The sequence below is a fragment of the Strigops habroptila genome, chromosome 6, assembly GCF_004027225.2.
Source record: "Strigops habroptila isolate Jane chromosome 6, bStrHab1.2.pri, whole genome shotgun sequence".
Classification (NCBI taxonomy): domain Eukaryota; kingdom Metazoa; phylum Chordata; class Aves; order Psittaciformes; family Psittacidae; genus Strigops; species Strigops habroptila.
Genome location: NC_044282.2, coordinates 27,192,444 through 27,769,159, shown reverse-complemented (window position 1 = coordinate 27,769,159; position 576,716 = coordinate 27,192,444). Strand labels below are relative to the sequence as shown.

Below are 576,716 nucleotides of genomic sequence, written 5' to 3'. Positions count from 1 at the left end.
GAAGAAAGGAAAACCAGCTGCCCTCAAGAAGAAATATTTCAAATACATTTTAAAATTTATCTTACTGAGATAATGCCACTGATATCAAGAGACAGAAAAATGTCAACATTTTCATCGTCTTTTTAAATTAAAACTTGATATTAATCTGCTTCAAATTTAAAAATAAAGAAAAAGTCACATCTAGCTTCAAACTTCCAGTTAAAAATGCTCAAGCTGCCAAGTTAACTAAGGCTGCCAAGCTTTGCCTGGTCAATACAGGCTTTTCAGATCTGTCTCATTCTCCAAAAAAAAAAGGGGAAGAGGTCAAAGAGCTTGTAAGTAGACAGAAACCTGGGGGGCGAGAGAGAAGAGAAATAATTTCCCCTCAGTATTAGGATCTCCTCAAATGGATAGAGAGATTATTTTTCAGGTATTTTACCACTGGAAATTGCTGAAAGGTAACTTTTCTGAGGGTTTTTGCTACAAAGAAATCAGACATAGTAACCTTTGTCATGGTCTTAAAATGGGGTTATGGAACACAAGCATCAGGCAAATATCTCCTTTAAAATTGTTTTTGAAGAGAAAACAAACTTCCTTCTCTTCCTGCAGCACCTCAGTTCTGATCATGAACAGAGTAGCATTTTAACAGAGATGGAAGGGGTTATGAATGGTTACTTGGAATTTTCCAGAAATAAAGTTATATCAGATTGATTAGAGATTCCACAGCTACTGATATAATAATTTCTGTTATCATCCTACATACTGAACTTCCAGGCCAAAATCCTACAGAAGTAAGGATATGATCAAAATCAGAGGTTGGAAATGTGCCAGCTTTTTTATCATTTCAGAACTACCTTGTTCCTCAGCTGGATTGATGAATTCTTTCTTTCCTTTTGTTTTGTTTGTTTGCTTGTTTCAAAAAAGCATCTAGGAGACAAAAAAGTTGTTTCCCCCAACATCTCTTACCCCTGCAGAACTGACCTTGCCATTTCTGCTCTACAATTGAGCAAAATCAAGCAGCTCTTCTTTTTCAGCGTATCAGAAGATTTCTGACAGATAGCGAAGATCTTTGCACTCTTCACGACAGTAATACCACACCATGCTCAGCCCCTGAGGTTGTTAGAATAATTTCTCCTTGTTCTTTCTGTGACTTTTGGCCTCTGCTTTGTTTTTCATTCCACTTTGCATTTTTGCCCATTACCACAAGAAACCCCACCGGCTGAAAAATTGTGTCAACAGGGTGTAGACTATTGCAATGTCTGTTAACAAGCCAGGACATATATATAATAAGCATTTTTATGCTCACAGGTGGTGTAGATTGTAAAAAAAAAAATTCATGTTCAACTTTTCTATTGGGTAACCTAATGCAAGAGCTATTTTTACATAAAGGAATTGAAAGCCAAGTTCTGCTTTTCATTGTTATTGGCAAAAAAAAAAAAGCCAACAAACCCAAACCCTTTGCAGAGTAATTGAAGTAGGTGGCATGGCTTCAGCTTTATACACTGATGAAACAGAGCACAACGGATTGCAATCATTCAGGCTCCATCTATAAATATATCTCCACCAGTTTCTTTAAACTTTGACTAAATATTTGGACCATATATTTACCCCAATGAAGTTAGTTGCAGTCTCCAGCAGGGCTGGGTCTTCCATTTGGGTCTCTCTGTAGTCCTAATTTCTTCCTCTCCCTCTAGTGTCCTCCCACAGCTTTCTCCATTGAGTGATTTCAAGGAAAATCTCTGATTGATTTTTCTTTTTCTCTCTTCTATGACCACATTTTTCCCTATATATAGTCATAACAGATTATCAAGTGGTATAGAGTGATGACTGTAAGTTCCTCACATAGAAGACTCTTTCTTCTCAGAAGAAATGACTTCTCTTTATCATAGCATCCAAGGATATGGAATGTGTCCTTTGGACCATTTCTGGGAAAGTGCCTTAAGCATCAAGAGCAGAGATATTGGTAAGCAGCAAAAATCACAGCACCCCTTCCAAACCTTTAAGAAATGATTCATCCGCATCTAAAGCTCACATGTTACCACCTGTCTCTCTGATGGGGATTTTCTACTTTGTTATGTGTGATACAAATGCTTGAATCAATGAAAAGACTCGACTGCTGAGCTACTTTATAACTGCTTTTTCTGTTCATGTCTCTTGACACAATACTGGCACATTGCAATGAGAAGAGCACAACATCTATTCTGTGTGACACAAATTACACCTTTACTGTCACAGTAGCTCCTGCATGGCATACATCTACTTATTTAGGCTCCGCCCTGAGTTTGTATGCAAGCCCAGAGTTGCTGCATGCTCATGATTTCCACTCTGGCTTGTGTTTAAGCCTACTATTATTGGCTATATGGATCCAACCAGCTCGAGCTGGCTCTGCCTCAGCCCCCAGCAAGCCTCACTATCTCCTTTGTGCCTAATGCCTTGGACCACCAAATTCTCACTGGCATCCCCTTGCCAACTTCCATCATTATCAGGCTACAAAGCTGCTCTCCATTTCTAGCACTGCATCAGGTATTTTAAAGATCTGCCTACAACCCCAAGATGAGCAAAGGATTACCCAACAACTGACATGATTGTGCAAGGTGAAGAAAAAATGTTATCCAGGTGTCAGACAGCAGAGTAGAAATCTAGCTGAGAAACATATTTAACAAGGTAGCTGAATAGGGGGAAAAAAACCCAACACACCCGCTCCCAACCCCCCCAAAAACCAACATAAAGCAGTTCAGGAACTTATCTTCATAGCATCAAGAAGCCATTTTTATAAGCACTCTTGTGAGGTCTTTGGCATCCAAGCCACTGAAGAACCACTGGTGGCTCACAGTACCCTGCCTTCTCCCAGTCTCTGGAGATAAATCTCAGCACCAAGCACTGCTGCCTCATAGTCTAGGGATCCTGAGGAAGGACTTTCTGGCCTGTTGTCCAGCCTGTAAAGGTCCAGGGATCTTTAAACCCACCTTGACACACTGCATGAAGTGGCACTCCACTCCTCTGGACTGGACCTGCCACAACCAGGAGCTAAGCCCTGTTGAGGAAACATCTGTGTTGCTGCTGATCCAACCAACATGGCTGGCTGCAGCCAGACTCAGTAGGTGCCTTTGTGGTTGTTCCCATCTCTCCCCCATATAACATCTGTCTCAAAGAAAGTCTGATTCTGATGGGTACAATTTCTAAAGAAGCTGTAGAAATCCCAGGAGCCCTCATCTTGGTGAGACTATTTACTGTGCCTCAGAGCATACCCTGCAGAAGCTGGCACTTTCCCATGCCTTCCTTCTCCCCTTCATGCACTCTGTGCAGAACCACCTCAGCTCCCTCCTTCTCTCCAAGCACCAACCCTAGGAGACATTCCTGGACCTGCCAGCTCTCTGGCCCCAAAAGAGGTCAGTTCCTCATGTTGGCCACCAGTCCCAGCTTCTCTAATCTATGCAAAGTTCTCTATCAAAGCAGACTCTGCAATGGGCTCTTGCAAAGCCAGTAACTAACCGTCATTCTGAGTTTGAGGACAAATGGGTGAATGTGCTGTGTGTGAACGCGCTTCTACCCTCTCCAGGGTAGCAAAGGCCAGTCAACATTCCCACACATCAAGGACCAGGCACTAGGACAGCCACAGGCAACCTGGCTCAAACAAGCCTTTCTGCTAGTCTCTCTCTGGGCTTTTAAAACCCTCTGCCTCCCACTCACAGCCCGGCAGAGTCAGACCTCCAAGATGAAGAGCACCTAAGTAAGTGTTCTCTGAATTGAATCTCAGCCAGGAGAAACTCCAGGTGGTTCCAATCCAACCTGGCTGGTGGCTGAGTGACCAAAAGTAGTACATCGAGGATCTGGCCTCTCTCCTGGATCTCTCCATAGCATAATATCACATTAAATGGGTCTTTTGCAAATGTGGCCAGAGTAGAATTCATACTCTCAAATACCTGCTCTGTTTTCCAGGAAGGGACCTGAATAAGCAGGACTTTCTCAATTCCCTCATCACTCACTACAGGCTAGAAATAGATACAGCAGAGACATACCATTAACAGGATGTCTCATGCAGCAGTCTGATCAGCACCTCTCCCTACCTCCATCCTTTGCTCGATGCTATTGTCTCCCACTCATTTCTCCAGCAGCTTCACTAATAGTCAGGACGAGGACCAAATAGCTATGCTGGGTGATGAGGCGCACCACCATGGAAGATGGGAGCTTGCAGGATTCCCACAGGGAGATGAGAGCACTATTACTCTCCTGCAGGAGTCATTATATATCAACCCTCAGCAGAGGCTTCTTCCACTTGGTCCTCCCACTGTATTAATTAGTAAATTGGGCAGTGCAGCTCAGTGGAAATATACTCTCATACCCTCTGCATGCCCTGAGGCAGTACCCTGAGAAACACAATGCTGAGCACTGAAAGAGTGCCTGGCCTTGAAGAGTTGCCGAGCTGGCTGTAGCACAATGCCATGCTGTTCACCAGCTCACCTGTGGGTAGCTTTATTCCTAGGCAGGATGTAAAGATAATACAGTACCCTTACATAAAGACACAGGAGAGCATAACAATGAAGCAAGGCTACAAAAATATAAAACAAGGAAACACATTGCCAAAGTTAAAGACAAAATGTAGCAACATTCCTTAGCTGTTTCAGTATCTTAGCTGTCATGAGAGCCTCACTGACTGGTTTTTACAGCTCACCTCAGGCAAGCACCTCTCAGAAAGTCTTTTAGAGCAACAACCTTTTTTCTTGTGTTAAGATGGATACCAGATACAGAGCAAGTGCTCTGGGAAAGTTGCCTCTTCCCCTGCATAGAGTGCAGCAACCCCTCCAGCCTTTGTCTTCCTGAAGGTGTGACAATCATCTTTTATGCTGGTGCTCTTCAGCATTACCTGGTACTAAGGGTATGGATCAGCCATTTTTTTCTTAAATAATTTTAATATCTACATTATGCTGTGTATTTGAATTAACACATTCCTCATTTTCTTGTTTTAAGTTCTTTAAAACCAAGTTCACTACAAAGGTTTTTAATTAAACACAGTGTTTCATAATATAACCAAAGTTGGCCTATTCTTGACAGTGAGTAGCTTAAACACAATACTTATGAGTGATAGAAGTGAGATACAGAGCGTTTGAATAAGTTGACAGTGTACATCGTCTCCTGTTAGCTCTAAATAAAACTTTACAGGCTGCTGTCTCTAGATAGTCTATGGCTATGAAGAAACAATATGTCTATGATTCTATTGTCTGTGAAGAAACCATACTGGCTTGATAGTCTCAGCTATGCTTCTCTGGCCCATACAGACACAGGATGTGTCTGATGTGATTTCTTACTTTGGTTAAAGTGGTTTCAGATGTTCAATTTTCTAACCCAAATTGGTGTCTTTCCTTTGAGGGAAGGCGAGATGCTAGGCAGAAAAAGCTATTCTCAAACTAGAGTGCTACAGACCATGTGGTTGTGTGGTTGCACTGAAGGCCTCAGTGAACACAGACAGCATTGAAGGTGGCCCTTTGCACACCAGCACTACAACCACTGCTGATAGCCACAGTGCCAGGACATGCTCATTTCTGTCCTCTAGGTACAGTCAAGAATAGAAAAGCCATGATCATGACTTACCATGATTTGAGCAAAGGGAGAGCCATGGAGACTGGGGCTGGTGGTTTCTCCTGTTGTAAACCAGCAGTCAGGCCCTGGGCACCAATCCCTCAATCCTTCACCTGGAGGGGCTAAGAGAGCCGTTACTTCTTCTGTTGACTTAATACAGCTGGAGCAGCCCATGGGAACAAAGGAACTGTTTGACACGGCACAGCTGCGCAAAGGTGTAATTTTCCTTAACCATCCCATTGCCAGCTTGGAGATCAGAGGATTTTGGTCTCCCAGCAGCTGAGCAGGCAAGGCTTAAACACAGCTTTCCCTTACTGCTGTTTTGTGCTCTGCCACAGCAAAGTCACCAAATAGGTCCCCAGATAGCTGCTGAGCCTTATTTCCCCGGCTGTTCATTCCTGCCATCATCCATTTCAATGGCCCCAACACACAAATGACTTTGTGCCAGATGCAGTGCCACCAGGAACTTTCCATGCATTTTAGAAAACCCCAGATTGGTATAGAAAGTTAGCTGCTGGTACAAACAGGAGCGCCTGAGTGGCAGCCTGAGAAGCAGTGCCTCTCCCTGACACGAACCACATTTCGTGCTGCTCACATACACGTGAGCCAAAGGTCTGCTTCCTGCTGACAGTGGCTGACCACCCACTTGTTTTGTTTTCCTGGCTACTGCAAGTAGCAACGAACAGTGTCAGCTTCTGCCGCACAGGTCCATATGCAGAATGCTGAAGACTTAAGTGTTTCCAGGGTGGTTCAGGCACTCAAAGGGCAAGGGGGAGCAGACGCAATAGTATCCATGCAGGCTACTTTCATTTCTGCTTCAAAATTATTACTCTAAGCAGTAAAGCAGAAAGGGTTTGTAATGATGGATACTTACATGGAAATGTGATGAGATCTTGAAACCCATCATAGAAGGGTTTTCCAGTAGTATGTGGAAATGATTTGTCAATAGGCAACACCTTGAACATTACGAGGGCAGCCAATATCTACAGTGGGAGAGAAAGGGAAGGAAACATGTTCAGGGTATATCTGAGATAACCTGTAATGAGATCACCAGGGAATGACAGGGAGGAAGATCAGGCTTGTCAGCAGAAACTGGAACAACTCTGTGCTGCTGAGCATGGAGCATAAACTAGAAACCTGGCTGCAAGGAGGCAGGTGTCGAGGACAGGGTGATACTTTTAACACTTCACTTTTTGCTCTTGAAGCCACAAAAAAGTAAAGCTTAATTACACAGCAGCTGTGAAGGCTTTAAAAGTATCTCTGAAACCAAGAAGAAAAAACATTAAACAACTCCTCTGTAGATTTTCTTCCACCAGCTCCCATATGGTGGGAAGACTATTTGAGGAGATCTTCCAGCTCTCTATTCCATAATGTAGAATAAGGATATTGGGTGGAGGATGTCTTCTGATTCCTGTTTAAATATATTTTTTCCCCAACAGTTGTTCTTTTATCTTAAAAAAAGGGGTTTACTGAATTATGCCAGGTGGCTAATTAAAAATTATTCTAGAGAAAATAGATTCTTAATAGCAAATAGAACTGTTAAAACAACTTCTACAAAAACAAAACTTTGAAAACTTTTTTTTTTTTAACAAGGAAGCCTTAAACAGGATTTATGTGTAAAATTAATAAACTTCTGTAGAGATTATAAATTCCACAGGGACTCACAGCTATACTGGAAGGAGCAAAATTGGTCCTAAGATACAGCACCCCTCCTTTCTTTGTTCCATTTGTGAGTTTTCATACATTAAGGATATTTCAAAATCCATAACCAACAGAAGAAGAAACAAACAAATCTAATATCCCTAATAAAAAATCTTCCCTCTACAGTGACAACAAAAGTTACTAAAGAGGCTTAAATAATGTAACTCTTATATTGAGTTACGTTATTGACATATTAACATATTGAGTTAAATTGAGGGAGAATTGGGAAAGTCAGGCTGTTACCATTAGAAGGAAGAATAAGTAAAGAATGTGAATTTGAAGATTTTTCTGCGAGTATCTGCAAATCACAAAATGAGAACCATGCAGCTCATATTCAAAGCAGTGTTCAGAAATCACAGTGAAAAATCTTTTCCACATTTATCTAGCACAAGACAGGTTCTCCCAGCATATTGTGAATTTCTAACACAGACCAGATTATACTTTTCATCCTCTTTTCACCTTTAGCAGGGATTTCCCTGACCCAGAGAGAGCTTCTGTGCCCTACGAGCAGAAGCAAACTTATCCTGACATCAGGAGAGGAAATCAAGCAGAAAATTCAGGTGTGGAAGGCAACCAGTGCTATTCAAATTTTCTGATTACCTTACATAAAAAGGGACTTGTGTGCAGTATTTCAAGCTGGGTTAAATTAATTTCCTCTCTGAAGTTATGTGTGCTGTTGCTTTGGGATTTCAGTCCCATTCTCTAGATTGTTTATGTTCAAGTGAAAACAATAGTTCTCAAGCAAAAGGACATTGTCAGTGAAGGGAACAATGTAGAATAATAGTTGGAAATGCAACAAAGAGCCATAGCACTGCGTCTTCGCTTGGACGTTGGATCAAGTGAGGCAAATTCACTGTACAGTTTGTGTTGCTCTTTTTAAATGAATCCATCTCCAAACAACAGCTGGTGCACAGCAAGTTTTCGGTATTGAATCACTTTTTCTTCTCATGGTCATTAATAATATTCCTAAAAAGGAAACAGGCCCCTTAATGCCCCTGGTTGCTCCTTGCAGGCTTTACAGTCGGCATAGCACTGATGTCTTCCACCCGCTGCTGCCTTCCAGCACAGTCTGTGCTGGGAGCTGGGGGTCCCCACACCTGCTTATGCAGCTCTGCTCTGCCAATGTTTCTAGAAAAAAGGTAAAAGCAATAGGATTTTAAATGCCAGTCCAAATTATTTGGCATTTGCTTGGCTTTCTCGTGGAAATGGGTGCCAGCTCAGGGGGATTCTTCATGGCCGCCTTTCTGCAGTGCCCTGATTGTCCTGTCTGTTGTATTGTGCACCTTGGGAGGGTTTCACTGGCTCCAAGAATTTCAGGGGGGCTGCAGACGTCAGAGTCTGACGCCAGGTCCTGATAGGTCGAATCATTAATAAAACCTGGGCAAAAGCATTGCATGAAAATGGAACCCATAACACAGTTGAATCGTCCCATCATCAGGGTACCCTTCTCTGACACCCACTGGCAGAGCTGTCTTTGCCACCATAGACCAGCAGTGGAGGTGAGCAGGCAGTGGTTGTGGCCTGATGTTGGTAGCTGTTCATGTGGCTGCTGTGGAGCAGAAAGGTGTCTTTATTCTTGCTAACACAGAGTGAAGTGTTTCAATAATAACTCTGAAATACACAGAGTGACCGGTGTGCCGAAACACGCCCATCTAATGTTATTTTATGTGCCTTAGGGTATTTGAGCCCTCCTTGCAGGCCTGCCAGCTATGACACTGGGCTCGTGGGAAAACAGTTGCCCTCCTGCATCAGCCACTTGAAGTCAGACAGAAAAACTGGGGCAGCTCAAACAGCACCAGACATGCATGTTCAGGCACCTCAATCATTCCCAGAGGATCTGAAGACATGTCCTTCATTTGCTGTATTGTTTGAGCAATGTGCTCTGTAGCAAAAATCAACAAAGAGGGCATGTAAAACAAAAGTTAAAAACCATTTAACACCAAAGAACAATTTTCACCTGAGTAATACATGGTTTCCGGACTAGGAAAAAAGTCACCTACTTTGCTGTCATTGTTAATACTCCATGTTATTACTGTTGTTCTTTCCAGCTCTACAGGCTCTCTCTGTGGCTTTTGAGGCACTTCCGTGTTAGCTAATTCTGTCCTCTTGAAGAACAATTCTGTCCTCTTGAAGAACAGATAGTTATAGTCTTGCTTGGCAAGTGGGTGGACATCAATAATAAATGCAATGCCATAATTACATGGAAATTCTGGGGAAATCCACAGAAGAAAATACTATTTCCCTATTTCTCATGTAGGCTTGAGGCAGACACCTTCCTCCATGCTAGCAAGTTCTTGGAAAGAAAAGTCAGCAGTGATAATTCCTCTCACCCTCTCTTTTATTTTTTAACACAAGTAGAAAGTCTCAGTGCAGAAAAGCATACTCTCATGCAGATTTTTTCAAGGCTGACACATCAGTTCTTCCCCCCAAGCTGAGTGGCAACCTCACCAGATCTTGCCTCACCAGAATCTTTCTAGCATTTCATAGAATCATAGAATTGCTTAGGTTGGAAAGCACCTTTAAGAGCATCGAGTCCAAATGTCCAGCACTTCCAAGTCCACCACTAAACCATGTCTCTAAGAGCCACTCCTGCATGTCTTTTAAATACTTTCTTCACATCTTTAACCCAAGCCTCAGGGAGGCAGCAGACTTCCCTAAGTGTGTCCAGTGTGTATATTGGGCCTTCTGCTCCCCTCAGGACAATGACCCATCTTTTATTATGGAAGCAGTTTTGATGCAAGGCATAGGCTGACTTAACCTCAATGATACCTAGAAGCTACATGAACCATTCTCCTTCTAGTGGTTCAGTTCCACTTGCAGAGCCTCAGGCCTATTACACAAGGGCACCTGGGAAGGTGGGGTAGTCACAGAGGAGACGCTCCTGCTGTGCTGGGCAGGAACTTGTCTCCATTGCCACCTATCCCTTAAGTCACCGTGTTCAGCCAGGTGGAGAGAGGACAGACAGCTCCCCATTCCAGAGCAGGGTTCACAGTTGAGCATGGGCCACCTGCAGGGAAGCACTGTTACAGCCAATATCTTGTGTGTCTTAGTGCTATAGAAAAGATGAATGTACGGAGTCTTCCCCTGGTTTGTGTCTGCTTTGTGTAGTGGTGGGGTTTTTTTGGAAGCCTCATCCAGATCTTATTTGAAAAAACCCACCTTGTTTGTATTCGGAAGTGCTGCACACAGGCTCTCTCCTGAATAGCTCTTTGTTATGAGAACACAGGAGCATTTAGGAAGGACACCTGTGCCAGAGGATGCATTAGACTCAGCACTCCCAGAGTAGCAGCTGAAGTCACTGAAAGCAGAATGGGAAAAACATTAAAAGATGCTCAGAGACCCAGTGTAGGTACTGGGATGTCGGGAAAGTCCTCCCTCTCACTTTTATAGCAGCCTCCATTGTGGTGCAATGTATTGCAGGTCCTGGATTTATCAGGTAAATATACTTTCCAGCTTCCATCCAGCTCAGTGATAAACAGTAAGACATGCAAGTTATGGAGGTATCCTAGCAAGAGACATGTTGGTGCAGTTGAAGCTGCTGGTTCATCAGAAGTGCCTGACAAAGGAAAGGAGGTGAAATGATTGTTGCTACCAACACCCCACATTCTGCTTTCCCTGAGGCAGAAAGACCCCAACAGGAGATGATAAACTAGTGGGGCAGCTGTTTCTGAATGGCTGCCATTTACTGTGTGTTATGTAAAAAAGAAGATCAAAGGATTTTTGCTAAAATGCTGAGCTGTAAATGGAGGCACTCTGGAAGAAGATGCCTGACCTGTTCACCTGCCTTTTACTGTCAGGGAGTTTGGAGAAAAGTGGAGTACAGTATTGCTCCATCCATCCCTGCTTCAATCCATCACAGCAGGGGAGCTGGCACCCTCACTGGTGATTTTTCAAAGGCTCTGAATTGTATGTGGAAAGCTCCACATTCCCCGAGAAATTCCATATGAAAAGGACTCTGAAGTGCCCCTTGCCACCCTGATCCTCCTACCCTTACAGAAAACTGCTCCTAGTTCATTCCTCATTGCTCAAAGAAACTAATTAACCCCAGTCCCAAACTTTACTTTCATTTCACTCTTCATTAAGAGCTCTTTCTTCTCTGTCCTTGGATGACCTTCTGGACCCTGACACTTTTCTTGTGGAATATAGATTTCACATATTTTTGCACAGTACCTAAGAATCTGTTTTGTACACAATATTCTTGTCATGAAAAAGGAATGCTCCATCCAGATTGCCCCTCTCTAAACTTGTTCAGTCCTTTAGTGAGATGTGTGGCCATATCACCATGCTTAGCAGCTCCAGTCACAAAACCTTTTGAAGATTTGGCCACCCAAGCTTTGGTTGTACACCTGGAGATTTCATGCAATGAACTCACTCCCTTCAGAGTTCATTGGGTTCTCCTGAATATCTTCATGAATATCCTCATGCCTCAGTTCTTTTTCTACCAAATACAGTATCTATGAAGCTGACATTTTCTCAGGCTGGCAACTTTTGGTTTTTAGCTCCTGCCTTTGAAAGATAGTGGTAGGTCCCAGCAGATTCATCTTTCCCTCTTCTTCTTAAAATGTGAATAATGAACTGAATGAGAAAAAAACTCTTCACGGATATCTGTGGGTGGAAAAAGAAACTCTTGATTCTCAGAATATGTGTTCAACAGATGGTAGTAAAAGTGCTCTACTCTTTTTCTATTTGAGAAATAGTTTTTCCTTCCTCATTTTTTAAGAAATCAAACAAGGAGTTGATTTTCTCCTGTAATCAAGCTTGTGTCATTAGAAAAGATTGTGCCAAAGTAGGTCCTAATTAATTTGCCAATTTTATAGTGTTTTCAACACCCACATAATTTTGGAACTTTTTCTCAAAGAGAACTAATTAAAGTCATTATGTGTGATCATTTGAGTGATCACTTGCAGGGTGGTCTAAACGGTGATACAGTGTTAACTATAGAGGTTCTTTGCAGAGAATCGTGAGGTCTGCTGGCCCTTTCCTTAATGTTTCAGTAGTAGAACAAAGACATCTCAAAATGGCACACCTATGGCCCTCAAAGAGGGCTTTGTATTTTTTTTGTAACAGTGTATACATAAACGTCTATATAATCATACAAATGCACATTTGTATGAAAAACCTACACTTATGCACAAAACTCACTCACAGTTACTTTTTTTCTTGTGTTAGCCTTCACACTCAGCTTTGCCAGAAGTTGATTTGAGGAAAATCCACCTGCAACTTGGAGAGTGATGCCAGCTGTTGCAATGAGAGCCCCATCACTGCAGTTCTCTGGGTCCTACTTACTGACACAAAAACTGCTCAAACAGTGGTGGCTGGAGAGTCAGAAAAGCAGCGTGCATTCCCTGCTGCTCTCACTGGCCTTATGTAAATCCCTTCTATTCCCTATTTCCATTAAAGCTGATCTGCAGTATTTAGACATCAAGCTCTTTGGAGAGGACATATTTCTCATTATTTATTTATACAAACACAGAGAGACCTCATTCCCAGTGGGAGCTTATGCTGGTCTAACACTAGCATCCTGCTGACCAGACATGTTCACACAAAATTCTCCCCAACACAGAGCCCACTATGCTCTCTGATTTTGCTCGTACAGCCTAAAGTTATCTCTAGTTTAGAACAAACACCTCTCCTGCCTGACTTGCTTGACTTATCCAAGGCATGTTAGTAAAGTTGATCTTCCAGCTGGCTGAGTTAATTAAGCTGTTACACGCTGGGTAATCCAGGCAGGCTGTGCAACAAATACCAATGTCTGTCACAGACATGGGCAATTTTGGTCTCGCACTAGAATTAGGCAGATCTGCAAAAGGAAGAGCTGCACATGCCCACAGCAAAAAGAGGACATGACATCCTATGATGACTTGATGCTGAACCAGAGACAAGGGGCTCATATAGCACAGCTCATACCCACAGCGGTGTGTGCCTCAGCACAACTGCAGGAAGGCAGTTGTGTGTAAGCACAAAAAATCCTTGTAAACGTATGTAAGCATAGAAAAGAGGTTGGACACAAAACAGAGCGTATCTCTAGTATGCAAAACTTTTCTCCTGAAGCAGCCACGTATTCACCATGAGCTCAAGTCTTTCCCACCGTTACAAGCAAACACGGAAACGTCTCTTGCCTCCCCTCTCCCCTCTGGTCTTCATTTTATTAAAATAGATCAGTTCTCAGGTTGAGTATCACCAGCAATCCATCACTAACAGAAACACAGGAGGCACACAATTGTCATGGGGAGATGCTGGCTCCCTGCTGATAACTTTGTGGTGGCTCAGGCAATTCTTTCCTTGTGTTGTCACTGAGCTGGAACGATAAAACACCTCAGTGCCGAAGGGGTATGAACATGTGCAATGATTACAGTAATTGTTTCACTTCCCTGAAGTTGTGCTGTCAGTAGTGCTTTTGGACCTGGTTTGTGCCACCCCTGTGCCTGTCAGTTGCCAGCAGAGGGAAGCTCAGCCAATGCTGGGAGCAGGAGGAGCAGATGAGAGGGGATGGAGGCAGTTCCTTACACAGGTACCCGGTGGGTCACATCTTGGTAAGAGGAATAGCCAGGCAGAAATCACACAGCGTTTCTGCCAGTGTCCTTTCCATTCTGAAATTGTCCTTTGAAGTCTGGTGAATATAAGAGAAAGAAAGCACCTTGTTCCACCTTTGTTTAATGTGAAACTGCAGATTGAAATCATTGTGTGTGACTGATGAGAAAATGATGAAAGAAACCTCAAGTCCTTTTTATTGGAAGCTTCTGCAATGTGGTGTGGAAGTTATCCACACCTTTTACTGAACAAGTCCCTTAGAGAAAAGGCTGGATACTCATGAATGGTAAAAGAGAAAAAGGACTCTCTAAAATTACAATATTCAAATATTCCTTTCAGTATGTATCGCAAAGAAACCAAAAAGATCAACCATTACTGCATCACACAGCACTGAATGTTTTCACAGGTAGCATGACCAGGGGGATATTCAAAACAAAAACACATCTAAGAGAAGGTTGCAGCTGGAAATTTCCAAATGAATGCTTTTTCCTCCCCCCTTTCTCTCTTGTCTTCCTGCATCATAAGCAGCCTACATTCCTGTTTGCTTAATGCATCAGGGTGATGTCCTGTGAGAATTTTATCTATTTCATCACTTTATACCTATGGTTCAACAGTAACATTCCCAAGTCCTCAGGAGGCACTTTTCTCTCAACATTATATATCCCCTCGATTGCCTATACACGGAGAGAAACTCATAACTAATGTAGTTGGTGTCACAAAATTCCACTGGCACAGCAGTCAGTACGAAATGAAGCACTAATTACGAACAGCACCTATCTACTCAAATTACTGTTGAAATGTTAACTTTGGGAAAAGATATTTTTATGCATAAGCTTTTCTACAAAAGAGGCATTACTGGAAGTGAAACAGCCAGGCTCTCAGTTATGAGAATGAGTTCTCTTTTGCCCTTGTTACTGCCAATTTCAAGAAGGAAAAAAAATAATCTTCATACTGATTTCCCTCTGAAGTTAATAAAAAGAAAAAAAAAAAAACAAAAACAAGTGGTTGTGGTGATACTGAGAGAGAGAAAAAAAATGTCTAGATCCGGTTATTTTACAGAGCTGGTGTTGTTTGTTTTAGAAAGTGCAGAAATTTCTCAGATCACTTACAGGTACAAAATGTAACGTGAAAAGGTTTCTCATTTGCAGTGCAACAAGTGTTTTTAATAGGGTATCTCTATTTTATGCAGTATAGCACACAGAAAACTTATTTGGGATACAGAGAGAAATATTTCCCAAACATACATCACTGGAGACTGGTTTTAAGATAGTTTTGTGCCACTTGCCTCTACCAAAATTCATACATGTTTTGCTGCATGTTCAAGAGAGTCCAGCTTTCATGGGTGGCTCCTGCCGGAAGGATCTCTCAGCCTAATGAACAGCCACCTTGAGCAGCAGTTCGGTTTTGGGAGGATGAGGTAGTTTTATCATTTGTCAGCACGAAACTCAGCACAGAGTGGAACAATAGCACATAAGAGGAGCTTTTAAGGGATTTGGAAAGAACAGAGAAAGGATGCTGGTTGCACAAAAGGTGGCACAAATAATCTTGATAACCCTAGTGTGATCCCAATCCCAAGCAAAATATTCCTTTCCCAGTCCCTTGCAATATGAAGATTGTATAAATTTTCCGTGAAAAAGAAAAAAAAATTAAATCAAAGACTTCTCAGATCTGGGGAAACAATTTTCATCGTTTTTTCACTCCATAATGAACTGTTTGTTTTAGAGGCTGCCACCATTTGTTTCAGAGGCTGCCACCATTTGTTTCAGCGAACTGTTGGCTAGGATTTATTCTCTCACAAAAACCTCCCACCAAGAATGGAGGAAGTGTTTTCAAATCATACCACTGACCAGAATAGCTCTTTATTTCTCAACATCCCGTTTCTATCGTAGGCACATGCTTTTCCACTGCACTTGAGAACTATTCAGTATCAAAAACTATCATGAATTATACACTGAGACCTCACTAACAAAATATTCTCACGTTTACTCATCCTACTATTTACTTCTCAAAAAGCTAGTTAAATTGCCATTCAATGCAAACAGACTTTTCAAAAGGACATGAATCCTGTGTTCATTTTCTAAAAACAGGCAATCAGCTAAATCTGGGGTGTTTTGTTCTCATCCTTCATGAATTTCCTAAACTGCAGTTTTAGGTAACTGCTCATCTTTTGTACAGTAGCAAAGTAGGTAAGGTGATGCATTGTGATGCCAAGGACACACATTCAACTTAATCTGGACTCATGCTAAAACCTGCTCTCTATGGACCCAGCTTAAAATAGGTGCCTGGCCACAGGCACTAGAAAGTTAAATATTCTAAAAATGCTGATTGTTACAAAAAGCATGAAATGTCTACAAAGATCTTTCAGAAAAAAAATACAGTCCTGGAGAAAAAATGGAAGTTACTGAAAGCTGAAAGAAATTCCTTTTCGCAATGCATGTAAATTAAATAATGATGGTTTTTAATATCACTTATGCTTCATTCATGTGCTATTCGTTACCTGAGCAGTCCAGGCTGAAAAATGAAACCTTTAAATTTGCAATCATACAAACAAACTGAGGCACCAAAAGCAAACTTCAATTAGCAGTTACCTGGCAGCTCAATTAGCAGTTATCTTCAATTAGCATCACCTGCACTGTTATAGCCCAGTCACTCTTTTACAGTTCAGCAGTAGCTAGTTAGGTTATTTGGCTCTACACTGTGATTATGAGAAATGGAAACAGTGCTAAAGTAATTATTCTTATTCTTCAAGACACAAGAAAAATGAGTATTTTAGCTAATGAAACATGGTAAGTGCTGAAGCCTCCATTAATATTATCAGTGTGTTTAATTTGTTAGATGATGAAACATTAAGGTTTCTATAGCAGCTGCTGACTTCAGCTCTTAGGAATAGTGACCTTTTAAATTTTATTGTTCAAGTGACTGTATTTGAAAATGCTATTCTTTGGAGGTTTTTATAGGTTTAAAAAAAAATACCATTTTGAACAAACCTTACAATGTTCAAAACGGTATCCAGTCAGACCTATGAATATCCAAAGTAAGTAGTATTCAAGCAGGTGGTCTGTAACTTTGAAAGCAGCTCTATTTGAGCTATTGCATATCTCCTTCTGGTTCCCTTATTGCCAGAAAAGCAACTGAATATAAACAAAGCTTCAATGAATGATGTATTTTGTTGGGGTTTTTTTTTCTTTACAAAGCATTCTGCATTTAATAGCCAGATAATTCTAAAGAAACTGTTTCAAACATCTCACCCAGAATCCAACACCTAAACGTGAGTTGATTTTGGCCGATTCAATCTCGTTAATCTACAAGTCACTTCTGCCATTTCATGATTTTTGAAGCCAGGAAAAGTTGCTGGTTGGAAACATGTGGCGAAATGGCCTTCCTTTTTCCCTAACACTGGAAAGAAACATTGAAGATATTCTCCAATCCAGAACCCGAAGCACATAGCAAGATGCATTTACTATCCTGCAGAGTAGAGCAAAGCCAGTCAACAGAGTAAAAAAAATAGTTTCTTTTGCTTTCTTCACCTTTTTACCATTTCACTCTCTCTAGTCCTTTTCTTTGTCCTCAAGGATGTAGGCAAAACAGGAGAGCAAATGGTATGGAGCATCCACTGACTTTACCTCAAGCTGTTTCTCAAGCCACAACAGCACACTGGAGGATGCAGACCACTATCCAGTCTGGCTGGTGTGAATTTCCTTGTCCATGTTAGTACTAACACTGGCCTCTCAAGCCAACAACTAGCGAGCACAGAGAGAACATCACCTGGGAGCTTAACCGGGAAAATTTGCACTGGAAAGATTTTCATTGTCTCCGGAACAATGAGGAAATGCCCATGTAGCAGCCAAGGCACAGTGCCATGCACAGCCAGCCAGAGGACGTCTCCACTGCGTTACCTGGCTGGTAGAAATAGCATAGCTCTGCCAGAACAATACTTTGTTTCAGCTAAAATACTCAACTGTCAGTGTTAACAGAGAATGTCCTTACTCACTGAACTTGGAGGGTGACCCATGTGTTGCATCAGACCATGGTGACAGCCCAGACTAGCTGACACAAGATGAAGCAAAGAGGAATGACAGAATCGGAGTCTAATTGATGCCAGTGAACACAGTGCTGTTGGAGATGGAATTTAATTCTCTGGTAGGATTAAAAATGTAATAAAGGTACCTGTAGGGATATTTTCCACCTGTATTTCTCCTGAGATAAGGTATTACAAGATATTATTATAGAATCAGCAGCACATTGTACCAATAACAGTACCATGTTAAATGGATTAAGATTGGGGTAATTAGTAGATCAAAAGCAGCTGTCATTAGAGAAAGCCTATGACAGTGGCAGAAATGTTGTTAGAAGCTCAGATTTGTTCACAACCTTTTCTAATGGCATGAAAGCCCCAATGGTCACAAAGTTTGCTGCAAAAACAGCAGCCCAAGGCCACCTCTTCCAAACCACTGGTCTACCCTTTCTCCCCAACACATCCTACAATACTCCAATACCAGGTTGTTGAGCACAGCTGTTTCAGCTTCATATTTCAGTTTCATCCTTCACGAAATATTTCATTGTTTCTCAGTGCAGCAGTACATTTCAGGGCTTCTGGGCATGAGGTTTTGCTTCTGAGATCTGCCCCTCTGGCCTTTCCATGCTCTGGGCTCAGCTGGCACCTCAGATTCTGCATTCCAGCATTGTTTCTCCAAAATCTGCAGCTTCAGAATCTATTTCTAATCCCTCTCTTCAAAAAGATGAACTTCTTTATCTTTGCTCAGTCACTTACCTTCACTTGACATAGAATGTTTCCCTTTTCCCTTCTTTAGTTCAATTTATATGGACAGCCAGTATTATTACACTGTCGCAGTGGTCAGAGATGACATATGGTAGGGAAGTGCCCAACTGGTCAGGGGCTTGAATCAAAAATACTCACCTGTACTGTATGTAATTGGTTTCATCTCATTTCTCTAGTACCTAAGTTTCCATCAGTAATAGTTTCAAGGTCTCCACTGCCTCAGTGGCTCAGCTTAAATAAGCAGTTCATGGTTTTTAGTCTTTAATATCTGTGCTTTAGGCTAGAGCAGGATAGAGGGTTTTTTTTAATTACAGAGCATGAGTGGTTGCACACCAGGGGTGTTTCTCTGTTCAGAAACGTCACCATTACCCAGCCCGTTACTAAAACTTCAATCCACAGTTTCACACAGCAGTGCCTGACACATTGCATGGCCCTACCACAGATTTGCTTGCAAAGACTTTTCTAAAACAAAACCATAGTGTGTTTATTGTATCCCCAAGCTGCATCTGAGAGCAGTTAGGATCTTCTTCCACATAAATGTGGGCCGTTCTACCTGGAGTAGAACATGGAGTTTGAAATAATTAACTTCCACTCACCACACACTTATTAATCTCAGCTTAACCTCATTTCCAGGGCAGTTAACATAATCTTTGATTTCACTCATGGAGGAAATTGAGGTAACTGTGCCTTGTTGTCACTACTCCCTACCCATATCACTATCATCATGCTCTCCCTTACACGAATCACACAGAGATACAAGAAAGAGAAAAATGACCAAGACCAAAACAATTATAAAGCCCCCTAAAAAATATCTTGCCTTTTGTAGGGACACACCCCACAGAGTCACTCATCTCAGCCTTTTCCACATGGAGTAACCATGGTATTTCAGGAATCTCTTTCCACCTACTTAGTCAGCCCCTCTGAGCTGCAGCAGGGGAGATTACCTTGGTATGCAGGCTGGTCCTTGTCCAGTGAAAAGAGAAATCTGATACATATTCTTTCATGCCTCACAGGAATTGAACTTGCCAGACATCTTAATGAAGAGCAAATTTAGACACGGAAAGTAAACTGCAATTTTTTCTCACCTTATTCTTTGTTGAAGTGCACGACCACGCAGCTTCTAGAAACCATTTGAAAGTGGTAAAGATAGATAGATGCTTAGTTACTAATTTTAATGTGTTCATCATGATTTTAGTAGTCTGTCTCATCCACTCTCTGTCAGGAACAGTAATTTCCCACTTAGCGTCCTCCCTGCTGATGGCTTGATTCATGAGAAGATTTGCAATTCTGAAAGACCTGGACATTTTTTACACTCCAGGAGCAAATGTTAGGTCCCAGTCCTTGAGGCTGGAGGGCCAGCCAAACCCCAGCCTAATGCAGCAGATGGTGACCTCAGTGCCACATCACAGTGATTCTCAGCTGCAAACCACTGTCAGCTTAGGTTTCTTTGATTAACAAGCCTGCCTGGCTTTTTCAGGGCAGGTAGTTATTCCTGCTCATCTTCAGCCTTAACTCCTTCAGCCCCACCAACTCAGAGCACTGCAGATCAACTTTGGTCTTTGCTGGGCAAATTTATTCCCTCGCAAGGTGAGAAGGTGAAAGTGAAATCTGTCGGCTGTGAAGTAGGTGAGTTTCTCAAACAGGAGACCCTGTTATTTGTTTTTTTGTGAAGCAGTGGGGATCTTGGTGGCTGTGAAAATAACTCAATCACATTTAAATGGCACTTCAAATTCAGGACAGAAGACCTTTTTCTTAACCTTGAGGATTGATCATTCCAGGTCAGTATTGAAACCAATTGACAGTCTGTAAATAGGCTCTCCTGTGACCCATACCATAATGGATTAAAATGATTCAGTATTTGGCACTCTCAGATTATACTCACAAACTTTTATTTAATCACTTTCTCTCCATATTTTCATTGTGTGAACCGAGAGAGAAATGTAAGAATATTGAAATGTGATGTTTTGAGATTGTCACTTCAGCTTCTCTGCCTCTAGATCACATGTAAGCTGCTCAGCTGCTCAGTATATCTTATCTAGTCTTAAAGTCTAGGCCCACTGCTCCCCAGCCTCTAACAGACCCTGTGAGAAATACAAGCACAACTTTACACTCCATCTCAGCTCTTTTGAAAAACCAAGAAACAGTTGCAATAAAGAGAGAAAAAATTAGTTTAAAAGGGGAAAATAAATTGAATCTGTCAAACCAAATAGCAAGTGGGCTGGCTGGTTAGGTAAATAATTTTTATTGGCTTTTTCCAACTAATCTGCCTGCAGGATTTATTAGTCTTCTACTGTGTCCTCAAACAAAGCAGCTGAATCTAGTTCTAGTTTATGCTTTATCCATTAATAATTTTGTACATCCTAGAGAGCTTTTATATTATTTATTACTTTTATCCAACCATAATTATGATCATTGTGGTTGTTTAATGAGAAGTCACTCCAGGCCAACTTGCTAGAATTCAAATTGCATTTTATCATTCTTACAGAGAGGGCTTTTGGAACATTTGGTTTCTAACCCAAGGGCTTTGCCCTGGCCAGAAAACATTATGAGTAGTAGATAACTAGAATGGGTTATGAGCTGACCCCATGCAAAAGAGAAACACTGCCATGTCTTGTTATTTGATTAGCATAATTAAGTTAGAGTGTAATCACTCTAACATGCACTGTTCAGACTTGCACTGATGTCCACACACTTCTCATCATGCCAGAACCAGGGCAGATGGGAAGAGAGGAGGCAGAAAGCCACTTCATATCTCTCACCTCTCTGGTTTCTGCAGGAATGCAGATCAAAGCTTCTGTTTTTGAGGCTATAGATGCACTTGCATCTCCATGGTCTATGGTAATGAGCCAAAAAGCACATCTTTATGCAGCCCACTTCTAGTTGCTCCATGGCTGCGAAAATGAGAAGTTTGAGTTACATAAAAAGATGTCGTCTTTACTTTTCTCATCATTCTTCTATGTGAATCTGTCAGTTTGCTGAAGAGCAGACAATATGTGGCTCTCAGTCTTCAAAGTCACTCCTTCATTCTGTAGTTTTGTTATTCCAAAGCTCTGAGCACCTGTTAACCTCCATCCACTCAGGAGATGTCACTGAATGAAATATCTTCTGTTGTTCATGAATCCTACACATCATTACTCTGAAGTGGGCAGGAGAAAGTTTTCTCCATCCATGTATGCCACAGGAACGGTTTCAGTGAGCTAACACTTTGCAGAATAGGAATGACACTGCTGAAGACTACAAGGCAGAGACAAATCTATAAGGGACTTTGGCTGCTGCTTCTTATTTCTTTATAAAAACTTATAAGTTGGCCAGCCTGTTAGGAAAAAAATCTGACCAAGCTTATCTAAATGCAGAGAATCTTCTTCAAACAAGATCTTGAGGCCTCTCTGTATGTGCCAGGTTCAATGTTTCATAAATAGATCTTAGAGAGGAAATTTTCCACTAATAGAAGTCATATTAATCTATATAAGGTAACCAGATAGAATTAATACAAGATTATCTTACTCTATGTAAGTTAAATTTGTATATATATTTGCTACTGCTGTGAACAAGCTGGCTTTCTGGCCTTTGCCCATGCAAGACGTTAATGATTTCTTATATTTCAGTCAGCTGAGTTTCTACTTTTTCCAGCTTTTTAACTTGCATAAGTCCAGCAACAGCCTAAAGTGTTCCTACTCTTTCAGCAGTAAGTTGTTATCTATGTTGTGGCTCCAAGATATTTCTAATTACTCATTTTTCATGAATTAAGGCTTACAGAATGATTGAAGTTTAAATTTAGATTCAAGTTTAAATTTTAAATTTAGACCCTGGATTGTAAATTCAGGTCTACAACCCTGTCTGTCCAAACCAGGGACCTGGCCACACCATTCTGGGCTTCCCTCACGCAAAACCTCTGGGGTGTCAGGAGGTTTCTGCTTAGCTGGGACATGAAAACACTGCCTGATCCCAGACCAAGGGGCTGGGAGGTGCTCTGGGATCCCAGTGTTTCTGCGTAGCACTTCTCTGGGATCATGGCGTTTCATCACTACACTTGATTTCATCAGCTAGGTGTTGACTTCTTCTGAAACACTTAGAGAAGGCAGTCAGGCATTCAGCAGACCCTAAAAAGGTCTTCAAAATTAATTGGGTGGAGTCTGCAGAACTAGACATGTGGAATAAGTTGGAGAAAGTAACAGACAACACCAAGGAAAGACAATAAGGTAACAGACATCAAAAGTGAAAAAACCACAATGCCTGATCTGGCTTCTTGCAGGGAGACGCAAGATCTTGTTGCTTGCTCTGAACTCCTCAGTGAGGCATGGTCCAGGCACAAACACAGGTCATAGAAATCACAGGACAGAAAGTTAAGAACAACACAGGTAGGGTGGGAAAGTAAATTACTTGGCACAAGGAACATGTTACGACAGGCCTTTTTGCCATTGTTTTCTCTTTTCTTTCAATAAAAGAGAAAAAATATTAAGGATGCCCGTATTAAAACTGGAGAAAGGAGATACTTGCATATAAAAAAATAAAGCATATGTAAAAATTGTAACAAAGATGCACAGTAGTTGCATTAATCAACACAATACTAAGAACTTGAACAAAATACCGTAATTTGCTTGTGCTCTCAACTGCTTAGTTCTCATTCTCATCTGTTTTAAAATCTCTGTTTCAGTAATATTTCAGTCATCCTGATGAAATCAGCAACAGTAAGAGCACAATCCTTTCCACAAAATACTGCTGTTTTTTTCACATGAGCACTCTGCATGAAATTTGAGACTTTAAAAAAAATATACAAATTAATATGATACATATATTAGCAAAAAATGTAACAATATACATTCCATAACTGCTGTATTTTGCTAAATGCAAACAAAAGCTATTGTTTCCTAGTTAAAACTACAAAGCAGTTTGCAAACTATCCATGATCTGAAGACAGCCATAAATTGCTAGCTGTTAAAGCACTCAGACTCCACATGTATTTACTCTACAGGGGAGAGAATGCTGGATGACTAGGAGAGAAATCCCAGGACATCTGATAGCCAGCAAGAGACAGAGAGAAAGAGGGAGAACAAGGCAGCTCTTATCTAGAAAAAGAAACAGCAGCTGACACAGCTGTGGGCAGGCTTATATTATTTTATTTCCAGTGTATGAATGATGTGCTTAGCAAACATATCTTGAGATTTGAAGGCTCTGTTTCCCAAGCACTGCAAGCAGGATGAGCATGGGTACCCACAACCTCCCTCTCCATCTCAAGGTTATTAAAGGAATGAAGACGTAGGCATGGATTTAATGCCACTGGAGCCTGTTCAGTCCTCTGGATTGAATTGTACCTAGCCACAGTGAGACCTCTAATCTTTTGCACAGGGACAGCCATTAAACTTCATTAGCTTGCAGTCCCTGCTAACTTCCACTGAAGTCAGAGCCATGACCTGTCCCCAGAGACATCCAAACCCTCGTGCAGGTAAGTAGCAGGTAGTGCAGCATAGCTCTGGTTTAAGCTCCTGGCTGGACTATTGCTGCAGTTTTAATGATTCACATCTGGAAACACTGCAGTCAGGACACAGGGAGTCTAAACAGCAGGCACTGCAGCAGGGCAATACCACTGCTTCAAGCCATATCATCATATTTACTATCCTTTGCCTAACTACTACCTGAAATGAAGAAGTCAAAATTCCTCCTGGAGATGCCACGCCATGCCTAGGGCTAGCATTGCTGAGAAAGGCCAGGAGCCTTCCTAGACCCCCCCGATGTCTGCACAAGTGCATCAGCCAGCAGGCGTACCACCGCCTGCCCGTGCCCCTGCCTCTTACGGCGTGGCAGGTTTTAATGCATAAAATCAATGACAGAGAGACACACACACCCTGGAAAAGGCCAGCTCTGGAGTTTAGATTTGACTGACAGCCATGAGCATGGCTGAAGAATGAAGTAAAAGGACCACAGTAATGCCATTCAGGTAGCTGTAATATGGATTTTCATTTTCCAAAAAGCAGCTTCTGAAACTCTTGACTGATGAGAAAAGGACAAAATAAGTGTTTTTACTTCTCCAAAATGTATGATTTTTTTCTATTTGTCATCCAGTTCAGAACCACTGCTTGATCTTCTGTTTTTCCAGGAGCTTATGAGCCTTGCCGTGGTGCGATGGGCACTTCTTGTGGTTAGGTAACAGTTTCTGACACAAGTAAGGAGAAAACCTGGAGTGCAGAGTTAGGGACAGTATTGCACCCTGTCACTTCTGAAGGGAAAAAAACCAGTGGTAATCTAAAATGCTGTTTGGACAGCAGGATACTTGAAGGGAAAATGCACATCGTGTCTTCTTTTCCCATAGGTGGAATCTAACACCAGAATAGGAGAGAAAAAGTTGGTATGGGATACAAGTGAAAGCAACAGCAGTCCTTTGTCTCTGACAATACGCTGTGGCAATATACGGGTGACAGGGAAGGATTAATTTATGGAGAGAGCATGCAATATGAATCTTGCTGCACCAAGAGGGCTTTTCTGTTGCACTTAAAGGGAAGAGCTGACTTTTGCCTGTGGCACATCAGCCTGACAGGCACCAGGGTGTTCCTCCGGCATGGCTCACAGTTCACCACAGAACTGACAAAGTGGAAACCAATGGTTTTCTTTGTATTATGCTATGGATCCTTTTATTGCCAGGATTTTGGCAAGAATCCTCTGCAAAGGCCAGAACAACAGTGGGGGGCCAAAAGGGCAGCCCTATAGGAGCAGTCTATAGGAAATATTTAAACATAAGCAAATATTTAACCATAAGAACTGTCATGACAGTTCTCTTTTCTGACTCAAATGCATAAAACACTGACCAACAGGATGGAGGGTTCTTTAAAAAAAGGCAAACATTTTCCAGGAATATCTACATGATATGCTCTTTCCCCTTTTCTGGGAAAGAAGAAACATGCCAGGGACTCATAGACTCATAAAAATAAAGATTATCCTACTTAAGTATGTTGGAGGCACCCTTTCCAAGAAGCTAGGAAGTAACAGACACTATCCGGAGTTTAGAAAATATCCATTAACATTAGAGATAAAAGGTCTAGAAGGAAGGGAAGGCTGCAGTCAAATATTCAGCTTCTTGACTGGGTAACATTGATTCCCTCCACCTTTTCTTTTATTGAGAATACACTCTTTAATGACTGCAGCTTTTCCCCACAGCTTTTTCCCCTGGCTATTTCAGTGTGCACGGTGTCTGGTGCACTATGATTTTGTAACCATTTCAATCATACTTTTGCTTAAATTGTGGGCTTGTGGACCCATCCCAGGTACAGGACTGATCCTGGATAAGCATCTGCAATCTTCTCTGATTTTTTTCTCCCAGCATCAATGCTGCTCGAGCTTCTGGTGCTCCTGTGCAAACCCACACTCAGAAACATCCTTCTCTCCAGACAGTCTGAAATTCCTATACAATTTTGTATTTGCCTTTCTCTGAGCTGAGGTGACCAAGCACAGATTTTCAGGGACAGCTGAGGAAACTGTAGCCTGACTGGCTGGTCAGCTTGTGTAGCATCTGCTCCTGTACCACAGGGGCTAGTCACAACCACACAGGGGCTGTTTCTGCAGACACATGCTCATGTATTGGAGTCTACAGTGGTTCAGCCACTTGCTTTCATAAATGAGCTTAGTGAATTAGTTAAGTTTGTTTAAATGAAGCACACCAACTAAATCCACCAGCTTCAGTAAGTCTGAATAATAATAGTACTTTCCCTTTATTCCCCTGGCTTATTATTAGTAAAAAATGACACAATTTGCTGAGAATATTCAGCCTGAAGTCCACAGGTACGGTGTGGGAAGTTTCAGCCTGGATGGAAACTTTCCAAAGCTACAAGCACCTGAAGAGGCGTTTATGATGAAACAGAATTTTGAGCAATATAACTAAGGCACTGGTAAAATTATGCAGCCTGGAAACAACCATTCACATCGGGGGCAGTGTTTTAGGTGTACCTTTCTCAGCCAGAGATAATTCTATCTGTGGCTCAGAATCAGGAGACCTACTTGCATGATCAATCCCTTAAGCCAGGTAGCATTCATGGGCAGATACACGAGACAGAAGGGAAGGTAAAGAATATTTACTTCATACTGTATCCTGATCATCACTGTGGGACCGATTCTGCAAGATGAAGATATTGTAGAGAGCGGTTGGGGGAGCCCATGGGAGGAGCAGAGCCTCATTTGACGCAGGGAGCAGCAGCCACAATTTCCTAATTTGGATTGAGTTACTGCTGTGATGCTCGAGCTGCTCTGTTCCCTGAGGTGCAGGTGATATTTGTATGGATGCAGATTTTAACCTTTTTAATCTTTACTTTGTTTCCATTTTCAAAAGGCCACAAGATTATTTGTGTGATTAGTTAACTTGAATAGAACAAAGACCAGGCACACACCAAACAGCAAGGATGAACTAGGAGTTATCCCAGGGCCATTTCTGCCATCCTGTAACCCAGTATGGTAGCAGAATATGGAAGCAGGAGGTGCAGGGAAACATTTCATTATGGTAAGATTTCTACATTCTGCAACACCGAATTGTCCTTTGCAAGCTAGTAAAGATGAATACTTTGCCCCTAACCCTCCTCAGTCTCCTTGGTGCTGATTTCAAGAAAGCAAGCTCTCTGTGAATGCTTTCCTGACTCCAAGCTGAGCATAACCATGGTCACACCAGTACTGTTATAATGGCAGGTTTACAAAGGGGAGTGGACTTTCCTGTAAAGTTTCAAAGTTTCTGTGTCTCTCCCATTATGAAAGACACGTACCTTGCAGGGTATGTATTGCTATCACTCTCCATGATCTCTCAGGCTTTTTGGCAGTAATTTACTTTTTTCAGTCTCTTGCGTAAGAACTGTATCTCTCTACCCACAGTAAGTAACTCAAACACTTGATTCCTGTGCAACACCTTCAGAAGGGCAACATCTCCTACATAGCAGCTTTCCCTAAATCCCATTATCCACTGGATTCCCTTTTCCCATTTTGATGTATTTGCATCTCAGATACTTGTCAGGGAACGGGATTGTCACTCTCTGCCCTGTGCCATGAAGCAAGGGCTGTTTGCCTGGCTTCTTGTCTTGACCTGCCATCATCAGAAAAGCTTTCCAAAACAGTAGGAACAGTTCATATATGCTTTCAGTAGGCAGGTTAGAAAACACTAGGCTGGTGTGCACACTCTGCCTCAGAAATACAGGAGCTTATTGGTGGGTGGGATTACGAGTAAAGCACACACATTTCATGGTTGGGCAAAGAAAATAAGCCAAGGAATGTTATCGGAATGTTAATCAGAATGTTCTTTCTGATCTGTAAGACTCAGAAATATATACTACCTTTTGTGAACTAAGCACCTAAGGAGCTATAGCTGCAACCCTGCTCTGCCTTTTTTGGTCACCCTTAAAATATATCTATCAGTGCTGCAGTTGAGATCTGTCACTCAGATTTGCTGTAATGAACAAAATGGCCACAAAGAAGTGGGGACCAACCCATTATGTCTTCTATGACTAAGAGGTGTGAGATCATTGCCATTACTCCTCAGTGCCAATGGGTAAGTAAATGTGACTGCACTAGACCCAGATGAAAAGACCCACAAGATCCAGGACATACAAGAAACTCAAGATTCAGTGGCATCTATTCATATGCTGACAGCTCTTCCAAAACTTCAGTTTCTTTTCTAAGTGACAGGCAGCTAAAAAGGAACTATATGCTTTAAAAGAAAAGGATGCTTGAATCTGAGGCTCCCAGAGCAGTGGTGAAATTGTTTATGAGAAAACCATTAAGTTAGTCCGAATGAGGGTCTTTGAAGAAACTTCTGCAGGGACTGTCGTTGGTTTTTGTTGTTTTGGTGGGTTTTTTTTTCCTTTAAATATCAAGTAACTCCTACAGAGGTTTTACAAATGAAAATATGAAATCACAGGCTGTCAAAACAGGAGATTGGGAATGCATAACCCTAAATCACTTCTGTTTGGCTGATAAGTGGAACAGCAGGATTTCTACCCTTCCTTTTTTTACACAACTCATGGCTGTTCACGGTGATTTAAATGCAGAGCTAATGCTACCTCTGCCAGGGTGTAGAGTGATGGAGATGGATAACAGAATGATGGAGTGTGTTGATTCACTGGAGGTTTTTTACAATCTTGAACACCCAGCAAAATGGTCCTATTGAGTAATGGCACCAAACATACCTTAATCCATATTCATTTAATTGTAAAGTTGACAGTTCTGTTTACATGCACTGTAGTGCAAAGCCAGAATACGCACAAGCCAAAAAATGCAGGTCTCTTGCATGGAGCAGAATAGAGAAACTGAGTTCCAGATTCCTACTGGCTTTATATCTCTTGTTTTCAATGGTGAACGAGTTTGATCATTGGCTTAAAAACATTGAACTCACAGACGTTGTTTACTTTAACTTTCTATTAACTGTTATAAACTTGACAAAACACATCTGATATAACAGCTGCTCATCCTTAACATTAAATGTAACAATAGCCAAAGGGCTTTTTTTCTTTATCACCTCTCACTGAACTCACAGTGTCAGGTTAGAAAAAGGACTGCTAGCAAGTAACAGTCCTTGTTGCACACAGTAAGGTATATGTAGCACACAGCACAGAAATGATGCTTGTACTCTGTAATTCTCCATGTATATACAGCAGTGAGTTTTGCTTCAGCCTGTCTCAGTGGGGATACACAATCTTTGGCTGAATACACAGTGGCAGTCCCTGCAACTTAATTTCTTTGGCTGTGGATAAGATTTCAGAGGAGAATTAGGGATTCGCTAATAAACGTAGACTATAGGAACAGCTTTACTCAGTCACAAAAAGTCCACCAGGTTCAGTGTCTTGTATTCAAGAAGTGGGCAAAGGCAAATACGTGGAATATAAGAGTACCAAAAAAGAGGAATCACATGCAATATGTTCTGTCAGCTGTCCCCAGTCTCCAATTGCTTAAAGCTCCAGGACTTCCAGACCAGTTTTACTTGGTGTATCTCTCCCATGATCTTGCTCCACTTTCAGTATAAATTCCTTCTATTTCTTCTACTGCTTGATTAACACAGAACCAACTCCTTGGTTTGTCTTGCACCTAGCTCCTACTAACTTCGTCTGATGCCTCCTCATGCCTTATAGGGACAGAAAGCAGTCAGTCCACCCCCACCTATTCATCCTCCACCAAGCCTCTTGCATTTTTAAAGACCTCTGCCATGTTGTCCTTCAGCTGTCTGTTTCCCAGGTTGACGAGTCCTTGCTCACTTAGCTGCTCTTCACGCAGAAGCTGTGTTGATCACACTTCTCTCAACCCTTTCCAGTCCCACTGCACTTCTCCTGACGTGGGCGAAGGGAAGATCAGAACAACACAGAACAATAAAGGCATATGTGAACCCTGGATTTACGCCAGTGGCACGGTGCTGTTCTCCCTTCCTTGTCCCCTTTCTAACCTAGCTGTGATTTAGGACATATTTATTTCAAAGCTTTCCATCCTGTGATTATCCCCCTAGTTGTGTCCCCATAATCACAGCGTGCAAAACAGTGGACATTTCTACTTGAAGTGCTTCTTCCAGCACGAATACTGTCAGCCCATAATAATGTGGCTGCAGCAAGGACTCCATCTTACTCTAAGGACAATGCATTTTCAGGCTCAGGTTATGCTACTGCTCTATAAATAGTATTTCTACACTTCAGCAGCTTAACAGTATGCAGGACAAACAGAGTTCATGAAGTATCCAAGTCGCCTCTTTACAAAGCCATTCCTGCTTCCCCTGCTCAAAATGCACCGTGATAAAAAGATTTGACAGCTGTTTTCCGGAAACTAGTCATGGCATAGATGTTCAAAGCTCAACAGAGAAATTCAGGCTCACTGCTCAGGTCTGCCTGAAGTGGGTTTGCTATTCAGGGCCATATAGCAGTTAAGTATATCTCTCTGGCAAAGTAAAGCTACCTCTTTCCCTTGACTGCACCGTGGTCTGGCAGCTCACTTTTCTTAGCTATGCACTGGGTGCCGACGTCCATGTCAGGCTGCCAGGAAGCCAAACAAAGTGGCTCCCTCCACTAAGACTATGGTGTTTCCTCAGCCACAGTGTGAAGTTCAAGCAAGCCAAGCCCTGAGCTCTTGTAAGCAGCGGTGCCCTGTTGTCATCCTGCCGTAAACTGCTGTAAAGCATTTTAAATAAAAAATGAATGATGGTGTTAGTGCTCTGCATGAACAATTTTGTGGACTCAGCACTCTAATAAATCACCCCCGCTCAGGTGAGGGCAATGTTAAGGAAGTGGAGAGAGGTTTCCAGGCTATGGAGAGAATAAGTTTTTCTGAGGTATTAAAGAGCACACAACCCCTTTCTGGGAGGGGGGGGAAGGGGGAAAACAGGAAGAATAATTATAGGCTCTACATCTCCTTGATAAAGGAGGAGATTTTCTATATTTCAGCCATACTTGCGTTAATTAGAAACATATTGGTAGAGGGGAATTGAAGCAGGTTTGAAACTAACCAGTCAATGTAGGCATCATAGCATGAAATCATGTTACAAGGTCAAAAATATGTTTTGCTAACCATCCATTAAATCTTAATCTCAAAAGTTTTGCAAGCCATTAAAATTAAAAAAAAACTTTTCACTACAGCCAAGTAAATCCAGAGAGATTCAGCTTCTGTGCTTGCAGAAGAAAACCTAAGAAGAGAGGTAATCAGCTCAGAAATGAACATAAACTTCTGCTCACTTTTCAGGTCTCATTTGTATTTTTATTTCAATATGAATATAGCTCTTATAAAAAGAGTTGAACTGGAAGAGCCAGAAATCAATCTCAGAATTAAAAAACACTGGTTTCAGTTTTGCAGGATGTATCTATAATTCATCTCAACATGCCTTTGATCTGACTTGAAGGAACAATTCCTCAGACTGAAGTAACTCAATTTTCCAGCTTTCCTAAACTTTTCTGTCCCTTTGAGATTACTGATGTCACCTTAGTGCAGATGGACCAGACAGCTGGCAAAAAATTTAATGTTGGTTCTCACCAGCTCTTGAGTCAATGGAAAATATTCTGGCCTTTGAGTGAAAATTCAGCCACTGAGAGACTGAGTAATCTCTGCCTTTGCTTTTGTGAAGAATCAGCAGAATTGGGCACCACCAGCTTACAAATGGTACAAGATTATTTCTTTTTAAAAGGTACCTAATGCCTACAACTGGATGTTCATGAGTGGCTGAATTTTTCCAAGCTCTGAACATCCAGCAGCTTCTGCAGAGCTGGGGAGAGGGGGTGTCTAACTTTTTAGACACCCATTTTTGAAAGCCTTTGCCAAGAATCTGTTTCACACCCACCAGTATCGCCTTCAGTTAGCGAAGTGTGAGAACCTGACATGTAAATGACAACGGAGCCAAGCTACGGTTGAAGTCATTCCTTTAATTCACTGACATTTCTGGGACAGTGAAACTAAAAATGTCTGAACATTCAGAAGAAGAGCTTTTGTCCTGTACACTAATAGTTTCCCTTGTTCTGCTTATGCAATTGTCATCATTTATTCTGATTCTCAACCCAACAGTTTAGGGTGTCAAGCGGAAACCAGGGATGGTGAGGATCATGAAGGGTGCCCTTTTCCCTGCTTGTGAAATAAAAAGAAACATGCACCAGCTGCAGCCCCTCCAGTGCTCACCTCCCCAAACCAAGCACTCATTTATCTTGATGTTGTCCTGAGATGTCCATCAGCTTTTTGTGGTAAGCCTGTCACAGCAGAGACAGGAGATGAAAAGCAGGATGCCTGAGCATCCCCTCTGCCAGCAGCCTCTCTCCCATGCTGCTTACAGCACTCACAGGTCTTTGCTGCAGTGGTTCATCTGAGTCACCTGTCACTGTGCCCACTGCTGCACGTGAAAATGAGATGACCTTTCTTTGAGGTTCAGGCCCCACAATCCTACAAAGTTAACTGAAAAAGAGAAACCCCAAACTCCAAACTGCAGATGTGAGGTGCTCTCCCAAAATCCAGTTGTATAGCCTTGCATATAAATGCAAAAGACTTCCAACACTTCCATGCAAAATGAGAGTATTATAGGAAACACTTCTAGAAATGTATGGCTTGCAGAAGAGAAGGAAAAAAGAATCCAAAGATGTAATTTATGTTATATTTTAAATCTTACTTATGCTACAAGCACAGTGAATTAGGTGGGCAGGCTGTAAAGGGAGATATTGTTTTGCTTGGAAAAGGTAGGGAGTTCACCGTTTACCTTCCTAAACATGGAAATCATGTAGTTACGGGTTCTGTGCTGGAATACTTTTTCCTGTCCTTGGAGTTTATCCTGGTGATGCTAAACAGGGAAGCAATTTTTCCCTTTTTCTTGAATGCCAGAGCCACTTTCTACCAACACTCTCCAGCTTAAAGGCCTGGACTTCTGGATTTGCAAAGCCTTTCAGTTCCTCATATTCCTTGCAATTTGTATTGATAATGCTATCTGCTTTACCCTGGATTAGTTCATTTTCTTTAAGGCCTGCCCTCACCCTGCACATAAATTCTCTCCCTCCCTTGATGAAACAGATGTCCCACTACCCAGTTCCCAGGCTCTCAGAGCACATTCAGTCTCTGCCTGCAATATGACAAGGGTGCAGAGAGCTCTCCTGGGTGCCCACAGTACCACAACTGCCCAGCCTCATGCAATGCGTGTGTTAGACCATGGGTGAGGAGTGGGATGGGACACCCACAGCAAGTCCCACATGTGACGGAGACCCAGCTGATATCCCCACCCGAGCCAGGCACTCTAATGTTGCCTTGCATATCAGCTTAGTCAGCTGTAGTCACAACCTTTTGCCCTTCATCCCACAATCAGGGAATACTTGTGAAGTGAAAACTCAAGAAATTAGAGCAAAACAGGATCTCTTACTGAAGGTGCTTTACTGCAGCTTTAATTTACAATACACAGTTTAAGATAAGAGAGAACTCTCTAAGTCCCAGTCACTTGAACACAAGCAGTGTGGAAACTAAAAATATTCCCAGATATGCCTCAAGACCATGGTAAACTGGATGCACGTTGACCTATGTGGTACAGATGGCTCTGCACCAGCACTGCCTGTGCTATGGAGTCCCTCCAAGACTTCACACCTTCCTACTTGTGTTACACAGCTGAGAAGCAGCTGTGCGGCTTTCTCAAAGATAGCTTAATCTTTAATTGTCGATGACCATAGAAATTAATTTTCCTAAACACATTTGATTGTGTGGTAAGAATACTTAGCTCAATAAGCATGAGAGAGATCCAGTAAATTCTTAAGGCAGTATGCCTGTCATGTCACAAGCACTAGTAGAATTGACTTCAAACTGAAGAATTTATGTTATTTCATTGTGACTATCAACTCAGAAGACCTTCAGAAACTTTATAAAAAGCATGTCGCCAGCATGGGAGGCTGTGGGGGGAATTAGAGGCAGTAGAGGAAGAAGGATATGGGATCTGGGTTAGGAGTCTACAGGGATAGAGAAATGTATTTTAATTTATATTACTGAAGAACATGGCCCTTATTGTTGCTCTGTCTCTGAGAGAGTAGCTTGCGGACAACCTCCAGGGAATGCACATGGGAATTACAGGGGGAGTGTGTATATTTAGAAAGTGACCTGGAAAAACATAATTCATGGTTTCTGTTCTGCTGAAAGTGAACTGAACCAATGTAAATGCTTGTCCTCCCTTCCCTACTGCAGATCAAGTGAATACCTGGCTCATACAGGCTGTTTTGCGGATCTATATAGTTGCACAATCCCATTTAAAGCTCCAGACTTATTACTCACTCATGAGAACCCTTTAAACAGGCTTGAGACAAGAGCTTTGTGGTTGAGTCGTGGAATTTCATACCTATTACCCTTTTTGCCAAACCAGTACTAGTTAAAGCTCCCTAACCAGGTTCTAGCACCCTGCCTTTGGTGAAGGGACTCAAAGATGTGCCCTGCTCCAGAGAATGGCTGCAATCTGCACCAGACTGCTCCAGGAGTTCCCCAGTTGACACTGGCTGATCAGTCAGCATCTGAGGATTGTGCTTCTCAGATTGCACACACAACACTTTACTTGCAAATGATGTTGAAAGATGCAAAATAATGAGTTTATTCTGCCAGGGGAAAATCTTAGACATTTAATTGGAATATTGAAAACAATTACTAACGAAAAAAAAGAACACAAAGAAAAAGGGATGAGGAAATAAAAGAACCCTGTAGGGTATGCCATTAAAAATTGGCCACTTCAAGTTTCATCTTCCATCTTCCCCTTGTTAAAGGTGTCTGCTCTTATTTGAGGATAAGGGGAGACAGGCAGCAAATGCAGACCCAGGGGCTCTAGTTCTCTCTCCTGTCCCTTCCCAGGCTGGAATACCCTGTGCTAGTTATCCTTTCCTTATGAGTGCCAACCTTCGTAGTCCTTCTGACCCAGTACAAGAGCACTATATAGTCAAGGGAGAGTAGGTTCTCATCCAGTAGAAATTAACCTTTCATTTGAGTCTCCTACTTAACGTATCTTCACTGTTTGCTTGTGTTTTCCTGCTGCAGCTTTTGAAAAACATTATGCAAAACCTTCAGAATGAGAAAACATGAGGAAAAAAACAATTTATCATCATTTTAGCAGGCTCAAAATATTATTGCCAAAATAATAGCATCTGGTGCATACATGCATACAAAATGTAGATTTTTCCAATCTGAAAACTTCTCATTTATCCACTAGGTTAACAATGATGGAAATTCAGAAGTTATGATCAAGATCTGCATTTCAAGTTTAATACACAGGTAGTTATTTTGAAGATAATGTGATTTGTGATAAAAGATTGAGTGAATTTATAAGGAATAGATCATGCCAGAAATATGATTATTGTCCTTGATGGAATTATGAAAACAAATAGAAAATAAGAATAAGGTAGATGGGCTATTTTGATTTTGCAAAGCATGTGAAAAAATGGTATGAAATCTACAAAAAGTTTACATCAGGATTGGCTAGAAGATGAACAAATGGGTTGCTAAGAGATTAAAGAATGTAACAAGGGGTAACAAATATTTTTCATAAGAAAATATCAGGACCTGTGTGATAAGATACAGAAAAAATTACTGTAGAATATGACAATATTTCCAAGAAAGCACGAGTCCTTGAAAAGTCTAGATTTTGATCCCCTCTGGGGAGCAAAACCAAAGAAAATCTCAAGAGACACTTTCAAATCTATCGGCATAATAATCGCATTTCAAATCCAGTGGGTTCAGAGCTGACTTTGAGAGAAGAGAAAGTCAGTTTAATTTCCTACTCACTTGGACAGTTTTGTAAATATTACTGTATTTAATTAATTTAATTAAATTAATTAATAATTTAATTATATTAATAAAATAATTATATTAATAAAATAATTAATTTAATTAAATAAATTAAAAAATTGTAAGGAATTTTTGTTGGTGATCCAGAAAATGCACTACATGTATAGGTGGTGCTAAGATGAGAGGCTAGCAAAACCATGCAACACTGAGATGACAGTATAATGAGGATCAGAAAGATAAGAGCATAAGTATTAACCAAATTAAATCCACCTAGGTAAAAAAAGCACATTGCTTAAAGCAGCAAGACAAAAAATTACAAACCATACACCAAGCTGAAAGAGCAGTGGACTGAAGCAGGAAAGCACTGGTGTGAGCTGGGGCCATGCATTCAGGTACACCCAGCTTGGGGTGGGCTGGGACTGTGCACACAAGCTATCCAGTTCTGAAAATCAGTATTTGAATGGTATCTGCAAGCACAATGAAGCCCTGAAAAGAGCAGCAGCGGCAAGAATTTTAAAACATTAAATAAAAACTATGTAAAAGGAATCAAAACCTAAGGTGGTGTCCTTTGGATGGTAGAGGGTCTCTATATCCACCAGCCAACCATTTAACCCAGTTTACATCTTGAAGGAACAAGCTCCCTTTTCACATTTTTTTTTTAAGTACTTTTATGTCCAGGCTACAAAGACTTTCCTTATATCACTTTAGAATTGTTGTAATGCTTTTACTTGCATTTCTTGCCCGTAATGAGGGCATGCAGAAAAAACTAAACAGTAAAATGGATGAGAAAAAGTTGACTAAATCTTCCCAAACTCAATGCGGGCTTTGTCTGAGAAGAGGGCAAGGTTCTCACTCTATTTTTATTTTAGTTGGAAACATCTGTTCACTCTTAATTGTGATACTGATAAAAACAGACAAGCATGACCTGTTGAACACAATTTGCCCTATAGTATTTTCCAGGTCATCCAATTAGTAATATATCAAACAACAGAATATTGGTGCATGAAGAGGAAATACAAACAATATTTCCACACAGTAGGTGACTGCCTACAGGCTGATTTGGCTTACTGAATTGAGAGGATGACACTTGTCTAAACTTGTCCACAATTAGAATAACTTCTACCCAGATCATCAGAAAAATGTCCTGTTCAAGACAAAGAATGCCCCTAAGGCATGGATATAAAAATAATGGATATTATCGACTAGCCTGCTGTGATGGGGTTTGGAGCTAAGTTAGGGTCTTACCAGCACAGGAAGGAATATTCCGTTTTCAGAGAGAAAGAGGCAACAGGGTGTTTCATGTTCATAACTGCACAGATGTGAAGAGAGTGGAGAATTTTGACGGGAGCAGAAGAGGAGGAGACTAGGAAGACTGAAGAAGCACCAGTCTGAAAGGTCAGATCATCTGGATGGGACACCTGGTGAGCACAGGACTCAGCAGGGGTCTTACCAGTTCCATCTTGAAAGGATAACAGTTTCTCCTTTCTTTCAGTTCTTCTCATCTTGAAATCCATTTAGCCACCCTTTTCATACAGAAAGAGAGGCCATAATATAGTATAGTATAGTATTAAGTATACTATATTAGCTCTGCAAAGATGTTGATTAGCATTTATAGCCAGTAAAATATGGGCTGGAAGAATGACATGACATGTTTTTGTCTCCCACATATCAATACTTAAAACCACTCAGACCATTTTTCTCAAGTCCCATTTCAGTCTCTGGTTGCAAACATCTTACGTAATGTGTAATGAGCCCAAGGGCGGGAGAATCTTTTGCTCACCCCAGTGACCACTGTCTCTCTAAATGTTGTATCTCAGAGTGTCACCAACTGCTGCAGCAGACCACAGACACAGTTTGCCTTCCTGTGTGTCATGAACCATCTTCAAAGACAAGCTGATGTCATGTCTTTTTTATCTCCACTGGCAAAAGACATGACCTTAAATATCAGTCTCATACTGCCCTCACTAAACTAATCAGGCCACTAAAAACCTCCTCTGCTCCCTGCCACTTTGTAAACTGCTGGTCATTCTCTGCAGAGATTAGGAAAGCTATAGATACAGCAAGCAAGGTATCTTTACCTATGGCAAGTGTCACGAATCTCACTTGAGACCTACTTGAAGGTGTAAGCTGCACTTTGGTGGATAATGAAGGTAATTTTTTTCCTTCTCTGTGAAACACGGGAAGACAGGGCTTTCCAGAATTTGATTTCCATTGGAAACATTCATGTGTCTTCAACTAAAGGAGAAAGTGGCTCTCAGATGAGTAAAGGGGAGATTGGTGTGTCCTGAGTCATATACCACATATGTAAGTTGCACAGGTATTTCTCAGACAGACATTTTAAATATCTCGGTGTTCAAAGGAATAATGCATGCATTGTAGTTACTCATCAGGTTTTCTTGAAGAGAGTGAGATGAGCCATGCAATAACTTCAACGCGTCAAATGTCCATTAGCAGAGGAAAAGTAGATTATGGGTATTCCATTGGCTTTGCCAGTTGTTTTTTTCAGTACATAAAAAACCTCAGTATAGCTTTGGAAAATTCTCAAAGTAAACGTATTAATAAAAATAATCACTAAGAAATAGACTTAGACTTGGAAAGTGAACTTGTGGTTTTGCTACCAAATTCAGTGTGCCATTTTCCAATTCTTGATGTCCTCTGGCATAATGTGGCCTGTATCTACTCTGCCACCTCCAAACTAGGTGGGTGCATGGACCATGCTGACGCACCAAACATGTAACATAACAATATATACTCTTTGTAAGAGAAAAATACAATTTAATAATTGGTAGCAAAATACTTTTTTTTTTTTTTGCTTTAGTTTGTATAAATAGAATAATCAGCAATAAAGTTAAACTACCTTAATTCCTCAGTGACAAATGGCATATTTCTATGCTAAAACACTGCCTTATTCCTTTATTTATTCTCCCGCCAAGTCTTCATATATTGCTTTTAGGTCAAACAGTTCCTAAGGTTCTGGTCCTAATATATAGGAGTTCAATATGGAAAATAGTTAAAGAATGATTCATATGAACCAAACACTTACCAATCCTACTTTTAATGCCAATATGTATAACAAGACCTTACACATTTTATGGAGATATAGTTGTAGACATGTGCATAGGTGTGATGGCAGCATTCACAATAAGACAGAGAATGTAAGTAAGTAATATTTTATAGATCCAAGGGATACATTAAATAATCTTGGCTTATTTCTCAAACAGCTGTTAATAAGAAGTACTTAACTTGTTAATTAAAAATTTGCTACTAATTACAGCTGCAGCTTCCTACTCAGCATGACTGAAATGGCAACTGATAATTAATAATTTGAATGTGAAAACAACTGCCATGGTCATTTAGGAACACAGAAGGGTGCAATACCACTACTGCTGATGTTTCTGCAGTTGGCCTTGGTGGAAAAGGTGAACGACTGTGCTTCTTGGCAAATTCCTCATCTCCTGTGCCTGCCTGGGCAACTCAGAAAGCTATTTCAAATACGCAACAGCACTAGACCCTTTTTAAACAAGCACAAAACAACACAGGACAATGTTATTTAATTTAGTGAAATTGCATATGGGTAAATCTTCTACTAGTTTATTGTATATTGGAGCAAAGGAGTGCTCTTCAGACTCAGTCTAAGTGGTATGATTAGGAGAGGCCACTGGAAAAGAACTGTAATCAAAATATCGTATGCATTTCACATGAGATCACATCCTCATTCATGAAGCCTGCCATATGCCATATGGAAATGTAGGTTGGTTTTTTAAAAAAAAAAAAAAGAAAAACCAACCAACCAAAAACCAGAGAAGACTTAAAGACCAATACTGTCAGTCTTCTAGATGTTATCAAAGATGGGGGGGGAAGGTTCCTTTGGAGATAATGGGAAACAGCTGACACGCACAGAAGCTGCTGTTATTCGTGTCATTTGTGACAGGTTCTGTTTCTTTGCGAATGAAGCAAGACAAAGAAAAAACCAAAACAAAACAAAAAAAAAACCCCGAAAAATCAACATCAGAGACAGAAAAACCCATCTCCATATTGGACAGTTTCTCTTACCAGAAGAAGACTGACTGCTGGAGGAAGAGAACCCCAGGACCCAGCTCGTTATCCCTTCTGAGCCCAGGGGAGCTCGTGTCAACCCTGGAACATGTAAAAACTTTGGTTTTAGCATCTGCCCTAGTCATAAGGTTCACTGCAGTGTTGAAAAAGATACTGGACTGGTCAGATGCACCTGTTGAAATAGTCGGCAAAAGCAGATGAGATTTGGGGCTTGGCAAAGAAAAGGAATGGAAGCCTTTTTTGATAAACTACCTTTCCCCCACTCCTTCCATCTTCCCAGCCTCAACTTCACTCCCAGTTTCTCCACTTTGTCCCCTGGAGTGGAGCAAGGGGAGAGAGGGAATGCTTGTTGTGGTCAGTTCATCATATGCCATCTCTGCTGCTCCTTCTTCCTCACACTCTTCTCCTTCTCCAGACATGGGGCCTGCCATGGGCTGCAGGGGCACAGCCTGCTTCACCATGGTCTGTGCCAGAGGCTGCAGGGGAATCTCTGCTCTGGTGCCTGAAGTACCTCTTTCCCCTCCTTCTGCACTGACCTTGATATCTGCAGAGCTGGTTTTCATGTATATTCTCACTCCTCTCTTCCAGCTGCTATTGACCAGGTTTCCCGCCCCCCACTAGATTTCAGTGAGAAAAGTAAATAGTTATAGAGTAATTATAAGGGACAACTCATATATTGAGACGGCACAGGCGGAATATATTTTTAAATTATACAGCAGCATAAACAACCAGATGGGAACCCCTACTAAAAGTCCAGCTCTCAAGAAGCAAGTAAAGGCACAGCCGTAAGATGGATTCTCATACAAAGATGGTATTGTGTGGTTCCCAAAAAAATGTATTTTGGAAAATGCGATTTCATCACTGAGTGGCTATTTTGCCTGACACTGTTCACTTTAATTGGCTGAAGCTATTACTGTAGTACTGTTACGGGACTTTTTTATCTTAAAAAGGTTCTGATGAGCCACCTGATTGGTTTAGCACAAATGGGAATTCACTGGAGGCTTTCTGAAAGGGTAATGCCTTCCCAAACTCAGAGTTCAATTAAGCAACTACAGAGTTATTTCCTTTAGAGAGCTTAAGCACAGGTGAAAATAAGAAACATGGTTTGGGCAGGAAATTCCAGCCCAGACATGGTATTGCTGATCTGAAGATTAACAAGGAATTCTGACTCCTAACTAGGAGTAATTTGTTTTTATATGCTGAGAAGAAAATAAAGTTTCAATGTAATCTTCAGAGGCAAGCTCCACCTAGCAGAGCACAGGTTTGGGCACCCAGGTCACCCACTGGTCTAGGCATGGAGGGACCTGCCTGCAAGCTCTTCAGGACTGTCCTAAAGTCCCACAAGGAGACTTCCTGCCAATTACTGGGTCACATTGTTGTGAAGGGGGTAGGGATTTCAAACACTCACCCTACCTCACTTTGGTCCATTGTCCCAACCAGACCATCACCTCCCATGCACGGACAAGTAGCTGGGAACATGCAGGGAATCATGCTGTGTGCTCTGGCAATGCATTCCTCGTCTGCATAGGACATAGGCAAATTCATCCTTCTGCATGAGCCTCCAACAGCGCTCCTGTGATTCCTTTCCCTGTTTTCCATCTTCCGATGTTTCATTGGCAGCCGGCATAAGTGTCACACTGCATTAGCTCTCCCTGCACTAGCAGCCACAACCTCCCAGCTCTGCAGCAGGGTCTCCAGAGAGCAGCTCTCACCGAGCCCTCGCCCCAGACACTGTTGTTGGTTTTGGAAACTACAGGCCAGAGGAGATCACATGAGAAGCTTCATGTCTTCCATGCTAGCAAATGCAGAGGCATGGGAGTGTTCATAGCATGCTTTCTTAAATTAAACAAAATCTTTTTTAAAGAGTTTTTGAAGCATGGGGTTTTATCTTCTAAGTGGACTGTGTTAAGGCTGGATGCCCATGTGAAATGTTTTGAGGACAACCAGATTTTAATCACACTTTGAAAGAGATATTTAAGCAATATTTTCTCACCAGTTTTGGGGAGCTTTATCAAACTTGCAAGCTTTAAGGAGCCAAATTAACTTTCTTTTGCTTCTTATTTCTTTGTTTATGTCACCTGGATGGAATCATACTCTCTATAAAAATGTATTGAATGCTGCTATTTCCAAGCAGGGCACAAAGAACTTACGGAAAAAATCTCTTCTGCAGGTGCAAGAAGATAACTGACAGTTGGTTTAACAGATTAGCAGAAAAGTAACTTGCAGCTGAGAAGCCAACCTTAAAAAGCTGTCCTTGTTCTGCCAAAAAGTAGGCTGGACGTCAAAAGAGGCAAAGACCAAGACTGGAAAAGTAATTAATCCTTGACAGTTACCTTTCAGGAATAGCATATTTCCTGATGTCACTACCTTTGCATTTGGGTTGGTTTCTAAAAAGATTCAGTATTATTATCATACATTATCAGTCTTGGAAAACATAGTCTGAGCTGCAGAACCTGTGCCTGGTTCCATTCTGTAGAAGAGACTCTTCTGGGCAGCCACAGTCTGCCACATCTTAGACTGAGGGACAACTTTCATGCCGCTAACCTCAGGGGGCTGGATGACTGCATTCCCACAGCATTCATTAGGTGTAATGGAAGTGGAAACATTGGTTAGAAAGAATGAAGAGACTAAAATAGCATGTGAGAATAAGGGGGTTATTTTTACACTCCAATGCACGTGGAGTGCCCATTAATTTTAATAGGAGCTTTGCACTGTAATTATTAATGGAGGAACATGCCCTGTTGTATTCTTTTATGGGACTCTGGCCATATTCAGTGACATTGCAAAGGAAGGCTAAAAGTACTGTCGACGTAGAGGGAATGGAGAAAGGAAGAATGATGTGGCTGTAGAAAAGAGATTCCTATAATTTAAAACAAGAATACTTCAGAAATGGGATTATGGTTGAGGTCAGATGTGAGTAAGCCTTTGATGAGACATTGACCCTAGGGAGAGAAGATCAAGGAAGGGGACTTTACGCCTGCAAGTTACTGTGGAGAGTCCCAGCACCTTTTCTAGATACACCAGAGTAATAAACCTGAAGAGATCATCCAGCTATTGAAACACCTAAACATTTCAGGCTGCCACCAACCTGAGTACCTGGCTATGTTCATTTGACCTTAAGGCTGCTGGAAATGATCGGAAACCTCTAAGTGGAGGATTAATGGGTACACCAGGATGCAGTGCACCAATTTCATGATGGTTGCTGTATGGCACAAACCAGGTCTCTATATGGGTCTGCTGGGAGGAACAGCAGAGTTTCAGGAGGCCAAACTCTGACCTCCTTCTCCTCAGTCAGAGATCCTCTTAGCTGTCACACTGGGGACCTGTCTTACTCTGCCTTTGCTAGATGTCCTATTGTGTATTACTATTACAGCTAATGATTCTGGAGTACCATGATGGCATGATCAAGATCTATGAGAATATAGAGCTACATGCAAAAATACAATCCTCACAAGCTAAAGAAATTAAATGAGTATATAAAAGATGAAGTGAAGTACAAGTGAGCCAACACATCAGGCTGTAGCCATACCACACTGCCAACCTAACCATTGTCAATTGTCTTTCCTGTTGTTATAAAACATCAACACTTACATAATGTTAGAATCTTGTTTTTACTTTGTGGAGCTATTTTTCATTAAATTGGATGCTTACAAACATCAGCTTAATTTTCCTTCATTACAGACATTTTCTTTCCTATAACAAAGACCTAAAAGAACATAAAAAGTGAATTATTTCTAAAATCCTGGTATTTTTGTGCCTGTTAACATTGGCTTTTCTGATTCAGAGAGTAGAAGTTAAGATTTATTGAGTGACATCTGGTTAATTAAATGTCTATTTCGTATGGTGTGTTAAAGGAATCATAATGCAGAAAGTCAACATTGAGAGAGCAATTAAAGTGCACCTAAAGAGCAGAACTAACCTTGTAGTTCAGTGTAATTAGAAACAAAATGGGAACAATATGTTTAGAGAATTACCTCCTTTATTAGATTACCATAGACAAAAACCTGTTATATATTTGAAATCTCATTTTGCAAGCTTTCATTTTACTTTTACCCATCTGTGCAACTTAATACTTCAGCATGGATGGCTGTCTCAGGAATAAGCAGAGCTCAGTTCTGTTTTCAACACATATGCTAGTTCAGGGGCACTGCAATTACTTGGGAGTGCAGTATCTTTTTCTAGGTTTTCAGTACATTTTCTTTGCCAGCACCGGCTGCAGAAGATTTAGAAAGTTAACAATAGTACTGCAGTCATTGTTAAATACCTTCCGAAAGTGGAAGGCTAACATATCACCAAGATATACAATGGTTCTTCCCCTGGGTTTCAATCAGATTGTGCTTGCAAAGCCTCAGCTGCTATTTCTGAACAGCAAATTTCCAAGTGCATATGAGTGCAAGAGGGAAGGGGACCTGGCATGGTAGGGAAGAAATGAGGTCAAGTTGGTCAGGAAATTTTCTGTGCTGTGATAAAGCAACTGTAGCCCTAAATTAAATAGAGACAGGTGATCTGTACAGACCATGATGTCTCAGTCCTATTCAGTTTTCAGTGGAAGTGGCTCATCGTGCACATGAGCCCTTCCCTCAGAGCAGTGTCCTCACTCAGCTCCTCCCTCAGCTGATACCTTCCCACTACTCCAGAGCACTAAATCATCTGCCAGGGAGGGGAATCTGGACCCTCATTTTCAGTATAGCTGACCTGAAGGAATACGATGAAAACTTCAACTGAGATCCACTATAGTGTAAAGAATGACCAAAGTACAGTTTGTCCGAGCACTCTGAGTTGTAGATTGCTTGTAATGTGAAATAAATGGCCTGTAGTTATATTATGTTTCAAAGGTTTTTGTTTAGACACATACTGTTCAAAGTACAAAAAAAAAAAAAAAAAAGCACCTGAATCTAAAATTCATGAAGCAGTCTTAAGGAAAACTGTGAGCTATTTTGATCTTTTTTTTCATCAATGACGATAAATATATCGAAGATGTTTGCTTTGAGCCTTCTACGTAGGCTACTAATGTCATAATTCTCTTTGGCTCATCAGGCTGGTTACAAAAGGAACAATTACAGTGTCTAATATTATGGCTTTAAGGAATGAAGAGGAGGATTGAGTAAACATGTATATATATGAAATGCATCTTTATTCCAATGAGTGAGAAGAATTTTCTTTATAAAGGACATGATTTTAATAAGCAAGATTATAACAAGGGCAAAGCTGTATGTGTGTACATGGTGTACATCAACCTGCAAAAGTGGGTGTGATCAGGACTGGCACGGGATTGCTGGCAAGAGCTCCTATCTGGTGTGACTACCGCAGGCACAAAGATGACTGCAGGGGAGGAACACCTGGAGCATCAACTTCCGAGCTCTAAGCTGCATCTGAAAGATGAGAAACGAGGCAAATAAATACAAACATCTTAATAGCCCACACTAACCTAACTCCAGTGCCTACCTAAACAAAGAAAAGCCCTCACCCTGAAGACAGGAAAAGTGGAGGCATTTTCCCCACTCCAGCCAGTTCCACCACGACATATGTTTGCTTACAAGAGCTCCAAGGATTCAGACACCATGTTTTGCTTCAGGAGAGTATCCTTGCCTTTAGTTTTACCCTTTAATTTTACCTAAAAGTCTGGGTGACAGTTCCTCCACCACTCTTCCATTGGGCCTCCTGTGTCAGCTTGTCAGGGCCCTGAAATCATCTGAACCAAATGCTTTGTTATGTGAACTAATGCCATGTGATTAATTTTATGTTACTAGCCCCAGCATATTTTTCCAGGTTGGTTCCTTCCTTGATATGTATCAACTTCAGGTTTTCCATGGTCTTTTCTTCCTGATGAAAGCTTTATTCATGAGATGTTCCTTATTTTTAACAACCATTATGATATAATTAAAAAAAAAACAACAAAAAAAAAAAACCAACCCAAACAAAAAACAAACAAACAAACAAAAAAACAAAACCAAAAAACACCACAGTATTTTGCCCTAGAACAGAAGAAATGCGGTGAGTTTGCTCACAACTGACATTAGGCTTGTAGGATCTGTGTACAGAGGCTAAATTACGTCTCTTCAGGAATGTAGTTTGTCTTTTCTTACTCCCCATTTAAACCTTGCAAAGCTCTTCTGCTGCCTTTGGAGGCAATTGTCCTGGTTGTTCACCCAAAGTCAAGTTCTAAGACAGCCCGCACAACCAGCTTCAAAGAGCTTTTTCAAATAAATCACTCTCACAGTAAGTCTCTTTGTAAATGGCTAGCATTCCCATTTCAGGTAGAAGGTAATATATGCACCTCATTAACGCTCTTTGCAGAACCTTTGTGTTTCCTTTTAAACTGAACAGACCTGAGAATACATCTAGTTTTCTCCCAAATCTTACAGTCTAATAACTTACTTAGCACACTATTACCATATTGTGCATTGCTTTTATATTACCTTTTTCTGCAATTTTGTTTTCAAAATTGCCATTCTGCCCTTTTCTAATTTTTCAGAAATGCTTTGTACTCTGATAGGGATTTATTCAAGTAAACATTAAGACTGATCCAAACACCCTTTTTTTTTTTTTTTTTTCTCTTTAGCAAGTATAGGAAGAAGTGTATGAAACAATGATGTTTACTCTTAGTCTTTCAAATCTTTTCAAACATAGCAGACTTTTTCACCACCTCGCAGCTCATCACAAAACAAGTAGCTTGTAAGATTCTCTGTCCTGGACTCCATCCTGTCCTAATACTGCATTAGTTCTCCTCATTTACATCCCAAATTTTACATCTTCTGCAGAGCTGTTGAGATAATATACACACAAAGTGAAAGAGGAGGTTTTTAACAGCTCCTTCATATCTAATCTCATTCAGAATATCACCAAGCAGCACTATGCCTCTGCTCTTCTCCAGGGCAGAGCATTATGAAGAAAACATGAGGGTGGAAGAAACCATGAATATGTACAGCAGGTCAAGAATGAGCTGTTAACCCTGAATAGCTTCTGTCTGGTCAAATGTAGTGAGTACTGGGGAGAGAGCTCAAAGTCAAAGCAATAAAACAAAGTTCCTTTTCACTGAAATTGTACTCATTATTAACTAAAACATCAGTTCCCATGCTCAGATCTGCTTAGGTTATTTTGTGCTTACATGGCAAAGCAACTTGAAACATCAGGATCTGGAGCTCTTGTGTGACTTCTCCTACACCTCCACAAGGTGCAGTCCCAACTTAAAGTGGCACAAAATCCACCAGATATGTAAGGGCATTTGACTGCTCAGCTACATTCCTACACCTCATTTCTCATCTGAAGTTATCTAGGTGTTTTTTTCTACCTGTTCTATGCCCTGGCTTGCTAACTTGTAGAGCTTTCTGTCATCAGAAGTCTTCCCAGGGAATAGGGTTACAAGCTGCGCTGTGCTGGGTGACCACAGTGTCACTCCTGCCTCCTCTGTTGTGGCTCTTCCTAAACCGCCAGACAGCAGCGCTTTGGTATATGACTGCTGCCTACTTCTTTTCTGACTTATAGTCAAGTGCAGATTTATTAGACTTCAAAGTGAGTCTTTAACCAGGAGATTGCTTCAGTCTGGTTTCTCAATCCACCCGAGGAAGGCAGACTCATTGCCTTTGTGATGACCTTTTTTTTTCCCCTGAAAATCTGGGGAAATAGTCACCTTTAAGTCAGATGAGTTTCGTCTGAGGCCTCAGAACTATTTTCTGTCGTTTTAATTATGGTCTAATGTAAATGCATATACATTTTTTCTATAGCTGTTTGCCTACCCTACCCAAAAGGCTTAAGTCATGATTGCTCACATCCACTTCTCTGAACCTGTTCCTTGACTACTGCATTTCCAGATATGTGATGCTCCGAAATGCCAGAGTCTGAAAAGTTGCCTCACTCACGATACGCAAGGTATTTTGCAAAGGGCAGAGAAAGATCTGGCCATAATCATGTCTGCAAGTAACAATATACCTGAATTGTAAGCAAACTTCCAAATCAAGAGTGATTTAGATGGCTTTAGGCCCATTTTGATATTCATCAGATGCTCTCAGCAATAATACTTAAGAAGAGACAAACATTTCCAATTCATTTGACTTCACAGCTTTATTTTCATTCAGTATTAGGTCTTGAAAACTGAACATAAAGTTGGGTAGAGGGAGGTGTCTTTTTACTCTTTCCTTGTTTTCTTTATAACCAAATGCCTATTGTTTTCTAATTTCACTCTTATTTTTCCAGTTTCTCTGAACTTCTGAAAATTTTCTCAAGCATGAGTATCAGTTTTAAGAGTGCTAAAATGGCGATTAATCCCATCTTTAATTTTTCTCTTTCTTCTGCTAAGACTTTATAAAAGTGGAAGAAAACTTGAAAAGTTAAGAAGTAAAAAGAAAGTAAGAAAGAAAGAGGGAAATCCCTCTGAATCAAATTCATTTTATTGATGTTTATATGACTCTTTCCCTTTAAGACTTCTTTTAACAAAATCCAAATTAAAATGAACAATTCAAGGATTACTTCAGAATATTTGTTTCTGTTTATACCTTCTACTGGGATATAGTTCCTCTAGAGCATGGGAAGTTCATTCAAAGAGGAAAACACAGCTTTCTGCTGTGTAGTAGAAGTAAAAAAGTAAGAAAGAAAGAGGAAAATCCCTCTGAATCAAATTCATTTTATTGAACTCAGTGCAACAAATATGCACACAGTTGGGAGTTGCATAGGCTGAGATGGAGGGAAATTAAAATAATATTGATTTTTAAAAGATCTGGTGAAAAGTATCACCTGGAAATGATTTAAACAATAAAAACTATTCCAAAATTGTTCAGAAAGCTGTGTTTTCCTCTTTGAATGAACCTCCCATGCTCTAGAGGAACTATATCCCAGTAGAAGGTAAAAACAGAAACAAATATTCTGAAGTCATCCTTGAATTGTTCATTTTAATTTGGATTTTGTTAAAAGAAGTCCTAAAGGGAAAGAGTCATATAAACATCCATAGCAAGGTGGGGTGGGGAAAGAAGAAATCAGTGTGTATGCACAGCCACCAAAACTCCCATCTTGGAGCTGTTAAATTTCATACATCTTGAGCTTTGCTTCTCTTTACATTCCACTCAAATAATTAGATTTTAAAGGCAAGCCTACTTCTAAATGAATAATCCTGTGCTCCAACTACTTGTCAAGGTAAGTGTCAAAGCAGGTTGCAGTTTACCAAAATACTCCACATGAAAACTGGAGGCTTCTACAAACACTGAAGTGAGAGTGCTTCTACATTTGCATCTAGCAGTTTAGGAAAAAAAATCCAGAGTACAAATCTAAGGCATGAGAGTCAGTAGCTGGAACAGACTGGCTTTTTTAGTGGAAGGGAGATTCTCCTTGCACAAGGTGCAGACTACAACATTTCATCCAGTAACCCCTGTGCCAAGACAGTAAGCAACATTATAGACCCTACTGCAAAACTAGAATATCAGTTTAGTACAACTGACAGATACTCAAGAAAGTAATTAATTGAGCTGTGTTGATTTAAGTCAACTTAGAGGGAAAAAATTTTTGCAACATTGTCAGTAAATGTTATCACAGAATTTCAGCTTTCTAGGAAGGGATTACACGAATGAAGAGGTATTATGAGAAAAATATAGAAGTGTGAGGGTAACAATGAGTTAAACTAAAATCTCTTTAATGAGGAAGGTAACCAGACTTCATGATAAATCATTGCTCCAATGTAAGAGAGAATGAGCAAGAAGCAAAGCAAGTAAGTCCAGGAGGAGCTCAGTGAGTATTGTGTTTTAAATACTTGCAAGGTAAGAACATACCTTGTATGCTTAAAAAATCTTTTGTAACCTGTGAAACACATTCATGCATATAATTTATCTGAAAGACATCTATCCATATACGCATTGCTCTTTGCAGTAGTCACAGTGCTAAATGGAAACCCTGCTTTCTGACACACTTTATATATAGATGGAACATGGTGGCTGCGTCTTGCATTATTTGTTTGTAATTCTGGGTACATAATTTGCATTCTGACCTCAAGGAGCTCTATACTGATGGGCTACTCTGGCTAATCTCATGCCAGCAAAATTCCTATTGAATGCTGTTGTGCACGTGAAAAGCCTTGTATGACTGGTCACTAGGACAGGAGTGCCCTTCAGATTCGGTGAAAGTCAGTTAACTTCAGTGGATGGCAAAGCCCAATGAAGATGATGTCATAGGCACACTATTACATGCTAAGGGCAAAAACTCTTAGCATAGCACCAGTTGACAGATCACCGTTTCTCACTTGACCGTAAACCTCTCTCTCTCCTTCCCTTCCACTCTCAGAATACAGAAATATCTCTATAATTTATCTAGATCAAATTAAGTAAAACAGTAAGTTCATTAATTGATATATTTTAAGAACAGAAGAGACCTCTGTGATTATGTATTCTGGTCTTCATAATGAGAATGTGGAACATAATCTAATTATTGCTGGGTTGCTATTATCAATGTCATGAGGCTATGCCAGCATGTGTTTTCTAGAGGGACGCATAGGCTTGATTAAAGACTTCAGCCTGTGGCCATCCACAGCAGCTAAGGACACTGTGTACCTCTGTTTGATACAGCATGTTAAAAACAAGCATCTTATTTCTGCTTGGAGTTTGTGCTGATTCGGCTCAAGACACTTGTGAAATCTTTCACTGCCAAAATGAAGGGATGCCAAACCAAACCCCTTTGTGCCAATGTGTGTCATTTTAGGCTGTAATGAGGTGGCCTTGTAAATGAAAAGAACAAACAAAGAGCTCTGTATTTCCTGAAGACAAAAATTAACATCTATCAACCCTAAATTAGAGAACGAATTAGTACAAACATTGTAATAGCTTGCATGAAGCCATACTGGCATTTACTGCTATGTTTTAAGAGGCAAAATCATTCCTCCTATTTTGTATGTATCGCTATTTGTTGAATATTAAAATACTTAGATGTTAAATTCCTATTCCCCCCACAAGGCATTATAAAGTAATATATATGCAAAATATGAAAACAAAAATAGATTTGCCTACACATCAGCATTTCAAACGCTCCTTAATGCCAGGACAAACAAAACACAGTGTTCTAGTCCTCTCTTTATCATCTGTCATTTGGATACACTAAGTATAATGAGGCAGAACTTTAATGTTTGTGGGGAAAAATGTTAGTTTTTATCTTGCATTTACAACAAACATGATACAAAGCCCATACACAGGTTAGAAAGCCCTAGGCCTTGGTAATGGGGACATAGATCCAGAACAGATGCCCTCAAGAAATTACTTTTTCCATATACTCGTCAGCACTTTCTGGTGTTTCTGTCACTGCTCTTAGTCCATCTACTTACTCTATTATGCTTGCTCATCGTAGCTTCAGACCAAGACACTAGGGGGTCCACTGTTCCTTAAGGGCTATCCTGAATGTATTTGTGTGGATGCTCCAATGCCAGAAAAATATAATTTATTGTACCAATATTTTTCAATGTTACACAGTGAATCTATTAATCTACTGTAACTACATGCATGTAGACTTGGGCCAGTAGAGATCACCACTCAGTGACCAGACTTAATCGGAGTTCAGCACTGGAAAATACAGTGTTATTAGATCTATCTGGACAGTACACAACATCAAAGACAAGCTGTGTATCTGTGAGTAGAATGCTCCTCAACAGCATGGATGTTTTGTTTCCACACATGTTCGAATAGCTTTTGCTATGCATGTTTCCTAGAAAATATGGAGAGTTGGTCCCTTCAAGTACACAGTTACACTAATTAATAACTTTAGCAACTAATAACAATGCTGCGGGGCTCCCCACTACAAGGGGGACATGAAGCTACTGGAGAGAATTCAGTGAAGGGCAACAAAAATGATGAAGAGACTGGAGCATATTCCCCATGAGGAAAGGATGAGAGAGCTGGGACAGTTCTGCTTGGTGAAAAGACGACTTGGGAGGGATCTCAGCAATGTATATACATACCTGAGAGGAGGGTACAAAGAGCCAGGCTTTTTGTAGTGTCTTTCAGTGGTGTCCAACGACAGGTCCAAAGGCCAAGGGCACAAAATGAAACAGGGGAGGTTCCCTCTGAACATCAGAAAATATTTTTTCACTGTGAGGTTAACCAAGGACTGGCACAGGTTGCCCAGGGAGGTTGTGGAGTTTCCATCCTTGGAGATGCTCAAAAGCCATCTGGACATGGTCCTGGGCAGCTTACTCCAGGTGACACTGCGGGTTACCTCTGAGGCGAGCAGGAGGGCTGGACAAGATGACTTCCAGAGGTGCCTTTCAACCTCAAGCATTTTGTGATTTTGTGAATTTAATTTAAATAATGTAACCACTCAATAAGTAAAATAGATTAAGTATGTTTATGAAAATTAGAATTCACCAGTCGCTTCATTTCACAAGTGTTTTAAATATTCTGGCTAAAGACAGGTGGAAAAAACTACAAAGCAGTAATACAACGTATACTGACATTATTTGAGGTTACTGTTTGTGAGGAAGTTTTTGACATGGCAAGATGGGATCAGATGATAAAATATTCCAGAAATCCTGACTCTAACCTAAACTATATATTTTGTGAGACCAGGCATCACGCCAAATAATCAATTCACTGCTGTCCTTGACTTTTTCAAAGTGATTCCCAGAAGAGTTCTGTTATGACAAAGTACTCTATTGGAAAGGTGTGACATTTTCCATTTATTTTGTGTTAGAATAAACTACATAAATAATAATAATTAAAAAAAAAGGTAGAAAACGTCACCAAAAAATGAGAGTTTGGTTTTTTGGGGTTTTTTTAAGAAAAAATGAACAACGCTAGAACATAAGTTTCCAACTGCAAAAGCAACCAACCAAAGAGAACTGTCTTCAGAATATTATGGTAATTCACAGCAATTTAGTTCTAAAATATGTAATTAAATCACCCTTTAGTGCTTTTCAGAGGTACCAGGAGTGCTTTATGTGAGGTGTTCTATATTTTGGATTCCTTTATTGTGTTGTAAGAATGAAATTTTTAGTTCTGTCTCTTAATATCAGGAAAAAATAGAACAGAATGTCTGTCTGGACACAATCCTGAGCAATGTGCTCTAGGTGACCCCGCTTCAGCAGGGAGATTGGACTAAATAATCCCTGGTGGTCCCTTCCAACCTCAACCATCCTGTGATTCTGTAACTAGACTTCTAAAAATTTCAGGTTGCAATAAATGCATTAGAAAGTTTTATATTCTTTCTTTTCTTTGTTCACCGAGATCTGGTTTTATCCACACCTACTCTCCTTGTTGGCCATGCATAAGTGTCTCTTCCTTGCATGTATCCTAAACAAAATCAAGATGGACCGTATCACCTGAATTCACCATGAACCGATGTCATCTGTGGTGACACTCTGTGAAAGCTCCAGCCCCCAAGGGTGCTTTGCAGCTCAAGCCAAGCTAAGCAGCACTCACTGAAAGGATTTTTTCCTGGTTTTCACCCAAAAAGAACCCCACTGAATTCCACGTTGCCATCATCAGCCTTCACAGGAGTTTAATCCTCATAACTGTGGCAGCAGTCTTCCCTTCACTCCTGTGAAAAATCAAGGTGACCCTCAGAACAACAGGGGTTCCGCTTTGCCAAGGGAAGGCAACCAGTGTTACCACCAGAACCACACTTTTGGGGATGGCAGCATGGGAGGTTGGTGTCATTTATTGTCACCAGCAGTTAAAGAATTATAACCTTTAATCAAGATGTCATCAGAAAGCAAATTAAATACCAGTTCCTTCATATTCTAGATACTTTCAAATGTTTGTTGAAATAAGAAGCCTACTTTTCTCAAGCCACCATCTTTCCTCCAGCACCATTTCTTTTCTCTCACATAAGGCTCAGTGATTTTGGTGTGTGGCTGATAGTTCTACTGCCTGCCTTGACCATGGCAGTCAAGTTTTATCACCACATCTCCTGTTGGCCAGAAAATGCTTAAACCTGGTCATCGTTACAAAAAATGTGGAAACATATCTGTTAGTACTAACCTTTCCCCAGGAAACTGCTCAGCAAGGACAGCCCCATATGCCAGCTGATTTCTATACTGGTCTCCTCAGCTTTGGAGTGATTAAGGGAGTCCTTGCCCTCATTAAGTGCACCAACAGCCAGGGAATAAATGGGAAGGGAGGAGGGTGGCTCACTTATATTGCCAATAACAAAGGTGAGCCAAGAAAATGAGTGCACAGGAGGTCTTTACAGTCAGTTGCACAACTGACTTGGCTCACCCATCAAAGAATACTTACTGATTAAATAGTTCCCAAGTTATTTTTTGTGCAGGGTAATATCTACAGGTAGAAGGCAGGACTGTGCTGGCTGGATAGGAACATGCAAGTTTTGGAGATGTTCTCAGACGTGGGAGTCATCCCTGTGACAGCATTCCTCAGGCAGCTTTCATTAGAAAGGGATCGCTTTCACTCTCTGGCCCCTTCTCACATGAATCACAACAACCGGAAAGAGACTGTTGTTAGTGTGGAAAATAAAATGTCAACATCTGATAGCGTAACAAGGCCACTGAAATATTCATGGATAATTAGTACAAATCCTAGATGTCAATAAGGATACACTGTCACATAGTAAGAAAAGGCACCTTAGTTTAAAATAAACTTGGTTTTCCTTTTCTAAACTCTGAAAGAGGCAAAAAGATTTGCAGACTTTAACTTGTGCTTATGGAAAAGTCGTCCTAACACGACATATCTTATTTCTCTGGAGACTTCAAATATAATTTCCTTCTCTATTCATCTATATGCTCCTTCACAGATTAATGTGGCCCCATATGAATAAGAATCAGACCCTTGGTTGCTCTTTCACTGTGCAGTGCCTCAATACCCCTCTTGCAGAATCAGGTAAAACGTACCACTCCACAAAGTCCTGGGGCAGAGCACTAAGTCATTCAGTGACCTTTATAATGTTTAATGTATACAGTTTTAGGTCAAAGACCTAATACAGCTTTAAATCTGAAAATTAAAAACCTATTTTAATACAACAAGGTCTCTTATTCCAGCCATTTAAGGCTACATCCATGAAGACTTGCATCCTATAATTAGAATTTGTTCTCTAGGAACTGCAAACGTAACACACTGGGTCAAACAAAGGGCAAATTTGTGGTCTGCTTGAGATAAAGCTAAACATGAGCTTGTTTATGCCAAGCTGCAGAATGAATGGAATACAATATGACAAAACAACTATGCTGCTCTCATTTGGCAAGAACCAGACAAAGAAGTTATTGCAAAGCTTGTGACGGTGGAGTTGCCAATATAGTTCATTTTAATAAATTGCATCACATTAGATATTTAATCTGTGTAGAACAAGTCAGGATTCCTTCCAGTGAGCTATATCACATCCTTCTACTGCCCAAGAACAGGCAGTAGAAAACATTACATACCTATACACATATATACAAACATATACACGTATATATCTAAACTTTATAAAGGCAGCAGTCAACAAATAGTTGGGATGCCACCTGTGCACATAGAAGCTTTCCTTCCACTCCTCCTCCTTGCTCATCAGTCCAGCTTTCTGTCAAATCCTACTTCTATACCACTTAAGTATGTATGCTATGTTTTGTATGTAAATAGATTTAGACGTCTTAATCCTCAGGATTCCAGCTCTCTGTCAACTGCTGCTTCCACTGCTAAATACATGGAAATTGTTCAAGGTTATTGTTCGTTCAGTATCATTAATATCAAATATTCACAACTTCTAGCTTTTACTGGTACTTGTTAACATAAGACATATAAAATGTGTGTATTCAGACTGATTACCATGCATTCCATGTATAAATTTAACCCTGTATGTGTATCAAAGTAGTTGTTTGCTGATAAAGACCATGTCACTTGTCACACAAAGTATTGAGTTTGGAAGCAGCCATGATACAGATGTAACAGAGACTGCCTCGCCACTGCCACTGGCTTTTAGTTTAAGTATTAGGAGCAGAGAAAAGTCTTGACAGAAACACTGAAGCTACCTGCTTTGTTTTCTCAGAGTTACATTTTTGACACTGCATCTTAGAAGCAAATGAAAAAAGAGGAGATAGATACATTAATACAATGCATTTCAAAACCCTCATGCCCTGTTGCATTTACTCTGGAAACATTGCAGTTGAATTTCTGACAGCAGAAGACGATATGTAGATCCTGAGGAAAATGACTACCCAAAAAATACTCCCTCTGGGGGAGAAAAACCTGGTCAAAACAATTCAGTATCAAGGAGAGGGAACTTTTCTGGCAGATAATTTTGTGATAGCAAGCCAAAAAATGCCATTGATGAGACAAAGTGACTTCTGTCAATCAGGAAAAAGAAAATCTGGTTTAGTAAAAAACTGGGCACAGAAAGATTATCTTAGACATATTTTTGTTCGACTGTTAGGGAATAACTTTAAAGTTAGCACCAAAGTTTCTGATCCTTTAATACTTCTTGAGATTGCCTCTGTTTACTGTTTTATGTGTGATAACAATTAAGGCTGAGAGATTAGCACAATAATCTTAGACTTGAGAGGCAAGATCCCTGCTCAGACATACCCTTCCCATACAGTCCAAAGCACATCACACAGACCTTTCCAGCATCCACTGCTTAGGCCCAGCAGCTGGCTTTGCATGAGACAGATGCTGCCAAGAAGCCACCAAAGGGCACAAGGACGGTCTCATGTGAGGCACCTCACAGACTAGAAAAGAGCCCTGGTCATACACCTGACCAGTACAGTAGACAGTCCCTTGCATGGGAGGCAGGAGGGGGGAGACATGCAGGTGGACCCTATGCTCCTCATGAAAGCTTTGGCAGGTCAGGAGAGCCTGCAGCTGTCAAGAGGTCTTGGTAGGGTGTCACAGATGCAGGTAGCTTGCTGATAAAGCTCTGTAATTCCCCAGAGAACCAGCTGGATAGCCAGACAGGAGCAGAGCTAATTGCTGCTCAGGGAGGAACATGATAGAAATGTCTACATAACACTGAGCATTTTTTTTTTTTTAATAGAGTGGCTATTAAAAAAGATGTTTTGTACCTTATCAAGAGTTCCAACTCCACATGTAAGTTTCAGAATGATTTTCTATTCAATTAGAGCTATTAAAGTCATCTCAACATTTGAGAAGTTTAGATGATTTAAAGAATACGTGAGTTTGAGCTCAGTAGATAAAAGAAGCTGGTTTTCCTTTGTGAGCCTTCTGGATTTGATACTAAAAAAAGGCAGTGTGTCCTACTCAAATGCTCCCTGTTACAATGCCAGATGGGAATCTGGCACTAGAAGCTGGAGTTGGCAATAGGCAAGAGACCTGATTTGTAATGTGAAAGGCTAAATAATACTCAGAAATAACTGTCAGTCACTGATAGAGATGGAACCATTTTAGTAAAATTAAGTCTAAGTAGCACATCTGAATAATTTATTGTGGCAGCATAATCTGCAGATTTCAGCTGTGATTACAATATAAGACCCTATTAAATATTAAAAAGTACAGAGAATAAAGCTCAGAATAAATCAGAATTGTAAAGCCACTGTCAGCAAGAGGAGAGAAAAAGTTCTCAATAGAAACTGACGAGTGCTGTGTGCTGCACAAGTCATTTCAAGTGGTGCTGGGAATCTGGTCGATGAATCTGCATGACGAGTTAGACACCTAACTAGCATTCTATTTTTTTTTTTTTTTTTTTTCCAGGAAGATATTGAATTTACTTGTGAAGGTAATGCAAATTGTGGGCATCAATGTTTCTGATAATCCAAGTACTTAGGAATACAGCTTTCAATTTGGCTTCCACAAAATTCAGTGCTTGGACATTGCCACAAAAAGCCTGGATATTTCTGAGGAAAGTCATCATCTCTACACGTTGTTGCGTTTTTGACTGACAAGATCAACACAGTAAGCCCCACTCCTTGCTTCTGCCTCTAAACTCTAGTATGAGTATTAAAATAAGTTATATACTAAATAAAATACTAAAAACACTGAGCTTTATAAATGGACCATAGTCAGTCAGTTGGACTTAACCCTTTTTCCTATAACAAGAGAGGAGATTTCTGCATTTTCACCTTGGCAACTACTTGATGATGATGAGCTTTAACATACCTTGAAATGCTTTCTATGAATTGGACAGCTGTATACAACACATTGGCATTTTTTCTTAGGTTTTGAAGGCAAAGTGCTTTCAAGTCAACCCCCAAAATATAACTTTGGAGACAGCAGCTGTCTGTTTCCTCACACAACGGGGTATCGGTCAATGACGGTGGCTTCTGGGCAGTTTATGATGAATATAAATAAAGAAATTGGAGTTTTGCTGTACAAGACTGAAGGAAAAAATAAAAAAAGCAGGGGACCAGATTAATACCTGGTGGATAGAAATGCAGCAGTGATGTTTGCACAGATGTCTCCCAGTGGAACCTGTCTTCAGTCTCTCCCTGTAAAGGTTGCCATGAATGACACGGAAGGAACAAAGACTGTGCTTTCGATTCAGCAAGGAGAGGATGTAGACTTACTTTAAAATTAAAGCAAAACCTAAAAATGTGCTCTCCTCAGCAGAAAAGTGATAACTAGATTAAACCTCCCACTGAGAGCAGCTCTAAGCAGGGGGAAGGGTGCTGTAAACAAAAGGGTTCTTTCAATTATATTTGTGTCTTCTGGCCAATGTTGAATCTCCAAGGAGTTCTAAGAAAGAGAAGAGAAAGAGACAGATCCAAATATAGATGAAGGCAGCTGAAAAATAATGCAGGCAAATTTGGGCACCTGAGTTCAAACTGCTTCACTGGTTTCTTAACTAGCCATATTTACTAAACGTGAAGATACAGGCAAAGCAAAAACAACAACAAATTAAGAAAAGAGCTCAATGCGGTAATTCACAGCACTAGAAACAGACATGTAAAAATAATGCACACAAGTAAAGTGCTCAACTTCAGAGTAACCCCCTACATTTTTGGAAGTGTGCTTTTCTATCACACATACTTTTCGACTTTTTTTAATCTTGGCCTTAATGCTGGTTGTCCTATTCCTTCTACTCCTATTCCATGATGACATACCAAAGTTTTCTGTGCTGGCATCTAGGTCAGAAACAGCAGCTTTGTGTTTTCCATATTTTAAGGACATAATGTGCTGCTGGATTAGACCAGTGGTCCTTCCCGACCAGTGAGGTCTCAGCAGTAGCCATAGAATGTGTTATTTATAGAAGCACACAAGCCTCAACACTTTCTCGTACTTTTGTTTTATTGGATTCCTGAGGATCTGTTTACATACTGGTTGGCCAGAAACATTTTTAATGCCTTTTTCAACCTGCTGACATGTCCTCAAGCGTGTCCAGTGGTGCCAACCTCCAGAAGCTCAGCACCTGCTTTTACAGCAGCCTTTCTTGCATCCGCTTTAAACTGTTCTTGTTTTGGTTGGTGCCCCTGTTTGGCATATTTGAAGACTACCAATGCGACAGGCAGCACACCTGGGATCTCTATGTTTCTGAAAAACCCCAGTGAAATCCCCCTTCAGCCTTCTCCTCCCCTGCCCAAGGAGGTGACTTCCCAAGAGGGGAAGCTGCTTGAGAAATACAGCGTTCCTTAATCAAAAGCCATTTGTCAAAACTGGCAATGATTATACAGTAACAAGAGTCCTTGGAAAGTACAGCAGTCAGCGATATGAAGTCGCATTTACCAACAGTAATGACTATATTTCTATCCCTGTGCTTAGGCAAAGAAAATAGTGGTGACAATAGTTGGCAAACCAAGTCCTTATGATATATTCCATCCCACCAGCAATCCTGTTCTTATTTTGGTTAGTTCTCTTGCCCTTGACTGCACAGCATGTGCAAAACCTGCTCTAGTGTATGGCAGTTTGCAATTTATCTATCAGAAGTATTTACAGGGCACCAGTCTCCAGAGTATTCAGGTTTTAGCCCCACTGACATGTTGGAAGAGAGGGAATAAGGGTTATTACAATGGACTTCTTAAGCATTTTTCTCTGGCAAAAGGCTTGGTGAAGCTGATTCTATAGACCTTCCTTTATAGCCTGAATACAAAAAAAGTGAAGAGGAGGAGGCAGCTTAAGTTGTACAAAAATATTCTGTTTGAAATAAAAATGCAAAGAAAATTCAGAAACCAACAAATGTTTTCATATGCTGAGAAAGTTATTTCATATTATTTCAGTTATTTCAGACAGCTCTATTCCTGACCAAAGCACCAAGGTCCCAAGCAACCAAGAACACACATATTAAGAAGTCATCCTGATCAATCAAAATCCTGTTTTCATCAACAACACTGGTTGTAAGGTGGGGTCTCCTACAACTGTGATGCAGGGAAATGTTACAGGGATTGAAGACTATTGAGGGACAATAAGAGCCTTTAGGATTTCCAGCTTTGACAGTGCCTTTTTTCCTATCATCCCAATATTCATCTCCTTCGAAAGAGCTGGAACATTTGGCATGCCAAATCACATAGGCTGGAAAAACTCCGATTTTAGACTTCTCATCTCCAGCCACAGCAAGACAAATGAAGAAATGGATGTCTCAGTATCTTACAGCGTGATTTATGCACTGCACAATACTGCTTTGAGTTAAAACTGACGCTAGCAAAAATGGCTCAATGGGAGTCAAAGCCTAATCCAGACATGAGGTTAATGCTGTACGTCAGCTCCATTAACACTCAGAATTATTACATGAGAGAAAGTTATATGAAGTCTGTTAGCTAGACTACAAGCGCTGTGTCTACACATGGCAGGGTTCAAGCACCGTCTTGGTACAGGATGAAGAACTGCAGCCTGCCAGCCCCACTTTACTCCTCCTGACACATCAAGCCCATCCAAACAGCTGGAGATGTTACAAATGGCCTCCTTCCCTTTTCCTTCTGTCTCTGGAGGGAATTGTTGAGAAGTCTTTGTAGTGGCATTTTAAAAGCAGATAAAATCAAGTATGCACTTGAGAATAAATATACTTAAAACAACAAACCCTCAAAAATTAAAACCCATCTGTTGCTGCAGAACATAAATTCAAATACTACTTCTACACACTTTAACTCAGTGTTCACAAAGTAAAAAGTAAAAAGATTAAACTATTTGCTGATTTCCTTGGCAATGTTCATGTGACATGTCCCTCCCTGGGACTAAAAAGCTGACTATTTTTCATGGCTGCACAGCACAAAGTGGCTTATTGTATGGAAGGCTCTCCTACAACCAAAAGGAAAGGGTGAAGGGTGGAGGTTGAGAGATATTAGGGGGAAGACACCCAAACACCCTACAAGTGACAATGAGGTGAAGAAGAGACAAAAAGTTGTGATGGGATAGAATAAAACAAACTGCCCACAAAGAGTAACTGGAGCTCCTTTAGAGGACAGGATGTCCTCTTAATTAGGAGACCCTTCTCTAGTGACCAGGAGTGGGCAAGTGAACTCATGGCATCCTTCCTCAGCTTTTCTGGATGAAGCAAGCATGGTTTTACCTTGCACAGGTGAGAAAGGTGGAAAAGCCCAGCATGGGCAGTACATAACAGAAGACGGGCAAAGAGAGGTGCCAGCTGTCCCATGGAGCCAGCTGGGAGGCACGCAGCAGTCAGCTCAGCAATCCAACTGACTTCAGTTCACCAAAGGCTTTTTATTTATCATCAGGAGTCCATGTTTTCTTCCTTAGTAAGGAAGGAGTGAAGAAGGAATGGTGGAAGACAGTGTTAACTGCATTTGTAAATCCACCCTCTGCAATCAGTAGCGTTTGGCCCTTCATGGATGCCTGATGCCCTGCAGATGGCAGATGGCCATCAAGGTAATCTCGCCATGTGCTGGAGAGGGTCTGGGAAGCTTCCCATACCAAATCAGACTGCCATCTCTTTCGCCCTCTCTCTCCTCCACAGCCAGATATGGAGGGAGGTCCTTGTTGGGGTGCCAGGTCAGGTGGGTAGAGACCAAAGCTCCTGGGTTTGCTCTTGCCTGCCCCTCTCCTGGCTGCACAGCTCCTGGTGGCATTGGTGGCAGCACACTGGTGCTAAAGGATCATCTGTTATTAGTTTGTTGTGATGTGGAGGCTTTCCAGAAGAATACCAGTGAGAGAAAGGAACAGCAATTTTACAACCTGTATCTCAGAATGAATAATAAATGAATTTTCATGGGCAGAAGTGGAGAGGAAAAAGCATTATTTACCCCAAGCACTTGTCTTCAGCTAAAAATCTCAAAAAGCTGACACAAACAGGCAAGGGTGTTAGACTTTCTTATAAGAAGGCTCCAAGATTTTTTTATAATAGCACATAATACTTACCTTAAATATACGGCTACTACTGGCTTCCCTATAAAAAGACAAGTATAACATCAGTGGTACTTAATCTGAAAAAAAAAAGAATATTAAAACTGCATGTCCCAAAGAAGTTTCCTTCCCCGTGATCTTTCTGTTTAGTTGATAGGATGCAAAATATGAATGAATGCTATGCTGGGCATTATTCTTTGTTAAACATCTTTCTACGGGCTTCCTTTTCTTTCTTGCAAGTGTTAAGCATTTTATGAAAAGGAAAAAAAAAAACCAAACCGAAAAAAACCCCCCCACTCAACCCTGAATTAGAAAAACCCTAACAAGAAACCATTACAAGTGCAGCTCTTGGGAAAAAAAAATCAGAAAGGACCAAGAAGGGCAGTAGTAATCCCAAGATTAAAAGAAATGAGTTATGAGAACAAGTTAGAAAACCATGTTCATAAGTAGGGATTTAATAGAAGTGACCAAAGTCATAAATAACTGAGATAACAGAAGCTTCTTTTTTAGCTTCAGTGCAGAAGATTGGATAAGGAGAACACAAACGGAAGTTAAAGAAAAATAAATTTAAAGTAAGCATTAAAAAAATCACTCTTCATGTCTCTTAGCAGTAAGCAGGTTAAATGACCTGCTGCTCAAAGTTGTGAGGTGGCGGCCTTGGGATTACTCAGGAAGGAGAAGGGACTAGAAAGTATTTTAGAAATAAGCAAACTGCAGCAAGCGAAATAGCTGTTACTTGCTGATTCCCACGTGTTCTGCTTTTATAAATGTTTCTGCGTTAAATATCTCCTACCTGTGCTGGTAAATCTAACATTCTGCACTGTGATATTTCAAACTTGTAAAAATACAAAGAATTTATTAGATCAAGAAAGTGACAAGTTTCTGTAAGAATTTGAGATCTAAGTAACTTGATATTTAGGATGCAGCATCTAAGCATCATTCTGATGTTTTATGTGCGTGAGAAAACAAACACTGCTGATCTCTGAACACATAACAAGTGTAATCATGCTAATGAACAGGAATCATAACCCAATGTAAATGTTGAGAAATAGGCACATCATGTATATTCTATTATATTTGTGCTTAAAGGGAAGCTTTCTTCAAGCTGAAAACACTACATGAAAAGCTCTTCTATACCACCAGCATTACATGAGAGCTTGGAAAGATCATCGTGCATTAGCACCTCTTTGGTGCAGTAATCACCCCCAATCTTCATGAAGCAGTTCTGTCTTCACTTAAGTTTCCCAGAGAGTGGTTCTTCATGGCAGCTGTGAAGGGCCAAACGCAAGGCTGATTTTATTTATCCCTTCCACTTTCTTGCCTGCCATATTAATTTAAGCTTGGATTAAGAAAGATTCTCTGTCTCATGACTTCAACGAGGCTTGCAGGAAAGCACGTTTACAATCATGCTGAAATGGGACCTGAGCAACTGGAGTAAGTAGACGAGAAATTACTCAGAAATTGGGAACGAAGATAAGTTTCACTTTTGCCTTTATCACTTAATCTGAGTTCATACTGGCACGATTCACAAGCCCATGAGCTCCAGAACTCCAAGCACATGACAGTCCCTTGATGCTGCCAAACAGGAGTCAAAGCATACAAACCTCTGGGCAAGAGAAACATCCCTGACATGGGAGCAGGGCACTGCCTATTACAAAGTGTTTTAAAAGTATGGAAAAGCTAATCTTCATAGAGTCTAGAGTGATAAGTGGGAAAGATACCTCAAATGTACCTGGAAATTGAAAGCTTGCAGCTGAATCATAATTATATAAACCTCTCTCTCACTGCACAGAGCTTTGGATCACAGTTTGCTGAAAGGGAATCCCAGAAGCACAAACACCTATCTCCCAAATGCACACAATTTTCACTGTGCAGCTAAAGAAATCTGAATGCTGGAATGGTGATAAAGGTCCTTAGAAGATGGTCTATGAGAGAGATTACTAAATTGCTAGAAATAGTGTTACTGTAACACTGACATGCTACAGCTGTGGTTTAGAAGTTCATTATGAAGGGGTGAACTTCATGATCAGAAGCTTCCCATATCAAATGAAAAAGCAGTCCATACACCAGACTATTTGCTATGCATCAACCAAAGCACGCATGTGCACCTTAAATGAACATAAGAATACAAATAGATTCCATGCTTGCATTAGTGAAAGACTTTCTTCATTATTTTTTCAATTTCTATTACAACACAGCATTTCACTATAGTAAGAGGGTTGAATTTTGACTGTGCAGCTAAAATGGATGAGTTACTTATACAAAACTTTTGTTTGGTAGTAGAATCTAAAGAATTAACCAACACACTGGTGTAATATGCCACCACAAGAAAAAGGTTTCTATACCATACAGAAAGCACACTTTTAATAACTTTGATTTTTACAACAGTTTTTTCTCAAAGCTATCTTATGTATTTGATTTTAAAAATGAAATGTGTGTTAAGACTGATCTCAGAAAGCCCAAGGTATCTTAGTTAGAGATTTATGAGAAATATGTTTTTCACAAAATTAGGAGATATTCCAACTTAATAAAACTGCAAAGATTACTTCTCTAATCTGCTTTGAATTGACATCTTCAAGCAGAGAAGTCAATTCTTCTTCAGGCAGAGAATGAAAATTTTGGATGAGGGGAAATGCTTCTAGGAGCTGTTCTATCTGCAGAGGCTACCTTGCCCTTCTCTCATCCCCACCAGCTCCATTCAGGCACCTGGATGCTCCTCGCAAAGATTAGGGAAGTCACTTTCCTTTATGGGCCATGTCTAGATGTTGCAAAAACTAAAGCAAGTGTCCTTTAGCCATGAGAGCTCATGTGTATTAAGAGGATTAAAGCATGGCAATGATCTGATAGCATGCATCAACATGAACCACTCTTCCAAAACAGAAAGGGAATAAGTAGTGCCTGATAAATGAAATTTGGCTGTTGTAATGCAATTCTCCAAGCAGGGTAATTTTAAATTATTGGAAAGTTCTTAAGATTTTCAAGGTGTTTGAAGGAGATCGTTTGTTTTTCTTCTTTTTTTTTTTTTGAGGGGTGGTGTTGTATATGTGCTATAATAGAGATGGTTTTATCGAAACTGGTTTCCTCTCCCACATTATTGCTACAGTAGATACATGTAGGTAGGTATATAGATATGAAGTAAAGGTGATGGTTGCAAACAGAACAGCTTACTTTGTCAATACTGGCAAACACAATCTAAGCTTTAATTTTCCATTGGTTTCTTCCACAATGATCCTAAAAATTTTGAAATACCTTTAGTCAAAGTCATCAGATTGACCTATGAATAAGCAAGATTTTTAGAGAAAGATTTAATCAGCCATTTCCTAAACAACAGACAGAATTGTACTTAGGTTTTGGGTTCTTTTACATTCCTTTACGTTTCTTTGTGCATCCCAAAGAGTTGTCTTTTCCAACAAATTTCTGTCCAAAACCTTATATTAATTATGGAGAGAGTAAATGGTTGTGAAGCAGAGTTATTCTGTTCTTCCTCTGATCCATTATTAGAAGTGTCTTTATTTACAGTACTTTGATAACATATGTGAATGTAAATTCAGGGGACACAGCATTAAAAAAAGTTAGGCCTATTGTATTTTCTTGAAAAAGTCAAAATATCATCTATTAACTTTTTTGTACCATATAAAAAGTTCTTGAGACCCATTTATTGAAGGTAACTCAGATTCTGCAGTTAGTATCAAGGAGAAGGTAGAGTATCCGGATCAAGGTGCTGGCTCAGCACTTGTTCAGGCTCTTTGAATGGTTCCTCAGAGATGCCTTCGTCTTTCCATGCAGAAACACTGATGAATTTGCACTGCTGGTGTCTGTCTTTATCACTCTTTGGGAGCAATGTGTAAAGAGGAAAATGTGCTGGTCCGTGGGCATGGCCTTGCACAGAAAGGAAGGATGGCAGGGCAGGTTGTACTCTCTATCCTGCACTCCCCATAAACTTATTCCAGCAGCTCTGTGTTTGAAGAGAAATTGCTAGTAGAGGCATGCAAGAGTGTGCACTGCTCTCCTACATGCCTCACTTGGTATGTGGGTCTGTCTCAGGTCATTTGAAAGTCCTCCTCCTTTGAGAGCTGGCACTGTCCTATTTTACATAGGAAATTTTTGTTTTAAGACTGACATGTGAGCAGCCTATGAAATTTCTCATTTTTTCAAACATTTTTTATAATTTCCTAAAGAAAAAACTTCTGGTTCATAATTACTAAAGCCATTGCTATTCTTTTTTTTTTTTTTTTTTGGTGGGGGAGGGAGTCTTTCTTTTTAAATGAATAAGCATATGGCATTTGCCGGTCCCCTGGGGTTAATATTAAAGTCTCTACCAAATCGCTAGGAAGACTCTTAAAGCTTGGATGCTTGGATTAGCACAGTCTAGAAAATGGACAGAAAGTATCTGTCAAATTTTATGGTTTGACAAGCACATCTTCTTTTGACATCTTTAATCTCTAACAGTGAGTCAGTTGTTCTTTACATAAGGGAAAAGACTGGGAAAGCCTCTTTTCTGGCATCTTCTGGTGAAAATGGAGTGAGGAAATTGCCTTGCTCCTGTGCTGTGTTCATACCACCTTTGACTGTCCCACTTGCTCTCAGAATCTCCAGCTGACCTCATCGTTCTTTGATTTCTGCTTCCAATTTTCAGAAAACCTTGTCCACTGAGGCAAACAGAACAGACTATAGCAAACTGTCTACACAGCTCTTAAGCCCTGTGGTTTTGCTATCATACCAAGGTGTTAAGGAAAAAAACCCAACTCTACATAGAGAATAGTTAGTAGTACACATTACTGTGTGCAAGCTATTTAAGAGGAAATTAAAGACATTTTAGTTTATGCTTTCAGTGTTAAAGCTTAAAAAAATATGTATGTCTTTGTTAAAAACCCTCACTGAAGTGACATCTGAATTAATTTTGCCTTGAATTTTGCCAACATGGAAATGTACATTTTAGCAGCTTAGTCTTTAAACATGTAATGGGATAAAAAATATTTCTTTTTAACTCTAAGGCTGCATTATCAAAGGCTGCTTGTCTAATGTTGGTGTCAGCAAGGAAGGCTTGCTGTGCTCTGCTCTCTGCCTTCTCAGTGACCATTCACTGCAGCTCCATCAGCTGCCACTCCTCTGATCAAATTCAACAAGAGCAGAAGGCACAGTCTTCCCCTTCTCTTTTCCCTTCCCCTTTCTGTTTCACCTTTCCCAAGCTCATTTTCACTATTAAATAACTTCGGAGTGATTGCAGTAAAGACTCTTTTGGTGTTCCGTGGACTGGCTCAGTGTCAGGCTCATCTGCTCTGGGTCAAATTCCAAATTCCTCATTAAGACAGGACACCTGTGACCTGAAAAGGTTGTTCTGCCTGCCACAGCACAGGACGGGCACCTCCAAGGGATTGTCTTGACCTCACTGGCTTGCCTGGAAGTCATGTGCTGCATGTCCATTGCACCATGTGCCTGCCTGGATACTGCTTTTCCCCCCTCTCCTGAAGGAGCAAAGGTCATCCCTCTCCCTGCCTTGCTTAGGGACCACAGGTCTTGCTCCCTGCAGCAGCTGCCGCTTCCCCTTCTGCTGCACGAGGGCAGAAACTGAAGAACTGGAACGAACCCCCTCTGGATTTGCTCTTGGACCTGCTCCCAAAGAGCAAGAGTACAGATTTGTTTCACAAACAAGTCTTAGGAAAGGGAAGGAAAGCAGTTCTGCTCCCTGCCCCCACGCTTCTTCATCCCCAGATTTATCCAGATTTCATTAAAACTTGTCCCCAAAGAAACAGAGAAGGGTTATGTGTCTTTCGAGTCATCTGTGCCCTCAGTACCATCATCACTTGCACTGAAAAGGCAGAAAGAATGAAAAGACCATTAGGTCATAGCTGTACAATTACACTTCTAGGCTTCTTCATATTTTAAAATTGCAAGTTTAAATGAGAAACATCAAATATAAATCGACAGATGCTTACTAATGTTTTCCTTATTCATCTGCATGAAAATACTATAAACACTTCACTCTGATGACTTTTTAACTTTTTTCCTACAAAAAATTAACAGAGCTCTTCCTGTTTGTTCACAGCAATAAAGAAATTACATACCTTTACCTAATTAACAGTGATTTAAATATAGAAGCATATGGATACATGAAGGAAAATATTCCCTTATGTGCCTATTTCTGTATTTCAGTGGGTGTTTAGGTTACTCTGATAGCATTGCATTAGAAAGAGAGCACATATATAGAATTTTGTCAATTCTAATGCCATTATTTGACTTGTATAATGGTACATAATTACGTAATTGGGGTAAATATACTTAGTATTTGCAATATGCAGCTATCTGGCAAAATGCTATTTAGAAATGCCAGCACATTGTGGTGGCATATACAGACTAGTTGAAATAAGACAGTTACAGAAGTTCTTTGTCCCATTTCTCACATGAAATTCCCATTAGCTAACTGCACTGTGTCTTCACCCTTGCTGACTTGCTTAGATTCACATTTACGTTTCGTTCATGTCCACTGGCATTTTTGTATGTGTTTCATTACTAATTGTTTTCCTCTGTCAGGAAATAAGACATCAGAAATTTGCTCGCATTTCTGATTTTATCTAACCATGCACCACTTCTTCTCTAAGTGTGCACAGTGAGCCCTTCATTTTCCAAGCATTTCCACTAATTTTCTGAGCGACCATTCAGCACAAGACGAGAGAGCAAAACCAGTGCTGACTTCTGGCCTTGGTCTCAGTTTGATAAAGCCCAAGAATCGCCCTTTCACTGCAAAGGCATGACATCAAGCGCAGGTGTCAAGGCACTGGGGCGATGCAGGAGCATGAGAAACAGCCAGGGGCTGTCCTGTGCTGGGCATAGACATTTCCAGGCAGAGGAACGACAGAGATGAGCGGTTATGAACAGACTGCAATCCCCCTATTCCCCACCCACAGGCACTGCTTGGGGGATAGTGGATCGGGAGTGAAGCAATGAAGCTGAGCATGGAAAAGTGGGCAGGAAGGGTGCTGTTTTAATTTTTGCCATCTTGTTTCTCAGTGATCTATTTTAACTGGCAATGAATTAAAACTAATTTTCCCCCATCTGTTTTGCCCAAAACAATAATTGGTAGGCAATCTCCCATCATTTATCTCAAGCCATTTGCTCTCTTGTTCATGGTTTTTTTCCTGTTTTCTTCCCTCATCCTACTGGAGGAAGTGAGCAGCTGGGTAGGAGTTTGGCTGTTAGCCATGGCTAAGCTACAGCAAAAAGACTTTGGATGTTTGCGCACTAAATCTCCCAGACCTAAGAGACTTTCCATCAAGCCCAGAATTTCAGAAATGAGACTCAAGCCTTGCCTGAGCTCTGCTCTCCTCTTATTCCAGTTCGGTGAAACATTTCAGCAATCCACTTAGATGCATTTTAAGTTTTAACACAGTTGTTATTAAGCAAAGCACTTGAGCAGGATTTGGGCGTTAGTGATAAACCTTCATTTTCACAGCTGAAATACTGATTCAGTTCTCTTTCCGCCAGTTGCTGGAAGGTCTCCAGCAGTGTGCCACATTATTCTTACTTTGCTTTTTTCTTCAGAGCAGTAAACTGGTCTGTATTTCCAACTAATGCATAGCACTTTTTATCCCAGCACATTCCTTCTGATCCAAGCACTGCAACAAAATCAGACTTATATGACAGAGCCTGGTTTTTTCCCATCACATAGCATAGTACCACATTTAGAGCAATTAAAAGTTGCAAGTCTGTAAAGTACATGCATTCCAAATGCATATTTGAAATACATTTTCTATTTTCAGGCAAAAAAAAGACAATTTAGAGCACATCACAAAAGAGAGAATGAGGAACGGACTAGTATCCTTAGCAGCTGCAATCAGCTGTTATGACATACATGCTGGTGATACATGTTGAGATATTTGAGGTATGAGGGATAATTTAGCTGTCAGGGTGTTCACAGTGTAACTTCTCCACTTCTCCTCCACATCCTATCCAAGCAGATTCCAGGGGACACACGCAGGTGAGACACAGGGCATTGGAAGGGCAACATTATCTATCTTACTGTTCTCCTAGACCTTCCCCAGATATCTCTGAAGGCAGGAGGAAAGAAGGCGCTCAGACACACACACACACAAATGGAAGAAATCTACAGTGAGACGTAATTAACCACTGAACAGCTGCTAATGGGAACCATTTATTGGAAGATTTAAGACTAGTTTTCATGAACAAGAAATGTTACTGCTGCACTTTTGGGGACAGCTGCTGTCCTTGGGGATCTGGGCTCCCAGATCTCCAGTTTGGGGCCCTTGATTCTAAACCTTGTAGGTTTTAATTCAATACAGTACTCTGCAATTGATTAGGAATCTCATTAAGGCAAACAAGTCTTTGTTATGTAATAAAATTTCTAAAGGAGTGTGCCATACAACAGGCAGCGACTTCTTAAAGGGAATGTGATCACCCTTGCTCTGAAACTCAGAAAGTTGCTTTTTAACATTGTAAGCACACAGAGGGAGCTGAAATTTTTATTTCCTTATCTGCTTCTGCTGCGGACAATGCTGCACCTGCAGATTTTTACAATGTACTACGTGATTTTGTTCAGTATTTTCCAAACTCAGAAGCCGCTGTGTCTTTTAAAAGTCTGGAGATATTCTTGAACAGGATGTCATCACCGAGTCTGACAGGTTCATTGCAAGCATGCATTGAGTAGATTTTAATACAAACATTGTTAATACAACTTTGTCAAATACAAGTCATCATCAGGAAGAGGTACGTGATGCAAGAAAGTAACTGTCATTTTAAATCAGCTTTATATTGTAGTTATAGATTTCTAATATACATTTAATTAGAGTGATTTCAAACCCTTATAAATTATCAGCTAGGTCTTTGGGAATATTACTCCCTTTATTTCACTATGCTTTAATTTATTGCTCCTAAATAGAGGATAATTATCATTTGCAGCCAGCTGCTCCTCAAACACACCAGAGAAAAGGGATTTGTTTCTGAAGCTCTTTCTCATTTGTTTCTCCTTTTTTTATTTTTTCACACAAACACATTTCCTGTGCTTTCTCTTTTAGGCCAATGAACAGACCAGTCTTACGGACTCCCAGGACTGGCCATCACAAGTTAGAGAGATGGATGGTGGATGCCAGGAGCATGCCCATGAGGACTCACATGGCCAGTTATGCCTTGGCCTCCATCTGGACAACTGAGCCAAAATCTGCCCACGTTGGTAGCTGGAGTATGGGACCCTTGTCCACAAAAATGTGAGACCCTTACACTCATCCAGTCAAGCAGAAGGGGGCCCTGCAACTGAGACAAGGGAAATGTGAACAGGAATTAAATGAAACAGCAATGTGTCGGAGAGAGTAAAAAAGGAGTTATCTACTTGTCTTTGTTATTAGCCAGTTTTCTGGTCTGTTGTGTTGCAATACAATAGCCAGTAATAACATATATATGCGTGTTTCATCAGTTCTGTGTTTAATCAAAAAGGAGAGATTTAGGCCCAGAGTCTCAAAAGATGCAAAGCTTAACTGCAGGAAGTTCCTCTCCACAATTTTAGGTGACATGAGAGTATCATCACCTCACCTGAGCTGGTACAAATGGTCTGAGCATGGTGCCACTGACAACTGGGCAATGCAAAGCATGGCATGAACCTTATGTGGGCCATGGACCAACACCTGACAGGACAGCATACCTGAAACTATCACAGAGGTGCAGTGGAATGCCACCATGCCCAGAGCAACCGGAAGCCAGTGCTGCCACATGGTTATAATGACCCTCAGGGCTGGTGACAAGGGTAGCACTGTTACACCCATGTCTGTGTAGCATCTGAGCTGGTACCATCATGTTCTGGAGTCAAGCCACTGCCCAAAGTTCACCACTAGGACCAGTTGGAACAAGCATCACTAACACGTTGGAGACATGAGAGGGGCAGGTCTCACTTGATGGGGGCATCCGAGTGCGTGAAAAGCTGTTTCTGGCAGAGCCTGTCCCCCGCAGCATCCTGTCATGTGATGTTCCTTTTCCTCCCTTTGGCATTACATAAAGCGTGTCATAAAGATTTGCAAAATTGGGATATTCATTAGAGTATTTTAACTTTGTCTTAGTAACAGCCTAACAGAAAAAGCTACTGACAAGTTCTTATTGCAGTTTTAAACTTAAGTCAGCATAAAGGAGCAGAAGAAAAGCTGAAATAGCTGTAGATATAATCTTATTTAGAAAAACAGGGCCGTGGTACAAGGAACACAGCTATCAGACCCTCTCAGGGTAACAGGCAATGCTTTTCATGAAGTTTTGTTGACACAAAGAGGACTGCTGTGAGTGAACCAAGTAGTAATGAATCAAGCTTAATGTAGCATTATAAATTCCAGTGCTCTGTAAGAATTAGAGGTAGGTAACAGACAGCAGGACTGTGACAAGTGTCTGTATGGTTCTTGTTAAAGACGCCTTCGGTAGAGGGCAGATAAAAGAGCACTGTAAAATACTGCACTTTCAATAATGGATTAAAATCCATGCTTGCTTTTGGGCAGAACACTGTTACTTCCTTTCACTTGCAACTGACGTTGGTCAGCTAACCAATGGACACTTGATTGAATTTATTCCTTTGTTAAATGCATAGGAAATAGCGCAGACAATCCAAATGGAATTTATTAGCAGAGTCTTAATGATTCAGGTCTGTATCAGGGAGAAGAGAGGAAGGTACAAGGCATCATTTTCTCACCAATATAAGAGACAATAATGCAGCAGAAAGCTGGGTTGACTCTTGCCCTTTAGTTTTTAATGCTTCCCCCTTGCTGCCTTTTTGTAAGTGGATATCTGAAACAATAGGTACTAGAGCTATTGCTAAGGGAAAAACCTAACCATTTCAAGATGTTTTTTAATCTCAGGCTCATATCTCTAAGACCATAGTCCTGTGATCACTACTGCTTATTAGTGCTATCAGGTTCCTCAGCAGTACAAATATGATCCAGAGCAGGCACAGTCAGATTTCTGTTGAACAACCTCCACAACCAGCAAGGAATTTATTCCAGCTTTAGCTAATGAGGAGCACTGGCTGAAGAGGACAGTGGAAACCTCATCTTGTGTAAAGCTTCTCAGTACAAAGTTAGCCTATCCAACTTTTCTGGAACAAATCTGAAACTACAGGGTGAGTTCATACCTGTCAATGCACTGTATATATTACACATGTCAATGCACTGTATAATTTTGGGTCTACTATCAAGAGCTGTGCAGCCAGATTTACCATACCATGCAACCACAGCCTTGGACCCAAAGACCAAGCACATCCCCTTACAGTCCCAGAAAGCTTAATTCACTCATGCCTGAAACGGGGTGTTGTCCGTTGACTCCAGGCTAATTATACCAACAACAACGAAGGCTCAGTCAAAAGTTGGAGAGGTTTCTGATACACCAGCACTAAAACAAGCAAGATTTATGGCGTATATTATGCCGCATCAGTCTTGCATGCAGCCCTGTGTGTATATAACCAGCAACAACAGCAGGGTCTTAGCAGTCTGGGCAGAAACCTGAGCTGTGATGTCCTCTGCATCCTCACACTGTGGCCCCCAGGCTGGAAGCACAGAACTACACAGCTAAGGTTGAGTACTTGCAAGTCTCCACTGTGGTTTCATTGCACGCTTGCTTGTGCATGCTGTTACATATGGCAGTGTGCTGATGCAGGGCCAGTGGCACCAAAGGTACCTGCTGCAGTTATCCTAGCCTAAAGTATAACTTTTAATGTTTAATTACAATGTTTTAGGTAAACACCATTCCTGCTTTCAGTGGCCTTTCATGGACTTCTGCTTTTGGATTGGTAGCATGTATCTGAACTTTTCTTGACCTTTTTGTCACTGGATGATGCAAGTTTGCTTGGAGGGTATATTCCATTATACTTGTAAGCATCTGGGGAGAAATGAAGTTAGCACAATGCCTCAGAACAGCATATATTTCTCTATAACCCCAATTGTCTCATTTTAAGAGCAAAACAGAGACATAAATGCTGCATAACGCCCATGCCAGTATGATTGTCATCACTCTCTCACAGATGATTTAAGCTCCACAGCAAGCATTTCTCAACACTGTTTAACAACAAACACAAGCCAGTTCTTCACATTTTGCCTTACTTTCCTTGCTGGCTTCTTTCAGTAGGCTTTTTCCTGGCTCCAGGGAGAGCAGAGATCAATAACACAAATATAATATTAGAAATGTCTTCAGAAGAGCTGTGTCTGCGGGCGTGCTCCTCACATGCCATGTCCCCCACAGCATCAGGTAGCAGCACCCAGGGCACGGCGCTGGCCCACCCTTGGTTGCGCACCAGGGGACGTGAACACCCTGGCGCTCACTCCCTGCTTGCAATAACTGTATTCCTTGCAAGTAATTTGGAAGAAGGAAAGGTGTATAGTAATGTCTGCATTATTACTTTCAGCTGCTGGTATCTTAAGGGTAGATTAAAATTATTCTCAGGGTTGAGAATAATATTTCTATATTGTTGCAAGGCCTAAGGAGCTACAGTAACTTGAAAATAAGCTAGATATTACTTTTCTTTGAGTACTGGGCTCATCTGGAAGACAGTAAACAAGTTTGATGATAGGAGGCTGCAGTTTGCTACTCAACCATGGAATTATATGGTTCTCATGGAGGGCATTTTGAGTGGTAACATTACCAGCACTCTCACCTTATGACACATGGACAGGCATACTTAGAATTTTGCAGGTTTGTTCTCCAGCCCCACAAATTACTGAGAGGCGACTTATGATCCTGTATGCGGGCATCTAACTATTGCCAAGATCTAGAGAATTGCTTTTTCAAGCAAGACCATTTGTTAATGAAATGTAAAAATAGCTAAAAATTTGTTTCTCTCACCTCTTGTTTCCCAGCAGGAAAGACAGCACACAGTTCTGTAATAGCTATCTAATGCCATGACAAAAGCAGTATCCAGATGTAGCAAGGCTATTTTTCAGTCTATCCAGTTTTTCTATGGGACATTATCTTCCATCAACACCATTCTTAACTTCTTAGCGACATAACATCCTCTTTGCAGCTTGTTCAGCTCTACTCCCAGTGCTTAAATATGATCTGATAAAAATAACTGTTTCAGAAACCACACACAACATTTCAAAACAGGTAAACAGAGTTTGACTTAAGGCGAAATGGCTAATAAAAGCATATCCAGTACTGTCTGGTAACCAAAAATAAATTAAGACTCATCTCTTAGGGTGCTGATCAGCACCAAGTATTGCTGCTAACAGAGGAGCCTGGCAAGGATGGAGAACAAAAGCCTTTCCTTTTCATACACCAATTTAAACTCAGAATGCCAAGTATTTTCCATAGAGATCACCTCAATACTTCCAATACAGACAAATGGGGGTTGAGGAAGGGGTGGGGGGAGGGAAATCTGACTTCAAGTGCCACTTTAAAAATAAAATCAACAAGTAACTTATACAAATAATGGGATTTGAGTTGCTTTTAAGAATAATATCTCCAGTCAGTGATAGGATACTGACTGAAAAGTAATTTTCTAAAAAACAGATGCTAGGATTGGCATGGGGTCCAAAAGAAAGCAGTATAATGACAGTAGCCAATTCAGTGGAGAAGGAGAGGCTAACTCCTCTCTTCCCATCCCCTGTTTTAATTTGAAGAAGTCAGGAATGATAGACAAGTTCAAAGGACTAAGATGCAATTGCAAAAATTTCAAGGAAGACTCAATGGCCAATAAACCTGCTGTCCCATTAGCAGCATCCAGCATGAGACAGGAGGAGTAAATATGAAAAACCACAAACAATGATATGTTTCAAGCTTACATAAGGTGAGAGGAGAAACCTCTATGAGACTGCAATTTGCATCTCCCTTATATCCACCCACATGCCCAAAGAACGGATATATTGATCTCAATTTACTGTATTTTTCCATCAGAGACACAGACAGTGGGGCAAATAGTGCCTTCTTTTCATAAACCAGATATCACCCAATAGCACAGGCAGAGCCTTGAAATATAGTGGAATGCATTTGATTTCCAAAATCTCTATTACAGTTGCAATAAAATTACAGAAAGGAGAAGCAGAATTGCGTGTATGCAAATAAATGTCTAGCAAAATTGGAAGTTTTTAAAATGTATTTCTAAAATGCAGAGCAATAAACCCATGCTCACATTATCATCACTACTCAGGCATTTAAAGATTTGCGAGACACATTTGCCATGCCTGCAACCTTCTTCTTTTTTCCCCAGTACAATCTCATTAAATGAACAGCAGGATAACATTTCTGAAATGTACGCATAACAACGCAGGGAAATATGTTACTCTTCATACTTGGGCTGTTATTCCCAGTGTAAATATTGTCTATCTTTGGTTTCCCAACTGTATTTTAAAGAGGATGAATAGGAAGACAACATACAGATTGGAGAGATCTCAGTTTGCGTGGCTAAAACTATGATATAAGAAGGACACAATATAAAACATACACATGTACTGGAGCACAGTACAGAGGGGTCCTAACGGAGTCTTCCAATCCGGGCAGCATGTTTGGAAAAGGCTGCAGCTAAATCAGGGGCTTTTCCATAAAGACTAGCAGACTTGCCAAGAAGGAGCAAATGGTGAGGAGCAAGTCAGAGGAGGACACTGACATTGCTAATGCACCCTGCCTGTGCTCCTGCTATACAAAGGTTGTCCCCTAGGCAGTCTGAGGGACCTAGTGGATGTTAGTCCAGTCTTGAGTGGGGTCTTGGAGTTGGGTGACCCTCAAAGTGCTCTCCAACCTATGAAACCCTGTAGGTCTAGGATGATGAACACTAACTGATGTTTTGCTACTGTCTCATTGGGTTTTGGAGAGGATGGGGCGGGAGGGAGAGACAGGGTAAGCTTTGTGCCCTGGTATGGGCTGGTGGGTAGTTGCAGGCAGAGAAGATGCCCTAATTCTGCCAGCATAACTGGGTAGTGTCCTCTTTACCTGAGCCAGAGTGCATCTTCCACATGGTTGGTCTGCCTGTTAGGCCATAAACTTCTGGCCAGTGCACGCGGGGACAGATACCTCTGTCAGACATATCGACTTGCACTGATGTAAACATAACCCCAGCTGCAGAAGGGTGGCCATTTTCATTCCATTGTGCTGCTATTACTATTTCAAAGAGGACTCTCTAGGAAACAGATTCTCCCTCTGTCATCTTCTGGGCTGGGAGCCATGCTGGGACCCGCAGCAGCACTGCAAACACCACATTCCTGACATATTGCACATTCTAATGGGATTTCAGAAAGCTTCACAGGGGGCAAATAATACTTTTATTTTGCAAACAGCATGCAGAGGCATGGGAAAATGGCAATCACGTAGATCCCAACTCTCCTGTTTTCCAATTCACAGTTTTATCCAAAACTCGCTTTCCTCAGCAAGCTATTGTTCTTAGTCCGTGCTGTGCCAGAACCACCAACCCTTGAGGTCCTGAAGCCCTAGCAAAAAACAATCTGCAGCCCAGAGATGCCCTCGAGCTTTAAACCATACAAGCTGAGCTCCTGACTCACCTGCTGGGAAACCTGCCAGTAACTGATCTGCGACACTTCATCTTGCTGCAACATTCACCGTCAGCTTGGCATATAACTGAATTCCTAATGATATTAAAGAATTTATATTACAAGTGCTATATCAAAAAGAAATTCTTTAATTTCCAGAAAAATCACGTCTGCTAGAGAGAACATCATCATAACTGCCACAGGAAAGGAAATGAAGATGAGGATTAGCCAGCAGATAGCATCTGTAGGTAGTTTCTATGGAGGAAGAGGAGAACGGGGTCATTTTAATTCTATAAGCAATTTGGTTGCTGAAGCTTGTCTTCATTTACATTTAAGTGGTTATTGCATCCTTCTTATGCACTTCTGTGCGTTGTTTAACTTCAGGCTCCCAGAGAGTCCATAGACAACCTTTATGTGTTTTTAATCAAAGACTTCTGGAAAATTTTCTCTGTATTCTCTGTCCTATAACGTAAGGTTCAATGTTGCATATCAGTTCAGGACACCTATTTTCTTTTGACTTCTTTCTGCCACATCTATTTTCAGCTTTTCAACAAAACCAGCTTTCTTTTTAAAAGGTTCTGAAATCGTTCATGGAAGTCCAAAAAGGAAAGAGTTTCTCTCTTTGCAGTATAAAAACATTAAACATTTTCTTCAGTCTTCTACAGGGTGAAGGTCCCGAAACAAATATAAAGTTATTTTCCATAACAGCCTTACAAGCCTAACATCAATGCTTTCCATAGAACAGCTCTCACTGGAACAGATTTATATAATCCCCGGGCCTCAAAAAGGTATCTTGCAATTACGCCAAACCTTTTGTGAGAAACTCGTGAAGTTTTAGTGCATAGCTGAGCAGTTAACATCTGTGATTTCCTACTGAGTTCTGAGGTTTAAATCAATTAGCAGTAATTGGGACTGTTTACAGTGGCTATTCATGTGGAACAAGCATATGCTGGAATTTTAAACTAAATATTTAAGTTCCTGCAGATTTTAAAAAATATTTTGACCCTATGCTGTGCTGTTAGCTATGTTAGTAACTCATTGTTCTCAGCAGAAGCTACTTCCAGCCTTTTAAACAAAGCTGAAATCATAAAGTTTGGAGAAAAAAAGTGCATTTCATTTTATTTTTATGTTCTCCATTTCTCAACATCTAACTGTTTATGCTGCACTAAAATCACATGAATCTGAATTAATTAAATGTAATAAAACTGCTAATTTTGCATGGAGTGGCCTTGAAAATTTCCTCCTGCCTACTAAGGTACTACCACATCAAATTACACTCAGAAGTGCTATATGTAGTATTCGTAAGGGATCAGAGCCACTGATAACACTAGTGCAGAATTATGCTGTGTGGTTTTAAATAAACCTGCTGATCTTTCATTATGGAGAAGGTACCAAACCAAGCTAGCTGAGAGCTTGCTGTGGTGTTTCCCTGGCTACCTGGGAGTGAATTCCCCAATTACTCCCTAGCTAGTGTGCTCCAAGGAGGGAAGGAACAATACACTTCCAAACTTTCCATGGTTTGGGAGCTTTCCAAACCTTCAAATAAGAAAGAAAAGTGGGTTGATTCATTAGAGTCTGCAAGTTCTCAGTGTCTTTAAGTGGATTTACCAGTGCTAGCACTTCTGGAAACTGGCTTCATTGATGAGACTGAAAGTAGATGCCAATCCATTGCAGGTGCTTCAGTTCCTGCAGAGGAAGGGAGATGCAATTTATCCCTGTTTAGTAAATAGGAACAAGGAGCTACTGAGAAGTTGTGACACAGAGAAGCTGAGACACACATCATTTGCACTAGTGATGCTAAGGAGCTCTTTCACCTTTGTGCTGAAGGAAAAGCTAGATTGTGGTTGTAAAAATGGCTATTGTATATTAGAATTGGAAAGAGTTAGTACAAATGTTTATTTCCATCCTGTTCTGTTGCCAGGGAAATCTATAAAAAATACAATCATTACTGGAGAAAGCCAGTTGAACAGAGAAATGCTTTTAAAAAACTGAAAGTTGAAGGGAGACACAATTATGTTTTTTTCAGGTCAATAGACACTTTCACTCAAGAGGACAATTACTGAATAGCAAACAAGAAGATGCAAAGCTACGAGTTGGTTCAGCAGCTATAACCTGAGAACAACACCATCAGCCATTTGCCAGTGATTTTTTTAAAGCTAAATAAATGTCTACATGAAGAAAAGCAGGAGAGGCTGGAAATGCATGCAACTTCTTTCTGAATATGCACCTGAATTGTCGAAGTGTGCTCTCTGTCCCCATTGCTCCTTTTCCAAGTCTCCTTCCCTGGGGCCAGGAGTAGACATGGGGGCCTGGGAAGAACTGATCCCCATGACACCTTTGCAAAAGGGTGACAGGCTACAGCAAGTCCACCAAACTTTTCTCCTGCTGTTGCCGCCCAACACAGATTCTTGTCATTGTCATGTTTACTCTTCCAAAGACAGGAGCCTGCTAGTTGCCTTCTCACCAGATCTTCAGCCAAATGGCCACTTGAACTCAGCCTTTCCTCATCTGGAAGTTGTGTCCTGTTTCTCCCCTTCCTCTTCAGCCCTCTGCACCCACTGGCCATCCCACCAGCACCCTTGCCTCTGCACCCTGCTTTGGGCCTCTCTGCCTTTTGCATTTTACAGTCTGAGCAAACACAGCCACAAAGGGTTTGGCCTGTTGAGCACAGTGTCTTCAAGGTGAAGAGTTCTCCTTGCTTTGACTGGGAGGTAAATGTCAACAGTGCTGTTACTCCAGTGGTAATGGGCTGTCCTCACAGAATCACAGAGCGCTTGAGGTTGGAAGGGACCTCTGGAGGTCATGTCATCCTAGAGCCAGTTGCCCATGACTGTGTACAGACAGCTTCTGAATATCTCCACAACCTCCCTGGGCAACCTGTGCCAGTGCTTGGTCACCTCACAGTAAAGCATTTCCTGGGGTTCAGACAGAACCTTCTGCATTCAGTTTGTGCCTATCATGTCTTGTCCTGCCACTGGGCACCACCAAAAAGAGCCTGGCTTTGTCTTCTTTGCACCCTCCCTGCAGGTATTTACATACTCTGAGCCTTTTCTTCTTCAGGCTGTACATTCACAGCTCCAGTGAGATGCTCTGGTCCCTTCAGCAAAGGTCCTTTGTAGCCCTTTGCTGGACTCTCTCCAATAGCTCCATGCCTTTCTTCTGCTGGGGAGCCCAGAACTGGACACACACTGCAGGTGTGGCCTTACCCAGGACACCAGTGCTGAGTTAAGGGGAACCTGCTGGCAACACCCTTCCTAATGCAGTCCATTAACCTTCTTGGTAGCAAGGGCACATTGCTGGCTCATGGTTAACTTGGTGTCCACAGGAACTCCCATGTCCTTTCCTACCAAGCTACTTTGAGCTGGGTGGCACCAGCCCATCCTGGTGCCTGGGGTTGCTCCTCCCCAGGAGCAGGGAGAGCACTTGCACTTCCCTGTGTTGAACTTCATGAGGTTCCTATCAGCTCATTTCTCCAGCCTATGCCTGTCCTCCAAACAGCACTACAAACATTTGGCATATCAACCACTCCACCGAGTTTTGTGTCATCTTCATGCACCTCACCTGCAGGGGAAGCCCATGGCTGCAGGCAAAGCTGGGTTCCAGGCTGGAGCCCCACTCCCAGCTCTGCCACAGGGAGCAGCCAGGTGCCAGCAAAACCATGCCTCGCTGCCCCTCGGGCTCCATCTAAGCAGCACTTCTGGTGCAGTGATGGTTGGAGGAGGCTGCCCTCCAGAAGGCCATGTCCCTGTCCCACCAGTGACCTTACAGTAACTATTTATTTTGCACTCCACAACGTGAACCGTTTAAATCCTTCCTGCACTGCACAGCATGTGAATGAAGGCTGTTTGTGTAATTATCTTTCCATAACCTAATTCTGCAGAACGTGGTTCTCATCTACATCGTGTCTCCTTTCCACTGCTCTGACATTGCAAAAAGGGGCAGGCAGTTGAACAGACTTCAAGAATCTTTGATCCAACAAATACAGCAAAGCAAAAGAAAATGAGACTTACAGCCTTTTGGAAGTCCAACCCTATGTATTTTCTTTAATTGCAGCAGCCGTTCCTTGTTCTTTCTTCACATGCATTAGCTTTGTGATTTATTTCTTTTTCATCCTAGCTGATCTCATGTTGCTTTCCATGTGTTTGCTGGGTATAAGGCAGGTAATGCAAATTTAGAAATTCATCCTTCCAAAATTTGTCACAGTCCAGTTCTTTCACTATGTTTCACTATTTTGAACCCAAAATTTCCCTAGTTTGAGGAGCTGAGTAGTCACAATGACTAGGGTGAATACAGACCATGACAACTGATGTATTTTCTTGGCCTGACATCTCATCCCATTCCAGTTTAAGTGTTTAAATTGCCTTTAAATATGCGCTTTGATATTCAGGCTTCACTGTCTTTACTATGCTGATACTGCGATGCTTTACAATAATTTCTAAGTCTTTATTTTCCATTGAACAACACATGCCTCATATTAAACAGTTTCAAGTGTATTTGAGAGACGAAAGGTGACAGATCTTGTAATTACCTCATTTCTCACTAAAGACAACTTAGTACCCCAGGGACACATATTAGAATAAATATTCTATCTCCTGTTTATTAACCTTTGTTCTTTAAAATGGTGAATGAGTGCTGATAAAGCTATCATTATTGTGACTGCCTCAGGAGCTGATGATGTTTCCCTAGCTCTTAATACGGTTTGGAGTCACCTTACCAAAACCAAACAGAACTTGACTTCATTATGCTTCAGACTGTCTGTATTTCTAACACATACTTAAAACTTAAATATACAGGCATTATCAGCTGATGTCTTGCTATCTAATATGAATAAAACCTATGATGTAACTCTTGCATAGTGCTATATATGCTAAGCTGTAGTGAAGCAAGAGCAGAAATACGCAGAGTCCGTAAGTTTCTTTGACCAATGCTTATTTTGGAGCGTGAGCTCTGTTTGGCAAGCCAAAGTGAGATGCTTCAAAATTAAGTTCCCCAAATCCTAAATTTGGCTGTTATAGAGCAACTTATTTGCTCAAACCCAAGATAAATATCCTGAAGCAGGAGAGTTCATACTGCTTCAATAACTGATCATTTTAGATCTGGCAATTTCCCCTTAATGAAGTATTATTGTTTTAACTGCAGAACCTTAAAAGAAACAGAACAATGAGGAAATAGAATAAGCATTGATTTAGTAAAAAAACAGGACTGTGCCTTGATAGAGAATAGGCAGCTGTGGTCAAGAAAAAAGTGGAATATCTGGGTGCTACCATGCAATTTTGGACAAACTTGGTAGGAATAAGTCTAGTGACTATAAGAAACAAGGTAACTGGAATCAAGAGGATTAAACTTTCAATGGGCTCAGTCATGATCTTCAGAGCAAATTAACTTGGTAGCATTTATTATCCCTGTGGATATTAATATTTTTGGGCTCAGTGATCAGATAAGAAAAGGATGTTCCTTTTTAATTCTATCATACTTTTCTTTGCATAGAACTTCAAAATATTTTTTTCCAATCCAAGAAAGCAATAAATTGGATGTCCTGTAGAGATCTCAAAGATACCAAAGAGATTTAGGGTTGAGTTCAAACATTGTGCTATGGATGCCTGTCATGAACACTAAAATGATTTTAGTCATTGACTGTCTAATAAGCCATGACCGCAGACACTAGACAGTGGATGCTCTGAATCACTCATTAAGTTTCTAAACAGTGCATGGAGGGATGGACAAAATATGGTTCTCAAACATGCAGCCCCTACCAGCACTAATGGATCTCGGAAACAGCAATCTTTCAGTGGCATTAAAAAATCTCTGGAGAAAAAAATCCAGTGTTTATATAGCCTCTTTATTTTTTGCTAGGAAGACCCTCAAGAATGGTAACAACCATTTTTTATAAGAACTGGAAAAAATAACTGAAATTCAGCTATGACAGTGATGGTCACACTGTCAGGTTTGACACTTTGTTTAGTGGGGATTGGTAGCAATACCTTCTTGCCTAGACACCTGACACCTACCTCAGCTTATTATTTTCCTCTGCGTCTCCTCTAAGGGCTGATTCATTTCAGTAGCATTTGTTGCAAGCAGAACCCATTGGAGCACAAAGTGACAGATGAGAACATGAAGACTTCCAGTTATCCAGTTCAGTACTCATAAGCGATACAGGGAGCCATGCCAGAGGCAGGTAACCAGAATATTTGCTGAAGTCCTTCAAAAACATGTTACTGAGTTTGGAAGAGAACACTTAGCTTTCCTAGTTTACTTACTTACTAACCAAAGATTATACAGTGTGAATCAAAACACAATCAATCCTCCATTTCTCTGCTTGAGAGACCTAGCCAATTCTCTTAGACTGCAGAATCTCAGTCTTACTGTATATGACAGGTATACAACTGAAATGAGGTTAGTATGATTTCAAACGGAAAGAAAATCACAGTGGGAAATGCATGGCAAGAGAAGAAAGTCAGTGTCTCATCTTTCCTAGATGAGCATCTCAACTATGGGCTCAATAGTCTTCCTCAAGCTCAGGGAATAATTTACAGTTCTATGAGATGCAAAGCAGCTTTGACAGGTGGGATGATAAGTGGTACAGCTGGGTCTTTCCCCTTCCAGAAGAAACTAAACCAGCAAAACCAAGGTAAATGTCTTCTGCTTAGTAAATCATAGCAGTGTGCTGTGTGGTCAGAAAGCCATCAGAGCTAGCATGGAGAAAAAGGCAGGACTACATGGCTGGCACAGCAAAGGTGGGATCTGAATCTGAACCTTCTACAGCTCAGGTAAGTGCTCTGCCCATTTAGTCAGCATTTAAAACTGGGAATTTCACTTTTAAACTTGAATTTCCTGTTAAAAAGGAAGCCTAATAGTCCCCACTCTTTTAGTGGTGACTATTAGGAATACAGAGCTTAACTCCAGGAAAGGGTTCAGAGTTGCTAAGACACAAGACCCTGCCTCCTGAGCACCTCCCACTCACTGGCTTAGGTGGCTGCTTGCATTTTTCCTGCCTCTGTGACCCTGAGGGATGCAGCCTAGTGGGGTTGTGCACAGCATGGGCTTGGTAATTCCACCAGGCTTCTCCACCAGTCCTACATGCCACAGCATCTCACTTTCATTTGTCAAGCTCGCATTCAGCATGCCCTCAGCCTTAAAATGGTTGCTAGGGAGTGCTGCTTTTTGCTTGGGAAAACAAAAAGAGGAATGTGAAAAGAGCTGGGTAAATACTTCTGGGTTTGCGTTACTACATCTGTGCCTTTGTCACCTTGCATAAGAGATGGCAGTAATAATTCCCTTTGCTGCTTTATGACTTAAAAGTGGGAGTATGATGCTAGCAAATGTTCTGACATGAGTGCTGGTAAACTACTTGCATTCCCAGCAAACCAGGAGCTGTTCATGAACAAAGCAAGAAACGGAGAAAGATAAGCTCACTCTTAACACATACATTCAGTCTTTCAGAGAGGAATAAAACCACAGCATGACCCAAGTGCACCAGTAATAAATTCCCCCAGGACCACTGAGATTCAGGTATGCTCACCAGCATCCTGCTAAGAGTCTTCTTAGCAATCCCTCACTGCAGGAAGAGGTGACTCCCCCTCTTCGCCCCTAGAATTCCACCTCCTTGGTTGCCTATTAGGGCTGAGGCAGCCTTCGGCAAGGAGCATCTTGTTTTTAACCAAGTACTTTAACTCCAGCTGGGTTAAAGAAAAATCCAAGAAGGAGTATTTACTTACAGCATCCAGAAAAGACACAACAGTAACAAAGAGGTTTTAAGACATAAGCAAGAAGGCTATACTCAGTCTGCTTACAAGAGAAAGTATAAAAGGACCTTTTTATTTAGTACCCCGCTTATTTGCTGTATGTGCTCTCCTGACATGTGTTAGGGATGCTGTTGCCCTGTATGTCATGTGTTGCAGGCTGCACTTGTTAGAGAAAAACCTTCCCTTCACTCCATCTATAACTAATCTTTCCAGGCACTCTGAGCAGATTTAATTTTTCCTCTTGAAACTTTCTTTCTTTCCATTTGAAACTTACTTCTTTCTAACTTACTCAGCAGATGATCTTGACACTTCTTCAGTTAAATTAAGAAAGTCTCACTTCTCTGGAGATGCAAATGTCATTTTGTCAGACCAGCTGTCATCCCCTGTACTTTACTAGCCAACAAGCACCTTCTTGACTGACTGCCGCTTTACCTGCTGAACCTCTCCTTCCCTGCTATGGTGACCCAATTGCTTTTAATGTGACGGTGTCTCTAGGCACTGAAGTTTGTATTTAAAATCAGCTAGAACATTTATAAACACCATTGGTACAAACATCTAATGCCACAAGTGAACACCATCATTATCATTCCTTGAATGAGATGGTAATGCTGGGCTTAAGGCAACTGAAGGAGACAGAGAGGAAAGCCTTTCTTCCAAATATGCCATGAAAATCCACAAATCAATGACAACAGAACAGCCTTTAGCACCTATAACAGATATTTTCCTGGAAAATATGTCATATTTTCAACCCACATTGACTCTCTATGGAACAAAAGGCAAGTCCAGTACAAACTACAATAAAAGGGCAGTCCAAGCTATTTTGGCTGTGCATTTGAATAAGGGTAAATTTTATTTCAGGATTCTGCTCTAGGGATGACCTGTTTCCTTTATGGCTTTCTATATGCTTCTGGACAGGATGACAAGCCAACGACAGCGGAGCTGACAGCTCTATTAGCTGCAGAAACAGGATGGGTGAAAGCTTGTTGTATTACCTCTGGATAATGAGCTGGATTTCTGAATGCAGCCCAAATTCTTGCAGGACAAGCCGCAATGTGACACGTTAGTGGCAAGTGAAGCAACACAACCTGAGGACTTCTTTCATATCCAGGGCCTTTATTAACCTAGATACTATATATACTGCAAAGAAGGCAGGAAAAGTCCTGCATAAGAGCTCTAGGCTCAGCAGAAAGCAGATTTCAGTTACCTGCAAAAGGCTTCCCAGACAAGCCTTTGAGCAAGATGCTGTGGGTGAAATCAACCCAATGTTTTCCCCTGGCAGCACTCTATCCTAACAAGTCTACAGGTCAGCTTGCTTATTGCTCACCTTTTCCTTCCCCTTTGAACTACAGCTTCGGGGACCAGAGTTAATGCTGCAGGGGTGCAAAGAGGGCTGCTGTCCCAGTTTTGATTCCAGGATCTTTCTGTTCTCTCATTACAAATTAAGAAAGGCAAGACAGGAATCCCAAGGAGGAGCCAGGCTGTGATCCTATATCCTGGCATGCTGCAGGGATCAGGGCAGGTCCGTGTGTAAAGGTATTAGTGTGTAATGATCAAATTCATTTATTCCACAGCATCTAAGTCAGAGGTTCTGCTTGCACACAGCTGCGAACTCTCTCTGTTTGGGAATTACTGGTATTCAGTGCATTCAAACCAACGTTGTTTTTCCCCTATTAAAACATACACTTGAATCATAACAAGCTATCCAGACATGGCCTGTTGCTAGGCTTGCCTAAAACACTGGCAGTTGCTCTTTTCTGTCTCCTCTTGCTTTGTAGCTGTTGTAGAAATGTGCTTCTTCCAAGCTTTTCCAGAGAAATGCTTAACTGTAGAGAAATTTCTTCCCTCGTCTTCTCTTGCTTTGCCTGTGAAAAAACTTATAAATAAGAAGAACTTAAAAGAAAAGAAAGAAAAAAAAATTGTAAAAAAGCACACAAAATCCCAAAACACCAACATTTTTGTTTCTATTCTGGGGTGGTATTGAAAACATGCTCTATTGGGGAAAAAAAAAAAAAAGAAAAATATCCAAGAGAATTAACATATTTCAAGAGATATTTAGGCTATTATCTTTGGGGGGGACAAACTTCTTTTTTGTGAAAAGATTTTCAACCTCTTTTAGTATGTATTTAATATATGGCAAAAGTCAAGAAGGGAACAGAAAAAGGCTGTTATGTGGAAGCATAGAGACAGACACACAATAGGCATAGGGACAATATTGTTTGCTGTATTCCTAACTCAGGTCCTTGTCAGTGCTGCAAGACAGTGAAAATCGTTGTAGGATTCTTTACATTATTTCATATAACATTTCTCAGCACCCATTCTCTCCCTCCATTAGCACAGTTCACAGCATGTTCAAACAACAAAAAAAGTTATTTCCATTGTTTAGTTTGTAACAACTTCAGTCTAAAAGCCGCAGAAAAGCCTCCATTTGTGAAACGTTGAAAACAAGTTAACTGGGGAAGCGGAGGTGCTAATTATTCTCCTTTTGGATGTATTAAATATACTTCTCAAACATCCTTTCAGATGGAGACTACTGGAATTGCTGTATCTCTGCAGAGGAAGAAGAGGGGAAAAAATTGCATGTTGATCTGAGGAAAGCAGATATGGAAGGTGATCTATGGGACTGAAGAGTGACAAGGAATTCAGAAACTGCAAGATGTTAATGAGATGTATTGATTTAATTAGCCAGTGTAACACCATTTATCATACTAACCACAAGAGGCATGTCCATAAAAGCTAGTATTTGAAGGTCACGCTCATATGTAACATAGCTACTACACTACACAAATGTCCAGATGTAGAGATCTGGGTTTGGAAAGAAGTTATTTAAAGACATTTTCAAAAAGCTTCCGTATGAATAACACGGTACTACACATTGCAATCGGGTCCATCATCCTCTCAGTAATCTGGAGTTTCTGGATTCCCAATGTTTAGTGGATTTAGATGTCAGAGGTAAGCAGTAGAGACTTAAATACTTCTAAAACTTTTAAATGTGTGTCAAAATACAAACTTTTGACTTTGTTACTTTGTCTGTTACAAAGTCAAAATCCTCAAGTCTCAGGGCATTTTATTGTTTTACAACAGCAAGTTCATGCCTGCCAGACTTTTCTCCCTACTCCCTCTGCCTGTTCATTATGCAGGAAAGAACTTAAATAATTATAAGCTCTGAAAGAATTCTCAGCAGCAAAAAGCTTCTTAAGGGCTCATTTATGGTCTCAGCTACATAGGGGTAAGACTCAAGTACCCAGACTAAGTGAAAAGAGTTACTGGGGATACATGCCAGCATAAATGAGAGCTTAATTTGGCCCTAAATTAGAAACTCTTTGTCAGCTGGGGGCTCAGATATCCTACAGCATGCAATGCTGCCCCTCTGACGCTGGGTATTTTTCTAATTGGAGTTTCCTTACCTTAATATGAAATTATTATTTTTTTAATTAAGTTTCTAATGTAATTTCCTTTTTCATTTTTCTGACTTAAAAAGCTTGTGAAAAGTGTTTTGCAAGTGTTTATATTCATTTCTTGTTTTAAGCAGTGCATAGAGCTGTTATGCTTTCCTAACTTTATTCGAAACTCCCATTTAAAAAAGGCATAATAGGATCCATGTTTACTTATTTCCTCATCCACCTTCTCACTAGGAAGAATTAGAAAGGCACTCCCAGGAGCATACACCTTCCATACCCTCTATGTGCTGGACTGGAAGCACAGCTTCACCCCTGATCGCCTGAACCCTCAACCAGGGGAATCTCAGACAGACTGCAACAGCACGAAACTTTGCAAAGCAAAAGCCCTCACTGCGTTTCAGGGGGTGGGAAAATGTTCAGCACTAACACCTACACAAGTGACAATCAAAATGGGTTTGGACTCGCCTGCAGTGACTTCTGCTTGTGCACATTTCGGATGCCTCAGTGTTGAACAAGGATACTGGAAATTAGAGCCCACTCACAACTTCTTCACTAAGTCTGTTTCTGCTATATTTAAACTTCCTTTATAGTGACTGCAGAGGAGAGCCATCCTGAAGGATGTTTTCTGCTATAGAGAGAAGGGGGTGTTATGTTGTTTCGGCTCCGTTACGTGCAGAACATGAAGAGCTTAAGTCCTAATATAGTTCTCCTATTTCTCCTCATTTTGTCCTCTTCACCCCTGCTTGTTACCTTTTAAAGTTTCTTTTGGGGTAATTTAATTTTTTTTTTTTTTTTTAAAGTTAGTGCATTTCTAGCACAACAGGGCCAAAGGGAAGTTGGTGTTGCTTTCAAAGGTTAGAGGGCTACATTCCTACTGACCTAAGAGATACAGGTTGCACAGACATAGAAGTATTTGCACAGGCATTAACAGCATGAAAGGAACCTACCTGCCTAGCAGGTTTCTAGTGAGAATGCAGGCAGTCATCAGGGCTCACTGGAAATGTTCAGACTTTAGCTTTCTAGCCTGTTTAATGTAATATTTGCTTTAGGATCTCAGTCTCCAGGTGTTTTTCTTATGGGGCAGTCAAGTAGCAAGGGAACATCAGCAAATATGTGAAATTTTGTCTGATACTACTTATATGAGGGACAGGCCATTTCTTTGCCTGCACCTCTGCTAAAGGTTCCTGTATTACATACCCTTCCTGGTGACCTCTAGGATATTCAGCCCAGATAATACAATGAAACTCAGATTATACAAAAATAGCATATACTTGAGAAGTCATCTCTTACCCTTCAGTCAGGGACAACAAGGACAGACAGCATCTCTCCTGGGTCTTAGCAGCTGCTTGTAAAAAAGATACCCCTGACAATTTTTATGGCCATCTGGAGTGCAGCTTTTCCACTTTGGAAAAGGCATCTCCTAGAATCCCTTGTAAAGATAGGATTGTTCCCCCTTTTGCAAGGCAAGCATTAGATCTGGACAGCAGAGGTGGAATTACATCTTTAAGGCTAATCCTTATTCCTTTATCTGAGGCAGGAAATTCCAAATCTGTCATCAAAGCAACACACATACTGTGTAACCCATTTAACTTTCTGGTTTTCAAACAGATGGATTAGAACAAAACAAGCAGCACACATTTTAAGAAGACTGGATAGTATATTAATGCCAACTCCTAGAGTATAAATAAGCTGCTGCAGTTTAATAGAAAGCAGAATTTCCCAGACTAGCATAAACTAATGGCTCATTGGCTAAAATAGATCTGCAGTCTGTGTTTGCTGTGGAAGCTCAGCTACTCTGCTGATCTCAACAAAAGAATGATTGCAACTACAGTAAACACTCTGGGATCTTGGAAAATATGGGAAGATGTCAGCTGCTGTTAAACAGTGTAGAAATAACACAGCGGTGAATCTAATAAATAAATACAAACAGGTTTAAGGTGTCCTCTTTAGAAACACTATCCTATGGGTTAAAGATCTGAAGATCTAGCTTTTAATAGTTGTGGCATACAAGGAACCCATCCTCTCCCCTGTGTAAGTGCTTCGGTTCTTGTTCCTGGCTACATAAATCACAGGCAGGGTAAATGCATTATGAGTGAAAGGAAGGAAATAATATGATCTCCTAACAGACACTGTGAGCAACAGCTTTTCACATACGTGCCAAAGTGCCACACAACTATTAGTATGGAACAAGATACACCTTCTCTTACGAACAGCCTATAGCAAATTCGTATTTTATCTATTAAAACCGTGACTGCTTACCCCAAAACTGATAGTCTTTAACACATTTCTCCTCATAACATTTCTTTCAAAACCAGACTGTGCTTTTCTCCCATTTTACAAGCACAGATGAGACACAGCTAGAGACAGGTACAGATGCACAAAAAAGAACTAGATGCCTAAATTCTAGAGCCAGCAACAAAGCCCCAGGATATCCAGTTACAATGGGCAAAAGCCATAGCACAAAGAGATGAAAAAAGTCTCTGCTCTGATTTGACAGTGAAGAAGGGTTGACAGAGTCCATAGATGCTCCTGACATGTAACAACTCCCTCAGGACAGTGGATACACCTGAAAGTTGGAGACAAACAGATAATACAACATTGACCATTGTCCACATTTTGTGATCACAAATCAGTTTTCTGTTGACAAGACTCATTTTTCATGGCAGCATCATTGTCTCCAAGCCTTTGCCAAACAGTTGTAACTTCATCAGTGCATTCGGGAATACATTTAACAAAATTGCCTTTTGCAGAAATGAGATAGTACCAGAGCAATGCAATTCTGAAAAACAACAACACAGAGGGAAGGAGAAAATCTATCTGGAAAAACTAGTGAAGATGGCCCTCAATTTCCTAATAAAACACCCCAGTGCATTGTTGCTTGCCTATTATTCTCTTTATGAATTACAGTAAAATGAAATTACCAGAGTTTTGCAATGTGTGCAACACCACTTCAATTAGGATAAGAAGTCAAAATTATCAAGAAACTATGTCAGTATTAAGACTGCTCATATGTGACATTTAATATTGAATTCTTCATGAAATAAGATGAACAAGATATTATTTTAAGCAGCGAGCCCAGTACCTAAAGCTGTATATAAAGCTGTGTCTAAACACAACAAGAATTCCTTAATGCTTTCCTCCAAATAATCAAAAGCCTTTTCAGACACATCATCAAAACTTAAAGCTGTGCTTAGTTTATGTGACAAAAAACTTCAAGGCAGAAAATACCAAATGTAAATTTGCATGTGTCTTTTTGTGCATTACTGTATCACCTTTGAAAAGAGAGTCATATTAAATTAATAAGTAATAATAGCCTGGGTTATCTTCTGCAGCCATACATATGGCTGTGATATGTTTTAATATACAAAACACATTGCTAATCAAACAAAGATTCCTGCAGAAACTCTACTCATTCATCCATTCTTCCCCTCATAAGGCCAGGCCACTACCATTAGTAGCCGTATGTTTGAACAATGCTAGCTTGACATGAATTGTTACTTAAAACAGACTTCAGCAAGACAAAACACTTCGTTAGTGGTGGTAGGCAGAGGAATGCTGAACATTATAGTGACAGACCAACCAGCTTCTGGCTGATCAATGTAGCCTGCATTTTAGAAACTCTAGTAGTAATGGGATGAAAATCGTGCAAGATATACGCAATGGATAACATTTTTGAACATAGCTGGATGACAAAAAAGTTCCTTCCAATTAAGTTTTGATAAAATATGTCAACGACCCAGCAACTGTTGTCTGTCATGCTGTCTCACAGAGCTTTGAATCAAGTCCGTGATCCTAAAGTCTTTAAGATACCCCAAAACCTGGGCTCAGGATAGGTATCACACTTTCCACAAGAGAAAAACTTTTCACAGTGGCCTCTCCTGTTATGGAGGGACCTCACAGAGAAACTCTGGACTATGGGAAACCCAAACACCTCCCTTCCAAGGCACATTTCTGCCATCTGCCTCTTCTAACAGATACATCAAGCAAGGCATACCTTTCAAACAAGCGAATGACTGCTCACCACTCACCGCTCACCGCTCACCCAACGGGCACATTGCACCTCCCCGTAGCAGAAAGGAAGGGTAAATCACATTTGAGAGGTGCTACCTCTGTTATGGAATGCACAAAGCTGCTCTGACACTACAGTGATGACAAACTCACACCACACAGAATGCCAGATCTGAGGAGTTCATAGTTTAAAAAAGCTTATACAGGGCATAGTGTACTATTAGTAGCCTAGATTATAAATAACATTACATATGGAAAACCTTCAGCACGGATCTGTCAGAGGTCTGTCAAATGTCTCTTTAAAAGTCTATACACTCAGTCAGGAAAAGTTTGAATCTCCCAGGTCCTGTCTATAGCCACAAAGCTATCAAGGCTAAAACATCAAGCGTCCAATCTCAGAGCAGCAATACTTTCCATGAACAACTTCTGGAATTTGACCAGTGTCTTAGTCCTACTACTGTACTTCAGTCTCAGTTTATCATCAGGCTGTGTTTGGTAGAACATCATCATGCTGTGTAGCAGAAGGGATGGAATATAACACTGTGTTTTTACAGGAGCATCTGGTCACTGGAATGACATTCTCTTTGTACTAAATATTAAAATTAACAAACTGCTCCAGAATTCAGTAAGGAAAAAAACAAAATAAATTGAATTGATCAGCTCTAAATAATAAGATAATCTGCAATTTTTATTTAATAGTTGAAACATACAATACACCAACCCCTGTCTCCTGCAGGTGGTGGGACTCCATTCATTAGAGCATTTGTCTTACATATATGGTCTGTGAGGAACATGCCTGGTCCAGTGTGTGTGAATGAAGGGCTGATTCTGCTTGGTAGACCAGGACTGGCACAGGGCTCGGGATAACAGCTTTGAGATTCTAACTCCTGCTGAGTTCTGAATTGAACCCCCAAGGTTCAACCAGAAAGAGAAGTGACTGGCCAGAGGGAATAGTAGTTCTGCCTACGAGCCAGTATTATTATTTTCACTAGTGACCACAGCACAGTAACATGGGCCACTAGAAATGTTTCAAGAACATTTGCTGTCGTGACAGTCAGAAGCATCATAAATAAAGATCAGGATCAGGAAAACTAAGGAAAGGATCAAATGTGCAAAGCACAAGGTCATGCCCTTATGAAATAATTGGATTTTTCTGTGAAAGAATAATGGCATTCTTTGAGTCTCCACAGGTGGAAATGGAAGGGAAAAAGAGCTGCGGTGTTCACTACGAACCACCAGTGTGCTGTAGACATGAAAAAAGAGACGCACTCACCAATGTATGAAGTGAGGTGTTCCCAAAAGAAACAAGGAAGCATTAGTGTCGCTTTGCTAAGATGCACACGTTGTGCACGATTTGCTCACTTCTGCACAAGAGATTAAGTCAAAATGGGACAGACACAGAATTTGGTAGAACGCAACGTCTATCTTTGGGAAAGAAACCATTAATAAAATGAACACTGAGGGGATAGGATTGTTCCCTAAACACAGAACGACGTTTAAGAACTGAGGATGAAAACTACCTACCTGCATTAAAAATGCTGTTTGCACAAGAACAAATGGGTGTAAACTAGCCAGGGATACATCCCAGAAACGAGAATATTTCTATCAGAAGAGTGAGGCTCTGATTCAAGTTTCCAGTAAGGACAGCAGGACAAAAAAAACCCTCAACTGATTAAATTTAGGGTGGATCAGGATGTGAAAGGAATCATATGAGAGAGAACCATGTGGAAGAGTGCCAGCCATAACAGGAGACTGGATTTAAGAGATGGAAAAATCTTACAGGTTCTGAATTCCACTTGTTTTGAATATGCTTTAAAATTATGTTCTACGGCCAGAATAAAAATGATTAATACTAGTAATGGAACTGCCTAGTAGAGTAAGACAGAAAAATCCACTTTAAAATGTGAAATGGTACACAAGAGGTCAAATAGCCCATATGAAGTCTTTTTTACTTACTAGTCTTCTGGTAACTATAACAACAAATTGCCACTAGTTCCTATACTATACAACATTTTTCTAAATTTGGTGAAAGATAATACACTCTTGTGTAAGTGGCAACTCTTGCTGAGCAAGTGTCAAAATCTAGAATAGGAGCAAGGCACAGATTGTAACGCATACCCTAGTAAATCCACAGGTAATTAGAAATATTTGTAAGATAAATCAGCATTACGATACAAGATGTTCATGTGATCATTGAAAACCACAACAAACTAGGAGATATGTTTTCATTTGCAAAGTACGACACCAATTTCAAAATCCCCAACCCACCAAGATGTTTCTTTACATGTCTGTGGCAACCTAAAAAGAACTTTTCAGGACAGGAAAAAGTTTCCTTTGGGCATGTTGTTAATATATTTTTCCCTCTAAGCATAGAATCATAGAATCATAGAATAGTTAGGGTTGGAAAGGACCTTAAGACCATCTAGTTCCAACCCCCTGCCATGGGCAGGGACACCACACACTAAACCGTGTCACCAAAGGCTCCATCCAACCTGGCCCTGAACACTGCCAGGGGTGGAGCATTCACAACTTCCTTGGGCAACCTGCTCCTGATGAGTTAATCAAAGTCTTGAAGCCATTACCCCTTGTCCTACCATTACAGCATCTTACAGTGCCCTGTGTCACACTATGCTCCCTATCTTCTGCTGGGCTCACTCATGTCTTATTTACTTACCTAAACAAAGAACTGCCAGAGCTGCCAGAGTTGTGTTTGCTGGATCAGAGCAGACACTACTCTTTGTACTCTTGAGATAAGAGGTTGCAACAGGCAAGCCATGTTTGTGCATCTCAGCCACAAAATATGATCTTAATAATTACAGTGAATCAACTAAAACAATAACTCTTATCTTCTTCTCAATAGCCATTTGTTTAAAAGGCACTCTTAATTTAGTGCATTTCATTTTGCTTCATGTGTTTGAGGGTATTTATTCCATCAAATTTACAAAACCCCTTTTCAGAAACAAAGCACAAGCCGTAAATTATCCCTTACCTCTGTTTTCTTTCAAAGCTTAATCAAAAGACCATTCTTGCCCTTCTCTTATTAAGTCCACATAAATCAAAGCCTGGTAAAGGGCACGTCTAGTAATCTGAGAAAACAGCCTACACTAACTATATGATTGGATATGTCATGCTTCCCATTAGTCACAGAGAGAAACTTTTGACAAAGTTTACAAAGAGTTGAGAGCAGAGCCATTGCATCATGGATACATTCAATAAGCCTGTTAATCTAGAACTTCATCATGCAGACCTGATAGAGCGCTGACTGAATTTCTTTCTCCCCTCTTCTTGTTTTATAGCCAGTGTCCTTCTGCTGCATTTCCACTCATGAGCTGTGCTGAGCCCTCTGTTATGATGGCTCAATTACAACAACTGACTCCACACCTATCCAGACGTAGTCTCAGGCCTTTCTCAGACATAGCCAGTCCCATTTCTATATGTGTGCCAACTCAATTCTATATTCTGAAGTGGGACTGAGAGGAGAAGATGAGAGACTTCATCTCCTCCTGTGCACACTCCATATTGTTGGCTGATGCAAGCTGGCAATGGCTCCATTAAAGTCACAACAGCTACAGCAGCTTTATCATAGTTGATGGTCTGTTCCTCATCTGTATAACTCAGTTTACGCCAACAGAGGACTTTTATGCCAGCTGCACTGCTCACCAAACAACCTTGTCACTGATAGGAGAGCCGTGACCCCTTACGATACAGTCATAGACTTAAATGTGAGGAAACACATGTAGGTAAAAGACAAGATGGCCAGCCAATTGGGGTTGTAATTAACTGGTGTTAGAACAAAGGTGTAAAGTCTGTTCCACACGCCCCTAGCTGGTGGAGCTGCCAGTGACATAAACAGCTCGTAGAGCCCATCTGCAGCTCTGCCTTCCTGCCTGCACCAGAGATGCCCTGGTTATCCCCCCCCCAAAAAGATAAATAATAAAATAAAATGCTTTATATCAATACTGAAGAAGCAGATAGAAGAAGCATCTATCACTAAGGACTCAGTACACAGACCTGCACGATCCATGTCTAAGACGATTGGATGGGCATGAAATATGTGGCACTGGACACAATACTTCAGTGAGACAATAACATTATTGCCATGTTTAAGAGATCACCGTCTCAACATGCTGAACCACAGAACCACGAGATCTGAACAATTGCTTTCCACAGAAAGAAAAACGTCATGCTTTAATGTCACAGTTGGATATTGTAAGACACGTGTTGCTACTGAGCCGTTAGTATGTGGAACTGCAAAATTCCAGATATTCTGTGAACAGTGCCCAATGCTCCATGACCTCTGCTATGAGACTATTCAGCCTACTCTGAAAGAATAAACTGGAGAAGTCTAGTAAAGACAGAACTGCTCAGTGTTTCTATAATTTGTCCCTCTGCAGATTTTGCAGTGCTTCAAGAACAGTGATAGAAGGGTAGCAAGAAAACCTGTGGAGGAAAACCAAAAGGAATGAGGTTGATGAGTTAATGCTGTACTTCAAACAAGTTACCTGTCATTTATAATGGAGCACAGTTGGCTAGGTGGGAAATGAAGAGATGCAAAGTCTAAAATTGAAACCACAAAGCGATGTTCTGGAGGAACAAAAATTAAGGCAGCAAAACAGAAATAAAATTACCGACAAGCAATCGCATTTAAACCCACAATGTTTGAGTGCTCTTTATATATAAGAGTTTCTCTACACAGAAAATGGGGGAAAGCTAGAACTTGCCCTTCAACTTGCAAAATAATACCAGTACAGCTCGCTGAGCAACCTATCTGTTATAATTACCCAGTTTATCCTAACCTGCTCCAGTGGGGATTTGAACTAGACCAGAAAGCCATCCTCATTTTGGAATTAAAATAACACAATTTAGACTCAATTTGGTATTTCAATTTAACTATCCCAGTTAAAAGCTTAAAAGAAGCTTAAAAGAAGTTTAAAAGAAGTAACAAGCCCTACACTGATATAATCACCCTGTGACCCGTATCTGTTGTTGCTAATGGAGAGAACAGTAGTGGTCTCACAGCTAGGCATGTTTTCTGCTCCACACCAATAGCTCCACACCCCACTATTCAGAAACCGCACATTAGGAAACGATGCACATCTATCTCAGTTAATGTGAGTTGGGGACTTAATGTCATTGCTGATTTATTATTATTATTTTAAGACTAACACTGTGCTTGGCACTACAGAAAGCAAAAATTAAGACACTTTCTGCAGTGAAAAAAGCAGATAAAAAGTGCTGAGGAGAGAGGGAAAGAGATAAGAAAGACCAAACATTTCTAACAACTCGGCATCTAGGCCAAATCCTGCCTCGGTGCATGCTTTTCCATCTGCATGAAGACACTGTCTGCACACTTCAAAACCAAACAAGCTTTCTGGTATGGATGTATCCAAACATGGTATTTAGACTAGACTAAAATGTACCACTAACTCTGGATGCTAAGAAAATAATACAGTACCTAATTGCACTTTGTCCATACACAACTTTTCAAAATGCTCATGCCAACAAGGAAACGGCATCATGCTATTCAACAGAGAGAGAAATGAAGGCAAGAGCAGTGATAGGCAAAGGTCAAAAGGTCAAGGAAGGAGACTTGAGGGTATCTCAGCAGGTTTTCTGAACCCAAGTCCATTGTTTATGAGAGGCCATGGCTCACTGCTGAGATAATCTTGAAGAAAAGGCCAAGTTTTGCTTTTATAAAGCAAAGCAAGCAGATGTGTGCGCAAGCGGATGCGACACCTCAAATCTGCTACTTGCTCAGTCATAAAGATCATGTCAGAAATAGGAGGGGAGGAAGAGTCAAGAAAATTGTCTTCTGAAACAGGGGTTCTGAATAATGTGTTGCCTGGTACATGGGTAAGTATCAAAAACATTTTTTTCTGAATACAGTCAAAGAAATCTATTTTCAAATGAAAACCATCCACGGCATTTATATATTATCATATATATATGACCTGATATTTTCAGATATTTTCTGATATTTTCCAGATAATGTCAATGGTTAAATGTTAATGGAAGTCTCAGAGCTAGAAACAAGGAAAGGGAAACACGACACTGAGCATGTCAAATTGCCCTGCTCCTTGTCTAGGCACAGGCAGGCAATTGTGGCCATTGGGAACCTGGGAAAGGAAAATGTCCGCAAATGGGAGGGCAGCTGGAACAGAAAGAGTTATTCTTTTTCTTTTGGTGACTTCACCACTTCTGCTTCCAGTTGTGGTGGGTCTACCCTAGCAAGCAGCTAAGCACCAACTCAGCTGCCCACTCACCCCTCACTCACCCCCATTACTCCACCAGCATGATGAGGGAGAGAACAGGAATAGCAAAAGCAAGAAAACTTGTGCGTCAAGAGAAAGACAGTTTAATAAGTGAAGGAAAGTAAAAAAAAAAAAAAGAAATGACAAAACAATCCCCCCCAAACCAAACAAGAAACAAAAACCAAAACAAAACAACAAACAAATAAACACACCCCACCCCCCCCCCAAAACCCCACAAACACTGAAACAAACCCAAGTGATGCAAGGGCAATTACTCGTCATCTCCCATAAGCAGTCCGATGCCCAGCTATTTCTGAGCAACTACCACCTTGGAAGACACCCCTCTTCATATTTCTTCCTCTACCTCCAGTTTTTACTGCTGTGCATGACGCTGTATCATACAGAATATCCCTTTGGCCCATTCAAGCCAGCTGTCCCCATTGTGTCGGCCCTCCTAACTTCTTACCTTCAGCCTATTCCCTGGGGGGGGGAGTAGGGGCAAAGTGAGATATAAAAGATAAGATTCAGTTGTAGTCAAAACATTGGTGTGCCGCCAGCACTGTTGGAGCCACAAATCCAAACCACAATACCATGCAGGATGCTACAAAAATGTGACCTCCACCCCAGCCAGACCAAGTTCACCAATGTATGGAGCAAAAAAGAACAAGGAAAAGCTTTAAGCATATGTAGGCAGAGGGAAAGCTCCTAAAATTTTAATATTTTAAGTGTATACACTGGTCTTAGCACTCTCAGGACTTGCTTCCTGAGCCAGCTGCAGCACTGATATCATGGCAGAATGACTGGATCTTTTGGCTCCTACAGGTGAGTGATGGACCAGGTAACACGGGGTCGATTTGTCTTTCATCTCTGGAAGGGTTTTTCCCCACACGCCCAGTGAAATGTCTGCACTCATCATTCTGGAATCATGTATGTTACCAGAGGCAGATTAACTTCTTGTGGCCACAATGCCAAATGAGCCAGGACATGACAGAACTGAACCTGAAAAGCATAAATACTCTCTGACTTAAGATTTCTCCATACATGCAAACCCATAACAGGGTTCATTTAAATAGATTGGAAAATATTTTAAAGTTGGAGTATTTCTGTGTGATACAAATGTCTTCCATCTGCAAACTGCTCAGTCAAATTCTGGAAAGCTGAAACTGTCACAGAAATCAAGCAGAACAAACAGTAAACTGATTTAGAAAAAATATTTTATTCATAAAATGGCTAAACATTGGTGCCTAGACAAAATATCTTGAGGCTAGATAATTGAGTCCATGAATACAAAACTCAGAATGTTTTTGTTCTTCCTTCAATATTGACAACTAAAATAACAACAGAAAGTAAGATGATACCCAGACTGTGTGCTAGGAGGTCTCAGCTACTTGCCTTTGGATGTGTAAGACCTAGAGAAGGTCTCTAACACTTTGCAGGGTCACTTCCTACATTGCGATCATTTAATGAGCAAAAGGCATGTTAACTTCCCTTGAAATTCAGGAATTTTCAAAGATTCCTGAATATTCCATCCAGAATCCATTCTCCCAAAATACAGCTGTTTTTCCAATAAGGTAGCATCTTTTTATTTTGAGTTTAAAGATGGACTTTGAAAAAGTCAGCCTACATAAACAGGCTCTTTCCTTTGGGTTTTTTTTTTTTTCTTTTTCCTTCTTTAATCTGCTTGGATACCTTTTTATGCTCATTTTGAGAACATGAGAATTGTCACACTAGGTCAGATGTGCCATTCCGGTACCTGACTGATTTGCCAAGAGCAGTTGTTTAAGAAAAACTGCAGATAAGCAAAGCAGATATGCAATACAACCCTGGAAGGATGAGGAGTCCAAGAGAGATGGTTGATATTAAAGGACCACCACCTTGTAGATCCAGAGCAGTCCACCCCAATAAGAAGGAATTGAGACAAAAATGCCAGGAGGCATCTTTTCTGCTCTTTAGCCTATGCACTTACACAATAGTGTTCCTCTGGACAAAGGAGGGCAAAAATTGCTGTCCACTAAGTGAGCAATCAACTCCGAAACCAAAGATGGTCACACAGAAATGCACTGTTGCTGCCATGGAAGGCAACTGAGCATCCACAAGAGAGAACGACAATTTAGAGTAGCTCTATTGACTTGATACAAGTATTTTTCACCTCCAGCAGTTTCTGCAAGGCCAGCCTTCACACACGTGCTTTTTTCTGAAGTTGAAGGAATAATTATTCCAAGTAACCATAAAACTTTGATTCTCCAAAACATTATTGATTTAAAAGAATTCTGCAGGAGGTGTAGGAATACAGAAACTCTCTTCATTCTCACTCAAGTAGGAAGGTAAACCCTAATTTGGAAACAATATATATGATAAACATACGTCTGACAAAAACCAGATTTTATGTTTTAACACTGAACCTCTAACTTTAGTAGCGCAAAGAAAGTAAAGAATTTACATTACTGTCTATGACGTTAAATATATTTAAATCTCTCTTTGCTACCAGTTGTGAATTTTCCTAATGACATACAGGTCACTACCAAACACTGTCTGATAAAGGTAGTACTAAGATAATTTCTTTTTGGTATGGAAGAGATCATAACAGTCATCCCAGCTGCATATGACAGGAGTGAAAGGTAAGTGTCTCTCAGAACGACATATAAGAATGTACTGGATGTGAAAGTTAAGACTGTTTTTGGTTTTGAAACACATCCAGATATGAAGAATAACATACCACACCCCCATTTTGTTTGTTATCACCAGTGGATTTGTTTCTAGAAGTCACACCATTGGAAGTTATCTGCTGAAAATGAATTTGAGAATAGTTTTCCACACAGGTATCTGTGTTCTTCACATCTTCAAAAAGGCAACCTGTAAAAGGAAGCAAAACCAACAACGTGATTAGTCTCAACACTGCAGGTAAAACAAAGATGTTTCATTGCAGTAACTGAAATCACATATTATAATCATCTCACTTAAAAAACCAAAACAAAACACACTAACATAATGAGAGAGCAGATGCTATGTTTGAGAGCAGTGTTACTTTCCCACCACTTTTCTACCTAATATGTCTCCTAAAAATCCCAAGATTACTCTTTTTGCTCAAGCACTACACTGGTTGCTGAACTATGTATCAAAACCTTATTTTTTTCCAGAATAACAAAGCACAAGTTGTTCATCTTGTCTAACTTAAAATGCTATCTGATACTATTTTGAAACTAGCTTAGATTAACTCTTTGATATATTCCCTGTTTTGCCTGAATATTAGCTTATTTGAACAATGCTGTCGCTGTAAGTGAAATCCTTATTCCAAAGTCAGGATGAAAAGTCCTGATGAAAAGTCCAAAACCATAAAGAAAAAATGCCTTACATTTTAAAATGAGTAGGAACCAAAAAACCTACCCTAGGGGAGAAGACAAATGCTTGTATATGATCAGAAGACAGCAAATGACGTACCTCTTCTTTTCAGTGCACTAAGTGGACTGTCATGTCTAATAGCTATTTAGAGGGAAGGTGATCTATCAAATACAAGAGACCTGTAGGATTTCTGGTGTCCCAACTCATTTGTTCTTGGTCAGATGCATGTATCAATTTCTCCTGTATGGTTTTATTTTTGTTTAGCCTTCTTTAGAACCTGCAGGATACTAACGCAGAAAGTTAAGTAAGCTGACTAGAAACACAATCACATGTCCAGATTCTCATTTGCCAAAGAGATTACTTCAGATATTCAATCTTCTGAAAATATAACCTGCTTCTCCTACCCCATTAAAAACACACAAGAAAAAACATACACTTCCTCTTTTTTCTCTCCAAGACTTTTCAACAGTCACTTAAGTGACAATTCAAATTACCATCAGTTACCACTTTGGATTTTCAGAGCTGACCCTCAATCACCGCTCTACTTGATACTGTGACTAAAGAATGCATGAAGCATGATCAGCCAGAAGGAATTGAATTAAAGCATAAAATATCAAGGAGTGTTCAGAACAGGGGGCAAAACAGAGTGAAAACATTTATTTTGGATCCTATGCCCAAAGAATCTTCAAGAGAGAGTTACGTCTGCTATAGAGGATGTAAAAAATTAAGCAAATTTTAACATATCTAAGAGGCTTCTCAGAAAAATATTCATACAAGAGATTCATGTGTAAAATAGCATGACCATGAGGCACGAATGGGACATGACAAGTGCAGTTCTTGGTTAAGAATGGAAAAAATCAAGTGATCTTACTTCCTGAACATCTCTTTTGCTTCTCCAGCACTAACAGTGGTAACCTATTAGGAAGCTGCAACGTTACTACATGGAAGGGTTTGTAACAGATAAGATGACTGAGATCCCCAAAAGCTTCCACATTTCTGAACCATTCTTTCCTTCTTCCAAATGGAACTAAAATTCAGAAACAAGAATTTTCATGTAGGGCATAAATTTTTAGAAACACCTATAGGCAAAGCTGGCCAGCAAATAGCTGGCTGGCCAGGCTAGAAGTCTGCCTGCTTTCCCATGAAAATCTCATCACACTGACATATTCCCACTGAGTGTTTTCATTCAGCTCAACCAGCATTTTCCAAAAGTAAGTTGCTACATCAAACGCATTTCTGTCAGCTCAACCAAGGGGTGTTTTAAAAGCTAGAGACTACTCATCATGTAGGGAAATTTGTCCGCTAGGCCAAAGACTCCCACCCTCAAAGACATAAAATGAAAGGAAAATCAATATGCCTGTCACCTTTCTCATGATTTAGTCACTCAGATGAATAGAGACAGATACATAATTAATAGCAAATGAAAATCTTACAGAAGAGTCACAAGTAACAGAGGCTAGGGATCAAATCCTGGCAGCAATGAAGTCAAAGACAAAACTAACATTGACTATAACAAGGTCAGAAATTTGTCCTTGTGTTGCAAAGAAGAAAAAACAAAATAAAGAAAAGCAATAACCATCTCAATACACAAGATCCAAAATTTTAAGCAGATTTTCCTACCTGAGATTGCAGGCTCCTTTGATACACAGTTTTGAGGTGTCACTGGAGTGGATATATTTGTTTAATTTGACTACATGCTATATTATATAATGCATGAAATACACTTCTTCACTCCTTTGAGAGGATTATTTGTAATATAATGTTTTCCTAGACTGCTAGGCTCCCCTACTGCCCAGTAAATTAAAAAACATCAAAAGGAATAATTTATCAGTGTCTATATTTGTATTTACTACCAATGTGAATGAAAAGAATACATTACATCATCTCTGCAATTGACATACCCAACAAAAAAGAGACAACACATGGAAATCATAAGCTGTTCAAAAGCCACATGTAACACTCGAAGATGTTTGAGAAGAAAACTAAACTACTTACTAAGTTCCACCTTATCCAAAGTTCAATATGAAGCATACATAATATTTATTTATCATAACTGTTACTGCAGATGCTCTTGGATCTCAGCCCAGCAGTAAACAGTATGTTCTACATAATACATGAATTACTATAGGCTGGGAAAGTGGGACTAAGTCGTTCTCTCCCTTAAACAGGAGAGATTTAAGTTAGATATGAAGAAGAAATTCTTTACTGTGAGGGTGGTACAGGTATTGTGAGACACTGGCACTGGTTGCCCAGAGAAGCTGTGGCTGCCCCATCCCTGGCAGTGTTCAAGGCCAGGTTGGACGGGGCTTGGAGCAACCTGGTCTAGTGGAAGGTGTCCCTGCTCATGGCAGGGGGCTTGGAACTAGATCTTTTCCAGGTCCTCTCCAACCCTAAACATTCTATGACATTAGGGTGTTTTCTCTGTAAAATAGACAACTTTTGGCCTCTTCAGGTCTGGTAACAACTCTTTCAGCAAAGTCTGCAAAGCCAGTATTTCACAGCACTTTGAAAGAAAAATAATGTGGTGAACAGCTATCTGATCTACAAACTAAGGTTTATCACTAAATTTAGAATGAAAGTAAGTTCTGTAATCAGTTTATTCAAGGATTTTTATTGACCTTACCTCAGCATGTTGTCCCCTTTTTAAAGCACTCAGGATAGCTAATATTAATCCATTGTTAAAAACTGATTTTTGTATTCTAGCATCCTTACTCTATGACAGGAGACCCTGTTTTTTCATTTTCTCTCAATTATTTCTGAAGATGAGATAATCTTCTTCTATCTGAGAGCATCAAGTGAATCTCAACACTCCACCCCATTAGTTTCCACAGAGCCAGAAGCTGCTAAGATCTCCAGAAAATGAACAAACATAAAGTCCCCACTTTCTAGAATTTTAAGAGATATCAATAGAGAGAGAGCAGCAGAGCACCACAGACATACAAATGATGTATCTTACAAAACCACTTTTTCTGTAAACAATAAAGCAGCAATAATTTTGTTAAACACTTTTGCAGCCGGGTTAAGAAATCCAGGCTGTGCTCTCCTGGCCTTCCCAGAGAAAAGGGAAAATGCAAGATGTCAAACTGTTAAGCATCCTAGAGACGATATAGGAATGGTACTGAGGATTAAGAGAAGCATTCTGATTGAGAGTGTACTCATGTCATCAAGCTTTGCAACAGGTCATCCAGACAAGCTGTGCAATGTTCATCTATCTGTCTTTTGCATATTCCAAACCTGACTGGAGACTGCCTGGGGCATCTGGCTCTGGATGACCCTGCTTGAGCAGTGGGGTTGGATGGGGCAGTCGCCAGAAGTGCCCTCCAGTCTCAGCCACTCTATGACTTTGTAATGATTTTGTACATACACACACAGAGGTGAGTGAAACAGCAGTACTAAGCTTGTGGAAACTCTTCTAGCATGAGCTACAAAAACAGAGGCTGGCAATATTCTTTCCTCAATAGGGAGAAGGTAGTTATGGGGTTATAGGTTTCAGTCTTTCTGAAACTTTCTTGTAATATTTTATTTTACAGAGTGTTGGTTTATATTGGACATAAGAAAGAATTATTTTATTATGAGGTTGGTGAGACACTGGCACAAGTTGCCAGGCACTGTTCAAGGCCAGGTTGGATGGGGCTTTGAGCAACCTGGTCTAGTGGAAGGTGTCCCTACTCATGGCAGGGGGATTGGAACTACATGATCTTTAAGGTCCCTTCCAACCCAACCCATTCTACGGTTCTGTGTGTGTGGTTCTGTGGTTTCATCAAACTGTGCTTCAAAGCATTTGCCTGGCTTCATACAAAAAAAAAAAAATCTTGCAGAAAACAGCAGGGTAAGGACATTTCCTACTGAATTAAGCATCCAGTCACAGAGTCAAACACAGAGGAGGAACAGGTGAAAGAAAAAAGTTGTAATTTCAGAAAATATGTTAAAAGCTATGGAGACCTAAATGAACTCGAAAGATAAAAGGAGGTGGTTCCAGATGGCAGAAGCTGCTGTAAAGAAATCTTTTCTACCCAAGGAGTACCACTGGGTGAGCGGGCAGAGTGGATGGCTGCTGTAAGAGCAGCAGAAGCATGACTAGAGGCATCTAAACAATATATTTTAAAGAAATGCAATCTGCAAATCCAGTGCACACAATCCGTCTTGTGGAGCTGACAACACACAGAGGAAACGCAGCACTAAGAAAAAATTATTTTCTCAGCTAAGCAAAAGAAAAGCAGTTCAATCTTTCAATCAGCTGCAAGAACTAGAAAAGAAGCCAGATCCTTATTTCTACAAAACAGGAAAACAACCTGTACGCCAAAAGATGCATTCCCATACTCTAACACAAACTTTTAAACTGTTCTTATGTTTGCATTCTCTTTGAAGGAGAACAAGTGAATCGTGCAAAAATAAAGATCTCTGTGTATGTCTCTCAAAGCTGAGGACACAGAATTTCTAATACCTACATCTCTCCAAAGAGTTAAACAAAAGTAGGTAGAAGATATACTACAGATTTTTTCTTCAGTATTAGAGAGGGAATTGTACTTCTGTTTACTTGTGCGTAATTATAGAGGAAAATAGTGGGTTGAAAGTAGTTACATATGCTTCAGTTTCAGCAGAAGAAAATGAACCTACTAAACCTACGAATGCCTTCTGAAATATGACTGCCCTGGATTTGCTTTTCCATTACAAAACAACAAAACTCCACCACCAGTCTCAAAACTGAAACTTAAATACATAAAAGACATTTTATTGTTGCCTTCTTTGAAGATTAGACCAACTTTTAAACACTACCACATACACTTCATTGTATTTTACATTGTGTTTTAGAAGAACACAACTTACACAGCTATCTTAAATCATACCTACTGCAAACAGACATTCTGTACGTAAAGAAATACCCATGCTTTAATCCTGCATGCGTGCTAATGTGAAATCAGGCATGACTGAATGACTGCAGAGAAAACATTGATTATATGCCAATAAGGCTGCAGCCTACAATCAACATAAAATGTTGTATTCATTTCCACTCCTGGCTAACAGGTAAACAAGCAATGCCATGCCATCCGTGTACACACAAAGAGAATAACCTCCACCAAAAGACATGGACAGCTGTGGAGAGACCTCTGCTTCTAGAGCCAGCTGCGCTGGTGAAAGAATTAACCTCACAGGCTCAACAGTATCCCTCTGCACAAGTTACTGTTCCTCTCTCCCCACAAAACATCATTGCAAGCATTCTACCTAGTGTCTGGTGAAATCAGACCGATATGCTGAACTCTGGTCTGCGCTACCTGGGTTGATTTATCCTAGAAACGAGAAACGGAGGACTCGCACAAACAAGGGAAGAGACTAAACTCTGGTGGAAACAAGAGTGAAAAGCTGAGAATAGTGTTTTTTTCCATATATACAGCTGGATTTGGAAGATAATGTTTACTCATCGCTCAGGCCAAAGTCAAATTCACATAGATTCGTACTGCCACAAAAGCTATGGCTAGTGCTCAGTCTTATGGTTTAAGCCTTAATAATTACAGCTAGTACAACTGCTAGGTGGTTGGAATTATAGTGCAATCAAGATGTCCTGTACACAGTATACACCTCTACCTTGAAAAAAGAATCAGAGAAAGTGAGCAACCTGATCCAGTTGAACATGTCCCTGATCACTGCAGGGGGGTGGATTAGACGATCTTTAAAGGTCCTTTTCAACCCAAACCATTCTATGATTCTATGAGTCTATATAAACACGTTTGTGTGAGTATAACTGAGCCACCATCTATACCTCCACCCCACCCTGTATTTAACAATGCACTGGTACAACCACAGCAACAATGTGCAATAACACCCAGAGAAAAGGCCATAGTCCTGCCTGATACATTTCACGCTCCTGTAGAACAAAGACAGATCAAGGAGTCGGAGGATTAAAACATCTGCATCATGTCGAGGTCTGTCTCCATAGAGCTCTATAAATATCTAATTTCTGATGAACTCCACTTGAAGTCTGGTGTTCCCACAGCTGCTGATGAGGGATGAAGGAGCCAAGGAAAACTGCCTTTTCTGAGGGGCAGCAGTGCTCTTCCCATTACTGCACCACCACCAGAAGCAGCAACGTCTCATAGCTGTTATCATCACCGTTACCATGTGGATTAGCAACTATTGGCACACATTACAACTTAAGAGTTCGCCTGCCTACCCATACTGCACAGTTTACACATTTGCTCTCACCTAACAATCTGGGACCAAGTCCGCCGATGCACAAATAACCTGTTCCAGAAATACGTTTTGGCACCAGCGTGAATGAACGGACACAAAGCAGATGGCATGAGATGAGCAGAGACGTGAGAGAACATTAACTGCTATATTTACACTCGCTCCCACCGAATCCACAGACCCATAAAAAAGCAGCTACCTTTTCCAGACTGAATGCTACCAAGCTGTTGCATATTACCCCTACACCTCTGAGGCTGCTTCTGGGAAGTGCAAAGGCATTTTTAGAGGAAATTGGAGAGTAAGGCAGCATACTTACTACTAGAAGAATGAAAGGAGCCAGAGATGTCCCTACCTTGAAGGTGTATGATTTACTTGCCCTAGATGGCCTCGTGGTAGCCTGCAAACTCCCTGGCTGGAGGAACCACCAGCCTGTGCTCATAGCAGCAGAACTTCACGCCACTAGGTTGGCAAGTCTTAAATACTTTACTATGGAAAGCAATTTCAAACAAAAACATGATTAGATGAATATGAGTCATTTGAAAAGATCACTAAAAAACTCTACAATACTACAGGTTGACTGAACAGATACAATCAGACAAGCCAACTTTCAAATATTTAATTAAGTAAGAAGCTACAATCCATGGTCAGTATAAAAGCCTTCTTGACTACCACTATTGTGCTTGAACCCCAGTGGAGATAGAAACTAAACCATATCCAGAATACTCTCACATCCAAGCACGGCAGCACTGTGCTGGACAGGACGATGTGGTGATGGCAATAACGAAGTCAACAGAAGCACAAATTGTGGAACTATGTTATCCTGACAAGCTAACCCCCTCCAAATTGGGTTATTATCCATATTGGGAATATTATCCAAATTGGAAATAAGAATATGTGGAATGGCAACTTTGCAATTTGACCCACTAACCCCTAAGGAGCTGGGTGTGGAGGAAAGCACATTTTGTGAAGGAAAGACTCCTACCTCACTCAGTCCATAGAAGGACAAAGTAATTTTTTAGCATATGTAACTGCAAGGAATTTCCCATCTCAAAGAGAAGTTGTTTCAAGCAGCAATAAGTCTTACAGGAAACATATTTTTTGGTCAGTGCTAGACTACCACAGCAGCAGAGAAACACAGGTGGCAATGAAAGCTGGGGAGAACTAGTCTTCAGTAGACCTATCATCTAAACAGCCAAATTCCTCAGTACTTTTAGGAGAAGGCCAGGGAAAGGCAAGTCCTCTCCTGTACAATGCAAAAGGTGCTGTACCTCTGTGAGCTTTCCATTCTTCATTGCAGGAAGAAACTAATTAGGAGAACATTACTCTGATAAATCACTTTAGTCTTCTGCTCAAGCTGGGGAAGATATAAAATATAACCAAAACAACAAAGAAGAATTAGATTCCTTTCATTCAATTGCTAGTGGAATTAATTGTAAGCAAAGCAAGGACTTATTTTTTAACTATGATTTCTTAATCTGGTAATGCCCTGTCAGGATTAACAAAATAAACCTATAAATCTATACGAAACAAATCTATAAATCACCATGCATTCTTTCAACTAATCCTTCCTAAAAGTATTAATTTCTTATAAGAATGAAGCTGGATTTGAAATGTAATGGAGATACATGAGAAAAAGCAAGAGATTCCTCCGAAGTCTCAGGCTGCGCACATGCACTGCAAGCTGTCTCTTTGCTAATGTAACAGTTGCATGCTGCAGCTTGCAAAAGCTTTAGAGGGAAAACTATAAGCAGCTGCAAAAAAGGTAGAAAATAAATCTCTGCATGCTTTTATTTATTATGAAGGCAAACGTTTTTTGTTTGGGGTTTTATTTATTTATTTTAGATCAAGTAGTTCTTTGTGTGAAACAAGGAAAAGGTTTTTTGGGTTGGTTTTTTTGGGGGTTTTCTTTGGGTTTGGGTTTTTTTTTTTTTGTCAGGTTAAGTTGAGAATGCTATTAATCTTTTGTTTCTCTACCTCTAGATACTAGAAGCCTCAAAACTTCATGTCTTTACCTTGTCTTTTTGCCAAGCCTTTCTCATTAGCCTATACTACTTTTCTTTCCACTGCATTAAGTTACTTCTTGTGGTGCCCATCATGAAGACAGGCACAGAAACAGCAGTATTATTTACCTTTGGTAGTCTTAAATACAGTTTCTCTCTTGAATGCAAACCACGGTGGGGAATGGAACTTACTTCTAATGTTGGATTGCAATTACTGATCCAAAGCAAACCAGGCTACAAAACCCACAGAATTTAGGGATTTCTTAGTCAACATTAGATGATGTTTGGTTTTTACTGTAGTAATTACCATGCCAAACATCATACTAATCAAGCAATCTGAGCAGCACATATTTTTCTGCATCAAGTGGTTTTAAACTGCCGAAGAAAACACATTTATTTAAGCACATACATGTATGGGGCAGTTGGGAGACACACATTAACCTAAAACAAACAAGGCATGGCGAGCTGCTGTGTCAACTTACAGCAAGCTTGCTGCATCCCAAAGCTAGAGACATATGAAGAAATTAATCACTGGCACACCAAACTGGAATATATGATATGGCTCCTATAAACTTCCTAGCCTTGCTGAAAGGTGTTACACAAGGCTGAATTAGCGAGGGTTGTGTTTGCCACCCTTCCAAAGACCTGCACTCCAACGCACAGATTGCCGTTTCACACTTTCACACACACAGCCTGCTGTCACGGCAGGATTTACTCCAGGCCAATTTCCTCAAAGTCATGTCAGTCTAATGCTCTGTTGTGTTTCTGCAGTTCTTGTACCACTAGACTTCTTTGCACTCTTGGGAATCTGTTTTAACTCACCAGCATCAACAATACCCAGGCATGGCTGTGTCTTCCCCAGAAAGGGAAAGGAGTGACACACTGCTTCTGCTGTAGTATGCAGCAATTGCACCTCTTCAGTATTTCAGCAATGTATTTCAATATCTCAATCTCAATGTATCTCAGCAATGAGGAAAAGAATGAAAAAAGCCCTGAAAAAAGGCACTATGAATAGTCTGATGTCTTTTAAAAGAAAGGTCTAAATAGAAAGATATATGGATTTATTTTGTTGATTACGAAGCAAGTAAATTGTACGTAATTCTAGAGGGAATAAATAGGGCCAACTAAACCGCAACATAATTTCTCTTCAACAGTACCATCAAATCACCTCTCTCAAAAGTAAGCTGATAAGGTATTGTGTATGTCAGGCGTAAGACTGAGAATAGTCAGCACACTATGCACTTCTTTCTTTGATGAGATGCTGGCTTAAACAGATGTGTGATGTTCTGGCCATTTGCATGGTCTCAATTAGATGCTCTTTGGTGGTATTCTCTGCAATGTGATTTAGGAAGTGTTCTATCTCAGCAAAATACCCCGTTACTGTATTCCAACCCTACTATAACTTAAAGAAAGGGAAGCACTGACAAATGAGAGAGAAGCACTGGGTGTAGGTCTTTACTGCACAATAACACACACAGCCGGATTCTAAGCTGGCAAACATCTCCTTCCTTCCTTTTCTTCTCCTTTCCCTTGAGCGATGATGTCCTGTAGCGAACTCTAAAACAGGAAGGTGACTTTCAGGTACTACATCATGGAAACCAGGAAAATGAATAATATAGTCTTCTATTACCAGCTTATTTTTCCAGCTCAAATGATCCCTTCACTGTAAACTAATACTTTTTCTACTATTTCCTAATATTGAACCATTCACCACATTAACTCAAATTTTCTTTTTCCTATATTTAACCACTACCTCTAATATTTTTCTCCTCACACCAATCAGCCCTTCTCCCATAAACCCACACAATACACCCACAGTCAGGGTTTACCTCCAGCCTATGCTATGGCTCATACACTACAGCAGGAGACAAAGTCTGCAAGCAGTCTTGCTCAAACTGTTTCCCCAGGAAAAGCAAGATTACTACAAAAATAATTATCTGTTCCCCAGCTGCAGCAGCAGGTAAAAATCTGCAAGCCAAAATCCTCTTCAGGGCCTGGCTGGACATACCTGTTTCTTGCTTGTATTTCCTGTCTTTTTAATCTCTCCTCCCTCTGCCCTTAATAAGAGAAAAAATAGCAAGCTAAGATTATTTTAAATTTTGAAGCAACATGGTGGAAAGCCAAAGAGAACAAGGAACTGAACTGGAAACATAAGGACAAAGGAGGAAAAAACAGTATCTCTTGTTAAAAACTGGAGTGTAGACATGCATCTGCACTAAATAAAAGATAAGTAATTGGTGTGGTATATTCTAAAGGCTATTTTACAAGTACCAACTAAAAAAATTATTTGGGTTTCCTTCATGATCTCCACAACTCTCAGTTTAATAGCAATACAGTTATCTGCAGGATTTAGCACTGGCAAGACACCAAAGCTATTAGATATTAATGTTGTAGGTCAACGCACTTTTGAATTTTAATTTAATAAAAGTTAATCCTTCTCTCTTTGTCCAAATTCAGGTGCCTGTTAAGAGTGTGTTTGAGGCCACTCATAAGACAACCTTCTCATCTCTTACACCAAGACCCTATAGAAAAACCATCGGATGGGTAAAACTCACAGGAGAAACTATGGAGCAGCACCAGAGGTCACCTGCTTTGCCTTCAAACTGACTGTCAGGAAAAGCTATATTAAAAACAATTGTGGTAAAGTACTTTAAAAACAAGAAGGCAACAGTGAAACAAGCCAACCACTTCTGGTTAATACTTTACCTGCTAGCGGGCTGGTGGGAGTTTCACTTTATTTTTGCTTTTGTCTCCAAACTGTGTTTCATTTATATATAAAATCTGCCCAAACCTGAAAGCTAAGAAATGGTCTATTACCTTAATTTCCCACAATGTTTAGAGCTAGAGATGCCACAGAAACCAGTACACGGATGTAAACTGGGTGTCTAAGAGTCTCCCTTAACAAATGCAACACAAGCAGACTGCACCATGACATCATGTTGAAATTGCTGGGATATATTGTCACATACGCAATGTTGCCACAGTGTAAGACACAGCCATTTCCATATCCAATTCCAAATGCACCAGGCCCAAATGCTACCTGAAGTACCATTTGAAATACCAAGACAATGTGGGGAGGGGGCAAAGGGAGCATGACATAGAATGGATGCATTAGAGGACAACAGAAATAAATGACATCTTTTAATGAGAGGTATTTGGTTATGTGTTCACATTTACATGCAATTAATATGGTCCAAACAGGCTATCTACCATAACTCAAAAGAAAGAGAGGCAGAGGAGATTAAAGGATAATGTGGCACTGTTAAATAACACTTTGAAACTAGATAGTTTGAACAGGTGCCTTCATTGGGTTGTCTTTTGAAAACTTTGTGGAAAAAAAGTAAGTTTGAAAAATTAGCTGCCTAAATGCTCTCTCTGCTTCCTGGCAGTTAAAACTGGAATGAGAATAAATACCTCCCTGCATGAGGTATGAGGATTAATTTGTTTGTGTATATAAATGGGTATTTAAGTATCAACTACTATTTTATTTTTAACACCTTATTGGGACTACTGCGTTCCTACCTGAGTTCTGCTTTTGGCAAGAGATTAGGATTGAGTCAAAATGGGAACAGGTGTTTGGAAGATGATATGGCTGTAATAAAAGCACTAACCAAGATGGTGAAGGGAAAAATAATTTAAATATGAAATAGAGAGACACCTAAAAGAAAACACAAAATCACAACAACTAAGGGATATTTAGGAAAATGTCTTTGCCTGCTGTGATTCATTCCCAGGGGGACACAGTCTGAGCAGGGCTGTCCTTTGGTCCCAGGTCCTTCAGTTCTTGTGCAACCTCATGACGCCTGTTAAAAGGCCAGGCATTCAGTAAACAACAATTTCACTACTTAATGCTGGCTGGGTAATAAAACATTTTCAAAGCTTCAAAATGGTGTAGGAGTTTAAGGCCTAAATTACATCAGGTATTTTTACAGTGTGGATTTCTGGCCTCTAGGACCTTACAGCCATTACTAGGTCAAACTGATTTTTATTTCTAGGGATTAAGCACATTCTTTTGCCAGCTGCAGCCAGAAGAAAAGCTGAAACCATCCATTTCAAGGCTCAAACTCATGAAAACAGATGTTTTCCTGGTAAAAGGAGCAGTTACTGACCTTGAAGCTTCATAACAAAATACAATATTCACCATTTTTTGACTATTTTTCTCTCAACAATAAGACAATTGAAGATAAAAGCTTTCAAGTGGTTTTTTTCTTTGAAAGCAGACTGTGCTCAAGCCCCAATCCTGCAAGTTAAACCTGTCCACATCAAGATGTACTATTATTTCACACAATAGTAAAAGCAAATAAAACAAAGAATTTTAAACCCAAATGTTTATGGGGGGAAAAGTGTTGCAAGATGTATGGAGTTTATTATTGCTTTATTTATGGCCATAGTCCACTATGGTTTCTTATGAAAGTAGAACATAATGTACAAAATTAAAAAAATTCAACTACAGAGATACAGGCAAGACTGTGTGGTCCTCAGCTCTGGTTGACTCTCAAAAGTCAGAAATTAGACTGAGGATACATTAAGAAACTAAAATGGTTGTATAGACTATATTGAAGTCCCTTATATCTTTCACTATGAAAAAGCTTTCCTGTGGTGTGTGGAACAACTGACTGAAGAATGTAGCAATGCAATTTCTGCATCCTAGGTGTCTGTTTTGCTGATATTATATGATTTTTGTATTTTGAGAAGATTTAATACAATTATCTTAGACTTCAGTACATTTAAGGTGTATTCTTTCTAATTATTTCTTGTCCGTAGTCACCCATGAGAGAATTAGCCTATCAAATTAGCAAGATGGTAAGGAAGGTTTTAAAATGACTGATGACAGAGGATTATTTCTTTGAAAACAACACTGAAGAAAACAATTTTGATCTGAGACAAATTCACACATCCTTTTGATTCTAGTGACTTCATCAACAACAACATGGTTATTCAGAAGCTGAACTTCGCCCTGTATCATCGATTCTGCACACACATTCGAACAGCTCTGAGCAGCTCTATTTAACTAAGGAGGCAATTATTCATGTGGTGAAGTGCTTATGGGAATCAAATCTAGACTCATAAATGGCTTATGGATTCCTGCCCCTGACAGGCATCAGACAACTCTAAATACTTATCGGGACAGAATTGAAAAATTTTAATGAATGCATTAGTTAATGATCACTTCTGAAGCCACTCGAAGAAAATGAATTTGCCTTCCAAAAGGAAGGGTTGCACAAGGAGCCAAAGAGATTTTAAGACAGAGCTTGACTAATTGATGATATATGACATATTATCTGCAATAGCAGGGGACTAAATTTAATGAAACACAAGAGTTCCATGTGGTCCTGGCTACAAACCATACCAATTACTGCAAGTCTATGGGGTAAAAAGTGATCACAAAATCTAGGAAAAACATCTGACAGCACACAATCCAGAACTAAACCCTTTCTAAAAGTGTCTTTTAATCAGATTCCTATCCCAGCTTGTCAACAGAGCAGCAACAGTGGGAAATGCAAATTAAAGTTCTGCAAGCAGAGCTCAGACGGACTCCACTCTCTCTGGCACCAGGACAGTAATCTCCACTGCAGGGGCAGGACTGACTTTTTGAGACAATGACCTTTTACTTACCCTAGCACCACCAGAAGATTCTGAATCTCGGAACCCTGACATCCTTCCTCTCAGTAAACCATCAACATCAAACAGGGAAAAAAACCCCAAACATAGGCATATAATAATTCAAAACCAAACCCCTCATTCCAAGCACAGCCTTTTTTTTCTTTCCAAATGAAATGTCAAAGATATACAAAGACCCTAGCAGCCTTCACTAATGTATTTCCCCAGAGAAGTATGCGTTTCTTTGGTGGCAGATTAAACAATAAGCTAATGTTCTTGCAAACTTCTCTCCCTGCTGTGCTGGCACAGCTACATAGTCACTGGATAACTCACAAGGAACAGAGGGAAGAGACAAGGTGACATGAACAAGAGACCAGGGGAGACGAAAGAACTACCTTAAACCAGATAAAATACGTTGTTGCTGAATATAAAACTACTGTCCTTGATAGTCCAGCAATGAGAGCTAACGTACAAGCCATTAAAATGGTCAAAATAAAGCTATAGGCAATGTCATGTGAATGAACACTGAACAAACACGGTATCAAAATATCTGGAAATATACTCTGAATATACTGCTGAAATATACAGCATGTCCTGTGGACAGTTTTTCATGTCATTCAGCCTTATCCAAAGAAATCACATAAGCAATACAGAAGGCAGCTTTCTCTGTTATATCATATTCCGTTATCTTTGGAAGTCATTTTCATGTCTGATTTATCATGGAAAATATAAGTAAATGATCCTATTGTCTTTCCCAACCTCCAAGTGACACTGCCTAGAAATCTCAGACCTTTGCTCTTTCCAAAGGTCTCAGATACTTCCTCTAACCCGTGATGAAGAGTTCACACACTTCAAAATATGAAATGTGAAAAAAGAAAAGCAAACAGAGAAACCTCAGGCATTTACATGCATTCAATAGAAACCACCAAACTCATCTCCTGAGAAAACCCTCAGAGGGTTGGATTTATGAAGTTGAGTGCAGATTCAGCTATGCAATGATGCACCCTCTCTTCTTCCATCACTCTTACTTATCTACTTCACTTCAAATAAGAACATAACAGCTCTGAAATTGAGGGCTGTCTGTCCATCATCTACCACAGCATACACTTGCACTGTGATGAAAACAAAAGCCTCAACAAGAAAGAAATTACTGTAACAGCCATCTCCCTTCACAGACAATTTATGTAGTTCACAAACAAACTACTCGTCTAGTATTCATCTTCTGCAGCCTCTCTTTCCCGTCAATTTTTGCCATGCTTTGATTTAAATTTGCAAATAATCTCCTTGGATCATGCACCGTGCTTTTAATTTTTCAGCCAAGCACTATGCACAGCTTTTGTCTATAATAGTAACAGATTGTCCAAGGACACACACAATGAGTCATGGAAAGAGTCAGGATTTCCTGGCTCTTAATCTAATGCTCAGACAAGGCCTCTCATGTTTCCAATTTTCAGGGGCTGGCAGGTGGGAGAAAGAGAAGAGAAAGAACAGAAAAAAAATGATGGAGAGAGACTTTTTTAGATAAGCAAAATACACAACCAGAAAAAACCTGCACAAGCTCTTTCCCTTCTCAGTTTCAGATGGCTGATTTACCAGTAATCGCAAAATCTGCTGAAGAGCTTAAATCTGGTTTTAAAAATTTGTAATGCATAGAACAGAGGGAAAATCTTAACAGGCAGCAAAAAGACATAAAAATTTGATGTTTCTTAAAGCAGAAACAAAATAAACAGTTTGCTCAACAATCCTGGAAACAGAAGAGAAAGGAATTTATATGCTCTCAGGGCAAGGGGACATGGGAAGCTTGTGCCCATAGGGGAAGGTGTACAGCAGCACTAGCATATGCCCACCACAGAAATGTGAAAAAATCTGGGGATTGTGAACATACAAGTAGGTGACATGAATCAACTCTCACTTGAACACACATCAAAAACACTCTGTGTGTTACACTAGCCTATTTAACTCAGAAAGCCTATTCCCTCAAGACCACCTATAATTAGCAAGAAATGAGGAACATTCATGAGATAAATACAGATCATGCAGAGGAGATGTATCGGCAGCCTGAAAATAGTTAATATCCATCCTAATAATGCCAACTACTCCAAAAGACTACGCAACAGTTTACAAGACTCATAATAGCAGCCTTCCAATATATGAAGGGGGCCTACGAGGATGCTGGAGATGGACTCTTCATCAGGGATTGCAGCAACAGGACAAGGAGTAATGGGTTCAAACTTTAACAGGGGAAGTTTAGGTTAGATACAAGGAAGAAGCTCTTTACTGTGAGGGTGGTGAGGCACTGGAACAGGTTGCCCAAGGAAGTTGTGAATGCTCCATCCCTGGCAGTGTTCAAGGCCAGGTTGGACAGAGTCTGGGGCGACATGGTCTAGGGTGTCCCTGCCCATGGCAAGGGGGTTGGAACTAGATGATCTTAAGGTCCTTTCCAACCCTAACTATTCTATGATTCTATGTCACAAAGGAGCAGGAAAATAATTTTTCACCCCCACAAAAGTAGGCCACCCATCATATTTTGAAAACGGATGCAAACAAAAACCCCCCATATTGATTTTGAGACAAGTTGTACTCATTTATCACTGCAAAGCACAACTCGCACGTGGGCTTTGGCAGCACTCTGGCTAACTGGCTGAAATGAGACCCATTTCAAAATAAAATAGATGTTAAAACACTGTTGCCAGTAAAAGACATTAACTGCATCTACACGTATATGCACAGATGTCTGCGATATGAACAGCAAACTTTCAGCAGAGGATGAGAACCAAGTGAGCCAGGAGGTGGTTCTTTCAGATTTTCAATGAGGCACAAAGCAGTAAGTAGCACAGCATTAGCCTCTACGTTGCCAGGGGCCCTCCTGACAAAGGACACAGAAAGGCCAAGTTACTCAGTGCCCTCTTTGCCTCAGTCTTCACATGTATGACCAGCCTGCAGGAATCATAGGCCCCTGAGACCAGTTGGCAAGTCTGGATGAAGATGACTTCACCTTGGTGAAGGAGGACTAGGTTATGGAGCACTTTAAAGTGGACATATATCTGCATCAGGAAAAGTGTTGCTAGCAAGTTGAGGGAAGTGATTTTTCACCTTAACTCAGCATTGGTATGGTCACATTTGGAGTGCTGGGTCCAGGTCTGGGTTCCCCAGTAAAAGAAAGATATGCTGAAGCAAGGTAAGGGCTAAGAAGGGGCCACAGAGATGATTAAGGGAATCTAGCATCTTTCATGTGAAGAGAGGCTGAGAACTGGGACGGTTCAGCCTGGAGAAGAGAAGGTTGAGGGAGATCGCATCAGTATGTATAAACTTGATGGGAGGGAATGAAAATGAGAGAGACAGACTCTTCCCAGCAGTGTCCACTAACAGGACAAGAGGCAATGAGCACAAATTAAAGAGCATGTAATTCCTTCCAAACACAATAAAATACTTTTTTACAGTGAGGATGGTAAAACACTGGCACAGGTTGCCCACGGAGGTTGTGGAGTCTCTCCTCATCCTCAGAGATGTTTAAAACCTAACTGGACATGGTCCCAGGCAACCTGCTCTAGCTGACTGTGCTTTAGCATGGGGCTGGACTAGATGATTTCCAGAGGTCACTTCCAAAGTCAATGCCTCTGTGACTCTGTAAATATATTTTTGTTGCACACATTTATGAAGTGAACAAACTCATTTACAAAGATTGGTCCTTAAGGCATCCTTCAAGACAAACCGTTTCCTGTTTTGTAAAACCTCCAAATTGGACTTTTCCACTCCACTCCACTCTTTTTTGGACGATTTAGATGCAGTGCAAATTTCACAGTTTTCTCCCTAAGCTTCCTTTTATATATCAACTTCTTTATTCACTTGAAAGACACTTTAGTCAAATACTGGACAGAAAATACTTCTGAATTAAACATTATCTTGCAGTTTTGGTTGACATGCCCTCTCCTCCCCTCCTTCTTCACACCCTCTTTTCTTTATATTACAATGTAGTATGAATCTGTCCTTCAGCTCATAACTCTATGCAATCCGTGTTATTCTTTTATTTTCTTTTTCTTTTTTTTTAGTTTCTTTTTTTCCCCCTCTTTTTCTTTGGCTTTTTTCCAGCCATTGAATACTTTCCAGTTTCAGATGAAAATAACAATTAGGTTCTATTGCTATGAGACCTTTTCTTGTACTGACGAAAATCTTATTATTCAAAACAAAGCTAACACAATTTCTTTAACAATGAGATTCTCATGTTCATTTTTTATCTTCCTTTTAGAAAATATTAATGACCGTCAAGGAGAATCAATTTTCTGGCTTCTTTCTTTCTATTCTTTTTCTTATTTTTTAAATCCAATTTTACCACCAAGGACAAGTATATATGAACAAATTATACACTGGAGTCATAGCTCCCTTGAGCTATCATACTGGATTGTTGAAGTATAATTATTATAGTACATTGGTTTGCTCTAAGACTTCCGAAATACTGTTTAAAACTCCTTCCTTAGAGCAAGGCCACTAAAAAACTATGCTGTTAAAACCTAATTACCTGCACTATAAAAAAAACCCCCTAGCACTTCACAAAATTCAATGAATGAAAAATAGCAAAAGTTAGTAGAAATGTAGACAGACAACAACCAAGAACATAGTTAAAAATGTGCAAGATCGGAAGTTGAGGATCACAGCATGAACTTAAGTATGAAATAACCTGAAGCTGCTCAAAATTTTATCAGCTTTATAAGATAAACATCAAGAACTAGCAAAGACTGAAGTGAGGCACTAAACATTCCTGCATGAAAACTTCTAATTCAATTGTGAAGATTACACTGCTTGAGCAGGCAGGTTGGACTAGATGAGCCCCAGTGGTCCCTTCCAACCTCAACCATTCTATGATTCTGTGATTTTTCACACTACATGTATTTTATTCACAGTCACAGATACATGTCCACCCTGCATTACACAAAATCCAAGTAAAGAAAAAAAATGTTTTGCACTTTTCCTTTTCTTTTATTTCTCTGGCTAATCTTCTCTTCCCAACTAAAAAACACAAACAAAGCCTGCTGAAAAGACAGACAGACTGAAAGACAGAAGGAAAGAAAAGCACAGGCCTTGAACACCAGGACTGAAATCAAATTAGTTAACTGCAAGAAGCATGAAGCATTAATGAAACAGAAATAGAGAATTTTCCCCTTATGAGGAACATTTATTCAGTGTTAATTAAATCCTTTTATTCAAAATCTATACCTACTCAAGCGTAAAAATATTACACCATATCAATAACTGCAGAGTGTAAGCAAGTACTACACTATAAGCATCATTTTCCCCATCTGGTGGAGTGAAGCCTTTAAACATTCATACTGTTTGAAGTCTTCAAAGAAATGACAAAAAGTAACAGAAAACCCTCTGCATGAACCAACAGTCACAGCTACTAGTTCACTTGCCTAACGAGTAGCTATCAGAGACTAGCTCCAAGCATTTGCTTGCAAAGTTCACATGCAATAGTGCTAACGAGGAACCTTCAGAGAACTTTTCTGCAATAATTATTTCTCTACAATATATCCAGCTGGCTGGTTTATTCATTTGCAGTCCAGTTCTGCACCACTGAAGCCAAAGAGAGTTTTGACATTAACTTCAATAGGTTCAGGTCCTTGCCTACAATGTTGAGCTATCATCACAAAAGCCTCAGGTGCATTTCTGTAATACGACACAAACTAATTAAAGCAAAGCTGAAACTAAGGGACCATCTCTAGCATTTTTAAACTTACAAGATGACAAACAGGCTCCTAAATCTTCAGGTGGACACCCTAAATAGATTGCTTAACTTTCAAACCCACCAATATTTTTTCATTTAAATGAGAACTCCAGGTAATCCAAAGTACTGGCAATTTTGATTGGAATGGTCAAAAATGGACTGGCAAGACACTTTTGCATAAGCAGAGCAGCGTGTGAGACTAAGATAATGCCTTTACAGGAAATTCTTTTTCCTGTCACTTGCATCTTCTTCAAGATGATTCCCTGCTGTAAAAACATATGATGTGTTGTTTTGAGAATTGCTTTGGAAGATTAAATAAGGCACTCAGCTGTTTTGTAAATTATGTGAATGTAGGTTGGGGAAGGAGTATAATCCAACAGTGACATTTTCAGGTGTAAGCATCTGCACTTTGTAACTAGTATCAGTACTGTTGTAAAAGAGCCACACTTCTGAATCATTTTGTATTAGGAACGCATGCTTTGCCTTGACATTCCTGTCTGACATGAAATGACTAGCTAATAAGTGTCACCAGGGTTTTCTTCAGCTTCTGAGCTGTACTTAATATGTAAACAGTATCTATCTCACTTCTGACAGTTCATTTTAACTAAATCACAGGAGCACAGTAATTTCCAGGTGGAATTTGAGCTCTGCTTCACCTAAATCTGGTGGTGTTGAATGCTAGAGGCCTCAGAAGATGGTCCAAAAACCAGGCAAATGGGATAATGGCCTCCTCCCAGACGCCTCATGTGGGAGTGGCTTAAAATAACATAGAACAAGATTCAGTAGGTCTTTCAAAATTGATGTTACCATTAAGCCATATAGCTCAGCATTTCTTATTTGCATACTTCAAAATCCCATTTAATTTCAAATCTTCTCAAATTTTGGCCTCAGCAGAATCCTAGCTCCTCCTAAGAGAGTTCAGAGCAGCAGTGCACTGCTGGAGCAGTGGAGTAATTCTCCAGTTCCAGCTCTTGAATAGCATCAGCACATAGGCAGAGAAAACTGAAATTCGTATTTACTTATATGGTTAAATTTCAATCCCTGAGGATTTATTAGCTATAACACGGGATGTCACAAGATTTAAGCTTACCTGTTCTTGAATTTCTTCTCAAAGAATTCTAGGTTGAACATTTCAGACTGAAAAAAAATCTTAAGCTTGCTCACTAGTACTAGGATTAAGTCCAGATTTTAGAAAGAACAATACATGAGAGGGCAAAACCGTATAGAAAAGTGGAAGAGGCAAGTAAAAGCTTACAGAAGAGAATACAGTTAAGTTATACAGACAGTATTTTGTCACATTCTAAATATCACCTTAAAATAGAGAAAGCAGCCACTTAATGGAATATATCCCCAGGATACTAACTCAACTAGTCACTAGCTACCGCTCTATAAAAATACACTGAAAATGCATTTCCTTTCTGTGTAAGCAGAGAATGTAACCTGAAATATGAAGGTTTCTGCGTGTTCAGCAGATTTTTCCTTTTTTTTTACAAAAGCAACCAAGAAGTAAAGTTGATTCTACTTTGCTACAAAGAAGGATATAAAGCCCTATTATTCTCCACCCAGTCTCAGTTTTTCCACCTTACCTGAAAAGAAGCATATGCAATTAGATAACTGTAAGTACTAGAAGTTAGTTTCTAACCAGTGAAAAGGTGTAAGAGATTTACAGGGCTATCTCCTCATAAATGGTATAGAATTAAGTAAAATTAAGTAAATTAAAGTAAAAAGTAAATTGGTATCTAATAGAAATGAGAACGTAACATAGAAACTTATCAGGGCGGAAAACCCAGAGATCCAGAGATCAACAGAGAGGAAAACAAGACAGTCCTAGAATTTAATTTCTGAAAATCTGGCAGATGATGAATGGAATAGACTTTGTATGAAAACATGAAATAACGAGTAAGCAGCGGGCTCTCTGGTGAGTTAAGAAAGGAATACATTAGCTGGTCACCCCCCATTATGAAATGACAGTCTTTTTTTAATTTTGTGGGACAACTACAAATGAAAATAGAAAATGTGCCGAGGACTGGAGCATCAAGAGCAAGAAAAACTTCCATTTAAAAGCGAATTATACAGGCAAATAGTTATTGATAAGAATCAGAACTAGGGCCAGTCACAGAAATGAGAACATCTGAAGAGTACAATGCTCAGTCATTTTCAGGATCATATTTAGGAACACTAGGCATTCTGGAAGAACCTGGAAATGGACTGTTCAGCCAAAACAGTCAGTAAGATTAAAATAACATCTTCACTTGTACAAGTTTGCAGGCAAGATCCTTTTTCATGTAGCCAAGGTGCTTAATACTCCTTTTTCTTCTATTTTCCTTATAAAATTCAAGCTCACTAAAAGCAATAGAAGGAATACAGCTCCCTGATCTATTTCAGCAATTCACAATGCCACAGCTCACAAAAATAATGAAGTCTGGAAAATGGCATTTTAAAACAGTCTCTTTCTCTATACACTATGCTTCTAAGTTTATGTTAGCGATATGGGAATAATATCTTTATATTTTTTTCCATAAGGCAGAATCACTTCCTATTTTACTTGTCAAGCTGCCGGGAGACAGATAAAGAAACATTAAACAGAATGCCTGGCGAAAATCCAAACAGCAATCACATTCTGCCCACCCAACACTCGCTGTGATCTCACTCGGCTACGGCATCTTCCGATTCCTGCAAGTTTTTCTATATATTGTTAATATATTGCATATACTAACCTGGTTGCCAGGTTTCACCTCAAGGCATAACAGCTTTCTGTTGAAGGCTAAATGGTCACCTTATTTTGGTAGGTTGTGTTAGTGCTTACATGACCTTTTGCCCTTCTCTTTCTTCTTCCTGTAGCAGTATTCCAAATCCTATTTTAGCAGCACTATAAAATGTATACACTGAGATACCTCCTCACACACCCACGTGTAGAACAGTTTCCTTTAATTCAAAAGTAGTGGAACTATAGTACAAATATTCATACAAGTGATCATTTTTAATGGTCAAAGCAGCAAGCAACTTAGAGACGATGGAAATAATCCTGCCCTTATAGTCAGTCAGAACTGTGCTGCTGTCTGTCAACGGGAACAGCATCACCTATTGCAAGAGTAGCTGGTCCACCTTATGTTTTACACTTCCCTTCAGGTCTTTCCCTGCCTCTGGGCAGACAGTAATCTGACCTGTTTCCCCATGTAGTGTTTCTGTCTATTCTAGCTTTCCTAAAATCCAAACCTAAAGTTTTCTTCCTTAACAAGAGCTTTCAAGCACTAACATTTGCCATCAGCCATTTCCCTCACAGATCAAACACCTATGATTTAAGCACAGAGATTTAGAGCACACTGCTCTCTTCCCTGACATCGCCACAGAATGATGAACTTCTATTTCTAAGGGAAGGCAAATTGTATGTTTCTCACTGGAGGCATTACTGACGACTTCACCAAAAGATCCATTCCAGACTCCTTTTCAACTGACAATAAAAAAAGGAGAACTTAACAACCCTCTTCCTTTTCATCCACCCTGTACTTTATCATAGTCAAGTCATCGATTCAATTATTATGCTCTGGCTTTGCAGACTTCTGTATATTTGTCCATTTGTCTCCTTGAAGGCGTCGTTACTGCTTCCAACTCTTTAACACATAACACTCTTGAGATGCTCTGAGTGTCTTGGCAAGCTGCCATATCTGCTAATACAATGCTAGAATTCAGTGACATCCTCCTTTAGAATCCCTCAAAATTTTGCAGTCCATGATAACATCATACCTATTCCAGCCTACAGCTGAAATCCAATAGGGTTGAATCCATCCATTTTTAAACCACCTGTAAACCTAAGAAGCACCCTTACAAATACATTTTTTTTTCTGCAGAGCTTTCTGGACTTCATAAGTAGCTTCAAAGCTTCCATACAGACTCTTAATGGAAATAAACAGCATCATAGCTTGCTTTCCATAGCAACACCCATTCATAAAGCACACAGCATAACAACAGAAACCTTAATGAAAAATTTCCATTATAGAATCATTGATATCCAATGACTCAGTATTATTTTCAAAGAGACATCTAGCTTTATGCAGCTGATTGATAACCAGATTTATGCACCTTGTTGGCTCGGAGGTTGAAACTTGCTCCTTACATAAGTCAATCTATTATTTATGACCTAGACAGAGCTAAGTCTAACTTAGAGAAGCAAAGATTTTGGAGGGAAGCAGCCCTAAAGAGATAAATTACCTAAAAACCATTTTGAACATGTACAGTATTATTTGGTTATGCAAAAGGCTAAATATTTCTTCTGTTACTCCGTCATAGAAGGCAGCAGCCTTCAGTTAATAAACAGAAATATATGTTCTAAAAGTGTATCAGGCCTCCCTTAAGACTCTTCTTTATGTATATATTCAGGTACATAAAACATGGGTTTTTGTCTGGTCTCTTTCCATAACAGACTCACAGCGTGGTGCCTGTTGATAAAGAATGCAAACTCTCAGTTTGTGTTTAATAGCACATTACGGACACAAGTACTGGATAATTAGGATGTAACAGCTACACTTTTAGATTTCAAAATTACTTAGGAAAAGCAGAATGTTCACAATAGAAGCAAACAGGAAATAAAATGAGTGGCATCAATCAGGCATTTTCATTCCTAATTAGTTCTGTCTTCACCTCTTTCAAGTGGTTAATAACATGGACTACACCAGACTATCTAAACTGGATTTCTGCAAACAATTGCAAATTCACGTTTTAATGGTAAATGACTGCTTTGGTAGCAGGGGTGGCTTCTGTGAGAAGCTGCTGGAAGTTTTCCCTATATCTGATGGAGCCAATGCCAAATGGCTCCCAGACAGACACACCACTGGCCAAGGCTGAGACCATCAGCAACGGTGGTAGCGCCCCTGTGGTAACATACTTAAGAAGGGGAAAAAACTGCTGTGCAACAGCTGCCAGGAAAGAGAAGTGAGAATATGTGAGAGAAATAGCTCTGCAGACACCAAGGTCAGTGCAGAAGGAGGGGAGGAGGTGCTCCAGGCGCCAGAGCAGAGATTCCCCTGAAGACCATGGTGCAGCCCATGGTGAGTCAGGCTGTGCCCCTGCAGCCCATGGAGGTCCATGGTGGGACAGATATCCACCTGCAGCCCATGGAGGACCCCACATCAGAGCAGGGGGATGCCCAGAGGAGGATGTGACACCATGGGAAACTTAAGAAAGTTTATGCTGAATCAGTAGTATGAAACATTTTTAGCACAGGTTCAACAAAGACTTAAAAATATTAATTGTAATTCAATAAAAAATAATTATTCCAATTCTTGAAGGCTCACGAGGAATCTTACAGGTCTTTTCCAACCTAAATGACTCTATGATTCTATGATTCTGTAAGTGGATAGTCTCGTTGTTCAAGAAATACAACAAACCACTCTAGAGATACTTTTAAAACAAGATAGCTTACAGTGAACACCAAGATAACCTGAATGGCATAATAAAAATCCAACTTAATATAGGACAATTAAGTAGCAGACAAGAAAAATAAGAAAATCTCTTAACTGAACCTAGACACATCTATCATTCTGCAAAGAAGTATTTAGGTTTGCCTTTGAAACACTAACCCTTTTATTATCATTTGCTCTTCTCAGCATTTGTTCAATATAATTTCATTTTTTTTCCAAATTATTCTGCAGTGTTTGAATAGTTTTATTATGCATTTTTGTAAATGCAGACTAACAAAAACAAGACCTCAAAATATACACGTTACAACTTCTTTTATTTTAAAGTCGACGAAATATTTGTATGCATAGTTTAGAAAACTACAACTGATTTCTTATATAAGGCTTGCGTACTTATTTCTTATGTAATATAAATTGTTTGAAATCAAACAAAAAATTCCACATAATTATCACAATAAACCAGAAAATTAATCCATCCTATATCATCCTGGCAACCTATCCGAGTTAGTTAGAACTAGAAAAAAGCACATAGCAGGCACTTTCATACTAACCTGCAAAAATCAAAACACCTTTAGTCTGGGGGAAATAGGCAGAGTCAAAAGAGGTTGACACTAACTACACTTGGTTTCCTCACTGTAGTTTACATTTTGTAAAATAAGTCAGTTAAAGGAAACAAATATGAAATTAAACAAATGGAAAATGACTGTATTTCAACAGAGACTGCAATGTACTTGTAGCAGTTTCTCCATATTACTGTCAATATTCATTCAGAAGTTTCAGAGACTTAAGAAGTCCACAAGCTTCAGAGAAATACTAATAAAATCCCTAATTGTAACAAAAAAAATAAAACCAACTAAATGGAACTCAGCCGTTGTCTGAAAAATATTATAGAATATACATATTCAAATCCATGATTCATTTTGTGATGTTCACTAAGCAAGTAATACAGAGCATCATTTTAAACAATGTTCAAAAAGATAATAAGTTATTTTACTGCATAAATGGATGCAGTTATTTTTCTTTTCTGGGATAGTTGAATAAAAGTATCAATATTAAAAAACACTGAGTATCAAGGTACACTTTAGTTCAGACCATGTATAGACCTGAAAGACAGCAGTAATTTTGTATTCTGCCTTCCATGAGTCTTTTGAATACTTTTGATACACACATACTAGAGCCATTAAACTAGAATGAATTCTGTATTTATTCAGTCTTATGTTTTCTGAGCAACTTGCTACTTTATATGTATAAACCTGTTGATTTTAGGAATGATAGAGAGCTTGACATGCTGCTCTATTAGAAAACAACTTTTTTTCCCTCCTTTTTTTGGAAGCAAGGTAACTGCAAATGAGTTTTTCCTTCACAGACACCTCTAGGAATGCTTACTGCAAAAACAAAATGAGCACTTCTTTGTTTTTTTTCTTAAACACTGGCTCTGCTTCTCTTAACCAAAGTGGACAGTGTGCATCGGGTGCAGCACCAAAGAATATCAAAGCCTATTCCAAATGAAATTTTGAAACTGCTCAGCAGTTCTTAATTACAATCTTTATTCAATCTCATGCAACTCTAAAAGTAAAAATAAAACCATTATTTATTTAACTCGGAGAACTCTTGTGACACTCTGTGGCCTTGTGAATAGTGCCTTGATATGGGAAGTAAAATGCCTGGTTTCCCACAGTAACGGCAGTGAGAGAGAATGTGCAGAACAGCCCCATATATCATCATAAGAATTCAATATCCATGACATTTTCTGTTCACTGTGCTTGAATTCAAAGAAAGACGAGATAAGGTTAGCAAAACACAGCAGAGATTGCTTGTCACTTTAAAGCATCTCCCCGTGTTAACTGTTCTGTGTTGTAGGCTCTAAAATACCAACAGACTGGGTTGAGGAGTAGCAGCTGAACAGTTCAGTGATAAAGTACATAACTCAAGTGGGTGCTAGCTACAAGTGCTTGCAAGTATTAAGAATAATACGCAAGGTCAAGCCCAACTGTCCCTAAAGACAGCTCAGGTGGGTGGAAAGCCAGACATTTAGAAAATAAAATAACAAGGTAACAGAGCTTTCTGTGCAGTGTAATGGACCTGAAGAGAGAACAGCAAAACAATGCTCATAGCAAAAGCAAGCTAAAAAATATTTTAATCTTTTCTAGTAGTGAATTCCTCTTTCCCTTCTTACAGCTTTCTCCATTGGTACAAGATAAATACCAAGTGCCTCAGTCAATCCTATTCCCTTGATCTGAGACACCCTCCGTGAGGGTGAAGGATCACAAGCCTGGGAAGGTGCAAATCAGGGCTGCAAATCCATGTTCTCCAGCAAATCCAGGGGCAGCCATCAACCAGCCAGAATTAGTCTTTCCACTTTGGTCCCTCAGAGTTTCCAGGCTCAGGCTTCCTGAGATTTAACGCTTTACAGTACACCAGAACGACATCTTGTGTAACTGCACACATAAAATGAGAGATGAGCCAAAGACAATCTAGTAGCAAGGATCAGCAGTCTGGGAAGCTTAAAGGCTAGCTGCAGTGAGCACCTTCAACTCAGCAAAGCCATGTAATACAGCCTGCTGCTCCTCCTCTCTTCCAGGCTCCTCCAGGAACATAAATCACACTGAAAGATCTTCACAGGGTCAAAACGGAATTGAAAAGTGATTTCGAATATTATGTTACTAAGCAGTAGCACACCATTGGAAAATAAAATGTAATTTATATCTCGGCACAGATACAGAGTCTGCTAAGCTACTCCCAGAGAGCACTTTTAGACCACAAAGCAGAACAGAGTTTATTACAGAGATGATTAGCAACTAAGCACATTTCCTTCGTGTGCTGTTTACAACCTAAACATCATCCAGTCCATATATATACCAACTAAAACTTTGGCTTGTCAAATCTGCAATATTGTAATATAATAGGTAGAGAGGGTAAATACAGTCTCAAAAAACACTCGGGTGTGGCAGGATAATTTTTGGCTACCTAATTAAAAATAATTGGAATTTTTAGAGTTATACTGATATGATATCAGGAGTTAAATTTAATTTTTAGATCAGTACATATACAGCTGCCGGTTAGATGCATTTTCAAATACTGTATCAAAACACGAAGAAAAGTGTCAGTGGAATCTAGTCGTCCATTTAGCTCGACACCATATGTACAACAGTGGAAACACTTACAAAACGAGAAAACTCTGCACTTTCTGGGGTCATTTTCCTTCTAATTCCCCTGGCATTCAGATGCCAGCATTCAGCTTTGAGAGCCTGGCCTCCTGTTGGACAAGACTGCCACATGTGGATAATGGGAAACGCTGCAATTGTTTTCAGTTCAAATACAAGCATTATCGTAATATAAAATTAAAATGTTTTAATTTTTTTCTAGACTACTGCCAGATCTAGGTCTACCACAAAATAAAACCAGTTTTTGTCATTTTGCCATTACTCCATTAAGACACATGAAATACCAGTTTTCAATTAATGGCCTTTTATTATTCTCTGTTTGACTCACAATCTTCACTATTTTGCATCCAGAGCGATCTTATGCTCAGGCAACAGCACAATTTAAAATCATTATTCAGGCTCTCCATAGACCTTGACAACCTTTTCTAAGAAAAATACAGAAAAACTAGGACATGTAATTCTAATATTTGCTGTATAGAAAGTGAACATGAGTACAAAGAAATAAGCCAGAGAAAAAAACCAAACAACAAACTGATAAGGCTGACAGATCATTGTAAAGCATCAGTGAAAAGCCTGGGCAAACTTTGTTGCTGCTTCATGAATTCACACGCTGAGATCCAAACAAGGCTTGTAAGGATGAAAATAAATAAAACAATATTTTCCTGGACAGTTTGCCCTCCAGGACAAACATTTTGTGATATTGACTGCCTGGCAAGGAGAGTGAGAGCTGGAGCCAGAAGTTTATCAAAACAGCCATTTTCCTTTCCTCCCACTTGGCAAAATATAACATTCTCTTAGCAGAGTGGGCTTCAGAACTTGTGCTTTTCAGAAGCGATGAATTTTTGCCTTCTGTGTTGCTATGAAAGCAGAGACACTGGGAATCAGCTCAAAATGTAGTATCTTTAGCCTGAAAACATGTTCACAGCCAGGAGTGGACATTGTCACGTCACCTACTTTGCCATACAGGCAGGCAAACTAAGATCTGCACAGGCCAGTGTTGGGAGCCATTCCATACAGTATTTCAGTTCAGCAAAGCACTGTGACATTTCCTTTCAGCTGTTCTACCGAAGTTTGAGTTGAAAGGCCATGTTAGAGGGTCTCCAGGGGATGCATGGCGACTTCCCACCCCACAGATGACACAACCCTACCCCTGACTTGCTTCCAGGACATGCATGGTGAGCCTCTATGGCAACGGCTCATTTCCAGAGACAGGCTCATGAAGCTAAAATGACCCAGGGGCAATCCAGCACAATCATGGAGAGAATGACAAGGAAAAAGAAAAGCCTGGTGTTTTGTGTACTCTGAGGTAAAACCATTCCTCAGTTTACCAATTCATATGTGAGCAGTTGACAGTCATTTATCATTTCCTATCTCTACCCAAATATACAAATCAAAGGAAAGGCTTATTGTATAAGCTGGGACTGAGTATGAACAGAAACAAGACAGGACATACAGCCTCAGCGTACAAGAAGAAACTCCTTTTTAACCTATGGTGGGTAAAGAAGAGAAAACTTTACTATAGATAACTGGCAATATAATGAACAAGGAGTACACTCTCCTGGATTAAACAACCAAAATGCTCACTTCTTAACAGGAAAGGTTGACAACTAGCACTGGTCAATCCTTGAAACCTGTAATTTTTGCAATCTCTCTGCCAGCAACCAAGTGATTCTTCAATTTTATGGCTTCTGAACGTACAACCCAGTAACAATTCTGACCTTGGGCATTAAAATATCATGTCAAAATGACCAATGGCTGCTGCCAAGAGTTCACCATACACAGATTCCCTGTTTCTAAACTCACAAGATGCAAAGGCAGCAGACAACGGAGGTCCATACTTATTTCGTAACATCTTGGCATCTTTTCAGCAGTTGTACATCAAGGTAACTCTATTAAAATCAATTACTTGATTTTGGTTTATGACCATATTCTTTCTGGCTCCAAAATTCTACAATAAGATTATTTTTCAGTAAAGATACCTCAGGGACACTAATTATATGTGTCTTAACTGGGAGTATGGACAAATAGAAGCTAACAGATTTCATGCTATAAACTGTTTAGGACACTCAGTCCCATTAAGATGATGATTCTTCTGTAGCCGTCAAAACAAACACAGATTAAGGTATGCATACTGCTCAACAGATTTAGATATAGATCAATACACAACTGATGGACTATGTAACTACACGGGAAGACAGAAGCACCATAAAAAGGTTAGTTGTTTTATCATATCATCATGAATTGAGATGTCTATTTCATTTGTAAAAATCGTATGTCTTCAGACACATGATAAACACAAATCACAATTCAACATGCGTGCAACAATGTCTTCTTGGGAGAAATTTTCTGACTGCTGAGAACTTCAGCAGTAACACACAGAGGAACACTAGACAAAACTGTGAAAGCTTCACTCCTAATTTTACAGGATTTCAGCACAGGAAATCTTTATTTTTAGCTGAGGATTTTATTCTTTTTTTAAGCCAACAAGATTTTGTATAATGATTCTATCTACTCCAGCCTAAGTTTGATGAAATTTCTTTAAACATCTAATTTAATTTAAACAGTGATTCACTGTTTAAAAATCCAATGACATTTCCTGCCTTGGTCTACATTTAATACAATTGAAAGAAACTGAGCTTTACAAGAAGTTCTCCATTGCTATATTTAACATAATGGAGACTAATGCAACTACAGAAGATAAACCTTTATTCTGAAAGGGTTTATGGGCCCCAGGGCTCTCTCTTTTCCTAGAAGTAACACCTTTATACCGGAATAGCAGCTGTTCCTTACCTGAAAAGAGTTCATGCATCGAAGTGAAGGTGGCAGAGAGGTGGTACTCAAACCCAGTATTAGCAATAATTCCAAACACGTTTCTGATGGAAACTTTAAAGGATGAACTCCAATATCATTTTCCCATGCATCAGCAAGCCTATAAAGTTAAAAAACAAAAACAAAACCAACTTTTTCATTATCTTAAAATATGTCTAAAACCCAAGTTTCAAATAAATATTACAATGTGTGATAGTAGTGTGATAAAAGATTCTCTTCACATTTTCCCTGTGAAAGTCACAGATAGGTGTGTTTTACCAGAAATACAAGGTGCATTTGGAATACCTTATCCGTAGCACCAATCTTAGAAAAAGATATAAAATGCGAAAGGAAAACCCAGCAGGCATTAGAGCAATACTTCTAATTCAGAGTTTGATTATGTCTGAACCAAATTTCATCTACCACTAGCAATTTCCCATCATATACTGCTTTTACATATATTCTACATAGAACATAATGCCTCCAGTTTTAATTTTGTTTCTAGAAAGAAAAATGTCTTTTCACTTCTGAAAAGACAGAAGGTCAGGTGTGATTTTCAAAATGGATGTTTATGATGCTCTCACTGGAACCTTACTAACAGCCTGTACCAAGCAAAAACTCAATCCCAGTTCATTTTATGCAGCTTTCTGCTTTAGACAAATAAAGAGAATTAATATTTCTGGAGCTAGTCATAAAAACAACATTCTGAAAGCACATTTCTATAAACTGTTCCTGCTACCACATGCTGAAAAACAAGATTAGTTAAACAAGATTAATTCAGACCACAAGAACGTTCCATTTCCTATTGTTCAGGCTTGTTTCTTCCTTAATGCACAAACTGTCAGACTGATCAGTGATCCAGATAGTTTAATAATTTTATCTGAGCAGCTAATATCAGATACTCCAGTACAAGCCGATTATTCTCAGCAGATCTGAGAGCATCACTTTAGATGACAGTGCTTGCCTTCCATGTCCAAGACTTCACAATTTCCATAAATAATTTTAGCATCAGCTTTCACTTTCAAATTCCTCCAGCTCTTCTGGAAATATATTTATCTGACTTAACTGCTGCTTGTGAAGATATCAGCTTGTTTTAATGTCCTATCTAGAAATAGATGCATTTTTTATTAAGCACCCACAAGAGCAGGCATCGCTCTAACATTCAGCACGGTGAAAACTGAACAAATGTTCTCTTCACAGTATCTGTGTCCTTCTGGATGGTTCTCATTCTCTCAAGTTTTGCAAAACTACCGATTCTCTATAAAGTTCTACTTAGATATAGGCTTGCATACACAGGTTTTGTACGTCTGTTTCCATTATTAACTCTTCATAGTAACTTCTTGGCATATTCTAGAAGATGTATTATTTACGCATCTTTCTTCAAAGAATGGGTGTATTTTCACTTCGTTACCTGCATTTGGCCTCTTGAATTTTAACTGTTTTTTCCTAATCTTTACATTTTTTTTCTTCCTCCCTCATTTATCTATGGGTATGTAAGAATCCATTTCTGCTTCAATATACAGAAGCAAGACCCATAATTCACACAAGGTCAGAGCGACTTCAATCTCCCTAAAACAAGGAGTGCTTTCTCTCATTCTTAATTTTTTATCCACAACCAAAATCAAAGATAATTATATCACTTCTCAATTACCAAATGTACCCTGTCTTTTCTCAACCCTCACCCAAGTGTGTGGGTCACTTTGACATAAGGGGGTCTAAACTGTACATGGTAAGATGGAGAAAAGCAGTCTGGGTTAGGCACCCTCTGGTACTTCTAATGTCAGTGCACCATTTAGGGTCTCCACACATGACTGAGACCATACCAAAGGACAGAGGGCAAAACCTGCCACACATTAACAGCCTTCATAAAATGTAGTATGTCACTGGACACTTCTACTGCACTAGACACATCTGGAAAATCAGTTTAAAGCTAGCACAAAAAACCCCTGTCTGCTAAGATAGAAAGGTGAGCAGTTTAGAAGACATATGGAGTATTTTCACTATTGAAAGGTACAAGAGCCCAGTTAAGCCCCAAAAACTTTGTCTGTATTGAAAGGAAACAGGATTCTTTTAAAAGACTATGCAAGTGGCCAAGTCCAGGAGAAACAGCCCTCGCTGGTCGCGAGATTCTGTGAATGCTTCTGGAGGAACATCTAGCTCTAAATGATGAGCACTGAGCAGCCAGTAACCAAGGAGTCTTGTTAATTGTAATCCAGAATTGAGTTTATATTTCAGTGTCACTTGGTAACTTCATTTACACATGTAATTAGAAACTTACTTTTATATGTTCCTTACTAGGTCTTTGTTCTACATTTTTTACAATCTTGTCTGGTGATACAGGCAAACTGAGGTGAAGCTAGCAAAATTGAGGCTTTCCATTTTTCAGAAATCAGCAAGTCTAAACAAAGCACTGCGCAGGCACCTTCAAACACAGCTATAGACTTTGGAGACTGGAGGTGACATCCTAAGATTCTGGGTCTTGGGGAGGTGTTTTCACAGACTAACACCCTCTCTGTAAAGAAACTTTTCAGAACTCCAAGCAATATTCAAAACATCACAAATTATTTCAGTACCCTGAATCTATTCTTGTGTTTTGACTTGAGGATTTTTTGGAGCTGCCCGCTCATTTTGAAGTCCAACTCTTCCAGCCCTGAGACTGCACAAAGGCTTTTTTTTTTTTGTGTGTGTGTCTGTTTGTTTATTTGGGGGAAAGACTGTCTGCATAAAGACATCTAATTATATTGTAATTCTTGTTTATTAATGGCTTAGTTATTAGTATTTCCTGAAACAATTCCAGTGTATTCTCTTATTACAAACAAACCATGTGTGTCCTAGCACTTACTGCTCCAGGAACACTCATGTTAGGAATTAGTCTTTACGACTTGTCATTTCACAGCATTTAACACAAGTGATTGTGGGACGTCACTGCTTTATTAGATTATTTCTCTTTGTTCTTATTTATCCCTATTACTCTTGCGAGTATTTTTCCATAATCTTCATTGTAGAGGAAGGAGAAAAATGTCTATGCTTAAAAAAAAGGCAAAACAAAACACACACACACCCCTGTTTTTTCACCTTAGTATCACAAAATTTTTTTGCATAAGCAGAGTTGTCTAAACTCCAGTGCAGGTGAGAAGACTATCTGCTTTCTGTTTACTGAAAGAGCCTGACTGGCTGATAGTGCTCCTTAGGAGAGTGAGCACCCATGGAGGACAACTTAGTCCATCAGCTCAGTGCTTCCTCCCAGACCAATCCCAAATGCCAGCAGCCTGAGCTGGCTGAGAGTTCCTCAGCCATGAAAATAAATGCTTTTTGCTCTCCTGATCTTAAAAAAAGAAAGATCCAATTTGATACTAAAATAGGACAAATTGTCAGGAGTTTTTGGGAGGGTTGAGTAAGAAGACACGTAAAAAAACAGCAGGACTCAGATGTGCACTTGATAACTTTGGATGCAAACAGGACTTTGAATGCATTTGCTCTCCTCCCCTGCTCCTTAATACCTTTACTCAGCAATGAACTAGTGCTTCTAACCTTCCCTTGAGAGAAAACAGGCTGGGCCAAGCCTGCTCCTTTTGTGAGTAAAGGTAGGAGTCAGCATAATTCCCAGAGAGCACAGCACAACTTGCCATGCTGGCTGAAAGGAGTAAGATGGAGGATAAGACGGATTACCTGGAGGGAGTTGAGGTTAACAAGAGAAATAATGCTATTTTATGTTCTTCCTTCTGCAAACATTCAACTTTTCTACCCTGCAAAGAAACCTTGAGATTCCGGACTTCTTAGTCTGACAAAAAAATTATGACCCTCAGCATCAAATAAAATTCATTAATTCTACACAGGTTCCGTAAGTCACAGCAGGGCATAAGACTGCATCTACTTCAGACTGACTTTAAGACAGTTAAAATTTCATCACTACATACTGACCTTGACAGTGTTTGAGGAAGATGTGAGTCAGCTTTAGAAACCAGGCATTAAAACAGTAAGATGTAGTAAAATATACTCAGTAAAATGGTCCAAAGTAGGAGTATGCTCTCAGTTAGGAAAAGGACATGTCAGAGCGAGTTTTTTCACAGCATATTAAATCCACCTCTGTAAATCACCACCATCTAGTTTTGCCTTCCAGTGATCTCACCAACAGGAAAACTCAAATCATTCTAAGCATCCTGTCTGTCACTCCATCCTTCCCATTTTCTCCCTCTTTTCTTTACCCCCCTCCCGTTCCCAGAACTTTTAAACCTCTTAGCCTATTTCAACCAAATTTTCTTAAGAAGTTTCATGTTTTCCTGAGAATCAATGTCCAAGTAGTGAGGAGAAATCCACATTAGTGACTACATTGAGAAAAGCTGCCGATAGAGCTCAGCAACAGATGTTTACCTAGTGACAATATCAGCATAAACATCAAGTGATGTGTACCTAGCACAATATTAGCATAAACTCAATAATATGACATTTCTATCTAGCAAAACCAATTACTATAAGCAAAGTAAACATGTTCTTCGCAATTTACCATACTCTCTTATGAGCAAGCCCAATTGAAAGACTTGATGCTTCTACTCAATTACGTGGGTTCACGACAACTGGAAGAGAAAACCTCTTAAGTTTTGGGGCAAGAAGAAGGGTTGGTGATAATGGAACTGATCCCCAGTAACAGCAAGAGTCAGAGCTTTTCCCAGTGTTAACCAAACTTGAGATGTAGCCTCTGCAGATTAAAGTGACACCTCAAACAAACCCCTTCCGTTCCATCTACAAGATATACAGCAGTCTCAGCCATGAAAAGACAATAAACAGACAGAAGATTAAAAGATATAATTAAAACTTTCATATAACTTTCCATTTTGAGAAAGACAGAACCACATATGATGAATGCTAATCAAGCTGCTTAATGTATTTCTGGTGTACATTTCAGAACTGAATTAAAGTAGTACAGAAAGTGAACAGAGTAAAATTCTACTCAAGGGGGAAGATACTTGGTTACTCTGCTAGATGTGATACGAAATAACTATGTGCAATGTGCTAAACTGTCAGAAGGGAGCATTCAAAACAAGTAAGAAATAAAGATGAAAGGCCAAGACTATCTTCCCCTTTGTCCTTTTCAATGCTTTCTCTATGGAACAGGTTGTTCAAAGGACAAATTGAGCATGATATGATTGTCACGTTCCCATAATCAGTAAGTAAAATTCTTACATTAATATGTGAAAGATGTTTTAAAAAATGAAGCGGTATTTTCAAAGCTGATAATAATGGGAAATCCAGGGAAATTTGGATTTCTATTAAAAAAAAAAAGAAATTAGCAAATGTTATCTGAAATTCAACCAATTAATTCTGAAAGCAGAGATGAGCAAAACTTGAAAACAACTACTCAGATAAGACTAAGGATAAGACAATTACTCCTCCAGCAGAAGTAATTGATCACAATGTTTTCAGATAAGCACATCTGATCCAGTATACATCAGAGAATGGCATTTACCCACTGCTCATTATGGAATTGATCCAAATGAACTGCTAAAATGCCTACATAAGTCAGAGTGACGTTTGAAAATTGTCCTTAAAAGCAAGGTTTAAGACACCAAAATCATGAAATACATTTACTTCATAATTACTTGATGTAAGTACTAGCAAACAAACACAGTCATTCATCAGGTCATGGTACCCACCCATAATGTCCCAATTTCTGAAAAACACAATATTCACAGCATGTCAGTGAAGCAAGAGAAATCTTTGTATTTCAAAATCAGGAAAAAATTACAAAGATTCTCTCAAGGCTTTGAAAAACTGGACCAGACCTCACTAGATTGCATTTCTTTCAAAAGAAGCCATTTCCATCAGTGCCAAGGCCATTTATCAGCTGTAATCACCTTCCACCATGCATGAGATTCACTTCAAAATGCAACTGTGTCAGCAACAGACAAAGTAAGTCTGTGTTTGAAGAGGAATGGGTAAGCCCTTTTTTCCTTTCCAGAACACCCCCATCACCACCTCTGGTCTACAAGGCTATTTCTATAAATACATTAACCTAGTGTAGTCTGCAGAGATCAAAACTGGAAAATGAAAAAAAGCTCTTACTCAGAGCACTACTCAGTACTGCTACCAAGGCACTAGATTAACTTGACATGCTTAGTTACAACTTAGGTAAATGCGCTCCACATTCAGGGCTCCAAATACTGTGAAGCCCTTAAAAGAGATTACTGTGTTAGCTATGGCTTCAGTATTTTGCTCAATCAAGGCTGTGCTGAAGAACCTGACACAAAGGCCAACAGAAGCTCAGCCCTAACTCTCAGAGTTCACTGAATGTTGTTAAAGCTGCCCTTTCCACAAGCTACAGCTCTGACATAAATGACAGATGACTTTACTGAGCCAAAGGACAAACCTGCTAAATTAAATAACTATTTGTAAAAATGATTTACTCTAAAAACAATTCTAAATTATGGTTGATGATTTGTCTATATACTTAATATACTGGAAGGCTAAGTTATTTATACTTTTAATTATCCTTGCAGTGATCTAAAAATGACATAAAAATCAATGCATGCTCATTAGCTACTGAACTCTTGCCAAAATTTAAATAATATGGAACACTAAGAAGTGCAGTGCTTCCACAGCCTACAGCAACTTCCTTTGGAAAAAACACTTTCTTTACAGAATCACTGCTGCCCTCCTAAAACAAACATGTGCAGTCTTGTTCTAACGCTGTTCATTATTCATCCTCAATACCTGAGAATGTGAAGTGCAGTTTTTAAGCAAATCTTCCCTGGGATCTTTACTAGTTCCATGGTATCCCAAATCAACAGGTACTAAATCTCTTGCAGGAGACAAAAAAGTGAAGAATGGAAATTTAACCCACTGGTGTCCTTGCAAGGAAATGAGCAAGAGAAGTGGAACATAGCAAGGAAACTAAGAAGACAAGAGAGCAGTGATCCAGGGACCCACATGAGGAGGTGCTTTTTTAGATTTATTGCAATGCACTACATCGGCCAGCATCAGAAACTCCATCTCTAAGATTTAAACGTAATTTTTTTCACTGCATCACTATAGAGACAGGATGAAGGCTTATTTAACCAAATTTCCACACTTTCAAGTAGTCTTAAATATTCTCTCCTATAAAGCATTCTTATAAGAAAGTTGCTGATATATAATCCTTATAATAAAGTTACATCTTATATATAGTACATATACTTTAATATAACATATATATAAAATATATATATAAATTGATCATATTATACAATTGTGCATATTTCTATAAATTATTAAAAATAGATATACTAGTTGCATACACAAACACACAACCATTATTATGAGTCTTCTGTCTTTTTTCTGACTAATGCATATTTTGAATGGAAAAACTATGCACTTTTGGAGTCTGGTCAAAAAGTTATCTGGAAATCCACTACAAAACCAATTCAGCAGGTTTAAAATACCTTATCCTACAAAATGCAAGTCCTTCTTGAACTTTCAATGTGTCACCATTTGAAAAGGACAAGTTATTTAATACCAATAAAAAAGGCTTACAAAGTAAACTCAAATTTAACCTCACTAGAGTATTGTCTGCTCATTACCATAACGTTTTTCAGAAGGGCTAACATAAGAAGTATCAAATGTTCTTGTAATATTTCAAAGGTCCTTTAAAGTGAAATTATGCTAATTTCTCCAATGAATGCTTTTGTGATTTAAAATAGATACTCCACATGTAGTTTTCTTATTTCTAACTCCAATATGTAGCATAGATTAATCAACTCATGATAAAAGGTACATTAAAAGACAGCAGATTAAATGATCTTGTTTGCATTAGACAAATGCACAGGAATATAAACTACCTTGATTTTATTTAAGTATTTTAAATTATTTTACTACTTCTTGACATGCTTTGATCATTCTAAACTATTTAAGGGAAGTCTATAGTATTTAAGGCTGTTTATCTCAACCAATACAAGTACAAGCCAAATTCTCTTTCTTTTGCTTCCAACCAAGACTTTCATTACACTCAATTGCACTATATTAACTTAAATGTAACTACATTGGTTTTGGGACAGTTATTAAAAAATGCTATTAGCACAGATAAAGCCTGCGTATAGCCCACATCATCACAAAATCATAGAATCAATTAGATTGGAAAAGACCTTTAAGATCAAGTCCAACCATTACCGAGGACTGCCAAGTCCACCACTAAACCATGTCACTAAGGGCCTCATCTACATGGTTTTTGAATGCTTCCAGGGATGGTGATTCTACCACTTCCCTGGGAAGCCTTTTCCTATGCTTCGAAACCCTTTTGGTGAAGAAATTTTTCCTAATACCCAGTCTAAAGCACCCCTAGTGCAGCTTGAGGCTGTTACCCCTTGTCCTATCTACATATTACTTGGGAAAAGAGACCAGCCACTCTTCATCCTCCCTTCAGGTAGTTGTAGAGAGAGATAAGGTCCTCCCAGAGCCTTCTCTTCTCCAGACTAAACAACCCCAGTTCCCTCAGCCGTTCCCCATAAGACTTGCACTCCAGGCCCTTCACCAGCTTTGTTGCCCTGGACCTTCTCCAGCAACTCAGTACCCCTCTTGTAACAAGGGGCCCAGAACCCAACACTGGAAAGTGGTAAAGGGCAAAAACAGAAAACCAAAACCTGTTAGTACATTGTGCCAAGACAGGCAAAGTTGTTTATAAGTAGATTATCCCTCTGAAGCACAGAAAGCTATCTCAACATAATGCAACTTTTGCATGGAAATAAATCTTCAGATTTTAATCCCATCCAGGAGTGACTTTGCCTTGGAGCAAGTAATTTCAAAGTAATGCTCAACATACTTCTCCAGACTAAAAATTTTTGGGTGTTCACCTACTGCTTTTCTATATTGCCTTCCCTCCTCCAGCTGGCTGCTATGCAATTTCAAAAGCATTAATTTTAAGTTGCAACCTGTATCACCCATAAAATACTTTTATTTCACTGTAAAACAGCACCAACTGTGCAGAAGTACATCTCTGCAGAAGATGAAACAGAATTTCAGCTGCAAGAATCACTGAAATAAAGCTTAAACATCACAGGGAAGGATTAGGTGTTCATCTATTCTGCAACATTTATGTTGAAGATTCATAATATTTAAAATGAATGTATGAAAAGCTAAATCAAGCAACAATGTCTAAAGCAGACTTACATTCAACGGGACACCTATATGCGTGGGACCATGAACACTTCCAAATGTACTAAATTTAAAATTCCTGACAGTAATCAAACCATACACAGATGGTCAGTAGTATAACTACGACATTATTACCTTTATTTCATTTCAGCACCAGGTAAGCAAAAATAGGCTCATCATAGAATGAAGAGAAAGGAATTCTAATTTTGCAGGAACTGACCTTGCATATCAAATCCCAAGTCTGCCAGATACTTCCAAGGATATGCCCTACTAGCAGTGCCTATCTCATAATAGTAACTCCTATGGGAAGAAATTTTCTTCATTTATAGAATCATAGATTCGAAGATTTATAGATTCATAGAATCACAGAATCATAGAATGGTCTGGGTTGGAAAGGACCTTAAAGATCATCTAGTTCCAACCCCCTGCCATGGGCAGGGACACCTGGCACTAGACGAGGTTGCTCAAAGCCCCATCCAACCTGGCCTTGAACATTTCCAGCGTTGGGGAATCCACAACTTATCTGGGCAACCTATTCATCTACAAGATGAAGAGTTTCTAAAAAAGCTGAAGCTGTAAAAGCAGAAAACTGCAGCAAATTTCTTCAGTTACAATGAAGCTATGCTTTAGAACATCTGACCGAGGAATACAAGCTCATAGAGAAAACAGCTCCTGCTGGGCTTGTGATGCTTAAACATATCTAGACATAACAGGAAGAAAACATGGCAGACAGAATTCAACAGATTCACAATGTATTTCCTTGAAAGTACTTTTTTAAAATTCCCCACATCATTTTTGCCTAGATGGGTGACGAGCAGAACTCACATGTTAATTTAGAAGTTCTCCTACAAAACCAAGAAAAGCACAGGAGCTTAGCTCTTGCTGGGTATTGCCTAAAGTTTGCTGTGACTGCTCTTGAACATTCACGCCATGCAGAATCACTGGCACAGATCCAAAGTACAATGTAATTGCAGACTTCTCAGCAGCATAGCAACGTGGTCCCACTAAAAGTAGAAGCAAATTAATCTCATAAAAACTGCATGGTCAAAGCTTTAGAATGTACTTCTTCATTTTAATGGTTGTGTTAAGGCTTTAAGCGGCAGGTTTTGAATGTCTTACAGCATCCCAGGTGGAAAGAAGTCACATAATTTTTGTGAAAACAATAAAGACGAAACTGCTGTAGCCAGATCACTGCTGATAATTCACCATAGTGGAGCCATGATAGTACTGCTGATGGTCATCACCATCTAGACTAGCAATAGTTCTACTATGACTCTAGACTGCAGTTTTCTTGGATATGCCTACAGCTCAGAAAGAAGGAATAGCTTTGCCTGCTCCTTAAAATACTTTTCTTCACCTTTAGCACATCTTGATTCCTTCCTGGATACATCTTACTCTAAATTAGAACAGATGGCTCATAATTTCCCTAATGTATAGCAATAACTGTAGACTACTGTGCTTGGGTTAGGTGCAGAGGGGACAGAGCAGCGTGCTATTGACCTATTGCTAAAAGCCTGACAAGTGTCATCTTACTTACAGGGAATAACAAATGTGAGCAGCAGCACCAATGACCTAAAAAGCCTCCCTTCCCAGCATGTATCAAGCAAGGACTCCAATTCTGAGGTTACTTTTTATCTTCTTCTAAACCTTCCAACACTTCAGGTATGCAGAAAAATAAGGGCCACTGCCCTGGCAAACAGGAGTAAGCCTCCTTTAGTAACCCTTCTTTTGTGAACGGTAGAAGTGCACAGCAGGGCTGTAGGAAAACAAAGTACTATGTAAAAGCTCCTTCACAGCTACTGGTGACATCAATACGGTTACCCGACAATAAATGCAAAGTAATTCCAGATAGCTCCCCTTGAAAGATTAATGTAATTTTGAGGAAGCGTTTCCATCTGCTCGTAGGATACGGACGTCTGGTGGACCTGACACCTTCCTCAGCAGCGTCTTCTTGTAATTGTTTTCAACCTATATTTTTTTCTCATCAGGAGCATTAACAAGGACGTTCTCCTCTATACAGCCACCTGGTTTACAGAAATTGTGCTTTCTCCTGGGCGACACTTCCACCAAATTCTCATACAGGAATGATTTTACAGACTCTTTCCTCCCTCCTTTCCCTCCCACAGGTTGCAAACTCCAATGAAAACACTGGAGAAAACATTTGAAGACTCAAGAGGAATATGTATTTATCAATATTGGCATGTCTTAAGTTTTGAATTCACAGGTGCTATCAATAGCACTACTCTCTTGAGGAGCCTTTAAAACTCTTCATGAAATTATAACCTTAATTTAAAAATCATCATAATGAGATGTTAAATTGCAGAACATAAAACATGCGGTGTCAAGTATCTAATCACAAATACGAGGGCATTTTACCTCAACAGAAAGTTTCCCTATGTACAAATACTATGTTCAGTATCTGAGAATTACTTAGCACCATGTAAAATGTGAAAGGTTGATCAACAAGCAATCAAAAAGCCCAAATTCATCATTCAAAACAGTGGCAAGGCACATGAAATACAAAGTTAAATTTCTGAACTACTTCAGTACAAAAGGTTCCAAAACCCCATGAGCAGGCTGCCCAGACTCACTGAAGGTCAGATGCTTAAGAATGAGAAGACCTATGTCATTTGAAATTGCATTTAATTCACTTCAGTTCGCCCAGCCAATTCTCAGATGAGCAAATTATTCAAAAGTTTAAAGCTAGAGACAGTAAAGACAACTTAGCTTTCAAGGAGGAGTAGAACACCTCCTAATGAAAAAAGGGGCAGTGAACCAAGCTGCACCACCTCAGCAAGGAATTTTATTAGTATATCTATTTCAAAAGAAACTAGTATCCAATGCCCAAGATTTAAGGACAACATCTATACTTACCATTCTCAACCTTTTATAATAATTCTAAGCATCACAATGCAAGTACAAGAATTATTTTATTTCAGCTCCTAGTTTCAACTGTGATTGACTTGTTTTCCAGTTTCATCTGTTTGAAGTCCTCCTTTGCTCACCAAGACATTACTGAAGTCAATCCAAAAATACTTGGTTTACTTGCCCAGAACTGCTACCAGATGATTTCCAAATTGGTAAATATTATTAAAATATCTACAGAGTAGCAGCAATTGTCATGTGTGCCCAATTTCAATATCCATCATTGTCAAAAATCTCAAATCTTAGAAAAAAACCCCAAACAATTCCAGAGATGAAAGATAATGGCTTGGAGCTTCATGAGATTTGAACACTATTTCACCCAATCTGCATCCAAAAAAGCAGAATTTTATACACTGGCTAAATCATTCTATAGCATGCAAAGTGAACACAATGATAGTCCAAGACAATACTCCCATTACTTATTGAAACAAAACCTAATTATTATCTGGGGCATGGAAGAGATTACATATTCCTGTTGTATCTACACAGTGTAAAAATACATGCACATCCTGCTTAAAGGTCAGCACCTGTAGCTTCATCAGTCATTTAGGACATCTATGCGTCTGCATTCTCTCATACAATATTCAGTGTCACTGCTTGTAAAAATGGGAATACCAGCCCCAGCCACATTCAGGCTTGTGTTTTTTCTTCAATGCTTTTTTGGGATGGTGCAGGCCGCTTACCTGCAGACTGTCCTTTATAGACTGCCAGTGAATGTAAACTTTTTCAGAGCAACCTCACTGAACAGCTTTTCAGAGCTAGTTGTCAGAAAGCCTTGATGAACAGGGACTTTTGCAAAGAAGAGGAAGTATATTTTCCCAGTTACAGTTCCAAATAAGGCTTCTGACACTGGCAACATAAAATTAACCTTTGCTAGAGTAACTTACACCCTTAGGCATTGCAGCAATTGTGCAATGATACGGATTTTTCTGGTGGTGTGTGGGAATTTAAGTCTGACGATGGAATACCCTATACAATAGGATCTGGACATGCCAGCAGAAGTGGTGAGCTCAGTTTCATGAGACTGCAACATTGCTGTGCCTGATCCTTCAGTTGTGCCTCTGAATGATCTACAGAATGGAAATCATATATTATCTCTGAAATGCTGGCAGAGGAGCACTCTTAGAGATTTGGTGAAAGGAAGTCAGAAGCAAAGCTTAATTCAAAACAGCAAATGCTGAAAATGAAAATGGCAGGAAATCACCCAAAGGAAAAATGCATGAAATAGTGTAGGTATTTATCAATTATCAGTTCTCACAAAAGGAGGAATGGCTAATTTCTTGAGAGAGACAAAGAATGCATTTAAGCTTCTGGATCCACAAATTGCTCAGATCTACAAAAGTGAAAATGTCTAAAGCAACTCTGTTGCTTTGAAAGTGTGCAACTTAAAACTTTCTACCAACCACAATATGACCTCTTGTAAAATATATTTTTCATTAAAATATTAGGTTTAATTTTCATACTTTAATTAAATGGTCTAATTTTATATCAGATTTTTAATTTCCAAGCCCTTAGAAACACTTTAATTTCCTAATTACTGAAAGAAAACAAGAGGGAATTGAACATAATGTATCTCATGAAATACATTCCATTTAATTCTCCTTCTAGAGCTTCCCGAGAGAAGGCAGTAGGGAGATGCTAAACCGAGCTCCCAACAGAGATATATATGAGTAAAAATTACCTCACAGAGAAAGAATAGACATTTGGGTGCTGAAGAGTGAGGTTAAGAAATCAGATTAATTGTACAGGAGAATTAATCCTCCTGCTATGGAATGAAGCAGATCTTTTTCATGTTCTTTTTTTTTTTTCCTCACTGTCACAAGTAGATTCCTTCTAACAATGATAAAAGTTTTCCACTGCTGGTTCCTAGTATAGTGAAATGGCCTTAAAATTCAAGAGATGCTGTCATTCCATTTTTCTTTTTATATTAGTGGTTAATAGCAACTTTGGCTTTGCAGTAAAGGGATACAGAGGAAAGATCCTTCATACTTCTCCCCATGATTTAAGTTCTATGTTCTTCATTTTTAAAGTGCACTGGACTGTCTGAAGAGCAGCTTTGCTCTGCATGGCTAAACATAGAAAAGTTTTTGTCTTTAATAAGGTCTTAGATAAATAATCCCAAATCCCAGTGGGCCTTGTTAAAGCAACATCATACATTTTTTACACTGACTTACGACTTTGGAAAAAAAATAATTGTCTACATATCAGTCTGAGATCATGCTGACTAATATGTCCTTAGGGAAGAGACTGTTGCAACATATATGTTTAAGCTATTCGAAATAGAATCACAGATGCAATTATGATAAATCAGCATAGGTTTATTAAATAATAATTAAAAAAAAAAAAGTAGTTATAGCTGAAAATACAAGACATGAAGAACCAATGCTTAAATGCTATAGAGCTGGTGTGACCTGTTGGTTCTGTGCACTGTGAGCACACTGGGAGGTATTCGCATAACTCAGTTTTAGGTACTCAGTGACCCGCTTGATGATCAAGGATGAGACAGCTGATGAAGATACTGGTCCCAGCTGTTGATCCTGCCTGGACATCTGAACCGCTCATCACTCATTTCCTAAACTGCCATGGTTCGTGGTGCAGTGTCTTTAAGCAAACCAAAATTGGCAACAATTTACTTTCAACCATATGCTCTAAACTGCAGCAGTTGAGGACTTGACTGTGAAGTGGGTCAGGCGTCTGTGCTTCAAAAACAGGGTGAACAGTTGGTACAGTAACCGCAGCTAAGACCATGACTAAAAAGCAGGGTTGGCTTAAGTGAAACAATCTAAGTTAAGTTCCTCATCTAGGCAGTGCAGGGAGAGCAGCAGAGAGGTGGTATGCCCCATGGGCAGGCAGCAAACCCAGTAAGCAATGGTGTATCCCCTTGTCTTGTTACTAGTGGTCACACCATAGTCCCCAGTAAAGGCTCTAACCACAAACCAAGGGAGCACAGCATCAGGCGCAATGTAGAAAATATGGCCCATAAACTACAGAGCTCACAGCTGATCTATCACTTATTAGGACAGAGCTGCCTGATGAAACTTCTGGGTAAACAATGTGAACTGTACTCATGTTAGATACCAGTACCTTCCCACCAGGTCTCTCTGACTGCCTACCTCCCACTGCTCCTCAACACTGCTGTTGGATCAACCAGCAGCCTCAACACCAGCACCTGAGAGTACCAGAGAGATGGTGTCTTTGATACCCTGTCCTAACAGTATTGAAATAGGTGTGCATTCAGGGCCCTAGACCAGAAACAAATAGTAACACTTATTTCCTCAGTATAATCAACTAGGCAAGCAGCAAAGAAAATTACTTTTTGAAAAAGATCAAATTAAATCAATGTTGAATGAACCAATGGTCTGTACGATCAGCAATGACACAGCTCTGCTCTTGCGCTGTACCTAAAGCCCTGGGTTTCCTGGCCACAGCATAAAACACTTCCCTGGATGCTCTCACGCAGGTTATTCCTACCAGCTGTGCCACATGAAGATTTGCATATGCTCCATAAATTTTAATTCCCTTTTTAAGACCTATTATACCAAGCAGGAGGCCATTTCTGACATTGAAATGGATTTTTAGAACAATGTAAAGATGAAAATGTTTTCTGGCCTCTGATTTTTAAACCTTTGGGTAAATCATTTCCACAGTGCTGCTGATATTCTATAGAGAAGTATTCACAAATATCAGGCACTCTAGCACGTTATGCCTGAATCCAAAGGGAGAAGTTATCCTGCTGTACAAATAAAAGCTGTAATCACTGTTCACAAAAAGCTCTCAGCTTGCAGCTTTAAAGATTGGGTTTTTTTCTGACGTACTGACTTCAGAAGAGAAGAAAATTCAATATTCTAAGATGTAATTACCCGAACCTGCAGCAAAGTAAGAAACACCACAAATCACAGAATTGGTTGATCCTGAGAATTTGCTGACAGCAAAACTTATTATTTTCACTCATTCAATCCAACCTACTGCCAAACAAAAGTCTAATTCTAAAGTTAGAACTTCACATACGCCAAATTTTCCCTTTCCCACTGAAACCATAATTTTCCTGCATCAGTTTATTTTTATTATCATTTTCGCTCTTCACTGATAAGATTGCACAAAATTTGTATAGATGCTCACTCTATGCAAGTACAACATTGGCATTAATATAGCAGGTGTAGCTACAAACCACATTTAACAGGTAATTAAATACTAAATAAATAAATAAAACCAGCATTCAAGAACACAACTTCCTTTCCTAAAAAACAACAACAACAACAATAAAAAAAAAAAAAACCCACCAAAAATCCCCAAAACCCCCAACCTTAAAGTTAATTCAAAATCATAAGTTGGCATAGCAATATTTTTTACAGAGGTCACAAATGCCCAAACTACCTGATTTTACTACATCCCACAGTCCACTTTGAAAACTCACAGCAGACTAATTGCCAACCTGGAAAGACCAACTTTTCACTAGCCCCTTTTCCCTGTCCCCAGCCAGTATATGTCCTAGCACCTCATCTGTCAGGTTTCCTCTGTGCATGGAAATACTCTTCCATAAACAACCCCTTCATCATTCACAAAACCGTCCCCAGTTTTAACACCTCCTCTCCTCAGAGCTAAATCCCAACTTTTCTCTTTTAACTATTCTGCAGCTTTCCCCTTCCGTTATGGCAGAAATTTAACAGTGTCTGTATAATCCATGCTTATGCTGATGGAGCACTCTGCAGTATTATGCAGCTGACCAGAGTCCTGCTGTCCTACTGCAGACAAAAAGCAGAGCTGGAGGAATCACACAGGCCGTCAGCCACCCTCCTGAGACAGCATGGTGGGGGCTGCATTGCACACACACATATGTTGACGCAGACCAGTGAACGCAGATTATTTTGGCTCTTTCATTTAGTTTTATGAGCTTTCTTAAAATTTTATGAAAGGGAAAGAGGGAAACCTAGTCTCAGCTTAGAAGCATGAGGAACGGGAAGGGGAGACATACAGCCTGGCAGCTGAGTTCTGGACATGAGCAAAAGCAAGAGAAAAAGGAAGAGAGAAAGAATTTAGATGGAAGATTAAATCTAGATTTAGCCAAGTTAAGTCAATGCTGATGAAGGAGTTGATGTTACATACAGAATAAAATGCAACTTTGAGAAAAGGAAGTACAGTAGGCATGGAAAGACTGAGTCACAGACACCAGCTCAATGAGAAGAGAAGCCTTTGAGGAGATGACCTCATTCAAAAAGGAGATGCAACAGCTGAAAGTAAGACAGCTGCAGACAAAGTATTATAAATCCTTTGCAAATAAAGTTAATTAGAATGGACTTCAGATGTAGGAGAACACACCATAGGTAAAGAAATAATGCCACACTTGATAATTACTACATTACTGAATAGCAGCCCAATCAAGACCAAGACACCAGTGTGGCTCTCCACACACATTCAAACACGTCACTCTGAAGAGCTTCCAGAAAGCAAAATAGATACAGTGAGGGTGAACTTGAAAGTGTTTTGGCAGGTCAGTGGCAGAACTGGAAAACTGAACTAGAAGGCATCTCCCAGCCAAAAAAATCATCTCCCTGCAAAAACAGGCAATGTGTTGAAGCATTGCTTTCTGAAGTTTTATCACGCTTCATCTTAAAAGCAATAGTGTTTCTTGGCAATATTATTCCTACTAGAAGGCTCTGCAGGAACCTCACTGCTCTGATATCAGAAAGCTTCCAATTCCAGTTGAAACTTTTTCATAATTAACTGTATCTGTATGTTCTCTCCAATTCTCCTGAAGGCAATCAATGAACATTACAGTTATCTGGTAGCCACTACTACACTATGTTCTTGAAATATATGCCAAGTTAGGCTTGCATCAGATGTAATTGGTGATATAAGAAACTCACCTGGACAACTGTGTTAATCCAATGATCCTATGGGTAAAGGAGAGCTGCAGAGGTGATAAAAGTGTCTGCAGAATCGTTATTCTGGGGGGCAAAAAACAGCTTCTCAGATTTCATCCTGCAGTAGCCAGTGAAAGTTTAATCAGTTTCAGAAGAACAAAATAGAGTTTTCAATAAAATCTCTCAACTCAGACAAGAATTTGTATTTCTTAATCGTCACAACATGCTTGAAAAACTTGAGGCCTTAGTAATACTAATGACATGCAGCCACTTCTGTTTGAAAAACAACTGAACAGCAGTTTGCAGAAATAATATGTAAATTGCTGAAAACAGGAAGCAGAGAATAGTGACAGACAGATATTTTAGGTATGACTACAACCAATCAAGGTTACATTTGGTAATGATGTTAGATTCAAAATGCACTAAAATATCAAATATCTGATGGCTTTTCTTAGACCGCCCTTTAAGTCTCTTTTTCAGATGATTCTTCACATTACCGGTATTAATTCCAACTGTTTAAAACTATGCTGGGTTCCTTTTTTCATTTTCCCAGCTAAAAAATACTCCCCAACTTCCAGAGGAAGTTTAAAATCTGGAAAAAAAATAGTGTAAAAAATACTAAGAAATGCTTCAGCAGTGCTCTCTGTAGGCCATGCAATTGTTTTCATCACAAGATATCAACTTAATGAGGAAACACATTTTATCGCTCAACTGTATTGCTTTGTGAGACCTAGGACAGTTGGGAAGCCAGTCAGTAAGGAAAAAGAAATAAGAAAGTGCAGCTACCTCAACAACATTTCCATATTAAAATAAAACATTTTTGGAGGTTTCAGAAAAATCACTTTCCTCAGAGGACAGAAAAATCGTGCTTAGTTTAAAACCCAACTTCTAAGTGCTACTGATACAATGCTGCTGCCCACCAGTACCAGCTGAAAAGCCCCAGCTGTAGCACTGGAGGCATGGATGTCCAGCAACCCACATGCCTGCAGTCATTTCCCTGAACAACCATCTTCAATAAGACACCGTACAATTTTGCTTTCTCCAGGAAAGCCGGCAAAATCAGGGCCCACAAGAGCACTTGAGTGATTTCTTCATTCCTGCCTCTGCAACTATGGACAACTCCTTAACATCAGAATCCAATCAGTGTTGTGAAGTAAGGAAAAATTTGAAGGCTTAACAGGTATAATGGTAAGCAAACACACTAAGCAAACACAGAGGGATAATGGGCATGGTCAATCCAACAGCTCACTTCTGAGTAGATCTAATAGTTCTCCTTTTGACAATTATTTGAAATTCTAAAATTCTGCAGCAATTTTATTCCCTGAACACCACCTTCCACCTTTCCAGTCAGATCTCCTCTTCTTCTTCCTCAAACATTCATATCCATGTAAGTATCACTTATTATGCCTATTAGTTATACAAATTCTTTCGTTTATAGCTTAACGTCAGTATTCAGAGAAGCCAGCACGAGAATTCCTTGTTCTGTTTTGATGCTACAGCATTCAAAATAAGCAACCAACAGTAATGTCCTATTGTTGCCACACACAAATGGAAATATCCTGAACAACTTCACAAATTAGCCTTCCTTGGTCTCAAGTCATACACTCCCAATTTGCTTTAGCCTTACTGATTTAAAAAGTATTGCAAGTAAAATTAGCAGCCTAAACCATGTTCATGCAGCCTGTCAAGGAGAAATACAATAGAAACAACAAATGCTAATTAATTTAAAACAGCCCAAGATCCTAGAATTCAGTAAATCAAGTTTTGAGGTTTAAGTAGTTCTTGTCAGCAATCTGCCCAACAGGCTTTTTTAAGTTTTGGTTTTTTCACTCTTGGCTCATTATAGGATTCCTGCCTGCTCAAATGGATGCTGTCATTTAAAAGGCATTATAGGAGCTGAGTACTTACAGTTCCCAAGTGAACCCAAGTCTTTGTAAGTCTATGAGAAACAAACTGTAAGCCTCTAAGTGGTAAGCTGCTATAGTCTGACATACGATTATAAAATTATCCTCAACGGATCATCACCACCAGATTCAGGCTATCCAGCTTTCAAAAAAGCAGCGTTACAGGGAAACAAAATGAATATAATAGAGATATGTCTTATATGTCTTATAGTAAGACTTCAATAGATGTGGCATTGCTGTCCCTCCAGCAAACTTGTCAGTAAATCTAACTCCTAAATGTAATCAGCAAGAACACTGCACACTGTAGTTTAGGAACCCGATGTCCATTTTGCCAGTATGAATGCAGAATTGTTTTTCCCTAAATCCTCAGTCCTAGATCTAGAGGCAACATGCTGAAACCAGCAGGAGATCAGTTTAGAAGAGGTTAAAAGAGTACTTATAGAGCAGTAGTGAACTTCTGGAATTTGCTGTTAGAAGAGATTGTGGAGGCAGACAGCAGAGTTAGGTCAAAAAGTGTTTATTTAAACAGATGGTCAAAAGATGCATGAACAGATAAGTAAAGGAAATAAGGAGGGCTATACCCTCTAACTTCCTTAATGCAACAACTACAGCGCTGAGCAGTACCAGGAAGTGCTGAGGCTCACATGCTGCTCTAAAGAACACCTCTGGTTGTTGGAGGGAGGATACTGGGCTAGACGGTACATTGCTCTGGGCCAGCATGGCATTGCTTACATTCTTATCACCCTATAAAAGTGGAATTAACTACCTGGCAATGCAGCTGGTTTAGACTATACATTTTAAATTAGTTTTAGATAGTCTTGCTGCATTTAATTCACAATTCCTTCCCATCTGACTTGACATTTCTCTCCTTGCCAATCCTGAGATTCACGAAAGAGCAATCTGAGGCAGAGAGACATGAGAACAACCAAAATTGTGCTTACCTGAATTACAGTGTTTCACAAATAAGTATGAAGAATAATACGAAAAAATATACAAGCATGAGTTGTATTTTTTGTTCTACCGTATTACAGAATCACGAAATACTAATTAAGTATATTAAATATGATAGCTCTTACTAGCATTTTTTTTTTGAAAAACTAGGAACATAAGAAGCAGCTAAGCAATAGCACTTCCAGTGAATTTCCTATTTTTGCATTGCCAAATAGTATGCATATAGCATTTAACACTTCTAATGCAGGGTACCACAACAGTACCCTGCCAGATGAGAAGTGACACATCAGCATCAGTCATGCTCCACAAGAAAAAAGGCAGGCTGTTGGTCAGATTATTAACAAATGGCTAGTGATTTGGGACTGCAAATCCACTTTTAAAACAAATTACTGACTTCAATGCTAAATTTCAAAAGATGAGCAAAAAAGGCAACAAGCTCAGCTAGAACGCTAACATGAGCAAAATTTTTGAGCGAAAATATAAGAGACTTTATTTGGTAGACAAAAGGTTTATTCCAGTATTTTTCTCTATTTCAGTCAGTACTTCTAAGACTATTTAAAATTTGAAATACTAGATACCAAAAATATGACAGCTCTGAAGAGTTAAAAAGATTTATCAGATCTGCGTTTAGGAACAAGTACGAAGTTCTTAAGTAACTACCATAAAAGGATGCTGCACATGGCAGCTCTAGTTTCAATGAAGAAGTCAGGATATTTCACCTGAAAGTTATACTTAAAAGTTGCATACATCTTTTCCAAGAGGTGGAAAAGGCTGTTACCAGTATTGAAGAACAGTTCTGTCTTCTGAAGAACAATTTCTGGCTAAAAATAATATTTCTCAGATGGAGCTTTCACCTTTTTCTCCAAGCTTCAGCCCAAGCATTCAAAGTTCATGAGGCCTATGGCTTCCACATGTCTGTCAAACTCTGAAAAGTATTTTTTTCTCTCCTGTCCCAAAACCCTGACTGGCATCAGACTGCATCTTTCAAAAGTCTTTGTCTGACTGCTCAGCCAGCTCTTTTAAGACAACCCACCCCACCTGTCGTATCACTTAACTTGAAACCTGAAAGAATTCGAGAAGGGAACAAAAAAACCATTTGAAACAAAACAGATCCTTCATGTTCCGTTTACAATCACACCCACTTCTTTAATCATCTTAAAAAGAGCACAAAACAGTGAAACATAGGTCAACTCTTCAGTCAGTCAACTCTTGGTCGGTGTGCTCCCATGTGTTTTCTACAGGCAAAAGTTACTGAAACACTGGAAAAGAGTATTCTATTTCAGACATACAAAAATCCGTGAAATAGGACACATTTTGGTGGTTTTATGAGAGGTGAATTACTCTACAGTCACGTACAGAATAAGAGCCATTCTTGGGACAAATAAACAACATTCTGGAATACATCAGTAACAGCTTCATAAACAGCTCATGATACATGGACTGTAATAAAAGCACTGGGACTCAAAACCTCCAGGTTTTCAGTCACAAACTCAATTTTCTAGCTTATTCTGTCCCTCTAAAGTTAATAAAATGAACAATTCCTGGAAGTCATGTTTCAACTCTCAAATGATAAGCAGCAAATTCTTACATAGGAAAAGGCTTCCGAACAAGCTGTAAATCATTCACAGACTCTAGATGCATATGAGGAATAAAAAGCAATCAATGAGTATTTGACAAAGATTTACCTAGCACACTACTATAAAGAGAAAAGTGTAATTTTCCTCTAACTGTACCATCACATATATTTTCTGAGATCAAGTTATGGTCGAATTGTCATGTAACTGTATTTGCAATTTTCTTCATACATTTTTACAACTCTCTCGCTTCAGCAGTATTTACCATTATCACTCCCAGCAGTCAAGGTTGTTTGCATAAGGTGTTATTTGCCAAGAACTTGTTACTTGAAAGGAAGACCTCTTCTGTCTGCACAGCATATTTGTAGCTGGAGAAAGGAGCCTTGCTGAGAGAAAAGTGGAGGGAACCAACATAAACACATGCACATCATCTAAGTAAGAACACAGCAGAAAACACGTGGGGCACTCAACTACACTCATAACATACTTTTTTTTTGGTGACAAGAAGAAATGACAGCATATAATTTTGACTAATTTGTTGTAGAAGGATTGCTCATAAAGCTCCTGCAAAGACACACCTAAGTGTTTCTAGCCCTGTTTAACAGCTGAAGGAGTAAGACACAAATCAACCACTTAAAGGCTACTCTCAGGAAGATCAGAGGAATAAGGCTCTGCAAGGAGAAATGCCAAGAGCTAAACTATAAATAGCATGTCTGGATATATCAAAGCACGTCTTAACTTCACTTTGCCTTAAAAGCTACTGAACATTCTTAAGCAACACAGTCTAACATACAGAGAATACCCAGAGCAAAACTGTTAATAATTCATTGCTGAAAAAAAAGGTATACGGAGAGAGGCTCCACATGACGTGTTCTTAGTTTCGTCCTATTCCATAGCTCAGCCACTCTCTTGGAAACTGGAACAAGAGAGATGCTTCTTTCATTCACGGCTGATATGAAAGTGGGAAGGGCTATCAGCAGGCCACAGGTTGGAAATCAAAAGGGCCATGGCCAACAGGGAAAAAGGTTCGCAACAAAATTAGGATGTGATTTGACAGAAGACAACTGCACAAAACCAGAGAGGAAGGCTGCTTACCAGACTGCAATCTATTAGAAAGGATCTGATGGTCAACACAGATCAACAAATTGAGCATGAATCAGCATGTTGTCAATAAAAAGGTAGACAGCACACAAGGGGTAATCACCTTCTCCACAACATTCAGCCTAGCTCAGAACACAGTTGTGATACAGCAGGCTTCAGGATCAGCCATCCCCAAACAGCTATCATTCCAAATGGGTTAATTATCATTGTGTGTGGTATCAGCCACAATGGTATATAATTACAGCCAGTAATGGCCCATGAACATTTACCCTACTCAAACATTTGTTTCCTTTGCATTGTTAATATTCAGAGTAATACTGAATGTAAGGACAGTGATAGATACGCCAGTGATTTACTGGAGGAAATAGAGTTCTGCTGCTCACTGAAGCATGGTATTGCTCACAGGACATAATTCCCAGTTTAAGGGGAAAAAAATATTTCTGCATCTGAGGAACAGAAATAAGCATTATGTTAATTATGAAGAATTGCAAAACTGTGCTCTGAGAAAAGAAATAATAAAGTGAGCTTTGGAGTAAGACCGTAAATTTCTGCCAACACTGCAGAAGTCCTGAAAAGAAAGATCATGTACAAAAGCTACTATGCTCCCCCAAGAGAAATATTCAAGTGCATCTCAAGGAATTTGAGCCAAAGAGTTCCTTCAAAAAGGGGGTGCCTGAATGTGAATTACTGGGCAACCCCAGTTAGGCTCTCTAGCAGAGGCAGCTTGCCAGGGGAGAATTTCACAAAGCCTGAGACCTAAAATGCTACCATGGAACTTATCTCAGAGTAAGATTTATGCTTGTGTAAGTAGACTAAGTAGAGATTGTCTTTCATTTCTTCATCCATGTTTTACAAATGTGTGATTATGTTATTATATTTGTATATTACAAATAAATGCTTTTATTTCTAGTTTACCTTAATCTATCTTAACCTATGTCCCAGCTTCCCAGCACAGACTCTACAGCGTCCACAGTTAAGAAAGGTGCTTCCCCTCCCATTGCACTGCTCAGATTCTGTCACTGCAGGAATCAGACAGGACCCAAGTGTACCCAGTCACTCGCCACAGCTGAAGAGGCTCTCTGACGTGCAACAGGATATTGGAGTGCATGCCTATCCCTTGCAAATGTTGGGGTCTAGATCACAAGCAGATCTCCTGCTGACTACTTTCTACATAGGAGGTATCCTTGCTCACTCCCCACTCCTGGGGAGCAGACCATGGGCTCTGGAACCTTTCCATTATTTGCAGGCGTGTGTGCAGAAACAAGCAAGGTAAGTATAATTATTGTTGGAATGTGGACATCTAAAACATTTGGAACTTGAACTGTTCAAGAAATCAGACACTTTGCTCAGAATTTTTTAAATACTATTTGAGATCTAAATGCAAATGCATTACATTAAATAAGTTGTACTGGTTTTCATATTTTTGTTTCTGCTGTGTTTACCTTCCTGTTCAATACGGAAAGACGTCAGTTTCATTGCACAGATCCAGGCAGTACTTCAAGCCAACTGATAAATGAGTTAGTGGAAATAGACTGAAGTGCTAATGTCCTTTTTTACTGTTCTTTACTAAAAATACAAAAATGGGAAAACAATACTAAATCAATAGTTACTTTGGTTTCTGAACCTTAAAAAGAACCCTCTGTTTTTTCTCTTCTGCTGTTGCATTTGTCCAGCGACTGGACAGGGAAGATGTCCATTACTGTCAGAAGAGAATTAAAATCTCAGTTGCATCTTCTGCTCACTATAAAGTCCCAAAGATAAATATAAAGTAATCCTCAGAAATCAGTGATTTGTAACAAGTCTGTCTGGGGAAATGGAAAGAACTGAATGCAACCTCAGAGTAAAATTATGCTGCTGAAAACTCCATTCAAGAAAAGCATTTGTGAATGCTAGGTAAGTGACGAAGCAGATATGAATTTTATCTCAATAACATGTCAAATTAACTGAATGTGTGTTAAGGGAATTAAATCTTCTCAGTGATAAAGAATCAAAACTTGAAAAGCAAAACTGTAAGTTACACTTCTGTAAAACTTAAAGAGTGGTAAGGGAAGTATCTTTCATTTTAGAGCAAGTAGTAGTTATTGCAGTATCTCCTATTGTAAGAATAAGCAGTTTAAATTATACTACTTTTAAAATGTATTTTGGATCAAATAACATTTAGATCACAGAGGTTTTCCAATGCCACCTACTGAGACTCCTACATTAATAAAGGTAATTTTTTCTCTTACATGAATAACATTAATAATGTAGCATGACCTCTTCTCTAAATATTGGAATTTTGCATTCTCTCCCTATGTCAGAACTTATTTCAGCTATTCAATATTGGATCTGTCTGAAAAATAAAAAGGATGCACTTGGCCACATTCAGGATAAACACTATGATGAATTATACATTCTTGTAAGGTGTGTATTTCTTCTAGAAAAATATTTAAATTCTCACACACACGTCTGCTTGTCTGTGTGAAACAACATTTTTGTTGTACTTTTATGAGGTCTTGGGCTATAAATTAGTTGTGTACTGACTAAGTCTGGAGGGAATGTCTTCTAAATTTTAAATACAGCCATATCTATTTAAATCTGTCATCCAGTTTCCAAGAGTTTAAAGGAAAAACAACATAACCAAACCACTATTTGAGTATGACCTATGCAAAACCAATGCTTTCTCTTCTCATTGCAGAAACAAAAGCAGAAAATTATGCGAAAATCATATTCCATCACCTGCAAACACTGGAGCCACTGTTTACTCAATATTCTCTTATCTTTGCTCTCCAACTAACAAAGGCTTTAACATGTTAGGTAGTGTGTGTTTTTCATAATGTAGACCTTGCTGTAATCAAATGTCTCCTTTATGAGGATCCAGCAGACTTGGACACATCCAAGAAAATCATTTATATGGCACTGTACTCAACTGCCTTCCTCACCTCTTTTCCCTTCTCTTAGTGCCCTATTTGTTTTTGAAATAATGCCACCACTGTCCATATATACAGAGATGATCATTATGCTAATTCATTGCAACCCAGGAGACAACACCTGTAGTACTGAAAATAACTTGGCTTAAGCAGACGAAATCCAGTCCTGTGAACAGCTCCTTCTCTCACAAAACAAAGCATAATTAAGGCAAAAAAGGTCAAGAACGGAGATGGAACAGACAGGTATAATTTGCTAAACTAGTAACTACCCACCTCTACCCTCTTGCTTTCAGCTGTACCAAAAAGGTCCAAATTCTTTACTGTAGGAGTGCAGAGACGGTTACTCCCATAAATAACTTGACAGCTGAGATCAGATTTTCACAAAAAACACAGAAATTGAAGGTGAAGAGGGAGATCTGGCTAAACTTAGGGCATCATGCACGAGTCAGCCCATGTTCCTTATCTCCCCTCAATTTTGCCTCCTCCTTGAATTACATCGCCTGGAGCTACAGCTGCAGAGTGGCATGCTCTGGGACTGTATGGACAGAACTCACTGACCCTCCATGGGATTTACGGCACCACCACCCTTCCAGCTTCTTCCCCAACAGAGCTGGAAAAATTACCAGGTTTTAAAAGTGTCCAAAGAAAGACATAGAATTGTTGGAGCAAGTCCAAAGGAGGGCCACGAGAATGATAAGGAGGCTGTAGAGCACCTCCTATATGAAGACAGGCTGAGAAAATTGGGGCTGTTCAGCCCAGGGAAGAGAAGGCTGTGTGGAGACCTCATAGCAGCCTTCCAGTATCTGAAGTGGGCCTATAAGGATGCTGGGGAGGGACTCTTCGTTAGGGACTATAGCGATAGGACAAGGGGTAATGGGTTCACACTTAAACAGGGGAGATTTAGGTTAGATATAATGAAGAAATTCTTTACTGTGAGGGTGGTGAGGCACTGGAATGGGTTGCCCAAGGAAGTTGTGAATGCTCCATCTCTGGCAGTGTTCAAGGCCAGGCTGGACAGGGCTTTGAGCAACCTGGTTTAGTGGGAGGTTTCCTTGCCCACGGCAGGGGGGTTGGAACCAGAAGATCTTATGGTCCTTTCCAACCCAAACCATTCTATGATTCTATAAGTTAACACGGGGAAAAAAATGCATAAACGGAAAAGCACATTACTCTCATATGTAATGGAAACAACTTCTATTTGTATCATATACATACATACATAACCTAAGTTATCTACATGTGCCCCTACAAACAACATAACTCTTTGGTTTATGTTTTACTATTACGACGCAGAAATTTAGCAACCAGATTCTCTTTGACTGTAATAGAAACTAAATAATATTCTACTAGCATTTTGCTTAAAAATATATATACATATATGCAATTTCAAAGAGATACACCTGAAATGCAAAACAAACCAAAGATCAGAACCTGAGGTCAAAAAAGGCTGTACTTACTCCTTATTCCTGCTATTAATGCATGGCTGGTAAAGGACTTTGACAGCATTCCAGGTTCCCACTGGTCCAGAGCTAGGAATGAAAATATCTCCAAATGGTGTAAAAACACCGTGGGAGGAGGAACTTCCTGAAGACTCCACCAGCAAAGTGTCAGAATTTAAAAGCCATATCTATAATTGAAGAAATAATTTATTATACTGTTCCTTTACTCTGATACTGTATCAGCTGATACAAAAGCCACATTCTTACAAAGTTTCTAACAAAGTGTTAATAGACATAAATTGACATTTTATTATTCAGCACAGTCTGCACAGCCTCTCACAGAGAAAAGTGGGTTAATACAATAAACTGAAGCCTGATTTATCACAGCCACTCTTAAGATCATTATTTCTGTGAAGCTGCCTCTTTCTGTGGCTGTAGCTCATTCCCTTTGGTGGTAACAAAAGAAACAGTCCCGAGTCATCTGTTTCAGTATCAAACGGATTATTTCTCTGATTTCACAGGGGTTTTTTATGAATTAGTTGAGCATATGGTGTTCAACAACTGAGGGCTAAACACAGGGAACTGAAAGACTGCCCACTGGAAGTGCCAAAAATTAAGGATTTTTAGAAAAAGCATGACAGTAACAACTGGACGAAGCTAACACATGCAAGGAAAAAGACAACAATTAAAAGGAAGGCTAGAATTTACAAACAGCTGTAGCAGACCCTTCTTTGGAAAATAAACCTCTATCATATTTTACTATGGGACTGGCATTCTTCAGCACTACTTGGTCACAGCAATTCATTGGATATTTACAGGGGAGTGTTTTGAGAAGTCTGAACATTTCGCATCGTATCATGGATCTTATTTAATCTTTGCATGATTGTGCATAATGTGGTGCATTTAATCGCTGCACAAGTGTTTCAACTTGTTATTCAGGACTTTCTTGCTAAGCACTGTACAAAAAAAAAGTCAGGCTTTTCCTTTATTCACAACCTGCAGTAGTGAAGTGATCCGACTTACCAGTGGAAATAAATTTATACAAGTCCTGAGCCTGTATGAAATGTTTACATATGAAATATTTATCATAGAAAACAGGATTTATGCAGTGTTGCTCATTAGAGAATAATCTGCTGCTTCTCATGACCTAATCAGCTTCAAGTAAAACAAGTTACATGATGTTACGTAGGAGACATATGATATCCCCTGTGGAGGGAAAAAGCCACCATTAACAGGACACATTGTATATGTTGTAACTGAATGTGACAGTCACAATTTATCAGAGCCCAAGGCTCAGAACATTACAGTGAAAGCTTCATAAAGGAGGAATGAGATATATTGATAAAGATGTCTTGGGAGAGATGGGAGGAGGAGAATCACTTGAGCACATGCACATAAATGATGACAAGCAACTGTGCTTGGCTTAGCAAGTGGCTGTTCATCAGTTTTGCTCCAGTAACAAACTGTACACATTCATAGCCTAAACTGCAAAATACCTCACTAGCTAGGACCATTACAGATGGTACTTTAAGCCAAGTGTTGAAGACAAACACTTGTTGAAGTGTTGGAGAAAATGGGGAAAAAAGAGGAGTGTCCTATACACACAGGGAACTGCTAACATGCTTATCTTTAACTAGAGTTCCCTCCTTCTGAAATTATTAAAACTTCCCTGTAAAGGAGCCTCCTGGGATGCTTTTCAGAAGAGGAATATCCTTCAAACTAGTTTAGGGAACACAGTAGCAATAGCTGTCTGCTCCATTCAGAATCCTTCTGCAACTTGCTTTAGAGAAAGCAACCAAACCATTTCTTTTGCAACATGGCCCATCTGAAAAATACTTCCTTCTACCGCAAGCGGCACCTGATACATGGGATCTGACAGTAACGTTCTACCACTTGTTCAGAGTATGTCTTTGTCTCAATAGTAATGCAAGAGATCTGTATTAATAATTTAGCATACAATACAGAGAAAGGAAATACATTTTTGTGGGTGGAAGGACACTTGGCCATGAGAAAGTCGACTTCTGAACTACATTTCATTCTTTAGGCAATAATTTCCTTCTTTTCCTCATGCATGAATTATTTTTTGATCTTGCTTTTGTCTGAATGAACAATCACTCACCAAGACTGTGTGTTGACTCAAAGCACTTTATAAATGTTATTCCTGGCTAACATAGCTTCAATTTTTGAACTGTGCTTTCAACTGTTACCTACAACATACAATTTTTCCTTCCTCTCTACCATTTTATACAGCAAAGTCTGAACAACCAAATTCCTTTGATATTAACTCCAGTATGAACAGAAAAGAACCTTTACAGAAAGATAAATATATAAAGTTTAGAATTCATTCATAGTGCAGATTAATGACCTTTTCTGAAATGACAACATCAAGAGAAAGTGTTTGGCTGTTTTTTCATTGTTTTTTCTGTTTGGTTGTTTTTTTAAATCATCTTGTCAATAGGCTTCAAAGATGTTCTTAGGAGAAAAGCTCAGTAATGCAAACATCTTTCACAACAGCTTCTTTGTCCTTACATTCAGACTGTTCAGATAAAGATGGTTTCATCATACTTCACAAAGAATAAAGCTTTTTAAGAGAGCTGGATAGTCTCAACAAGGTACTCACTATCTCACATCTCGATCACTGCAACGTCCTCCTCTCCAACCTTGACCAATGCAAAGTTGTTCTGCTCATGCCCTCCAAGACATGGTACAAGAATCAGTATCTGATTTACAGACCAGGTCTCTCTCATTTCATTACATATTTATTTATGTAACAGGATATCTTCCCACCCCCTCTCCACTCACTCCTGAAACACAAGCTGCACCTTACTTTCAAAGCACTTTACAGACTAATCCCACTCCAAAAAAACATCTTTCAGTCAGTACTGAAAGACACGAGTTAGTATTCAAACACTCCAAACTCTACCACACACATTTTGATTTTCATAGGTGTATCTTTTGTGGGTTTATCTATCCACAAAATTACTTATTTACCTCTTTCAAACCTATCCTTTTTGCAGTACAGAAAAAAAAAAATACATCTATTAAGACGCTGCTATACTAGCCAATAATGTACCATTTTGCTTGTGTTTTCCTATCTCACTATCCATTTGAGGTCCACATCTTATTCTTAGCTTGTAAGTCATGCAACTTCACAATAGGGAACCCTTCAACAGTGGAGCAAAGACAGGAGGCAAGTGATTCATCTTTTAGTGAATGCGTAGAGGACAGATATATATTTAGGATAAATAAGGAAATCTGTATATGCCACTTTTTTTTCTTTTCCTGAAACAAAGACTTTTATTTACTGTCACCCTTTAAAGAAAAAACAACAACAAATAAGTACTATACAGCTTTCAGGAAGTTGGTTATGACCAACTTGACAGAAACTCATGATATCTGCAAATAACATTACTGGTAACGTTAAGTGATACATGCAGAGGAAAGAAGGCAAATGAGTATACATAATATCTGTGGTTTAAAAAAAACATTAAAAAGACTCAACCTTAATTATCACATACAAAGAGTAAGCCATGTGCATTCACGTATGTAAGCATAAACACTGTGAATGTTTGGCTCGTTGTCAAAACAAACAAGTGGGACAGCTGGTCCATGATGCATCAGTGGTTAGTTCACTTGTCTAACTTGGCTGTGCGCTCACAGACTCAAGCACCTTCATTTTTTATTGTTTAGCTGTTTGCAATCATTAATAAAAACAGTGCTTGACATTACACTTGTCTCCACAAGGCCTCTGAGTCCTAAGACTTAACCCATGACACCAGAACACCTGTTGGTGTGTGTACAGTACCTAGAATCTTACTCTGGACATGAGTAAGGGCCTTCTGATGTTAAACACACAAAAAAAGTATTAATAACTCACTAATAAAAAGGAAGGGATGCCAATCAAAAGCCAGCGCCTATGCTAATTCAGCCTGCTCCTCTAATCAATACACTGGCAAAAAAGCAACTCAGCTAAGACTAATGGCAATCTGCTAAATAAGGTGATTTTTCTGATACAAAATAGCCAGCTTGTTCTATACAAGCCACTAGATTTAAGCATCAGAATATTACATAACTTGGAAACATGTAAGCTACACAAGGGAAGAAACAACAATTTTTAATGACTTCTCAATTAGATTATACACAGTGACAATCAGGGACCTGCTTATGAGACCTTATTTTATCACCACAGAGGAAGTATTTCTCAGTGGTTGCATAAATGTTATCTTGGCACTAAAATTTATTAAAAAAAACCAGACAGACACCTCAGAATCTGGATGTTCAGAAGTAACATAAATTGAACAATGTATATATAAAACAGTTTAATTAGATTGCCTACCTCAAGAAAGTGCACCTATAAGTTTATCCAGGGCAGGAATCTATAATCATGTATTTTTTTGTGTCTATGAATTACTCATACAAGCTGCAAAATTACTGCCTATATCTAGTTCATGACCAAAAGAAAACATCCCTTGTCATACCAAGTACATAGTATTAAGATAATTCCAGACCCAAATTCCTTTCCATCTTAAAAGTTAGAGGAATTTAGCTGTCACTATTTAAGTATCAAGCTTAACCAAGTTTAACAGCATTACAACATTAAATATAATAGGCAATTTTATTTTTGTTTGCACTTCATTTTGCAATGCAATGTTCTGACTACATTAGTAGTCTCTGCTGACTTAAGACAATATTTGTGAAAGATGCTACAGAATTTGATGAACTTCTGGTGATTAAAGATAAGAAGCACTGGAGCAAGAATATATACATTATAAAGTAAAACTTAAGCTTTATTTTCTGAATACAAAAGACTGTTATTTCTGTGCTACTTGCAATAAACCTGTAGTATCTTCATTACTGTATTAATAGAGAAAATTTCTATATACATATCTACCTTGATTAAAGTCCAAGGAAAAAATTCTTACTTGAACATATCTTTTCAGAACTACTTCAAGAATTTGAATTTGTTAATTTTCACTAAACATACAATCATGAACAGCATAAATAATACATTTTAGGAGCTGGGATTCATAGGTTAAACTTTTTTGCAGCAGGATAAAGTTTAAAAAAAAGCATCTTACCAGAATGTAGATTTTTCCATTATGCCCTTTTAAGGTGAATCTAAATGTGCTTTTTGCAGAGGACAATTCCACAAGACACTGAGCAACCACACTCTGTATGAACTGAGACCTGTTTAAGAATGAACCACTTATTATATGTTTTCATTAACAACTACACAGGCAAAGTCATTCATATCAATGCACTGCAAGTCGATGAGTTATTTTTTTAATAGATCAGCAGTCTAAATTGCTCCACACCCTTTATTTTGACCAACACCAAATGTCAAATGCTGAATAAAAGCTTTTCCCTATTATGTTTTACACATATGAACATAAAGTTCAGAATGATGCACATATTTCAAATCTCTCTCCTGCGTCACACACGAACACACAAAGACAAGCAAACAAAATTGTATGAGTGACTTCAGACTACATTACCTTTACAGTGCTTAATTCTGTGATGATTACATAAAATGTGACAGCACTTTTTAATTATATGTAATTATTCAAGAAACTAAAATGTTACTGTATTTCTAGCTTCCCTTCTAAAACATAAACCTCAGCAAATTATCTGGGTTTTTTTCAGTTTTTGTTACCTGGGTGTTGGGCTGAAACTTCTCTCAGATGGTTGAATAATCACCTCAGTGACATAATATTTAATGGTATCTAAAATGACAAAGACATTTTTCAAGTACAATAGAATAACCGACTTGTTAAGAGTAGACTGCAAGTCACTGTATCACTATATTCATTAAACTTTTGTTCAGTGCTCAAGGTAGGTAGTCAAATTCTGCTTTGGTTTGGGGGAGGAGAAGCAAACAAGAAGACAAAACATACATTGCCAGAAGAAAACTGCTCTGAGCTAATTACATGATCAGCAATTTATCATTCATATCGATCCTTGTTTAATGCTGAGAACAATGATCTGGAAAGAAAGCAAGAGCTCAAGCCAAATCTGAAAGATGAATTGAAAGAACTTTTCTAAAGCACTGAGATCAGCACAGCTTACATAAGTATTTTAGTACCCTCTGCTGCTCAGTAATGCTGCAGTCAATCACAAGAGACAGTTTTAATAACAGCACAGACAGGGGAATAATTTTCTTCTTTGCTCAAAGAGCAGAATAGAACTTCTTTACAAAAATTGCACTAACTCAACACTAATACTGCATACATTCTGAGTTTCAATGTAATTGTTCCCAAAAAGCTCCACTGAGACAGCCTTTAACACTAAATGGAAGTGTTTGAGTACAGAATTTAATCCCCATCAGTAAAGTCAGGTCAAACACGATCATATTGAAGCTCTGGGTCTATGCTACAAACACAGTCTAACCAGAGGGCCAGCAAAACAGGTTACACATACACAGTAATAAACTCATTCCACTAAGCTTTAGCATGTGAATAACAGTAAAGATTCATCAGTTCCATAACTTTTAAGGGTTGAAGGGACTGTGTCATCTGATCTCTGCCCACACACACCATTAAAACTGGATGAAAGCAAGCATTTCAGGAAGACACTTGATCGTTTTAAAGATTCCACAGGCTTAACAATCCCACCCTTTCTCCAGAGAAGTACTACACTTTTTTAATTATCCTCTGTTAGGAAATTAGATTCTACCTCTAAGTTTAATTTTAGTCTGCTCCATGCTGCCCCTAGTCCTCAGAGACAGGAGGAAAAGAAGCCAATTTACTCACTCTAGCTCCCCAGCTGTTACCCTGAGTAAGGCATTGGTGCTACTGCTGCAAGGGCATAGGGAATTAAGGAGATGTTTGCCTGCAGAGAGACAAAGGGTAGGATTTCCAAGAAAAAAAATCACACAAGTATAAGGGGATAGAGTTCGGGAATTTCAAAGGCTGACAGGGGAATTTCAAAGGCAAATCTGGCCTCCACAGCTACACCACTCTAATCCAGTTTTATCTGGCACTGATATCTGCTCATGAGGAAGCAGCAAAGCATGACAGTCAAGTCTGCTCTGTAGTCTCATGCCACAAAGAGGGTTCTGTCTAGACTTATACCATATATTTCTGTCTAGTTTTTCTGTCTGTTCTTTGAACTCTATGTAGATTTCCTGTAGTACTTAAGAAACATGGTCAAAACAATGGATATGCACCTAACTTCAGCCATGCTTGGAGTCCAAACCAAATCCTTGCACATCTACATGGTACTTGCCTGTTCCCACACCCACTGATCACATCAATTACTGGCTGCTACAACTATCTGAAGGCTAGATTAAGGCATCTGTTCTATTATTCATGAAGATCTGTGAAGCTCTTTTCCAACCACTGCTTTCCCAAAGTCACAACCTGCTTTGTTGGCTTTCAAACATCTTACCTTAAATTTGGTTTTATTAAAGCCTGGACTGTTCACATCTCTGTGCAGGACAATCGGAACCTTCAGTAACAGAAGACTTGTCTTGCATCTCCTCATGACTTATTTCTTAAACTGGCTTGCATTTTCTGAGAAGTTTTTCTATTCTCCAGATCTCTGAACTGAGCTAGGCTCATGCTGACTGATGTAGTGGAGTAGTGAGAGAATGAAAGAATGAACCTTGCTTAGTAATAGTCTTAACATTGCTTCTCTCCTGTTAATAACTGCCTTTTAAAAACCACCAGAGACTCATCTTTATACCACTTCAGGTAAACCCTGCTGATTCAATATATGACAGCTTTTAAACCAATAATCTCATCATCTCATCACCAAATGATGATGAGAGATAACCTATTACTTTGACAAGGCTTCCTTCATGTAAGACCAGGCTGGTTGTCAGCAATCACATCTTTAGCTTCTAGTTCTGTGTTATCAAATTGTGAATTAACCTTTCTATTCTGCAGGAGTGACAGGTGTCCTTTTTTACTGGAATTCTTAGTAAACTGGAATCATGCATCGAGTCTTCCAAAACTTTGGAATTAGCCAAATGCACCACAGAAAAAAAGATGAGGAAAATCCCTCATCTGTTGTAACTCACTTTCAAGGTCTAATGGCGGAAGCCACAACCTCACCTGTTCAAGAAGGGAATGAGACAAACACACATGAATCAGCCCTACACCCTACTGATAAAACTACTTTCCAGAGTTTTTAACCTCCAGTGCTCAATGACTGATGCAGTGACGTCTAGTTTGGTTTGTACATCCCATACCTGATGATATTGTTTCTCCCAGCATTGTCTTGCAGCGCTTACAAACTACTCTGGTATTTTCCTTTGATTTCTGTAGGACAAAGAAATGTCATTTAAATGTCACTCAGTTATTCTGAAAAAGGAATGCATAATTTTAACATACTCTCCAGAGTATGTAGTGAACTTTGTACTTGTTTCTGTTCTCTTTATGTTTACATGCACACAGATTTGCACTGACTACTTTAGCTTTCTACACTTTGACTTGTTTGCAAATTTCACGCTAGTTTTAAAATCTGGCAATATACGCTGACCACACAGTACAACCTGTAAGAGCTAACAGGAGAATCTCATAATACTGAGTGACTGGATGATAAAATTACAAGGTAAATTTGTTCGCAAGAGCAAAATAATGCACACGAAAAGTAATATTCCAAAATACATACATAAAATACTCTGCTGCAATGTGACTAGCATCGATCATTAAGAAGTTCTAGCCACTGCGGACAGTTTTATAGGAATACCAGTTCAATGTTCAGCCAAGAGCAGAGAATGTCCACAGAGCATTCTGAATTACTAAGAAACAGCTGAAGAACACACCAAAGCATGATATTCCAGAAAGGTGTGGTGCATTCTGTTCTTGAAGAACCCCTCTCCCTCAAATCAAGCAAAACCAGAAAAGGTATTGACAAAGAGTAATTGTCAGAGATGCGAAATAGTTTCCATTTGTGGCAAGAGAAAGCACGTAATGGAAGAAAGCATGAAAGACAGAAAGCTGAGAGTATCACTGAGATACATAAAATCACAAATGTTTAGGAAAAGCTGAAGAGGAAAAAAACATTTACTTTCATAGGTCATACTATGAAATTATAACCTGGCTTGTATCAAAGAAAAGGAAAGTATTTGTCACACAATGCATAATATAGTTTGGTACTCAGTACAGGAAAGTATTTTTCATGTTAAACGTATACACAAGTTCAAAAAGTCTTCAGAAATTCAGGGGAAAAAATGTTCATAAAGGGCTTATTAAAAACAAAGATTGTGGATAACATCTGGTTCAAGAAGTCTTTACACTGGCCAAAACATCACTTAATACTTCCCGTACACTTATGCATCCAATACCACCCATTGAAAAAGACCTCATTTCTGGATGAACCTGTGATCTGCCCTAGTACATGCAGTGTTAATATTTAAATTCAGTATCAGTATAAAGATACAAGTAAGCACAACTCCTTCTTTAATCCAAAGTCTAAACTACAGAACTGGTTCTGTGTGGGTTTATTAACCTGGGTGTAGCACAGTAAGTACAGCTCTAGTCTGTAAACAGTCTGTATATATAATCACAATGATGCTCCTGGGATAATAAACCCTTCTGGAGCTAGAAATCCCCAGAATGTAATGAGAAGACATCTAAACTGGATTTTTAAATGTGGTCTTCCTATAATCAACTTTATTGTTCATGCAGTATGCAGTGCATGAAAATACCCATGTGTAATTAAACAACTACTGTTTCATTGGCTTGGTTTATAAATCCAAACAAGTCATTATCAACTTGAGAAATCATATTGCAGCATATACCTACAAGAATAGTATCTAAATTTAGCATAAATTAAAGTAGTTGAGGGGAAAAAACTCCAAACTTATCTTTTTCAGTAACCTTTGTAAAATATGGTGACAGTTTCCATGAACTGCACAGAATACACATGTGTTCTTCAGGAAGTATGGTTTCTCTTCATCACCACTGTCATGCTCTTTAGTATTCAAATTTCAAAATGTATGATGCTAATGCTGATGTGTCAGACTGATGTCCAGAACAAACTGTGGTGCTCTGTGGCTTTATTACACCACAAAATTCTTAAAAAAAAACAAACCAAAAACCTAGCAATCATTATGAAGTAAATCCAATGGCCCTAGCTATGTCAGCTACACTTTTCATCTTACCAAGGTAAGTTTTAACGTATGTCCACTACACTGTCTTCAGAACATGGACTGTGGACTTTCAGACTATGCAGATTTCCAAGCACAATGATCCTAATAAAAAAAGAATAATGTGTTGCTAATTGACTTATGGTAATTCAGGTGCCCTGAAGTACATGTGGTCTGTGATTAGACAGGTAATGAAAGAGATTATAGACAAGTGAAACAGACACCCTGGGCCCGTTTTTTCAACTACTCTATGGAAAAGTTTAAGTACTTCCTGCTGCAAAGATAAGGAAGTGGTAAACAAGGGAGATAGAGGAGATATACACACCAGTCTGGACCATTAAGGAGGTTGGTTGTGCTTAGTCTAACAATCTGCACTAAAATATAGCCAAATGCCAAATCATATATTCAGGAACAACAGGGACAACAAAGCCTGTGATAAGAACATGAAGGAATTCTGGAAGGAATAAAGGAATAGTAGAAGACAGCAAAAATCAGAAGAATTTAGATGATGGTAGCTAACCAAACCAGAGTTACTAATGAGATGCTACAAAAGAAAGAGCAAATATGATCTCTGACTGCATGAACAACTGAATACTCGATATGGATAAACGGAAAAATATAACATCTTCAGAATTAGTGAGATGATTACCACAAAAATGGATCTATAAAGTATGTTAAAAATTTGGAAAACTGTTTGGAAAGCTGCTATGAAAATAATTTATAGAAAATAAATATATTTAGAGATAAAAAGAGATACAGAGTTGTAATTCTTAGTGTGCTTAATTTAATAGGAAGGCATGAAAGAGTCAATCATAGAATCATAGAATCATAGAATAGTAAGGGTTGGAAAGGACCTTAAGATCATCTAGTTCCAACCCCCCGGCATGGGCAGGGACACCTCGCACTAAATCATGTCACCAAAGGCTCTGTCCAACCTGGCCTTGAACACCACCCGGGATGGAACATTCACAACTTCCTTGGGCAACCCATTCCAGTGCTTCACCACCCTCACTGTAAAGAACTTCTTCCTTATATCTAATCTAAACTTCCCCTGTTTAAGTTTGAACCCACTACCCCTTGTCCTACCACTACAGTCCCTAAGGAAGAGTCCCTCCCCAGCATCCTTATAGGCCCCCTTCAGATACTGGAAGGCTGCTATGAGGTCTCCATGCAGCCTTCTCTTCTCCAGGCTGAACAGCCCCAACTCTCTCAGCCTGTCTTCATACGGGAGGTGCTCCAGCCCCCTTATCATCCTCATGGCTCTCCTCTGGACCTGCTCCAACAGCTCCATGTCCTTCTTATGTTGAGGACACCAGAACTGTACACAATACTCTGAGTGAAGTCTCACGAGAGCAGAGTAGAGGGGCAGGATCACCTCCTTTGACCTGCTGATCACGCTTCTTTTGATGCAGCCCAGGATACGGTTGGCTTTCTGGGCTGCAAGCGCACACTGCTGGCTCATGTTCAGTTTCTCATCAACAAACACCCCCAAGTCCTTCTTTGCAGGGCTGCTCTGAATCTCTTCTCTGCCCAACCTGTAGCTATGCCTGGGATTGCCCCGACCCAAGTGTAGGACCTTACACTTGGCTTGGTTAAACTTCAAAAGGTTGGCATCGGCCCACCTCACAAGCGTGTCCAGGTCCCTCTGGATGGCATCCCTTCCCTCCAGCGTATCAACCGAACCACACAGCTTGGTGTCATCGGCAAACTTGCTGAGGGCGCACTCAATCCCACTGTCTATGTCACCAACAAAGATGTTGAACAGGACCGGTCCCAACACCGATCCCTGAGGGACACCACTTGTTACAGATTTCCAACTGGACATCGAGCCATTTACCACAACTCTTTGCGTGTGGCCATCGAGCCAGTTCTTTATCCACGGAGTGGTTCATCTATCAAATTGATGTCTCTCACAAGGATGTCGTGTGGGACAGTGTCGAACGCTTTGCACAAGTCCAGGTAGATGACGTCAACTGCTTTGCCCCTGTCCATCAGTTCTGTAGCCCCATCATAGAAGGCCACCAAATTGGTCAGGAAGGATTTCTCCTTAGTGAAGCCATGTTGGCTGTCACCAACCACCTCGTTGTTTTTCATGTGCCTTAGCATGCTTTCCAGGAGAAACTGCTCCAAGATTTTGCCAGGCACAGAGGTGAGGCTGACTGGTCTGTAGTTCCCCGGGTCTTCCACCTTCCCCCCCTTGAAAATGGGGGTTATCTTGCCCTTCTTCCAGTCATCGGGAACTTCACCTGACTGCCATGATTTTTCAAATATGATGGACAGTTGTTTAGCAACTTCATTCGCCAGCTCCTTCAGGACCCGTGGATGGATTTCATCAGGTCCCATGGACTTGTGCACGTTCAGGTTCTTAAGATGGTCTCAAACCTGATCCTCTCCTACAGTGGGCCTAAGGTCTTCGTTCTCACAGTCCCTGCATCTGCTTTCCAAGACTTGGGCGCTGTGGTCAGAGCATTTGCTAGTGAAGACTGAGGCAAAGAAGTCATTAAGAACCTCAGCCTTCTCCAAATCCACGGTAGCCAGTTCTCCCGATAGCTTCCGGAGAGGGCTCACATTGTCCCTAGTCTGTCTTTTATTTGCTACGTACCTATAGAAGCCTTTCCCACTATCTTTCGCATCCCTTGCTAGATTTAATTCTAACTGGGCCTTAGCTTTCCTAACCTGGGCCTTCGCTTCCCAGACAATGTTCCCGCATTCTTCCGAGGCCGCCTGTCCTCGCTTCCACAATTAACCACTGAAACATCTTACCAAGGAATGTGATAAAGCTTCCATCATTTGAGGTATTAAATCAATACTGGACACCTTTCTCGAAGCTATAGCTCAGACAGAACTGATGGATTTGATGCTGGAAATACCTACAGAGTTCTCTGATCTGTACTATACGAATAATAAAACAAACAGAAAGGACCACTCCACGAAAACCAGAAAGCATCCCACATGGAATGTGAACTTATGATCACGAAGTCCTGCTTGTTCCTCATAAGCCAGCATTCAAACTTAAAGTCCCAGGGAGAGCCTCATAGCCCCTGTTAAAGCTTCAGAGAGCTGCCTATGTTAGAAGTATAGACCCCCTGTTATGGATATCAGAAAAGACATTTGGTTCATATATTCTTTCTCAATTCCTACCTTGCTACTCCTCTCAAACACACACAGTAAAATTACTTGTTTAACATGAAGAGCAAGGATAAGTAGACAGGGTTTTGTGAAAACCAGTATTTGAGGCTGGTAAAAATATTTCACAGTACAAGTATATAGATACAGTAGTTCCTTGAAAGCTACAACTTGTATGGTTTTATCTGACTACAGTCACAGGTGCTAGCTGAGAATGTGCAGTATGGTACCTAAATCCACCACTAACTCATTGTATCATGCTTCAACGGAAAAAGCAATAGTTTTAGCTTGACTAATTAAATCAATATATCTATTTGACAACTTGCAGCTGCTGGCAATCTGCAGATGGAGGTAGATCACCAGCCTAATATTTTCTATTTCTATTCCTAAGGATCCCTGATACGCTGTCAGGGAAAATATTTTCCCCAAGAGATACTATTAGGATGCTGCGAGACCATGTGACATTTAAAAACTATGTTACACCGGAAGACTAATAGATGTGAAAAATATGTTTGCAATGGACGGACACTGTCTTGGTCTCACTGGAGGCTGGAAAAGATTGTTTAAGCATCTCTGGTACATTCCTGATACTATTTTGGTCGTAGGCAAACACTTTCCAAAGAACTGCAATGCAATTAAAAAAAGAACTTTCATACTGGGGCAGACTGCAACAGTATTCTCTGAAATGGGAACATTTATGCCAATAGCAATCTATCTTGCCTCTAACTTTTTATTACTCGTATTATGCAAGCATTTTCTGTTTCAGTATGAGGGTTTTCTTCCTTATTAGTTCAGTTTCTGCTGGATCTTACAGTTCTGCTCACTTACATGGCAATCTAGTGATGTTGGAAATAAGCAAACACAAAAATGAAAATTCATTGGAAGTGTGAAAGATGTAGAAAGAGGGATTTGACACAAACAAGGAAAGAATTCTCAACTTCAATCCAAGTTTAGGCAGCAAACATGAAAATTCATCACACTAAACTACTATTGTAAGCCTCTGACAGAAAATAGCCTCCTCCTTTATTCAAAAGTTCTGCTGTTTTCGTGGTTTGACCCACGCATCAGTAACATCTTCGTCCCACATCCTTTTATCATGTTTCTGCCTCAAAAACAACCCTATTCTGGCAAACATTCTCTTTGGTTGATTGAAGAAGTGTTGAGCAGACTGCTTCCCTGTCTCTGGGCTGCAATATGGACTCCATGCACCCTGCGTCTTCCCGTCTTTGTTCCCATTGTTCTAAGACCTCTTTTGAGATTAGTGAAATGTGAGATAATTCATTTTGGGGACCTCTGGCAGAAAGCATTGTCCTCCTGGAAGTTCAGAATCTTCTGCTCAGTCTCCTTCTTAAGGATACTTAGAAAAAATAACTCAAACTACCACAGAGTTAATCCAAATTAATCTGCTTCTCTCATGCTGATATCCTTTCAGGGTATCAGTTCTTATTTTCCTCCTCCCATATTCTGCTTTTCAAAGAACAATGGAACAAGAAACCAAAGGGACCACAGCTGCAAGACCTGCAGATATGGACCATAGGACAGAACTGTTCCCCAAGCAGATGGCTTGCTTGGATGCACTGCACCAGCAACCATTGACCTGTGAGAATCCCAATGATTTAACAGGGGATAATACAAATCCCTAATGATGATAAGCAGCAGACAGGAATCAGTCTCTGGTGTTACTTCTCAACAGATTAAAAGTTTCATGTTGGGAATCTGTACATAGCTAGTCATCAGCTGTAACAGGCATAAGTTGCCAAGGCAGCAACGGTTCCCATAATGGTAGAAGGATTTCAGTAATTAGGTTTAATACATGGTACTGGAAGAAAAGATAGTATCTACAGGCCCAACCTTTGTCAGCACAAATACAGACAAGCAGTAGATCAACAGAAAAGACTTTATGGAAATGTAGGCTTTGGTGAACTACCTGGATATTCTGGTAGAAGATTATTGCTTGACCTTTCATACAAGTGCTAGATTTCCAAGATGAGTAAAACACTGAATTGCCTTTCTTCATGGGCTTTGTCCTACCATTGAAACATCTACAAGTAGCCCTACAATTTTTTTTTTTTCCCTGGGCAACAATAAATTTTGGTGTTTCTAAGCCAAATGACAGTCTTCTTCCTAGAGAATCAGCCCTAGGATCTCTCGCCTCCTAGAACACCTCAGAAGCATTAACATGAAGAGTAATAACCTGGGGTGGCAAGTCCCTTTCTCTAGACTGAGCTAGTCAAACAAACTCCATTTCCTTACTATGTTCAAGAGTATAAGACAGCCACATCTGAACTCAAAACACATTTTGATTTTTCCAAGTCATTCTAGAGCTAAAAAAAAAAGAAAAAAAAAAAAAAAAAATCACACCTTCCTTTGAACACGTTTATGGTTATGCATCCAGTCACAATTTAAGAAGAAAAAAGCAGTATAACTCCAGTTTCCTTCTCATTCTTCACTCCACTACCCTTTGACAAACACCTAACCCATTACAGTTATTATCTCACTAATGTTGGTGTCCTTCACTGAGATATTTTTGGGGGGAAATATTTGGGTTTAGAACTACATAATTAAATAGTTTCTAATTCAGTTTATAGGAAGAAGTTCTTCTTGCATATTTAGGTCAATGATGAAGACCATGGTGCATGCTTCAGTAAATGTAAATCATAGCTTAGAATATTTTCTGGTTTCTGTACAAGAAAATGTCAACAACTCCCTACGACCTTCAAAACAGCTCTATAATACATACAAATTAAATAAACAAATCAAAAAAAGTGTTCTACAATTTAAAAAAGTCCAAATACATTCACTTAAGAATTATTCAAACAGAATACTTTACCAAGTTGGAGTGACTCTGAGAAGTATGGTGTCCAGTCTCTGAGCAGCACATGGGAAACTCAGGCACATGTGATTCACTTTTTGAATTCAACAGAAAAAAAGTGTCTCCAAGAAAACAGTCACCATGCTGAGGGTGCAAAGTGCTTGTTGGAAACGGGTTGGGGTGACAACACCACTCTTCAACTAAAGCACTCCAGTTTTCACTTGGTAGAGGAAGAACTCTGAAAAATCTCCTAAGAGGGAAGAAGAAAAAAAATATTTCAATATATTATGTTATTTTCTAAGACAAGAAAAGAGAGCTTAGACTCCTTACAAAAAAGCGGGAAGTATGGCATTTTCTCAAAAGGAAGTGCTTGAACCTCCTTTCAGTCAACAGCACTTTGTTTGGATGCTTTTTGAAAAAGCAATGGCTTTATGTTTCCTCCCACGTTTGTGATGAAGCATTTCCCAAGGATGAATCTCCGATGCTCATAAGGCAGAAATTGGCATAATCGCTCTTGAAATGCATCACATTGCAAAAATAAAACAGTTCTAGCCAGTCACGAAAAATATAACAATGGACATTTTGCAATTACAGTTATTATTACTTCTTGTAAAGTTCCTTTGCACCAAACGTTGATATAAAACCTACAGAAACAGACTGCTGCAACAGCAAGGGAGAACATGTCCTCCGAAGCCCCTCAAAGTCAAATACCAGACTTGGAAAAAGCTAAATCCTGACAAAAATACAACAGTATGTCTTCAGTTAAAAAAAAAAAAAAAGTATAACACAATCTTAATTTAGATTCAGATTCAACTTTCAGAAGTCACATACAAAATAAAACTCAAATCCCTTTCTCCTGAGACTCTGTATAGACCAAAGAAGCTGCTCCAGGCAATACCAGACTTCACTTTCATTATCAGTTGTACTGGGTTTGCGTGGCAAGGTTTTGGTAGCGGAGGGACTTCAGGGGCAGCTTCTGTGAGAAGCTGCTGGAAGTTTCCCCTATGTCTGATGGAGCCAATGCCAAATGGCTCCCAGACAGACACACCACTGGCCAAAGCTGAGCCCATCAGCAACGGTGGTAGCGCCCCTGTGGTAACATATTTAAGAAGGGGAAAAAACTGCTGTGCAACAGCTGCCAGGAAAGAGAAGTGAGAATATGTGAGAGAAATAGCTCTGCAGACACCAAGGTCAGTGCAGAAGGAGGGGAGGAGGTGCTCCAGGTGCCAGAGCACAGATTCCGCTGCAGCCCATGGTGCAGACCGTGGTGAGTCAGGCTGTGCCCCTGCAGCCCATGGAGGTCCATGGTCAAGCAGATATCCACCGGCAGCCCATGGAGGACTCCACAGCTGAGCAAGGGGATGTGCCCAAAGGAGGATGTGACCCCACAGGAAGCCCCTGCTGGAGCAGGCTCCTGACCCTGTGGGGGAATCCACACTGGAGCAGTCAGCTCCTGAAGGACCGCACCCCATGGAAGGGACCCACGCTGGAGCAGTCTGTTCCTGAAGGACTGCACCCATGGAAGGGACCCACACTGGTGCAGTCTGTTCCTGAAGGATGCACCCATGGAAGGGACCCACGCTGGAGCGGTCTGTTCCTGAAGGACTGCACCCCATGGAAGAGACCCACGCTGGAGCAGTTCATGAAGAATTGCAGGCTGGTGCAGGACTCGCGCTGGAGAAGTTCATGCAGGACTCTCCCACGTGGGAGGGACCCCACACTGGAGCAGGGGAAAAGTGTGAAGAGTCCTTCCTGAGGAAGGAGTGGCAAAGACAACATGTGATGAACTGACTGGAATCTCCATTCCCCGTCTCTCTGCGCCACTGAGGGGAGGAGGTAGAGAATCTAGGAATGAAGCGCAGAAGAAGGGACGGTTGAGGGAAGGTGTTTTTAAGATTTAGGGTTTATTTCTTATTTCCTAGTCTGATTTGGTTGATAATTGTCCTGGTTTCAGCAGATAGAGTTATTTTTCTTCCTAGTAGCTGGTGCAGTACTGTATTTTGGTTTTAGTCTTGAGAACCATGCTGATAACACACCGATGTTTCAGTTGTTGCTAAGTAGCACTTACCCTGATCAAGAACTTTTCAGTCTCATGCTCTGCCAGGGAGGAGTGGCACAAGAAGCCGAGAGGGAGCAGAGACAGGACACCTGACCCAGACTAGCCAAAGGGGTATTCCATACCACAGCACATCATGCCCAGCATAGAAACTGGGGAGAGTTACCCGGAAGGGACCAATCGCTGCTCAGGTCGGGCTGAGTATCGGTCAGCGGGTGGTGAGCAGTTGTATTGCTTCCCATCACTTGGGTTTTCTGAATTCTCATTTCACTTTATTATTTTCCTGTTTCCTACTATTATTATCAGTATTGTTATTGTTGGTATTATTTCTATTATCATTATACTGTAGTTTAGTTATTAAACTGTTCTTATCTCAATCCACAGGTTTTACATTCTTCCAATTCTCCTCCCAATCTTGCCTGGGAGAAAGAGATAGGGAGGGAAGTGAGCGAGTAGCTGCACGGTACTTAGGTACCAGCTGGGTTTAAACCATGACAATAATAAACTATATTAATTTTTCCCTGAGTCTATTGTGCTTGAGACAGTAATTGGTGAATGATCTCTCCCTGTCCTTATCTCCACCCATGAGCCTTTCGTTATATTTTCTCTCCCCTCTCCAGTTGAGGAAGGGAGTGACAGAGCAGCTTTGGTGGGCACCTAATGCCCAGCCAGAGTCAACCCACCACCAGCCTTTAAGAATTTCTTCATGACAGAAATAAAGCCTTAAAGAATTCGTTCATATATGAGCTACACTTAGCATAACTGGAAGGGAAGAAAGAAAAAAGAAAGTATCCCAAATTCTTTGCAGCTCTTAAATCATGGGGGGAAAAGAAAAAAATAAAAAAAAAAACCAAAACGAAACATCTAATCACTTCCTCTAATGTGGGTAATGTAAGAGTAATGGAGAAGAATCCAACAGCATAACCCCAACCTTTGAAGAGCTACCAGATTCATGGAAAGAAATAGACTAAGCCAGGGGATTTCAGGCAAGGTATAGAATCCATTTTCTTGCATCAAGGAAGGAACACTTACATTTAAGCCATTACTAACATATTTCTCTAATCTAGTCTTCCTCTGCAGCCTCTAACAGTAAAAAAAAAGAGCTTTAGAATACGTTTTGAGGGTTGGGGTTTTGTTTTTTTCGTTTTAAGCTAAATTCCCCTCACTTCAACTGAAGACTACCGCCATCTTCTTTGTTGCAACTTTTTACACATTGGAAGTCTTGCATCTTCTCTACAGCCTTATCTAAACTAAATCCCATCTATTTCAATTTCTTCTCAAAGGCATAATTTTCCAGACCTCAGGTTTTTTCTTATTATAGACTTTTTCCTATTAATTCAAGCTTTAGCTAGTTCGCCCTCACACAGTTCTGTAACTTCCCCTCAATCACACAGCCTATGCTGCCACTGTCATATTCACTCTCCCTGGAGAGACCAAACACAAATTATGTAGCTAAAAGTACTGACTACGCTCCTGTCTTCCTTTTGGAAGTGCTGGAACAGAAGGTACTGGATATACTGGCAGCTCCACTCTTCCACTCTTGTCTTAATATTTTTTAGTGATACCATTTGAGGGGCTCAGAGGTTTCTTGCAAGGAGCCATGAAAATGCCTTCTTTTTCCTTTATCAAAAATTCTGACTGCATCATGTTATAGAATGCAGAACCAAAAGATGTAAACTCCGTGCATATGAATTTGATGTGCTGAAATTCAGGAAAACGCCCACTCAGAGACAAAAATACAAAAGCGCAAAATGTTTTGAAAGCAAATGTTACTGTCTAGAAATTAAAAGTTTCATTACTCTACAAATGTATCAAAATCAGACTTATTATTAGACTTTCTGATAAGACATTTCAGAAGAGAAAGTCAGGAAATCCTCATTCAGCTACATTAAAGCCAGCCATAAATCCATACGTATGATAAGAAAGTAACAGGAGCTTACAAGAATATACCACATTTTTATTACCATTATGAGTATTAGGAGTGACACAGACCATAAAGGCTGCAGGTGCATCTCTAACAGTTCTTATATATCCAGCTGAAGCTGTCAAAATTGTTTATCAGAAGAGCCAGAAAATGCAGCAGCTTTTTATTAAAATTCCTATTCATTCTGCAGACTTTGTAAGGAAGAGAGGTAAGGCCGAGTCACACAGCTAAGAAACAGCTCCTGTGTTTCCCAAATTCAGCATCCCTGAACTATGTGGAGGTTGGCTTTGCTTAACAGATGGAAGGGAGCTGTGGTCAACATCCCCATTCTGAGCAGCCACTCTATAACTACAGCATGATGACAGAAGGGAATTTATAAGAGACTGAGCAGAACGGAAGAGGATCCCTGAAGTGCAAAGGAAGAAAGAAGTCTAGGCTCAAATTTTCAGAGTTTTATTCTCTTCAACGTACCAAAGATGTCAACAGCTAATAGACTATGTGTATGTTTTAAATCAATGAAAACTATGAACATCTGCAATATTTCCAAGCCAAAATGTTACAGCTTTTTGTTTGTACCACAAAACCAGAAGCTATTATGATGACTGCAAAGAGATTCTGTATGAACAAAAAGCATAGCACAGAACAGAAATTTTACACATAGGGAAGTCCAGCTACAAAAGTCCAGCTTGTCACTCAGAGACAAGCAGGAAAAGAATCCAGATTTCCCAGGTTCCAGGGCAAAGCACTAACTCCCTTTGTAAGGTACTTCTACTTTCCAGACAGAATGAAATCAAGAAATAAATGAGTAAACGGTGAAAAACTGTTTCAGGTAATTTTGCTTTTAGTCATCCATAGTGCTTCAAAAGTGTTCTCACCTATCAATTTCAAACTAAATACCTTTCAGGTGTCTCTCTAAGTACACACAATAACATGAATACCAATTACTATGGCATTTACCACTATAAATACAAGACACTGCAGTACTCACTGGTCTTTTACTATGATGTCACCACATGATTGACAGTAAAAGACATAATTCTTCTGGGGTTTAAGGCTCTCCCTCAGAGTAGAAACCAAATCTGTAGACAGAAGACATACTAGTCTTAAAAACTGAGTAAAACTTTCAGACACTTGTACAGAAAAATCTGCCAAATACTTCAAACTAATAAAATATAAGAATCTAACAAACAAAGGAAATGCTGACATTTTAAACACAGCCTTTATTTTCCTGTAGAAGCAAGTACTGAGATTTAGGAAAAACTTGCCATCTCCACCTCATGCCCCATATTGCTACGAACACATGAATAATTATTTTAAAGGTGCAAATCCTCTCCATAGGGGGAGTTGCGGTATTGATATCATTAGAGATACTATAAATTAAAAATCAATGCCATCGTTTTTAATGATATTTTTGCTAATCAGAGTCTCTGCAGTATGAGGATACATCACAATATGTAACCCAAAATAGTCAGATCTTGGGGGTGTAAGGGGGGGGGAAGTGCACTAATTTAAAATATGCAGGCAGGTAAGATACCAACCACTGTGGTACCACCTGAGGAACAGATAGTGAGCTATACCCTCTGCAGGCCAGCAAAGCAAAAACACTCTCACAAAAGCCAGCTTAGACAACTTTTCTGAATTAAAAAGGAGCTATAAAAGCCTCCGCAAATCATCAAATAAGATGACGTGGAGAAAAGTAAAACTGTAAGCCTAGATCTATATACGGTTATGTCTTGAGCTGCCCACTTTCTCAAACTTAAGAATCAAAGTATATTCTCAGCACTGGCATTCAGTATTTGAGATTCAGGTTGCAACCACAAATGAAAAGTACTTTAAAAGGTTGCAGAATTTCATGGAAGAGACAACTGGTTTTCCATACTAATACAAAATATTAAAGGTAACTAAGGTTATCCAACACATGTATCATTACCATCTGGTTCGCATACATGTTTTTCATTGGAATGACTTTCAAAGGTAATTTTTTAAAACCTGATCTCTGGTCTTTTGAAGTATGCCTCATTAATTAAGACACATTAAATAATTTCTGTATAATTAAACTGTCAAAGTATATGCATAATTACTGATTAATGTAAAGATACAACCTTGGCATACCATAAAATCTAGAGTATTCCACTGTGTTTCTGGTGCTGAAGCCATTATTGTACACCACATACTTTATTGGTAATATCTACTTCAAAACCACAGAATGACAATTTTGTGTTATTTAATATATCTTTCTGTGTCACGACCTATTAAATAAATCTAAACATATTGAGCTTGGATGCTAGAATGAACTAAAGCGCCAGCTATACTATCATGCAATCACATGCCAGATCTGAATTAGCATCACGGAAATAAAGAAGGTAACTTTGCCTATGTTACCTGCAACATAAAACTCGGCAAACTGAGGCTATGAAAACAACAAGCTCCAACACAAAATCACAATCCTTTATGATTAAGTGGCCTGTGACAACCTTAGCATGATTGCCTGGATGAATCATATTACTGCATTTTCAGCTACCAAACACGAAATAGGAGGGGAAGGAAATAGTTTTGAAGTAATCTGGGAAAGCACGGGGGAGGAACCGAGAGCAGTTCTCAAACTCCTACACAGAACACTTACTCAGCAACTGCGTTTCCCTTTCATTATGCCACTTTCTGTGATTTTCACTTTTTAAAACTGACAGTCTTACTAAATTTTACCAGTTCCTGTTTAAATCTTCAATTCAGAGCTAAAGAGCATTTTAGAAAAAGCAACAGCATGCTTCTTTACAGCGGCATGTAGTGACAGGACAAGAGGGAATGGCTTTAAATTGAAGCAGGGTAGATTTAGATTAGATATTAGGAAGAGATTCTTCCCTGTGAGGGTGGTGAGGCGCTGGCACAGGTTGCCCAGAGAAGCTGTGGCTGCCCCATCCCTGGCAGTGTTCAAGGCCGGGCTGGACGGGACTTGGGAGCAACCTGCTCTAGTGGAAGGTGTCCCTGCCCGTGGTAGGGGGGTTGGAACTAGATGATCTTTAAGGTCCCTTCCAACGCTAACCACCCTGTGACTCTATGATTTTAAACTATAATGTTTCAGGTAACCCTAAGCGATGCAGCCCCTTCCTCAGGCCGTGAGCTACGCTCTCCCCTCCCTGCCCGCGCCCCCTCCTTACCGGAGCCCGGCGGCGGGCAGCGCAGGCGCATGCGCAGGTGGAGGCCGTCTCCGGGCAGGCGGCGGAGGCCGCGGCAGGAGGACGGGGCCAGCCTGACCTCTGCCGGCAGCGCCGCCGCCGCGCAGCTCCCGCTGCTCCTCGCTTCCACGCGGTCCGCGGCCACCGAGACATCCACCGGCGAGCTCGGGGGGTCTGCCTCGCTGGGGACGCAAAGCAGCGGATTTACCTCTGAGAGGACGTGTCAGGACGAGCTGCCGCTTTATGCAGGCAGGACAAGGCGGAAGAAAAGGACCCCAGCGCCAAGGGACCCGCGCTGGGCTGAGGCCCCCTCAGCGTCAGGCGGAGCGGCCGCAGCGCGGGTACACCGAGCACGGGGTCAGCCTGCAGCTCCTCCGCGGCCCGGGACCCACGCGGTAACCCGTGGCGGCGAGCAGCAACCGAGAGAAACAAAGCACCGCTCTCAAGAAGCATTTATTTGCACAGAAACTCAGGCTTTTCCGAGTCGCGCAAGAAGGGAAAGGCAGCGGGAGGCGCCGGTACGCAACCCGTTTACCCCGCCACCACCACCTCCTGCTCACGGCTAGGGACACTAAAAGCCAGACCCGCCGCCTACGCTGACGCACCCTACCATCCCACCCTCCCTCCCCGCGGCAGCGGCCGCTCCGCACGGCCCGAGCGGCGGAAGGCGGGCAGCGCCCCGCACTACCGGATAACCAGCAACGCGCTCTGCGTCCCACGCCTGATCTCCAGCAGCAACCCCGCCGCCATGCCGGGACGGGAGCGCCTCGCCCAGGAAGCGACGCTCCCGCCTGGCGCAGGCCGGGCGCACCCGCCCGACACAGCGCCCCCTGCAGCTCGGCGGCGCCCCGGGGTGGCAGACGCCCAGCCCCTGCTCTCGGTGGTGTGGTACGGCCACCTCAATGTCTCACTCCGCTTGCCTCAGCGAGCAGGCTGGAGATGGGGAAGAAGCTAGGGTGGGGGAGAGGTAGGACAACTGACTCGAATTGACCAAAGACATATTCCATAGCACATAGCATCGTGCTCAGCAATAAAAACTGGGGAGGTAGTCTTTCCAAAGTGGCCATTGCTTGGAGATTGGCTGGGCATCAGCAGTCTGCCTGTGGGATTTGGTGAGTGATTGTTTGTGTTTATGGGGGTTTATTTTCCTCTTCCCTTCACCTTACCATCATTACCTTGACCCACAGCTTTTGCTGTTCTGGATCTCCTGCAGAGCAGTGGGCTAGCAGCTAGCTCAGGTCAAACCACCATGTCTGAGCAGAGACCTCTGCCAAGCCAGGGACAGGCTCCCCAGTACACCACCACCCACCCTCTGCCGTGCAAACAACCCTCTCTCTGCCCTTTCTTGCAACATTACAAGTCCACCCAAATTCCTCTCAATCCAGGTTCACACGGCTCTTGAATGCAGTCATGTTGCGCTCGTACCAAACAGACCCTTGGCACAGGCATCTACTGCTCTGGGGTACGGCTTCTTACTACCTCTCATGAGGTCTTGTACCCAGAGGCTGTAATCCCGCCTTAACATCCCTGCATGACTGTCTCTTAACTAATGAGCACTGTCACCTCTGCACACTTCATGCAGCATGCCCCTCTCACAGCACGTAAGAGGCTGCTGATGATCTGTGACCAAGGACACCGAGGAAAGAAGCCTCTGCTTTGGAAAAAAAAAAAACCCTAAGTTGTTCGCAAAGTTTTTGTGAAGTGCTTACTTTCTATGAAAGCCACAAGACCTTCTGCAATTGCAGAGAGTTGTTTGAAAACATGATCTGCAAAGCTTCAAACAACAAGGCAGATTTGCACACTTCAATTTTATAGCAATTTACTATCTAAGACAAGATCACTTGAAGTAATCATGGAGTTGGCAAAACCACATAGATCTTTTAGAAGAGTCTCAAGCAGATGGAATAAGGTTAGATTTTGTAGGAGAAATAGGGCAGACAAGTCAGCTAGACTGCCTCAACCGGTATTTTTTTTGTTTGTTTAACAAACCAGGAATTTATTAAAGTATTCCAAGATGCAGATCATACTCTCCACATGCCATTCTCAGGGTGGTGTTTGGGGATTTTGTTGTTGTCGTTTGCTTGCTTAATTTTTTAAGGAAGAAAAATATTTAGTCCACATGGTGGCTTTCATTTGCAATTACTTCACAAAGCAAAGTACATATTGCAGGTTAAATTGTTCTGAGCAAGCAGGTCACACGCCAAACATAAAATCCATGTAATTACAGGAGAATCAACTCCTAGTATTAGTAAAAGGGCCTCAGGCCCTGGCTTTACAAAGGCTTACACAAGGCTACAAAGTTATGAATAATCTTAAGTATTCACAGGGTGTGAGCGTCTTTTATCTGAAATTGTCTATTATAGGTTTCTCACAATTTCTGTGGTCAAATGATTACACAGAAATGAAGGTAAATGTCATACAGAGTGAGTGCAAGCATCAGTGGTGCATCTAGCCCAGTATTTTGACTCCAACGCCAGTAAAAGGATATACTAGTTAGGAAGAGCTCTGTAGTGGGGTCACTTCCCGGTACTTCCCCTCCATCTAATTGTATTAGGGATGCCTATTTCCTTCAGTGACAACTTACAGGTGTGTTTGCCATCACTATGAATAATGCCTTCTTCAACCTAGGGACAGGAGGCCACCTCTGGTAGCAATATGTTCTAGAAGTGCACAAACTGCTTTGCAGAAAAGCGTTTCCTTTACACATCTCAAAAACGATCTTCCACTGTTTTCACAGAATCATAGAATGGTTGGGTTAGAAAGGACCTTAAAGATCATCTAGTTCCAACCCCCCTGCCGTGGGCAGGGACACCTTGCACTAGACCAGGTTGCTCCAAGCCCCATCCAGCCTGGCCTTGAACACTGCCAGGGATGGGGCAGCCACAGCTTCTCTGGGCAGCCTGGGTCAGTATCTCTGTCAGGCACTGGAAGGCTGCTCTAAGGTCTCCCTGGAACCTTCTCCAGGCTGAACAACCCCATCTCTCTCAGCCTGTTTCAGCCTACTCTCCCTGTATCGAACAGTCCCAGCTGCTACTGCTCTTGCTGTAAGGCAGCAGCACCATCCCTTCTTTGTGCCTCCCCTAAATCCTCCACATCCTTCTTGAGCTGTGAAGACCAGAACTGATGGAGCAATCAATCTGAAGCTGCAGTGCCAGCAATCCAACGGCAGCACAACAACTATTTCCCTCTTGTTCTCAATATTCTTCCCAATAGCGTACAGCGTTCTGTGGGAGCTTTTTGAGTGCCACTGCACATAAAGTTGAGACAATTTCAGAGAACTGAGAGCTCTGAGTTGTAACCATCACTACTAAATTCAGCCAAAGGGAAGCTTGGAAATCCCACCGCTTCACAGCACAGGAGCATGCAACAGCATGCAGTTAGTTACTGAAAGTACCATTGCCTCTGTGAAGATCACCACTTTTAAACAGCTCCAAAGCACCAGCCCTTAGTTCCAGCCCTAAAAATTAAATCTCAAATGCATTTGCAGGTCTCTTTAAAGAAAAATAAATGTAAATGCACCATTTTAATTGGAAATACATGACCTGCAGAATCGTACTTGATGCCTGAGAGAACCAGTGGGAATTGTCAAGTTTCCAAAAGAGTAACTTTCTCATCTAATGAATCCTGGCATAGTTTAATATTAGAGAAAAGGAATCACATTCCCTCTTTATGATTATCCCGAGCCTGGAGAATAAAATTGGACTTCATAAAATATTGGATGATAACATAAGTCTCCGAGTAGAACATTTATAAATATTATGAGCTTTTCCCCTGGCAATATTTCAGAAATATTTATTGTCTTCAGACAAAGTCTAGAAGATTTATCACAGAAGTTGAATGCACTTTCTGGTTTCTGTGGGTTTGTTTTTTTTCACTTACTGAAGTAATTTATAACCATAATAACTGTTTGCTATTATGAAGCCTGCTTAAACTTGAGAACCAAAACGATGACTTTGAAACTAACAGATTGCAGTCTAAGTGTGCCCTTCATCCTGTGAACTGCTCGCTTGAGAATCCTCTTGAAACGAAAAATTCCTCCCAGTGTCATACAGGTGGGCACCCTGTACTCACCTCTCTCTGCCATCAGGATGGTCAAGCATACAAATCAGAGTAGATTTTAGAAAATTCTGAATTCAACCGCTACGCATAGAACCGAAAATATTTTCTAAAGTACCACTTTTCTTCCATTTTTACCTGCGCTGTATTTGGTGAAGCAGGTAAAGATTAGGCAAAATAAACACATACATGTATGTATATATGCCCATACGTGGCACTTGGTCAGCACGAAGGCAGAGAACCGCTGCGCGCCCGCGCGGTGGCCGCGGGCAGACCGCCCGCACGGCACTCACTCCGCTCCCGCCGCCGCAGCGGAGGCGGGGCCGCGCCGCCCTCGCTCCCTGCCTGCCTCCCGCGCGCGCCTTTCCCGCGGCGGCCCGCCAGGGGGCGTTGCTCGGTGCGGCGCGGTGCGGCGCGGAGGCGGTGCGGCGCAGTGCATGCCGGGAGCTGTCAGGGCGGCGCGGGGGTGCTGGTGGCGGTCGGGCTCTTCCGGCTCGGGTCGCTCAGGTAACGCCGCTCGGCCCGGCGCCCACTCCTTTCCCTCCTCCTCCTCCTCCTTCCCCCGGTGTGGGTAGGCTGCGGGGCTCGGCGGTGGCCGTTCCCTTCCTCCTTCCACGTCTCCGCGCCTGTGTTGGGAAGGGCGCCGCAGCCGAGCGGGGTCCGCCCCTGGAGCCGAGCCGGCCCTCTCTTTTCCCCTCCCCGTGCCAGGCCGCGGGCACCATCGGGGAGGGCGAGGGCTGGGCCGTGTCGGAGCTGGCCTGCGGCAGGTGCCGGGGAGCCTGGGGAGAGCGGTTAGCCTGTTAATTGCTCTGCATCAATTAACCTGTGGCACCTGCCTCGCTCCACTGCCGCTCCGTGGCCTGCCCTTCGCTCCCCGGTGCTGCCCCCCCCTGGCGCAAAGCGGTCCGGGGGGTTTCGAGGCTGCAGACCGTCCCCGTCCCCATCTCGCCTCACACCCCCATCCCGACACCTGCGGCGGCGGGCGCTGCTGACGGGGCCTGGCTTCGCCCTTCCTAGAGGGGTTTCCTCCGGGCCCGCTGCCCATCCGAGAGCAAGCTCGGAGCTGGGCTGCCAGAGCCGTCCTGCTTTGACCTTGAGCGTATAAGGGCCGTGGGCCTCTTTTGGGTCGGATTCCTAGCTGCTTGGCTCGGCTGCTTGAGTAGTTGCATGTGATGTTTGGAAGGATATGCGGAGCATATGGCTGTCTATGGTTTATGTAGTGCAGGGTTAAATTTCATCTGTTGATGCAGGTATGGACTTAAATCTTGTGATGCCCACTTGAAAAGCATAAATGTGCGACAGCTTCTGGTGTTAAAGGTTTTTTGGAAATAGCATTTAGATACTTGTAATAATAACAACCAGAAAAGCCTGAACAATTTATCTCTTTAAGTATCCTAGGATATGCTGGATATGAGGTGCAGGGTTTGATGAGCTTGTTCTGGGTGAGTCAACCCTTGTATTTTTGTTGCTGATTAGCAAGAACCGTTGTGCTTCTGGATCTTCTTTTGTATGCAGTAATACTGAATGTGTTATGCTTCTCAGGTTAACCACATAATGTGATACCTGAATTCCAGCTATAGGAGTGTGAAGTGGTGGGAAGACTCTATCTAAATAGCAATGGGCTAGATGCTTGCAGGAAATAAGGAGGCATAATATAAGATTGAAGGTTTTTCGTTTTGTTTCTAAGCCTTGGTCTGTCTGTGTTAAATACGTATGCTGGCCTGGGTGTCTGATCTGCCTATTTTTTTTTGTTTGAAATATTGGTAACTTTTCAAAACCAGGCTGAAATACGGTAGACGTTTTGCAGGTCTAATAATAGTATGATGTCTAAATATTGTGATTATCCAAGACGTACAGTCATCTTTAATATGGATGAATGTCATGTGGAGGAATGTCGGTTTGGAAACAGGCAGAACGTCAGCAGTATAATTCCTGGTCTTGTTTTAATTGAAATGAGAGTAGATGCTTTTGGAAACTAAGCAGCCTGTAAATGAGAGATAGGGAAGGAGAGACTGCATTTCTAACTTAGTTAATGTCTTACTTTCCCAACTTGTTTGTAGCACCTGTGACAGTAGATGTTTAAACAACATCTTGCAAAGACAAGTTGTTCTACATCTTCCATTAGTGGAGTGGCTGTGCATTTGAGTGGGTGGTTATGTTTACAGGTTAGGCCATGTTTGTGCTACTGGTAGTGCTTTTCTTGTGTAAAAATACTGGCATGCTACACTGACCACTAGAAATACTCACAGCGTGTGCAGCAAGCTACATGGGTAAGAATGCAGTCTGTCGGGTGCAAGTGTGCTCAGCCTGTGTTCTTCTGACATCCGTTGTTCTCCCTTTGAATAAGGGGAGGATGCTTTCTTATGCTTGTCACTGGCCAGAGTTACTGCTGTCCACCTTCAGTGACTTCTTGCTTAGCTGGGAATGACTGCTTGGGCTGGGCTGACTGAAAATGCTTATTACTGTTCTACTTTTTTTTTCTTCTTTTTTTTTACTTTGGTGGAGCTATATTATATTAAATATGCAGTGTGTAGAGGAGAACCAAGAAGAGGTATGAAGTATGTTGTAAAAAAACCTATTTTGAAAATTTTTGAGAAAAATAGAAAATAGAAAAGAGACTAAAGTAAATGGTACCTGCTAAAGCGTGAAATAGGAAAATGGAAGTAATTTATTTTTATGCACATACATCGTCTTCCAGATTCATAATCATGTTGCCCTGACTTGTAGCTGAAAAGAAGTTGAGTGATAAATAGAAACAGTAAGTGACATGTTTCTCTCTCAGAGCTTAGGGAGAAGAAACACTGCAGGATCAACCATTTGCCCCCAATAACTGAAAGAAGAAATGAGATGAAAGCACCAAAGAGACTCAGTAAATGATTTCACTAGTCAACACATCGCTGTTTTTGTCAGAAACTTGTATGTGAATATAAGCATAAAAAACTATAAAGCTGAGGAACAGTGCTTTGCCTAATTTGCTTTCTAGTATCATTTGCAAAAATCAAAGGGAATTTAGCCTTATGCTTACGTATTTTCTGGCTTTCTTCTGAGTAAAAGGAAAGTCCAGGTTTGGTCCAGCCACCATTTTCAGAAGAGTCAGAAAAGGATTCTGCTTTACAAATTCCTTTGAAATCCATCTGCAGAATATGTGAAATAAGATGTATTGCAAAATATAACCACAATCTAGATAATGTCTAGGTATACATATGGCATATGACATTATTTCAGAATTAAAATCAGAATAAAATAATAGAAATGAGTTGAAATTTGAAATTAATAAATTAGTAGTGTCTTAGGACCTCAGGGTATGATAAAAAAAGGAAGTTGGACGAAGTCTTGCCCAAATGTTTTATATTAAAAGGTTAGCCACGTAAGGCAATGATAAGGATATGAGAACTTCTGACATGTTTTTGTGAAAATAAATACTGGCATCGTTTAGAGACAGAATGTTAAACTCTCCTGAAGCTACGTATTATTAGAACAATGGGTATAGATGAACAAAAGCTTTGTCTAAATCTTCAATTTTAAAGTTATTGTGAAGAAAGCATAAACAAATTATCAGGCCACCATTTCTTTTTTCTTTTCAAAGTTAGTAGATACTGTGTTAAACTGTGTGTCAGAATATTTATAGAGAGGTCACAGTGTGAAGGCACAGTGTTACCCTGGAAGCAAGGCTTCTCTCTCAGTAGAGTGCTGCAAGCATAATGTAAGACAGTGGAACTCATGCCAGTCCTTTTTTTTGGTCCACCAAGCTGAAAACTGTCTGGAAGTTGGCAAACTCTCCTTTAAAACTAAGTGTGGTAGAAATCTAGGTTTAAAAGTAGTCATACTGGTTCGAGTTGTTTTTCATTATTATGCTCGCTATGGTTTTTATTGTTTGTTTAGTTCTTTATTTCAACTGTATTACTATATTAATTGGATTTACTAGTTTGCTGAGAGTAAAAAATAAGCAAGAAAGAAAAAGAATACCTCAAGTCTTCCAGCAGTAAATGTTTGGAAAAAATCAGGAGAGCTAGGTAGCTAAAAAGTAGTTCTTTTCAGAGAGAGTATGGTACTATTTGAAGGCATGAGGCTGAAACATGTGAAAATATAAGTGAAAATAAATTGCAGTTTATTTTAGGAAGCTTGTCTTCTTACTGTGCTCAGGTACCTGGAGAGAAGGTAACTATTTAGAATCATGTACTTGCTTATCAATCATTGCTCAACACAGAGGGCAGTAGCCCCAAAGCCTAGTCGGTGCGTGTGAGAGCTGAGCAGTTGCACTGTGGGACAGGAAAAGCACAGGAAGAGCTCAGTGTACTGACAGGTGATACCGGATCCATGGGGAGGTGGGATTGCACTCACACCAGAAGATGCCCATTTTCTCTTTGCTAATCGTTTTTCCAACCTACCACACTTGTGTGGTTACCAGGAATTTAGCTATGTCAGATAAATACCTTCCATATTCTGTTTGGAGTAAGACAAACAGCCTTACTCCCCACATGCAGGATCTTTTTGTGGCGGTGGGGAAACTGTTGCAGGGTTGATTGTGGATAGCTGAAAAAGACCCTACCAACACAGGGCACAAGCCAAGCTTTTTCAGCATGGCAACAGTTTGTTTTGGTCCAGGGAACAGTAGGTGAAACATTGTATGCAATGTTGTACTTAACTTCTGAGCAAGAGTTTTGTGTTTCTGTTTGGCTTGGCATTGTCAAAGTCACTGGTTGACTTCAGGAAGTCATATATTACAGTTTGTATATTAAACAAAGAAACAAAAACCCAACCAAAACTCGAATGTTATATTCTGCATTTGGGATGCTTGGGATGTCAGCAGGGAGGCTGAAATGAAGATTATTTAAAAACAAAACAAAACCCAAAAAAACTTTACCCAGATTTTCTACATTTCTTTGATGGATGCATTGCAACTCCGTGAGTTGAAATTAAATGAAGTTTGAGGAAACGCTGCAAACAGGTCAAAAGAATGCAGATTAAATTCTTGGTAGGTTTTTTTGTGTGCTTTTCTTTCTTTCAAATGTGTGATTGAATAAGAAGGAAATGGTGGCCAGTTCTGGATCTAGGTTGAAATATTAGTTGTTCAAATACAGTGGTCAACAAAGGGAAGAAGGGGACAAGAAAAGTACTTGTAAGTGAACATTGAAGGATAACCAGAAATTCAGGGAACCATTTCCCCATTTTTTATCTATGTTGTGTTATTCTGACTTAAATTGACATCTGCTTTGTAATAAGATATGTTAGAAATTATGCATAATTTAAGATGCGTGGATATCTGGAGTTTTGTTGATTTTTAGATGTAAAATGCATGCTGGTTAGATAGATAACTTAGGAATTATTTGTAGCTAGAAAGGAAAAAACATGGGAAAATATTATTTTAGGAAGAAGAAAATATTTTCAGCTAATGGTTGTCCTGAGTTATAATGAAGATTCAAATCATCATATTCATTTATTGAGTGACACAAGTTCAGATCTGTGAAATCTGAATGTTGATTTGATCTCAAGAAGGATATGATATTTTAAAGGTAGAAACTTTAGTGTAAGAAAGATTCCAGCATTTATGTACTGCAAGAGGGCTTTAGAAAAGATGTCTGTTACACTGAGTATCACATTGTTGCTAGTGCACCTGTTGTATGCCACTGCGATGCTGTCATTGGCTAATATGTATTTAGTTTATTCAGATTTTTTGAATTACTTTTTACCTGTTAGATGTGATTAAAATAATTATTTGGCATTAAGTCAAAGAGGAAACCTTTGATTGCTTTGTTACAGCAGTGCTTGGAGATCCCTGTAGTTAACAGGGCTGCGTTTTCCCTGGTACTTTGCGACAAACATTAAGACAGTAGTATGCAAGCACAGTGCACAAGAGCTGGAAGAAAAGGAATCAGTAGTGTTTTGTTGGCAGGCCTGGAATAAAAATCAAAATTTCACTCTAGTATATCAAATTGTTTTTTAGTTCACCTATTATATATAGAAAAGCTGTAATAAAGTAAAAGTGAGTAGAGGGATTAAAATGTCACCCTAAACTATTTTTAAGAGGCGATTGTAAGGGACGTATATTTACCAATGAGAGTGAGAAACTTTTTGGTCACTTTCTTCTCCCCTCTGATAAACAGGTAGACATAGATTTGATACTTTTTTTTTTTTAACTGTTGAAATACTATATTCTAAAGCAAATGCATTCACTTAGAGATTTTTCATAATTATAAATTTGTTTTCTTAATCATTGAATAGAGAAGTTGATTTCTGAGAAGGCTTGTTCTACATTCTTTATGGCATTTTAAGCTTGTTACTTGTTTCTGCTCATGAACTCATGTTTGATCTAAGTCCGACTTTGGAATACCATGAAACAGCAATAACAAAAAAGAATATTTTACAGACCTTATGTAGTTCCAGCAGAATATGTTCAGTGGTAGAGTTACAGTTTTTTTCCAGAGCATCTTTCTTCTGTGACTTCCTGTAGATGCAAAAGAAGATCTTAGTTCATTTTTATCAACAATTTGGGGTTTTGTAATTATAAATGTAATAAAATGTAAAAATTTTGTTAATTCTAAAGCCAGGAAGAAGCGAAGTCAGTGGGTACCTAATCTAACCTCTGTAGTAGTATGCCGTAGATTTTCTCTCATTTAATTCTTGTTTGAATGAGAATCACTCTCAGAAAAACATCTTGTGTTGGTTTAGAAGTTGTTGGTATGGGTAAGGCACGGGCTGTTATACTGATTTAATTTAGTTTTGTCATTGAAAGGAATTTGAACAACTAAAGCAGTGTAATTTTTTCTGTGGAAAAAAATGTAATAAGCTGATTCCACTCAGGATTTTTGACTTGGTAGAAAAATGTACTGGGAAGTTATAAATCAAAATATTAACTCTTATTAAGTGCTCTATACTGTTGGCAGAATACTAATGAGATCATGGCTAATTATAGTTAATTATACAGTCTGGTGTATTTTCTATTTTGCTATTTGGGTAACATGAGGGTGTTTTGCAGCTTTCATTACTGTACTGAGTAGCAATCGGCGAAAATAACAAGCACAAATGGCTTTTATTCTTCAGAAGATGTTAGAGATGCCTCTTTGAAAATTTCTGAAATAAGAGGACTCTGTAGAAAGTCAATTTAGAAATAGAGTAATTAGCTGTAATTGGAAAATCTTTATCTTTGGTGATAGAAGAATATGATAGAAGAATATTTCCACATTTGATTTTTATTGTAAGAGTCTTGCCTGGGATTTGCAGTATTTATTTTGCTATTCAGGCTTTTAAATATTTCTGAGGGGAAGCAAAACATAATAAATTACCAAATGACAAGTCTTCTGTTTTCCATTTATTCAAATCTGTGTTTGTATTGAGTCTCTTCAAATAAAAATGTGTTTCTGCAGTTACCAGCTTGGTATGTGGGCACTGTACAACGCGTAAAAAGCAATAGCTTGGTACTGTGAAATTTGAAATTTTTCTCTTCTGCTTTTTAATTATTGATTAGTTCTTTTACTGTACCTTCCATAACCACACTTGAAACAGTAAACAATTTTAGAAAGCCTTGAAATATTGCAAAGCTGATACTCTGAGGAATTCAAAGGGAGCAAGTTTGTGACCTCAGGTTCTTATAGTTCTTGGGACACACCTTGAGAATTCTTGATGTGTTGTATGCAGATTTGTGTTCCTCAGTGATCAGCCCCTTGACCTGTAGCAGAAAGCAACCATTTCAGTATTGCAGATTGGTTTGAAGCAGACAGAGCAAATCTGCAAGGCTTGAAAAATGCAACAGTGGAACAGTCACAAATCAAACCTGAAGAGGAGCTTTGGGGTACAACAGATACTGGAGAGCTTATGAATCATTGGGAAGTCTTATGACCTTGTGATTGAATTCAGACAGAATCTAGATGAAGGCTGCTTTATTGAATAAGTGTTGTTCTCAATTGAGTTTCTTTAGCTCCAGTGAAAACCATTTAGAGCCTCTGAAACAGGTTGTTGATGTGAGACAGAAGGCTCTTACTCACAGGAGTTGTGAAGGATGAGCATTTACTGTGGAAAACACAGCTGCAACAGTATCATCTTAACATGACTCAGAGGAAAACCAATGCCACCTAACTGATGAAGGCTGTTCTGTGAACACACTACATACAACCCACAGCAGAAGGAGATTCACAGTCCCAGGTAGCTGCTTTCGCTGTCAAAGTCATAGTTGAAGGCTCTACAGGCATCCACGTATATCCAGAATTGTGTGGCGTCTGCTTTTTAATCCCCATGAGAAGGTGAAGTTGAAAGTAGCAGGTGTCAAGACCTACTTCTGCAATCACTTATGATTTAAATACGGTTTTATGAAGTAGTTTGGAAGTGTATAGTACTTCTTAGATAGTTTCGTCCTCATGGCCTTCTGCTTAGACACCTCCATTTTCTTTTTGTCATCCGTTAAAAAGAGGCATGGTCATCTAACAGGTCAGTGACTACCTATGTCCAGACTCATAAGAGTGGCTGAACCTTCAATCTGAGAAGCATGTCTTGTCTTCTCATTAGGTATGCCAAAAGGGGGAGGGGAAAACCCCAAAACAGCAAAAGCAAAGGACGGTACTCTTCATACCTTTGTTTAAAAAGAGAAATAAATAAAGAACATGCCAAGGAAAGCTGTCCCTCGTGCTAAATGGTGATTGTGGAATGGCAAGATACGTGGTTTATCCTTTGGGCTGTTTCGTGTGACAGAAACTGCTATTTTTCAATATTTTTGATCTATTAAATTTTATTACTCATCTAATTTTTCAAACAAATAAACCATGAAAGAATAAGGGTAGGGTACTTATAAGGAGACAGACATTATTAAGCTTTAATTAACATTGTATAAAAATATCAATGCTGTAAAATTAAATGTTGTTAAATCTGCAGTTTTATTATAGATGAACAGAACAGAAACGTATCAGTAAAAATACATTATATAAACAAGGAAAGATTAGAAAAGAATATTTTTAATATCTTCAGGCTAAAGAAAAAGTAAACCTTGTAGGACAAGTCTATTTTTATGTATGAGAGCTAATAAAAATGGGCATTCCTATAGTTTCAGGAATCTTGGAATAAAAATAGTGGCAGGTTTATAAAAATAATCATAATATTTACCTAGTCTTTTTTTTGTATCCCTGGCTTATTATGGCTACTGATATGATTTGGAAGATACATTGTTTAAAATAGACACTCTTCATTGTTGGGAAAAATATGTAAGAATTTCTTTCTCTCCCTGTAACCTTAAACCATATAAAGCTTTTCTTAAGAAAAATGAGACTATAACCATAGAGTAATAAGAAAATGGAGCATGTTTTTTCTTCTCTATACAAAACTTCATAAGGATTAAATTGACTGATAACATATAGATAAATGTAAATGAGTACATGACTAGAGTAAGTTCATTAGTATCAGCCACTGTGCCGTGATAGACCTGTCTAAGTATAGGTTTTTCAAAGGAAGAGAATATTCCGATCAGTTATTAAGTCCAAAGAAAAGCTACCTGTGTAACTCTATGTTCCTAGTGGTTTTGTCTAACTTTTGATAATCCTGAATCAGCCCACTTTCAGCTTTCAGGTTTTTCAGGCACTTGAGAAAGGCAAAGCCCTGTTTTCCAGTCAGCCATAAGTGGTTGCACTTATGCTTTAGGTGGATAAAAAAAAGGATGCTGATGCTTTCTTCACAGAAAGCATTATTTGCTGTCAAGTACTTTCTCCATCTCATATGTTTGGAAAAATGAGTATTGTACTGGTTTTGTATGTTGATCCTTTCTTCTTTTTTAGTGTTAATACTTTACTTTTGGAGATGAGACATTTGCAGGTGTGCAGCTGTCTTTTTTGAGAAACCTGTTGGCATTCTACAGCTTTTTCAAAGCAAACATAATCTTTTTCTGGACTTAATCCAAAGAAAGATGGTTATTATAAAATGAAGCCACATGAAATACTTTCTTAAATGAAAAGCGAGATCTAGATGCTTTGTGCCACTGGAGTATCACAAAGTCTATCAGTTTGGCATCCAGAATATGGTTTTTAAATGGTGGTTTGCATTTCTGTTTTGCCTTGGAGGCAATCTGTCATTATTAGTCTGCCGTCAGGATCAGGACTGTAAAAGGTTTGTAATTCTTGGCCTTTTTATTCACTCCTGCTATCCCAGCTCTTTTTCTTCCTGTGTCTGTCCTTTACTTGGTTTTCTTCTTTCTCGCAACTTCCCTTACAATGCTGAAAACCAGGAGATGAGGAATATGAGGAGAAAAATTGTAATAAGGATAAAGAAATTATTAATGTGGAATTTTGGTTGTTCTGTAGAAGAAAAGATAGATTAATGTGGTGATGGCAGGAGAGAGGCTTGTCTGGCACCTTACGGCTGTGAGGGTTCTTGAAGATCCCACTCCATGACCCAGAATGGCAGTGTACTGTCTCTGACTGAAGCAACACTTTTAAGTGTTTGGGAGGGTTAAAACTGGGTTTTTATCAATTTGTCTTCAGAAGCTCCTACTAATTAAAGGAGCAAAAAGGAGGGCACAAAAATCTGCCAAGGCGCTTTGTGATAAACTTGATGAGATTACAATTATGAAATTTCGAGCCTGATGTACAACTGTCTTAATACTGGAAATGTCAGAATACAGCTTTTTTTCATTTTACCTTTTGGAGTACTGAAAAGGTACAACAGTATTAATAGTGACATAATTTGTAGTGTTTTGCATTGTTTCAAGAACATGGCAAGGAGTTGACCTGAAGGTAGCTGAAAATACTGGGTAGCCAGTCCTAGGGTTTTATGTTGCTTAGTCGGTGGTAACTCGTTATGAGGACTGTTGACAAAAGTTGTGTGTTTATTACATGAGGTGAAACAAGTCAAATTGTTAGCCTTTTCTGACTGGTCTAAAAACACAACCTTTTTCCTGGACAGCATTTAAAGATAAGTGATTTTATTACCTACCTCAACTGTAGAACCACCAGAAAGCACAATGTAATTTTTTCATTTCTGCTAGTTCTTCTGCTCTATTATTTTGTAGGCATTTTCATTTCGAACAGTCCTGCTATTTTGTTATATTGCTGCTCACTGGGAATAGGGGCCAAGGAGAATGTTCTCCAGTCATTTTGGAAGGGCATGCTGAAGCTGCGGTTTTCAGTGTGAGTCTATCATACCTGGTAGACAGTCTGATGGATAGTGTCTTTATACCTGTTCCATAGTTTATTTGGGTTTGGTTTTTTTGGGGGGGTCTATCATGCTTCAGCCTGTGCTTCTGCACACAATTTTCTTCCCGTTTTCCTTTAATCAAGACGTAAGAGAGCAGCATCTGCGGAGTGTGAAGTCTCTTCTGAAGCTGAGCATCAGAGAGAAGTCCCAAAAGACCCCAATTAAAAGCTGCCTCTTTCACAGACATGCTAAAATAGGATTTCCCATTATGAGTTGTGAATGTTTAGGGTTACGGTAGCTTTAAAAACATATTTCTTTTTAATAGTGATTGAATTTCATGAAATAAATAATGTATGGTCTGTAGAAGTATGAGGTGGTATTTCTGGAATTAGAATATCTTAATTACTTGGTGTAGACTACCATGTGCTGACCATATATAGAGCAAATTGCAAAAGCCTTATATTACAGAATCCTAGTAAACATATACTTTTGTTGTGCTGGATGATGATAATATAAAAACAAAGTAGAGTTGCATTGCTGAATTAGAATACCAGGTCTTGTAAAAGGAAGTGTTGATGCATGAAAATACTCCTGAATAGTGTGTGACTCTTACACATGTCCTTCATTCTTGCCTTCTGCCTAGAAATGATTCAGAAAAATTGGTGTCTTCTGTTTTCAGAAGGGCTGATTTGTGGAAAGGTGGGGAGATGGGGTCTTCTGGTGATGCACCCAGAGGAGGAAAAAAGAAAACAAAAAATACCACTTTGTTGCATTGTTTAGAATAAACAGTGCTTTTGGGAAGGGGTAGGGCATTATTTTTCTAGGGTTTTTTGTTTGGTTTGTGGGATTTTTTTGTTTGTGTGGGTTTTGTTGTAGTTTTTACTTCAAAAATGTGCAATATGTTAGCTTTGCTCAGGATTTTGCTGTAAACTGATTTCATATTATAATGAAATTTCATTATTTCATAATGGCTTTGAGGAAAATCTGGTGCTCTCTATACAAAATTGTTTTAGTAATGTCTGCGGAAACAATGGTTTCAAGATTTCTTATTTCCAACAGGTGATGTCTGTACATGAATTGCAACCTAGTCTCTAGTGGGGACACCGTGGGAGGATGAACACGGAAGAGCTAGAGCTGCTGACTGATTCCAAGTACAGAAACTATGTAGCAGCTGTTGACAAAGCACTGAAGAACTTTGAATATTCCAGTGAATGGGCAGATTTAATATCAGCACTTGGAAAGCTAAACAAGGTATGCCTGGCAGGTGCTCTTGGAAAAGATTCAGGAACTGACAAAGGGTACCGGTTTAAAAATATAGAAATGCAAGGTTCTAGCAGTCCAAGACTCTTGCGGATGTTTTAGCAGTGAGTAAAATGTTGGGTATGTCTAAGGAGCAAACAAATCAAACAAATGCCTTTCTGAGACTTACAGTTGAACTCTTTGTAACTGTAAGTGGAGGGAAAAGTTATTTATGTTTCTAGTGGAAATAAATGCAACATCTTTTTTATCACTAATATTTACTTCTAATTCAATGTTATCGAAATAGTGTGAAAAATAGTAGCCAGGATTAATATCAGCAATATTTTTATGAAGCATGAGTTATAAAATGGGGTTCAAATCATTAATTGACAAGATAATGTTATTGTTCTGATGCATTTTAACAGTTAATAAGTTGAATATGTAATATCATTGTGATCTTAGAGATCAGTTTACAAATAAATACAGATCCTGATATCCTATAACCATAAAATGATTAGGGTTGGAAAGGACCTTAAGATCATCTAGTTCCAAGCCCCTTACCAAGGGTAGGGACACCTCACGCTAGACCATGTCACCAAAGACTCTGTCTAACCTGGCCTTGAACACTGCCAGGGATGGAGCATTCGCCACTTCTTTGGGCAACCTGTTCCGGTTCCTCAACACTGGTAAAAATCTTGTTCTAATCAGTCCTATGTATTTCTAGGGATCTCCAGTCAGGGTCATAAAGTTCCCTTTACACACACATTTTACCAGTGTGAAGCTTTGCAGAATTTGGCATAGAAGATTACAGCTCTGAAACATTTAAGTTCTACCCTCTAAACGTTGTGAAAATCAGGAATGACAGTACAGTTGGCAATGCCAATGGCACAATTTCTTTGCATAAAGTCTCATTTCTTTCAATTTTTTTTTTTGGATTGTAACGTTTCTTGCTGCACGTGTATACAAAGTGAAGACTATGATATTGGAGGGGCTGGAGGAAATCTAAAGATGTAGATGCAACTCTCTTCCAGTCTTGAAGTGATTATAGTTTCATGCAGTGGTGAAGTTCTGTGTGTTGTCTCACTCTATAATGGTTTCTTAAAGTTATCCCAGACTGACCACTCACAGTTTTGTAGTCCTCTGGGAGCTACTGGCAATAGATTTTAACAAGGGAGATCATAATTTTTGTCTTCAAAAGGAGGAGTAAAATGAAATGGACAAGCTGTAAGTAAGGAGCCCATTGCAAGTGAAGTTTTAAATGCCTGGTGATACGTCTATAGCAAGTATACAAGTGAAAGGCATTACAAAGAGAAAGCTCCATGGTACATCTTAAAAGTGTGTATTCCGGTTTGGATTTTTTTTTTTCTTGTGTTGTAACCTAGGTATGTGTTGTGACTTACTGACCATGTTCAGGAACTAATTTATAATTGTGCTGTTTTCCTTAATGTGTTGATTTATTAGGTACTACAGAACAACGCAAAGTACCAGGTAGTACCGAAAAAGCTAACTATAGGCAAGCGCTTGGCACAATGTCTTCATCCAGCTTTGCCGGGAGGGGTTCATCGGAAGGCACTTGAAACATATGAGATCATTTTCAAAATCATTGGACCCAAGCGTTTGGCCAAAGATCTTTTCCTCTACAGGTACAGTAATTTAAATAACTCCATTCCGAATGCATAGTTGAGATGCTTTTAGTTTTGTGCATTTAAGAATACTGCTTTGTTATATATCAGTTCTTGATCAATTTCTTTCCCTCATGTTACTAGTGCTTGTGTTGTACTCTTCTCCCAAATACTGTATGTTGGAAGATAAACATATCACCTAAACTTGTGTTAGGAACCAATTTTAGATCTAGAAAACCTGGAGTTTATTATTTCTTCATAAATGGTTTTGTGCATGTGTGTACAGTAATGGAAGTGTTAACACTTATTTAAATGTATTCACATTACATTTTTATATTTTAATTTAAGTGGTATTGGAAAGAATTTGAATATAGTTTATTCCAAGAAACTTTCTCTTCTAAGCAATCAAAAGGTTGTCTATTTTGTTAGAATAGGGTGCAAGTAGAACATTTTTCTCAGCCTGTAGAACTGATGATAATAAAAGAAAGGATAACCTTGAAATGTAAGTGTAGGCTTTTGGTTGCATGGGGAGGGCAACACATTTAGGCTATTTATTATGTGATGCATAGAAGGGTGTGTGCGTATGTGCAGTCACACATGGTTCTTCATCTTTAGCTGTCTCTGGAGATTAGAATTTCATCAGTTTGAGAAATAGCGGAATGAAATAGAACTCTTTTTCTGTTTAAGTAGCAAAGGTGTGTGTTAATGCTTGGAAATAAATTGTATGCCTTAACATCAGCTGTTCTGTCTTGCACTGTCAAGATGTTTATATGTAGTTACATTTTGGGGCGGGGGAATTTGTGTTTTCATGTTTTTAATGATACTGTGAATTTGTAGCTTACATTTTTGCCTTGTGCAGTGAGTCAGTAGCTGCAATATCTTGTTAACAGTAAGTTCTAGGATGGTGGAAAATGCTACCTTGTGTAATGTAACTAAAAGCCATTGTTACTGATGCTTGGAAGAAGACTGACATTCACATTAAGGCATTATCAAAGATTCCAGTATTTTCATGAAAGCAGAGTGACAGTGTCTGAACATCAAATCTTGAAGCATGAGGAAGCGCCTTACAAAGAAACACTGTGGGGTAGTGTTCTTGTTACTGAACAAAAAGACATTTTCTGCAGAAAAAAGAAACCAGTTGACAATGTCAAAACAGTAGTTCTTCTGGATAGATAAAGGCAAAAATTGTTTTTATAAACATTTTTGGTACTTTAGAAAGATATCCCCTCCCCCTGCCACTAACATGGTTAACATTGTGTGTTGTGTTCGCAAAGTTTTTGGTTTGGTTTTTTTCAGGTTTTGGTTTTTTGTTGGGTTGTAGATTTGTACGTGTATATTTTAAGACCCTTGGCTCAAACTTAGATTATTTTTACTCTTCTTTCATTTTCTTCTTCCTGGGTTGGGAGTCTTCTGACCTGAGTCCTCAGTGATTTTGAAAACTACGGTTGTGTTCACATGTCTTTGATTATTGGTACTCTTTGTACTAATTTATGATCTTTAGTTACAATAGCAAAGATGTTTTTAGTATGTAGGCAGCTTCTGCTTAGCTGATCACATTTGCCACTTTCATGAAGTTTCACTTACATTCATGGTAAACTCAAAACTTTCATTCAATGTTTTCAGTCCTTTGAATGCTACATGATAAACAGTGGGTTTATTGTTAGTTTATTAAATTTAAGCCTGTAACACTCTTAAGATATAAATTAAATCGTCTCACATAAGAAGCTTCTTAAAAAAGATACATTTTATTTTTCACAGTTCTGGACTATTTCCACTTCTTGCCAATGCTGCAATGTCTGTCAAGCCAACATTATTGAGTCTGTATGAAATTTATTACCTCCCTTTGGGGAAAACATTGAAACCAGGACTGCAAGGACTGTTAACTGGAATTCTGCCTGGGTTAGAGGAGGGGTCAGAGTATTACGAAAGGTAAGGTTAGATATGTTAATAAAGTAATGTGCTTGATTTGTTGGGGGTTTTTTGGTGTTGTTTGGGTTTTTTTCTGCAACTTTTCATCAAATACTTGTATATGGATTTGTTTGGGTTTTTTTAAGATAGTTGGCATTTAATTTTATCCAGTCATATTAGTCGCAATGGAATAGTATGGCAGAAGATTCTTAACATTAGTTACGACAAATTAACTGTTAGTTGTTATTGAAAGGGAATTGACATTAAGTAGACTTAGTGTTATATGTTGGTCTCCCAAGTAACAAGCAATAGGACAAGAGGAAATGGCCTCAGGTTGTGCCAGGGGAGGTTTAGAGGGATATTAGGAAAAATTTCTTCACGGAAGGGGTTGTCAAGCATTGGAACAGGCTGCCCAGGGAAGCGGTGGAGTCACCACCCAGCAGGTAGTTAAAAGACGTGTAGATATGACACCTAAGGACTGGTTTAGTGGTGGACTTGGCAGTGCTAGGTTAACAGTTGGACTCAATGATCTCAAGGGTTTTTCCAACCTAAATGATTCTATGATTGTTATGGATTGAGATATGTAACATGTTAGGAACAAGCTGCTTTGATTCTTTTCCATGGATTTCCTCTAAGGTAGTACTGCCATATTATTCCTGGTCTAAAATACATACCCTCACTGAATTTAAGATAACAAACAAAGCTTCCGTCATTAAGATTTACTTGTTATGTTATCTAAATTATCATTAAGTATGTAAGAGATAGCAGTAATACATCTATCTAATCCACCTATAAAGGTTATTACTCCTTTCCTAGCAGAGTGGCCTGGGAGGTAATACCTCTTCTTAACGCTACTGGTACTTAGGCTTGCTAGATATCTTGACTGTGGTATCTGGAGTGCTGGAATAGAATCTTAACATATTAAAGGATGAAGTTACACTCCAAGGCTATGAATTCTTGGAACTGTTCACACGCTTATGTATTCTTGATACTTCCAACTTCAGAAGCTAGAATTTTCACGACTTGTATGTGAAGAGCAATTTAATGTTGTCTTTTTCTATTTCTGCGTAGGTAGATACACGCAGTGTAGTTGGCATCATTGCAGCAGGGAACAAGGGCTACTCAGCTTGCCTCCTGGGGCCTGCCATAGCATGTAGAGATGCTGCCACATGAGTGGGAAGAAATGAGAACAGAGGAAGGGATTGCTTGTGCCCAAAGAATTGTGGTATTTTTATGCACTGTTATTGCCAGTGGTGCTCAGTGCAAGGAATGAAAGGCCATTTGCTTGATTCTTTTTTTTTTTCTGTAGCTATGCTTTCCTGCTGTCTCTCTGAAACCTCTGTCTTTAGCAACACTTGGCTTTAAGTAGCAGATAAGAAAGTTATTTGGCTCTTTGAACAGAAGGAGTATATAAGGAGAAGCTGTGGGCAGGCAGAGGCATTTTGCAAGCCAGGTTGGCCCACAGGCATGCTAGTTGGATCACACTATTCAGGCTACATTATAAGGTTCAGTGTATAACTGAGGCTTCTCTTGGCCTCTCAAAAGAAAGTTTTGACCTTCCTGTAACAATTAATTTTTATACTTATTAAAATTGGAGGCTGGGGCAAGGGCTGTGATACATACCCTGATTCAGCTGACTTGATTTTACTGCAGGACAAACACACTGTTGGAGAAGGTTGCCTCTGCTGTGGATCAGTCAGCATTCTACAGTGCTCTCTGGGGTAGCCTCCTCACAAGCCCTGCAGTTCGCTTGCCTGGGATCACCTATGTCCTCTCCCATTTGAACAGGAAGCTTTCAATGGAGGATCAACTCTACATAATTGGCAGTGACATTGAATTAATGGTAATGTTCTATTAGAACAATGAAGATATTGGTCTTACTTATTAATATAATAATATACTTCAAGGGGCTTTAAATGTCTTCTGTATCTTTAAACATAGCCCTTGAAGAAATAAAAATGCACATTTATTATAGCTCTGGTTAAGCTGAAGTATTTGTACATGATAAACACTGCACAGATGAGTTAATGTTTCAGAGCTGCTTAGGTTTTGTATAAAACTTTCCATTCATGACACACTTCAGTTAAAAGTGGTTCAGTTTTGTTGCATGTTTTGAAAAATATATAGAGTATTACTTTGTCTTTTAAACTTAAGGTATTCATTGGTAATACAAAAAAAGCAAAAGTTTAATGTTTTTATAGTTCAGGGAATCTGTGTTGATTATATGTTTCCTCAGTGGTGAAACTTAATTTTTCTGTTTTATCTTGTTTCATTATTCAAAATTTTAAAAGAACTGCATTTTGTACGTATCGCTATTTATAAACAATTGTTCTCTTATATCTACCTTCTTACAATAATACAATAAATAACTATTTTGGGGGTCTGCTGTTACTTCAGGTGGAAGCAGTAAGCACATCAGTGCAAGATACCAGTGTTTTAGTACAGAGGAGCACATTGGACCTTATCCTTTTTTGTTTTCCTTTCCACATGAGCCAGGTAGGTTATTAACATGAGAGATGAATTGGCAAACTCCTAAATATACTCCAGTTCTTAAGTCAGTAGCAGTATTTAGTTGGTCTTTGTTAATGATTTTCTCCAAGATTGAGCGAGAGTCATATGTAAGAGTTTCTCTGATAGATTTGGCTATTCTCATGTCAGGATGTCTGCCCTTCTGCTTTTTAACTGAACGCATTAACCTTGGAGTTAACTTTAACTTCTGTATATGCAAACCCAATATAAATTATGATGTTTAGTTGATACAGAAGCTTTTAATTTGCTGTAATTTGATGAGAAAACAAATTATCTGTTCATGTGCAAATTGCAAATTCCCAGTGTTCAGAAGCAGCAAAAGTTAATCCTCTAAGCATAACTAATTCAGAACACTAGACAATTGAAAATTATTCTTGCTTTTGGGTGAGTAGTTAGCCCTCAGCTAGCAGCAGTGGGAGACAGACCTTACAACTTCTAGGTATTTCTTTTTTCCCCCGTGCATTTATTGGTAGTCACTTCCTGTTTTTAAATTATCCACATTTCGTTTTACTTCTGGAGGAAGACTTATATAAGGTTGATTCTCATCCTGTCAGAAATTATGGAAAATCTGCCCTTTCCTGTAAAAAGAACTGTGTTCTTGCTTGTTGAAGTGGTTCATTTACATTTATCAGTTACTATAGAAAGATTTGTGTCTCTGTTTAGGTGTTAGAATGATGAAATTATTAACACAGCTTTTTTAATAAATAAATAAACATTTAAAGTAATAAGAGATTGAAAGGTATTTAAAATTTGTCAGATTTTTTTTTACGTTGGATTTTAGTTGAATTTGCTTCAAAGGCTTTTGCTTAATGAACAAAATGAAGTGTCTCATAACAAAAATGAGCTGTCAATGGAGTAAAGTATTTTTGCTGTTCGTAAAAGGTGCATACTATTGCAATGTGTCTGTTCCAAATGATAGTCATATTTGGTATCTTAAGAGCAAGATTATGTTTTCTTGTACTGTTCTGAATTCAGAAATGTCAGAACATGAAATTAACTACGTTTTAGTGTACATTAAGCTGCTAGCATAGATAACATAGCTGCTAGCATATGTTACTTTTCATAGTTAAATGTAATCAAATTTAATCATGTTTCTAACATCTTCAGGCAACACGTCCAGACATGATAAGAATTTTGTCAGCAGCCCTTCATGTAGTGCTGCGCAGGGATATGTCACTCAACCGAAGGCTTTATGCATGGCTTCTAGGTAGGTTTGTATTTCATTCCATTGTTCACTATAAGTGGAGGAAGGATTGTATGTTCATTAGCAGCATTTTAGAATATTGCAGAGAGAGATTATTGGAAAAATACAGTACTTAATTTATATCATAAAGAAAGGCACTGTCTCTCTCCATGGATGTAAAAGATGAAGAGTGTTAACTCTTTCCTGTTATATGAATGTCAAAAAATAAACCAGCAGCCAACCCAAAGCCCCAAATAAACAAAACATAGCACTGTACCAGCTACTAAGAAGAAAATTAACTCTCTCCCAACCAAAACCAGGACAATAAATTCTTGGTAAATATTTCTATGGCAGCAATTGCGGGCCATGTTCAGGGATTAGAGCCTGGTGCCCTAGGCCTGCATAAATAGACGTTGAAAGGCAACTTTTGTCTCCCTGAAAACTTAAAATGGCAAAAAAATAGAGAACAAGCATTATAGAGTGTAAGTGGCAGTTGGAAACCAACAGCATAGAAGGGATGAAAATAAAAGAATGTTGAAAAATGTTGGTATTACATTGATGGGGGCTTGAGTATGCGAATTTTAAACTCTCTTAGATATTTGCATGGTTGAATTAAAGAATTGCCAATCTCTTCTGTTTTCCATGTGACTAGAACATTATTTCAATGCTTCCTGAGATAAAAATCGATCAATACAGGACACGCACTTTTATGTCTACCAAATGGCAGAATATCAATACAATACACACTTAATTTTTTATATGAAACTGGAGACTGGGTGGAGAGATATAAAGTGGTTTCTCTACTTGAGGGGAAGACTGGTTTACTGTCTGCTATTACTTTTTTTTGTTTGACTTCCCAGCTCACCAGCAAGTACATATGTGCTTCTCAGGCTGCCTAGGAGCCTTGATGATATTGCATCTTTCCCAGCTGGTAGTTAAGACATCAGAGGCAGGTAGCCTGTGGGTGACTGGGGAGCAAGGAAGTAAGTAGTCAAGGGACATGAGAGAGAACTGAAATTACAGAGGGAGGAATGAAGTCAGCAGCAGTGTTTTGCGTGACAGGATTGGTTTTGTTGCTGTAGATGTTGCAGGGATCTAGAAAATAAATATGAAAAAATCTCAGCTTCTTTACTTTTATCATTTCTCCAGATACTGACTTGCAAATTGCTCATCTTTCTTTAAAAGACAGTGAAATGCACTGTCACGCTTCACACCTACATTTTCCGATTTAGGGTAAAAAAATTTCCAGATTAAACACTGCACTAATGTTTCATCTAAATTTGGTGGACTAGATATGTCTTTTTTGCTGTCACTGAAAAAGAGATTTTATGTGTTTAAAATATCATGCTGTTTTTTGTTGTGGAACGTCATTTTACAACTGTTTCATGAGCACAGTCTCCACTGAAAGATAGTATAACTTCAGAACATAGTTTTACAGTGACTATTCCTGGTCCTTTTTTGTGAACAGCTAATGCCTCCATTTGCTATGTATTCGGGCAGACCTTCTGGCAAAATAGCTCTTTTTTTTTTTCTTGTTTTAATTTTGACGCTGTGCTAGTTGTATTGTGATATTCTGCTCCTAATATAAAACATTGGGGGACAGGGGTCAGTTATGTTGGAAGACCCTCTGAAGACTGATGTTCCATATGACATTATTTCAGTGTTAGCTATTTCTTCCTATTGCTTTATAGCTGAGAGTGGTCTGTTAACATTCTCTAGGCATAAAAATCATGTTGCATCACTTTAAATACAGGCTAGCTTAACCATTGTTAACAGTGCTTAAGTTGCTGCTAGAGGGTATGCATCTTCTCATGCTTGCCTTCTATTTTTGTTACTTCAGGACGAAAATTGTGGAAAATACTTCTTTGGAATGGGGTCATATCCTGACCAACTTCTTGATTTTTATTTTTAAATTTTTTCCTTAAGCCAGATGTTTTTTGGTTTTTGTGGTTTGTTTTTTTTTTTTTTTTTTAGAATAAAAAATTTACTTGGTAAAAGAAGACACAAACTTACAAAACGAAGATCTATCGCCTTCATTTAATTTTGAAAAACAAAGTTTATTTTGTGTAATATTACTGATATTCTCTCTAAGTACCTTAGTCATGTCAGAGTGTTTTGATGGTTATCTCTTTATATTTAAAGTACTGAAATTTGTGTTCCCGTAATATTAATGCTGAAATATTTTTGTTGGATGGGGTTTCTTTGAAGGTACTCTAGGACTATGTGGTTTGTGCAGTGTTAGCGTTTATTTCTTTTGTATAAGTAGTAATTTGGTTAATAATGTTGCATAAAACTAAAGGTTGTAATTTGTGTGCAAACTGCTTGCATGGAAGTATCACTTAGTTTCCTGTATTAAACTCTATAAAATCGTCTTTCTCTTGCCCACATTACTTGGACTTCATCTGGTAAGTTATCAATTCTAGTGTGTTGATTTCTAGTTTAAAGAAATTGGCAAAATACTCTAGTAAGAGACAAATATTTATTTGCCTTGTCTTTTCTTTGCTTGCAGGTTTTGATAACAATGGTGCCCTTATAGGACCCAGAAGTACAAGGCACAGCAATCCCGAGGAGCATGCTACTTACTATTTCAACACCTTCTCTAAGGAGATGTTAGTACAGGTAGCTATACAATCTGTTATTGTATCTTCATAATGGATGCTAATCAAAGTTGCTGTATCTTTTGACTTCCCTTTTCTGTCTTTTAGTGGTGTTGTGTCCTATGCTTCTAAAATCTTATCAGAGCAAAAGTGGAGACATGGAATTTCTTTAGAATAATAGTATGATCAGGACAAATACTAAATTTCTCTCTCTCCTCTTCCACAATGGATGTGTAGCATACATGGGAGATATTTGATTGTGAGCCCAGAACACTGGAGTCTGGTTTTTTCCATAAAACTGAATTGGAGAATTCTCTTCTACTTCTGTAGATCTGGAAACTCCTCTGTCTCTTGAGAATCAGAAAAATTTGATCAGATAGAAGGTCTGAGTAAGAAGAATCTTCCTTCCCTCTAGGCATAGGGAGTATCTTTTCTGCTGTCCATTGGCAGTCAGAATAGTTGAGCAAATTGGCAGTAAAGCCTTACTAAGTGAGCTGAGATCACCTGGCCTCAAGAACTGTGCTCGTCCTCTCACATTAATGAAAGTATACAGATGTCTTTCAAGATGCTTTGAATCTGACCTTGAAATCAGAAAGACATTTTATCATTAAGGCAAATTAATAAGGTGATGATTTCACTGATATTCAGTCAGAATTGTGGTGCTGTATATGGAAATGAGAGTGGGGATTCCAATATTAGTAGCTGACATAAGAATATTTAGCTCACCACAACTTAAAGCTGATATCTAGCACAGAGCTAGCACTTTCAGTTTTATCTGAAGGTAATGAGATATGCTCTTCTACTGATGAGAAAAAGACCCCAGAATTCCAGTGCAGCAAGGACCTCTTTGGTGCAGTCTCACCCTTCTTTTGTCACCCTTCTGCCTCCCATGGCTGATGATTCAGAAATTATCCAAGTCTAGAGGAGAGGCCTGAATGAGATACAATTTTACTTGTACCTTCTGTACAAAATGTGGTGAGCTTCTAACAACATTTAGGCATTTGTTAATAGGTTGCAGTCTTCTTTTTAAATCTGTCCGTCTTTCTAGCTTAATCAGTGTCAGAGCTTTTCTGTCTGGAAAGATTAACAACGGTGTGGAGTTGATATAGTCCCTTCGATTATTGTTTCATTTTTGGTAGCAGGCACTACTGCTACAGTAGAGTGGAGAGTGGCCAATTTTTATAACTGGGATAATTCACTTGGTTTTTGCTTTGAAGTTTTTTACAGACACTAAAGTCAGTGGCTTGCTCTACATAATACAGATTGCATATGCCTTCTAAAATCATTTGCTGTCTTTTGAAAGATTTGAAAGCATTGCTTCTTTCTGTCTTCTCTAGCAGTCCATTTGTGTGTTCTTTTGTCCAGTCCAACCCATTTTACTCATTGATACAATGTGCTGAAAATTCTGACCTTCTACTGGTATATTCAGCACTGGAATATACAGGTATATATACAGCACAGGAATATCTACAGGTATATTACAGCAGGGTAATACTGACTGATAATACTTGGTTTATAGCAAGGTCAAACCTGTTTTCCTGCCTCTCTTCTTTCCCATCTCTCTTCTTTGTCCTCCTTTTTTAGAAGACGTGAAAGAGAAACAAACTAGTTTTGACTCAGACAGTGAAGCCAGCCACAGAGAGAAAACTAAGCAAAATCTGTGGCAGTTTTGTTTGGCTTTTTTGTAATTCTGCAGGTCATTCCCTAACCTGCTTCAGTATAGAAGCTCAGTTTTCCCATTTGTTTTGAAGTTGTCATTGCTATCTAGTCAACTTAGTCAAGAAAGTTTTCTGCCACATAGGTTGGTGTATCCTAGATGGACAGATTATTATTTATTAAGCCCTTGATATCTACATGCCTTACCTTCTCAAACAATTTCTTCATCACTTTTTATGTCTTTTATTTTTAGAAAACTTTGAGGTGGTATCTGTTTATATTTTATTTTTACTTTCAATATATACACGTTATCAAGTTCTGTTCCACAGAAATGTTCTCGCAGGCAAAGTCAAGAGAATATTTAAGCATGGAATGAGCCGCAGTGAGATGAAATAGTGGTCCCCCCTACTGAGAATTTTCCCATTATACAAAGCTTTTACTGTATGTTTCTTTTAAAAACTGTTTTCTGATTTTGATTTTTGTTTTCCTGATATGTTTTTGCTCTTTGTAGGCAATGATTGGAATATTACAAGTTAATGGACATGGAGAAGAAAGCACATTAATGCAAGACTTAAAGCCTTTTCGAATTCTTATCAGTTTGCTGGATAAGCCTGAACTAGGTAATTTTCATATTAGCTTCTAGTCTTTAACTTGCTTTACATGGTTTTGCTTTGAGATTTTTTTTCTCAAAGCAAAACTGTATTTTGGTCAAATTGAAAAAGCTGTATTCTTAGTACTGGCAGGTTAGCTAGATTTCTTAGATCTTCCAAGATTTATGTATATTTTGTATTTAATGTATTCATTAGATTTTACCAAATGCAATTTCTTCTACTTTCGACAGAGGAAATTTTAAGTTAAAATCATGGAGAGAACTGGCTGCGTGTTTTAAGAAATGCAGATTGGATCTTTTCCAATCGATTTGATTTCTTTAATCGAATAGTGACTTTCACTGTTTTAAATGTCAGCTGTTACTTTTGGGGAATAGTCTGCTCTTTCTTCTAATATACACATTAGGATGAGAGATATTAACAAGAAAACTTTGTTTTCAGAAGATTTTTTTATTATTATTATTTCATGGGTGGTTTGGGAGGGGTTGTTGTTGTGTTGTGGGTTTTGATGTGTTGGGATTTTTTTTGTTGTGGGTTTTTTCTTTTTTTTGGTGTTCCCCCTCCCTGCCCTCTATCGTTAAAAGTGTTTAAATGCACTTTTTAGCAGGTGTGTGCAGAGGACTATGGGATACAAAAGTATTTGCAGCTGTCAAGTGTTGGATATCTTGCATTTTTCATTAGAAAAATAGTACTGGAGGTGACTGAAAAAATAATTTCTGAAGTCTATTCTAACATTAGGAGGTGGGATAATAAGAGCATAAAACCATAACAATTAAAAGAGTACAACTTGACAGGAAATGGTTAAGACAAACCACAATGAACAAAATATCATAATTTGTCATCTTCCTGGTAATATGTGATTCCTAGGGGTCAGTTTAAATTTTCAGAGGTGATGTGTACATTAAGATTTCATGAAGCATGCAGAGCTATGAGGATTCTTTTAGCAAACTGAGGTGGAAGAAGCTAATAGGATTTCTGCTTAACTCGGTGCACTTTCACTGGAGGCAGCTCAATGGGGCTAGGAGAAAGCATGGAAAAGCAAAGGATATTTCAAGCACAATTACTTTGTGAACTCCTTTCAAATTATTTTTCTTTATTCAAACTTGAGATTTAGCTCAAATCAGAAGGAGGTGCTATTTCAAAAAGTATCCTGCAGACTACATTTGCAATTAAAGAAAACCTGCCTCAGATTAAAAGGAGGGAAGATACTAAAAATATTTTAACTTGTATTATGGAAGATGCTCAAATTATTTTAGCTCGTATTTGCATTTAAATAGAATCATAGAATCATAAAATAGTTAGAGTTGGAAAGGACCTTAAGATCATCTAGTTCCAACCCCCCTGCCATGGACAGGGACACCAAACACTAAACCATGTCACCCAAGATTCCATCCAACCTGTCCTTGAACACTGCCAGGGATGGAGCATTCACAACTTCCTTGGGCAGCCCATTTCAGTAAAGTACCCTCACAGTAAAGAACTTCTTCCTTATACCCAACCTAAACTTTCCCTGTTTAAGTTTGAACCCATTACCCCTTGTCTTATCACTACAGTCCCTACTTGAGTATATTTTCCGTATAATAGCATAAGCTAGCTTATGGGTGGATATTTGAAACTGTTTGAAAGCTACCTTTGATCAGGAATACATGTAGTCATGTTTACATGTTGCTGAGCTAATAATCCCTCAAAGAGGGTGTGTTGGTTTGAACAGAGGCTATACTGATGTGACTGTGCAGCTTTTGGGCTAGGTTTATTTGTATCTAACCATCATTTGCATTGTATGGGAAAATAACTCTTCTGTTTGTATACTCCCAGGCAGTACAATTGCCTGTGTATTTCTGGAATGCAAAAACACTTCTGAAATTGATGTTATTTATGAAGTTGAACAGACAGAATTTGATTGTTTCAGTGACCAAAGCTAGCTAACGATTTGGATTGTTTTCAGATGTGGACTCTTACTGGTGCTACAATGCTTAATACCATTATTGCCGGTATTTCTCCCTAGGGCCTGCCATCCTAGAGGATGTATTGATTGAAGTGTTTCGAACATTATATACACAGTGCAAAGCAGAACTGGAACTTCAGACAGAACCTTCTTTCAACAAAGATCACACACAGCTAAGCAGGTGAATAATGAGTATAATGTATTTTGTACTAAATAATAAATCTTTTTGTTGCTGAAATGATGAATGTGAAGCCTGTAGGACTATGACCTGGTTTCTTTATGATACAGGATCCATTGAAATTAATTGCACTTCTGTGTTCAATGCAAACATCTGAAGGTTTTACTGATACAGCTGGAAGACAGTATGTCAATGGTATAGATGAGTTTGGTATTCTTTACATCCGTGTTCACAGGGGGGAAAAAAAAAGGTGACTTGAGTTCTCTTGTAGGATAAAAATGAAGAGCGCTACAAGACAGCCAGACAGGAGATAAAAAGAGTTTCAAGGTTTGAGCTGAATATCTTAAAAGGTGGAGAGAAGAGGGAAGTTCAAAGCTGGTGGGGAGAAATAACTGTAGGAATTATTATGGGAAAACGGATCTATTAAAAATGGGGTTAGAAGATAAAGACTAAAGAACGGATAGAGAAGAAACCTAGCAACTGTGAAAAGTCATTGATGTGGGGAGCCTGCCAATATACTGAGCCCTAGAGCAACAACCACTGTAGGGATGAGGGGAGGATAACTTGTCAGTAAACTCACAGTGCTATGTAGTTACATAACTTGGAAATGAAGTATAAAAATATAAAATGTCCTCTTTATTTTCTCACAGCAAACTGCGAGAAAACAAGAAAACAGCAGAATTGATTAAAACTGCCAATCTTCTCTTTAATTCCTTTGAGCCTTATTATATGTGGGATTACATTGCTCGTTGGTTTGAAGAATGTTGTAGGTAGGTTATAATACTTTGTATGCGTAAAGTTGAAGTTGATTTTTGATTTATAAGCTTTTTTTTTTTCCCCCCAAATAAGTTATTCTAATATGGTAAGTTTGTCTTTCCCATCCCTTTAACTTTGATCGTTTGGCCAATTTCAATCAAATGTGATTGGTAGTCTCAGCAATGTGAGTACTCGCAAACTTAGTGTCTGGATAAAACCAAGAGACAGAATTAGCACCTCTTCTGAAGCGAAGACTCCAGAGTGATCTCACCGCTAGTTTGTTTTGTTCTGTCTGTCCAGCATAGGATTACTCACTGGGTGTCTAGCAAACCTGTCAGCTTTACCAAGAGTTACTTGTAGAATGTGTTAACTTTTGTGGGAGTCCTGCAAATGAGAACATCATAGTAATAAGGGAGAACTGAAAATATTAACTGAAGGGAAGAGGGACAAGCAGAAGTTGTTGCTGTAGCGAGTGATAGATGATGTAGGGATTTCAAATGAAATTTGTAGAGGAGTGTTTGGAGGTTTTTTGTTTTGTTTTGAGTTTTTAAATTATTCATGGATTAGCTTAATAATGTATTTTGGACACTAAGTTGTATATGAGCCAACTGTACGCTCTCATAATTAAAGAAAACTGTGTCTTGGGCTATGTTAGGGGCAGTGTGGTCAGCAGGTGAAAGGAAGTTAATTTTCCTTTCACTTAGTGTTTCTAAAGTCACGTGGAACATTATGTCCAGCTTTGGGCATCCTGCCTGTTTGTTCTGGTTTTTTGTTTTGTTTTGATTTTTTTCTACCTGAGCTGATATGTTATGTAAGTTATTATCTTGTTTTAAAAGTTACACCATTAAATGAAAACATAACCACTTGATTTTAAACTGTGAATTTGTAAGTTATTGTTGTATCATTTAGTCTGATTGCCCGATCACAGTTATTACTTTTAAAGTGATTTAGATATCCCTCTGACTTTGTCTTAGGCTTTGTCTTATGATCTTCACTAAAAATTAAAAATAGGATTTCTTATATCTGTTTTTTTCTCCTATCTAAGTATCACTCACTGCTATTGAGCCTTCTCTCAAAGCTATTTTTGATAAGTGAGTTAATTCAAGTCATCATTTATGAGATATTACAGTTGAACAAATCTGTGAGTAATTTCTGAAATGGTACATTTTTCTGGGTAGGAGCACAGAATGTGAAAAAGTGTTTATGTTATGGCTTATACAAAGGAACCATTTCATTGAAATGTAAAACAAGCTGCTAGTTCTATGAAGAGAATTATCTGTTGTTAGCAAGATACAGTAACCCTATGGAGGTGTGGGTTAAGTAGTGTGCCACTTCTCAAATATAGGTAACTGACAGAATGCAATTTAAATATGATTTTAAAAATATTTTGATAAATACTTACTGACACTGTTTCAGACTTGGTTTCTGTAATGCTTGTATTATTTCAAATAAATCCTTTTTTTCGTCCTGGCATATATGTTCATGAACCCTTCCAAAACAGAGGGAAAAGTTTAGCATAACTAACTATTGCTGAAAATGTGACAGTGCCTTCACCACCACCCCTGACAGAATAAATTACTTTGAGAAACAAATTATTATTCCTTTGTTCATGTCCTTTGCTTGTAGTATTTTCAGTTTGCAGCCTGATTTCACAGAGGATTTGTGTTCCATCTTCAATCAGCAATAAAGCTCAACGGAACTATGAATTCTTGTCTAGTAAAACAATGCAGTCAGCTGAAGTTGAAGTGGACATTTAGAAGAGCTTGTTTTGTTTTCTTCTTGCACAGCTTTAAAGCCTCATGGGCCTTTTTTTTCACTTTTGTTTGTCTTTATCTCAAGTGCTTAATGTCTTAGGTTTAGATCTCTTCAAAATTATTGTGCTTCCAGTAGCACCATCTGTTAATTCTATTATTGGTGCCCATGCTCATACTAGCAAGTATTGTATATGGCAGAGTTTCAAATGCAATTTTCTGTAGCCTCCATTTCCTTATTTTATGAATGAAGACTGGTTTACAGCAAAAGGGCTGATTGCTGCTTTTTCTGAAAGCATGCAAGGGGCCCAAATGAGCTATTTAACAGCAAAATGAGAGCTTGGTAATTTGTTTGTAGGTATTATCACTGATGTGTACAGCTTTGCATTAAGTTACAGAAACATGGTCAATGAAGGGGGGGAAGGATAAATATCATGAAGCCCCATTTGAATTTTGCAGGAGGACATTACATGCCAGACTTCAGACTGGGCCTGGAGGTGGTACTGAGCAATCTGAATTACCCCTGACAAATTTCTGCTTGTTAGTGGATTTTTTGTTGGATATAGTTTCTTTGGTAAGAATTGCTTTATTTGTTGCTAATACTTGGATTTTGTATATTTATAGCCTAGATAAATACTGTATCTGCTCTATTAACTGTTTTTCCTGAAAATATATTGCCATAAACTGGTGGATACCTTTAGAAGAAGTTTTGATTTCATTGTATGATTGTTAATAGACTGGTTGGATATAACCAAAGTGGGTTTTATAATGCTTATGCCTGAAAATTGTTGTCTGTCCTTGATTTCTTTTCTCTAAAACTACACTGTATTCATTACAAGTATAGGCTTTTGCAGCTTGATATACTAGTTTAGCTGTGCAGCTTACTTTTAAGGCTCTTCCAAATGCCATGATAAGATGTATCTTCTTTTTCTGTTGACGTTGCTTAATGTAGCAAAGACTGTTGGAACTGTTTTTTCTATACCTGTCTTTCCTCAATTCTTTGCTTTCTCATTTCAAAGCCTACTAGAAGTATGAGAGTGCTGTGTCAGGTATGGCAATCAGCCTGTTTTTGCTTTCGTTCTTAATAACTTGTTTGTCTTTCATTCTCAAACTTTTATAGTAAGGTTATTAAAATAATAGTAGTAGCATTCTTTAGCTTTATTGTTACATTTTGTAATGTGTTTATGTAATGAACAAGATGTAAAATTCTGAAAAAGGCCTAAATTATACTTCTCTTTGTTAGTTACCCAACTGTAAAGTTAATTTTGTTTTGGTTTTGTTTTTTAAATAAAGCATGTATTTCTTATTCTTGAATGTTAATATATTAATTTTCCCTTCCATGTTCCGTATGTTTAGAATATTTATCATTTGCTTGACTGTGCCAGTGTTTTAGAAGATAACATTCAGAGTGCAATTTGGTGTTGCAACTAATGAGTTTTACTTTTTCAGGAGACTTACATTGAAATACAGACAGAGCACTTGCCTCAGCTGTTGCTCAGGATGATTTCTGCATTGACAAGCCATCTTCATACTTTGCACTTGTCTGAGCTTACTGATTCTCTCAGGCTCTGCTCAAAGATCCTTAGTAAGGTTCAACCTCCATTGCTGTCTGCTGGTACAGAAGGTATCCTGCAGCTTCCTAGTGGACACAGCAGCTCCATGAAAGAATGGGAAAATAAAAAGGTAACTGATTATTTGTTTGTAGCATCTCAGAAAAATGATTTTTGTGTGGAAAAGTGGGCTTTCTAAGTCTGTGCTGAACCACCTACAAGTCTTTGATTAGATTTGGTTTATCTAGATTTAATATCATATATATATAAATCACTTCAGAATCAGGGCCTAAGAATGAGCTAATCAAGGTTTGAAGTTCTAAAGCACTTTAAGAGTCTGATCACATAGAATAACTGGACTCAAAGAATTATCCATTTTGGTTATGTGTCAGGCATATGTAAATTTTGCTCTCATCTAATTTATGTGCATCAGGTTAATACCCATCAGTTATTTTACTGTCACTGTTCTTAGATTCTTTTTTATCATTTAAAAAGAAATAAAAGAAACAAACCAGCTAGCAGGTCTTTTCTCTTTTAACATTGTCTAGTTTGTTCTTCGCAACCATGACTCTGTAAGGTATGTTAAGTGACATGTCTTGAAATCCTTGTTCTCCAGCTGAAGAGACTAGAAGAACATCATAGAATAATTCAGGTTGGAAGTGACAGTTGCAGGTCACTGCTCAAAGCAGGGCTGATTTCAAAGTTAGGTTCTACTTTAGAGCTAGGTTAGGTAACTCAGGATCCTATCCATCATGGCTTTGAGTATCTCCAAGGATGAATAGAATACCAGGTTAGAAGGGACCTCAAGAATCATCTAATCCAACCTTTCTAGGCAAGCATGACCTAGGCTAGATGGCCTAGCGCCCTGTCCAGCTGAATCTTAAAAATCTCCAATGCTGGGGAATCCACCACTTCCCTGGGGAGATTATTCCAATGGCTGATTGTTCTCATTGTGAAAAATTTTCCTCTTGTGTCTAGTTGGAATCTCCCCAGGAGTAGCTTGTGCCCAAGATGAAGATTCCACAACTTCCCTGTACAGCTTGTTTGTTTTCACTGTGGTGTTTAATCAGAATTTCCACTATTGCTGCTCATGTTCCTTGCTTCTTGTTCTTTCACTGTGGATTTCTGAGCGTGCCACCATCTCTTCAACTACTTAATGGGAAGTCAGACAGGCAGCGATAAGGACACCTTCTCTGCCTCCAAAACTCTTAACATTCTTTTTCATAAGACTGAGCAAATCCAACTCTCTGAGCTTTCCTTCTGTGTCATGTGGTGGCCCTCCACTGGACTTACACAGTACATCAGTGTTTGTTTTGTACTAATGTGTGCAAACTTGAACACAGTCTTCCGGTTGTGGTCTTAAAACTGCTGAGCAGAGGGGAGTTCCCTTGACTGCTGGCTGTACTTGGCTGTGCTAATATGGTCCTGTATGTGGTTGGCTGCCTTCACCAGAAGGGTCCACTGCTGGCTCGTGTTCACCTTGTCCATAAGACTCCAACATCCTCTATGAAGGATCTACTCTTATTCTTTCTAGTCAGCTGATATCTGTGGTTTTGTTCTACTGATTTTTTTGGGGGTTTTATTTTGATTTTTTGTTTTTGGGTTTTTTTGGTTTTGGTTTTTTTTTTTTTTTTTAGTAAAGCCTGTTTTGATTGATGTTGCCCTATGAACCTTCAGCAGCATTTTTCTTTCAATTACAACCAATTCTTATCTGGCCATGGCTTCTGTTAATAGATAGAGTGAAATTAATTACCATATTCTTAAGTTCTCTTATGTTGTATTTTAGAAGACAGGGTCACCTTTAATGGATTTCTAAGATTTTTAGTGCATATGAACACAGGAGGCAGTGAAAGGTATTTCAAACAAATTTTCATTCTTATGCCATCTCTGGTAAAGCAAGATGTAATAAATACCGTATATAATGATGTCTCTGGTTTTATTCATAAAAGTTATTCAGATTTTTAGATTATGCTCAAATTTTGTATGCAAGACGTAGCAATTAGGATGTCAGACAGCAAGACAACCTCTAGGCCTCCTAGGTCTGAAGCAGTGTCTACCGTTGCCAGTAAGGTAGCTAGATGAGAAGCATGTGGGAGTGTTCTTTACCGCATTTACTCCCACTGATTCATGCGTTTCTATTTTAAGCTGTTTTCCTATTCATCTCACATTCTCACCGGGAAGCAAAGATTGTTCTACCAGTTACCAACAAGTCTATAGGGAGTTACAGCAGCCCAGAAAGCTGCTGTGGGTTCTTTTTGAGTAGAAGTCATTAATCAGATTTGTGCGTATGCTAAACTGATAAGGAATTAAGGTGGACAATGAGTCAGGATGAACTGCTGTTGCTGAAGCAACTCTTCTTTCTTCTTTCTAGGAGGTGACTTTTTTCTTGATAGTTGAAAATGGTTAGTAGTTTTTAAATGAAAGTTTATTTCTTCTTTTATAATTATAACTTTGTGTTTGAAAGAAATACCCAACTTCCAAATCTCAGGATTAGTATATTAAAAGAAAGATGCTAGTTAAAGTTGTAGCAGATATATATCTATGAATTAACGATTCCACCCATGTTTATCAGACAACTTCTTAAATCAGAGAGCATAAATTTTGCTGAGAGCTTGAGCTAGCTTTATTAGTATAAATGTGGAAGGGTGAAGAATGGTTTTTAGATTATGAAAAATTTTATTCTTCTTTTACAGCTCCACAGTTCACTTTTTTAAGGTATTTTGGCAACTTACAGATATAATGTTAAACGACACTGATCCTGCCTTTCCAATGAGACAAAATTTAATAGTTGTGGTTCTTCTATTAGCAGCATATCTAGACAGTTCCTAGGTTAAAATAATTTCATAGCTAATGTGTTTATTTGCTTATGCAGTGGGAACTTCAAAAGTGTGATCAGAGAAGTCTATACGTTTTCCTAATCTCTCATTGCTTCCCATTCTTCCTGGCTGACATCTTTTCATCTCCTTTGCCTGCAGGCATTTTTCACTCCTTTGTGATTGCAACAGTTTCTGATTAACAGATAAATATCTTGTCCTTTTATAGAACATGTTGAAATCTAAATAATTAAAAGAATTTATTGCTTTTTATATTTATATTGCTTATACCATAAGCAATATAGTTTGATGCCCTGCTTCCTGCTGGAAGAGATGGGTTTCCTTTAATGTATGTATATTTTGGTTTATGATATTGTATAAATTAATAATACCTGTGCCTATCCATTTCTTCATATCATAATATTTGAAGTATTTTACTTGATAAACAAGGCTTTTTCTTTTATACTTAGCTTGGTCTGGCAAATTTACTAAAACACCAAAACATCATTTTGCATAAAATATATGAATGGATTTTAAACTGTGGAATGAAATTGTTGCTTTTGGATAGAAAAACAAATTAGTATTTTCACACTAGAACCTAAATAACCCATTTTGAACAATTGTTAAACTTTTATCTCACCCAGGTGCCGTCAGTTTCACTTGAAAATCCTAATGATGTATTTGAAGATGGTGAAAATCCTCCAAGCAGTCGATCATCAGAAAGTGGATTCACTGAGTTTGTACAGTACCAGGCAGATACAACTGATGACATTGACAGAGCACTGAATGAAGGTCACGGTGTGCCTGGCATTCCTATTATTGGTAGCACATCCTCAGAGACTGAGACAGCATCAACTGTGGGGTCTGAGGAAACCATTGTACAGCCTCCTTCCATGATGACACAGGGGACAGCAACTCGAAGTGGGAAAACAATCCAAAAGACTGCAATGCAGTGCTGTTTGGAATATGTCCAGCAGTTTTTAACCAGATTTATCAACCTGTATATCATTCAGAGTAATTCCTTGTCTCAGCCCATAGGGGCAGAGCTTCCACTAGACCCCACTAGAGACCAAGGACAGACCACAAAATGGGACAGAGAATCACAAGGTGATGCTAAAGTGAAGAAAACAAACAAGAAAAAAACACCAAAAGAATACCTTCCTGCCTTTGTTGCTGCTTGTCAGCTGTATCTTGAATGTTCAAGCTTTCCCGTTTACATTGCTGAAGGAAACCGTACTTCGGAATTACATCCTGGGAAGCCTGAAGTTGGTAAGCTGCACTTTTCTTTGTTTTTTGCTTTTGAAATAGTTTGTTTGTTGTTTTATTAAAAAAAAAAAGAGAGTAAATAATATTTATGCATTGTATGTATTGCTGTTTGCTGTTCCTCTCAGTAATGTAAGTTTCCTTATGTATCTAATTGGTTTGCTTTTTTGAAACTAAACTATTTTCTCATAGAGTTTTAAGAATATTGGTGACATGGGATTTGATACTGATTAATATTGGGGTGACAAATATAAATTATGCAAATGAAAGCCTAAGAGTAGAATCTAGGTTTTCAGATGTTCCTCTGTATGGATCTCTGATGTTTTCTATGTCATGTTTTGTAATAGCCACAGCTGACATCAAGTGTGTTTCTGGCTTCATTTTAGCAATTTTGCATTGGTGCGCACATTAATCTCTTTGTGCAATATGCAGAAATTGCAGGCTTCTGTCCAATAAAAATCATCCCAGATAAGAAATTAATATTACTTTGCTTCTATTAAAGGAACAGCTCTTGAAAGCAATTCTTCTAGCTACAATTGCATTAGAAAGCAAAATAAAAATGGTGGGGTTTGTGAAGTGTGAATGTGTTCACAGATACGTGAACACATACAGATACAGAAATGTGATTCAGATGTTGACAGTTCTGGATTACTGTAAAATGGGACATTTTAGATGGACAATCCTTTCCATCAGTTCATGAAGTCTTCAATTTACAGTTCTAACTTTGGTTGCGCTTCTGGTCTGTCAGTCCTGCTTCCCATAACAGAGAATGCCAGTGGAACAGAGCATGGAGAATGTAGTTGCCATAATTTGCACACCAGCCTTTTCTTTAACTAGTGGTACGTTTTTGTACTGCAGAAGAGGCTGCTTTTATTGAAGGGTTCCTAAATTCAGTACATGGTTTTGAAGGTTTGCATTAGTGATGTGACCTAACTGCCGTTAATCAACAGTGAGAGTCATCAGTGTTTATTTGAAGGAGCCAAATTAATCTGATATTGATAGAACATAATAGTGCTTAAATTTTGCTATATACTTAATTTCTCAGATAAATGTGTGCTATTTTTAACTGAAGAAATTAAAAGGGGAATTGAGCTTCAAGCTCAGAAGAATGTTTATATTTGTAAACTGTAGAACATTATGTAGAATTGTTAGGTATATTTAGGCTCCAATTTACATTGCAAAGTTAACTATTGTGGATATAAATTAGAGATTGCATCGTCCTTAATTCTAAATAGAAACTTTATTTGTGCCTATTAAATAGCACTTCACTTATGTCAGATTCAAGAAGCATTTGCCTTTTTTAGGAACACAATCAATACAGTCCGTTTGAAGTTTTAAGGAAAAGTACTTTGGTACTTCTAAAATAAAAGGGTACATTATTCACTTGGGAGGTGACTGTGAACTTCAGAGAGAGACAGTTGCATTATCAGGCCAGTGTGTGGTATTAAGCGAGGGAATAGTAAGAAGGGGAAAACAACTGCCTACAGTGAAAGCAGAGTATGAGCTAATAGGAGCAAGTTTCTGCCACCGAAAACATCAATTTTCACAGATACTTTTACTTTTAAGTATTGCCAGGAAATTCTCCATCTATTTTTTTGTCAGTATAAATTTAGTTTATAAATAATATATGTAAATAATTCATCATGCTTGTATACTATAATTTCTATATAATCTAAAATAATATCTAATAATATTTTAGATATTGTATATAAAATACTACCGAATTATTCAGACTAAAATTTACAATATTAAGACTTGATTGATGGTCAAGAATTTCCTGAAGGAGGAAGGGAAATAAAAGGATGTGCAAGCTGATAAAAGACCGATTTTTGTTTAAAACATGAAGTTGTGGGGATGCATTTCCATAAAATCTCTTTTTCTCTTCCTTGTTCAAATTTTCCTATTTATCTTTGGTTAGTGAATGTTTGAAGTGATACAGTATTGCATTCCTAATTAGGTAATTCTGCATGTATATCTATCTTTAAAATAATCTTTCTCCTGCATACATTTTTCCTAAACCCATACACCACACAGGTTGAAATATGAAATATAAAGGATAATTGTGCATGTTGTTATGGGATATAAGAGTAAAAAATAATAATATTTAAAATTGTTAAATGAATGAATCATCTGTGATTTTTATTTCAGACTGTGAACAAGTACAGCCTCCACTGTGGTTACAGACTTTAATGAATGCTTGCAAGCAAGCAAGCGATTTCAGTGTTCAGGGTGTTACTATTTCCCTTGTGATGGACTTGGTTGGATTGACTCAATCTGTTGCTCTTGTCACTGGAGAAAATCTGAACAGTGTGGAAACTGCTCAGCCTCTTAGCCCTAACCAGGGAAGAGTGGCTGTGGTCATCAGACCTCCTCTTACTCAAGGCAATCTGAGATATATGGCTGAAAAGACAGATTTCTTCAAGGTACAATGTGGTATCTCATTGCTGTTTTCTTTAGACTTCTCTGCCTGGTGAAGGCTGACAGTCTTGGCCACTTTACCATTTGTGGTATGGTAAACCAAATTTTCTTGTTGAGAATTTGAATAACAGTTGTAACCTGTGTTAGATTCTAAATGAAAGTACATAGTAAGTTTTCCCATTGTGATTGTCTTACTGACTGCTTGGGTGAAAAATGTTATTTGAAGAAATATTTTTAAAATATAAATAAAATGTGGTTGAATAGCATAATTAATTAACAAAGGTATGAAACTGAGATGTCCACAGTGTAGGACTCTGGTAAACCACAAACTGCATTTGTGTAATTTGTGGAAGAAATAATTTACAAAAAATAATCAGCAACAGGGTACATTACATAGTTAATTATATTTTTATGAAAATTTATTTCTGGAAATACCTGAGAATTCTGACTCCTGACAGGAATTTTTTATGTAGTAAGTCACTGCAGTGTTTCAAACAGTTCCTTATATTCATAAAAACAGAAAAAGAACAGTTTTATAGATTGTCTGTTGGTCATATGTTATCATCAGATTTAACGTCTCCCATCAATGCGTAGAGTTCAGCATAGTCTAAAGGCAAAAAAGACATAGTATTCATTCACTTGTGTCTCTTGCCACTTTTATTCTCATGTACACAGCATATAGCTTTAACTCTTTGGGACCAGTTGGGTGATGGAACTCCTCAGCATCATCAAAAGAGTGTGGAGCTCTTCTACCAGCTGCACAACCTCGTTCCATCTTCTAGCATTTGTGAAGATGTTATTAGCCAGCAGCTGACTCACAGAGACAAGGCAAGTTGTTCATATATCTACTGAAAGATACTAAAAGATGACTTAAGGATATAACTATAGAACATGTTTAGAAGAAGGACTTGGTGCCCCAGAGGAGGGTATAAATAACTTCAATATTGAAATAATGTTGCCTTATATTGATTGTTTCAAACATTAAAAATACTCTTTATTTTTTACATGCATGCAGAACATCAGATTTGTCCACCCTTTGACACTGCCACTCTTTCCTATATTCCTACTCGCGAGAAACCTTAACCTTATGTCTGTAGTATTTGAGCCCTGTTTTCATGATGTCTTGGTGTTTCACAAACCTGTGAAGTGTTTGTAATAATAGTAATTGAATATAGATTTTCTAGATTCCATTCCAGTTGTCCTAACAACTTTTCTTTCCCTGTACAGCTTCACTGAATTTAAGCACACTTTTTTGCTGCATCCTAACCAGCTGTAGTTCAGTCCTCTGATGTGCTCCCTTCTATTTCAGCTAATTCTTGCATCTTGTCTAATAATTTCTTCTATTACAACATCTAGACTTTCTGCTTCCTTTCTTCCACAACTGGGAGAAGGAGCAACAGCCAAGTTATTGTCATCACCATGTCTCTGTTGCTTTTCTTGATAGGGGAGTTGGATTCCTTCTTTCTTAAGACAGTCATGTGTGGCTCCCTTTATTTTTCTATCCTTTTGCTTTCTCTTTTCTCTCTCTCTCAGCTGTGATGTTTTTACTGCCTTTCTTTTTGTGTCACCACCTTCTTTTTACAGTTTGAGATCTGTTTTCAATTCCTTTCCCTTTCTGTGAGATGCATCCTTATGAGTCTGCTGCCTTTGATATTATTAATTTGGTGCTTCAGCCTTACTTTCCTTTCGCATTTAAACCAGCAGTGAATTGGGTTGGCTGGGTGGTTGTTTTTTCTTTTTTTGTCTTTCTGACTGTTTTTATATATTACCTGATTCTGACTGTTTTCTAAGAGTTAATGTAAATATAAGATGAAAGAGCGGCTTGTAACTAATAAGATTTTATTTTATTTCCAGGTCCCAAGAACTATGCTATATAGTTTTGAGCTCCATGTTCTGACACTTGTCTTGGTTAACTATTTCTAAATAAAGTATTTCTGTGAGATTCTTTTCCCCTGTTGGGAAGTGGGGGAATTCCAATGACCAGCTACTTTTCTATGAAGAGGCTTCTGTACAATTCTTCTTCAATCTCATGTGGTCCCTCTCTTCCTTATTTATTTGTCCTTAAAAAAATTGAATTCTGTTTCTGCTACATTTGCCAGTTCTAGAGGGTAACTAGTGAACTGCTTTACCAGTAATCACCATTTTTCTGTTCATATGTGTCTTTGTGGGAAATGTGCTTGGCTGCTCTGCTCTGACTGACATGGACCTGGGTTTGTGAGTTGTCTGTGCATTTCTCTGCAGCACGACACTCTTTTCTTAAAGGTCTTTACTTTCCATCTCTCACTTATGTCAAAAGCCATGGACTATAATTTGGCAGAACCTCTCAAGTGACCAGAACTGTTTGTTTGCCTCTCTCACAGTTTGGTTTCTCGTTATTATTTTATCACTTGTTCTGTCTCCTGGTCTGCTACCACAGGTTATAATGTTTGCACATGACCCACCTCAGTGGATTTCTGTCATTCCTTATTGCTGCTCAAAGGTCTCTGTATCTCCTTGCTGGCTGTTTTTCAGAAGTGATCATGGTTATCCTATTGCTTACTTCTGTTTTGCTATAAGTTTAGCTAATGCAATAAAATAATATTTTCAAAATCTTTTGAAGCTGCCAGATACTCAGACTGTTGACAGATGGTGTTTTTCTTAGGTCTATGATGAGCCTCTGTAGTTTTATGCTAGATAAAGGCGGCTTTTCAGCATTTAGCAACAGATTTATGTAGGAGAAGTTATCTCTTATCAAAAGTTACGCTCTGCCTCCTGATATATAAAGAACATGCTTAGCTTTTACTATTGTTTGAAGGAATCCTATTTTTCATGACAGGTACTCAGTTTTGGGTTTGTTGTTTGTTTTTTTTTGGGTTTTTTTTTCCTTCCCCGTTGTCCCCTAGAAATGTGTTTCAGATGGAGGCTGTCAATTTGACATTCGAGTTCAGACCTTTGTAATGTTTTAAATTTTGGATATATGAACTGTTTTTACAGCCTCAACAGAATGAATGATAGGGAATTTTTTGCTTACATGCTCTGCCAGCTCATGGCTGTGACTTCAGAAGCAGCTACCTTTATCCCTTTCTACCAGAAAGTAACCAGGTCAACAAAAGAGAATGTGAGCCAGCCTGTCAATCACTGCACTTCACAGCTTGGCATATTGGTAAAACTGCTGATGATTTATAGTTTCACTTATTAGGCTGGTCTCTGAACTGCTGTGACTGTGGATGTGGTGCTTGCTCATACCTGCCAACCTTTCTGTGGTAACAAGAATTTCTTACATCTTCCCAGCATGGATTGCAAGGGCTTACTGTTATGTGTTGGAGAATTGTTATTTTCACTCTTTATTCAGCAGATGTTAGTGAGTTGTTTTGTGCGGTATGTATTTTGTAGTGGTGGTGTGGGTTTTAGGGTTTTTTTTCGCTATGAGAAGCATATTTTTAGTAAATACATGTGGTGTTTGCTTTGCTTCCCAGAATGTTGCTGTTTCTTTTTTTTTTTCTTTAGTTTATGCCTGATGTGATCTGTCTTGTGTCCTTTCTGTAAATTTCAGTTTTTCTAACTTTTACTTAAAGCAGTTATGTTCCAAAGCTACTTAAGCTGTGTGCTGTAAATTAAGTCTGGAAGTATGCCAGATTGTTGCAGTGGTATTAACAGGTTACAGTTTGGTCTCATTTTGATTAGAGGCAAATATCCCTACTGTTCATTCCCTATAAGCACATATTTTAAGAACAAACAAGTGAAAATGTTCCTACTCTTGTCTGTGCTTATCATCTAGTAATTTAGTTTAAATCCTGATTGTATTTGAAATTAATTTTGATGTTTTATTCAGTATGACCATCTGGAATGTCTGGTTCACCCCCAAAACTTCTTAGTAGCTTCCTTGTCTTTTGGGTAAAGCTGGTTTTAATACATGTACCCATGTGTTCATATCATAGCATGGCATTTGCTATTGTTTACAGCCTTGCTGGAATAACTCATTATCTTTATCAGTCATAGTAAAGAGATAAAGGCATAAAAATTGTTACTTTAATACCACTTTCCTCATTAAATATTCTGCATATTCTTACTAGTCATTGGAAGTCCTGTGGGCAGTAAACATGTCGTATTTGTCCAAATAAAACTCTTAAGTTCCAGAGCTAAATTTGTCATGTTAGTGATGAACTTTATCTAGATCATAGCTACCTAGAAAATTCTTGTCTCTTTCTAGCCAACTTTATTTTCATTCCCTTATTTCCATGGATACTGTGTTTAATCACACCATTCCAGACATTATCTCTAAAAATTTCTTTTTCTGCTTCTTCTCTCTGCCTCTATATGCTTGAGTTTTCGTATTGAAGAGCTTGCATGTTTCTTCCTGCTCTCTTCGTTATCTCTTCTAGTGCCTTGATACGTATAGATAAACTCACTGAAAACAGAGCTGTGCAACTTGTGAGAGTATTGTTCAAGCTATATTAAGTATTTAAAACTTTTACAAGCTGAACTTTGAAACTAAGACAGCCAAGATCAAGATGGGGAAGAATCCTTTCATGCTGCTAAATTGTTTGCAGAGACCTATTGTTGCCCACTACTGTTTTTAATGTTAGAAAATAGGATTTGAAGGCACAGTCAACAAAATTAATTTTAAGAATTTCAGTTTATCTTTTAAGGTGCTGTATACATTTTTTCTCTTTTTTTTTATCTATCCAGTTCTTCTCAGAGGCTGCTGTATTCTGATAGATCTAACATAATTTTGTCCACAGAAAATAAGAATGGAAGCTCATGCAAAGTTTGCAGTGCTATGGCATCTCACCCGTGACCTTCATATTAACAAGTCTTCTTCCTTTGGCCGTACCTTTGACAGGTTGGTGATTGTAAGCATGATTCAGTTAAAATAATTTTGCTTAAAAATCTTGAACTACATTATACTGGCAGCATACAGTGTTTAGAAATTGGAGAACTACAGTGGGAACTAAGAGCAAGGAAGGAGGACAAGAAATGAATTCATGTTACACAAAATTGTTTTCACGATGATTATGTAAGCTGTAAATTCTTCTGGTAGCTGTAAAGAGTAGGACAAGAATGGTCACACGATTCATTAACCATCACTGTGGTTAAAACATTAGTGTATATTGAACATCGTATGTGAGTTCTTGCTGTGATTTTGTAAAAACAAAAGCAGGAAAGAGAAGTCAACCTAGAAGTGAATTGTATGAAAATGGATGTAACAATAAAGCTAAGAACACTTAAGAGAAAAATTGCAAGTAAGCACTAAGACAAGAAAGTTCTCTTGTTTAACTTTTGTTTTGTGTAAGATGTGATTTCTGGCAAGGAGCAGAGGATTTCTGGCTTATATTCTGGTATCAGACTACCTTCTTAGAAGAAAACTGAATGATCCAGATGCTGAACTTGTCTCATCTTCCTCAGCCAGCACATATGTTGTGGAAAAGTGCTTATTTAAATTTCCTAATATATACTTAGCAGTAGGAAGCAGAGTTAAAGATTGTTATTTCTTTGGCTTGATAGTGTCACTCATTGCAGACGTGGCGATAAATTCTGTACATACAGCAAAGCGCTTATGAATGTGTGCTACTGGAGGATGTAAACCAGTCAATTTCAGAGTTCAATATATACTGGGTTTTTTCCCAAGTCTCAGAAGTATTTTAAAGGCTAAAACTATTGAAAAAAGAAAACAATGACAGTAGGAGGTGCTGAATTGTCAAGTATATTTCTCTTCTCCGTTCTTGAAGAAAAATCTTTGAACAAGTTATCTTCTCTTTCCCATGCATCTGTGTGAATTGGCTTTTAAAGTTTTATCTTTAAAACTAGCAGTTAGTAGGCAACTACAGCTCGTTTTGCTAGTAGCTGTACAAATACTTGAATTGACTGTACAACTGCTGCTATTAGAGCAGCTGTCTTAATTGACTTTATTACTAGCTCTTTCTGGCCATTTCTTCATTAGGCTAGAGTGAAATATAGAACTTCAGGTTGAAAAGCTTGAATTCTAAAAGAAAATACTGTATAATATGAAGAAGACACTGGAATAGGTACCGACATGTTGAACTTTATCATGTATCAGATAAAAATGGGATTATTCTGTGAGTAGTGTAGTTTGTGCTAGGTTTGTTCTTCTTTCTGTTCTAGATCTTTGTTTATCATGCTGGACAGCCTTAATAGCTTGGATGGTTCTACATGGTCAGTGGGACAAGCCTGGTTAAATCAAGTGCTTCAAAGACATGATATTGCAAGGGTTCTTGAACCTTTGCTCCTACTGCTTCTCCATCCAAAAACTCAGCGAGTTTCTGTTCAGCGAGTACAGGCTGAATGTTACTGGACCAAATCTCCCTATCACCCTGAAGAAGAAAATGAAAAGCATTTTATGCAGAAGTTTAGCTGTGCTGATGGTATGTACACAAGAAGACTGTAGAAAGTTCCTTATGTAATTTCTTTGTTATTTGGATGCAACATTAAAAATGTAGGAATTTTTGAGGGTAACTGGCAAAACAAAGTGCTGGTATAGCTACTGCTTATATGTGTGTTTGTGCATGTTTTTTCTAATTCAAGTTTGGGTATCCCAAGCATCATTGAAAGTTTTATCGTTCTCAAGTTAAGAGGATTGCAAGTATTTTAATACAGAGCATTATCTTAGGTCTCACTAAATTTCAGTTGATCTTAAGAATATAACTTGAAGCTTAACCATGAAATTAAATGCTTTTATGAATTAGGACCGCTGATGTGGGGCAGGCTGAAAACATACTGATAAGTTTGAAGGTGTTTGCATGTATTGTGTAATCTTAGTAGCATACTAACAATTCTTTTTTATGAAAACACAAGCAGACAAGATGGCATAAGGTTTCATGGGAGAACTATGTTGTTTTGCTAAGATCTGCTGCTAAAGTAATCTTGCTTTGATTATGTGAATGTGTGTTGTTGCCATAATAACGTCATTTTTTTTCTGCTGTGAAGTGGGAAGGCACTATTCACAATGCCTTTATAATTTGAAGTCTTCTTAATAGTTTAAATTCTAAATTTTAATTTAAATTCTGAAAACCAAAATACTATACGTATAACTTTTTCTTTTGTTTTATCTTTAAGCATTTTCCCATGTGCCTGTAAGCCAAGAACAGCTTATTATACCCAAAGAAAGCAATGAAAAACAACTCGCTATGGACGAAATGGAGAACTTCAGCCTGACTGTCAACCCTCTGAGTGACAGGCTTTCCTTGTTAAGTACCAGCAGTGAGACCATACCAATGGTTGTATCTGACTTTGACCTTCCTGACCATCAAGTTGAAATACTGCAGAGTTCTGACTCTGGCTGTTCCCAGTCATCTACTGGAGACAACATCAGTTACGAAGTGGAAACAGAAAGCCTGAGTGCTCAAGATAGCTCTCAGACTCTGAGAGAAGATTCACCTGATGAAATTGTGCAACAAGTGGTTACAGATCTTATATGCAAAGTTGTAAGTGGTCTCGGAGAAGAGGCTGAACCAGTTAAACATAGCCTACACTCTGAGGATACTCCATGTAAATTCAGTCCTTTGGATAACTCTGTGGAGGTGACAAAAAATGAAGATCAAAATATTCAAAGTAGCCAGAGTAGTTTGCTTAGTAACGACAGCTCCCAATTGCTATCGGCCTCAACTGAGACTGGGCTTGAGAGCTTAGTAGATGAAATTTCAAGAAATAACTCTTCACCCTGTATTGTAGAAAGTCAGCAATCCCTCTCCGATCTCACTCTTTCTTCCACTGAATCAAAGTCCAGAAAGCAAAGCCACAGTAGTATCCAGTTCAGCTTTAAAGGAAAGCTGCCAGAAAAAATGTCAGAAAAAGAAACAATTGTTAAAGAGGCTGGTAAGCAGCCAGGTGCAAAACCTAAGGTGAAAATAGCCAAAAAGAAAGATGAAGAGAAGAAGAAAGCACAAACAGAAAAGCTTAAACAAACAAACATCTTCTTTAGTGATGGTCTTGATTTAGAAAACTGGTACAGTTGTGGAGAAGGAGAAATTTCAGAAATAGAAAGTGATGTGGGGTCCCCGGGAGTGCGAAAATCTCCCAATTTTAATATCCATCCATTGTATCAACATGTGCTGCTTTATCTCCAGCTGTATGACTCTTCAAGGACATTGTATGCTTTTTCTGCAATTAAAGCAATTCTGAAAACAAATCCTTCAGCTTTTGTAAGTGCTATCTCCACTACCAGTGTCAACAATGCATACACTCCTCAGCTTTCATTGCTCCAGAATCTTCTCGCCAGGCATCGGATATCTGTTATGGGCAAGGATTTCTATAGTCACATCCCCGTTGATTCTAACCATAACTTTCGGAGCTCTATGTACATAGAAATTCTTATCTCGTTGTGTTTATACTATATGCGGAGCCACTATCCAACTCACGTTAAAGTAACCTCACAAGATCTAATAGGAAACCGTAATATGCAAATGATGAGTATAGAAATTCTGACACTTCTCTTTGCTGAGTTGGCGAAAGTCATAGAAAGCTCTGCGAAGGGCTTTCCGAGTTTTATTTCGGACATGTTGTCCAAGTGCAAGGTTCAGAAAGTGATCCTGCATTGTCTGCTATCTTCTATCTTCAGTGCACAGAAATGGCATAGCGAAAAGATGGCTGGGAAAAACATAGTGGCTGTAGAAGAAGGTTTCTCTGAAGACAGCCTTATAAACTTTTCTGAAGATGAATTTGACAATGGCAGTACTCTGCAGTCCCAACTTTTAAAAGTACTTCAGCGGCTGATTGTGCTAGAACACAGAGTAATGACTGTGCCTGAGGAAAATGAAACGGGCTTTGACTTTGTCGTAACGGACTTGGAGCACATCGGTCCCCAGCAGCCGATGACTTCTCTTCAGTATTTACATTCCCAGCCGATAACCTGCCAAGGCATGTTTCTCTGCGCAGTGATACGAGCTTTACACCAGCACTGTGCCTGTAAAATGCATCCCCAGTGGATTGGCCTTATCACTTCTACGTTGCCTTACATGGGAAAAGTTCTTCAAAGGGTGGTTGTTTCAGTGACTCTTCAGCTCTGCAGAAACTTGGATAATTTAATTCAGCAGTATAAATATGAAACTGGATTATCTGATAATAGGTATGTGTATGGTATGTAGAGGTGTATAATCTTTTTAAGCAGATTTGATTATATTGAATTACTTTACAACCAGATTAACCTGTTCTACAAAAAAAACAATCTCTCATTTTAGGCCTCTCTGGATGGCATCAGTCACTCCCCCAGACATGGTTCTTACTTTATTAGAAGGGATCACAACAATAATTCATTATTGCCTCCTGGATCCATCAACGCAGTATCATCAGGTAAAATTATTTGGGTGTCTGAGAGGTTCCTATGCAGTACACGTCAAATTAAGGACCGTGGTTATATTAGCAAATATGAAGATCTGGGTGAGGAAGATATCAAATAAAGATCTTGTCTTAGCTATAAGTATGGTTTTTATTGGTAATACACACATCTCAGGCAAACAATTTTCTACTAAACATACATGGATTTTTCTTTTTTTGTTTTGATTGCTTGGTTTGTTATTTGGGTTTTTTTGGTTACCCTGAAATAACTAACGTCTGTCTAACTAGCTGTCTTTGTTTTGTGAAACTTCCCAGACTGATGCGTAGCCTGTTACTTTCTGGCTTGACTGTGTTCATCTGGCAATATGTCAAAACATTCCCTTTCTGTTCCTTCTGTGTATTCATAATTTGTCTTTAGTCAAGCAATATTTTTAGATCTGATATTCTTAGCATAGTTTCTGTTAAGAATTTGGCCCAGATTCTGCAAGAAAATTTTTATCCTGCTCTCTGCAATCTTGTATCTGCTTTTTTGTTGTTATTCTTACATCTCTTAGCCTTCTGTGAATTTAAAAGTAACTGAAGAGTGTTTATTGTCTGCGCAAGTAAATAATTTTGCCTGGAGTATTAGTTACACTTAAAATTTTGAAATTGTTTTGCAAAGGTATAGGCAGATGATGCAAAACTGACTGCTGTAAACATGAGGCCTCACATGTTCATAATACATTTGATATTGTACAACTGATTCAAAAGATTCTGTAACTATTATTTTTAATAGACTCAAACCTGTACATACTGTAAGAATTATGGAAAAACTGTTTTGAAAAAGAGTTAAGGCTGAAAGCTTCCATGTCTGTTAAGTCTAAATTTACACTATTTTATTTATGCTATTTATATAGATATTTAATGCTTTTACTCCTCTCTCCCTTTTGAATCTACTAGCTTTTGGTTAATGTAGATCAGAAGCACTTGGTTGAAGCACGCAATGGGATCCTATCTATCTTGCATATGATCATGTCTTCTGTGACTTTGCTCTGGAGCATCCTTCACCTTGCAGATTCTTCAGAGAAAACTACTGCTGCTGCTGCTGCATCCATTACAACTATTAATCTTGGGTCAACAAAGGTCAGAATATCAGGGATAATATCATTTAAGTTGTTCATTAATACCTCTGTCTAACTAAATCCAATTCCATTCCCTTAAATGTAAATTGAATTTTAATACCTTTGTCCTCATTTACTCACCCACCCAAAACCAAGGGGTTTATAAACGGGTATTGAATCTGCTTTTCAACTTGAGCACATCAAGACAACGTCTCACCTGTTTCTTTCTACAGAAAAAAAGAAAGCCATCCTGAAAAAAAAATATATATATATAAGCCACTCATTAAGCATTCAATGTCCTATATATGAAAAAGTCCAGTTTGAATTCATCTTGTTCGTATTATCAGGATAGGTTATTTTGCTTTTTCACCTTTTTGCTTTCAGGTAATGCTTTTGTAGCTGCCTTGGAGTTGAGGGATGTGGTTAAAAACACACGAAACTGTGGAATTCTACAGCATTGTGTGTCTAAAGTAAAAACAAGCTTTTTAAGCTTCAGTACAGCTAGGTTGCTTTGGCAGCCATGCTCTTGGCAAGTGCATGAAGTGTATAGGCAAGCTCTGGGATCATGTGTAGCAGTTTTCTGCAAGCTTAGACAATTCCTACTGAAATTGATCAAGGTAAAAATGGCTTTCAGGAAAAAGATAAAGTGCATTTTTGTCTGAAGTCTTCCTATCACAGAAAACAGGTCAAGACAATGCTCAGGAAATGCATTTCCTGACCTATGTCTACCTAAATAGCTTCTGACATGCCTAAAAAACATGTTACAAAAATTTTCAACAGTGAATATTACAGTCTCGCAGGGTATCATGTTCTTTTTAGGATTTCTCCACCACCCCTACTTCTCAATCTTTATCTTACTTGCCACAAAGCAAGTCCATTACTATTTGTGGCAGACATGAGCATCATCTTCCTTTCTTCTTCCTAATTACCTTATACACATTTGATAACTGTTATATTTCAACTTAGTGATTTTCTCCTGACTATATACAAACCCATTTCAGTCCCTTCTTGTAGGTCATATTCCATAGCACTTATCTTTCTTTTTATAGTTTGAGTTCTGTCAGTTTGTGGTACATTTCTTGAAGTAAGGTGCCCAAACTGGACATGGTATATGGTGTCTTCCCTCAGGGGAAATATTTAATGTCTGTCATGAGACGTTGCTATTTATGAATGCTCTTCTCCCCTTCCTTGCAAAGTTACCATGGTGAGTTTGTATTCACTATAATCCCAAGACTTTTTTTTCCTGTAGCACCACTGTCTAAATAGTTTCTCATCCTGAATCACTAATGTTGTTTATCCCTACCTTTGCATGCAAAGACTAAAACTTTATTGCAGTACTTTTTTTTCAGGATGCTTTTTGAGTTTGTCAGATCATTTTTAGTTCTGTACCTTTCTATCAGTTGCTTCCTACTTTATTATCATTTGCGAATTCAACAAGTGTATTTTATCTTCCCTTGTCGTAGTCATGAATAACGTGATTGAAGAGTATCAGATGTAGAATAGGGGTTTATAAACCTCTGAGTGAATCCTTCCATTTTTATGAAAAGCTAGTGATAATTACCATCTAAGTATGTCTTTGTAGCTAGCTGTTTTGAACATAATGCTGAGATGCTTATCTAAAGGTATGTTCTGCTTCCATATTTCAGAATTTGAGGCAGCAGATTCTCGAACTTTTGGGTCCAATTTCAATGAATCATGGTGTTCACTTCATGGCTGCTATTGCATTTGTATGGAATGAAAGGAGGCAAAATAAAAATACTTCCAGGACAAAGGTATGTTTATACTACAGTGGTCACTTCAAATAGTGATAATACCTCTAAGTCATTTAGCAGCAGGAAGGAGAAAATTGAGATATTCCAGTGAAAAAATACATAGTGAAATATGAAGAGTAGTTATATTTCTAATTAGCAGCTGTACTGTCAGGGAGCCACCAGTTAATTTTAGAATGGGATGATATTCCTGAATTCCTCAGGAAAAGAATAAGTGATTCCAAGTCTCTAGATGATCTGTGAGTAACATCTCAATCCCATGAGGCCAGCTGCTTTAATTTTAGCATAGGCATTGTCTGTGATGATAATCTGTGGCATACATTTGATTCTTTTAGGTTATTCCTACAGCAGGTGAAGAGCAACTTCTACTGGTCGAGCTAGTTCGCTCTATCAGTGTTATGAGAACAGAAACTGTTATACAAACAGTGAAAGAAGTTTTGAAGCAGCCTCCAGCCATAGCAAAGGACAAGGTATGAAAACTATAGAGGTGCTGTTGATTTATTGAATGTCCTCTTACTGAAGCTTAGAACACTGTGATGTGGAAACTTTAATCACAAAGCTGAGCAGTACAATGTGAAAATTTTCACAATATCTAACGGATAAACTTCTGGAGGGAAGTCATACCTCGTAAGTCATTACCATTTACTGAACAATTCCAGAATCCTGTTTACTGCTTACATTAGGGAACAGTTGCTTACCCTAGCAGCAGATTGTTTTATTTTTTTCAAGTGGGAAAGGGAAGTGGGGAAAAGAGGGAATAAAAAAGATAATTTTATAGAGATGCCTGAACAAACATTTGTAATGTCTTGTTAATGAGTTAAGCTATATCTTCAGACACTGCAGTAACATTATAACATTATCAGTTTTTCCCTTGGACGTGAGGAGAAAAAGTCACTTTCTTCTTCCTGATGAAGTTTTCATATCTTTTTCTAGAAACATCTTTCACTGGAAGTCTGCATGTTGCAATTTTTCTATGCCTATACTCAAAGGTAAGACAAGAAGTTAAACTACATTTCTGTCATCAAGAAACAGATGGTCAATTTGAATATTTTACATCTTTTCATAATCCTTAGAATGAGAAATAGTCTATGTAATATAAACCATGAGGAAATAATTGTTTTGAACTGTAGGTGTCATAAAAAAAGAAAGGAATTTGTTTTGTGAGTTCCCTCGTTCTGCATCACCTTTCTTCCCCCACCTGAAAATCCTGCAGGTAATCTGCCCCCTGCCCAATGAAAGCTGATCTTAAATATGCTGTAACTCATTAGTACCACTCCAACCTTGGACTGAAAATCATGTCTTTAGAGTACACTGTTGTTCCTCCTTTTCTTAATGACTTGGTGTAGCCACCTAATATTAAATGAAAAACCAAAGAATTGGTATGAATGTGAATTCACAATGCCTGACTGGAGAATTGTGAGATAGAGAAAATGGGGAATACCTGAGAGAGATGCTGTTTTCGTTGCCATTGCGGCTGTCTCTCTCTTTTAGGATTCCAGTGACCAGCTTAGTAGATAGCTGGGCAGCACTGCTGCTTCTGTTAAAAGATTCCATCCAGGTTGGTCTTCCAGCTCCGGGACAATTCCTCATACTTGGGTAAGTGCTTTTGATATTTGCAATTTCCAAATAAGCTCAAATGTAAGTATGTGAAATCATACTGAAATGTTAATGTTTTCAAATCTTTACCACTTATTTTTGAGTGGTAGAGCTGGGGAATGGTTACATATATTAAATTTTACAGTATAATATGATATAAGCCACAATCTTAGTTTACTGATTATTTGAGCAATTTAGGCTCTTCAAACTGCAGGTTAAAGTTTCTGATTTTTCTTAGAAAATAACTATAAGGACTATTTATTAGGTATGTGTAGATTTGCAGCCCAATAGAAAGGATTCATTCCCAGCATGAAAGCTGTTTGTGGATTGTTAGAAATAAATGTTAACTATGATTTTCTGCATAAAGCTGCAAGGACCATTTTCTTTAATTTCTGGAGTTTATCTTCCCTAGTAAAGTGTCTCAAATGATACTTTTGTGTATAGTCTAGCAAAATATGTTCTTGATAAACTATTAGGGTATGATCAAAATTAACTTAAACTTAAAAGGATGTTTTCTAGAATATTGTTAGTAGCTATGACTGAAGGTTTAGTAAATAAGCATTGTGCACATAAATATCTCCAGATTTGCCCTAGGTCTTAAAGTTACTGAATAATGTATTGTGAGAAAAAAATCTGTATCTACTTTTTTCAGTGTTCTTAATGAGTTCATTATGAAAAACCCAAGCCTGGAGAATAAGAAAGATCAAAGGGATCTCCAGGTAAGAAATGTATTTTGTGTGTATCTCTTTTGAAAATATTGAACAATAAATGCTTGAATGTACCAGAATTATCTGAGGTATCAGTTTTGTAGTCTGAAATGGCTCTTTCGTATGTTCTACTTAATACTAGTTGTAATCTGTTGAAAAAGATCTCATTTTCTATGGATTTACTAATGACTGATAATATAGAAAAGAAGTGATTTGAAAGCAGTTCCATACTGCTACAAAAAAGGGGCAGGACAACAAATACAGCCCTTCTGCACAGACTTCTTAAAATGCTTGGAGTTTTTTTTCTACTAGGACGTAACGCACAAGATAGTGGATGCCATTGGGGCAATTGCTGGTTCCTCCTTGGAACAGACTACTTGGCTAAGACGAAACTTAGAGGTGAAGCCTTCCCCCAAGATTATGGTTGATGGAAACAACTTAGAATCAGATGTTGAAGGTAGTTTCATTTTCATTTGATTTTAAACAAAACATTAATTATTAGGCCAAAATGAACGAAGAGGACAGCTTTGCTATATTTGAATACATTAAAAGTGCTTCAGTGATGTTCACACATTCGTGTCTTACACAGTCTGTCTGGCTAAGTCTGTACCTCTTCAAAATATATGCTATTAAAATGTGTTTGTAAGGTAAATATTGGCTTAAGAAAACTAACTTTGGACATTTTCTTATCTTCATTTAGACATGTTGTCTCCAGCAATGGAAACTTCAAACATAACTCCATCTGTTTATAGTGTCCATGCATTGACCTTACTTTCTGAGGTAAATGTCTCTTCAGATGTAATAAATACTACCTTATAATAAACTTTTGTATCGTGAAAAGCTTTGGACTAGAAGCTTAGGGAAAGAGATGTGATGGGAAACACTGATGTGACCTGGATTCTGGGTCCTGTCATGTAACAATATATAAAACTTTGTAACTAACCCAGTTCAGTGAGATGGATGAGGCGTAAAGCCTGGCCTTTCAGATGTCTAGTATGAGAAACGTTTTTGGTGGCAAACTTTTTGTGTATTATTAGTGGTATGTGTTATTTAATGTTGATAATTGCAGTCAATCTTTGATTTATTTTTTTTATTTGTATCTTAGTCGGTAGAATGCTTTGCCCAGGTGCTTATGCTTCTGTGTTTTTACCTTAGTTTTAAAAATGATGGGATCTTAAAAAAAATCTCTGGATTTTGTACAGTACCTGAAATTTGATCACTTCTATCATAAACTTGAGTATTCAGTAAAGGATGCTATTAAAAAAAAAAAAAGCTGAATAGCTAGATAAAAAGTAATTGGAGAGTGCACGATAACATACATTCCTCTCCTTTTATAGGTTTTGGCTCATCTCTTGGATATGGTTTTCTACAGTGATGAAAAAGAGAGGGTTATTCCTTTGCTTGTAAATATTATGCACTATGTTGTTCCCTACCTCCGTAATCACAGGTATCTTTACAATTTATTGATGTAGATCTCTACAGCCAGTTGAAATTTGGTGGGTGACACTTAAGTTGAGACAGGCATGACAAGGATTAGATGTCTGTCAGTCTTTCTATAAAGCAACAATTCAAAATTGTTTCATGTTGACTTGTTTGTTTTGTTTTGTTTAGTGCTCACAATGCATCCAGCTATCGGGCCTGTGTCCAGTTATTAAGCAGTCTTAGTGGGTATCAGTATACAAGGAGAGCATGGAAAAAAGAAGCATTTGACCTGTTTATGGATTCCAGTTTCTTCCAGATGGATGCTTCGTGTGTTAACCAGTAAGACTTTCTATTTCCTGCTCGTATGGATGGCTGTTACAAATTTTTTGTATACCATTACACAAGAGCATGTATATGTAGAACAAAATCTCCCAACAGATCTCTGTTGAGAGAAATAGAAGGATGTTCTCTGTTTTAGATTACCATGTGAAATACAAAACTTGCTTACCTAAGATGTATTTCTATGCACAAGTTTTTTTTTTTCACTTCTGAGATAGATTTTTTTTTTTTTTCTATAAGAAAAAATGGTTGACATTTTATAGAATCACCGAATGGTTTGGGACAGCCACAGCTTCTCTGGGCAACCTGTTCCAGTGCCTCACTACCTCACAGGAAAGAATTTCTTCCTAATATCTAATCTAAATCTCCCCTCTTTCAGTTTAAAGCCATTCCTCCTTATCCTGTCACTACATGCCCTTGTAAAAAGTCCCTCTCCAGCTTTCTTGCAGGCCCCTTTTAGGTACTGGAAGGCTGCTAGAAGGTCTCCTGAGCATTCTCTTTTCCAGGCTGAACAACCCAAACTCTCTCAGCCAATCTTCATAGGAGAGATGCTCCAGTCCTCCGATCATCTTTGTGGCCCTTCTCTGGACTTGCTCCAACATGTCCATGTCCTTTTTATGTTGAGGGCCCCAGATCTGAATGCAGTACTGCAGGTGGGGTTTCACAAGAGCAAAGTAGAGGGGAAGAATCACCTCCTTCGACCTGCTGGTCACGCTGGTTGATGCAGCTCAGTTGGCTTTCTGGGCCGTGAGTGCACATTGCCAGCTCGTATTCACTTCTTCATTCGTTAATATCCCCAATCCTTCTCCTCAAGGCTGCTCTCAATTAATTTTCTGCCCAGCCTGTGTTAATGTTTGGGATTGCCCTTACCCAGGTGCAGGACATTGCACTTGGCCATGTTGAACTTCATGAGATTCACATGGGCCCACCTCTCACACCTGTCAAGGTCCTTCTGGCTGGCATCCCTTATTTTCTTTGAGAAGGGGGTTTGAAATTGTAGTTACAGTTTCAGATCAGATTGCACCAAGTAGGTGGTAAATATGTATTACAAAGCTTGGATTGGAAGCCTTAGCCTGTATTGAAAGAGCAGAAAAAGCTCTTTAAATATTTGTTTAAATTCCTGCTTTTTTTTCTTGCTTTTCTGATTTTGTGTACAATCTTCCTCTTGTAGTTGGAGAGCGATTATGGATAATTTGATGACACATGATAAAACCACATTCAGAGATTTGATGAGTAAGTATTTATTGATGTAGTAGTGACTTTTCTTGATGGAAAACATTAAAAAAAGGAAAAATATCTTGAAAACATTTGTTCATCATTAATTTCAATCTGTTTGATTTATTCAGTGTTTTTCATGTTTTCTTCAACTACTTGTTTCTGGAGATCCATAAATAACTTGAAGTGAGAGAATTTGAGACCGTCCTGGCACATAGTAAATTTTCCTGTCTGGCTAAGTTGATTAAGCAGAACGTGTGGGGTTAGTTTCTGTTGAGGGTTTATTTGATTGCTTGTTTAAAGATCTGACACTAACTCTGCTTAAGGATGAAAATGATTCTGCATATTCTAAACGTCCAAGCATCTATAGCTGCAAAATGTGTTTTTAAAAAAAAATGTTTAAACTCCCTCCCAAAAGCCCCTAAACCCAGGCACTATTGTGTATACTTACAAGATTTAGAATCATAGAATAGTTTGGGTTGGAATGGACCTTCAAAGGTCATCTAGTCCAACCCCCTGCAATGAGCAGGGACATCTTCAACTAGGTCAGGTTGCCCAGAACCACATCCAGCCTGGCCTTGAATATCTCCAGGGATGGCACATCCACCACCTCTTTGGGCAACCTGTGCCAGTATTTTACCACCCTCATTGTAAAGAATTTTTTCCTCACATCCAGCCTGAATCAACATTCGAATTGCAGAACATACATCATCTTAACATCTGCTTTTGAGTTACATTAATGCAAAGGACGTAAGAGTTACTTGTGCCTGACAGTGAAACAGAATGGAAATTTTGAAGTTCATCTCTACACTAGGTATTTTCTCTTTCAGCACGAGTGGCTGTGGCTCAGAGCAGTTCACTCAATCTGTTTGCTAATCGAGAAGCAGAGCTGGAACAGCGTGCTATGCTCCTGAAGAGGCTGGCTTTTGCAATTTTTAGCAGTGAGATAGACCAATACCAGAAATACCTTCCAGACATACAAGGTCAGTAAAAATATATCATTTAGTGGACTTCTGAACTGTGATGTTAACTGAGGAATATTTGTATGACAGGGTAGCAGCAGGTAAATTTGTCCTCTGGAGTATCAGTATGCAGTACCGTTCCCATTGCTGGATGCAAAGTTTCTGCAAGTTTTGGTTAGAACATTACCAGTCTTAAATGATTACCAACTACAGAGACTTTGTTATTACCAGTTGATTTTTATCCAGACTATTTCACCGATCTGTCAGTTTATACCTTGATCAATATCCTTGGGTACCTGCAACGTGCGTTTTGACATGAGCGTTCAAGGTATAAACACCTATCAACTAGGGATAAATGGGAGGGCTGACCTTAAAGTTTTGAATTCTTGACTTCTCTAGGTGGTTTTTTTTTTCTGCTATTCTTTTTATCTGTCCTGATTATCACTGAAGAAAACCACTTCCAGTGACCTTTTACATTAAGAGATTGGTAATGGGAGCTCCTTGGTTTTATTCCAAGATGATGCAATTAGTTACAGCAGCAGCTGCTAGATATATTGTCTTTTAGTGTTACTTTGGTCTCCTCCTCCATATGGAAAGTCAATTGCATCATCTTTCTTGTTTCATTTGTTCTTGGATTTATTCTTTGGAGTTTTATGTTTTTCCCTCAGTCAAGTCAGTAGCTGGGTTTACTATATTCAAGATATCAGGTGGTTTTACTGGTCTGAACTGCAAAGTACATGCGTTGGTTTGACTAAAAAATTTCCTTATGTATCTGCCTCTGTATGTGTTGAATGTTTAGAGGTGAGGTGGTTATGATTAAATAAGAGCATATCATCCCTCTGTAATGCCCATTGTACTATGATGATGAAGCCTTTTAATAATAACAATACATACTTGGTGTTCAGACTATTGTGGGAGTGTTTGGAATCTGTTAACTCCTCTTTCTGTAGTGGGTGAAACAGTGTAAGATGAGCAAAACTTCCAGATGCATCATTGCATTTATTTGGAGAACTTTAAAGAAAATGTGCAGCCGCACTGTTTTGAGGTTTCTTGCTTTTGTTCTTTGCTTGGTAAAATTGGTTATTTTTTATGTTGACAGAACAAAACTGCAGCAAAGTACTGAAACCGTAATATGGCAGATACTTTAAAAAAAAAAAAAAAAGTAGTAAAAATTGAGAATGAAGGAGGAAAGGAGAAAATGTGAGTTGGAATTATTCTGAACTGAGGAAACCTTGGCTTTTTGTTTCAGAAAGGCTGGTAGAAAGTCTCCGTTTGCCACAGGTGCCCACCCTTCATTCCCAAGTGTTCCTGTTTTTCAGAGTATTGCTTTTACGAATGTCTCCACAGCACCTTACCTCGCTTTGGCCAACCATGATCACTGAACTGGTGAGTTGCAGTTAGCACTCATAATTTGGAGAACTGGTGCAAATTTGAGACATAACCTTATTCATCCTCAACATTTTTAAGAAAATCTCTTCTAGATATGGTGTATGTAAATGTACAATGGACACAAATTGAAAGCTGGCTTATTTTCATAGTCCTGATGTCTATTTTTTGCAATGAAATAGAATACCTGTTGGCTTATGCTATTTAAGCTGTTCAAATGTCTCCTGAATTAAATTTGCATTTGCCCTCATTGTTCCCTGCTCACTCCTATTTCAATTTCTGCCTACGTATGTGTACCCTCTTCACCATTCACACTCCTGCTCTGTTCAGTGTTCCCTGTTTCTATTTGCCTGCTCATTCAGCTTTCTTCTTCCAGCAATGAGGATGAGAACCCAGATAAAGGAGGAGTCAGAATCCATGTTGTATTGCATTTGATAATCATTCAGATCACATTGCGGCTGAAATTTTGTAACTAGATTTATACAAGGCTCAACTTTTTCTAAGTAGTGGAGAGGAAAAGCCTCTGAGAGCTTTCTTAGTCATAAAAGAGCCAGTTTCTTATGGCCTTTGTGCTACTCAGATTATATATAAGACATGAAAGAGCTTTATGTGCAGTGTCTACTAAGTTCAGGGGGTTATTTCACCATCCAGGAATGGAAATAAAGCTCCAAGCAGTTCCTCTAAGGTTTATTACTCAGGCATCCCTACAGAATTTTCATGAGTCACAGTCCATAAAAAATTGTATTAAAATGTAGCATTTGATCTTTAGGTACAAGTGTTTTTACTCATGGAACAGGAGCTCACTGCTGATGAAGACATTTCCAGGTAAACTTACAAACTTCCCACTTGTTTAACTTGATAACAGTCTGCTGGCATGCTGATGGGCAGGTATGATGAGTCATTCTTTAGAATAATTTGCCTTAGAAAGAATTGGCAAGCTCAAATGAGAAAGACAAAGGGTAGTTCAGTGTGACTGCAGTACCAGGGGCATACTGTTAAGGACAAAACAAAAAAATCCCACTGTCAGATTGCTCATAAAGCATGAAGATAAATTATGCAGTACAGGTATGTTAGTTCTTATGGTGTCTTCCTGGCAAAAATGACACTGCTTCTGCAATTAGCATATGCATGGTATGACTTAATAGCTTTTCTGTATCATACACTTATTTAGAATAAGACTGATGCCCTTTTTTCTTTGTCTAAATAAAAATGTGGTTTCTTCTAGTGTTAGAAAGACATAAAGATGAGGTAGATAATTTTTCGTGTTTTATTGCCCATTTCTATCCCATCTACCTTTTGCACAGTATGATCCAATTTCAGTCAATGCTAGCATTAGAATCAGACCTCTCAAAAGGACAGGAGGGGTTATTTGGCCAAGTCTTGTTCCTCATTTTTTTCCTAGATTCTCTTTGTTCTTTTGAAGACTTTTTTCCCTAAAGCAAAGTAATGTCAACACGACTGGCAATTCTAAAGTTCTGCTTTGATTTGTGGATTCAGGATTAAGTTGGTAAATAAAGGGTTGGGTGTTCATAAAGGCAAGTAAGAAAGATGATGTTCCCGTAATGGCAGAAGGCTGTTATGACTCACCTGCCTGCTATCATTTATTTTAGAACTTCTGGCCCATCTGTTGCTGGTCTGGAGACGACGTACACAGGCGGCAATGGTTTCTCCACGTCCTACAACAGTCAGAGATGGTTGAACCTGTACTTGTCCGCTTGCAAATTTCTGGACTTGGCCCTGGCTTTACCATCTGAAAACTTGCCTCAGTTTCAGATGTAAGTAGAAGACAGTGTCATTTAAGTCCTTGGATGTTTCTCCATGCCTCTTGGTAAAATTCCAGTGTATAAAAAGTTTTCCTATTTACTTTCTTTTTCTGGCCTTCACCCAGGCCAGCCCACAGTTCACTCCCTCCCAGTGTCAAAGTGGCCCCCAGCGCAAATGATGCTACCCACCAAATGAGTTCAAGCTGGTTTGATTTAGCCTGTAGCAAGAGATTCTCCACACTTGTGAGCTAATCAGTAATAGTGACTTATTCAAGTATTTTATTTTTAAAGTGTTTAGTTGCAGTAATGTCTAAGAACTCAAAATACACCCACAGGTCTCAGTGACTAATGCATGAGATCAGAGGACTGTATGTCATCTCCGCATGACTCACTTAAATTACTCCTGCATGATCTGTCTGAAAGATGTTGCAACAAACCTGCTTGTGAAGGGGACCCCGCAGGTTTTTCTTGGTCAGTCATGTTCATGTGTGCACACTGCTTCCTCAGTGCCCCTGCAGTCCTGTTCTGTTAGAAAAAAAAATGGGTGTAAAACAACTGGCATTTGCTGAAGACCACGGAAATGAGAGACCACCAAGGACAAAAGAAAGTGGCTTGTCTCTTCCTTTTTACTGCAGCGGTGACTGTGCGAGAGCTTCTGCCCTGGCACAGCTCTGTAGGCTTTTGGTTGCCTCTGATTATCCTGTTACTTGAGAGATGCTCCTGTGCACTAGAGGGTGGAAGGATTTGCATGCACTGTGTCAGTTTGTGCCCTGTAGTGTTTCTAAACATAAAGCTAATCTTAAGGGTTCCTTCATGTATTTTATTTTTCTGGGGATTTAGCTTATAATTCTTGTTCAGTTCTCCAAGCTGTCCTAATCCCCATTATTAGCCAACCTAGTTTTATTTAGGTCATTACTGTGGATTTCTGCCTTGAAAGATGGGGGTGGATGGAATGGTGCATTTGGTCTTGTTGGCCTATGAATAGGTAAAATAAATTAGTTTCTATTATCAACACAGTATATTGAGAAAGTTTTGTGTGTTATATAAGCATTGCAAATACACAGCAAAATATTCTATGTAACTTAGGTATTTTATAATTCAGAATTGCCTCCACTTCTCTTGCACGCAGTGAAGATGTGAATATTATACTGGTTTTAGCTTCTCTTCCTTGTCTTACTCTTAACGTCCTTAAATACTTCAAAGACACTCTAAAGGAAAACAACAACTCTACATTCTTGGCCATTTCACCTCCTGCTTTTCAGATGTGCCTCTCCTATTCTTCCTTGTCTGATTTTCTTGTGGGGATGGGTTTTGGTCATGTGTGTGTCTTTCCCCTTCACCTCCCCCCCGGCCTTTTCTTTGATACTTAACTAGATTTCCTCATCCACTCATATTTTTTGATCTAGAAAAAAACACTGCATGTTCAGTAAGGAAGTGTCTGCTTGTGTTATCTCATGACAGGTATCGTTGGGCTTTTATTCCGGAAGCGTCGGATGATTCAGGCTTGGAAGTACGAAGACAGGGAACACACCAGAGGGAATTCAAACCATATGTGGTGCGTCTAGCAAAACTGCTGCGCAAAAAAGCAAAGGTATGTTGCTTTCTTCCCATTCTGCTTTTTATTGAAAACTTTCATGTACAATAACTTACAGCACTGCTTTGTTTTGGATATTTTTTTTCTTAAACAGTGAAGAATGGAAAAGAGTTTATCTGGTGTGGGAGATTCCCACTGGAGTAATCTTAAGTCAGCTTCAGGGAAAAATCACATGCAATCATAGAATCAACTAGGTTGGAAAAGACCTTTAAGATCACCAAGTCCAACCATTACCCCAGGACTGCCAAGTGTATAAGCCAAAAAAACCCAAACCAACCAAACAAAAGACCCCAAACCTGTTATCATCAAAAAAAGACTATGATCAGTGACTTTGGAGTTGCCAATTAAAAGTATTATTTGTATTATTTGAGAGAAAAAAGTAAAATATGCTTCACTGTCTAATACATATAACACCAAATCACTTTCAGATAGCCAGTCATATATGTAGGTACTAGTATAACAACCTTTAAAAGTAGAAAAGCAGTTCTGTTAATAATAATCACATTTAAACGTTCAGAAAGCTTGCGTTCTTAAACGTAACAGAACCAAGAATTTGGAGACTCTGCAGGGCCAGGGAAGGCTACGTTTCTTCTCTGAAGCAGTCATGATGAAGTGAAGGCAGAGGGCAGCAGAAATGGTTCTGGGCGAATCTTGGCTGCAGTTTGTAGGGTGGGAGTGGAATTGGAGTTGTCATTATGCTGGTGCATGAGGTATTTTAAACCCTAGCTTAGGTGAGGTGGGGCCTGATCCAGACATGAACCTGGCAGGAGCTGGCCAAGCCCTGTCCCTGGGAGTTCTCTTCTGCTGCCACAGAGTAAGAACATTGCTGTCAGCTACTTCTCTGTTACTGCTCTGAGAACAGAGGCCCCCTGGGCAGGTGCTTTACTGGCAAAGGTTGCTGGGTGGGCAGGGAAACAGGGATGAAGCTCAAAGCTGTATGAGAGAAAGCTTTGAAGCTACATTCTTGGGTTTCCCTCCAAACAGATGGCATTTTCAGGGCTATAGCACTGACAGCTTGCTGTAGCTACTGCATTTACAATCTCTAATGTCTTTACAGACTAAAGAAACTACTGACATATAAGTGGGTACATAAAATTTAGGGATAACTTAGCTGTAGGCAGATCTGAACTATTCAAGCAAGGCTCAGAACTACAGGGGATAAAACAAGTATCTGAAGCACATCTGCATTCCTCATTTCATTGTTTTGGAACCATGAAGATGGGACTAAATTTCTCTTCTCACATGTGTAGAGGAATAACCAGTTTTAACTGTCTGCTAGTCAGGCACAGCCTCTAACCCTGCTGTTTGCTGTAGTGTGCTGTCATACCTGTTAGAAAGCTGTCACACTCCAAGTAATCTCTCTGCATGAATTACAAATTACATATGATGTATAAAATATGCATGCTGGTAAGTAATGTATGTTGAGATAGATGCCTGAAGTCAGGACTTCCACAGTATTCTTCAATAACATAGAGAATTTCCTGGAATTTCTGGAACCCCCTAGTCACGGCAGCAGTTGCACACTGTGAACCATACCTAGGGGCATGATAAGGAGGTAAACAAGAGGTAATGAATATTGACTTCCAGGCCATTTCTTCGTCGTGCAGAGGAGAATATTGTTGCATATGGCTGTGGGTTTTTCTTAGAAATAACTGTTTCTGAGCAAAATGTTCCAGTGGGTCTTAATTTTCCTTCAGGGCACTCTGACTAATGCTCAGATCCATGCAGTATGGTGTTGCTCAGGCTCTGCTGACTGAAGGAAATGTGCTTGAAAACCTCCTTCAGCACTGCTGGCAATAAACAGAGGGAACAAACTGGCAGTGCTGTTATTGTCAAATAGTGTCTTGGCCACACAAGCTCCAGAGTCTGCCATTTCTGGGCCATTGGACTCTCTGGGGATGGGCGATTTTCCTAGCTGAAGCGCAGCACGCAACCAAGCAACCGCACGGCCTTCATGGCAGAGTATGATTTTGATATATGAAATGCAGTCTGAAAGTTCTCCTCTTTCCTTCCACAGGACAAACAGGAGGACTTTAAGACGGTGGTTTTGGAGGGAATGGAGATGGCCAAGCATCAGGTGAGGGTGGCCTTTGATGCTTGAGTTGTGGAACAAGCTTGCCATAATAATTACCATCACCTCAAGGCCCTGGGCCATATTTAGCTTTCAGTAAGAACCAAGAGAGATCAGTCTTGTGGGAGGAGACAAAGTTGAGAGACTTTTTCAAGTGAAAGAATCCTGAGGGCCCTTAATTTTGTACGTAACTTTAAAATCTATTTTTCAGTTGGTTTCCTACAAGAAATATATTGCGAAAAGTTAATGTCAGTTCTAAGAATTATGATTGCAAATCATTACAAAATTAAATACTAATTTTTGCCAAATGGCAGGTCTCAAAAACACAATCCCTAACTGGTGTCTGCCAGCTTAACTGTCAAGTATCTGAGGAATTAGTGGTGTTTGCTTAGCAGATCCTGCCCTGAGGAAATGGCTTGGACAGATTGTGTTTTGCGGTTCAGGGGGAGAGTTAGTATTTGCATGTGCAGCCCACTTGGTTGGCTGCTGTGGAACACTGACACTTGCTGCATGCTGGAGGCACTCCATGCTCACCACTGGGTGATAAGTAGTGTGGTAGAGAACCAGTCCTGAAAAGCCTCTCTTCTCAGTCCAACATGATGTTTTTAAAGGAGAAACTTTGAAAACTGGTAGCTTCATTCAAAGTGGGAGGCGTCAACAGCTCTTCCTGTGTTGGAATTCAGTCTTCCCTTTGTTCTCGTTCATTGTGAGCCTTTCTTTTCCTGAGACTCATAGTGCCAGAATAGTAATCTCCTGTGACAGGGAGCCAAACCACCAGGTTAAAATACTTACTACAAAGCCTGCTTTTCAGGGCCTGCAGGGGCTTGGATGCCTTCCTCGGCAGAGGTGGTCAGGAGTTGGCTCTGCTTGGTGTGGCCTTTGTGCTTCTTTTCTCCTTCCTCATGGAATAAAACCCAGTATTGCTAGAACTCTGGTTCACAGTAGCAGCTTTCCCAACTGGTTTGTCAGTTACAGACCAAACAAGATGCTTCTGGTGGTGGTAGCACCTTATTGTCTAGATTTGAATATGTGTTTTGACTCAAAAAAAGGAAATGAGCGAAGAGTACAGTTAGAAGCAGTTGGATGTTAGTGCTCAGGTATTTTAGTTCACAGATACTTAAGGCAACCCTAAACAGGGTCACAGCAGTGTGCTGACACTGCCTGTGAGCATCTGGTGTGTGACTGCTGCCTTCATTGGTGGGGTTCCTGAAATTCTCTCCCTTGACATTCCCCCATGAAATGGAAGGTGTGTAACTGAGGTCTTCTGAGAACATGCAATGAGTAACTGAACCGTTTTCCTCTGAGGACAACTTGTGTTTGCTCAGAGCCTCCATGTGTGTTATTTCTGATACTAAAAAGCTCACGGCTTCTGCTCCTCCTGAAAACTCTGAACTCCAGCTTCAAAGTGAAAATGCTTCGTTTCTGTTTTAACTACCTCTGGGGTTTGTTGTCACAAACACTGCACTAGGGTGAAGTGTGAGTGTGGTCAGAGACCAGCCTGCTGTGGGAAGCAGCAGCTGGAGGACGCAACCTCCCCACGCAGCCACAGTACTGGCTATGGCCAGCTTGGCCTGTTGGTGTTGGCCAAACAGGATGCCGCACTGGGAACAGCAGTGCGGGGCAGTGCGGCAGGTGCCAGGGGCAGCCCTGGGCTGAGGCAGTGCACTCGATTTTGGTTTTACCTGTGCTTTTTGTCCTGTATTATTTCCCATTTCTCTGTATTTACAGAAAAACCCAGAGGAGGACAGCTCAGGGAAAACACTAAGCTGGGAACCAGGCCACTTGCTTTTAACCATCTACACTGTTCGCAGCATTGAGCAACTTTTGCCTTTCTTCAATGTACTCAGCCAGGTTTTTAACAGCAAAGTCACAAGCAGGTGTGTTGGACACTCAGGGAGCCCTGTCCTTTACCCCAACTGTTTTCCAACTAAGGACATAAAAATGGAGAACCTTAAACCCTCCAGCAAAGCAAGACAAAAGATAGAAGAAATGGTGGAGAAGGATTTTCTTGAAGGTATCATAAAAACATGAACCAACCTGGTACTGCTCAGCTTATGCGTAGTGTAACTATTTAAAGGAAATACTGTATCTTTCCCAGTTGTATAGTATTCTTTTCTTACTTTGTATGTAATGAAATACTTCATGTTGTATTTAAGTTAAATATTTGTAAATAAGAGAAAAGTTCTGGATGTGGCCTGAATCAAGTTTAAATATTGGTGGCTCATATTGATTATGGTGCCTACTATTTACAGTACATGTTTTGTTGTCTTGAGTTCTGTCTTTAAAAAATCCTAAAAAATACAAGGTGCACATTTTTTCAATTTGTTTCCAGTTTATTTTTGTCTTTTTTTTTTCTTTTTTAATCCATTGGAACTTGTGCTTATTTAGGAAAATGCCATTATGCCAGGACTTAATACAGGACTACACTGAAAAGTGGGTTTGTCAGAGGTAGATACCCTGAACTGAAATATGCAGAGGAGGAGGGTAGGTGTTTGTTTAAAACATTACATCCCTTGGCCCTAGCCCCTTTGCACTGCTGGGAAGTAGAAAGGGCCACAATCACAGAATGGTTTGGTTTGGAAGGGACCTTAAAGCTCATCCAGTTCCAACCCCCCTGCCACGGGCAGGGACACCTTCCACTAGACCAGGTTGCTCCAAGCCCTGTCCAACCTGGCCTTGAACACTGCCAGCGATGGGGCACCCACAGCTTCTCTGGGCACCCTGTGCCAGTGTTTCACTGCCCTCACAGTAAAGACCTATTTGCTTATATCTAATCTAAAGAAGACACACTTGTCTCTGTTCCTTCCTTCTTCAACGTGATTATAAATACTATTACTGTCACTTACTTTCTAAGCAGTACTTCAATTTCATGAAAGTATCTAATGAAGATATTATTGCAGTAATACATTATTATTTGCAAATGCTCTTTTTCATTATGTTGTTCCCCCTTGCGCTGAGGCAAACTGAACACGGGGACCAGCCTCTGCCTTACTCAGTTTACCCCTAGATGATTTGGTTGCTGGGGGAACGTGGGGATCTGTGAGCAGAGTCACAACAGAGCTGGAGTCAAACGCAGCTGCTGCCAGCATTCTGAGGGTGTGGGAGTTGGACATCAGGCACACTGTGACAACCTATGAAATAAGCTGGGTGGGAAGTGGAATTCCTTCCAGGCATGACTAGGCCCCTGCCTGTCAAGAAGGGAGTCACCTCTAAGTCACATCAGCTTCAGAAGTTAGACAAACTCAGGGCAGGAGGGAAACATTCAGCATCTCATGAAGAGGTAAGTTGCTTACAGAGGTAAAGAACATTCTGTTCAGTTCTGATCAATCCTTGCTGCTCTCAGGAAAGGTTGGGTATGTCCACACTAGCAAACGGTAAGGAAAGGAGTATTTAAAAGTAAGTCATAGTTGTGAACTTTAACTGCAGTTGTATCAGTCATTATAGGGGCTGGGGTGGTGCTCCTTTGCCACCAGCGAGGTGGTAAACAGCCAGGCTTACTTCATGGGCCAGGGCATCTGCATTCTCCTGCGGAACATTTTAAAAGCTGGTTACATTGGTGTCAGCATGAGGTTAGAGCAAGTCTGTGATATCACAGCAAGCATTTTCCTGCAAGTGCTGGAACACTGCTTTTGCTGCTAACTTTCAGTTCATATGTGGGCTAATTCCTAACAGCAGCCAAAGTTTGTTTCTTTTTTTATTTTGCCACTTACGAAATCATGTGGTTGAGGCCTCTTTGGTAACTCTTCTAACCCTGAGTTCTCAGAAGGCAGATGTTCTTTTAAAAATCATCTAGTGTCAAATCTGCCTTTATAAACATTTAACTTTTAAAGATAAACATTGAGAACATTAAACATAGAATCATAGAATGGTTTGGGTTGGAAAGGACCTTGAGATCATCTAGTTCCAACCCCCCCTGCCATGGGCAGGGATGCCTAACCCTAGACCATGTCACCCAAGGCTCTGTCCAACCTGACCTTGAACACCGCCGGGGATGGAGCATTCACAGCTTCCTTGGGCGACCTGCTCAAGTGCCTCACTACCCCCACAGTAAAGAACTTCTTCCTGATGTCATTTTTATAAATAAAAGAAAATCCGAAGAGACTTCCCCTGATCACTAAGTTGTTTTCCAAATTTAGCACCTGTTCAGTGGGATTAGATGAGGAGTATGTAAACATACTTCTTCCTCCATCACCCAGTGCTAAGCAGAAGATTGTTTAACATCACTTCATATACAAGTTGTTTAGGCTCTGACCTGTGTGTCTGCTTCAGCATATATTCGGACCACATCTTCTGTTCCTGATGGACGGACAAACGCTCGTGACAATTTGTACTTCTTCACAAGGGCATCAATTTTCTCCTGCAGCCCCGGGGGTGTGACCGCTCGCCGCTCTGCATCCGTTGTGTCAATGACTCGCCTGTCTGCAACCTGCAGCATCAGAAACAGCCAATTTATTTGTGTGCTGGAGCTGTATGGTGACAGCAGAATGAAAAAGGGTACAGGTAAGACAGAATTTCAGGTATTGATGCACTGCACTGCCTGAAGAAGCTCATTTGGGGCGTTCCCTGCTTAACTAACACTTTGGAATCCCTAGGATCCCTGCTCAGCATGTGTTAACCAAGTCCTGATAGGACTCAACTGCTTGGTGTGGAAAAAGGCTCAGTTCTGAACATTCCCCCTTGGCCAGCCTCTGAGCTGAAACTGCAGCTTCTCCCAGGAGATCAGAAACCTTAACCTCTCGCCTTTGATTAATTTAGACCCCAGAGCTCTCTCATTACGTCCCACAGAATACTGCCACGTGGGAACCCATTTGGCTCATGCTCTTTGTCTGAATATTGGCAAAGATAAGAGCTTCAATACTCAAATTACACAAAGTGGCACAGCAAGAAAAATCCAGCTGCCTAGGAAGTAGGGGCCTTAGAAAATCAGGATTTTTCTAATCTGAAAGTTAAGAAAGAAATTCCAAGTCAAAATTTGAACAGCTTTGGTCAGGTTTTTCCATTTAACATAGTTGGCTATTATTTCATCATTCATACAATTCATATCTTTATTTTAGTCCAAGTGAAATTCTGGTCCCTCCTCCAGGTTGTTTCATGGCTTGTTTGGCCTACTGCCCTTTAAGTGAGCTGTTCCAGCTTTAAAATAAAGTATATCTAACTAGATGCAGGCAAGAGGTGCTCACAGTAGGGCCCCAAGAGCCTGCTGTCTGTCACCTGAGCCACCGTGGTACGTAACTCACCTGAATTTTGAGCAGCCGATTTGGAAGGTCAGTGTAGACAGCATCCCACTGTTGCACAGTCAGACCTTTCAAAGCCAGGATTGCTTCAATAACCAACATGTCTGAGACAGCATCGCCAACTGTCTGTTAACAGGAAGGGAAGAAACACCAGAGCAGTCAACAGCAAAGAAATAAAGGCAGGATCTGATCAGTAGCCTCCCAGCTGAAGAGAGTGAAAATGCAGCCAGGCTGACCTGCCCCAGTCTGGGAAGCTGAGGTAGTTTGTTTGGTTTGTTTGGGGGGTGTTTCAGTTTTTCCTCTTTACCACAAAGTAAGAAGGAGAACAGCAGCATACTTGTACTGCTGTGCCAAGGACAAGTGCTAGTCCTTGCCTCTCCTAAGGAGGACTGGCACCTCACCTTTGTTCTGTGGTCATGATGATTAAAGCTGGCAGTGCCCCAGATGAATAACATCTGTGCTAAGAGAGGGAGTCCCAGGGCAGCATGAGTATGGGCACTGGAACACCCCCAGCCTCTCACACCCTGTCAGTTAGTGAAAACCATAAGACAAAAGATGACTTGCTGTTGAACCATGACTAAGTCACATCCTATCACTGGGATCCCATGCTCCCTCCTCTTTGGGTCCTGAAGTCAGAAGCCTGCACCAGATGAAAGTGCTCTACATCCACTCACTAAGAAAGCATTACAACTTTCTAAAGATGACTGTTCTGCCCTTTTCTTCCTGGCCCCTTGTATCATGGCAACCCTCTTCCTGCACCAGCAGTCCCTGGCAGTAGCCTGACTGGTACTCACAAACAATGTTAGCCCCATGACTGCCACCACAGTGACTTGTTTCAGTTTTTACCTGATTAATCAGGTCAATCATGTTTTCAAGCACCTTCGCCGCTTCTCTTTTTTCATTGTCTTTCTCCTCTTTTGCCAGTCGTCTTATTTTAGTTTCAGCAGCTTTGCTAAATAACACCTAGAATTAAACAATGACAGCACGTCAAGATCAGCCCACATCACAACCTAGGGTATGTGCAGCAATGAGGAAAAAGCTTTTACTGTTTAAGCCAAAATAACAATCATTAATGTTTGCTGCCATGAATTTCCATCCCCACATAAAACAGAGGAATTAGTGGCAACGCTATGATAAAGACAGAACGAGGAAACAAGTCTGTTCTCAAACAAGGACAGGAGGTTTCCTTTATAAATGCAAGCACAGAGTGAAAGACCTCCTTCTCTAGCTAATCCAACTAATCCAACTAAACTTTTGTACATATTGGCTGAGCATTACATGCTCATACTCACCGTTCCATGGCCGTTTGCCTCAAAATAAACACCAATATCAAACTCTTGGGCCTTGTGATGCAAGTGTTTCACTCCTGTTTTGACACAGTGCACAGGTACCTGCAGCCCAAGGATGTAAATGCAGAGAAGGTAAATGTCATAGACCCTCCTCAAGAGGTAGGAACCATAGGTGAAGTGCCAGCAACTGAGCACCACCCGGGGTGGACTGTTACAAACCAACCTGTGTTTCACAGCTACTGCCTCCCCACAGCTAGAACTATCCACTAGTTCTGCATTCCCAATTAAAAAGAAGATCTCATTTATTCAAGTGGGAATAAAAGCTGATTCTTTTTTAATAAACAAACCCCCAAGCCAAGAAAACACAACTCATTTTAAGGTTTCAGGGAATATACCCGATTTTCTATCCAAGCTGAAATACCACCCTAACTGAATTTATGTAGCAAACCACATTTAGCCTGTTGCAAAAAATTAAAACAACCAGTGTCAAAGTGTCAATGAGCCCTTAGCTACTCACTGTATGGCTTTGCTACAACGTCCTCAGCTTGTTCCAGTAGTAACAAGGGATTCAGTTCAGCTTTTGCCAAACTTCATTTTTTTTTAACTAGTAAAAGCTGACTAGAACTTTTCCAGTTCTGTTCTCTTGTGTCTCCTTTACCACCAAGAACTTAGTCACTACCTCAGGTTTGAAAGAGTCATTTATGTTAGCCTAGTTTAAAATCTTAGTAATCATAGTAGCATTTATTTTAAGAATAAACAAATTCACAGTAAACAACCTCTGCAGAAAACTACCAGGAAAAAAAAAGGGAGAATACCTTCAGTGTTTCCTCAAGGTAGCGTGTGGAACTCCCGTTGGCATATGCTGTCTGTACCACTGCCATCTTTAAAGTCTGTCCCACCTGAGCAAACCAAGAAGCAAAGAGCTTTACTGTGCCATAGGCACACAGCCAGATGAGCAGGATAAATGGAAGGATAATCAAAATTATTAAACACAGGTTCTCCTGCTGACACATAAAACTCCTGGGCATTAGAGGAAGGCACCAGCTCACAGGTAATTTCTGTATGTTTAAGACAAACGAATTCTGTTCAAGCCTTTGTATATCACATTTTTCTTGTGGATGGCATAAAGCAGCTTAGGCTTTGCAACCCCCTTTTTAGATTCAGCAAGGTCAGTGCACTGGCCACACACATGGTATTGCATGACACCATACACACAAGCAGTAGTGTCAAAGCTCCCAGTGCAAAGCAAGGAAAGGCTGGTGGCAAGCACGAGTTCTCCTCACTGGCCAGCTTCTCTGCCACAGGGTAAGAAACAAGCTGGTCCCCAAGAACAAAAAACCAGGAGACCTTGTCTAGGTTTAGTATAATAGACACCAAGTCTAAGAGGACTTCTGAAAAATAAAAGCTTTTTCTCTCTGTCCCCTGTGAAGAGAGGCTGCTATATGGCAGATAGAGATTTTGAAATGAGGACATACAAACCCTTTGGCTGCCACAACCAAGTTCTCATGCAAATAGAATGCCCAACCTTCATAAAGCTTCACAAAAATGCTGAGAGAAGGACTAAACCCAAAATACGTGAAAGATACCAAAACAAAGAGAATGGAATATCAATACTTAGTACACTGAAACTGGAAAAGTTCTTTCCCACTAAGAAACCCTCCTAGGTTAAAGAAAAAAAATCAGTGCTCACCTTTTGATTTAGAGTGTGGGAGTTGCACCCTTGTAAAAGCAACATTTGGCCATACCAATGAGGTTCAGGACTGATCTCTTTTTAAACTGGGTTCACCTTAGGTAGATGTAGAGCCCACATACATACAAACTAATACAGCTTCCTCGCACTGCTTTATACTTCACAAATTAAAGTGTCAGCCTTATTTTCCTATGTTAGAGTTACCTTCGCAAGAAGTTCTTTAAGGAAGATACTAATTAAAGTTGCTATTTTATCTCCATCAATGAGGTGAAAAAGGCCAGTTGCATCTTGATAGTAATAAACAATTCTATCTGCATCACCATCAAAGGAACAGCATCTCTCATTGGGCTTCATGTCCAGCCCTAGTGCACACAGAGTTACAAATGCAAGTTAGAGGGAGAAAAAGATACAAAATGTTTAAATCAGTGCCAGTGTGGATCTCGTGTGGAAATCAGCTCTGTGCACACACACACAAAACTAATGCTCTGAAACAGACACTGCTTTTACTCAGAGACTTGAAACAGAGAAGCTGTATTGAGTGCAACTGAACAGTATATATTCAGATCAAAAATATACATGCTAATAAAACAAAAATGCAGGTTCTCTAAATATTGATTATGCTACACCTTCTCCCCAGCTGTGTATGAAAATCAGTCCCAGAATTCCTGTGTGTAGTCATAGCTCTACATTTTGGAAATAAGCGCTGAATGTCAGTTATGGCAGAAGGTTAAAAACCTTGCAGCTGCAGAACTCCCACCCCTTTTCTCACACACTTAGTCACCACAGAGCACACCAAGACACACGTCACCACCTCCACCACCTCAGCATTCAGACTGGATCGTCAAACATATTTCAGCCAGTCAGAGATGTGCTGTACTCCTCCAAACAATTCAGACTAACATAATCAAGGGATGTGCCAAACCCAGGTGTACGATCCTCTCTTTCCATTGCACAAGCAGAACCATTCATACAGTCACTTAATGACAACAGGGAGCTCAGCTTGTCTGAAGATGATACACCATTGCTAGACCCTGCACTTTCAGATCTGGAGAGGAGATCTGAAGGATACAAAATCACTGACTATGTACCTCTAGGCGGTTTCTGGTGAACCTTCACAAAATCTGCACCGCATAAGTGATTGAGTTTCTCCTTGGTTCCATCATTATATAGCTGAATTAGCACCTCCTTTGGAAAGTAGGGCTCCATTTCTGACAGTTTCAGGGCTCCTATTCCATTGGCACAGTCAATCTTCAGGTGCTTCTGACTCTCTCCAGAGCTGGAAGACTTAGCACAAGGGAAGAAGGGGTGAAGTGAACTCACACCCTAGTGAAACCACACCTAGAGGCATGCTGAATTCAAAACTTCAGACCCAGACAGGCTAACAAACAGAAGATATTCATTTTGAACATCCGCATGAAGAAGACAACACCCAGTACTCACCTGTTTTATCAGTTCTGTAAAAGCTTTGGATAGTTTTTCATAGTAACCTTCCAGCGTTGCTTTCCCATACTGCCCTTGGGTGTTTTGACAGCAGACCATGTAATGTAGCTGTGGTGTTGTCACCAGGCCATAATCTAGCAGAAAATAAAAGGCACAATATTCAGAAATAGCATACTAAATTAATTAAACTCCTTAAAAGTTGCACAGTATTTGCTATTCTCAATAAACAGATGAACACAGTGCAGGAAACCCATAGGAAAGTTTTCAGGTTCTGTTAGGACAAAATAACCCCCCCTTGCATTAAAGCCATACGACTACCCTGAAAGAAGATCATTACTTAGCAAAAATGGAAATGACATCTGGGCTACTACTTTAGGTCTGCGCAACAGAGTCTCATTTACATAAAATCTACATCAGGTTAAAACTGCAAAAGCTTAACATACCATGGTACTGACCATCTAGAACGAAGATACCATCTATGGCTGACTGTGAAAGTTTCTCGCTGCTTGGCCTGGAAAACAACCAATACAACTCTTAACCTTTGCAGAAGACATTTATGTATGGACCTGGGAAGGAAGCACATGTGGAAGACTACTCTACAAGCTTCCTGCCAGTAGACTTAGATTTAATATGAAGAAATCTGTATTTAAATTTCATATGAAGAAATCTACTTTTATCCATTGTAGGCACCTTCCAATAAAGAAGCCTGAAAGCCACCACCCCAGAAAATTACGAAGGCAAGTAAACTGCTGAACAGACGTGGATGTTGCACAGTACCCGCCAAAAAAACCCGAACCCACACTAAATCATCCTGTTCAGAAACAGTGCTAGGTCATAACTATTAGGGAAGCTGACACAGGAACAGCATTGGAAAACTTTTTTTTATTTGCTATCTTAATTTATAATTAGCATGTAGCAGAATAAGCATTAAAAAAAAAAAGCATAATCTGGCTGTGGAGGGCTGAACATCCAAAAGCACCAGTGAACAGAACGTTGGCACTCCCATAAAAGCCACATACCTCCATGACATTTTGAATTACCTGGTGTCTCTACCAATAAAAACTGAAGCATCCTTGTGCTGGTTCACTGCTGCCTTTTGGCAGATCTCAGTTATTGTTTGCTGTAATTCGTGCTCCTCTGCATTTGCTAGCTGTGTGGCATACTCTTCCCAGGAAGGGTGCAGCATTTCTCCAAGAGGATCAACCAGTTTTACGCCATTATCTTCCTTAGAAGAAAAAAGAACAAAAGACAGTAAGCTTAGAAGCGAGAAACTGGATAAAATCTCTTTGAAGACAGCTGACACGTGGTTCCATCACATTGCTGCTTTAAAAGGGGAGCATTTCTGGGAAGCAATAACTTAGCTGTTTACTTAAACCTCCTTCAAGCCCCCAGAAGTAACGTAACCAGCATATTATACTTAATATACCAACTTTTTCCTCCTTATAATTTTGGTATGAAATTCATTTGACATAAAGAGAGATTCTGATAACCTCGAATGCTCCACAGCAGCAGCAGAAGTCTGCTTCACATTCTGCTGCTAAATGTCTGATTTGTCGCTGCTGCATCTCTTTATTTTTTAAACTTGCAGATTGTGCTTAAAGGTTCATTTCTTCTCAAGGGTACTCTAGTACTTTTCAGTCTCATGCTCTGCCAGTGAGGGGGGGCAGAGGAAGCTGGGAGGCAGCAGAGACAGGACACCTGACCCAAACCGGCCAAAGGGGTATTCCATACCACAGCACGTCATGCCCAGTATATAAACTGGGGGGAGTCACCCGGAAGGCCCAGATAGCTGCCCAGGTCAGGCTGGTCAGCAGGTGGTGAGAAATTGTATTCTGCATCACTTGTGTTTATTGGGGTTTTTTTCCCCTTTCTCCTGTTAGTTTTATATTCTCTCCCCTCGTTATTTCCTTTATCATTATTAGTAGTAGTAGTTTTGTATTGTACTTTAGTTATTAAACTAAACCTTAACCTGTGGAGTTTACATTCTTTCAATTCTCCTCCCCATCCCGCCCAGAGGAGAAGGGGGGTGTGAGCAAACGGCTGCGTGGTGCTGTGTTACCAGCTGGGTCTAAACCATGACAGCATGTACAGGGAAAAGTAACTTCAAACGTGCTGGAGATCGCATTTACAGGGAGCAGGCTAAGCACACGCTTTAAGCGGGTCCAAGTCCCTTCAGTATCTGGTCTCCTGGTACCATGAAGAGCTTTGACTTCACCAGACTGATCACAGCTACCTTCTTTTTAAAGGAAAAGTTGTTCTTACTTCAGGATTGTGAGACGCTGTAACCATGATGCCAATAGTAGATGCCACAGCTTTGGACCTGAGAACTGCCAGCATACCCATGCGGAACATTACGTGATCGAGCTTTTCGGCCTTGGCACGAAATCCAGCAGTGCCATACTGAAGTGTAAGCCCAGCAGGTTTAGGATGTAATGCTGAGTATTTTTTAAGGGCTTCAGAATCCATTTCTAGAGAAGGAAGTAACACAGAGGCAAGTGAGGGAAGTCATTACACCTAGTTTCACATTCTGCACTTTATTTAAAGTCCATAGGTATCTTAAACCACTCACATCATAGAATCACAGAATGATTTGGGTTGGAAGGGACCTCAAAGCTCATCCACTTCCAACCCCCTGCCACGGGCAGGGACACCTTCCATTAGACCAGGTTGCTCCAAGCCCCGTCCAACCTGGCCTTGAACACTGCCAGGGATGGGGCAGCCACAGCTTCTCTGGGCAACCTGTGCCAGCGCCTCAGCACCCTCACAGGGAAGAATCTCTCCCTAATATCTAATCTGAATCTACCCTCCTTCAGTTTAAAGCCCTTGTCCTATCTGTACATATCAAATCCCTTGGTAGGACTGCAAGGGGGACCACTACCAAGGTGATCCAGGAAGGAGCCTCTACATTCCCAGTGCAGCACTAGATAAACACATCTTCACCAGGTCACGAAGGGATGATGTGATTTAGGCGAGGAGAGCCACACCTCCCAATTGGCTGGATCCGGGAACCCTAACAAAGCTATCGCAAAAGGCTTTCTCCCTGTAACATTACCCACTCGGTGCACTTGGCCACGTATTAATGAAGTTTTGAGCTCCGAAGCAGCCAGCGTTCCCTCAGGGAAACCCCCAACAGCACCACCTGGATGTCTTACCCGCACCACAGCCCTAAGGCGGCTCCAACACCCCGCCCCAGCCACCTGAATCCGGGGAGGGCCAGCCACCCGCACGTAAGCCACCACAACCGCGCGTACACCTCTAAGCGCCCACCTCCCCGCACTGCCAAGGCCTCACCCAGCACCGCCACCCGGGCCCAAGGGCGCCAGACCCCCGCGCCCCACCTCACCCGGAGCCGCTCTCCCCTCAGCGCCCACCTCCGCTGCCGCCCTCCGCTTCCACAGCCGGCGTGGCCACGCCCCCAAGCCTCGCCCAGCCAATGGGCAGCGCGGAGGGCGGGCACGCAGTGGCGACGTGGCACTCGGGCCACGCCCGCTCTCCAATCAATGGCGAGGCCGGGGGGCGGGGCCTGCGCGTCCGCGTCCCCGGCTCCCCCGGCCCCGCCCCCCGGCCCCGCCCCCCGGCCCAGCCGTTCCGGAGCGCTGTGAACGTTCACCGCCGTTAACGTTTGAAACGCACGGCTCAGGTGAGGCGCCGCCGTCCCTTCTCCATCTGGCTGCGGAGCGCGCCTGTAAAGGACTAAGTTCTAAGCGCTTTGTGGCCGTGTTTAACCACTCTCTGTCCGTAGTGGGGTCGCCCAGTGGAGGGGAGAGCAGCGTAATGGCTGCCGCGGTAAAAGAGTGCCTGGAGCTCCAGCTGCTGGAAGTAGAAATGTTGCTTTCAATGTTTCCCAAAAAAGGGGAAATAAGTCTGGATGAGGATGCTGTGCCCAGCGTGCAGCGCTACCTGAGGAGCACTGATGGAGCTCTGCCCCCACAGCTCGAGTATTCAGTCGCTGTTGGTGTAGGAGAGGCAAAGGTGAGAACTTCCGTGTAGATGTGTCCGTGTGCGTTGTTTGCTTTACTCTGTGCACACAGTTAAAAGTCCGCCCTAAAAAAACATGGAAAACCCCCGCCTAATTTCTGTTCGTCGCTTCAAAAGTCAAGAGTAACAAAAAACAAGTCTTGTTTTTTATCATTTATTTGAGTCTTAACTTCCTCTGGGCAAGACAGGCTGATAGAATCCCAGATAGGAATAGACAGCCAACGCCAGTGGCATGCACAGCATTCACAGGAGTTTAGCTAGGGTTGTGCTTATATCAGGGTTGTTGGTTCACTGGTTTACAGAGTTGTGTGTTACAAAGGCAATGCTTCCCCTGTGGGAATACATGTGTTGGACTTTACGTCATTCTAGGAAAATTCCCCTAGTATTTCTCTCTTCCACCCCTTGCCACGTGTACTGGCATTCATTGGTCTGTATTTGGGACATGGTAATGTAAAAATAGCCCCAAATGGCAGAATACTGTTAAGAAGAGTCACACACTAAAACAAAGCCAGCCTATGAACGAGGAAGCAAAACTTACAGTACAAGGAGTTCCAATAGTTTATCCACTTCAAGAAAAGGTTACGTATGGCAATGAAGTGATGCAAATACTTGCACAAAGAACTTAGGTCTGAGTGTATAAGAATGCAATAACTGGAAACTGAGAACAGACAAATGCAATCTAGAAGCCGTTTTCCTCAGAGTAAGGGTAACTAAACATTACAACCATTTACTGGGTAATGAGGTAACCTCACGATTGTTTGGAAACTTAAGTACAAGCTCAGGTATCTCTTTAAAACACACCCTTTTACCAGCCTTCAGAGAGAGGTTTTATGAACTGTGCAGGGAGGGCTTGGGCAGGAAGAAATTTTTTTCCATGGCAGATTGTCAAGGCACTTGGAAAGGTAATTGGTCATTTCACGATTCGCTTCCCTCTGCAGGACTAACCATATGATGTATACGGTAGTGAAGGTCCCCTAACGGTAGGTGCACGGGTGCCCCAAGCACTGAGGACACGTGAATCCTCTCCTGCTCTTGGCCCAGAGGCAGGGTTCAGCTGCCAAAGAGCTGAGGTGCTCCATTTTAAGGCGCTTTAGGAATCATCAAGAGAAATTCAACAGCCCAGGGCTTGCAGGAGATAGGGTGAGATAATCTAGAGGTTTCCCTGGCCTAAAATGCACATAAATCTTTTTATCTCCTATAATCCTGAGAATGCTTCCTCTGTTAGGTGAATACTTGCTTAAAATAATAGTAATAATGCATGGAATCATAGAATGGTTTGGGTTGGATGGGACTTTAAAGCTCATCTAATTCCAAGCCCCCTGCCATGGGCCTCTAATCATAAACACTCTCTCATATAACTCTTGGCCTTGTTTTCCTGGGGTAGATCCAGCAACTCAGATGAGTTCACTGAACAGATGTGCGTTTGGTAAGGGACAAGGTTCTCGGAAGCAAGTGTATCACTGTAGCACTGAGCACATACTGAGAACGTGCAGTAGAAATATCCCCAGAACGTAACTGTGTGCCCTCTTCCCAGCATTACCGCTGTAAACAGCAGAAGAGAGCAGCCTTGACATCATTAGGTATGTTGGGAAAGTCACGGCATGGTGCAACAAAAGAAAAAGAGCAGACAAAAGAATGGGTTATGGGGACAACAGGAAAGTGGAGGTAATTCCAGTCTTTAGGATACTGCAATCTTAGTTACATCTCCTCATAACCTGCCTTTGACGGGGACAAAGAATCTAGCATGTCCTTCAGTAGCTGCAGAATTCATTTTCCTTTTGTGTGTGTGTGTTCTGTTTTTAAGGTGGAACTGCAGGTACTGCTGCCTCGTAGGTACCCTCATGTAGCTCCTCAGCTTTTTGCAAGCTCAAGTGCACTGCACAGGCAGCAACAGTTGGAGCTCAACACTCATCTTGCTTCTCACATGAGCTCTTTGGATTCAGGTGAACTGTGCATATGTGAAGCTGTGCAGTGGCTGAAAGACAACAGCCTGCCTTACTTGGAAAACAGCAGGATCTCTTCTGAAAGTGCCTCGGAAAAGGTGGCAGTTAAAGAAACATTGCATCGCATGTGGATCTACAGCCATCATATATATAGGCAGGAGCTGAGGAAGAAGATTTTTGACTGTGCAAAGAAGTTAAATCTGACTGGCTTCTGCCTGACAGGGAAACCTGGCGTCATCTGTGTGGAGGGACTCCGAGAAAACTGTGAAGAGTTCTGGCGTGTTATTAGGTATCCCAGCTGGAAGCATATTTCATGCAAGCATGTGGAGAACATAGAAACGGAGGGAAGCGTCGATGATCTTCGTCTCTTTCATGCTTTCGAAGACCTACAGTTTCAGGCACATGGTGATTATGGCCTGAGGAATGACTACCACATGGATCTTGGCCAGTTCCTAGAATTCCTGAAACAGCATCAAAGCGGACACATTTTTCAGATTTTATTTGATGTCGAAGGCAAACTTTCAGACAAATAAGAGAAACTGTGGAAGGAGTTCTAATTTTGGACAGCAAGAGATGATGCTAACATTGAAATACTGTGCGTTACAGCTACTGTAAAAAGGGAAGCAGTTTAACATACAAGAAGAATGGTCAAGTAAAGTAGTTAATCTTAGCTTCTGAGTTGCCCTGTATCTTTGAGAGGTGTTTACTTATTTTCTGTGACCCTAGAATTGGCATTTGTCACTATGAGCCATACCTCAAAGTGCTTGCAAGGTGATAAACATCCCACACTGCATCCTGAATTACACACTGCTGTCTCCTCATATGTGCTGTGTGTGACTAAGCTGCGGTGCGGACCTGTAGGTTAAAACTTCTGCCTGCAGCTGTGGGATACCAAAGTGCCTGCAGTCACAGCTGAACGTGGTTGCCAATGCAAAAGCACACCCAGCTCAAGGAAATCTCACTGCTGCATTCATGGGTTAGTAGCTTTTGCTGCTTCACAAAGCATCAGCTCTCACTTCATTCAACTAATCCATGAAATGCAAAGGCTGGTGTCCAACCACAGGACCAAGTTTTGCTTTTAAATAAACGGGGGGAGGGGGGGGAAGAGAAAGCCCACGTCACTCCATCCCTTCTATGCTTTAGGTAGTACCTATACAATTATATTGCCAATACCAGCATTGTTGCAATCCTCTTCCAATCATTTCATTATGGTCTGGTTATGTTAATAGTAGTTTTTCAGCTGCCCAACTCATGGCATTTTATATTTACATTGTTAGGTCAAGCACCTTTGAAATGAAAACGTGTAAAATGGGACAAAGTTTAGTGTTTCCTCTGTTTTTCCCCTGTGTTACGTAAGGAAATACATGTAAAATAAAGAAAAATGAAAACCCTATGTATATTTTATATATTAAATAAAAATACGTGTAACTTTACCCATCTTTTCTCTGTCACATCAGTACTGAGAGACAATTTTCCAGCAGCTTATAACAGGAAACGATATTAAAGCTCATTAGGCAACGCTTTCCTGTGGGGTAGCGTGCTGAGTGCGTGTATTTAGGTAGTGAATTGCAATTCAGGTTTCCAATTCATAATAGATGATTATCACGGTTAAAGATCATCAATACAGTGTGTAGAAGAAGAATGTAACTGAAAAGTCCCCAGGAGCTGGGCCTTACAGGATCACTAGCTTACCGCCTGCCACTTTGTCTTTGAGCACCATACCATGAACATTGGTGCCAAGCAATAAAAGCGGATTTACTGTTCAGCTGTAGAACTTTGGCTGCTTGATTCCAAAAATCAGGCCCTTTTGACAGCAGCTATTTAAAGACTGTTTCAGTACACTCAGATGATGACTACAAAAGTACCAGATATTACTTTATTTCAAATAAAATACAAGGAAGTGTTTTAATACTTCTCTCAATAGCAATAGATCAAAATACAGAAGAAGGCAGTATTTCTGCTTGCTCAGAATGAAGATGAACCTGTGTTCCTTCACTGAGGTAAGTACCTTGTTTGTGTGATCATAACTTTGGCCAAAAGCACAGTAAGGCAAAAAATATTTACAATATCAGGCATTTTGCAGTGCAGGAGAAGGTGCCTCTCTCCTCTTTGGAATTGAGGACCTGCAGGCTGCAGCTGTGGCAGAGCTGAGGGGCTGGACAGATGAAGTTAATTTTGTAGAAATAATCTCTACAGCATGATAGTAGGAAAAAAGTTCAAGTACACTTTGTTTCCAGAACCATCCAAAGAGCACACTACATTTGTCTTGGAGTGGTAATTCTGTAACAAGTAATGATTCCTCAGAGTTTTGGGGTTTTTTTTAGAACACTGAGGCATGAGTGCAGACTCCACATGATCATGACTCAAAAACAATAAACCAATTTGCATCCAGTCCTGTTGGGAAGTTGCCAAATGATAAACTTTTTCCTTTAAAGCAGCAAAACAAGCTGGTTTAGAAATAGGCCTTATCATCTGTGAGATTTCAACCAGAAGGAAATGGGAAAGGCAACACTGTCAAAGGTCAGAAAGTATGTGCAGGAGGATGGTCAGGCAATTTGGAGTTCTCACTGACATCTGTGGTAAAACTCCCAACTCGAGATACAACCACTTACTTTGATAACAAAAAAATCTCTCAAAATACAGTGTAGGATATCTCAACTAAAATAACAATCAAAATAACCAAACAACACAAATAATACATTTCTCAGATTAACTTTTATTTTCTGATGTGCAGTTAACAGGATTTCTTGATCTGAGTTTCTAACTGAATATTGCAATTTAGAAAAAGTTTTGCGCATCTTAAAAAATTAGCTACTCTTAGGCTTCCTAGGCAGGGATGTTCTGGATATTGTAGTGCTTTCTAGCTGCTGCTAGTTTGTTCATTCTTCATTCAATATTTACAGTTTCACTTTCATGGCTTCTACAGGCCAGGTGTAGGAGTCGGCCAAAAAGCTGTTGTAATCGGTACTGTAAACCTGAGAGCGGATGAAGGCTTCTAGGTCCTTGGGCTGAGGATAGGTGGAGGCAGTGTTATTCCTGTAGGCTTCTTCTGCGATCTAGAAAGATGCATTAAAATCATAATTAGTGCTGATTTATAAGCTATTTGAGTACATTTAATAGGATTTAAAAGTTGGAATTAGTTCAAAATCAAGGTAAGACTTCATCTTCTCTGGTGCTGTCAGCCACCTATATTCACACTGAATCCAGGCTAGTGTACAGCGAGAAAGACTGGGAACAGGATGATGTTTGCATTTAAGTGAGTCTGACCCATGCTACTTTTGAACAGGATTATGTGTCTTTGCTGTTACAAATATAGCACTCCTCCTTGTCCAGTAGTATCTTGGCTTTTGTTGTGCAGTGGTGGATAGAACAGTCCACAAACGCCAACCACTGAGATGATACAATTTCTGCTTTTTCATTATCAATCAGGTTACCCTGGTTTACCATCTTCTTCAAAGCACTGTAAGAAAAGTTTGTTCCAAGCCTCCACGCTCCCTGCATATCAGAGAAGTTTATTATTGGCCATAGTTTGATAATATATTTCTTAAAGGTAAACTCACGAGAAAAAATTAGTCCTACACAATGCAGGGGGTTTAATTCTAGAGATGGCTGGGGAGACACAGATATTTGCTTGCCCTTTCCTCCCCCAGACCATACCTGAGTGAATCAATTATGCATCACAAATATAGCTGCAGCAAAAATGACGTTTAGAAGGAGGGGGAGCCCAGTCAACACAACAAGGTAGCCTATCACATCTGTAGAACACTTATTAGGGAAATGTCTGTCTTTAGACTGGACATTCAGCTATGGAACCAAAGAAGTCTGACAGACTGGTTTGATGCAGCAGCACTCTTTGGAAAGATTGGCTTCAAACTGTATTTGGCAATCAGACAAATGCTCCTACTTTGAATAAAAGGAAAATGGTCTCCTTCCTGCTTGCTCTAGCTCTCTCTTTAAAACAAATGTTTTGGCTTGGTGAGAAGCTGAGACCCCAAGTTACCATATTTAGACTTTCCTTCTAGGATTAATCTGAAGTCCAACCTGATTTGACTGAGAAGCATTTTGGGTGTTGACATAAGAGTTCATCTTGAGGTCTGTGCACATAATTATTGTAGTTGAATGTGGCCTGAATTTACACCCCACGTTTGGTATTCCAAAAATTGTTGAGAGTATTCCACCCCTGGAAGAGGCAGAGGCCATTGCTGGCCTCTTGGGCCAACCTCTTGGGCTGTATGAGCCAGAGCAGCTATTTGCAAGAATAAAGTTTCAAGAGGGATCAGGGAGACAGAATTCTTTGGTAACATTTTCTTTTCTTCTATTTGATGTAACACGCACAAGCAGAGGAGGAATTTCTATTACTGTGTTTCTGCCAAACACACAGGCAGTCTGATTTTGTCTGAGGAATTTAGGTAACATTTTGACACCTACAGAACATCTACAGAACAGTTATTATTTGCCTAAGATGATGTGAACTGTGAGAAAGATTTTTGTTAAATATACAGCATGAGTGAACTGTAGGGGAACTGTTTCACGCATGAGGGCTCCTCGTTGTTCTTTCAAAAGAATATGCAATAAGTGGAATTATTCACAGCAAGGTGACCAAGAGAGAAAATAGTAATTGAGAAAAAAAGGTCACGGAAGACCAGCAAAATAACCTCCTAAAATGCTGAAAAAACCCTACCTGAAGAACAGAACAAGGGAGGAGCTGGGATAAATACATTATTTGAAAGCTTCCTCTTCTCTCTGTGGGTTTAAGTCAGTTACTGAAAATCCATCTGCATCAGCTCAATATTTACCGGTAAAAAACAACCAACCAAACAACCCCTGGCCCAAACCTGAGCTATAAACAAAATGCATCCCCTGCAGTTAGTTATTTTGATAGGCCAGAGTAAGAATGGGATAAAAAAGGAATAGTGCCTGGACACAGGGCGACATTTACTCTTTTGACAGGCAACTGATAATCAGGAAGAGCCAAACCTTCAATTGTGCACCTCACACGACTGTAAGCCTGGAGACCTGCTCATAACTGGTGCACAGCTCAGTTTGGGCTCCCCAGACATAAACACTTGTTATCGTTCCATATCCTTCCTTCTTGTACTTGGATTACATTTACGTTTATGAATTTAAATTCAATTTTGAAACTGCTACTTGTCCAAGACTGATTGACGTGAACCAACTTCAACTTGCATGGAGGAGTGTTAGCTCATCAAATCAAATGCTCAATTACGTAGAGAACGTGGGGAGAAAAGAAGCCACAAAAGACTGAAATAAATGACTTACCCTTACAGCAATTTTCAGCGATACTTGCTGAATAGTGACTAACGGAGGGTACAGACGACCTTCCTGTAAATTCTCATCTGAAACTTGCTGAGCTATTACCTAGAAATAAAGCAGACATGTTTAACTTGAAATGCAGATGCAGCTGTGGCTTTATGAGACAGTGATCTAGTCTTAGGCAAAGAAATGGTTTTGCTTTCTCAAATCACATAGATACTGCTTAATCCACCTAGGCAGTATTTTTTACAACCAGCCTTATCGCTAGGGGTAGCTACACAAGAGATAGAAATTTAGGGAGTTATTGCCCTTTTCTCACTCAGACAATAAGACTCGAGTAAGTCTTGGGTAAGTCCATGACACACACAAACTAGCAAGTAGTTCACTGTGAGAGGAACAAAAATTCCAGCCATCAATTGCAGGTGTGTCAAAGACTTCTAACATGAAAAAAGCACCAGTTGTTCTGACAGTTGTCAAGTCATCCTGTGCGGCAAACAGAGCTGAGACCCACAAGTGTAAAATGCTTTGAATTAAATTACTGCTGGCTGAGCAGGTTTGTTGCATATCCAGCCCACACATCTTGCCTGTATGAGGTCATAAAGGTAAGTATGGTCAATTGCAGACCAAAGTAAGATAAAAGTAAGATTATCCAGGGTCTTTTAAAGAGTCACTGCAGTCAGATTTAGAAACAGAAGGTCTAATGCTAAATTCTGGTTTGCTGGCACATTAAAAACAGTGCTGCTAGAAAAAGTCTGTCCACTCCGCTTGAAGGCTGCAGTGAGTCTGTCGTCTCAGCCACAGCAAGTAACTAAAGAAATTATTTGCTCTTTGCTTGATTTTTCAGCAGACTGACCAGGGAAAACAACAATACAGAAGTTCTAATGCACATCCGAGAGGAGCGTCTCCTCTATGGCCTGAATATTCTTGCTTGGTCCTCCTAGCTGGAAATGTTTTGTTGCCATTTCCAGCAGTGGCACAGCAAGCTGGAGAAGTTGTTTTTCACTGTTTACTCACTGGCCATATGAAAAACCTTCTACTACCATGAATGTGAGGACATTCTTCGCAGAGTGAGGAGAGACAGTGCTTGCGCTTATGGGCTTACTTCATGAAAAAAATACATACTAAATAAATAAAAATAACCACAACAACTTCCTCTATTCCCTTAAAAGGGATCCAACAGATCCCTTTTAGGAAGCAAAGGGTCCTGGGGCTGCCTTTGGGTCTAATGATAGTTCTGCCATCATTAGCTAAAATCTGTTTGTCATTTGGAGACCTGAAATAGCAAAGAGCCTTTCAGGGGATCCAGACTGGGATTTGCTGTGCCTGAGAATCAGCTGATGCCAGTTAGCTAACCTGTCTTCTACCGTGTAATCTCATTGGTGGACTTGAGGGTTCCATTTCTTAAGTGACCACATTTGTACCTTCTAGGGAGCAGCTAGTTAAAACCAAATCTAAATATCTTCTAAGCAAACCAAGCACAAAATTAATATATTAAAAATGGTCTCACTGTATGCTGGTTTTAATAGCTACCTTCACTAACATCCTCTACTACAATTCTCAAGACAAATTATTAAAAAACATTAGGAGAGATTTGTATCAGCAGAATCAGCAGAGAAATTTCTCTGTCTTGCTTTGGGACAGAAAGGAAATGACTCTGGTGAGGGGATGTCACTTGCCCTTGGAACAGCTGGGAACACGTAGCAGTCGCAAGGAAAGGAGGTTCTTTGTACAGTGCAAGCTCGTACTTCTTAAAACTGTTACAGTTTATAAGCAGTTTCCATTGATATTTAGTACATTAGGCTTGCTCCTGGAGTGTGTCCTTCCGTTTAGTTTCATCCAAAAGGAAATCAGTCCCCCTCTCCTCCCAAGACCATGCTACACTGTGCACCCAGGTAGAGTCTATAGGGACACCAGGGAGATGTGCTCCAGAAGACCATTCTGATGCAAAATGGAAGAGTGATACAGAGGCACCCTTTGTGTTCCCATCAGTAGAAATGATATACTTTTGTGGAAACGAAACTCAGATAATAAAAGGTTAGAACCAAATCACCTACTAATCCAGGAGCACAAGGATACTACTGTGTGATGTGACCTGTAAAGGGTACTCTGCGGATGGAAGGAAAACTGGTCTGGATAGCATCTGGTGGAGCCATGTATGACCCATCAAGAGGTTCTGAAAACACCAGGGAAGTCCAGGAAACACTGTGAAATGAAACTGCTAACATGGCCCAAAGAGAAAGCAAGAAGTGCACTTTTGAGAGAACATGCTAGGAAGATACTAGTAACAGAGCACAAACTGCTTTCTACAGTTCCTGCTGTATGTGGGAAATAGGACCTTACGTATGTTGCTTGCAAACAACTAGGACTGTGCCAGAAAAGGTGCCTGGCTATCATCAATTCAACCTTTCTTACAGAAGTAAGTACATAAATAGTTTGAATTAAATAGCAAACACTACAGTAACTCCAGGTTCAAAGAGAAACAACAAAGTTCTCTTCTGCAATCTACACAGCATGCTGGTAGGCATAGTAGGTTTCTCCATTCAGAGTGGAAATGGTAACAAAAGCAACAAGAGTTTATACTCTTGTTGAGTATAATAAGTAAAGGAAAATTATTTGTTTACATTTTAATCCGATATTGAGAAATGCAGCAGAGATAAAAAACCACTAGGGGGAGCTAAGACAACGTAAAACGTAGGTTTTGCTTTCCATTATAGCAACTAGGTTAGTTACAATTGATACGCAGCCCTCTGATAAAACAAGATGTGCACCTAAATGTGTAACAAGGAGCTTACAATATGAGGTTTCTGCTGTTAGCAGTTCAATGGGGCTCAGCAGGAAAAATGAAATCTGAAGAAATCAACAGCAAGTTGCTGTTAGTGCGCTGCCACCAAGGAAAGGTCAGGAGTGCTTCTGTTTTGTGATGGGGTTGAGGGAAAGCAAGCCACAAAACATTTGAGCAGTGCTGGAAGTGGGAGAGGTAGCAAGCTTAACCATGTAGACGCCGTGCTATTCCTTCTGACATACTCCTGTAACAGCATTAAAAACTAAGCAAAACCACAGAAACAAGCATTTTCAAAGAGAATGACACCTTTTTCATGTGGTCCCTGAAAAACGCTCCTTGAGAACATCAGTTCAGTTGCAGGGGGCAAAATGTGAATCAACATTTGGAATTATTAAGGAAATAAGAGGCAACACAGAAAATGTAATTATACCAATGTATAAATCCACAACGTACCGCTGCTTGAACAGTGTGCATTTTTGCTCCTCCTGCTTCAAACAAGAATGGGATAGAATCAAGAGGCGTATAAAGAATAACAAGGATGATCAAAAGGTTATTTTTTTTTTTTTACAAGAAGACAAACAAAGTGATAAACTAGACTTGGGAGAAAAAAGAAGAAGATAGATTGAAATAAAATACATTAGACAATCCAAGATGACCATTTCTCATAGCACTATAGGGAACCCAACTCATCAGACAGCAGGAAATTACAAGAGGAGATTTTCTTTTTCCACAGAACTCATAAATAAATTGTGACACTAATTGCCAAACGATGTTCAAATGTATGAACATGTTTAAAAAGCCACCAGGCTCATTATGAAAGATAATCCACACAGGGATAAAATTTCCAGCGCAGGAAGGCCATACAGAACAGGCTGCCAAGAAGTTGAGAAGCCATTTCAGCAAAAGGATCACTCTGCATTTCCCCCTCTGTATTTTCCTCAGCTTCTGCTACTGCTTCTTTTCACAGGAAGACACAGAGCTAGTTGGATCTTAGGTGCAACCCAGAATGGCTATTTTCATGTTTTAAATTTTAGTTAATTCAAGTTTTTAATACAGAAATTAGCTAAGCCTTATTTCAGAACCTAAACGGAAGGCAGCCAAGACAGGACAAATGGCATAAAGCAAGTGGGGGCTTCTTGGCTTTTGGAGGACAAATTCTCTATAATGAAAGGATTTAATAGGATTATTTCTGGAGTAACTTAACTGTAGGTCATAATGCCAAGAATATTTCATTAGTTCATAATTCTCTGTCCCTTTGTTGAGTTTGGTAGGACTTAGAAGAATAGGTAATGTCCCTTGTCATCACAGAGCAATTGCCTGCAACTAAGAGTTATTACAGCTCTCAGTACCTCAGATTTATTGTCTAAAATCAAAGTTACATCCCATTTTACTTGGCAGAAAGAACACTGCAAGCAGAATTTGTTGTAGTTACAATAAGCTGTTTGTGACTTTTATTGGATTTAATTGGAGAGGTGGCAAAGCAAGAAGACAGGAGGTGCAGGCATGCAGCCTGGGCTGCTTATTTTTTATAATTTCTTTTTTCAGGTAAGCTACTGCTACAATCTGAGAAGGTCTCTCTGTTTAAAATGAATGGGTTTGGTGCTTTCAATTTTGCACCATCTTGGGTGCTTCCAATTCAAATGGAGAATACTAACCACTATTCTAAAACCCACACGAAACTATTTTGATTTTATCCTTCCATTAAAAAAGCCAAGAAAACAAAACAAAAAGCACTTTTGCTTTTGCTACGTACTCTAATTTCAGCTGAGGGCCTACACAGCCCAGCTCCCAGCCTTCACACCCCTGACACATCTTCTGGCAAAGACTCCTCTGAAATCCATCAGTGGTTGCCTTGCTCAGTAACCACCTGTACCTCACCCAAGCCTCACTCGCACACTGCCTCACACACAAGCAAGGAGACCAGATGCAAATGCTCTCAGCTCCAGCCATAAGGCCAGTAGCTATCCACTGATCTTGCCACCAACAGAGACCTTCTGTGCAAGAAAAAACATTTTTACATGTCAAACTTTTCTACGGATTTTACTAGAGGGAGGCAATTGTGTAGCAAAACCTTTACCAAAAAAGTCAGGCGAGAACCTCTACCTCAAGAGAATTTTAAAGCTTCCTTGCAATTTCTGATACTATTTTACTTCCCTGTTACATTTCTTTGTTCAGTTAAATTTCTTTGTTCTGAACAGATTTCTCTTCTGACTGAGTAGACTGCCACTTGAAACACAGTTCAATCCACGCATATGCCACCTTTCATCCATCAGCACTCTATATATAGGAACCATTTCACTTAAACCAAAATGAAGCAACTTCTAGAATGAAATTAGACAACTGTTTAACACAGCACTTTAGACCAGCAGGCGAGGATCACCGTATCCAACTGAAATTACAGGGGAGGATTTAAAGGGAGGATATAATTATCCAAAAACTTACGAGATGGATCATTGCCCTCCTAGGATGGTTAAAGCCAGTGGAGACAGTCTGGGCTTTTTTACTAATTTTAAAGATGGAAATTGTGAATCTCTTTCTTATAAAGGGCAAGCTGCTGGCAAACTGCTTTAAAGATGCCACAGTACGTACCTTAAAAAAAGCCTTCAAAAATCCAGCAAGGGCAGCGTGCAGTGCCTGCCCTTTTTGAAAGCTTCATATGACATACTGCCCGTCATAGGATCACGTTGCCTACCAGTTGCCTCTGAGTGATAGTACAGGACCATTTTCTTCCTTTAATCCAAAAAGAGGGCACAAGGAGCAAGAATTGGAATGCAACGCCCCTTAGAGAAGCTGCAAGAGCTGAGTCAGGCATTCTCTCACTTACTGCTAATCAGTGCAGCTCCTCTCTCCTCTAGAAAGAAATTACCACTGAATTGAATCTAGGTCAATTAGAGTTAAATTGGTAAATTGAGGCTACACTTCTTCCTTATTCCCATATCCTTAAAAAAAGCCCAAAAGCACCAGGCTTTTAATGACTTTGTATGGACACAGTCAGACCATCGTGCACTTCTAATCTCTGAACCTGAGCTCTCTCTGAGAAGGATGATTTTGGGGACACATTCCTGGTAGCTGAGTAGCCAGGAACCTGAGCAAGGATAACCCCCATCACTCTGCACAGAAGGAAGCTGAGTCTTGTGAGGCTCATTATATTGATCTCGGTGCCAGCCAAAATCAGAACCAACAAACAGAGGCAATGAAGGAGACAGGAAGAGAAGGAAAAGGGAAGGGTCAGACGCAGGAGTGGTAAGGATGCAATGAGGCTATAGCAGATGAGGAAAAAGATGCTAGACCCAGAAAAGCACAGAAAGTTACAATTTTGTTAAGAGATAAACAGCTACAGAAAGACTAACTTATTGTTTTGAGGGCTCTTTTGTAAAAAAAATAAAAAACCAATGTATTCAACATATGATTTCAACCACTACTCATAATCTAGTTTGAATAAGGGATTCTAAAATAATAAAGGCCACTTTCTTCTCCCATATGTGAAGATATAATCCTATGCACTTATGATATCATAATGTACGATAGCGGATGTTAGATTTTGAACATTCACTGGAAGTAGGTGGTGAATGACTCTCTATTTGCTCTCTGTTCATCTCTTGCTCACTGGGTGGAGATAAAGGAGGAGAGATCACATGTTGGGTAATGGCAGAACATCATAAAAAATTGCCTGAGGAACGAAAATAACTAATGCAGAAAAGGACAGAAAAGAAAATGGCAAGAATAATGTGGCAATTGTGTAAAAATGTGGTGAAGGAACCACAAGGCAATGGAGCACTTCCACGAGCTGTTGACCAAGGAGGTCCACAAAAAATGATTCCAACAGCTCTACTCAAAAATAGCAAAAAGATAAAAGAAATTCAATCTATTTTTGCAAGCAAAACACAGACACAAGTCACCCCAAAGCTGCCAACATCAAAACATAATTCCTTTCAATCTAAAAATCAAACCTATGTGGATGTGTATGCAAACATATGTGCATTACCTGTGATAATACAGTACTGAAGTCTTTTTTTTCCTTGCCAACCAACAGGAGGTGTGGTTTATGTCAGACTTCTGGACCAAGTATTAACTTTTTTTAAAGTAACTTCTTCAACTAGAGTTTATAAAAACCAATATACCTTGTAAATAAAGATCTTACACAGAAAACACTATTTTAGCAATTTTAAAGATAATGTTTAACTTTTTCTGTTTAATTGTTCATTATTACCAAGTTACTAAATTAAGGAATTTAAGTAATTTTTAACAGTACCTCAGCAGTTGTGAGGAACACATCCTCATCAATATGTTTCAGTCCACATGAAATAACACCAAGGGCAACTCCTGGGAACACATAGGAATTGTTACCCTGTCCAGGATAGAGAGTTTGTCCGTTTGGAAGAGTGACAGGATCAAAAGGACTTCCACTGGCAAAAATACCTCGGCCCTAAATTGTAACAAGAAAGCCAAAGAAAGCACGTTAGTTGAGAGGACACTGTTGAAATATTTCACGCATCCTTTTAAATATTTATCACCTTGGAAGCTGGGTTGCATCTATTTAGTATCTCTTCCAAGAGGGTGTTAGAGCTATTTGACTGAGTATGTTTCAAGAACATCAGGATGCTGATCCTAGAGATCAGTGGCAATTCTCTGTGACTATCTGATGTCAGAGAGTAATGGCTGCCTTATTCAGGTAAGAGCTATCTGCACAGTTTAGAAGAGCAGAAACTGAAAGCCCACCCTCATTATGCACTCTCTGCATCTACGTCAGAAGAAGGGTGTGTGGGAAGAAGGTATGCATGTGGAGCTGTGAAACTCAAAGTGGACAATACTGTCATGGTAACAACGGGTGTGGGGTGGCCCAGAAGCAGCAACAGTGGCTTAACATTAGCTACGAGGAATATTAGGTCTGGTGTCATTCAGTAGTATGAATGATCAGAGTTGTGATACCATCAGAGTACTAAGAGATGGGCTCTCAGGGAGATGGAGTCTCACTGTTCCCCTGGAATAAGGAACACCGCGATGGAAGCAGATGCTGGAACCATCAAGTCCTGTTCAAGGATGGCAGAAGAGGCACCTCAGAGGTGACTCACCTACAGCACTACTGGTTCTCCCCAGATCATTCATGTTACACAGGGAGAGAAGTAATTTCTACAGCAGGCAATGCAGCTTTGGAATGAGGGGAGTGACACTGCGCAGGCTCTATGCTCACAGCCCAAAGGCCCCTGGCTCTCACCTTGCTGGGAAGCGAGCACCCTCAAATTCAAGCTGTGAATTTAGGTGGGGAAGAAAAGCCAGCTTTTATTTATGCTAGCACGGCTGAAGTGATAAATGCCACTGTTAAATACTTCAGAGGCACTTTGTATCAGAAATATCTATGTCTATTTTAGAGAACTGGAAATGTGCATTTTAAAATATGCCACTGTTGCTATTCAGCTCTTCAGAAGAATATTCTGTTTGGTTTGGTGTCATACAGTATTATCGTGGCCAGCTTATTATACGTTTTGGTGACAGATCAAATATTTCAGTGTGTCTTTTGCTCTGCCCACCAGATGTTGTTATGCATTGTAACCAAACTTTCATGTAGGCCGCTTCCCTGGCTCTTGCATCGTGCTGTAATTGTGTGCAGTGCAGTGGGGAATGAGCATGGTAAATATGTCATTTAAACACAGCGAAACTGTCATTCAAACTGCCCTGTATTTGACAAGAAATCCAAACACAATCCACTGTGAAGCACATACAGTCAAGTACTCACACATTTCAAACTGTAGACTGAATACAATAATAAATAAGTGAGCACAATTCTCTTAATTTTCATCTATGTTTCCATAATAGAAATCTTTGTAAGAGGAGTTAATTACGTCAGTTCTTAATAAAGAATTCTTTTAAAGATTCTATTTCATGTATTGAGGTATTTTCTTACCCTAAAAAGTATTTATAAAATCTCAAATTAAAAACATGCCACTGTGTGTATATATTACACAAAGTGGTGCAGTTCAAAAACACGCGTAAGGCTTTAATGATTGACGGTTACTGATGCTTTGGTTATAATAAAGATTATGAGTCTTGCCTGACACCAATAAAAGCTATTAAATGTTTTTATGAGGGTGCAAGCATGTAGTGACTTCAGTGAAATTGTCATGATAAAATCTGAAATACCTGTTACTAATTTAACTCATTTTCTCTACACACAGAGACATGATTAGTACTTGCTACTCCACTCTCTGTCTTCCTCCCATTTTAATTTCAATTTTACTTTTCACTGTGTACACTGGAGAGATGTTAATCTTTGGTTACCTCAGTATATTTGTAGCACTGCTCAGCAGTGCATTCTGCTTTGCTGGTAGGATTGCTGAGAGCAAAAATAATAGGACGTTTGTTTAAAGCAGCCATATCCTGAAGAATTTGTTTAGTGAAAGCACCACCAATTGCAGCAACTCCTAAAGAAGAAAAACATAGACAGAACAAACAGACAAATTAAATCAGTTCAAGGTAAGACGTATGTCACTTTTAAGAGAACAGAGCTCCTTTTACTGCATACCTCCCTCTTTAAAATGGAGTTCAACCTTTTTTTCTAACATGTGGTTAAAATAAAGTTTTGTATAAAAGATTCTGCAGAAGTGAAACTTCAGTGTTATCCCTAACGTAAGGCAGAACCTATTCACCCCTGTACAGTCTGGCGAATTTCTCACTTCACTTTTCTCAGGCCCTTCATATATATTAGAAATGTATCACCCAACCTGCAGGTAAGTCCAATAAGGAATGGAGAGGCTCAACTCTGGCTCCTAAAGTCTCATGCAACAGACTAGATAGTTTCTCCCAAAGCCCAGTCTGTCAGATTTCATTTTTTTCTGATGTAATGAGTCAAGTCTCTGCCTCCTACAGCTGCACATTCTGTCACCTCCAGCCTCAGCTGATGAATAATCCCAATTTTGAGTCTAAGGCTTTCCTGACAGCAACAATTTTTTTAATACATCCCTTTGCATCCCACCAGACATGCTCCATACAGTCCACACTTAAAAATGCTTTTCACGGGGACTATATGCCAGTTTTGCAGTATGAAAGCATCTAGCTTAGGTTGGATTCTGCTGCACTGCAGACATGCAGCCAGTATCATGTCTTGGACCTCAGATGCTTCACAACCAAAAAGAGGTGTGCGAAGTTTTTGAGATGCCAAGTACACCTGCATTTCTGCCTAATCTACAAGAGCTGGGAATCCAAGGATCAGGTCCTTTCTCCCCACACCTTCCATAGAAAACAAATAAACAGACCCTGGAGTAAAAGTAAGGATCTTTATTTTGGGGGAGGCCCCTCTCACCTGGCTTGTAGAGAAGGTAGCCTCTTTCCTGCCCAGAGCCCCTGATGCCTGGCACCCCGCTCGGCTTTCCACACAGCACCCCAGTTTTAAAAGCAGGAAAAAGCTGGTTTCTCCTCCCTTGGGGGAGTGGGAATGGATTCAAACCCAGGCTGGGAGAGAAGAGACTGGAACTCGGGTCTCTCTTGAGTCTGTACGCAAACCTCTCATCGCTCATGCTCAAATGAGCATCCCAACACTGCCCAGTCTAAAAGGACAGCTTGGTATCTGCCTAAGGAGAGCAGAAGGTACCTGGAGGGTAAAAGGGGTCCTCACCTCACAGAGCTGGCTAGAAGGTCATACACGCTTCAAGAACTAACATTTCTCTAAGGTATCTCTGAGCATTTTCTGACTGCTTCTACATGAAGTAGCATATCATGTCACATACTATTTTTTGCAAATCTGAGCTCTCTGTCAGACGTCCATTCTGTGAATGGATGAGGATGCTTAGATGCAAAAGGTCCGCTAGACCAGTTGGGCCACTGTATGTTTGATGAACAGTTATGGCAGTCACCATTCTGACCCACTTGTATAAAAGCCTGGTATACACTTTAGTTTCTGGTTAAGTCTGCAGTTGCCAAATGTTTAATGTCTTCTAAAACTGCTTCTGGACAGTCAATAGTACAAATAACAACTATCTTCAGATATAAAGTTAAAACAAAACATTCTGAATAATCTCACCGCCTATTTCTCTTTTGTCTTTCCTTTTAAAATTGGAATTTCTTACATTGGGTCAGGCTAAGCTGAGGCTTTTCCTTGAGCCACTGCAGGCAAGGAAACGTATATGAGGATTCTCTGAGACAGAGTTAACTAAAACATTGGGAGAAGGACTATTAACATATTTCCCCATGACTCCTGCTGCCCAGGGGAAGATACTGAATGACTAGTCACCCAAACGAGATAAAAACCAGTATTAATTTAAGATGCTGTTTCTGTAATGTACAATGAAGAGCCTTCATCATATAGTATGGATAGGAGAAAGTTACCTTGAGGAAAAGTGTTTCATAGTTTTATACATAAAAATGATACACAGTAACATCCACATTTCATGACAGCAAATCTTCCCTAAGCATCCACATACCTTTATCTACATAAATATCACAGATCGATTAATCTATTCTTCTGTTGCACTAGCCTTGTAATTCTACTAAATAATTTCTATAGATTACTTGGTCTCTGTCTTGCAGCCATATATTTATACAGCATAGAAAAAGATAAGCTTCATTTACCTCATTCGTGATCACTGCAGAAAGCAGATTTTACTGAACAGGGACCATGTGGTCTAGACATAAGTGAAAAGGTAGCTCTTAAAATGTAGGATAATTTTCACTGTGGCATTTCAGATTTTCCAGCATGTGATGAATGGTTTTACTAGCCAGACAGATTAATTTTCAAGTCTTACACAGAGTACTTGCAGTTCATACCTGAAACTGTCACTGAAATAACAACCAAACTACACAGAGCCCAGCAATTCTTTACTGAGATCACAATCCTGCAGCTTTTACGAAAGAAAAAGTATTTGTAAAATCTGTGGTTTGGTCTGCATAAAGCACTGGTGGCTCAGGACCTAAATATGAGGGGAAATAATTTGGATACAGCATGCGCATATTTGCACAGCTTTATATGTGCTTAGCTCAGTTTTCTCAGTCTAAGTTTGAGGTTATTTGTATTACACTACACACAGAAGTAATTTAGGAAGGTGATAAGGTTCTCCATCAGATGTTTAAACCAACTTGGATTATTCTCCCTGTAAAATGGATGGCTTGGAGTGAAAGCAGTGTTACATGCTTGGATAGTTACTATTTGTTCAGTTGCTTAATAGAGTCCATTATGCACCTAGTGTTTTCTAAAAACACACAAAGGTAAACTCTGTTCAGAGGAACTTGATCTTGTCTTCAGACAAAGACACATCTCCATTTTTTTCCAACAAAGAACAAGGTCATTGCTTTAAAGTAAAAGGAATTACCTATTAGCACGGATGGTTTTATATCTCTAACAATATCTTCTAGATTTTTCATTTCAGCATGTTCATGGGCAAAATGCTGTTTCTCAGATGTTAGTGAGGCACGCCCCTGAGCAAGGGAAAAAAAAGATATTTATTATAAGTTTAATGGAACCTAATATCCTGGGATAAACAGTTCACAAAGTATCTGGTATAACATGTCCTATTTTCATTTCTACTTTTGCATCTATCACTAAGTACCATATTGGACAAAGTCACACTGTGTACAGCTAACACGTTTAGGATAATTTAGGACTAATCTATTTCTCTAACCAGTACGTAAATTAAATTCAGTATTTTTACTTTGAATGAGTAACAGCTGTAGAACACCACTGTATTAACAGTTATATGAAAGCCTAATTAATTTCTTCTTTCAAGCATTCTTAATGCTGTTTTACGTGATAACATTTGGTCAAATGCTTAAAGTTACTAATGATAAAGTATAAATATATTTATATAGCAAACGGATGCTCCAGAGCAGGGGGGATTTGTAACTCAGCAAAACAAAGTTTCCCCTATTTTTTTCAGCTTTTCTCTTGTCTCAAAGTATAAAGGCTATATTGGGGGAGTATGTAGACTATAGGTGAGCCTATATTTTGCTCCACATTTTTCATATTTCAGTTCTTCATTCTTAGGTATGGAATCAAGATAATTCTAACCAGATGTCTGCTGCACCGTTTTTGCATTAACAAAATTGACACAGCTGTGAAAAAACTTTTGTCCTGATCTACACTGGCAATTTCCACCCAAGATGCCCAACAAGGTTTCCAAGTGGAATATGATAGATGCCGGAAAAAGGGCTATAGAATATCATTGACATTGACTGGGCAGCAAACAGTGTAAATAATGTGGAGTGCAGGGCAAGAAAGCGTCAGAATTCACGAAAATGGTATTAGTTGTCTAACTACATGGACCTCTCTCCGTACACAGGCACCTGAAAACTTCAGCTGAAGAGTTTAAAATGCATATACCTCCACCCCTCATTTTATTCTCATGCCTGCAGAAAACATCACTGCAAAGGCACTCTTCAGACAGTGCCAGCCCTGCAAACATCCTACAGTGTCAGACAGCAAAAAGCAGATTATACAGGTATATAGGGGAGTGCACATGGAAAATGGAACACTAAATATAATTTTGACCGAAGAGCCAGAACAGATATATATGATTTCCCCAGCCACATCTTTTCCAACTGGTAAGATGAAAGTTTCCTTAAACTTAGCAAGTTAATTAAGACTATACTGAAGTATTGGAACAGAATTAATTCTATGATTCCACCAAAGTCTATGAATTTGACAATTTTAGCTCAATTTAGGGCTGTGCATACTATCGGATTCAAGCTGGGACTAGTTTCTTAATAGCACTTTTGGTTAATTTTAACAAAAACAGCTCTTCTGCTGGTCTTTTGGACAGCCACCGCAAGAGCTGGTAGACAGGAGGGAAGGACATTTTTCATTTCCAGCTGCAAGAAAAGCATTTCTATCCCAAGGGTACCACAGGAAGCCGTGGAAGGCTGTTATGTGGTTGGGGCTGACTGAGCTGGCTTGCCTCACAGGATGCCTACTTATCCTGGCTCACCCGTGATTACCAGGAATTTCCAGAGATTTCTCCTCTTCTACAGATTTTCGTATGTGACCAAATTACAGAGTTTTTAGATTAAGAGGGTTATGTCTGGATGGGCTTATGCGGGTCTTAAGTGTTCTCCTAGAGCAATTAGCACAGAAATACTGTGATATGGGAACTTGGTTTCCTTTGCGGGTAAAATGTGAATTTCTGACCCTCGAGAGAATGCCACAATATTATGAATTTTTTGCATATTCACGCTTGAATCATTCCACCAAGACCCATTTTGAAGCCTGCCGTTTCCCAGCACCCCAGCAGATGTCCCCACAGTCTACACACACGGTTTAAGCTGCATCTCATTTTAAAGCAGGACTTTCCTTAACATTTTCAAGGGAAATATATGAAGTTCTCTTTCTAGTCACCAAAGGAAAAAAAAAATGCATTTATGACTTCCAGGCCAAAAGGTTGTTGCTAGGAATAACTGAAAATGCTATAATAAAACCCACTTTTCATTCTATTTGGCTAGTTGGTTGAAATCAAAATGCTCGATGGAGCCCAACTTGGAGGCTCCTGGGGAGCCAGGAGTGGGTGCTGTGGGCCACCATCCGATTCCACGCTGATTCTTCAGTTGGTTCCTTAACAGCTTATCAGGCTGCTATCGAGGAAGACAGTTTTTGATCCGGCCTCAAAACCCAGCCTCCAGGAGACTGGCCTGGGCTACCAAGGTAAAAAGAAATCACCTCTAAGAGCTCTGACCAGCTCATTCTTCAGGCTGTGGGAGGCTGGTAGCTCCTGAGTGTCTCCAGGATCTGCAGATCCAGGCAGATCTCTCAGGAAAGATGACCTCCAATTTTTTTACCCAGTGCATTAACAGCTAAGAGGCCAGGCTGACCTCTCAGTGGAGAAAAATCTCATTTTCATTTTTAATAAAAACAAAGTACCATAATCCTGCTTGAAACAGTTACTTCCTTATACAGCTTTAAACTTGACTGGCTTTTGAGGAGGTACTTCAACATTTTTAAATTAAGATAATGGCAGAGCTGTTAAAACTGTTACTGATGCAACACCAAGGATTCAAACCCCCATTTTCTACTGGCACTCATGATCATCTCTCATTTATTTAGCTGCAAAGGAGCACTCAAACGGTAAGATGGATGTGATCCACTGCAAGCCTTTCTGGGCCACTAGCGCTAGCCAGATGGGGTCAGCTTAGGTCAGATTCACTTCTGCCCTATCTTAATTTCTATCTGCCCTTAATTTTACACAAGGCCTACCATTCTTAACAAAAAAACAAAAAATCCCCAATCCAAATCCCAAACAACTTTAAATTTATTTCTTTATTTAGCTTTGCTCTGAATTAGCTCGATCCCATTAGTCAGAATGAATCATGTCTCCAAGTAAATATTTTTCTAGTATATTAACTAAGAATGAAATATGAAATTCTGTGGCTTAGCAAAAATAATAACAGCTATGTAAATAGAGATTTTTGCTTGGAAAATGCTTATAAAAGAAATTTCACAGTTAGGGTTTGGGGTTTTTTTTAACATATCTTTTTAAGTAGATGGTCAGAAATGTATTTTGAAACTAATTCAGTGATCCTAAAGGAGCTACATAACACTTCCCCAAAAAACATGTCCAAGATTTCAAGACGAGCCAGTTGATTTGGTTACAAAATGCCAACGACTTAGAGAACTGTGCTTTAGATAGTGGGGTTTTTTTTGTCTCCAGATTGGCAAGTTCTAAAGTTCTGCTCTCCACAAAGTAGAGAGGTAGCAGCAAGAGCCCAGCTAGCTTTCCTCTGTGCCCTGCCAACAGCGCAAGCAACGACTTGCAGGAAAGAAACAACTGAGTTTTGTGCATGCTTAACCTCAAACTAAGGGGTTGCCTGTCCATTTAGTACAAGCTTCCAGACATCCGCCCCTGAATGCCTATAGCCGGAATAAGAAAACACGGAGTTTTTGTCAGTCAGCACAGAAAAGAGGATGGAGCCGAAATGCAGAAGTCTCAGCTCTGGATTTGTGTGTTTTCTCTCTTGTCTCTCTCCCGATGCTGAAGAGATGCAAAGTGGATGGATCTGTCAGTGCAGAGCTGTTCTGACTAAAAGATACTCCAGAAGCGCAGAACCCATCTTCTGACATTTCCATTTCCAGCCCCCGATTAGGTAGCTTTTGTACTCTGGGTATCTGCTGCTAGGAATGAGCTGTGGAGGATCAACACAAGGCAGCATAAATCAGAAACTACTCTGGTCTGCTTGTGTCTCTATAATCCTAAGACACTAACATAGCTCACAGCTCACTGATATTTCCCTTCTTCTAAGAGGAAAAATTAAAAATTAAAGTATTCCATACTAAGAAAGCATTTGTAAGAGCTTTGGGGTTCTGTGTCTTTCTGTCTCTGAAGCTCTTTTAAGTAGAAACATAATCTTCAGTCATATTCATATTTGTCTTCTAAGTCCACTGTCTTGCTCTTATAGCATTATTAAAAATTCATTCAATGAAAAGGGCTCAGAAAAATCATCACTCTCAAGATGTGCCCCTTTAAGTACGCTAAGTCTCAATACGGTCTCACCATTTCACTGAAGGACTTCAGTGCTTGCCATACAGGGGAGGAATTTTCCCAGAGGATCCTACTGAAGGATGCAGTTCACTGTTGTTCAAATAGCAGAATGAAGATTCATCTAGGCCAGACAGCAGCTGTCTTAAACTGTTATATGTTTTCTATTACGATAACAAGCACCTTTCCTGCACCTTTCCCAAATCCAGAAACACTTTCACACTGAAATCCACAGCTGAACTAAGAGACGTGACCAGATACCTGTGCAGCTATTCAGAGGGGAAGATACAAATTCTTTCATTAGGAGGAGGAAGGTAAAGTTAGAAAAAGGGGCTATATACCCTTCTTGCTTTAACTTCCCACAGATATTCAATATCCCGAGAAAGAAGTAAAAAAAGCGCCAACATTTCATTATACAACTTTTTGCAATGCTATGTATTCTTACATTATCTCCTAATCTTTTATGGAATAAGTTATTTGCTAGGGGCATTACAATAAGTTTACTTGAAAAAGAAAAAAACCCAACAAACTACATACTAAAGTACCAGGAAGACAAGCACAGCATCTTCAGTGCGTATTCAGGGTGCCTGAATAAACTATTCGATACACCTTCACTAGACTGCTGAAGGTGAAAAATAGTAAAAACACAGAATAATAAACCTTATGTCCAAAGACTCAGTGAAGATGTGAGAAATTACTTCAGAGGGCAAAAGTATTGCCTCTATCACAGTATTAATTTTTACCAAGAAACCTATGGGATACTTTGGATTTGAACAAAAGAGAACAAAGCAACCTGAAAACAGATATGTTGCTATATTAGAAGTCACCATGCTATCTCCAATGGAAAGTAATGTGAGCTAAATTTTTTATTAGCAAATGAGCTACAATGTGGACTGTGTTAAGTCAGCAGATGAAGTACAGAGATAAAGAAACAATAGTAGCATTCTCTGATGGTGACATTGTGTATGAAAGACCTTGGCAATCCTAAAATGTCTATACTCCCTAATGGATGAGTTATTGGTATTATGTATTATTATTACAAATAGTAAACCATAGCCACTTAGGCACCAGGACCTTTAATGCAAGAAGCAAAAGTTAGTAACAGGCCTCAGTAGTTAACAGATTTATCAAAAACTGCTTGTATTGTGGATTTGAACTGAAAGCAGCTCATAGCTTCAGGGTGGCTGATCAACAGCAGAAGCAGCAAAGGAGATACTGGGATCAGGCTTCAAGCAAATGCGCATCACAGTTTCCACAGAAAATAACTCATATCATCATATTATAGAACCAAACTGAGCCTCAGATAACAAACAAAAGCAACCCATCAATAAAACCCTGAGAAAATTTATAGGAAACAGCTGTAAAAACAGGAGACCAGACTGCACAGTGGGATATTACAAAACAGAAGGCAAGTCTTACAAATACCTCCAGTGTGAAGCCTAATGCCATGGCCTGTTTAAGCTGGTCCTGCCAGGGCTGCCCCATGAACCAGCGCTGAAGAGCAGAGCAGATTTATGTCAGGGAGGTGAGAGAGACAGGGTTGGAAGCTCTCCAAGATTTGCTCTCTTCATCAGCTGGGAGGCAGCTGAGCATAAGCCAGAGCACCCTGATGACTGCACTGTCCCACATTAGAGGCAGCACTGGCACTCGTCCCGTCTCACAACCAGGGAGGCACAAATCTATTTATATAAACACTTGCCTCCATTTGACTGTGTCAACTGCGGCTTATTTAAAGAAGAGGACAGAGATCAGTACACAGATAAATTAATAAATTCATTTGAGGTCCTTAAATACTGAAGACATGAGAACCACAAAAGCCATGAGAACTGTAGACCAAAGCAGTCCATTAATAAGTAGAGAATTTCCAACTGCAAATATGTTGGTTTTACTTGTATTTTTTCTGTGATTTTTTTCCTACTGCAGAGTTAAGAGCAAAACAAACAAAGAAGGAATTGTTATGAGCATCAAGGAAGAAGGGGAAAAAAGGATGTGGTTAAGAGTCATGGGAGAATGTGGTGAAACATCTCCCAATTGGGAGATTATCTCTACATGGCTTCTTATTTTTTTCATCACAATTAAATCCATGGTCTAAAGGTTGTTGATGAACCATCTGGACGGCTATAGGAAGGGACTGTAGACAGTGCTGGGAGCTGAGAGGCCTCCCTGGGGAGTCCCCCATAGGCATGAAAGGGAAGGGACAAGAGAGGCACAGAGGGCATGCCAGGAGGGGACAGGCCAGGCTGCCCTCCCTAGCCAGAACTTCAGGGTAGAATTGATGGTGGAAGAATGGACTCCTGTCCATAACTGTCAGGGGTTACTGAAACACAAAGGCTTGCAGGTGACAGGCACTCCTGTGTTACCTTGTTTAGGAACCAAAAACAGAGACACACAGGCCCTCCCAAATCCCCACACGAAGGCCCTAATTATAAAGTGACTGTGCCTCCTGATCAGGCCTATCACCTAACAACTAAAGGTGAAGAGAGCAGATTAAAACCAGATAAGGCAACTTGGACACAGATTTAATAAACAGTTTGTTGCCAACTGGGTGAAAAAACCACAACATTTTGAGGCGATAATGTCATAATGGTTGGCAGTAAAAGATACGATTTAGGTAAGAAATGTAATTCTAGTGTTGACTTTAAAAGACATGGTTAGAAGATTAGAGGTGTTTAAGTCCTGTACAATTTATAAAATACCCTTCCCATGTGAGTAAGTACACATGGTTAACAGGCAGGACAAAATTTATAAAGACAATTACTTTGAGAAGACAAGCTCTGAGAAGCTGAGCAAGCCAGGAAGCCACAGAACAACAGAAACATAATGGAGCAAAACAGTAATTCATTTCAATGAATGAACAGAGCATGAGCTAAAGAAATCATCAACCATCTGAATTAGGTTACCATCTCGTCAGTACATCTAAAGTACACAGTGTCAAAGAGGAAATAGTTACATGCCAACAAATTTAACACCTGAATTTTTGGTGGTGTCTTGTTTAGAGAAAATAAAGTGGATATTCCTTGAGCACACCCCACCAATCATCCTTTTGCCTTGTCCTCGCTTGTTTTCATACATTTCTGACCAAGTATGAGTAATGCCATAAGCATTCAAAGACAAATTAATGTTTCCTTTCTACAAAACTTATATTTCATACAGAACAAGATAAATGCAAGATGAAACTGCACAGATTAATTCCCCAAACATCAGCATAACTGACAAAGCAAACAAGGATTGCTTCGTTAGGATAGAACATGCGTGATTTAAGTGATTGTGGCGCCTTGGAGATACCCAAGACTCAAACCATTTTTTTTGGCTCAAAAAGTCCTAGCCAGTTGAAGTCAGCCATAATGAATTGATGAAGGACAAAAGTAAAGAGTCAGAATAACTGACTGTCAGTAAAAGGAAAGTTAGAAATACTTAAAAGTTAGCAGAAGAGGCAGACATAATATTAAGCAGTATATGAAACTTAACATTAAAATCATTATCAGTATCTAGAATGAAATCCAAACTTTTGAAGAAAGTGATTATTGCTAAAATATAAGAAAATTCAATAACAATCAGATAGTTTGGATGGGATTCAGTTCAATATTAAAATTCTTGATTGTGAGCTCTAAAGGCTCTTCCACACGTTACATGAGCTCTGCTGACTGTAATGAGAGCGATCACATCTACTTGGCACTGAAATTCTGGTATCAGTCCCAAATTTCCCAATTTGTCTATCCATCCTTCTGTAAGCAAAGATTGAACTATGTATATTCACAACCAGGGAGGCACAAACAATAACCTTTAATCAGGGCAGTATCCACCACCAGCTATTTGGTTGTGAGGAACTTTTATGAGTAAGACTGCCAGGGATATTCAAACAGGGAAGGAGAAGGGAAAATGTAAACACCTTAGAGGATTATCTACAAGATTGCTGGGTATCTCCATTCTAATTAATTAGAACCACAGAAATTGGTAAACTTTGGGGGTTCTCTTAGAAAAATCGTTATTCTGTGGCCTTCACCTATCAGATCTCAACTGATGTTCTTATGCTTGCCATTCAGTTTGGGATTCACACAGATGAACTGAAGTCTTAGAGGAGACATCTAATCACACATCTATCACACATCTAATGGGCATTCAAAACACAAATCACATGATTAGATACAAGTACTACTGTGCTGAAGTAGAAAGCATAGAGTACAAAACTGTCAAAAGCAACATCGCTCCATGTTGACATACTCTTTAAAATTAAAGACGGCATTCATCTCTATGCGAGGGAACTTCATTTGTGCGCTAGAGATTGTGGCATACAAAGATCTAATGCAGTCTTGCACATGACAGATAAACTTCACTGCAAGGGAAGCATGTTTGGCAGCCCTGGAACATTCCCATCAGCCTGTCCACTCTCAGCACAGGATCATCCATCCTTGGCAGAGGGCAGGGGGTTTCTAGAGTCTCTTTAAGTATTAAAAATACCTTACTATTTATACCATATTCCTGGTCAGTTCCAACAACCATACTGCTTATTGCCCTACTTTGTATTGCCTTAAAAAAAAAGAAGAAAAAAAGAAGCATTTGCAGCACATAACTGAAATGCTCAGACAATGGTGAACCTCATGAACATCCCTATACTGTTTATCATTTTCTGCCTCTTCTCAGCTATTTGACACAAAATCATTTACTGTCTTTGAAGTTCATGGGTGAAGATTTGGCCACTAATATAGCCAAGCATGACACTATGACAGCTTTAAAGAAGACACAAAATGTGTTCACCACACATCACGTATTTATGCATATTTGTGTGATTAACAGGAAAAAAAGAAAAAGGGAACTGACACTATGGGAAAGAAAATGAATGTGGGAGATATTACCCATCAGTGTGTTCATATAAGTAAATATCTATTCATCAGACACAATGTGACAATGTGACAGAATTCAGAATTTCAGACTTAAACAGGAGTCCCAACTGCTTATGCATACTCTCCAAGTACACAAGACTGAAAAAGCAACTTTAAAATAAAAGTATCTTTTGATTAAGCATTAAAATGTCCATCTGAATGCACTGGAGTACTTAAGACAGACATTTCAAGAGGAGTAATATCTGTTTCAAAAAGCCTTATAGTTCAAGTGGCAAAATTCCAATGATATTAGGGTCTGCAAACCTTCTTTATCCACGTTTGGAGAAGAAATAGTTTGAAAAGGTGAAAGCATATTGAACAAATTAAAACAAAACTCCCAACATTATAAAGTCTCTAGAATGGAGAATGCAACTATAGACAGTATAACAAACATAACCTTCATGACCAACCATTTCACCACAACATAGCATAAAAGTTGGTCACCAAACTTGGTTTAATGAAAAAAGATGGTTCAGGGAGCAGAAGAGGAGAAATATTAACAGCAAAACCAAAACACAGCTGCACTTCAACTGAAATTAAAAAGCTATAAAGGAAAAAACAGCCACAAAAGCCTGATAAGTGACTTCATGGCAGCTCTTGGTGAGGGAAGAAGAAAAAGGTGGAAAACCTTTGTGGTCAGGGCAACAAAAGTTCCAAGTTCATTTTCCTTTGGTTTGCACTGGTTGAAATACTACAGAAAATAGATGAAAAGAGAAACAATGTTTAAATCTACGATCATGCACTACAAAATTAACGATCAAAGGACAGCATGGAATAAAAATGATGTAAAAATATGTTTAGTTGGACAAAGAAATTGCTGAGCGTTCAAAGATTCTGCTATTTCTCATACTGCTAGAGCAACAGATCAGTGTATTTCTAGGACTGAAAAGGTCTCTCTCCTTCAAGTAAAACTCCTTTGATCAAGCACGTTTTGGTGAGGCAAATTCTATGAGACTCTCATTGGACAGATTTCCATTGATACATCTCCTTCGTAGTAAGAAACAAAAGTCAGTTTAGCTTATGCAAAAGTGGGTTAACTGGTGATCTATGCTGTTGCTTGGTAAATCTTACCTTTGCAATAATGAAAAGGTTTCCAAAAACAGAGTCGTTCCCACTGTACAGTTTTCTCACAAATCTTCCTCATTTTATTTCTCTTACTTCATTTCTAAGCATTTGGAAAGTCCTTCAAGTCTTGCAGCACTCTTCTGCAATCAGCTAAAGCCAAAATAATTTCCTAAGCCGACCTAAGTACAGCATTTCTCCCAGGCCAGAAAAAGGAACCAGGAATAGCTTAATTATTTACTTTCTGTATACATGACTTCCCAGCAGTTAAATCACAAGCTTCAAGAGGTTTAAGATGTATTTTTTTCTTTTGGGGGAGGGCATTTTTTAATTTTTTTTTACTTTTCAGGGGCCACATTTAGCTGCAGAAGAAATCCAAGAGAGGATTTGCAGAGCGCTAGACCAAGGATGAGTTTCCTTATGCCCAGCTCAGGACTTGCACTGAAGTATCTCCACCTTCTAGGTCCAGCAGGTTCTGCACTCAAACACAATACAGCCATAAGCACCCACCAGTTCTCAAGCCCCACAGGACAGCCAGAAGGGAAGACTGGCACTCCCAAGTCTTCCAGGAACACCAGCAATGACCTGAAATGTGCACCGTCAGCTCCCACTGTGGTATCAACATCTGGCCACAAATTCAGCCCTAATATATCTCAGAGAGCTGTTATGTCTGGCTATCACAAATAGTTCACAAATACATTCCAGGCAGAACATGAAATTCAGTGGACTGCTTTTTGGACAAAACCCAAATTAAAGCCTCACCAGGAAGAATACGCAGAGGAAAGGAACTTTGAGGCTGTGTGCAATGCTGATTGGTTTTGGCACTACTTGAGAGTGCTGAAGCTAGAAGATGGGGAGGAAAGTATATAGTCACCGAGTCACTAAAAATTTAGAAAGTGTGAAAAGAATGAGTTGCTGCGTACCAAAAGCAACAACCCAGCTTCTCGGCTGAGTAGCAAATTAGCAGTGAGAGGTGTAAATGAAGCAGGAAGAAGAAACGAGCAGGAGAGAAGGGCTGGTTAACCACCTTGGCTGGACGGACACGCAGCCAAGACCTGTTTTACTGCTTTAGGGCTGCGAAGTTTCTATACTTCTCTCCCCACCAGTTTGTTTCCTTAACACCACCAGGAGGGATTTTAGTTCAACTGTATTATTTGATAATCCCAGTCTCTATGGTGAAGGAAATGTGTGACACACCATTCTTCTTAGGCAACCTCTAGGTCTGGGCCTTCAGTCATCTGTGTTTGAATGCAAAAGCACTTTAAGACTACTAGATGAAAACCAAAAGGATCAAAAACACTCATTAAAATAAACACACACCGGGGCGGGGGGGGTGTGTGTGGAAATAGTGTCATATATAGTAGGAAATACCAGCACTCTTCTGTACCTGATCAGGCTACTTCTGTGCTTTCTGGCAAGGGATGTTCAAGATGACCTTAATAATACTCTCCCATCTCAATGTCTATGATCCTACTATTTTCCCTTTAACAGTATGAGTGAAAGGTGCTGTGATGCTGTTCAATAAACCAACACAGATACTGACTGAAGAATGCGTGCTCCAGGAGCAAAGGTAGGTGAACTACAAAAGATCTTAGATATTAGACAGCCAAAGAACACCGCACAAGTGTGCAGTACCAACAAAGATGACTATAAACACAGCTAACCAATGGGCACGGTGGAAAAGCAAAGCCAACTGGCCTCTGATCCATTTCTTTTAAGTAGCTTATAAACCATTTAATACATAACCACCTTTTAAAATATACCAGTTTCTTTATTCTGGCACATGGAATTCATATGTTTCTTTATTTTGGCACATGGAAGGAATGAGGTAAGGGTGACTGATGAAGTCTCTCAGCAGCTTCAAATTCTGACCAGTGTTGATAGCAGTACAGACCACAACATCTGCCACATGAGCTAGATCACTGTGCATAGAAGCTATTTGATGCAATATATCTCACTCCTTATGTAAGGACGACATGCTTGCAATCCCAATAATGTATCTGTACATTTTTATGCGAGACTGCGTTAACAAGTAAGAGTTGCATTAACATGGGAAATATTAAATCCACAAGTTGAACATTTCTTTCCTTACACATATTTTAATGAACTGCTGAAAAATTCTCTTCATTATGTGCTCATCCCTAATAGAAATAGAGCAGGAAGTCCAAGCATAATCATGTCCCACCACTCCTCCCAGAGCAACGTGGGAGTCTGTCATTCATTTAATACACTTCAGAAAAGAAAAACAGATTGCTATGTCAAGATAAATTCTTGTAGCTGCTTTCACAAATAGTACATTCTTGCCTTTATCTACAGACTGTAAATAACTATCAAGATACTTAAAGGAATAAGAAATTTGTATTACCTTTACTATTAATCCCTTTGAGTCAACCATCCATATCCTTTTGATAGCTGCATCTTTAGATACCCCTTCTTTTTCCATGGCCATAACAATGAGGTTTGCTATCCCCAGTGCAGCCTGAAGGAAAGAGAAAAGAAGTAGCATACAATACCAGAAATGAAAGAAATCCCCTGCTCACTTGTTTCCTTTACCCACTATTTAGGTAAGTTTTGTAATTTTATCTAACAATAAAACTACATTGTTATTTTTTCATAAACGCTAATCAACTGTTGCTACCATTTAGTAATTAGAAACCATAATGTAGATAAATAGTATAGATAAATCTTAAATCATATAGATAAATCATAGTATAGATGGCATTTACAGTGTGGAGAGTGTAATAAATGTTTAAACTCTAATGAAATTTACTCCACATAATCATCTCAGAATACGTTAATTATTGTTTCTTCTTTGAAATTTTATTTTGTTCATTTATTTTTATTTTCTTTTTGTGATTTAAACAAAGGATACCACACTCAGCATGCCAGAAAGTAAAATGCAGTCCTAAAAGACTTTTTGCTCTTATCTTTTTTTTAAAATGTCCATCAAGAGGGTATGTCTTCTTTTACCTACTATTCATGTGTTTGGTAACTCTAGTCTTGGCTGTGGTCCCAGTGAAAGCAGTGGCAAAAAAAAAAAATCACTTATCAATACTTTGCTGAAACATGTATCATTCTTACTGGATTTTATAATATTTCATCCAGCAGATCAAATGTCATACAGGTACATATTGAAAAGCAGGCAAAAGAATGAGCCAACAGACCACTCAGTGTTTCTGATTACTCATATACATCTTTATGGAGTTGATTCTGTTTCTTGTTCTTTATTTTTCAGCTTCAGTGAGAATCAAGCAGGATTTGCCTTTTTTAGTTAAGAAATAAGTAGCCTTATTAGGAATGAGCTCCCATTCTAAAGTAAGGATGATATCTACAATTGCCTCTGCAGCAAAAGGCACACTGACAATACTAATGAAAAAAATAAACATTAGACTGTGGATACATCCATCTGTTGAACATGGAGCAAAACCAGAGGAAAGAACTTCAAAGAGATGGACAGTCTTGATGTACAAAGGTGTTGACATGTCAGACATCGATGCAAGTTGTTCTGAAAACTACACACCTCAGCAGCATCAGATTATTGAATCAGATTAAAGATATCTGGACTCCACAAAGCTGGATTAGTATATTGCACCTATAAGGGCTTTGGTGACCATGAACATTATCTTTCAGAAGCCTTCATGGGGTTGTAGACTTCATACAAGAGATGAGAGTTACCCACACTGTAGATAAGTACAGTATTCACTTATGTGTCAGTGGCTTAGAAATTTATACTGAAAAATTAGTATGAAAAAATGATGTGCATAAAAATCTTCAGAAATGGATGATCTCAACATGAAGAATACTGAAAAACTGTATTTAATGACAGGAAAAATCAAAGAGGCACTGCTTCTTCCTAAATAACACTGACTTTGGTAAATGCATTTTATTTCCTACCTCTTTGGTGGCCTGACATATTTCCTCATCTTTCCAAAAAGTTTTGCTTATTCATAACGACAGCAGTTCAGTAATTTACAGCTGAAGAGCTAAACTCTGAAGTGTTAAAAAGAGAAGAGATCTCTGCAAAATGTCTCATGAAAAACACAAGGCTTGATCAGATGATCAGATTTTTCTGTAAGTTTACATTTGAATTAAGAACCAACTTTCACCAGATGTTAGTGATGCTTCTACACATTTTATCTTGTTAACTGGATACACGTAACTTGATCAAGTTTCCTTTTTCATACCTACCTCTCCAGCTCCCTGAAACAGCACTGTGTGATCTGATAACCTGTTCTTGGTGATACGCAGAGCTGCAAGAAGACCTGCAACAGCCACAGATGCAGTTCCTGAAAGAAAAACAATAAAAGAAAGAATACATTTGGTTATTCTGGAAATAATTACAAAGCACTACATTTTAAATAATTCCACAGCATCTTTTGACTAAAAGTAATTAGGGTAGTAACAAAAAAGTTCAGTGGAACTGGAGTTTGCTCTACTTTATTCTTATTAAAGGTAAATGTAAGCAGGAATATCTTCAGAGTAACATTATATAAAATACGATTGATTGATTCTACTGGATGGGCATACTGGCTGGGCCATTCCAACTATTACAAAATATTCTGGTTATGACCTCTTCTAGAAAGAAAGGGTGTGGGAGCCCAGACAAGAGTATTTTGAAGGACTCCAGATACTGAAAATGAAGATACTGGTCTCATTCTTCAAATAGTTAGAATACAGTAAAATACAAGACTAAAATAAAACTTTATTTCTCATGGGGAGGTTGTCAGAGTAGAAAAGCAAACTGTGAACGTTTACAGAGAAGCTAAGCTAGCTGAAAGAGTAAGGCCAGCTTATTTAAGACACTGACTGTTCTACTGCATCTGAAAGCCCTCAGGACTCCAGTCCACTGTAAAGGAGGTTTCAGCTTACTAGCATCTAAAACACTAGAAGTACCTCTTAAATCTATTTTTGAGTTATGTCACACAGGGGAAAAGGCTAACATTTAGTTTTATGATTTATGCCATGGAGGCCTTTCTTCTCCCGTTCAGAACCACAAAGAATGAGGTACTTGTCTGTCTTTGAATGGAAAGATTTTGGTCCTCATCATGAGAAACACCTATTAATAAAACATAGGGCAATAAAAGGATCTCAAGCAAGCATCTAACCCAAACCTATTCACAATGGCAGGATCAACCATACCTCTGTGATTTCTGACAGAGCTTTGTCTAACTTGTTCCTAACATCTTCTTTCAAATATTCCTATGATCTCCCCAGCAAGCTATTCCAGTGCTTCAATATACTTTCTGTTGAAAAATCGAATCTGAATGGTTTTCTTCTTCTATTTTAGCCTCTTGTCTTATCTACCACCTGTTCTCTTCTTGCAACAAGACATATTTGAAGACTAAGGCTGTCCCAACCTGCTTTTCTCACATGGAATGATCTCAATTCTTCCACTCTTTCAGAAAGTTATATTTTCTGAAACACTTAGCACTCATTTCTCTCCTCTGGACTATCCATCTGTTTCTTATCTTTCTTGAGTTGCAGCACCCAAATCTACATACAACACTGCAGCCGAACCGTTAGCACTGCTGAGTCTAGCTCTCAGCTTCTGTCATTCTCAAGGAAGTAGTATTTAGTCACCAGGACTTGGCATCTGGTTTTTCTGATCTGAAGACCAGTTGCTCCTTCTCCCCAACAAAGTCTACAGGAGAGGGAAGGTCTTCTTTCATGGATTACTGACTTCAGGTAACAAGCTTGTATTTTTCACGAATTATCATCGTCACTAAATCCCAGGCACAAGGTGGACCAAAAAAGACAGTCAGACTCCTTATTCCTGCAAGGAACTTGTATTCATCAAATATTAGAAAAAAATAAACTGAGAAAGTGCATCAGTTTTCAAGAAGTTTAGAGAATCCATAAAGATATCCTGTAGATGGGGATAAGGTAGTGAGGTGGATGATGCCAGCAGAAATGTTGTACTCCGTGAGTCTTTTTAGAGGAGATTCTGAATAACCGACAGTGGACAGCATTGATTTCATCAGGACTGAAAAAGCTCTATCAGCCACTAACAAACAGATATTCAAAGTGGGAAAATGGGTTTCAACTGTCCTTGAAGAGTTATGATGCCTATCTGATTCAGTGACAGCTGAACCACAGGGAGACAAACATCAGCCCTGAGATGTCCCCTGTGTTCAGTTCTGGGACTAAGAATTGAATTCTTCCTTCTCCAGGCAGCAGCTGCCATTAACTGACCCAAGAAAACCAAAGATGAGGCCATAAATGATTTTGAGAAGCCTTCAAGAACTTGCAAGAAGGAGATCTGCTGGTTTCTGCAATTCTGTTCCTGATCACCGCAGTCCTTATTGCAATTGTCTACAAGCTGCCTGGTTCCTTTTGTGGGGAGAATTCACATTGCTACTGATTTTTCCTTCAGAAAAAGTATGAAATGGGTATGACCAGCCCTCTATAAGCATTTGGTCCAGAATCTGCCCTTTAGACATTTGCCTTCAATGTGTGGCTCACCTGAAGGATATACTTTTGCTATTCACAAGTCCACGTTCTCATAAGCAAGGCAGTTTAAAGCTGAGATAGCAGTTATCTCTACATTAAATTCAAGGAGATGCTCAAAACAAGTATTCGTAATGCAGGTACACAGACCATTAAGTTTCAAATACATATAACTAAGGAACTAAAAGAACCAAAATAGTAAGAAGCCTAGTACTGGGTAAATTTCTCCTTAAAAGACATCATTTGGGTGTTGAAAGCTGGGTTTGAATATGTTGTTTAGAGGTAGGATCATCTGAGTTTCATGAACAGTTACATCTTCAAAAATAAAAGCTAAACATTACTAAAAGTTAGGAAGTCCTTTAGAAAGCAATTCTTTGAAGTAAGTCTGCCTGAAGAGTTCAAAAACATATGTCTTTAGAACTAGAAGGTTTGTTACATGCTTTTGATTATGAAGCTTCCCTTAAATCATCAGAAATACAGGACACCTTGTTCTCAGCCCAATTAAACTTTAGACCATACAGATTTGTCATTTTTAATGATTTACTCATTTTTATGACTTCTTCTGAGAGCTGAGATCACTCACTCTCTTCTCCCTCATTTCTCAATTAGAAAAAAAAAAAAAAAACTTAAAAAAATTTTGAGGCATAGCTTTGGGAACAACAACCATTGGGCTGACACACTTCCACCCCACAGTATCCAAGAGCTAGCTTGTTCCTTTCCCGGATGAAATTAAGTCTTCCTCTGGTGAGTGCCAAATTGGCAAAGACGAAAAATGGCAGAAGAGAGAAGTCAGAGTGTGCTCTCAATTTCCCTTGGTATTCTACCAAACAATCCTTATAACAAGCAAAAAAAAAACAAAAACAACCCAACATAAATCCCATCCTCTAGTTTGATGCCAAATTCTTTCTTCTATTTTATATTACACAGCTGTGCTTGCAGGGGAGGAGGAAGCCTACATAACATGGCTTATTCCTAAAACCATTGATCTGGTCTCCTGGAAAGCTGAGCTGGAGCACTGTAAGGTCCTCTCTCTTTCCAGCCCTTGAAGACAGAAGTTGTGGCCACCACAGCACCCTGGTCCTCATCAGAGGACTTCTCAGAAAGCCAGGAAAGCTGTTCTTCAAGCCACTTCCTGGTGACAGAGGCAAAGTGAGACACCATAAATTTCTAACGAATGGGAATGCTAGGATCCTGCTTCTCTTCATGGCTGATGTACTGTTGCTAAGTTTGTTAACCAGAAAAATGGAGTACAGTTAAGTATTACCAGTTGGTATGCATTTACAAACTCTGTTCCAATACTATCTTCTCTTTTACAGAAAAAGAAAAGAGATATGAAACATGAATAAAATACTACATTGAATGTCAGTAACATTCTGCAATGATTATTTACATGGGATGTGAATAATTATAATGGATTATTTACCATTACCTGTATGTTCATTGTGAGGGTGCTTTAGAAGAAAGGTTATAACAATGTATAAAGGCTTAAATATTGCATCTCTCACGAATCATGTTTTGCACAGAACTGCTCTAAAAATTGTATTTTAAAAGCACTCCACATTGGTTTTATTCAGCCACTTGACTCTAAAAAGCAAATAACCCAGTTTATTAAATTACTGAACCCACTATCACTGCTGCTGGCAGCGCCTGTCATCAGTCCTCCTCAGCAGCTTCCCTTATTCCTCCCTATTGAAAGGGGGGCACCGTCAGTGTGAATAGCAGATCTGTTTAACCGGAACTGCTCTGGCTAACAGCATGACCTTAAATTTCACCCTGAATACTGACTCGAGTTTTTGAAAAGAATCAAAATGCAATTCACATCCATCTGCCAAAGCCTAACCACTTTGCGCAAACATTACAAAGCAGAAACAGAATTTTACTGCTTTTCCGACTGTCATCGCTATAGGAAGGAGAGAAATGGCTTCACCTTTCTCTTCCACAGAGCACAGGTTAAATCCTTTGTGTGCAGAATAAGACAGACACTGTTGACGGATATGATTTTGAAAACCAATTCTATTTTCCCCAAATTGCCAGAAGAATAACCTTAGCAAATTTAAAAGAAGAATATTTCCCTAATGCACTGCAGCTGCTGCAACAGAAAACACTTCATTACAGTTTTCTAGGAAGGCAAGTCATATCTCATAAAAATATGGGAGATGTGAAAATTCGAAGTACACTATTCTTTATCACGTCTTTGTTTCCTGTCCAAGATTCTTTAGCCTTACTCTTTACTGTAAACTGTATGACGGAGCATGAATATGTCAAAGGAAATCCTAGAGACCACAGCCTTTTGGGGCTGGCACATTATAAATGCTTTGAAGCACAGAGTCTTCTTTCAGCAGATGCAACAATTAAAGTAAAAAGGAAAAAGGGGGAAAAAAGCCCCAAAACATGAGGAACAAGGATTTAACTTTAATTTCATGTAGTTTTATTTAATTTCATTTAAATTAGAAAGAAATGGCTTACAGCACAGAAGCATTTGTCCATTACTTAAAATTTCAAAATATAAAACTTGTTGTCAAGTATTAGTAATTCCTCTATGTCATTTTCCCTACCTTATCTTAAAAAGCTTGCAAACAAGAAGAGAGGAGGAATTTCTGCAGCATATCCTAAAATCTGAGGTATTCATTCTGGAATAAAACATTAGGAAGTGGTAAAAGTAAAATTCGTATTTCTCAATACACAGTATAATAGAAATCACATGTTAACATGGCCAGTCAATAACACTGCATAGAGTGCCAGGGAAAAAAAAAATCCATTCCCCTCTCCTACGTTTACTGGGAAAAAAGGAGAGAGTAAAGATCCTACATAAAAGGTGTAATCTCAGCTGCTAGTAAGGCAGATGCTATGGCTGTGGGTAGTTCAAAAGGACCTTCTTAAGAGGTGCGCGCTCCTTCTCCCCACCATGAGCTGGCTTTTCAAAGCTTTGTATGCATGCTGACCTGCTCTGGAGCTGCAGCAGGCAGGCAGGAAGAGAGCAGAAAGAGGGAGAAAGGCTCCAGCCAAGGAGAAATGGAGGCATATTTGGAAAGGGGTACATAGTCCCGGAAGCCCAGGGTGGCTGAGGCTGGAAGGTCATCTCGTGCAAGCCCCCGTGCTCAAGCAGGAGCTGGCTGCCCAGGAACACAGTGAGAACAGATTTCTGTTTTTTAATTGATAATGAGCAATAAATGAAACTGAGTAACAGAAGAGATATCCTGAATATACTGGAAAAAATAAAACCAAACCCAACCCCAAAATTCACATAACCCTATGTCTTAATAGGCTTTTTTAATTATTTTGTTTTAAAAAATCCCAACGTCTGTTTCACCTGGAAGCAAATGTCACTTCATACTATGGAAGAAGTTTTCTACAGTTTGCACATAGTATAGGATTTGAGATAGACGATATCAACATATGAGCTATTACATGTCATTCAACTTTGTGTTCTTCAAATTCTAGGTTAGAGAATGAATTGGAAGCCCCATGCTCATCACAACCACAACAACAAACCCCAAACCTTCTTTACAATTTGTTTTCAAGAACTGGAATTTCCAGGTACCAAATGTATCATTTCAATGTTAGTGTTAGGAAGAATTAAATCTTAAAAAGGGCAATGCTTGTGACAGAGAAAATCTGATTTCTAGAACTTCACTGACGTAACATTGAATTGGTCATAACATAACTTCCAGGTATAATTTTCCTAATTATTCAAATGGCAGTCTGCTGAACATTTAGTATACATTTTAGACCAAACCACACTAGTAAGATGAAATAATTATCTAAAAATCTATGTGCTCTGCATTTTTATTTGAGGTCTGTTTCTTTTCATTAAATTTTGATGCAATTAAACAACACAGCTGTTAAAACTAATGACCTCTAAGGTCATGATAGATATCAAAGTTAATTCCAATCCAGTGCAATCTCTCCATGTAAATATTTTTGTTGGCATAAAATACAGGCTCTGTGTCCATAATGGGGACAGCACTGCAATTGTGGGCACAGAGAAATAGAGCTGTAATGCTAGAATAAAACCAGATTTATATTGCATAGAGAACACATTTTATGTAGATTGGCTTATGCTGCAGAGGTTTGTTGTTGTCAATTGAGACAATTTTAGAAGTACAGGGTTGGGGAAAAAATCAAAATAATTGAAATAATTAAAGCAATTGCCCTGCATAGAGACAGGAAGGCTAGAGAAATTTATGCCATGATTTCAAATTTATCTACGTGGCAATGACTACAACCAGCCACCACACGATAAGCACTGAGAGACCCACGTAAAACAAATAGACGGCTCTCTCAAGATGTGCAAACTTGCCCTAAGCCACTGCCTGTGCTTGAGTAGCAAAAACTCTTTCAACAGACACACCAAAACCAGGATGGGTGTGGAAAGGGAGCTCTACAGCACCCTGCCCAGCCCCAGCTGGGTTTGCCAAGGGGCAGGCAGGGATGGTACGAGCTGATTCCACCCTGAGCAGGATTTCAGACACTGCAATCCTGGACTCGCACCTAGGACCCCTTCTTTAACTGATCTTAGGAGATTTGTTCAACATCCTGCAGCAGGTAAGGGAACAGGTTCATTTCTGCAAGCGATTTTCAACCTCCTAAACCATGAATCCCAACCAGGCCTCCTTCAAAGGGTGATCAAGCAGAGAACATCTTTCACCCTGATAAACCTATTTGTTTGGCAACACAAGTCCCAGTTCTTCTGGCATTGGTCCGTTCCCAGGAAGGAGCTGGAACAAAAAAAACCCCACATCTCATGTCTTAAAAGAAAATGCCACTCTGTCCTTGTGACTCCTTCCTAAATATATTGGAGATCAGCAAAGCTAGCAACCTGATCTAATTCAGGTATTTCTAAATGACGTGAAACTTCATAGAATCACAGAATGGTTTGGATTGGAAAGGACCTTAAGATCATCTAGTTCCAACCCCCCTGCCATGGGCAGGGACACCAAACACTAAACCATGTCACCCAAGATTCCATCCAACCTGGCCTTGAACACTGTCAGAGATGGAGCATTCACGACTTCCTTAGGCAACCCATTCCAGTGCCTCACCACCCTCACTGTAAAGAACTTCTTCCTTATATCTAACCTAAACTTCCCCTGTTTAAGTTTGAACCTGTTACCCCTTGTCCTACCACTACAGTCCCTAAGGAAGAGTCCCTCCCCAGAATCCTTATAGGCCTCCTTCAGATACTGGAAGGCTGCTATGAGGTCTCCACGCAGCCTTCTCTTCTCCAGGATGAACAGCCCCAACTCTCTCAGCCTGTCTTCATACAGGAGGCGTTCCAGCCCCCTTATCATCCTCGTGGCCCCTCTCTGGACCTGCTCCAACAGCTCCATGTCCTTCTTATGTTGAGGACACCAGGATTGTACGCAGTACTCCAAGTGGGGTCTCGCAAAAGCAGAGCAGAGGGGCAGGATCACCTCCTTTGACCTGCTGGTCACGCTTCTTTTGATGCAGCCCAGGATACAGTTGGCTTTCTGGACTGCAAGCGCACACTGCTGGCTCATGTGCAGTTTCTCATCAACCAACACCCCCAAGTCCTTCTCTGCAGGGCTGCTCTGAATCTCTTCTCTGCCCAACCTGTAGCAGTGCCTGGGATTGCCCCGACCCAGGTGTAGGACCTTGCACTTGGCTTGGTTGAACTTCATGAGGTTGGCATTGGCCACCTTTCAGGCGTGCCCAGGTCCCTCTGGATGGCATCCCTTCCCTCCAGCGTATCAACCGAACCACACAGCTTGGTGTTTTCAGCAAACTTGCTGAGGGTGCACTCAATCCCACTGTCCATGTCACTGACAAAGATGTTGAACAGGACAAGTCTCAACACCGATCCCTGAGGGACACCACTTGTTCCTGGTTTCCAATTGGACATTGAGCTGTTGACCACAACTCTCTGTGTGTGGCCATCCAGCCAATTCTTTATCCACGGAGTGGTTCATCTATCAAATTGATGTCTCTCCAGTTTAGAGTCAAGGATGTCGTGCAGGACAGTGTCAAACGCTTTGCACAAGTCCAGGTAGATGACGTCAACTGCTTTGCCCCTGTCCATCAGTTCTGTAGCCCCATCATAGAAGGCCACCAAATTGGTCAGGCAGGATTTCTCCTTAGTGAAGCCATGTTGGCTGTCACCAACCACCTCATTGTTTTTCATATGCCCTAGCATGCTTTCCAGGAGAATCTGCTCCAAGATTTTGCTGGCTCCTGGGCAAGTCCTGTTGAGGACTTGAGGCTTCCTCAGTGGCTCTTGCCGCTCAGAATTGAGGCTCCTGGACACTGTGTTTCCTCAATATTTCTTTTGATCACTAAAGTAGCTTTGGCTTGAAAAATATTTGGACTAGGGGAAATTATGTTTACTATCACATGAGCACTATCTTCAGATTACGATGGCAAATCGTATACAGTGTTGTGCGTGTTTGCTTTTATTGGCCTGATGCTACTTGTCAGCTTTACTGCTGTAGGGGTAGAAAACACAACTTGCATATAGAGAAGGCCACTCTTTCCAGCAACCTGGAAAAAATCATGCCATTTAGAAACTGAAAATCTCTAAGGATTGCCTCTATAACCTCATCAAAGTTGTCAAGTGAATGATCCTTAGGATTTAGAAAGCTGTAATAGAAAGAGGGAGAAAAGATCACTGGATCTGTATTTGGGCTGTTGTTATTCCACTGCCATGTTGTGGAGGAAGATGACAGCCCACAAAAAAAAAAAAAAAACCAGCATACAGAGGGTATTTATGAGGATATGATGACAAATCGGAGATCAGAGCAGACTGAATACATCCGCTTTCACCTCTTGGAAGCTATACAAGCATTACGGATGGAGATCGCCCGAAAGTCCCAGACATCATTTATGAAAACATCAAAAGACCCAGAAACACAAATTAGATTGCAGAAATTGAATAAATTAAAACACTGCACATGGCTGCACTTCTAAAGAAGACCAACAGCTACTACAGCAGTTCAGCCAAAAGCCAAACAGATACCTTCCAGCAGTTTTGAATGTGAAGACACCTCCTTCCAAGGTGCAGGAGAGAGAACGCAGTGGTTTTAAAATGCATCTGGAGACATGGAAGACTTTCTCAGCTTAGTTTACCCATATTTGTTACACTTCTACTGATAAGCTTCCCTTCTATTTCTTTGAAACTACATTCTAGTTGAGTCTCTATCTGATTTGGGGTGAGGACTTTCACCCTGCAAGGAAAGATAATTCCCTGTGGGAGCTGGGTCTCTAAACAACTAGGGAAACTACCAGATGCTGTTTGGTCTGCTGTATTGGACTGTCATAGCCATGCCTACACCCAGACCCTGCAGGGTAAGTCTCTCTCTTACGAAGAGAAATGACGTTTAAATAATTAGTTTATTTCCCATCTGGGAGTTTGTCCTTCATAATCTGTTTCAGATGCAGGAGTAAAACTCAGCCAAGCTCATAACAGAAACATAGTTCATGTAGCTAGCCAAATCCCTAACATCAGAAAGACAAGGGCTATTTGAATCTATCACTGTGCATTGAGTTCCTGAAATAAGACCTAAGATCCAAGAATGACTCAAGAAGGATTTCTGGAAAACTCAAGCTCCCAATGTTTGGCTTAAAGTGTCACTGCAAACTGTCAGAAAGACAGTTGAACTCACATTTTTATCCTGTCATGGCTGAGGACCTCCATCTACCTAAGGAAAAATGAGGGGGTAAGAGGCATCTGGGTGCCCAGGGTCCTCCTTAGGTACCTCTCTCTAGCAGTTTGTCTGACTTCAGTCTCCTCATAAGGATGGCAGCTAGTGTGCTTACTGCCCTAGAATAAGCTATTTTTTCCAGTGCTCTTTTCCTGACAAGAAATAAGGCAATGCAAGCAGCAGCATCTGCTACTTCATCAGAAGGATGTGCTTGTCCTTCTCCTTGGGAGGAAAGGGACAAGATGCCCATTTAGATTGACCATTCCTGATGTTTCCATCCTCAATCTTTTTCTTTTGCCAGCTGCTACAAATGATTCAGATGGGAAAGCAGAGTCGGGGGATAATTTCCCTCTAAAATGGAATGCAGCCCTGAGACTACAAGGAAAACTAGGAGGATATTTAACTGAGTTGTCAGTTTAAGAACTGAAATACAGTTTGACATTTATCAAGCAAGCTCTGTCACATGGAGGAACAGTGGAGCACTTGTCACTGCAGTGACAAAAAACCAAAGGGAAGTACAGGCTGGGCTTGAGCTCTGACATTTGCCCAAAGATCTGAAGTTAATAATTTATATGGTAAAGCCATTCACAGATTAAACTGTTAAAAAAAACCAAAACCTGAAGAGATTTATCTAAATAAAGCATGGGCATAAATGAGAGGGGAAAGGTTAAGAGCAAAGACAGCTCACCAGAAGCCCATGCTGAGGAAACCCAAGGCAAAATGTGACTTGTACTGAACATTGTCAAACATCATAGGAAAGCTGATACATTTTTTTTCCCTCTGGTGTATCAATTAAGACTCATTTTTTTCTGGCTTGTATCACAGGAGTGAAGAGACGAGAGTCTGTTACCTTGAATGTCATCATTGAAAGTGCAATACTTGTTACGGTACTTATTCAGGAGGCGGAATGCATTAGCATTAGCAAAATCCTCAAATTGAATAAGGCAGTTCATGCCATACCTAGAAAGACAAAAAATTGTGCATTACATTAAAAATAATACATAATTATATATTAAAAAGCTATTAACATTGGCAGTCAGCTTCTGAATACAAGTATCGTGATTTATATATCTACTAATATGTTTCTGCTATATTCTGTATCTTTACATTCATATAAATTATTTAGAAGGCATAATTAAACTACTAATATGCTTTCCTCAGTTCTAAGTTAAGAATAAAAGACCAGGAGAAAAGGCCTTCATCTCTCTACAGACATCTCAACAGTAGTCTTCGCTGAGCAAACAGCTAGTGAGCAAACAAAACTGGCCCCGTAAGGAAGGTAGTAAAAAGGTAACACATTCAGAACATGGATTTGATTTTATTTTATTGTCATTATGCAGGTGAGCAGCATGACATCACTCTCAACATGATGCTCAACCATTTTTATTACAAAAGAGGTATGTAAACAGAAACAAGGTTAATCTAGACAAATGATAACCATGTGAGAACACTTTAAGGAAGGAAAATGATAGCTGCAAATTTGATTTGAGTTACACTTAGATAACATATACTAAAACTTTGGGTATATGCAGAAACTAAGTTACATTTCTTTCATCTACTGTTTCACTGGATTGTCAAAACTGGATTTCTCATATGAATAGTAGATGTTTCTTAAACAGTATGCTAAGAATCAATGTTATCATCCACTTGAATGTTTTCTTATCCTTTTAGCTAATGAAACAATTAAAATAGACGTTTTCTATAGTACTTCGAAATCTGTATACTGTATTTTGAAAATATAGTATGCAGTTGCATCGGATGAACAATTTCTACCATTTTGCTGATATGACTAAGTCAGCTCAGCAGGGGTACAGGGGTAAGTAACTTTTGACAAACCTTTCGGTAATGCTCTCAAAGTCAATGCAAATCACTACATTTCTTGGAAACAGTTTACTGTGTTACTTTGCTGCCTTGGACCCACTGTGTACCAAGGCTGCACTACCTAACAGGGTGCAAACAACAGCATATTTCTGTATATGTACAGACAGGTGCCTATGTTGACTTCATGAGGCATAAAGCATCTCAAATACACCTAAAAATTACTGAAGAGAAGAATACAGGAGCTTGTTGTTTGTTTATTTTTTGTTTATAAGGAGACTTTAGAATCCTGGCACCAGACTCATATGCCAATAACTAACAAGTAAAAAATTGTCCTGGTGTACCAATAAGGTTACTCTTAAAATGAAAGTTAATAATAAGTTAAATTAATTTAATATTACTATTATGCATACTCCAGTCACTGGATGCATTTTGTAATGGTACGGTCTCTGGATTCCTTGCTTAACATTCCCACATGGCATTTTCAAACACTTCCTTAAAACAAAACAAACAAAACCTGAAACACAAGAACCCCCAAAGATCACAGACATTTCTAGACAAAAAAATATGTAAAGACTGAATTCAAGCTCACAGCACATTGACAAAAAGTTATGGGGTTTTTGGTTTAGTTTTCGGGGGGTTGTTTGCTTGTTTTGGGGAGTTTTGTTTTGGGGAGGTTTTGGTTTGGTTTTTGTTTGTTTGTGGGGGGGTTTTGTTTGTTTTGGGGGGGGTGTTTTGTTTTGTTTTTTCCTGTGTCCAATCTCATATGGGGAAAAAAAAGTAAAACACGAAAAGTTTAAAATACAGGATTAGCACTAAAACTGTCGGTATAAGTTTGGGTCTGGAAATATTATGTAAACATTATCCCACCCTGAAATAATAGTACAAAAAAAGTTCTTTCAAGAAAGTACTTTTTTACTTAAATAAACTTAATGGCAATTTGCACAGGCTAAGGAACCATTTGATTAAAACTAAAAAATATTGCATTAAGGTGTTGCTATGAAATTATTACCAGTAGGGTCTAACAGAACATGTCCTCTTTGAGCTAAAGGAGGTTTTTCCTTATCTGCTAACAGCACAAATCCAAGAGAGACCTTAAGCAGTTCCTGCTTCATTCAAAAAAGCAGTACATACATGTACTGAGCAGCTCCATATAAACAACCTTCTCTAATGTTAATAGTTTTTCTTTAAACCATACATGTGTTTGGCAACCATGTTAAGCAAAGCCATCAATATTAAAAAAAAGACAAAAATTCCTGTGACTAAATTAATTTCCATGGAAATCACATATTTACAGCCATATTACAATTAGCCAAAACTACTGGGATTCCACTGGCAGGAATGGTAATCACTGCTGAAAATAAATACATCTTCAGGTTTTATGGAAAAACCTGGAAATTTTCAGCAGCACAATGACAGGCAACTGTTTAAAGAGAATTTGGCAAGTCAGTAATCCAGTACAGAAAATCACAACCAAGTTCAAACAAGAAACTGGAACTACTTTTAAAAAATTAAATTTCTAACCTGATTCTGTATCTGACATGAATTTCTGTGATTCCATATGGGTTCAGGAGCTGACAGTTAGACACTAATATGAAACTAATGAGATTAACACTCTGGAATCCTGGAGCTTGGTTAGAAGTGTTTCTTGGATGTCATTAAGCCAATGTCTGTTTCTTTATTTTACCATATATAACATTCCATTTTCTCATCTGCATTTGATTTTTATCCGTTTTCTCACCCGTTGCCTCTGTAGACACAGATCAAAACTCCCTGTGAATTATATTAAATCAATGTCCCTGTAGAAAACACTCATCCTATACTGGGCACACTATCCATACTAATTCTCTGAGCAAGAGATCATGGCTGTTCAATTAATATGGAATAAATGCAGGCAATCTAATTCTGGGCCTCTGGGACTTCGGTATTACAGCAGAAAAATTTCTAAGCAGCCTTCTTATAGACTGGAAGCGTTATACACGACACCCAGGTAAAAACCTGAGACTTCAATGCTGCCCATGACCAGTAATACCTTATAAGATTCATGAAGTTTGAGGTCTATGTCCTCAAAAAAATCTAATCAAATCAAGTCACCGGGTACTCATAACAGACAAGAAAATGACATAGTGTTTCTGTGCTTGGAGTATTCCCATTCTCAAAAATCACTAAGAGATGAGACATAGAGACAGTTAATAGTTAATCTCTTACATTCCAGAAAATTCCCTTGCAGTAATGAATTGGCTACAAAAGTGCCACACAGTTCTGGAAACGATGACCACATTAAAATAGCCATCAATTCTTCTACAACTTCCACATCTTACTACTGCAATCACTTCCAGTAGAAAGTTGAGCCAAAACCTAAAATTATGTTCACAGCCAACAGCTCAGTTCCACTTCCCTTCCTGTCTCACTCTGCAGTAACCTTCCACCTCTGTTGCACTCTGATCGACAGGTAGTTAAACTTGACTTAAACCACGACAATCATATAACTTAGGAGAATTTCACCTTCCTATATGAAATTTTAAGGCATACACATTAAAACTGTAAAATAAAATCCTTTTAATTTGAACATGTCACCAACAATAGAGTCGTGGGAGCAAGCAGAAATTGTATGTGGTTACAATGGTGCAAACATACAATGTATCATGCCTTACTGCTTGCCCAAAACAGAGACAACATTTCTCCAGCTACCACTACTCTTGACCCAGGGGTACACAGGGGGTAATTGGGGAAATCGAGAAACACACAGCTAGCAAGCATGTTCATATTGAAAGGCAGTACAAAAAAACGGAAGAGAGAACCTATCCAGTGGGCATCAACTGTCTCAACCAGAACACATGAAAGAAATGATGGATCTAGTCCTAGACTTCCCATACTAAGAAAATAAATGAAAATCTGGGAAACATTCCTCCTCAGTATGCAACCGTAACAAATGCCCTAGTGAATTCTTAACTATTTTTTTTCTCTGGAAAACACTTCTCTGACAGCAATAGCTTGGCTTGAGTAGCCTGGCTAGAATGGCTGGATTCTTGCAGGCAAGTGTTTTGTAGCTGTGAATTCCTCTCTTCCGCCTGCTTGGGATCTGTCACTGTGGGAGCTGATTAAACATACATAAATCATCCCTAGAAAGTGATAATCCAGATCACTGCTCCCCCTCATAAATCCTGATTTGTCACCCATGTCTTTTTGTGTACTTGAATCTTAGTCTCTTGTTCCAAGTCACACAGGCAGTCTGAATCAGGATCCATCTGGAAAGAAGTTCAAAGCCACCTTACCTTTTTCTGTTATGGACAGAAAATACAGACAACAGTGGTGGCAAGCATGCAACATCAGATTTGCCATGAAGTATGGGAGGAAAATGCTGGACAATGGATTAAAAAGAACCATCCCACTGAATAACGTGTGCTTGCCAGAAAACACAGTTTCTAATACTTCTCCCAATTTACAACATATTTTATGTGACAGTCTTAGCTTAGTTTTCCCCATTTATAAACAAATTTATACTCAAGTGTCTCTGACAACAATGTTAATATTTCAAATCATTCTACGGATTATATCTTTATGTAACAGGCTGGAGAAAAATGTCCACAGCTCTTTAACCATCCCAAATATACAGTACTAGCATTTTGGCAACCCAATGCTCTTAAGAACCTCAAAAAGGGAAAACCCTCAAGAATCCAGTGGGAGCTATAAAAGTTTGGGCATAATTTTGAATTCAAACCATATGACCAGTAAAATCCATGCTTACTTCTACAGCTAAGAAATTTTTCTGGAAATATATTTGGATCATTTGTTCTTACTGCCAGCCATTGTTTTGGAAACCTTCCTAAAGGATCAAATAGTTGCTTTTTAGGTTTTTAGAGCTTCCAAAAGCCTATTTGACTATTTTCTTTGTTCGTATGGGCCTGGAAGTGAAAAAGCCTTAGAAACCATCAGAAGTGGTTGCTGCCACCCATTCCTAAGAAGGAGCAAAACCAAAATGATAGCAACACTGGCATTTTGTCCCTTGCCTCGTGCGTCACACAGCTGCTCCACCAGCCAGAACCATTTATAGTGCATCACGACGATGTAGAAATCATCTCCTTCCTCCCCACTCCAAATGCTGTAAGCTAGTTCATTTCCATATATTCCACTACTCAAAACAGATTTAAAGCATGATGGCCACTGCTATAAACTCCTTGTTGTGCCAGGGCTTTCAGGAAAGGATGCCTTTCCACCTTCTCTCCTTACACCTCTTACGATCCGGACGTATTCTCTTCCTGCTCTTCCCCAAGCTATCTTTAACTTCATTTCACAAAGCAACTAAACTTCTGTAATGAGGTCATACATCCACCCTAGCACCTCTTCCGCTATAATTTTAACCTGGTGGTTAAATTCAATCAAACTTGACCAAGGGGGATAGAGCCTTCCACAATAATTGCTACATATATTTTCTGTGGAAAAAGGTGGCCAAGATGAGAAATCCTGCAGCAAGCACAACAGCCACTCTGAAGCAGATGTTAGCACTCATGCTCTCTAACAGCCTGATGAGCTACAGCTGCACAAGACAGAAATCTGCCCAATATGTACTCAGCTCTAGCCACTGCTAGAACGCAAATACCTTCCCAGAAGAGGTATCATTAAATTACAGATAACTTTCTCTGTCCTGAATTGGACCAGCAAGTCAGAGACCAGACACTCTAAAGAACTTAATAGAAACTGTCAGCATCTCTGCCTTCCACATGAATGACACTATTTTATTTTTTTATGCAGGCAGACATTGTTTTTATTTTATCTACAGAAAGCATTTACTTTCTTATGAGTATTTTTCATAGCTATTTTCTGTTTCCAAACCAAGCCTTGTCCCGATGAGTTCAGTACATATCCAAACTAGGCATGGGTGTAGGAAAGACAGCCAGCATTTAGCACCCTCCCTAGTACCAGCAACAGACTCTTGCTTCATTCACGTTCTCCTCAAGGAAATACAATTCTACAAAAACTTTCCACATTACTATTCCCTGGCACAATCACAGTGCTACAGTGTCTGCAATGCAACCCTGCTTTGCACCAGTGCTTCTAACACTCCTCTGCTTGCTTCTTCCCTCTCCAGAACAGGTTTGGTGATCATCTCCATGGCCTTTCTATCCCAGGAATTATGAGGACAACATGCTGGAGCTGGCTCATAATTTCCCCTTTTTCTCCTGCCAGCCAGCAGCACTACTCCATGTGTGCCCTTCGCAGGCCTTGGGAATAGCAAGGCTTGGAGCAGGGTGATGCTGAATTAGGAGGGTCTTGTAGTTGGTGGTCCTGAAGTCATTGCCCATTAGCAGAGAAGCAAAACCAGATTCTCTGTCCACAGTCAGGCACTATTTACATAAAGCACTTCTCTTACACCAAAAAATAATTAAATTGAAAGTTTTTGTGGTATATTAACATAAAAAATTACTACCAGAAAAAGATGGTCTGGGTTTTTTTAACTTATCTTTTCAACAGCTTGCTTTCAAAGACCCATATAAAATCAAGTTTATCACCACTCATCACCGTAAGCCCAGAAAAAACACTGAGGACTTGACAGTCAGGTCCTTTTTGTCTTCAGTGTCGCACATGGGCAATCCTAGCCAGACCACGTGGACAGATACATTCTGATGCTTTGAGTACACAGGTGTGATACTGACTGAATAAAATCAACTTTTTAAAGAGATTTCATAACATAAAACCACCTCTTTCTCCCATATGATCTTGCATTGAGTGCTGTTAAATTCCTATGGTGGACTGCACCAAGTTGCCCCCTCTCCACTGTGAAACAGTCCCCTCAGGAGGAAGGTGGCTGGATGACACAGTACTGAGATACATTATAATGCACGTTATAAAAATAAATTATACTTTTAATATTTCACAAAATCATGAGCCAAACTCTTACACTCAGTTCTTGACAAACACAAACATCAGCCCCAGCAGACTAGGTCACTGCCCTGAAAAAGCGTACTATGCAAACTTCCACAAACGCAGAGGTATGCAGGCTTGGCTGATGCTCAGGTTAAATCTGAGGAGGTAGAAAACTATATTGTAATTTTTTAGTTTCCCCACTAACAAAAAAAAAAAAAAAAAGCAGCATTCCACATGGATTCGAAGTGAACAGCAAACTGAATTACTGTGCTGTTGTCTCATGAATTTGTATTGGTTCATGTGTTACCTGATCCTGACCCCACCTAAGCGAAAAGCAAAACTCTTGGAGCCTTAAAATGTCATTCTACCTCTCCTAGCTATTCTACTGCTTTTTCCAGTGTTACTGCTTAGCTGCTTTAACTGTGACTTAGACCAAAGAACAATCTCAAATTACCTTCAGTTTTATATTCACTTAAAAGAGGTGAGTGCAGATTTGAGACAGATGATCTGAGATATTTGTTTTTTCTTTTCAGCCTCCTCAGTTCTTCTTTGGAGACTTGGCACTGTGACACTTTGGCTGAGGGAGGGAAGGGTACTGAACAGATGGATTGGTCAAGTGTCTGAGCTGGCTAAATCAAAAAAACAGAATCAAGAAAGAAATCTATCTCAGCTGGAAACAGTGAGTAGCTTTATTCCTCATGAATCTTCAGCTGTATCTGTGTCACATCTTGCCCTCTCAAAATATAAAGTGATCCTCAGTAAGCCCTTCAAGCTTAATTTTTATTTTAGTTAAATGGCTTTACATTAAAGCAAAAAACCCCATCATTGTCAAATAAAGAGTGTATAAAATACATGACACTACATGATAAGTCACCCTACTCAGCTTAAATTATTTGAATCTGGTTTCAAATGGGTGCTTCCTGGTCACTTTGTGACTGCAATCTTTAAACATTTGTTTAAAAGTCAGTGGTTATTAGTGTGTGTTTTGGATTGTCAGGAATTTTACTTTGACAAGAAAAGCATCTAAAAGCCACAGATCTGAGGTTTCCCTGTGTTGGCATGCACCTGCACACTTTATAAATAAGATTTTAAACGCTTTAAAATTTGACAAAAGTTATCAAAAACTACGAAGTACACCAGCACTTGAACAGCGGTCAACAACAGCATAGAGCTGTCACAGGAAAGATATTATATTTTATATATAAGTATATAAATATATATATCACTATTCATAATTACAGTGATTAGCGGAACCATTTATTCTGAAAAGCTTGGGTTCCTAAATCTGGACATGAAATGTTTGTCTGGACAAATTCTCAGATATTTGCATTAAAATGAGAGCTGCACTTGGAAAAGATGAAGGTTCTTATTTGGCTGCACAAATAAGATTTGCATTGACTGTATGTATTTTAAGGTGGCATTTTGGTTACACAAGCTGCATCTTATTTGCTTGAGAATGAACCTTCATATATTCACTGCCCAGACACTAATTTTCTCCATTTTCCAAAAAGGGGGGAAGGTTTGCATTCCAGAAACAGAAATAAAAATGGATCTTTGGCTGATAATTCTACACCAGAAAGTTTCATCATATTTTTTAAATTGTATTTATTTAATGCATCTAATAGCATTTAAAAATAGTACTTCAATAAAGGCTAATTTATTAAGGTATTTACTTAAACACATGAGAATTCCAGCTTGGGTCAACAGGATTATACCATTGCTTTGACTTAAATGCCTGCTTTGATGCCTTACTGAATCAGACCTGAGTGATTTACAGCAAATTCAATGCCTTTCTGGAAAAGATATTGTATCTTTTGCCAGATTCTAAAGATTGCTAAGTGGCCTTAGGAGCTTACAATAAGATGCCTGTATTTGCCTACATATTTGATTATATTTGTAAGAGTCTGTAGATATTTTCCGTAAAATAAAAGACGCAGTTGGATAGCCAAATTAGTACAAAGCCTGGGGCAACACATCTGCTATTTTCCCCTGCTAGTTAAGGTATAATGAACAGATGGAAATCTCACTTCCACCACTGACAGCCTTCATCTTGACTGTTAAAAGGCAAAGAAGTAATGACCTTTCAGAAATGTCGAAGGAAGGTAGTGTCAGGAATACTTAAATTATTTCCAACAGATTAAATACAGTCCATAATCTTTGTACTGTTTGATCATTTATGAAATACACCTCTCCCTCCTCAAATTCTTGGTGGTGTTTTTAAGGCAGCAAAATATCTTAGGTATCTGCAACACAAATTACACTTGTGGAAAAGAAAGCATATTGGAGGCTAGACCAAAGAAATGGAGAGGGTAGAATTTCAGGAAGAAGGTGCTTACTATTTTCAAAGCATTACTTGGACAGCATGCTGTTGGACTTGAACACTACAATGGAGTATCACAGAATGGCTGAGGCTGGCAGGCACCTCTGGAGATCATCTCCTCCACACCCCTGCTTCAAGCAGGGTCAGCTAAAACAGGCTGGATGACGTCCACATGGCGTTTGGATATTTCAGGGATGGAGACTCCACAACCTCTCTAGGCAACATGTGCCAATGTTCAGTCGCCCTCACAGGAAGAAGTTTTTTCTTAAGCTTAAACTTTTCTTACATTTAAGCACAATGATTATGTCTCTCTTGTTCTGTCACTGGGCACCACTTATAAACAGTCTGTTGCTTTCTTCTTTACATGCACCCTTCCAGTATTTCTATGCACTGATTAGATCCCTCTGAACTGCTGCTTCTCTAGGCTAAACAGCCCAAGCTCTTAGTCTCTCCTCACAGGAGAGATGCTCTAGTCCATCATCTTAGTGGCCCTCCACTAGTTACTCTCCAGTATGTCTCTCCTGTACTGGGTAAGCCAAAACTGGATTCAGCACTCCACGTGAATATGGATGATAAAAATCTAACTGATCATATGATTAGTGTAGTGATTATTTGACATAATACAAAGACCTATTTCTTATTCAATTAGGCAAGACAAATTTTGCAGTGTGACAAATAATTTATACATAAGTAATGAGAGTTAATAAAAAAGGAGGATAGGATAGGATAGTATTTGGCTAGCTCTTCAAATGCCAAACCCTCTTCCACTTTTAATGTCTTCAGATCTAGATCTAGGTGATCCATACTCTAATTATGAAGGAAACTATTGTACACAAGATCACTAACTCCGTTTTGTCTAGACTTGATGACAGTCTTTACTCAACATCACTAACTGAAGTGGGGGGAAAGGGAGTTTCTTCTGTATACATATAAGCCAGAACAATTACATTTCTGAACGATTCTTCAGCTTTCCCCCTTCTGGATTACAACTTTGGTGTCTCTCTACGCCACACTAACTGTGAGGGGTTGCATGCTTCTGGATCTCACAGGTGCCTAAAGTTGGAGGTACCTGACATGTCACAGACTTTCTTCTTCCACAGTGGTTCTACAGTGAACATGGCATGCTATACTGCCTTTCCACTATAACCTCAATTACATATGAAACCTCAAACTGGAAATCCCTGTACTTTACAATGAAGCTATTATTCCACTATGCAGGAAAGATTCACCTTTATTACATTTATTCCAGGATCAGCTTCAATGGAGAATTGCCAGGATCAGTCAAGATCCTGGGACTTCAGGAAGGATATTTGAGAAGCCATTGGGGACTACATACTCTCATGGTACTTGACGGTAAAGAAACTGGTTCTTTAAGTCTCTCCTCATATTTCCCCAAGACTGAGGTAAAGTAGGTTGCAAAAGAATGTTTTTGTAGGTTTTACAATTACCGATTTTAAGTTTCTATAGTTAATAACATGAAAATTTGCAGTCTACCTTGGACACATCAGACTTTTTTTTCTGAAATAGCTCACAGTGTTAACACTCACCATCTACTTAAATGAAAATTATTCCATGGCCCTAACTGGATAGCATGGTATATTCCTTCAATCATTATTTTCCTCAAGCATTTTTATGGAGGGAAGTGAAGCATATAACAGAAATTTATCTCAAACATCCAGGAAAGAGAGCTGGTACTTCAGTGCTCCAGCAACCACTGAAGGTTGTAATATGTCTCACCCCAGCCACTGGTAGCCAATATATTCTAGCAATGATAGTTTATGCTAGAAACTGTTTTTAGCATGCAGTCATTCCAAAACTGGGGAAGTAGAAAAAGCTCAACATTAATTTGGAATCCCTTCAGTCAAACCCAGTAGTGCCGACTCATGAAAAGAGGCTCAGGCATATGAAATAATTTTCCTAGATGAGTAAAATTATGGGTTGAGATCTAAGTGACATTTCAGTAGGAGAAGACAGACGAGGGTTGAAAGGAAGTGTCACATCTCATCTTAAACACCCTGGAACAGAATTGCATCTTATGCCTGGGGTGTATTCCATAAGTCTTAGGCACTGTGGAATGAATGCTCTTGCAACAATACACAGGAGAGAAAATCAGCAGTATCTTCAGATGCTAGTTGTGATTGTATGGACTTCTGTATTTTGGACAGAAATATGGCAGTCTGGCCTCTGTGACACACTTTCCTTCCAAAGCCAGTCTATAGGATGCCTGCTTAACAGAATAATCTTTCAGGGCCTTATGACAAAGAGGAACCTCAGGTTCTAGTCATCACGCTTAGAAGAGATGCTGAAGGACCAAATCTCAGGAAACTAGCAAAATCTCCATGTCCGTGCTTGCCAGCTTCCCCAGTATGCAGGTCATCCATGTCAAAGACTAGAGCCCAACAACCTAGGATTCAAGGCTTCCTAAGAAAAATTAGTAAATTGTATGTCCTTGAGCACAGTGAACCTTAGAGGTTTACTTAAAGAGAGAGGGAATATGACCTATTGCAGGGAACTCTTCAGTTCCACTCTGACTCAAAGGAAAAAGAAAGAAGCATGGAACATCTGCTATGTTGATATCCAGATAGTTTATGTGGTTTATTCTCAGCATTGCATTATAAAAGGTCTTCCCAGACAAAGTCTTAACTTACCCTATGCGATTTTAAAACACTTCATAGTCATGCTGTCATGATAAAGATTCTGCCACCACTCACCATCGTGGTGGCAGAAATTTTTTACATATAAAGAAATAACCTTGGCATTTACAATTGACTGAAGCTAATCTCACTGTCTTTAGGGATGGCATTACTCTGCAAAACACTAGATCAGTGTGCCGCAACTCTTCTGTAGTCTAAATCTTGTGTCAGATACAGGCCCAAAGGACATCTAACTTCCAGTTTTTCTTTTGACTCTTTTCCAAGAACACCACCTACATGGGATGTTTTTCTGCAATACATCTTAAGCATTTGATCTCTTTCCATTCCACATTATTTGCATTCTTAAGATCATTCAGGCAATTAAACTATAATGACTAAATCTCTGTTCCTCATTACATACAATCTAAATATTATGGGAAGACAGGTCCAGGGGCAAGTGAATAAAAAGGAGATGGGGAGGAAGAAAAAGAAAGAGAAAGCAGCATTTATCCCTCTGGTGAGCCCTACAGGAATTAATCCAAAAGCACAATGTTATTAAATATTTATAGTAACAAAAGCATGGGGAAAAAATAAAATCATTGCTAATAAAGTTTACATATGACACAAAGATTGATTGTCACAAATTATGAGATAGAGTGCTATCTTGTAAGCTTGGCAATATGTATTTGTTTCAATGTCATCAAATGCAAATTTACAAAGCAAAGACCAAAACTGAAGAACTGGAAAGATAGATTTCAAAGAAAGCTATAGGTAACAGACACTCACCATTGCTCAGCAAATATCACAGCCAAAAAGGTTAATATGCATAAGGGCTGTACAGATAAGGGATTATCAAATACGGATGGAGTACTCTCAACTTTATATTTGGTACAGTATAACCAGTGCTATAGTACTTTGTTTCTGAATATCAAAAACAATTTGACTCTAACCAAATGCCCCATTTTTATGCAGAAGGTCAAACTAGTTTACAAAAATGTTTTCTGGCTTTATAAACTTCATAAACAATAAACTTTATAAACAATACACTGAATATAGTTAGAAGAATGCTTAAATAACATACAACTCCAAACACTCAATTATGGTGATGCACCCAGCAAGCTACAGGATGTTTGAAAGGACTTAAAATGGTAGGTTTTGAACAGGAATCTGAAAGAAGCAAAAAAAAGTTGTGCTGCACTTGTTACAGGGAAAGGCATTCCACATTAGAGATGAAAAAAAAAATTGTCTTAATAAAAAAATGGGGAAAAAAAAACCAAACCCAAACCAACGATGTGGTGGGTAGCAGAGCTGTGTAACTAAAGCAGAAATGAGACAGAGGTGGCAATAAAGTTGTGTAGAACCGTGAAAGAACAAAAACTATTTTGGTGCAGTAAAGCAACGCGCAGCAAATAAGGACGTTATCTAAAGAGGAGGTGTGAAGAAAGCACCAGAGAGGAAGAAGAGTTTGGCAGCAGCATTTGGACCACCTTGAAGCAACCCAAGTGTGTATCGTGGAGGCCAGAAATGACTGTAATTCACAAGGGAGATTGCCCAAGACTCTAAGCGATTTAAAATCTTTTCTAATAAAAGATAAGTACAGAGAAGAACTATGCCCAGGGAAACACATCAGATTGATCTTACACATCCTAGTAAGACGGAGAGCGCTGTCAGTTCTGTGGGAGAAGCTGAGTAGGTTCTGTTCAAGTAGCACTGCTAGCGCAATTTAATTTTCCAGCTAAATGCCATTCATCAGAAATTAAACAGCAATAAAAATAGGTAACACTACCAGTGCACATCACATAGATCATACCCCAAACCAGAAAACATTATAAAAATGAATTTAAGTATGTGTTCAGCCAAACTCTTTAGTACATGGGATTAGCGAGCTGCCATTCCTCGGACACCATCCTTCCTTCTTTCTGCCCTTCCCAGGGCAGTGAGAATCTGGACTATAGCTTCCATACCACGCATTATTCTAAGAGGATCAGAGATCCTCTAGAGATAAATGCATTGGGCACTTTTGAGTCATGCCATAAGATTACCATTCTGTACTAATAAAAAGCTTTTCCAATCAGCTCTGCAAGTGAAACAGCAACCCATGTTAATGAATATACTTTTAATCTGCAGCAGCTGGCACCAGCAAGCTAAAGTAAAATCATTATCTTTTGAAAGAGCACAGAAATTAATGAAAGTTCAGAAGGACTCCACAGGCTTTACACAGTTGCCTTTCAGAAAAATTCTCCTAGACTTGTGATGGTTGGCCTAGAACTGGAGCACTTCCTACCCAAATATAGAGCAGTTTGCATCTCCTTTAGTACATATGGTGTTCTGGCCAATCACATCAACATTACAAAACCAGGTGGCAACTGCTTGGTTGCTCTCCGATTTCACATATGATGGGCAACTCTGGTTATTCTGGATGAGGAAACGAGTTCACAAGGTAAAAACCCATGTTCTTACACTAATGACTATGGAAAATTAGGTCAGAAGTATGTCACAGATTTTTAAACAAACTTTGTACTGATGAAATTCAGTATTACGCGTTTAAAGGTAAGAAAGAAAACAAAATTGAGAAAATACTTCTCTGAAGTAATTATGTAATTAACTGTTTTGAAATATTAGCCAGAATTTAAGGGAAACTTGTATTTTATTACTACCAACTAAACTAATTTCTCAACAACTTTAGTAATATGGTTTATATACATCACAATGTTCAAACCTCCATACAGAGTAAACCTTCAAAGACTAACAAAACCCCTTTTCGTGTCTTTCCGATACTACAAAAGTTGCCACCACTATTAATATTTCAATGAAGTCAAGACTTCACATATTAACTTCAAAATCACCCTTAATTGGATTTGTACTTGGGAAAAATTGGAGGAATGTTTATAAACTTTGCCATAGAAGTGGAATACTCAAGCTCCATAAAATGGTATATTTATAAGAGTAATGTTTTTTCCAGAAGTCATCATTAAGAAGTAATAGCCGCTCTTGCTTTTATTGCAGGAACAGGAGCTTTCTAAAATCCCTACAGAGAAAGAGAAATTGTAAAATTTGTATTTTACATTTAAAAACTGGCAACGCTTTCGGCTAACCTACGGTGGACATATTACTGCAGCCTGTGCTACTGCCTACGGTTGCATTTTATCATCATGAATTTAGCATTCTTTAAAATTGCCTTTGAAGCAAGTTTAAACTTTTCAGTCCAAAATGTCTCACTGGTAAACTTACATTCAAATATGTATTAACAATGACTGGAAAAAAGGTTAATTGGAGACTAAATGAAGGTCCCAGAAGTGTTCTAAATCTCTTTTAACATTTGAAACAGGTGGTTAGAAGTTTTAGATGGCTCCTCCTCATAGTCTCCTTTTATTCAAGATTCTGGGGATTATATCAGTGATCTCAAAAGAGTAATATTTAAAACTGTAGCTCTTATAATTGGGGACTAGGTGAGAAACGGAAGTGGCTGCACACTCCTCAGAACTGTTTATCATCCTCTGCTAAGCCCAGTGCTATCTGCCCTTTTCACAGCATTATTTAGGCCTTCATCTGGGAACTTCAGATGCGTACCAAATGGTCTCTCAATTTCTGGTGCAGAGTCAAGTAAGAAATTGATGTTTAACACGTTATTTTAGATTACAGAGGCAGTACATTAATGAGATGCAGTTTTTCTCTGATTTTATTTCAGGCTATTTAGAAACTAATGATACACCTACACTAGAATCCTTGGACATAACTGTAACATATAAACTTTGCAGAATATATGGGCACTTCAAATTAGCTGGCTCAGATACCAACTTCAGTGTACTGAGAAAGCATGATCTACCAAATGGTTAAAATTAATATTTTTAATGGGTTTTTTTGGTGTTAGTTTTTGGGTGGTTTTTGTTGTTGTTGTTTGTTTTTTGGTTTTGGTTTTTTTTTTTTTTTATTTTATTCTATCTACACTATTTGCCTTTTTGCCTATAAGTAACTTATTCCTTGGATATTGGATTTCTGAATATTAATCCAACAAAAAAACTTTATATATATTCTAGTGGACTTGGTCAATTGGTTCTTCAGAGATGAGCTGCTGGAATTCTTACTGGATTCAATCACCGCTGAAGATGCACAGTATTTCTGAAACTAGACAGAGGCCACACCTTTCTGGAGGAATCATGAAGGAAAGAAATTTACACTCCTTCCAGATTCTCCTATTTTAGTGTTTGAAGAGAAAAAATATCTTGCAATTGTATTTATTTGTAATTAATTGTAATTACTTGTAATTAAAGATAAAATCTAGGTCTAATCATTCAAAGTTATTAATCTATATGTATTCCAATGACTTTAGAGAACTGGGTTGTTTTAATAGGTGCATTCAGGATACCTTGCCTAAAAAACACAACTTAGTTACTTCAGTAAGTTTAAGTCCTCTGTTCATGATTTATTGATCAGAGATCCATATACCTTTTAAGATTCGTTAATACTCCTTTTCACTAGCCAGCAATCTGCCTTCTGTTCTTTGTTGTCCTGGTCAGAATTAAAATGTTCACATTCATAGTTAGAATTACTTGGTCTATCTCAGTACTCATTACTTGAGTGCATTATATGTAGAACAGTGTAGCACCTACTCAGATTGGTCATATTGGAACGGTTTAAGAATGCAGTTAATATAATTTACTCTTCTTTGCAGTTACTCACTCCAAAACTATAGAGTTGGATTCTCCAGATGCCCAAGGCCACGTTGCATCCTAAAAAGCAGCATCTTAAAAACAGGAGAAATCAAAGAATTTTGCTTGCATAGATGAATCATCCTGTCACCTAAAGCCAGACAAACTTAACTTCTGGAGTAAGAAAATTGTATTTAATAGGTTTTGCAGAAAAACATGTGGATCTGGGAAAAATATGGCATTCTACTCCTGTGCAATTGTCTACACCATGTAATCAAGCCCATAATAAATAAAATCAAAGGATATTTTTCTTTCCATAGTGCCTTCCTGAGAATAAACAAGTCCAGCTTGAGCTTTTTTAGCATAGTAACAATTATCATTACAGAGCATAAAGCAGAACAACTGAATTGTCTGTGTGCTTATGACTGAGTTTTCTGAAAGAGGTCTGACAACGTATTCATGGTATTAGATTACACAGTCTAAAAAAGTAACCAAAAGTAAATTATACTTATTCTATAATAATAATTATATCTGTTTATCTCAACTACCTGTCTGAAAGCTATTTTTCCTATCATTCACCTAATACACATGACCTTTCTAAAGGCTATCAACCCTTACATGTTGGGATGACAGCAAGCACAGAACACCCACAAAAGGATGTGTGACCCAACATCCTAATGGGTGCCTGTAAATAAGTGAACCTGCTCACTCTTCTCCATTTTTAGCAGTAACACTGGATAACTCTCAAAATACTTATTTCAGAAATGCAGGGAGTAAGTAAATGGAAGATGCTACAATAATTTTTATTCCAGTCATGCAGAAGCAAATACACATATGCACATATTACCATTCTAGGAAGAGATGTTTACATGGGAAGAAGTCTTATGAAGAAATGTGAGTTAGAAGATTAAATAATGCTTCCAACTTGTACAGTATCAGACAGGTATCTAAACGTGCACATTAAACATTCACTGTGGTATGAATCCATGTGGATGCATATGATCAATAACATACTGAATATATTCAGTATAATCCAAAATCCATGTGGATGCATATGATCAATAACATACTGAATATATTCAGAATTATGCTATCAAATGCTGTTCCTCTTATGTAAACTGTCAAAGTAGCTCACCTAGACTCCCTTAATGAAAAATCACTTACTGATCATTTTTTTCTTACACAAGATAGCTTAGAGCTTGGCATCTATATTTCTCCTTGGTCCCTAAGTCTCCAAATTCCATATCTTTGTAAATTCAAGACAGAGCAAAAACTTGGTTTGATTAATATTTTTATTTGCTCGTAGGCTTTAGTAGCTATAAATATAAAAAGGGTCAGAATGATTACATCATGAGATTTGTTCATACTGGCAGGATCTGTACATTAAAATAATAATATTAATTAAGAAAAGTAAGTATAAAGTAAATAGCAAATGTCTCTACCAAAACCTAAACTGTTTCAGAATCACGTATCATATTCAATCATGTGTTCAAGCAATGCAAAAGGTAACAAAAAGACCATTGGTTCTACTTCGAGAAGCTACAAAATAAGAGGCTGACTAAAAAATAAGTATGGCACAAGAGAGAACAAGTGTTACACTTTGAAACTGCCTATTTGCTTACAGTTGCAATGTTAAGCTTAACAGATTAAAAAGGAAGGTCATATAGTAGCAAATGGTTGGGAATATCAAAGCGTCCCTCTATCCTACTGTTGAAGCATCTTGTATTTTCATAATTTATTTTTGTGAGCTGCAATAATAATAAAAAAATATTATTTACTTTACTTATATTGATGAAAATTATAAACTGCAAAATGTAGTTTTCATAAGTTTGGGGAAAACTGCCCTCTGATCCTAACCACTTAGTGAAAGGACAACCACCAACCATGGAGACTGCTATCAGTAGGGGATCACACCACTGTTGAACATCCTCCCTTAGGATTCTGGAGGAAACTCCTCCTGAATTCGGGAAAATTTCCCCTTACACAAAAACCCAGCCAATTTATTTTTGTTTTCATTTTTCTTGGGGCTCTGACAGGCAATGATAAACTGAACCCAGCTGAAAATTAGGATCAGATGGTGAATCGAGATTAGTTCTGTAAACTTCTCACAATTTGACAACTCTAGCAGAAGAAAGTCTCCCCTTATTCTACATCTCTCCCCTATATGATTTAGGAAGCTAGACCAAGCCATTAGCTACTGTAATCAACATTTCTTTTTGTTGAATTTACTCAGTTTCTGACCCAAATGCTCAAAAGACTGGGATTGGATTTTTGGTCAGGAGACACATATCCATTATGCTGCTTCCCTCCCCCACTTCCCTCAAGAAAGCCATGAAAGATGTACAATAACTGTAGTTGTCTGCAAAGTCTCTTCCCTAGAGACGGGAATAATGAGCTCTTGGAAATGTCTAAAGTCTACTAAATAAGAAAAGCATCTAGCAATGATCTGGTAAAACTGTTTTAATGCCATGAGATTCCACTCAATATCTCCAGTACTATTATTTTAAACTAGGACTACTGCCAATGTTATACTTCTGGATATACACACGTGTATCTTTTAAAATGTCTAAATTTCCTGATAGTCAATGAAGACAGCTAGTGCTCCAAATTTTGACAAAACTCAGCTAAATAATCAAGTCCCCACCCACCTCTAAATATTTAAAGTATAGATGTGTCCAAAATAGTTTCAGTTTCTTTCCATTTGCTTGAGCTATTAAAAAAAAAAAAAAACAAAAAACAAAACCAAAACACATTAACACTTTGTAAATTCATAAATATTACACCATTTCTGGGATAACAACTCATAATAGTGAGAAGAGAGTGTCTCTAGGGATTCCTCCATTAAGTTCCTGGTTGGGAGCATGGATAGTGCTGTGAAAATAGTTAAAACATTTGAACACAGTGAAGAGAGCTTATGCACTTAAACTCAGTGTACAGTGGCTAGCAAGTACAAGCTAGTGCATAGCGTAAAGACTAACAATCCCCACACAGAAAACTCCTATAAATAATAATAGCTCTGGATGCCCATTTGTCAACTTCCAGATGATGTTTCTTATCCTTCAAGCATCAACAGAGGCTAGAAGTATCACAGAAGCTAGCAGGCACTAGGCAAACATGGCCAGACATGGGCTCTTAAGTGTAGTACTTAGCAGCTAAACTTTTTCAAAGCTTGGCCCGTGTCTCCAACAAAAATTCTAGAAGACTGCTGAAGTCATAAGCAATAATGCCATGACCTGAGCTCCAAAGGAACCTCCTCTCTGTGATGAAGAGTGACATTGCATCTTCCACTCTGATCTGCAAAAACCCCCTCATTAGCTCTCAGCTTTCATCTCTAGTCCAAGAAAATCTCTATTGCCTTTTTTTTGTAGTTTCAAAGCACTTTAAACAACTTCTTAATAGATCAAAGGGGTTTTAGATGCTGGAATCTCACATTTTTCCTGCTATTCTTGCAGCGTTTGCTTGATATAAATTTAAACATCAACCCAATAGTGCTGCTGTAGGGGCAGCCTTATCTTCATGCCAAGAGACAGACAACTTGTTCTTCTAAAAGTACAGGATATACCCTAACCAGGACTACCTGGACCATACCTGATGCCTGAAAACTGCAACACTATGAACTATAGAATCCATATTTAGATTGACATTGAGAACAACTCCTCACCACATTACACCATCCAAAGTGAAAAATACATACTTCTCTCAACAAAGCCAAAGCTCACACAGGATAGCATAGTTCCAGTTGGAAGGAATCTACAATGGTCATCTAGTCTAACTGACCACCCCAGTGCTGACCAAATATCAAGGCATATTATTAAAGGCATTGTCGAAAAGTTTCTTAAACACTGACATAATGTATTTCTCTTTTGTCCAAGGGACAGCTAGGAAACAGAAAGAAGCTTGTTAGCACAGAAGTAAAGCTGCACAAAAATTATTGTTTACCTGGATCCCTTTAAACACATTAGTTCTGTATGTCATTACTCGACCAGAGCAGACCTAACTGGGAGAGACCCAGCAAACCGTGAAAAAGGGGGCTGCATCCCAGGCATTGAGACCAGATGGTTGCTACATGGAAAACAGGTGAGATCTGTCACTGGAAAGGAGCAGCTACACATACAAAAAGAGGACGAAAGGCATGTGGAGCAAACCTGACTTTCTCCAATACATTCACAGCATTGAATGTACTTGAGCTATTTACAGCACAACTCACTGATAATGACCAGATGTTTTAGACCATAATTTTATGTTGCATCATCAATGTTCAAGTAATATTATAGATCAATATAATAAAGTTTTCAGGTTTTAGTTTTGTTTAGTAGTACAGTATTTGACTACAAATATTTTAAAACGACATATGACAGATTTGGAATAGTACCAGCAAAATTAATAGTAGTGTAGGAGCAGTCCTTGGGACAGTAGGATACGTGGCGAAAGTCCTAAGTCAGTATTCACCACACAATCTTTTTTTGGATATTTTGCAGAGTTTAAATCATAAACAGATGTTTGTGGAAAGAAACTCTGTCTCCTTTCTTACAGACAATGTATTAATCACCCTAAAATAAGACTATAACATCTTGCTGAGAACGTGCTGAGTCCTCAGTACTGCTCAAGGTTACTAAATACTTCGTTTACATCCCATTTGGGACAAAGCTTAAGAAGCAAAATTTGAGATGCTTCAGTGAACTATAAAAACAGCTATAAAAACTATTTAAATATTTACACTCTTGACGCTGACAAAAGCAACTGATGCCCCAGCATGGAGGATGGTGGCAGAAGACAGAATCTCTGCCTTCAAGGGCTACTGGTCCAAAGAAAAGAAACGATCCTATGCCCTTCCGGACACTGAATATACAAATTAGTTTGAGAAAGAACGAACATAATTTAGTTACATTATGACATTCTTTTCTTATTGTTAGTGGAGACAGTGTTAGCAAGGAATTAATAAAAAAGCTGAAGAGTAGTAGTTGTTGCTTATCAGCTGTTTATCCCTTCTGAAGAGACTAGAAAGGGTGGGACCTATGACAGAGGCAGCCATGGAACCAAGGTTGTGGGACATACCACAGCCAGCAAAAGCATCACAGAGACGACATAAGTTAGGAGATAATGAAATGAAGTAATTAAACAACAAAACCAATCCTTTTAGAAAATCTAAGACACAGAATCACAAATCAGCAATCTAGAAGGATATGAAGGAGGGAACAGCTGTGACATAGAAGCATTAGAGATAATTATAAGTAAGAACAAAATGGGTAAGAACACAGGTAGGATTAGGATTGAACAAACCTCTCCAGAGAGAAGTGGGCAATACAGGAGGAAGCAGAGTTGGAACTTACAAAAGTCAATCAGGAAGAAAAGGCAACAGGATGAGATACCACTGATAGGAGGCAGCTATAGGAGGTAAGCAAAAACAGAAATAAAAACAGACAAAAAATGTGGAATGAGTGAGTCAATGTAAAGTTGCAGACTTATTACATGCAAGCAAGCTTTTCAGAACCCTTAGGTCTGATTTCCACACCGATCTAAAGCTCAGGCACCGCTCAGACTGCAAAGCTGGAGAGTATTTTGCGCTAACCAGCTGCAATAGACAGTCTGCTGCAGGCAACATGAGGGTTCATTTTCTCATTTACCAGTGAGGTAGGGCGCTGTCATGTTAAGCCAAGAACGTCCAAGCCACATCACACCAGACAAGGTTATTGTCTTTAAGGGCTTCTAACCCCACAAGGAAGGAAAAATTCAAGCAGACCACAAATTATTGTGCCATGACATTCAAAACCTAACTAAGGTCTATACCATATTAGGGGAAAAAACAGGCAATTGGTCATTCTGCCATCAGCTGCTCCATCAGGAATGCTTGAATCCACAAAATCTGGCAATTTACTTTTTATTTTTTTGGATGACTTCCATATCCTTAATCCGCAGCATTGCTGTGATAGAAGTTGCAGTCATTTAGTGGTGGTGCAGTTCACTCACTCATAGCGGCCCCCACAGTCAGGAATCTCAGCTATCATTTAAAAGCACAAAAAGTGTAACGCACCAGTGGTCCTCTCACACAGCACGCAGAAAAGCAAAGCATACAAAAAAAACCCCAAAACAAAACCCAAACCAACAGATTTTTCCCAGCAGAGGACCATCTCCTATTACATCCTCCTTCTGAGGACATGACAGTCATGCCTGCATTAAGAGTCTCAAAGTGACACTTCTGAGCAGCAGAACCCAGGACTTAACTACCCAATGACTAAATAAGAAAAACCAAATATTAAACTTACTTAAATGAAGGAACACAGGTTCCTGTAAATGCGATATTTAAACCTTCAATACTTCAAAGTCTTCAACCACAGGCACGACCTGAATCCAAGTATCAGGCGCTACAGATGAAGAGTGTCCCTAGCACAGATGGTAAACTTTGTGACTACTATAAACTGTGTAACATTTTACAATGATAAAGGCAATCTAAGCCAGGTATGTTTTGGTATTAATAACGAATTAAATTAGTATTTTACTGAATATATGATTTTGGTGACAGTACAATCAGCACCATTCAAAACCCAGAAATTAGTTCATAGCACCATCTTGCCTTAATAATTGACAAGTGAGTAGCATGGTAGCACTTGTTTTCTGCCTCCTACTGCCCAAAAAGTCAGTCCCTTTTATTTTTCTAAAATTGCACTACCAAAAATCTGTTTAAAATTACGCACACATTCTTTTTTAATGAAAACAATTACAATAAATTTTTTTTTTCTATTCCAGCCATTCTTATCCAAAGAAGATATTTGCTACTGACAACTCAGCTTCTTTGGGCTATACAGCCATATCTGAATTCTAAAATTGGACACAGGATTGGATCTTGATGCCATCTATAAAAAACTCTTTATTTTGTGAAGAAGCAAAAGTTAGCCTTGGCCATTTCTCTTAGAATGATTCAGCAGCTCCGAAATCACTTCTATAACCCAGGACAAGAAATGCAATGGAAAACAACTGAAAAGCTTCAGCAGTTTAATTAACATTCATTTTTCATTTTTAAGTTTCATCTTCTAGAAACGGGCATTTGTTTAAAAGTCTATTCAAGCTTTGATTACGTATTTACCACCTTGCTTTGTTTATATCCATGCAGTTAAATTATATACCTGAAAACCCATTAAAACACCTACAATGCAAAACAATCACTTCAATTGCTCAAATACTAAGGCATAGAACATTACTTCAAACCTCCAGCCCCATAAGCAACATATCTATATTTATCAGCCAAAAAAAGTAACTTAGGTGATTTTTCCCTTCTTCCTAATCACAGTAGGATTTCCACAAAGAAAGAAGGCAAGGTGACAAAAATGAGATTCAAAACCTGTTATATAGTATAGTGTGGCAGTACTTACTGAAGCTGAAACTAGTTTAGCAGTTTTCCTTGGAGCACAGACTATGTTCTCTGTCAAGAATCTGTTTTGTCCCATGTTCTGTGAAGTGGTTATTTGACATTGTCTCTGCTCCTTAAGCTAAACCTGCTGCCAACAAGCCTCAACTGAGAAAACGCTATAGCTCCAGTAACCTTTTGAACTGCTTAAATGCATAAAATGCATATTAGCTCCTTGTTCTCAACCATCTGACCTCCTGCAACCAAACACAGAGTAGAAAAACCTGTTTTAGCACCTAATTCTAAAACAAAAGTATGTTGTGCAGATACTTGAGTCCTAGGAAATGCAGCCATTTCCTTGTCTTCTACTCTCAAGTATTCTGAATAACATGCTTTTATACCAATACCTGCAATTATAATCTCCACTAATCTGGTATTCTGTAATATAACAAAAGCCTAGAGAAGCAGAGGGATGGCTACAACACATCCTGTGGAAGAAGAGGTTTTCCACCAACACTGAGTGTTTGCAGAAGGAATGAGTTTAATGACAGCATACAGGGATCAACTCCAAGGAAAGCATGACAAGATTTTTTTTGTTACAAAGTCACTGTTATAGGAATATTGTTGAATATAATTTTACGACAAAGCATGGCAATTTCTTCCTGTACTTCATGTACAAAATCTAGTGTCCCTACAGTATTTAATACATTTTTAGAAATAAGGTAAAAAATGCTACAGTGTATTTTCATATTGACCAAATCTACCTTTTAGAATTTCCAGTAGTAATAAAGTAATTATTAAAGTAATAAACTTTAACAAAGTTTATTAATATTCAGGAAAGAAATATGAAATAATATTTAGGTCTACAAAACCCTGTGATACTTATTGAACACAAAAATTGCATTCAGGCCAAACAAACTTGGCCCCAAGCCTAAATCAAAGGCCTTAAGAATGAATGTACTGTTCATTGCAGCCCTGTGTTTGATTTCTGTTAAAAGTCTATTGCAGATTTCTTAATTTGTTTGTCAGCACCCTTGCTGAAAAGCAGGTCTTATTTAGAACACACGTATCCCACACTCCCAGCGCATTAGCCACAAAGCCACTTAGTGCACCTCTATCTCAGTTCTCCCTCCTGCGCAAAAGAGCAGCATCAAAGCACACCTCCCTATAGAGCTCAAAGGAGAAGGCATATGGGACAAAAGGAAAATGGAGCCAGTTTTTATGTCCAGAGATCAATACACAGGAGCCTCCTGCTCAGATGGTGCAGTCTGCTAATGCAATCGAATAGCACAGCTGCAAGTCACTGATTAATTCAGGTTGAAAGCTTGTGGAAAATGAACAGCGGATGCTATACACCACAATTCCCTCATTAGTTTTATTGTGGACTTTTTGCAAACAAGTCACTCAAATGTCTTTAGGATAGGGATCTGAAGCATTTGAAGATGGTGCTGCAACCAGGTGAGGATACTTTGCAACTGAATCTGACATTGAAATCAAATCCATAATCGTATTCCTCATGTATATTATTTCAAAAATAGCCATCGTGCAACAACCAGCATATGCTGGCATTTTGGCTAAGAGCAACAGATGAGCAGCTGGTTCCCATTTTGAAATCTGATTTGGAAAATATACAAAACCAGCTGCACTCTGTTCCCTTTTCCTGAAAATATAATTTACAGTTTCTATACTTTTCTGGCAACGAAGAGAAAACAAACCCTAAGACTGTGTAGTCTGGCTTACACTGAAAAGTCACTTTTTTTTAATACAAATTCAGAATCATTAACAAATTTAATAGACCACTTCTTTGTAGCTGTTAAAACATTCTTAAATCAGCTGGTATAAATGTGAAGGATCAATGATTTAATTAGCTTCTTTTACCAGCATAAATTCATTAGAATCACTGCAGTCCTACAGCTGAAGAAATGTAGTATTCCAGAAGTAAAACACATGCTTAGATCATAATCAAATTTTCAGAAGAAAAGATTAATCAAAGCCTTTTTAATAAAAACTCGATACCGTAAAAAGATCTCTAAATGCCTGGACCATTATACCCAGCCACAGAAATGGACTCCATAGGTTTTCAGATGACTTCAGGGCTGATAGATGCAAAACCTCTAACAGGACAGGCTTCCTATTCTGCATCTACTGAACGAAGCTAACAAAAACCCCCCAGAATCAACACACCCCCCCACCCGCCAAAAAAAAACCCATGAAAGAAAACCCAAAACCACAAGCAAACACCACATTATTTTAATGGTGCAGGTCCAAATATATGTAAGCATATGGACTTAAATATTATTGTTAAAATTGAAGATTCTCACAGATTGTTAAAGTATGAGATATGAGATTACTGTCAGAATTGTAGTCAGAGACTTGCACCACATGTGTTTTCTATCCTTAAGTATGGAACCACAGACCCAGATGACATCTAGGCAAAAAATAAGCTGGTTAAACATTTTCAAAACTTGTACAGAACTGAAAATTAATACTATATAAATTTAATTATACCTGGCAGTTAATGGCTAATTAAAAGAGCATTTTTTCCTGCATTTTTTCTCAATATGCTTTCAAATTTGCAGGCTCTTCCAATGTTAACAACTTTCATTACCACATTTCAATTTCTCTAGCATACACAAATAAGTTTGCTCCTATTCCTATGTTTTGTAAAAGGAAAAATAACTCCTGTGCATGTTTTCTACATCAACACTCTATCCCAAACAAGAGCAATGACTCCAAATATATATTCCATTAACGTCTTTAAAAATAGGGAAACAGAAGGATTTTACTTTTAGCAGCTTAGGAATTAATCACAAAGCAATTGTAACAAAATGAATTTTATAGTATAATTTAACTAAATATTTGCACAAATAATATCTTCTATAACTATGATTCTAGAAAGAAGGTGTAACTTTTTCTAGCAGTATTTAACTCCATTTTTATTAAAATCTGCACAGTTAATTTTCAGCAAACCCTGCCAGCAATCTCTTTCCAGTGGCCATTTACTTGCTACAGACCAGCAAGTAGATGAATGATTAACTTTGATGGCAAAATTCACCGAATTCTGAAATAAAGCTAGCCAATTAAGTGATACTTCTCTTGCAGTTTCCAAAGTATAATGCCTGAAACAGATAACTTTCTGGTTTTGTACTAAGCTGAATCCCATTTTTAGAAGGAGAAATATCAAAGTAATGCTATGCCAGAGATAAAACTAAAAAATTTCCTTCCGCAAGAGCCAATGCAGTAAGAGCTGTAGAAATTCTTGCTCTTAATTATTAGCAAGATCTAAAAGAGTGAGGGATTAGGAGAAAAAGATCTTTGAACCACTGAAACCCCAGTCTATTCTTCAAACTGTGTTCCTTTTTTCTCTCATATCCACCCCCAGTTATATAAAGATGACCTACCAGGAACACAATGAGCACCCCTTGGAACTCCAGAAATCTAGTTACTCAAATAAACTCACTTATAAAACCACACAGAACTTTTGTAATTTTGTAAACAAACACATTAACTAAACAGATTACATGATTTATTCAGATGTTGTTAGCACTGGCACCACTGTGGGCGTCAATGAAGTGTCAGTTGACTGCACTTTCATATGGACTGGGTCTGAAGTGTCGTATTGCATTTTTCAGCCATTTCCAGGCTAATATTTTTTACAGTGGTGTATAAACACTAGTGATTGCTAACACAGAAGATGTGTATCCGGAATTTCCAAAAAGCATCAAAAATTCTGCAGATACCAAATACTCTCTCCTTACCTCTAGATTAAATAAAAAGACAATCCATAAAATAAATCAATTACATGATCTTGCAACGAAAAGGAGCAATCTTTAGCTCCTTTTAACTACGTAAGCTCTCAGTATACCTTATTGGCATGAAACTGGTATAGAGACACTGCAGGATTAGAAGGAGAGAGGCAGTTCTAAGCATCTAAAACAAGTCAAGTGCAAAACCGGCATGCAATCTCTCATTTTACCAGAACTATATCCATATGAGAGGTTGGTCAGGGATAACTGTATAGGTGGAACTCTACTCCAAAGGAAATATAGGGTTCTCCTCTATTTGCTATAGTCTTCCTGTGCAACACTAGGACAGTCACTCAGAGTCAGTGTCTGAAAGCCTTCAAGCACCTAGAGATACAGATAGATACTGGGGCTTGATATAGATGCTCAAACACAGGAACCTAGTACCACCTGAGACACTCAAGGGTATCCACAGCACCCACACAGAGCTAGCAGATATGACTGAGGATGTGTGGGACAACTAAGGTACCTGGAACAGCAGCTGACAAGATAGGTTATGACACCAGACCCCTGTGTTTAGGCAACTGGACTGTGCCCAAGACATCTAAATCAAATTCTGATTTAATATAATGTTCTAGTTCCCATGAATAGAAGGGGGAAAATTTTACTCTGCAACAGCTTTAAGGACTATAAATAGGCCAGACCGATGGAGAATGCAGTAACAGAATAGGATATGTTTGTGATGCTGAAAAGACACTGAAAAAGTCTGTAAGTAGGGTTTTCTTGACATAAAAGATACTTCATTTAAGGTACTCTATATTATTTTTAAATGGACCATACTTACTGATACTGAAAATGTATACAACTCTAGGATTCAGACCTGACATGCTTTAGTTTTCTAGTCTCAAATCCCTGCCGGACAGTTCATATTCACAAGGTTTGCACAGCTGAAAGACTAGTATGGCCATAATCTCAGGATACAGTGAAATACTTGCATTTTACAAGTCAGCATTTAAATTCACAGTTAAACACCAAAAGCAAAGTATCCTGATTTTCAGAAGTGTCATATGTCACCATTGTTCAGTAGGTTATATTGCTATGTAAGGACATAGGGATTACTACTGCAGATTCTAGGATAGACAGGGAAGCCACTGCAACTTCCTGGGAAGATTGTACAAAAACTTGTTTGTGAGCCCTTGATTCTAGCAAAGAGCTCTGACCTGCAACAATCTCAAGGAGCATGGATAATTAAATTCTGGGAATACTGTGGTTTGTCTATCTGGGAATACAGTTTGTCTAATGTCACTATGGATTTTTCATACAGTGATGAAAATGCTTACAAGAAAAAACTTTTGATACTTAGGTATAAAAAAAAATCTAAAACTATTTACTTCAGTTCTAGGATATCCACTGAGGATCCATGGTAATGTATCTATCCTCTCATGCTAACTTTTGTTTGAAAAGGGTACAACTACAGTGAAAAACACTATAAAAATACAGTTATACAGCAATTTGCAAGTATAACTTTTGGTTTTACATACCAAACAGTGAGCCATGATAGGTAAGGTAAGAAGTGCAACTTAGACTGAAAGAAATATTTGATATGAGCATATATATACTATACATTAGGATATGTAATCAGAGACAAGCGACATGCAAACACCATACTAGCATCTGAAATCTAAAAGCATACCACATGAAAAACATGAGATGTTGATAACGTCATCTGTTTTTGTGAACCTCAGAACAGAAACAACTAAGGGAAAGGCCTGTGCTGAGTTGGGACTGCCCATATTCTTGGGGACAGAGTAAGTTCCACTCATTGTCTCCTCCTGCTGCAGACACTACTATGGGATGAAGTTCTCTGGGGACACGTCCTTGATGCCCAAGGTCATTGCCCCCTGCCCCAGCTCCGTATAGCTGGGATGCAAGATGTTAGTAAAAAAGATCCTTGTATCCAGTTACAGCTCCCTAACCCATGTAAAAGGTTTGTGAAATAGTGGGTAACATTGACATCAAAACATCCACAGTGTTACGATACATTTTTTCCACTGTTTGTATCATCTGAATCTTTCAGAGTCGTTGATGCTGTCCACCATTAATGTCAACAGCAGGTCATGATTATATTTATTTCATCAACACAGATGCAGGTTTACTCAGTAAATCAGCAAAGGAATAGAGAAGGTATCACAGACTCTCTTTTGAGAACAACTAAGTGAGACAGTCTTTCTGGCAGAACCTATGTTGGCCTGTTACTTACTTTCCCAGGTGCAAGTGATAAGGGATCATCTTAAAATAACTAAGAACAATATATATTCCCACTCACTGTGTAAGTTCTTAACAAAAAAAAAGAAGAAAAAAAAAAGAAAAAAAGGGAAATTGATAACAGCCCAGATTATACAAAAATTGTATTTTCCAAATGATGCCTGCTGATTTACAGTTTTCCAGCACTTCTCTTCAGAATCAGGGGCCAAAAGAACAGACTCTGAAGATGCAATTCCTTAAAGCATTTAATCTGCCAGTCACCTCTAATAACCTCTCTACCACACTCATATACTTGTTCCAAATTCTCTATCAGGTGTATGAATTTATTACATTTTTAGCTTAGTAAGAGTGATGCGTTAATAATGGAAAATCAAAGTTGTGGTTTATTACTAAAAGTAGCCAGTGGCAAAACACATTAATAATATCCAAATGATGAATAAGTTATGCCAGTGATATTAATGGCTTATTATTTGTATGCAACCAGGCACCAACAATAATCCATGGCAGACATAAAACAAGGGAGTTACACTCGACACATGCCACAATTGCATTGCTCCAGACAACAGCTGACACTTGGGTGGTGGTGGCTTTTAGGTCCTATCAAACTCATGGGGAAACTCTTAAATTCTGGATCTGGTAAAGTCATGCACCCTCCTAAGAACTGGATCAGTTGCGCTTAACTAAAACACAGTGGCCCCATGAGCCCCCTCTTAAATATTTTCTGTTATATAGTTTGCAATTTGCCTGGTAATTGCTGTTTCCTTTAACAAAACTGTCCTAGACCCCAACACTGATGTTTTGTGTTACAGAAACTGCACTGCCTGAAACATTTTGCTATTATGAAGCACAATAGAGAAAAGTATCTGCAGTGTCAGGAGTCTGGGCAGGGTTGCAATATCCAAGTTTCCTTCTTCCTCCTGTGATACTTACTCTGTGACAGTAAGAAGCAGATTTAACTCTAAAAGTTGTACTCAAGCAGAAGATCGGGAAATTCAGGCTACCATTTATCTATGCCATTTACCCAGGCTGGTCAATAAGCCAAGTTAAAAACTTCTTCTAACTGGCACATACGCCTCAGAGGGTGCACAGAAATGAGAGATCTAAGTCTTTCCTAGGTGGGAGATGACCATAGCCTTCAGTTGGTCCAGGCCCTCTCACGCAAGGCAGATTGGTTTGGGCAGGGTAGGACATTTAGGTCAGTCAGAGGATACCACTAACTCTGGCATCAGCAGTATCTGCTGCCTTCTGTTTCTCTCACAGCAGAGCTTTATTTTACCAGCTAATCTCAGGCTACCAAAGTCCCGCTGCTGTTGACATCCTACAGCCGCAGACTGTGAACCACAGCAGGAATACCCATAGGCATGGGCTGATCCACTACCATGGATCGTGAATCTCAGGTGGGAGCAAGTGCAGTTTGGGTGGGATATTCCAAGTAAAGCATTCAGTGTCGTTTTCTAGTGGGGGTAAAGGACCAGGTAGGGATGAAGCACAGAGATACTAAATCTCATTAGCCAGACTGACAGTGAATGAAAGTTTTCCTGCGAGTTGAAATCTAGGTAGAAATCATTCTTGACTCATAATGGGAGAGAGGCAGAGCTAGGATAAGAGGGACAGAGATCTTAGTACATTCTGATGTGATCTTCAGCCAAAAATTTGATGTTTTACTTTACTAGAGTTTTCAAAGGAAAAAAGTAAATTCAGAAACTGCTTCTAACAGCCTGGAAAACTACTATACTTCTGTAACAACAATATAAACCTTGTTAAAATATTACACTTGCACAAATTATTCAAATAAATCAACATTCACTCCATTTACAACACAGTTGCACCAGCTAACTTTTGTTGAGAATCCTGACCATCATTTGCTGGAGCTATAAAAGAGGAAGGAAAGCAACTGAAATTACTGAAATCACCCAGGCCTTTTCCATTTGAAAAATCTGTTCTTTAAATAGTTCAGAGAAGAAAAGCCTGAGAACAGCATGTTCTTCACTTGTTGAGTTTTGAATGAGAGCAGCAAGTCTGGGACATAGCTGAGCATTATTAAAACATGGATACATCCAATTCTGCACTCCAGAATCAGTTCTGGTACAAGAGGCATATTAAAAATACTAAAAGTATTCCACTCTCTCTATCTTGTCCCTCAAAAACAAAACAAAACCTTCCCCCTCAGTACGGTGTTTGAGGATTTCATTACTTTTTGTTTTCTTTGAGGGATGAATGAAGTTTTATTTCTTCAAGGCTCCTCTGCTGATCTTTGCTAAGAATTTCTCTAAAGTCTCACATTACAAACAATAATAGGACTCTTTCTACAAATAAACTTGATGGGATTAGGATCTGTCTATCCTACTATGACTTTGCTTTACTGGTGGATTCACTTTTCCTTATGTCACTTACTGTGTCCGAAAAGTTTGTAAAGCATGTATTTGTAACATATCCAGCAATCAGATATAATTTAACCACCAAATGAGCCAGCAGGAAAGAGAAGAAGAGGGGTACTAGGCACCAAATAACAAAAAGAAAGATTACTTACGTTGGGTTTTTCTTTTTTATTGTGATGTATTGAATCATTGAATAGTTAGAATCATTGAACAATTAGGGTTGGAAAGGACCTTAAGATCATCTAGTTCCAGCCCCCCTGCCATGGGCAGGGACACCTTGCACTAAACCATGTCACCCAAAATTGTTTATAATGATATTTGTACTGGGGGTGAATTAATTAACCTGCTCTACCTTACCTAATAGAATATACAGAAAAAGACTCCTTCTACCCAGTCTTCTTTCCTCCATCTCAAGAGCCCCCTGGATTTGGCAACTGAAGGAGCAGCAAATGTGCACACAAGCATCTTATCTCAAAAGACACACTACAGCTAAGTTACTTCCCTTTTTCCCCTACATAGGCAGGCGATGGTGATTCCAAGCAGGGTACCTCATTAAGTACCACGGCCTTGAGAACGGTTCAGAGTTTCTTAACAAACTTTCTGGATGTGGCGTCATTTGTTGAGCACCGAAATGTTACAAGCGATAGTAGTTAATCACAAAAGTTGAAGATTTTGCTCAGGCAAACCATCACAGCTGCTTGAACTAGAATAAAAAAAATAAACCCTGCTTATCAAACTGTTTGAGGTTTCCTCTTCCATAACAGTCTCCAATACCCAAAGCAATAGTCCCTGTTTTAAAACCACAACGGTTTTGAGTTTGAGGGCCTTTTTCCATAGGCAAACAAGCTAAGGATCTTCCTGAATGGTTTTACCCTGTCAGTCACTATAAAAGTAAAGTCCACCTGGGAGTCTAAGTGGGCAAGGAAGCCTGAGCCCTCGCACCAAGCAGTTTCAGGAAGAACACAAACCCATCCATGACTGGAAATGAACCTCAGATGTAAGCACAGGATGGAACTGAGGGTAGGTTCAAAAAGCAACTGTACCTGTTATCAAGGTGGTGTATGGCCCTCTGCCTAAGAACCCACCTTTCCCCTATCCTGATGTCCACAGTGATCTTCACTAGGAAGGTGATGTTCACTAAACAGTGGATGGAGCAGATAGTCACAAACTTGAAAAACTACCTCAAAGGGCCTAAGTCCCACTGAGGGACAAGCTCTCTAAACAGAAAGATCTTCACCAACTCTGCCATAGGAGGGAGTTGTTGCAGCAGTATTTCTTCCTGCACACTTTCTGACAGCTGGTTGAACAATATGAGAATGTATAGGCATGACAGAAGTCTTGGTCTTGCACCACTATGGTGCAAAAGAGGACAGAGGCACCAGTGTTCTTACACTCACAGTTTGTGCTTGAACACATTGTCAAAACCATTGTGCGGTTCAACCATTTCCTTAATGATGCATAGAATAAGCACCTTTTATGTTGACTTCTTGCCAGAAGTAAGGGCTGTCTGAATTAAGTTATTCACAAATTGAAATATATTCTAATGTAACCTACTAAATGAAAACATCTATTAAAATATTTGTGTATTTTTATTTTGTGGACATGTTACTTTTATCATTGTTTTCAAAGTTAGATAAACTGTATTTACCATAAAACACTGTTTAAAACTAACACATGATGTGAAATAAAACTCTGCTACCATCTGTGAATAATGTAATCAGGCAAATGAGGAATAATGACTACATCATGGTGATTTAGGACAGAACATACTGAATTACAATTGTCAGCAGCTTGGTTTATAGTTCACAAACATGAGAAAAGTACAGCATATAAAAAGAGTGGGAAAGGATTTAATTAAAATATGATTACAGAAGAGAACATAAATGACATGATATTACTTTTTGGGGGTCCACCACTGTTATTTGCATCTTGAAATGAAAGTGAAAACTCAGCATCACACACACAGAGAAAGATAATTTCAGTGATACAGGGTTGCTTCTATGCATCACTAATCCATGGGGTTTAGCATAATAATAAAGTCAAACTTTTGGGGCTTGCAGTACATAGGCAAGGAAATAACCTATGGGAATTATACCAGATTCTTTTCATTTTCTAAAAGTTTTCTATGTCTCTTTCTAAAAAAGAGAGGTTCAGGTGTGCCTTCCATGGGGGATGGTCTGCAGCAGAAAGCAAACTGGTAGGATGCAATGCTGGTCTTCCCTACTCTGACATTTTTAGAGAAGTTTAAGGTAGAGTTATCTTTACCAGATTTGTGAAAATGAAGTGTCCTTCAAAGTAAAGGAAAAAATTCCAGACCCTTTAAATCTACTTTTTGCTTGAGACAAGGAAATTCAAATCCCCGCTATTAAAAAGGCTCATTTTCCCTCTCCCTCCCGTCATTTCTTTTTCCATCTCCATTCTACATATTTTTCCCCCTCAAGCGTTTCCATAATCCCTTCACTGTTGTACTTGAATACCTCTTTGTCACTGATTTATTTCTCTTTGCATCATCGCAAGCAAATAGGGAAGAGACAGGAACTGGGATAAAAAGAGTAATTTCTAAGGAAGCCTTGGTGGATCAATCGTATCTACCAAAGTCTTGTTTAGCAATCCCTCCTCTCAGAGTTTCCTCTGTAAACACAGATATTTAAGAACAACTTGTCATTTGGAAAAATTTACGTCTCTGTATAAAATGTTTTATGACCCATTTCTCCATAGGGCAGAAACTCAACAAATGTTTCTGAATATCAGTTGATTTACGTTCTTCAGCGATGAAGACAACTGTCCATTTCTTTTTCATGTTATAAAACATTCCTGCCATTTAGAATATTCCTGTTCCCATAAATGACCGCACTGACACAAAAGCAAGAAACACCTGGTAATGCCCAGAGAAATTACAACACCTGCCCTCAGAAAGAGCAGCTGCTGGCACTGGTAATAAATAAACAGATAAATGTATACATATGTAAATAAATAAAAGCTGTTACGGGATTTATGTCAGCATAAATCCAGATACTTTCCACATGCTTCTGCCTTCTCACATCTGGGAAAAATCACATTGTACTAGTTCCATTCTGCCATGATAGCACACTGGATACTGTACCAAAACCTTTCAGTAATGGATGACTTGTGTTGTTTTGGGTTTTTTTCAAATCCAGACCCTGTCATAGATAATTTAATTTCAGAAGAACTTTTTTGGGGTGAATAACAGTGGAGGCTGAGAAGAGGAAAGTATTGTAGTTGATGAAACTATACCTTCCTATGACATGCTTTTTTATAAAACATTTTCTTTATCACGCATCATGACATTTACTGTGTAAAAGTGACATTTCAACATGAAACACCATAAATGATGCTGGATCAGCTTATAAAAATGTAGATTTTCAAAATTTATCAATCAATCAAGATGATGTGCATGTCTAGAAAGATTCCCTGAAAGCCAATGAAAAGCCCATACAAAGCGCACTGCTCTGTACAGCTGCCTGCTTTTGCTTGTTCCCAGGCAGTGCCTCTGAAACCTGGCTCTCGCTTCTACCAGCATTTAGCTTCTCTGGAAAATTATGAGGGTGAAAAAGATCTAAAACAGGTATTTCACATAGTTTTCCAACTGGAAAATATTTGTCATGACCTTAAAAGCCTGTCTTTAAATTTGGCTTATTAAAAATACACGACAGCCTTGTGCTTTATGATGTCCATGGTTATGTATCTGTTGGAGATGAATACTCCATGGTACTGAAAACCTGACAATAGATTTCCTCAGAACTTCCCCCATTGTCAGAATTGATTAGGCAATGCTGAATAAGAAAGCCTCTTCTGGACCACTATGGCAGTAAGTAACAATAAACAGTACTAACCTAAAATGCAACTGACGAAACATGCATCTAAAATTAGTGAAGCAAATGCTCCCTCTGTGCAACAGCCAGCAAAAGGCTAGGAAAAGTGAAAAGAGGAAAAACAGAAGAGAAACTTTCACAAATAAAAGATAACTAGCATTTAACAAGAGTATAATAATACCTAGAACACCACAATGGCTGGAAAGGGAAAGTAATACACAATAAAACAAATCATGACCTGCATCTTTAACAGTCAGACCCACCACACCAGAACCAGCTGCTAGTGCTGAGTCTGCCAGTTGCATGCCAAACACAAACTTGAATTTAGAAACATAGGAAATTATGGAGCAAATGGACTTCAGTTTGACTTATCATCACTTTTCCCTTCACCTTAGAAAATGAGTATCATAATCAATACACATGTCACACTACAGCCAAAACAATTCAAAAGCAAACCATGCAAAGTTTGAATTATAATTTGTAAGTGCTCCACTTTAAACATGCAATAAATGACACCATTATAGACCATGACAGATTTAGCTGAGAACCAAGTGATCTTTCAGAAGGTCAAGCAAACATGAATTGCTCAAAATTATAGCTTTAAAGATGCTTATGTAAAAAAAGCACGTCAACCAGACCTTCAGACATTCTTGAGATGATCTTCTATTTGACTCTGATCATTTCCCTCAGTATGAACAACTGTGGCCCATTTTAAAGAAACGGCGACTTAGGGAGTGCATTAAGTTAGACATGGTCCACCGAGCAATTTCTAATGCTCTAAACCTTCTATTGGGAAGGTGAAAATGCATCAATTTTAGCAGAAAGGGAATACTCAGAAGAGGAGCAAACACATTACAGGGGAGCCAAACCAGCAACTTCCATAGCAAGATTATGAACAAGGGAGTGTCAGCCAACTGGGGCTGGTAGGGAAGAGTACAAAAATCCATGAAGGAGTATGTGGTTCAGGTATGGAAACTAATACTACAGCTTGCCCAAGTTTCTTTTGCACAGGAACTAGGGCAGGAAGAACAGAGATTGTACACATCCAGGTAGGGTCCCAACATGGAGTCAAAATGCAGATGGGGCACAAGCCAAGACTGAGGAGTTGGAAAGTATTTTCAGGTCCCACAGCTCAGCCCCAGCTTTGGGACGCATATGCAGAAATACATTCTGCTAAGGATGTTGACACTCACGCTATTTTAGGTATATATATTGAATGCAGGGCTAGAACTCCAAATATTTTAACAAACAAGGAAAATATGAGCAAATGTGTTATTTGACATGTGAGAAGACTATGTTATGCATCGTGGTCCAATAATAAATTTAACTACTTTCTGTATAGGAAATAAAAAGCAAGAGAAAGATCTGACTTGGTATAGGTCCATACCATGACATTTAAAAACAAAACATGAAAGCTTAGTCCTGTTGTGGTTTCTGTAGGGGCAGACGCAGGGGTTGCCAAGTCTGATAGCTTCTTGCAGGCTACTGACATCTCACACATGAAATCACAGAGACAGAGAAAATCACATAGGCACAGTGCTAGGCATAGAAAATTACTAGGCAAATACAATCCAAATCTTGAAAAAGAAGTTTGAAAAACATAGTTTATCTCAAGAGGAGTTCTACCAGTCATGCAGTGAATTCATAAAACTGCAATATTAAAGGCAAGTACTTCAGTTATAAAATACTACGCTCAAAATAAAAATGATCAGTAACTTAACAGCTCTGTCTTCCTTTCATAAGCTACTGACCTTTATTTCTCAAAAGATGAAGTTCACAGTGGAATTCACCAACGAATAGCACAAATATATCACATACCTTGAAGTTACAGCTTCCATGAATTCATCAAGAAGATCATCATAGGCTTGACCTCTGACTCTCTTGTGTCTCAGCCCAATGTACAAAGGATCTTTCAGCAACATCTGTTAAAAAAAAAAAAAAGGATTGAACTATTACATGAGCAAGTTACATGAGTACACTCGAAGTTAATAAAAAGGGGACAACAACACAGTGTTTAAGGATTAACCCAAGCATATGAAGTACATACTCATTTATCCACCTCTATATAAAGACCTAAGAAACACAACAAAGAGATTAAAGAAACACCCTTTCGTATCAAGGAAAAGGGATACCCTAGTCTCAAAGGAAGTGTATTGTTTCCAAGTGAAAAAGTAAAAGTTTATTCTGGGAAGTCAGGTTTCAAAAGTATCTTATAAAGCTTCAGTTGGTACTTTTCTCTTTTTCCTTTACATCCTGACAGTGTTCTGACATTTTTAAAAAGCCATTTTCTTTACTCTTATCATCATGTTTCAAAACTTTCTCCCAGAGTCCATCATTTCAACTGTGTTGATGAGCTGACATTCAGAAAATGTGCTGCTTTCTAAAATTCAATATGCCAAAAATGTCAAGCCTTAGACCTTTTCTTTCCAAGCTTCTTAAATTATCAGTTTATATTCCAGCATTCTCCATTTCAGATACCCAGGTCCATAGTTTGTGTATGATTTCTGAATTTGTCCACACTTCAATCTTGTACTTTTTCTCCTGTTAGATTTATGATCCAGACTTTTCCCTAGGTCCACAAAAATGCCAAGCCTGTATTATTCCATGTCTTCACTCCTAGAAGGTCTTGGTTTTGCCCGATGTATTTCTAAATTATAACATACAAATTACTAAACGTGTTCAAAGTGTTTTACAATCACTTTTGACAATTCACTCCAGCTACAGCAATTCCCTGGTCTCAACACTTTCACTGGCTCTTCCAGGAACTCTCACATAAAGACATTCTTTGACTTTTTTTTCCCCAGGCCTCTGAAAATAAATAAGCTAATTTCTCCAGTGTATCTAATGTGCAATCCTCCCACACATGCCCAAACAGCTTGCAGAACCAGTCAGGAGCTTGACCAAACATTTTTCATCCAGAACCAATTTGCTAAAACCAACATGGCTGCACAAATGTGTACACAAACTTTAACTAGAAAACCATCATAAAGAAAAATAGAGACCATGTTGCTAATTTATTTCTTTAGGAGCTGAAGTCACACGAATTGCAAATGAACTACCAATGTGAAAACTTAAGACAAGTTTGGAAACCCTGTGGGAGATGCTTGTGCTTTCCAACAGACTGAGCACGCAAGGTTGGAAAGCAGAACTGCCAAGAGACAGGCGCCTCTCCCAGGAGCATCAAGGTAGGACTCAGAAAGAGAAATCCCATTTCTAAAATCCTGTTGCCACAGCTTTCCACACCAGTAGGCTTCTGCTGCTCCATATCCTGTGCAAGCATACCACATGCTCCACAGTCTAATTCAGTGTGACTTATGCCCTTTCCAACACCCATAACTCTTCTTCCTAAATTGATTTTCTCCTTTAACATAATTCCACAAGCTTTTTATTAAACAATGTCTGTTCTCTCATTTTGTAAAACAATGCTTAAAATGGAAAAAAAAAAAAAAAAAAAAATCATCACTCAATCTATCTATATCTTTGGTCCTTTTATTTTTTAAATTCTGAAGAAATGTTTCCAAAACAGTTCAGGGCCAGACTGAGTCACACTGATTTCTTCAAGAAGCCAGCTTAAGTTGGGGAGTGATTCTCTGAAATAGTTTCAAGACAAATGGGCATTATGCTGTTTGGAAAGTGCTAAACAAGCCATGGGTCAGCCTTGAAACACAGGATCTTACACTCCTTTTGGCACTTTTGCATCTTTCATGTCTGTGAGCATTTAAATCTATAGGCAATGCTAAAACTCAGAACTCTGAAACAACTCCATTTATAAGGCCACTGCATGAATTCATTCACATACCTTTGATTCTGAAATATAATGTGGAATACTTAAAACAATTAATGCAATGTTTCTGGGTATGTTTAAACTTCCAGCCTGGGAAGTCTTGCAAGCAGAGACAATTAATTCAGTGACACAACTCTGATGAAAAGCTTGGCCAGCTATATACCCAGAGTTCAAAATTCCTTTACAGCTCAGTGCATTCTGCTTCACAAACGTTACAGTTCGACAAGAAATAGCCACCAAAAGTTCCTTTATAGTCCTGTTTGGAACAACGTATGGAGAAACCCAGGGTGGAGACAAAAGAATGAAACATTCAGCAAGTGAAAAGAACAGTGGTCACGTCTGAGCCCTGAGTGGCAAATCATTGTGGAGCCGCTCTCTTTCCAAAAGACACTGAAGAATGAATAAGCTGCTTAAGCACATTATCCGCTTATTCAGGTCAACACCATGCAAAACGGGTCCATGGCGGTTGGGTTTTTTTGAGGGTTCACACATCTTGAGAGATTAACATTTGCTATTGACTATTTCATGGCTTTCAAAACAGATCACTGAAAAGAAAGTTCTATCCTACAATTGAGTATGTCAAGCTGACATGAAGATTAGGTACTTTTCCTCAATGACTTGGGTTTCTTTTGTTACCCAGCTTGTTGTCAAAGCTTAAACTTTGTTTTGTTCTTTTGGAAATTGAATCTCCTTCAAAACATAACTCTCTTTTTTTTCAGGTTAGTGGGTTTGTTATACATATTAAATGATACTGAAAAAGTTGATGCCAGTTTATTTTTAGAAACACTCTAAGGTTTAAAAAGTTCTAAAATATTCAGGTTTAGCAATGTAGTACATTGAAGTTTTAACAGAAATTAGGTTTTACAAGAATAAAGGGCTTAATTGAGATTCTGTTACTGGAAATATCATGTACATCTACTTAGAATTAGCTGTGTAAAATAACAAAGAGTTCTTTGAAGCACCACCTGAGCGTATTAAAATTGTAACGACCTTTTGGGTTTTAAGAAAAAGGCAAGCCGTTTATACCATCTTACTTGTGCACACTTACAGTAAAGAGATCAGCAAACCATCAAAGTTCAAGCAAGGCCTAAGCTGTGCACCTGGCTGTAATTTAGGTATAAAAGCCAAACTAGCGAGAAACAGAAAATTGCACACTTATATATTTCATGAGTTGCGAACAAACATGCTGAAATGTCATCTATTCTCAAGCTTGGCACCGAGATGTTTCTTTGGAATAGATAAATATTTTAGTGAACAGCTTCATGGAAATTTGGAGGTGAACTGAGCCTTTCCACATGCAAAGATGGCAGCAGACAGCACCCAGAACCTCTCAGTGCCACCTAGGAAGCGTTCAGTTTATGGTAATGCTTCAGAGCAGCAACTCCTCCCCTGCCATTAAAATGCTGAAGTCCTCCATCAGTTCTACACTGGGAAATTATCTGAATTAGAGCCACAGTTATAAAATTAAAGGAGAACTACATTTGTATGGGACTTTAGAAGCTTTTGGACAAAGACATGCCACACGCCAGAAATGAAATGCATTTCAGAGTATGACTGGTCTAACAGGGCACACAGTTACCAAGAAAACCAGGGGAATGCTGCTGCTTTTTCAAGGTTAATATTTTTTTTATATTAATAGACTCTAAATTTTTTCTGTAAACAACTTCTTGTGTCAGCTTTCACAGGTTGGGGAAGGGCTGGTGAGCACAGGGGAATTTCTATTCTCCAGGAAAGTCAGATATTTCAAACTTCTTTTTTTGGTTCCACAAGATTGAAATTTCACTCGATGTGAAACTTTCCAACAAAAGAGTTAGCCAGACAGAAACAACCTCAATGTTTTGGACCTAACTTCAGCTTCTATCAATACTAATTACCCGGTAATCAATCTGTGTTCATTTAAATTTTTGGTTTGTAAGCACTCAACATGCTGAATCACAATTTTCTGTCCTGCAAGAACTGCTTACAGCTGGAAAGTGTTTTTTATGGCGTTAGGAAGAATGTATAAGATTTCTATTTGTATTAGACTAGGAACCCTTTTTTATTTTGAATAAGCTTATTTTGAAGTCTGAAATACAGGGTGATAGCCATAAAATGTGTAACAGATTCTGTGTTCCCAAATGATAACTGAATTTTGGATGCGCTGAACACTGCTAATTGGGATTGAGGGTGTAGAATGCTTTGCAAAAAGAAATTTCATAATCAGAAAGCTAAAGTTTTTTTAAATTTTGTTTTCTTTGAACTACACTGGCCCCATGACATACTTAAGAAGAGATTATGGCCCCTCCTATCTAAAGACTAGACCTTTGTCAACACATTTGCAAACTGCAAGCGGCCTCTCGCACAAGAAAAAAGGGTCCTTATTCTCTGTCTCTCCCCAAAAGGAGGAGACCTCAACTTTGGGAGTCTCAGCTAACATTTTATCTGGACATCCCCAACAGACATACACAGCATCACCTCTCTTTGCATTTCAATTCCCCCCAGGGGTCCTACATAAGACAAGATGTCACAAAAGATCCCAAAATAGGAAGCCAAGAAATGGGTATCATGATGGGTCATTTTAGGTATAAATAAAGGAGGAAAAACCCCACACACTGGACATGAGTTTGAAAAGTTCAGCCCAGCTGTGTTAGACTTGCCAAAACCAAGTGGCTGCCAATATTTGAGAGACAAAGATATTGTGTATGTGGACAACAGTTGTACAATAATTAATGTTTTCCCACCTGCAACTTAAAAACATCAGTGAAAACTGTCCTCTGTTTGTCCAGACAGAATTCTAGACCTGAAATAGTCAGGAATTTAAATGATAATGCATTCATAATATTCCTTTTACATCAACCTTAAATACAGTACTTGAAGGGAACAATTTCTGTGGAAAAAAAATTAATGGCAAAGAATATTATACATTTTTGAGACAGTTCAAAATATAAATATTTATACTCTGATGAAACAATACCCTGATGTAAAAGATGTTACAATATTTCAAATTCTGCATAAAATAATTTATGATTGTCCTAAAAAATACAGAGAATACATTCTTTTCCATATGTGTATAGTAATCCTATAGTTTTGCACAGCTACACTAGACATTTTCAGTTATTTCTCCTTAAAGACAGGCTTGACTTATCCAATCCAACTTGTTCTTTCCTTTCATAAGGTTGTTTATCTGCCCAGGAAGCTTACTCATTTCTTCTGCTCAGGAATTACCAGTTGTAGCTTTGAATGTGTAACGAACCCTGTTACTTATATTGTAGTTATTTCCCACGCATGCAGACAGCTTTACCCAGTTGAAAAATTGACAGTTCCAGCAAACTTTAATTTAACAACAAAATAAAAATCACTCTAATGGCTGGAAAGAATGCTTCATGAAGGAATCTTGTAACACGCTATGCAATGACCACAGCCTGTCCCCAAGCAAGAGACTGCACAAAGCCAGGCTGTGCCAAGGACATTCTGTGGGCTGCTTCTGGTGCATGTATGTGGCACTGAATAAAGGCCCCAGTGTGCGAGGGCTGCGGGCAGACGGCAGGCTGTGTGCCGGGCGGGCGCCATCCCTCCAGCCCTCTTGCACAGCACGCTCTGCCCCCATCCTTCCTTCCCTTGTCATGGGTACCAGAAGGGCGTTCTCAGGAAATCAAACTCATTCCCTTGCATGAGTATGCAAAGCTAAAGACCATTCAGCCCCTAAGGGTAACATTCACAATCATATATAAAATATAAATATAGAACAAACTATGTGAGCCATCAGCAGCAAGGGATCACCAAGTGAAAATCCAAAATGTTGCTGCAGCAAGAAGCAAGATGCACTTTATCAAGAGGCTGTTGTGCTGTCTGTTCTTCAATTCAGTCAATGCACTGGTGTTGGTGTTCATGAGTCAGTTTGTGGAATCAAGTGCTGGGTGAAAAGCTCAAGGGCTGTTGACAGTGCAGGGATGGGGAGCAATGCTGCCTCCTGGTTTATGTCCATCAGGCACATTTGAGTCATTCTCTTAACTTACCTCCAAAATACTGGAAATTCCAAAATATTGTTTAGAAATCCAAAGTTTAGCTCATGGTTTTTAGGTCTAATTCAAGATATCCAAGAACTTGAAACTCACAATACTGGCTACAGCTCATCAATGATGCATGTGCCCAAGGAAGTTCCTTAAGTTTCTTTCTAGACTGACTTCTCTATTCCCAACAACCTGGAATTCATAGGGATAACAGAACTTCTCTTCTGAATTGGCTCTGAAAATTACAAGTAATACACCATATAGCTATGCTGACTGTGTATTTTGCCATACTTTATATTGAATACTAAAAATTGGGATTTTTTTAAAGGCAATATTACATCAGATGAATTATAGCTTTTTCAGAGCAATAAAGCTTTTATTCCACTTGCTTATCTTTCTGGTTCATAGTATAAGAGATTCACACAGAAGTGATAAAGCTTTTCCAGCAAGTTTCCATTGCTATTAAAAATATTTCTTGTGATAAAATTAATTGGAGAATCTAGCAAAAACTCATTTTGAACTTTGTTTTTTATAGCAGTTTGCAATTAGGAAAGACCTGGGAATGAGATGAGCACTGAAGCATGCCCCACACTACATATTCTCTTGCCAACAGATAAGCAAAAAATAGTGGTCCTTCCTTGAAATTTAAATGCCATTGGAACTTTTTTTTAGGTAAAACAACTTACATTGATGCTTTTCAATCGGCTGAACTTCTAAAAACGACTAGAAGCAAATATCATAGAACTGCAACACTGAATCTACAGCACAAGCCATGCGCTGTTCAGAAGAAAAGCAGGCTTTTTCCTCGGGACTAGATTAGATGTTGCCTATGAAAGCACTGTAATTGAAGAAAAAACCCATCTTCAAAGCTAACAAGTTAGTTTGTCAATTTTTCAGACCAGAAAATGAAAAACTAAACAGTTTTTCAATCGTAAACATATGGTTGTGCCAACATCTGTTAACTGTAAGTTAGCTTCAAAACTAAAATCATAAACTCCTTGTTAGGTTTATAGCATTAGAGTTCTGTTCCTAGTATCAAGCTTGTGTACTACCACAAAATGGATGCATCAGATCCTTCTTTTAAATCCACACTTAAGTTCTACACCAAGTAGCAGCTGTGCCAAGCAGGTCATTAGTAAGGCACTTGATTACCAGGAGGAAGGGGAAACAATTTCTAATTTTGGAATTTCCTTGATTTATACAAAAGAAAAAGTATAGAAAAATCCGTTTTCTGTGCAACTTGTGCCAACCTGAAAATAATGGCATGCTTTGTACAAACAGGGTACTGTCGCCATGGGTGGAATAAAGAGGCAACTGTATTCCAGGAATGAGCACTAAGCAGACACAAGCAACATATCTACAGTAACACATTTCAGTGAACATTTCATTTTCTCTCTACTGCAAAACGTTATAAAAAAGCCTGAATTTACATCTCCTGCCAGATGCCTGACATTTCTGTAGGGACAGCCAGCATGAAACAGCCCTGAAATTTTTATTTTATCTTTACTTATTGCTTGAAGTAGTCTATATAACATTTAAGTAAAGTTCACCAGACGTTTTCTAACTCTTCTTCCTTCTCATCATCAGCTGGCTATAACCTGTCTTTTTCTCCATAGACAGAAATATGTGATTGCACATAAATAGCTACAGGTATTATTTCAATGCGTATTTTTTGGTTGTGCTACTAAGCCAAAAAAAACCAAACAAAAACAAACAAAAAACCAAAAAAAAAACCCCAACAACCCAAACCTCTCCCAGTTCCTCAGCTTGACAATTATCTTTCGATAAATGAAAGAAGAGCAAAACCCCCTCATTCTCACGTAACAAGATAAAGTCAAGAGTGGCTGAAGGATGCCCTGGGCTGAGGAAACCCTTAGGAGGAGCCACTAGTCCCAGCCAGCCATGAGAAAACTCCATTCTGGGCAATTCTGACAATCCTTGAAAAGTGCAGTTTCCCACCAACAGAGCTCAAACAGCCTGCTCCTCTCCCTGTGAAGTTCTTTCTCTTCCTTATCTTCCTTAGACATAACACATTAGTCCCACTGAATACTGCTTTCTACCTTTTCATCAGGAGGTTACAAATGATTTAGCAACAAAAGATCATCACCACAGTGCCTAAGGTGGTACTGCCACAGTAATGCAGGCTAGCATGCATCCACTCCCAGAACCATATCTAGCAGAGTTAGTAAGGGGATCAGAGAGACCTAATTCATTGAGTATTTTAGGAAAAATAAACAGTAAAATAAATGCTCTGCATTATGTTTAACAGTCTCAGAGAACTCTCCTGATGTTAACATCTGTCTGCAAGGACAGGGACGATGCCAATTCCACAAATGCCTGTAATTTGAGTTGGAACTTGGAAGACGCTCAGAACCATGGTTTCAGATCAACATTTCATCAGACACAATTTTAGGATGCATAACTCTTTTATACAGTAAAACTGAAAACAAATGGTTGTCTGCATGCCAGTGGCATTTCTTGAAAAACTTAATCATTTGCCTATTGAGAAAACAATAGTCCTGAAGCATCCGGCAACATTTAAGACTTCAGCAAATTATGCTGCATATAATCACTAATATTTTAACATGCAAATAATACTCAGAAAGCAAAGCAATCTGAGAAGTCTCTTGTATTTTATTCACATAATTTTCAGACCACCTAACAAGAAATCTCCTAAAATCTCTGACATCTATTTTCTATAAAAGCTTTTACTGAATCCCAGAAAAGGCTCAGACTAATCATTAAACTCTCTACACAACTGACCTTCAACAGCCCCCATGCAGTTAACGACTATCATTTCTTCTTCCTGAATCCCAGCAACTACATGGCTAAAATATCAATCTGCATGTCCTGTCACACATCAAGAAACATTTAACAATACCCACAATGCTACATTTTGAAATAGAGCTGATGGATAAAGGGAACTGGAAGCTATAGAGCTAGATTACCACAACCAAACTTTCAAAGTTTATTGCTCTCAAAAAACACTAGGGAGGATGTGCTGAATCCTCCTTGAGGGTCCAGCAGTAAGTGCTTAGAATAAATCACAGAAGGTGGCCAAACAGTAACAGTTAAGAAGGGCCAAAGCAGTAACCACAGTAGCCTTCATAGTACCCTGAACCCAAGTCTAGCCCTGGTGAAACTTTTTACGGAAGTTGAAGATATTTTTCTTTTCTTTTTTTCCTGCAAAGTTACCAGGAGCATAGCTATCTTCAGAAATTATCTTCTTCAGCTTAATCAAGAGAATATGACAAGATACAGCTGCTTGAGGTGTTTCAAACACTTTGAATACATCAAACTTTCCTACACCATTTTTTCCCACACTAACAAACACACATCACTCCCTTTATTTTCATCCACTTATGTTTCCAAATTATTTTTTTTATTTTAGGACAGGCAGCTGAAATGTCTGAACAAAAGGAATCATCCAGCTTTCGAAACCAGAAAAAAAATCACAAACCACCACCACCAAAGTGAATCAGAGAAGAGCAAAGGCTTATTCTTTTGAAGACATCGGTAAAGTTCTGCTATTAAGTAATAATATTCAGAAGAATGCCATCTTAATAATTTTCCTTCATCTGGTAAATGACAAAGATAAAAAAAAGTCTTAAAAGATCTCTTTTTCATTCATCTTTAATATTCTATTAATAAAAAGGATTTTGCTGATATTGTATCAGCTCACATATTTTGGCAGCACATAGTGTGTCTTGTATCCACCACAGAGTTAATTGAATAGACTTTTAACATGTCAACAGATACACCATTTACAAAACTAAAAATCTTGTTCTGTTATCAGTACATTTCATTTCCATAACAACAGCTCAGATATTTTGGTTTGATTTTTTTTCCATTCACATGCAACTATAGATTTCCATCACTTGTTGCAGCCTCTTCTCAGTTCAGTTAAACTTAAGTCTATTTATTTTAATTATTTCCATAGGCTACTCCCACATGGTCCTTCATCAAAATATCTTTGACCCTGACATTCCTGTCTTCTGTGCTGACACTCAGCCATTTTCTTTACTACAGCCAACTGTGTTGGGCGTTTTCCTACACAAACAAGTCACATCAACAATGTATTATTGACTGACTGACAATTATCAAACGAGTCCATTGATATTTCTTCAGGTCTGGCATCTCAGCTGTTTACTAGATACCTGTCCTAGCACTAGAAGAAAAAAGGGAAAAATAGTTCTGTGCACAAAATACACCTACTAGTGCAAGGCCAACATTTGTAAGAGCACCTTTACAGTCAACAGGTGACATATTTTATCCCAGACATTAGGCTGACTTCCGTGGAGTGACAAATGATGCATTTTACCCCACCTTTTGTGATAATAGCTATATTTATGGCTCATTCACTCTCTTGTCTTCTCTATTGCCTGCCAGATTGCTGAGGAGGCATATAGCTAGCAGTTACTACTTCAGAAAGACTGGAAGCCAACCAAAGCAAACACTATCCATTGCCGCCTTCTGAGTATGAAGAGTTGGAAACGTCTAATGTATCTTGAAATAAAGTCTGCCATCAGTTTGGTCTATGGATATTCACGCATGCTATCCAAAATAAGCATTTCCAGATATTCATTTCTGCCCTCTTTTATAGACCCCTTTACACTGAAAAGTGAAGTAAGAAATTAAACGGACTGACAGAACTGCCGGTAACATAAGCACACAGCTCATTCTTCCTAATGTCAGCTGAAACTGAGGCTTAAATCCTGTGTCACCATGTATGCTCTTTCTGCTAAAATCCTCCCCTCTTCAACTTCTCAAGTCTTAAAATCATTGCAAATATGCTGTTTGGTACTTGTGAAAATCTGAAGAACCACCTGGCTTTGCCACACTTTCCATGGTCTCTGGGTTTAATTATTTATCTATTTATTTTTAAAAAGACTGTAAAAATTTTTGCTACTGAAAGGAAATGTAGATCAAGGTATTTTCCATCCCCCTATTAGGGCAAAAGGAGACAAGTATTATAATAGTAGTAATGTAAACAAGGAATCTCCTTCTACTGTTAAAGAATAAAGCCCATTTTAAGTGAATGCAGCATGAAACAAAATGCTGATAGTGTACATATTATGAAACTGAGAAAAATATTTAAAGATAATACATGTTTAAAAGCCAAGCCTGTTTATATTTGATTTTTATTGGTAAAACTGCTGGTACTCATAGCTGCTGAGCTATGCCTAAGAATTATGAGAAAAGCATCTAAATGAAAACAAGGGAGGTGATGTAATGCTTTCCCCTGGGAATACCGTGGTAAAGAATAGCAAACAATCTTCTACATTTGCAAATAAGTCAACATTTAACAGCTCAAAATATGGTGGGAAATGCTGTTCCCCTTTGTACGCAATTATTTCAGAAATGGGGTAGGCAATGTTTTGTATTTCAGCTCTCAATATGTGATTACTAGAATGCACCCCTTGGGAAGCAAGAGGTGTTTATCCAGTCTTCTACTGAAGGTTTAATACAACCAAGGAAATACACAGTAAGGCAGAAGATACAAAAGCAGCAGTAATTAAAAATGATAAATTGCAGAAGATTATGAAAAAGTAGAAGACAAACTCAAATATTCTTCAAGGCAGTTTTTAAAACATTGAAACACACTGGAAACCTCAGTATCTTGGGTAAAATTGGACTCTCAAGATGCCCTCCCTGGAATCCAATCTCACCATGTTGCCCTTCAGGCAAGAGGTTTAGGACATAGAGGGTAAAAAACTTTCCTGACTAACGCTGTATGCAGTTTTGAGGATATACTTAGAAGTATAAATTAGGAAATTTATTATTTGAGTATTCAGTAAAATATAACTTTGATTCTTAGATTTTTAATTGCAGAAGTGAATTCTGAAATATAGTGACATCCACTATTAAAACCAATGAAAATAATTGTATAAAACACACCATCTGCAATTAGTTTCTGATTTCTTGCAAGAAAAGCATGATGAAAGAGGTCTCCTTGAATGTTACTGAACTGTGGTTTTAAGGCTACCTAACAGATAACATTGACCATTAACATCTCTTTCCTTGGTATTCACTCAAAGCTGAGGTCCACCTCAGTAGGACTTTGAGCCCTTAGTGGCTCAGCAAGAAAAGCCAACAGTGATGAATAAGCTGTTTTCCTTTCATCAGACTAAAGAGAGAAACTGTTTTGCCAGTAAGCTTTTATGTCCTTTTCTTGCTTTTCTTTCTTGTAGTTATTATCTGTTACTCTCCATGAGCATTGCTTGATGCATCTTGTCACTGAGCATGCTTGAACACATCACATTGGATATGTTTGGGAAAAAAAGTCTGTGATGATTATAGCTCTCAGAATAGATCTGAACAGAAGGTAAAGAAACATATGGAGGAAAAAAAACCACAGACAAAAGTCAGATGCAAGCTACCATGCAAACCGACAGATTTAACAAGATTAAAACAGGAAAGTGGTTTCCAAATTAAACACGGAACAGTATTCCAAAACATGGAATATTCTGTGCAATAAAGACCTCTTTATTCAGTAACAATTTACCATTTTTGTTGATGACAGGGCCCCATGAAAACATAGAATTTTGTAACAGCCCAGATTTATTAATTCTATGTATGATGTCATGCACATATCTGTGTGCACACGAACGCTTCCACACAAGTGAAAGCAAAGTCTAAATATGCACCTGTGGTTAGATTGAGATGGGAATAACTAGCATTTACTGTCATTATTGAAATAAAATAAATACAGTAGAATTCTATATTACTTCATTCCTCCTCTCATCATGTTATAAACAGCACAGCAAGTTACTCAAGGAATACTACCTCGGAATATAATGAGACCAAACGTCATAAAGAGTTTTGACCAAGGCTTGTTTTGAGACACCTTTGGAAACCGGAAGCGAGGGAACATTCTGATATTCTGATGGATATTTGCATGTATGGGGTTTTTTTCTTACTTCACTTGAAAGCAAGTAACGTATTTTGAAATATAAAATTTCCACATAAAATCTGTATGAAAATTGTACTTATTATTAAATATTCCCATGCCCCCACTTCCTCACTGTAGTAACCTGTTTGTAAGGCTCTGTGCCAGTCCACACATCTGAGGGTGTACCTCACCAGCTCAGCAATATGGGGGCCACGAAGCTTCGTAGGAAACACAGGCAGAAACTCACAATCCACAGAGAAAAAATACTGAAGCATAAGACATACAAAGAAAATGTTGGAATCAGCTTTAGAATCTAAATGATAATCTCCCTCCACCACATATATAAAGTAAAACCCAAAACCAGTCTATCACACTATTTATCACTGGTTTTAGAACATCCCATAGATGTGAATACTTGGAATACAGGCTGTTTGGGCTGAAGTTTGTAGTGGATTGTAACAGAGGAAACGTATTACTCTATGGAAAAAAATAAAATAACGTTTATCATATCCCATGAAGTACTCACCTCATGCCTACAACAAACAGAAAACTATTCAGGCTATGAAAATATTGAGACAAAAACATCAGTGATAACATATGGTTTAAAAAGGATATGAAATTTCAATATGTATGAAGAAAATGCAAAGATGATGATACGTATAAAAGTCCAAAGACCACCTGAGGGGATGTTAGCATTCGTCAAACATATGCTTCTGATGTATGTGCAACAGATAAAGCACTAATGCCTAGCTAAAATGCCTCTGTAATAATAAAAATAAAATAAAAATTCCCCTGTAATAATAAAAATGCCACTCTATTAGAATATTTAAATATAATACAGGTGTTTTCCTTCAGTTTTTCATGAATTATGTTTCCAGTACATATACTTCATGACTGCATGATTAACTACATCCTTCACTGAATATGCCACCTAAAAACTATTACCCAGAATCTGGAGCAATTTTGGCAGCAATTAAACTTTTAAATTAAAAAGCAGATGCTTCATGATAAATAAATAAATTGTCACCATACGGCACTAATTTTAAAATTACTGTACCTTCAACAGTATGTATAAAAACCTGTGCAAACTATCCTCTCATTCTGATAAAATTTAACAATTTTGATCAATATTTCCTTCTAAGAGTAGACTTGGCTTGTAAAGCTATTGCTTTAGATATACAATATACCACAAGATCACATACACAAACTTTTACTTTTCAAATAATTTCAAGTTTTCCTTGAAACAATCTTATTTAGTATAACTTCTTGTCTGTTGCCTAAAGCCTGTGATTTCATTTTCTCTTCCTCATCTGTTTTATTACTTTCTATGTGCTCTACTGACAGTCTTATCTGGCCAGCTTACAAGACTCAATACATAAGAAATAAAAAGCTAGGAATTTGCAGAACAGACTAACATAAAGAAATATTTTGGGCCAGAAAAAGCAAGCTGCAACTTAGTCAAAAGACTGAGTTTGACATGTGTCAATAACAGATCAGCAGCATACTGCAGAAATGTATTCAAATGGTAAATCTAGATTTGTCATTACACTGACTTACAAATTCTTGACACATCTGAGTTAAAATACCGGATCAAAATAACTTTTGAAACTTTCAAGTTGTGAACGTATTACCAGGCATATTGTAACTCTTCACTAAGAGCACTAAGGAGCAAGAAAAGGAAAGCTCTCAAAACACTTACTGAAAAACATCAGCTGTCAGACATTTGTGGTCCATTCAAGCACATCACCCAACAGCCCCTGCACTGAGGGGAAATGGAGGCTCCTGTAAGTACCATCCCTTTCCCAATACATTCTTTGGGTTTGCAAGCGTAATATGGATGTTGGCACAGTCTAAGGCGTTCCTGCTGTTTAAATACAGCATATTTAGGAGTGATGGACTATGCCATATTTATTTTAGTGGTGGAATCTTCTGAAACACATCAGAAAAATTACCCTAACCCCCCCCCGCTTTTAGAAGATGCATCTATAAAAACAGATTGTAGTTGTCCACTCCCTCTAATGCATATTCAGTCCACTCCAAATAACTGAATAGATTTAAAAGGAGACTACAAATTCCCACAAATTAAGAAAATGTGGGGTTTTTTTTCTTCTACACAACGGGCTAGACAGAACCGTAATTCAGAAATGACTTTACTTTTCAGTACTTCTGAACACGGAAAAGAGAAAAGAAAATATGACTCATGACATTGACTCTAGGAAAAGTAATACCCTACCACAATATTTTGTTGCCAACTGGAAGCATGGAAAGGGGAGGAAAAAGGAATATTCATGTATTTTCTCCTTTGTTCAAGTGCTGGCAGCATACTACCAGGAAGGACTAGGAGCAAGATCTATGAGGGAAAAAAATCCGCTTGTAAAATAGAACTTAATTGGCAAAGGAGAGTGCAATTATCTCCTACCAGAACAGCACAGACAGGCAGTAGCCAAATGATAAAAAAAACCTCATAAGATTTACTCCAGCAACAGTCTTACAAATTTTCATGCCTGAAATTCAGCACCATTGGGCCGCAGCATTACTTTCAAGCTCTTCCCTGGCCTGACAGCTTTGTGGAACATCGAAAAAAGCCTCTCCTGGTCAACCATGTTAATTTGGTCAGTGACATTTTAACACAGCTAAATGAAAAGCTGTCTATCTAGAAACCTCCTGTTTTGATTACTCATAGTGTCATTTGTATTTCAGAAATACTCAAAACTAGTAGGGAACGCACTGGAGAATATAACCTAGAAATCAGATTCCCATATATGCATTAGATACAAAAATAGATCCTCTTTATATTGACAGGAGTCATCTCTATTCATAGAATTCAGGAAATGCTACTACTGTTTTACAGTAAAACTATTACTGAAATGCTGTCTCTAGTTCTAACAACCATCATTCAAGAGGAAGGCAAACGGACCTTATTAAAAAAGAGTATAACCATTCCATAATACATTTATTCCATTAAAAAATGGTGTAAAACTGCACTCATCTACAAATGAATGACAACTGTGACTGCCTTTTATTTCTAAATCCCTACAGTTGCACACAATTTATATGATTTGCTTGATATGTTTACATCTTTAGATGGATAAGATATGAAATTGTAGGTTTCCTCTATACTCAGCTTTTGTCTGTCTAGGTTTCTATATTAGTTGGAATATGAATAATAAAAGCAAGTTTGTTTCTTTTTTCTCAACAGTTTCCATTTGCACAAATATAGGTAGGTATTTTTCAAGCACATGAATCTTGAAAGGCTGGTACCGGTTCTTATGACAACTGGAAGTAACTTGGGGAAATGCAGAAAGCTAACTAGCACAAGTTCAAGAGCTGAGCTTTAATTTGCACCTCAGCTTTTCTGGAGTCAGTCTTCCACTGTGGATATCTGTCATTCCTCCAGAGGAATCAGAACTGCCAGCCCAGTCATGCTCATTGACCCATTTAGGGCAACTGTGGGGACTGCCACATTCCTGCATTTAAATATTTGTATTAAGTGAAGGCAGAAAAATATTTCAAAGCAAACATGCAGGAAATAAACTGAAATAGCAGTGCACAAGTCCCTGAAAGGTGGCAGATGAAAGAGTAGCTGCTCTAGCAGCTGCCCCACATGTTCTTTTCTCTCTTGTGCACTGTTCAGTACTTAAATGTCTGTATTTGACAGTTATACAAATAAAGAATGGTATCAGATACACACTTTCAAAAAGTGAGCTGAACATCATGATCCATCTGTACGTTAACGGCATATATATATGACCTGCCAGCTATTTAACTATGTCTACTTAGGGCAAGAGAATGTCTGCTTGTTCAGCTTCATTGAAGCCATCATGGCTGCAGATGGAGAGAGTTCTGCCACCTGAGCAACCCTGACAGCTGGCATGTGGCCACTGTCCCGGCACTCAGAGAACCAAGATGCCTTCTGCTAGAAACCGCCTGTGTAAAAACTTCTTTCAATACCAGATGGCTTTTCAGTGTTGTGCAAAAGTACTATTTAAAAGAGCTTAATGCTTTCTACCTGAGGTGTAATTCACAGTAAATGGTTTATGTTCAAATGCTAACACATAATTAATCTTCCCAAAGCTCCCACAACTGGCCATTGCCAGTATTGAATTTACACATGCCATCAGTCCAGGACTGCTCTGACAGCCCTGAACTTGTCAGAGCTTCTCTTGTAAGGTACCAAATAAACACACTCCTCATGCCTTTGTTAAGCATCCATTATTAGATTAAGATCTTTATGGTCAGAAGAAACCCTTTCACCACTGGTTTGACTTCTATAGAATACAAGCCATCAGTCTTCCTAGATTTCATTCCTGCTCTGGCTGGGTAATAGTACTTCAATCAAACCATGTCTCATCTATAACCCCTGGACACTAAAAACATTGACTCCAAGTCATTGATAAAGATATTAAACAGTGCAGAGCTGAAAAGCAGCCCTGAAATACCACAAAACCACAGCTATACATGTTTTAAATTGCTATTTTCTAATAACACAGGAGGCTTGCTTTGTTTTTTTTCATTGGTCCAGTTTCTTAAAAGGAACAGTATAAATTCAATGAAGGTAAAAAATAAGAGTCAACAAAAAAATCTGTAAACTGACTTAAACATTAGACTAAATTCAGTTTTGATAAGCCCATGCTAATTAGCAATAGTTATTTTACTCTCAATTCTTGATTAATCAAACTTTCTCATTTTATCCAATTCTTTATCTAACTTTAAGCAACCAGGATCATTGTGTTTTAAATAAGAGCCTTAAATTTCCAGTCTTAACTTAATCCAGTCTTCCTGAACTTCTCAATTCATCTCAGATATAATTAAAACAGTACTGCCTCCCCACCCAGCTCAGCATGGTCCAGAAAGTGTTTAGCAGGGCTTTTTTAAAAAGAACTGGCCAAAGCATTATTTGGACATTCTGATCTAATTTTAACAATTTTTAAAAGATTTTAACATATTCATTTGTTGTTAATAAAATGGAAAATAAGTCTTCTCACCAAGATAGATAGAATTGACATTTAAAAAATATCTACCATATTTATACTGACAAGCTAAGACTTTCACAAGTACAACCATTAAGGTAAAGCATCAGGAGCAACAGAAAATCTCATTATTACTGTTCATAATTAATAGAGATTAAGTTTCCTTTCTTTAGTGTCTTTTGCTCTTTTATTGCCTATAAACCCAGGTTTTGAATTTGGTTTATATTACTGGGTTTTGCCATTAGCTTGTTGGGTTTTTTTAACTGCCAGTTTTCACATCCCTGTAAGCCAGGCTGATCTTTAACCAACAGGCTTGCCTCGACATTGTTTATTTTGTGAGAGTTTAATAATATGTTTTAAATAGAAAACAATCATTCACATTTTAATGTTTAAATGTTTTCCCTTGATTCAGCTTGATTATTTCTATCATCCTTAGTCCATTCCACTTACAGTGCTGAGTATGTTTGTTTCAGGCAAGTCTCCATTAAGTTGTAGTTGCTTGTACTTTGACAACCACTCCTTTTTCTTCTGCAGTCCATTTCTTTAACCATCTCAAGGTGATTAACATATACCTCTATAATGGTAGATTAATGCCCAGAATCCAGAGGTCACATCACCTCAGGATTTCCAACAACACTTTCATACACTTTCATGCCAGTACTGAGACTAGTGCCTGAGTGTGCTTTACTTGGATTGAAATCCCACCTGAGAAGCACTATCCTCACACCTGAAAAATACACAGCTACTGGGTAAGGCACAACTTTCAGTGAGATTGCCACAGTAAATAATGAACAGTACACCAAATAATGTTTTAAATGCTTTGGATAAAATGTCCTGTCAACAATTACTTGCCTCCAATTTGGCAAAGACTTACAAAACAGGCATATTATTTTTGGCAGTGGTCAACACCACTTCTTTTGGACACTCAGTCCCAAACTGATTACATGGAGTAATTTACTAGTTTGTCCACACCAGTCTTTCTTCTAGGTCAATTTTTATGCATAAATAAGCAGTTTCCATTTCTCTTGCATAATTATCTAGGAAATCATATAAAAATGCTTTTTTTGCTTCTCTTCTTTTTCCTTGGTTGTATGAGTAGCAGGATAATACCCCAGCTAAAAATACCTCTTCTAAAACTAACAGTAATAAGGCTTTTAATAATGATCAGAAATCAAACGAGTTGCTCCTCAGTCACTGTTTCGGGTCCCGTACACGACAAAGCAATACAGGATGAGAATTTGTGAAGGGTTGGTTGTTTGGTTTATTTTCAATCTGCTTTAGAGTGAGATTTAATCTTTCTGGAGAATTTGCAGGTTCTGCATAACTGCATTAAAGTTGCCAAAAATACATATTTTAAAACTTATTTTAAAACAGTGAGGCCCCCACAGAACGAGAGAAGGAACTAATCTAAATGGAAAACATCTGTGCATTTCAAAGAACATGTTCAGCATAATTATTATTTATATATGCTCAAATTATGAGAGTCATTTCTATTGCATTTTATTATGGAAAATCTTGGCTAGGGTAAAAAAATATAGCATAAAAATACAGCTATTTGTCTGAGGAGTTTAGATTTTAAGATAAGGAATTGCAGTACAATTCCACAGCAGCTTGACCTAATATGATCAGCTTAGCCAGCAAAATGGGATTGCTTTTTGGTCATTTCAGTTGTTTGCAGTGGCTCACCACCTGGTTACATAAATACCAGCACTAGGGACGAAACATTCTGAAGTGTAGTCTAGCACAACACTGAAAGAGCAATTGTGCTGCCTTTAGAGCTGACCATAACCTAACCACGATTCACAGCCTTGATTTCTCTCATGCTGCTGACTTCTCACCCCTACAAAAACCCAGATGAGCATAAACGGCACTGATCCGTAAACTAATGATAATTCCCTGCATCTGCTACAGCACTGGGGAAAAACAAGAACAAAACCAAAAATAACTCTTTACTCAACCGCCCATTCATTCAAACTTAGTTTAAGGTCTCTTGTACCAGTAAATGTAGCTGGGGATTTTAGACTACTTGGCAGCACGTGCATGTCTGGGCTTGATACACACCTGGGCAGGAATGAAAACCACCCCACAGGAAACAGTCCTGTCCTACACTGCTAAACACTGTGCTGGCTGGGGACTGAAACAGGCTCAGCCTCTAACCGCACTGTGCGACTAAACTGCAACAGTTCATAATATGATCCCAAAGTAAGAAGCAATATTCCAAAGTGAAACAACAAAAGAAGGGTAATATTTCAGAATGCCAACAAACCCCAGCTCACCTGTTTTATGCATCGCGTAATACTTTAGGTTTGCCATTCTTTCATATGCATTGAACTCATTGTTTAGCCACAGGAACAGTGCCATGAAAGCTATGGGTACGGGTAAGCTTGTTTCGCTATTTGACTCTGTGTGTGTATATATATATGTTTGATATCTTTCAAGAAAATAATATGCTATGAAAAAATAGAAATTACAATGAAATTCAAGCAAAAAAGCAAAATGTAAAGCCTAGTGTAGTATCAGAAGTAGCTGATGCAACTAGCTGCCTAGAAAAATTCAATAATAGGTTAGATAACTGGCCCAGCTGCTCAAACCAGGAATAAAAACATTTTATAGCTAATGAGACTTGCATGTGATTTCATACAGCTATGTGCTACAGTGGTCAGATAGATCTCACAAGTAAGTCTGTCCACTTTCAGAAGAGGGTTCTTGGGGGATAGAGAGAGAAGGTAGCACGCTATTTCTCAGTTCAGTCGTGCTTTCATGGTGTATTGTCTAAAATTATCCCAGTGGGGCAGGGTGGAGGTGTGTGTATAAAGCTGAAGATGCACACACCCAGCCTAACAATCTAGAAGTCCCAGCTAAATTTACTGGTACAGGAATGTTTTATTTAGCTACAATACACATACATCTCATGCATTTATCATGCATAAAGTTTACCACTTGCACCATTTATAGTATCATATTTGTTTACTTTTGCTAAAGCAGAATGCCATTGCTGGTGATATTTAATTTGACATCATTCAGAGTCAGGAATTCAAGTATTCCTTCAGGAAAAAAAAAAAAAATGGGGGCCAAGAAATTAACTAGTAATCTTGGGAGACCTGGGAATAACAGAGCAAACAACCTTAAATCTCTGCACCCCACACAAGTGGGAAGCCTGGTTAAAGAGGGTAAGGACCGCTTACTTGAAGCACTAGGACCTCACTTTGGGGAAATTAATAGCATTATAGTGCTTTCTATAGCTAAAGTACAGCTGAAGTATGTAGACGTGCATTCCCAGCATAGATCAGGCTATAGCTTCAAGATGTTCACTATAAAAAGGGACAAAACCAGAACTCACATTTGAAATCACTGCACAGGAATTCTACAGCAGAAGTTGAGAGAGAATGCTGCCTTAAATTGTATGTACTTTTAACTCTATCATTCTCTTCTGCTTGAGATCTAATTTCTAATACCACTTTTTAACATGTACAATGTATGCAGCACATTTTTACAGAAAACAGCGTCCTGAACTACTTGAGTCTTATAAAACAGCCTACACTGTGCATTAGGATGAGTATATGTACACTGTGTATTAGAATGTGACTTTTTCCATAGGTAAAAGGACTACGTAGTTTGCACAGAATCAAACCCAGTATAGTAAAGGAAAAAAAAAAAAAAACAAACCCCACAATTAAATTTTCATATAGTTCCCTTCAAACAGCTAATACTCACTAGACCTCAGAAAAGGATTTACCTCATTATCTGTTCCCACATCCAACATCACTGGTAGACACTCATAAGGTTTTACTCCTCCACATGCCGTATAAAGTGCCAGTTTACCAACTGGAATGCCCATTCCATAACAGCCAAGGTCTCCAAGACCAAGAATACGTTCTCCATCTGTCACCACAATAGCCTGAAGGAAAAAATAAAAGCACTGTAAAAATCAGTTCTTTCCTTGTATGTACTATGTATTCCATTATCTTCTCACCATAATTTTTTCATTTTCATGTATACATTCTTACAGGTAAAACCAAATCAATAGCACAAAAAAGACCCAGAACTGGTTTATTGTATCTCACTGTGGTCTTGTTCCACTATTTTAGACTCTTGCTTCACGCTAAATGGGACTTTTTAAACTTTTAAATGGGACTTTAACTTTTAAAAATACACAAGAGAGGTATCTAGTATTATATTACAAGAAAACCAGCATTGTTCCCTCTTACATTTTTCTCTCAGCAGTATGAAAACAGAATAAGAAGGAAAAGGAAGTTATTCGCAAAAATAGAAGAGCCCCAGACTCCTGGCTTTTGTCATGGCTGTTTTCAGCAGAATCAGAGCCAGGCACTCACTCCTGCTGTACTTTGACAGGGCGGTCTACAGCTACCTGGTTCTTAACCTTCAAAGATGTATTTCTTCTTCCCTTGAGCAAACAACACACCATCATACTTAAACATATGAGAGTATGTGGGTTTTTTTATTAAAAAGATTTTTAATAGTAAAGAACAGAAGTGCTCAGTATCGCAAGCAGCTGATAACACAATAGTTTTCTTGCCATACTCTGTGACAAGACATTTTAGTTGGAAATTTAATATGTTTTGTGATAGAGCTCATCAGGTATTATATGCAGAGAACTATTAACCCAAACACTGGACCCGGTTGCCACGAGACCTTGTGGAGTCTCTACCCTTGGAGATACTCAAAACCCACAGGCTGGACACCGCCCTGAGCAACCTGCCGTGGCTGACCCTGCTTGAGCAGAAGGATGGACTAGATGGCCTCTAGAGATGCCTTCCTACCTCAACCACTCTGTGATACCCTGTAATTCAGAAAAAGCATTTAGGTTTGTTTGGGAGTTTTTTTATGCATAATATTTAATGTAATTGACCAATTAATCAGTAAGCGATGCCTATAGCTGAACAAGTAAGGATTTTAAAAAGCCTCAAAGTTTGGCTGTAACAGCATTGTTTCTATTTCAAAAATGAGCTAAGAAATCACTGAAATCTAATTGATAAAAAGCTCATAAAAATATCTCAACCAAGTTATGTTGGGTAAAAAACAGTGTCAGCTTTGTCATGCAACTAAAACTGAACTTACCTTGATGACATCTTCTGGCCAGGATTTAAGCATTGGAGCGATGTGTCCCCGGTCATGGATAGTAATAAAAAGACCTCTGAAAATTAAAAAAAAAAACTTCTCATATAAACAGGCAATTAAATACTTCAGTATAAATCTATTAAATAATAAATTACCACTATGAAAATGTGTTTCCAAAATATAGGTTCAGTTCAATAAGTGCTCAATTTTGTGAATGAGTAAATTAAATGTCTGCATTTCACAGAAGTCAGGGAACATGAAAGTCAGTAAAGCTTCACTGAGCAGTGACAACCTCTGAGTCATTTCTGAAAAGTACAAAGTTTGATTTTAAAGATCACTGAGCACTTGATCTGTTCAAATGTGCTTATTAATTGTCCCAGACCACAAAACACATTCATCATATGACAGTGATCACTACTGCCCCAGCAGTCCTAATGTTTACAGACAAGAATAGGCCAAAGTTTTAATCTATGAACAAATCCTGAAATAAATCATGTATTATCATTACATAAAAGAATTCAAGCACATTTAGTTGTGTGTTTAGAAAATAGTCTGCCTATTTAATTAGATTGCCCCTTTAACACCTACAGACGTGGGAAATTATCTTCTCTATATGAAAATCTCTTTGGTTTGAAAGCATGTCGCACATCCTACAGTGCTGAGCACACTGAATTTTTACTTTGAAGAATGTTTGTAAATTGGCCTTTAGTTTCACCAATACAGAAGAGTATAAAACAAAATGACAGAAAGGTGTAATTCTTATTTCTTTCTTTTTTTTTTATTTATTATAGAAGCAAAATTGATGTAGTATCTTAGCACACTGTTCAGCATTTTAAGCTTCATTTATTTTACTTGACATGCAGATATACATCCAGGTGCACTCAGACTTAATTCCATTTCTTATCTTCTTTTCTCATGTGAGACACTGGAAAAAAATTATCCCACTAAATTCAATCTCTCAAAAACCATGAAGAAAACACCCATGAAGAAGTACATGCCAAAGATGCCTTCTTGTAATTAAACTTAGCTGCTGTAGTAACTATAAGGACTTTTCTTCTGGAATTATTCTTAAGTACTTTATACACCTATTATAAAAATTCTACAGTAAAAATTAGAAAAGAGTATTGAAAAATAATTTAAATCTAAGTGTACTACAATATCTCTATATTTTCAGAAATGGGTACGTGCCCATGTGGGTCTAAATAAAACTGGTAACTCAGGGAAATTCCTCTCAGATATGATTGCAAGTATTCCAAGTCAAGCAAAAATTTTTCTGCAGTGTTAAAAGATATATTAATCAAGACACCAAAATTAATCCAAATATTATATTTAATTTAATATGTTTAAATATTTCATCCATATTAGATTATATATATTTTTTTATTACCATGTGATTTATATTTTTATATTGAATTGTACATTTAATTTCCTATTTAAATGTGTTCTTTGATGTCAAAAATATACAATTGAAGTTGTTCACTGACAAAAGGCAGTGTAAGACACGTTGCAATTCACCAAAGTATTTCCAAATTTTAAAGTTAATGATTCAGAAACAGAAACTATGACCTCAAGTAGCTAATTAAATAAAAACTGGCATGTTCTGAAAGGAAATATATATGCACTGCATAAGGGAAAAAAAACCCAAAACAATCAGCCTTTGCCGGTTAGAGATTTTTAACTGTTTAAATTTCATTTTATGCATTTCCTCCCCAAAACCGGGAATTCTTTCTCTGATCCTGACATTCCCAATTAATTCCCTTCTGCCTACATTTCCCATGCTCAGAACAAACACACCATGCTGCATGATTACGTCTATTGGTTGTTTCTTAATAAGTAATGCCTGTCAGCAGATTAATCCCTCCACCCCAGTGGAAGCGACAGTTCTCGGGGGTGGGAGAGCTAATATTTATAGCACTTCTCAGAAGTTGTGGCATTCACAGCATATGAGCATTTCTATTTGTGAGCCAGCTACCTGAAAAAAGATGGCTCTAACAGTGAAACACAGTAAAGCAGCAAAGCAAATGCAGATGCTGCCTTTCAGAGGTATTGTACAGTGAGTCATTTTATAAAACATCGTGCAAACTGTTAAATCATAAAACACAGCTTATCAAAATTGCTAGCCTCAGAGAGTCAATTGTGGGAAATGAGTGTGCAAAAGGAAATGAAGAGTGCAGAAGGAAAGCTATATAAAGCATCACCCCTCTCCTTGTCCCCACACTCCAATTTACACTGACCTAATAGATTAGTGTTAAATGAAGCAAGATTTTGTATTGGTTTTCTAAAGGGCCAGAGCCCAGCCCAGTGTGGTTAAACGACCTTCTCCTTGAAAGCCAGGGAGAGAGGTCTCCATGGAATAAATTCCACGACAGAGGAAAATAAAGGCAGGGTGGCTGCTCCAGAAGGAATTTTATTAGAACATTTGTAAAGACATGTGAATAAGTATTGAGAGTGTATTTCAGAAAGCTGTCCAAGCAGGATCACATTCAAACAACAATGGAAAATAAGGGCTGAAGTGTAAACAGAGTCATGTCGAAAGCATTTCACTCCCCTCCTTCTTCTCTTCCCTCCATTCTTTCCATAGATTAGTAAAATGTTTCTGGACACATCGGCCTTACCGAGAAGATGCTCTTAGATTTAAGGGCACAGAATAAGACATAAGAATCTTTTATTCTTTTATCTGGATATGTTTTCCTCATCCTTCATTTCTTTAGTTAAAGCACTTTCCTCCTTTAAGGTGTCCTCTGCAGGAAGCTACACCAGGTTGCAAGAGGAACCCCATCTTGCAATGGTGTCAGCCATAGCAATATTCAGCTTGCATTACTGGGACTGAACTTGCAGGCAATTCTACCTGCAGGCAACCACCAAAAGCTAGCACTACATATTTTTCTTTTCCATGAGGTCATGCTATATCCAGGAAAAGCACCAACTGCATAAGGTTATTACAATTTGTATTGGATAACACAAGCTGAGAAGGTAAACAACTGTTTGGCTACCTAGTGGACATCATATTTATATTTTGGGTGTCAGAGCACAGCCATGACAAGAATCAAGAAAGGGGTAAGCTACACGGTTTAGATTGGATTAAACTATATATATATTTCAGTCCAGAAAAAAACCTGAATTATCCATTTGAGGATGATTATGATGATGATGATAATAATTGCTGTCATGTCAGTGACGCACACCCCGCTCTGCTAGATGCAGAGCAAGAGACAGCCCGCATGATGTGCATCTGTCTGACTTCAGGATGGGGCTGCTACAGCAGATGGACAAATAACACATGGAGAAAGAAGCAAGATACAGGAAAAAAAAAGGTGTTTAAAGATAATATTTAGTAAAAAGAAAAAGATTATGAAAAATATGCTGCATATTTCAACACACACATTTTCAAATATCTAACAAGAAAAGCTTCTCATGGGGAAGTAGGCTTAAGTTCTCCTGTACGCCCTTTCAGAATAGCCCAGGTTGACAAGCTAACTGTAAAAGCAAGTGTCAATTCTACAACACAGTATGGTCTTTTCTATTTGAACTGACATCTCAGTTATATATATTATCTTTTCCTTTGAGGCAACAAACTGAGACCTGTTGAGGCTTAAAAGGCCAATCAGCAAAACTGTGGCTTAAAACTGACCTGAAGCTTGCAGCAGCAGATTAGTCTTCAAATGAACGTGTTCATTTTGAACCTGGCACAATGCAAACCTACATGGAACTTATCTGAGTGCATATGCAGAAGGGCTCATCTTCAGTCACTTTGGCCTCAGTTAAACTTCAGTTCAGCATTGGTTTATACCAGTCTAGCCAAAGGGATCACTTCTACTTACGCCCATTTCAGATAGCCAGATGACACATGAAACTACAGCAGAGGAATAAGTACACAGAGAAGTAACTGTGCCTCCTTTCTTCTTGTCACACCACCAGTAAAACCAGAGCCCTGAAGAGTGAGGGGAGAACCCATGCTAAGACATTGGGATCCACTCAACAAGGGGTAGATCTAGATGATTTTTAAGGTCCCTTCCAACCCAAACTATTCTATGATTCTATTCTGCGTCACTGAGCTCACTACACTGTAGCGCATTTTACCAATTATGTGGAGGTCATTCTACGTCACATGATTTGGCTCTGTTTTATTAGAACTCTGATCTATGAGAACAAAGCAAACAGAATTAAATGGAGTATTTGTTTATTATGCTTCAAGGAAGTAATGGTCCACCAGCAATGTATTTGTCTATTATCTATTAAAGCACAGTCTAGAAAAATGTGTCACAGTAACAGAATACTCCTTTCTTTCCTCTTCTTCTAATAACAGGAGGCGATCTAACATGTCTCAGAAAATGCCAAACATTTTTTAATGAAAAAAAGTTCAAACTTTTCTCACAACCCAACATGTTCAAAACTGTTATTTGAATTCTGAACCATATTTATAGTAGAGGTGACTCCACTTACCCAGGCAGCCTAAATCAGCAAGCTGAATAAGAATAGCAATAGAAAATCTCAGGGACCAGCCCCAGTTTATTTCTGAGCCTAGACTGACCCAAACTCCCGCACTTTGCAAGAAAGAGGTAAACTACTTCCTTAGTCCCTGTTGAAATTACCTCCTAGTTTTGTCAAGATTATATAACAGAGCAGAAAAGTGATGAAATTAACCTGAAAGACAGCAGCTGTAAGCCTGGCATTTGAAAATACGACCTAAGGTTAATGAGGTTTCAGGAAAGAAAGGATAGGGTTTGGAGCAGTAAAAGGCACGTAACTGTAGTGACGCAAAGATTTAGATACTGGGGGATCTTTTAGTATTAGATGTTAAAATATTATATACAAATAAACAAAAAAGATGATGGGGGGGGGAGATTACTGGGCCTGCTCAAGAGCTTCAACTAAATCCCATACCTCTGCCTTTGCTCTTTGATGATGGATATTGTCTGCTTCAAAGAACCTCATCCAGGTAGCACTATGGTGAGAAAAGCTGGGTCAAACAGCTCCATGGAATAGCAGGAACTTCCAGATGGACTTCCTTTGCCCACAGCTTGTGTTTTACTTCCAGCAATCTTAGTTGGCAAAATGTCACAACCAGTTGGACTGGGTGCATTTTCAAATACAGCCAGATCTGCCCAGAGCCGCGACTTCGGGTCTCAGGGTATTTACTCTTCCACCCCATGTGGGATGAGGGTAGTAGGGAACCAGGGGCTGCTGTTCAATGACTTGCAGCCCAGCAAGCCATAATCCTCCTGGTCCACCTCTCCAGACAGGAGCCAGATCATACAGACATTGCCCCATCTGTCCTTCTTCATCTGAAACAGGCTCCACAGCATGTATATAGTGTATAAATTGTGACACAACAGAGTGGGTGAGATTAAGAAAAGGGACAAGTTGCCCACAGCAGTGCAGACTGAAGGTAAAAGAAAAAGGAAAATAGAAAATCCTGCACTTGGGTGCTGTCCTATTACTTTTCTCCAACACGTCTGGACTCTCTCAGCCCTCTGATAGCCTGTTTCTTGCTAGCAAAGCATGTAAATTCTACATTACTACTTTTCGTGTATAAAGACTTCTGCAAAAGGAACCTTTTTTGCTGAAACATTCCTCTTTCAGTTTGTCAAAATGCCAATCAGGCTCCAGAACTGAGCAAAGAAGTCAGGCCTTTGTACAATAAAAAACCAACCCAATGAAGTAATTCCAGAACTGCTCTCATTCAACACAAAAAACCATTACATTGTCAAAATAATCTGAGTAAAATATTACAAACCTTACACAACAAAACTTTAAAGCCAATTTTACATGGTACAAGAAAGCAATTATAACTTCGCTAATAATTAAAAAGTCTTTACTTCATTTTAGAATGTGCACTTAAACCTATTTCAGATGAAAATTAAGACTACTTCTTAATAAAAACAACACTGCATGGATTTTGTATATATTATATAAAATACTCATTATTGTATACCTAGATAACACTGAGTTTTACTTAGTACCTCACTCCTTTACTTACAAAAGCAAACAGCACAGCATTTTGTGATCTAAATATTCAGAATGTCATGATGCATCCTCTTCGTACAGCAACAGATTAGATCAAATAGTATCTTTTTATTCACCTCTTAAAACATGAATTTGTTGATTTAACTATATTCCTAAAGTATCATTCATCTAGACAATCAGCTTTTACGTACTTACGTACTTATTGCTTAACCACATAATGGCAATTCCATGGGATGCGTTTGTTTGAAAGGAAAAGGCAGACTTTAAGAAATACTGTGTTTTAAAAGCCAGAGCTGTTTTGCTCCAGAAGCTACTTAAATTCTTCTGACAGTTGCTCAATAAATAACTTAATTACTTACACTCCAATAGACACAAATAGAACTATTTGAAGACTGTGAATGAGAATTCTTTACCAGAGCCAGACCCATTCATTTATGACAAAAAATAACCCACTGTTCTGCTTCAGTAGCTATCATGTTTGTATTATTTTATGGTAATATTAACTGCATAAAAAAACATCTACAAACAACATCAACCATGTTATCTACTAGGAATCTTGCAACACTAATGATGTCTTTTTAAAAAACCTTTTAAATGTTATTTAAACTGTTAAGTACTCAAACAAGTGAAATCACTGTCCTTCTATTTACTTCAACAACTTGTGCTGCTCTGTCTCATTAAAACATGGAAAATTTCCAGTATTTAGACAATAGTGTCCTTTAAAGCCAGTTTTCATTGACCTTTAAATCACATAATTTGCTCTCAATAACCATGAACAAGGACAAAAATGAAGACTTATTAAAAACACTTCTTAAGGCATATCCTACTCAACTTCCACTGTAATGAAGAAGTCACTGCTGAAAAGAGACACTATCTTCCATTTGTAGAGCTGACCTTATCTGCTGGAAAGGAACCAAGAAAACCACTCAATTTATGCCACAGAGATAGAGCAGTTCCTAATGCAAGGAGCTGCACTGCTCAGTGGTGGGTGACAAGTCAGAAGGCAGGACAGCTGATGCAAAAGTGTCTGGGTTAAACTGGGTCATACAAGATTGACAGTGAGCATCAAGGCACAGAGCAGTGCTGTTTCAGCCTCACGTGAGCTGTCTGTGTACAGCATTTGTCAACATCTCTGAGACACGCATCCCAAGGGCACAGAGATCACAGCATCATCAAGGGACGACTGGAGATCACCCAGTCCAAGCCTCCTTCCAGAACCCGGTCAGCTAGAGCAGTTATTTTGCCTTGGCTTCCCCCGAGGTAAAAATTTGGTAGACTGTGAATTTTCCCTATTTTTCAGTAAGGAATGCTAGCAGTAAAAATAAAATAGCTGTTCTAGTGGGCTTTGCTGTTCCTAAAATCAAATGCTTTTTGGATGGTGCTCCACTTCAAATATATACAGAAACCTATTTCTGCTTTCAGTGGAAATAAATTCAGCAGATAGCAATTGAAAATAAGTCTCCTGTATTTTAGCACATAAAGTAGGCATAACACTGAAAAAGTACAGATCTCAATTTATCACCAGCACATTTTCAGATGAACTCAAACTATTCAATCTTAAGACGAAATCAAACAAGCTTCCACATCACAAGCATTACTTTGAGCAAGAGAAGTAACAAAGTAACAAAGTAACAAAGAGACAGCAAAGAAGTTATTTGAGCCATTTTAAAATCCTTACAAAATGGACTCTTCTTCCTTAGAAATTTTTTTTTAGTTGACTATAGGGATAGCATGAGTATGGTGCCCTACAATTACTAAAATAGAAGAGATTAAAAATAATGCAATTTGACTTGAAAAGCAAACAATTTTTCGGCCTCGGTTATTTCATAGACTATTCTATCATTCACAGAAATTACATTCAAATAATTTTCTCCTTAAACTTTAATTTTAGTATTTGATGCAGTAACAAACAAACAAACAAAAACATGGGCTAGAGTTTATTGCCGGCTAGAGCGTAGAGCATCTTCCTTGGGATCTCACAGTGAATCATACATTTCTCAGAGCATCATCTGAGGGAGAAGCATGAAGTCTTTCTAATGCAAATTAATCCATATGATTGGATTCTCATACCATCCACACTGGTTTTGATATTCCTGCAAATTATTTGTTGAAGAGATTAATGTGGCTGGTTTACGTGTGCCTCAACTCGCCATTATAAAGGCAAGAACAGCGCAGAGAAACCCGCTGGAAAGGTAACACCCAAGAGACACAGCTGGAGGCACAAAGGGTACCTGCACTGGTGTTCAAAAACCACTTGGGTCTGAAATCACCCATTTTGAAGGATGCAAGGGCATACACATCCACACACACCCTCCTTCTCCAGGCTTTCATCAGGGTTGCTCACCTGCTTCAACATTACCTATATCCTGGCCACAAGAAAATATAAGCTTTCAGTTTACTGTGACAAATACTGGGAAATTTGAGAGAGATATATAGCATGAAGCTTTTAGATAGCTATTTGCACAAAGTATGAGCATTTGAAAGCAAAACATTTGTTATTAAAAGGTGATAAAATGAATTTTCAAATAACACTTGTTTTTTGACTACAATCATTTTCCTTCCACTGTAATCAGCAGCATGGAGAGAACAGGCATAGCTTGCTTCTGATCCTACGCAACATGTTTTTAAATGCTGGCATCTTAAAATGGCATTTAAATGGTATCTGTTAAATGTTCACCAACTACAAAAACTATTCCACTTGTGCATGATAATTTATTCTGGTGTTTTACCTTCACGACCAATGAGCTGGGCCTCAATGGACACCTGGAAACAGAAGTTTTAACAGCAAATGGGGAATTTCAGGTCTGAGTTAGTGCTCCAAAGTATAAAAGTTTCTCTGATAACAAGTAATCTTATCACAGAACTGACTTCTAAGATTAGCAATTTTCTTTTTCACCAAATGAAAAGAGAAGATTACTTACAAATTCACATGCAAAATATATAAATCATAGTCTAGTGACAATGTGACTAGTTTTGTATTAAACTTAAATTCCAAATATTTGCAGTATCATATTATTCTCAACATGAGAAGCTAGTCATAATGATTTTTTAATTGGTATTTTGTTTATTTCCCATTTGCTTTTATTTTAGTGGTTGGGATCATTGAATAGCTTAAATTTCTTACAAAATTTAAAAACTGAAGTAGCTTTAACAATAATGTTTAAATTAGGCTACACATATTCACAAAAACTTTCTAAAAACCAAACTAATCTGGACAAAACCAAACCGAAGTGTTTGATTTATTGAAGCACTCATCTTTAAAAAGCATATAATAATGTAAATCTCCTATATCGAAGTCTTAGTTAAAATGTGAGTAATTTTTAAAGACAGATTTTAAGCTTAAATGTTTTAGAAAATTCAACTGGATGCTACAAGAACTAGTCAAAACGTAGATCGATTTAGTTTGAACTCCAAAAAAGTGCTGTGGTAGTAGGTCCTTGGCATAAGAAAGATTCAACTGTACTTTCACCCCACATCCAATTTTTATTGTTTTATTTTGGCCTCTCAATTTTAACCAATTTGTTACAATCACTGCACCTATAGCAAAACCACAATCATTTCAATAATTTTATGTTTATATTTTCCATTTCAAAAACATCAGCCTTAAAAACAGAAAAACTCAAACATTCTGATCAGCAGCACAATTTCTTCTCTTATTTCCTGTTAAATTTACAACATGCATGAATGCATGAAACAGACAAAATTTTTAGGACTATGTCCAACAACAGTTTTTAACATGGGAAAAAAGCTGCGGGTCCAGCTCTATCTCCAGCAGATCAACTCAGAGGCATACATGATTATTTTTAAGACTTACATTATCTGATGTTAACAAAGTTCCAACATACCAGTGCTCTGAAATTCACTCACAGAAAAAAATGAGAATTAAAATTTTACCAGCAAAGGCCAGGAAATGTATATTGTATTATCTACATAATGTGTATTGAATTATACAGATGGAATATATTTAAGAATAAACTAGTGATTTTCTGACTCAATTAAAAATTACTAAAAGCCTTTATTGTAAAATTTAAGAAAAAAAGTTATACTAGATACCCCAAGGAAACATTTTAAGCATTAAACATCTGGAATGTATCTGGCCCACTGTCATAAAAATTAACCTCCTCCATTATAGGCAAATGGTCTTATACTTTCCCTCCTTTTTATATAAATCCAGTCATGACCCCATGCAAAGTTTTTCATTTCATAAAGTCAGTATCAGCACACTGTTGCCTAAAAAAGGCAGCATGAACAACCTGCCACTCAACATAGAGTGCAGCAAACCTGTGCGTTAGTATGAGCTTATGACAAATCTACAGAAGAACTCCAGAAGAAAAGTTAAAACAAAAAATATCCTCTACTATAAGAAAGCTGCCATAATATAGTGAACTTCTCTTAAGAGAAACATGCTGTTGTGTCTTTGTAAGCTACCTTAGAGCTTCATCTCAGCAACAGCAAGCTCTTCCCTTAGATGGCACACTCCAACAAAAAGCCCAAAACAGTAGTTAATTTCCTTATTCTAGTATACACTGAAACAAAGTTGTGAGGTCTCCTAAATTCCCTTTTTCCTTAAGACTGAACAGAAATCCAGACTAAATGTAGTTGACTGGGGAATAAAGAGGCAAAAATGAGAATTGGCTTTTGATCATCTTTGTGCCAAAGGCAAAGGTCCTCAGCTTAAACTGAAGCTTGCTTTTTTTTTTTTTTTTTTTTTTCCTATTTCTCAGGAAATGGTTATGCTCTTAAAGGCTGAAAATCTTCACAACTGCTCTTCAATTTTCCATTTTAAGATCTGATTACTTACCCTATCTATTTAGAAAGCTTTAGACAGAGACAGAAAGCTATGTTAAAATATTCAAGCTACTGCAAAGTTAGAGTGATTGCACTGGAGTTCTTCCTCTTTTGGACTTCACCGAACACAGTTGCAGGAATAACTGTGGGGTTTTCTAAAAGCTACTATATCTTGTATTGGAAATACAACAATGAGACAATGTTGGACTGCTGAGTAATGAGAGTATTGTTGAACAGAGAAGCTGCTGAATGTGTAAGCAGGGGATCTGGGTGGTGCCGAAGGACGTGCAACAAATGTACAGAAAATGAGAGCTGGAGAAATTCCAGTGTAAGTACACCCCTAAAGGAAAACATCATCTGGGCATGGGCTGGGATATATACAGAATGAGGTAATAAAGTATTGTTATGTTACTAAGTCACTGGCTCCTCATCTGAAATACTCATACCTCATTTTGCAATATCAGGAGACAGCAGTGGGAATTACTGGGGACTTTGAAAAAACTTTCTACCTAAAAGGAGAGGTAGGTATAAAAAAACCAAACAAAAAAACTCACCAAAACAAACCAGACCACCACACTTAATACTTGTCAGTCACTTGTAACAGTTCTTTGCTACATGTTCATGTTGCCAACACATACGTCCCTACTGCTGGTAAACACATGCAGTAATACCGGTTTTGTTTTCCTTTATATCACGTTTCTATCAGGAAGTAAGCCCTTTCCCTTCCACAGCATAGCCTTAGGAAGGGAGAAAGCAGCACACCTTTTTTTCTTAGTACTTCCCAAGCAATGAATTGCAAGTTTAAATAGCACACGGAAGGGTGAGAGTATAACCTGTGATTGCACACGCTTCACATCTCCAAGGACGGCTAACAGCTAGAGAAAAGTAGCAGGTCTTCTTCCTTTAAGTGCTCCTCTATATGTAAGTGCACCCTCCAAAGCCATCCTTGCAGTGCTTGACCTGGGGACTGTTACCTCCTCTAAGAGGGTTTCAGAATAGGCACTTTTATAAAAACTGAAGGACTGCCATCCAAAATGCAAACAACTCAACTCCTCAGCAACAGCAAGTTCAACATAAGCATTAACTAACCATTAGTACTGGTGTCTAGTATAGAAACACTCAGCAAAGGCGGCACAGCTGCTGCTTATGTTGAGATAAGCTGACTCCAGTTGTGCAATGAACTCACCGAAAGAAAGCAATTTCATTTTAACTTCTTCAAAGCTTCAGTGCAATTCTTGTCCCCCTCTTTGAGAGTCCCTTAGATGTCTCAGCACACCATAAGCTAATATATATGTCTTTTAAAAGCATGCCTGACACTGCAGCTGTGTACAACAGCTTCAATAAATAAGCTGTGGCTTCTCCTCCGTTCCTAACCTCTTTTCACCAAAACCTAGATCATTTATTCTCTAAAATAGTTTATAACTCTATGGTTTCTGGCTGTATTTGGCTGCACTGAAAGATTTACCTGATCTCCTGCAGCAAACCAGTTGCATTGCTCTAGAGAGAAGCCCAGTAGTAAACTAGCATATATGTCATAGGCAGTGACACGGTGGCCAGAGCCCTGAAGTAAAATACGGGGCAATTGAAACTGATTGCAGAAACATATTTATTATTACTAAGTATGCTCCTAAAGATTAAAATGAACCTGTTCTTCCCCTGAAAGCCAGTCCAAATAATTAGAGTTTAAGACACTTTGGTGTGAAGCTGACATCAATACACTGGAGATCACCAACTGCAAAGAAGTTTGAGTCTCCAACACAAGGGATTCAGATCTTAAAACCAGAACTATCACGTGCTTTATGCTGGAGCCACCAGAATCAGTTCTATGCCTCACTTTACTTTGAGCACAGGCCTAGAGGATCTGACTTTACTAGAATCATCCACAAAGGCATCCACACTCTTTGGACAAGAGAAGCTGAAAATTCAAGTTCCTGTTTCAAAGCCTGATCAGACACCAGAAAAAAAATCTTGGCCCATCCTGCTTGTTCACATGGCACAAGCTGCCACTTGTCTACATTGTTGTAAATGAATGCAAGGATGATGCAGAATTCCAGTCCAGTGGAATTAATGCAATACGCAAACTATTGTCAATTGCAGGTCACAACTTCAGGGCTGTTCAAAGCCCCCCCAGTCCAGCTGGGAGGCAACTATAGCTATCATTTTGCACAAGATGTAAAGAAGTAGCCTCACTTATCCTTGAGGGCATGGGGGTAGCCGCACAGCAGAGATCCCTGAGGTGTGGGCTTGGCTATTTCCAAAACTTTCCACACCCCACATCTGGAGCAGGTCGCCCTGTGGTGCTTGACAAACTAGTGGGAGAAATTAGGTGAAAACCACACAAAGGGTCAAGAGGCAGCACGAACTCCTGAAGGGAGTATCTGAAGGGGGCCTTCAAGGATGCCAGAGAGGGACTGTTCATCAGGTGAATAGGACAAGAGGCAGCAGGTTAAAACTTAAACAGGGGAAGTTCACGTTATATATAAGGAAGAAGTTCTTTACTGTGAGGGTGGTGAGGCACACGAACAGGTTCCCAGGGAAGTAATAAATGCTCTATCCCTGGCACTGTTCAAGGCCAGGTTGAACACAGCGTTCAGTGACATGGTTTAGTGTGAGAGCTCCCAGCCCATGGCAGGGGTGTTGGAACTAGATGATCTTAAAGTCCTTTCCAACTCAAACCATGATTCTATGATTCTATGAAGTAACACCCATTTGCAAACATTGTGTCGGATTTGACAGTCTGTCCTTGAAGAGGTGTTGAACTAAGGGAAGTTATGGCTCTTTTAATGAAGCAAGTGACTCTTAAAAGGTTTGCTTTGGGGGCCAAATGATGTTGACAATTAGGGAGCTGTAGAAATCTGGCAGGTTTAAACAGGCTGTTTCATGAGGGGAAAACTTTGGTAGATAAATATTACTTGAATAGAGTAGGACAGAGCCAAAGAGTAGACCTCTGCCATACTGTACTACCTGATACTTTAGTGTTGCTCACAAGTCTCTGGCCAAGTCGAGGTGTGAAAACTAAATAAAATCTCTGCCCTTAAAGGACATTTCATTAATGAGTGTACTACTTTAGGAAATCTGGAAGCTTGTAACCAGAAGGGCTGGCATAGAGTCAAAATTTCTCTAACAATTCAGGAAAAAAGGAAGACATTGAAGAGTGATGTGGTTATATATTGGTACAAGTCCTAATTATTGATATGAAACTTGAAAAAAAAAAATCCCTATTTTAAAAAATGCAACATATAGTTTATTTGTTGAAAAGGATATAGCTTACCTTTTATGTGGTATTGGCACTAGAGAGAAAAGATTAGTCAGAGTCAAGACATTTAACTTGGGATCCTGTACTTTTTGTCCAGTCCTCTGCACGTAGATCCACAAGATGACTGTTTTAACTCACCAAATGAGAAGTGTCTAATAAACACTGCATTAATATCTGTCACTCAAACTGTACTTCCCATGTGGTGAAATGCATCAGTAAGAAACATCTTTGTTTCTGAAGACTCTCTCAATAGGATGATATGTAGGGATATAAGAAGATAATCATCATATACTAAAACCCACAGAAGTAAGTTCCCATTGGCTCAGAGTGCAGGCACCCTTGAAGAGATAAATTTGAGTCCTCCAAATCAAAGGAGGAGGGAAAACTTTCTGCTTAAACCTCGGAAAAAAAGATAGTGGAAATGTGTAAAAAACAACAATACAAACTAAATGAGGATAAAGATCCCCTGGAAATAGCCAGGCCTGTGTGAAGGAAATGGACAAGGCAACAGAGACAGGCATGGCCAGTAATTTAATTTTGACACTCTTGCACAGAAACCAACAAGAATATCTGTAGAAGAGCCCTGAGGCTTGCTAGCTGTCTTCCTCAGAAGACTGTGCTAAAAAGGGAAAGAAAAAGACCAAACACTGACTGCTGCCAAACATTTTGAGAGTCATGTTTGGAGTAGGGATGGCCTCATTTCCTCTTGCTCACAGCCCAGATGTACTCCCTCCAGAAAAAACAGAGCAATGCACCATCAAGAGGTACAAACTTAGGTCTGAGAGCCAAAAATTCCATGCTTGTGATGTGGTTTAGGACAAAACTTTTATGACCATGATGAAAATCCCCTGGAAAATTACCTGCATAAGAAATCATGTACACAGCTCAAGAGAGTAGGAAGAGGCTAGTAACAGGTAAAGCTCCAACTTAGACAAGACTAAATGAAAGAATAACTCCAAGCATGACTTCTGTAAATACCATCGCCTTCCACTAATGCTGTAGGTAATACCTACATGCAAGCATCAAGTACATACAAAAAATACCACCACATGTAGGACACTATATTTCATAATGCTAGCTCAGGGCTATGCATTCTCAGTTCAGCACAGGCTAATCATTCACGATTTTATTCTAAGGCGCAAGTTTAATAAAAATATCATAATTGACACTAACTAAATGGTGAAACCTATTGCCAAAATATTACCAAAAGCCACAAATTTAACACAGTTCAGGAAAAAAAACTAATTACTACATACATATAACCTAAAGAATATCCTAATATTTTCAAAAATCAAGACGTAACTTTTTTCATTCAAATATTTCTTAGAATAAGAAATTGGCTTAACATTTACAGAGCGCTCTAAGACCAAAGTGAGGCCAACTGACATCTATGCAAGATTCTCACATCTTCCACCTCCACAGCATTACTGGCTGCTGACAGACCAAGCTGAATGCACCTTGGACACAATACAGCATACTGTGTTTCTAGAAGACAGCCTAGAAGAAGAGAAAAATCTGACATCTCACACTGTGACAATTGTCCTTTTCCAACTTTTCAGAGCAGGACATGTTATGCTAAGGAGGATCCATTAGCCTTTCTTTCGAACCAAGGAAGCAACAAGTTTTAGCTTGATGAAGGTAACAGCAGATTGGAGACATGCCAAAGAGTAGAATTATTGGGTGTCATGAGATGTCGTGGTGCTTGAAGTCAGTGGAAAGGCTATACAAAAAAATCCAAGACAAAAGCTGACTGGAAAGTGTCAACCATTGCCATTTACACAAGAAACAAAAACGAAAATGACAAAACATATATTTCAAAAGTGCTTGGTGAGGGGCTGCAACTGCCATGATCACCAGGCTTTTTGAAATCAAAAAGAGAAAGATTGTCTAAAATTAGAAGAAATGCTACAGCTGTGCTAATTCTCAGTTGTAATAACTCACCTGAGCCATGTTAGCACCAGTGTCTGTTGGAGAATGGAACTCCAACAGCCTATTTTCAAAGAAGCCTTTTGCTGTATTTTATATCTTTATTACAACACATTTTCATTTCAGAGACTGCCCTAAGGATCAAGCCCTTAGAAGAGATCACGTAAAAAAATCCAAACACTTCCTTTTTACACTTCCAGATGACAATTCTACGTAGTTTTCAGAGAAAAACTGCTAGGAAGAATAACTCTGAAGCTATTGCTTTGTTATAGAGTTTAATACAATTTTATATTACACAGTAATCAGTTTTATCTAAATGAAGATACTAGGACAATTATCCATAGTAACAATCAGATTAACACAATCTCTACAAATATATATATCTCCTTTGCCTGGGAAAAAACATCTAGATGTGCCAAAAAAAAATCTAAAGGGGCAGTTGTACTGGTGAAGAAGTTAGGTCAAATGAATACAGACCATCTGGTCTCAATTAAGAAAATGTCACGTATCTCAGGGTGAGACATTCAGAAAGAAGTACCAGGAACTGAACTTCTCTGGTTCATGTGATCCAGGAGTACATGACAAGATGTTGGCCTCCTGTAAACCAAATCTGGTTTCTGACAAGACTTGGATATCAAAAGCATCCAATGGAATTAAGAAAAAGAAAAATCTAGACTCCAATGAAAGCCTCATTAAAAACCACAAAAAAAAATGATGAAATGTACCACAGGATCAACCTTGTGATGGCAAACAGACTGCAACTTCTGCCGCCAAGGTCTTCGTATGTTCTGTCACAGCAAATAAATATTTCCCTATTCTCTAATTAATTTTCTTTATAAAAAAAGATGCTATCTTGCAGCTGACAATCTCAATATGTGAACATTACTATGTCAACAAAAAAAGAACTCACACTTGCAGCACTTGCATTCATTACAGTGCATCTGAACCACTGTAAATGCAAATACATACAATAAATAGAAATAAATATATTCCTTTTGAGGAATATGAGGAAAGGAACCTATGTCAAATTTGTATGTGCTCAGTCAGTCATGCACTTCAATAAGGCAGCAATCTGATATAACACAGCATTTGTAAACTGAGTATTTAGCATGACAAATTGCCTTCTGAAAAGTTGCTAAAGACTGTTTATAACATTACAAGTGCTCTCTACAAGTATAAAGAGCTAAACCAATCAAAATTTTTAAATACTTGCTAGAAGTCAATTCAAAATGTTAAAACTAAATTCAATATGTAATCTTGCTTAGACTTGGGGTGAATAAGAGACCTTAGATATGCTAATCATTTGTGAGGAAGGAAAACAAGAGAAAAGACAGAGTTGAAAGAATTATTAAGAAGAAAACTTCTGTGAGAATAGTTCGCTGAACAAGGTCTGCTTATATACAGAAACTAACTTCAAAGCTCAGGATGACATACTTTGCCTTTTAAGAGACTGCATCTGTACCTTCAATATGCAGCATCAGATTCAATATAGTTACTTCAAAAATCATTCCTAGTCAGTTTGACAGAGTATGATTGCATCGGGAAGTTATTTCAGAGGAACTCTGCCATGCCTGTGTGGCTGCAACTGTTACCAGGGCTGGCTCTGTTCATATTCTGTTTGAAATGGCTTTTCCTTCTAGGAATGGAAACACATAAACAGTCACCTAACATTTTAACAACATTCAAAGTCTTTAGCAGAGCTATACTTGGCAATTTTTCCTCCTCTCTCTGAATGCTGAGTTTACACAGGAACCTTAAACTCCTGGGTGTTCTCTATACAATATAAAAAGTTGATTTTGGATTCTTAGAGGAAATTTCCATTGAGCTTTCCCATATTTATTCTCTTTGGATGAAAGAACTGATATTTCAGAAATCCATTTACAGAAATAGATTGTTTCTTGGTAAGTCAGCAAAAGTTGTCATATGCATGGACATGCTTTGTGCAACTGAAGAATTTATTACTTTAGGAACTTACTTTTAAATGATGGATAGAAACTGCACACCACAAAGCGACCCCCTAGAAAAGACTGAGAGATAATGCTCTTACTGATAGTGTGATCACTGCAGTAAAACCACAACTCCATTACATTCCCAGCATAAGCCTTCAAAGCTTTTCTCTGTACAGGTCCAAATTCCTTTTCTGACCTACCCCCTGGAGAAGCCTCTTTCTTCCCTCATCCTCCTCGATGGTTGTGAGGAAGACTAGTGAGACTGGTCTTCTAAATTATGTTTCTGGAACTATGTGGTGTAGGTAGGCGCATGTTACAGATCTGCTATCAGATCTGTACTGTTTAGTTCTGGAATAACACTCTTATTTGTAAAACCTGGTGCATTTTAAGCTGAATATTCATCTTAAATATGCTGAATTTTTAAGCTGAACGAGCAAGTAAGCTGAGTTAAGCTGAACGCAATCTTGAGTTGAGTTTTAATTTTACAAACAAATGTCAATTACCCAGGCAAGCTTCAAACCAGTGAGTCAAATTAGTTTGCAGCTGGCTCTCTTGAGAAATGTTTCTTAATCAGATGCTCAGCTGGTCAGCCATGAATGTTTATTCTATAATTGCAAAATACTGCTTAGGATGAAAAACATCTTGCCTGAGCCACAGTGTCCTTCTGTAACTGTAAGCACATCATGTGAGCCCATATAGTCTTCTCAAAAGATGTAAGGGAGTCACAGAAGATGATCTAATTTAATGATCCCATGTGACACCTATTTTTTAAGCCCTAAATTAATTTCCATTATTCCTTGCCTGAAGACATAACTTGTGAGCCAGGGGTTTGAAACTCACTTCACAACGTAAACAAATCTAATGGAAAAAACAAACCCTTACAGATTTAAACTGCATAGTAAGACATTGCCTTGCAGCTTCTAGTGTGATAAATAAAAGCTGTAGCACTTGGGTAATTTTTAACTTATTTGCCTATGTAAACAAGTCTTTCTAATGAGATCTCTAACTATGAAATATCAAACATTTTCTGAGCTGTGGGAAGAGACAGTAATAAAAATATTCTGAAAGAAAAAACATTCTGAAAGAAAAACATTCACTTACCAGTAAAGACAGCATTTAGATATGAGTCGGCATAAAACAGATACACACAGTCCTTAGAGATTAGACTTCTTTTTTAAGGTATGATAAGGTTATACCTTTCTCATGAATTGTAACTGAAAAAATCAATTAACAAAAAACATGAGAATGTATGGACTGGACAAGAGTTTATATCTTTTACTCCTTTTCTCCTTCCGTATGTTAAATTCTTCTCTGTGAGTACAATTCACGGAGGATGCTGTTTGTGAGAGATGCTGTTATATAATGCTTAATACTAAGTAAGTCACAGTCTAGAATATAATTTCAAACCAAATGAAATTGATTGCTTAGCACAGTTAATTTTGGAATAATTTAGAAAAGGTTTTCCTTGGGAAAAAACAGATCTCTGTAACAGAGCACAGTGGAAGATCACAAAGGAGAGGTATTTCCTAAGCAGCAAAGTGTCTGTCAAAAGGAAAATTCTTTCCAGTCCTTTCCTCCAAGACCTCTGATAAACACAGGCATCAGCTGAGTGGTGGGCGAAAATGAGAGCAGGGAGTGAGACAATGTGAACATAACAGTTGGGAGTTTTACAGGAAAGAATAAGCATCTGACTTGGCAGATGACATTTCGTTCATAAGAATAAAAATATTTATGAGATCCTCATTAGACAGAAGATTGTACAAGTTTTTCAGCCATATTTACTTCAATGAGTCATTAAAAACACATAGTTGAAAGTAGTGAGGCAAGTCAGCAGGACTAGAAATAAAACCAGACTTTATAAATATCTTGTACATCTCTCCAGACAGTCACATACATAAAGCACACATGTAGCTGGGGAAGCAGCAGACAGATGAATATAGCCAAGGCTGACTTCAGTAGCTCAAGAATACAACTGAATACCAAAAGACATATCGGTTAAGACATAATTTGATATTGTTTAAAACGTCATTCATTCATTAGCAGCTCAACTGCAGTGAAAAACACAGTATGAAATACTAAATTATGGAATGTCCTATAAAGCTATATAACTTTTAAGTTAAATGATAAAGGAAAGAAATCATCTCAGTAGTATAACCTGCCTTGAATTTACTCATTTTCAATAAGAAAATGAACACTTTTGGGGGAGGAAAAAATCAGTCTTCATTCCAATATTGGTAGATAAAATCATACTTTTAAGAACATACAAATATAAGGATGCTCAATGAGCACCTGGATCATCACTGTCGCTGTTCAGAATAGCTAAATATACCATCAGAATTTCACTACCGGTGTGCCAGAATAACAAGCTTTTTAAAATAGAACTAAGGAAAATCCACGGGGAACATGCACTGTTATATGCACTGGTAGTTTTATGCTGCAGTCATTTACTGAGTTGAGAGAGTTCAGCTTACTATTCCAAAGTCTGCGCAATGTATGTATTACTGCTATTATGCCTTGTTTTTGAAAGCTTTTTATATCATATTTAAAACTAAAAGGAAAATACCATGCAAGCTTGTGATGACATACATTAACGATTCAAACAAATCCATAAAGTTTTAAAGTCTCCTCAATTCTCATTACAGGAGAGACTAAAAAGTGGCTTAGTTGCATAATGGAGAATTCAGAATTCCTTGTTTCCCAACATATGTGCTAACTGGATGTTATAGTGTAATTCATTTCAAGTTAACTATATAGATAAATTTATTAGTGACAGAGCTATGCGAACTAGGATTTTAGTCTTAATATCTAGAGGAGAAAGATTTAGGCATCTAAATCCTCTGCAGATAAAAATTCCACCAAATAATAATTAAAAAAAAAAAGGCAAAAAGTTGAAGTGCTCCCTCTCCCTGTCCCTAACTCCCCAATCAGTTTTTTCCCCATGTCCAGAGTGTGCTAAGGATCAGATTAAGGAATGAAGATCAGGAGTCTGAAAATCTCTAAAGGGAGCTGGTGAATTGTTTCAGTTGCCTTTGCAAGCTGTTTCTCATCGGTTGCTGGCTGACAGCTGAACTGTTGTCTAATTTAACAGGTTTTTTTTCTCCACAGGTCTGGGAAGAAAGTGAGACGTACATGCATGGGCCGAGGTACTCCTTGTGCAATATCTTACACAGCACTGAATATCAAAAACAAGGGGCAATGAGACCACCTTAGGCAAAGACTTAATTTCCATTTTAGCACTTCCTTCAAGGGCAACAAAATCACCATGGCGGTAAATACCGAGGGGGAGGGAAAGGAGATGAATTCTCTTGCTGAGAGAGGCACCTAAAAGCCAGATCGTTAAACAGGTTTAAGTAAGCATTCTTGAGGTCTTTTTGAACTTTTTAATGTGTATAGAAGTGAGAATTCTTGTTTTCTGCAGTTGGCCAGATGGTCCTGACTCATTCTGTCAGTCACAAGGCCAAAATGATTTTTACATTAACAACAAAACCTTGAAGCCATAAGTCTTCTCCCTCAAATACCTCCCACTGAAGAATTTGTGAGCAGTCATTTGTTCCCTTTCATCTTGCAAGCTTCTTATTTTCCATCAATGCCTTAACTGTAAAAACCTATTTCTGTTAACAGAGCTATGCACATACAGCCCATTTATCTCTTCCTTTGCCAGAAAATCGTACAGAAGGCTCCAAAGTGTTGTTCCAGTGTGCACTTGAAGGCACTGGTACACACAAGGTTCTCTAATAGTAACCATCATAAATCTCATACTCCGTGAGCTGATGTTCAAGGTGCAGAGTGAAACAGAAACACATATCCTTCTTTCATACCACTTCCTCATCACTCTATAAATACAGATATTGTATACAGAATAAAAGAATTCCAGTAACCAGCCTGTGAAACAATAAATTTCTAAGCAATGAGACAGGCACTTTGATGATACTGATTATTTTTTAAGATGTCTGTAAGTAAATTATTCTAAGACTAAAGATCCATTCTTCTCTGGCCTTGTAACATGCAACTAAGATTCAAAAAAAAGTTAATGAGATTAAAAATGCACCCATGTTTTAACACAATTAAAACAACCATTTGTCCTCTTAATGCAATACAAATTATTATTTAATGTACACCAAAAGTGTAATTTAAATTATCTCAACTATTGCAGTTTTGGCTTACATTCAGCTATGTTAGAAACCCCCTACAGAAATCTGCCAAGAGGAAAATAAGATGCAATTACTTGTATTTGAAGTATACACTCACTTACCTTGGCCTCCGAAATGCTAAACCATATTGTTGGCAAGCCAGTCCCACAGTGGGAGTATAAACAATAGGCATGAACCTTTCAATGTCGGAAGTCAGCACTTTATAGAAAAGCTTTTCATTTCGATCCTGAAGACTCATTAGTAGAATATATCTGTGGAGAATTATATATAATTAGACAGACATCAAGGGAACATATAAAGTAAATTTAGAAATACAAAGGTATTTAGATAACCAACTGAAACTATGTTTGTTCTATAACAGCTTCTTTCTTGTTAAGAGTATTTAAACTTCTCCTTGTCTTACTACCATAGAATGGTTTAGACACAAAAGATAACTGGTTGAGACAGAGAGAAGCTGAAAACATCACAAAGCTGACAAACACTACATACTGAGGAAGATAATCCCTCTGAGGTATAAAACATTATGCTGCAATTGAGTATTTGGCCTGTCAGAACCTAATCCGTTCAGATCAGTTGTTTCACTTGAAATGAGACCGCCGTTAAGCAAAACTTAAACAAGCTTACTCTCTTGCCCCCTAAAATGAAACTAAGAATGTTAGCTTTTTCTGCTCTTGCCTTGATAGAAATTTCTCTTAAATCCAGACTAATACCTCAAATAAATACTTCACCTGAATACTGTAGGACAAAGCTTTAAAAACAAAGTATACACATATGGTCTTTCATCCCTGAAGTCTATGTTAGTAATGAAATCTGCAATGTTTTATCTCCTAATGGAAATCAAGTTTTGATTGCATTTGAAGTCCTATATTTAAAAAGAAAACCAATGAGAAAAAAAAAAAGTCAGAGAAACAAGAGTGAAAAAAGGTTCATGCTTCATCTACTTTTGACTACCATCAGTCTAATCTTCACTAAATACACTACTGCTCCAACATCCCAACCAGGAAGCCAAATTTCAGTGCTGAGTATGATAGATGATATAAATCTATTCAAGTTACATTAGCTCACACAGGTATGACTCTGGTCACTTTCTGAACACTTAATATTTAGGAATTTGATGATCCTAAACCTCACATCTCTATTCACTATTTTTAGTAAGGTTAAGTATTATGTTAGAAATTAAGTAGTCTTCTATACCAATAAACTTACATAAAAACTTCAACTTAATTTACATATACAATTCACATACGTTGGGATTTTTTTTTTAATTTACAATGGATTACTAATTACTTACACTCCAAAAGTTTAATATGCCTATTATTTTATTACACAAGTGTTGAGGAAATGTATACAACACATTCATTCCAAAAGCCTGGAGGTTTGTGTGCTTAAATATTATTTACATGAACTTTCTTTCAGCATGCTTATGCATTACATGCACCAATAAAATCTAATTCATACTTTAGGAAGACAGAAATATACTCAGGTAACTGTCTAACAATGAACAATATAGTAAATCTGCATTTGTTTTGTTCAAACTTAGCTTGTATATTCCTGTATATAAGGGAAGCATTTCTTTCACTATCTGCTATATAAAACTTTAGCAAGCACTATAAGCAAAGCTAATACAATCCATTTAGCTGTACTGTAATGAAGTGACAGAAGTGAGGCAAAATGGTGTCCCTCTCCTTGTGTCACTAAGGGTACTTTAGACCCTAAATGGGTAAAGATCTAGAAACCAGAGAGTTGAAGATGTACTCCGAGTACCATCACCGTAAGACATCCTGAGCTACCTTCCATCATACACATTAGTTTTGACTGATCTCAAAGGTTAAATTATATCTTTCACTTGTCGTTCTCAGTCCTTGAATTCTTGGAGCATTTTAATCATAATCATAGTTCATAGAATTTGTGGATTGGAAGGGACCTCAAAGATCATCTAGTTCCAACCCCCTTGCCACAGGCAGGGACACCTTCCACTAGACCAGGTTGCTCAAAGCCCCGTCCAACCTGGCCTTAAACACTGTCAGGGATGGGGCAGCCACAGCTTCTTTTACAAAAGTAATTAAAAGTTTGGCAAAAGGCATCCTCAAGGGCTTCAAAACAAAAAGCTATTTGGCAAAATTCTCCATTTTGTTTTTACTGTCCTATAGCATTAAATAGAGGGGTTATTTTCTTATCTGCATTTATCATGCCACTTTTATATTCAGAATATGCTAAAGAAAATGAAAAGATAACAACTGCATACTACCCATATCTTCAATTATTACATACTTGGCCATACCCAAATCCGCATTATTATATAGTGAAAAACATTTCTAAAAACATACAATTTTGATCAGAAGGCTACTTTTCAGTGGCAGGTATAAAATATCACTTCTTTCTTGGCATAGTAACGTGCTCAGGAGTACTGACTTTCTCAAAAATTCTTCCATAAGGGGAAAACCAAAAACGCTTCACAGTCAATGTGGTGTTGGTTATAATGCATTAAACAAGTACGCGTCTTTTAGCAACATCCAAGTAATTTACACAACTAAAAGCATGAAGCGGTTTTCAGCATTGTGTTTAAAAAAAAAAAAAAAAAAAAAAAAAGATATTTTTAAAATGAAGTATTTAATGGAATCTTTTACTAAACTCCACAATTAATTGAAAACATAGTGAAAACAAGCAATAAACACTGAGAACAATCATTTGTGCTACAAAAAGGCAGAAGAATATTATCTGTCCTCAGACAAGGAGTCTTGAATGAAGATTTCAGGGAAGAGCTTCAGAGAATAAAAACCAAGGCCTGGCAAGTAAGAGAGAGGAGACTGCCAAGCATTCGAATTCCAGTATGTCACTTCTGCCCCTTGCTTTTACTTCACCTAAGAACTTTTCATGTTAGTCTGCTATTACAAAGGGGATGAAATACAGTAGCAACAAAAGGATATAAACCAAATATTATCAAAACCCAGAAGAAAACCGATATAACTATCAGAAAATTACTGATGATTTCTTAGGATAACTGGCTGTACCATCACTGACATGCATTTTACAAGACAAAATGGAATGGTAAATAAAAGAACAAACCAAAAGGTTTGTTTGCTCCTATCTTGCAAAACATGAGAGCAAATAAAGTGGGAGGAAATGCTATTATTTTTAACCTGTTTAAGATACTTTAAAGCTCCATTACTTTGCATCATCACTATCTATACAGAAATGCTATTAAAGACAGAGCACTTAAAAAAAAAAAAACCACCAAAAAAAAAACCAACACCCACACAGAATAACACAGCATTCTCAGGAAAATTGATTTGATGGCACCTCTCCTAATGTTCACACATCCAGAATAACATTTTACCAGTGTGACTCTTTGAAGAAAGAAAAGCCTAGGCAGAAGACGTGGCTGTGTCAGGGGCAACAATTTCAGTATCAATACGAAGAAAGAAGACAGACAATTCAGAACATACAAGGGAGGGTGAAAAAAGAAAAATTCAATTACTTGCAGAATCCATCGCAGCTTTTCCAAATTAAGTTAGAGGGACAGAATTATTTCCTGTTATTGGCTTCCTTTTTGCCAAGCATACCAAGTAATGTATTTGCTGCTGTTTCACATTCATTTTGTGTATGAACTCTTGGTATTTCAGAGTACAGCAATTCCATGCTGTAAGTCAGCAAAGGACTTTCAGCTGTGCCAACACATGTCATGCCATAGTACTATCAGCTTAGCTTCATGAATTTACACACACCCTCTTGCCAATCAAAATCAGGGCAAGCTACTATCCTTCCAGTGTCAGATGCTGCCGTATACAGCACTAATATTTCATCAGACAACACCTTTCTAAGGTACTTAACAGCTTCCACCTCTGCAGTACTCAAATGTTTGTACTTCATCTTTTGTATTTGGATATAAACCACACAGCTATATACCTATTATCAAATCCAAGCTCTAGGACAAAACAGCTTCTCTTTATCTCTTTTCAATCACTGCTCCTATGGAAGCAAAGACTATGCCAGATGCATACTGGAAGAAATGTGGGGTTTTTTTCTAGAATTAGTAGATTTACATTCAGTAGAAAGCAACAGCTGCAAGCTCTTATGCAAGGTTGTCCTTGAGCACCTGCCCATAAAGGGAGCACTTCTTTCAAGTTCCATTTCAAACAGTCTATGTTTTCTGGCATTCTCCATCAGTGAAGGTATTCAAGGAGTAACTGCAGCAGGATCACAGTCACTCTTCCCTTTAAAATGTTATGTTACGAGTATAAGTACAGGAGACCAGAGTTTGCTTACTGCCTTGAAGGACTGAGCTCCCACACATGCAATGCACGTGTTCTCAGAGCAGGGTTTCTACTGACGTACTCCAATGTAAGTCAAGTGTCTGACAATTTCAAACACAGCTGCAAAATCACATTTTGCATGTGCAAGTTTTGGCACACTCATCACACAATTGTTTTTTATCTCTGCAAAGGAGCCCAAGCTATTATTGTTGATGGTCTTCAAAGGAAGCATCTTGTGCATGCAAATGTTACCAAGTACTTCCATCAGTGGTCTTAAATGTAAACCTAGACATGTAACTCAAAAATTATTTTATTTTGCCGAAAACTGGAGAAAACAACACAGCAATATAATGCCCTACTAATATAAGAGGAAAATATATCTTTACCAAGGCATAGCATGATGTGAATACTCGATTTAGGCCTGCTGAGCATTCACACAAAATACACGACTTCTTATAGAAACAATTTTATTTGGAGGGAGAGGATATGTAGATTTATATAATTTTAAGCGCTTATGGGCCAACCTGATATAATTTACACAAATCTGCATTGTTCCAAGATTACCCCTGAACACTTATTTCTTAATTGCTATGGACCTGTGTTACGAAATTATAGCCTAGCTGATGTTGGAAGGGACCTCTGGAGATTGCCTCATCCAATCCCTTGCTCAAAGCAGAGCCAACTAAAGCAGGTTGTCCAGGACCATGTTCAACCAGGTTTTTAATATCTCCAAGGATGGAGACTCCAGGCCAGTTTATCCAGCATTATAAATGGAGCCATACTGCTTATTCAGACTATAACGAGAAGGACAAGATACAAATACCTGGACCAAAAATTACGGTTGAGAAAATACCACTGCTGCCTGCCACAGAATAAGACTGGGAAATAAACACAGCTTTTAGGTATTTTATGATGTTAATTACTGAATTCTTAATTGAAACATTTTGACTAGTGATCATATTAGTGAGAAAAAAAAGTTATTTCTATGAACCAAAGGCTTACTAGTTTTCTCACCTGAAGTACATCACTAAAACCCAATTAACAACAACAAATTTGTACTGCAAAGCTGCACAGTACAATATAACTTTTATACTAAAAGAAAGCATTACATGACAAACTGGCTTTATGGTATAAAATGGTGAGCTACAGTCTAATGCTTAAGACACATGAATGCAACACCATAATGTTTGCACTTCTATTTTAGGAATGTCTGGTCACAGGAGCAGGAAAAAACATTTTCCTCACCCAACTATTTATTTGGAAAAGAGAAAATGCAATAGAAAACTCATAGGTGGAAAATAATGACATTGAGGTTTTAATTAATCATATACAGACACTAAGACTAACAGGGACAGATTTGGAAAAAAAAAAATTCATTTTATTTACATTTGTTTGTAAACATATTTATTTATACTTGCGTATTATTTGTGTCTATTGTATGTGGATTAAGTGCACTTTAAAAAAAAAAAAAAGAAAATGTTCCTTCCCTCCCTCTCAAGAAAGATTTTTCTTTTCTTTCTTTTAACACAATAAAGCAAGTTTTCTGCAAAGTATTCCCACAATACCCAGTTATTTTTATTTGATAGTTCTCACTGCAATCAGAACTTCAGTATGTTTTATTGTAGCTCAAATAACACAGCTTTCAAAATTTCAATACTCCATCTTTCCTGCAGAAATTTTTCATTTTGGTGAAAAGCCATTTGAATATTCACAACTTTTTGCAAAAAAAAAAAAAAAAATAGGAATTAAGATTTGGAAATACTGCTAGTCTCCTCTTGAATTTCACACAGCTAAACCTGTAACTTTCAATCTATCTGTGATGTTTTGAGAAACAGAAGCGCTCTTCTCCTCTGATCTGAACTAGGAGCTTTCTTTAAATTTCTTTAATTTCTAAAAACTTCTTTACTAGTTAAGCAACACACACAACAATGAGGTAAAAGGCTTTTTTTTCCCTCCCTGCTTTTCAGTTACAGATGAATAGAAATTCCACCAATTCAAACAGAAACAAACAGGAATAGCCTTACAGTATTAAATGTCCTGAAACATACAAAACAAGGAACTGTATCATGAAGGAACTATTTGAAGGCAGACTTAGAGAGGAGATGAGAAAAGAAGGGCAGCGAAAGTCAGTGCTTGAAGCAGGGGTCTCCATGAAATTTTATGCTTAGCTACACCCAGGGACTCAGACTAACAAATATTCTAGCCTGGAAAGCTACTACTCTGTGAAAACTGATAACGTCATCCATACGAGCACTGGAGGATAGCTAACCTACAAAAGATACCACAGGCATGAGCTCTTCACTTACGAGGAAGGCTGTGCTCACCCTATTCTACCTCCATAAAAAACAAAGGTTGTGGCAACTTTATATTATAAAAAAGCCTTGCCACCAGCAGACAGGTATCTAAAAGCTATGTATTACATATGGATAACAAGACAACCCACAACAGTGAAATCGGGGCACAAGAGAAAAATAATGTTTTACTCTAGGGATTATAAAACATATAATGAATATTGAATAGTCATAAGTGTTTAAAGCCCTCCCCAGCTTTATTCTTAAAAAACACCAACCATAACACCATAGTACATAATAATTTTATAATATTTTATAAATTTTATGAATTTTATACATTTGTTTTAATGTGTATGTATCTATATGCATGTAAAGACATTACTGACCTTCAGTTTCACATGAGTTCATTTGATTCTGATGACTTGTATCATTTGGTTATTGAAAATAGTAAGTTCATGTGAACAGCACTGGAATATTACAATTTTAAGTAGGAGTTGATTTTTTGAAGAAAGCATTTTAGCAGAAGTATATAGTTAATGATTCCAAATCATCAACCACCATTGCTCAGAAAAAAAAGCTCAGAAAAGCTCATCTGTATTACCATTAAAAAAAAATAAATAAGGGACTCATGGTTTGATAAATAGGATAAAGTTTCATAGCCATACTTTACCTATCTAGGTCACATGTCAGCCTTTCAAAATTCTGAAGAATACTATAAACCTGGGCATCTTGACCAAGAAAACAAGGTGGCAATAATCCATGAATATTCAACTGTTGCCTCTCCTCCAAGGTAAAAGCCATGCCCTGAAAAAAAGAAAAATAAAACCCAGGTATACTTATATATGACATATCCCTTTTAATAAAATACTGCAGCAAAATATAGCACAGGTAAAGTCAGCATCAGAAAAAAATATTTAATATTAAACAGAATTAACAATTATGTAATGATTTTGGAAAAAGCTTTTATTGAGTCATAAGAGAACAAGCCTGTACAGTACAAAACGCCATCCCAGCAAAGAATGAGTTACGGTGTTCTGACACTGCAAAACTGTTACCTGCAAAATAACTAAGTTTCAGCTGAAGAAGAGGGCAGCAGTATATTCTCGATCACTCATTTGTCTGGCTATCTTCTAAAGACAAAGCATGGATAATTTTCATATTCAGGGTAAACATTATGCTTTTAATATTTGGAAATTTTTCAAGATATCTCAAATGTTCATGCAAATTTTTAACACAATTCTGTGGTACAATAAAGTCATCGCTATCATTTTATAGTCAAAGAGCCTGGTCCAGCACCTAGTCAAGTCAGTCAACAGAAACATGGCCATAGTGAGGTTCAATGCAAACTTATTCTGTTTTTCAAATTCACATTCAGTTACAGTAAGAAAAATCTGTACAGAATTACTGAATTTCCTTATTGCATCCAGAAAAGACATTTAAAAGTATTTAGTATGTTACATGAACAGTCAGAGAATGCTTAATACATACATCCAGATTGCGGACTGGCAGTGACTGCTAAATAGCTGCTTTCTAATGAGGTCTATCTGTCTAAAACATCTCCAGAAATTATGCAAGCTATTGTAAGAAAGAAGATGCCTTGACAGCAGAAACATGACCATGGCTTTAGCACACTAGTACCAAGTACTCTGACTACTGAAGCTTTACTTTGCGACGGTAACCACAGACTGACGGACAGGATCAGACCTTTGATATCCTTAGAGGATAAAAAAGAATGTCAGAGGAGTTTCTTCCATAAATGACCTATGAAATCCATGTATTTGTTTCACATTATAGCCACTGGTTGGTGACTCCACAGACATGTTCAGCCCTCCTTTGGCATCACACCTGCACTGCTTCCATACCAGAATCAGTACTGGCAGATCACCCTTCATTTGCACTACTCTTGCCTTTTCAAGAGAACAAATTCGCAGTCCTTTACCCAATGCCATTACTGCCTTTTGCACAACAGCTATTGGGTGATACATGGTAAATTCATACCAGTTAGCCTGATTAACTGTACAGGTTCTCCCCGCTTCCACCTCCCTTTCCCCAAAGAACACTCACCTCACAGGTATTACTTTTATGTAACAAAAATACACTATAAAAATCTTCCTGTCTCTTACTACACTACACTTCTTAAGCTATTTTTAATCTAAACAATTTTCAAATGCTTATGTCATTGTTGCTTGAAAAAAAGTAGAAAAAGAAAAGAAAATCCCTAAGGCTACCCTATCTGCACTAAAATGTTATTAATCAAGATGCTACCATTAAGTAAAATGATGACCCAAAAAAACAGGAAAAGGAAAATTTCATTATGAACACTTTACCAAACATCAAACATTACCAGAACATGCTTCTCCCACTCATAAAAATGATGGAAAACCAAGTTTAATAAAGCTCAATAGCTGTTTTCCATGCACACAAGATTTCAATGGTTTCCAAGAAGCATACACAAACCCTGTTTTCTCTTGTCTCTACATGAATTTTCTGTGTCCAGATATGTCATGAGTGTCTTCAGTTGCTATCACATTTGGAAAGACCATGGAAGAAGAGAGAATCAACAATGTCCCACAAGTATATTCAGAGTTGATCCCTCTTATCTCCTCTAGACCTTTTTTGGCTTAAAAAAAACCCAAGGAAAAGCTGTGCGTGTGTGTTCACACGCACACACACTTCAGCATCGGTTCCAAATGGCTGGACTTTAGGGAGCTGCATAGCTTTAGTGGATTTCTCAGTGCTGAAAATAAAGAGGCAATTCACTTATCTGCATCTCTCCTTTCCCCTGTCTCAGTCAAATTTTCTGACAGAAAAATATTCAAAAGCCTGTGTTTGCTTTCACTTTAGGAATAAGATATAGACTTCAATTACTATGATAGGGTTTCCTCTCTTACTGGAAAATATATTTCATTTTAAAACAGACACATGAAAAGGTTACAAATCCTGCCAAGTGCCCTTTCAAAAAGGTACTTTGTCTTGGGATAGCATATTTTCCACATATTGCTACAGCTCCTACCGTGTTAATTTCTTTTGGGCATTACTACAAAAATACCACACCCATCTGCACCTCATATGCTATACATGGTTTTAAAATTCTTTACTTGCATACTCTTCTTTGGCACAGATATTATGAATTTTTCAAATTTCTAAGATGGAATATTAGTTCCTTTTTACCCCTTAGATACCATATGTGCCCAAAAGAAAAGAATTACCATTAAAATATATCTGCTGATGATTTAATAAAAGAAGGCAATTTTATGAAATAAATGTATGTTATTTCATCTGAGTATAATAGGAAGAGCTCAACTACATAATTGTTGTGGTTTATGTCTAGATTTCTTGCACTAGCCTCTCAGATTTTCTTTTCTACATCAGAATTCTTATTTTTTCCTGTTTGAAGTGTTGTTTCCCAGCCATCCAGCAGAGAGGGCTCTAGGTCCAGCTTGCTTTACTCACTCCTTTCTCTCTTCAAGATCCGGATTTTGTGCACACCTGGATGGGACAGACTTCAATCACCTAAAGTGCACCCAAACTGTAATAAAAGATGTGGACATTTTTATTTTGCACTCTGTATTACAAATAAAATGTCCAAGAACAACACCATAAAAATCTAAAAGCAAAAGCCTAATTTGTTTTGATTTATTCACTGCTTTATGTTATTAAAAGATAACATATATCATAGAGATGAAAATCAGAGTTACTATTAAGCCTCACAGGTAAGAGTTTGCAGTTCTTTAAGGGCTGTGTTTCATATGCTTCTTTATTGCTCTGGTTTTGGTAAAACTGATTGTTCTTCAGCCACTTCATGATCTTCCTTTCTCACAAACCTTTTGTTTGAAATGTTGGGTTGAGTTTTTTATTGCTCCTTAGATACAAAAGCCCTCTCGTATTCTCAATTGTACAGAAAGCTCTCTGAGGTTTTTTTTATTTCATTTCAAGAAGTTCAACTCATTGCAAATATATTTAATTTAGAATCCATCTCTTCATTTGTAATATTGTGGAGTTTTGTAATTGTAGCAGTGATTTCTATTACTGCACATTGCTCAGTATTCTGTTGCTATTTAACCACTATCGGTTTATCAATTCAGTTCTTAACTGTATGTCCTCTGCCCAGCCTCTCTCTTTTCTCCTAAAAGCCCTCAACCACAAGTTTGTTTCAGTGTAGTTCAATATACATCAATTCTCTTTTCAGTTGCAGTACTGAAAAGCCCTAATACAGAATAAACAGCACAACATCATCTTCTATCAGATAGCTTTATGCACTGGCTTTCAACTGAATTCTCAAGCAGTGCTTGAGAAGACAGAGAGCACATTTAAAATATTTCAGGAGCTGTCTCAGCCACTGTTCACAGCCAGCAGAGACAAGTCTTATCTCTCAATACAAATTAGATTGCATTGACATAGATCTTGTTCAGATAGCATATCTGAAGCTCATGTAATTGCTAAGTTTATGTAAACTTCTCAAGAAAAAGAGAGTGCACTGAAGTAATGCATGCATCCTGTCCACGCGCTACTGAAATTCAGCTTCACCAAACAGTAGACAGAACCATCTCCAAACAGTATTCATTGCAGGGATCTTCCTTCAATTTCTTTCAAGACCTAGCCCTCTAGGCCAAAATTTCCATTTTTAGAAGCTCCTATTCGTTTAGGAAAAAAAGCTTCTTTCCTTCTGTCCACCTCACTGTAGGTATGGCACAAAGCTATTAGCTTGGCAGCATGCAGAAGGAGGCTGGCATAGAAGATGAAACCATGTCCTCATCCAAGGTTCTCTGAGTGACTCTTCCCCCACCTTCTGGTTGGAGAAAATCAAGGCCTTTAAGACTTCAGGTCATCCCTGGGACTCAGGAGGCAACCATCAACACCAACACCCAAATTCAAGTACCCACATATACATTTGAGCTGACTGGATCTATGGAGAGAGGAAGGAAGAAGTGAAGAGGAAGTTAAAAAGGTGTAGCAAAGAAGTATATCTAGAAGTACTGTATACTCTACAAGAAAGAAATCTCTGCTTATCTAAGATACTATCACAGAAAAATTCCAGTACCTAAAGTATTCTGGGGACAACAGACAAGTAGGTTTCTCATTGTCTCAGAGGCCATTCAAATAGTAAGAAAAAAGAAAACGAAACCAAAACTCTCTTAACTCATTCTGTACATCTAAATCATAAAAGTGCAGTGAACCAATTTCAGCAACGCTGTGAAAGAACCACCCAATCTGAGGGACTCAGAAATGCACAACATCTGCTGCCATGGCTGGAAAGGGGATTGTTGGCTCTACGCCACCTCTTGCAGCCTCCCACCGCAGCAGCTGGTAACCCAGAGCAGAGCAAAAGAGGCCAGGGAGCGCTCTGCCAGACAAAGCTCAGAGAAAATCCCACAGCTGCCTGAAATACAAGTCTGTTCAAGATCTGAATCAATTCTTTGAACAAACAGACTTACAGAACCCTGCAATGCCATATTCCTAAAAAAATAAATTAAAAAAAAATTAAAAAAAAAAAAAAAAAAAAAAAAAGGAAATGCAAACTAATCCTTTTGGCTGACAGACTGAAAACATTCTCCAGTTACTGGACAAGGGTATTTTCCTCAAGATGTCCCAAATGAAAAATCAGTGGCATCACTACCAGTTGCCAGTCACACATCATCCCATACTGCTCACACCACTTTATGCACAAGGTTGTCTCCAGGAGAAATTCAACAGCAGAACTAGACACAGTCCTTAGGAAAACATGATCTTTGGTATGCATAACTGCTTGCAAGCAATTCATTTGCTGGTCTAGCTTTTGCTTCAGTAATTCTGGCTTCTCATACTACTCTAATACTGTTAAGGAGGAATCCAAGTCAAAATTAATAGAACAATTTTATTTTGCTTTATTTTACAGAAAACTTCTTAGGCTAAGGAAACAAAACAACTTATGTATAGACCTGCTAGCTATGAGCTACATAAAACCAGTTTCAGGTATCCAAAATATCATTAGCCTCTTTAAGATCAGAATATCAAAAAAAAAAAAAAAACACACCCCCAACACACACATAAAAAAAAAAAAAAAAAAAAAAAAAAGAAAAAACCCCACAACCCTGCAAAATTTTACACGTTCAAAGAAATTTTTATAAAATCTCTATAAAAATATGGCACACATGAATTTTCAAGTGTTTTAAGCTACATTTAAGAGTTTCATGATCTGCATATCACTAAGATATTTTCTATAATTTGTATTTTTAAAAAATTGCCTTACGAACGGGCAAAACCAAAGTTCTACAAGCATTTCCCCTCCATTTTGCGCTTTTATTATCTGAACATGACTTCAGAGAAACCAGATAAATCCTCCAAACACTCCATGTCCAACATTCATTTCAAGGCACAATACACCAGGAAATAGTTAGAATAACTAATCTGAGCACACGCTGCGTAATAAACTAATACTGCTAAAACCAAATGTGGTTCATGGCAAAGCACTGGGCTTGGAGCAGTACATATGGCTAAAGACGTTAGTGCTAGTTTCTCTACCCATTCTTGTCATGACTACCAAAAATATGACAAGCAGAGGCAACTAACGCAGCTATCTGGATGAACATCTCTCCTGCAACCTGCCCTTTAGGCCAGACTGTTTATGTCTTCAGGGATCTTCTTTAGGACCTGAGATAAAAAGTAGCCCTGCAACTTGTCAATTTACATTAAATTAGACCTTCATATTTCTTCTTAGAAATGATTTGTGGTAAAAACAATCTGCAAAAGAAGGGCTTGAATAGCAGAATCCAATTTTGATTAAGAAGAGAAAAAAAAATCAGGATTATTAAAATTTTAGAGAACCAAAATAATCCTTTTAATGGCACTCATGAAGACAAAAGGAGAAAGATGACATATACCATTACAAGTTGATAAGAGGAAAGGATATGATGGCCACAGTTTGAAGATGGGCAGCAGTGATTTAAGAAATGAAAACTGAACATGGAAACACAAACTTTCTGTTGCAACCTTCTGGCAACCCACACAGAAAAAAGCTCAACAAATTTTCAGAAGCAAAGAAGATCAGTAACCATCTGTAATGCAAACATTACCTACGGCATCATTAGGCTGCAAGTAGAAAACTCAGTGGTGAGACAGAACTTCTATCTTTCCAAAAATAGTTATTTTCCCCCAAAACTATGCTTAGATCTCCATTAGGGCATTTAGTGAGGCACACTGGTTAGCTCTGGATTATGCATTTTGGCTTAAGGCTTAAAAATCAGTATACAAACTGGTGATTAGCAATCCATTAGCTTCTTTGGCAGAACAACTGTCGTTTTGTTGTCTTTATACAGTACCTAGCACACAGGTACCTTGGCTTTCAGCCGAGATCCCCAAAATAGCGGAGAATCATGCTACTAAGTACCTGCAATGGAGTTTGAAAAGCCAACCACATACAGGTAACTACCCTGGCTGGGAGGAGGAAGGAGAAAACCAGAAAAGGAGGGTTGGTAAAGTGTAAACAGCAAAACTCAGTTCAGATAAAGCGCTTGTGCTCCTTTCGATAAGACCTTGTGCACAGGCACTCATCGGGACTTGTAAGACTGCAAGGCAAGCTAAAGGGAAATGAAAAAATGTATACTGTATTTGATGGGCAGAGCACTGACCATACAAGAAAAGAAGGAACTGTCCCAGTTTCAGTTATAAAATGCCAAAAGGCACAGGTTGTGGTTTACACACATTTTTTAAACACAGCTTTTTATCAAGTATTTAAGTTGAAGAACTATATCCTGACATTTGGCAGTTACAATTTCAAAGCTGATTTTTTGGAGTCGTGATAGATCTGCTGCAGTGTGATGAACGCACAATTTTTTTTATAGTTTTCAGGAAAGTCAAGAGACCCAAAGTATATTCACACTCCAACTGTAAGTCCATAGGAGTTTCAAAAGCAAACTTAAAAGGTCAATTCAATGGGGAAACTGAAGCAAAAGTCAGAATCAGCTTCCAAAAAATAAAGCACAAATAAAGACAGTAGCTAATAAACACACCCAGGGACTTATGACTCAAAACAAATGCAGATGGCCAGAAGGAGTTCAGACTTCTCTTGGCAAATTCATCATGGGAACATGTGGGCAGCTTGCAGTGAGCTGATTACAGTGCTTGAATACAAGCGTGATTCAGATTAGCACATTAGAAATGACACATCACAGCATTCTTTTTTTAGCACTCTTCCTTTAACCTACTGTAAACTATTATATGAAAGTAAGCAAGAAAACCTATTTTAAGAAACTTTTTGCATATTATACATATACAGAATAATTTTTTTTTTTGCATTGCATAATCTGTCTCCACCTTAAGTTTGTGAAGGCTCTATTACAAAAACAGCAGACAATAATAAGCTGAACAGTAAAACAAGTCAGCAAGATAATCATATATAAAAAACATATTGCATGCTGTGTTATAATATAGGATGGGACTGAGTCTAGTTAAACACCAAATTTAGGGATTCATATGCAACCTAGGCACCTGTCCTCCCATGATAATTATAGTATATATAGTATTGATTAAAATAAAAATCCTAAAGATAAATACAGCTCACCCTAGAAGAGACACCTTGCAGTCAGTAATCCAAATTGCTCCAGTGACTATATTAACTTTAAACCAAAGTCAGATTTGCATGCATAAGCACCTACCACCAACTGGGAAGCCTGAAAGTACTGAAGAAATCAACATAGCATAGGTCATTATGGCAATGACATCCACTATAAATCAACTACATAGGAGAGACTTGCACTGCAACAGATGAAAGCCAGGTACAATACTCCTTTGTATCCTCTGTACCTCAAGGGGCACCAGTTGCCTATATGCAGCCTGCTACAGCAAGCCCTGATCGTCCTTGTGACTCTTCAATCCACATGTCCCATTAAAAATCATCTTCCCTTGAATCTTTCATATTCTTCCAGGAATTTTTAATCTGAAAGCAACAAAAAAATTGCTAGATCTGCATTTGTATGCTTTCAATCAGAGCTGGTTGTCTTAAAAGCAGATTTCATGTGATTTTAAAGCCATAAAATCATTTACAAAGTGCAACACATAATGGGACAGAAATGCCCAGCACGTCACCTCCCAAACTCACAGACCTGTACATCTTACAGCACCTGCGGCTGAAATGATTAAGATGCTCTGGGACAGTTGTGTTAGAATGAGCTCTGCGGAAATGCTCAGTCTCTCACTTTTCATGTGAGAGAAACAGTTCTGTAGTTTAGTAGGCATGAGCTGGTGTGAATACCCTCCAAAGGTCCCCACGTCCATGGATAAGAAGCAGTTTCGAGAACACAGGAGGCGACACTGTGCCTGCCCAGAAGCAGCATGTGAAGTGTCGCACAACCTGCAGAGCTCCAGACACTTGTCGTGTTGGTGACTCCATGAGGACTGATAAACTCGTCACACCCAGAGTCACCAGCTCAGCGTGGCACACGTTCCCCTCAAGCTGCACAACTCAGACCACGTTCCAGAAAGGCGGTGGCTGCTTCGTGCAGACAAGGACTGCAGAGAGATACCTGATGAAACAAAGGACCCTGAGGGACTTTCTAAACACCTGACTCAAAGGTGCATCAATAGAAGCCTCTGCTTTCCAGCAAAGGGGGAGGCTCCCACCTGGGAGCTACAACAAACATGTGCATGACGAACTGGGAGGTGGCTCAATGGGCACGGTTATCTGATATTAACAGTAACAGCCTGATTCTGTTAGTAATAACAGATAACTTAATAACAGACTTACTAACAAATATTGGTTGAGATCTGTCTCCCCTGACTTGATCCCGTAGGGACACCACACCAGTGTACAAAGACCTGTCTCAGCTTCTTCATTGCTTCTAGTAGACAAGACTGAACAGCAGCATGAAACAGCTTAAACTGTAGAGCCAAAGACACTGAATGAATACTCAGTTGTTGGTTTGTTTGTTGTGTTTTGGGGGGTTGGTTTTTGTTGGTTTTTTGTTTGGTTGGTCTGGGTTGGTTCTTTTTGTCCCAGGCTATTTCTGAGCCATTTTTATTAGTTTAAACTCCCTTGGGATGTATTGACCCTCAAAGAAGCCTACTTAGGAAAGCTCTGGCTATGGGAACCATTCTGGAAAGAGCAGCAGTTTACGACATCACTTTCCAACTTGTTGAGTGTGTTCTTATGACAGATGTGAATTTTCGACACAGCTTACCCATACTATAGGTTAAAAACACTGGTTGTAGGCCACTGTAAAGCTCTAATCCCCTGGATGAATCATGGCAACAAAATTAATCTTGTTAATTACTGCCTTTGACAATATTGTCTGTTTTCTACAGATTATCTACGTGCAGTTGTATTTTTAGATATGTAATTTATAGCCACAGGAATTAAATATTTAATGCATTATAGTGTTCTTTTAAAAATAAAGACATCATTAAGTTTCATTAGACCATATCTGAAATTCTACTTAAGAAATTAATTCACTTGTGCAGTAGATGCTGTGAGTCAGTACTGGAATAACTCTCATCAAGGATGCCTGTGATGCTATCAGTGGAATAACTAATATGGAATCTCTGTTTACAAAGGGAATTTAGATGACCATAGTATCAGCTGATGTGGAATACACTACTAACCAAAATGACTGCAAATAAAATGCCAAATAAAAGCTAACTGTAATAATTTTACAAATAAAGTAAAATCTCCAGTATGCAGTCTCCAATATGCATTATTTATATATCTTATTTGAGAGTCAGTCATGATTTCCATGTAGGTAGAAAAGGAATTTCAGTGACTGCCAGAAATTCCATCTGTGTAAAGTAAGTACTTAACCAAATACACGTTAGTAAGCCCTGAAATCCTGCAGGGATTTGATAAACCTGATATGCTTAACAGATTTTATTGTTGCCTTTCAGAGAGTAAACAGATTACCAACTTCTGTATCCTGGGATTCTTACAGGACTAAGCAACAAATTTCTATTTACTACCATGCTAAATAATTAATACAAATAAATACTTTAAATACTATAATACAGATTTGCTCAGAGGACTGCAGAGGCCAATCTCAGTATCATGGTCTTAGCTTCTAGTACTACAATGGTATAAATGAAATCTAAAGAAAGGGTCTAAGATAATGTAAAGCAAAAGATTTGAGCAGAAATAAATGGTAGAAGACACATTTCTGCAGAATTACTGCAACTAAGATGCAGACTTCACGTTTGTTTAGTAGGCAATCAAAAAAAAAAAGAAAAAAGCTTTTCATACAGATTAGCATATCTTAAAATTGTATTTTTAAGCATCTTCCTAATTATGACAACTCGAAGTGAATCTTTCCTGTGACGAACAAGCTACTAAGTGCCTCTTGGCTTGCAGCTGTTGACACACATATGCCTGATATTTATGTTTTCCTTCCATCCCAGTTTAATCCTGGGTAGGTGGTTTTCCTTGACCCACAGCTGCTCCTATCCTCATGGTCCTCAAGCTGAAAGATGACTGCATTGGAACAGTGCCTTCCACATCTACAACAGTACCAGCATCATCAGCTTGGGAGGATTCTCCGTATTGCACCAACGTGTGACAGGGAGACTAGCCAGCCTAATGAACTACAAAGATTTGACTTGAGAGCAGAGGGCACTGAAGCATGCAGTCGCACAGGTGCAGAACTTTGCACTTAGCCTTGTTGAACCTCATGAGGTTCACATGGATCCACTTCTCAAGCTTGTCCAAGTCCCTGTGAATGGCATCCTGTCCCTCCTGCATCTCAACTGCACCACTCAGCTTGGCATCATCTGCAAACTTGTTGACAGCGCACTTAATCCCACTGTCCATGTTGCTGATGAAGATATTAAACAGTACTAGTCCTGAGTACAGACACCTGAGGGATGCTCCTTGTCACTGATGTCTAGAAACAACATGGAATAGCTCGTAAGTAATCACAGTATCCTAATCTCTAAATGAACCATCCACACAGAGATGCACTTCCCTTACTGACAGTATGTATTTATCAGTATTGGGAAATGTACAGGGCTATCAGGAACACTGCAGTTTCTACCAAAAAAAACCAACCAAACAAACAAAAAAAACCCAAAAAACCCCCCAAAAAAAAAAAAAAAACCCAACCAAAAAGTGCATATGCAGAGTTGCAGGTCTTTCCTTGAAACAGTAATCACCAAAGTTTTGCTTCCCCATTCAATGTCCCCAGAATTTATCAATGCTGCCACTCTGAAAAAGTAACTTTTTCCTCCCTCCTTCTCAGGCATCTCCAACTGAAAACAGCTTTGTATTGTAACTGTGAAGAGAGAAACCAGAGTTGTTGTAATTAAGACATACAGAAATGAGACAAGCATATGATGACCCACTGAATAATCTTGGAAACTATGTAAGCAACTAACTATATAGTATGCAGTTGCAGTAGTGAACCACTCTTCTAACACAGTTGACTTCCATTACCCTGACATCCTAAGTCCAATCAACCAGCCAGGCCTTGCAACCTCAAGAACAAATTCTGGTCTTACAATTGAATCCGCTATTTCTGGATCAGCATTGCACAGACATTAATTTCTCTTTTATTAAAGGTAGTATCACATAACCAGTGCAACCTGTAAATTGCACTGTTTTCTTAAGTAGAAATGTTAGACAACATAATTTGCTTAATATAGAATTAATAAAAAATATGGCGAAATATTATACAACTAGGTCATTATAATTTACTACGTGATAAACTGTGCTAGATAGAATTATATTACCTATATTGTCATTTCATTTCCTTGGCCTCAACCCTTATTTTCCAGACTACATGAGATGGCTATTCAAGAATGTAAAAAAGAAATTTATGTGGGTATTAATTGTGAATGTTTTCATCATGTTTAATGCAAAAAAACCCCGCCACCAAAAGCACCACCCTAACCTTCGCTATAAACCTGTGCCAAATACTGAATCCTTGAGAGCATTAAGAAATTTTGGGGCTATTCTTTTTCCTTTACAAAGTGGAATAGAGTGTAAGTATAAAAGCACATGGCTTTTATAATCAAGAACTCAAATATTAAGAAAAAAACCCCTCTTCAGATAATGGAACCATCCCTAACACCTCTGAAAAGCTCCATCATCAAGGGCCTCACAGAATTCTGGCCAAGCGTAAGTCAATAATGAAACAATCCTATTTTGAAGCAAGAAATTCTTCTAATTATACACATACAGCCAACATAAATATAACAAAAAACTCTATTATATTTCTTTTGGCAGTTGATAAGCACATTTGCATGCTTCATTGTCAGCAATACCAAAACTTACTGTGTGGTTGACCCTGGCTGGATAACAGGTGCCCACTGAAGGTACCCTATCACTCCCCTCCTCACTTGGACAGAGGAGAGAAAATGTAATCAAAAAAATTAAGGACCAGATTGACTAAGACGGCAAACTCTTAAAACGGCTAACTCTTAAAGCATAAGCAGGGAAAATAAGATACAGCCAGCCCAGAATCTTAGTGCAGGCCCTGATTTTTGTTACCCGTAACTGTCATTTAACCAGTTATAGAGAGAAAGCAAAGTCATGCAACAGTCTTCCAGAGTATGCAAAAACTTAATTGATCAAAGGAGGAGTTCTACTAATGGCAGAACAATTCCATTTAAAACTGCTGAACCAGATGGATTCATACATCTCTGCTTTTGCCAGGGTACAACCTATATATCAGTTGTATCTGCTTAGAATCTGCACAGAAAAGATCAAGCTAAAATAAATCACAGAAAAAAAATGTGATAAAGTGGGGTATATCGCTTTTCTTTTTATTTGACTGCTTTCCAAAAGAGCCAGACTCATCAAAGCAAATGCTGGAAATAAAACCTGAATGGTACTGAAGGAAACCAGCCAACATAAAACCATCTGAATTTGCTATCAGGCACACAAGAGTTCTACCTGAAAGAAAATTCCTAAAAGTGAAGAAATGCCAAGAATCCCCTCCCAGTAGACCCAATTCATTTTGAGTTGCTAATGTTTTCAAAGCAAATAGGATTACTTGCCCTTTTATCCATGTACGCCACTCACAGGCAAGAAACTCAAGTCTAAAACAACATGAAAACAAAAACAAAACAGGAAAAAAAAAACCAACACACAAAACAAAACAAAAAATGTCAAGAAAACGATTTCCTGTGCTGACACTGAAAACTATAACCTGGAATTAAACATTGAACACAAGCATATTTGATTCAACCTGAAGAAAATGTTGCCCCTCCCTTCCCACTTTCCACATTTACTAGTATCTAATTAAGCAGTCCCATTAGAAGCTTTTTCTAGCTACATAACTACACCACTCATCACTTGGACATCAAGTTGTTGACCGCAACTCTCTGAGTGTGACCATCCAGCCAATTCCTTATCCACCAAGGGGCGCATTCACGAAATCCGTGCCTCTCCAGTTTAGAGACAAGGATGTCGCGTGGGACAGCGTTTGTCTTGTTTGATATGAAAAGTGCAGCCCCTTCTTTGCTGTTCTTATCAAAGAAAGTTTAATGTTCACAAGGTACCCAACGGTTAGAAGACCAGTTGATGAAGAAAAGGCAGGCATAATACAGAAGTACACTGTACTTGTAGTTCACTTTGTGCACTCAATGTAGCTGAAGCCATTAATGGGGATTTTGTTTTATTAGTTTTACTATTTCTACACATATTTGAGACTATATCTTATTTCCAGTCTGGCAGTAGATAATCTTCAAATGTATTTGTTGCACATTATTATGGGAACTCCCATGTGAGTCTGTTAAGGATCTGCACTGTCTTGAAGGGCAAGAAATAGGGAGGTAAGAAAAGCAACAGCAATAAAAAAAAGAAACCTAATAGACACATTTTGACATTGAGGCAAAATTTTCCTTTTCTGAATGTCAAGTTTTTTCTCTAAAAGATAAAAGGATCACAATAAAAAAGCTCAAAAAATTAAACAACAAAGTACATAATTATTTTCTCAACTCAAACAGCAGAACAAATTGAATCAAAAATGTTTCTAAGAGCATAAAAACCTGCTCTTTAGCTTCTGTCACCCAAACTACCTTTTTGAGGTTTTGGAAAGATTATGGTAGAAACTTTAAATGGAAAAGTGGACCACATTCACAGTGGTTGCCTGCACCTTGACTACCTACATTGCAGTAATACTGCCAGACACTACTCAGACCATTTCACATGAAGGTATGGGAGCCTTCAGATGTTCACAATCGCTTCTGATGACTGGGTACCCAGACCTTGAAAGCAATCTAAAAAACTTTTGTTATTTCACCATTAATCCTGACCGTTTTGCCAAGCAGACCACTGCTTGCCATGTGAGGTGGGAGTGGCAATCTTCCAAACCAGCATGGTTGGTTTCAAGAGGGACTAGTCTGGCCCTCTTTCTCCAAAACAGTTGGTCTCAAAAGTAGTTTCTGGTGTTGTACAGTAGCATCAGTTTTAAGTCTCTCAGCAGAGCAAAGCAATCTTTGAAAGGAACAGATTTCTTTCACCAGTACTGGCACTCAAAATAAGACCATATGTCTAAGCTATAATATGCAAAATTTTCCAACAACAGCTTATTTTTCTAGTAGGAAATGTGATTTGCATAGATCGAACTTTAGGATCCGTTTACAAGACTCATGAGAAAAACTGGTTCCTTATACTAAAAAACTCACTGCCCAGAGGAAGCGAGCTTTAATATTCCAAAGTAACTAGCCTTCCTGGGGACACAGACCCAATTTAGTTATGTCTATCTGACCCTCACCATGGTCAAAAGAAGTAGCTGACTTAGCTAGAAAAAAGTAAAAACAGGAAAGGGACAGTAAGGAGTTGCTGGGAGCTGCTGAAAGAGCACAACAGAAAGCAGAGAAGGAATGCAGAACTGAAATGATGTGACTGAAAGCAATGGAAATGGAAAAGTTAAGCAGAAGGCCAAAGCATAAAGGGAATGAAAAGCCAGCTAAGCACACGAAACAGTAAGAGGATTTATTTTCTATGGATAACTGAAAGAGAGCTGAAAGGTAGAAGTCATGGACAATATAAAGCAAGTCCAACCTGTGCATGGAAACACTAAGATCAGGGAACATGCATGAATGCAAATGTGAAGGCTGAAGAAACTGAGCTCAGAAGAACACAAAAATGAAAAATTAGGTGCTGCAAGTAATGTGCTAGAAGAGCTTTGGGCTGCTGCAATCTGCTTCACACACAACACAAACACAAAGCACCTTACTTTCCTGTTCGTTCCTAATTATGCCTGGATGGAAAGCTTAAATCACACTGCAAAGGTGATTCCTTCCCCAGGCAAGGGTGGGCAGCCTCCACAGCACAGGCGGTGTGCATTGCATTGGAGAGTGAGAGAGGGCTCTCCAGCAGCACTGAAATACTATAACCTGGTGAATGAGCACTTAGAGTGATTATGGACATTTACTAGCACTGGAATTAACAGCCTTTGCCAAGTTACCTGTTCCCACCTAGTAATCACAGTTTAAGCCCTCAGTTCACCAGTACCATCATCTCCAAACTTCTGTCACATACCTTGATAGTACAAGTATTCATGTATAACTTTCATTTTACACCTACGCGCACCCTTCCAGGATGACCCTCTGTCACAAGGAACTGAAGCAACAATTTAGAGACCTCCCCTTCCACTGGGCAGCACGAAGCACATCTACTGACTCCAGGCACATGAGCAACATCCCTGATTTATCAATATGGGAAAAGCAACTACTTTCCAAAAAGGCACCAGAGAAACAGTTCTCATGTGTTGCACTATTCCACTGGAAGTTCACAAGGATGACGCTTGAATCCCAGTTGGCCTTCAGAGGAAATTACAAATCACACACTTAGAGGGGACTACAAAGGTCCTTCAAAGCAAGCAGATCCCCAAAACACATCATCTACTAGGAAAGCATCTCCCAGCTTGGCAAGTTTTTAAAGCTGGAATATTTAAATTACTGTGTTGAACCAGAACTATTTACTAGTTCTTTGCAAAATGGATGCTTTTGTTTAAGGGCTTAAACAAGTCTATTATTAGTCCTACAGAAAACAATAAAAAAAACCCTACTAGATATTCTAATTTCTTCCACATGTGGGAGAATGAGCTGAGCAGCATTTAGAGATTTCTATCCTTTAATACCCTAAATTAGGGACACAAGTTGTGAAAGGTACATGTGCAACTCAAATACAAACATAGATAATTAAAAAAATCTGGATTTGTGTGTACAGTATCTGTGACATTTATTCTGTTACACATAGACATATTCTTGACCAAGTAGATAACTTTCTCCATAGACTACAAAATTTGCCAAAGAAGAAACATCTTTTAGTACAAACAACAAAAGGAAAACACAATTTTGAAGTAAAAGTAATTAAGTCCTAAAGTTTTTGTTTAGGTTGCTACCTATGATGCTATGGTATCTAATGTCTATCGTTTCTCAAGTGTCAGTGACAGCCAAGTTTAAGGTCTGTTACTTGGCTGGCCTCACATAGCTCTGTCCTCCTTCCCATTTTCTTTCCTAGTGGATCTTGTATTCACAACTGTGTCAAGTGTGAATGACTTTTCATTCTTTGCTTACAGTTACACTGTTAAAGAAATCTGCCTATTCAAAACCAAAACCCACCTCCTCCTAAGCAGAATTCTACATTACAGGAAATTCAGAGTCTTTTAGAAATAAAACATTTTTGTTTCTTTCTTTCTTTGTTTCAGATGAACGTGAATTGCATGAAAATACACAGCATTGGCAGAAGTCCACCAACAAAATCCCAAAGATTTCAGCATACTTTCTAACCCATTTTCTCTATTAACAACCTCATGTTATCCATAGTTGAACTCAAATGGCTAATGGCTGAAGGTCATCTCTTTCTTTCTGCACTTTGCTAAACGCAGTTAATATTGCTTCTAAGTTAGATCACAGAAATATTTATAGCATCAATGTGACTTGTTTTGTTTCAGCATAGGACAGATAATTAGATACAGACAAATATTTATTTCTACTGTGTTTACTCATCTTACACTATTTGGAAATTTAGAAACAAAATCTGAAGTCACACCTTAACAAGACAGACATTGCTGGAGGCATTTTTTAGGTCAATTATCACTCTTGGACAGTTCTTATTAAAAAAGAAACACACACACACAAAAAAAAAAAAGCCAGTGGACATTGTAGCAACATTACACCAAGAGGATCATCAAATTCACAAGTATTCTGATGTTAAACAGCTGGATTTTTCACAGTTCACTAAGATCCCCTACAGTATCTGTTAACTGATTACTATATTTCCAAGGTACACTAAAGAGATGAATTGCAGAAGGGATCATTTTCATGTGCATACAAAAATGTAATTCAAAATTAGGAAAAATACCTACACTACAGAAGGTAGTACAGCACAGGGAGAGAGACAGAGAACCTCCTCTCTCGCATTATTTCTGCTTGAGCTACACAGATACCAAGACGTGGAGGGCCTCTGTGCTTGCTTTTGTCTAACAGAGAAGTCCACATTAAGCCAGAGACAGTTGTGTCAGGCTGGATCATGTGGAGGGAAGTCGCAAATTCTAGCCAAGTAACTATGTAAGCAACAGCCCTGATGTATGTGCCAGAATGCTTTTGGAATATCAGTCCATGTTGCTGAAGACAGTAGCAAAGCTACAGTGACAGGGAACTTCCTCCTGTGGGTATGCATCCCATTTCCATGAGAGGGCTCTACTGACATGGCTGCATCAGCAGTCTCTGTGGCACCCCTCCACAAAATCACTGCCCATCCCTCCCCGAGAGAGAGAGCCTTCAAGAACAACTCTTCACTTCATTGTCATGAAAAAGAAAAAAGTATGTCTGGTTAAATAATTTTGGTCTGTGTAGCCTGTTTCTGCTGAACAGTGTGTGCAAGCAGCCCCTTAAATACACACTAAACACCAAAACCTGCTTCAATCTAGTCACTCATTTGTAACAAGATTTGTACCAAATGGAGTGGAAACTAATATATAGTTAATGCTTACATATGGTTATAATATGATTAATGCAGTACCATAACTGAAATTAAAAGCGTTGTTATTTCCCTTGCTGAGGGAGAGCAGATACCAAGGTCACACAGATCATTCTGAAGCAGGGAAGGGGAAATGGATCATCAGTCAGAACACTTTCCGAGTAGAACATATTTACAAAACCTGAAGTGTTCCAGCTCCTTGGATGAGGTGATTCTTGCATGCACTTCATCAACTTTCTCACAAGAGAAAACATAACTAATCTTACAATAAGAAAACTTTCTGGAACCCTTTCAGGCTGTGACACATTAGAAATGCTGAAGTACACGATTTGTGTTCTGCCTCGGGTTTGAAATCGACCTCAAAGCCCCTATCCAGATCTGCTCTATATTCTACAAACAAACCTTCTTAATTTTGTCAAGGATTTGTGTCTAGCCATCAGAAAGATTTACATAACCATACAAAACCAATTTTCCAAGTGATACTCCTATATAGGATTTTTTTTAACTCTGGAAGGAGTTTTCTCCTAGGTATACACACATCAGTGAGGCAAAATAAAAATCAGAGGATACATTGCCAATATTAATGTATACAAATATTACCACATGTTCTTTCCAAAACTTTCTAAAAGAATGCATGGAAAAGCTGACCTGTGGATAGCCTCACACAGGCTAATAAAAGATGCTTTACCTAAAAAGGTTGTTCTTTGTTCTTCAGTTTCACCTTGTACTAAAACAAGTTCTACTGATGCCTTTATTAATTGGTTTTATGGGTTTTGTGCCTTGAATGAATATGCAGAAAAAAAATGTGTAAATGGGAGAGGCTGCAAACTATTTTCAAAGCCAGTGGAGTTTGGGAATTTGAATGATGCGTGTGCCTGCCAGCATGAGGAGCTGTTGACAGACTAGCATCCTGGCAGCAGGTCACCAACGGGTGAGTGAGACTGGGAGAATCTCCCCCATTTGAACTCTAGTTCGGACGCAACCGTTTGCATCTTAATTGGTGCTAAGCAATAGTGAGAGACACCTTCACATAAAGGCAGTCAGCTGTATTATTCTTTTCAGTATCACATATGAAATAGTACTTTATTAAGACATTACACAGGAAGATAGCAGTAGCCATCCAATAGTAGTAAAAGCCACAGGAATTTCAGGACTAGACTTTGTTATTACATGTCCTTCTACTTTGTTTTTTTCCTTTCAAATGCAGTTGGAGTAAACACACAAAAATACAGTGACCCAAAGACTATCTATCCAAAGTGATAAGAGCCAAGGAAAGAAAGCTGAAAATATGCTTGCTAAGGGTTTAAGCATACAAAAACTTTTATCAGGAAGGAAAGAGAAGAAAACAGCCAGCTCTGCTTTTCTTGAAGCTGAGAAGAAATACAGGAGGGATTGCTGGCACCACCGCTCTCTAAAACAGTTCTGGACTCTCAAGATTCAATGTAGCTACACACTGGATCCCACTTAATTTTTAGAATATCAGGTAAAGCAACTGCAGGATAAATATTTGCATCAGTCTGACTCAGAGCACAAAACTTTTTGATGGCTATTAAGAACTAGATCCTATCTTCATAGCAACAAACACAGAGTAAGCACTGGTCCCAACCGAGAAGGTTTTCCCTAAGCTATTTCTATGTGTAAGTGGAAAGACTCAAAAGCACGTTGCATATAGGTAAGTCTACATGTAAATTTTTTCACTCTTTCACTATTACATTCTATAAATAACATATTTCTCTCAACTACAGCAAACTATTTGTAGGATCATAGGATCAGACTACAGCTAGCCCAAAAGGAAAAATAAATAAATGAATAATTTAAAAAAAAAATTAAAAATACCCCAAATCTCTTGGTCCCTACCAAAGAAATAAAACAAACAAAAAAGAAAAAAAAAAAAACCACACCCAAACACCACCAAAAAACCCTCCACTTTCCACAAAAATTTAAAATAAACTTTTAAATAGCTCCAAGCCTCAGACTCTCCTAAAAAAAAAAATCTTTATGCTGTATACCATGTGCATCTGGTCTACAGATCAACACTATCTGCTATTGAAAACACAGGCCATAAAGTACACAGTGTTTACTACTTGCATACAGTTTGCAAATCTATATATGTAAGCACATTAATTAAGATGTAAAACATTGGTGAAGAAAGTGCTCTGTTCTTCTCTTCAACAGAATACAGGAAAATGTCACATTCTTTTCTATGGTGTACTTGTTACATCTCCAAGAGGAGCAACAGCAGCAGATTTTGGCTTTCTCCCCAAAAAGTCCCTGGCCAGTAGAGATTCTGACTCACCAAGATGGTTTGTGCCATTTCTACTCCACTATCACTGACTACGTCAAGTGCAGCCCTAATATAACTTCTTTATCGTTAGCCAAACTTTATAGTTTGTTCTTATCTCTTGTAACCTCTATAACTGACACAGCTCTAGACGATGAGTTTCTTTTCCAGTCGCCAAGACTACTGAACCTGTAGAGCTCAGCCTGCCTGAGCAGGCTAAGACCACAAGAAGGAAGGCAGTCAGTCTGACACAACAAGGAAGGTGGTCAGTTAGCTAGTCAATGCCATGACAGCTGCTTTAAACCTTCTTTGAAGCAGATGGCACATTCAGCAAGGTTTCAGTGCAGTGGGGCAATCTTTTCCTCAGGAAACCAAAGGCAAAAGCACATAGCAATCCCATTTCCTATAAGCCATAGGTCCCCCAGACTCGATTTGATCTGGTTTCATTCCGTTCATATGTTGCAGTATTATGAAATTGTCCCTGCTTTAAGCAAAAAGCTGGACCAGATATGGGAAATCATGCTTAACCAACCTGACTGCCTTCTATGATGGGATGACTGGCTGGACAGATGAGAAAACAGCAGTGGATGTTGTGTACCTGGACTTCAGCAAGGCTTTCAACACCGTCTCCCATTACATCCTCATAGGCAAGCTCTGGAAGTGCAGGCTTGATGAGTTGACAGTGAGGTGGATTGAGAACTGACTGAATGGCAGGTCTCAGTGGGTTGTGGTCAGTGACACAGAGTCTAGTTGGAGACCTGTAACTAGCAGTGTCCCCCAAGGGTCAATACTAGGTCCAGTATTGATTAATTTATTCACCAGTTACTTGGATGAAGGGATAGAGCGCCTCCTCAACAAGTCTGTGATGATATGAAACTGGGAGGAGCGGTGGATACCCCAGAGTGCTGTGCTGTCGTTCAGAACGATCTAGACAGGCTGGAGAGATAGGCAGAGGGGAACCTTCTGAAATTCCACAAAGGTGAGTGCAGGGTCCTGCATCTGGGGAGGAATAACCCTGTACCCCAGCACAGGCTGGGGGCTGACCTGCTGGAAAGCAGCTCTGCAGAGAGGGACCAGGGGGTCCTGGTGGACGAGTTGTCTAAGAGCCAGCAATGTGCCCTTGCAGACACGAAGGCCAATGGTATTCTGAGCTGCATTAGGAAGATCATTGCCAGCACATCGAGGGAGGTAATCCTCCCTCTCTACTTAGCCCTGGTGAGGCCTGTGTCCAGTTCTGGGCTCACAGAGAGACATGGAGCTCCTAGAGAAAGTCCAGCAAAGGACTACAAGAATGATTAAGGGTCTGAAGCATCTCTCATATGAGGAAAGGCTGAGGGAGCTGAACCTCTTCAGCTTAGAGAAGTCTTAACAGGGATCTGATAAATGCATGTAAGTATAAAGGGAGGGTGTCAAGAGGTTGGGGCCAGACTTTTCTCCGTGATGACAAGCAACAGTATGAGAGGCAACAGTTATAAGCTAAAATACAGAAAGTTCTACCTGAACATAAGAAATAAATTCTTTACTGTGAGGGTGACTGAGAATTGGAATAGGTTGCCCAGAGAGGTTGTAGAGTCTCTTTCCCTTGAGATATTCAAGAGCTGTCTGGACACAATCCTGAGCAATGCGCTCTAGGTGACCCTGCCTGAGCAGGCACATTGGACTAGATCACATCTGGTGGTCCCTTCCAACCTCAACCATTCTGTGATTCTGTGATATGTTCCAGGGATGCCTTCGAATCTAAATTATTCTGTGATTCTGGGTCTCAGTTTCTAGGCTACTATTAGGGCATCCAGAAACCACTGAAAATCCAAACAAACCTCAAAACTGTAAAACAACTATGAAAGGTAACTGGCACAGGATCAGCTGATACCTGAAAATGGTCAGGAAAAACAGGAGAACAAAAGATTCCAAATATCAGAGACACAAATCTAGCAAGATGAATATTAATTGCCTTTTCCAGGTGAGCAAAATCAGTTACAACCACAAGACAGACCATCCTTCCATCAGGCATGAACTCTTGATTACAGCAACCCTCCTGTAGGTAGGTAGCCAGTAGAGTTTCAAGTTGCTTTTGCCAGCTTTCTTATCAGTTTATTTAGTAATGGAGGTAAGAACTACTTTAACAATTCACTCAACTGGAGCAGATGACAGCTTGAAATAGTTGGTGTGGAGGCTTTTTGAACCTCTGCTTGATATGTCTCCTCTGCAGCATGTATGGGCTGTGGCTTGCAGTTTAATTTCCATGCACCAAAACCTCCAAGAGAAACAAATGAGCTGAGGAAAGTGGAAACGAATGGGGCATGGGATAAAAAAAAATAAAAATAATTCTCACAGCTGATCTGCTCTGTAGACCCAGCCAGAAGATTTAACCCAAGATTTAAATTTCTTCAGTGATGATGGGATTGTCCACTTAGTTATCAGAAAAATTCCTTGAAATTAATATTAAAAATTTAGCTCTAGAAACAGACCCAGATGGCCTTCTCTCAGGCCAGACAGAGCAGGATGGGATGAGAACTACAGGATTCTGCTAGACCTTTCGCATTCAACAGCTACTTATTGCAAACAGAATGAAGCTCTAAAGAGAAAGCACTGCCTTGGGTTTGCCTGAATAAATATTTCCCAGCTTCTCAAGGAGCTGCTCTAGTTGCACTATATTTCCTTTGCAAAAGTGATGATAGCTCTTTGAAAATTCCACAGATAGCAGCAGAGGACCCAGAGACACAACAGCTTCTCTTTTTTTATAGTATTCCAAAACTTGTATGATATTGCCAAGAGACTTGTATTCAACAGAATTTATGAGTTGGACAGAGAGGTCGTGCACATGTACTACATGTATGCAGTTATTTCTTCCTCCTCCTGCTATTTATATAGGGAGAATATAAATGCTTAGCTGAATAACTGAAATCTCTGTAGATGCCAACAAAACAAACTTTCCTTGTCCTTGAGTACCTCCAAAGTGAGGCCCCAGATGAAGGCCCCTGTCCTTATGGTATACTTCAATCTCCTCCACTTCTGCTGGAACAGCAATTTAACAGAACACAAAAAAATACAGGATATTACTGAAGAGTGCCAGGAATGGTACAGGAGATGCAGGGTGAGCCAGCTGGGGGTGATGCAGGGCTGGATTGGCTCTTCACAATTAAGAAGACCTAACTGGGGATACAATAATCAATGCCAGCCTTGGGCGAAGTGATCATGGACTAGCACGGTTCAAAATTCTAAGGTGACTGAGAAAGGCAAGTAGGATGTTACAGACTGGACTTAAGACAAGGGTAAATTATCCCTGATCAATCTTATTGCCTTTTATGGTAAAATGACTGGATTTAAGGACAAGGGGAGACAGAATGTGCCATTTATCTCACCGTAAGCAAGGCTTTCAAAACTGGCTCCCAAAAATTCTTGCACACAAGTTGGGATATTACAGTCTAGATGGGTAGAGCACCAGCTGGGTAAAAAAAGTGGTGTTGGATGATACGGCTCAGAAGTAAACACTTAATGGGTTATACTCAGCCTGCAGGCCAGTAAAAAGTGGAGTGCTGCAGGAGTCTGTAATGGGACTGTCCTGTTTAGCATCTTTACTCATAACCTGGAGAAAGCAATGGGGCATACTCCTTTCAGGTTTGCAGATGACACCAAATAGGGGTAACCGTGGATACACCCAAGAGTAGGGCTGCCATCAAAAGGAACTTAGCCTGGAGGAATGGGCTGACAGGAACATCATGAATTCAACAAAGACAAATGCAGAGCACTGCAGCCTGGAAAGGAAACAACACAGATTACAATGATTCGAGCTGGCGACAGACTGACTGGCTGAGGAGGAGTAGGTCTATCAAAAAGGACCTGGTGGACAGCAAACTGAGAAGAAGCTACCAGTGAGCATAGGCAACAAAGGCAGCCAGCAGTCTCCTGGGCTATATTAACAGCAGTATAGCACACTAACAGGAGCACAGATTGAGGGAAATTATCCTAATGCTTTATTTGACATTCCCTAGACCGCATTTATGATAGAGTCCAACTTTGGGTCCCTAATATCAGAAAGGTCATGGGCTGAAGCACATCCCCTTTTAGGGAACTGGACTTGAACCTGGAGAAGAGAAGGTTTGGGGGGATACCTAACAGCAGCCTTCCAGCACCTGTGCTGAGGCCATCTTAGAAGACACAGCCAAGCTCTCCAGAGCAGTACGCAGCAGAAGGACAAGAGACAACAGGCATCAGACAAAAGGAGAAAGGCTCAGACTGGCTATAAGAGAAAAAACCTCCTCCCGAGAGCACAAACACATATATAGGTTGCTGTGCCAGTTTGGGCTGGGAGAGAGTTAATTTTCTTCATAGTAGCTAGTATGAGGATATGTTTTGGATTTTTGCTGGAAACAGCGTTGATAACACTGGGATGTTTTAGTTCTTGCTGAGCAGTGCTTACAGAGTCAAGGCCTTTTCTGCTTCTCACACTGCCCCACCAGCAAGTAAGCTGGTTGTGCACAAGAAGTTGGGAGAGGAAAGAGTTGGGACAGCTGACCCCAACTGAAAAAAGAGATATTTCATGCTGTATGACATCATTCTCAGCGTATAAAGCTGGGGGAAGGAGGAGAACGAGGCAGACATTCGGAGTTACAGTGTTTATCTTTCCAAATAACCATTATGTATGATGGAGCCCTGCTTTCCTGGAGATGGCTGAACACCTGCCTGCTGATGGGAAGTGAATGAATTCCTTAATTTCCTTTGCTTGCCTTACCTAATAAACTGCCTTTATCTTGAACCACGAGTTTTCTCACTTTTACTCTTCCAATTCTCTCCCCCATCCCAATATGGGCAAGTGAGTGAGCAAGCTGTGCAGTGCTTAGTTGCCAGCTAGTGTTAAACCACAACAGCTACCCAGAGCAGCTGTACAGACTCTGTCTGTAGAAGTCTTCATGACCTGACAGGATACTGCCCCAAGAAACCTGTTGTATCTATATATCTGACCTTGCTTTGAATAGAAGGTTGGACTACAGACCTCCTGAGATCCTTTCCAACAGGAATTACCATATGGTTTTATAATAATATTCCACTCGCATTCCCTGTGATGATATTTTCCAAGCTCCTTCCACTAAGCATCGTTCAGACAGTGGTCTTTCTAGTTTTAGGAAAAAAAGGATCATTTCAAGGAGCAATCACAGTTTTTAGCACCAGACACTGGAAATAACTAACTTCATGTGGAGGAATGCCAGGTACTTTCATTTCAATTGGTTTGTATTATTGTTGTTCTGTATTACTCCGAGTCAAGCAGGGGAAAAGAAACGAACACACACTCATGTGGGTTTCACACATCTGCGTACGCCAGCTAAATGTGGGCCAAAGCATTGGAAAGCCTTATTAAGATAGGCCAATTGCAGTGCAATAAACATACATCCCAAAAAAATGGCTCCCCAAAATTAAACTAACATGCTTTGTCATAACATATGAGGCAGATAAAATGTCAGAGCACAGACTAAATCAGGTAGGTTAAGTCATGGAAAAGGCTTATAAAAATACTCTCTTTGCAAGTTCCTTAGCATGGAAAACTACAGGAGGGGGAGTAATTTTGTTTAGAAGGTATTATTTTAAAACCCAGGACTTGCTGTTGTGATTACTTCAAATACTTCAGACCCATATGCTGCACCACCTGACAAAGCCACTCAATCGTTAACTTGCATTTTCCTTTCACTACTCATTTCAAGGCAGAGCGGAATAGCAGCATACATAATTTAGAGATGCTGAGACTCTCTTTATGCTGTGACTTAAAAGAAGAGTTTGCATCCAGAACAGGTTCTGCTCCTGCCAACATGTATTTGGTGTTGCAAACAGAAATTCATTTGCCTATAACAACATACGTTGTCAACTGAAGACAGGACAGGTAGGGTAAATTCCTGTTCAAGTCATACCACCTTCAACCCAAGCTGAATTTCTGAGTGCCAGTACTTGGATTCCAACACCCACAGCACCAAAACGAGATTAATGATGGTAGTATTATGAAGATTTGCTGAAGATAACAGATTCACAGAATGCAGAGCAGATTCACCATAGCAGATCCAGCTTCAGTTTTCTACAGCTGTATGTCTATCTACTGCATTATTGCTCTATTCTCCTCATAGCAACTTTGCCTATATAATGAAGTGTAAGAGGTCAATACAAAATAAATGGGGCTTTTATGCATGTGCCATGTTTCCTCATAGTATCTGAAACATTATTTCTATGTGTTTAAGAGATGCATGTAAGCATTTTCAGGGGGAAAAAAAGGAAAAAAAAAAAAGCTTATCACTATGTATTTTGAGAGTTGCACTGATGCCATTTTGGAGTACAGCCAGAGAAACATTATCCTTCTGTAGCTACTTATATAATTAAGTATTTTCAGGTTTAGGTGCACAGATATTAATTCATCATATAGGCTTTCTGGTCACTGCTGAATAGAAAACTTGAATTGATTTGAAATAAATTATTTAAAAATATTGGAGGACTAAGATATAATTCAATATTTTGACATGAAAGTAGATTCATTTTGTTAATTGAAACCTTCATCAACTTATTTTTCAAAGAAAATCTTAATTTGCTGGTTATTTACCCTACAGAAGCATAATTTCTAAGAATGTCATAATTCATATGTAAAGCAAATGTATGTAGTCCTTGTGTTTAGAGGACATACATGTGCATGGCTTTTAGCATATTTTAGAAAATAAAAGAAAAATAAGATATTTAAAAATGTATCTTTGAGGGCAATAGCAGCTCCACTACACAAGGTATGGCAGAAGTTTTATTCAGTCTTTAGACATTTTCTGTGCAGGATATTTTCTCTAGAATACTAACAGTGGGAAAAGAACGTATTTCAAATTTATATCACCCCTGCCTATCCAATAGTTAGCAAAGCCTTCAGATGGCTAAATATACCCTTAAAAAGTCAGCCATAAAGGCTGATATCATTAAATGACATCATTGCATGAATTTTAGTCCTGAAGACATGAATTCTAGCTTCTTGAAGAAATGAAGTTTCACTGAGTTAAAAACTAGCAAGTAGTGGTTAGCTTAAGGTTGAAATACGTTTTCTTGCAGGAAATATTGACCTGAGCTTCCTCAGGCATTCAGCTGATAAATACTGAACGCTTTCTCACCTCTTCTCCCCACTCAGCTGGAATGGATGCAACTCTACCAATGCTGCTCAGGCCCAGGAAGCTTACAGGAGGCAGCCAAGGGTCAGCTACCACTTCACCTAATTGGAACTAATCTGCATGTGGCACAGCATGGCCTGAAGCCAGAAGCAGGTTTAGCTACACAGATGGATGATTTCTTCCTGCCTACTCAGAACTTCTCCTCCTCCTCCTTCCTGCTCCCCCCAGAATTCAGCACTGGCCATGATTCGCAGTCCTGTCTAATGGATTTTCATGGATCTAGGAAACTGTACATGCAGCAGATTGCATATCCACTAATACCCTCTATACTTGTAATTACAATATGGTAGGACAAAGTCAGTCAGTACTATACAGACTAGACATGGGTTTACTTAATGTGACTTTAAAAGAAATAGCAGCCTGCAGACTGATTACTGCAGAAACTAGAAGATGATTTGGGTCATCAAAGAAAAAAAAAGTTATAAATAGAAACTAGATTATAGCAGTAAAAAGGCAACATTGCAAAACATTATCTAAAAAGACTAATTATACAAGACCAAATACTTTATCTTAGTTTTCATCCTCAGCATTTCTCAAATGCTGCTTGCCTTTTCAGATGAGAAAACTAAATGACTAAGATTTAATAAGCACAAGTGCATGACCTAGTTTCCAGTCCAGTGCCCAATCTACTACAATATTCTGTCTCTCTTGCTGAAGTAGAGCTCACTAATTACGGGAAGGGAAATGTATGTACTCATACTCATTACATAGTTATGAAGTAATACAGAGAAAGCTTTTTAACATTTGTGAAGTGTACCTCAAAGCAAACCGGAAAGGGTGTCTGTTAGTCACACACCCTGTCTAAATTGCTGGTGGAACATTATGACAACTAAACTATACTAATCTATTCTTCTTACCTGTGTTTTATCCACTACATACATACTGCAGAATAAAGTTAGAGGACTCAGTAACTACAGACCCAGAAGACAGATATTGCAATAAACTACAAAAGAAGTTTAGGAAATAACAGTAGTCTGAAGGGTGTGTTTCTTTATCCTACAGATTTTACTTACTTCTTTAAGAATTACACCTCAGAAGGAAGCATTCACTTTTTATTTTCTACTTTGAGTTTATCCACGTACTCCAAGAAGCACAAGAGCCTGGCAGGAGAGCAGAGGCTCCAGTTTCACTCAAGACTCCTGACCTGGAACACTTTTACTCTCCTGTCAAACGCAAGGCCAATGGCTACAAGGCAGAGCCAGGCCTGTTTCCCCAATAAGATGCAAAGTAAGATGTTCTACTTTTCCTGAGCTTAGATTAATGCGTTCCTTTCAAGCAGCTGCAGAGGGCGCGTGGCAAAAGCCACCTTCAATGCAGAAAAAAAGCAGTACAGTAAGACACCTTTTGTGATAACTTTTTACATATTCACATACATTTATTTATTCTCACCTATAATTAGTGTATTTAGTTCAACCACTGCAGTGTTCTAAATATGCTCTATTCAAAGTAAAAAGATTTTAAAAAATTAAAAAAAAAAAAAAAAAAAAAAAATCAGGATTATCAAGCTATTTTAAGCGCCATTTCTTTTTTCTTTACCTGACCCTTGACTGACCTAATAAATAGACAGCCATGCCAAATCCCCAGTCACATGAGCAAGAGGAAGGCTTTATCCAGCCTTGACTTAGGGAAAGCAATGCAATTGGTAAGCCTCATCCTTAGAGAATTTGGCATGAAATCTTATCTTAACAAAAAGCAACAACACAAAAAAAGATAACCACACTGCTTTTACGCTCTTCTTAGACTATAAAAATTGGATGCCCTGAAGACATAAATCAGGGTTCAATATTCTGCACTTGAAGGAATCTTAAAGTTTTTTTCAGCTATCAAATTACTTTTCTACTTTACAAAAAGAAACTCAGTTGTAATTTAAACATGTTTAACGATGGCAGAAAGCTCCTGCAAAAATCTTGCAAAGTCCTTTTTAAGAGTTTTAGTACCATACACTTAACCAGCCATGAGCTGGTGAAGTACAGCATTTTGACACCTCATACTTTTAACCTAAGTTTATCAACTAGATAACTTCAGATCTTCAGCTAAGAAAGCATGCAGAAGCGTGTGTGTAAGAAGCAAAGATGCAGGAACATGATCAATACCTTCAAAAAAACATTTACCTGCCATCTAACACAAACAGGCTTCCTCTGCTTCAGGTGCACTGCTCCTGTCCAACCCCTCCAAAAATAAACATAGAACTTTAAGAGATTCAAGACAAATCAAACCAACATTAAGCACTTCACAGACTCATTTTATTTTAGCAATACACTGTTCTATTCTGACTTCTATCTGTAACTATTGAGCTCTTTTGTACTATTTCAGTAAGGGGCTTTACTGCCTCTTTTGTAAGTACACCTCCACACATAAATCTGCTTTCTAAAGTAAGGTATCTGGAGGAAGAAATCCAGTAAGTCAGCTAGACACTAGTACTGAAAATGTTATAACATGCTTTATAATTACCACTATGCACTCATCTCCAGGACAGATTTAAGACACAGACCCCTTTTTTCTTTTTTTTTTTTTTTTAACTTCATTAGTAAAAGCCAGTTTGTTGTTTGGGGGTTTTTTTGCCTTTGTGGAAAAGAGAATGATGTATTTCATAACAATTTTTGTTATTCTCTTGCAAAGCAGTAATTCTGTACTACCCGATCTCCATGCCAAAAGCAAACTTAAAAGCGTTATCACTCACAAGGCACAAGAGGAAGAAAGCTAAACTGTGATATCCCATCTGAACTGGATGCCAAAATCATTTAATACCTCATAGCACCTACTTTGTTCCAAAAATACACACAATTCATTAATAAGACAGATGAATCTAAAGAGCTAACTCAAGATAGAAGACTGAGTTTATTTAAGCAAATTTACATTGAACCAAAGGTGTTTGTAACTTTTCAAACCATAAGGGTATTTATTTTATGAATACACAAAAAGTAGAGGCAGAACAGTGTCTTAAGTTTTAATATTAAACTTAGTTATTAGAGGGAAAAAAAAAGTCCATTTTTCTAAGCCAGAAACAAGTAACAGTTGCTGCTTGAACAAGCATAAACATGTAATGATACAATGCATTGCTGCTCTATGCCTCATTTATATTTTAAGAGCAAAACAGTAATGAATTTGCTCTCAGAACTCTTATACCAGATAAATACATCCTGACATATTTCTACATCTTTGTAGATGTACATCTACATCACCATCTTTGGCTGAAAGCCACACAAGTATTCAGAGCATAAAAGCTTTTTTTTTTTTTCTTTTCAGTTCTACATTATGTATTCTTTATGTATATACAAAGTGTTTACTCCATAATTCCTGCACTTCCTCTACATTGTAAACAACCTCAAGTCCTGCACAGAGTATTGTGTTTCACACAGAAATAGGCACTAACAGTATCCAAGTAAACTACAGACACTGATTTCAGCAGAAGGCACGCAGCGCCTGCAAGAACCGCCTCCAGGGTGCCCTGTGACCTCCTCGTTCTAAATCAGGATTTTTGCTTCCTGAATTATGCAACAAATTATATTAGCAAAGCTTAAGCTTTGATAAGACCAAAACTTGTTTGCTTATGCATGCATTTCATGTTTTTAACTCCTACCAAAAAAAAAAAAAAAATCTATACTGAGGAGTATGCATAACATAATTCTCATATAAAATTGGAGATCTGTTTTTAACAGAATCACATTTAGCTTTCTCCACAGCCATTTTTTTTTTCCCTCTAAAATTACCCATAGATTTGGACTATTTAAAGTCATTTTAATTAAGCAAAAAATTAGATACTATAATAGTCATCATTTTAGATCAAATTAGACTAGTCTCTGAAAGGTTGGACTAGCCAAAAACATTTATCTTGCACACTGAATGATACTTCAGTGTTTCCTTCTAAAGGGGCTGCTAGGAATCATGTTTTAGAAGTCTGTGGAGGTTAAAGGCACTCAAGCTCTCCAAGTGACAAAGGGGTTTGGTTTTTTAAAGTGCTAATTTGATGCCAGTTTTGTACCAGCTTCTCCTCTTGAATTCCTCTACCATTAATTTACTCTCAGCATACACTACTAAAACCAGTATCAGGTCCTTAGTCCTTTCTCTAATATTACCCTACATAAATTTATTATCCATGTAAAAGCTGTGAGCTTATTTGTGATTATCCAACCTAGATTCCCCATGGCTGTGTATCATGGCAGGCCCAGTTCCTGGAAGTGTCTGTCATGTGCACCATACTGACAATCCTTTGAGGAAGTCTTAAAATTCCTACTGTCTAGCTACATGTCACCAAATCATGAATATTAGTCAAAATGATAGCCCAGCATGTTATAACTACAGAGAAATTTTCTTACTTCTCTGACAGTATATCATTATTCTACTATTGGCTCTAGGAAAAGATAAAAATCTAAAACATAAATTCATGGAGTTTCAATATGCTTGATAGCAATTATTTACTTCTCAATTAAAGGTATAATGCTACGTATAAAATTACTACTGAGGGGAGAAAAGGGAAGGCAAAGGAAAGAGTGACCGACACAAAAGTTCAATCTATGCACGCTACATACGTCAAACAGTAAGAAAAACAATTCAAACCTCATAGCACCTACATTTGTAGCACCTACAAATGTAGCACCTACATTTCAACACTTTTTTAAAGTAGCTGTTAGATAGGTTTTCCTACCTTGCTTGACTTCATCCATGACTTTGACTTTTAAGATGAACAGGCATACAGCACATTCCACAGAGAGACTGCACAGTTACAATTTCAGAACCACAAGTCAATTCATAGCTACTGAGAATATGACACCCACAAATAAGTATCACATCTTAAATATACTGATTGGGTAAGTTAGATTTCTCACATCTGCAAGCCCTGCTAGGAAGTAGTGCTGCTGGCTGTGCGTGATACCCTTCTCCCTGAATGACAAGCCATAATATTCTAGTATCAAGCCAAATTCATCTTCTTCCTCTGACTAGAAACTGTCAGCATCGTTATGTGAAGATTTGAACTCGTATGTCAGGTAAAACACTGGAAGCACCAAAGACTTTGCTTGGTCTCTGACAAGTTCATGCAAAATCTTGCTACTTCTACCTGTCCATTAGCAACTTCCAAGTCCCACCCATCCCAGTTTTGCAGACACACCGCAACTGTTTCAAGTTTGTCTGCATCTTTGCTGTACAAAACTTTGGCTACAGTGTACTACAAACTGGTAATCCTACAACATTTTACTGCTTTTTTTCTATACCAGATTTAGCTCTTTGATGTTGCATTAAACCAGACAATGGAGATAATTACTGTAAAACTACTCCAAGTCATGGGCCTGGCCCGCGCTGCCCTGGCACAAAATAAAGAGAAAGCCCCTCCATAAAAGAGAAGGACATCCAAACAAAGCTTAACTAGTGCCCTACTACTGCCAAACTGAATTACTGGTTTTAATCATAGCAAAGGAGAGAGTCAAAAAAATTCAGAGGAGATGAAGAAGCCTAGAAGCACCAGCCAGAGCCCCAGTGATGCAGCAGGCTACCGGCCAGCACACGCGTACAGCACCAGGCATTAATACATCTGGTTTGTGCTAGTAGAGACGTAGCCTCTGCACCCACTTCTACAGAAGCTAACTCTGTGGATGGTCACAGGGTGTGTTCCCAAAACTGGCACCCTTCCTAGTTACAGGATAGCTTTGGATCTCGTAAAATCTCCCACTGAACTCAGACAATCCATTATGCTCAGAAGCTGTAAGAGTAAGCCTCCCTCCAACAGTGGCTCAGTAACTTCCCTGGATACATATTTAGCACAGAGGCAGTGGGTCACTTAGCCAGAGTCTAGAGCAATGAGACCTTTGGTATGAAGGCCCACATCAGCCCCTGTGGGCCTGGGCTACAGCAGCCATGAGCCAGTCATGCGCCAGTCATGCGCCAAATACACTGCTCACCTGAGCAGGCAAGGAGGGAAAGGGGAAGGCATGACAAAGCAAAGATGGTACATTTTAACTTGGGGTCATGGGTTAATAAGAAACATTGCTGTCACACGTTCCACTTCCTCCTCTCCTCTGAGAGGGAAGCAGGGACGGGGGAGAGAAGCTTGTGGCTGCTATGGCCGCAACTTTTTTTCAGAGACAGCTCAGCACCGACTCAGCAGAATTGTGTGTGTATATATATATATATGCATGTATGCGAAGAATGCAATAAAAACTCCTGTATGTTGAGATATGCTTCCTGCAGAAAGCACAAATATTCTTTGCAGTTTATTTTACCTAAACAGAAGTACAGTTTCTCAGTGAGCTCTTATCCTACTTGTTGTCAGCATCCATCAGTAAGACTAAAAAAACACCACCAAAGTTCTGTGGCCAGCATCTCTATAAAACCTAGTATAGAAAAGTGCATTTAACCTATTCTCCATAAACAAATCCTGTTTGCAAGGTACGCAGTGCCAGGATTAATGTTTCTATTCAAGTAGCATTTAGAACCAGTAGGCGTAGGATTCCTCAGTCTAAAGAAAAAGGTCAACTTTGTATTCAGTTACTGAAGTTCACAAGAAAATTACACAACAGAAAAGACTTTTTAAAACCTGAAACAGCTTCACAGCAAAATAATTCTAATTGTGGCAACTCATACCACTATTCAGCTGCTAATACTGCTATATTGCTTGCTACACAACTTCTCCTTCATTTTATTTGCTTTTAATTCAAGTCACAGAACTTCATTCCTAACTCGCTGTCTCAGCACTCTTTTTCATAACTGCAAGCAAAGAACTGGAGGCCAACAGGAAGAAAATAACACCAACCACAGCAACTTACCTGCCAGGTCAGGAACAAAGTAGGTGGAGGCAATGAATGCTGCAAGCTATATACATGAAATAGAAGATGGTGGTAAAATAACCTGATTGAAATATTTTGTGCTTTTCCCATGACTTTTTCCTTATTAACAGTAGGCAGGAAAAAACTGCCTTAAAGTAAGAAAGGTGGAAAAAATCCACAGAATTAATTTTTAAAGTCCTTCGCACATACTGTAAATAAAAGTACCCATAAAAAAACCATCCTGTATTGCAACCCTAGAATCATAGAATAGTTAGAGTTGGAAAGGACCTCAAGATCATCTAGTTCCAACCCCCCTCTCATGGGCACCTTGCACAAAACCATGTCGTCCAAGGCTCTGTCCAAGCTGGCCTTGAAACCCTCCCTCACATCTTAAAAAGGTGATTTCAAGAAGGAAGAAAACAATGGCAACATGTTTTCTCCACACAGCCCTAGGGTACCCACTGGTGAGCCATTGCTGAGCTCATGCCGTTGTCCAAAACCCAAGCATACAAGGTAGCTGCAGTTCTGCCAGTCTCCAGCTTATGGTCCTGACTGTTAAAGAGCAAATATCTCTGGTATGAACAAACCTCATACTTGAAAAGCCTCCTGTTTTAGGTTGCCAGCCCACAGAACAGCAATTCCGGTGTCGGAGGCCCCAGTAATACATCAAAACTGCAGTGCTCACCAAACACGGGCAAGATCGATACAAGTTCACTCTAAAAGCTTTCAGACAGACCAGATTGATTTGCTTTTTGTGCTAGCACAACCACCATACCACTTACTTTTGTCAAACACAAGAAAAAATAGCATATGCTTATCTCTATCAAGATCAGAACTGCTCTGCTAGGTGATCTGATGGGGATAAGAACTTGGAAATGTTCATGTTAAAAACTACAAAGTTGTAAAGGGTAAAATGTTTACAGGAAAAAAGGAGGCAGAAGACAGTGAGAGTGATCAGCAACGATACCCACAAAAGATTTGTTCAAATTATACCTTCACTTTCACATGGAGCTGACCATCAACCAATCTAAAAGACACTATCATACCTACTACCACTTAATATGAAATCATCCCTTGCAATATCAAGTAACCTCCAGAAAACCTATTTTACAAGTTAATATAGATACTGCTAATATGCCATTTTAAGGAGTGTTTTTCTCCTCCATCCCCAGCTTCATCAGTTTTCTTCCTAGACTATCTATCTACAACTAAGACAAAAGCAACAACTAGCGAGCACTGGACATTCCAGAGGACCCAGCCAAAGTACACACGTCTATGATGTGAAAATATGAACGTTACCAACAGAAGCAGAAAAGACTTCTACTGCTTGGTATTTGATAAAAGAATAGATAAGTTTAGAAGAGCTTCTTAAATGTTTCTTCTCTTTTACTGAGTAAATGGAATGCACCTGATTTTTTTACCAAAGTTGGGTTTTCTGAGGCCTATTACAGGGTCACCAACAAATGTCAGTCATACGACCTTTTTAATATGTCACCCACACCAATCGCAGGATTATACTTTCTCGAAATCAAATTTGATCTCAGTGAAGCAACTAGCTGTATACAGAACAAAATATATCTGTATTTCACAAGCATTCTCCTCCCACTCTCTGAAACATAAGGGCAAAATTGGAAGTCCCTGCTTCTGTCTAGCTAGATAACAATTTCACTTGAATTAAAAAAAAAAAAAAGGGTTTACAATTGTCTTTATAGTAAATAAGTACACATAGCACGTGTAATCTCATAGGAAAGACAAGCATTCATATCTTAATAACCCCCTAATAAACTGCTCATTCTCTCAGCCTGGAATCGATTATTCTGAGAAAGTATCACTAGAGGCATCCTTCATGCTTTCACTTCTCCTGAGAGATCCAGTTTGGCCACTGTCTGAAATAAGACACTGGGATAAAGGGACCTTTGGTCTATTCCAGTATGTTTCTTGTATAGTAAATCTTATACTGAGTCTGACAGCCAGCTCCAGCCAACAACTAATATCACTGCTTAGTTGAGAACCTACTGAGACCCCATAGTACCACATACCGGAGGTGGTAAGGATAAAACATAAAAGTCTTGGCAGGTGGGATTGAGATTGGGAGCTCTTAAATATTCAGCAGCCCCATCAGTGTCTATTCTGAAATCCTCCAGTGTCTTAGGGCAAGTCGAATAAAATGAAAGAAAAAAAGAGGGACCAACAGTTTACACACACACTACAATCAGCAATGATAGCACTGTCTGGAGAAGGGTAAAAATTAAGCACCTTGGGAAGGAAGAGAGCCCTCCAGCACTTATATTTCACAGAATCACTTATTGCCTGCTTGCTGAACCACTCTGCAAGAGTATGAAAGCAGCCTGGAAGCAAAGCACTCCTCAAAGTTTCTCAGTGTTTTCAAGTGTTTAGATTTGGCAACTAATAGAGGCTTTTGGAAAAGTTTGGTACTGAAATACGCGTATCTTCACATCAAGATTCTGAAAACAAGCAGCTTATGGGAAACTATGATTTGTTTAAACATTAAAAGATAAAAAACCCTAAAAATTAGATGAAAGTTTAGTGTCAAATGATTTGTGTGCTTTAAAATCGTAAACTCATACACTGAATAAAGCATAAAGGAGATTTATAGTAGAAGTAGAGCAATTACTTTCACAGTTCTGTAGCTCATCAGCTTAAAGAGCATAGAACTCCTAGCCAAAGGTTTCTAATGTGGTCTATTTCAAAGAAAAGAAGTGAAACTCTGTTTGTTTTCCTTGTAATTGCTATTTACAACATGTTTAGTTGCCTAAGGGGGGGGGGGAGGGGGGAGATAATTACCAAAAAGGTTCTAAATACACAGTTAAACACTATGGACATAAAATCTCAGATGATAAACTGAATCATGATAACTGTCCACAGACCTGGACATGCATCTTCAAGCAATCAAAGTCATGATGACTCATGATTTTTGACACATCACTGCTGCTGAGATGGAGCTGTAAAAGCAGCAATGGTTTTACACATAGGCGAAATGCCCCAGCATGAAAAAAAAAAACAAAACCAAAAAAAACACAACAATATTTTTATTAAACTTTTCCTCAGTGAAGTTTGTACACATTTGTGAATTACTTACAAAGGAAACATAAAAGATTTAAGAATGACATTGCTTAGGGCTTCAACATACTTCAGTGCTTAGTATGTTCCGGAAACTTTGCCATCCAGGTAGAAGTAGAAGGCAAGCAGAAGAGAAGAAATTTGGATGTTTACTCTGACATTTCCACAGCCTTTTCTCTCACCTCTCACCAGTCAAAGTATAAAAAGTAATGTATGCACTGAGTGTGCAGAAATCCAGCTTTATTGTTCCAGGAGTGGGGCACAAAATGGACATAGGTATTAAAAAAAAAAAAAATTAGCTCCTTATTTCTTTTTACATCTATTTTTAAAGCTATCCCAGTATAAATGGTTTCCTGTAAAATTTTCATTTTGACTTGTCTGAGAAAAGGAGTGCATTGAGGATGCAAGCCCCACACTTCCACATACTGCAGCATACTTCAGCTTTACCTGCTTGACAAGCCACCTGTCTTGGCTTAAGAGATCCTGAAACATCATTTGTCCTGTTTGTCTACAAGACACCGTTAGACACCACTACTCAGTACTTTCAGTCTTCTTTTGCCAAGTATATGCAAATAGGACTGGCACTGTACCCAAAAGAAAACGCTGATACTGAGGAATTGCAGCTCTTAGACAGGGTCCAGGAGATAGCAGAAAGTTCTGGCACTTCCGCAGAACTGCAAACAATCCCTGTACTTTAGAATCACTAAAGGAAATTCCTCCCCCAACTTCAAATTGAATTCTCTGCAATCTCATGCTTAACAGCCTTGGCAATAGAAAGTGAACTGGGAACACCAGCTCCCACACACGCAAGCAGGCCACAAGCTATCAAACTGGCAAACATGTTGGCAGTACTCAACACTTTGATTTTATTGCCCATATATATATTTGGCAATAAAATATATGTATATTAAGGGGGGTGTGTGTGTATATGTGTATACAGTAGGGTGTAATATATCCACACTTACCAAAAGTCACCCGTCTCAATCAGAAAACATATACATTCTTCACCAGAGCAGGACCAGACTCTCACAGGCATAAAGACCAGATTTTTCAGCTGACATTTTCTAACACCGAACTCCGTGTTAGCTGGGTAGATGTGGCTGGTAATTAACAACTACTTTCTCCAGCTTCTCTGCTGCAGTACAAATACCAAGCTGAGGGGGAAGGGAAAAATAAAGCCAAAGCCAAGAAATCAAGCAAGACCTTTCCTCTTTAGCACCTCATCTCCAGCTATGCTGTTCAGAGGCAAAGTATATACATTTGAGAAGAAGGAGGTAGCAATGTGCCTGCTTTGCCTCCAAGTGCCCTTTATTCAATGCATTTTTGGAATAAGCCCCATTTTACTTCTTAAAACAAGGCGGGTTTTTTTGTTGGGTTGGCTTTCCTGGTTATACTGAGTAAGATTTTTCCATGAATACTGCAGGTGCTTAAAAGCAATCCCAAGCAAAACAGCTTCTCCTTGGTTTCTTCTTGGGAGTTTTATGCTTTGATTAATTTTCCTTTCACCTAACCTCAGGAGACCTTCTTGGGCCTATACACACAGAGAGACATTAGACAGCCTCTGAGGAAACCTTGTAGTCAAGCACCAAGGCTAATAAAAGCACTATTCATCTAACTAATATATGGAGCTTTTAGTGATGAGTCAACCTATCCAGTAAAACTAGAGACATAGTTTGCACCAATTTATTCAACTCAGCAATAACTAGAATGACTGCATATACAGTCTAATGCAGAGGTACAAGGCAGAGCACCATTAAAAGTAACGTGCAAGAACAAAGCTGGGGATAAGGATGTGACCAAGGTTTTACGTGCTAGGTGAGGCTTATCATCTACCTTTGACTTTACCCATTTCTCACTTTAGCAGCAAAGCCAAGGCCTGTCACACCAATAAAGTATTTTACTATCTGAAATTTGCATCTTTAGAGCTGTGCAAACACTTATCCAGATTATTTTTTTCCAGATTAGTTTAACATGTTTAGGAAGTTTTATCAAGCTGAATTACTGTTCTTAAGCAAATCAGAGATGCAGCAGAAAGGTTCTGCTGTGCTATGGCATCTCTTACAAGCTAACTGATGCAGAGCAGGGGGGTAAAATGGAGTTGAATTTTACAGCTACAAGTGGAACAGTGGTGACAAAATGCCTTTTTCACCTACCAGGGGACAGCACGAACAGCCAGGCTTGTCCGCATGAAACAAGGTGGGGGACAAGATGGGAAAGAGAGATGGGAAAGAAGGAGGGTACCGGGAAAGCACAGACACGGCACCGAGAACTCGCATCAGAGCAGCGTAACTTTCAGCAGCATCCTCCCCGGCAGGCTGCTGCTGCTTCTCCCGACGATACAGCGGGGCTGCCGCCGCTGCCCACGGCGGGCTCCGCGCCCCGCGCCGAGGCTGGCGGAGCGGGGGTGCACACGGGCCCCCCGCCGCCACGGAGGAAGAGGAAGCGCTGCCCGGCCCGCAGGAAGTACCGCTACCCCGCGCCCGCCGCCCCACGGGTGGCCCCGGCCCGCCGGCCGCTGTGTGGGACTGGACAGGACCGGACCGTGCCGGGCCGTGCCGGGCGCTCCCCAGGCGCTGCGCTGCGACAGGTGGCGGCGGCGACAGGCCGCCCGGCGTCCCCGCCGCCTCGGGCCCGGCCCCGCAGGCAGCCACGGCAGGTTTCTCCGTCCCGAGCGGGCGGGTGGACGGGGATTCGGAGCGAGGGAGAGGGCGCACCTGCCCCTACCTTGTTGAGGTGAGGGTCGCGGAGCACCTCGTAGCCCCTCTTCATGGTGATCTGCCGGGGCCGGCCGGCGTCCCGGCACTCGGCTGCCTTCTCGTGTTGCATGACGCGACGCGGCTCGGCTCGGCTCTGTTCACTGCGGTCAGGTCGCTGCGGGAGCCGAGGCGAAGCGGCGACTCCTCCTGCTGAGGTGACCGCCCGGCGGGGTGGTATGATCCTGCGGGAGGGAGGGGGCAGAGCCGCGGCAAAGCGCCGCCGCCACCGGGGGGGGTGTGTTTTGGGGGTGTCACCGGGCGCTGCTGCCGCTGAGTCACCGGCAGCTCCGCGCACACCCGGACGGACAACCAGGTGTGGGGTGGGAAGCGCGGGGGGTGCGGGTCCGCAGCCCTCCCGCGCCCGACAGCCCCCGGTGGTGTGACCTCGCCCCGGGCCCCGTATTTGCTAAGGGGTTAGACCGCCCTCCCCTTTACCGCTTCAGAGAGCCCCTCCAGATGGCTCTGTGCCCGCTAGATACAGGCTGGGCCCTATCACCTGCTGGGGGGAATCGTACCAGCGGTTCTCCCTTATCACACTGGGTTTTACTCAGGGCCTGGTGTTAGCCGGTGCAGGGGGCATGGCCACTTAGCGCTGAGGACCACCGCGTTGTGCACAAACTAGGCCTGTGTTCTTTAACAACAGTCAAGTTTCACTATCCTTCTGCTATTAAATGACTCTGAAATCCAACCTTTCCCGAAGGGGATGGGCTGCATAGCTTTGTACAGTCAGGAGCATGTGTTTGACGTAATTAGCTTTGGGTTGTGGAGGTAACCGTGTGCTGGCCTCAGCTGTGCTGCTTGTGGTTACACCTGATCGGGATGGAGGGGTATTAGGGCAGAGCAGGTGTTGAGCTGGTTTGTACCGCTATTCCTGATGTTTGTTTGCAATATGTTCTGAAATTGTTTGCATACAATCCATTGTGTGCTGCATGACTGTGGCTTTGTTCCTCTAAATTCATGTATGGAAAAGCAGAAATGATTTCCACATGGGTACCACAGCCCTGCTAGAGAAATGACACAGCTTGAAAGAACATGGCTATAAAAATACTTAAGGATAGAGGGTTTTGCTATCTGTTGTCAAGCAGCAACAAACAGATCAAAATCTTCCAGCTTTTTTTAAACTTACCTCTTCACATTTAATCTGTAGGCCTTGTAGCCATTCTACTACCTCATATTTTATTAAAATAAAAAAAAAAAAGGCTTCCACAGAATCCATCTTTTTATGAATTCCCTGCTAAGTAGCTCCAAAAAGTTAATTTGAGGCTAATTAATGTAGGAAAATTGGAAGGGTTCCAAGACTATTTCTGGAAACTTGATTAGCCAATCAGCAGCAAATTCAATAAATAAACTTCTCCCTTGCTCCACCATCTCAGAAAGTATTATGAAATCAGGATTAATAAAAAGATTTGAACAAACTTTAAACCTGGAGTCCAGCCTTCCTTGTATTTGCCTGGATAGCTGAGGATCTACCTACCCAAGCCCTGAGCATTACCTTCAATAGGTATCATGGTAGCATTTCAGGTCGGTCTTAATTATGATAAGAATAAAAAGCGAATAGAGTCATGATAAAAATAAAAAGCAATATGGAAACATCTTTTTTCCTTTGTGGGAACACTGAAACCATCTTGATAGAATGCTAACCTAAATGCAATATTTATGCCCCAGAGAAAGCAATGTGTACTGATGTAATTTTTATCTTTGTGTTGCAATACTGTCTATAAAAAACTCTTTGATTGATGCCAAAAATCACTTCAACCACTGTTGAGTACCTGTGCTGACATCTGACCCCCTGCTAAGAACTTGTCCTCACTCACCTCACCCCAGTTATAAAAGGTATGCAATAAAACAGCTAATTCAAGTGAAGTCATTTGGATTTTTTTTTAATATAATCAGACTTCAGAAACCATTTAGTACTGTGTTTTAAGTACAAATTTGCTCCTCACTGTCTTCCTAAAAATAGAGTTTATTTCTGTTTGTTATGTTCAAACACTAATAAAAACAAAATCATAACTATCTGCTAGGATAAATGTCTCTGACTTGTAAGGATGACAACAGACCTTTTCAGTTCAAAATCAAAACCAGAAAAATGAGAAAAAGTGGTGTCTTCTGTCACCTTCCACCAGAGGCCTGGACATTTTAGCATTTAATAGTGTTAGTAGAGATTTATTTGTCTGAGTTTGCTGCTAGTGATTGCTTTCCTTGCTAGTGTTTATAACCTCCTGCGATTTTTGTCATGTTTGTATTGCCTCTGCAGAGTACCTTGAGCAAGACCAATTTTAGAGTGCCTCTTCTATGACCTCACAATATTCGAAATGCAAAAATAGTTCAAAATGAGCCAAAGGAGTAATGTTCAGCAGTTCATCTGCAGTCGGAGATGGTTATCCCAAAAGAGATCTGCATTGCACAATAAAACTGTATTACAAGAATATAAATAAAGCTTTTGTAAGTGGCTGAATTATTTTGTTATGTCTGTATACGTGATACAGGTATTTTTACAAATGTTAGCCCACATTCAGATAAATGATTAGTGAGCATCATACATTATCAAGGTGTTTCTGACAGAAAATACAGTGGCTTTGCCCTTCTGATAGGCACCTAATTCTGTTTCTGAAACGGCTTCTATATGGTATACTTTCAAAACTCGTACTCACAATTTTTCATAAGCACATATGTACGGTTTCCTCCCACCCCCTATAAAATCATATCACAGAATCACAGAATGGTTTGGGTTGTAAGGGACTTTAAAGATTATCTGGTTCCAACCCCCTGCGATGGGCAGGGACACCTTCCACTAGATGAGGTTGCCCAAAGCCCCGTCCAACCTGGCCTTGACCATGTCAAGGGATGGGGCAGTCAGAGCTCCTTGTCTCTCTCAAATCTCCCCAGAAGTACTATGGATATATGAAAAGGTCTACTCAAAACAATCCTAGTAAAAGAAAAGACTAGAAAGAACATTGGTCATCTAGTGTACCTTCATATCATAGAACAGTTTGTGTTGGAAGGGACCTTCAAAGGTCACCTAGTCCAACCCCCCCTGCAATGAGCAGGGACATCTTCAGCTAGACCAGAAGCACATCTCAACCTAGTGTTAAAAAGCCCCAGTAAATGATACTTCATAACCTGCTTTTCTAAACAAAATGTAAGGAGAGATCAAGTACAGGAAAGAAAATATTTCCTTCTTGCTGAAGTAGTTGATTAAGGTGACTGACTCAGTTTAAATATTTAAGAATGGAACTTGGGAAATGTCCCTGTATCAGGCTATGACAGATCACAGGATTTGGGCCCCCTTGAACCATTGTTTGGACCACTGGGATCTCCATATCCTGCTGCATCACTGAGGAAGACTGCTGGTTTGGGAGAAAGGGAACTACTACATCGTGATGAAAACATCGAGCCAAAGGTGGCACTTGTATTTCATGTCTGACTTGGCCCATCAAGATCAGTACCAACTGATGGTAACTGTTGGGTGCTCTTGTGGGTCATGGTACTCCAGCCAAGACCTTGCCAGCCCTAAATCAACTGAGAGCTTTACTTCACGTGTTCTGCTGATGGTGATTCCATTTATACTTCTCAATACAATGTTTGCTTTTTTTGCAATAGTGCGACACTGTTAACTCATGCTGTGTTCATGATCTGGTATAACCCCATGCCATTTCTGGCAAGGATGCAGGCTGAATGAGTTAATAGAACCACATATTCATTTAGGTTGTATAAGGCCTTTAGATCATCAAGTCCAACTGTTAACCTAGCACTGCCAAGTCCACCACTAAACCATGTCCCTAAGCACCCCTTGGATTTTGGGGGCTATATTCTGCTCCCAGCTCAGGGGGCTGGGTATCCAGAGAGCAACTGGTCTTATTATTAAAGACTGAGGCAAAGAAGGCATGAAGTACCTCAGCCTTTTCCTCACAGTTTGTCACTGTGTTTCCCCCCACATCTAACTAAGGATGGAGATTCTCCTTAGCCCTCCTTTTCTTGCTAATGTACTTATAGAAACCTTTGTTTCTATAAATTTATTCAGTTATAAATATTTATTGAATTATAAATTTCATAGAATGGTTTGGGTTGAAAGGACCTTAAAGATCATCTAGTTCCAACCCCCCTTGCCACAGGCAGGGACACCTTCTACTAGACCAGGTTGCTCCAAGTCCCACCCAACCTTGTAGGCACCCTTTAGGTACTGCCTAGAGCCTTCTCTTCTCCAGGCTGAACAAGCTCAACTCTCTCAGCCTGTCTTCATAGGAGAGGTGCTCCAGCCCTTGGAGCATCTTCGTGACCCTCCTCTGGACTCGCTCCAATAGGTCCGTGTCCTTCTTATGTTGGGGGCCTCAGAGCTGAACGCAGTACTCCAGATGGGGTCTCACAAGAGCCCCTTCCTGTTCGTGAGAACAAGGTCCAGCATAGCCCCTCTCCTTGTTGGTTGCTCTATCACTTGGACAAGGAAGTTATCATCCATACATTCCAGGAACACTCCAACACTCCAGTCATAGGAGCCGTCCCACCACGTCTCCATGATGCCAGTAAGGTAATAGCCTTCCAGGCATGCATGCGTCTCTAACTCCTCTTGCTTGTCCCCATGCTACATGCATTGGCGTAGATGCATTTAAATTGGACCCTGGATGAAGCCAACTTACTAGGTGGAGCAGCTGAAAGTCCTTTGTGCTGCTCTTCAGCTGCTCCCTTGCTGACTTGCGAGGTCAGCTAACAAATTTGTTTGTTAAGTTGGCAATATCAAGTCAAATTTGGCAGAGGCACAATGTTAGCTTTAAAAAAGAGGAATTGTTTAATGATTTAAAAACAGAACTGAAGCCTTTTTAAAGTCTATTTCGTAAGCATTTTACAGTAGCATTAGCAATCCTGACTAGTGCTTGATGGTTGGGAAGCATGTTTTTAGTTCGTTAAGCTGAAGGAGAACGAAAAATTAAACAGCATATGCAGTAAAAAGTTGTTGTTTATTTTTTAAAAAAATTGATATTTACCATCTAAAACTGTTCTTTGTAACACAAAGGTGGATTATTTTTTTTCCATTTTTAACTAGACAATGCACTTCTGAAGTTAAGGGAGGAATCTAATGGTAGTTTTGAAAAACCCAAAGTGCCAGCACTCCGAGGTCACCACCAGCCCTGCCTATCTCTGCCCCACTTCCCAGGGCTCTCCCCACCCTGCCCATGACCCAGGATCCCATTTCACTCCCTTGGGCCATTGTTCACTGCCACAGCAACGCCACGGCACTGCTGGTCCCCAGCTCCACCACAGCCCTGCTTGTGCCTGGCCATGGGCCCCGCTGACCTGGACTCTGGCCACCTGCGGGCTGGCTTCCCAGCCTGGCCTCAACCGACCTCATCACTATGGACTCATGCAGCGATCACGGGGCTGTACCTGACCCCGGTACCCTCCTTCACATTCCCAGCTTAACCTCAGATCAGCCTCAGCACTGCAGCAGACCTTGACATGGGGCTGCCCCTGGCTGCCCCCAGCCTGCCCTCCTCCTTCACTGGGTGTCATGGGACAAGCCCTGGATGGTGAGACACTGCATGGTGGGCCACATAGGGAGCCCCTAGGCCCTTGGTCCCCACTGCACCCTGGCATGGCAGATAGTTATTGAGAAGGCAGAGTCAGGCTCTTGTCACAGGTGAGGAATGTGATGCCAAGACGGTAGCAGCTAGGTGCATCTGGAGAACATCCAGTCAGGCTTAAGTACAACATTTTCCACCAGAAGGGTGGTAAGCACCAGAGCAGGCTGCCTAGAGAGGTCAAGGAGTTTCATGTCTGGAGATTTTCTAAACTTGACAGGGCAAGGTCCTGAGCAACCCAGTCTGGCTTTGAAGTTTGGGTTTGTTTTGAACAGAAGGTTGGGACGGATGGACTTCAGATATCCTTTCCAACCTGGTCTGTTACATGATTCTGTGGGTAGGATACTGCTGAGAATGACAAATTCTCTGAACATGCAGGCATCTCTACAGGAATTTCATCACAGCCACAAAGGGCTGCTCCTCCTCGTGAATTCACAAACTTTGTGATCTTGCTTCTCTATTTCTGTCTCTTTTTCTACAGAGGTACATATCTGTTTGGCTAGTGGGATTTTTACCCAGCATTGTCTTCGTACTTCTTACACTTTGCCAATTTCTTGCAACGGTTTTATCCCGCACACCTTAAATCTAATTAAACTGTTCAACTTCAACTATGGTGGCAAATATCTTAACGTCCATAAATTTGGATTCTGACACCAGATTCATAGAAATACTAGAATTACTTTGGTATAACATATACATAAAATATATAAAAATATAATAAACCAGTAAAAATTCCTGTTGCAATTTTTCTAAGTTGACATTGCATTAGTTGGCATTGCAGGAAAAAAAAGTACCTGCCCAACATATGCTGGGTGTGTTGAAGCACTGTGAGAGAATATCCACACATGTATGGTACCATTAACAACTTCCATCAGCTCTCAAGGCAATGACTAATTAGGGAGAGACATATAGAACTAGTTGCATGCTGATATAGCCATTCATTTGTGCTGCACAGTATGGCTGGGGTAGAATAAGAATTTAATTCTTCCACATCCCAGGGTTACTGGTTTGATTTGTAGACTATCTCCCTCTTATTGTAGTAGGTCTATCAAAAAGCAAAATATATATGCTGCCATGCAGCGTGCTTTCAGAAGTTATTCTGGCGTGATTTATGATTCAAGGAGATTAATTAATGCTCAAACTTTCCTAAAATTTTCCTATTTCTACAAAAAAAGCCCCAAAAAACCAACCTGTAGAGGCCTAACTATTTGCTGCTTTAGCTGTCACCTAATCACACAAAAAGAGGTCTAATGTGAGCAATAATAGATTTGCAAAGGGGATCTAAAATGCTTCTATTTTGAATATACAGACATCCTGGAGTGACTTAAGTGATCTACATGAAAGCATGGAAAATCACATTCCTTCTCTTAAAACTACACAAAATGCTTGAAGCAAATCTTCCTTGAAATATCCTTTTAAATTAATTTCCTGAATTGGCTGGTGATGAGGAATGTAAAATATTTCTAGATTCCCAAGCGTGCTTATGTAAAAGATACAAAACCTTGATAGTGCTATCTTTTCATCACTAGTGCAGATGCCTTCATTTAATGCTACATGTAGTTTTAGTGATGAAGATGTGCACACCTCAGATATTTTAGAGATAATATGTGGAAGAATGTTTCAGATTACTAGAATTAAAATTTTTTAGACTGTTTGGTTAAGTGTCCCAGAACAAATTTTCTTGGCTTCACTTTAGTTGCACTGACAGTGAATTTCGAGCTGAACATTATTCAGTGCCAAAATTAAATTACTATGACTTTATGGTACGATTTTTGTCTTAATACTGGGAGTTCGCTGTCTTGGTAGGAATAATAGGATTTAGAAAAAGGCTCCAAGCAGCATTTTTACTTAAATTACTGTGTCAGATGTATGTTCCAGCAATAAGAATGGTAACTCTGCAAGACTCTTTCCATTGTTTAGAAAAATGGGGTCAATTCTTTCAGCTCTGCCAATTACAGACGTAATTCCAAACAACTTCAGCACCTTTAGGATAATTTTGGAATAGTATTAGTGAGTGCATTTCCATTGTTTGCTTCCATGGTTATGTCTGGCACAGAAATTTTAATAGTTTAGCAACTGACAAAGCATGCTCAGGAATTTTCCTCTTTTAACTACTTCCTCTCCTGTACAAGGGCAGATGATCTGGGCAGCCTGGGAAGGGCTTTTTCTTTTCCACATGTGAATTACCATAAATATTTTGAAGATTGCCCACAAACTCCATTTTGTTTTCCAAATCATTAGCAATGTTAAAAACAAACCTTCTGACAAAAATGTTGGCAGAAGCTCAAGCTCAGTTCCTAGTTCATCAGAAACCTTTCCTTATGCAAAGGAAGCTGTGTGGGGTCCATTACATGCAGTTCACTTGCCAAAGCACAGGAGATTTAGTGCATGAGGTTCCAGCTGTGCTTATGTAAAAATCATTTAGACAAGACCAATTAAAAGTTAAAATCAGTTAAATCAGCAGGGAAGAAGAATGAGGCAAAAGTTTTTGAGGTAATGAATTGCTACCACTCTGCTTTAACAGGAGTCTGTAGAGTGGGTACAAGGAATCACAGGCATCAATGGCTGGTATGGTGCCTGGTTTGTAAATATCCGTAACAGGCCTAGACAGCTTCAGCAAGAGTACAAAACATAAGGGAAAAATAATATTGCTTATCATTTTACCAAGCTTAGTATCTACAAGAGAGCACTTCAGTAAGGGCTCCTGAGTAGACCCCAGAGATGATTATTTTCAGTTCATGCTTCACTGGAGGATAAAGAAGAGCATTTCTCTCACTACTTTTGAGGTCATTCTCAACTTCATGATTATTCAGGTGTCTTGACATCAAGTAGTAGCAGTCGATGTCCCATGAATTTATTCACTGATAGACCTGTTTTCCTTGTAGTCCAAAGAGCTTTTCTATACAGCTTTATAGAGGCCCTCATAGGTCCGGAATACTATAGCTTTTATGCAGTGGTTGTGCATACCCTAAATTCTTAACTTGGAGCTAACAAGCATCGAACAAAGATAAACAAAGCTGTATTCCTGCACAGGTAACAGTAACAGTAACTTGCCATACTAAAAATCCCAAAGGATGTCATGTTTCTAAGACAATATTTTGAAGATGAACTAACCTGGTCATTTTGAGTTTTGGTATTTTCCAAATAGTATTATGTCCTTTTATAATGTCAAGATTATTTCTCCTGAGACTTAATTTGGAAAAATGTATAATATTATTTTCTGTCTTGCTGAAAAAAGGAATAACAGAGACTTTGTTTAAGCAGCAAATTTTCTGATAATTCACCATTACTGTGGATTTTCAGTTACAGGACAGTGATGACAGGGTTTCAGAAATAATGTGGCCTTGTTGCCTGTGCATAGCAATTAGTTAGTGGCCTAGTTCAGATGAAAGTTTCAGTGTTTTATAAAATGTCCAAAGAATAGCTGTCCTAGTTAACATAATTAACTGCAAGGGACAGTTGAAGGGCACAGTTTATTTATTTCAGGAAACATTTCTCAAATATGAAATAAATTTGGGCTATAAACAAGCTCTGGGGAGAAATATGAGTAAATGGGTAATTCTGGGTAGAGTACACAGAGTGGACTGATAAAAACATCACTATAAGCGCTAGGTGCCTTACCTGGCAAATAATCAGATGTCTTCTTGCTAAAGTTTGTGAGTTGTTTTACTGACTCATACTTGTAAGTAAGAAGAGATTTCCTGAAGAAAAACATTGTTCAAAACACGTTTAAGAGTTTTTATGTAAAATTATTAAAAAAAAAAAAAAATCCCTAAAATGGTTCAATCCTATCAGGAGAGAACAGTCTGTCTAAATAAAGCTACATACCACTACTTGTTACTACCAGTACTGCTTGTAGAGTACTCATAACTCTTTAAAGAATGTTCACACCATGGATTTCCATATGTCATTACCCAAATCTCTAAATCACCATTAAGAACAGGATCCTATTTTCAGCAAATCCCACCTCTATATAGGTTATGCAGTCTGTGCTGCAACAAAACTCGAAAGGAAGGCGCTGTTGCTGAAACAAAGTACCTTTAAGAGTATCCTTTAAGTTCCCATGCTATTATATGCCAATATTAAAGAATCGTATTATCCTTCATTATTCTGTATCACCAGAATGTGAGCACCGAAAGCATCTTTTCATGATTAACTGCTTGGGCTCAGCCTAGCTGGGACCATAATATTGTGTCTACAGCCACAGAACCACAGCATATAAACCCACTTGTAATTAGCCTTGCATAGGTGCAGAGCTTAGTATGCCACAATCATATGAACAGTATTAACCTCTGTGATCAGTATCTAAATCATTCTGTGGGCAGTAAAATCTTACCTACAGTTTATGTAATGTACAAGCAGATATTATGAGAACTGTCATGCCCTTTGGTCTGACTAAAGGGTCATCTATCACAATATGCTTTTTTAAGAGCAACAGGTGGTGGTTTCTCTGGGAAAGATTATAAGAAACATAGCATTCCTTGGCATTCCCTCTCTGCTGGTTTATACAATATCCTGGTGAGATGCGTTTCATAATTAACAATGTATTGTTTCAAAATGTGTGGTGGTGTGTGTTCTCAGGTCTCATAATCATCATTACCTATTTATACTCTTCACAACCATCAAAATATAGAGAACTCTCTTCTCCCACTGCAGTAATTTCTTCTGCAAGCTGAATCTTATACTATTAAAATCTTTCTTTTGTACCTCAGCCTACCCTCTATACTTTTTCTAGTTTTTGCTAAAACTCTTTGAAGTTGAAATGACCACTAAAGCATTTAGGACTAAAACAGTGTCCAAGATGCAAGTGTGCTACAGATGACTTTATACATCATGGTCATAATCTGTCTTTTGTTTCACAGTTTCTCTGTATAAACAGTTTCTGAAACTGTGTTCACTTTTTTGACTGCTTCTAAAACTCTGTGCCACTCAGAGAATTATGTACAATGGCTCAGTGGCCTCTTTCCTAAGTGGTCTTAAGTAAACTAAAGTAATCCACTGTGTGTGTAATATTTGGATTAATTATAATCTGCTATGTTATTACCCACTCACTTGGTATTGCAAGGACTTTTGAAACTTCATCTCACTCCATGTCCCTCCTGCAGCTGTAAGTGTACAGTCAGACTTTCTTTTGCCAAGCTGTCTGACATAAAGACAGAGTTTCATGAGTAAGAAAAGACTTTCTTAAAATCCTGGTATCATGCATCTTTTCTGTAGTTCTTGGAATGGTTCTCATGAACTTGCCCTGAAAGTGAACAAATACTACAGGTAACATTATTTGTGATAGTTCAATAACTATGGGTACAAGCATTATCTTTGTTCATGAAATCATAAAATCAACTAGATTGGAAAAGACCTTTAAGATCATCAGGTCCAACCATTACCCCAGGACTGCTAAGTCCAGCACTAAACCATGTCACTAAGGTCCTCATCTACACAGTTTGTGAACACTACCAGGGATGGTGATTCAACCACTTCCCTGGTAAGCCTGCTCCAATACCTATAAAAGTTCCCTACAAAGTGTGAGCTCCCCATTCTCTGAAAGACAGAACTTCTATTTCTTATGCCCATAATCTTTGGTCAAACCACAAACCCTCCATGGTCACAAGTGTTTTAATGGTTGATTGGCCAACACTAATCAGGATTGCAGGAGACATATATAGTTTGCACATAGCTATACTTCAGTAACTAAACACTGGCTACGTACAGTGGCAACTTACCTCTGCGCTAATCAGCTGCTCAGACACTTATGAATCAACTAGCCATTTAAAGTTGGCAGAACAGTGATCCCACTGTATTATGCTAATTCTGTTGGACTAGCACTGGTCTACAGAAGGGAAGTTACGAATTTATTGCGACTATCCAGCCAAGAAGAAATAGATGTCGTTTTCAAGACCTGTATGTTATGATCTCACTACGTGCTTATTCCATCATAAGTTTATAAAGAGGAATAGATCACACCCATTTACTAGTTTATACTCTAGTAGAAATTGAAAGATGTAAATAGAAAACTGAACTTGAAGGGTTTTGGCAAATATCTTCACATACATCTGCATGAAGGATGGGGAAGGGCAAGAGGCTTCTTGCAATGCAGGCTGGTCTCAAAGCAAGTCCAGTTAGTGTGGCACAATAAATGTGGGCCATGTTCCCAGAAATTATAGTGTAGCTGAGGTGCCAAAGGTATAAAGTTCAGTATGTACTTATCCTTGGTAATACAGACTCCAGATGGTGGATTTGGACATGAGGAAACCCAAACAGATATAGGTGGTACTACTAACATACATTAAAGAGAAATGTCAGTATTCTTTATCACATGAAATAGTGCTTCTCTATCACAAGATAACAGATCTTGCCTCCTAAAACAGGCACATAAAGGTTATGGGGTGGTTTTTTTTTTGTTACCAGAATAACTGTTAATAAAAATATAATTATTTACTTCCAGTTCAAGAGCCCCAAATTTAGTTGTTTTCACTGTGTGATATAGATACAACATTAACTAGTGAAATTTAGGTGGACTGGAAAGGAGTTTTGCAGAAGGCAATGGTGGTGATGGTCCACACAGTGCATCCATAAAATAGATAGCTGAGTAGGCAACATCTTTCTCTGTAATTCTTATTCTTGAAACTGACTACAGATTTTTCCTTGTAATGAAATCACACTGCATACTTGCTTTGACTCCTCTGATCATATGTACCTCAAAACTGAGCTAATTTGATTTCTTTCCTGCTAGAAATATATTTATTCCAACTGAGTCAGAATCCAGTGTGTGTTTTAGAAAGAATTGTTTATTCTAAGAATCTACATGCTACATGCTACATGGGGCATGCAGTGAGCCCAGACTGGGGGCTTTGAACAAATTGTTCAGCTGAAAGGGGGAGGGTAACCTTCCTGTATTATGAGGTGTTGATTTTAACTTCTCTTTAAATAATATCTCAATTCAAATGGTATAAAGTGTTTGCTGTCAGGCCAGACATTAGTATGTTCAATTTTAGCTATAAGGACATTTTATGGTTGGGTCAGGAACAGAAGCGGTCAGAAACGTAATCTCTATCTCGGAAGAGCACCACTATAATTACTGTGTCCAAATGTGAGCAGGACAGTGCAAAGACGCAAGGAAAGCATGTGTTTTAGTAACACGTAGCCTTTACACAACTTTTAATCTCTAAACTATTTTGTAAAGGCCAAGTGAATAATCTTCGTGACACTTATCTGGAAGCATGTAGCTGCACTTTTTAACTTTCATTTTGTGAAACATTATACTGAGTAAATAAGTGTCCATCATACAAAGTGCTGAATTTCTTTTGGCTTCCAGAATGAGCCTATGGCTTTTCTAGAACTGTGCTTTTAAATTATTTTGCAGCTTTCATAGGGAATATTTTAGCGATTATTCAGTTACTGTTTCATTTTCTGTGGCATTTAGGACCCTGATCTAAAGTCAGGATGTGATGTGCTTTTAGTACACTAAAAGGCATAGTCCCTGCCCCCCCGAGTTTTAAAACTGAGGTCCTGATCCAGCAAACATTTGCGCAAGTATTATATTTTTATGTGTGAGAGGTTGCCATTAAACTTCCACTGGGAAAAACTTACAGAAAGACCACACCTGCTGAGCTTCAGCCTTCTGGCAAGTGCACTATCAAGGCCTAATGGGAACTCACAGAGAAGAAAGGTTGCCTGCATTTAAAAAGGGTGTGAACCTTCCAAGCTCCCAGGGTATGTGCAAGTTTATATTTGGATAACCCAACAGCTATGCATATAAATTGTCAGGGAAAATTAATGATGGTGTATGTGAAGTATATCAAACGTCTTGATGTCCCAACCAATATTTTCATATGCACCAAAATGCGCATTCCTTACCAAGGGTTATATACAATGAGACATGTTTAAATTATAAAAAGCCACATTATTTGAATGTATTTGAATGCAGAAACCAGTGACCCACTTTCTTTAATAACCAGGAAGCACTTTTCGTGTTCAGTCATGGATTTCTAAAGAAAGTAAAGGGGTTTGTGCTCAAGCAATCCTGAGACAGTTCATACTAGAAGTTAATTTTGAGGTTTAAAAGAAATAAAATTGAAGTGCTATCTCAGCCATGCCTTCAGTTTCTGATTTGTTTCCTCAGCTGTAATATTGTAATGTATTTTTAAGAAACTATGTTATGTCTTATATATTAAAAGAATATGAATTGAGTATATATTCTTTATCTTGTCAATGGATTCCACGCTATAACTGTAAATCTGTAAATCTCACATTTCTTTATTACTTGTTTCTGATGATGGATATTGATCTCCTCATACTGGCTTTGGCATGGTAAGTATTATGTCCTAAAGCTGTTAGCAGTTGTCTTCATCAGACCTGGACGCTTTACAGGTCTTGCCAGCCTTGCAGTGGCTCTCAATCCTCCATTTCACTTCCCGCCCCAAGCTCCTTAATAGGTCTATTGGGGTTAAGGTACAGCATGTCTCCGGTTTAGCTTCCAAATCTTCTCCTTTACACCTGTAGGTGGCATTCATACCGATCTATAGCATGATGAGCCTTCCCTGTAGTTGCTGAAAATGTGTTTGATATCTCAAAATAATTTCTCTTAAATGGTAATCTAGACTCCTGGGCACCACAGATTTAATTCAAGTTATATTAAAAAGACTCTGCATGAAGCAAAGACTTTAAATCTGCCTTTATATTCAGCGTTTTTTTCTCCTGTTAACCACCTGAACCACCTAGCAGCCTGCTCATTTCTAAGAGCAGTGACCTCCTGCAGAGGCTGCCTCACTATGCGCTCCCTCCTGCGAGGTGCTGAGAGCTCTGGCCCTCATTCATCAAAGTCTTTAGGTACTTAGCTGCTGGACTAAGATCAGTGTCTAACACTTTTCAGGACAAAGCTTTGCTCCAAGAAGGATCATTCATTCTTTCCTCCTGTCAGAGGATGGATCTTAAATACAGAAGTTAACCTATGCTCCCTGGTTTGGTTGTTGGGCAGGAGGAAGACTATTACGCTAGACTGGAGGAACCTAAAGTCCCATCTGCTTTTCTCTGTAATGATGCTAAGATTGTGATAAACTGTACATATTTGTGTAAAAGTTAAATTAATAACAAAGATAAATTAATGGCTAAAAGAATCTAACACATTTGAATTTTATTATTTCATCAAACAATAATGAACTGTGAATTTGGCCCAGTATACTGAAGACATAGCTAATAAATCCCACATTATTTTTTAATTAGGAACGTAGAAGTATGTGGACTGCACAGAAAAACAATGAAAAAATTGACTCATGTATATGGTTACTATTGTAACAATAAAAAGCAAACCTTTTCTTGGAAGATAGGACAACTTTGAGTTAGGACTTGCACAGGAACTTAATCCATGAGCTGAGAGGAGAACAGCAAGCACATTTACAGGTGGGATGTTCTTTAGGAAAGGAAAGTTTTGGATCATCTAACTCATATTTACAATGCATTTTAGTGTGAAAAAGGAAAATAAATTTTTAATGTGACATTCCTTTGTGAAAAGGAATGGTTAATATGTAAGATTATAAAATAAATGTTTAAAGCCTGAACCCTTTCAGGCAAGGATGCAAAGAGGAAGAGGAACCTCTTATCTGTGCTCCTTTTTCTCTAGTCAGGATCTCCAAGTTCTTTCTTAAGGGGGTCCAGAAAAACTCAGCTTTCACTCCAGCACCCACTGCATTACTGTTGCTGCTCTCAAGACAATGAATTTATTCTCCACAGCCATGCCATCTTGTAAATTGTTACCACAAGACAAACCACTTCTGTCGTTTTTCAAGCCCCAAGAGAGGAAATGAATGTTACATCCTGTTGATAACATCTAGAAGTGATTTATTTCTGTAATTACACACTTACGTAATAAGTATATACTTAATTAAGGATGGACACAAAGCAGTGTGGAGTAGATGCATCGACTGTAGTCAACTAAAGCCATGGTTTGATGTGCAGTGGTGCCACTCCAAGCCACTTGCTTCCACAACACCTCTGTGCTGCTGTAGCTGTTCATGGAGGTGACACAGTAAATTGGATCAGCAGCTCAATTTGATTAAAATTAACAATTTCCCACCGGATCTTTTGCTAACCTAAGTAATTATCTGCAGTTTGTATGACCCATATAGAGCTATATACAAGCACGTGGAAGGGATGCAAAAAGGCTGAGCAGAGGTGAATGCCAGCAATAATTTGATTTGGCAGTGGCACTGAAAAACTGCATGATATACTTGTCCCTGAATTACCAGTAGAAACATGGGAACTCGCTTTCAGTGTAAATGGAACACAGATATTATAAAGACCTCTTCTAGGTAGAAGAGCTTTGTAGTTCAGACTCTGAAAAGGACTTGACCTTCTGTCAGAGAACCTGCCCGTGCACGAGTGATCATGCAGTTACTGGCTGTCTCACTTTGTCTGCAAAGACCTTGTGCTACAGCATGTTGCAAAAATACATTTCTTAACTCTCTAAAGTCCTGGCATGAGGAAAGCCAGCCAGGCTAGAGGAGCAGGAATGAACAGCAAAACCATCCAAAAAGCACTGAAATTGTTAAGGCATAACATGCTGTAAATGGTCTTGTTTCTTAGGAAGGGACTTGTAAGTGGTTGCAAATATAATTTATTAACTATTCTCCCACACTGGAGCAGTCATTTCCTGAAGGATGCACTCCATGGAAGAGACCCACGCTGGAGCAGTCTGTGCCTGAAGGACGGCACTCCACAGAAGGGACCCACTTTGGACCAGTTCATGAAGAAATTCAGGCTCGGGCAGGACTCACGCTAGAGAAGTTCATGCAGGATTCTCTCACATGGGAGGGACCCAACACTAGAACAAGGAAAGAGTGTGAGGAGAAAGGACCAGCACACGGTGAACTGACCACAACCCCCATTCCTCATCCCCCTGTGCCGCTGGAGGGGGAGGAGGTAGAAAAGTCAGAAATGAAGTTGAGCCTGGGAAAAAGGGATGGATGGGGGGAAAGTGGTTTTTTTAGATTTGTTCTTATTTCTCATTATACTACTCTAAATTGATTGACAATAAATTAAATTATTTTCCTTATGCTGAGTCTGTTTTGCCTGCAACAGTAATTGCTGAGTGGTGTCCCTGCCCTTATCTCGACCCACAAGCCTTTTGCAATATTTTCTCTCCCCTGCCCAGCTGAGGAGGGGAATGTTAGAGTGGCTTTGGTGGCACCTTGACATCGAGCCAAAGTCAACCCACCACAGCCAGTAAGAAGACATTTTGTAAGTGCAGTCTTTGGGCATGTGACATGAAAGCATTTGTAATGTTATCCTGATAATCTGTAGTGATTTGAAATCCTATTGTAGTTTCTGTATCAGTAGTTTTATTATTTGATTAAAGTCCAGCAGAGCATTAAGGATTACATTTGATCGAGGATGAATGATTTACAATTAGGTAGAAAAAATAAAGGTATTAAGGAATGTGCCAGGTTCAATTATTTGATAAATGAGTGTAAAGCTACTTACAAAATCACTTTAGAATGTAGCAGCACCTGGATTGTAATATATTTTGTAGAAGCAATGAAGAAAGTAATTAGTTTGAGAAGTGTAAAAACAACGTTAGGAGGCACAGCTAAGACCTAGGTCACTAGGAATGCAAGGGCTGATTTCCACTGCACTCCACAGTTGTGCTGGGTCCCTCTCATGACTGACCCACCCAGTGGTGACAGTAGTCTGAGGAATCTGCAGGTAGGCAAGATGTAAGGGCATGCTGTGCTCGGAACCTAGGGCATGGTTTGGTGGTATCCAGCCTGGGGTTTGCACGAAGAGATTATTGTCATTCATTTGTGTTATAATAGCTGCTAAAATCCTCAACCATACTTGATACTTTTGGATGGAGAGGGGAAAACTTTAAGATACAGTCCCATGAAGAAAAGATCTGCTGTGTGAAAGCACTTCTTCATGTTCCAGTAACTTACTGGATTTTCCCCTTAAACTTGAAACAAAAATAATTGTTCAAATACCTGAAAAGGTAATTTTTAATTCTCATATCTTTTGGACAAAGAGTCTTTGCAACAGCATAAAAGAGTCTAGAAGAAGCAAGATGCTGACTTTCTGAAGTGCAAGTAGAAACTCATGGCATGACCTTTCATCCTATATTGACTACTGCTTTGCTACATTACATAGGGATTGAATTAAGGAATTAACTGATGGTTTGAAACTGATGGGTTGCACATGCCAAGCTTTTAGTATTTTCCAGTTTAGTGTCAACAATACCACAGTAATGTTGACATCTAGTTTTTAAAACACTATGCTTTCTTAATTTGTTTATATTGGCAAGATTTGTTATTTCACAGTAGTGTAAGAAACACCTAGTGGTGACTGATTTAAGCCACTTGCCTGTCTGCCTTAATTTGATAATGATTTTGCTGTGTCAACAGGATCAACAGCATAATGTGCAGCATTGCAAATGTAAAGAAACAAACTGTTCCAAACAGTCTAATTATGCAGATTTATGTCTGTAGATACTCATTAGCTTAGGTTGTTAAGTGTTATGAAGTGTTCATATATTCCATATCTATAATATATTTCACATACATATTAATTGTTTATGTTCCATATATTTTGGCAGTCCAAGCATGTTAGTTAAACTTTTAAACTTTGAAGAAAAGGTATTGCTAGGCTGCTAGCCATACTAAAGTGGGAAGACAGAGAGATAATAACCCTTACAACTAATAATATTGGATCATTTCTAGCTTTCATTGACTGCTTCAGTATAGAGGCTATTACCTCTACATCTAGGATTATTTCAAGCATCTTCTTAGCAGATGGGAAAGACATGCAGATTATGGGAAAGACAAATAGAAAGTATACCAACTCTTCAGCTCATCTGACAAATAAACTAACCATGACTTTTCTATAGAAACTGCACAGGCAGTCTCTGCACTGCTGCTAGTCTCATTCAGTGAGGCACTCTGCAGACACAGGGTCTGAATGCCCGCTTTTCTCTGCAGGCCTTGGGGCTTGATGATGGTATTTGTTATGGCTCCCTAAAGAAGGTAGCACTTCCCTTTGCAGTCCTTGACTCTACTGGGATCTGTGTTTCCCACAAGGAGCAGAAACACCTCTTTTGTTAAAAGAGCAGTGCCCAGCTAAGAAAGTATCTAGAGACTGGCCATATAACTTCCCCTCAGATGTACTTTTTTTTTCTTTTTTTTTTTCTTTCCCTAATCTTTGCTTTAGCATACTCATTATTAAAAAAGATAACATTATAGAGGACTTCAGCTAATCGAAGACTCATCATCAAAACCAGACATGAATTGAGGGAGGCCAAGATCTTAATCTGCAGTTTTACTCTACCCTCCCACATTCAACTTTTGCCTAAACTGGCAGAAGCTCCCCATTACATTGGAAAAGGGCACAAGGTGATTTCTGGCTTCTCCCAGAACTACACTTCTCTGTCCTTGGGGGTGGTGAGGGAAAGTCTGGGAGAATGCAATGAGCCATTCTTGTGCTTGAGTCAACTCAGACCTACAGGTTTGGGTGCTCCTAAAATGTAATCGTACATACTATTTTGAATGGTGCTAATACTCCCCATCCACATTATATCCTAGTGGTTACAGAAGCTGCCAAGTAATTGGGAGCCTTGGGCCCACCTTCCTTCTCAGCCTGGTGTGGCTTGATGGCTTCATGTGTCTTTTACATCCTCCATGTCTCACAAGAGTGCTGGGCTGGGCCTACTGAAACTGTGCTGCAAATAGGGCCAGGGAAGGCAGAGTACATTTGTGTTCCTTCAAGTTCAGGTACCATAGAGGAGGGCTCAAGTGGAACTTAACTGGGCAGGACTTTTCCATCTGCAGCTTGATCTAAACTATCTCCGAAAATCAGGTGAGCTCACTAGGCTTTTCTAATTTGGAGTGGAATTTCACAAGGAGAAAGTCCTTTATTAAAGACTCTGGACCCTATCACATAGGAGAGCACTTAAGTAAGTAAAGAGTATTAGAACAACTGTACTGGGTCAAACCAAGGACGCACTTAACTCTAAACACAGTCTCCAAATGTGCATACTGAGCACATTAAATACTTGATGAGCAGACAGTGTCCTGTAGCTCATAAAGGTGAACAAAAGGAAACACAAGAAATAAGCACTGGTATTCAACTGAAATGCTAGCCTGCACCTCTCAGAGAAGCATACTTTGTGAGAACTGATGGCAAAGGGACAGAATTGCTGGAGATGATTCCCCATGAATTCAAAGCATAATATATGTTAAAAACCAAAAAGGCTTCTTTTCACATATGAAAAAAAATATGACAAATGGTATTTTGTGTTGGAGCTGCATCTTCAAGGTTAACAATATCCCATCAGCTGATGTGCCTTCTGTAGAAAAAAGATGTGCCCTCTCCTTCTGTAGTGCCCAGAGCTGGTCTTTTTACACAGCTTGTTCGACTTCCGAGAAGATTCACTGAGACCATCTGTCTCAGTTGAGGGAGCTGGTTTTATGCCTAAAAGATGTCAATAGACATCTTCCACTTCCACTGTAAGGAAAACTGTGCTCTCTGCCTCTCTTCTTCAGCAAGCAAAAGTCAAACAGGGTTAAAAAAACCCCAAAACGGCGGCTACTAGCAAGCATAGTAGTGACACTCCTCAGAGTACTCTCCTGAGTGAATTCTGGCTCAGAGCTAACTGAGCTAGAGGAGGTGCATTTGAGCTAGAGGAGCTGCATTTACGTTAAAAGGCTGGAATAGATTTTGCTTCCATGAATTTGTCCAAACCACTTTTGATTTATGTGAACTTTTAGTATCCACAACATCATGTGGCAGGGAGATTCACAGATTAATCATGGATATTATAAACCTTCACCTTTTTCTTCTAGATGAACTTTTTTCCAGAGTGAGTTTTTCATTTTCTCATATTGAACCTGTTTGATACTTTGCATCCTCTTTGTTGCCATTCCCTTGATTTACTTATATCACTTCTGAGATGGCTGAAGAGAACTGCACACAGTAGTCAAGATGTGGAGACATCTTGAATTTATTTTATTGTGGCATAGTACGGTTTTCCTTTTTTTTTTTCCATCCTTTCCTAATAATTCCTAACTTTATGTTTGCTTTGACAGCTGCTCAACACTGAGGTGATATGTTCATCAAAGTAACTATTTATATGGCATGATTTCAGACCATAATGGTAATCGTTTACTCTGAGTCCACCACTGTATATGTTAACCTTACAATAATCTCTACTGGATTTTATCTGGCATTTTATTACCTGGACAATTAGTGAGTTTCAATCACATCACACTTATTATATCCTTTTGCATGCCTTTGCAATGTCCATACTTTTTAATTTACTTCAGTGAGTAACTTAGTACACCTGCAAGCATTCTCTGTGGTACCTGCTTTGTTCTTGAAGGCCTTTCTTGGATTTAACTTCTGGTTTAAGAGTTTGAAGGAAAAGGGTGTGCTGAGAGAGAAAATTTTCAAGAAGCTCTGGCTCATGGGAAGCAAATGTTCCCCTTTCTTCACCTTCCACACTGGACTCTGGCTACTTTTAGAAACGGAAGACCTCATGAAGCTCAGAGCAGGATGCTTAAGTACCAGTGATAACCTTTCCCATTTCTTCCCTAGGTAATCGGATCTCTTCTGCAGTCAGAGACCTAAAACATCAGTCTTCATATATTACCTCTGTGAGCTAAATTGCCAGGAAAGTTTATGATCTAGCTTCAGAAAAATCCCCTGAGAAAACAAATCATTTATTTTCCCAGATGCCTGGACTTGAGTATGCAGAATGCGATATTCAGGATAGATAACCAAAAAGCTAAAGGCAAAGGAAACATATTAAAACTTGCTCTCAGTAAGTTACATGGGAATTCAGCTGTTCTCTTTAATGAATGACAAAATGCAGTGGTTAGCCTTGGAAATTACACCCTCTCCCAAGCAGGCATGAGGGTGCTGGAGTGCTGCCTTTCTTGTCTGGCATTCAGGTTCCCTGACTCAGTACTTCTCCTGTGCAGCAGGCTTTTCAGCGCTTTCCCCTTCTGGCATGGGATTGAGGCTGATCTTGTACAGCAAAGCTGATTCCTTCCATCTCTTCCTTCCTTAGCCACTGAGCCCCGCAGCCTCTAAACCTAAACAGTATGACAAAGATTTCCAGTACTAGAAGTCCTCTTACTTCTGGGGACAGGAGCTAAAGGGGAGTTTCTTACATCTTCCTCTCAAGCAGGCATGGTTTCTCTTCATGCGCTTTAGCCTTTACTAATCTTGTCCATGTTCGCAGGCACAGATTCCCAGACTCATGAGTCTTCTCTGTCTCCCTTTTGCCAAGCTATGCTTGATCCAGTATTTAATTTCACTAGCCACAGTATTTCTTGGCACAACTGTAAAGGGTCTTAATTTGCTGGTGTAATTTGTCTATTGAATTATCTGATTTTTATTTTTTCCTATAATTGATGTCTCTGCCAGACTTGCTGTAGCTATTACAGAATTATGGTTAGTTTATTAAAATAAAAAATGTTGAAATATGTTACAGTATTCTGCTTTTGCCCTTAATTCTGAGAGTATTTTATATAACTTCAAATCATTTATTATTATGTGAGGAGTTTGATAGCCAGATATAGTATATTCTTACTGAACATGTTCCAAATTCAGATCAAAACTAATGGTGTTTTCATTTGAAACCTGAAATTACAAATCTAACTTTGACAGGGAATACTTACCCCACAGACAGCTAAAGGAAGAGTGACAACAGTTTCCTATGCAAAACACTTATGTGGCTAAAGTAGCTCATGAAATTTCCTGTACATGTTCATTTTGTGTCTTGTTTTCAGTTGTATCTGTTACAGCACAAAGATCTGACAGTTACAAGTCAATTCTTAGTACTGTTGAAATGGCAAAAAGAAGAGCCCTTTCCCTTGAGTAGAATTTGAGGTAGGATATGTTGCAGATATCTTTATTTAGTCCTTATATCACTCATTTCTGCAAGAAAAGGTCAACCATGAATGACATTTATGTGGGTATTTTGCATTCTCCAAAATCATGAGGTGACAGGATAGGCCTATAAACTAAAGATTGCTGTTTAATTTTCTTTTTGTTAGCAGCTCAAAGTTATGATGTTTCTGAAGTTTATATAGGCCTTTCACAGTTCACAGTGTAACATCTGCAAAAGTTACAAGATCATGTGCAGTCTTACTTTTGTTTTCTTTTTGTGCAAGGATTATCTTGTACTGGAATTCCAGAACAGTGGGAAACTGAAGGAAGCAAAAGAAACATAAGACTAGCTTGAGAAATATTGGATAAAAAGATGGAAAGAAAGAAAACCTGTCATTTCTGCTAAGCTACAAATAGAAAAGCTCGAAATTTGGTGTTCTTACAATGAATTTGGATACATGGCTTGATAAAAAGTGTGACAGCACGAACACCAATATCTCACTTTTCTCTGTAATTGATACAGTGGAGAAAGGAATTTGTGTAAACAACCACCTCTCAAGTACTGGAATTTTTCTCTTCTTAATCTGCTCTTTCTCACAGAGAACATAAAGCAGTGGCATGGGAAAACAGAATCATGGAGTTTAAAGTATTGTGGGAGATTTAGTCTCAAGATACAACCTCTGCTACACATTTTGAAAAAGATAGAACAATGTTGATCCAGTCTTCCCACAAAAGACAAAACTCTGGAAATCGTGGAGAGTCAGATTCCACTTTACATAAAGATCTGGATTACAGTTCCCATTTACAGAAATGTTTCACAACTACAGTATCCTAAAAAAAAAAAATCAAAGGAGACCTTAGGAGAACAAAAAATGATCTTTCAGGCTTTATTCCAAAAATCAGTGGACTTTAATCCTTTAATTAGGGATTCACAGTCATTTCCCCATAAGACCACAAGTATCTCAAACAATCAATAATCTAAAAAGTTATTATTATCTTGCTGCTTGGGTGTTTTTCTTTTCCTGAAATCTATCAGAAATATTTATTCTTTAATAAATCTTCTAATTCCAAAACGTTGATACAATTTTATCAAGAAAGTACATTTCAAAATTATCCTCAATTATACTTATTCGTAACCCAGAACCAGAAAAAAAATCATATTCTTCTCGAATTTTCATCAGTAGGAGACAGTTGCTATAAAATAGCTCATGATTAAGTGCTCCATTGAATTGACACCGTACTGAGAATGGGATTTACCTCATCTAAATTTAGCCACCTAAGAGTTTGGCATCTGAGAGGTATTCCAAAAAGGTAACTTTAGCCATTCGAGCTAATCTTTCTAGGCTCCCTCTATAGTTTCCTGCAGATTCAGACCCAAAAATCCTAATTGCTCTGCACTGACCTTTGAATGCCTTAGTAAATGCTTCTCCTTTGTCCCACATGCTTTATTAGCCCTCCTCATCTTTAATCTAGTCATAAAGTTTCCTTTGATAGCTCCTAGAGACAAAAAATATCTCATCCTAAAACAAACAGAGTAGGCAAAGCTACAGAATATTGTGAGCTAGTAGTCTGAGTTGCCTTTTTTCCTCCATCACTAAATACAATTCCTGGAGAAAATCCAAAGGAAGATGACTAACTTAATGAAAGATACAGAAAGCTTGTGTCAAAGGTATTGACAGTTTTGAAGTAGCTTATGTCTATGTCTCTCAGAAAGAAATCCAAACTGAATACCTGAAATCTACTGGAAAAAATGGTTTGTAATTACTTGTACTGTAGTCCTGTCATAGCTGAAATAAATAAACAAATGGATACATATCAGGTTTAAGCTGAAAATTTACTATGGACAGAAGTAGTTGACTGAGAACAATGACTGGAATGAACAATAATACCAGTGGTGTGTCTCATTCTGGTAGTGCTTATTCCCATGCACTGATATTGATACATTGGATGCATTAAAGCGGTATGAAAACAGTCAGCAAAATGGGGAGAGATATCTGTCATTAATTTTTAAATGCAGGTCGCAGCACACAATTTATTTTGTTGTATTCTTTTTAAGAAATTCATTATGATAGTATTGGCTCAGTTATTTTTTAGTGGTTTTTATGGAAGCTGTGATTTATGACACACTGCAGCTATATCAATTCTATAGGTTCTTATTCTTTGATGCTAAAATTACTATGATGTCAATCCATGTGCAATTTCATTTCTAAAGAATGCACTGGAAAAATGACAGCTATGGTAACAAGGGGCTATGACAGAAATAGCTCAAAGGAGAATTTTTTTCCTTGGCATATATTTTATGATTTTATATTATATGGAGTTTACATTGATAAAATGTAAAAGCAGGTCTTTCCTATTAGTTCTTTCTTATTAATTGGGCATAAACCATACAGTGTAAAAATTAGCGAGGTTCCATATATTCTCCTTTAGCTTTTATGCCTGGTCATGTGATGGGGCTGCTGATAGTGGGTTTGTTCAACTGATCTCCAGTATGTTCATGGAATATTAGATACTTTTGCGGTGAATGAAAGACTTAAAAACCAGGGTTGTAGCTATTTCTGTGAGCTTGCGAAGACCCAAACCAGGCATAAATGCCCAGAGTAGATCATATGGCTATCACCTACTTATTGAAAATAAGAGCCCTTTCCTGTGAAGACAGACATAAATTTCCTCCTCCACCTTTTTCACCATATAATTGCACCAGTGACCATCTCACAGAAGTCATCCTCAACAGGACTTTCTCTAACTACTTTTCTAACTTCAGGAGAAATGACAACCTCTAACCAGCCTTTATGAAATGATTCTGCCCATAAATAAGGACCTGAATACTCCTATTATCAGCCAGCAATGCCTGAAACATGCAGACTTGCTCATCAATACAAGAAACATCAAGTAAAACACCTGAGAAAGAGAAAGAGGTGCCTGCAGTGAGAGAGGCTGAAAGCCTGGCATGCTCCGTCACGGGTTCTCCATTCTGCAACATGTATTGGATCGACTGCACAATTACAAGGCACAAAGCTTAATTTTGCAATTGTGTAAAGCGCTGAATCAGAAGTTTAAGAAACTATATAAGACTAGCTAAATTGATTTTACTGTTTTAGTTAATGTCTGTAACTAGGGCCTAAAATCAACATGGGTAGAAGGATCCCCTGCCAGCTATTTCAATCTCACTGTTGTGTGCTGGGAATGAGGGAGGAATAAGAAGGTTTCAATTAAACCAATTTAATTTTCTTTTATCATCTAATACAGGGTGAAAAAGGAATAATTTTTTGTTCCTTTAACTTCTGTGACTTGATTGACTCCTTTCTAAGTTGAGTGACCTGGCCAAATGGTGACTTAACCATGTAGTATTTTTAACCCATTGATTCCATATCAGTTTAAACCTTGATGCTAAAAAATATCTTAATTCCTGCATAGGGTGTTCATATTTTTATTATTTCAAGTCTAAGTGCTATTGTCAGTTTTTAAATGTTTGCTTAATACAAAGCAATGGACTTTGCTTTTTGCAAACATTAGCAGAACTGGTGTATTTTTTGGATAGCAGAATGGGCTTGAAAAATCAAAAATAGATAAATTAGCTAAGGTACATTAGTTTAGCCCATTCTGCTGATTAAGACCTTTATCCAATAGTAATTCAAACTTTTAGTAATTCATGGCAGTAATTCATTAATTTTATCTCTTTTCAGAATTATATGTTAGAAGTCGAAACATATCTTTTATTGAAGCAAAATAGGAATATTTCTTAAAAGGAGAAATTTTCCTGGAGTCATCTCAAAAAAGACCCATTCTAGAATTAATAAAAGAGACTAACCAGTATCAGCTCTCTATGTTACTAGAAAAAGCTGAGTCAGTGGAACTGAATCCAGTGTTTCTTCCAATTCTTTCTGGCAAGTGAAAGAATAAAGAAGCAAAAAATTAAATCAGTATCATTCTTTGGAAATACCATCATATTTTTCTAATGAATCCCATTCAGGAAAATCTTAATTGAATATATTAGAGTTAAGATAATAATGCTACTAAGCAGCAATGCAATTTGCTGAAGTCAGCAAAGCATGACTGTGCTAATGTACATAAGAAAAAATCAAAGACATTAGATTTTCCCATTAATCTTATCTTATTCCCTTTGGATTTTATTTTCTGTGCTTTAGTTTTTAACCTCAGAATAATTTTCATATATTATGAAATGCTAACAACTGTTGTTTAAAAAGCTTGGCTTTCGTGGCCCAGTTAATAATCTGGATGAGCAGTCCATCTCCCTAGGGGAATTTTCCTGTGCGGAAACTGGTGTGACCTCCACTCAAACAGTTTATAGACATAATTGCATTTGTGAAGGGCTCTGCTTGCACACATAATTGAAAATAATCAGATGGTTGTAGTGAATTTTGTCTGGAAAGTTGACCTACTACATTTGCTTCTTTAGTTTCACATCACTTATGTTAGTAAGTACATAATGCGTTTTTGTGCCATGGGATATGCAAGTTAATCAAATAATTAAATTATGCATTTGATATTCTTACAGATAATATATACCTGCACTAACTGGCCTTCTTTGAAAATGTTCATGTATGTATTGTGTGCAATGCTCCAAATTTATGTATAGTTATGCTAACATGAGGACAGTGGTTACGCTGTTCTAGGCCTGTGTAACAACACAGTGTAGAAAGTTTGAATAAATTGCTGAATGAAACTCAACAGTGATCAAATTTATGAGATTTACAGAGGGCAATGACCCCTTTCTAAATATTGCTGGCTGTCATATCTCCATTCAAACCTTCAGCAGGTTCCAGGTAGCAAAACAAACATATTAGTCCTAAGCCAAATGTATCCAACCATGAAAAATTTTGGCATTTAGCACTCTGCTTATGTGCTAAATCCACACCGAGCCAGCCAGCCTGGGTCTTCCCTCTTTAAAAGCTCCCCTGTTATTTGACACATCTTGCAGGGAAAGTCCAGGAGAGTTGATGGAGATGCTAACAGCTCTGTAGCTTCACTCAGCCGTTCTGAGGTTCATACAGCCCATAACAGGCTGGAGTAAATATCTACACATTGTAAGACCTTCCCAGGGCTGAGAAAAAGGGTAATAAACTTGAACAAGGAACTACAAATGAACTGAGAGAGGATCTCATTGACTTAGGACCCTCAGTCTCTGGGAAGAATTTTACATGTTCCTAGAGGACTCCCTTGTATTGTGGGAAGCCTTTCTCCTGGCTGGGTGCTTGTTTAACTTGGAAGGCCAATGCCACTTTGTTCTGCAGCAAGCCTGTAAATCAGACATATAGTCTCCATCATGTATTTGCCAAAGTAAATCAAAGGACTGGGCATTTCCATATGCTTTTTGGCATTCTATAGTTCTTTCTCTAGTCTATGTGACTGAAGCCAGTGACTTCCTACTGCTACTCAGCACTGACTGTCAAAGGGCAAGCAAGTACAAAGCTGATACACGGTAAATGAATATATATATATTTTAAGCTTATATTCGAGATAATTGAAATGCAGAACAATTCATCAAAGTCAGTTCTGAACATGGAAAAATGGAAGAATATTTTCTGGAACAGCAAAGGTATCTTAGATAAAACTGGTGAAGTAACTCAATAGGTTTAAACAGGAACTGCCTCTAGACTGTAGCTTGAATGCCAATTTTCAAATGAGGATGTATTTTTAGATGTAGTTCATGAATTGATAAAAGAGAGATTTTCAAGCGGAAATGGAGAGCTGGTGCTGCAACAGTGTGCTGTCAGTAATTGTGATTAAAACAGAATAGATACTGACACAAGCAGAGCAACTGCATCTATTTAGATCTCTTCCAAAACCAGTCTTGTGGCAACTGAAGTAATAATGTATGTGCACATGTATTTCATCCCATGCTGGGGGGAAAAAAAAAAAAAGGCATTTATTATTTGTGCTATTATTGCTTATAAAATCTTCATCCTAAACTGAGACTCTGCAGTCATCTGCTGATGCATATTGTAGATGGGATACAGACAGAAAGGAGGCTACAGAGAGCTAATAAAATGATAATGGTCTGTGTGCTTGGTTTCTGTCCATCCATAGCCTAAGTGTGATAAGCATTCTCTAGGTGTCACAGAAAGGAAGAGCTTTAAGAAAAGATTTGAAGGGACATCATGAAGTAAAAAGAGAAGCTCCTTTTGAAGTAAAATGGAGGGCAAAGCGCCACACACCAGAAGTAGGCAAAGTGCCATACACCAGAAGTAGGCAAAGCGTCATGGTGTTTTGCTTAAACATATAATGAGTGGAAAATACTGGATGATGTTACAGGCAGCAAGAGAAGTTGGCACCGTAACAATAAACAGCACCTCAAAGAAAATGGAATGAGGAGCACAAGCTGCAGATGAGGACAAATAGCATATACTTGCTGTGATAGGGAAGGATTATCTGGTGAGTAGTTCCACAACTTCTGATAATAATCTGAATGTGTATAAATGTTTGCCTCTGATGATAACCGAGTGAGGTTCATACAAATACAAGAGGCAGGCAAATCCCACCTCAGGGAGTTTTGACAAAACATACTGTTAATGAGGATTTGGTAACTGAGTCATGTGCAGTTGTTGGTTTAAAAATCTTGGCTGAGCAGAAGTATGTGGATGAGTGATAATTCTGAAGATGAGTATCAGTTTTCAATTACAAGTTGAGGCTATAATTTTCCATTTATTTTAACTAGTATGAAATTCATTCTAAAGTCAATCTTTTCACATCTGTTTTGCTTTAATACAGCTAAACTATGCAAGGAGATGATGGGCTGGAGTGTTGTTAATCAGAAGCAAAAAGTGTAATAGGCAGAGGAAGAGAGTCTATGTGGTTATTGAATCTCCACCATCCTTTTTTCTCTTTTGAGACCTGATGCAAAGTCTTGGGAAATGAAAAAAACAAACTACTTATACTACCTTGCTTGGACTTTAGGTTTGCCTCCCATACCTTATCAGTGGTACCAGCAAGCAGACCAAATAAATCAAAGGGGTGAATACTACATTGGTATCAAATAATCTATAAAGTAGTGCAAGATGCCACCAAAGATGTAGTATGTTTAATTCAAAAAGTCATTCAAAATGGAAAGTGTGGATACACTGGGATAATAAATAAACCAATATGCTACTGTTGACTTGATGATGCTTCTGAAAGTGTTGGTCTGATATAAACTGCTTCCAAGTGTTACTTGTGTCCCACTCTGCACTACTTGCATTGCATGTTTCATTGCAAGTGACAACCTGCTAGAGAGTTTTGGGGCAGGAATGAACAGAAGCAGAATTTTCTCTCCCAGAAATTCAGCTCACATTATGGTTAACTCAGCTCTTGTTTTTCCAACTGCCCTCCAGGCTTACCCTCAAATTTACAGTTTTCTCAAGCAACATCTGAAAAAGACAACAATAACATGTTTTCTAATTTCTATCTTCTTTTTGTCAGGGCAATGAACATATTTTGTTAATTTGCCTGCCACAGGGGAAAAAAGCATGCTGTAGCTTGCTCCCTCTGTCTTTCCTTTGTCACAGTACTCCTCTGAGAGAGGCCCCAATGAGCCTCTTTGTGGCTGCATGAGGATACACCTTGCCTGAACCTGGGAGTGTAATGAGTGACAGTGAAAGAGGATGGGTTGCTGGAGAAGCTTTTAGAACATGTCTTTACTAAGATAAAGGTCAAATTTAGGTCAGGCTCTAAAAAAAAAAATAAATGTATATATGTATCCATGTTTGTTTATGGGTTCTCTCTGAGGACACTTCTGCCTGTAACCTCTTGAGAACAAAGCTAGACCTTCAGAAACCCTTAGGGCACTAGCACAGTCAAAATGGCAGACAGAAGATGTGATTCTGGGCAAATACTACTGCAAAAATCAGTCCTGAGAAAGTGCAAAGGAGTGTCTGATTGGGGTGAAGCATTTCTGCCTCGCCTCTCCTTGTTGAACTATTAACCGGGTTTGTTAGCATGTGGAAATGATTCCAGCAGCAAGCTGAAAACCTACAGACAGCTTTAAAACTATTAGAAATATGCAAAGACTTTGAGAGCCAAGAAGGAAAGTTATGAGTATTTACTTCAATCTCCTGCATTGTATCACCCACAGAAAAGATCCCTCATTACTTTAACTACAGCTGTACTTCCCCTCAGCTACCAGCATCACCGAGTCCTGCCTAAAGCAGTAGAGGTCACTGAGAATACATGAACAGAAGACACAGGAGAGAGCTACGTGGGGCGCAAAACAGAAGTTGGAAGATTGCATTAAAAATGTGACCTGGATGTTGTTTGGTCCTAGTTTCTCCTGACAGCTTTCGAAGACCCAAAGATAACGTACACTTGATGTGCTGTGGGTGGCAACAAGGCATTCTTGGCAGCCCCAATTCACCATGGGTTTTGGCAGTAAATATGATGTTATTTCCTGATAATAATTATCATTCTGAGAGGTATAAAATGCCTATGTTCATTTCAGTAGAATATTAAGTTTGAAGTCTAATGTGAAACCTTGAAAATTCCAACATTGGTAGCTCTTACACTGCTAATAATATTAGCAGAAACATCCAGGTATTTTAGGGTTGTGAATGGAATTTTCAAGGGGTGTCACCAGACTTTCTTTGGTTCTGACTTCATACCTACAGTTTTCTGAGAATCAACAAAAAGGATTTGCCTGTTGATAGAATACTATTCTGGAATGTGGTTAAGTAAATGGTTCTTTTAAGGTGTGGTCTATTTCCTCAGGTTTGTATTCAATTTGTAAGTCATGTTTAAAAATTAGTCTTGGACTCCCTGGGCATGTTTGTGATGGCAGTAAATTGTTTATGGTCACCTTCAGTTAACACTGACAGTAAAGACAATATTCCTTACTACCCTTGGATTAATGCAAACCCTCCCCCTTTCTTTTTCTTTTGAGCTCTTGAAAATGTGATTTCTGTTACTGCACCATTTCCCACTTTGTTCAGACTTCTAGAGGAAGATTCCTTCAGTATTCTGTTTGGAAGTACCACAGGCACTCAGTTTTATGCTGAATGTCACATTTTCTCCAGTGACATATTGCTGTTAATTCCTCTGATTTCTCAGGCTTCTTAAGATGAGCCTTTCACTTCCACTGACTCTCTGCTGGTTTGAATAGCGAGATCAGGCACCATGTCCCTCAGCAGTTCATCTTTCCCTGGAATCACTTTCCTCTCTGTTGGGACCATCATGTTGATGGTAGCTAAAATCATATTTTACCTAACATGTCAACGCCACTCTATTAACTTTCCTCTGCAGTATGCTGTTTCCATTATAGGAATTCAGAGGCTTGGGGAGGGAATGAATATTCAGCTTTAGCCAGGCAAAGTCAGGGTTTTTTCCAAAGCTTCTCAGAGTCTCTGGTCATGCACTTCTTTTCTCCTCACATCAAAATGTCATTTATCCATATCACAGTATGCTGTATTACCATCTGCAGTTCACAGATTTTCCAGTATAACTCTTGGTGTGCTGAGCACAATGAGAATACCAGTTGGACTTTCCATCAAAGTAGTATGCTCACAAAAATGGTGTGGGGTTTTCTTTTTTTTCCTTAACAGTACCTGCTTGCAACCTGCCAACACACTGTGTGTATAAAAATATTTGCCATCTGACACATCTCCAGAAGTACCTCTCCTTGTGGCAATTTTCCTTCCGGAAAAATGTTCACTTTATTTATATGTATATAATCTCCATGATGCTACACATCAGGTAAGAATTGTAGGTTTTGCTCTTTCAGCAGTGATGAATGAACAGTTGACTCTGCTTTTCTCTAAACGTATGAATGTCAGAATCACGAGCCTGTCCAGCTTCATTTTCAACTGCTGTTCTAGAGGGAGACAAAATTGACAAAAGGCAGGAGTCGGGTGGCGGCTGGGTTATTAACTCACTTCCATTCTGCACGGGTGGAAGAGCCTCTCTCCTGTGTCATATGCTTAGACATGTCCACATTTATTTTCCCTTACTGCCTCACTAAAGAAAGCACCCTCTTGACTTGACCACAAGCTTGACATAGTTTTAACTCTGAAATGGGACTGTTTGTACTATTACCAACTGTTTGTTTGGTTTTGGTTTTTTTTTTCAAGTCTATAATTTACCCCTATATCTAGTTCATAAACTCATATTGTGAAAATCAGGTCACATCTAAATGCCTGAAATTTCACATCCCTCCTTGTTTTCGTCATCTGTAAGTTCTTGTGTTGATGACATTGTACTCATTGCTAACATCCCTGTTTCTGGAACCATGCTCCCTTGTACACCTATACCCAATTTAAAATGAATGACTACCTCGCCAGCCTGTACTGCAATAGTCCATTGGTCTATTCAGAATCCTCCTGAGCTAGCGATGCTTTTGTCATCCTCGTTGTTGTCCTCACTGTGCACGCTCCTAAAAAATGATGTGATTTATTGCAGTTCTTGCGTCTTTTCCAAGTCCTCAAAGCCAGGGTCTCTAACAGAGGTCTGTTTCATTCACTGGTTTAGTCTAACCGATCAGCATTGTGTCACAGGAACCTCTGAACAGCACAATAACCAACCCTAACTGGTCCACAAAACAAAAGGGCTTCTGTGGCAACAAGCTGCCACAAAAGAGACACTACCATGGAGACCATTCTTGATCCTGTAAGAAAGATCCATTGTATTTCACATCCCTTTGTTCTGAAAGCAGTAGGAATTATCTCATGTCCATTCATCATGAGCCAATGAGTTATCCAAAGTTTAGTGTTTGGAGACTGGAAAAGTGTTAAAGCTCATAAAAAATAGTCTTCCTGGGACAAGAAAAGTAGAAATTAAGTGAAACATATGGTATCAGCTGAGATAGAAGAGTACCCAGAGGTAGCTTGAGACTTAAAGTGTGAAAGAAAGTGATTTATCAGCACTATCCAGATCAACACTACTTTTGGAATAAAGTACATGTGCACACATATACATGAGTAATAAAAGGACTGAAGAGAAGAAAGGAAGATATTAATGCTGACTACTTGTGAGGTATGGCTAGGGACTAGGCACTGAACTTTTAATTTTGTTATAGGCATTTGCATTCTTTTTGACACCTATGAACCTTGTTTTGGTTTTCCTGAGTTGTACCTGCCTGTTTTCTCTTTCAATAAGTCATATCTTGTAGCTAGGTATATCTACCTACATACATACCTACATAGTGCATAAGGCACTACATGCAATACAATTTGGAGATCACAGACAAGGCAAGTCATTGCTACAATCAAACATTTTTTGCATGTGTGCAAGGCCTACCTGAGAGCAGTGTGTTCCTGTAGTGTCATGAGGCCAGATAACATTCCAGGAGCGGCTGCCCGGCCAGTATGCCCACGCTCAGCTAATGTCGCCCACAGGGAAAGTTGAAGCTCCTATCTCAAATTTCTACCTGAAAAAAAATCTAGGAGAATCTTATTTGGAAACATTTTATAGCTCATTTTGTGGACTATCTATCCTAGGATAAGAACACTACAGTTCTGTGAATTCACTCAAATCCAGGATACAAATCTGACGGCAAAAACTTGCTTTTTTCCCTTTCTTTGTAGATATGCAGGAAGAATTTTGATAGAAGACAACACATTCTTGATGTTAATACAAACATCAAGAATGTGTTGATTTTAGAATTTATTTTAGGTATCAGTCTTTCAAAGCTCAGCTCCAAGTGAACATCTCTCAGTTGGTGTGTGATGTCAGACTTATTTCTGGAACATATAGAAATATCAAATGGGCTCACTAATCTTCTAATGAGATAAAATTACTTCTGAAGGATAAAATTAGCATGCTGGAATTTTTCCAACAATTATATTTTTACAGCCCTACCATGCATATTATACAGTATGTTTCTAAAGAATCAGTACACTGAAATATATATTCCTCCTTTGACAAACTATATTTTGAGGAAATTTTTAATGTGACAATAATTTTTAAAAATTCTAATTTTTATGAAGCATTATCAAAATGTATACAGAATGCTGTGCTCTGCACTATTCAGTGTATTCAGAAATGATCTGGAAAAGGGATGAGTGGTCAAGTCACAAAATCTGATGAGGCCATCATGTTATTTAGGTTAAGAAATATGAGAGTACCTTAAAGATCTGCAGGCAAGTTTATGGAAGAGAGTGGCTGAGCAATAAATGGCAGATGGAGTTCAGTGTAGATAAATGCAGAGTGATACACAAGGGGGAAAATGGCCCCTACTTCAGGTATGAAAAGGCGGGTTCTGATCTGGTCATTACTTCTCAGGAGAGAGTCCTGGAGTTATAAAAATGGCTCATGGGAATATCAGTGCTCAACAGTGCTTGGTGCTCTACAGCTGCCAAAAAATAAAAAATACTAGGGAGTGTTAAGAAATCAGTAGAGAACAAAACAAAGATGTATTTTTGCTGCCACAGAAATCTGTATTTTTGCTTACATCTTCCATGTAGGTAAAGAATCACAGAAATATTGGTTGAGAGGGACCTCTGCAGGTCACCCAGGCTGGCCTTCCACTGGAAGCAGGACTATTGCCAACAATCGATCAGGTCAGCTGTGGCTTTGTCTAGCTGAGTGTTGGAAACCACCAAGGATGGTGATTCCGCAGCCCGTCTGGGAAATTTGTTCCAGTGTTGCATGTTCCCTTTGGCGAAGAAATTTTTCCCAATGTCCAGCCTAAACCTCCCAAGCTCCAGTTGTTGCTCAACACAGCTGCCCAGTGTGAGTAGCTGTTGTTTCTTGTTTACTATTTGCCACTGCCAAGAAGTGTTTGGTCACATCATGCTTTGGATGCTCTTCTGGTCCCTGCACGTCAGCAGCAGGATGGAAAATAGGAACACCTTTATTGTAAAGCTCAGCTAACTTACTTAGGACCCTTCAGTGCAGGAGAGGGGCTACAGGGCTTATGATAAAGGACTAGTGAGCATCGAATGAAGCTATCAGTAGCCAGGCTGAAAATACACAAGAGGAGGCAGTTTTTTGCACAGAACATGGTTGACCTGTGGAACTTGTCACCACAGCAGGTTGTAGATGCTACAGACCTACGTAGGTTTAAAGAAAGACAGGCAAGTGCTTGACAGAGAAAGCCAGTGAAGGTTACTAAGGTCATAGAAACTACACTGGCCTCAGAAAATCTCGAAGTTTGAAGTATTGGTGCAAGGAAAGAGCTGGAGGGGACTACTGCATTACCTTGCCCTTTACTAATGCAACACAATATTGGTCCAGCAAAGCCCTTGGTCTGACCCAGTGTGGAAGCTCTTATGTTCAAGAAATTGCATGTAAAACTTACCTACCCTACATTCATTTCTATCTTTCTTTTGTTAATTAAACTGGGAATTCTTCACCTATATGCCTATGATTAAGACAACGCAACAGCACTTTGGAGATCTCAGTCTGATCTCTAGCAATGCCACAGATTTCTTACCGGTTTTGGCAAATCCGTGGGCCCTCATCTAGTGTGAGTCAAGTTTTCAGCAGCTGAGCTCATTGAAACTATTCAGGTTAAACACTTGTAGAAGTGCTTAATGAACGAGCTTTCCACATCACACATCTCTGTAGCAGCGGAAAGCTTTGAGGAGGACCTCGTGGTAGTGCAAGAGGCTGATCCAGAGAGCAGAGACCAGCACCCACAGCATTCTCCCTTGGGAGGGGGAACAAAAGGGACACCAAGGGAAGGGGAAGGCAGAAATAGGGGCGTGAAGAGTGATGAGAAAAGGAGGGAGGCGCTTCTCATCTGGCTTCTGAGGTCCTGAGGAGCGGGGCTGGGGAGGTGAAGGGCACTCCAAGGGGCACGGGGCCCAGGAGATCCCTGAGGACCACAGCATCCCTGAAGAGAGGGTGCCAGGAGGGCCCCTGAGGAGCGGGATGCTCCAAAGAAGCGTGGCCAGAAGAGTCCCTGAGTAGCACAACATCCCAAACGAGCGGGGCCGGGGCAGCGGGAAGCTGGACTGCCGCTGATGGCCACTGTAAGAGAGGAGCGGGCAGGCCGGGTTAACGCTACTCCCCGCAGCCGCAAGCCCCATCCCGGCCCGAGGAGCCTCCCGTGGAGCCGGCAGAGCCGCTCCCCGCTCTTCCCCAGGAGCCCTACGGCGGGTCAGGTCAGGGCGGAGCGGGGTCGTGCCCGGCAGCCCGGCCCCGCGCAGGTGGCGCGGTGCGGCGCCCTGCCCCGCCGCCATTCCCCCGGGGACGGGGTCCCTCCGCCTCCCCGCTCGTCCCCGCCTCTCCCGGCCCGTCCCAGCGCCGGTCACCCCGGCTCTCCGCCCGGCGCCGAGAGTGAGCCACTCTCGGGGCGATGCGCCTCCCCGCCTCGCAGGCAGAGCCCCTTCTTGCCTTCCCATCCTAGGAGACACCGGGAACTGCCTCCGCTCCCCTCAGCCCTCCCCCTCTCGCCCTCCTTCTTCTCAGCTCCTTTTTCTTTCCCCCCCCCCCCTTTTTCCATCCCCTCCCCCGCCTGGGAAGACCTGGCCGCTTCCCCCGCCCCGTCCTCAGTAGCCGCGGGCTCTGGACGGCGGGCGGCACGGAGCGGAGCGGGAAGCCTGCGCCCCGGGGCTGTGTCTGCCTTCCCCTCCGATCGTCCTGCGGGGTGCCAGGTATGAAAGAAACTTTTCCCGACGCCGGTCGCGGGGGGAGAGTCTGCCCCGGGAGACCTGGTCGGGGCAGCGCTGGGTGGGTAGGCTGGGAGCTGAGGCCGGGGCTGTGGCTGAGGGGGCTGCCCGGGGTCGGGGACCGGACAGCCCGAGGTAACGTCCGTAAAGGTGAACTTCTTTCGCTAAGTCGTTCTTCCTACACGGGTAGTTTTAAAAAATGAAGAGGCTGCGCGATGTCAGTAGCTTGGGCTTGGCAGCTGAAGGGTTTTGTTTAAAGCTCCTGCCTCTTTAGCCTGATAGATGCATTTTTGATAGGACTAAAACGTGACAAGTTTCTTTACCCTTCCCTCCCATTTGCATTATTATTCGAAGCTGATTTCACCAGACGGCTAAAGGGACGGAAGCAAGGGGCATATTTATTGAGTTTTCAGGGATTTGCCTGTGCTGTGTCTTTCGCGGGGAGCAGGCAAGGAGTCTCTTCACCCTTCAAAACAATCTCTCCTTTAATTCTGATTCATCCCCTCAGTATTCGCGCTACCATCACCGCGCTCTTCTGGAACTGACACTAATTTCATCCAGATTGGTCACTGCTGGAAGCAGATTTATCTTGGAATGGCAGATAAAAAAATTGTGCCAGGGTATTTAACTTGCAGGCTCTGGAGAAAGGGAACCCCTCTGGATCAAACGCGGAAAATCAGAGCCTCCCGAGGAAAGCAGGACCAGGGCATGGCTAACGAGCTGTAGAGATAAAAGCCTTCCTCTCCAAACCCGCGGCTAACCCCTGGCCTTTAACATGCTAATGCATAGGAGCGGCCGGCAGAAGCGGGGCGGCCAGTAGAAAAGCGGCCATCCCAGCAAACCCCCCGTCCCTTCCATTCATCCTGCTGCGTCCCGGCCGGTGCCCACCCGCACCCGCCCAGGGATCCACTGCCCGGGGCCGCTCCAGATGGGCAGGGCTCGACCCCCAGAGCCGCTTAGCGGCGGAGCAGCGGCCGGGACGCGATCTCGCTTCTCTGTCTCCCCTCGACCCGGAGGAGCGGGAGAAGCGGCAGGCGGCGGCAGGGCTGGGAGGAGCGGGGGCTGCGGCGGGGCCGGCCCGGGACGGGAGACAGGGGGCGGCAGGCGGAGGGTGCGGCCGGGCCGGCCGCTGTCCGGGCGCGCCACCCCGCGGCCGCGGCGGGGTCGGCGGGACCCGGGAACCCGCCGGAGGTGAAGCCTCGGTCCCCTTGCCATCATCCCCCTTTCCTTGTTTCTTCCTGCGTGTGCGATCTCAGAAACGAGCTGTCACGCCTGCCATCTAAAATCAGTTCTTCCTATGCCAACTGAAGGCGCTGAAATTCTGTAAGAGTCAGGAGTCGCAGGGGGGTTTTCTCCGTAAGTCAGAGTGGAGGACGAGGTCTGTGTACTAACACACAGGGCGAGCACACCCGGAGGAGCGAAGGGGGCAGTGGCGGATAAGGTTAGGATGATGGTTTCTTCCAAAGGAGCGTGAGATTTCCAAAATTTGTTCTCTGTTTTGCTTTGTCAGAGTAGAGCTGTGAATTCCAGCTTTCGGGCCATTTCAAGAATAAGGCCAAAAGCAGTTAATGGAGCTGGTTAGTGTAACAGCCTTTAATATTTTATGGTCTGAAAATTGCATTTAAAGTTATGAAAGCTTAGTTTGAAATGTGCTGACTTTCCTACAGTAAGAAGGAATCCCCAGAGCAGAGGCTACAGCGAACAGATCAAGATAAAATGCTTCCAGGCAGCTGGAGACAACTTTTCTTCTGTCTGAGCTACGCTGACATGCAAATTAATTCTGGGGTAGTCTGAAGAGAAAGGTATTCAAGTTCTGCTTGACCACAAGCCTTCCCCTGAGCATTTGAGATGCATTTCACTGGAGTAAGATAGGTTATACTGAAAAAATATTTGAAGGATATCCTGCAAAATTAGGACATGGGTAAGTTTTGTCCTGTGAATACAGAAAGATGTGTGATGTTGGAAGCAAGAAGTGAGAAGGCCTTTTAGTTGCATGCATATGCCTGGCAGCTGGAATGCCACCAAACAGGGAGTCCTCACTGTTACCAGCTGGGTTTGGATACTGAAGGAAGAATGTCAACATTTTCATGGAGCTGAGGATCTCTCTCTCACTTTCTATTTTCCATCTTCTGTCTTCTCTGAAGCAGTTCATCCTACTGTAAAGACAGAGCTGGCTAAAGGCTTCTAATTACTGTAAGCCAACCCAAAATTTGCATGGGAAATGAGTAAAGGAAAGGAGAAGGCAGAGCAGCTTTGGATTTGGAGGAAGAGTGGAGAACAGCATGGCAGAAAGTGTGAGCAACATGTTGAGGGTTTTTTCTTGCATTCAGCTTGTAGCCTTCTCAGGGCTCTTTCCTCTGGAGGCTGTATGCTCTCTCCCCTTATCTCACCCTGCAAAAGTGTCTTTGCAGCTGTCTACACATTTCCATCCCCATCTTCTGGCAAGAAGAACCGCTGTGTTCGCCTCTTGCTGGCAACTTGTACGGGACCATGGCAGCCACTTGCATTGCCTGTGCTTGAAGTTGGCCTTATTTAAACAGTAGAGATCAGGTTAGTAAACAGAGCTAAAGTGCACAGCTGTAAATGACATTGCTGCCTAGTAGGACCACTGCTCTGGTTTGTAATGAGAATTACCATTTTTATCAAGTTCCTCAGCTTGGACTTCTTCCAGCTCTGCTGAATTGTAGTTAGTTCATTATGAGTAACAAGTGGTTCATTATAAATTATGAAAATCTTGGCTTCCAAGAGTGCCTTTGTAAGTAGTGAGCACTTGAGTATAGTATTTCAAATGGGAGGCTCCAATGCATCTACAGAGGGTTCTGTATTTTGGGGTTTTTTTTTTCTTTCTAAGAAGGGGTGGAAGGGAGCTATAGTACTCCACACATTTGCTTGCAGAAAGGCTCTCTATAAAGCAATGTTAGTTATGGGTCCTACTGGGAAGTCTTCAGCCTTGCAGTGGAATGTCATCAACCCAGACATCTCCAAGAGTTTCTATATGAACTAGCAGTTAGTGAGTGAACTTTCCTTAGGGCTCACAAAATTCAGCTACAGAGGAATATCAAATACCCAGACCATGAGGAAGGGCTAGAAAGGGAGGAGTATTCTAGGAAAGAATGTAGAAAAGGCATTCTTGAACCTGACAGAAGAACTGGGTTTCTTAATACCTTGTATCTGTTCAGTGGCCATATTAGAGCAAAGCAAATTAAAACCAGCTTTTCTGCATTAATATCACATTATTTGTCATCAAACCATAATAGTTTGTGACAGGCTGAATATAAAAGAAAGCTGATGCTTCCTCATACAACATGTAGTTAAGCTGTGAATTCCTTGACGCAGAACATTGTGGGTACAAAATTTTGTATGGGTTCAAGGAAAAACTAGGCAACTATGGAAGAGAAAGCCACTGTGGTTTCCTCACACTACAGAAACTACCTCTGTTTTAAAGTCCATGAGGTATAACTGGTTGTAAGCTAAGATCCTATGATGGAGGAGGGACATACATGGTTGCCCTATTCTTGTGCTCTACCCTAGGCATCCACATTTGGCCAGTGTCAGAAATGGGATTTTAGGAGAAGTGGACATTTGGTCAGAAATTTTGTATATAAAAAATAATGTATAAATATGTGTGTTTCTGCTATACCAGTAATCTGGACTGATGCTCAGCTCGTGTTCCTTTGCTAAATCTTGCACCTGGGATGACTGTGCTCTGCTTCCAAAACTTTCCGATATCTTTTAGTATGACTGCATACACCCCAGAGCTTAGGTCTGTGAGTCACTATAATCTCCAGATGTCTTATGAAAGCCCACACATCTCCAAAACCTGAGTTAGCTACTTTAAAGGGTGGGCAGCTTTATACTGTGTTGTAAAATGTTGTTTATGTATATCCTAGTAAGTAAACTCTGGGTCAAAGCTGGTGTTCTGTGCTGGTGAAGGTGAAAAGCATCAAAATCTATGCTAAAAAACCCCCTCCCTCTGAATTTGGCATCAGAAATAACAAGCTGTGTTTGAACCATAGTGCTTAGCTAGCTAAAAAGTGATCATTATTACTTCTCATAGGCAAGAACGGTGTCTACATGGTAAAGATGCCTCAAAATTATATGAGTCATTGGTCCATTATTCAGCTTTTAAAGTGGCGTTATTGCTTCTTTTTCCATGTTGCACTCCCCTCTGTTTTTCATGCTAGATCTTTAGCTAGCTTGTAAGGCTGTTTCACTGGTTAGCAGTACTCACTCTAAACTAAACTCAAGAAAAGGAAAGTGGTTATCTTTGCCCTGGTTTACACTGCAATTACAATGTAAACCAGAAAGCTTAACCACATGCATATCCTTGAATTGCTTGGCTTTAAAAGTTTAATCATAGGCTCTTTCTTCCTGCACGGCTGAGGTTTCCATGTAATTGGAGTGAAGGATATGAGAATGGAGTACAACTTTCCCAATGGCAGCAGCCAGTAGTTGATTAATGCCACTGACATCAGTGCTGCCAAAGGACAAAAATGGTCTTTTCAGTAATGTTTTGAGCTCAGAATCAAGACTCCTGCGTTCAGTTTCTGGCACTGCCACAGACTTCTAACAATTTTACATTATTTCTGCATATTTCCCAACTACAGATGGGAATAATACTGCTTTTTGTCTTTCCCATTTGAAGTATTAACTCTTTGTGTGGTGCATCACCCCATGCAGGTGGGGCTTTCCACATGTGACCATAAGGCACAGATGACACAGCTCCTGCAGCCTTTGTGGCATCCTGCAGCAAAAAGGCGTGTGATGAGTCAGCAGGCTTGTCCCTCCTACTTAGCTGGGCTTTCCTGCATGTATATAACCAGGATACTCCTCTAGACCAGCAAACTTCTTTTCTCACTCATCTGCCCCCTCCACCTTGGAGTTTGAAATTCTCTGACATCCTGAGAGAGATTGAGATACCCATGTATAGTAAATGAATGAAGTTTTAGTGACCGTGGAGCACAGGGAGATACAACATAGCATCTGCAGGAGACCCATGCCTTTCTGAGCAGAAGAAGCTAAAAGCATCTAAAATGGGACTTGCCACCTTGTTTAGGTACCCAAATTGATCACAACCAGATGACATCATAAACTTTGACAGTGGAAAGGAGATCTTTCTAAGTTGGTTCTTTGGGAGAGCAATTAGTAAAGTGCCATTTTCCATAGCAGGCAGCTTCACAGGTCTTAGCTGGGTGGGTAATGAAGAACTGTTGGTGACTTAGGTCACTTAAAGCTGCTACTTTTTGGCCATTACATAAAAGAGCACTATTGATCTGGTTTCATAAGGGTTCCTAAGTCTCATGGGTGTAGTCTGTCCACCTCTGCCTGAATCCCAACTTTCGAATGTGTCCTTTGAATACATTGGTGGTTTTCAACCATGTTCTACCTACAACCTGTAGCTATAGAGAAGAGAAGCAGAAGCATAAAACATAGTTGCATTCCTATGGGATAAATAAAACCAGGGTGCTGTACAGAGTGGAATGACCCAGACTACTGCCCCACTGAGGGAAAAGCAGGTAAAAGTCAGCTGTTTCCAGCTTTCGGTAGGTAGCTCAGCATGGATGCTGGCTGGCTCATCTGCGCTTATCCTGCTAGAGGCCATGGGAAGCATCAGAAGTAATACAGGGAATATCGGAGGCATTTCCATTCTGAGCAGTGTTAAATTCTGTTCCACTGATGTCAGTGTTAATATTGCATGATTGTACTTTTAAGATACTAAGATAAGTCTGTATATTTCCAAAATGTGTTTTCAAATCTCTCTTTCTTGTTTTAGAAAAAGAAAGGTAGATAAAATGGAGCACATGTTACTGCTATTCATATTTTTCATACCTATATTGGGTCTCACTAGTGGAACAGAAACTGAACAAGATTTTACTTGGCACTTAAAGAAGATTCCCCAGATTGTGAGCGAAAGAACTTTCTCCCTCGAGAGCCCTAAATTCGAAGCAAAAACCAGCTTGGAGCTGAACAGTGTATGTGGAATTGAATGTCAAAGAAAATTGCCAGTGCCAAGCTTGTCTGACTTGAAGGACCTCTTATCCTATGAGACTGTTTTTGAAAATGGCACACGGACCCTGACTGAAGTGAATGTCCTCGGACTAGTGCTTGACCCAGCTGGAAACACCACCACACGAAGGTCTTCGAGAAAGAAGAGGCAGATCTATGGAACGGACAGTAGATTCAGCATCTATGACAAGCGGTTTATGACCAACTTTCCGTTCAACACAGCTGTGAAGATCTCCACTGGCTGCAGTGGTGTTCTCATTTCCCCCAAGCATGTGCTAACAGCTGCCCACTGTCTGCACGATGGCAAGGATTATGTTAAGGGCAGCAAAAGACTGAGGGTGGGCCTGATGAAGACAAAATCCAGAGGCGATGGCGGGAAACGCAAAGGTGCTAGGAGAAGCAGGAGAGAAGTTTCTGCAACCCAAGAAGATCCCGAAGTTGCCACAGAGCTAAGGCGACAATCCAAAGGTGGTGGGAGAAAGCAGAGGAGATCTAGGAGGAAGCAGGGGACCTCAGACAGCATGCCTTCCTTTCAGTGGACCAGGGTGAAGAGTACCCACATCCCTAAAGGCTGGTTTAAGGGTGTTTCTGGGGATGTTGCCTTGGATTATGATTACGCTGTTCTTGAGCTCAAGCGCCCCCACAAAAGAAAATACATGGAGCTGGGAATCAGCCCAACGATCAAAATGATGCCTGGAAGCATGATCCACTTCTCAGGTTTTGACAATGATCGATCTGGGCATCTGGTCTATAGATTTTGTAGCATTTCTGATGAGTCCAATGATCTCTTTTATCAGTACTGTGATGCTGAGCCTGGCTCCACCGGATCTGGCATCTATCTCCGCCTTAAGGAACCAAACAAAAAGAAGTGGAAACGCAAGATTATCGCTGTTTACTCAGGCCATCAGTGGGTGGACGTCGATGGTGAACAGCAGGATTACAACGTAGCAGTAAGAATTACTCCTCTCAAATATGCCCAAATTTGCTTCTGGATACATGGGAGTGAGAAGAATTGCACGCAAGGCTGAAGAGAGCTGAACCTGACTCACTAGCACCCGTATTACCACAGAGTGAAAGTCTGCTCCAGCAGTTACTGGAAGAACATCACTCCATGTCAAGATGTTTTTGAACTCAACGCTCACAAGTAATGTTATGGTGACTTGAGGAATGCTGAATTGCTGGGGGATGGGTAGAATTGTCAAACAAAATATTTCTAATTGTAATCAACCCTAGATATGCACTTAAAATCCCAAATTGTATTTATGTTTGCAATTCTGATAAATTGCAATTATTCACATCAGAAAAAAAATTACTACACCTGTTTTGGGTTTTTTTTCCCCCAAAGAGAAGGATTGAAATATCTCAAACTGGTGCTATTAAACAATATCTATTTTTCCAATGGATTTGCTTTTCTCAGGGTTCTGTTCCAATTCTTCGAATGCAAGCTGTACATACAGCACATTACGATACATGCAGAATGATCCAGAGAACTGCATGAGACCAAGACATTATTTTGGCATTTTCTTAAAGACCATAGCTCCATGTTGAGAAGCAGCAGTCTAGTTCATGCTTGTTTGTTTGGAAAACTTCATCCTCTGGTTGCTGCAGGAACAATTCCATGGAAATCCCAAATTTCTGTAGCTGAGGGTTGGACCTTAAAGAGAAGTTTCACTTCATTGCTCAGTAAAAACAGTGACAAGAAATTAATGAACATAGAAGTTTCCATGTTTGGAAGAAGAAGAAAAAATGTCAGGACATAATTTAATGCCTTTAAATCTCCTTTTAGAAGCTATAGAAGTCTTAAGCACATGCATTTACATTCCAATTAGAATTTGGAAAGCTGTAGGTTTAGTTTCTAGTCAAATGTTTAGCTTTAACACTGGGAGAAGTCACTGACTTCTGAAGTGGCTATTTGACAATCATTTAGAGCTCCAGAGGCAATATATTTTTTGGGTGCTAATCATTTTTGCAGTTTTTATAAAATACTTTTATAAGAGTTCAGCTTCATAGATAGGATAGTATGTGTTAGACTGGGAGTTAGAAAGCAGTGTTTTAGTGTTTGCAAAATGGGTAGTTTTAATCGTGTCATATTCAGACTTCACCTCAACATGAGTTATAAAGTTGAACTAAAAATTTCTCCCAGCTAAGTTATATGACCTTCTGAATGGTAGAAGAACTATCCTGTACATTATAACAGATATCTTGTTAGGTAGCAACAGCAGTAGTTAGCAAATAATTTGGTTCAATATGTTTTCTGAACCATATATTTAATGAAAACACAAAGTGAGCTTGACTTTCGCACACCTTTAAACACAAATCACCTTTTTAGAAATTGTTTTGATTGCTACAGAAGTCTGTATCTTTTATTTTATATCAAGACTTTGAAGTACACAAGATTGTTATGGTGTGACAATCTAATAATATAAAATACTGTGTATTTCTGATAATATCTTTTGGGTTTCAATGCTTTTAAGATTATTCACCTCCACAAGATTTCAATTTTTTGATCATAAGTTTATGCTGACCAAAATGCATTTTCTTCCTGTGCGGAAGGAAAAATATAACAAGATTTTAAAATACTATTTGTTTGTTGGTATCTTTAAAATATGCTTGTAATGGTTTTTGATGAAATAATATAATTTTTAATAATCCACTATTTTGTAGGTGATTGAAAGTATAAAGCCTGATACTTTGAACATTCAGGCAACTTTGTCATATTATTGCCAAAGCATAAAAATTTAAGACCTGCTTCCATACCATAACTCTAACCATATTTTATTAATTGGAAGAGATCTCACTTTAAAAGAAGCTATTTCTTTTAAAGTAAGCCTTTAGAGGGAACATTAACTCTTCTTTTCTTTTTTTAAATAATTTTGTGTGATTGCAGAAAACTAATAATAATTTTTAAAGTTTAGAAATTAACGTCTAAGATTTTAAGATTAATTATTTTTATTGTTGTTATCTCTATTAAGACATATGGCTTCACTGACAGTAATTTTAAATCACCTCAGTCCAGTATTTAATACTTTTGCTCTATGCAACAGACCTACAATATTCTTTAATTGGCTCTGTAATGTTTTTAAGTGCCTTCTTCCATAGTCACTGTGACAAATAAGGTACCACATTGTTAATCCAATATGAGTCAACCTAGGTCCATGGATTTTGTTACATTGTTGATTTGGGTCCAAAACTGATAAGGTAGCTTAGTAAATTCTTTGTTTTGGTGGGTCTTATTTGGACGTACTCCTTAGGAGCAGAAATATAATTTTCTTTATTAGTTTGGGAATCAGGGACAAGATAAGAATGAAAAATGTTGATGTCAGCTTTCAAATTGTCTTATAATAATCATACATGGTAAATACCTCAGACACAACCTGAAGTTCTCATACCAGGCTGACAACAAATGTTTGTCCTCAGAGGATAAATATTAGATGCTCAGTGCCTCATTTCATTAAAGAGGCTGGCCAGAGCAACATAAAAAATAATCAGACTATATCTGTATTCAAGCCTTTGTGTCTGAATGCACATGCACAAACGCAGGCAAATACATGGGCTTGTAGAGCATGTGCTGTTTTGACTGCGTCAGTGCCGTCAGGCAAGGGGATGCAGGCACAAGAAGACATGGACAAAATGTTATTCCTGTTGTATCTACATACCCAGCAACATTTCAGTCTGCTATCTGGCCTAACAGAGAAGGAAATGTTTTATGGAAGCATTGTGACTGATTACTACAGGGATTTCTGAAGTAGTTCATAAATCAAGTACTTACACAGAACCCCAGGAAGTCAATGTCTGTGTGGAGTTCTTGGTACCAGACAATGCAAATGGGACAAGAATATCTGAGCCATGATCATCTCAGATTTCCCTAAAAAACCTGCAATCTGTGTCTAGTTATCAATGAGAAAATACAAGGAGGGGCTATTCTTAGCAGATCAGATCTGCTGTTGTCTAGGATACCAGTATCAAAGCTTGGTTCCCAGACCAGAAGGGGACAGAGTGCTTGTGATGTTTCCCCAAAGGATTTTTCCCTCTTTCAATTACCAGCCTATACGTTGTTGTTTTCATCAGTACTAATGCTTTTCCATAAGAGTTGCTTTAGTAGATCTTTAACTCTTTTTCTGGCTTTAGTTAAAAAGAAACTCAGTCAAATCCCTTTTCTGCTAGGGGTCTACTGGCAACTTGCAAAGTTAACCAGTAAATTTCTCCTGGGCCAAAGATAAACCTCATGTACAAACTGTTAATACGCCCAGACCAGCTTCTGGAAGGCATTTGTGCATGCATTGGCTTCGGTGCTCTGAGACATATGATGGAAGTCATATCTGCAATGTGAAAAATTAAGCCGAAGCTTGTGTTATCTTAATAAAAGGAAAATACAATGTCAGGTAGCAAAATTATTTCTGTTATACAAGGTATAAAGTACCCGGTGCTTTAAAAGCTGCTTAAAGAAACTCCTTGACTCAGTTTATAATTTACCATCAAAATTTTTCAGATTTATGAGCCTTTATGGAGTATGAATCAGCACAGATTATGGCTTAAATAAAAAAATATTTCCTCTACATGTGGAGGAGAGGAGCAGCTGGGGAGTTCCTCCTGTTCTGCTGATAAGGGATGACCTGGCAGCAGACAGGAATTAATACAGAAAGAGCGAGCAAGAGAAGTAGGTGGTACCGAAGACTAGGAAAATGGAGGTGGTATGCAAAGGATAAAAAAAGTGTGGAAAGTAGCAGATTAAATGGCTGTGAGGTAGCAGAGGGACCTATTGTAAGGAAGAGTGGGCAGCTGGTAAAGGCCTAACAGCATAAATTAAGATGTAAAAATTGCAAGTTACATGAACAATCTCATTTTGCTGTTAAAGATGAGGCTGTTCTTCCCAACCAACAGCACCAAGGAAAGAGCTGTGAGAGGCTCAGGTTCTTGCAGGCACCACTAGAAGGCAGGGGGTTTGACCGTAATCTACAGTCACTGCCCAAAATCATAGGATTATGCTTGTGCTTCGCCAGGGTCCTTGGGAAGCAACAGATCCATGTCCTGGCCAAAAGGCTTGGCAGCATGAACCTCCCAGCACACTGGGTCACCAAGAGTGTAGTGAGTGAAGGGAGTTTCTTTCACTTGAAAGTTTCTCAAACCTGACATTTTATTGGGATTCCCGTAAAGGCTGTTCCCCATGAGGAAAACAAACAAACACACAAGCCACAAAACCCCACAAACCAATCATCCAAAAAATTTCAGACTTAGAGCATTTAAATGTTAGCTCCATTTTATGCATGTACCTACAAATTCTAGCCAATAAATTTCTCCAATACCTTCACCTTCTGTTTGTGTTTGGTATCTTTGTAGAAATTTTATCAACTGCTTCTTATTTTAGAGCGTGGAATACTGCGGATACTTCCATCTACAAATTCCTGGATTAAAGAATGAATGACAGGGAAAAAAGAACCAAAAAAAGAGTATTGTTAAATTGAAAGCTTAAAATTGCATACTAATCTCAAAGGATTTGGAAGTATATTTGAGCCCCTGTTGCACCAGCCTTTTGCTCCGAGTGTGAGAAAGCATTAGGCTAAAATGCTCCAGAGGTAGCTTTGGTGATTCTTTAATGTTCCTAACTTTCTAAAGACTGACAGCAAACTTCAAAAAATGTGGTTTTATAATATTTTTAACTGCACAAAACCGTCAACTTATTTGGGAAAATGAATGCAATCCTTTGCTATATTGAAATATTATACGATGCACATACTATGTCAATATATATTTTCTGGTTTTCTTTTCCTCTGTCATGATGTAGTTTGTTAGCTATGGCGGTGTTACACAAACTCCATTCTGTAAATGCTTGTAATAGCCTATCAGTGAATCATCTGGGATGTGGTCTTACAAGATATTAATGTCTCTTTAAATTTGGTCTGGGAAAAAAACTCCCTGTCTACTCCTGTCTTCAAGATAATTACTCCATGAGCAAATTTGATGAGTGAAAATAAAATTGTTTCAGCAAGGAAATGACTCACAGTCTATGCCACAACTTATTAATTCTGCAATAAGTAATTAGTTCTGTTTCTGCTTTTAGCTATTGTATTTTCTACCCCAGAGAGCTGTTGAACCAGGCCAAATTAGAAGTTTGGAAAATACTATAATCTAGGTTCTCAGCATTATCTTAACTCTGTGCCCTTGAAACTGGTGCTGATTTGATCACTGACAGTAAAAAGGAGGGACTTTTGGAGAGAACAAGAGCTGCTGGAAATATTTAATGGGAAGTTTAGAAATTATTATAGCAGTGATTAACAGTGTGTCTAATACAAGCGATACTTAACAGGGGTCTGGCAAGGGCTTCCCCGCCAACTCTGGTGATCTTTTCATAGGGGAGGAGTAAGGGCCACAGAGGAATAAATAGGATCGACAGCTTTGTCACCTGGACCAAAGTCCATTTGGGGCTGGTAACAGCATCGAAATCTTTTCATTGCTGGAGTCTATTTTTTGCCACCTTTTGGGAGAATGTCTGGTGCCTGAGAAATGTTTCTCAGTCCGGATCCAGGAAACACAGAGACCTGGGAGTGACAGCTGTGTCCTCTGCAGGCTACATCATACAAGCCACTGGCAGGGATGTGGTTGCTCTGATAGAAAATACATTCCAAGATGTGCTTTGGGTCTCACTTTCCCATGGGCCCTGGGGGACTTGGACCGGCATCCTATCCAAACATCTCATCAGCACGAAAATGTCCCAATACCGTCCAGTTCCTTGTGCAGGTATTTTCCTGTCACACTTCCAGTTCCCTTCATCTTTAACAAATGCTCAAAAGGCCATCACCAAATAACAGCAACCCAATTCCACCAAAGAAGTGGCATCTTAAGCCAGTTATTATGCAGGTATTCCTGATGAACTGTTAATTCCTCCTGCTTGGAATATGTCTCGTGGCTTACCTTTCAGCTGTTATTGCTAAGAAAAAAGATCATATATACTGGAAAAGCTACACAAATATTTTACAGAGATTGCACCTCTTGGCAATTATGTACACACCATAGTTACTGCAGTTGCTATGGCTCTATTTCTTTTCCATGTGAAAGAGTTTGAAAACATGGGACAAAAATAAGTTGGGCTGGTTTTCAGACAAATTACTCAGCTGCCCTTTGGCTGCAGTTACAGCATTCTCCCACCCCTCCCCTCCAGTCTAATTTCCAACTTTATGGATTAAATGCTGGTTTCATCTTTGCTAAATCAAAGACAAAAGCAGCTAGGAGACAGCACATGGCAAAGGACCCTTTCTGGCCGTACCTCTCTGTGGGCATTTTGAAGCAGGGCAGGCCCCAGAGGGAGAAGAGGACAAGAGAAGGCAAAGGTGAAGACCGTTATCAACAGCAAAAATGCACAGTGCCTTACTGAATGGAAGAAAACATGATTTCTGTTTTTCCTACAGTGAAAGGCAACCCCAGTTTTTTAAACTCCTTTGACTTCTTGCCTTCTCTTGGATGATTAACTCATCAGCTAAATATTGTTGGCTCTTGGACAGGAACGAACCAACCTGTTCAGTGCTGGGGATACAACATGCTCTCAAATACCAGCAGGGGCTTCCCCGCACCCAACACACACAGACAGCAGAATGCTAAGTTATCCCAAGGGGATTTAGTAGTAATACGAAGGAAAAAAAAAATAATTTAAAAAGTAATCTCTAAGACAAGCACCATCTTTTTATTTAAGTAAACCAGGGATATTTCCAAAAATATGTATGCATAAAGGCAACAGAGACTTTATAGATACGTGTGGCACATGGGTTTTTCTGCCACACTCATTTGTGCAAGACATGGATGCGTTCCAGAGCTGTGGTGAGTTACGTGGTGAAAGAACAACCAGTTGCTGGTTATCTAGCCCACCATCTCCCCACAGGGACAGAGATTTATTGCACTACCAAACTTGCACTGCTTACTGTGAGTTTGGGCTCAGACCTGGTCTTCTTAAATGATGGGCATGAACAGAAGTTTCCAAGCATTTTGCCACTGACATTTTAAGTTTTTCTACATTTTGCTGTATGTATCCATGGAGGATGTATGAAGTCAGTTTTAATAATGGTGGGTTGAAACAGTAAACTCCAGTAACCAAACACTGCATCACATTCCTTTCATTTACAATGCTGAATCTTAGAGGGAAACTTGACCCATCACATATTACATGTGTTAACTTGTTCTAGAGCATTATACACTAGACATTTATGATCTGTAACCAGATGTTTGTGGTTTTTTTCTTTTAGAAATAAATAGATAAGAAGCCAATACTCAAAAGGGAAAGTAGCTTTGACAATTTTCAATTTAGATATGATACTTTATTGCTTTTAAATTAACCTGTTACAACAGTAACGTGATCAAGTAATGCTGCTTATACGATTGACATGCTTGAGTCCTTCACTTCTTGCTTATTGATTTTTTCTTTACTGGTTGGGACTAAATAAAATCAGGCACCTGTGCAATGACCAATGTGAGATTAATTTTCTGTCCATGCTGTCAAAACAGTGGACACAAGCTTATAAAAAAAAAATAATACAGCTGCCACTAATTATATTTTATTACCTTTAAACTAGTAGAGAATTGTCTTTAGGGGCTTATGACTTTGGAAGCAGTTTTTGCTCAGTTATTTTGATGTACAAATCCATGGTACTCCACACACACAGGAGGGGCAGCTTTAAACTCATCTTCAGATTGAAGGCTCCACAAAGATTGCATTCGCTGTCTCCAGCTACCACCATAAAAGAAATGGCTTAAAGGAAATGCAGCCAGCGGGGGCGGGGGGGGTGGGGGGCAGACTCCTCCTCCTAATATCCCCATCACTGATGTAGAGGGTCAGACATCCCTTGTCCTGTGAATCTCATACCATGCCTTTCCCATCACATAGCACACACTCCCACCCCATCCCGTCCCATCCAATCCCATTCCCTCCAGGAAAGGAAGCACCTGGACTGAACAGTTCAGTGCCAGCCATGGCCCCAGCCTGGAGCTGCACCAGTGGAAGTGCTTCCTGTAGGGCTCACCTTAGCTCCCCTTGCTCTAACCTCTCCTTCAGTGCCTTGGTTGACCAGAGCATCTTCACAGTCCCACTGTGCCCATGCTTCATTGGGGTCCTGCCCTTTGGAGCAAGACTGGTCTCTCTCTCTGTACTTCAGCTATTTTTAGTGTGCTGTTTGTTTGCAACTTCATCTCATGCTTCCCTGCCTGTCTTAGGTTCTCTCTGTTGCTAATTCCACTTTTAAATTTTTTTAATTGTATCTGCTTTGAGGTTTCACCTCATTTTCTACTTAAACACCTAACATTAAATTAGATAAATAATGCCCCACCACTGGTGCTACACAGTGAGGAAGCTGGCTTTCTGTCCAAGAGAAACCACTTCAAAGTGCTATTAAGGTAACACCTGCAAACAAAAAACTAAGGCAAAATCACTGTAAGCAAACCAGTGTTCACAGCTCCAAAACAATGCATCACATCTGCAGCCAGCCTTGGGAAATGCTTTCACAAGCTCTGAGTCAGTGTTAACACAGGGTGCCAGCTGAAGGAGCAATCTTGTGACGTCCCTTACAAAATAGCTCTGGGCTGCTCTGACAGTTCCTCAGGCTGCAGATGCTGACTGAAGGAGAGGTCACAGGCACTAGACCCCAGCAGCAAGCACAGAGTTTAATCTCCTAGGCACATCATACTCTCCAGGGGAAGCTTTACTTAATTCCACTGATTTAACTGACTGCAAAAAAAACAATAATTTGAAGCTATTAATCAAATTATACTAACTGGTCTGTAAACGGCTCCCATAGTCTCGCAAGATCCACTGGAATAAGTTTCAAATGAAAAGCCAATGATCCCTGGCAGGGAGATGTGCCTGTGAGGGAGCCACATCTGCGCAGCATCTGGAGAAATTCAGCAGGGACCTTCTTGGTAGCCGGCTGTGGGTGAGGTTTATCACACCAGTTATTTAAGCCTGCTGCCAAGGCCATGTCTTGTTGCAGCAGCACAGCCTTCTAGGGCTAATCCAGGCGCTAAGCTTGGAAAAGAAAAGCTATAGATGTTGCAGATAGCGATTCCGCAGCATTTCCTCACATATCATTTGCAAAAGAGAACATCACAACTCTGCAGAAGGGGTAAAGCCTTCATATTCCAGTATGTACAGTGAAGAGCACCTGCCTTTTTTCACCCTCAATACCATTAAACAGCATAAATTAAAACCACTCAGAATATTGGAATGAACTTAGGAAACTCCATGCTTCATTATATCCCTATAGCAGCCCTTTTCATAATGTCTCAGGTGGAGCCAGGGCTGTAAGTGCAGCCTGTTTGCTGAGCCCATGCTGGCCCTCGTGTGCTTGTCTCTTGCCACATCACTCAGAGCCCACATACAGTGCCAAAATTAGACAATCCTGGACAGAGGCGTGCGGTCACGTACTTTTCCAGGCCACAAAGCAGCTTTTATTTCCTTGGCAAAGGCTAAGCTTCAAGGCGAGTATTTTTAGACACACAAAAAGTCACATTTCCAGACCTAGAGGCCAGTTCTCTCCCCCTTGTTTGAAAGCAAAATTCTGTAAATTTTGAGGCTCGTCTGGCAATGTCACCATGGAACCAAGCACATCCTGGTAGAAACATGATAAAGATACAGCTCAGAGATACAAGATTGGTAGGAAACAAGGTTATTTATGAAGCAGATAGTTGCTGAAATAACTGCAAGATTCACTTCCATTCCTAAAAAGAAGACCTGACATGGTTTTCTTCTACTACCTATTGACGAAGTGCATAGAACGAAAATTTTAAAGCAGTCAGGTTTTCTGGGGAGTTGTTTTGTTTTGTTGTTATTTTAGTGGGATGCCAATGTCATCCTCCTTTCAGCAGAGGATTTTTTTGGCAGCTCCACTCACTACAGAATTAGGGGTTCAGCAGGTAGTAGCTCCCATTGGTGATGATGATCAACCTTCTACTGCAGAGAGTGTCTTTTGGCAGATATCTAAACAACATTCAGAGATTATGGCCATTAAGACCCACAAAACTTGCCATGACAGCAGAGCAGTTCAGACTTGTGTCATGGCCTGATCACAGCTGGTAGCTGTATTCTGCTCCTCCATATCGCTCCTTACACATTCACAGCATGTGAACATGGTGCAGCTAACATGGAAAAGAAACCTGTGCTCTGGATCTGTTAATGCTACCACCATTCTTATTCAAGAGACACCTAAAACTCTCCCTTCTGCTATTTCCAGCTACATTCATGAGGAGATTCCCCCAGTTGGACACATTCATCACTCTGCAAGCAAGGACCCTGCTGCTGACCCCCACCTGCACAGTGTGTCGTTACACACCAAATGTGCTGGGGTGCTTTTGTATCAAAGTGCTTTTGTATCAACCTCAAACTTGTAACCCAAATAAACTGCTGATATACCAGCACTGTTCTGGCAAAAAACAGCTAGGGTTACCAAACAAGGTATTTTATGTTTTCCAATCTGTACATAGCAGCTGTGTTACAAAGAACTTTCAGTTGCAGATTTCAGAGACCCTGCTGAAAATTGGATACCTAGTGTATGATGTGTACATGTATGCATATATATAAACATATATAGGGGTGTATATATATATGCATATACATATGTATGGTAGGTTGGTGAATACACTCTACTTATATGTAGCTATGTACTGTATAGACATAGTAGTATGATTGTAAATGGGATACTTACATAGCAACTGAAGAGAAGCTAATGATACAGTCACAGCGGCTGGACCCTGAATTTATGCCCACATACTGCACTGTCTCCTCCTTCACCCCTCCATGACCTGCAGCTGCTTCTTGTTTTTGTCTCTTCTGCCCGGCCCCGGCACAAGCTGCATGTGGGAGAAACAGAATTTGAGGACCCTGTATTCAAAGGGCTGAGGGAGGATGGACAGTCCCATCTCCTGCCGTCTCTGCCATGTGCTGAATTCTCCCAGGACAACTCCCTGTGCACAAAGATGTCCAACTACCTGAAAAGCAGGCTGTGGAGAGACATTCAGCCCACAGCCTCCCTCCTTGTCCTCCCCAAATCTATTCCCTTGCTGAAAAGATTTAGCAGTGCACTGAGTCTTATTAGTGTCACAAAGAGCCAATGCTCAATACTGAAATTATTTAAACTGCTAAATTTTTTCCTTTGAAACTTACTTCCTCTAAAAACTTTTATTCCTGTTATTCTCTTTTTTTCCCCAAATGGCTACCCACTGTGCACAAATGTGCGCTGAAGGGAAATTGCTTAAACCACAGCTTTTCAGAAGGGCTTTAAAGTGCATAGAGGAGCATAGGCTGACGATGGCCCAGTCATGTAATTCTGTGGGGAAAGTGCAGATGCCATGCTTGGATCTGTTACTGGAAGCCTGCCTCACAAGCCCTGAGACATGGTATTTCTGCTACATACAGCACAGGCGTGCCTTCAGTCCGCTGCTGTGTCCTGTTTTGGATGCCGCACTTCATACGAGCATGGGCCAGTTGAAGAGAGAACAGAGAAAATGAAGATTGATCAGATATCTACAAAACTTGACTGGCAAGGATGGATTGAAGACAGAAGGCATAAGACAGAAGAATGACCATGGCAACTGTCCAAATACCATCTCTGCTGCTGCAAAGAACAAAAGGAGTTCCCCATGGACAGAAGAAATAACAGTTCAATGAGCAGCGAAAGGAATCAGGTAATACAGTAACAGGAACCTTCTCAGAGTGAAGGTGGTGATGTCCTGCACTGGTATTTGGGAAGGCTGCTTTGTGGTGGAGGTCTTTGAGAAAAATCTGTTGGGAATTATACAATTTTGGCTTTAGAGCAGGGGAATAGAATGGATGGCTCTCTATTTTCTGTGATTTCTATCTTATGATCCTGCCCAGCAGTCTTAAAGTGGAAACTTCACATGCTCTGAATGCATTGCCTTTGCAGTGGAGTGCAGCAAGCTGCATTGGTCTTGTTTATCTGTAGCAGAGAGCCAAATTTTAAGTGAAGCAGTGTGCATAGTTATACTGAACTTTCATATTGCCAATAAAATGCTTTGGCCAAGAGAAAAATATTATATTTCACACGAGACTCTGTTCCAGTACATCATAGATTGAATCAGCTTAGCTTTTCAATTTGGCTAGGGGAAAATGATTTCATTTTAGTTGCATCTCTCCTCCATCTCTGACAGATCTATCAAAATACTGGACTTATCAGCTAAAGTTTCCAGCCACTGTAAGTTCAGTCTCAAATGGCAAAGCCTGCTGGAAGCTGAGCTGTACAGCTAGAAAAAGAATATTCTGTAAGCCTGCCAGCTAATTTAAGGGCCATTAAATAGAAGAAGCACATCCACAACCAACTGCACTGTCAACAGTTGACACATGAGACCAGCTACTTAATTTCCAGACAACCACTTGCAATACTACATTGTTAGAAAGTGTTTTACTTAAAAGGTAAGGCCTCTTCCTGTGAGGGTCCCAAAAGAGCAAAGACAACACTGTGGATTTGAAATGGGGGCTTTTCCTTCCTAACAAGAGAAAGTGTCCATGGGATATAGCCTGGCGTAGGTATCACTGCAGCTCCCAAGGCTTGCAATTATTTTCTAGTTCTTCGTTCCTCTAAAGATTGCTTTTGAATGAAATATAGATGATTTGCCCATTTCTCCATATATGGTTCTCCTCTAAAGAGAGATGGAGGTTGTAAGGGATACATTAGCACATTCTTTGAGGTATTTCTAAAAGCTGTTAAAAGCACAAACAACCCAAATCCAGCCATCAACATCTGCTGGCAAAATAAAAATAAAAAAAAGAGTTGTCTGAAAAATCCACAAGCCAGGCTAAATGGAGGAGTGGGATTAGAGTCAATCCTGATGATCAGTCATGAAGCCAAACATCAAAAGAAGCAAAATATTTTAACAGATATATAAGATACTTTATTACAATAAACGTTTGCCAGGATCCTGAAACTCTGGAAACAAAAGACTGCATTTTGGGTGGACAGAACAGTGTAACACTTTTCTAAATTACATTTAACTGTACTGATTACATATGTATGTACCACAACCTAATGATACATCTTACTAGCCATCAAGAATATAATTTGTCAGGCTGTATTTTAAAATCTTCAGAGATAAAGACTTCACTCAGAAACCATGAAGTGCACTCCTTCTGGATAACTGAAGAGAACAGGTACTGGAGAAACCAGAAAAGCTTAAGCAAACATGGGAATGAGTATTAGCTGTCCTCCAATAACATGATTATAGAGCTGTTCAGGGGAAATACATTGACTTAGTAGTAACTCAGACTAAAAAGTGTGTGGAGCATCACAGAATTAGACACACATGTTAGTTTTATAATTACCTCTTACAATCCTAAACAATAGCTGAGCATTTAAATAGAAAATCTGCTTATTGTCACTATGTAATTTATTCACATTACTATGAATAAGAATAGTATCTTTTGTATGGTCTCTGTCAATAAATGGAATCAACTCAATTTAGTCTGTACAAGAACTATGATAACAAGAAGGCAATATCTTGGATTTTAAAATATAAAGGGAAGTTTTAGAGAAAAAAAGGTAAATTAATTATTAGACAAATAATTAGGCTAATTTAATTTCACATAGGTTTAAGATGATGCTTAAAAACAGCCCATGCACAAAACCAGAACTGTTGGATGGTGTGTATGTAATTGGAGTTTATGGAGCTTTTGTGTCAATTAAAAATTAGCTACAGTGTAGTGAATGCTGCCTTGCCTCTCTCCCTGTCTGCGTCTGGACCATGCATTAGAGAGTAAAACATTTTAGCCATCCTATAGGCATCATAGGCAGTCAAATATTTTGAGAAAGAAGCAGACTTCCAGCGTGACTTGCCTTGGATCCAGGAGCTCTATAAGCAAATTCTGCATAACCAGATTTTCAATAAAGCATGATGAAGTAAGCAGCTAGATTTCCATCAATCCCATTTCTGAAATGAGAGCACTGTATTGAGCTATGGGAAAGTGTTTCAGTCACACTGCTGCAAAGGTTGGCAGGAAGAAACACAAAGTGAACTGCAATGCTGGGGGCACAGGACACAGGCAGCAAGGCAAAGTCTCTAGCTGCCTGCGAATTTATATATATATTTAATTGCATATTTTTATTTGTATATTTGATATATATTTAAAATCACGACAGCTTGTGTCCCGCGAAGTGCGGGGCTGAGCAAGGCCCAGTGTGTTTTTTCATCCCTGAGCAGCAGGGATGTCAATGAGATACCATTATGATGGGGTAGAAGTGAGCTGAGAAGTGGTTATTTCAATACACTGCTGGAAACATCTTCTTCCAAGCACAAAGGGAATGGTGTGCTCTATCCCAAAGGTGTGCCCACAGAAATACCTCCTACAATTCGGTTCTCCTATAAAAGTGGAAAGACCGAAATCTCCCAAGTGGCTGAAGCCCTGTCAACAACAGAAGATACTTTGTGCACAGGTTCATTAATCAGTAGATTCAAAGATGCTCTAATACCTAAGCCATAATTTGTATAATAAGTTAAGTGTACAGTAAACTGGTCTCAATACTAATTTCCCCCCATTTCTTCCTTTGCTGATCTACTAAACTTGTTTTTTTCCATATTTCAAAAGAGAAATGATCTGTTCTCCTCCTTGATTCTTTGAAATACAGCAAAATGTCAAGGTTTTGAAACTGCTCTTTCAGTTGGCTAAAGCCAGTGTAGGATGCTTCCAGCAAGAAAGAATCACTAAAAAGCCTATTGATTGATCAACCCAGATCAACAGGGTATAATTATAGACACATCATAGATACATAAAGCATAGTCTTATGATTAACTTTAGAATTTAACTTGTCCTACTCTTGCACTTGAGTAGTGTTTAAAAAAAAAAAATCCCCTTTATTTATACACAGACACACTCAAGAGTATGAAATACTGGTACTTTTAAAGCCTGGGGCCTGCTTGCACCTGTACCTTGCTCTTGTGCACAAAATCTGTTTGCTGACATTTAATACCCAAGCTGCAGGCCTGCAGCAACTTACAGGGGTGAAAGCATGGAGCTGCCTGGTCCCTGACATCACTCTGTACCTGCACTGCTCCACCTCCTACCCCCTCCCTCAATTACAGATAACCTGTGGCCCCAAGAACATGCCATCTATCCGCTCCACCATTCCCCAGTACATCCATCCTAACCCCCCTCTCCTTCCCTTCCTTTGTGGAATACTATCCCCACTCCCACACAGGTGGCTTCTTTCCAGGACTGAGTGGGCAAAAGGACAGGCAAGGACTATGGGAAGGAACAACCTAACGTTCTTAAGAGGGCAGGGAAGGATTCCTCCTACCCTTTGTGACAGAGGTCTCACCAGCCTCTGCATAGTTATCATTGATAACAACCAACCTGCCTCCAACTACCAGTTTAACTCTGAAAGATTGACTCTGCTTTCCCTCTCATACGAGATCACACCTCCTCAGATCTTTGCATCTTTACATTAGCTTCATGTGGCATGTATCTTCAACGTACCTCCTGTTGCATTTAATGCTATGAAATCTCTGCTTCCAACAGAGTGCAATAGTGCTTTGGCAAGACCTTCAAAAAAGATGTCTACTTCAGGTATTCATGATATTGAGGTAAAATGACAAATCTCTTCCATCATACCAAACTATATTTCAAAGGTACCGGTCAAACCACAATGTTCAACCATGAAAATTTGGATGTAGGTGCTTTACAGTGCTGTTGCTGGGTGGACGTTCACCAGACCCTTCACAGGTTCCCCTAAACCGCCAGAGTGGATGTCACACCACATGTTTCTTCACTTGCTTCAGTTTCTGCTTCTGGTCTGCCACCTCTGCTAACACCCAAAGGCAACTATTCTTACATCTCTAATTGCATTCAGAGATGTCTTGGGCAACAGAACAAGTATCAAGCTTTTGCTGCCCACATCATTTGCAGAGTTTAATTAAGGGAAAGGGAAGAGGTGGTGAAGCTTGAGGAGCCAAGATCTGGAACAGCAAAAACGGCAATGCTGTCTGCTTTAAAATAGGCATAGCCTCTCTCCTTCTGTAATCCCATTTCTGAAATTCTTATTTTGTCCCTTCATTACCACTCAGTGTCTGCCACTTCCCACACTGTTCACAGCACTAGGAATGTAATACATGGGAAAAAGGTTTTCTCTTTTAATAAAATTTCTGATATATTTTATGTTCTAGAACAGCTGGATCACTAACTCCATGTATCCTCTTTGTGTCACTGCCACTACCACTACTTTTACCATAGGAAGTTTCAGTTGCCTTTTTTAGGCATTAAATCATTGGGACTTTTTTTCCCCATGCAGAGTAAGTTGCCTGAGCAGACAGCTCTTATTCTGAGGCAAGAGATGGGGAAGGAGGGGCAGGAGCCAAGATTCATGCCAAAAAGACAAAACAACGCCAGCTGTGGCTACTGGATATTTCATGAACTGGATGCTGTCAACCACCAGTTAAGTAGCACCTTGTATCACTAAAGTCTCAAATGCCTTTACAAAGTAAGTCTCCACACCCCCCACCCCAGCTACAGTTTTTGCTCTAGACTTTCCTGTTTGGATTTTAAGGCAAGTCTCTAGCCTTTGCAATTGCCTTACTAAATCTTCAGAATAGAAGTTCAGGTAGAAGCCTGATTTTGCAACCAGGCTGAAATGCTAAGGTGGTCCCCCAGGGCCTGAGAAGACAACAATAATTTACTTCTCACCATCCAGGCTTTCCCCTGGGTAAACACCAGCATCAATACAGAAGCCCTCAACTCAAGCTACAGTACGTTTTGAAAGGCACGCATTATAAAATTCTCAAATAAAGCCAATTAAAATTAATGAAAAATGAATGGGGAAGAGGAGTAGGAGACACTGCTAACCCCAAACATTCAAAACGTGAGTCAGTTCTGAGGAACAAGTCGGGTTTTTTTGTTCAAACCTCTACACTAAGCTGAGTATTTACCACTCCTTAAGGCACCCAATTGTTAAGGGAGAGCTACAGAAGTGTCATATGCTAGAGGTGCCAGCTTCTAAAGAAGCCAGCACACAGAACAGCAAGAGCTTGGGTAAGGGACATATTGGTTGTACAAAACCTGTCCTCCTGGCATAAAAAATGCAGGGAAAGGAGACAGTTTCTTCATCACACAGATGGGAACCCTCCTCCCCACCCACTCTTTGCTGTAGCTTGTATTGAGAAATGGTTAGTCATAGCAGGACACAGATGCATTTATGCCTGGATGATGAAACTCAGACGATAACAAAACCATGTTCTTTTCTACAGGACAAGAGACAACCACTTGTTTTCCTTGCAAGACAGATTTTATAACTCTTCTGTGATATGGAGTACGAGTCACTTTTGTTTAGCTTTACTCAGCACACTGGAGAAATACACTGGGTTTTACTTCCCACCACGCAAAAGCTTCTTACTTTTCCACCAAGTTTGCTTTCCATCGAGGCTTCTATTTCCTCACAGGTTATCAAATGCCACACAGAGCACAGGCTGCACAGAGCTACTGGCCATGAGGTCTATGGAAGACCAAAAAGAGCGAGGTACAAGGGTTGTAGACATAGTTGAAGCTGATGCAGAAAGGCAATTACTGCATGGCAGGGGCATGTACACAGCAAAGAAAAAGCCCTCACACTTGAGGTTTGGCCCCTTGAAACATGTAATATTGCAAACAATCATTTGCAATTCCATTGCAAGTTTATCATCCTAATTTGAATGAGACACCAAACTGGTCTTAATATATGTACATGTTTGGTTATGACTGTCCTCTGAAAATGCTGTCCTTTGTTTGAGAAGACATGCACAACATGGTGATAAGAAGTCAAGCATTCCCTGCATTTGGCAACACGTAGCACACAGGAAGGATGGGTAAAACCATGGTGAGACTTTCTGGGGGTAAAGTTCAGGTTTTCATGCTCAAATAGTGAGAAAACAGCAGTTTGCTGAGCCTTACAGATTTCTAATCCAGAACACCCTGACACAACAGGGCACTCATCCTAAGGCTGAAACATAAAATCAACTTTTCCAAGGCCAAAATTGATAGATTCAGAATACCAATGTAGTAGCAAGTAAAAGAAACCCAAATGAATAGCCAAAAAAACTCTTAAGCAATATCACTACCTGAATGGTTGCATAACCTGGTCTTTGAAATGCAGTCTTTGAAATCCAATTCAAGATTCAAACCTTACCAGAATGTGATCAAGTTGTTTCAGTGTTTTGTTGCTTATAAAGTACTTCAAAGCAGTCGTTGGCATTCAGTACTGCTTCATCATTTTGTTAATAAATCACCTCATACAATTTAGTACATTAAAGTCTTTCTGGTATGAAATGTTTCTTCTTTCTTTCATCCTGCCATAAGATGAACCACAGCACAACCAATTTCGGTAGCATTGTAGCTGTGCTAGCTCTCAATAAGCTTCTGAATAGGAACATAGGAAAGAAATCAGGACCAGTATTATAAACTTTCAGAGTTCCAGCATTACTTTAGTTTAAGGAGATGAAGAGTGTTAATGAAGCCTTCTGAGGTGTTGTAAGTCAAACTAGAGAATTTTCCTCTCCCTCTCCCCACTTTACCTGTGGCTTTGTGCTCAGTCTGGCTTTGTGTGGATCTCTCCTGCAATGCTTAAAGATCAGCAAAAGTCATTACCATGGGCAGCAGGCCCAGTGTTGAGATCTACATGCATTTTTCCCCTCTCAAAGTGTATTACTGTGCTCAACACAGCTCAGTGATCATGAAACTGGCAACAAAATATTTACTTTGATCAAGGTGTTTATTGCATCTCAGAGGACACACATGCACTGGGGTTTCTTGTTGGGTTGGTTGGGGTTTTTTTTTCAGTTTTTTGTATTTTTTTTTTAAACTGAAATACAAAGAAGAGCCATTTTGAAATTAGCTTTTTATAGAACTTTCCCATAAGTGTATGTTATCCCTACAGCAAATTCAGATACAACCACTTTTAATGGTACCATACATAGATTAAATAGTTCATTTGAAAGACTTTAGATGAGTATCTTTCCAACCCAATATGCTTTTACAGAGAACTGCCAAGCCACTTGTAACACTGATCAACAGTGACCTTATTGAAGAGTCAAGATCTTACGCCAAGCCATCAGCAGAAACAGTATGAGAACAAATAAAAATTAAAGAAACACAGTATGTACAGTAAAGGGCATGGATCTCTGGATCAGAATTAAATCTAATCACCAATAGTACAAAAGCTACTCACAGCGCATTCGGGGCAATGGAGAAAACACTAGCCTAAGGCGTACACAGGTAAGCACTAAATTAAGAGATGTACATAAGAACTGAACAGAGATGAGTAACATCACTTGTAATGTTTTGACTACAAATATACCAAAGAGTGCTCTCGTGTTTGAAATCCCTTCATGCCAGCACAACTATGGTTGGTTTTTCCAACTACGTGGAGAGTAATTGACCCTTTAAGTATTTTCAGTGCATTTAGCAAGAACTGATAAATATGCCAATTTTAAATGCAAAAAATTAAATAATTAAAATAGATTTTAAAAATAAACCCAGCAATAAATATGGTATTCTTTCAGATATGTTTTTTCATTCTTGGTAAATCATTGAAAAAGGTTTTTTTTATGGAAGTTTACCTTTATATTACTTTAATTATCTTAACATATACAGTGCCACAAAAATAAAACATTTTTTCCATGACAATTGAGATTCCTGTGAGTGGGAAAAAAGAAAATGTATTCCGCACAATTTCATAAGTATTTTCCTTACTATCTGGTATTATCACACTATGTTTTGTAACAGATAAAGGAGAAATTGAGTCCTAGGGAAATTTTAGGTGTCCTCAAAAAGTTATATACATTGAAACCTTCAAAAATCACAGACATCGCTCCAAATGGCTCACCAAACAACAGCTGCATAATCTGCCCCTGTGGGATAGGTTCAGAAAAGCACTAGAAGGCATCAGAAACATACATCCATTGTTTAAATTGTAAAACACAAATAACCCAAGTACACAAATTTCGAGAGAGTAGGGATAACAGCTAAGGTAGTACACATTCCTAATGTTCACTTTCACAGCTGTGCTACACGCTTCAGGAGGAAGAGAAAGTCTGAGTAAGCGCTGGGTTTGGTATTGGTGGCTCACTTTGAAACTCTGAGCATCCATTTGTAGACTCCAAACTCACGTTTTTATCATCAAGTCAGAAAAACTGCAGCTGTGAATATAGAAAATATTAGATGAAAACTGGAATAATAAGTTAGATAAAGCATGCTCTAGAAAGAGCACCAAAACTGTTCCTAATTTCACACTTCAAAGGAGTTGTTATCAGTTTTTAATGAAACAGTCTTCCCACAAGCAGTTATGAATCTGTCTACTATGAACCCATTGAAACCAGTGAGTCCCAGCAATGAAGGTGCATCTCCACTCCAGGCCATCTACACCAAGTGCCAAGTACACCTCCCCAGGGCTGGAATTTGGAAAAGAGGAAAGTGGGACTGGATGGTGCCTGCTAAAAGCAACTTGATCCTGCCCACTGCTGCTAACTGAAGTGCAAAGGGGGCTTAGAACATGGATTTGAAGTAAGCTACAGGAAGAAAGAGAAGGGACTTATGAAGAAGGCTTTAAAGATATGTAATGATCGTCCTCTCCTCACTTGGCAAATTATTCTAGTCTTAAATATGAAAGGCCTATCTTACTTCTGCATTATTGTTTTTTCATTGGCTTAAGTATTCAATTCAATCTGATTTATCTACTTAGCCATCTTCAAATCCTGCTCCAAAACCCCCACAGTAATGGCTTTGCCTTTTTTCCTTCCCTTCTGCAGTACTGTTCTTTCACTTCTCCTCCATTTTTTAATTTTTATTTACTCCTCTGTTCTTACCCACTGTTGTTCCACACAGCACTGCTCAGGACTCATACCTTAGCATTCAGAATAGTAGCGCCTTGAAAAATTGTAAAGCAGGATATGTAAGTTTTTCCTCTTTTGAGCCCTTCATACCTATGACACTAAATTTGTTTCCACACCCACAAGACTGGAACAAGACTACTCAGCACTGTTTTGCACCCAGTATTTGTATACTGTTATGATTCTATTATTTGTTTCAGTATTAATTTCAGAAGAAAGAAAGAAAGAAACAAAGAAACAAACAAAAAACCCAACAAAACCAAACATGAATCCCATGGATGGAAACAAGGTAAAAATGGCAGTTACAGATTGAAGATAACTTTGCCTGGGAATCAGTTTTGAAAAAAAAAAAAAAAAAAAAAAAAGAAAAGTAGCCAAAAGTCAAGTTTTCAGGCTAAAATTAAGGGTGTGGACAGAGAATTTGGTTTTCTGTTTAAGCCAACACATTATAGTGCATGTTTCTACCTATCTCTGCTGCTACAATTTTATCAGTCATACTCAATCCACTGGCCTAATCAACATCTGTGTGCCAGACACATACCACAGCACAACATGCTTAGGCAGGCAGCCACAGAATACCTTATCGTTTACAAGAAATCCTTGATGTTAAGATCCGCTAATGGGTCCTTTGTTGCAGGTTTCTTGGGACTCTGAGTAGCAGGAGTTGGGCTTGGAGAAAGCTAAGAGATGCCAGCCAGGAAGGCAGAAAAAACCAAAGCAGACAAGGGTACACAAGCGTTAGGTAGATACAGCTGCTTCTCACATAAGCACATTGCAAGCATACAAAGTTCTCATTTTTCTGCAAGTTCAGCATGTTGCCATTTTGCTCAAGCATTTTTTAGACTCCATCCTTACTACAGGGTTAACAGTGTTTGGCTGGTTTAATGGATAAGGCTATAGACACTGCATATTCTAATCAGCATAGCTTCAAATCACTCTCTCCCTGTAAGACAGAATAGTGTTAGGATCATCAACCCAGAAAGAAGTTAAGCAATTGTTAGATGTTAAACACCAAGGTGCAGAATAAGCAGAGTGCACACTGCAGAGTATACCTGAAAATCCCAGTGACTGGCATTTAAATACAAGTTGTTCTACATTAGTAATGTAAATAGGAGTCAAAAGGGTACTTGAGACACAACTATACTATACTCCGTTCCTCCTCTGGTAGGTACAAGTATCATCAGTTGAAAAACTGATATTTTCAGTGGAACAAGTTCCATACAACTCTTCTCACTAGGGAGCCAAAAGATTTTGCCATCCTGTCCTTACTCTTCCCCATCCCTACCTTAGTCAGGGCATTGGAGGTATCATGTATGCAGCCCTGGCACCTCAATGACTACCCTTCTCTGAGAAAAAAAATGTTTGTGTCTCCCATAGTATTATTCTTGATAATGTAAGTGCAGAGACTGTTTAAGATGGGAGGAAAAGCAAGACCAAGTACCTTCTCACTTAGAGCAGTTTCAAGTTCTTCCCATTTCCACACAGAAAACCCAGACAAACTTCAATGGGGATGTGGTTCCCTGCTTAAAAAGTGTGGTTTGCTACAGGTTGATTGCTTGCAAAAGAATACAGTGTCTGAAAATTGAGATTATTCATTTGCATTCCTCCACCTTAATGTAAGTTAGAAGAAAAACTTTACTCCACAGTACTTTAATTTGTGCATCGCTGTGGAAAGCATGCATCCCGACTGCTCCAATGTTACATACTCTATGGTAATTCATACTTGAATGTGTTTGTTATGTACTGACAGAAACCCAGCAAGCTACCAGCCTGAAACAGATAAAGTTGTATGTACTGAGAAAGCTTGTTCATAAGCAGAAGGACAGTTTTCTGAGGAATCTTTTGGTGGGCTGGGAGGGAAGATGCTGAGTACAGCTCTAGTAAACTTTTACAAGCTCTGAACAGAATAGGACTGCCCATCAGCTCCACTTTGAGTTTTTACTGAGATAATCCCCAAAACCAGATGTTAGATTTTAGCTGTAGGAAATCTCTTCCACTTGTGTCATACAAGGGAACCAAGAAAAAAAAAACAACCCAACAATAAAATCAGAGCAGTTCATGTGATCTATTACAAGTCAGGTAGCTGGTACCATAAGAAATTTCATTTACAGACCTATAGTTAGAACTGGGCTGAGATGATGCATACACACAAGCTACCTTCTAAAGAAAAGGAGAGCAATTAAATATTCATCTAGCAGTAACACATACCTGTACGCCAGGGCCAGCGGCAGCTCCAAATGGTGGCCTCATCATAGGCTGCCCATACATAACTGGCTGCTGGGGCATCATGGGTACGCCTGCGCCTGCTGGGGGCTGTGAATGAATGCAGTGTGAGTAGGGTTCTGAGTGGAGAAAGGAGAGCAGCGTAACAAAAGAGACTCACCATCCCAAATGCAGCTCCTGGCTGTGGGACAGGTGGAGTACCTCCTGCGGCAGGAACAGCGCTTCCTGGAGGCACAGCTCCCGTCTAAAAAATGTTTTTAAAACAATTTAAAAAATGCAAGAATCTCTGTAACACCGACCATCTGGAAACTGCTCCTAAGTTGTTCTGGCAAGTAAGACTGTTATGCAGCAGATAATACCTAACCTCAAAACCACAATGCTTCAAAGAACAAAAAGGTTGAATGAGTCCTTACACTGATGCTCAGCTTGCTTCTTCAGAAGCAAGGGTGACAGACTCCATTCTCTTCCATGAATGGAGTCCATTTACTGAAAACAACTCAAATTAGGCCCAGGAAAATATGTATTTTCCTCCTCCTTCTACATAGTGTAAGGAAACATCCCAATTTCATAATTGATAGCCAACACACTATAGCACTTGTAGCACTGTATTTTAGTAAAACCTTAAGCAGATTGTAAAGCTAAGGGAAATAACTGCTATAGTTAGTTTCCAATTAAAATATATATATATTTATGCAGTGAGCTTTATTTAAGTTAAAGAATACTTTCACACACTTAAGCTACTTAAGCCACAATCATAACCATTACGTACTTTACTAAGGAGAGTTCTGTTTATCTTGTTATGCTTTTCATTCATATGCTTAATGTGATATGATTTTCATTCAAACAACACAAGAGAAAAAAAAGGTGATCTTTCACTATGATTCAGGAAGATAGAACTGTTAGTTTAGTAGTCTGAGTGGATATACAGCACAACAGCATCTTTGGACAAGGCCACTGCACTTACCTAACACAACCTACACATCATCCCTTTTGATTCCCTTGTCTGTAATGTCTCATGAACAGAGCCTCTTTAAGCCTTGAAAGCATCCAAGTCTCTCCTTTTCACAGAAGTATATACAATCTAAATTATTAACAACTCTGGAGAGAGGCAGGAAGCATTCAAGGAAGGGATTTAAAAATGGTAGAAGGACTTTTAGGAATCTCGTTACTGCTATCGTATGGCCTAAGTACACTGACAAATTTCTCAAGCTATCGCAGAAGCTGTAGGGTCATGCCTGAGCTTCCACATTCTTATGGCCTATCTTATTCTTATATGCCTATCACCTATGGCATATCCCACCACACTCGGAGGAGAATGGCTAGCACACTTTCAGTTCAAAGGACAGTGTGCCTCTGGAGATATGTTCAACTTACTCACTGCACAGTCTACTTCTGTGAATGCTGCATTTAGTACCCTTGGTTGATCTTTGCTTCCAGACTAAAATGTGCCAGTTTCTTAGGAAACTGCAGACAAGTTAAGACAACCTGTTCCAGATTCATTAATTTGGAAATACCCTACAGTTTCTGGATAAAAATCCATGAACCTCTATTGCAGTCTAGGAGTTTTCTGGGGAGCATTTCAGTTAAAAACTGTACTGCACTAGGAGCACAGCTGTCCCCAAACTAAAACAAACATCTGAACGCTCAGGTATGGAAAGCATGAAATAGAGTAATGACATCAGATGCAGTGACCTGACTGCAGCCACAGGAACACACTGTAGCTCTAAATCCAGTCAGGCAGATGTCAGGAAGATGGCCACACAAACTGAATATGCTTTTGCCTCAAAACACTAGGGTCACTCAAGGGAACAGGCTTTTATGAAATTCTGGTGATTTTAATCCAGAAGGTGAAAGGTCGCAAGGAAGGAAAGAAGTGACCAAAACAGTTCAAGCATGACATCAAGAAAAGCTTCATTTTGGTCTCCACATTTATTTTTCCTGCAGATCTGGTTTTCTTTGGTTTCAAAAAAAAAATGCACAAGAGCATGATTTTGAAGAAATATATATAAAACCCATGTTTCATGAAATGCTATCAAAACCACTCAGCTTTCCAGAAACGATGGTTATTTATCAGATAGTAAACCCACTACAAGATCAGGCTGATGTTACAGAAGTTAGAAATTTTGGGTAGTACAAGTCATCCGACAGTTCACATCCAAGTAAAGCAAAGACAGTTTGAAGCCATTATTTTCAAGCTTACAGCACAGAATTGGTTAATCCTTAATACCATGTCCAAAACACTGCCTGAGAATTGTCTGCTGGACAGACAGTCCAAGACCAGCCATGTTAGGTAGCTTCTAACTCATTTTAAACCAGCAGTAATAACTGTAGCGCAGGTAAGATGCTGTTAGTATCTTCATGTTTAGTAAGTATAATAAGAGATCAAAAAAAATTCACTTACACTGTACAGTATTGCCCAGCCTTTCTGTTAAGAAGAAAAGCTGATGTTACAACTAACACATTCAATGAAGTATCAAGTTCAGGGAATTTTTGCACCTTCCATAAGGTTAAGGAACAAATTGGAATATGCTTAGAGTCACATTAACATCTGGCTGTGGAAGCAGAGAACTGAACTGATCATGCTCCTCCTTCTCAGCCCTATCCTTTCCAACTCAACTTTTTTCAAATGGAGGTTGTTTAGTGCCCTGTGTAACTTTGATGTGATGAGGTATGACTGCTCTTTGGATTACTCTTGTAACTTACTCATGACAAGTTGCTTTTATGCCAAATTTAGATTTTAAGCCCAATTCAACCCTCTTCTCTCAAAGTTAGTGTGTTCTAACTTTGAGAGAAGTTTTTACAGGGCAAACTTAATTTTTCCAACAGACTGCTTTACTCTGACAAACAGGTTACGCATTTCTAATCCAAAGTCAATCACCTGATCTGAATACTGTGTAGTCTTTTTATCTACATAACTCAGGAAAGCTTGAGAAAAACCTATTTATCTTCTTTCCTTCCAGTGGCTCAGCTTTGGACCAACACCATTGTCTTTTGGGCAATTGACCTGAGCCTGGTGCTGGCAAGACCGGTACAGCTAACCTCACACAAGTATCACAAGTGTGGAAATGTCTACAGATATTATGTGTTTATGTCGAGTAGCATCTTGATACATATGCCAGTGTATTTTTCATTGACCTGGACTCAATCATCTATTTATGATTGAGTGTAAACCTGGTCTTAAAAATGTTACTTGAAACAATTATATCATTTATACAGAAGCAAACTCTTTAGCTGAAGTAGACAGGAGTAGTACCTACACATATGACTGCATAGTCTCCTAAAATATTGATGTTTCAATACCAGTGCTATCAATGGATTAACCACCTACCAATGGACCACTTGGGACACCACCAGTTGACCATGTTGCAGGTGCTACTTTTGGCTGCCAGTTGGCTCCTCCTGTTAACTTTTTCTCTCCAGCATTCCACTGGAGGTCTCCCCTAATAGAGAGGCAGAGAGACAGAGCTATTATCTGCATACCTCCACAGTGAAAATGAAAACCTATTGTGGTATACATTAACATTAGTTTATGGTGTATGCAGTTATTAACAGAAAGATACTACACTTTTAGTACCACTCAGTTTCAAGGGTTGTTAGCAGTAGACACCAGTACAATCTATACTGAAGTAAGTCAGTTAGATGGTTATGGCCTTTGTGGTGGGAATTAAAGAGAAGTTTTACTTAGTATTGACTGAAGGTAACATTATTGCATATACCCTTGCAAAGTAGGAAGAGGGACTGCTACTGCCTATTCTACTGGTGCCAGGCAGTAGAGACGCCTGCTAGAAGTCTTTGAAAGGTAATTTCATTGCTGGAAATCTTGCTCTGACAGCTGAAGGAGGAAAGCATTCAGTTCTGAAAAAAGTTGATAGATACAAAAGAAACAAATCATTCATAGAATAAAAGGGCTGTTGCAAAACCAGGTTTTGTTAGAGGCTGCTCTATCCAGAATAAGATACACCATTTGAATGAAGTAGGAAGTTAAGTTTTGGGGATAAACCTCATGACGCGCTTATACATATCGCTCCTATCATCTCCACAGAGGCACAAAACATTCTGAAGAACACGCATCATAATCTGGTCTTGCATACAGAGGAAGACTCAGCACAGAAGTAAGAAATCAGACTAAGTAGGTACATTCAAAAATAAAAGCAATTCTGTAAATATTTCTTCTTGCAAAAGGAAGATTTTCACTGCATGGAATTAACTTCTATTTTACAAGTATTCCAATGCCTACACAACAAGCATATCCAGCGTCTGCAAAAAGACAACAAAACTATTACACATTAGCCTAGATTACTGAGGGGGGCTATACAATTTATTATCTGGACTATTTGTTCATCTTAAGTTGTTTGGAAATCAGATATCCAATATGAAGACAGTAATATACATTTAAAAAAATTTAAGACTCACATTAAAGCCAGCAAGTTTAAAGGCTATGTCAGGAACATTTAACCTTAATTATTCAGAGAACCTGTATAGAACAGAATACTTTTTCCAGAATTTTGTGAACTGATTTTTTTGGGGGGAGGGGGCACATAATGAATTCATTGGTTTTTAATAAACACTGAAATAGATGTAAGACTATATTGCAGAGTTGAAAAATTTGTTGTTGTTGGTTTTGTTTGGTTTTGTTGTTTTAAAATTGAACTTACTTTTTTGAAGTGGTACCAGAAATTCCAAGATCTGAAAATTATAAAAAAGATTGAAGGAAAAAAAGAAAAAAATTAAAAAAAAAAAAAAAAAAAAAAAAAAAAAAAAAAAAAAAAGTCATGCGTTTAGTAAATTAAAGCATGTCAAAGTAACAGCTCATGTTTCATTGCACATGGGCTTATACAGAGAAATAAAGTTTTGGCTGTTTTCATTCAGACAGTATCAGAGGGCTGGCTGCATGTACCCCTTCTTCAAAACAAACTTCTGAGCAACACTACAGATGTCTTATACTTTAGCAAGCAACTTTTGCTCCATAAGCAAACCAAAGTAACAAGAAATTTAAGTCTACAAAATGCTAAGTTATTTAGGAGCACTGAACTATATACCATGAATGGCAGCACTAGTTTCTGCTCCTCATACATACAGAAATAAAAAGGTACTTCTCACATACACCTGAATTTCAATGTTAGCTGGAAATTTTGCACTGATTTATCTGCTCTATCATACATGAGAACTCCAAGTAGTTTCCTTAATTACTCTTTGGAAGAAGTTTTAAGCTAAGCTTTAAGGAATACTTTTCTCACATGACCAGTATAAGTCCTGTAAGACACAAATTACTAAATTTGATTTTCTCCCCCAAACTTGGATATACCAAATAACTTGCAGAAAAGGTTTCAAGTGATTAAGAGTCCTGCTGACTTCTAAGCATGGTAGTTTCTCCACATACCTAACAGAAAAGTAGGCATCATAAGATCAGCTCGGTCTTTGCTGTGGTACATTTACATAAACTGACAGAGTATCCGATTTATACAATCCTCCAAAGTACGACTTCAGTAGTGTTATACATTGGCCTAGGTGTGCCTCTGTTAGGCTTTTTGGGGCCCTGCGGCTACTGATCTCTAGTTATAAAGGCTCTAGCCCTTTTCCTACTGAAGGAAAAAGAACATTTTCTAGGTTAATATTTCAAGAACATGTTTTGGAAAGTTCACTGTCTGAGAGAAGGTCTGTTGTTGGCTGTTGTGCACTCCTCACCCCACTGCTAACTCCTCTCATTAAGCAAGAAATCAGCTATTTGTGTCCACCAGCTTTTCAGCTTAAATTCCACAGTGTTATCAGATGCTTTAGACAATTTTCACCTTTCCATCTTTCCCCTTTCCAGAGGGCACATCCATTTAGAGCCTGACATGCCTCTGAATGTACCTTGGACATTCACTTGCTACAAAACACACCTACTGAACAGATCCCATTATCTGACTCAGATCCTGGGCAGAAAGAGCGACAAGTTACGAACCCAGACTGTGAGCTATCTGAATCAGGGCTTATTCCTGCCTATAGCTTCCCCGATCTCCCCAGGGAAACAGGAGGACATTGAAACAAACTAAAATAGACAGGTATTTGGCTCTGTGGAAAAGTAACATAGTTGTATGCCACACCACTTGAAACCAAAATTTGTCACTTACTGCCTACTAGGTTTGCAAGAGACGAATCAAGATCACTTCCAAGGCCTTTGCTTGCTGCTGAAGCAGTGACTGTTGCTGTGGCTGAAGGTGCTATAGATTGACCAGAGGGAACCATCGTTGGCATAAGAAGATCACCTAAGCCATCAAACACTGGAAGTGAAAGGAAAATGGGTTAGAACAGCACCTGTGGTAAGAAAAACACTACCTGCCACTTTGCTGTTACTCCAACAAATCTAACACAGACAACCACGTCACAAATCTTACCAAAACACTGTCTGACGTTACAATTAATGCCAACAAAGGCATGCATGTCATTTTACTAGACACCAAATGTCAGTAATCCTGAAAGAGCTATACCAATAAGAACTAATATGGGAGGACATGCCTAAAAGGACATTCATTGGAGAGCTGAATTCATGTAGATACAGCACCACTTCCACACAACACTACTTTTCTTACAGCCATCTTTAGAAAGATGTCAGATGCACACACATTTGTCAGGCGATACTAATTCAAAGGTTTTTAAAATTAACATCTTGCAGCAAACACCAGTCAGAATTACTGTGGTAAAGGCAGTCTTACACCTTGACATCTTAGGGCAATAGGACTGAAAGTCTCAAGATGTTATTCACTCATAAGCAGCATGGGATCAGGAAAATCTACTAACATCTTATTAGATCAGAAGGAACCAGAACCAATCACACTGACAGTCATTAGTCCAGTCATCTAACTCAGAAGTTCATTTTTTAGATCACACGAAGTCAAACCATCTGGTACATCTCATGCCAGCATTCTGTCTTCTGATCCGTATTTGAGGTACATGCTAATGTTAAGTCAACACAAAGGGGTAGCATGTGCACTGGCAAGCAACCAAATAACCAAGCAGCACTACTACTTCAACCTTTTTTTCTTGTACAGTTGCAGAACTCACCAATTTTAAGTTTGTAGCAAGGACCCAGCATGGAAAATATAGAATGGAAGAGATGCAAACAAAATGATAGCAGTGATGAAAGTTTAAGCTTAGAGTCAGGCAAAGAACATGACCTCAGTCTCTGTTTTGTGTACACTCAGGTGCCATGCAAGCTCAAGAACAGCTTCAGCAGCAGCAGCAAGATGACTTGCCTATACATTTAATCTACAGAACAGTGTTTTCCTTGTGTAATTCCTGATTCATGCAACTAGGCACATGCAAGGACGTTCACACTAGTGTGTTTTTTACTGATGTGGTAGAATAGAAAATAGGTACAGAGAGCTCTTGAGCACAGACCTAAACACCAGCCTGAGTTCTTCCAGTAGAGAAGGAACAAAGAAATTACTGATATTGCTTGTACTCAAAGCCTAAATATGGTGTCATTAATTTATCTAACATAAAGCACATTAGAAAATTCATAGGAAGAAACCCTGTGGCTCACCTGATGCATCAAACGAACTGCCAGTTGCTGGAGCTGTTGTCCCAAAAGCTGCATCGAAGTTAGGCTGTAGTAAGCTGGTTTGAGCTGGCGTAACTGGGGATGGTGATGGAGAAGGAGCAATAAAAGAACCTCCAAAGCCTTGAAAAAGCCACGTAAGAGAGGTATGGACATTAGAGTCAGTCTGTTGGTCTGTGTTTAACAAAAAAATCAATCTATAAAAGGCAGTAGGATAGAGACAGTTCTTATTAGACCACTGTAAATAACTCACTAGCACAGAAGCATCCTTGGTATGCCAGGTATGACCCAGGGAATTTAAGATTTTGTCAGAATCACCAATAAAAACTTTAATGTTTGTTATTTAGATTTCTGCAGAGCCTGGCCAATCAAGTAGAGGACACAATTCTTCCAGTACTACGCACTATTATTCTAGGTAAGTAACCACACAGGCAGAATGCAACAAACAAGAATTAGTTCAGGAAAAGAGAAACAGAGGACTAACTTGAGAAAAGCCTATGATCATCCATCAACCATTTTGTAATTCAGAAGACAGTGTCTTACTAATCCAGTTTAGCCTCTCTCACCATCTTAAAACACCCTGGTCTCCTGCATCAAGCTAGTGCCTACTACCTTCCCCCCCCTACCTCCCTCCCTGCCCCCCCATGCCAAAGCAGGATCAACAGCATCCACAAATGAACTGCTTGTAGGCTGGAGAATCTCCATGATTAAGGTTAATGTGTATATTATAAACTCCATACTTATATAAATAAATCCTACTTATGAAGATTCTCTAGCCCACCAACAACGCACTCCCATGCTTGACTATTCTCAAAATCCCTCCCTTGCCCTCCATATAATTTGATCTCCCTTGCAACTAAAGCTTATTTGTATTATTTACAGCCTCTGTAAAATGATTAAATATCAAGACTGTCAAAATCAGAACAGACATGCGACACTTTCTAAAAAAAAATGAAAAAAGCATGCTACTTCAACACTCACATTGTTGAAATTAAGCACCAAACATAACTTATCGATATAGAAGATACCATCTTTTTAAATGAAACTCTTATCCCTACTTTATCCTTTTACTGAGACAGTTTATACCACTCTCTGTAGCTGGCAACTAATTCCTTTCTTTCTCCTTTCTTCAGCTTTCTTTAGTTACCAGTTCAGTGGGGAAGTCAGCTTTTTAGAAATGGGAAAATAAAGAAAATTCTGAAGATTTTCTTTTTTTATCCAAACTGCTTTCCATGGTCACAGGACATATTGATTACAGTGCATTATGTGGACATCTTACTGTGGCAGTTTGGGCTGGGATAGAGTTAATTTTTCCATATTAACTTGTGTGGGAGTATGTTTTGGATTTGTGCTGGAAACAGTGTTGATAATAAAGGGGTGTTTTAGTTCTTGCTGAGCAGTGCTTACACAGAGTCAAGGCCTTTCCAGTTCCTCACCCCACCCCACCGGTGAGTAGGCTGGGAGTACACAAGGAGTCAGGAGAGGACACAGCCAGGACAGCTGACCCCAACTGACCAAAGGGATATTCCATACCATATGATGTCATGCTCAGCATATAAAGTTGGGGGAAGGAAGAGGAAGAAGGGATGATCAGAGCGATGGCATTTGTGATCCCAAATAACCGTGATGCGTGATGGATCTCTGTTTTCCTGGAGATGGCTGAACACCTGCCTGCCAGTGGGAAGTGGTGAATGAATTCCTTGTTTTGCTTTGCACATGCACAGCTTTTGCTTTACCTATTAAACTGTCTTTATCTTAATCTATGAGTTTCCTCACTTGTACTCTTTCAATTCTCTCCCACATCCCACTGGGGGGGTAAGTGATTGATGGACTGATGCGGGTGCTTAGCTGCCAGCCAGGGTTAAACCACGACACTTGCAAACAGTGACAACAGCATATTTCCCAGCTATGAAATCAAGCATCTGCCAGACATTTAACTACAAGACAGGCTAAAACTCGTGTTCAAACTGTGAGCATCAAATGTTACTGTCAGATCTGTGACGTTTTCTGTGAAAACTTTGCTTTCTCAGAGAACAAAGTAAGGCTAAACACCAAACACGTAACACATGTTGAAGATTAAGAGAAATTTATACACACACACTTGATGCAAGCATCAGATTTATTTACACACCCCATGCATATTTTAGAAGAGAAGTGAGTTAGCAGTAATTAACTGTATTCAAACCAAAACCCTCAGTAGCATAATGAGAGTGGTGTGCCATCAGAGTGTCCTGAATAGCAGGCCAGCAAAATGCTGTACCACCAGCACACAGGCTTTAGTTGTGGAATATCTGGCCTGTATCTACAAATTCATTAGCCCCAAACACAGCTGGGAGAGGACAGCAAACCTGACTATGCACTAGAGGTCCAGAACACAACCTGATCAGAAATACCTCATAAATTACATCCTTCGGCTGAAGCTTGCTTGGGTTAATGGTTGGACTTGATGATCATAAACGTTTTTTTCCAACCTAGTTGATTCTGTGATTCTGTGATTGCAGGTAATGACTGAAAACACTCAGATCGTAACTTAAACTGGTCCCTTCAGATGCTACCAGCCAAGGGCACTGGCTGGAGCCAGGGAAGCAGGAGTGGGAAGCAGTGTACCCTGCCTTCTGCAGTCCAAAGCATTTCAACAGCCTATGTGAGCTTCCCTATGTTTATTAAGCCTACTTCAGGGTTCTGGAACCAAGAAGCCTTTAGCGTCCAAATCCTAGTCTGCAGCAAGTCACACACTCATAGATGCTAACTCTCAACCTTAACAAACACACTGGGATCAGAGATCTGCTACCAGCTCTCCAAGGTCAGTTCTTGAAGTGGGATTGTCATGGGATAATTTAGGTTGGAAGAAACCTCTGGATGTCATCCAGCCCAACACCAGCTCAAAACCAGCCTAATCAAATCAGGTTGCCCACAGATTTGCCTTGACACCTCTAAGAGCAGAGATTTTACAGGTTGCTTTTCTGGGCAACCTGTTGTAGTATCTGACCATCCTCTACTGCCTCTCCTTGATCAGGTGGTCTGTAGCAGACACCCACTAAAACATCACTGATGTCCTCTGATCCTTAATATAAGCTCTGTCCCAGATCATCACCTGTCCCAAGGAAAAGCTCCATGCATTCAAATATCCACAAAAAAGTAATAATTTCTGAAAAATCAGACCAGAAGCAGGTTGACAAGATACAGGGATGACAAAGGCAGCTGACTGCAGCAGTTCCTAAAGCACTGGAGCCATCTAAAAATCCCATGCTCTGTTAGATCCTTTCCATTTCCTGAGTGGTCCTAATTCCACAGCTTTTAGCCTTGCGTAACTTAACAGCATTATCAGCATAGAAGCCATAAAAATGCTTTAACATTTTGTTCTCAGAGAACAAAGTAAGGCTAAACACCAAACACGTAACACATGTTGAAGATTAAGAGAAATTTATACACACACAACCTAGACAACAGGTTCCTAGTTGTCTAGGGATTGCACAAGACCCAGAGTGATCCTGCAGAAACAGCAGCAACCAAGTTACACATATTGTCTGGACATCCCCAACTGCCCGACTCTGAGTTTGCTTTTACTTACACATTCAAGTACAATTTCTTGTAAGAACATGCTATTACAGTATGTACTGGGATACACATGCACACAGTTTAACTGGATAGAAATATCTAGAAGGGAAAATGGCTAGATTTTTGTATTTATCAGCATAGTTCTAATCTTGACTGATGAGAGGCTTAGAGTATGAAAAAAAAATCTACCATATTTTTTAAGCGAGCCAAGAGGAGACTAGAAACTTATTTGACAGCAGAACACTTAAGACAATGATGCACAATAAGTACGCTCATAACATTTTGCATATAAACACTTAGTGAATCAAACACTCACAAACCATGAAGGACAAGCCTTCAGCTACCATATGAATTCTGGACACTCTTACATTTAAAACTGGATTACACTACAGGCTATACATCTGCCATTATCTAGAGTGAACAAATGCTTAGCAATATGCTGTAATGTTTACAGACTCTATCTGCCAAAAAACAAAACAAAACAAAACAAAAAAAAGATTTAAATCTACTTGGAGCCTTTCTGAATGTATATTCAAAGCAAAAATAAACTATTTATTTTTTTAAATCATCTATTCACCCCAAGTGCTTCAGGTCTGCTTATATGTTTAGACTTATAACATCCTCTTTATAATTTTGGTTTTGATTTAATGTGACTCATCAGATTCAGAGAGTACACTGATGAAGTTTAAGCCATCTGGAACATAATTCCTACTAGAATTTAAGCTTAGTTATGGATAAAGGCATAAAATATTTTGTATTGCAATGTTTGTATAAGCAGGATTAGCTTCTGCCCAATAACATCTTTGCAACGAGTCCCTGCTAACACACACAACTGCAAATGACTGGCATGTTTTCGAACCTACTAGTTAAAGCCCTATCTCAGCCTTCAGCTATGCATAGACTAATACAAAGACCTATTGAAGCAATACTAAAACAGAAGGTGGTCTTCCACCTTAAAATCCTGAAGCTGCCTGTATTAAAGCTTTAGCATGCATTTACGCATTATGTGCCACTTTAAGCAGCTGGCTTGCCAGCACTGGAACCAACAGCGAATGGACACGTGTTATTATCTAGACTACTTCTACATTCCTGCAGCACAAGAAGCCAACACCCATGCTTAGAGCAGGTACTAGAAAATGCACCCTCTTCCAAGATGGTGTCAGTGTGCAAGCACCTACCTGTATCAACTCACAGCACTTAGAGCAGACTACATACTGAGGTATCTCACATTATGTACTCCTCATACCACGAAGGACCTCTTAAGAGCATATCAAGTCAAAACATATACAGGGTTGGACTTCTAATATAATGTCAGTTGGCATGACAGACTTTCAGACATGCTGACAGTAACTGACATAAGGGCCCATCACACCTAGAGCGATTAGCAGTTGCATAAAGGGCAGACTATCAGTCAAGCTCAGAATTTATGCCACAAAGGTACAACATGAAGCTAACAATCACCTTCAAAGTTCATGAAAGATAATCTACCAACTCACTCTAGTGACAAATTCACCTTTCAGAAACATGTGGGAAACTGAGCCAAGTCTTCCTCAATCCACAAGTGCATCAGCTTCCTTTAAACCTGAGGAAGACATGCTGGAATCTTGTTCTCTACAAACTTTGAACTGGCACGGGGTGGAGTCACAACTGTTCAGGATTATCACCAGAGCCACTAAGATACATGGTATAGCACGAATTTTGAAGAACAGTACAAACAGAGTTCTGCTGAAGCTGCTATATATAGGATGCAGACTACAATGATACAGTTATTCAACCTTTGAAATAGGGCGTGACTGTGATCCCACATCCAGCACTAGCAGAGACCTCATCTTATCCTGTATAAATAGAGGGTCCCTATCACTTCTATGCCCTTGTGCTCAGAAAAGCTCTTTCTCATCACCCCACTCTCCTTGGTTAAATGCAAGATTACTACCAAGCCATTCATTCAAGCTCCTACCATTTAAGCATATAACCTGCCTCATTTAAATCAACCAAAAAATGAAGACGAATTAGCAGTAAGGAGCAGCAGCATAGCCTACAATACTGCTTACCTTAAGTACTGCTACAGTCAGCCAAAGAAACTTTATGTATACTCTCCTATTCAGTCACCAGTACCAAAAAAACAAGGCTTCTGTAGGAGGCAGGAAAATGAAGAGCATGGGAAAAAGATAATCTAGGAAGTTAACTTGTACTTCAGTATAGTGCCTCCATTATAAAACACTGGAGTTTTAATTTAAGGCATCTAAAGTACTAGGAAATCTTGTGAACAAGTATTTTATTCCACTGCAGAAATCCACTTACACCCAGGAACATAAAAGATTTCAATGACCATTTCTTAGTTGTGCCTTAACAAGTTTTTAGAAGTTCTTTATTACCAGCAAGTAGGTCTGCAGAAGCTGAGGAACTAGAAGCAGCCTGGGTTGCGGGCTGGGGTTCAGAAGCACTACTTCCAAAAGCATCTAAAGGGAATTCCAGAAAGCATCAAGAAAAGGTCGAGTTCAATATTAAATGCATCAATTAGTCATTTATCGTTAACAAAAGATGACAAAAGGATAACCACTTCATTCATCAGAAGAAGAAAATGAAAGTGCTTGGCCATCTTTAATGCAGAGCAGTACAATGGATGCAAAGTTCAGGTGGAAAAAAGGAGGTGCAACAAACCAGCACTAGAAAGAAACCACTTCTCTTTTAGTTGGGCCTCTTCTCAGAAATCCCATACAAACCACGGCATTCCAGATGAGAGGGTTAAGCACTTTGGAGATGAATGCATCAGATGAGAGCTTACTGTAATTCCAGCCAGAACCTACTGACTCACAATAAGTCTTTTTACAGGAATATTTCATTAATGTTTGAAAATTCACTACTTTTAAGCAACATTTCTACAACACTCCTAGAATTGGTTGTGCCCATCCTAATTTCCACCTTGTCAAATCCAGCAAAAATCCTGTGATCCAGATACCCAGTTTGAAACAAGTCACCCTCAAAACTTCAGCTGCTTTGAGAAATGGAACTGAGAAAAAACTGTATGAAACGGAGAGTTCCAAAAAAGAAAAAAGAACACAACAGACTTTCATTGGACTTCTGAGGAAGAGCCATACATGCATTGACTGAAAACAGAATGGCAAGTGTCATGACAACAGAACGACCACAATGAATGAATGACAGCTTATTTGCAGTTCGTTATTGCACAATACTAAGAAGGTGCCATGCCAGTCTTAGCCATATTGCTACACAGAAAAGCTGTGAGAAGGAGAAACTCGCAGCTTTAGCAAAGCGCAAAGGTAATTGAAATGAAGTGATTCAACTCTGAAGCGGTGAGGAAAGAAAAATACCCACCACCAAATAGGTCAATCACACCTGAAGAATCCACCTTTGCTGGAGAGGCAGTGGGTAGAGGAGAGGGGGCTGCAAATGCATCCACTGCAGTAAGCACAGGATAAATAATATTTAGTATCAGCAAGGCAACAATGATAGCTAAATATTTCAAAGCCACATGGGCTCCACCAGCTAGAACGACAGGGCTGGTAAATTCAGGTAACACTCTTCAGAACTGCAAACAGAAAGGGTTACATTTCTCGCACGGCAACTGAAAACCACAGTACTTTACAGAAAGCATCGCTTATTAAGAATTCTGTTATGCTTAGAGGAGGATTTATTCTCTCAACAACCACATTACTCACTCAGCTTCAGTGTCAGCCACTTCATGGTTTGCATCTTCAGCAACTGCACATCTTGTGACCAAAGCATCAAACCCACAACTTAGTATCTCGGCTTAAAGACGTGAATTGGCAATAAGTTTGGGTTGTTCTCCCCGCCTCCCCCGCTTTTTTTCTTGACTCTTGGAAAAAAACACAAACATCCAAACCCAGGAAGTCTGTAGGATGGCCTGTGAAAACAAGCACTCACCAGATAAGAGATCAGCAGTGAGAGAACTCTCAGGCACAGGAGAAGCTCCATGTGGTGGAGATGAAAAAGCATCTTCCAGAAATGTAAGAAAAAACAAGGAGAAGTAAGTATCACTCAAGACAGTTTACACCATTGCACAGCATTAAAGCAACAGAGCATTGGAAGAATTCTCTCTTTACCTGTACCAAAGAGATCTATGCTAGGAGTAGTGTCTGGTTTAGGTGCTGCAGGTACATCGGGAACAGACTCAAATAAATCTAGGGCCAAGAACATAACATATCTTTAACTCATTTTTGAAAGGTGGAACTGAAAGCAGAACTTTCAAGTCTTGCACATTGTATTTGAAGTTAACAGGCTCTCTGGTTTGAAAGCCAAGCACACAGCATGCATGCAACATGGATTTGTTTGTTCTGTACTCTGACAGATCAATCCACCAGAATCAAAGAGTTAAAAACAAAATTACCACCAAAGATATCTAGAGCAGGAGGAGCAGAGGTGGTGGCGGTAGCAGAAGTGGTGGCAGTAGTGGTAGTGGCAGTAGCTGTAGTAGCAGTAGCAGCAGCAGCAACAGCAGCAGGTGGAGAAGGAGTTGTTGCAGGAACTGGAGTGGCTGCACTAGTTGTAGGGGTAACTACAGGAACAGCAGTCTCTGTTGGCTTCATAGCAAAGAGGTCCAGCTCAGGAGCAGCCTCTGCACTACCTTCGGATGGGGCAAAGGGGTCTTGTAAAAAGGAGAGGGGAAATATATGTGTATGCATACTTAGGATCAGTGAGGCAGGAAGTCAAGAACAAAGCAACTACAGGCAATGCACATACTGAAAATACACGCACACACACAGAAGAGGTCACTCTAACATGTAGCTTACTTATCCAGACATGTTACTTATGTTTTTCCAAAATAAAGACCATCTGAAAGGCTGAGCAGTCTAGTGACTAAAGGGGAGAACTTTCAAAGGCTGTTTGACAAAGCCAAAAATAAAAGACAGAAATACGACAAAAGAACATCCAGTTTAGCAGGTTACTGCTTACAAAACTCAGCACTGACAGAATTGTTTATTAGCACTCCCAAATAACCACAAAGTTACTGAGACTTGGAAACAGGCAGTTTTGTTAAGCATGCTTTTCAGTCTAAGGTTTGTTTTGACCAATTGCAAACACTATTAAGATTTCAGAAAAACACACTGCCATGTAGTTTAAACAAAAAAACAGCAAAACAAGAGACTATCTAATGACATAAAACCCACCATTTCCTGAACATGCATCAAGAGCTGCTGCTACAGGGGTTGGGGTAGCTGGTGCTGCTGCCCCTTCAGCTGCTGCAGGGGCTTCCCCAGGAGAAGCTGCAAAGGCATCTTGGGTGCAGTTTAAGAACAGAAATCAAAAGGAAAAAGGATAAAGAGAAGAAAAATATAGTAAAAGAACCAAGTTAAATTGCACAGGTAGATCCCCTTATACAACATGAATGTTTTTACTCTGACAGCAGGACAAGTCATGCAGCGCAAAACGCTTTGTATCACCCCAACCCCACGCAAGCAGGTTCTAGACAGGGTTTGAAGATGGAGCTTCTTGGGTTGCCCACAGGAAATACAGCGAGTGTAAAAGGCATTATTCTCATTGTATAAGGGTTCAGAGCAACATGCTCATGTACTACCCAAAATCAACTAATGAAGAAAGAGCAGAGAAATGGTAGTAACTTGATGTTAATAAAGGTATTAAAAAACTTGCATGCTCAAAGCCCGTAATACATGTGAGTTGTCTGCAACTGTGAATTTACTTGCATAGTGCTTTGCAAACTTCAGCACTGTAACAAATAAAAATCCAATTACATTGGCAGAGATTTGCATCTACCATTTCTAGGTTTTGAGCCAAGTCAGGCATGCAACATCTGAGAAATTGGACTTACTTGTTTCTTAAGAGTATTCCAATTGGATCTTTCTGAAGCCATAACCTCATGCATAGGTTATATTTACTTAGCTTGCTTCTGACAGATCAAGAATGTTCATCTTAACTACTGGCCAGCAATAGTTGTCTCTCCTTCTTGTAGGATCACCTCCAGGCCAATCAGTCAAGTTAGGGAAAACAACTGGTTTGGGGTTTTGGATGGCTTGCTCGTGAGTTTTCTTTGACAGTTAGTTTGTTTGCCACTTACTAAGTGGTATGTTTAAACTTCAAGCTCTCAACTTTTACAGCATTATTCCTCTGCTTAAACCACCATCTGTAGCTCTTACTTCCATGAAGTAGTCCTAATGGACAGTGCCGTTTGGACTATCTCCACAGGCAAGCAATTTCTTCACAAAAAGACTGCACAACTAAGATTAAATACTTCAAGATGCTCATAAAGGCCATTCTTCTACTGATACAAAGTTAGCAAGTTAAAAAAAAAACAAACACCAACCAACCAACCAACCACAACAAAAAATACCCAACTGTTGGGGGATACCACGATTGCACTGTCAAACTAGTACAGGAAAAAGCTTTACATGCTTTAACTTGAGTGTCATTTTAAAATGAAAACAAACCATTTTAAAAACAAGTTTGTGCCAGTTAATCTAAAAAGCTCAAAAGAACATGCATTGAAACTTCAACAGAAGAGACAGAAACCAATTAATCTTGTACAATAGAATTAAAATGAGTTAATAGCAAAAAAGGCCTGCTAATAAGCCATTTCAAATATAATTCTATTTTTCACATAACAGTGGTCAACAACAAAACTGGATGGCAGTTGTCCAAGTTAAAAAACAAACAAACAAACAAAAAACCAAAAACAATTAAAAAAATCAGAATTTGTCAAATCACAGTATTTTATGTCTACCAGACACTGGCATAACCACAAAGAAGAAATTTAACACACAACTGGACTGAAGAGTTTTGAATTGTAATATGTGTGAATATGCTATGCATATGGTCATGTGTGTTGGATTTTGCTCCACAGGGGCAGCTTTCAGATGGAGGGTCACCCTGGGCTCTTTCAAAAGAGCACAATTCTGTACACACAAGTTTGTAGGCTAACCACACAGAAGTTTTTCAATAATACTTATAACAATTTTCCAGCATGAAGGATAGACTCCAGAGTTCATATAAAGTGGGATTTCAGAACACAGAGTTAGTCACCAGTTCTATGTTGTGACCACTTCGGTCTCAGAGTAACACCTATTTCTGTCCAGATGGAGATTACTGAAGTTCCATGTACAAAAAGCCATAGATTAGGGTGGGCATGAATTCCTTCCAGCCCATAGAGGGAAGGCAACAGAAAGCTTGCCACCAGCTTTATTATTTATTGCCTTTTCTGAATAAGGATGTTGCCCAGCATTATCATTTTCTTTAGCAGCATATACTTGGGTTAAATGGCAGGTAGGATAACCACCTAAGTTCATAATGGAATCTAAAGGAGATTTTTAAATATTACTTGCTCTGAGAAGTTCAAGAAATCTGTATGAGCATAGAGACAAACCAACCTGAACAGGTGACCCTGCAACTCACAGCTGGAACCAAGGGCATGTTGTTTGCTTGTTTGTTGGTTGGTTTTAGGTTTTTTGTTTGTTGTGGGGGCTTTTTGTTGGTTGTGGTAGGTTTTGGTTGTTGTTTGGTTTGGAGGGTTTTGGTATTTTTGATTTTGGTTTGATTTTTTTGTTTGTTTGGTTGTTTCAGTTAATGTCTATAGAGTTCTTTGAAGCCTTTCAAAAGGCTCTGCTGCACTGGAACAGATGCCCTCTGCTAAAATCTAGGATGACATGCAGAAATGGGTACAACTAAGTACTGCATATTTTATTAGCCAAATAAAATCACCCCAAACAAAAAAAAAACAACCCTCAACAATACAAACAAACAAAACCCAGGACTGTTTCTTTTGTGTTCCTCCATATCAGCATAGTAACACTGCATTTGCATATCCAGCACTGTAAGGGATTATACAATTGACTTATAATCGTTTCATGTATTACACAACATGTGAAACAACCCTATGGAAGGCACAAGTATAGGAAAGATCACAGAACTCAAGTGTTCTGGTGAAAAGAACTTTTTTCTTTTTCCACAGGTTTTTCCTCTTCAGCCACCCTCCATTACTTTTGACATGGAGAACCTGACCTGAGTTAACATGAAATATTCCACCAGGCTCAGAGCTAGGAAAGAATCATGAGAATGATGGGATTTAGTTTGTTTCTTAAAATAAGCACTAGTTTGCTACACCAGCATGTTCCAGCATAAGGGACATTCATTAGGTCTCTAATGGCAAAAAGTCTTCAACTGCTTTGTGTTTAGTTTCTTTAAAGGGGAAACCATAGTTCTCCTGCCTACTTACGACTCATATCATATGAATGCTTAATAACTGACATTTGCACAGTGTCTGTCACGACTTGTTATTTGAACTGCATACAGTGTAATCATACAAAAAAATATAACTCAAGAGCACACATTACTAGCATCTAAAAACACTGTGTCCAAATCTATTACTGAGATACACAGCATTTCAAGATATTTAGATATTTCGCCTTTCTTCTACCTTTACATTTCTCCCCCAGGAATGATTCCAGCTGGACTTTGAAAACAGCCTTCTCTTGTTTATCTTAGAAACAAGATAAGGAATTCTTCAAGCTGGCCCAGGTAACTGAAAGCTTGCCTACTAATCAGATCAAATTCTTCCAAAAAAGCTATGCTGGATCAATGCTGCATTTCTTTTTCTGTTTTCCAAGACCATGTTAGAAATGAATATGTAATGCAAAGCTGCTTTTCCTCCTAAAAAACAAAACCCAGCCATTAGCAGCATGCAGGCTCCTATCAGCTAAAGTATCAGTGATACAGTGCAAGAGAGTAACTCAACAGCCATTCCTGCAGGGTCTCCTCTCCTGCTTCTTCCATCAACTTGGCTGCCTTTCTCCTGCAGCTTTCAGTTTCCTTTCCCTACCCAGCCACTCGCTGAAGACTCTTTACATTCTTTCTCCAGAGATCACTGCTCCTGTACCTTCCTCTACCACACCTCACCACAAGAAACCATGGAAAGCAACTAAGAACTGGCAAGCTGCAAAAAGTTAACGTGACCTTGAAGACTTTCTCTAGCAGACCTCAAAGGTCAAACACCTACTTATTAAGTGTAAGCATTCCTAGCACCACAAAAGCTAGAGAGCAGCAGTACCTGCCCAAAACATACCAGTTCTTGTGCTGTACTCAATCTTAAAGTAAACAAGGAATGTATGGAACACCACTTACAAAACCAGCTTCGGGGAGGGGAGGGTGGCATGGGGTGGGGAAGCACACAAAAAAATCCCCACAAACAAACCAACCAACCAACCAACCCACAAACCAAAAAAATAAAAACACCTCAAAAAAAACCCCAACACCAAAACACTCATGTGAGATGGAAGTTCAATATGACTCCAGGATCTTAAAAGGGTATCTTGAAGGCACTGCAAAAGTACCTTTACTGCTGAGTGTGTGTAGAGATTTTTCTCCTTGAGAACTAGAGATTTTCTGCTATTGTAAATAATAAAACCTTACTTTGTCTGAAGTGTTCCAGGAAAAAGTCAGCATTCTTCTAACATACAATCCATCAGAGATTTATAGTATTTGAGCAACAAAATACTCTCTTTAAATTAAAATATCAAGTCACGGAAGTCTGGATACTGCAAAAGTAAAACTCTTTCCACTTTGGAGGATGAAAGCAACTCCTCTTCCTAATGTGTGCCACTAAGTAATCTAATGATCAGCTAAATCTCTAGAAACTAAAAGCATCCAGCTCTTTATCACTCTCTTTGCCACTTTATAAACATGGAAGTAGACACATGATTTGGTATTAGATCTTTTTCCAGGCACAGAATAGTGGAAAAGGTAGAAAAAAAGAAGGATACATCTTGCTGCTGTACTACTGGAAGAATAGGCAAGGGTTGGTGTTTTTCTAATCCTGTTGCAAGTTTACAGTGATTTATAGCCATTTAAGTATCATTTAGGTTTTTTTAAAGTCTGATATCGATGCTAAATTTATAATGCAACTTGAAAGTGCTGTATCGAAGACCGGCTTGACCCCAGGGTCTACGTACCAGAAGTTCTACACGCTATGCTTCTACAGGGGTGTTAATGAGCACAGGCCTTGGCTTCTGCAACAGGCTTGTCAGAGTAACCAACATCAGAATCTCTCTTGCTTCTAGTGGTGTCCAGAATCATTGCCTGTGATTGTTTCAAAATTGCTTCTGAACTGCCTGATCCTGTGGCCCTTGGACTATTACCCATCTTTGTAAAAGGAAGGGTGAAGTAGCAGGTAGCAGTTGTACTCCTTTCTTACAGCTTCTTGGCAGTTTTATTAGGGATAATTTGGAGCTGTCTGTTGAAGTCAGTCCTAAAAAATCTTCCAACTGGGAACTTTCAGTCTTCAGAAAAAACCTTTGCAGACAAAGTGTTTACATATGAGACCTATCCAGCACTCCTGTCACTAGAAGCGATGAACAACCCCACAGAGAACATACTGGAATTCAGTTCTGATAGCACGTAAATTATTAATTCCTTACATGCACTGTCATGCTGAAAGAATGCATCAGAGGAAGAGATATCTAGAAAAATACAGTGGTTGGGTGATCTTAAACATGTTAATAGTTTGTAAATCATAAGATTTCTCCATTAACCTGGGCTGGTATAATGTTGAAAAGAAACAGTAATTTCAGTTATGCTGTTGAGAAGCCTCCTGCTCTATGGGAGTAACAAGAACACTGACAACATATAGCAGGACATTTACTCTTAATCAAGAGGTTAGAAGCTAACATTAGAGACTGAAAGAGCCTAACTAAACTATAAGAATATGTTTCCTCTACATTAGTTGTATAGTTGGCACTTAGTATAAGTTCATTGCCACTTTAATTTACTGTTAATGCTATGTGAAATAAAACCCAGACTCAAAAATGCTCAAATACAGTAATTTTACCTAGCTCAATACTATATTTACAAGTAAGATCCAAAAGAAACACAACACAGCTCAAGCATGGCATGTAATGAAGGGGCAGGAAGCTGCCACATCCATCCTCTTCAACTATGAAAGCACAACTTCTTTTCCTCAGAAATTATAGTACAGTACATAATTATTGAATCATGTGGAAAGAATACCTGCTTACCCCAGCGTGGACCTGAAAATAATGTTCTTAGTTATTCAACCATAAGGTAACTCAGTGTTAAGTGGACACAGTTTTCCATTTCTATATATATGCAGAGCAGCCTATTAGCTAAAAGCACAGCAAACAAAGAGGTAGTTGGACATTTTACATTTCCTGTTCCATCTAGCATCCAACACACAGGCACCTCTGTATTGTTAACTAAATTAGAGGCCTTATTATAATAGCTAAACCCAATATAGCTTCATCTACCTTATGAGCTGGTGCAGAGCACTATTGCAACCAAACTAACCTCCAAAGAGATCCACTTCAGCAGTGGGAGCAGTAATAGTTGTAGTTGTAGCGGCAGCAGCTGAAGTAGTTGTAGTATCAGTAGTTGCAGCAGTAGTTGCAGTAGGCTCTGGGGCAAATGGATCTGAAATCTGTGGCTCAGAGGTAACACCGGAAAGTGCAGCCAGATTATCTATATGCAACCATATAATGAAGATCAAACAGGAAAATTAAGGGGAAGAGGGAAAGAGACCACAATCACTCAACTCCAGAAAGCTGGAGCTTTTCATAAGGAGTCTTAACAACCAAAAGAGTTAGAAATCAAAAATATTACTCACCCTCTCCCAAGAGGTCTAGTAATTGTCCATTAAAATGACAGCATAATAAAGAAACAGACCAATTAGAACTGCCAGATTGAAGATGTTCATTAGCCATATGCTCATGCTTTAAATGACATGTCTAGGTTAAACACAATTTAAGCACCTGATTTTCTAACATTCAAGGGGTTATTGTTACATGACAACGCTCATTCTATTTAATAGCTCTATTCGAAACAGAACCAGTATATATGTCTCACACATTTGATAAGTTCCTTAATATCTAATCAGTAAGATGTTCGAACACTGGTAGTATTTATCACTTCTGTTTTCTACAGCTGGTTTTCTTAAACTGTAACAGAGAGAACCAAGTAATGGCCTGTAAAGATTGACAAGAAGGTCTCCTACCTTTCACTATGCCAGGGTAAAGCAAAGGACCACTTCTTAGAAGCTCAGATCACCACTAAATAATTCTCTCTTGCATTTAATTAAGCAGTGTGAGAGTAAGACCATAAGTAGGTAGACTTGTCTGAAGTTTGAGAAGCTAACATCCCCCAAGAACACAGAAGAAATTTTAAATGCAAGTTCCTGGGCCTAACAGCACAAAGATTCAAGACTTCTACCCAAGTAAAAGTGTACATGAGAGGATTAAGTCCAAATGAACTCCAGCGCTCATGTGTAAGTACAGTAAACAGGCATAGCTGAAGCTTATTTAAATCAATGAGCTATGAGTAGAACATACTCAGATACCAAAGAGAATCTCAAGATAATTCTGCTTAGTTGCAAATATTTTCTAGACCAAAGTAGACAGAAAGCAATCAAAATCAACATTATAGTCATTAAAACTATACAGAATTCAGCTTACTGTTCTGCCATAGTGAGCTGTTGTGATCCACTCATCAACCCTAGAACCCTTCACAAAACTGGCACTAAAGCCAAGGTACCTTAGCAGACAGCAGCTTGCAAATACAGTATTAAGTTACTTCAGGATGCAATACATGGCATCCCTACTGCCCCAAGCACATTCTGAGAGGCAGACAGGGTGTGGGTCTTGCACTTGAGACAATTGCTTAGCAAAAAAACAAAAAGACAGAAAAAAATAGGAGAGCAGCTCCTCTTTGAAAGCTTTTCCTACATTTGTAATAAAGCAAGCATACTATGCAGGAACAACCACCTCTGTTAACAACGGCTATGAGGAGTATGAATGATCAGCAGGCTGGTTCTGTTCCAACTTCAATTCCTTAGTCAACTTCTTCTGGAAATCAATAAAGCAGTTTTAATGACAAACTTTCCTACAATTTGATGTCCTCTGAGATAAGTCAGATTGATCTCAAAGACAGAGGAAGCTTTTCCTACATGAAAAACAACTCTAAGCTATAAAACCTTGTGAAAACTAACCAGTTTGGCTCATTACATTTTTATACTGCAGTTAGAATAGTCTGGGCTCAACAACTACCTATTCACCAACCAGTAGCTCAGTGTTGCTCCTAGAATCATTGTACATGTAACAGGGTCATAGGTTCATCTGATCCACACTGAACAGCAAGCACAGAGTCCAGATGCGTTACTATGGGTCTGTATGTAGGCAGCAAAATGATTTGAGCAAGCACAGCTCAATCTTCACAAGTTTTTATTTTACAACATTTGTTAACAAGGCACTGAGAAACCACATGTAGGTATTTTTGTTATTGGTTCCTTGGGAGAGCTTGTACTCGAGACTGACTGCACAAGCTGAGGTAAGTCAAAATAGCATTCTGAAAGAGCGTAGCAGCAATATTAAAAATGCAGCACTCTGGTATCTCATTACTGCACACCAGGTGGACACCTCACAGCTAGACTTGAAATAAGCAACTGTTGCCAAACTTTTACTTTTTATTAACTTATTCCTTTTGTTATCCAGTTATAGACTGGATCACAATATAGTGAAATCACACTTATGCAGCATGGCAATATACACTTATTCTTAACATGGGAAGGATTAAAACCAATGCTTTATTGTATAGTAATATTAAAGTAGCAATACTAATAGCAAATTCGTATTCTAAGGTGCAAGGTAATTCAGAGCAGAAATTCAAGTCAATTTGCTTTTATATCTGAGAGTCAGATCTTGTGATGATGCAGAATGTGACCTACTGTTTTTTTTGTAATACTACAGTCTAGTTTGCCTGCCAAATGTCTATCTATCTCTTCACCTTGTGATATGCTGCAGGAAACTCATTGCCCTGCCTTGAGCATCTCCAGTTCGCAGAAAAGGGTATATTTTCACAAATTATAGTTCACTGAACTATACAGTACTATACTATAGTACACTGAACATACAGTATTGCCAGAATACATAGAATTTACACTGCCAGTGAGACTGAGAAATCGAGACTGTTTGTTGGTGATATATATTAATCAGGTTTATGTGACATTTAAAGTGCTATCTTGATGCTGCATCTTGAAGTATTTGATATTCACATTTTCCTACCTATTCTGAACTGCAGCAATTCTCCCAGCTTCCTCCCCCTACTACTTCTTTCTCCCAAGTTCCCATGTTGCTGTGGGCCAGAAGAGTTTTGCAGATAAGAAGCTGAAGCAGCATGGAGGCACTGTTACATATCCTCGTTGAAAAACAACGAGGTGGTTGGTGACAGCCAACATGGCTTCACTAAGGGGAAATCCTGCCTGACCAATTTGGTGGCCTTCTATGATGGAGCCACGGAACTGATGAACAGGGGCAGAGCAGTTGACGTCATCTACCTGGACTTGTGCAAAGCATTCGACACTGTCCCGCACGACATCCTTGTCTCTAAACTGGAGAGACATCAATTTGATAGATGGACCACTCGGTGGATAAAAAACTGGCTCGATGGCCACACACAAAGAGTTGTGGTAAATGGCTCGATGTCCAGTTGGAAAGCTGTAAGGAGTGGTGTCCCTCAGGGATCGGTGTTGGGACTGGTCCTGTTCAACATCTTTGTCGGTGACATGGACAGTGAGATTGAGTGCGCCCTCAGCACGTTTGCCGACGACACCAAGCTGTGTGGTTCGGTTGATACGCTGGAGGGAAGGGATGCCATCCAGAGGGACCTTGGCACACTTGTGAGGTGGGCCGATGCCAACCTTATGAAGTTTAACCAAGCCAAGTGTAAGGTCCTACACCTCGGTCAGGGCAATCCCAGGCACTGCTACAGGTTGGGCAGAGAAGAGATTCAGAGCAGCCCTGCAGAAAAGGACTTGGGGGTGTTGGTTGACGAAAAGCTTAACATGAGCTGGCAGTGTGTGCTTGCAGCCCAGAAAGCCAACCGTATCCTGGGCTGCATCAAAAGAAGCGTGACCAGCAGGTCGAAGGACGTGATCCTGCCCCTCTACTCTGCCCTCGTGAGACCTCACTTGGAGTGTTGTGTACAGTTCTGGTGTCCTCAACACAAAAAGGACATGCAGCTGTTGGAGCGAGTCCAGAGGAGGGCCACGAGGATGATAAGAGGGCTGGAGCACCTCCCATATGAAGACAGGCTGAGAGAGTTGGGGCTGTTCAGCATGGAGAAGAGAAGGCTGCGTGGAGACCTCACAGCAGCCTTCCAGTATCTGAAGGGGGTCTACAAGGATGCTGGGGAAGAACTCTTCCTTAGGGACTGTAGTGGTAGGACAAGGGGTAATGGGTTCAAACTTAAACAGGGGAAGTTTAGGTTAGATATAAGGAAGAAGTTCTTTACAGTGAGGGTGGTGAAGCACTGGAATGGGTTGCCCAGGGAGGTTGTGGATGCTCCAACCCTGGCGGTGTTCAAGGCCAGATTGGACAGAGCCTTGGACCACGTGGTTTAGGGCAAGGTGTCCCTGCCCATGGCAGGGGGGTTGGAACTAGATGATCTTAAGGTCCTTTCCAACCCTTACGATTCTATGATTCTATGATTCTATGATCTTCCCAAAAGCTCTGGGTGGAAAGAAGGTCAACTTGTCCAGTCTCCTGCTCAGAACATTAAGCCCAATACCAGCTCAGGGTAGTGATGGCTTTGTCTAGTCAGGTCTTGAAAAATCTCCAGGAATGGAGTCCACTAGCTCACATCAAAATTCTGCTCCAGCGCTGCCCTATCCTCCAAGTAAAATCATGTTTTCTTCATGTCCCATGAGCCTTTTAAGCTGCAATCGGTTGTTATTACCCTTCATTATAATCAACTATCATTTTGAAGAAAATTTTGGCTCTGCTCTGTAACTCCCCTTCAAATAGGTGTAGGCCACTATTAAGAGTCCCCTTTAGCTTCCTCTTTGCCTGCTGACAGAGGCCCCGCTCCCCCAGTCTCTTTCCACAGTGACTGCACTCTAGATGCCTGGAGTCCTGGTAGCCCTCTGCCAATCTCCTCTGCCTTACATCAGAACTGGATGAAGTACTCCTGATGTGGTCTCACCTGCACTATCTAGAAGGCCCCGTAGTACACATGAGACTGTACAATTTTAATGATTACCTGCAGGTTTAGTTGAAATTAGTAAATAAATAAATAAATAAGAAACCAACAAAAAACCACAAAACTAAAACCACCACAAACCCAAAACCCAACTCTTAACATAAGCTCAAAGGTTTTCTCATTACCACATGAAACATTAATGGAAATTTCAGTATTTTCACACCAAAGCCATTCCAGTTCTCAATTGAAGCGTGTCTGACACAGTGTTTGGCCATAATTTAAAAAAGGTGGGGTTTTTTTTATGAAAAGAGACAAAAAACCCTAGCAAGATTCCAGTGCAGTAACAGGTCATCATACTTGGGACTCCTGCCAGCAGTAAAGCAGACAAACTTGAAGCTTACTAAGTTACGAAAATGCTATTCTGAAAGGCAAGACTGAAGTATACTTGGTGAGGTTAGCAGTAATCCTGTTCAAAGGAAAGAAGTTAGCTGTCATTTTCTGTTGTAGAAAGAAAGGACTAGGTGCATTACTACTCAACTTTAAATAAAAACACCCAAGTTAGAAACTAAGGTGCTTTGTCTGAAAGAGCAAAGCAAAAAACCCAAATAAATCATCTTTCAATTGCAATGCAAATCAATATTTTCCAATATTGATGACAATTTACTCTGCATGAATGAGCAACTGCTTCAAAAAGTTAGCTGAGAGGTCTGAGCACTTTTGAACATCTCAAACGCTTGTGTTCCAGCACCTGGAAATTACAAAGCAAGACAAATAGGATGCAATACAAAATTGCAGAATAATTAGTCCCAGGCATCCTACAATAGACAACTCTCTAGTCTTGCTTTCTGGGTAGGGTTACACTTCAGTAAATAAAATTGACACTGCTGAAAAAAAACCCACCTCAATTCAACAGATTAAATTGGAATATGCAAAACATGTTCTACATGATAGCCATAGCTATCCTCTTATAATGAAGTGGCTGAGATACAATACCATCTTTAACGAACTAAAGGTAAGAACAGAAACAGGGAATACAGAAGCCACCAGTAACCAGTATTAGCATTCATGGCAGAGTCAGCATGACTCAGTGTAGCATTCCTGCTGTGAAAGGGCTGATGAGTTTCTTACGCTGCCACACAGGATCTCTTAAGATTACACCATAGTAGGGTTACAACTATGTAAGTTAAATCAGGTTTACTGGCCTAATTACTTGTCTTCAGAGGACAGGAATGAACATTGCCTACATTTATTGCAGTCCTCTACACATCACCAGCTGCTAGTGCTGCTTGCAACAACAGGCTCAGTTCACCACAGAGCACATACTTCAGACAGCTGGTTAGGTATTCCTATTTGAAAGCAGTTAGCCCTCTACTTCTAGTGTCATTATTCTAAGCAGACAAAGGAGGTTTTAATAAAATATGTTAAAGGTTGTCAGAGGTCATCACACTTCCAGTAGAACTAATTTACCACCATTGGCTTTACATGAATTTTTGTTTTAAAAGATATTTTGATCCTCCCCCTACTGATCTGTGGGTTTTGCTTTATGGACAGAAGTGTTGATTTCTGTGCTCACCTTGCCAATAAGCACATGCGCAGTTCTAGTTCTTCTCTTTTAAAGTGCCTACCCTACCTGTTCACCTTCAGCCATCCCCCCCCGCTCACTTTTAGTCACATAATCCTGGCTCCCCCCAGCTTTGCAGTCAGGCCCTTGTAAGCAGCTTATACTATTATGCATACACTTGGAAAAAGGAGTAGCCTTGTGCTGCAAAGGGAAGCCTGACTGTCAGGTCAGCAGAAGCCTAGGTGTGAGCTGGGAACATCCTGTGCTAGCAGTGAAAGAGCCAGGTTTCAGTTCAGGCAGGCAAGGAGATGGAGACTACAAGAAGAGATGCTGACAGTGAGGTTTCTCTACCTCCCCATGAAGTGGCTCCAGCAGGGGCTGCTGGAGCCGCCTGCCCAGTAGCGGCAAAATCTGGCTGAAGATCCAGAAGGTCACTGGATGGTTTGGAAGAGCTGCCAAGGAAAGGAAGAGAGATTAAATATCGGAGGAATTTGTTTATTTTAATAAAGTTTTTTTAAAAAATCATGACTGGATTGTAGGAATTACCCTTAGTTTGGATGAAACCATTGAGACATTTTTTTTCATGACTCAGGATTAGAGAAGAGGCCATAAACAGCTCTACTGCAGTAAGTGCCAAGAATACATTACACCCCAAGATAGGACCTTAACTTACTTCCATTACTTGATGACATTGTAACAGATCTATGAGACTTTTACAATCCTAAAAATACAAACAAACAAAACAAATCCCAAACACCCAAACCAAAATCCCAGCTGATCCCTAAGAACAGAGCAAATAACTGCTGCAGCTGAAAACAGTTCCATTCTACTTCAATATTTCATTGTACCATGTCAGAAAGCAAGAAACCTGCATTTCTAGGCAATAAATAGGCATTAGGTAGGAAGAGTTGGTAAGGCTTCTATGACTTAAGCCAGCCAGATATTTTCTTAGGAAACAAGGTCCTGTTCATTTAGAACACTTAAATAATAAACAATAGAAGCTCTTTCTTCAGTGAAGTACTTCAGTTAAATGTCATGTCTTCAGACTTTTGGCTCAAGCAGAGAGCTTTTACATCTCTAGGGTTCTTTAATTTCTGCTCATTACAATGAGCAACAGCATTTTGTTCTGGTTTTGACTTTTTAACTCAGATACGCTTTTTAACTTACCTGACTGGAGCAGCTGTAGATGAAGTTGCAAAAAGATCAACTGGAGGAGATGTATCAATAGTTTTTGCTGGAGTAGAACTAGGAGATGTAACAGTTGTGGCTGGAGAAGACTGGAGAAATATTTTAAATATACATTCAATATACTAGCATTTCTCCACAAACAACTCATGCACAGATTCACATACTTCTGAAAGTTAAATACTTATGAAAGTAAGAATTCTGAAAGTATGAAAATAAGAAAAAAAAAAAAATCCAATTTTGACATCAGGTCTTCTTATTGTGAGCTGTTCCCCCATTTGAAAGAATTTAAAGAAGACTGGGTGAAGTTTTCAAAGGGTAGAGGAGCCGAGAAACTCCAAGGTGACTCCACCTAGCAATGCCTGGCTCAAGAGGAAAAGCCTACTGCATGCATTCAGAGCACCTGCAGGCACCAGCAGCCAGTCTCCTATGAGCTTGAGTCCCTTGGGTTCAAGCTCACCCAACACCTAGGCAACCAACTCAGACCTGTGATCTGGAGTTGCCTTGCCTGCTTTTTAAAATCCCAACAAGGGTAACTAACAGTTCCTATATGTCAAAGGATTCTTAGCAAGTTCCAAGAAAATGGTTGCTCCCGAACTCCCTCATCTCAGTTTTAATACCATCCTGAAGATGGAATAAAGTCAGCCCCTTCATTTTGTCCACAGAATGAAAAATCTGTTCATCCACAACAGCAGCTTAGTGCTCCCTCCATAGAAATGGTGCGAGAAGAGAAATGGTTAGAAACTAAGTTTAAAGTGTGTATGTAAACCTTCAGGCTAAAGAAAGTTTCAAGAGCCATCAACAGCACTAACAGTTAAGTCCTTGGGAAGATAAAAAAAGACAGGTCGACCTGTGATTTTGTTTCATTAGCTCTTCCAATTATGGATAAAGATACCTTAAGTATAGCAAGGACAGACACTCAGGAGAGTATATTGTAACCCTTTGCACACTTGAAGACGCAAGTCACCCTCAAGTATCAATTTAATTCTTAAAGATACTACAAGCTTTGTTATAGCATCTCACTCTTTTCCTAAAAAATGAAAACAAGTCCTATGTTTAGTATTTTTTGCCATTCTGACCACTTCCAAGAAAGAAAAAGAATGGAAAATTTGAAGTGATTTTCTTCTGAGAGCTGCTAGTGCCATCCCATCATTACAACTCTAGCAGGGGACGGATATAAGCTTCCTAGACTCTCATCAAAGCTTCACTAAGGTTTGAGATGAAAGTGGTCCAAATTCTTCATGTAAATCAGCAAAGAGAGGATTAAAGTTGTAAGAACACTTTCTTACAACATAAAATTCTCACCAACTGCTACAGTATTGAACAAGAGAGGGTTTTGTTTGGGTTTTTTTAAAAGGGCTTTTTGCAAAGCAATTTAAGAGCTTTCACTAGAATCAACCATATAAGTGTCTCCCTCAGATTCAGAAGTTTTCATTGAGTTTTTGCTGCACAACACCCATTACTAGACACAGAACTATGGCACATGGCAATGCTTCAGGGATACCAGGAACAACTATTACTAACACCATAAAGCTCATTAGTTTATCTGACACTCAAACCAAGACTGTTTCACTGGCAACTCTTGCTTTAAACTAAGGTGAGCAGTCTCACTAATAAAAGTCAATTCTGAAACTAGGTATATCAGATGAAAGTTTTCTTCCTGGCTTTTCACATGAATGTGGTTTCAAAAGAGTCAGAACTTCCTAATAAAAAGCTGCAAATAGAGTGATAAATTTGGAAGAGAAACAGTACGGAGTAAGTTTCTCACTGACATGAGGATTAATAAGAAGGAGAGGGGTGTGTATGAAGAAGGTAAGATATGCATATCTTTTATGCTTTCACAAATTGTGACCATCAAATCCTGCCAAAGTTGCTTAGCATCCTGCACTGGTACAAGCACTATAGCCCTTCGGATCACTGAAGCACTTTTATGGGGCCATCATTTACAAGGCCATTAAAAGATGTGTTTTTGTCAGTTAGGTAGGGCCTAGGTGGCATAGTCTAAAAAGCAGATTATAAGATGAATATTTAACTCTATGCCCTTACAACAGTCTAAAGCATATCTGAACAAGAATTAACTCATATAGCAATTGGCAGCATTTACCTTGCTCAGAGGAGAGGGAGCCCCAGATCTAGGAAAAAAAAGGGGGTTTTCAGGTAAGTACACTTTTGGAAACTATGTTTCTGGTCATCAAAACTCCTGCAAAAAGACCAAAAACTAAGCAGGAAAGCTTTCTGAAGATCTCTACAGTTGCATGCCCTCCTCATTTCTCAAACTTCCATGTACCACTTTAGACAAGGAATACAAATTTTTACCTCAAATCTTAAATGAATCTTTTAAGCTAACGGGTATCACAAGATTATTCTACCTTTTCTCAATGGAAGACAGGCAGAGATGCATGCAAATGTGTTGGTTTTGGGCCTACAGGAGCCAATAGGAAAGAGTTAATGGGGCAAAATGCCACCATATTATAAAATCATGCAAAAGCAGCAGAATAACACTAATATGGAAGCAGTTATCTAGCATAAGTCTTCTGAGGATGTGTCAGCAAATTTTCAAAGTCTACTGTTCGTTTAAGTAAACTCAGAGTTACTTTAAAATAATCCTATTTAAAAGTATGGGAACAGTTAGTTGGAAAGGCCAAACTGAAAGTTCCCACGCAAAAAAAAGAATCACACTAACTGACAAAGCCTTAATCTTAACTTAAAACACACATCGGTGCATTTGTTCACTTTATTATGAGGTATGAAAATACTGCTACATATTTTTAGAGCTGCTTTCACCTAACAGATGAAAGGAAGAGTTGAAGTTAAAATTGCACCAGTATTAAACTAGCATCCATCCTATAGGTTACTTGAATTGGCTAAGTCCTAGAAGCTGCAGAACTGTTTAGAAGATCTACAACTACAACAGAAACGATCAAAGATAACTTAATGACTATATACAAAAGCAAGCACCAATTTAAGTATGATTAAAAAAAAAAAAACTATATCTAAGTGTTGAAGCCATCTTAAAAAAAAAACAAAAACAACCAAACAACAAAACAAACCACAACCATGTCTGCAAGTGATATGTAAACATATGTACTTACCCTTCACTAAATTGCAAGGAAAGCAACAGTAAAAGAGAAAACACAGGTTTAGCTTAATCCTTCCAAAACTTAGCCATGACAAGTACTAGTAAAAAGAGCCATTAGAAAACAAGTAAATTTTAATGATAAAAGCCTTAGCAGCAGTGAAAAGCAGTTCCTTCTAGGTGTTCTCCATAGTTAATTTTACTTCATTTTGGAAAGTGTCTAGTTGTTCAGTGTGTTGTTTCACCCCCCTCCCCCAGTAAGGAAAAAAAACAAAACAAACAAAACCCCCCCAAAACTAAAAAGCAAAACACAAAATTAACAAACAAAAAACAAACAAACAATAAAAAAACACCAACACAAAAGGTTGCCATTAAGATGATTTTATAAAGAAAAGAAAAAGCCTAGTCTTACCACAGCCTACTTTCCAGCTAAGTTACAAAAGTAGGTTAGGGGAGGCAAACCTAAACATCAGCTAGTCTCCTAATGTTACTATTAGGCCTTGATATGTAGTACAACATATACACCTACTTGTTGCCAGGCTTCTTTCCTTCCAGTGAGTTTAGATGTTGCTCAAGGGTCTCCATGAGACTGCTTGGAGCCTTGAAAGCAAAGAGAAAAGATACACTTTTAAGCACATTGCATTGACCTAATAACACTTCAAAATCCAGCACCAACTTCCCTGAAGTCCACCATGTGCATGCTCATGCCGTTACTTTATTTACACCACTGGGAAAATAGTGGATTTCCATGCTAGAAGTACTAGGCAAAGACAGCTTTTGAAAGATACTACCGTGTCCAAATTTGCAGAAAGAAAACATTTAGCTCTACTAAACAGCACCTGAAGCCTAAATCCAGGATGTGCTGCTCATCATGCTTTGAGTCACTGTTGAACATTGACAATAGCACAGCCACCCACAGGGATTAGTTTAAGAGTAATAGGTTCAAGGTCACCCTTTCAGTTTTGCTTTCAGACAGACCTCCAACACCTCTTTCATGACCAGAGGTTAGATAATATTTGCAGTCTAAACAAAACAAACTAACGCTCCTCTCCAATTCCCCCAAAAGCAACTACCTTTGGTTCAAGACTCGCAACATCACAAAGCCTTATAGCTGTTTCTTCTCAAAATGGTAGCCAGAGAGAGGGAGCTGAGCCCACCAGCTAATTCAAAATTCAGAAATATTTCAGTTTTAGACATCTACAGAAACTAAGCTTTTTCAAGCCTCCCTAATTTTAGGTTTTATTTTAAGTAGCCTTTTTGTGGTCAAGCAAGACCCCCAGGCACGTGCTTGCTGTTACAATGGTAGGTAAGAAAAGTAGTAATAAATGTGAATGACAGCATGCTTAGCTACTGCAGTATAAAAAGAGAGTCTAGATAAGCAGACTCCTACAAGATCAACCAGCAAGGAGGAAATGTTTGAGAGATACAGTAGCATATAGTAGTCAATTATTTTTCATCAGGGTTACCATTTCATCAATGGTACAATCTTTAAATGGGGAATTCTCTTTATCAGTCGCTTTCAAATCAACCACAATTCCTGACAGTCTTAGCTACAGTGTCTTTCATAAATCATGTCTTTAATTTCAGGGTACACATATGCATCAAAAAAGTCATTTTGTGATGCTTGAAAACAGACTATCCACTGCTCCTATGTACAGTATGCTGAAAACCAGATGGATGGCTAAATCAGATGCTTCAGGATACTTAGTACCTGCTAGCACCAATGCAGAGCTAAGTGTACTTTAAGTGTCTGTGTATTAATTTTGACATTAAAACTGAGCAGTAAGGTAACTTAACACATGGAGAAATTTAAAATGTTAAAAAAATCCTTAAATGATGGCTTGAGTTTAAGTGTGTCCCGTATACACACACAATGGAGAAACTTCTTAACCATTGCTGCTTTTATAGGCATATTTATTCATTTTCAACTAATTTGAGCACAAGAATTTGCTTAAACACAAGTGACAGTTACAAGAATTCTCATTCTGCAGCAGGAATAAAAAGATGAGCAAAGGCTCTCATTTGTTTAAAAAAAATGAAATTCAGACTGCTAAGTACTCAAAAAGGCTATAGCATAAGTTACAAGTTTTCCCTATGTAACCATGTAAGCAGGAAGCTATGTTAAAAAAAGAAATCCATTATTTCCTGTTACCAATTACCTCTACACACTTCAAATAGCTTTCCAATGTATTACTCACTTCTTAAACACCAACAAGATAATATGAAACTCGTGTATCAAACAGAATTTAGAGAAGAAGCATCAGAAAATTTCCACCTAGATGCAACAATTTGGAAATTAAATATTGTCTGGTATCCAATTTGCAACACTGAACATCATTTAATTTCATCTTGAGGGTGCTTCGACATTAGACTAATCTAATAGTCAGCATTGTGGTTGAACCTTAGACATGTGTTCCCTACCAGCTATTTGGGGCAAAACTGCCATACTTTAAGAATTGCTAATAAATAAAAATGAGCCAATCTCCTTAGCTGCCAAAATGCCTCCTCAGTCTCCAAAACCTTGCAACCGAACTAGCAAGTCCAAAGATGACAGCTATCAACTTGTACTTCAGTACTGTGACTACTTGTTTGGATTTACAGAGTACATACACACCAAGTGTCAACACAACCAGCTTCTTGTGGAATACTACTGACTATTGCTGCCATTGCTTGCTTTAGGAATTTAAGAATACCATTGATATTATACATAATTTTATATTCCTTGAGAGCTGAAATTCAGTTTTATTATTCACTGTTATTTCTTTCTCACTGAAATACACTGCCTTGGTCTTACACACAATCTACAGCATGTTGCAGATTAGTCTTAGGAAGTGAGTCTCAAGCAGCCTTTGGGAGAATACAGCTATGAGGGACTTCTTGAGAAGACCACTGAAGTGGTCAGGCAGTTGGACTAGATGATCATTGTAGATACTTTTCTTCCAAATAAACTATTTTATTATATTTTAAAGCATAGTTCAGGAGGTGAAAGGGACCCTAAGGCAGCAGTAACTAAGGTGTCGCTGAGCAAGTGCAGCAGTGACTAACAATGCAGAACAGCCCTTGTGCAGTCCCAGCAGGCAGCCTTTCCAGCAGGCTGACTCAACACAAGCAGCAGCAGATGAAAGTGCTACAGCAGTTTATAAGACATAGAATCATAGAATAGTTTGGGTTGGAAGGGACCTTCAAAGATCATTTTGTCCAAACTCCCCTAAAGCATTTTTCACTAACTGAGCCTAAGGCGAGTTCTTCTGGTTCAAGGACTTAGCTGATGACTGACTGGACCTTCTTAAAAAGAAGTGCTGCTGAGGTACAGTTAGGTTAATGTACTACTTCAGCTATTTCAGAATTGGGTTTGGTATGCCACACACTGCTAGAAGTCTAAGCTTTCCACTGCTGAAAGAGTGGACAGATTTCATAGCCCCATAGCATCTGAAACCCATAAAGATTAAAACTCTTCTTCACATCATGTCTCACTTTCAGAATTTTTAACTGGCTTTTTATTCAAGAGAACTATTCTGATGGTGATTTAAAACAGGCTTAAAGAGGCTTTCAAAACCCACACATTTTAGGTTATGAACACTTGGGATTTATAACTGATAAGCATCAAAATGCCCAAAAGGCTGCTCTTCTGGCGTAAAAACTGCCACGAGTGAACTCTTCAGCACGGATCTCTTCCTCCCAGTAAATACCCTTTTCACATTAAACGCAAAGCCAGGCACCCAGTCCAATTTGAAAGTGATACTGACAATGGACCAGCACAATAGAATTTAAGCAGCTACAGCATAAGTGAATTTTGATGTTAAAAGTTTTGATGCATACCGACAGAGATGTTCAGCAATCAAATCACAACCTCTGCATTTAAATTCAAGTTATCTGTACCTAGACCAAGACAGTAGTGCTATTGCTGGCCTGAATTTCATCTCTAGACCAAGACTGCATCAGGGAGAGACTATGAAGCAAGTCACACCACAATCTCTATGCGATTTGTCATCGAAAATGAATTTGAGCTCTTGAGCTACAAGCTGAAAAAAAATCTATCCTTTAGAGAGGAAAAAGCAAAACAGTCTACCTTTCAACTGTAAGCCAAAAGTCATTGTGAAAGACATTATTCTAGTTATATGGGTCTTCAAAAATAGCTCTGGGCAGTTCTTACTTCTATGTTGGGACTGCTTTAAAAATGTTAGATGGTATAACTTCCTACCAACATTTACATTCCCGATGTGCTTCCTAATTACAGAACTTTTAGTTATTTCAGAGATACAAAAAGACTGCAAGAGAAGCTTACCTGTGTAAGATCAGGGATATCACCCTTGTCAATTCCAACTTGCTGTGGACATAAAAGAGATATAAAATCTAAATGCATTATTCCACTGCAGCAGGCACTAATTTTGACTAGAACTAGAATCGTAGTATGCTTTTCAACCTATAATGCACTTTATCTTTATAAAAAGACTACAAAGGTAGGAAGTGCATAAAATATCCATTAAAAAGAAAAAAAAGTTGGGGGTGGGGAGGAAGTTTAATCCTACCCAGGTAAAGTTCATACTCCATACTGCAAGTCAGGCAGTGCTTTCTGCTCATACACTGTTGTCTCAGAGGACAGCACTAGTGAACTGCCAAACGCATACTAATCAGCTACCTAATGAAGTTCTCTGAAATTCAGCCAGCAAGCAAATCCTAGAAGACATCACTTAGAAAAATGCCAAAGCTCAAGTCACTTTGTGGTTCTGCCCTTCTCTCCTAGCATTTCAAATACAGCAAGATGAGGTCCAAGTCTGCAATCTTCTATTAACTTCTTCACTATGGCTCCTAGAAGTGCCTGTTCTATTCAGTTTTCATAGAAAAGCAAGCTGCACTGCACCTAGTAATCCTGATCCACTATAACCCTTGCCCTGCAAAGCTGACCTACAGGTGTCTGAAGTACTTCACTCCCTCAAGTTTAATATTCATATCTGACATTACATGACATTCAGGAGTCTAGCAGGCTCCTTCCTAAATAGTTAAGTACATTAGCAATTAGCAAAGAAACAAACTTTTTATTCAGCTCATTACTGCTGTCCATTATAATGAAGCATGAAACACGGAATATGTGCACCTTGTGCCAAGGAGCCAACTACCATAAATGAGAGCCCAGGAAAAGAATTAATTAACTATGTGATATTTGTATTATCCATGTAAGAGGACAATAACAAGGATCAAACCCAGGAAAATTTCACATTCCAGTTAACTTGTTGTTGGCTTGAAAGGCTTAAAAAGAAGACTTCTAAAATCATTATGCTTTTATTCCTAATTGCTATATCTTCCTCTAATGTTCCACCCTGTCCTAGAAGCATGCACTTAATACAGCATTTCCAAGAAACATTGATATCGTTGAAGTCATGTCATTTGTTATGTTACCAGGAGAGTTGGGGCTGGCTGCACAGTAAAGACATGTGGAAATCCTAAGCAGAGCTTAACTACTTCAAGAAGAGCTGAACAAGCAGATCCAGGAACTTCTATATTGTCTCACATTTACACACAGTGAGTCAGATGCTTAACAAGTGCAATTAATATATTGTTTCAGTGCTAAAAAAAAAAAATAAAAAAAAAAATAAAATCACAAAATACTTAAGTGCCAGACTCCAGAAGACTGGAAGTCACTTACCTCTGCAACTTTAAGAAACTCTGATACTCTGGTCATTCGAGTAAGAAATCGTTTGTAGATTTCAAGAGCATCTTTACATTGTCCCTTTTTCATTTCAAAAAATTTCTCTAGAGAAATAATTTGGCAAATTTCAGTTAAGGTATCTTACATTAGGTCTGCATTCATCAGTAACGCTAGTTTTCAGGGAAATCACATTTCAAGAATATTGCACTCCATTAATTTTTTTTTTACTTGGACACTGACCTAGCAGTGCTCCTAGTCCTTAGCAGAATTTATAAGTTGGGATTGCTGAGCTGCTGAAAACTATATAGACTGGAAAACTGCACCCCAAGTATCCGTAGCATTCTGTGTGATGTAAACCAGGTTTTTAAAGATAAAAAGTAAGCAAGAGAAGTAGCTAACAAACTTTAAATTTAAAGTAATGAAGGATACTTACACATATATTAATATATCCTCTCCCAAGTTGTCTCCACTCCAAAAAACAGTACTTTTTTCACTTGAGTAGCTCTCTAAAGTTGGTTCGTGTCCATTATCATGAACAAGTGCCACATATTTCAACCTGAACTTATTCTTTAAGTAGCAGTAGACAGCAAAACCTCAACCCAATTGTTATGCCCAACTCACTTATATCTGCTCCATAAGCTTCCTATGCCTATAGCATCAGTCAAAGCACCTGGGAGTTATTTTTATGAAACCACCAGAAAGTGCTGCAACATGGACACAAACAAGTTGTCTGAACTTTACAGCTCAGGAATATCTTTTTGCCAGCTCAGTCTCTGTAACCTCTCTGTTTCTTCCTGTTCTAGTTGCAGCAATAGTTTAGGTCAGTCATGTTGGCTAAGTAATCTCAGTTTTTAGCTGTCTTTATATACCAGGTGAATTGCTCACAAGTTTTAATAGCTGAAGCCCATTTTCTATAGGGTCAGTTATGTTTCCTGCAGTTTACACAGCTTCTGGTTTTAGAGTTCATAACAAAGCCTTTTGCAGGGACAGCTTAAGGTGTGTTGTGCTAGCAATCACACCAAGCTGCCTGAGCTTCAGAACATGCTCACAGCTTCATAGACTTTGTAGGCTGACAGAAGGTGGGATTCTGGACGGGATCCAGCTTTGGCAGTCATGCTTTCAGACAGACTACCACCACATAGCATATACACCAGAAGAATCTGAGCATCTTAAAAGTGCAATTAAGGAGCAAAAGTTGCTTTGCTAACCTTGTAGGACACACTATGACACGTAGATATTTGTACAATTTTAAGGGCATATGACAATCCAGCCTTAGATGAACACTAACATACAAGGTTAGGGCTTAGTTTTCTCTCCCTTCCGAATAGAATAGTCAAGAAAAACGTTGTTTTCATGAACGTTAAATAAAAAAAAAAAAATCTAATAGATCTGAAACGCATTTTTTACTCACTCATGGTATGTGAGATATGGACAGCAACCAGGTTACTTACCTAGTAAGTTAATAACCCCATCATTGTAGCAAGCAAAAAGTTTGATAAGATCTTTAAATAGAAGCATGAATGCAGCATTTATGACACCATTTGTCAGTTCATTTGGATGAACCTACAAATAAAATACCAGTTATTTACAACAGATATACTGAATGCAATCAGAAGTTTCAGCTTGCCCCAGGTATCTGATGCTACTATAGATAGAATCAAGCACTCAATACAAGCTTTCCAACAAAGAAACCAAAAAAGTTTCGGTTAGCAGATAGATCAATGATTGCTTTCTTCACCACTCCAAAACAATCCACTACAGCAGAGGAGTATTCCCATCAACAGTAAGCATCTTAGTCTTGACTCCTTCACCCATCACAAAGAGGAGGAAGGCAGAGATGCTATTAACAAAGTTTTAATGAAACTGGACAAAAGATGTCAGTTCAAGGCAGAGCCTAACAAAACCTCAGAGGTCTATGAGATAATACAGTTGGGTTAACGACATCAAGACCCTTCCAGTTCTCATGTTAACTTGGGCAGAAAATAAGTGCTCATTTATTAAAAGATCTTTATTTCGTTAAAAGTACCTTCTCTTCTGAGACGACTATCACAATTCCTATGCCTTTTAAGGACAAAAGAGACATTAGTGAGACATGTACTTCTAAGACTTTCTTCTGAAAGCTTTAATGGGCTCTGCCTTCTGCCTGGGAGTGTGTCCTGTCCACCAAGAGCAGAAGAACTTCATGGCTGATTCCTTCAAAGACTTCTTAGCAGTATTACACTATACCTTCTACAACAGCTTACTCCTGTTTTTATCCTTAAGGCAGATAAACAATCCAACTGACTTTATATTCATAACTTTATAAATATATTGTAGACACTTCTTTCTATGAACAGTCCAGATTAAAGTTTAGTCAATTTAGTTTACAGCTGAAAACCAGATGAAATTTTTGAGGATGCCAAACAATGTACATGTGGTATTTTAATGGCTGTTTCCGTCCCCCAAAAAAGAAGTTGGTTGCCAAGAGACAGAAAAAAAGATTCTTCAGTCTCCTTGTTTTGTCCATTTTTACCCCTCACTGACGCAGAAAATGAAACTCCAAGCTCTGAGTCAGCGTTCCTCAATGCCCCTCATTTCTCATACTGTTCCTCTACCCTGTAATATCTGCACATCTCATATATACAGGGAAGGGCCATCCTTCACTCACCACCTCAGTAGGACACTGAAAAAGGTGAAAGGGGAATTTTTTAGCCCGAATGATGGGATGATCAGTAAAGCATTACCTAAAAGGTGAAACATGTTCAATACAACACAGCATTTATAAGTCACTGTCCAGTGTTAATGCTGGGTCAGCTTCAATACATACATCAAATTCAAGTAGTGCATCAATTTGTTCCTGTAATATTGGCATACTCTTCAGCAGCTTTTCAGGAGCCATTGTTCTCATTACACCATCAGCTCTGCAAGAGGAAATACAGATTAGAAGCCATGGCGTTTCCCCTCTCCCTTCCCCCAGACTGATTTGTTGTTTAAATTTAAGCTTAAAGCAACTATAATGCATTTCTGATTCTGATCAGAATGCTATATCTGGCACTGTCTGATTCTCCTGCTTCTCACATCATCATGAGAGCTGGCAGGAATCCAGCCACTCTCCCTGACAGCAGGTGAGGAAAGGTTTTGTGTTAGAGTGATGAATGCAAGAGATTGATCTCTTTATGGAAAGAGGATATTAAGAGTTTCAATAACTTGACAAGAAATACTGTCACAGAAGTACTTAGAGAACGGATAGTCTTTGTGCATGAAGTTTGTTATGAATAACTAACAACAACACATTCTCTTCAGTGACCAGAGACACATCAGCAAAAAAACCACTATAGGCTGTTTTCCCCCCCCCCCCCATCAAGTGCCACGATATATGCATGCCGATTCAGTGACAATTTGAATCAGGGCAATCTTTGCTTAGAGCTTATTTCCTCTTTATTCACACGTACTAATTAATTCCATTACTCCTTCACAGCAGTTCCACTGATTTTGACCTGTCTTCTCAATCCTGAACCATCACTCCAATGGGATCACCCAGGAGTCACGGATGTGCAGCATCCCTTAATTGCCACCCAGTCTTAGAGCAGTCTTCACACATGCCCATTTTTATCTCTGAATACCACAAACCTGCACAATCACCATTATGTATTGCCCCATTCTGGCCGCTGACAGGTATAGCATCCCATCTCTGGAAATGCACACCACTATTCTTATTTATTTTATGCTGAGGCAACACCTTGTTCTGAGCACCAGAAATAACGAGCATAGAAAGCCTTTCCAGGAACATATAGCAAGACAGGAATAGAATTCCTAGCAACCCGAACTTGAGTTTATTTAACATGAAGTGTTCAAATGCACTAGGTGACAAAGGGAATTTAAGATGCTAGCACTACAGCAGCCTTCTGGATCAAATCCTGCTCAAAATATCAATCCAACTGGCTATCAGCCTTCATACCACAAGCTTCTTAGTGATTCATATTCTAGATCAGTTCAAGAGTAACTACTCTGGTCTCCCGTAGGGGAATGGCATCCAGGTACACAGCAAAGCTGTCACAGTAGGCCCTACACCTTCTGGCAGTTTGAAAAGCAGAAGAGGAAAGCCTGGCAGTGATGCCTGCGTTAACAGCTCAGAATCCCAAGCTGTAGAACACACAGTCCTTGTGGGAAATAAAACTAGTAATTTACCACTTTATTCTGTTCAGTTTATAACCATTTGTCGTGTTGCCTGATAAGAACTTCAGTTGTACACTTCAGCTTTCCTTTGTAATCAGTCATCTTTCTTACGGGAATCATCTGGAGAGTAATTAAACATCCCTAAATATAGTTTCAGAACTTTTCCTTCTGCAAATACTAAATACAGTCTTGCTGCAGCACAATTTAATAAATCAGATTTAACACCTAGCACTAAAAGCTCCCAGCTCTGCAAGGCACCTTACTTTAGTCTTCAGTATTTGCCTTACCCACATTCTTTTCTCTCCTCCTTCTGCAATTTTTAACCAACTACAAATACTCAAGAAACCTGGCCATTTTGCTAGTTCCATTGAAACATGAAACACCAAAATGGTGTTTCATTGTAGCTAAACAAAGAACATAAGAACAACATCGCTGAAACACTAAAATTAAGTGTAATGCCACAAACTAGATTTTCATGGGCCAGGCAACAGTATCAGTTTACATATCTAAACTCTGCTTACCCTTTCTTCACTCTTGCAAAGTCAAATGCCATTTGTCTGTAGGAAAATGCTTTTTCATTCAAGTATCTACTATAACGCCTTATAAAGGTGGACATGTCATAACCTGCAAAAAAACAGTTACACATTTTACATTTAATTTTTCACACTTGCTTGGAGGTTCTTCAGTAAACAATAATATACAGTCAAGAGACCTTAAGGTTATGTGATTTCTGTTGCACTATACAACTCCACACACAGAACAGGCATCACAAGACATCTACCTGCTTCTGAAGAAAAAGCAGAAATGCTGCACGAAAACAACCTACCACTGTCATTCAATCAATTCATCCAATTCAATTCATTCAATCATTCATCCAATGTACCACTGCATGGCTCCTGGCAAAACCTGCTAGTGGATCCTACACAGTTACGTGGTAACATTACTTGATGGCAAAATGAGTTACTCCTCTATTAACAGGGGAAAATGCAAATTTAACAAAATATTTTTACTTAAGTGGTACATAACTTCTAGGATAAAGATCGATTTCAACTTAACCACTCCCACTATTTCATGTATGTCAGTCCCTCCAACTCTTACATTTTCAAAGTTCCCCCGACTAGGTTTACCAGAACAAAGAAATTATGATGGCATTCATAGAGATGAGTGCCTCCTTTGAACTGTACATCAGAGGTCTTCCAGGCACATGATATTGTACAAACAGCCTCAAACTTCAGTGATCTTCAAGCCTGTAAGACTTCTGAACATTCAGTATTACACACAGTTTATCCTTCAGATATTTCTTTCAAAGCTCCTCTCTCTAAGCTACAGAAATGCGTGCAGAAAGCAACTCATCCTCCTCTTCAGTACAACTCCCTTTTTGCTACTTTTGTTAAAAGCTATACCCCTCAACTTAGTCATCGACTATTTTTCTTTAATATCTGTCAACATTAAGTATCTCTGCCAACTTAGGCTTAACACTACCAACTCTGACACCTCATTACCTCTGACCCACTGTTGCAATGTTGTATTATCTACAAAATGGCAATTCAAGTTTAAAGCAAGTGGCAACACAAAACCATGCATTCAACAGAATTGTTGCCAAATACCAGTATCTTTGAATATGCATGGCATGTTTTGCTAAGAAAAACACAGGTTTCGTATTTGTTTAAGACTGAGAAAAAACAAACAAAACAAACCCTAAATGGAAAGTTATCCATTTCACCCTTAATTCCCATAACAGTTAAGGAGATGGCTGACCTGGCCCAGATTTTCAACCAGCGTGTTCTAAAGGAGTTGTACAGTTTCACCTTTTAAGTAGAAATTTTGCAGGAATTGATGAACACTGTTCTGAAGTTGTCCAGCAGTCTACTTGAACTCCTGTATTCATTAGGTACTTATAAAAAGGCTTCAGTAGCACATTTCTATATCATTTGCATCTTATGAATAAAGGAGCAAATTAATAATAGTATCTCATTCAGAATCTTGTTAAGATTGTAGACATGAGTAGGCTTACCATGAGATCCACTTTTGTCCAGAAAATTGCTGAGATTGAACAATGTGTTTCTAGATGCCAGGTACTGAATAAACCTCTGAAACACAAAGTTATTTTCTTATCACAGGCTGTATCTGAAGGCCTTGTACCTACTACCAGGAAGATTACCAGTCTAGTTTCAGCATACACACATGAAAACCCGGATTTTTGTCTTAGCCTGCAATACCTTCCTCAAAACTTTTTTCATTCATTCAGATTAATTACATTTAGTTTGAATCTCTACTAAATATCCTACTGTATACATAAAAAAATATTGTGGGCAAAACACAAACCAGATTGTGGAAGGAGCAATAAAAATGGTAAAGTCTCAAAGAAAATTGAGGAAGCACAAGATTTATCTGCTTACAGAGCAGCATATCCAGGCTACTCTCAGACTTTTCAATCCAGCAGCTCCCAGTTTCAGCCAAGATGAGGGCCTGTTTTAATAACAAGCAGGCCCTACAACAAGTTACACAGACTAACAGACTGAAACAGTTACAGAAAGCACATCAGAATGTTGGCCAAAACTTGGAAAGGAAAACCAGAACAGGAGTAAAAATTTACACTTTGACATTGGAGAAGTTCATTGCATGAAAACGCTTTATATACAGCCAGGAAGGAATTATTTCACAGTCATACTAAAGCTCTTTAAGTATGTTTTTTTGGTTTTGTGCAGACGTACCAGTCTATACAGGTCAATAAAAAGCAAGGGCAAGGAAAATGCAATCCAAAAGGCAATCAATCTGAATTTACAGGTCTAGGAATATTTCAACGCTCATGCAGAGAAGGCAGCTATTTGAATGGCAGTATACATGTGCGAGAACATCAACTTCTGACTCAGTCAGAAAGTCCCAGGTAGTCTTCAATCCCGCATAGCTCTGTTTTCAGAGAGCACATAAATGTCAACATCCAGGAACAGGCTGCTGCTTGCTCTTATGCTACAAGTTTGTAAATGAAGAGACAGATTATCGGCATGCCTCCAACTATGTTGTTAGAGTTCAGTTTGTTCCTCATTAAGAGTCATTCTTGCCCTTTGTTCTCAGGTCCTTACTAGTTCAGAAGGGATGCCTTTGCAGTACTGACATTTTTGGCTGGGAGGCTACTCAGTGCCCATGTGGTCTCAAGAGAAAACTGGTTACGCTTACCTCATTGCCATGAACCATTAGATGATGTGTGGTAACTAAGGCTTTGAATACAACCACCCAGCTACTATTTGTTGCTCTCTCAAAAAGTGTATCAGCCATCTGAGGAATATTCACATTTGTTTCATTAGTTGCTTGGATCAAATCTGTAAGAGAGAAAAAGAAAGTGTTAGGTGCAACAAATAAGACAAAAAAGTCTGCAGCATGGCCAAGTTGTCAGCCCACCAGGCTGCAGGCCATGGTTGTAACAAATAGCAAGTTCTGTACATTTGAAAAAACCCCAAACAAACTGTTGGTATTTGCTGACAGCAACACTGGTCTGTCTCTTTCATAAAACAGTACTAGTTTTCCAACAGCTCTGTCCTGAGCTATGCCCCAACCTTTCTCCATCTTCATCCCAGATGAAGTTAGGGTGCACAACATGACATGGCTTTATTGCTTGCAGGTTTTCAAGTTAATTGTGGCAGCTCACTACCTTTGGGTTAGATGAATCAGTATTACTGAATACTTCACTTACAGGTAATGCGTTAAACACACCGAGCCCAGTCACATCAGCAAAAATTGGTATCACCAGAAAAAAGATACTCTAGTCATCTCAGAGGTTAGAATTTAATCAGCGTGCTACAGCACACCTCCTATAGTCTCTACAGACCTAGGCAGCAGAAGAATGCATTCAGGCATGCATCAAGACCTCTTCAATAGTAGAAAGGAAGGCAAGGATAAACATCAGTTTATACTGAAGAATAAGAGTCTTCTGTAAGCAACTGCACCTTACATAGAAAAAGAAAGACATTAGACTATCCTGTACATTAGGAAGGCATAGACTTGCACAGAAGAGTACATGAAATTAAGGTAAGTACTTGAGTCAAACAGCAGGGCAGCAAGCTTTCCACTAGCATCTATATCTCACAACTACTGACAGGATCTTTGATTTATTACATCACCTATTGCTTACAGGCTCTTGCTAACCATCCAGCAATGACCTACAAGCTATTACCTATTTTTGAGACGCAGTTGGAAACTGCATACTGCAACTGCATGACCAAAACCCATGTGATGCCAAGCAAGGCCCTAGCAAGACTTCAGGAGACAACTTCATGCACCACAAAGAGCAAAGAATACAGACCTAATTGTAGGACTCAGGCTTAAAGTTTGAAGACCTAAGCAAAAATAGTGTAAAATTTTAACTTACTAGACTAAGCATTATCTGTATTACTAATGAAAATACTGATCTTCTACTTTCCCCTGAGAGAACAGTAACCATTGTTAATGATTTTCCACATATTCCTCCACACTCCCCTCCCCCGACTAGAAATGTTCATCCAACTATTCAGGTCACTCAGTGATGCCAGGTATTCTCCCCTAGAAGCAGACAAGCTATTCTGTGACTGATCCTCACACACCTAAACTATGCGAGCCTGCTGTAAACACTCTACAGGAGTTCAGTTCACTTGGGCAGCAGGGTCACTTGCTTTCCCTCCCGGCAGTAATGCTGCTAAGAGCAGAAAGCCAAGGTCCAGATTGCTGTTAAACTACCAATTCTGCCTCTGCAGGGCAGGGAAAGTCAATCCAGGGAAAGAAAGGACAGGTCTGTCTAAACGGACCAATGAGTTGCATAAGCTATTGAGAACCACGTGGTGTGTTCAGAAACCTACACTGCTGTACCAGAAGCATTCAGAAGTTTAGTAAACTTATTTTTAATTTGCGGCAATTGATTTTTATGGGGTTTTTTACTTCTATTAAACAGATTCATTTAAGATACAAAAAAATCTATAGCTCAGTCAGAAACCTCTGAAAACTGCAATGCTTGTGTTTAAAACTGTCTTTTGTATGAGCATAAAAGCTGCAAGTTGTCTTCAGCTTCAGGTCGGTGAAACGAGATTTCACTGTAATGAGACAGAAGACAAAAATGTGATATGTTAGCCAAGTTTGATTTTAAAATATGTTTGCTGTCATGGTGGGTTTTGTTTTGGTTGTGTTTTTTTTCCAGAACATCTTCTGAAATGTAAAGTTAACATTTATAACCTCAGTAATACTACCCTTGAAGGAGGCAGTTCTGCAGACAACTGAATGACAGCAGCTCAAGCTCAAAAAGCCCCAACAATTCTCCTTGATCTTGATGTACAAACAGGCCAATATTCTTTTATTCTGTACTGCTAATTAATGCATTATAGAAAACAGTGGTTTGTAAAAGACTTGTAAAAGCAATTCACAGTGGCTTGCTCCCTGTTTACCCTGTTCAGAGGTTTTACTGGAGATGACAGTACTCATCCTTAGTATAAGGAAACATGCATCAAATTTGCAAGCTTTCAGTTGTAAGTTTCAGCATGTACCTCACTATGGATGAAGGGTGCTATAAATTGTGTATTCCATCAGTAGAAGTTAGATAACGAAACCTCAAAGGAGTTCATGCACAGCAGTGCTGGCAACTGAGTCTACAATGCACCACCTATACACTACCACAGCACTACTTCTAACATCACTTACTCATTTCTGCCTCCTCTCCAAACTGCTGGAGGGTATGGCATCTCAGTCTGCAGCTCTGAATGCTTTAGAGTAATTATAGTGTGCTGAGAGGAGAGGTATGATTAAATTTAAGCCTACTACTTTCAGTGCACAGAAAAGAATTAAACCATGCATGGAGATTTTACTCATCATCTGAGGTGGGGGAAAAAAAAAAAGAGATGGGGGTTTAATTCTTGCAGAGCTGTTTCTCATTAAGTTACACCACAAAGTTAAGGTATTCAAGCGTACTGTGCTTCTTTCCCCTATACCACAGAGTCTCAGCTTAACAGCAATTGTCAACATCTGGAACAACTCACAAGCATAGCTAACTTTAATGAACCCTGTGCAGCAGAGTTTGGTGGCTAAGCTAAATTTTAAAATAAGAATTGGCAAAATTAATTTGACCTCAGCATGGTAGGGAAGAATAGGTACATGGAAAAAAAAAATAAAAATCTAGGAACTACATTTTCAAAAGATATCAATTCAGATGTCTACTGATGGGACAGAAACAATTTTCAAAAGAGACAATGAAGTTCAGTCTTCCAAGCAAATCACAGGTGGTCTTGTTAATACAAAATAGATAATATTGAATAGTAACAGATGAGGAACAGCCCATCAGAAGCCATAAGAAACAATCTTACAAAGTTGATTCCATTTGAGGTACACACAAGTAGGACAAGGATTAAAGGCACTTTCCTGAGGAATTTTCTGCTATTGCAGTCATCCATGTCAAGTACACCAACAGCTAATCTCCAAACCCAGAAACTGAGCTCAAATACAAATTCCAAGCAGAGTAAGAAAAGAAGAATTGTACAGGAGTAGCAGCAAGTGCCTTCATTGCAACCTTCACAGAAATGTAGCTGGAGAATGAAGACCTATACACCCTTAATTTGAATCCATTTGTTTACTGTAAGACTAAATTATACTTGCCAAATCACAGTACATGACTTTTCCTATTTGCTCTCTTTGCGTTTTGGTAGCTGCTATTTCCAGCAGTTATTCAGTCTAGAGTTCCTTTTTTATAGTGTCATTTGGGCTTGAATATAATTTTTCTAGTTGAGTTTTGAGATAGAAAACCAATGCACAGATAAGAAATAAATGGCTAACAATTCTTTAACACAATAATTTGGACATCAGTCTTTAAACTATGACAAGCCAACTTTTTGACCCAGGCTTAAGACATCTGCAGCTTAATTAGGCGAGAGAAGCAAAGCTAGAGTATGATTAACATCTTCATTAATAAAAAGGCAAACCTGCCAAATTGAGGAAGATCAGTAGAGGGTTCAGTGAGGAAGACTGAAGTAAGTTAAGACACCTTATCTCTTTATGACTTTTTAAAGAGACCACTAAAACATGTGACTAGTTTTGGTGTTTATTAAGCTCGTAAGGCAAAAAAAGAGAACAGCAAGAAAGTTTCAAAGTCTTCAGAATTTCAGAGTTCATCAGTGTCTTATTAAAAACTTCCTGGGGTAGAGATTTATTAATTTTTTTGTTTGTTTGTTTGTTTTTTTAATGACATTATAGAAGACTTTAAAGTACCTTTCTTACTCCTTTACCTTTTCAGATTGTATTCTGTTCTGGATCTGGGCAGGGTTTTTTCCTGTTCTCATTTGGGTTCTTTTTACTCAATCCATTAAGAAGCAGACCTGGGATTCCCCAGTTCAAAGTTAATTATTCACAATTTACATTTCAGTATGCAGAGAAGCGGCAGCACAAAATCTCTCTGTTCAGAGGGATACTGGTGTCAACTTAAGGGCAGCTGTCATTTCAGGCTGAATTAACATGCAAGCCTCAGCATGTGACCTGTGTCATGCATTCAGCTTCTAAACTTTGCCAAATCTGACAGTAACTCTCTTACAGATCTTCCTCACTACTAAGCTGAATGCTACAATAGTCTTCACAAGGTTTTTATTCTTGGTTATATGTACTTAAATAATGCCTTGAACCTATAGAAAAGGACATGCAGGATTGTTCCGAATCCAGGCTAGTCAAGAATAGAAAGAAGCACATGTAACAGCACAAGTCCTCCCTTGCAAGACACAGAACTGTATCAGGAAGCTACTGCATCTTTGGGCTAACCAACATAAGAGCTGAACTTCCAGGTCTACTGAAGATTGGCCACAAAACAGTACTGGAAAGCAGAACAAAGTTATTGGTTTCTGCTCCTACGATAATTCCTCACAAGAACATTAGATGATTTTGATGTTGTTGGGTTTGACTATCAAGCAATTTCACAAACAAGAGTCAGGAATTTATCTGTGGGATTAACATTTACTCTTTTCACCCTCATTTCACCCATCTCGACAAAAGCGCATCATAATCTGTCCAAGCAGAACAGCAATTCATGCTGTGTCCTCCTTCCTCCCCAAAAGTCTGTGCAAGTTACTACATCCCACCTTAACCCCAGCAAGCCTACCCTTTATCGAAGTCCAACATCTTCCAGATATTGTCTATGCACTTCGAAGCCTGTGCCAACTCACAAACCTAAACACAATCTTTGACAGAGCACATACTTTTTTCAGGTACTATAAAGACTTTCCCAGCAGCTATAGCCATTATCACTACAAAAAACTGCCACCTCCTCTCTCCAGCCTCAATTCAAAGACCTCTTTCTTCCCAAACACATCTCAGACTCTTGTGAGGACAAATATTTGCTGCAGATTCCTGAAGTTTGAGGGGTCATAGCAATCAGTCTTTGAACCACACAACTGCATCCCACATCAAGGCAACCTTTTATATACAATTTCTTCCTCTCTGCCTACTCATAGGTATACTCATACTACCCATACTATTAAGGATTTTGCAGAAGGTTGAGTTTTTTCTTCTCTATCAATCACATGAAGAGTCTGCAGAGAGACAGGGCAGGTGACTTGAAGTACCGGCAAATTTCTCTTGAAGCTTCCTCCAGTTTCTCAAACTGACAATTTACTTAGAATCATCTTATTATCACACTACTCTTTTTTAAATTCAACAGTTCACCAAATACCTGTTTCGAAAACAGAGCTGAAAAAATCTACTGCCCATATACATGGCTGGATTTTATTTCAATGCGCTTTCATATGGCTTGTACCCTTCCTTCCCCACCATATCAAGGCAAGATATTTGGCTGTAAATCATCTGCAAAGACCACCCCAGCTCATTAGCAGTATTAATCCAGTTATGTTGGATTTGTGTTCTTTTTGGTCCTTAATGATTTACACATACGTCTTTTCCTCTTGAAAGGTTCACATGCAGCTCCACTGTGAAGGGGAAAATAAAAGCCAGCTGTCAGGTGGTCTTCTAATGGATCTGAAAGGGGGCAACCAAGGCAGCTGTCTCCCTAAGAACTAGTGGGGGAAAAAGTGTGATTATACTGTGCTAAAAAAAATTCTTGCCTCAAGCAACTCCTTCAAGTTCCTTAAACTATAAATACTTTCTACTTAAAAGAAAAGTTGCCAGAACTTTTAGCTCCACTGCCTCTAGGGGAGAATGATGTGCTTTACCTTTAGTGTTTACATTGGAGTTCTCTTCTTGAGAGTAGTACAACTGAAAGACGACATTCAGGGCAGCTACAGAAGCTCAAGTTTAAGCAGCAGTCATTGAGGTTTTAAGTACGGTCTTTAAGACTGGTAATTAATTACTATATATTTCATGGACGAATTCTGAAGCCTTACTAACACCCATGATTTTATTCTTTTTATTCAAAAGAATAAAAGCTTCAATTTTACTCAGGAATTAAGTATCTGGAACAGTACTGCTGTCACTCAGAAGATGGGCTACACAAAGCAGCTTTTTAGCTTCATATGCATGAATCCAGACCACTAAGCAAAGGCGAAAAGGCCCCACAGTCAAAAAATATCCTGCCTGGTTTCTTTCTGATGACAGCTACCACAGCTTTTTCAAGTAGCTTCACTGTAGGAAAAGCTTTAGTTAAGGATAGAATCTTTCCTCTGTTCAAAGAAGTAAGAAGATCAGTCTTGAACCTCATTTGTACAGAATTCATTCACTCTGAATACCAAAGAATTTGTCTCAGGCAAAAAATATAAGTTCAGCAGAGCAGGGGAAAGAGGAGAAATCACTGCTCTAACGATTCTTTCCTCACAGAGACCCTATTCCAGATCCTTTCTCCACCCAAATCCTGCTCTGCAACGAACTCAACAGAAATGTGTATTTTTCTATTCAAAGACAAGAATTGAGCAGTTCTGCTTATGTCAAGATGAAACATTAAGCAATTCTGGAGCTAGATGTGCCACTTCTCTATTTTAGTGACTTATGACAAATAGTAGCTAAGCCACAAATCATCATTGTACTATTTTTTTTTTTTTTGCACAGTTCTCAATAATTTAAGATCTACAAAAAGCTATTTTGCATTTGGTGGACACCGACTGATGGTTATAAGCAATTCTCTTGAGAAATGCTATTCACCATCCTACTGTAATATGGCGTCTTAGATGCCAAAATCTAGGGGAGGAAAGGATGTGGAAAAAACCCTACTAACATTACAAGTAGTGTTTGTGTTAAGCATTTGACTAATAACTTTGCATAAAATGTAATTTTTACCCCACATGGCAGATCTCAGACCTCATTCTACAAGCCATTTCCTTCAGCAATTCAAACCTGGAGGCCTTAAGCAAAGTACAGATTAGTTTAGAGAAGAAATATGAAATTGCAGCCACCAGCCAGTCTTCTGCCAAGCCTTCAAGGCATTTATTCAATTTCCTCTAAGGGGTAGAATTGTTCCCTCCATCCATGCAAGCATTAAAGCAACAGTCCCATTGCGTCCCAGGTCTTGCTACAAACAACAGAACAAGTTTAAAGGGGGTATACTGTTGCAAAATTATTGCTTAGAAACATAAAAGTCAATAACATCCAGTTAATTGACTCCTGCAACTGGATACCAGGATTCCAGCTGTGGCCTGTGATTATCCTTCCATGAGGCTGAACAACCCCTAACATTGCCTGTTGATCATAGCAATTCCTATCTCTTGTCACTTGGCTGTTTACTGGAATATCAGTAACAGGATCAACTGCAAGTTTTACCCAGAACAGCACAGCCACACTAGAAAAGTAAGAATTTCATGTTTGCCTCATCAGCATGGGGTCATTTACTGTAATCTCTGCACTAGAGCATTTTCTAATCAGCCTTTACATGTTGGGTTGATCTTACACTCCAACCATACCTGACAGAAAGTGGTGATCAACTGAAGTATGGTACATAAGCTATTTGAGCTGCTGTGCTTCCTCTGTTTTTATTCCAAGAAGAATGAAACCTGGTTAATGCTTTCCACCTCAAATGCTCTAATTTCCTCAGAAAACCAGTTGTTTTTAATAAGCTTGTAGAAGCAAAACTGTCACTAGCCTATCAACTCTGCCCAGAACAGCAGTTTGTGATCCACTACAGATCTGAAACTGAAAACACATTGGAAGCAGCCTGTCCTACACCAGTTAAACAAGAATCCTCTCCTTCTGCTGTACAGACATGTGAGTTTAAGTCTCAGAAATGTAAAAAAAAAAAAAAAACAAAAAAAAACCCCAACTCCAAAGCCTAACATCAACTACCAGTAGACTTCACTCTTCAACATGAGTCTGCAGCCTTTCATGTACTGCAGATTTCTTGATGTTGAAAATAAGTTCTGTAAAATTCACTAGAACATCTACTTAAGAGATGGAAGATGCAGTTAGGAGTACTAATATTTAAAAAACCTGACAGAACTAAGTTGCTATCCAACAGTTCAAAGTCACCAATGCTTCTGGAAGATGTGTTTGCCACTGACAATGGAACTCTCCCATCAAGCTATTGATGAATGGGGAAATTGGAATCAATCAAGCAGGCTCACATCCAGGCAGCAAAGCTTCATACAGAGTCAGATCTCTAGACTGGAATACCAAGAAGTGTCAGTTAAGCTCCTAAGCACAATATGGAGTTCAGTTTTGAAAGGTAGCTTCTCACAGTACTGCCTAAGCAACTTTGAGCTTCCTGATAAACAAGAAGAAGTTATTTAAACTCACCTACTACAAACACAGCAAACTTCACGTACTAATACGCTTGCCATTCACAAATAACAATAAATTGGAAGCTTAAATCAAGCAAAACTAGAAAGACTATATGGGTTAGAATGAAAGATCAGATCAGAAAGTCACAGGCAAAGCTCACACATAAAAACAGCATTCTGTTTCAGATGCCAGTAATGAAACATCAGTCATTATAAAATGTACATGTTTTCAAAACCCTGGCACACTGGATATGCTGACTTCCTCTTGCTGCCCCTTAGCAGAAAGTACATTCTCCTATAAATAGGTTTAGATGAAGCTATAAAACTTAAAGAGCTACAGGCCAAATAATTATATCGTGAATTCCAGTCACACAGCAAGATCCAAACCCAAGCCTGCATTTGAAAAAGTTAGGTTTTAAAACTCCAGGGTTGCTAAAGAACTAATGTGATCAGATGTTAAAGCTTTTGTCTATATTTGACCTCTATATAATGAGAAACAGCAGCCTCCCATGCCAGGAAACAGGCCAGCTGGCTTCCCCCTTTCATACAAGTCCTACGCTCTCTGAAATGAGAAGTGAAAGTAAGAGTCCTTTTAAAAAAGGTTTGAACTCCCACTTAAGTGCATCTATGTGGGCTCTTCAGTTATGTGTAAGGACGTATGATCTAGCTAGTGCAGTCCTGCACTGAGGCAAGATAACCGATCACTGCCTTATTTTGAGGACCTCCCTCTAAACTTATAAACTTGCATACACTTTGAGAATGTGGGCGACAAGTCGGCATGTTTTATTCATGTTTTGAGCAGTCATGTCTTCCTCTCACTTCTATGGAGGATCATTTTAGAATATTCTGTAAACTACCAGAGAGACTTAAGAGATATAACAAAACTATGCCAGAGGCACTAAGAGCCTGCCAGGCTCTGCAGGTTGACCGCTGACCATCTGCCATGGAAGTACCTGCTGCCACTGTGTCATCTGCGCTTGTGCCAAGCCAAGAGTCAGTCTGAAGTCATCGACTACACTTTCAGTAGTCAAGCCACAGTCTTGCCTCACCGCTTTAGGACAGCAAAGTTTAAGATACTTTCTTGAAAAGATATGTTCTTTGGTCCTTTAAATACATGGTAGAACAATCTTAGCTCCAGTGGACATCAACCTCTCCAGTCCACTCTTACCAGGGCTTCGGCCATAACCTAGTATTCCAAACACCTAGAAACAACTAGCAAAGAACATACTTTATTTTTCATTCCTGCTTTGAGAAAGTAAAGTCACCTTGGCAAAGCACACAGCTCAACTATTTTGTTAGAGCTCTGTGGCCCAACTACAACACCTGCCAACTTGCTTTCCACCTGTGGTAATTTTGCATATTGGCTTACAACCAAGAAAAGAGTTGACTGCCACAAGGCAGACCCAAGTTGCAGACACATCCTGTCAGCAACTTGGAGTTCTCAGTACATACAAAAAGCTGGCTGTGCTTTCTTGGTGGCCTTCAAGCATGATCATTTGCCAAGGTGAGTAGCTCCAGAGAGGGTGCCGTCAGCACTGGAGCGTGGGGAAAATGCAGCATCCAGGAGTCTCAATCCTGAACAGCAAGAGCCACCAAGGGAGCTGAAAGTCCTCATCAGGTCTTGCCGAGGAGACGGTAGCTCTGCTGATTGAGAGAGAGAGAAGTGCTGTCCCTGCTGCCAGGAGGGACAGCACCCCCCTGGGTGGATAAAACACCGCCCTTGGGAGCATGAGCGACCAGAAGTGCAGCACTTTGCATGGGCAGGGCGAGTGGAAAGGGTCCAGTAGCCCAGCAGGCTGCAGTCAGCGGTCATTGAGACAGTGCTCTAAGATGGAATCCTCTGAGCAGAAAGCAAAGAAAACTAAGTCCTGTCTGATGACCAGGAAGGATATGGAGACCCAGGTAGAGGTCCCTCGTAAACATGTAGCTGTCCAGGCATCTGGCTGTAGTGAGTGCCAGAGCCTGTTGGTGATGTTAGATGGCAGCCGTGTAAGATGTCAGCAGACTGATGATTTTGCTCTGCATGGTGGCAGAGCTATGGTAAGAGGTGGAATGGCTAAGGAGCATAAGAAGCAGAGTAGAAAAAATCCAGGAGGTTCTCAGAGGGTGTGGAAGATAACTTCCTAACCCAGCTGGTTAGTGAGCCAAGTAGGGGAGATCTAGCTTGTGCCTGGCTAGATTTGCTGTTCGCAAACAGAGGACTGGTGGGTAATGTGATGGTTGGAGGCTGTCTTGGGCAAAGTGATCACAAAATGACTGAATTTTCCATCCTTGGAGAAGGCAGGAAGAAGGTCAGCAAAACCTCCACCTTAGACTTTGATTTTGGCCTGATTAGGATGCTGGATGGCAGAATTCCTTGGGAAACATTACTGAAGGACAAAGGGGTCCAGGAAGGCTGGACACTCTTCAAGAATGAAATCCTTAAGGCGCAGGAGCAGGCAGTCCCTTTGTGCTGAAAATCAAACCGGCAGGGAAGAGACCAGCCTGGCTGAACAAGGAGATATTGCTGGAACTCAGATAAAAAAAAAATAAAAGAGAATTTATCACCTGTGGAAGAAGGGACAGTTATCCTATGAAAAGTATAAGGATGTTGTTAGGTTATGTAGAGAGAACGTTAGAAAGGCGAAAGCGCAAATGGAACTAAATGTGACCACTGCCATAAAAGGTAATAAAAAGTACTTTTACAAATATATTAGCAATAGAACGAGGGCCAAGGAGAACCTCCATCTTCTGCTGGATACTAGGGGAAACCTAGTGACTGAGGATGAGGAAAAGGCTGAGGTAGTTAATGTTGCCTTTGCCTCAGTCTTTAACAGTCATGTCAGTCATCCTCAGGGCACTCAGTTCCCTGAGTTGGATGGCAGAGATGGAGAACTGACTGAAGTCCCCATAATTCAGGAAGATATGGTTAGTGACCTCCTGCTCCACTTAAGACATATGCATACGAGGCCGGACAGGTTAGACCCAAGAGTGCTGAATGAGCTGGCAGAGGAGCTTGCTAAACCACTCTCCATTATCTATCAGCAGTCCTGGTCTAGTGGGCTTGGAAGAGGATTGGAAGTTAGATACAAGGAAGAAGTTTTTTACCGTGAGGGTGGTGAGGCACTGGAATGGGTTGCCCAAGGAAGTTGTGAATGCTGCATCCCTGGCAGTGTTCAAGGTCAGGTTGGACAGAGCCTTGGCCAACATGGTTTAGTGCGAGGTGTCCCTGCCCATGGCAGGGGGGTTGGAACTAGATGATCTTAAGGTCCTTTCCAACCTTAACTATTTTATGATTCTAAGCTGGCCAATGTGACACCTCTCTACAAAGAGGGGCAGGAAGGAAGACCCCGGAAACTACAGGCCTGTCGGCCTGACCTCAGTGCCAGGGAAGGTCTTGGGGCAGATGATCATAAGTGAGATCACAAAGCACGTGTGCGAGAACAGGGGGATCAGGCCCAGTCAGCATGCGGTCATGTAGGGCAGGTCCTGCTTGATCAACCTGAGCTCCTTCTATGATAAGGTGACCCACCTGGTTGATGAGGGAAAGGTTGTGGACATTGTCTATTTGGACTTAAGTAAAGCATTTGACACTGTCTCCCACAGTGTTCTCCTGGAGAAACTGGCTGCTCATGGCCTGGATAGGAGAAATCTTTGCTGGGTTGGGAACTGGCTGGAGCCCAAAGAGTGGTGGTGAATGGTGTCACATCTAGTTGGCGACCAGTCACTAGTGGTGTGTCCATCAGGGCTCGGTGTTAGGGCCAGTGTTGTTTAACATCTTCGTTGATGATCTGGATGAGGGGATTGAGTGCACCCTCAGTAAATTTGCGGATGACACCAAGTTGGCTGGCAGTGTTGATCTGCTGGAGGGTAGGAAGGCTCTGCAGAGGGATCTGGACAGGCTGGATTGATGGGCTATGGCCAACGGTATGAGGTTCAACAGTGCCGGGTCCTGCATTTGGGCCACAACAACCCCATGCAATGCTACAGGCTTGGGGAAGAGTGGCTGGAAAGCTGCTCAGCAGAAAAGGACCTGGGGCTGCTTATTGACAGCTACTGAACATGAGCCTGCAGTGTGCCCAGGCAGCCAAGAAAGCCAATGGCATCCTGGCCTGTATCAGAAATAGCATAGTCACCAGGGCCAGAGCAGTGATCATCCCCCTGTACTGGGCACTGGTGAGGCTGCACCTCAAACACTGTATCCAGTTCTGGGCCTCTTGCTACAAGAGAGACATTGAGGTGCTGGAGTGGGTCCAGAGAAAGGCAATGAAGCTGGTGAAGGGTCTAGAGAACAAGTCTGATGAGGAACGATTGAGGCAACTGGGGTTGTTTAGTCTGGAGAAGAGAAGGCTCAGGGGGGACCTTATCGCTCTCTACAGCTACCCGAAAGGAGGTTGTAGTGAGGTGGGGGTCGGTCTCTTCTCCCAAGTAATAAGCGATAAGACAAGAGGTAACAGCCTCAAGCTGCACCAGGGGAGGTTCAGATTGGGTGTTCGGAAAAATTTCTGCACACAGGGGCTAATCAGGTATTGGAACAGGATTCCCAGGGCAGGGGTGGAACCACTGTCTCCGGAATTGTTCAAAAACTGTGTAGATAAGGCCCCCAGTGATATGGTTTAGTGGTGGTCTTGGTACTCCTGGGGTAATGGTTGGACTTGATGAACTTAAAGGTCTTTTCCAATCTAGTTGATTCTATGATTCTGTGTACTCAGACAATCTGCTCTGCAAGAAATTTGAGTTTTATCAGTAGCTAGAAAAAGCAGACTCTACGAAAGGCAACCAACTGACACACTACCTCAGTTCAAATGGCCAGGGTACAGATTGCATAAATACACAACATTAGAATGAAACCAGGACTTTTCAGCATTCAATCACTTTCATTAAACTAAGTTAAGATACAGATAGAATCTAGAGCAAAGCATGAGATCGCATTATCCTAGGCAGGCAGGAGGAACAGAAGGGTATTTAGACTTGGTTTGTCTGGAAGTCAGTGGTATTACAGAGCACTGCCATTTCCTATACTATGCCTACTACTAAGTGTGAAGCCTCAGACACCCAGTGGATGCATCATTTGTCAGCAGCCTAGAAAATACTGTTCAAGTATTCCACCTACAGTCATGGTGACATTTCAAGGCTGATAACCAATACCATTTGAGGCACTAGTCCAGATTGCTGCTATATTTCATGTCCTAGCGACTACAATGCTCAACTGCTTCAGCAAATACACTTCACAATCTAAGGAGAACTTTTAATGAGTACAAGCATCTCACTGGCTACCAGCTATGACTGTTGAATATACCTCTGAGTGCACCCATGCAAAACTTTTTTTGTATTGATTTTCAGTGTTTTCAAGCAGCTCTGCAGAAGTAAATATGATCAAAATAGCAAGAATAAAAGTATTAAAAACAGTTTTAAGGTTCTAGCATGCAGTTTACAAGACTCAAAAAAAGAAAAAAAAAGAGCAGACTTAACTATACTCCACAAAGGGACAAGCTAGACTCTGCCAAGTATTCTGATTGCGTTCTAGCAATTGCCAACATCTGGGTTTTTTCAGGTTTTACTTAAGCCACCAAGCTCCCATCCAAGCAAAATTTTGGCCAGTAGGAAAACCAAGCAACCGTGCCGAGTCTGCTGGGGTAGGATACTCTAATATCAACTTACTAATGAAGCTGCATGCTGCAATCTTGCTGGTACTGCTGACTCCGAGGAAAAAAAGTACTGCTGGAAAACTCTGTGCTACAGATCACTGCCTGCAAAGCTACTAAGAAGGCTTCTTTTAGCACATCATTTAGCGTGAGTTCAGGGTTCAGCCCCATGCTAGATGACCTGGTCTTTCAGCACACTTGATGTCCTGCGCCGAGATTCAGATCCTGATTTCCTGGCTTGCTTTATTCCTTGCTTTTTAGTTTTCATGGTACTTGAAACCCCTCTCTCTAAGCCAGGCAGAATATTGATCCTAATCTGCCTGCCATGTGTTGAAGATTCAAGTTTCATCAGACACTCACTGGTGAGACTACTCTATTTCCCCTAGGCACACACCAGAACTTGTGCTTTACCACCCTTGCCCACATTGTGATCTGTGACTTGAAAAGAAGCTCCAAAAAGGAACAGGGCATGTTCACTTAATGATACTGTTTGGTACCACTGATTCATCTTTAGACTATAGTAAGACTAAGGAAGGGATATAATGTCATCCCCCGCAACCCTGATTTTCCTCACCTCCAGAAACTCTGGAGCCAGCTCCTTCAGCAATACCACAGATGACTGAGGAAGGTCTCTCATGTTCTTTTCTTTGGGGTATATTGGACGCACACAGCAAGGTTTTTTTGGGGAGGAGGGAATGCTGCAGCTGTGACCTCTGCAAAGAGGGGTCTCCTTTACAGACTGTAGGGGCTATCTACTCCAGCACCATGGAATACATTCTGCACCACCTCCGACCCTGATGTTCCCTCTGCCATTTCTCACGTTTCCCTTCATCCTCCTCTGCCTGTCCAGTCTTTTCTGCCCTTTCTTAAGTATGTTTTCCTGGAGGTGCCATAAGCTTGCTGGATGGGCTCAGCTGTGTCCAGTGGTGAGTCCATTGTGGAACTGGCTGTGTCTGGCACAGAGGATGTCCTGGTCTCTTCTCACAGTGGCCACCCCTGCATCAAATACCTTGCCACAGACACTCAGTACCAGGGGAAGGTAGTAGGGTAGGAAAAGCAAAGTAGTCTCCAGTATCTTGAACATAGGCAGAAAAATACTAGAAGCAAGTGTGCCTTTACTATATCACCATTTCTTCAGAAGTGGGGAAAAATTGAGCAGCAAATTCTCCTCTTTGGCTACCAATTTCTCCATCCAGCAAGAAGCAATGAAGACGAATAGCATCCAAAATGCTCTATGCCCTTCACAGTTCCTAAAAGGGAAAGGACTGACATCTACCTTTAAGTACTTCACAGGGCAGAGACACAGAAGCATGGACCAACCACACCAACAAAGCATTTTCTCAGAGACTACACAGAACTCCTCTCTAGTGGGACAGGCCCAGGTAAGGCATACACAGAAGATGGAGAGTTTAAGAGCCAGGCTGAAAAATCAGAGGCATGGATCAAATAAAACTAAACAGGAAATCCACTGCAGATTTGTTTGTTTGTTTAAAAGAAGTGCAATTGCTGCCACCCAGGATCTACAGGAGTAACACTATGAGACTATTATGAAACGTATTCAACTACTAAATAGTTAATCGGGTTAAAACTATGGAGTGGTCACTGTCACACTGAACATCTCATGAAAAAGAGGCCTCAAAGAAAGATACAGCTACTCCATTTTCAAGGTCTACTAATGGAAGTCAGTACACCAGAAAGACCTGACTTGTCCCAGAATGTGTCATCCATGACCTTGACAAAGCATGTTTAACAGAAGGATCTTGATGACTACTGAAAACTGACTAAGAACACATGCCTTTCAGCTGAGGAAAAGCTAAGGCGGGTGGGAAGGGTAGGACTAGTCAATCTAGCTTTATCAAGTTACACTGTTTGGATGAAAACGTTTAATATTACACCGTCTAACCACTCTTCTGTTTCCTCATTCTCCCTTTACTTTCTTTAGGCACTGTACCATAAGAAGACTTAAACACAGAACAGCTCAGATGAACAAGATCAAGTGATCCTGCCCATGTTTCAACCTTTGTATCTTAACATGAATTCAAACTTCCACCCAGCTTGAAACATATTTTGAAAAATTACTAGTTAGCAAAGTCTTAGTTTAATTAAAGGACAGCTTTCTCTTGGAACTACACACACCTTAAAAACAGTATAGGGCCACGGGAAATTGGAAGTTAATGCCATTGAAATACTCAAGATCAACTAATCTAAAAAGCCTTCTTATTAGCTCCCTTTACCCATGACAGATCTTTCTACTCCTATTTAGGGATCCACACACCTACAAGTGAAGTGAGTCTTCAACCCTGTTTCGGGAAAGAGCATGGAAGAAGCCCACAGAAACAGAGACTGATGGCAGGTCCTTATACGCACACACGCAAATAAATGTGCTGATCCAATATTAAACAATGAATTAAAGAAAATAATTGCTTGCTTGGATTTTTTTTCTTTTCAGGTGTGAAAGACATTCATTGGGGTGACAAGGAAGAGTTCACAATTTAGAATACACCCCAGCTGTGACAAATAAAACCAAGACACTGTATTACAGCTGATCTTCAATGCTAACTTTTAAATGTCAGTTCTTTCGTACATGGAAACCCTGACAAATTACTGTAATACAAGATACAGTGAGACACACAAAAGTAGTTTCATCAGTAAAGTGTAAAGGATTAAGCTCAGTTTGTACAGGGACTCCATTCTTGGCAAGTTTCTTGAAGGTACTTCCACAGCTGTAAAGACAAAGCGTCACCCAGACTGCAGAGCAATGCAGTACTTGTATGTCTGCGCTACTCCCACTAGGAAAGGGCCCTGAGTGCCAACAGACTTGGAACACTACCCAGATCACTTCAACAACAAACAACTTATGAAATACACATCCAAGTTAACCTATTGTCACTGAAGTCTAGTGAGTCAAACTAGCTCCACTGACCCCTACCTCTCCCAAACAACAGACATATTCCTAGGGAATGAGACAGAGGTTTCTAAGACTAACCTCTGGGATGTAGCAATTTTACTGAGCCTAGGAAAAAAGCTTAACCCATTGCTTTTGGTCAACAGCTAGTTCTGTTTTAACACTAGAGACCACCATGATTCAAACTTGCTAGGTCATCCCCACAGTCTGCAGAAGAAAAGCAAGACACTGCAGGAACAAACCACTGACACCAGCCCCGCAGTTCAGTTACCAGCATGAACTAGACTATAAACTTCCTTTTAGAGCCTTTGTTTGTCAGCCACATACAAACATGCAAAATTAGACTTAGGATCGAAAGATGTTACTACAGGTGCACGGGTCATCTCCATAGCCATAGAAAATCGAGTCCTGATCTTCACCTGCTTTGTTTCCACATTTCATGAAAATCTTCCAGCTCTTGGTCAGCCCTCCAGAAGGGTCTTCCACTTTGTAAGAATTATTCTGAAGAAGTAAGGAGGCACCACATGGTATTTTTAGCATACACACCCCAGAACTTCCTCCTGCTGCGAAACAATTCACTCAACAAAATAAGTCAAGGAAAATCCCAGCCATTTTGATCATTTTCAGAATCAGGAACTTGTTACGACCAACTGCAGACGCAAGAGCCTCACTAGTTTCCAATTCACTTCCCTAAATGAAAGCTTCACGGTCTCTTTCTGATAAACATCCCTTATAAAAGGAGCTGAGTTCAGGTCTACCTATTTTTCCCTCATTATTGCATGCTTTAACATTTGAAAGTCAAGTTATTTCCTTTCTCCAAAAACTTCTCCCTGTTGATTCTATCAGTCAACCCCATCTGAGGCTGGAAGTTGCCTTTTACTTGCCCCACACAATTAAACCCTTGGTGAAGCCTTAACCCATCTTTCAGAACAATTCTGAGATTGAAACTTCTATGCTGCTAGGATTGTGTTCCCGACTGAATTAGCACAGCTTACATACCGTTAAAGTAGCCCATATATCTCACTCACCCACTCTGCAATGGTGCGTCTCACTGCATCAAAATCAAGCTGCTAATCCCCACTTTTTCATGGGAATACCTCTCTCATTTGCACTATCTGATTGTAATTTACTTCACACAACCTGGTGAGCCAAACATGAACATATATTATTGTGGTGACTTTAAGACAACTTTAAGATGAGAACAATTTGGTTACGTCCAAGAGGGTCAGAGCTCTAACATGCCAATTGCAACGGCATGCCCCAAACCATCAGAGCATCCTAGATTTACATTCCTTTTTTCCCCCACAGGGACTTGGGAAATGCATTTAATGCCACCTGGCACTACTTCCAGCAGTTGCTGGAAATTCCCGGCAATTATTCCTGTATATGATAGCAATTTAATCATACTCCAGTACTTCTTTGCATGACAAGCCTGTGCAGCACGAAGAGCCAAAGGACAGCCACTGCACAATATCAATATTAATGCCTGTATTTGAAATCTACGCAAGTACAGAAAACTACACAGAGGTAAACACTTCGCAGCTCAGGTTTTATTCACAGAAGACATTCATTCTGTTCTCTCCCTTCCTCACAAGCATGCACTCATACCTAAATCATGCTTTTTATTCCTCAGAGCAAATTCCCTCTAAGTAGTACTCACCAAAAAAAGAACAAAACCAAACCTAAACCAAACAAAACACCCACCCCACACCTTGTCATCTATCATCTTTCCATAACCCTCTGTAACTAACATCTTCTGCAGAAAACAGATGAGGACAGGCATCATTGTGTCCATGCTCACATGACTATTTAATTCATGTTAAACAGTTGATCTCTCCCATTTAATTTACAAAGCCCAGTTGCTAAGCAGGGCAGTGGAAGATAGGCTGTGTGACCTGACACCTGGCCACTATGACACTAAATAAAATTATGGTGTTCTCTACGGACAGAGAACCCCCACACCAATACTAGAATTACAGCTCTTTACAAAGCATCACTCCAACCATCACTCTCTGGTACCTGAAGTTTTGTCTAAATCCTTCACAGCTTGACTCAAATCTCATATAAGGCTTTGCAAAGTTTTTCCTTTCATTCCCTTCTTCATGTCTTCAAATGCTACTTATCCAACTTGAAATGCAGCCATATAGCTCAGATCTACCTCCGCCTAGCAGCACCTCCTGCACGCATGGGGAATTGCTCTTTCAGAGGATGAACTTGTAATTTACTCTCTCATTACAACATATAAAGCCCATTTTAACACTTGTCCACAAGATATACGTCAGAGTGCAAGGAACTGCCTTTCAAGTCATAGTTATGGGATGCCTGCAGTTTAAGACCCTGAGAATATTGTTTTCTTTTCAAACATGAACCTGATGTTCATTTTCGTGGATGTCTGCAACCTGATGTCCACAATTTTGAATGTGCGTATCTCCCACTGACAAGATTCTCTCTTTAATACCAGATAGTTAAACTCTTAACTGTTATATGCTGCTTGAAAATAGAAAGAGAAATGGGCAGGGATATATCTTCCCAGGAAACTATCATTTCTCTTTCTGTTGTGTGTCTTACATGCAGGTGGGCATGAAATTGCATGGAATGCTACCAGCTTCAGTCTCCCCCACATTCATTTTCTGAAATAGTAATATTAGCATCAATATCCAAACACAATCCCTTTCCAGACCTTAATATAGCACCTGCTTATTTAATCCTTCCTATTCCAGATAGTACTTTTATTTTTATATATGTATACACACACATATGTGTGTGTGTATAGATACACACAAAGACACAGCATGCTTTTAAATACATGAGCTATGCCTTTTTTTTTTTTTAAGCTAAAGCTTCTAGTATCAGATACAGTAGGACAGTCCAGACACAAACTACAGATTAAGAAGGGTTGACAACACAGAAGACATCAATAACCACAATGATTTTTTGAAATATACAAGAAAACAAGAGAGAATGCATAGCGATATCAAGACCGCTGATCTATTTAAACAACGGTGTAGAGTCAAGTCAGTCTTCAATCAATGCTGCTCACATCAGCATCTCTCAGAAATACATATAAGAGTATTTAGATATATCGGAAGAACAACATGCTGTTTGCCACTTCAAGGGTTAGCTATGAAGTCATTAGAACTGAAATCTGGAACTATTTTCCGGAAGTAACACTACCTCCTTTTAAGAAATACAACATAATCAGAATTGTACTTACGTGCACCTGCACCAGCATTACTTAGTAATGGCCAGCTTGGTATAAAAACCTGCTTTTCTCTACTTGAAGATATTTCTTACCTTGTCCAAAAAAACAAAAAAAAAACCAAAAAAAAACCCCAACAAAACCCAAACAACAATAACAAAAAAAAAAACCCACTCCCAGGGGAAGAACACTTAACTTAGACCTTAAAACTTGCTGTTGATCTACTGAGTTCAATACTGGACATGGTTGGTAAACAAGGCCAATGAACATGGTGTTAATTAAATTCTTTCACCATTCTACTACTTGGTGTCTCCAAGCAGGGACTGACAGTTGAGTGGGTTGAAAAGAAATGAAATTGACAAGACAAAACATCACTAGCTCATTGCTTTCTAAGAAACGTTTTGACTTCAACATTGTTTCATGCATTGACTATCTAATACCAGCCCAGAACAGATCATAAATCTATGACACAAAGCCACCAGCCATCTTCAATAAAATTTGATGCAAACTATTGGGCATCTTATGAAGTTTCTGTCACATATTTGGGACCTCAGCACAACAGGCCTTAAACTCTCCAAAGGTTCCTCAACCTTCAGCATAGTGTTATCCAAATGCCTTGCCATTTAAGCACAGCATCACCTAAACATTTTCACAAGTCTGCTGTGGAGACCACCACACTCCTGCCAGTGCTTGGCCAGCTCCTGGAGTAGCATTTATGCCTCCGCCTAGCTTAATCCTGACTAAAGTAGGCTGAGACAAGCGTGTGTCCATTTTGCCCTGTGCCAAATTCCCTCCCATCTTCCTGAGCCCCTGCTCCACAAGGCACACATTGCACTGCCTTCCTGGATAAAAGGCAAGAGGTCATGAGGAGAAAAAGAAAAATGGCCGAAAAAGCATCATTATGCAATAAGAGAAGAAATGCAATAATAACTCATCTTCTCACGGAGATTTCTCATAACCCTTGTGGTTTGGAAGCGTGACAGCGAGGTGGCCTAAAGGCACCCTAAGGGGTCTGGCGGTCAGCCTCCTTAACCTCGGCCCTTTGCTGGGGAAACAGAAAAGGGGTGCTCACAGTCCAGGTGCTTCTTCTTGGGCCCCATCACTTCATGCGTGGTGGCCTTGCAGACGGCTCTGGCTACGGCGGATCCCGTAACGCTGTACTGAGCAGCTGCGATGCGATCTGTCAGCGTCTGACCCGACATCTTCGACTGGCGTGCCTGCTGCTACTGCCTGCTCTGCAGAGGCGGAAAACACGGGAGGGGAAGGGGAGATTCCGGGTTTATCGCCGACGGGAGGCGGCGGGGCGCAGCCACACGCACACGCACGGACACACACGCACAATGGTCCTTCAGGCAGCCCAGCCCCTACCGAGGCGCAGCCCCCCGCTCCGTTGTGTAAGCCTTTGCCTCCCTAGAAGCCGCCTGGGGCAAAAAAATACAGGGTATTTATTCGCCGCGGGGAAAGGATGAAGGGGAAATAACGATGGGAGCAGAAGTAGGCTGCACATAAATAGCGTACGAGGCCGTGGGAGGGGGAGAAAAGGACCCCCCCATACACACACACCTGCCCCGGCAGCGCCCCCCCCCCGAGCCGGCCCGCGAAGGAGCCGCCGCCGCGCCCCGGCCCCACCGCAGCGCCCGCCCCGCCGCCTCCCCGATGGGAGATTATGGCACCGTTGCGCCATGATATGCCCTCCCGGTGCCTCCTCTCGGCCACCCCCCGGTTCCCGGTGGGAAACGGGGCGCCGCTGATGCGGCGGCACCCAGCGCCATGCAGCAGCCCGAGGCGGCGCGGCGCGGCGGGGAGAGAAGGGGATGAAGAGAGCGCCAGCGGCCGACCTGTCACTGCGTCCTTCCCTCCCGTCCTCCTGCCGCTGCCGCCGCTCCGGAGAGGGCACTGCCGCCTCCCGCCGCGCTGCCCGCTGCCGAGGCGCCCCACGGTGCAGCCCCTTCTTCCCTCCCCCCGGCCCCGATAGCTCCAGGTGCGGGGCGGGCTGCCCCCTCCGGCCGCCGCCGCCGCCGGGGATGCGCTGGGCGTCCACGCCCGTGAGCCGCCGCTGCTGATGCTGCTGCTATTTCCAGCCGGCGGCTTAATCCTCCCGCAGCCTAATCCCCGCGCTACTGCCGCAGCAGCGCCGCCCCTACCCCGGTGCAGAGGGCGGGACAGAACGGAGCGGAGCGGAGCGGAGCGGAGCGGACCGGCGCTGCCGTTGCCGCCGCAGATCGGTGGCCCGGCGCAGTCAGGTGACCCGGTGCGGTGCGGCCGGGCCGCCCGGTACCGCGGGGCAAAGCCCCCCTTCCACCGCCGCGCCTCTTAAAGGGGACGCCGCCCGCCCGCCCGTTCGGTAGGTGTGCGGCGAGGCGCGGCCGGGGCCGCCACCCCCATCCCCACCTCGCCTGTCGCTTCCCGGAGGTGCTCCCACCGGGTGCTGCTGCCGGTGGGGATCGGCGGGGCCCGGAGGTTGGGGAGGGTGGGAGCCGAAGGCACTGGTGCGTCCCCTGTCTGCAGTGTGGTCCTGTGGTTGACGCTTAAAATAATACACCGAGGGATCCCAGAGCTGCACATGCACTAGATTTCTCCAGAATCTTTTCATGATGTTGTTGTTGTTGTCAAAGATATCCAAAATATGTCCCCAGAAGGGCTTTCTTTCTGTTATCTAAGCTATCCTAAAGGTGTTGGTTACAACACAAGCGCTATGCTAGGGAGCATAACTGCCACAGTTTTAGCGTGTAAGTGAAGCCTAGTGGAGTGATCTGTGGAGTACCGAGAAATGCGGCGTACATCTATTACCATAAATTGGCTGAACTTAGTTCTGGGGTAAAGTGATATAAGTGGGTGGGGTCTAAAGGAAACGGTGCTGGTAGGGATTACTTGTAGCTGCCATATGAACAGATTTCAGAAGACGATGTGAATACCGGTTATTAATTAGCTGAAGAAAACAGTATGTGCAGTGCGTATGAAGTGATAACTGGGTTGTTTTGTGTACAAAGACATACAGCGTCGGTTTCATTTATTCTGCCAGGAGCAGAATACTGACAAGGGATTGTGGTCTGTGACAGTATGAAACAGCAGCTTTTTACTTCTTTTTTTTTTCTTTTATTTTTTTTTAATTTTTTTTCCCTAACAACCAAGAGATTTTAAAGTCCTAGGTAGCCTGAATGCCTGGGAATCCTGTTAAAACAATGCTCAAAAGTTCATGTAACTGTTCCTATGGAAAATCTCTTCCAAAATAGCTGTTCAAATGGTGCCTGCGTCCATTGAAGATAAGTGTGTGAATTTTTAGGCTTTCAATACTGTTTAAATCTCCTTAATTTTTGCAGAACAAATAGATACTTTTTGATTTCAAGAATCAAATGCTTTCTCAAATGCAGTATTTGAATAGGGAGAGGGATTTCATTTCAAAAAAGATATAAAGTGTATGTTGCTGACTGTTAGCAATGAGTATTAGGGGTCTGCAAACTTTGAATGTTCCCATTAAGTGAGACGCTCATATTCCAATAGTGAGAACGTGTCCGTGCCTCTCGGCTCTATAGAGTAATAAGCTGCAAATGAATAAACACCTCAGTTGCACAGAAAGATAATGTAACACTCTGTTCCTCAGCATTACTATAGCCTACTGTTCAAGTACAGGCAAATTCTAGTAACATTTAGAAATTGTTTCATTTATCACAGAAATGTTAACTTCCATTCCTAGAAATTCATCATTAATGGGGTGATTTACAGGAGATCGAAGCATGCCTTTGCAAAGGCACACAGTTTTTCCTCTGCACTTCAGTTATTGCGGTCATATAGTGCAAATTGATTTCAGAAGAAAGAAAGAGCTGGGATCTATAGATACGTCATGTTCCATTACTAGCACTAAGAGTAACTCTGAACTCGTCTTGGTAATACTGACTGGGGTTCAGAATGGCTTGACATTCAAAAAAACAGAAGGTTTCATTTTAACTGGTATATTCTAGAAGGAAAAAAACCACACAGTTTTAGTTTGCTGGTTCCGCCCACCAGAAATTTAGAGTAGCTTTACTTGCCACAAGCAAGATAGTTTTCAACTTGACACTAGGCAGAGTATTTAATTAGTGATGCAGCGTTTTATTACTGTCTAGTGTACATCTTCAGCGTGAAGGCCTGGATACTTGCGGCACTAGTCCATATCGTTATCAGCAGCTTCTGAGATTCTCGTTTGTGTCACCACAAGCTATGATTGTGAATACTCAGCTCATTTTATATCTGCATATTGTCAAAATATTTAAGCAAAGGATAAGTCAGACAAATTGTACTATTGACTTAAATTTTACGTATTGCAAAGTGAATTTAAATGCAAAGAACAGAGAGATCCTCCAGTATTTTGGTTATAAGCCAGCAGGTGGCCAAGTCATGATCTGGAGTACACAAGGGAAAAAAATGCAAGCAATTACAGAAGCACTTTTAAGATGTTAACTTATCTGCCATTACTTGCATATTTAACAACAAATAACCAGTGTCGTGAATAAAACCCACTACAATAATTTGTCTTATTTACATCTGTATCATGTTTGGTCAGTACTGCTCCACATGGTACTCTGTTATTTCTTCTTAAAGTCAGTGGATGAACTTCCATTGACTGCACATGCAAAGATTTTGTTGAGAAAAGCCAGGATCACTTAAGCCTGAGAAGTTCAAGAGGTATTTCAAGCAAATCTCATTCTTGATAAGCATATAGTCTGAATTTTTGGTGCGTGATGATCTTTCTGCTGCAAGATGAAAGCTTCAAGAGGCTGAGATAAGAAGACATCAGTATTGTTAAAAGTCAGAGTGAAGGGATGCTATCTACTGAAGCTGTATTTTTTGGGGTTTAAAAACAACCACCACCACCCAGAAAAAACAAGCCAACCCCACAAAACAGGAATTCATGTTTTCAATAAAAGCCACACAGGAAATAGGAACCATCTTGAATAAGGAGAGACCATGGAGGGGGCTGCCCAGGCCTGAATAGGTAAGGGCTTTGGGTTTCTATTTGACAAGGTCA

The 576,716-nt window shown here is 39.5% G+C and overlaps 7 protein-coding genes and 1 long non-coding RNA gene across 26 annotated transcripts; 4 read left to right on the top strand and 4 right to left on the bottom strand.

Annotated features, from left to right (window-relative positions):
- Positions 1 to 100,012: 100,012 nt before the first annotated feature.
- Positions 100,013 to 184,795, bottom strand: UBE3D (ubiquitin protein ligase E3D). 6 transcript variants are annotated; one of them, XR_003991799.1, is made up of 11 exons: positions 184,704 to 184,795; positions 183,998 to 184,197; positions 181,831 to 181,921; positions 176,881 to 177,112; positions 169,023 to 169,092; positions 166,485 to 166,554; positions 165,910 to 166,018; positions 160,850 to 161,019; positions 133,030 to 133,168; positions 102,255 to 102,442; positions 100,013 to 101,669 (listed from the first exon to the last, which is right to left on the bottom strand). XR_003991799.1 is itself a non-coding variant. In XM_030489259.1 (10 exons), the coding sequence occupies exons 1-10, from the start codon at positions 184,763 to 184,765 to the stop codon at positions 102,416 to 102,418; spliced, it is 1,170 nt and encodes a 389-aa protein (XP_030345119.1). In that variant the 5' UTR covers positions 184,766 to 184,795; the 3' UTR covers positions 100,013 to 102,415. The 6 variants fall into 6 exon arrangements, 5 of the variants coding, with proteins under 5 accessions (XP_030345119.1, XP_030345120.1, XP_030345121.1 ...); XM_030489259.1 differs by having other exon boundaries at positions 100,013 to 102,442; XM_030489260.1 differs by lacking the exon at positions 102,255 to 102,442.
- A 3,705-nt stretch (positions 184,796 to 188,500) lies between these two features.
- DOP1A (DOP1 leucine zipper like protein A) lies at positions 188,501 to 252,922 on the top strand. 3 transcript variants are annotated; one of them, XM_030489252.1, is made up of 39 exons: positions 188,501 to 188,578; positions 200,240 to 200,431; positions 201,881 to 202,062; positions 203,800 to 203,970; positions 205,603 to 205,792; positions 206,347 to 206,445; positions 207,586 to 207,685; positions 210,198 to 210,280; positions 212,426 to 212,534; positions 214,528 to 214,648; positions 215,296 to 215,415; positions 217,612 to 217,726; positions 218,172 to 218,201; positions 218,602 to 218,835; positions 222,160 to 222,784; positions 224,927 to 225,201; positions 225,872 to 226,024; positions 229,918 to 230,018; positions 231,299 to 231,558; positions 232,250 to 234,257; positions 234,370 to 234,481; positions 235,406 to 235,588; positions 237,213 to 237,338; positions 237,671 to 237,805; positions 238,269 to 238,324; positions 238,827 to 238,931; positions 239,584 to 239,650; positions 239,951 to 240,095; positions 240,339 to 240,418; positions 240,976 to 241,085; positions 241,250 to 241,399; positions 242,571 to 242,632; positions 243,445 to 243,597; positions 244,826 to 244,962; positions 245,732 to 245,787; positions 246,573 to 246,737; positions 248,187 to 248,316; positions 250,337 to 250,396; positions 252,119 to 252,922. In XM_030489252.1, exons 2-39 carry the CDS (start codon positions 200,294 to 200,296, stop codon positions 252,419 to 252,421), a joined length of 7,449 nt encoding a protein of 2,482 aa, XP_030345112.1. In that variant the 5' UTR covers positions 188,501 to 188,578; positions 200,240 to 200,293; the 3' UTR covers positions 252,422 to 252,922. The 3 variants fall into 3 exon arrangements, with proteins under 3 accessions (XP_030345112.1, XP_030345111.1, XP_030345110.1); XM_030489251.1 differs by having other exon boundaries at positions 210,171 to 210,280; XM_030489250.1 differs by lacking the exon at positions 218,172 to 218,201 and adding an exon at positions 203,007 to 203,096 and having other exon boundaries at positions 210,171 to 210,280.
- Positions 246,689 to 263,472, bottom strand: PGM3 (phosphoglucomutase 3). Of its 5 annotated transcripts, none has more exons than XM_030489256.1 (13): positions 263,387 to 263,446; positions 262,306 to 262,511; positions 261,084 to 261,268; positions 260,499 to 260,554; positions 260,044 to 260,177; positions 259,692 to 259,887; positions 258,808 to 258,965; positions 257,729 to 257,812; positions 256,917 to 257,015; positions 256,471 to 256,587; positions 255,628 to 255,750; positions 254,643 to 254,816; positions 246,689 to 247,250 (listed from the first exon to the last, which is right to left on the bottom strand). In XM_030489256.1, the coding sequence occupies exons 2-13, from the start codon at positions 262,507 to 262,509 to the stop codon at positions 247,071 to 247,073; spliced, it is 1,710 nt and encodes a 569-aa protein (XP_030345116.1). In that variant the 5' UTR covers positions 262,510 to 262,511; positions 263,387 to 263,446; the 3' UTR covers positions 246,689 to 247,070. The 5 variants fall into 5 exon arrangements, with proteins under 5 accessions (XP_030345116.1, XP_030345115.1, XP_030345114.1 ...); XM_030489255.1 differs by having other exon boundaries at positions 246,691 to 247,250; positions 260,487 to 260,554; positions 263,415 to 263,472; XM_030489254.1 differs by having other exon boundaries at positions 246,691 to 247,250; positions 260,487 to 260,554; positions 263,387 to 263,454.
- Positions 263,473 to 263,612: 140 nt separating this feature from the next.
- Positions 263,613 to 267,536, top strand: RWDD2A (RWD domain containing 2A). 2 transcript variants are annotated; one of them, XM_030490127.1, is made up of 3 exons: positions 263,653 to 264,015; positions 264,075 to 264,080; positions 265,826 to 267,351. In XM_030490127.1, exons 1-3 carry the CDS (start codon positions 263,818 to 263,820, stop codon positions 266,495 to 266,497), a joined length of 876 nt encoding a protein of 291 aa, XP_030345987.1. In that variant the 5' UTR covers positions 263,653 to 263,817; the 3' UTR covers positions 266,498 to 267,351. The 2 variants fall into 2 exon arrangements, with proteins under 2 accessions (XP_030345988.1, XP_030345987.1); XM_030490128.1 differs by lacking the exon at positions 264,075 to 264,080 and having other exon boundaries at positions 263,613 to 264,015; positions 265,826 to 267,536.
- A 1,124-nt stretch (positions 267,537 to 268,660) lies between these two features.
- Positions 268,661 to 438,950, bottom strand: ME1 (malic enzyme 1). Of its 2 annotated transcripts, none has more exons than XM_030490125.1 (14): positions 438,568 to 438,950; positions 398,327 to 398,460; positions 391,214 to 391,363; positions 369,076 to 369,151; positions 367,733 to 367,894; positions 346,180 to 346,283; positions 308,366 to 308,475; positions 297,599 to 297,696; positions 295,776 to 295,889; positions 283,320 to 283,425; positions 280,297 to 280,439; positions 278,273 to 278,446; positions 271,245 to 271,343; positions 268,661 to 269,020 (listed from the first exon to the last, which is right to left on the bottom strand). In XM_030490125.1, the coding sequence occupies exons 1-14, from the start codon at positions 438,667 to 438,669 to the stop codon at positions 268,862 to 268,864; spliced, it is 1,731 nt and encodes a 576-aa protein (XP_030345985.1). In that variant the 5' UTR covers positions 438,670 to 438,950; the 3' UTR covers positions 268,661 to 268,861. The 2 variants fall into 2 exon arrangements, with proteins under 2 accessions (XP_030345985.1, XP_030345986.1); XM_030490126.1 differs by lacking the exon at positions 438,568 to 438,950 and adding an exon at positions 412,633 to 412,637.
- On the top strand, positions 438,421 to 441,054 carry LOC115609641. The gene is made up of 2 exons (XR_003991930.2): positions 438,421 to 440,432; positions 440,854 to 441,054. It is a non-coding gene; the product is annotated as an uncharacterized LOC115609641 (long non-coding RNA).
- A 34,415-nt stretch (positions 441,055 to 475,469) lies between these two features.
- Positions 475,470 to 486,535, top strand: PRSS35 (serine protease 35). Its single transcript, XM_030490826.1, has 2 exons — positions 475,470 to 475,566; positions 481,355 to 486,535. The coding sequence occupies exon 2, from the start codon at positions 481,374 to 481,376 to the stop codon at positions 482,613 to 482,615; it is 1,242 nt and encodes a 413-aa protein (XP_030346686.1). The 5' UTR covers positions 475,470 to 475,566; positions 481,355 to 481,373; the 3' UTR covers positions 482,616 to 486,535.
- Positions 486,536 to 501,283: 14,748 nt separating this feature from the next.
- Positions 501,284 to 574,170, bottom strand: SNAP91 (synaptosome associated protein 91). 6 transcript variants are annotated; one of them, XM_030489932.1, is made up of 30 exons: positions 573,550 to 573,979; positions 572,784 to 572,946; positions 551,510 to 551,652; positions 550,347 to 550,422; positions 548,854 to 548,956; positions 546,984 to 547,077; positions 545,629 to 545,740; positions 544,175 to 544,281; positions 542,816 to 542,857; positions 539,060 to 539,130; positions 538,547 to 538,552; positions 537,559 to 537,586; positions 535,437 to 535,546; positions 534,621 to 534,721; positions 528,345 to 528,359; positions 528,029 to 528,199; positions 521,890 to 521,997; positions 521,109 to 521,366; positions 520,825 to 520,902; positions 520,646 to 520,717; positions 520,076 to 520,159; positions 519,115 to 519,198; positions 513,167 to 513,304; positions 511,755 to 511,904; positions 510,297 to 510,327; positions 508,970 to 509,081; positions 505,802 to 505,885; positions 505,627 to 505,731; positions 503,998 to 504,098; positions 501,284 to 502,728 (listed from the first exon to the last, which is right to left on the bottom strand). In XM_030489932.1, exons 2-29 carry the CDS (start codon positions 572,911 to 572,913, stop codon positions 504,006 to 504,008), a joined length of 2,706 nt encoding a protein of 901 aa, XP_030345792.1. In that variant the 5' UTR covers positions 572,914 to 572,946; positions 573,550 to 573,979; the 3' UTR covers positions 501,284 to 502,728; positions 503,998 to 504,005. The 6 variants fall into 6 exon arrangements, with proteins under 6 accessions (XP_030345792.1, XP_030345795.1, XP_030345796.1 ...); XM_030489935.1 differs by lacking the exon at positions 573,550 to 573,979 and adding an exon at positions 574,103 to 574,170 and having other exon boundaries at positions 502,371 to 502,728; XM_030489936.1 differs by having other exon boundaries at positions 502,371 to 502,728; positions 511,755 to 511,889; positions 573,550 to 573,980.
- Between the last annotated feature and the right edge of the window lie 2,546 nt (positions 574,171 to 576,716).

Excerpts from the sequence above, each read along its gene's own strand:
- DOP1A (XM_030489250.1), top strand. The coding sequence starts at position 200,294 with ATGAACACGGAAGAGCTAGAGCTGCTGACTGATTCCAAGTACAGAAAC. Across the intron at positions 210,281-212,425 it reads CTAAGGAGATGTTAGTACAG|GCAATGATTGGAATATTACA; the intron begins GTAGCTATACAA and ends TGCTCTTTGTAG. Across the intron at positions 250,397-252,118 it reads TGGAGATGGCCAAGCATCAG|AAAAACCCAGAGGAGGACAG; the intron begins GTGAGGGTGGCC and ends CTGTATTTACAG.
- SNAP91 (XM_030489935.1), bottom strand. The coding sequence starts at position 572,913 with ATGTCGGGTCAGACGCTGACAGATCGCATCGCAGCTGCTCAGTACAGC. Across the intron at positions 509,082-510,296 it reads TCTGGTACCACTTCAAAAAA|GGGAGACCTCCAGTGGAATG; the intron begins GTAAGTTCAATT and ends CCTCTCTATTAG. Across the intron at positions 504,099-505,626 it reads CCGCTGGCCCTGGCGTACAG|CTTTCTCCAAGCCCAACTCC; the intron begins GTATGTGTTACT and ends GGCATCTCTTAG.
- PGM3 (XM_030489255.1), bottom strand. The coding sequence starts at position 262,509 with ATGGATTCTGAAGCCCTTAAAAAATACTCAGCATTACATCCTAAACCT. Across the intron at positions 259,888-260,043 it reads TTACAGAACTGATAAAACAG|TCTTCCAGCTCTGGAGAGAG; the intron begins GTGAGTACTGGG and ends CCTTGTGCTAAG. Across the intron at positions 256,588-256,916 it reads AGGCAAACGGCCATGGAACG|GTGTTATTTAGCAAAGCTGC; the intron begins GTGAGTATGAGC and ends GTTTAATTCTAG.
- PRSS35 (XM_030490826.1), top strand. The coding sequence starts at position 481,374 with ATGGAGCACATGTTACTGCTATTCATATTTTTCATACCTATATTGGGT.
- RWDD2A (XM_030490127.1), top strand. The coding sequence starts at position 263,818 with ATGGCTGCCGCGGTAAAAGAGTGCCTGGAGCTCCAGCTGCTGGAAGTA.
- ME1 (XM_030490125.1), bottom strand. The coding sequence starts at position 438,669 with ATGCAACACGAGAAGGCAGCCGAGTGCCGGGACGCCGGCCGGCCCCGG. Across the intron at positions 398,461-438,567 it reads GCGACCCTCACCTCAACAAG|GGCATGGCTTTTACCTTGGA; the intron begins GTAGGGGCAGGT and ends TCTTTTTTTCAG. Across the intron at positions 280,440-283,319 it reads AAAACCATCCGTGCTAATAG|GAGTTGCTGCAATTGGTGGT; the intron begins GTAATTCCTTTT and ends TTTCTTCTTTAG.
- UBE3D (XM_030489259.1), bottom strand. The coding sequence starts at position 184,765 with ATGGCGGCGGGGTTGCTGCTGGAGATCAGGCGTGGGACGCAGAGCGCG. Across the intron at positions 169,093-176,880 it reads CTCAGAGTCACTCCAACTTG|AAATCAAAGGAAAATACCAG; the intron begins GTAAAGTATTCT and ends TTTGTCCTACAG. Across the intron at positions 133,169-160,849 it reads ATTAATAGCAGGAATAAGGA|GCTTGCTGATGCATGGGAAA; the intron begins GTAAGTACAGCC and ends TTAACTTTATAG.